This window comes from Lithobates pipiens, unplaced genomic scaffold (assembly GCF_037356315.1).
Source record: "Lithobates pipiens isolate NorthernLeopardFrog02 unplaced genomic scaffold, aLitPip1_a1.2 Scaffold_16, whole genome shotgun sequence".
Classification (NCBI taxonomy): domain Eukaryota; kingdom Metazoa; phylum Chordata; class Amphibia; order Anura; family Ranidae; genus Lithobates; species Lithobates pipiens.
Genome location: NW_027507748.1, coordinates 341,711,726 through 342,288,441, shown reverse-complemented (window position 1 = coordinate 342,288,441; position 576,716 = coordinate 341,711,726). Strand labels below are relative to the sequence as shown.

General features: G+C 43.3%; 4 protein-coding genes across 5 annotated transcripts; 1 reads left to right on the top strand and 3 right to left on the bottom strand.

The window, feature by feature from the left end:
- Window positions 1-277,432: 277,432 nt before the first annotated feature.
- Window positions 277,433-302,009, bottom strand: UTP11 (UTP11 small subunit processome component). The gene is made up of 8 exons (XM_077481822.1): window positions 301,811-302,009; window positions 298,755-298,816; window positions 295,480-295,582; window positions 294,052-294,165; window positions 292,741-292,834; window positions 292,519-292,649; window positions 280,046-280,156; window positions 277,433-277,657 (listed from the first exon to the last, which is right to left on the bottom strand). Exons 1-8 carry the CDS (start codon window positions 301,871-301,873, stop codon window positions 277,574-277,576), a joined length of 762 nt encoding a protein of 253 aa, XP_077337948.1. The 5' UTR covers window positions 301,874-302,009; the 3' UTR covers window positions 277,433-277,573.
- A 26,399-nt stretch (window positions 302,010-328,408) lies between these two features.
- Window positions 328,409-387,685, top strand: MANEAL (mannosidase endo-alpha like). 2 transcript variants are annotated; one of them, XM_077481821.1, is made up of 6 exons: window positions 328,409-328,993; window positions 359,103-359,139; window positions 362,260-362,785; window positions 369,231-369,340; window positions 377,724-377,800; window positions 385,515-387,685. In XM_077481821.1, exons 3-6 carry the CDS (start codon window positions 362,311-362,313, stop codon window positions 386,149-386,151), a joined length of 1,299 nt encoding a protein of 432 aa, XP_077337947.1. In that variant the 5' UTR covers window positions 328,409-328,993; window positions 359,103-359,139; window positions 362,260-362,310; the 3' UTR covers window positions 386,152-387,685. The 2 variants fall into 2 exon arrangements, with proteins under 2 accessions (XP_077337947.1, XP_077337946.1); XM_077481820.1 differs by lacking the exon at window positions 359,103-359,139 and having other exon boundaries at window positions 328,413-328,993.
- A 29,192-nt stretch (window positions 387,686-416,877) lies between these two features.
- On the bottom strand, window positions 416,878-463,946 carry YRDC (yrdC N6-threonylcarbamoyltransferase domain containing). The gene is made up of 6 exons (XM_077481819.1): window positions 463,733-463,946; window positions 442,534-442,729; window positions 435,764-435,878; window positions 435,541-435,660; window positions 431,496-431,638; window positions 416,878-418,481 (listed from the first exon to the last, which is right to left on the bottom strand). The coding sequence occupies exons 1-6, from the start codon at window positions 463,869-463,871 to the stop codon at window positions 418,421-418,423; spliced, it is 774 nt and encodes a 257-aa protein (XP_077337945.1). The 5' UTR covers window positions 463,872-463,946; the 3' UTR covers window positions 416,878-418,420.
- A 6,024-nt stretch (window positions 463,947-469,970) lies between these two features.
- Window positions 469,971-560,973, bottom strand: MTF1 (metal regulatory transcription factor 1). Its single transcript, XM_077481818.1, has 10 exons — window positions 559,717-560,973; window positions 540,248-540,486; window positions 521,342-521,473; window positions 505,888-505,964; window positions 505,682-505,803; window positions 497,612-497,689; window positions 495,132-495,234; window positions 480,568-481,109; window positions 476,804-476,867; window positions 469,971-472,981 (listed from the first exon to the last, which is right to left on the bottom strand). The coding sequence occupies exons 1-10, from the start codon at window positions 560,131-560,133 to the stop codon at window positions 472,605-472,607; spliced, it is 2,151 nt and encodes a 716-aa protein (XP_077337944.1). The 5' UTR covers window positions 560,134-560,973; the 3' UTR covers window positions 469,971-472,604.
- Between the last annotated feature and the right edge of the window lie 15,743 nt (window positions 560,974-576,716).

Genomic DNA, 576,716 nt, shown 5'->3' with positions numbered 1-576,716 from the left:
CTTGAAGCAACATAAGGGTGTTGATTTACGAAAGGCAAATCCACTTTGCACTGCAAGTGCACTTAGAAGTGCAGTCACTGTAGATCTGAGGGGAAGATCTGAAATGATGGGGAGGCTCTGCTGATTTTATCATACAATCATGTAGAAGCAAAAATTCTGTTTTTTATTTTCCTTGCATGTCCCCCTCGGATCTACAGCAACTGCACTTCCAAATGCACTTTCAGTAGTGCAAAATGGATTTGCCTTTAGTAATTAAACCCCTAAAGCTACTATTTTTGCCTTAAAATGTCTTGCTTTTGCCACCAATATAGGTCTTATATATATTTATATATTTTTATATATATTTATATATAGTCATATATATGTCTTGCTTTTTGCCACCAATGTACGAACTATATTTATATTTATATATAGTCTTATATATATTTATATATTTTTATATATATTTATATATAGTCATATATATATGTCTTGCTTTTTGCCACCAATATAGGAACTATATTTTCATTGTGGAAGCCTCATGTATGTCGTAAGAATTGTCAGCATGTGTTATTTGTCTTCCACAGCCACCAATCAGATTGAAGCCTACCCTGGAAAATGACATCTGGAATACGAAAACTCAATCTGATTGGTAGGTGTTAGAAAATAATGGCAGTTCTTTGTACCAACACATTAATACATGAGGGAATTAAAACTGATAACTGATTGATATTTTGTTGGCTGCATAATGATGGCGGTACTTGCAGGATATTCCTTTCAAAGATGTAGATACATCTGTTTTTGTAGATATATTTCTACCCCAGCAGTCCTGTCTTGTGCCATGAGAACAGTTGTTACAGCACAATGCCCCTAAGCAATAGGGTCCCACACTGCAATGCTCTGTTCCTGCAAGCTATTCTCCCCTCTATTGTTCCCTTTCCCACGGTGTCCCTGGTCAGTGGGATATAAAAGCTTCTCCGAGCATTTCAATGGTTGTGACGAAGCTGCGGATCTGGATGCTTGAAAGTCTCTATTGAAGAAATAGGGGAATTAATTTGCTGTCGGATGGCTGGTTATTGGAGGGAGGGAGCCTGACACAACCCCTTCCTCCATAGTTTCACCCTTGCCCTGCTGTTTATTTATTTATTTATTTATTTTTATTACATGTATTTATATAGTAATGACAATGTATGCAGTACTTTAAATATTATATTTAAATATTATACAGTCACATCAGTCCCTGTCCTCAAGAAGCTTACAATCTAAGGTCCCAATCTTGCATGCATACATACACATACTAGGGCCGATTTAGACAGGAGCCAATTAACCTCCTTGAGTGTCGTGGGAAGATGGGAGGAAACCAAAGTACAACATGGGGAGAACATGCAAAGTCCATGCAGGCGGCTTCAATGCCATAACATTCTATCAGCACAATCATTCAGTATTCATGCAAAGAAAGATGGGAACATAAAAAAACAGGAATTGAAAGGAAGACCTTATTTAAGGTCTTTTTTTTTTTTAAAGCAATACCCTTAAAGTAGCAACATTGGTTTTGGACACTCAGCATATCACAGTGATAGTATTGCTTTATAAAGCAAAGAGGGGCCAATCAAAATTATTATTTCATTGCAGCAAACTGAAAGCTTGTTGATTACTATTGGTTACAGTGGCCATAACATCATCACTTTTTCTGTACTAGTTAAAATGGAATTCTCTCAACCAACAGTACCCATTTTTAATCTGAAATACATAGAAAGTTATATTATATTTACTTGTTTTACATTTAAATCATTTATTCAGTTATTTGCTGGTTTCTGGTCTAGGCCAAAATGATGTTATACATCCTGGGAGTCTAACTAGAGCATTTTTTTTCTTTCATCTGGAAGAGAGAAGGGGTTTCCTCAGCTAAGCAACCCTCCTGCCTGCATGCCTGAGCTAAGGGAAAATGGATTCCAGGAAGTAAATGTTACATGAATCATCTGCCCTTACTCAACATGGCCAATGCTAAAAATGCTAGAAGGGTGTTTTTTAAAGTAATTTCTCAACAAAATAGAGCACAGAGACATGGATGGATGGGTGTGTTTGCTTTGAATAATACCAATGAATTAAATAGCGTTTTCAGTTTGTAGGGCTCAGATACAGTTTAGTTCTGCTTTAAGTTAACCTGCAAGAGTATCATCAAGGTAGAGAAGGGGATACCACTGCTTCAGGCAAATCAGCCCAAACAAAAAACTTCTCCTCTAGGTAACAAGAGCCCTATGTGCTGGCAAATGCGTGTAGCAAATGAAAATGAATGGAAAAGTCTGGACAGCCGCATTTCAAAGAAAATTTTAATTTGCCTTTTTTTTTTTAATCTGGATCACGCTGTACAAGCCACAGCAAAGCTATATGAAAAATAACTGACGCGTTTCACACTATACAAAGTGCTTACTAAGCACTTTGTATAGTGTGAAACGCATCAGTTCTTTTTTGTATCACTTTGCTTTGGCTTGTACAGTGTGATCCCGATTTTTCAATAAAAGGCAAAATACATTTTCTTTGGAGTGCGGCTGTCCAGAATTTTCCATTCATCTTCAAGAGTATCATCAACCCATGGAATAGTACACTGAATGCTTACACATAAAAAGTATACAAATCTGAAGTACAGTAATATGTACTGTACATACACAAAATCTTTTTATATTAAAAACTCATTTATACAGGCATACCCCACTTTTAAGTACACAATGGGGTTTATTTACTAAAGCTGGAAAGTGCAAAATCAGGCTCACTTCTGCATAGAAACCAATGAGCTTCCAGGTTTTATAACCAAAGCTTAATTGAGCAAGCTGGGGTTAGAAGCTCATTGGCTTTTATACAGAAGTGAGCCTGATTTTGCACTTTCCAGCTTTAGTAGGTAAACCCCATTGTGTACTTAAAAGTGGGGTATGCCTGTACCTTAGTTTGTAAGCTCCTTGAGGGTAGGGACTGATCTGAACGTACAATGTATATGTAAAGCGCTAAATTGACGGCGCTATATAAGTACCTTAATAATAATAATAATTTAAAAAGGTGCATTTATCAATAACACCCAATTAGATGTAACTTTACTACGATCAGATCAGTGATAGATGGTTTCTGACTGATTGCTACAGATTACTTTAGTTTACATGAAGATACTGCACTTTTTTCAGTGACATTCAATTATATGAAAACCCAATGTCTAAAATCTCATAGATTCTTTAACATGTGAATGTAACTATTTTGATCTTTTTAAAATGGCATCTTTCAACAAAATAATATCTGGTGATCCTGCCATAAAAAGGTCTTTGTTCAGACACTTCCTGTTTTAGTGGGACAACGCTCTATTCCTGCTTTCTACTTGTGCTCCTTTTTTACCCCCCCGGGCTTCAGAAGTGATTTCTTCAATGGGCATTATGCAGGCATGGTCCACTGTTGGCACTGTCTGTAAACTCACCTTAAGAACTGCAATGCATGCATAGCTGGATTGCATCCAAGTAATGGCTGCAAATAGACTACAAGAGATCAGAAGCACTGAAATGTAAATTAGGATGAAAACAAGTTTTTAAATGAAAAATAACAAAAATGGCAGTTGTTTATGATGATACACAGTGGTAAAGGTCATCCAGTTGGGGGTTTACATCTGCATTAAAAATGGGTTACTGATGTTTAAATATTTTAATATAATTAATATCAATAGTATGCATTTCCTGGTGTTTTCACCTGGGTTACAGGCATACCCCACTTTTAAGTACACAATGGGGTTTAGTTACTAAAGCTGGAAAGTGCAAAATCAGCTCACTTCTGCATAGAAACCAATGAGATTCCAGGTTTTATTACCAAAGCTTAATTGAACAAGCTGGGGTTAGAAGCTCATTGGTTTCTATGCAGAAGTGAGCCTGATTTTGCACTTTCCAGCTTTAGTAAATAAACCCCATTGTGTACTTAAAAGTGGGGTATGCCTGTATTTAATAGAGCAGCAAAAATAGCAACAATAATGTTTGAATTGTAACCCACAGTAACAAATCACTTTTTACCTTTCATCGGCTCAGACCGATCAGAATCATGAAATGTTTTGTGCAGTTGCTATAAGTTACTTCCTGGGCAAAACCCAAAGAGCATATTTTATATTTATTTACTGCAGAACTATCTAGATAATGATCTTTAGAGATCTCAGATTTAAAAAAAAAAAAAAAAAAAACAGAGACGCATACACATTTGTCCCCATTCTGGTTGAGTACTTTTACTGCAGTTCTGAACTCTGACTTCTGTTGGTATCCACAAGCAATATATTAAATTACATTTGCTTACAGATTAATGTATTGATTTGAGTAAAGGATTCTGTGCCCAATGGTTTGTGCGCTTTCTACGCTGACTCCGAACGCTTACATTTTTTGATCATCTTCACTTTTTGTGGAACACTACTGCCCTCTATGTGCCAAAAATTGTATTGCTGCCTTGAAAAACCTTATTAAGAAATCCACAATGCCAACTGATTTATCTAAGAGGCAAGCAATAATATTCATCCTGTAAAAGGTATGAAGAACATGGACTTAATAGAACGGTAGTTCTTTGGCATTATTTTATCATTTCTCTAAATGCACCAAGCTTCTATCAGTAGACACAGTAGAAATACATGACTTATTCTCTCAATAAATATGTTAGTGAAATGCTTAGCGACAGCTTACTTAAAGTTTGATAATGCTATACACAAAATTGAATTGAATGGCATTCTCTATTTTACCATTAGTGTATTTATTTTCTTTGCAGCCATGTATATGTTAGGTCTACCCTTTCACTAGGGTAACATATGAATACATCTGTATTAAGATCAATCCAGCTAACCACACACTTTACAATCTGACAATCCAATCTTCTTTATATTTACCTAGAAATACGTAGTGGAAGGTACTGCATGGTTAAATATAAATTAAATAGATTTTTTAGATAAGCTTTGCATTGCATATTGTTATCGAGATTGTACAAGCAGGTTGTATCGTGTGTGGCCAGCTCTGTGAATTTTAAGAGCAAAAATATAACAAAAAATGAAACTTAAATGAATGAGGGTAGTTATAGAGGGAAGGGAAGAAGAAAATAATAAAAAACACAGGTTGTACATCATTTTGTATATTCCGTTTTATATTTGCAATACTGCAAAATTTGATATATTAACATTCATGCAGAAAACTCAGCTAAAAAGAAATCATCATTAAGCAATGTGAAAGTGAGCAAATGACACGTGGTAATGAAAATGCGGCACACATTATGCTTTAGTGAGTTGACCTTTGATTGCTATTTGTCCCCAAAGACTGTAATCAGTCATGGGAAAGCAGAAGCAATTCTCAGGGAAACACCTATGTAGCAGATCCCTAAAGGCCCAAACTAGCTGTGAGTAATGGGTGTTAGGTCCAAAACATATCTGGTATTATCACCTGTGCACTAAAGTTATAAAAAATGTTTTTATTTTGGACATCAGATTGGTTGCTACCTTCTGTCACCTAAAGGCCCAGACTACATTGGTATTTTCGCAGCAATTTTAAGTCACAGTTAAGAGCCATTTGACCAAAAATAGGTTTCTGCAATACATCTCTATTGACTAGTACAGTAATAATTATAGGCTGACAGCGGGTTGTCAGTAGCAGACAAAACATTATAAGTAATAATGAAAAGCAAAATTTTTTAAAGAGATGGGCATTTTAACAAAGTTAATAATGCTGTATAATGTATAGAATAAAGAGAAAAAAGAATTCAAATGTTACCACATTATTAGTAAAATTCTGCAAAAATTCATCACTTAATCAAAATGCGTTGGAGTCAGTGGGGAAGGTAAAATGAACATATATTTGTTGGGTTTTAAGGTTGCAATGGCATTTAAAAAGCTTCAGTGGGTTATGGAAGTGCCCTTTGACTATCATTGACCTGTTCTTGTGCCATATGAACCCTCATTTGTTTCATTATAATAAATTTATTTTACAAAAAGAAAACACGGACAACAAAAAAAGAAAAGAAAAGGAACCATAGAGAAAGATATCTAAAACACAACTAAACCAAGTAAATGGAACTACCCCAAATACACACTCCAATAAAAAAACACATCCTCTAAAAAAAAAGGGGGGTATTCTTAAAGCGGAGCTCCACCCTATTTTATATGTTTAGCTCAATCACATGCCGTTAATGTATTTAGTTAAAAACGGATATATATATATTTTTTTTTCCTCGGTACCTGTGTTTTTTCAATGTCCTTCTCTGATTCCTGTCTCTGTTATCTGCGGATATGGGTGAGTCAACTGCGGCTATTACGCAACTTCCTTTTTAGCTGCAATGTCTCCTGGGAGCTCCTGACATCCTTCCCAGGAGTCATTGCGGAGGCCTGCCGCGAGTTCTTGCGGGATTTCAAGGAAGTGACGCGAATTTCTCCATTGCAAACGGGGGCAAGGCAGACAGACAGGTTTAATTTCTTTGCCTGTCCTCTGCCGCGCTCTCCCCCAATGGCATTTGCTTACTATATCTTTATATTGCATCACAAGGGGGCGGGAACTTCTTGCGCCGCCGCCCGTTGTGATGGCAACTACGACGCTCAACAAAGGTACTAGCGAGCATGCGCGGGAACGAGGCATGCTGGAAGCTGGAATCTAGGGAATTAGGAAGTAAATGCTTGTGGGCTTCACATGCCCACAAGCAAGATGAATACCGCTATTTTATAAGTTATTTTTTTCTATGAAAAAACGGACATCGGGCAATCTAAATCTACCAAAAATTGAGTTTGCAACTGTTTAGGTGTCATTGTTTTTACTGTGTACCAAAAAATATATATATATCCAGTGGAGATCCGCTTTAAGCAAATTGCAATCAAGTGAAACTTTAAAAATTCAATTTCAGCAAAAAAATTTTTAGCAAATTCCACGCAAGTCAAATTAAAAAAATTCCCCTTCAGCAAAATTTTACCAGTGGTAAAAGCGCTAATTTTGTGTTAAAATTTTAGCCTTATTTAGCCTATATAAGCCTGTTCATCCCAAGTAGGGAACACCTGACCGGTGTTATAGCTTTATATCTCTATCTACAGTCTTTTAATTTATTGAACTGTTACAGGAAAAACAAGTACCCAGCTTCAGTCTTCTGACAGGGAAGGTGAATGGAAATCCATGGATCTCATGATATATAACATGGCCAGTCAAGGAAAGAAGGATTGAGCATTCACAATTAGTACAGGGTAAAGGCAGCCATTCAATAAGAGGAATGAAATGGCTCAAGGTGATTAGAGATGGTATTGGGATGGCAGGAAAAGTGTGAGGAAAGACGATGATTACACATGAGCAAAAGCCTACCAGATTAAAATTTAAGAAGCTAGAGGCTTTGAGTACTTGAGTAGGTGATATGCATGATAAGACAAGTGGTCCATGGAAATACGAGCAAATGGGTAGCAGGTTGAACAAGTAGATGTACAGAGAATAAAGAACAAGAAAAAGGTGTCTGTGCTGTCACAACAATGTAGTTGTTCTTAACCAATTCTTCACGTCAAAGGAAAACACTTTAAAGAAGTATTTGCAGGGAAATTGCATTCCAACTGTACATTTTACAGTGCCCCGTGTCTTTATAATAATGAAAAATGAACTGGTTACAAGTGTTCATTTTCTTTCGTTGCATATTTACTCAGGTTGAAAAAGTCTATTGAGTTCAACCAATTGACAAAAAAATTAACAAATTAATTAATCTAAAACCTCCAAATACAAAACCCCATCCATACAGTTGATGCAGAGGAATGAAGTAAAAAAGAAAAACGTATAAATCATTTTGTTCAAAATCAACCTAGCTGCCTAGAACTAGATCCTAAGGCAGCTTATTCTATATTTTCTATATTTTCATAGCTCTTACTGTGAGGCTGGGTTCACATATGTGGGAAATTGGATGTGGGTTTCCCCGCATCCAAATGGCATGACATGTGAGTGTGACTGGCTCTCAATGAAGCCGGTTTACACAGGTCCGGGATGGCCACGGAGCAGATTGAAATAGTGTCCTGTGCATGATTGGGTATGGTGCAGGTGCAAATTCAGAATAAAATTCAGACCAGAATTGCACCTGAACCAGTGAACACACATGCATCAAACCCCAGGCATGAACCCGCGGCTGCACATATGTGAATCTGACCTGAAGAATCCTTTCTGCATGCAAAGTTTAAACCTCATTGCTTTCAGATACAAAGAGTACCTCTGTCCCTAAAAGTAAATGACTTTGCACCAAGTTCACTATATGGGCCATGTATGTATTTATACATGTTTAAATGCCTCTTATCAAGGGAGAATAGATTCAGTTCAGTTATATTTCCTCATAGCTGAGCTTCTCCATGCCTCTTACTCATTTAGTTGCCTTCTCTGCTGTCTCTTCAACTCCCCAACAATACTTTTAGGGAACCACAAATGAACTGCATATTCCAGATGAGGTCTTAACAATGCTTTGTACAGGGGCAAAATGATGTCTTTCTCTGGAGTCTAACTTTTAATATAAGAAAGTATTTTGCTTGCGAATGGCAGCTTGGCATTGCATGGCATTATTAGGTTTATAATCTACCAGAATACCCAGATGCTTCCTGATTATTGACTCCCTCAGTTGTACCCTAGAATGTGTGATGCACATTTTTAGCTCCAGAGTGCAGAACTTTCCCTTTATCAACATTAACCTCCCTGGCGGTATGATTCAGTCTGGATTTAGGTGCTGAAAGCGGTACAATTATTTTGCATGGAAATTTGGTGTTTTATATTGTAGTCCTGTAATTCTTAGGAATAACTCTCTTAAATCTGTTCAAACCAGAGTATAGCAGACATCCTGGGTATGATAAAGTTTATAATATAATAAAGAATAATAAAAAATATTCAATAATGTAATCAAATCCTAAAACACTGAAAAAGGGACACTTTTTGGTTGCTATGGACAATCTCCAAATTTCAGGCAGAAAAAAACTGTATTTATAATATAAAAGTGCATGCAGAGCACTGCACAGACCACTAGGGACAAAGGGGGTGTGTAATTGTTTAATACAGTACTGTAATCTTTAAGATTACAGTGCTGTGTGTGTTTTGTGTCTTTTTACTTTTTTGAATTTGCCGCCGTTCTCCGCTCCTGTGCGCCGTAAAGTCGCAGGGAACGGAGCTCGGCGGCATTCGGCACTGTGAATCGAGCGGAGGACGGCTCACTCACACAGCGCGGAGGACATCCCTGGATCCAGGGGACAAGGTAAGTAACTATCACTGTGTCCCCCCCTGCATCCAGCGAGGCGATCCCGAGTCTGGCTCGGGGTTACCGCTCCTGTCAGTAAAATCCCAACCCGAGCCAGACTCGGGATTACCACTAGGGGGGTTAAACCCAATTTGCCACGTATTTTCACAACCAAAGTGTGCATTAAGATTGGCTTGTAAGTTGGAGACATCCTGTAAGGACTTTTTTCCATTACATAGCTTGGTGTCATCTGCAAACACAGAAATGAACCATTCAGTGTATGAATCATAAATAACGACTTCCTTTCGGCCAGTTTTCTATGCATTTACAGAGTGAATTAACTGTCTGTATCTGTGGCAAACACTTTTGCAAAGTCCAAGTATATTATATCCACAGCTACTCCTTTGTCTAAGTTTTTGCTTACTTCCTCAAAAAAAGAAATCAGTTTTGTTTGACAACTTCAGCCTTTTGTGAAACCATGCTGGCTATCACTTATCATATTGTTTTCTAGCAAAACTCCTTCTATGTGGTCCTTCGTTGAACTCTTAAGTCTCTTCCCAACTATAGAAGTTAAGCATACAGGCTTGTAGATTCTTGGTAAAGAGTTTTAAATAGAGACTTTTTTTAATAGAGACACTACATTGGCCTTGCGCCCATCCATTAATACTAAGCCATTCATTAAAGAGTCTCTAAAAATTAGAAATAATGGCTTCCAAACATAACAGAGCTCAACTTTTTGAGGACATATGAGGATAAGCCATTTGTTCTGGCCCTTTCCCACCCACATTCTGCTGCTGCGGTATTGAGAAGTATTGGAAAGATAGGAAACTGAGACAATCACTATAAGTTCCTTGTCTGCTGATTATGTTGTGTGTGTGTGATGTCAACTAGGAAAAGGTGAAATTGAGAGTTTTCAATTCCTCATAATTATAGCAAAAATCATATATTTGAAAAATGTTGCGATCTCAATGACATTTTTTTGAGTTATTGGGGGAAAAAAACGAATTCAGCGGTCACCTGTATACCATTTCTGCTTTGGGCCTAGTGATTCAGCAATTACTTTGCCATTACTTAAAGTGGACCTTTCAGATCAAACAACCTAATGCTTCATACAAGTTCACTGTGTGGCTTGGAGCGTGAAGCAGTAGAGCAGGAGTTTCCAAGAAGACATTGCAGGATAAGATGGGCAAATATTTTGGAGAAAATGTCAAAAAAGGTAATGGAGAGTAACAAATAATTTTCAGGAGGAGGTGCAAGGTCCACTTATGAATAATACAGTAATATATTTATCTTTTTGTAGCAAGCATATATCAAAAAGCAAATTTGGACAAGCAAATTTCAAATGAAGTGACTTTTTTCCCATAAGGCTGAGGCTAATATCTTTAAAACAAAACTACTGGTAAAACCTCTGATTTAGCTGCTTCCCCAAAATATAGCACAGGTTAAAAATGCTCAATAAATTTTAATAAATACTTAATCAAGCATGCTAATGTTGTTTTCTGCGGTGTTTTCATTTACAATCTGCCTACATGTTAGTTTTTAACCATTCAAGCCCTCAGATGGTTGGTGTCATAGATTGTCAAATGTACCATGTAGATCTAAATAGAACCTATCATGGTGCCTTATTTGACAGCAAACATATAGGAGGGTTTAGTTATGCTTTAAATGAATATATTAAAGATAGTATGCTTTTTTCTACAAAATGTTGTAAATAGTTTAAAGGGTTTGCTGCCCCACCTTGATGGATCCATGGTAGACATGGTGCAGTTTTCAAATAATTTGAACACTAAATAGCTCAAGTCAGTTTGGGTGCAAATAAGTGTAGCAACCTACATCACTGTTATGAGGCCTGGCTGTCTGTTCTATGAGGTTGATAAAAGACAGAGCTCATGTAGATGGGCATTGATGCTGAACGTTGCCTTTTGCATTCAAAATCGGGGCTGCTTAAACACGTGCTTTCAAATATAAAGTGCAAGAAGAGGTTGCGTTGACCTGCTTCATCTGCAATGTGAATGAATTCCAACAGGACCTACTGCATCCAAAGAAATGCCAAGCTGTTCAAATATAGCCTCAGAACTGTCATCCCAACAACACACCATTGAAGTAAATAGGTATCAGAAGACTTGCATATCAAACACAGGAAGACAATGCTAATCTACATGATGCACACTTTGAGTTAGCAAGCACTGAGTTAGCACGCAGGGTGGAAGAGAACCAAAAGGAGGACAGAATACAATTATGCTGGACTGAAAGTATAATTTATAGAGGTTTGTATGTATATGCTGTCTAGATGGACGTGTTTGAAGGTTGTGTCTATGTCTAAAATTGTCTGAGTTATTGCATGCGTGGAGTATATGTATACAAGTGCATTTTCCTGTGTGTGTTTGTGTATTATGTGTGTATTATGTGTTATATATGGTTTGAGTATTTCTTCATGTGTAAGCTTGTGTATGTGGTGTGTGTCTGCATATTTCAATTGGACTCTGAATCCGTCCCCACTCATTCAGGTGGAAAAGTTACGAAACTTGCCCATCCCTCCCATTTAAGCAGCGAGCTGTGCCAATTTCTCATCCGGAATGCTTACCCTGCCCACAACTTCACTGCAACAGTAACACCTGCATCTGTCAGTGTAGTGACTCGCCTATCTACTTGTCATATTTTATGAACAAATTACTGGCATATATCTTTAGAGCTGTCAGTACACTGTCAACATGAGATGCCATGGAAAAAAGTTACCTAAATCTAAATTTTTCTATTGGCCATTGAGATTTCTAGGTATGCTCCTGTTTAACATTCACAATTTGGTGGTTTCAGAGATTTGAAAGAAACTGTTGGTGCTAGGTTGTCTTGATCTATTTGGCTTTTTACTGGCTGAAAGTGGGGTGCCTATGCCAAGAATGTGTGCAGGGGAAATTATGTATTGTTCCGTTTTCGTGAATTGGCTCAACCACATGTATGTTTTTTTTCTTCATATAGCTATACAATGATCTTTACAAATGCCATTTTCTAGTCTGAGAAATGGGTACTCAGCAATCAGCAGAGTAACCAGATGTAAGAAAGTTTAGATGGATGGATGGATTCTTGAAACCATGTTTAAAGAGTAATGTCGCGTACACACGAGCGGAATGTCAGACAGAAAAAGTCAGACGGAATCTTTTCATTGTATATTCCAATCGTGTGTATGCCTCATCAGACTTTTTTTTCCCGAAAATTCTGACGGACCTAGAAATAGAACATGTTTTAAATATTTCCGACAGAACCAATTCCTATCGGGAAAACCGCTCGTCTGTATGCTGTTCTGACGGACCAAAAACAACGCATACTCTGAAGCAAGTATGAGACGGAGGCTATTGGCTACTGGCTATTAATCTTCCTTGTTCTAGTCCTGTTGTATGTGTTGTGTCACCACGTTCTTGACAATCGGACTTTGGTGTGATCGCGTGTACGCAAGACAGTTTCAGCGGAACTCCGTCAGAAAAACCTTCAGAGTTTATTCTGACGCGAAAACCGGTCATGTGTACACGGCATACGAGTAAAACTTTCCCCTCTGGGTGATCTATGTACATTTCAAGGATTATAACAACCTTTGTTGCAGATTCCTACCTTTTGTTATTCTGAAGAAATCACTGCATGTTTCTCTGTACCCATGTGAGAAAGTGAATCTAATGGGAGTGGTTTCATAATTATCAATCAGCTGCTGCACCTGCAGGGCTCTAAAAAGGAACTCTGCTGGGCCTGCATCCCTTAAGACCCCTTTCACACCAGGGCGTTTTGCAGGCGCTATAGCGTTAGAAATAGCGTCTGCAATCCGCCCTAAAAAACCTGCACCATTGTCTGTAGTGTGAAAGCCCCGAGGGCTTTCACACTACAGCGGTGCGCTGGCAGGACATCAGGGAAAAGTCCTGCCAGCAGCTTCTTTGGAGCGATGAAGGAGCGGTGTGTTTACCGCTCCTCCACCGCTGCTCCTCATTGAAATCAATGGGGCAGCATTGTAATACCGCCGGCAAAACGCCGCTATTGCGGCATATTGCCGGCAGTTTTAACCCTTTCTCGGCCGCTAGCGGGGGGTAAAAGCACCCCACTAGCGGCTTAAATGCGCCGCAAATCCAGCGGTAAAACGCCTCTAAAAATAGCGGCGTTTTACCGCCGACGCTATGAGCGGCGTGGTGTGAAAGGGGTCTTAGTGTAGACTTCTTGGAAAATTGGTGAGCCAATCACACAAGCAGGAAATTATATTTCTTAGGGCTGTTCTGTACACATTCTATGTACAGAACACCATATTGCATTGCATTTCCAGAAAATTACAGAGCTGCAGATTGAAAGGGAAAGGTAATTTTTAATAACGTTCAATTACAATATGACTTTTGTCACATTTGTATACGCCAGATTATTTTTGCTTTAAGTGCTATTTTTTTCCCCATGAAAGTGGAGTTTCCCTTTAACCATTTCAGCCCCAGAATATTTTACCCCCTACCTGACCAGAGCACTTTCTGCGATTTGGCACTGCGTCACTTTAAATGACAAATGCGCTGTCATGCGACGTTACACCAAAACAAAATTGACGTCCTTTTTTTTCCACAAATAGAGCTTTCTTTTGGTGGTATTTGATCACCTCTGTGCTTTTTGTTTCTTGCGCTATAAACAAAAAAATAGCAACAATTTAAAAAAAATATATAAAAAAAATTTTTTTTTCCTCAGTTTAGGCCGATATATATTCTTCTACATATTTTTGGTAAAAAAAAATCGATAATCGTATATTGATTGGTTTTCACAAAAGTTATAGTGTCTACAAAATAGGGGGAAAGGTTTATGGCATTTTTATTATTATTATTTTTTTTTTATTAGTAATGGCTCTGATCTGCGATTTTTATCATGACTGAGACATTGCGGCGGACACATCAGACACTTTTGACACTATTTTGGGACCATTGTTATTTATACAGCTATCAGTGCTATAAAAATGCACTGATTACTGCATAAATGACACTGGCAGGGAAGGAGTTAAACACCAGGGGCAATTAAGGGGTTAAGTGTGTCCTAGGGAGTGATTCTAACTGTAGGGGGGCGGGCTCACTACAACATAACAGAGATCATTGCTCCCAATGACAGGGAGCAGTAGATCCCTGTCATGTTACTAGGCAGAACAGGGAAATGCCTTATTTACATAGGCATGTCCCAGTTCTGCCACTCTGTGACACAATCTCGGGACACCGGTGGACATCAAGTCTGCGGGACCCGTGGGCACGGTCGCACAGTACGCGCCGCCCACTAGCCCGCAAATTAAAGGGGGACGTGCAGGTGCTCCCATTTGCCCACCAATGCCACTGTGCCGATGTATATTGGCACGCCACAGTTGGAAAGTGGTTAAAGTTCAGTTATTAACTGCTGAAATTCATGGTCATGTATGGTGACGGTAAAATCCAACAGCTGTATTCAGAGGGGGTTAATTTATTAAGAGTGTATGGTGAAAAATCTGGTGCAGTTTTGCATAGAAACCCAATACGCTTCCAGGTTTGAGCCCTGGTTCACATTGATGCTACTTTGAAATTGTGCCCACTTCACTTGAAGTAGCGTGATTTCAAAGTAGCAAGGTCAGAGCGATTTCAAAGTAGCAAGGTCAGTGAGATTTCAGGTGCTACTTGATAGACATCTGTGTGGCTTCAGGCACAGATGTCTATTGAAGACGCACCTGAAATCTGTAAAAGTGGCACAGTAACTAATTTTGCAAATCAGTGCCGCAAAATCGTTGTTGCACCGATTGGAACAGTGTCACTGTCTCCAATAGGCTGCAACTGGTAATGCGATGTGATCTCTCAAATCGCATGACAAATTGCTCCAATGTAAACCTAGGATTATTGTCCAAGCTTAATTGAACAAGCTGGGGTTAGAAGCTGATTGGTTACCATGCACAGCTGCACCAGATTCCAAGTGCACCAGTTTAGTAAATCTACCCCAGAGTCTCTGATGGTCATCTATGGGAGTAACTAAGGTTCATATGCTAATACTCTGAAGTCTCATGTTTCATTTACTGAAAGTATGGAAAGAGGGCTATAAATAAAGATCCTCTGAATAAGTGCTTCACGTTCAACGTTACTTTTTATATTTTAAACCCAACACTTACCTGCTTTTCTATAGTTTTGACATTGAAACTTGCAATGTTGAAATATGTCAAAACAATGAAAAACACAGCAAAATATAGTGAAAAAATTACATCCCTATAGAAAATTCTCCAAATCCCATTCATTGGTTACAATTTTGAAGTAACATATTTGAAAAAATCTTTTGTTAAAAAACATCAAAATTAACTGGCTCCTGACTGGCTCACGCAGATAAACTGCAGGAGAATGTCTCCCCTGGGTGAAACCCCAGAGGGCGTGGCAGGGGACCCAGTGCGTGTGGCCGGTGGGCACGATCGACTGCCGGCCATGCGCGATCACACAAATCCCTGTGCTGTCAGAGAAGAGGAAACATATAGTTTGTTCCTACTAAGTAGGAAAAACAATATGTCTCCTCTCCTAGTCACTCCCATCCCCACACAGTTAGGACACACTGAGGGAACAAACAGTTAACCATTTGATTGCCCCCTAGTGTTAACCCCTTCCCTGCCAGTGACATTTACAATGTAATCAGTGCATATTTATAGCACTGATCGCTGTACAATTGTCAATGGTCCCAAAAAAGTGTCAAAAGTGTCTGATTTCATCGTTGCAATGTCGCAGCACCACAAAAAAATCACAGATCACCAACATTACTAGTAAAAAAAAAAATGCCACAAAATTGCCATAAATCGTTCCCATATTTTGTATATGCTATAACTTTTGCACAAACCAATCTATATACACTTATGGCGATTTTTTTTTTACCAAAAATATATAGCAGAATATATATTGCCCTAAACTGATGAAGAAATTTGTTTAGTTTTTCTTTAAATTGGGGGATATTTATTATAGCAAAAAGTAAAAAACATTGTTTTTATTTCAAAATTGATGCTCTTTTTTGTTTATAGCACAAAATAAAAACGCACAGGTGATCAAAAACCACCAAATGAAAGCTCTATCTGTGGGAAAAAGAGGACGTGAATTTTGTTTGGGTACAGCGTTGAACGACCGCACAATTGTCAGTTAAAGCGGCGCAGTGCTAAATTGTAAAAAGTGCTCTGGTCAGGAAAGGGGTAAAATATTCCAGGGCTGAAGCGGTTAACAATTATAAAATTGGTGAAATCTATTCATAAAACAGATTTTACTGGATTATTTTGACCTTTATCATAATAAGCAATCAGCAAATCCTTGAAGATTTCCTCTGTCCAGTAACTGTAGAATTCTGGCATGCAATCCTTTTCACTGGGTTGAGTGTTTGCCAGCATCAAATAAATTATCCAATCAGCAAGTGAATGGACCAAAAGATGTTAGCCATAAAATATAAGATTATTGCTTCATCATGACAAAGATGTCCATTTTTGGACTATTCTAATTCCAAAAAATGTAGGTAAAATGTTTTGCACACACTTGTTTTAAAGAGGGATTCCACCTACAAAAAAATTATTAAAAGACAGCAGCTATAAATACTACAGCTGCTGACTTTTAATAAATGGACACTCACCTGTCCCGGGGTCCAGCGATGTCGGCAGCCAAGGCCGATCGATCGCTTGGCTCTCGGCTGCTACCGCCGTCATTCGCGATGAGGGAATCAGGAAGTGAAGCATTGCGGCTTTACTTCCCGGTTCCCTACTGCGCATGCGCAAAACACGCAGCGCAATGGGAATGGTCCGTGCTGTCTCTGGGACCCGTGTGTGTGCCAGCAGACAGCATGCCGAGACAGGAAACAGCATAGACTCCCATGGGAGTCTATGCCCGGAAGTGGGTGCAAATACCTGTCTTTGACAGGTATCTCCACCCCCCTCCCCCCTGAAAGGTGCCAACTGTGACACCGGAGGGGGGGAGGGTTCCGATGAGCGGAAGTTCCACTTTAGGGATGAACTCCGCTTTAAAACACCAATTTTTTTCTGGTTTTCTGTTCTGGTGTTCTCACCTTCATCTACCTTGTATAATTCTCTTGCATATCATGTAATGTATGTGATATGAGTTAAAAAATATTCAATAATGTAATCAAATCAAAAACACTGAAATCCGCTCAGTTGCAGAATTGTCACTGTCATTACTTTTCAGTATTTGATGACGGATCTCCCCACAAATTGCTATCGCTCAATTCTGCGAGTGATTCCAATTTATTATCGCTGTTTTCTAGCGGGTCTAAAACCATTTTTGATGTAAATTGAAAAATAAAATATTTTAAAATTTTAAAATAAAAATAAAAGCCACAAAATCTTCCCTGTAAGGATCTATTACAGGTATTTTGTTTACTAATATAGAAGCATGACACGATCTACCAAAAGATTCCACTGACTGATGATTGGGGTGAGTGTATGGCTGGCATCACATTTTACAAAGGTTTTGTTCACTAAACAGCACCCAGAGGCATTCTATCTTAAATCAGACTTGTGCCTGTACATACTGTGGAAAATAAAAGTCTCACTCTACTGTATAAAGCATATATATTCTCATCTTTTGCTTGCACTACTGCTGTGCTGATCCTCTACCAGGGCTCAATATTGTATTGTGAGTTTTGACTTAGTGAACGGAGTCTAATGCCGCATACACACGATTGGACATTGCGACAATAAAATACCATGTTTTTTTTTCCGACGGATGTTGGCTCAAACTTGTCTTGCATACACACGGTCGCACAAAGTTGGTCGGAAATTCCGAACGTCAAGAACGCAGTGACGTACAACACGTATGACGAGCCGAGAAAAATTATGTTCAATAGCCAGTGCAGCTCTTCTGTAGTGAGAAAAGGAAACACTGCGCTACTATGATAAAATCAACAGCTAACACTCAAATGCCCCTGTTGAAGACCGCTAGTGTCGAAACGTGTTGGGCAGCATTACGTGCACCCCATATTGCTCTTTACTAGTCTCTTTTGTGATCACTTTTTATATTTTTGTTGTATATCATATATTTTTAATTAAACCAAACGTTTTTTTTTATATGCACAATCCGGAGCCCCTTTGCTTTCTTTTTTCCTATTTTATGTTCCATCCGTTTGAGCCCCTATTCGCAACGTAAAAGTTTGGATACACCGGGTCCCCAAAACAACATCGCTCTTGGGTCTGGAGAATATCGGCTGGCGACCTTTGGGAATACATACCTTTATCCAGGATCGAGGACGTCTACATGGTGATGGTATACTAGGATTCACTGCATTGAAAGCTGGAACCTAATCCTTTGGGATTACAAGCACTGTAGACCCACTGTCGTAGGACAGGTGGGTCCAACATTTCCGGTAAGAGTATCCATCTTGTATCCATAGAAGGTTGAACCCTCCAATACCACTTCAGACAAACAGGCCACTGTTGTTGGTTTCTTCCCCGCCTTGACCTATGATTTAGATGGGAAGATTGATCTCTTCTGTCTTATATGATAAGAGGACTTCTTTCATAATTTTATGAACTGATTTTAGTCAATTTGTTCAGTATTTGTACTATACAGCTCTATTTTTTCTGTCACATAATTATTATTTATGACATACAGCTGCATGTATATTGTACAGAGTGTTGCATATTACACATAATAGTTTTTGCATTTTTTTCTCACAATAAGAGTGAGACCTCTTCCTTTAACAAGGATTATTTGTTTCTATTCACTTTTTATACGTCATTGTGTTTTTCACTTTAGCGCTACATTTTTTGTTTCACAGTGCAGCTCTTCTGCTTGATTCTGAGCATACGTGGCACTTTGTGCGTCAAAATTGTCTACACACAATTGGAATTTATGCGAACGGATTTTGTTGTCGGAAAATTTGAGAACCAGATCTCAAATTTTGTGTGACGGAAATTCTGATGGAAACTGTCTGATGGAGCCTACACACGGTCAGAATTTCCAACAACAAGCTCCGATTGCACATTTGCCACCGGAAAGATTGACCATGTGTACCTGGCATAAGTGTACACAGGAGCTATGCCATGCAAACTTCTCTTGTTTTGCTGCTCAGACATCAAGCATTATGTTTTGTGGAGGTGGCGGAGTGTCACATGTTCACCTATACTTAGAAGTAACAGATATTTCCCAGGTGGGCTGACATCAAAAAATGTTGTGACTTTCAAATTCTCAGCAGATTTTTTCTTCTGCTTTATAAAACTGAACTAGTTGAAGAGTTGAAAGTTGCACTCTACTCCCATTGCTTGTTTTAAAAGGTACATTTCTTTCTACTGTTTACCTATATGTAATATATTCCTTGTTATAATGTTTGCTATATCATTGCTGCTGTTTCAAATCTTTTACTATCAGGGTACTGCATATACATTTGCAATAACTATTCCTAACCCAGCCAGGCGTGTCAGAGAGTGTGCTGCTATTTGTACAGTTATGGGCACAGCGATTTCTTCGGGGGTAAGCGCTATACATACTTTATGTATGCAATGATATTTAAAGCGGAGTTCCACCCTAAAAAATGTTTTCCCATTAAAAGATTCCTTTGAACCTAGAAACAAACATTTGAAGGAAATTTGTTTTATATACTTACCCTGTTGCTATGTAGTCCTCGTAATCTGCCACTTCCTGGTCCATGGAGCTCCACGTGACTTCCTCCCTCACCTGTGCTCCTGTGAAATTATGACATATCATTTCCCAGAAATCTGTGGGCAGTACTGTGCTTAAAAATCATGCCACCGTTGAATCGGACATGCACAAGATCGAGAGGAGCATGCTGAGTAACCATAGCTATTCCAGGAAGTGATCTTGATTGGGCTTCTCACGATGGAAATGGCCACAAACAGAGGCATCAAAGCAAACAGTAAGACATTTATATTTTTTAACAATCGATCAAGATCAATGCATACTCTTTTTGAAATTTTTGAATAAAGCTTCAGCTTTAAATGTAAAAGATTCCCTCGTGTAGACTTCAAAAAGCCCTGAGACTGCTACTGGGCACCACCATCTTAGATGTGATATTGGCAAAGTTATCAATCAAGTGACACGCTATAGAATTCCTCTTCACTCCTACCCACAGCTACAGAAAAGGCTATGTAAGGAAGTGGAGGAGAGATGGAAGAGTTGAGCCCGCACAGACAGTAACTAGACATTCGCAAAAGAGAAGAGGACTATTGTGTGCAAGTAAGGAGGGAGGACTGTGCTAGGAAATTGATTGGTCAATTCACATTGCAAGTGAATTAAAAAAAGATTTTTGGTAAAAAAAAACTTCAAGTAGGTGTAGCAAAGGGACGTACGGTATTTTCACATTGGGATTGCAGATGAGGCTTCTTTCAAGCGCTTTACATGCACTTTTTTTAACGCTAAAGCGCCTGAAAAATGCCTGAAAAACCCCCCCGATGTGAAAGGAGTCTTAAGAATGCAACCCTGCAAAAGACTGCCAGTGTTATGCCTGGTGTACTTACAATGACAGTAAGGATGGATAACGAACAGAGAAAGACATGGGCATGGAGTCCTTCAGTCCAGCTTGTTAAATATGTTGCACAGGCTGGAAATTTATACTCAATAAATTAATTTCAGCCTCTAAAGTGGGTTTTTTCGAGGCAACCATACAACTGCTTATAAGTTGAAATGTAACATTTTTATTTTCTCATATTAAAAAATCAAAGAGTATCTTTTAATAAAAATGTATATGAAAATATAATTTACAATGTGCATAAATCATAAAAACAAAGTACAAGGATGAGTTTACAATTAATCAGTATTAATTGAACATAGTGATATTCCCAATTGCTGTTTTTTAAAACCACACAATCATTGCACTTTGACTGCAAGGTTTATTCAACCTAAAGAGTATCCAATGCGTTTCAAGCCTTTTCAGAACAATCTCTTCCTCAGGGATATAGTACCACTCTGTAGAGTACAAGAATTGATTTACAATCATTTGGGAAGACTGGGAAGTTATAACAGAAATTTCTATTAACTAAATGTTCCTATTCACATGTAATAATTTATACCTCAGGAGCCTATAGGCAGAGAATTCTGACATTATTTTTATATGTGTAAAGGGGAATGCTGCAGACTTTGATGTAAAAGGAAACTCTAACCCTTACACAAGAGAGAGAGTGTTCTCCCTACATCAGAGTCCTCGGAGTTCTCCTTTATATCAGAATCTGCATGGTTCCCCCTTACAGTGCAAGGGGGACCTCTGCGAACCCTGATGTCAAAGGGAACTCTGATGTGAGGGCCGATATTGTGGATCGTGATGTGAAGGAGGACTCTGCAGACCCTGATGTAAAGCAGATTGCACAAACAAAAACTGACAGCTCTGGTTGGAGACATTGTACTAACTGTGCAAGGTTAGTTCAGCGATCTTCCCCACTGAGCTGTTGTGAGGGGGACGCACTTTCTGCCATTGGCTGAAAGCGCTGATCAGAAGTCAGTTGTCTGCTGGTTTTCCAGTATGCATGTGCGACAGAAGCCAGCCATGCAATTGTCATTGTGTGTTTTAAATCAGATTATTAAAGGTTACTGCAGCAGAGCTTGTGCTGTTATCAAGGGAGTTGTCAGCAGGGCTAGATTTCCCAATAGGCACCCAGCCCCATCAGCTGAGCTCTGGAAAAAAGAGGAGCAATCTTTCAACTCAGACAGGCGCCCCTCTAGAAAGGGCGCCTGTAGGCACATGCCTACAGTACTTATTAGGAAATCCGAACCTGTGTATAATTTAATAGAATATTGGCTGCCGATCACAACAGGTGAAAACAATGAATGAGTTACTAATGCTATCCAGCAAAAAACACTATTGTGCTAAAAATCTGTATTTTTAGTCAATTGGCTATAAAGTCCACTTTTGTACTGCAGCATAAATCCAGAGAGCACCTTACAGTGTCATTGGGAGTATACTTCCAGAAGTCTGTGCTGTGTATATTGCGTAATATTTGAGGTCTTGGGTATAAATACCAGGTCATAAATATGTGTGTGCATGTGTGTGTGTTTTTTGTATAAGCTATGCAATATGTTAAGACTATTTTAAAAATATGGCTTCAGACATGTATAGAAGACAGATATCCTTATACACCTGATTTTTCTGTCTGACTTTATTTTGCTTATTAGTAATAAATTGTACATCCAAAAATCTACTTCAGACTTTGTAAGCAACATTTTCCACCACTCCAAATCCAAATGCTTGAAGAAACTGAACATATTCTTTCTTCCAGCATTGAAAGAAGTATGTTTGTAAACTTATGATGGATAACTGTGGCCCTCACATGAAGTCATTAGGGGACGCGTTGGAAATCAATAGTCTTGTGTTTGATTATCAGCTGAGCAGAACACTTGTTGGACCTGTAATTACCGGTTGCTAAAAGTGCCCAGGGATTGGAAGGAGAAGGAGAAATAAACAGCAGGGGATGATCAATGGGACATGAAAACCTTGCTATTGATCACCTTTAACCTCTGCTTAAACTAATGACATAGCTACCATTTAGCAGTCCCCTGCCCCCTCCTTTCCACTGGCTAGGGCAGCATCAATTGCACTGTAGCCACCATAAATCATTATGGGTCAAGACACGTGGACTGGCTGATGAAAGTGACAAGGCTGGAGCAGGGTGGGAGCATCATATGTTGACAGCAAGTTGCATCTCTCTCATTCTTTGAGTCACACCAGTTTTACCTTTGCCTTCATGCTTGGCTTTATAATAGGCTTATTTTATTCTGTATGTGTAGAGTATGGTGACTAACCCCTTTCCTAATTTATGATAGTACATGTTATAATAAATAATTGAATGCCTTATTACAAAAGCTTTGTCTTAATTTAAAAATGTATTCTATGCATTCCTAAGTGGTTGCTCAACAAGCTTTAATGACCAGTTGGATGGGTCTTTTCTGCCCTCCACCATTCTGCTGCATACCACAAAACCTTCACACTTTAAAACGCAAGGAGAATACAAAAATACTTTTTGTGCTGTGTCTTAAACTGGACTATTTTCTATTCTCAATGTGTACCTCCCTGCTGCCTAACACAGACATGAGATCTAAATCTAACCGTCCTGTTACCGACTTTAGCATTTTGGCCCTGTGTAAATATGACTTTCCTTATTTTATTACTGCCTAAGAAATTATAATACTCAATAAAAGTTGAATCAAACAGTTTTTACAAAGTTTTACCCCTTTGGATCAGGTCGACTGTCGTTTTTTTAGGTGGACTTGATAGGAAGCTCCATTCAGGTCTATTGGCAGGTGGATGTAAACAGATGTAAACAGAAGTGTGTTGGTTTACATCCGCCTACATCCAAGCCTATCCAGGTCTGGAAAAAAATGGACCTAAACCTGATGGGTTAGAGGTAGCCTGGTGTAAATGGACACAATAGTCTATTTACATCTGGCATCCCATAGATCCAACACAGGTCTGCCACAGTCCATTGTCGAAATGCAGACAAAAAAATTCAACAGGTACTTATGCCAGAAAAGTGACATCCATCCTGTTCTGCTCCAATTCAGTAGGGGATCTGCTTACAGAAAGTCTCAGCCCATGTGAAAGGATCCTTATAGAAGCCATTATCATTTTAACATCTTGATATCTCTGAGTGTGCTGAATGCCTGCATCTCCACTGCTGTTTCACACTACCACCCCCACATTAGTGTTTCCCTGCAGCTCTCGCACACACCCTGTTCTGTAAGATCCAGAGATCGACATAGCACCTGGAAGTGTCTGAATACAAAGGTTATAGCAGAGTCTATAAAGCTCACCATACACAGTTAGATTTAGATTCCACATCTCCCACTGTGGCTATTTTATCTTGACAGCTGTCACCAGCGGTTGTTAGAATATCTAAACAGTGGCTGCATCTGTCAGCGAAACAAGTAGATGGCACACTATAGTAGGACACTTTAAAAAAACGTTATTATAGTAAAATAGGAATATAAACATCACAGCACCAGAATTCAAAAGAGATATGTTGATGCATTTCACGCTAAGAATCTTATTCATAACCATGGTTATGATGAGCCGGGCAGACACCTTGATGTAAGGACTCTTGGAATTGGTATTATGTGGACCAACCTGGAGCATTGCTTTAGTTTTGTTAAGCGGCTGCATCTGACTGGATGCAGCTGCTGTTTGGATAACAATTTTCTGGTTAATTTTTTCAGTCAAATGGGAAGGTGGTGACAGGACACCCACAGTGTGAATTTTGTCAGGTTCTTCAAGAGCCAACCATGTATGGCCAGCTTTACTTTGCAATATACAGTGCTGTGAAAAAGTATTTGCCCTCTTCCTGATTTTTTACTTTTTTGCATATTTCTCACACTTAAATGATTCAGATCATCAAAACGTTTTACCGTTACACAAAGATAACCCAAGTAAATCCAAGATGCAGTTTTAAAGTAATTGACCCCTCCCATGCTGAATCAGGAATGAACTGTAACACAATTTTTTGGAAAGCTGAGTTAAATTACACTTGCCACACCAAGTGGTTACTGCCAGACCTGTTGAACCAAGATGAGACAAAAATTCAACTTTTTGTAAGGTGTATGTCCTGTTACATCTGGCATAAAATGAATGCAGCATTTCATAACAAAAACATCATACCAACAGTCAGACATGGTGGTGGTAGCGTGATGGTCTGGTGCTGCTTTGCAGCTTCTGGACCTGGACGATTTACCATAATTGATGGAATCATGAATTCTGAGCTCTACCAGAAAATCCTAGAGGAGAATGTCTGGCTATCAGTTTGTGACCTCAAGCTCAAAAGTACTTGGTTTATGCAGCAGGACAATGATCCGAAACACAACAGCAAGTCTACCTCCAAATGATTCAAACAAAGCAAAAATTAGGTTGTGGAGTGGCCTAGTCAAAGCCTGAACTTAAATCTAATTGCGATGCTGTATCATGACCTTACACAGGCCGTCCATGCTTGAAAACCCTCCAATGTGGCTGAATTAAAACAATTCTGCAAAGAAGAGTGGGCCAAAATTGCTCCACAGCAATGTGAAAGACTCAATGCCAGTTATCGCAAACGCTTGATTGCAGTTGTTGCCGCCAAGGGTGGCCCAACCAGTTATTAGGTTTAGGGGGCAATTACTTTTTCACATAAAGCCAGGAAGGTTTGGACAGCTTTGTTGCCTTAATAAATGAAACCATCTTTTAAAAACTGCATTTTGTATTTACTCAGGTTATCTTTGTGTAATAATAAAATGTGTTTGATGATCTGAATCATGTAAGTATGAAAAATATGCAAAAAAAAATAAAAAAAATCAGAAAGGGGGCAAATACCTTTTCACAGCATTGTAGAAACAGTTTGATTAATAGTCCTAACAGTGAGAATTATGCTTGCATTTTGATATGACATTACATTTGCTTTCAGGATGTCATTAGGTTAATCTTGAATATTCTTTTTATTCCAGAATAAGATTTGGAGCATATTTTCCTTACAATATAAGTTTTTAATTCAAAACAAAGAAAAATGTGACGTTATACTGATATCCAGATGTGGTTCTTCCAATATAAGTAATGACTAATCTATATTCCAAAATATAAGTTACATTTTATGGTAATGACACAGCTACTCTCCAATGGTAAGTTACAAAATTTTTATACAAATACAGAATATACTACAATTCTTTATGATAAATATGTTATAAATCTTGGTTTCTCAGAAACACATCATATATGCCTATGTAGTACAACATAATAGAAGAGCATATGTAAGTTTAATCTACTATCAATACATGTGTTACTATAAGAAAGCAGTTTCCTATCACATTACACCATTTGGAGAAGGCTTGGGGTTGTGTTCTCATATCTTTACCTATCTGTCTGTACACACTGTATTTGTAATGACTGCAGCTCAGGATATGAGACACTGCAGGGCCCAGCTGATACTGTCTACCACTGATTCAGCTGGACAGGTAAGCAGAACCCTGCTACAGGGTGTGAATCTATCACTAAGTCTTTGATTATAGCATGGATACTTTGTCACCTTTGTAGAGTGACCCAGCTAGTGGCTGCAAGATGTGTCAAAACCTAGCATGATCCTTACTTACAAGGAATGGCAGAAAAGACATCTTAAAACAATGTGTATAGCTTTTCAGTTTGGCCATAAGAATTTGCCAAAAAAAAAAAAAAAAACTTGACAGATGTTAAGGAAATCTTATTTTTCATAATAATTAATATAATATTATGATGATGGCAATAAGGATGGTAATACATTGTATTATTGTTGTTATCTGTGATGTCAGAGGTGTGCCCAAAAGAGGAAATCACATACCCTAATGGAGTCTCTGCCTCTCTGGACTGAAATGTTGCATAATCTTGCTTGCTAATGATTGATAAGCAAGGAAGTGACACCCTTCTTGTCTGGCTAGTAAGGGGGCGATTTCATAGGCAGGTGAGTAGGTTGGATCGCTCATCTGACATCAACCTAACTGGTTCCATAACTATTACCAACCTCTCTTTGAATAAGCAATTCATTTAGAGTAGAGGTTAAGTCAGCAGCATTTTAGTTGCCCACATCAGTACTACTGTCAGGTCTTCAGTCTTTTTTTATGTAAGGCACTAGACCTGTTATGGAGTGCCCATTCTTTTCATATAGAAAGGGAGCCCCACCCCTACAGCTAAATTCCCTATCATGTAAAATGCATGAAAAATCTAACAAGAGTGCTGCTTTCCCATTATACCCACGACATGTTGGTTGATCATAGAAGTGTAAAGATCTCACCACCAGGTTTCTCAAAAAATAGCATGAGATTAATTTTAAACTAATGTACTAACAGCTTAATTTTAAACTAATGTACTAACATCTAAAATATTGATTAAAAAAAACGTAACTAATGTTCTAACAGCTAAAATTTTAATTTTAAAAACTGGAAATAATACACTATCAGATAAAACTTAACTTTGGGTGGGTTAACATTTTTAGCATCGTACCCATAGAAATCTACTGGAATACTCATTAGTATTATTGTTTAGTACTTACTCATTAGTATTAGTGTTTAGTAGAACCAATCATTGATCCAGTGACACTATACAGCCCATATACAGTATGTGAATATGTTAGGAAAACACTGGGGTTAATTTACTAAAACTGGAGAGTGCAAAATCAGATGCAGCTGTACATGGTAGCCAATCAACTTCTAATGTCAACTTGTTCATTGAAGCTTTCACAAAAAACCTGGAAGCTGATTGGTTTCTATGCAGAGCTGCACCAGATTTTCCACTCTCCAGTTTTAGTAACTCAACCCTACTGTGTTGCTCCAAGCAACCAATCAGTTTTCCCCTTATATGTTTGTAGTGGAAAAACCTGGTTGGTCATTATTGGCATCACAGATACTCTTGCAATATGCAGTGTTACCAGTGTGTTACATAATACATACTTGTAATGTGAACATCAAATTATTAAGTATTTTTTTTATGATCAATATAGTTTTTATTAATGTTTTCAGAATAACAAGAAAACCATAAAAAAGGATTTGTAAGTACCGTATTTATCGCGTATAACACACACTTTTTCCCCCTTAAAATCGGGGGAAAGTCGTGGGTGCGTGTTATACACCGATCCCCACTGTCTTTGAGTCTAAAAGACCGAGCGCCGCCGAAAAAGACCGAGCGCCGCCGAAAAAGACCGAGCGCCGCCGAAAAAGACGGGACTACGGGCGGAGCCGAGCAGACGGCTCGGTCTTTTTCGGCGGCGCTCGCTCGGTCTGTCTCGGCGGTGGGATATTTAAACATGGGCAAGGCTGCAAACGGCGCTGGGCAAACTGGAAATGACACTGGCAAGCTGCAAATGACACTCTGCAAGGCTGCAAACAGCGCTGGGCAAGCTGCAAATGATGCTGATCATTCTGCAATGATGGACAAGGCTGCAGATGCACACTGATAAGGCTGCATTGACGGGCATTTAAATGTAAGTTTTTTTTCCCTTAAACTTCCCTCCTAAAACGTTTTTCCTTAAAATGCCCTCCTAAACTTGGGGTGCGTGTTATACGCCGATGCATGTTATACCCCGATAAATACGGTAGTTAAATGAGAACAGTTGGACAATTATATCAGGTTTCTTCTTAGTCCATTTGTTATAAAGAGAGTATAAAGCCCACATGGCAAAAAAAACTGAAACTTTGGGGGGGGGGGGGGGGGGAGTAAGATAAGAAAAAACAATTACAAACTGATAAACCAATAAATGTAGTGAGTGGGTAGTAGCATAAACAGATCCTATTATACATTAAAGTGGTCCCTTAAGGATGTAACAGTAAAGACATCAGCAGACTGCTATTCAGATATTAGCTAATCTAGTAAATTCCTCAGAGTACTAGAATATGACCCAAGCCATCCACATTTTATGGAATTGTTCAGTCATCTCAGACAGTGGCTATAGCTAGTGTTTCCTTCATATTGTAAATAGTGTTTACCGTATGTAACTATTCGTTCACTGTGGGGGCATGGGAAGATTTCCAATGTCTCGGAAGTAAGGATTTTGCAGTGATCAAAAGGTTTCTGGTGAAGGAACTCTTATATTTCAGTAGAGAATAGTTAGAGATGTAAAGCAAACAACAAGCTGGAATTAGAAATTATCAAGTATTAACAGCCTGCTGGGAAATTTTATATAGACACAGCAATGCATTCATATTAAGACTGATTTATAGTTAAAGCTAAATCCGGTTAGCTAAAAAAAACTTTTATAGGGGTGCCCCCCTTTCCGTATATTCATCAATTACTGCTTGTTAAGTCTGGGGGGTGTAATGCAGAGTAATACTTACCATCTTTATTGCTTCTTCATGCACCTTCCCCTGAACTGGGATGGACGATCTGCCCCCACAAAGCTGTCCTTCTCCTGGTCGTGTGGTCGTCCCCTTTCCAAAAGCATCATGGGAGTGATGATCTTTGGGCTTCTCCCAGATTCCAGTTTGGAAGTGAAGAAGAGTAAAGGCTGCTATGGAAATTATTAAAAGTAAGTATTCCTCTGCATTAGACCTCCTGAACAGACTGAGAGAGCAATAATTCATGAATTTCCAGGTGGTTTAGGGAAACGTGAAAAACCATCAACATTCCAAGACTTACTATAAAGCTATTACATTAAGCAAATAGACATGAAACAGGCTTGATATATTGCTACAATTATGTTGCGTAAAAAAAAAAATGTGTCCTGCTTCATAACAATGTTTGGAGTACTGTTGGTGGTACGTGTTTCCTTTATGTATGGTGCTTGTCGGCAGAGCACAGGCTCTACAGGCCCTAATGTTTTACTGCTGAGCTGGGATGCTTCAGGATTAGTTCAGTTTAGTATTTGACTGTATCTTGTCTACACTGAGCAGCATTCATTGAAGAAGAATGGAGCAGAGCTGTTGCTCCCCACATGATTTTTGAAAATTCTGTGTCCCTCAATGGTTCCTATTTATAAATACATGGAGCCAGCACAACGAGCAGTATTTTGTTTTGTTTGCTCTTTTCATTATTTGATCATTGCCAACCACTTGTGTGCACAGACATGTACACTACATATAAGGATTTAAAGGAAATGTACTGTTTATTCATTATTATGATAAGGGATGAAATAAGGAAATAAATAATATGAAATATTATATAATGTTCATTAAAGCGGGTCACACTTGTGTGAAAAAAATGCAGATAAAACCTTTATGCAGTCATCTGCATCAACCTGTGTTTCTATGCAAGCTTACCTTATTTTTTTATGGGTATTTTTTTAAACCCTATCAGCTGCTTTATTCTGTGATTTATCTGACTATTTACTGTTTTATCATTTCCTTTTCACCCAAAAATACAAGAAAAAAATCACAATTTTTGCTAGATAAAACGGATATCTTGCTTATCTAAAGGATAAAACGTTTTTGAGGTAATAATAAAGCTTTGTGTGTGAATTTGGTTGTGGGGCTCATGAGGCTGTAGGCCACACCCACCACAAAATACCTTACCAAATAAACTGTAATTACCACACAAAACATCAGTTTTGGCAAAATAATTGCCCGCAGCACCTTTATTGGTTTAAACAAAGTATTATCCATAACTCTTTTATTATTATCATAATAACATCATAAATTCAACCAAACCATTTTCTTTCTGCTCTGGACAGAGGAGAGCCAGGAAAGATGGGGGACAACTTCGGAAAAGACTATCGTTGTACCTGGGAAAGTAATACTAAAATGGTGGAGGTCCCGCTTTATCATGAACAGCAAGTCTAATGTTCTCAAGTTCCCTACATCATTATCCCCTAAGTGAATAATTAAAATAGTAGGTGCTAGCCAACTATGGCATAACTTGGATACATGAAAAGAAAGCTGATACCACTGAAGGCCTCTTATCTCCTTCCAATATAACTGAAAGGATTCCAGCTATAAGGACAAATTCAATGAATAACTGCATTGAGCCGCTCTTTTTCGAGCCCAATACACAAACGAATGTCCCAGAATCCACACTGTATGTTGTATACATGGAAGATTCAAACAAACAAATTAGGTCAAACATATAGCCGATAACATTTTGACTTCCACCTCCCCAATTCCTTAATGTCTGATTCCAGTAATCCCCTATAGGCTGCCTCTGAAGCTGCACCTATCCTAATTGAGTGAATGGAGAACTTAAATTTGCTTAATCCCTAAACATTTGTGGAAGACTGCATCGAACTGGTACTTGGTGAGGGGGGACAAATCAGAATGGACAAGGAAATGCCCCACCCCGGTAGACCTAGCCCCCATAAATTGATGAACCAAAGCTACTGGGAACAGAGAGGTGTCATTGTTCGACTGGATGTTGACCCACCTACCCTTACTACATTGATCTGTTTTGGAACATTGTAGCCAAATATGCACTCCCGAGTGGTCAACCAACACTTGGTCATACCAAATTCCAGAACTACCTGCTTATTTACTTTATTTTTGGAAAAGTAAAGCTTCATAGGCTGAGAAGCAAACTACCCGTGTAGCCCTGCAAAGGCCACCAAGTATGTCAAGAGAGATCGGTCTTCTGCTATCCGAGACAAAAGACTTCCTCTTGTAACCCTTCAGTGCCTGTTTCACAGATAAAAAGGACTTACAGGGCCATGAAACCATCCGTCTGCAGAAAAAGGAAATGCCAGCCAGTGTTTTTGCCACCTGACTGCAAGAAAGATGCTGCAGCATTAAATGGATAGGAACGCCGAAACCAATTCCTCAGATGGTTTAATAGCACTGAAACCTTCAGAGTGGGTGAATGCCAACCACTTACTCCAGGCAGTTGAGTAACAGGACCAGGTCATGGGGGCTAGCGAACCCTTAATAGCCGCTGACACCTCCGTCCTATCATTTCCCACAGATGCTCTGGGCAAGGAATGCCCTCCTCATCTGCCTCCGGAAGCATAAACTAGAAAACGGTCCATCTGAAACCGAGACAGAGAATTGGCAATATTATTCAAAACACCTGGAGCATACCTAGCTTTGAGCCAAATATTGAATTTTAAGCATCGAAAGACCACCTACCTAAGCACTTTGATCACCAACCAGCAACTTGACGAGAGGCAATTTACTGCATATAACATGCCCTTATTATCCGTTTCCACCAGAATGTGTCTATTCGCAAAATCAGGGCCCATAACTCCAATGCCACTAGAATTGGGAACAACTCCAACAGAACCACGTTATTGGTGGCACACATCCTCACCCATGACTCTGGTCATGACACGCAGCACCAATACGATTTCCAGATAGCACCAAAGCCTTTGGAGCTGGCAGCATCCATAAACAAACGAAAATCCAGAACAAGAATAAAAACGGCCTGGAAAAAGGCCTATCCATTATAACAATCCAGAAAATTGGACCAAACCATTAAATCCACTTTGAGAGGATTGGTCAACCTAATGTGAGCCAGGGGCGATTTCAGGCCTGAATTGGAAAGGTAAAGGCATCGGGAAAAGATCCTGTCAACTGGCATAATCCTGCACGCGAATGCCAGGATGCCTAGGAGAGATTGCATTTCTCTTACCTGTACCTTCTTCTTCATCAATGCTCCTGCTATCAAAAACTAATTTTTTTTTAGTTTTGCCACAGGTAAACAAAATTTCATCCTATGAGTATTTATTTCAATGCCCAAGAATTCTTATGCCCCGTACACACGAGCGGACTTTTCAACATCCAAAGTCCGAAGGACCGAGTCCGTCAGACTATCCGATCGTGTGTGGGCTGCAACGGACTTTTGATTCGCCAAAGTCTGACGGACTTTAGAAATGAAGCATGCTTCAAATTTTCCCGAAGGAACTCCGCCGGACCCGGTCCCCTTCGAAAACTCCGCTCGTGTGTATGCTACTCCGACGGACTAAAACCGACGCTAGGGCAGCTATTGGCTACTGGCTATGAACTTCCTTATTCGAGTCGGGTCGTACGTCATCACGTTCGAATCCGTCGGAGTTTAGTGTGATCGTGTGTGGCCAAGTCCGTTCGGCCGAAAAGTCTGTCAGAACTCCGTCGGAACTCCGGTGGAACTCCGGCGGAACTCCTTTGGAAGTCTGTCGGACATAAGTCCTCTCGTGTGTACGGGGCATAAGGATGTGCTGGGCAAACACATTTTTTCCTCTGGCAGCGGAATGTGTGAACATGTGATCTTCAAAATAAAATCCTAAGGAATTGAAAGCCGCGGGGGAAATTGGCAATAAGCGAAAAGCCGCTTTAATATCAGCTTTTGCCAAAAGCACCCCAGGGCCGAACGACCTGATTTTGCTAATTGCATCCTCAAATGTTGCATATGAAACAGAGCAGCACCATCAATTTAATAATTTAATGAATCGCCTTTCGGGAAAGACAAATGGTGAATGACGCGGAAAGCAGTGGGCTCTTGCTTAGGGGCCACACCTAAAGGGGTTGCTCGAAAGGCCCTTCAATTCTACCCTTCCGCAAGTTCTTTGCGTATCTTATCCTGAACCACCTGAAGAAACCAATTCACAGATTTTAAATTACCAACCACTTTACACCCTTCTCCCAAAAAGGAAGGCAATGGAAAGTTTCTCCTTGTTTGGATATCTGTCCAACCATGGGTGCATTTTTTCCAGCCTCACTGGAGTGCAGGCTTTTGGAAAAAATATCTCTTTGCACTTGACTCAGACCAACATTCGCATTCCTCATAAAGCATTTCGCAGACGGATGCGCTGCTGCAGAGAAGAAGCATTCGTGCTTATATTTGCAAGAAGCATTCCAACAGCATAGGCTGTCATTGAATGCGGAGCAACAGCCTTTTTTAAAAGCCGTATTTGAAGGGGTAACCATGGCCTGTTTGGGTGCAAATTGTATTTGTGGCAGTATCAAACTGAGCCACAGACCCAAATCCATCATTCCCTATCTAATATATATATATATATATATATATATATATATATATATATATATATATATATATATATATATCAAAAGTTTTCCCCTCAAGAAGGGTGGGACTTTTTAGGCATAAACTGTAACACTTTACAATAATTTTGTAAAAAATATATAAAGTATCTTTATTGAAACAAAATAAAAAAACACATTCATTTTAAATATTCAAAAAAATACAGAACATTAGTTCCTTCATACAATCATATTGTTGAAACAGTATGTATGTTTTATAATTATTTTTCCAAAGGCATAATGCTGTCGAACTAAGTCATTCCCTATCTAAGCGATGGGTGTAGGCTTCCAGGATGTGGTCCAAATGCTGGAAGAGGCCACCGCATAATTTGGGGTGCTTTTCCTCCATAACGCCTGAATAAATGGAATAACCATGTAGCCAATTATTAAAGGACCTGGGGATTGGCCTGCGCCTGTCCCTCGCTCCATTCCCCTCCCTCCATTCTTCCCCTTTTTTGTCAGTTCTAGCCATAAAATCTTTATGCAAAGGCAGGAGAAAAAAATGATCTACAAATTCACCTTTCCAAATTTTGTCCTTTTACCGTTAAACTTTAGACATGTGCATTCGTTTTCGTCCGAATGCATTTTCGCTGGAATTTTGGGTATTTTTGTTATCGTTTTAACAAACAATAATGAAAGTGCAGAATCCGAAAAACTAAAGATCTGACATAAATAAATGCTTTATTTTTTGTTTTCGTTGTGACAACAGTTCGATATAGATAGGAGATTCGACATGTCACTGACAATAACAATCTGTCTATAGAACCTGTGGTCGAATGTGCCTAACCTTACCTCTATTAGTCCAGGATTATTCTTCATAGAGAGAAAAGATTCCACAGAGAGAGAAAAGATTTGACATAGAGAGAAAAGATTTGACATAGAGAGAAAAGATTACTGCTGGAATCGGATGGGGGAAGTAAAATAAAAATAATGATGATGATGAATGTTATTGGCTGATTGTAACCAAAGAGGAGGAGCAGTAAAATAGCTAAAACTAAGTACACACGTACAGCCAACTTACTTTCACTTACGATTGCTAGCAGAAAGAGACTCGCACACTGAATCATTTCAGAAGACAGTCAATCTTAGCTGGTCCGTTTGTCAGAGAACCTAAATTATTTAGCAATTAAGCATAAGCACAGCAGCAGAACAATAGTGAAGGAAGCTACAGTTCAACTTAACTTTTTCATAATAATCTGCTGCTATTGTGTTAGTGTTGTGAACCTGATAGTGATACTAGTGTTGCTAGTGTTCTGAGGCTGCCCGTGTTGTGGGGGGATTTATTATTATAGATTCTATATTATAGATTGAGATTCTATATAGATTCTATATACCCTATCTTGTTACCTGTCTGATCAGTGATCACTATCACCAGTCCATTTTGTGTTTGAACTATATACATTCAACATGAATCACAAAGATTCGACAAAGCAGCAAAAAACATACAAACGTTGAATCTTTGGCTTATGGTGTCTGTTGAAAGTTCTAAGAAGATTTGACGGAGCAGCTAAACTATATAGTGTTATACAGTTTAGCTGCCCCATCAAATCTTCTTTGAACATTCGACAGACACCATAAACCTTCAATGACAGATTCAACCTTAATTCATTTGGATTTTCGGACAAATTTTTAATGAAAAACGAAATAAATAAAAACTAATTTCGAGAGTAACTAAATAAATGTATTTTTCGGATGAAACCAAAATTCCGAAATGAAATATTTCAGTGTGCACATGTCTACTAAACTTAAATGGTAACGCAGGGCTTAGCATCCTTCATGCATACTTCAGGGACATTAACCCTTGCAGGCGCAGCTGGGTATAATGGCTCAGGGACTAAAACCGTGTCTGTGTGAATGCCCATATTAAAAACAGCACTGTGTTGCAAAGGTAAACTGACAGGAGGATTATTAATGACAGCAGCAGGAGGGTTAACTGAAGAAGAAATCAGAGCTGGAGAGACAGCAAGAACTGACACATGAGAGAGAGTTTGAAGAAGAGAGGACAGAGAGCCTACTAAGCCAGACAAAATACCTAAATGTGATAACTCACCAGCTGCTGGAGGCTTCACCATGTCCTGCTGAACCTCTTCCTCCAACAGCAACCTGGGGTTTGGGACTTGTAGTGCCTGCCCAACCCGTACTTGTTGGGGCACCTCTGCATATTGAGAGCTGTGCTGCCATACCTTTTCTAGTGGTATTGAATGCTGCAGGGTAGGCTGTCTCCCCCTTGCTGAATTAGCAGACTGTTAAGGTTGGCCCCGCTGTCCACCCCTGCCTGGAGGCGACCGAGAAGTCCACTGTTTCTTGCTGACTCGGCGACTCTGAGTCGCCTGGCCGCCTCCATCTTCTTCTGCTTTTTCCAATGGCAACCGAACGTCTTCGGCTTCTACCGCAGCCTGGCTACTCTGCTCCAGAGGCACGCTCCTGCTCTGTCTTCCAAGCTGGGCGGGCTCCTGTTCTCTCTGGTAGCTGGCAGTGATGGGCACTAATAGGTGGCAGCGATGGGCACTGATGGGTGGCAGTATGGGCACTGATGGGTGGCTATAATGGGCATTGATCGCCACTGGTAGGTTACACTGATAGGCAGCACTGATAGGTGGCGCTGATGAGGCACTGATTGGCACCACTGATGGGCATTGATTGGTGGCACTCATGGGCATTGATAGGTGGCATTGGTGGGCACTATGGGCACTGGCAGGTGGCACTGGCAGGCAGTAATTGTGGGCACAGATGAGGCAGATGTGCCTCCTTCCTCTTCGGGACCAATGTCTCTTGCACATAAGCCGGAGATCTGCTTTTTTTAGCGTGAGGTGAAAAAAAAATTATTACCTAGCTTTTGTTTACATCACGTGATCAGCTGTCATTGGCTGATAGCTGATCACGTGGTAAGGGGCCGGGATCAGCCCCTTACTCGGATCTGTGATCAACCAAGTCTCTGGGACTCGGTGATCACAGCGCACGCTGAGTGTGCCCTGCAGGGGGCACGCGGGGAGTGTGCAAAAGGGAGAACGTCATATGACGGCCTACCGGAAATTCAGGTCTGCGCTGTGGCCGTCATTTGGCTATAGCGTGGACGCCAAGTTGTTAAAGTGGCTAGAGCTGTGTGTAGACAGCCTATGTTATGTTATGCTCTGGGGACACAGCAACTGTGTGGTGTGTTCTTGTAATTGTTTTTTGTGTGTTTAGCACAGTTTACATGTGGAGCAGCGTGGAAAACTGCAGCAGTGTCGCAGTTTTCTGCGCCGCAGGGGACAGCAATAGGGAAGTGTGAATGGGGCACGTAGAAAACCATTATTTTTTGTGTGTCCTTGCAGAGAGGTGCATTTTTCTTACACCAGAAAAACATAGCTCTCTGCTATAGTGTAAACAGGCCTTCATATTGTATAGTCATTTATCCATCCAGCAGGTGGAGCTCTAGTCTCCTTTTCACAGCTATTCAGATATTTCAGCTGTGCTGAGAGAAGACCACTGGTAACCAAATTCAGTAGGTTAGTTTCTACGTGCACTGTGCATGTTTTCTCTGTAAACTGTATTTTAACCTTGTAAAGTGAATTTTCAGTTACATTTATGAATCAGGTGACGCTGTGTGCTCATGTCAAACATAATCACAAGCAAACAGAAATCCTGTTTTTTGCACATAATTGGGTATTCAAAATGAACACAGCTTTACTTCATTTACAATATTGAGTGAGTATACACTTTGTAAAATAAACATTCATTTTATATACAGCCTCTGCACTTTAAAAAAAGAAATAAAAACCACATAGTCATCACAGCAGTGAATCATCCCTTATCAGATGGCCTAGTAGGTTTTTAATCAGACACAGAGAGATGAAAAACAAGCCACATCTGCTTAGGTACACAATAGTGATTTGCAATAGTGATTTGAAATGTTTTGTCAGTAATACTTTGTTTTATTGTCTTTTTCATCATTTGATCACTTTCAACTACTTGTGCATTATCAGGGCTAAAAAAGTAAATAATGTAATCAATGAAGTATTGCTCATTAATATTGTATAATCTTCTATCTATCCAGCAGGTGGATCTCTAGTTTCCAATTCACAACTATTCAGATATTTCAGCTGTGCTGAGAGAAGCCCAATATTAAAGGGGCAGTAAACCCTCATGTTTTTTCACCTTAATGCATTCTATGCATTAAGGTGAAAAAACACCTGGCAGTGACAGGTTCCCTAGCCCCCCCCCCCCCCGTTTTACTTACCTGAGCCCCGTATTTCCCTTGGCGGGGACACACTGTCCCTCTCTCCACAGGGTCCCGGCACTTAATTGGATAGATTGATAGCAGAGCAGCCATTGGCTCCCACTGCTGTCGATCAAAACCAATGACGCGGGCGCCGGGGGTGGCTGGGCCAAGTCCAGCATTCGTGTCTATGGCCGCAAATGCTGGACTTGGGAGCACACCCACAAGGTAACCCCCCGGGAGAGCGCTTCTCCTAGGGGGTTATCTACTGCAGGGGGAGGAGCCGCGAGAGCCGCTGGGGATCTCAGAAATGGACGATCGGGGCCACTCTGTGCAATACGAGCTGCACAGTGGAGGTAAGTATTATATGTTTGTTATTTAAAAAAAAAAAAAAAAGGAGCCTTTATAATCACTTTAACCAAACTAGTTACTATAGGAATTGAGCATTTATTGAGCATCCTCAGTTACTTTAGTCATAGCCTCTAACTGTCCCTGATTTTGAGGGACTGTCCCCAATTTGGAACAAATTCCCTCTGTTCCTCTGTCCCTCTGTTCCTCTTTCCTCCTTATTTGTCCCTCATTTTGGTCTGATTTATATAGTTTTATATAAAATGCACTATTTATCTTTCAAAAAGGGTTTGCCAGTGCTAAAATGTTCATCCAAATTCTAAATTGCTGAATTTTTTAATTTCAATAGTGAGTATCAAGTAATAGTAGTAGTAGTAAAAAAAAACAAAAAAAAGATCTGGTGTGGGCACTGGTAGGCAGCACTGTTAGGTGGCACAGGTGGGCCCTGAGGAATCCCTCCTCCCAGGCTATTGTCTTCTCCCACCAGGAGAAGACAATAGCCCAGCAGGAGGGATTCCTGTATCATCACTGTCTGTGTTGATGGGGGAATCGAGCAAAATTCTTTCCTGCAACCCGTGGAAGACAGTGGTTATATTTTCAAACAAATCCAGCAGGCTGGTTGTACCCAAGTTGATCAGTCGATTAACTTGATAGATTCAGCCTGCCCATACATAGTTTAAATCTTGTCCGGTTCCTGCTGAGCCAGCCGTGACTCAATCCATGTATGGCCGGCCTTACACAGTAGCTGTTTTTACTGAGCTCCATCTAAAAATTATGTTGACCAGCTGTTGACCTGACCAACTAGTTTTAAAGTGACCCTGCCATGAGAGAAGTACAGGGTCTGCCATGGCTGACCTCCTCCTAATGTTTGTTGCCTGGCAATGTCTGACTTCAATCATTTTTGAGTCACAGATCTGGAAAAAGTGTTTAATACTTATGGATTACCTGTCCTGATGCATATATGCAGATTAGGAAAGTTGGAGAAAAGTCTGTGCTTGTTCCAGCTCAGTGAGTCAAAATATGGGTGCCAGAGAGTCAACAACAGCCAGGCCATTAGCATTTTCAGAAGGAAAAGGTAGAACAGAAAAGGCAGGTTCCATTTATTTTTTTAATTACAGTTTTCTCTTAAGAAGCCATAATTGCAAAACCAGCTTAGCTTTTATCAGCCGAATAGAGCAGAATACAGCAGTGCACAAAGACAAAGAAACGTGTCCTTGGACACAAGCCCTAAGTCATCAGAGCATTGTGCAGCCATTTAGCATCAAGCACATCTTATATGAAAATGAACTGAACAAGAACTCCAAGGTGTCTGAATAAATGACTTCTGAAAAGTTTCTACAAATCATGCATAACTTATTTAATTGTAAAAATTACTCATTTAATGTAAAAAAAATAATGTGGTCCTATAAAGGCTTGACTAGGTTGTATAGTATACCTCCTCCCTTAGTCATTAGGGTAATTAGTTCTGCCCAGCTCTTTTAAAAATAGTCTTTGCAATCAAGACAACTGCTAATCAAGGTCTGGAAATAAAGTAAATGCACATTATGTGGTCCTGGGTGCAAGCATTGCCTGTAAAATCATGTATTCTAAATGAAAACTGGCTGTTAAGTAGTGTTTCCTCATAGTTAGGTCCCTATTTTTTTTTATTATCTGAAAGTAATAAAAATGTGTCAGATCAACTCCTATTTTACCAACGTAAATGTTGTTGTTATTTGCTAAAGTGGGCCATTTAAAAAAAAGATAAAGCAGGCTACAGCAGCAGAATACCACTCCTGTGAGCTAACAACAATAAACTGAGGCTACAATTCGCACAGTCTCCAAAATTGGACAATAGAAGATTGGAAAATTGTCGTCTCAATTTCAGCTGCGACATTCAGATAATAGGGTCAGAATTTGGTGTAAACAACATGAAAGCCTGGATCCATCCTGCCTTGTATCAATGGTTCAGGCTGGTGGTATAATGGTGTGGGGGATATTTTCTTGGCATACTTTGGACCCCTTAGTACCAACTGAACATTATTTAAACGCCACCGCCTATCTGACCATGTCTATCCCTTTCTGACTACAGTGTACCCATCTTCTGATGGCTCCTTCCAGCAAGATAATGCACCATGTCATAAAGCTCAAATCATCTCATCACTGGTTTCTTGAACATGACAATGAGGTCACTGTACTCCAATGGTCTCCACAGTCACCAGACCTCAATCCAATAGAGCACCTTTGGAATGTGGTGGAACAGGAGATTTGCATCATGGATGCGCAGCTGGCAAATCTGCAGCAACTGTATGATGCTATAATGTCAATAAGACCAAAAATCTCTGAGGAATGTTTCCAACACAATCTATGCTATGAAGAATTGAGGCATTTCTGAAGGCAAAAGGGGTCCAACACGGTACTGGCAAGCTGTACCAAAAAAGTGGCTGGTATATATATATATATATATATATATATATATATATATATATTGGAAACCTTTCTTGTCCTCCTGCCTCATCTGTGTTTGTAAATTGCAGCCAAATCTATTATGTTCTTTAAATAGGCCTTGTACAATCAGGGAGCTAAGGGATTAGAGGAAAACGTGAAAAGGATGACAAAGCTCCACCTGCTGGCTGGATATAGGTCTACATGTGATGTTTTGTTTGTACCTGACAGATTAATTCAGTGCAGACAGAATGGAGCTAGCTGACCCTGCTAAGTAGGGCTAATATAATCCTTTGAAAAGAATGTACACTGTCCACACAGTCATTGCCGAAGGCAATACAAGTCTGTAGACCTTAGTTGCTATTGAATTGCATTTTTTAGGAACTAGCCTTGTACACAGCGGGTTTGCTGTAAGTAGCGATGAATTCGCTTTTCGAAGAAAAGGCCTGTATAAACTGTATGTAGCATCAGCTACATACCGTGTAGAGTGCTGTGTTCCAGTGGTGTCACGGGGGAGTTCCCTTCTGCTTCCAGAACAAAATCGAGTCAGGCTGAGTGCTTCTCATCCATTTACATTAATCCTTGTATTTTTATCAATGAATACAAGGATACCTCTGATTGACTGAGGTGTAGATTTTCACATCATCCACCTGTCTCTCCATCTTGGCCAATGAGAGGAAGCCTTGTATTCATTGGTACAAGGGAAATCCCTATTGCTGAAACAAGAACGCTGTATATTGCATGTAGCTGATGGTACGTACAGTTTTTACAAAGCTGACAGTGGTCGTAGCAATTAGTAAGGCAAGAAAGTTAGTTTAGGCCTGCTCTGCCCAAACAAACTATTTCAAGTGAATGTAAACCTGGAGTTCAGGCTGACTCTTGCACTATATAGCTCATGGTAGTCCATAAGAGATTGTATAGTACAAGAACATGCAATTAGCGTACCTCACGTTGTTGCAAAACTAGTCCAATCATGCCTCTGCCTCTCGGTCTCATGCTTGTGGCTGTCAGAGTCTTGCTATGCTTCATGGGACTTGTAGTTGTGCAACAGCTAGAGGTCCACTAATTGCATATCCTTGGTACAGTGTGTGGTCATCAATTAGAAACAATTAGACCATTAAAAGTTTTTCCTTTCATGTTAGATTTCACAAATCAAGGCAATAAAGTGGAGGTTATCTATTTAAAAGTTTTAAAACATTATATCTCAAATATTCTACATGGAGGCAATACCAGTAACCCAAGGTCCACTGATACTAAATATGTTCTCCAATTTTGGAGGGTTTCAACATTTTCAGAGCTAGGACTGCAGTACATGAAAGTGCAGCTTACACATATATTTACAAATGTGTGCAAACGAAACCCCTTGGTTTTAGCGTGAACTGTTATGCCGCGTATACACAGTTGGATTTTCTGACGGGAAATGTTCGACGGAAGCTTGTTGACGGAAATTCCGACCATGTGTAGGCTCCATCGGACATTTTCCGTCGGAATTTCCAACAAATAAAATTTGAGATCTGGATCTCAAATTTTCCAGCAACAAAATCCGTTGTTGAAAATTCTGATCGTGTATACACAATTCCAAAGCACAAATTTCCACGCATGCTCAGAATTCGAGCAGAAGAGCCGCACTGGCTATTGAACTTCAATTTTCTCAGCTCGTCGTACGTCACTGTGTTCTTGACATTCAGAATTTCTGACAACATTATGTGACCGTGTCTATGCAAGACAAGTTTGAGCCAACATCCGTCGGAAAAAATCCCATGGGTTTTGTTGTCGGAATCTGTGATCGTGTGAACGAGGCATTAGACAGTACAATTCGGTTTGTTGCAGGCTGGTTGGTAAGTCCCTCATTTTGGTCAGATCTATACAGGCATATCCCACTTTTAAGTACACAATGGGTTTTATTTACTAAAGCTGCAAAGTGCAAAATCAGGCTCACTTCTGCATAGAAACCAATCGGCTTCCAGGTTTTATTACCAAAGTTTAATTGAACACGCTGGGGTTAGAGGCTCATTGGTTTCTATGCAGAAGTGAGCCTGATTTTGCACTTTCCAGCTTTAGTAAATAAACCCCATTGTGTACTTAAAAGTGGGGTATGCCTGTATAGTTCAAAAAGTTTTTCCCAGTGCTAAACCTTTCATCCAAATTCTAAATTGCTGCAATTGTAAATTTTAAAAGCCAATATAAAGGAATAGTAGTGGTAAAAAAAAAAAAGTCCTTGTGGATTTAATTAACTTTTTTTTGCTAATTCTCCTTTAAAGGGGTATGGCAGGAGGCATGTCTTATGCCTACATACGTTTGCTAGTAGGTGTCCCTCATTCCCATCTCAAAATCTTGGGAGGTATGGGTTTGGGTGGTTGCCATTTGTTTGCGCTGCTAACTATGTCCTAGAAATTATTGCTCACCTATGTCCAAATTAATTTGGACAATACATCAGTCTGATTGCATAGACTAAATTTAGTGAGTTGATGTAACTCAGGAGCATATATTAAAATATTTACAATAATTAATAAAAAATAAAAATAAAAATTGGAACTACTTCAAACCCGGCACAAGCTCATAACAGCTACCAGTAATTACTGTAGAATATAGCAGGCTGTATTTTTACCACTCCTCTCTTACTGAGGAATACAAGTTGTAATTACAGTAAATTGTCCTTTTTTGCAGCAGTGCAATTGACAAGATTTCTAGTTACAACGTCAAGAGGATAACTCTATTGTAAATCAGAAAGACAGCGATGTATTATTTGCACAGGAATAAAGCCTGATGTGTGAAAACCTTTCTCTTGCAATGTGAAGATTGCTGGGCTGCCTGATCTGTGCTGCTCACACAGATGGAACATAGGCACCAACAATACACAGCAGGGGGACAATGAGATCCATAGCACACACAGGCTGAGTCAGGTCCAGCAGTGATGTGCGTCCACAAAGGGGATTCTATGCACCACCTACACGTCAATGCTTGGGGTGTCTCTCTCCAGTCTGACGACAGCTGGAGTGTTTGGCCTTGCAAGAATCCATCCAGATGAAAAGATCCGTTCGACCCTTTTCACATAGTCTCTCTGTCTGCCAAACTTCTCGGCGGCTACTCTGGAATCTGGGAGCCCCAAACAAAAAGCATTCAGTCTCCTTGCTGCGGCTTCTCATACGCAGATGTCTTAGGGCCATTCCTGGCATTGTTGCCCTCTATCTCTGCTAAGCTATCGGAGGAAAACATTTCAGATGGCTTTCCTACGCATTGGAGGCTCTGAATTAACTGCCTTTTAATCTGCCACAATGATAATGCGGATAAGGGAACAATGAAGTGCCATGAAGTGGATCGCAGAATTAATATGCTTGTTTTCCACTACAGATGTAGAGGCAGGCATTGATGTCAAATAACAACATGTCCAGTTGTGTACCTCCCTTGTAATGCCTACACAAGCTTAAAAAGTTTTAAAATTGAGAAATAAAACAAATGCATTTTTAGTTTTGAATAGAATGGGGAAGGATTAGTTCCTCTGTCCAGTTTTATCTGCTATCTGGGACCCACTGGGCAGATTCAACCCTCTACTTCAGCCTTTATCAACCTTTTCAACACAGAGGAACCCTTGAAATAGTTCTCCGGTCTCAGGGAACCCCTGCTAAAAATTAGAAATCTGCAACTCATGATACATTAGTGTGATGGTCAGTGGGAAGAATGGTCGTTACACTGGTGGTCATTGGGAAGACTTACCTCCTTACAGATAGTTAAAAAGATCAATGGTGTGAGTGCAAACTTATCTGAGAGGCAGAAATGGCCCAATGCTGAAGGAACCCCTAGCAACCTCTGGAGGAACCCTAGGGTTCCACGGAACCCTGGTTGAGAATCACTGCTCTAGTTGTACTGTGTTGACCATTGTCACTAGGAATAAAAGTGAGGGAAATGTGAAAATTGCTGTCCTCCAAAATGAAAGCTGAAGATAAATCTTCCAGCGTGGAGACCGAGTGGAATGCCTCTCACTTTGAGAGATTTCCTCTAATTTCCTGTTGTGTCTCTGGGACAGGAAGTGATGGGAAATCTCCCTAATGAGACCAAAACAGTAAAAAAGGAAGAACTAAAGACAAAGCTTTTTGGATAGTGTAATGAAATGTTGGATGTGAGCTTGTTGTCGGAAAGTCTGACTGTGTCCGCCAACAAATGTTGACTAGCAGGTTCTCAAATTTTCCGCCAACAAAACTTTGTTGTCGGAAAGTCTGATCTTGTGTACACAAGTCCATTGCCCAAAAGTTCACGCATGCTCGGAATCAAGCAGAAGGAGCCGCACTGGCTATTGAACTTCCTTTTTCTCGGCTCGCCGTACGTCTTGTACGTCACCGCGTTCCCACGTTTGGAATTGTTGGCCAACATTTGTGTGACCGTGTGTATGCAAGACAGTTTTGAGCCAACAACCTTTACTTTACCATTACTGCTATATGCATGTTATACTTTTTTTAGGAATCTAATACATTTTTCCCAATTGTTCACCAAATGTTATCTTATTGCACTCGCGCACATCATTCAAAGTCCCACCCTCGTTGCTCTCCCCACTTTGAACCTTCGAACAAAAACACACGGTTTTGTTGGCGGAAAGTCCAATCATGTGTACGCGGTATAAGGATCGGTTATCAGCTTTTTTGACATCTGTGTCCCACTTTGGGCTGGGGGGGGGGGGGTATTTCCTTTTACTCCCTCTCACATAGCCAAAACAGGAAGTGAGAGTAAATCCGTGATTGCCACCATGACTTGGGGACAGAAAGCAATAAATATCTGGCAGGTGTTCTAATCTAATCCTCACTCTAATCAAAACTAAAAAAAAAAAAAAAATTTTGCCTTTAGTTATGCTTTGAGGAGCAGTGATTTTTTTCAAAATGCTGGACTATTTCTAAGAACTAGGAAGCAAGTTTCTACAAATCCTGAATGTTTGGTTATTTGTTTCCCGTAGTACACAGGTATCACTAGAGAAGTTTAAAGAGATATTAAACCCAATGTAATATATTGCAACTTACCAATCATTAGTTGTGGTGGTTGCATTTGTTTTCTTTTTTAAAGCTTTTTCCCTCTGTTTTCCCCTGGTGATCTGGCCAGTAACATTCATCCTCTATTAGAGTGCCCCCACTCTGGATGAAGGAGCACAAGGGGCTCCTTTAGGCAGCAGCAGTGTCACTTTGGGGGGGAGGGAGGTGTTAGATGGACTATCAGATTTAGGGCTCATTCACACCATACGTGCATAAAAACTGATGGAAAAAATGGGAAGATTTTAATTGCAGACAAAAACATTAACATCAGTTTACATCAGTTTTCATGCAAGTTTCAGTGAGTTTTTATACATGTTGAAATCAGTGTTCATGCACGTTTTTTATGCACAGATAGACATCACTCCTTGTATCATCACTTTCTATTCTATCCTGGTCACACCACAAAGTTAATGTCACATCAGTTTTTTTTCCCACGCAGGAAACTGCATACATGTTGCAGATTTATGCACAGAAAATATCTGTGCGTGATAATAGTTGTTAAGGTGTGAACAGGGCATGCAGAAAAACTCGTGTCTCTGCACATGGTGTGTACACTAACCACCTGAAACCGAACTCCAGCTAACACTTTAAATCAATTACAGCAAAGTGTTTTTTTTTTCCTTTTGGGTTAAAGGTTTTACATAAAAGCTGATAATTGTAAGCACCCCTGTCAGCGTTAAATGGTTTGTCTCAACCCTGTAACTGATAGAGCTGCAGGACAGCTTGTTCTTTTGAAAAACAACAGACTTACTGGCCAGATCACAGGGTGCAAAAAAGGGAAATAAAGACTAAAAAAAATACATCTAAAAATTGGTAAGCTGCAATTAAATAAATATTTGCTTTTGGATTTAATATGGCTTGAAACACTAGTCATGACCATAACCACTTGCCAACTAGTAGTCATTATACTGCGGCAGGTCGACGTGTTCCCTTGAAGTCGTAGCTGTACGTTGGTCCCTTCAAGCGGGGATAGCAGGCGCGTGTGCGCTGCTGCGTGTGGCCAGCGGTCACGATGACCGCTGGCCACACGCGACCGTGGACACAAGAACCAGAACAGGGACGTGTGTGTGTAAATACACAAATCCCTGTTCTTTGAGGAGAGGAGAGACAGATCATGTGTTCCTACTAGCTAGGAACAACGATCTGTCATCTTCTCTAGTCAGTCCCTCCCCCCACAGTTAGAACACACACGAATGTAAACATCCCTTGTAATAGGAATGGTGTGTGACAGGTCCTCTTTATAGAGAGATGCGGGGTCAATAAGGCCCCACATCTCTCCTCCAGGCTGGAAAGCATGAGATCAAGAAAAAAATTCACCAATCTCATGCTGACAGCCGCAATCGTGGCTTTGTTTACTTCCATTATGACGTCACGCTTGGGCCTCCGATGGTCATAGAGATGACTGGTGACCATCTGGTCACCGGAAATCTCTATTTTCATCATCTGGCGCCTCAGACTAGAAATATTTAAAAAAATAAAAACAGTGTCTAGCTGAAATGCAATGGCTGAAGATTTTGAGGGAGATTGGGTGACTATAGAAATATACACTAGTACTGTCAATATGGCAAAGCTTGAGAGGACCGCAAAACTTGGCTCACGTAAAAAAAAGATGAACGTTGAAAGATCTTCCCTGTTGCCAAACCACTCAGCAATGTAACATCTACTAATTCAGGTCATAAACTAACACAACGATTCCGAACCTCCTTCTATTTTTATTTTCCGTGAATAATAATTACTGATCAAACCGTCAGTGACCACATTGGCCCTCACTTAGTTATTGGCATAATTTGCTGACATATCTTCCCCCATGCATGACTATAAGCAGGTTACTCCAATTAAGACTTTAAAATCAACATAAAGTTTAATCATGCATGGTGAGATACATCATATGTTTTCATCAAAAGCTACCAAAAATACATTACATAGGTTCCTAAACATAGTAGAAGGTTTGCAATATACCTTGAATGTCTCCTAAACACAAAACAGTATTGAGTTGAGTTGACTTGAGTTTTAATAATGGAAATAGCCAATATCCCAAGGCTTAGCTGATTCAGATACATCTGAACATTTATGTTCACTATCAATGAATTTTGGTTGAGGCTAGCCCAGTCAGAGTTTTAAAAACCAAATTACCAACAGCTTTGAGAAGCTTCTAGTTGACCCCTAATCCACACCAAAATAAAAGGTAAATATAACCGACTTTCACTAAAACTTGTGGCCCAGCCCAAATTCACAGTCTAAGAACCTAGCCATATGGCTATGCTGTGTTAAATTTTTACACGTCAGATTGAATGGGTGTTTTCTCAAGAGACCCTGTCTCGTTTTTTTGTTGACCTGTCAGACAGAACAGCAGCTTTGACTGATCCCAGGACCCCCTCCTCCTCATTCTCCCCTCCTCCCTTTCCCAGCTGTATAAGGCCGGGGCAGCAGGTGCAAAAATCTGAAGCCGGCCTCAAGGAAAAGCCGTCAAAGGCTCCCCCCCTCATGACACAAAGACGGGCTGTGGTGTGGAGGGAGAGACCTGCAAAAGCCAGGGACAATAGCGACGCAGCAGGGGTCCTGTAGGCTAATTTACACTGTTGCCAGGTGGAAGAAATATAGAAGAAACCGAAGAAACCACTCTGGCAAGACCTATTTCCGCAACCTGTCAGTCCCTTTTTCTCACAGATCTCTTAAAGGTTGTCTAAGAAAGTTTACAAATCCAGATTTTTTTTTAGTCTGAGGAAGAATGACAAGATTTTTAATAATGTAATACAAATGCACATGCCTTTAAGACAGCAAACAAGTTAAAAGGAAAAGTTAAGTCTATATTGTGCTTAAACATAGTAAAAAAAAAAGAATAGCAATAAAGAGGAAAAATCTGAGGCCACCATAGAAACCATTAAAACATGTGATGGCAGCAATAAGGTAGGAAATCTGACCATCCAATGATGTTTTGCCTAAAGACAGACAAAAAAAATCCTAAAAGTGATACATAGTTAAAGTTTATGAATCCTGTAGGCACACTTTGCAATGGGGAACAGCAATCTATCAGCTGAAAAATGTCTAATAGTTTGGTGCAAATCAAACAATTATACAATCACTACAGTACATGATCCTCTACATTTTGTAAGGGTCAGACTCTGATCATCTAATATTTATAGTTACTTAATATAGGTTACAATATATATTTCACTGGCTGCATGCTTGTCAATGAGTCTCTGGACCATGAAGCCAGGATTAGGATGAGAACCCCAACAACTAAACTGTTAGGCTTGATTCACACCTATGCATTTTTAATGCTTTTTGCATTTTGCAGATTTTCACTAAGTCCATTTACCATAGTTTCCTATGGAACACGTTCTGTAGTGCAAACCTGAAAAATGTAAAATGCACTAAAAATGCATAGGTGTGAATCCAACCTTAGGCTGGATTCACACCTGTGCAGTTTTAGGCCTGATTCACATCTATACATTTTTAGTGCATTTTGCATTCTGCAAATTTGCACTACAGAAAGTGTTCTATAGGAAACCATGTTAAATGAACTGTAGTGCAAATCTGCAAAATGCAAAAAGCACTTAAAATGCATAAGTGTGAATCAGGCCTTAGTGTTTTTTGCAATTTGCAGATTTGCAATATAGTTCATTTAACATTGTTTCCTATGGAACACGATCTGTAGTGCAAATCTGCAAAATGCAAAAAGCACAAAAAATGCATAGGTGTGAATCCAGTCTTAGAACTATTTAGGATATGCAGTTTCCAAAATTCTGTCTGCGTGGGTTTAATTGTTTGAAATGTGGCGCCTTTTTAAATGCTTCTATACTCTCCTGCTGGATCCAACATTTAAAGGGACATATTGATAAAGCAGTGAGTTTGACATTCACAAAACCTTCAGTGAATTTTCCAGATTTATGTGTAGCACCCTCTAGTGTGCTACTAGTGTTAGTGTAGGTAAATGTATTCGGTATGACTTATGGTAACTGTGTGAGTCTGTAATTAGGTCAGGTTTACTGCAGGTCAGGCGGGATAGCTCTACAGTGCAGGTCTTTGGTACCTCCCCCTGGATCTAGAAGTTTGGAGAAGCTTCTGGAAGTTAGTGGGCAGGAGGTTCTGATCTGCAAACTTGAGGGAATCTGACCAATCCCTGGGCAGAGGGTGTGGCAGGGTGGCTGGGTCAGCCCTTAAATATGGTGGAGTCTGGCCAGCAGCAGAGTCGGGTGAAAAATGGAGTGCTGAGGAGGCTGTCTGTGGCCTAGGAGGGGTCCCCTAGATCTAGGGGGGCTCTGCCTCCAGACTGGGGCTTGTCCTGGCTTGGAAGAATCCTTTCAGCGTCTGGTTTGACATAAAATCTTGCCTAAGATCAACAGGGGGCAAGGAGGACAGAGTGAGTACATGAGCACACCCTGGGATTCACAAGGGGAGAGATTGCCACATGAAGCAAGCTTTCACAGGATAGGAGGGCTGGTAGTACCTGCAGGTGGTGGAGCAGGGAGCAGTTCTTCGAGAAGAGAAGAGATACTCCTGCATGCAGTTTTGCAACATTGTGTGCTATTTTCCAAAGTATGCTGAGAGCTCCTGGTCCGTAAAGGGATGTTGCCACTGATCCAAGAGACTGAGTGCTTCTAGCAAGGAGAGCATTCTAGCATCTTTTCTCTGTTCATAGGAAGAAAGTTCTCATCTGGGTATCGCATAATCACTATTCCCTATCCAAGTTGTTTTCCCCAATAAAACAACAAAAACAAGCCCATGGACTGATTTCTTGTATCTGGATTCAAGTTGCAAATGCGTGTTGCCTGGCTGTGCAGGAATGGGGGGGGGGGGGGGGCAGTAACCAGCAGCCTTAGCAGGGGTAATGCTACATATGTGTTGATTTCCCACTAGTAAATATATAGTAAAAGTCACAATACTACTTTTTAACTGTGCCCCTTAGTTTAACTTCCAAATATCTTATCATAATAGATAGCCAGCCAGATCTGTTATAGATGGGTTGTCAGTGCCAGTTCGCAGGTCAGGATATGCAGGCACGTATGTAGGGGAGGCAAGCCTAAACCGGAAAAAAAGCCCAATCACAATATTGTGTTAACCAGCGGTAAAACACGTGTTGCAGCAATGTGCAACAATGCTTTGGGGTACATTTACATCTGCGTTTCTGGCCGACAGTGAGCAGATGCAAGAAAATCAGTGGGGGATCCTGGTAATTAGCTACAGGAGGTAACCCCATTGCAAGTAATGGGAAGGCTGCTGACTCCTGCAGTTAATTGCAGCCACTTCAATTGAATCACTATGTGGCAATTATTTACGAGTGATGGGCCCTGGACGCAAATTGCGACGTCATCGCGCTTATCAGAAGTGAGGCAATAATGTAATTTCTGTGGGAATTTGATGGTTTTAACAGCGCTGAATGTATTCCTTTTCTTCTGTGAATGCAATTTTGGTATTTTCATTAAAATCTTACAGTTCAGACTATGTGGAGCATGTAATCTTCTTTTTGGGTACTTACCTGCACACATGGATCGTATATCTGGCAGATATTGCAGTGGAGCTTCCTGGTGGAGGGTGGCTTGTTTCCAGTAATGTGTTATCTGAAGATTGTTGGTGATAGCCTGCATGGAGCCTTATTAAAAACACAATGTTGAATCTTGTTGATCTGAGAGTCATTGGATTCTGGTAAAAATCTAGTCATTTGAGTCTCTTCTTGGTGGTGGCACACTGCCAACGAGGTTCTCTTTTTGAACATGTCACAAGAGACTTTTTCATTTTTAAGACTTTTTTGAATTGCATTATATTTTTGGTTTCTCTGCTCTAACTCATTCCAAAGGTGCTCTGTCAGTTTGAGGTCAGGACTCTGTGCAGGACAGTCAAGTTTCTCCAGCCCAAACTCGCTCATCCATGTCTATGGACCTTGCTTTGTGCACTGGTATAAATCATTTGGTGGAGGGGGGTTATGGTGTGGGGTTGTTTTTCAGGGGTTGGGCTTGGACCCTTAGTTCCAGTGAAGGGAACTCTTAAGGCTTCAACATACCAAGACATTTTGGACAATTTCATACTTTGTGGGAACAGTGTGGTGATGGCCCCTTCCTGTTCCAACATTGCAAGGTCCATAAAGACATGCATGAGCGAATTTGGGGTGAAGGAACTTGCCTGGCCTGCACAGAGTCCTGCCTCAACCCAATAGAGCACATTTGGGATGAATTTGAGTGAAGACTGTGAGCCAGACCTTCTCGTCCAACATCAGTGCCTGACCTCACAAATGCAATTCTGGAAGAATGGTCAAAAATTCCCATAGACACACTCCTAAACCTTGTGGACAGCCTTCCCAGAAGAGTTGAAGATGTTATAGCTGCAAAGGGTGGGCCAACTCAATATTTAACCCTACGGAATAAGACTGGGATGCCGTTAAAGTGCATGTGCGTGTAAAGGCAGGTGTGCCAATTCTTTTGGTAATAGTGTGTGTGTGTGTGTGTGTGTGTGTGTATCTATCTATCTATCTACCTATCTATCTATATGTGTGTGTATATATATGTATATATATGTATATATATATATATATATATATATATATATATATATATATATATATATATATATATATATATATCTCTATATATATATATATATATATATATATATATATAAAATCTCTATCCATCTATAGATATAGATATATATATATATATATATATATATATATATATATATATATATACTAAAAATAGACAGACAGTGTGCTAGTATTTTATTATCTGTCCTCTGCAATGTATACTGCACACAATATATATATATATATATATATATATATATATATATACACACACACACATATAGTGTGTGTGTATTTATCTTCTACTCTATAATACATAATGTGGTTTTTATGAGACATTTGAGTGCATTATAAATGCCTAACATTGCAGAACACGTATAAATGCAGATAATTTGTCAAAGTGTCTTTTAGAAATGATTGGGAGTTAGCTGCAGGCAAACCACTAAACATGTACAAAACAATCTCATTATGCTTTTCTATAGAGCACTGCTTGCTTGTGTCTGGGATTTTCTCATGTCAGTGCAGGCCAAAGTATGTACAAACTGACACTCACACACTCACACACACACACACACACACAGCTCCAATAGCATACACACTAAGCAGGATATACAGAATATATTCTATAACATATTACCATGCATGCCTGTGCTTAGCTAGCGTGGGATTATAGGTTACACTGCAGCACTAATTTCGTTAAAGGCATACAACGGGAAAATGAAAATATCATCCTACTTGAGACCACGCCATGCAGAGTGCTGCAGGGATCCTATGTCTCCCAATCTCTGTATTGCAATGGAAGTGATGGCCATCATTTGACATATCACCTGCCAAACCCTGATACCAGGGTCTGAATATTCTAATGTAATTTCACATATTACGTTTTTATTATACCTCTTTGTCAAGCCCAGGCTGGGTTACAGATCATGCAAATATTTGACAAAATACAAATAATTTGAACAGGGTTTATAAGATTTTTTGTAATATATAAGAAGAAAGCTAGAAAGGTGTTTATAAGCAATGAAAATGTAAATAACTGATGTTTCCCTGTGTGCTGGAAAATATGTGTTCGATTCAACTAGCAAAATGACACTCAACAGAAGAATTGATTGGGCCTGGATTTGAATTTGTGATAGTGTTTGCAAGATCTCTCTGTGGAAGGCTTTAGTATGCCTTTCTAATACAAGCAATACCCAATCGAGGGTCCAGCTGTTCATTACAAGGGGTTGTAAGAGTAATGCCCCATACACACGATGAGATTATCGGACGAATGATCGTCCATTTTTTATTGCATGCTAATCTCAGATCGAATCTGATGAGTACTAAAGTCACGAAAATTCCCGCACGACAGAAAAAAAATTCGGAAGTGATGTCATGTGTTGTAATGCATTTGTATTGCATTTTCAAATGATAGCTGTACTGATTAAACGAAAATTGTACGATCTGGCATCGTACGAAAAAAATTTCCGTGCATGTCCGATAGAATAATATCGGATGAACTGTCCGAATCGGCTCTCGAAATCTCTGTACTAACGATCCGATTATCGTACGATCGCTTCGAAAGCGGTATTTTCCGTACGATTTTCGGATCGTGTGTACGGGGCATTAGGCCCCATACACACTATTAGATTTTCTGCAGATTTTTTGTCTTCAGATTTACCAAAACCATGTAGTGCAAGGGACTGCCTCATTTTATATAAATTTAAACTCTTAAGGTTTGACCTAATATTATATGGTTTAGGTAAATCTGAAGGAAATAAACTACAGAAAATTGTATAGTGTGTATCCCGGTTTAGTATATGAGTGTGTTTGTAGTTAAAAATAGGTTTGCACTTTCTGGGAACCATGTGAAGTTCTTTGGTATATTACACAAATTGCAATTCAGACTATTTTGGTGTGAAAAAGTCTGAACCTGAAGAGTTATGTATCAATGCACTCCAGATCCAGATTTTCCAAAAGCCAACCTGATCTGATGAGGCGGTTCATGCCAGTACAGACAATGCAAATGGAAGGGGGGGGGGGCCTTCTCTATAACCATTGCAGTCCTTTTCATTGTCAATAAAGGAAATGGGTGGGCGGGGGCAAAGTTGCATTCTTGCCCAGAGCCCAATTCTGTCTTCCCATTTATCTCTGCTGTACCTCATCTACTAAGCCATACAAAAGGGTTTTCAATTTTCCTTTATACTGGCACTACCCAACTTTATAGTAGACATTTCACATAGGTTGGACTTGATGGACTTGTGTCTTTTTTCGAACTCACCTACTATGTAACTTGCCCTTTTTTTTTTTTTTTTTTTTTAATGCTTTGTTTAAATCAAACACGGCAAATCCAATAGCAGGTACATTACAGTCATGCCCAAGTCATTTGTTAACATCAAAATCCATCCAAAAATACAAATACAAGTGGTTCCATCCTGCAAATAGCAAGGAGTCTCTGTATAAATCCAACTCTGTATAAGGTAGAAAGATGCTAATGCCAACATAAGAAGTCTTAGCTTATAAGTATAAAAATTGGTAAGGACTAAACAGTTTGACAAAAGGGAAATGTAAACCAGTGATGGCGAACCTTGGCACTCCAGATGTTTTGGAACTACATTTCCCATGATGCTCAACTACACTTCAGATTGCATGAGCATCATGGGAAATGTAGTTCCAAAACATCTGGGGTGCCAAGGTTCGCCATCACTGATGTAAACTAACAACATGGCCACACACACTAATTTAATGGGGGCAAAGGGCAAAGAATAAGAACAAGGAAATAAACAGAGGAAAGAAAAGGAAAAGAGAAGTCCTGGTAGGGGCATGGAGAGAAAGGGTACAGTGCACTCGGGATGGGACCCTCCTGCATGGGTACAAGAGAGAGGTTCTTACAAAGCAAGTCTTGCATTAAGGAGAATGGAGCCAAAACTCAACAAAATCGACAATAGGGAAATCAGAACATGTCAAGATGAGGGGGCTTAAACGTTCAGTGTGATTACAGAGGAAAGAGAAAGTCAATTCTATCCATGGAATCCAGGTTTTATGAAAATTCTCCTCTTGGTTATAAAAGTTAAATGTCAGTTCCTCCATTTTGAAAATTTCATTGACCTTAGAAAACCTCATATATGTTGCTGGGAATTTGGCCTTTCCTTCAATACTATCTGGTACATTCGAAAAGGCAAGAAGCTAAAATGTGTAAAATGCTCCCAAAATAGTCAGTTTGATTTTGGTTTGCCTGCTATTATACGATAAACGTATTTCAAATGCAGAAATACTTCCTTTGACAGTGGTCATCGACCCCGTCCTCAGGGCCCACTAACTGGCCAGGTTTGCAAGACAAATAAAATACATCACAAGTGATATCATTTGCTGCTCAGTGATTGCAGTATTTTAGTCTGCATCTCACCAAGGTAATACATAAAACAGGGTTGATCACCACTGACATACAGTACCCAGCAGTGATACTCCAAAGGGCACAGCAACTGTTCCTAGGCCTTTAACCCAGACGAGTCTATGCCCTTGTACACATGGTCGGACATTCCGACAACAAGATTCGTACGATTTTTTCCAATGGATTTTGTCCGAAACTGGTGTTGCATACACACGGTCGGACAAAGTTGTCGGAAAATCCAATCGTTCGCAACCTGATGACGTTATTTAGTTAGGACGGGACTACGTTCAGGCTAATAGACAATAGTTTTGGTCTAGGGATTTGACCTGAGCATGTGTGGCACTTTGTCCGATCGGAATTCTCTACAAACGATCGGACAAAGTCCGATTGGATCATGTTGTCAGAAATTTTTTATATCCAGCTCTCAAACTTTGTTGGCCGGACATTCCGACGGAAAAAGTCAAATGAAGCCCACACACGGTCGGATTATCCAACAAAACGGTCTGATCTGACATTTTCCGTCAGAGGGCTATGTGTGATGATTATCTACATCTCAGTAGATATTCAGGGAACTGTGCACAATATTTCTCCACTTATCATCAAGCACATGTACACATATCAAATTTTGAGCTGAAAGTAATAAAAAAACAATGTAGGCGTCTGATATTTTTATAATGTTATCCATTGATTTGAGAAGCATCTATGCAGAGTGTACATATAGAATGCATATAGAATGCATAGCTTAAATGGTAGATGTAAATGAAAGGTATGTGCTATAGAGGGTATGTTGATATTCACATTGCCATTTTCCGTTCCTGCTTTCTCCCTTCATTCCTGTAGGGTGTTTCTGCTAATCACTGATATCTTTAAGAGAGCGGCCTAAGGCTCACCGTCTAAATCCATATATCAGTAAGGACTGGGTGCCTAGATAACATATTACCATCATACATTATCAGAATGCTGTTGCTATGGAAATGTATAGCCACAATACATCACAAGCATGACATCACTAAGCTAATGTATTGCTAAGAATCCCGTGCATACCAGGAGATACACCTTATAAACAATGGCACCAAGACAGGAAAATATTCCTCAAACAGATTTTTACCCAGTAAAAAGTAATGGCATCTAGACAGATAAGATGTATTCTTAATATCTCTTTGGTTAGATCCTCTGTTTATCTTATTTTTCCTGTTGCATGTGTCTGAGAGGCGGGGAGGTTATGTATTATGGTCGTCAGGTTTTTATAATATAGTATTGCAATAAGTGTCTTATTCTCCAATAACAACATTCAAGCTTCCTTACAAAACAGTTATGTGCATACATGCAAAATGCGGCCATTCAGACAGTTTAAGGGGGAGAGAGGAGGACAATGGAGTTTCATTTAAATTATGCAGAAGATACAACTTGCCATTCCTTTTAATACACTGACACAGGTTTAAATAGATGCAAAAAACTGGAGGAAAGCAAAATAAAGTGGAGGTTGTACTCATACGGGTTAGCTGGATATTGCTGAAGAGGGTTCAAAAGCAATATGGGAAATCCGACTTTGCTGTGAGCAACATTCCACTGTACATTCACCTAAAACGAAATAATGGAACATTTTACAGTATTAGTTAAATCACAGAAACCAATCAGCAATCGACTTTCATTGTTCTGATGGCTTTTAGCTGATGGAAGATGACATTTCGTTACTATGAGTTATTTCATATCGTTGTTCTTTACACTTCCTGGTTAAAGCATAGCGTCTATCTGTCCATGCCTTTTTAGACTCAAGACTTCTTTAATAAAAAAAAAAAAAAATATATATATATATATATATATATATATATATATATATATATATATATATATATATATATATATATATATATATATGTGTGTGTGTATATATATATATATATAAATATATATATATATATATATATATATATATATATATTATTAAGGTTACTTTTTAATTATCAACACTTTGTATATGATACTTCAAGTGATAATACGTTTTTTTAGTCACTTTCAGCAGCTGATTTAATCACTTACTGAGTATGAAGCTTCTTTATCTTTTAATACTTGCCTATGTTCCTGTTTAATCTAGTACCATGACCACTGCCGCAAGTTTGCTGTTTCTGGTGGTTCCTTTCTCTTGGCGGCATCCCATGGAGTCAGGGCCTACAGTTGTGCATTAACAGAAACACACAGACCTCTAGCATAGGACAGTAAGGCACTCCCCTGCTCCCCTCTGCCCTTTCTCCAAGCTAATATACCAGCTAGGGGCTGCACTGTCCACTGTTAACTCCTTCCTGTGAAGACTGGAAAGTCAGGGAAGCAACACTTAGACAGCAAGGGTCAACTGGATTGAAAGTTATAAACTGCAAGTGTTAGGGTAAGAATTTGCATCATTTAATTTACAGAACATGCCCACAACTTTGGAGATTTTTATTTTTATTTTTTTATTGTGAAGCAAACAACAAATAGGACAAAATAACAGAAAAAGTCAATGTGCATAACTATTCACCTCCTTAAAGTCAATACTTTGTAGAGCCACATTTTGTGGCTATCACAGCTCCATGTCACTTTGGATAAGTCTCCGTGAGCTTGCCACATTTTACTACTGGGATTTTTGCCCATTCCTCCTTGCAAAACTGCTCCAGCTCCTTGAAGTTGGATGGTTTGCTCTTGTGAACAGCAATCTTTAAGTCTGACCACAGATTTTCTATTGGATTGAGGTCTTTGACTAGGCCAATCCAACACATTTACATGTTTCCCCTTAAACCACACAAGTGTTGCTTTAGCAGTGTGTTTGGGGTCATTGTCCTGCTGGAAGGTGAACCTCCGTCCTACCCTCAAATCACACACAGAGTGGTACAGGTTTTGCTCAAGAATATCCCTGTATTTAGCACCATCCATCTTTCCCTCAACTCTGAGATTTTGCTCAAGAATATCCCAGTATTTAGCACCATCACAGCATTACATGTCCACATAGTCTATAGTGCAGAACCCCAGCAATCTTAAAGCGACATCTTGACAGTGTATTTACATCAGTGCAGAGCACTATTCATAGGATTAGCCATCTTCCCATGCTTCTACAATAAGCCCCTTTCAATATTCATCTCATCCCAGGCCACAATGCCTCTTTGCACCATGCCACAAACCCAAACTTGAGTGTTAGGAGTGGCAAGGTGAAAAAGATGTTCATCTGTTGCACTTATTCCACTTATTGGTGCTGCCCAGCCCAGAACCCCCAACTCTCTCCTCCAGATTTACATTCTGCTGCACAGGGTTGAACTGCTCACATACCCCACTTTGACTGAGCCCCACCCACAGCTGGTATTATATGGGCACTAACTCTACCTATGACATCACTACAGGAGGGGCAGAACACATGGCACCAAATTTGTTGAACTGAAAATTGCTGAGTAGTTACTACTCTAACTTCATTCGTTTACCCTGTAATGATTATATTGCTTTATAAAAAAAAAACTGCTATAAAGGAAATGTTGTGAATGCTGCCATAACAATGAAACATTGTGATACTGGCCATAATAACAAAATTATGTGATACTGTGCATAGCATCAAAGCGTGGCCCATGGTAACTTTGCCCAGAAAGTTATAGACTTTAATGGGTTTGTGTAACACATACATTAGCCTTAAAGTGGTTGTAAATCTTAGACATGAAATATGAACAAATCATATCCTTTTATAGGGTGTTCTTGCCTCTCTCCAAAGCACTAGGTGTCATTTCTGTCTGTTGCCTTGCTCCTCTGCTATCTGCATGAGTCACTTCTGACAAGTTTTCCAGAAACCAAAAGAAAAATGGTGAGGGAGCAGCCTGTGATTGACAGCCTAAGCTCTGTTCCTGTGTGCTGTGTGAAGGGGGTGTGTCTAGGGTTGCCACCTTTTCTTCAAGTCAAACCCGAACACTTCAGTGTCATACAGCAATTTTTTTTCAAAGTATGCTTTGATAAACTATGCATAGATGTTGCTATTAAATAACATTTCTAATCCTATGAAGTTAATCACAAGAGTCCCCTTTATATCATAGTCCACAGAGTTCCCCTTTTACATCTGAACTCACAGAGTTCCCTTTCACTGTAAGGGGGGGGGGGGGACTCTGCAGACTCTGATGTAAGGGAGAACTCTGGGGACTCTAACATAAGGGGTGCTCTGGTGTACAGAGAGGACTCTGATGTAAGGGGGAACACGGTGGCCTCTGGTGCTCTGAGAACCATGATTTATCTTAGCATACTAACTTAAAGAGAAGGTTGGAGGGGGAAGACTTCAGTCACAGACAGGGATGGATGGTGAGCTCACTCACCCCTTGGCAGTCAGCACCTCTTATGCAGATGCATCTGAGGCTGCTGAGCTTCAAATTTCCCATTCCCACTTTCCTTTTATAAGGTAAAGCGCTGGGGATTGGAGTGTGAGCAGATACAGAGGGGTAGGGGCAGGAGAAAGAGGTGCAGATCTGGCCCTCTCTCCCATATGTGTGTGTGTTAGACATGCTTCTAGTCCTCGGTTGCTGGTCACAAAATTAAAATTTAATTTTAAATTTAAAATAAAATAAAAAAGCAGCCTTTGGCATACAGAGTAAAAATAAATAAATAATATCAATAAACTTTCTTAAATTGTCATACAAATATATAATTGAAATCAAATTGTTATTATTTTTTGGCATAGCTGGTTAGTGGACATGGAGGGAGGAAGTGGGCAGCCATTTACCACTGTGTATACACCCGCATGTGCAACTCTATAGTCACATGGGCTCAGATGTGATAGGGAGAAAATGATCTGCATAGAAACTCACTAAAAACTGAGCATGTGCAGAGTTGTCAACACAGCTGCAAAATCCCTACCTGATTTGGGGACATTAACAGAAGGTGGCAATAGAGAGCAGCAGGATCAACCAGGTTTTTTGCAGAATACAGAAAACAAATCTCATAATGACTGAGTGAACATGAACAGTATGTAATACAGCATTTATTGATAGTTTCTTATCATTCGGGTTTAGTGGCACTTTAATTATAGGTCAAATCGGGAGGTGAGCTGCTAAAGGTGGTGGTGTGTTGAGCATAAGGTTTGTTATGTTCACGGAAGAGATTACATATCAAAAAGCTGAGGAAGTTCACCGCATAACACAACATGTGGACTCTTTCTTTTTTCAGCATTTTATTTATTTATTTATTTTGTGATTATTGAACTTTATATTGGAGTCTCACATAAAAATAAAAGAAAAGGGAAATTTGGGACTTTCAATAAAGCACACGGCTGTGAGATGATGAAAAGAATTGATATATATTATCATGTTTATTGGTACATATACACATGTTGAGTCTTTTACAAAATACAGTGAATAAATAGTATTTGCTCATTTGTAACACATGGTACTTATATATGCATACATATCACTGCACCACCGTGCCAGAAAATACATTGATGAATCATGATTGTAAAAGCGAGTATGAACAGATGATAGCAATAGCATAGCATCAAAAAAGTTCCTATACGCGTTTCGTGGGTTCTTTCCACTCATCAGGAGCCAATGCAGGGTACATATACTTGTATCTGCAATAAAGTGCATATATATGTAATCTGATATTTGATACAATGAAAGGGAGGGGAAGTAAAAGAGAGGGTGAAAACCCCCCCTGGTTACTAACAGGTCAGCTATAAGTTCCAAATGAGGTGCTGAGAGCCAAAGACATGATTTATTACTTCACACAGTGACACGGTTCATTTCTAAGTCAGGGAACTTCCTTAATGTTCGATTTTCACATGATTGCGGTCCCCACCTGGTCCTGGGCATTATTAGTGCGTGCGAGGTGAGAGGTACCCCCACGTGCAAGGTAAGTGGCCCGGCTCACAAGTACATTTGAACATATATGAGGGGCATGTCCAAAGGTCTAAGTTTACCAGGTAATTTACACAGTCTTAGGGCATACTCTTCCAAAGAACCTCCATCAAATCTTTATTAGGCCAAAAAAACCTGAGGAATGTTCAAAAAGTCCATTTAAATTACTTATTCATAACCACATTGAAGCAAAACAGGCTATCACCAATGCCTGGAAGACTTTATCTGGCCATACATGGATCCATGGCCCTTCCCGTTCATGAGAAGTTTACAGATAGATCAGACTGGCTTATTGGAGATGTTTTGCTTGATCAGGGCATGCAGCCAATCGGCTGCAGCGCTGATCACTGTATTCTGATGGTGTTGGAGTCCCACTGTCAGAATACAATGACATGGAGGCGGGGGGGGGGGGGGGGGATTCCTCTATTCACTTTTGTGGGTGTGGGAATCAGTTCAGTTTTGTTTTTCGTTCATCCGGCCTAGCTGAACTAAATAAAAACTGAACCATGTATAGCCAGCTTTAATCTACACCCTTTTCACAATTCAAACATAAAGGGGTTGAGTTTCTAAAACTGGAGAGTGGAAAATCTGGTGCAGCTCTGCATAGAAACCAATTAACTTTTTTTTTGTCAAAGCTTAATTAACAAGCAAGTCAGAAGCGGATTGACTACAAAACAGGGCTGCGCCAGATTTTCCACTCTCCAGCAGTGGTGGCTGGTGCACAACATTTTTGTGGGGGAGCAAACAAACTGAAAAATACTGAAAACAAATCAAACCATCAATTGAAGCCTTAGTGCCCGTTCACACAGGGGCGACGCGACTTGCAGTGCGACTCACAGACGCGACCTGCACACGACTTCAGCGGCGACTTGCAAAATGACTTCTGTATAGAAGTCAATGCAAGTCGCCTGAAGTCGCCCCGAAAATAGTACAGGAACCTTTTTCTAAGTCGGAGCGACTTGAGTCGCTCCTATTAGAACGGTTCCATAGTACAGAACGGAGCGCGACTTGTCAGGCGGCTAAGTCGCCTGACAAGTCGCGGTAGTGTGAACGGGCACTTACTGTGCCCGTCAAATGCAGCCACTTGTGCCCATCAAATACAGCCACTGATGCCCATCAGATGCAGCCACTTGTGCCCATCAAATACAGCCACTGATGCCCATCAGATGCAGCCACTTGTGCCCATCAGATGCAGCCACTTTAGTTCCCATTAAATGCAGCCACTTGTGCCCTTCATATGCAGCCACTTGTGCCCTTCATATGCAGCCACTTGTGCCCATCATATGAAGCCACTTGTGCCCATCAAAAGTGCTCCCAAAACTTGTGCCCGTCAAATGCAGCCACTTGTGCCCATCAAATGCCGCCACTGTGACCCCCACCCGCCCGCTGTCTGCCCGGTACTTACCCCATCTTAGTGGCGGGTCAGGCAGCTGGTGACGGCAGCGAGCTTTGGGAAGGCTCCTGTGTCCCCCCTCCTCTGCTCAATAAATGCTGCCAATTGTGCCCCATCAAATGCAGCCATTTGTGCCCATCATATGCAGCCACTTTAGTTCCCATTAAATGCAGCCACTTGTGCCCTTCATATGCAGCCACTTGTGCCCGTCATATGAAGCCACTTGTGCCCATCAAAAGTGCTCCCAAAACTTGTGCCCGTCAAATGCAGCCACTTGTGCCCATCAAATGCCGTCACTGTGACCCCCACCTGCCCGCTGTCTGCCCGGCACTTACCCCATCTTAGTGGCGGGTCAGGCAGCTGGTGCCGGCAGCGAGCTTTGGGAAGGCTCCTGTGTCCCCCCTTCTCTGCGCAATAAATGCTGCCAATTGTGCCCCATCAAATGCAGCCATTTGTGCCAATCATATGCAGCCACTTGTGCCCATCAAATGCAGCCACTTGTGACCATCATATGCAGACACTTGTGACCATCATATGCAGCCAATTGTGCCCATCAAATGCAGCTACTTGTGCCCATAAAATGCAGCTACTCGTGACCATCATATGCAGACACTTGTGACCATCATATGCAGCCAATTGTGCCCATTAAATGCAGCTACTTGTGCCCATCAAATGCAGCTACTTGTGCCCATCACATGCAGCCACTTGTGCCCATCAAATGCCGTCACTTGTGCCTATCATATGCAGCCACTTGTGCCCCACCAAATGTAGCCACTCATGCCCATCATATGCAGCCACTTGTGCCCATCAAATGCCGCCACTGTGACCCTCACCTGCCCGCTGTCTGCCCGGCACTCACCCCATCTCGGGTCAGGCAGCTGGTGATGGTGGCGAGCTGTGGGAAGGCTCCTGTGTCCTCCATGCCCCCCCCCCCTCCTCTGTTGTTCCGTTTTGCAATCGGAGCGCCTCTGCCTTCAGCCAGTCAGGTAGCCGGTATTAGATATGCGACCTGTTTGGCAGAGAGGCGGTTCAGTGCTAGAGAAGAAAATATTCATTTGCTTTGCTAACACACCTGGGTGAACTGTGAGCGCAATGTTCTATGCTCGCAGTCCACCATTTTTGAAGACTATTAGAGCCCATGGCTCTAATCACGTGCTTCAAAAAAACACCCCCGTCGCTGGAATTCAGGCGCCCGGCATCCGAAAAGGGTCTGAACGCCAAAATAGGGGGTGGCGGCGATGACCATGGATAGAGTCATGCTATGCATGACTCTATCCATTAGTCATAGAGGGGTGGAGAGGAGAGAGGGGACGGCACCCCTGCACCCTTAATGGACGGCCACCACTGCTCTCCAGTTTTAGTAAATCAACCCCAAAGTCTCTCAAACAATGTTTTTTAGGAAAATCAATGCCATACAGAAGGATAGAGCACATAATTTGAGGAACAAATGGACCACATGGGTATAAAGTTTTATTCCTGCTAACTATGTAATTTTCTCTTAGACCCTTTCACATTGAGGTGGTTTTCAGACGCTTTAGCGCTGGAAATAGCCTCTGCTATGCCTTAAAACCGCCTCCCATTCATTCAAGAGTGACTTTTCACACTGTGGCCATGCGCTTGTGGGATGTTCTGAAAAGTCCTGCAAGCAGCATCTTTGGAGTGGTTTGGGAGTACTGTATTTAGTGCTCCCAAAATGCCCTGCCCACTGGAACGAATGGGCAACGCTTCCAAAGCGCCACAATGCAGGAGTTTATAACCTCTTCTTTGAGGTTAAAAGCACCCTGCTAGCAGCTGAAAAGCATCGCCTAAACAGTGCTAAAGTGTCGCTAAAATGAGCGGCGCTTTAGCGTTAACACGGCCGCTGGCGCGTGTGAAAGGGGTTACAATCTAGCTATATATTACTGGTGGGTTCTAGTCCTGTTTCATTTTTTTTCTCTTTTTCCTCCTTCCCTCCATATATCTTTTCATTCTTTATTGCCCATCCCCCCTCGCTATTTTTCTCTGTGTCCCTTTCCCACTCATCTAACCCCATTCTTATAGATTCTGACCCTTTCCCTCCTCGTTTTTCCTTTATTACAATACTACAAATGTGTTGCCTGTCTGCTTTAGACCTCCCTCCCTCCCTCCCGAGCCCCAGCAATGACTATACCAAAGGCCAACCAATCTCTACCACTGCTTTTTGCTTGCTTTACTACTCTGATTGATTGTTACTTACCTTACCAAACAAAAACTTTTGGAAAATGTATGTTGCTTCAATAAATATTTCAAGACAAATGCACTGATAGAGAGAGGGTGGTCTGCACTGAGGGGGGTCTGCACTGATGAAGGGGGTCTGCACTGATGGAGGGAGGGTCATCTGCATTGAGGGGGATCTGCACTGATTAAGGGGGGTCTGCACTGATGGAGGGAGGGTGGTCTCCACTGAGGGGGGTCTGCACTGATGAAGGGGGGTCTGCTCTGATGGAGGGAGGGTGGTCTGCACTGAGGGGGTCTGCACTGATGAAGGGGGGTCTGCACTGATGGAGGGAGGGTGGTTTCCACTGAGGGGGGTCTGCACTGATGAAGGGGGGGTCTGCTCTGATGGAGGGAGGGTCGTCTGCACTGAGGGGGGGTCTGCACTGATGAAGGGGGGTCTGCACTGATGGAGGTAGGGTGGTCTGCACTAAGGGGGATCTGCACTGATGAAGGGGGGTCTGCACTAAGGGGGGTCTGCCCTCATGGGGAGGTTGTCTACACTGAGGGGATCTGCACTGATGAAGGGGGTCTGCACTGAGGGGGGTTTTCACTGATGAAGGGGGGTCTGTACTGAGGGGGATCTGCACTGATGTAGGGGGGGTGGTCTGCACTGAGAGGGATCTGCTCTGATAAAAGGTGGTCTGCTCTGATGAAGGGGAGTCTGCACTGAGGGGGGTCTGTACTTGGTGAGGGGGGTCTGTACTGTGGGGGGGGTCTATACTGTGGGAGGGGGGTCTGTACTTAGTGGGTGGGTCTACACTGATGGAAGGGGTCTCTACTTGGTGAGGTGGGTCTGTACTGAGGGAGGGGGCTCTATACTGTGGGAGGGGGATCTGTGCTTAGTGGGGGAGGGGTCTATACTGAGAGAGGGGGTCTCTACTTTGTGAGGTGGGTCTGTACTGAGGGAGGGGGATCTATACTGTGGGACGGGGATCTGTGCTTAGTGGGGGGGGGGGTCTATACTGAGTGAGGGGGTCTGTACTTAATGGTGGGGTCTGTAGTTTGTGGAGGGGGTCTGTCCTGAGGGGGGATTATAGTTGGTGGAGGGGGGGTGACACCAATTTTTTCCGCACCGGGTGACACCAACCCTAGTGACGCCACTGCAAATTTGTTAACAATAAAATGATTTAAATCATCTGCTCTCCTGCATTGCCCCCCCCCCCAAAAAAAAAACTCCTTTTGCCACTAGATATCCTAAATCTAGGCATCATTTAACCCACAAGACTGGGGACATCCTGGAGGTGCACACAAATACAGTAATGTAGAGACCAGGGTTGAGGTCATCATATCAGTATTAATCTCTCCTTTATTGGGCACATCCCACCACTGGACAATATCTGAAGAGTAGGAAGACCCTGTACACCATGTGACCATCCTGAAGACATCTGGAAAAAGTAAGCATAAAAAAAAAATATTATGGTGGGCTAGTGGAGGGTGCTCAAAGAGGGTAGAACAGAGTTCTAACCTTTAAACGCTTTAATAAATAAAGATGATTGCAGCTAAAGGTTATATGTAAAGGCATATTGGTCTACTAAGAACCCCTTAGCTTTTCGCTTTTATCTTCAGCTTGTAACAAATACGTCATCCATCAACATAACTCAGCTAGGCTGTGGATTATGGAATAGAATCATAATATGTCCATCAATCACTCAAGCTGAGATTTGAGATTTGCTTTCACCAAACTCACAAAAGTTAAATATAAGCAGAAGAGGTTGGGTTCCTGAGGGTCATTATAATACTACAGGAACTAGATCATTCATCCTATACACAGAGCAGTACAAGATAATACAACATACGGTGCAGCCACTTCTGCGCTCATTTGTCACTAGTGTAGCTTTTCCTAGATTAGATCAAATAAAAGGTAAATTCTTATGTCTTCCTTGAACACACAGGCTTCTGCGAAGATTCCCATTGTCTGAAACTAGACATGTTAATCGGTCAAAAACCTTCTCATAACGCATGGCTTATTGATCAGGAAAGCAATCTGTACTGGTTTACCATTTAAAATAAGTGAGCTTCCTGCCATCTAATTCTAAATTGGTTTAGTTTTATGCTCCATCATGAGCCGCTTTTTAAACCTTTTTTACTAAACTAAAGACAAACGTTTTTAAGGCACAATTTAAAGCATATCTATGGTGAAAATATAAAATCGCATACGACATGAGGCACAATTTAAAGCATATCTATGGTGAAAATATAAAATCGCATACGACATAAGGCACAATTTAAAGCATATCTACGGTGAAAATATAAAATCGCATACGACATAAGGCACAATCTAAAGCATATCTATGGTAAAAATATAAAATAACATATACATTTCCACATTTAATTGTAATTAATTAATTAATTAATTTAATTGTAATTATTTCTAGCCTAATACAATTAATCTGAACAAGAACCCCATACATTTACCTTCTTGAATTCTGTGACATGTATTCACTATGTCCTGTGAGTAGGCACTGGTGTCACACATTTCACAGCGCTTGCCTTCTGAACTACAGAGGTGCTGAGAGGGGGAGTTATACAGAGGGCAGAGTAAGTAAAGGTATCACTGCTTGCAAGAAGCAAGGTACCATGGGATATGTAGTCTTTAGGAATGGAACGTAAACAACAGATGAGAATCTTCAAAGAATCCAGGAAATTCAGTAAGTTGTGGAAAGAGATTTTTTTAAATAAGATTATATTGGATGGTCAAATAAATCAAATTGTTTGTACTGTTATTACAATGCTGATGTTCTGAAATTAAAGTGTATATTGTCACCCGGGAACTCTTTTAATCCAGTTTTATATTTGTAGCACCAACCCAGGACTGGTCTGGCTGTTTGGTCCCAGGTTTCATTGCCACACAGCAGCCAGGCACGCGGTATTTCTCAGGCACTCGAGTCAGAGATTAGGCTGCACATGTCCTTTTGGGGGTTTTATTTTGAAGCCTGGGATAGGGTGAGGGTGAGCCTGGGGATACTCTAATAGACTTGAAAGGGATTGTAAAGGGAATTTTTTTATTTATTTAAAATAACAAACATGTTATACTTACCTCCACTGTGCAGCTCGTTTTGCACAGAGTGGCCCCGAACCTGCTCTTCTGGGGTCCCTCTGCGGCTGTCTCTGCTTCCTCCCACAGATGCTTCTCACGTTCATGCGAGCTCCCTCGCATGGTGAGAAGCATCTGCGGGCACACTCCCGTGATACAGCCGGCGGCTATAGCCGCTCGCTGTATCACACGGCCCCGCCCCCCGGCACTCCGCGTCAGTGGATGTGATTGACAGCAGCGCGAGCCAATGGCTGCGCTGCTTTCCATACATCCACTCCAGCCAACCAGCGGCCAGGCTGAACGGTGGAAAGTACGTCGGGGACGAGCGCGGGACTTTCGAGGGGTCAGGTAAGTAAAATGGGGGGGGGGGGGGCTGGGGGTGCCGGCACTGTCAGATGTTTTTTCACCTTAATGCATAGAATGCATTAAGGTGAAAAAACATTTACCTTTACAACCCCTTTAAGAACTTGCAGTAGAGGATACTAAATCTGAACAATTTTTTTCAGGGGGAGGGGGCCCCCTGAAGGTTAACTGGTACTAAAATAGGGACCCCTCAGCAGAAGTATAGACCTGAATGTACAAAGGAGAACGCTCCCAAAAGAGGCCAAAGAAAGTCTCTAGGTCCACAAGGCTGGAAACTACTTTTTCCTGAATACTGTGTAGCTGCCTGCAGTATCAGCTTTACCTGTATTCTGTATCCTTGAATAGGAGCTCTGCAATCTTCAAGGCCAAAGGTCCCCCAGCCAAAGCAAGAGATGGGACCCCAAAAAGAATTCTTTTAGCTGCAGGTGAACTCCCAGGGATGCCACAGCCCTCAGGCTGGGTCTTACTCCACCACTAACAAGAGATCTCTGTTCTGGGGGACAGCCTATTTTATACCCCTGTTACAGCTGTCACGACCCCTGAAGACATCAGTAGTGATGGACGAACGTTTCGCCCGGCGGTCGTTTCGCGGCGAATTTCCGACTTTCGCCGTCCGCGGGTTCGAACGCCTTTTTCCGTCGTTCGCCCCGGCGGACTTACGTGTTTAATGTATACAAGAACTTTAACCTTTCGTGACACGTTTATCATGTGTTACAGGACAACCAATTGAGACATGACAGCTCATGGACACTTGGACATTCCCCCTAACCTATAAATACACCCGATCCGGTGGCCATTTTACATTCTTTCTTCTGTCACTGTAGGGAAAGGATCCTGTGTGGAGTAGGGACAGAGAAAACGCTAGCTATTTGGTACACAAAAGTTCTTTTCAGGACTGGTATAGGTGTTAGGTCAGCAGCCTGAGTTTCTTTTGTCAGTTTAGATAAAGGGACAGAGCGCTGTATGCTGCTATTTTAGGGACAGCTCAGCCAGATTAGTCTTTCTTCATCATCATCATCATCATCATCATTAGCTGTTACTATCAGGTCCACAAAAGAGCTATTCCAGCTAATCGTTCCAGCCTACTCTTTTTTGCCAATTTGTATAGGGACAGGCAGGAAGCAGTGTGTCAGGCAGTGAGGATAATTTTAAAGACTTGCTGTTACTATTAGTTCCACAAAGGTTCTTTTCAGGACTGGTATCAGTGGTACGGTAATAGGCTTGTACACGTATAATATTCTTTCTTCCAAATATAGAAAGAATATTATACTTGACTGCTGCCCTTCTGCTGCAGTCTGCTAATCATTCACAACTCACTTGTTCCACAAAGCTCTTTATCAGGACTGGTAACTTGGTCTGTCTAGGGTGCTACGGTACATAGGCTTGGGTGCGGTACAGTCTGCTGTTCTGTAAGGACCGCTATCGGTCCACAATACATAGGGTTGCCGTGCACTACTGCTGACCGCTGCCCTATACTGCAGCAGTCCTTCAGCGGTATAGGGACTGACGCACAGTCTGCTAAACACTAATACACAACCTGCTTGGTCCACAAAAGTTCTTATAAGGACTGGTAACTTGGTATAGGGTGCTACGGTACATAGGCCTGAGTGCGTTACAGTCTGCTGTTCTGTAAGGACCGCTATCGGTCCACAATACATAGGGTTGACGTGCACTACTGCTGACCGCTGCCCTATACTGCAGCAGTCCTTCAGCGGTATAGGGACTGACGCACAGTCTGCTAAACACTAACACACAACCTGCTTGGTCCACAAAAGTTTTTATAAGGACTGGTAACTTGGTATAGGGTGCTACGGTACATAGGCCTGAGTGCAGTACAGTCTGCTGTTCTGTAAGGACTGCTATCGGTCCACAATACATAGGGTTGCCGTGCACTACTGCTGACCGCTGCCCTATACTGCAGCAGTCCTTCAGCGGTATAGGGACTGACGCACAGTCTGCTAAACACTAATACACAACCTGCTTGGTCCACAAAAGTTCTTATAAGGACTGGTAACTTGGTATAGGGTGCTACGGTACATAGGCCTGAGTGCGTTACAGTCTGCTGTTCTGTAAGGACCGCTATCGGTCCACAATACATAGGGTTGACGTGCACTACTGCTGACCGCTGCCCTATACTGCAGCAGTCCTTCAGCGGTATAGGGACTGACGCACAGTCTGCTAAACACTAACACACAACCTGCTTGGTCCACAAAAGTTTTTATAAGGACTGGTAACTTGGTATAGGGTGCTACGGTACATAGGCCTGAGTGCAGTACAGTCTGCTGTTCTGTAAGGACCGCTATCGGTCCACAATACATAGGGTTGCCGTGCACTACTGCTGACCGCTGCCCTATACTGCAGCAGTCCTTCAGCGGTATAGGGACTAAGAGTTTTGTCACAGGGTGATTTAAAAAATGACAGGCAGAGGAAGAGGCAGGCCCTTCCGCAGGGGTGGTAGGGGTAGGGCAGGAGCAACAGCCTTGAGCCAAAGTGGGAAGTTGCAGAAGGTGCGTTCAATTACTTTAAAGGACGCACCAGACTTGGTTGAGTGGCTCACTCAGCCTTATTCTTCTGCACCCTCCTCATCCTCTCGATCTGCACCCTCTTCTTCACTCTCTGCTATGTGCACCCCCAAAGACACTACCACCAACAACACCACCACCACCACATACCTTCCGCTTGAGTGCAAATGGGGGCCTTCATGCTCCAGTGTTTTAATAGGGACCCCCGTATAAAAAGCATGAGGGTCAAGGACCAGTACTGGGTGGCAACGTACTTAGATCCCCGGTACAAACACAAAATGGCGGAAATGTTACCGCCGTCGCAGAGGGCTGTCAGAATGCAGCACTTCCAGGCCTTGCTTCGAGAAATGCTGCATTCTGCTTTTGCGTGCGCTGGCAGAGGAGCAATTCCCACTCCCAGAGAAGGAGTTGCGGGTACCAATCCAACAGCGCCTGCAAGAAGAGGCCGGTTTGAAGATGTGTTGGTGACTTCGGATATGAGGTCATTCTTTCAGCCGACCCATCGACAGGTGTCATCCGGATCCAGCATCAGGGAACGCCTAGACCGTCAGGTGTCCGACTACATTGGGTTAACGGCCGATGTGGACGCTCTGAGGAGTGATGAACCCCTAGACTACTGGGTGGGCAGGCTTGACCTCTGGCCAGAGCTTGCCCAATTTGCAATCGAACTGTTGGCTTGCCCCTCATCCAGTGTCCTGTCCGAAAGGACGTTCAGCGCAGCAGGGGGGATTGTGACCGATAAGCGTACTCGCCTAGCTCACGACAGTGTTAACTACCTCACATTTCTAAAAATGAATGAGGCATGGATCTCGGAGGAATTCAACACATGTGATCAGTAGACCATGTATATGTCTATAAACAATTTTTGGAATCAAGCACACAGACCTTCTTAATTCATTTGGCTCACTTCCCTGACCCAAAAAAGCACACCGTACTATATGCCCCTACCCTCCTCTTTGAAGAGGTTGAGCGGTGTCATATTTCTACTGGGGCTGCTTATTATGAGGGGTTCCCACCATCCCTGTGCTGTGCTGACTTCCTCCTGGGGGTTCTTATTATGAGGGGCTCCCACCATCCCTGTGCTGTGCTGACTTCCTCCTGGGGGTTCTTATTATGAGGGGATCACACCATCCCTGTGCTGTGCTGACTTCCTCCTGGGGCTGCTTACGGTGCTGCTGTCAGCGCTGTATGTCACGGAGCTGCTGTCAGCGCTGTATGTCACGGAGCTGCTGTCAGCGCTGTATGTCACGGAGCTGCTGTCAGCGCTGTATGTCACGGAGCTGCTGTCAGCGCTGTATGTCACGGAGCTGCTGTCAGCGCTGTATGTCACGGAGCTGCTGTCAGCGCTGTATGTCACGGAGCTGCTGTCAGCGCTGTATGTCACGGTGCTGATGTCAGTGCTCTGTATTACGGTGCTGCTGTCAGTGCTCTGTATCTCCTGCACCCTCTTGTTTGCCTACCCTGGTCCCTGACCTTCCCTCTCCTCCATTGCCTTCATTAGCTCCATAGTCCTGAATTGTCAGAACAATTTCCCAAATAAAAAAAAAATGCTTGTAGTTATCGATCCCAAATTCACCTCATACATGTATTATGCTATTGTCCAGGTGGTGGGACTACGTGCTACCCCCTAATAATTACCCCGTGGCCGCAAATTCGACCTAAAGGTTTGCGAAATTCGCCTCCCATTGAAGTCAATGGAGCCCGCGGCGAACGGTCGTTTTCGCGAACGTTTGTGTCCGTTCGCGTTTCGCGTTCGCGAAACGTCCCGTCGGAAGTTCGTCCATCACTAGACATCAGCAAGATGAAACGCCACGTCGGAGTGGGCTGGGCAGGAAAAGACGTTATTCCACTGACGCAAACTGTGGTGAAAGATATCTCTGTGAGAATAGCATCACCCGTGCTGTGGAATGTAATTTATAGTTACTGCTATGTGTGATTAAAGGGGTTGTAAAGGTTTGTTTTTTATTTTCTACATAGGTTCCTCTAAGCTAGTGCATTGTTGGTTCACTTACCTTTTCCTTCGATTTCCCTTCTAAATGTTTTTTTTCTTTGTCTGAATATCTCACTTCCTGTTTCTCCTCAGTAAACTTCTCACCATCATCCGAGCTGGTGGTTAGTCAGCCAGAACAGCTTACTGAACAGCATACTGAGGAGGAACAGGAAGTGAGAAATTCAGACAAAGAAAACAAAGAAAAAAAATACATTTATAAGGGAAATCGAAGGAAAAGGTAAGTGAACCAACAATGCACTAGCTTATAGGAACCTATTTAGAAAATAAAAAACGAACCTTTACAACCCCTTTAACCACTTCCCACCCGGCCAATGCATATATACGGCCGGGTGGGAGCCGTCTACTCCTGATAGGACGTTCAGGAACGTCATTCAGGAGTAGCGGGATCGCGCGCGCGCCCGCGCAGCGGCGCGATCCCGATGTGCTCATGTCACCCGGACACGGCACATCTCAGATCGGCAGGAGGGCTCTGTGATTGGCCCTCCTGATCACATGACGGCCGTGTCCAATCACGGCCGTCATGTGATGTAAACAAACAGCCGGTTGCTAGGCAATCGGCTCTCCTCTCCTCACACGGAAGTCACCGCTGAGGAGAGGAGAGCAGAACGCTGCAGCCGGCTGATGATCAGTGAGTATGGGCTGCTTTTTACAGCTTTTTACTCACTGATCATCAGTGTAGTGTAAACACACAACACACCACACAGTACAAACACAGTCCCCACATATGTCCCCAAAACACACATGTCCCCAAAACATACATGTCCCCAAATAATAAAAACACATGTCCCTAATAATAAAAACATGTCCCCCACATATGTCCCACTAAAATCACATGTCCCAATGATTATCTGCACACATATGTACGTGATCACCTGCACACATATGTACATGATCATTTGCGTACATATGTCCGTGATCACACAAACCAATTATTATACACTTAACGGAATTTTTTTTACCAAAAACATGTAGCAGAATACATTTTGGCTTAAATTTATGACAAAATTTGATTTTATTGGATTTCTTTTCAAATAGAAAAAAGAAAAAAATTTTTTTTTCCAAATTTCCGCTATTTTTGCGCTTATATCGCAAAAAAAAAAACTGAGTCGTGAATAAATAACACCAAAATAAAGCTCTATTTGTGCGAACAAAATGATAACAATTTCATTTGGGTACAGTGTAGCATGACCGCGCAATTGTCACTGAAAGCGCTAGAGCGCTGAAAGCTGAAAATTGGGCTGGGAAGGAAGGGGGTGAAAGTGCCCTGTATTGTAGTGGTTAAGCACTGTTATCCTGTGTACCAATAAATGTGAGTGAGTGTTTTTAAGGTTTTAGAATACAATTTTAAATAAATTGAGAATTTTACACTATGCAATTTTTTTTTTCTTTTTGGCTGTATCTTAACTTGAGTGGAGACTGTAGGAGGTAAAGACTGAGCTGCTGATCCGGGACCCCCTTTCTTCAATCGCTTGCCTGCCATATACTGTATGGCAAGGCAGCTCTCCTGTTCAAAATCACATACATTTACGCGATCCTGCGATGGGGCACCGGATGGGGCACCGGCAACCCGCTCACGCTGTGCTTGGACACAGTGGGAGCCAATCAGCTGCTCCGGCAGACAAGATGTCTGCTGGGACCCACCGATTGTTCAGGATTGTTGTAAACAAGCCAAATCACTGTTCTGTGAGAAGGGAAGTTTGTGATCTTGTGTTCTTACAAAGTAGGAACACGGATTTGTTTTATAGCAGAAAGTAAGAAATATTTTTTTTTTCAACGTGCATCAGCGCGACGCTAGTACCGATGCACGTGGCCGGTGGACGCGATACCCACCGGCCACCGACGATCACTCCACAGAGAGCCGGAACGAGCGGTATGTAAACAGAACCTTATTCTGAAAGGGGAGTAGAGAGGGATCTACTGTTCCTAGTGATCAGGGACAGTGATCTCTCTCCTCCTCCAGTTAGTTCCATCCCCCCACAGTTATAAACACCTCCCTAGGGAACAGTTAACCCCTTGATTGTCCCCTAGTGTTAACCTCTACCCTGCCAGTGACATTTATACAGTAATCAGTGGCTATATTTAGCTCTGATCGCTGTATAAATGTCACTGGTCTCAAAAAAGCATCAAAAGTCTCCGACCTGTCCACCACAATGTCACAGTTCCGCTAAAAACCGCTGATCGTCCCCACTACTAGTAAAAAAAAAATGGCATAAATCTATCCCCTGTTTTGTAGATGCTAGAAACTTTTGCGCAAAGCAACCAATATACGTTTATTGCATTTTCTTTCTTTTTTTTAGATATGTATTATAGCAAAAAGTAAAAAAGATTGTTTTTTTTCTGAATTGTCCATCCTTTTTTGTTTATAGCACAAAAAATAAAAACCGCAGCGGTGATTAAATACCACCAAAAGAAAGCTCTATTTGTGGGGAAAAAAATTTGATTGGGTACAGCATCGCACAACTGCGCAGTTGTCAGTTAAAGTGACACAGTGCAGTATCGCAAAAAATGGCCTGGTCATGAAGGGGCTAAACCTTCTGGAGGGTAAGTGGTTAAAGGGAAAAAGGGCTATATGACCCATATTGTGAAAAGGGTCATGATCATCTGGTGAGTGTTCTGTGTCAAAGGTGACATCACTTGGGTGTTTGTTTGCACAGAAGAATACAAGAAAGACTTTATGAAGCATGAAATATCACATAATGTGATGAAAACTTTATGGACGCTTTTTGTTTGCTTTATTTTTTCACATTTTTACATACATTGGGCATTGACAGCACAGTTGTGTCAAATAGGTGCACTAATGAATGTTTAATATTTGGTATATGTAGTGCAACCCCTGCAGGAGCCGCAGGCACACAAATTTTCCACAACATACTGTAGTCAGAAAAAAGTCCTTGCAGTTTTGTCTTTGTATTTTATTAGGGGTACTGAACTTGGATAGGAATTCGGGTATTATGGGATGCCCATTTCATCAAAGTAGGTAGAACTCTTCAGGACACAAATACAGTCCATATATACACTTTCTTTCTAGTACAAATCTTGTTTGTAGAACAACAATTCCCGGGACCAGCTGGCAGTGTACGGATGGCCTGACAAGAGCAATCAGACCTAAAGCAAATGCCCTTTGCAGGCAGGGATCGCGGGCCCCTTTAGTATTGTAGCAAAAAAGTCCTAGTGTACAGCTGTCTTTTTGTGGCTACTGAACCCAGTACCACCTTTTCAGGCACTGCCAGCCCACCTGGCTGCAGCTTCCCCTTTCATTAGCCCTCCTGACTAAGACTCCATAGTCCTCCCAGACTGACTCTGCATCCATCCCAGACTGCTTGCACCCAGTCCATGCAGCGATGCCTCTCAGCCCTCTGACAGCACCACTCACCAGCCCACCTGACTGTCTTTCTCCCTGAAGATTTGCCCGGCAGAGCAGAGAGATCACTCAGATGTCAGCAGCCATCTCCTGGATCTCCCCGTAATCCTCCCCACCCCTGGTACCGCCCCTGGTACCGGCCAATGCGATTGCTTCTCCTCTCGGCCAATTAGGAGTTGAGACCTGCTTCCCAATTGGCCAGGAGAAGAAGTAGGAAGACAAAAGTGAATATTATTTAGCAAGATCCCAGGCCTTCTTTAGTCTAATGAGAACCTCCAGAGCCAAGATCTCCTGACATCTTTCCATATAGAGAGGGTTGTAGGGCATAGTGGGTGTAATGTAAGATAGATTTATGGGTGCCAGACGCTTCTTGAATGCAAAGAGATTTTATTTCTCTTGTACAGAACTTTGGTAGAGAGGGTTAGGGTCAGGACACCCTTAGGTAGTTGCAATGTTAATTTGTCAGACTCCGAGACTTCTACAGGTAGACAGCCATGCAGGGAAAGGCATCCAGCAAGACACCACATCTGCATGTGTAGGAATGCTGTCTCCTATGGCAACAGTCTTAGAACAGTTTCTAACTCAATTTGTAACAAACTCCTTCACTTTCTCTACGATCACTTCTGGTAGGTTCTCAACCCACTGAGCTCCCAGTCTGTCTCACTAGACTTGTTGATTCACTGCCACCGAATCCCTTGAGCTCTTCCAATCTTCACTTAAGTATATTCCTCAAGCATCACCCCCACTTCTCTGCTGGGTCCCTAGCTTGGCACTCCAGATACTTCTCAAGCTTCACCCCACTGGCCTGATTTTTCCCTGGCTTGACACACAAGGCTGCACTGCAAGCGTCAACTCCACTGGCTGGGTCCCTGGCTTGACACCTGCTGGAGTTTCCCAATTCTTCACCATCCCCGGTGGGTGAGAATACTGCTCCAGTACTTGCTTCAGCTACTCACTGTGATCCCTGGTAATAAGGAGGTTGGCCTCTTAGTGGTAACAGCTTCCCCTTTTACCTCCGCCCATGACAGGTTCTCCGGCCGGGAGAATCATCACTTCTGCGTGGACTGCAAGCCGCAGTCCCAACCCTACACTGCTCTCTTGCTTCTGGATAAGCCTTCAGACAGCCTAGCAGCCAGATATTCCCGGGATAGGCCCAAACTCTGGCCTAGCAGCAAGGGCAGTACAACATATGTCCACCCAGACAGCCGTCCAGGTGGCACAGAACACAGATCACCTGATTCCAATCAAATATATAGGCTCTCCCAGCAGGTCAAGGAATTTAAGAAAACCCCTGCCCATTGGCTGAGATACCCCATATACTACTAATCTGTCCTTGTTTTGCCCTTGTCTTATCTAATGTCAGTAGGTGCTCGGCCACCCAGTTGAAGAAGAGAGAAGTGCAGCAATTCTAGACTTAGGGTGAAATCAATTGATCTCTAACAATGAGCCAACTACACCTGGCAGGTAAATTTAGGAGCAACCCTGCCTAAACATCAGGGTGCTACAATTAATTTTCTATTGTCACACAACTGGGTGGGCTGCACCCTGAGCTCACCCTTTTTTTAATCCAATTAGAGCCTCAGGCTACCCCATTGGAATCCATGCGTCCAGCACCATGCATGTAGATTAGGGACCGGGCGCATGGATTAGGGGGGTGGTGTCGCTGTGCCCCATATGGAGCAGCTGCCACTAGTGGGGGTGCTTGTTATGGCACTTCTATGGATTAGTGTGAAAAAGCAGAGGTACTACGTTAGGAGAGGGCATAAACAAGACCTCATGAACATGCTGCTCCTCCTTCAGTGTCCAATCACAAGACTGAGGGAACAGAGGTGATTAAGAAGGTAACTACAGCATTTATTACCTCTTAGCCCTTGTACACGCGATCGGAGATTCCGACGGAATGTGTCCGATCGGAGCGTTTTATCAGATATTCCGACTGTGTGTGGTCTGCATTGGACTGTTTCCGTCGGAATATCCGTCGGACCAAATTTTCCAACTTGCCCGAAATATTTTCCAACAAAATGCTCTGATCGAACATACTCCGATCATGTGTAGAGAATTCCGATCAGACAAAGTGCCACGCATGCTCAGATCAAATTCCTACATCAAAGCTTTTGGCTACTAGCCTGAACATAGTTCCGATCGTCACGGAATAACGTCATCACGTTCTGAACGATCAGATTTTCCGACAACTTCGTCCGACCGTGTGTATGCAACAGTTTCGGACAAAATCCGTCGGACAAAATCCGACGGATTTGGTTGTCGGAATCTCCGATCGTGTGTACAAGGGCTTATTGACAATCATCAAATGGGTGGGCACCATTATCATGATTTTGGGCAAGCAGGGTGTTAAACTGTGTACATAGATAGATGGCTGCAAAAGTAAAGTAGGACAATGCATGTGGGGCATAGAGTTGAGATCCTGATATTATATAACTACAATATTCCCACATTGGAATAAGTTGTTTTATGTAGGAAATACATTTGTGAAAATCCTATTTTTAGGAAGACTTACAGCACAATTTCCATACACAACAGCTTGAATCTGAATTGCATCAAGAACACTTCACATGATGTTCTGAAGGCCAGTCATGGTTCTTAAAAAGCAAGCAATTCTGAGCAATGTGTCCATTTCTGAACTACAAAGGGGCAATAAAGGGATATCGTATGCAGTTGGAGGTGCTTCTTATGACACATCTATGGATAACAGGGAAAAAGGCAGAGGTTTCACATGTGCAAATACATGCCTGCCCATCAGTATCCAGTCTACAGCACTGTTCAAACGAAAGCTGTGGGAGAAAACAACGCATACATTTTCCTCTTACCTGACATGCAAGCAAACCCTTACACATGTTATGCCTACTAGGGTTGCTAAAGGCTACCCAAAGTGAGCATTTAGTGGTTTTGTACAGTTCTGGCCATTCATCCCTGGGCACACATGGCCCTAAATGTTAACGTCCATCCCTATCCAGCCACTTCATTTTTCAGCCTCTCATAGACATTTACAGGCTGTCGGCAGCAGGGCAGGATGATACACCTGTGCCACTGAGTTGCATAAAAATCTGAGGCGCAGGGTTAACAAGTGTACATGAGGCCTAAGGCAGATATCTACTCAGGAAACCAATGAAAAATATAATTTAACCATGTATATCAAAATTTGTCTGCAGTAAACTCAAATACAGTGATTTAATGTGGGTTACTGCTTTTGTAATTCATTGTAGCTCATAGTCCTGCCTCAACAATAAAGCCTATTTTTCAAAATTATATGAAATACGCTAGAGTCTTTAACCCTTGACCCAAAACAGGTAAGAATGTATGAATCTTTAAGTGCTCTAATAACTATCATTTGTGTGAACAATCCAGCTGTAAATAATACATGTGGTGTGCAGGCCTCAAAACCACAGGCAACTCTGTTGCTCTGTCTATCAATAAACATCAACATCAAGTACAAACCAGAAAACATTGTACAGAATAAAGAGACGAAAACATGGACAGCTGGGAATAAGATGAGAAATGACAGAGCTGTAGGGACTTTTAAAGCCCGAAGTAGATCTTAGCCTGGAGTAGCTTTGGAGAGGGCACTACCATCTCTATTCCACTGAGCTATTTCTGGGCATGGACATTAGCGGGTCATGAAACAGACTTAAGAAGACCTTTGATGTGTTTGTGAAGGCACTTGAGCTCTTATTTTCTCTGTAAGTTAAAATAATGCATTCATGTCATGTAACTTTCCAGTACATCTTGGCAGCATTTCAATTGATTATTACAATAAAACGTGGCTGAAAAGCTAATCTACGGTTGACAACATAATTAATATCACATTATTTTTGTTTGTCAGTTTTGGAATTGTTGATTTTTCAGTAAATATAAAGCCCATTTTGGGCAAGTTACCATTTTCTTGGTTCTATATGACTGCTTTAGGCAGATTGACATTGACATTGGTCTCATGTGAACAATGGACGACCATCAATGGCATATTCATTTCCACTGTCCTTATGGCTGCAAAATGTAATGGACTACATATTAATTGGTTTCAAACAAGTATGTAAATGAAATACTGAAATACGGGTGGGGAGAACTATTAGGCAGTGACATGCCAATGTTTGCAAAAAAAAAAACTGAGGTGAGAAAGTATACAAAATGGATGTTATGGATGGATTGCATCAAGTGTTTATTGGCCTATTTACATTTTTGTGGTGCATTTATTGGCACTATGTGCATTAACGTGTGTTGTGTTAAGGCAGACTACTGAAAACAAGGGACTGACAATGCACCGAAAACAAGTACAAAATTGGACTTAGACAATTTTTCCTAGCACAATAAACTCTAACGCACTACCATGCATTTAAATGTCATCTGCGGTGCACTGCAGCTCAGGTGCATTGGGATGTCATTCAAAATGAGCGGCACTACAACACAGGTAGGTGCATTGGTACAAATTGTGGTAATGTACTTGTTACCACAAGGCAAGGAATAAAATGGCCCCTAATAGTTATGAATAGCTGTGCCCTGGCACAGTTTGAAAAGGGTTTTGTGTCACCCATGCAGGTTGAAGGGCTTTTGGGTGCTTGTCTCATACAGAGGAAACTGTATTTTCAGTTTCATTAACCACTTTCAGACCGGACCATTTTGCTGGTAAATGACCAGAGGTCTTTTTACACTTTGGCACTGCGCTGCTTTAACTGGTAATTGCGCGGTCATGCAATGTTGTACCCAAACGAAATTTGCGTCCTTTTCTTCCCACAAATAGAGCTTTCTTTTAAAGGTATTTGACTGACTCTGCGATTTTTATTTTTTGCGATATAAACGTAAAAAGACCGCAAATTTTGAAAAAAAATGATATTTTCTACTTTTTGTTATTAGAAAAATCCAATAAACTCAATTTTAGTCATACATTTAGGCCAAAATGTATTCAGCCACATGTCTTTGGTAAAAAAAAAGTCAATAATTGTATATTTATTGGTTTGCGCAAAAGTTGTCACATCTACAAACTAAGGTACATTTTCTGGAATTTACGCAGCTTTTATTTTATGACTGCCTATCTCATTTCTTGAGGTGCTAAAATGGCAGGGCAGTACAAAACCCCCCCAAATGACCCCATTTTGGAAAGTAGACACCCTAAGGAAATTGATAAGAGGCATGTTGAGCCCATTGAATATTTTATTTTTTTGCCGCAAGCGATTGAATAATGACAAAAAAAAAAATTTTTTTTTTTTTTTACACAAAGTTGTCACTAAATGATATATTGCTCACATATGCCATGGTTATATGTGGAATTGTACCCCAAAATACATTCTGCTGCTTCTCCTGAGTACGGGGATACCACATGTGGTCGACTTTTTGGAAGCCTAGCCGCGTACGGGGCCCCGAAAGCCAAGCACCGCCTTCAGGATTTCTAAGGGCATACATATGTCATTTTACTCCTCACTACCTATCACAGTTTTGAAGGCCATAAAATGCCAAGATGGCACAAAACCCCCACAAATGACCCCATTTTAGAAAGTAGACACCCCAAGCTATTTGCTGAGAGGCATGTTGAGTCCATGGAATATTTTATATTTTGCCACAAGTTGCGGGAAAATGACAAACTTTATAAATTTTTCACAAAGTTGTCACTAAATGATATATTGCTTACACATGCTATGGGCATATGTGAAATTACACCCCAAAATAAATTCTGCTGCTTCTCCTGAGTACGGGGATACCACATGTGTGGGATTTTTTGGGAGCCTAGCCGCGTACGGGGCCCCGAAAACCAAGCACCGCCTTCAGGCTTTCTAAGGCCGTAAATTTTTAATTTCACGCCTCACTACCTATTACAGTTTTGAAGGCCATAAAATGCCAAGATGGCACAAAACCCCCACAAATGACCCCATTTTAGAAAGTAGACACCCCAAGCTATTTGCTGAGAGGCATGTTGAGTCCATGGAATATTTTATATTTTGCCGCAAGTTGCGGGAAAATTACAAACTTTTTTTTTTTTTTTTTTTTTTTTCACAAAGTTGTCACTAAATGATATATTGCTCACGCATGCCATGGGCATATGTGAAATGACACCCCAAAATAAATTCTGCTGCTTCTCCTGAGTACGGGGATACCACATATGTGGGACTTTTTGGGAGCCTAGCTGCGTACGGGGCCCCAAAAGCCAAGAACCGCCTTCAGGCTTTCTAAGGGCGTAAATCTTTGATTTCACGCCTCACTACCTATTACAGTTTTGAAGGCCATAAAATGCCAAGATGGCACAAAACACCCACAAATGACCCCATTTTAGAAAGTAGACACCCCAAGCTATTTGCTGAGAGGCATGTTGAGTCCATGGAATATTTTATATTTTGCCGCAAGTTGCGGGAAATTTACAAACTTTTTTTTTTTTTTTTTTTTTTCACAAAGTTGTCACTAAATGATATATTGCTCATGCATGCCATGGGCATATGTAAAATGACACCCCAAAATAAATTCTGCTGCTTCTCCTGAGTACGGGGATACCACATGTGTGGGATTTTTTGGGAGCCTAGGTGCGTACGGGGCCCCGAAAGCCAAGAACCGCCTTCAGGCTTTCTAAGGGCGTAAATCTTTGATTTCATGCCTCACTACCTATTACAGTTTTGAAGGCCATAAAATGCCAAGATGGCACAAAACCCCCACAAATGACCCCATTTTAGAAAGTAGACACCCCAAGCTATTTGCTGAGAGGCATGTTGAGTCCATGGAATATTTTATATTTTGCCACAAGTTGCGGGAAAATTACAAACTTTTATTTTTTTTTCACAAAGTTGTCACTAAATGATATATTGCTCACACATGCCAGGGACATATGTGAAATGACACCCCAAAATAAATTCTGCTGCTTCTCCTGAGTACGGGGATACCACATGTGTGGGACTTTTTGGGAGCCTAGTCGCGTACGGGGCCCCGAAAACCAAGAACCGCCTTCAGGATTTCTAAGGGTGTAAATTTTGGATTTTACACCTCACTACCTATCACAGTTTTGAAGGCCATAAAATGCCAAAATAGCACAAAACCCCCCAAAATGACCCCATTTTGGAAAGTAGACACCCCAAGCTATTTGCCGAGAGGCATGGTGAGTATTTTGCAGCTCTCATTTGTTTTTGAAAATGAAGAAAAAAAAAAATAATGTATATTTTTTTTCTTTTTTTCAATTTTCAAAACTTTGTGACAAAAATGAAGGTCTGCAAAATACTAACCATACCTCTCGGCAAATAGCTTGGGGTGTCTCCTTTCCAAAATGGGGTCACTTGGGGGGATTTTGTGCTATCTGGGCATTCCATGGCCTCCGAAACTGTGATAGGCAGTGAGGAATGAAATCTAAAATTTACACCCTTAGAAATCCTGAAGGTGGTGCTTGGATTTTGGGGTACCGTACGCGGTTAGGCTCCCAAAAGGTCTCACACTTGTGGTATCCCCGTACTCAGGAGAAGCAACAGAATGTATTTTGGGGTGTAATTTTACATATAACCATGGCATGTTTGAGCAATATATCATTTAATGACAACTTTGTGCAAAAAAAAAAAAAAAAATAATAATAATGTATTTTTTCCACAACTTTTGTCAAAATATAAAATATTCCATGGACTCGACCTGCCTCTCAGCAAATAGCTTGGGGTGTCTACTTTCTAAAATGGGGTCATTTGGGGGGGTTTTGAACTGTCCTGGCATTTTATGCACAACATTTAGAAGCTTATGTCACACATCACCCACTCTTCTAACCACTTGAAGAAAAAGCCCTTTCTGACACTTTTTGTTTACATGAAAAAATATTTTTTTTTGCAAGAAAATTACTTTGAACCCCCAAACATGTAGTGTTTTTTTAAAGCAAAAGCCCTACCGATTAAAATGGTGGGTGTTTCATATTTTTTTTTCACACGGTATTTGCGCGGCGATTTTTCAAACGCATTTTTTGGGGAAAAAACACACTTTTTTTTATTTTAATGCACTAAAAATCACTATATTGCCCAAATGTTTGATGAAATAAAAAATATGATCTTAGGCCGAGTACATGGATACCAAACACGACATGCTTTAAAATTGCGCAGAAACGTGCAGCGGCGACAAACTACGTACATTTTTAAAAGCCTTTAAATGCCTTTACAGGTGACCACTTTAGATTTACGGAGGAGGTCTACTGCTAAAATTAGTACCCTCGATCTGACCTTCGCGGTGATACCTCACATGCATGGTGCAATTGCTGTTTACATATGCCACCAGACCAACGCTTGTGTTCCGCGTTGCGCCTTAGCAGGGGGGGACAGGGGTGGTTTTTTTTTTTTTTTTTTTTTTTATTATTTATTTTGCTTTTTTATTTTTTTTTTAAACTGTTCCTTTCATTTATATATATTTTTTTATGATTTTTATTGTTATCTCAGGGAATATAAATATCCCCTATGATTGCAATAGGTAGTGACAGGTACTCTTTTTTAAAAAAATTAGGGTCTATCAGACCCTAGATCTCTCCTCTGTCCTCAAAGCATCTGACCACACCAAGATCGGTGTGATAAAATGCTTTCCCAATTTCCCAATGGCGCTGTTTACATCCCGCAAAATCTAAGTCATGAAATGCTCGTAGCTTCCGGTGTCTTAGGCCATAGAGATGATTGGAGCCATTCTGGTCTCTGATCAGCTCTATGGTCAGCTGGCGGAACCACCGGCTGCATTCTCAGGTTCCCTGTTGGGACAGGAGAGCCTGAGAAAACCATGGAAGATGGTGCGGGGGGGGGGACATTCCCTCCCACTGCTTGTAAAAGTAGTCTAGAGGCTAATTAGCCACTAGGATTGCTTTTACATAAAAGCCGACCGCTGGCTGAAAAGAATGATACCAAGATGATACCTAAACCTGCAGGCATCATTCTGGTATAAGCACTCAAAGTCCCGCAACATACCAGTATGTTGCTGGAACTGGTTGGGCATATATTGTATTTTTTTTTTCATGCAGCCTGTGGGCTGAACGAAAAAAAAATATTGATCGGTGGGCATGCCCACCATTAGATACCACCCTTCATCCACCCACTTTCTAATGGTGGGCATACATGCACCATTTATATATGCCGAAGCATGGGGGCATCCTCCCGCAAAAGGTAGGAGCAGATCGTTCCTCCACCCCGTATGCCCCCATGCTTCGGCATATATGCTCTTTTTTAACTGTGGTGGTGAAATCACCCCCGACAGTGCTGGAGTCGCGGCTTTATGTATCGTGGGAGCAAACGCTGTTGCTGTCAAGATAAATAAATCCGCTCTGCAGCAGAATGGCGTACCTGCTAAGCAAATGATGGTTAACAATAAAACAAAGTAACATTACAGTATAACAGTAGGACTTACCATACCTGCAAAGCAAATACAAAAAAAATCGCAAAAAATAACACATTTAACACAATCTGTGCCTAAAATATATATATGCCGAAGCATGGGGGCATCCTCCCGCAAAAAAGTTATGCCGCGTACATACATTCAAACTTTTCCACGGGCAAGCCCTCCGTCGGAATTTTGACTGTATGTACGCGGCATTAGGAGCAAAATCGATCCTCCACCCCTTATGCCCCCATGCTTCGGCATATATGCTCTTTTTTAACTGTGGTGGTGAAATCACCTCCGACAGCGCTGGAGTCGTGGCTTTACATATCGTGGGAGCAAACGCTGTTGCTGTCAAGATAAATAAATCCACGCTACAGCTGAATGGCGTACCTGAAAACAAAAAATGGTTAACAATAAAACATTGCAGAATAGAATACAGTACAAAGGAGCAGAACAATAGAGAGAGAATAGAGAGCGAGAGAGAACAATAAAACGACAACTATTTTTGGTTTTTTTATTTTATATTTTTTTTGGTTTTTTTGGTTTTTTTACTTTTTTTTTTTTTTTTTTTTTTAACACTTTTTTTTGTAACTTTAACACTTTTTCTGTTGTAACGGTTCCAGCGGTTTGGGTCTCTCAAAATGTGATGGCATCTTGGGAGACCCTGTGAACGTGTGCCTAGCTTGTGCAATGCTGTACCCTGCGCTAATACTCAACTAGTTCATGGTAGCGTTCAAAACACTCACCCTGACAAAGACCAGGATTGCCAGGACAGCGGGGACAATAAGAACGGGTGTCACGCCTAAATCCGCGCTTGCTACAGACACGACATCTTTTTTGGGGGGCTCGTTGGGTAGGGGTACTCGGGAGGACATAAGAATAATGCCTCTCATGCAGCCGGCTTACTGCATCTGGTAGGGGAAGGTGAGGTGGAGCACCGCCTGGATACAGAAGGGCTCTGACGATATCCTCCTGGAATTTGAGGAAGGATCCAGTCCGTCCTGAAGCTTTGTGTAGTACATAAGCATTCAGTATAGCCAATTGGAATAAATAAACAGACACTTTTTTGTACCAGCGTCTGGACTTACGGGCAACTAGATACGGCGCCAACAACTGGTCATTGAGGTCCACCCCTCCCATGTTAAGGTTATATTTGTGGACACAGAGGGGTTTCTCCACAACACCAGTCGCCGTAGAAATTTGGACCGTCGTGTCTGCATGAAGGGAGGTAAGAACGAAAACATTCTTATTATCCCTCCACTTCATAGCGAGCAAATTATTACTGCGCAAGCAGGCTCTCTCCCCCAGCCTAAGACGGGACTCTACAAGCCGCTGGGGAAAGCCCCGGCGATTAGGTCGCACGGTGCCACATGCTCCAATCTGCTGATCAAACAAGTGACTAAAGAGTGGCACGCTTGTGTAATAATTGTCCACGTACAAGTGGTACCCCTTTCCGAATAAGGGTGACACCAAGTCCCACACTATCTTGCCAGCGCTTCCTATGTAATCAGGGCAGTTCTCCGGCTCTACGTGACTATCTCTTCCCTCATAAACCATGAAACTACGTGTATAGCCTGTGGCCCTGTCACAGAGCTTATACATCTTGACCCCGTATCTGGAACGCTTGTTGGGGACGTATTGTTTGAAGGACAAGCGACCAGAAAATTTAATCAGGGACTCATCAACGCAGACAACTTGATCGGGAGTAAACAAGGCTGCAAAACGTTGGTTGAAGTGGTTTATGAGGGGCCGAATTTTGTAGAGCCGATCATACTCAGGGTCTCCACGAGGACGACAGAGTTCATTGTCGCTGAAGTGCATGAACCGCAAAATCATCTCGTATCGTGCCCTGGACATGGAAGCAGAGAACACGCGCATATGGTGAATTGGGTCAATGGACCAATATGACCGCAACTCACTCTTTTTGGTTATGCCCATGTTGAGGGAGAGGCCCAGAAAGATTTTAAATTCGGAAACCGTAACTGGTTTCCATTGTCTGGCAAGGGCGGACTGGGGAATAGTGGCGATGTGTTGAGCAGCGTACAAATTGGTTTGGTCCACAATAGATCTAAAGAGATCTTCGGTGAAAAACAGTGAGTAAAAGTCAAGTGTCGTAAAATCAACTGTTTCCACGTTAATGCCAGGTTGGCCAGTGAATGGGGGAAGTACGGGTTCTGCAGAAGTGGTGGGCACCCAAATAGGATTGGCGAATTCTGCAGGAAGGGCACTATGGGTACGACGGGCCTGTCTTTGTCTTCTTCTTGGTGGCAGCGGGACACTACTTGTGCTTGCCACCTCGCCAGCTTGAACTGCACTTATGGGACTCGCCACGTCACCACGTGTTACTGCAGTGCTGGATGTAGGTCCAGGGTGTACTAGGCCGCTGGTGCTTGCCAGTTCACCAGAAGGTTGAGCGGCTCTAGTACGTCTCTGCTCCATACGAGTGACCTGCGGTTCCTGCACCTCAACAACAGAATACATACGGGATTGGGCACACCTGTTCTTAACAGCGGCCTCATCTCCGTCGTCAGAGCTATCTGTCATGGAGCCGCTGTCCTCTACAGGATCGTATTCTGAGCCTGAATCTGACAGATGAGTGACGTCCTCTTCACTATCTGTCATGCTCAGAAACGTGTAGGCCTCATCACTAGTGTACCTTCGCTTTGCCATTTTGGGCTCTAAATTTAGGGGTACACTAGTGAGACTCACAGGTAAAAAAGCACCTAGCCTGTCAGCGACTGTTTCAAAACGCTACAAAAAAAACTGTTAGCGATCGCAGGGATCAAGCCTGACTCTGCGAACGCTGCAGTTATGTGTGTTGTGTTTTGTAAGTGACAGTGATCGATCGATACTGCACTTGGGTGGGCTGGGCTGGGCTTGGCGGAGGGGCTAAACGCAGGTGCTAGCGGGTATCTGGGCTGATCCCGCTAACAATGCGTTTTGGGAAACCTAAAATGCTGGCAACGCTAATATATATCTGATCAGATACTATATTACTAAGGGAGGTGTATGCTTTGCGCGTGGGTGTTAGCGGTACTGGCACTAACCTGACGCTGGGGCGACGCAGGCCTTATCTGACCCTAAAAAACTTATATCACCCGCCGGGTGATCAGGGGGTTAAACCTTTATTAGGTAATAAATGGCGGGTGCCCTGAAACAAAAAAATATAACTAACCAACCAGCGTCACCTGTAACAGTTATATGGTGATCACTGGTGAAAGGGTTAACTGGGGGGCAATCAGGGGGCTATGCGGTAGTATATGGGGGTCCCTGACGCTATAAAAAGCTGCGGCGAACCCAAATACTTACCTGCCTATCTAGCGTCACCTGTGACACTAATACAGCGATCAGAAAAAAATCGCTTATTAGTGACACTGGCGACGGGGGGTGATCACGGGGTTAAACCTTTATTGGGGGGGTTAGGGGGGCACCCTAGAGCTAAAGGGGGCTAGCCCTAACTGCCCTAACAGTTATTACAGTCACAAATGACACCAATGCAAAAAAAAAATAAAAAAAAAAAATGCACTTGGTGTCACTGTGACTGGGGGGGGCAGGGGTGATTGGGGGGTGATTGGGGGGTGATCAGGGGGGTGAAAAGTGTGCCTGGCGTGTTCTACTGTTAGTGTAGTGTTAGGTGCAACTCACCGATCCTCTCTCCTCGGTGCCGGAACGAAAAAGACCGACACGAGGAGAGAATACATCACTTCCTCTCCTGTGTTTACATTACAGGAGAGGAAGTGATGTCACGGGGGATTTTCATTCGTCGGGAGCGATCGCGAGGGGGTGGCCATGAATGAATGGCCGTCCCCTCGTCCGGGATCGCTCCCGAACGAATACCGACCGCCGCAGGCACCGGGCGGGGGCCCGATCGGGCCCCCGACCCGCGGGAAGGCAAGCACGTACATGTATGTGCTTATGCCTGCCCGTGCCATTCTGCCGACGTACATCGGCGTGCGGCGGTCGGCAACTGGTTAAAGGTTGGAAAAACACGGCTTGGGATCTGGAGTCTGAAGACTTCATAAAGACTTGGGAAGTCTCCAAACCTGGGTCCAGCACACTGATTGTGCAGGTGTGTACAGGGCTTTTATTAGAGACTTAAATATGGTTCAGGGCTCCACCGTGGCATACAAAGGAGGTCTTAGCTTAGAAGTCAGGAGGGCTTCATCTGGAGACAGGGGAGCTGCTGGCGGTGTGCATTAACCACTTGCCACCCGTACAACCTACTTATACGGTGGCAAGGTGGCACTGCTGCAGCGGATCCCATACCTAGTACATGATCCAACACTTTCAACTATGGAGCCACCGGTGGCCCGCTCCCGCTGTGATTATACACACTCGATGTTCGCCGGCACACATCAATCATCCAGCACAGAGGCAGAACAGCGGTCTGACTATGTAAACAAGCAAAATCAACGTTCTGTCAGTAGGGATGGCATAGCAGGGACATGGATCCATGCCTTCCCCTAGTAAAAGCACCTCTCACACTACACTAAAATACTGGTCAGGCACACAGTTAACCCTTTGATCGTCCTAGATGTTTAACTCTTTCCCAGCCAGTGTCATTAGTACAGTAACAATGCATATTTTTAGCACTGACCACTGAATTAGTGTCACTGGTTCCCAAAAAGCATCAGTTAGTGTTTGACTGTCCACCACAATATCGCAGTCCCACTATAAGTTCTTGATCGCTGCCATAACTAGTAAAAAAAAAAAATCCCATAGTCTGTTGCACAAACCAATCAGTCAGTTAACTACTTACGCAGTTGTACATCGGCTGTTTGAAGAGGAATATCTGAGAGCTGGTTTTGGGTGGGGGTGCCCTCAGACCCCGGGGCACAGTTTGTTCCCAGTTGGGGTGCTTGGGGGGTGGGGGGTGGTACCCCCATCAGAGATGTATCTACTATATCAGTAAATACATAGTCAAACTGGTTTAATGCACTCTTACATGCCATGTTCCTTGTGAAAACAATAAAAACTATTTGAAAGAAGAGGAACACAGATAGCTGTCATAACCCCAGTATCCTCTTCTTCAGTGGGCGGTCTGCTTTTAGATAAAAGTGGTCTCAGCGGGGGATTCGCTGCTAAATAACTTTTATTGCATCTCCGCCACTTACCAGAGCCGCCGGTAGCGGTGGATATGATCTGGTCCTGTCACGTCCACAGCCTGGAGTCAAGTGAGGTTAAGATGGCCCCAACTTGGCTCCATAGCATTGAATGGCGGAAGTGACGTCAAACGTCACTTCCACCCAAGACTCTCAAAGGGGAAATTTTTTTTCATTTTTTTTATTGCATTTTTGTGTAAATATGAGATCTGAGGTCTTTTTGACCCCAGATCTCATATTTAAAAGTCATGCTTTTTTTCTATTACAAGGGATGTTTACATTCCTTGTAATAGGAATAAAAGTGACCCAAACATATTGTTTTTTGAAAGGACAGTGTAAGGCCGCGTACACACGGGCGGACTGTTCGCCCAACTTAGTCCGCTGAACAGTGTTTCAGCGGACAGTCCGCTCGTGTGTGGGCTTCAGCGGACTGTTTCAGCGGACAGTCTGACGAACAAAGTCTTACGGAATTTCCGTAAGACAGTCCGTTCAAACTTGGTTTTGTCCGTCCAAACTTGGTTTCAGCGGACAGTCCGCTCGTGTGTAGGCAAGTTGGACGGACTAAGTATCGCGCATGCTCAGAAAGGGTTTACACGGCCGAAGGTTGCATTGCAGTGTATAGGACGTCGTTTTTCTAGTCCCGTCGTACGTGCTGTACACGTCATCACGCACGTTTTCAGCGGACTGTTCGTTTATCGTGTGTGGTCAAGTCCGTTCATGCTAATTTTGAACGGACTGTTTGTCGGATTGTTTGACGAACTTAGTTGGGCAAACAGTCCGCCCGTGTGTACGCGGCCTAAGAATAAAAAATAAAATAAATAAGAAAAAAAAATTAAAGTGCTCCATCTCGCCGAGCTCACACGCAGAAGTGAAGTGCCTGCATATGAAAACAGTGTTCAAACCAAACATGTGAGTTATTGCCACGATCGTAAGAGTGAGAGCAATAATTCCAGCACTAGACCGCTTCTGTAACTCTAAACATGTAAGCTGTAGAAATTTTAAAGCGTTGCCTATGCAGCTTTTTAAGGGTAAAAGTTTGCCGCGATCTTTTTAAGGAAAAAAATAAATAAAGTTTGTCGCCGTTCCACGAGCGGGCACAATTTTTAAGTGTGACCTGTTGGGTATCAATTTACTTGGCGTAATATTATCTTTCATGATATAAAAAAAAAAATTGGGAAATGCTTTATATATAAAATAATTTTACAACTGAATATAAGCTTGACATTGCACAAAATTTTGATTTTTTTCTTTTTTGTCCTTATAAAGATTATTAGAGACTAGCCAGATTACATCATTTTACAATATGTTAAAAAAAAAGTTTCCGTTTGGGTTTTAAACTGATATTTAGGGGTGGGCTTTCAATTCTGTCTGAACACAACATCAGACTTGTGCTTGTTTGGCAGAAACCAAACATCATTTACAGTAGCTGTTTTTCGAATGCTATATATAACAAAAGTCATCTGGTGCCATTCATTTGCTGGACAGGGATCCCCAGCCATGTAAACAATGATGCAGGGATAGTACTAATACGCTCCGGTATGAACCAGCCCATAGGTTTTTTTGTTTTTTTATAAAGGTAGGACATAGAAATGTTATTGAAAAAAAAGTCCTATAATATATCCTTGAATTAGTAGTTGGAACATAGAACTAGAAATGAACCCAGTTGTGTTTGGATCCTAGTCCAAATCCACCTGTTGGAGCCCAGCACAAAGCTGACACTATACTGTGCTAACCCTATGCAGCCGAGGCATTCCCCATCCCTTGTTTTCATGTAGCTAAGGGGCAGGGAATGCCTTGGTCGCAGATGATTCGGGCAATACATGTGACAGCTTCCTGGTAGGCTCACTCAAGTGGGTTCCTGAGCTCATCCTTACTTAAAACACATGGGGAGAATATATAAAACAGGTAACAAAGCACAAGTCAGTACTAGTTGTCCAAAGACATGGCTGGGCTGGGTAGAACTCTTCGTGAGTACTTTAGCAAGCACCCACAACTACTGGTATATACACCAGTGACCACGCTATAGGCAGGTGTCTAATATTTTTTGTGATCTAAAGGAAACAGTTAAGCTACAGCCAGTCCAAGTGTTAAGTGTTCTCTCACTTCTGAGTGTGTCTAAGCTCAGGTTGTTTATTTCTTCTGCCTGCTCCAAATTTGGATTTAATTCTACCATGGGTTTGCGGAGAATCCTGTGGTTTTAAAATTTGCCGCCCCATAAATAAATTTCCCTCAGACAGTATTTTTAGGTCATAGAGAACTGCACAGCCTTTGAATCATGACCAGCAAGCTTAGAAGGGTCAAAAGGGGGCGCTTTTGATAATCCATCCCCTCACTATAAAATGGGGGCACAGAGCCAGTGTCAGTGTCAGTGTATTAACTAGTCTTGTATCTTAGGCGTTCTATATATGCCCTGAAAATATATTTACCAAAGTGCAAAAACAGCAACCAACTCTAGCCACTGATGCCTAAAATGGAGTTCCTGATCAGTGTTTATAAACACTACTTAGTAGCTGATTCAGAGATACAAAGTAACATTATAGTTGTATTTTTTTTCTATTTTATTTATCTGCCGATCAAGGGGGTGATGTTCGATGTGCATATGATGTCAGTTAAAGTAACATTTCCTTAAATAACATTTGTCCTATTAAACCCCCTAATAGCTTTGAGTGAACTCTAATTAACCCTAATTAACTCTATCTCCCCCTCCTCCCCACCCTTCCCTTCTTTCCTTGGTTATTATTTGCAGGGTTTTTTTTTCTCATTGTAAACCGTTCATATCTTAGCATTTTATTTTATTCTTAATAATTTTGTTTGCTAATTTACTTTAGTGTCACATTGAAAAATTGTGCACATTTTTTAAAGGCCTTTGTATCATTTGTAATTATCTTGCAATGCTTTGTACTCAAAATGTAATTATAGTGTCATTATTAATGGGGCAAATTATAGAATAAAAGATATACTTTTTAACTAGAGTAACATTTTTTTATTTTTTTTTATAAAAGCAGTGAAAGTAGAAAAAGTGTTTTATTAATTGGGTTTTTGACATTTTTGTCTATAGATTACATAGAAAAGAAAAAAAATTTTGCAGGACAAAGTCATCAAAAGAATGTTACGTTTGTCCTTTAAAAAAAAAATCAACATACTGTATTTATTATTTTGTTATCTTAAAGCCTATGTGCAGCCAAGAAAAAAAAAAAACACAAATCAGCACAAAGGGCATAACTTACAGTCCGTAGGATATATCCTCTGTGCTGATGCCTCTTCTGTTACATGAAATCTTCCTCCATTCCTTCCTCCATTCATGTCTCCCAACCCTGACTCCAAAATCTCATAGAAGCCATACTACAGCTTCGATAAAGGAAAATGTGATCAATGAATGGAGGACAAGCAGTTGATTGAAAGGTCTGCCTCCTCTATTCATAGATTGGGGACACATTCTGCAGGCTGTAGATTGACTTTTGTGCTTTTTAGTTTGGCTGCACTGTAACATGAAGGCCTTAAGCAATGATAAAATGTAACATTAAGGCTATAAGCGATGATAAAATGTAACATGAAGGCCTTAAGCAATGATAAAATGTAACATTAAGGCTTTAAGCGATGATAAAATGTAACATTAAGGCTTTAAGTGATGATAAAATAATCTGTGAATAATAGGCTCTTAGTAGAAATGTAAAAATTGTTCTGGTCCATAAAGGGTATATAGATCCAAGAGCTAAAGAAGGTAAAAGTTGTTGTAAGGAAAAGTAATGAAGAAATTACAAATTGCAAAAGGAGAGATTAAGGTAAATTTGTAAAATTGTACTTTCATTTTGGTTGCTAATCAAAAACATCACTGCCTGTTTTTTTTCTAATATTTGGGCTTTTTTGTCTTGTCTTTGTCTTTTTTGTCTTGTCTTGTGTTTTTTGTTAGTGCTGTATTTGAGGTCAGCTATGACTTTTAGCTGTTGCACTGTCCTTAACTTTTTTTTATTTGCTACAAAGTTTCCTTTTAAAATATTAAAATTAAATTTATTTAAAATTCCTTTTTTTAAATATTATTATGGGGTTTTCATTTATTGGGGGCATACTGCTTTTATAATTCATTTTAAATCACATTTTTAAATGTATCCCTCAAGCCTGTAATTTAAAGAAGTTATGCATTTTTAATGTCTTCTTCCCAGCTGCATGAAAAAAGACCCCATTCCCCCTATATGGTATTTTTATTTATTGCATTAGTATATTATCCCTTGCAATAAATATTATGTGTGGGTTCATCGAATTTCAAGAAGAAATCATTGAATCCTCTGCAAATTTAACCTGGGTAGATTCGTTTAGAGAATGGAATCTCCTCTCAAAAGATTGGGACTTTTTATGCTCAAGGAATGTACAAAAGTCAAATATACACAGTATTAAATATGTTGTATTTATTAGTATCAAAAAGCTATTGAAAAGAGATAACAATATAAAATGTACATACAGAAGACATGAAAAAATATGTGGTCTGTAGCCACAAGGCAAAAGGAACTTTTGCCTTGTGATTCCATTCTCTAACCACATTAGGGATGTGACCTTCTTAAGCAGATTTATATACGGTAACCTTGTTCTTGAATATGGGTACATTCATTTAGGCTTACTGTGCAGCCTCTAACAGTCTGTGATACAATGATTAACTTCCGAGTTAAAATTTACAAAGCCTGACCAATGAATGGGGTTCTTGTTCTAATGGTATGGACTGGGAGATGGTATATATTTAGTATAACCTTACAGAGTGTTTTCTTTTCCCTTGGCCTACTACTTATCGTGTGCTGAGCTTTCTTGCCTGTTGTCTTCCCCCATCGGGGCTATGTGAAAAGTTGCTATTCTACTAATAGAAAATGAGTACTTTAGCACCCGTGGCTGTCCCTCACTTGAGAGGAGTACAGGCATACCCCACTTTTAAGTACACAATGGGGTTTATTTTTTTATTTTTTTTAAATAAAGGAATTGTCAAAAACCTGTCTACTGTTTTTTTATTTATTTTTGACTCTTTTTTTTTGGTGAATGGGTAGGGGTATATTGTACCCCATACTCATTCGAGATTACAATAACCTCCCTGCATTCAGACCCCCACAACCACAGCCCAGGGTTGTGGGGAAGAGACCCTTGTCCCCATCAACATGGGGAGAAGGTGCTTTGCATGGGGGGGCAGAGCTTATGTGGCCTAGTATGTTTCGGGAGGTATCTTGCTCATCCCCCCTTTCCTGGCATGCCAAGCTGTGTGCTCAGATAAGGGCCTGGTTTAGATTTTGGGGGAGATTCCACTCGGTTTTTTTTATTTCTTTTTTTTAAATAGCCAGGTGCCGGCAATTGCAACCGTGAGTCAATTTAAATGTGATTTGACTTGTTTTTTTTTCTTTAGAAATGTAATTTTTGCTGCAGAATGTTCTATACATGCTACAGATGCACCACTTTATAGGCAGACTAAAGGAACCCCTCCCCAGGCACTATATTTAAAGGAATTATTCATTTTTACTGTTTCACTTTTTCACTTTAAGCATCATTAAAATCATTGCTCCTTTAAAAATTATAGGTTTAAAAAAAAGTATTTTTGCATTGATACATGTTCCCCAGGGCAGTAACCAGACCCCCATACCCTTTTAATGGCCAATTACTTGCATATAAGCCTTGAAACTGGGGAATTTTGATTTCTCATATTTTTTTCCCTGTTCGGGAGTTCTGCTGCAAACCGAAAAAGGGGGCGTTAGGCCCATGTCTACTCATCATAATCTCTACCCTATCATCATGCACCAATCAAGTACAGGCATACCCCACTTTTAACCACTTTCAGACCGGACCATTTTGCTTAAGACCAGACCACTTTTTGAGATTCGGCACTGCGGTGCTTTAACTGACAATTGCGCGGTCGTGCGACGTGGCTCCCAAACAAAATTGACGTCCCTTTTTCCCACAAATAGAGCTTTCTTTTTGGTAATTGTAATATTCCTGCAACTTGTGGCAAAATATAAAATATTTCATGGACTCAACATGCCTCTCAGTAAATAGCTTGGGGTGTCTACTTTCCAAAATGAGGTCATTTGGGGGGGGGGGGGGGGTTTGTGCTATTTTGGCATTTTATGGCCTTCGAAACTGTGATAGGTAGTGAGGCGTGAAATCAAAAATTTGCACCCTTAGAAATCCTAAAGGCAGTGATTGGTTTTCGAGGTCCCGTACGCGGCTAGACTCCCAAAAAGTCCCACATATGTGGTATCCCCATACTCAGGAAAAGCAGCAGAATATATTTTGGGGTGCAATTCCACATATAACTATGGCATGTGTGAGCAATATATCATTTAGTGAAAACTTTTTGTAAACTTTTTTTTTGTGTCATTATTCAATCACTTGGGACAAAAAAAATATTCAATGGGCTCAACGTGCCCCTCAGCAATTTCCTTGGGGTGTCTACTTTCCAAAATTGGGTCATTTGGGGGGGTTTGTGTTATTTTGGCATTGTATGGCCTTCGAAACTGTGATAGGTAGTGAGGAGTGAAATCAAAAATTTGCACCCTTAGAAATCCTGAAGGCAGTGATTGGTTTTCGGGGTGCCATACGCAGCTAGACTCCCAAAAAGTCCCACATATGTGATATCCCCATACTCAGGAGAAGCAGCAGAATATATTTTGGGGTGCAATTCCACATATAATTATGACATGTGTGAGCAATATATCATTTAGTGACAACTTTTTGTAAACTTTCTTTTTTGTGTGTGTCATTATTCAATCACTTGGGACAAAAAAAAAATATTCAATGGGCTCAACATGCCCCTCAGCAATTTCCTTAGGGTGTCTACTTTCCAAAATGGGGTAATTTGGGGGGGGGGGGTTTGTACTGCCCTGCCATTTTAGCACCTCAAGAAATGAGATAGGCAGTCATAAATTAAAAGCTGTGTAAATTCCAGAAAATGTACTCTAGTTTGTAGACGCTATAACTTTTGCACAAACCAATAAATATACGCTTATTGAATTTTTTTTTACTAAAGACATGTGGCTGAGTAAATGTTGCCCTAAATGTATGACTAAAATTGAGTTTATTAGATTTTTCTTATAACAAAAATTAGAAAATATATTTTTTTCTCGAAATTATATCGCAAAAAATAAAAATCGCAGAGGCAATCAAATACCATCAAAAGAAAGCTCTATTTGTGGGAAGAAAAGGACGCAAATTTCGTTTGGGTACAACATTGCATGACCGCGCAATTATCAGTTAAAGCAGTGCAGTGCGAAATTGTAAAAAGACCTCTGGTCCTTAGGCTGACAATTGGTCCGTGGCTGAAGTGGTTATTTGGTCTTTGTGAAAGTTAGAGAGTCTACAAGCTGTGGTGCGAATCACACAAAATTGATCACATCTGATGTACTGGTGGCTTACCTCATTTCTTGCGACCCCAACAAGTCAGGAAAGTACAAATACCCCCCAAATTACCCCTATTTGGAAAGTAGACATTCCAAGGTATTTAGTAAGAGGCATGGTGAGCTTTTTGATGTTGTCATTTTTTCCCACAATTCTTTGCAAAATTACGATTTTTTTCACAAAATAGTCATTGTAATAGGTTATTTCTCCCACGTGGCATGTGTATACCACAAATGACACCCCCCAAAAAATTCTGCTACTCCTCCTGAGTATTACAATACCACATGTGTGGGACTTTTTCACAGCCTGGCCACATAGAGAGGCCCAACATGCAGGGAGCGCCGTCACATGTTCTAGGAGCATAAATTACACATCTAACTTGTTGACTACCTATTACACTTTTGAAGGCCCTGGAGCACCAGGACAATGACACGTGGCACTGATGACAGATGGCACTGATATGTGGCACTTATGACACTTATACGTGGCACTGATGACACGTGGCACTGATGACAGATGGCACTAATATGTGGCACTGATGAAAGCTGGCACTTATACATGGCACAGATGGCACTTATACGTGGCACTGATGACATGTGGCACTAATACGTGGCACTGATGACAGATGGCACTAATACGTGGCACTGTTGACAGATGGCACTAATACGTGGCACTAATACGTGGCACCGATGACAGATGGAACTAATACGTGGCAACGATGACGCGTGACACCAACAGATGGCACTGATAAGTGGCATTGATGACACGTGACACTGACAACAGATGGCACGTGACACTGATACGTGGCACTGATGACAAATGGCACTGATACCTGGCACTGATGACAGATGGCACTAATATGTGGCACTGATGACAGATGGCACTATGTGGCACTGATGACACGTGGCACTGATGACAGATGGCACTTATACGTGGCACTGATGACAGATGGCACTGGGGACAAATGGCACTGACAACAGGTGGCACTGAGAACAGATAGCACTAACAGGTGGCACTGGAGGGAGGATGGCACTGGGGGAGGATGGCACTGGGCGAGGATGGCACTGGGGCGAATGGCACTGGGGGAGGATGGCACTGGGGCGGATGGCACTTTTTTAAAAAAAACTTACGGCCGCTGCAGCCGTTGATCTCTCCCTTCTCACACGCTGTCTGTGTGAGGAGGAAGAGCGGGGCTGAGAGATGATCTCTTATGTTTACATATGAGATCATATCACATTGGACACGCCGATCGCGCTGTAAACGGCCGCTGTGATTGGCCGTTTACAGCGATCTGTGACTGGCTGTGTCCGAGGGACACAGCCAGCACAGAACTTCCCCGATGCGCGCTTGTGGGAGCGCGCATTGCGGAGGTAAACAGGCGGCCATTCAGGAGCGGCCTCCCGGCAGTTAGCTTCCGCTCTGCAGCTGTATTTCAGCTATAGGGCGGGCGCAAAGCGGTTAAGTACACAATGGGGGTTATTTACTAACGCTATAAAGTGCAAAATCAGGCTCACTTCTGCATAGAATCCAATGAGCTTCCAGGTTTTATTACCAAAGCTTAATTGAAGCTGGGGTTAGAAGCTCATTAGTTTCTATGCAGAAGTGAGCCTGATTTTACACTTTCTAGCTTTAGTAAATAAACCCATTTGTGTACTTAAAAGTGGGGTATGCCTGTATATGCATATTTAACTAATCTGCATTATTATTGGGCTGTGTATGCATTTGGGTTTAAAAATAAAAAGTGTAGTGTTGTGTAATTTTTTTTTTACACAAAGTTGCCTGGCCTGCAGATTGAGGATAATGCTACCTGAAGCTGGGGGGGGGGGGCGCTAAAGACTATGGGGGTTATTTACTAAAGGCAAATCCACTGTTAACAACAAGTGCACTTGAAAGTACACTTGGAAGTGCAGTCTCTGTAGATCTAAGGGGAAGATCTGAAATTAGGGGAAGCTTTGCTGATTTTTGTCATCCAATCATGTGCAAGCTAAAATGCTGTTTTTTTATTTTTTTTGTATGTCCCCCTTGGATCTACAGCAACTGCACTTTCAAGTGCACTTGTAGTGCAGAGTGAATTTGCCTTTAGTAAATAACCCCCTATATCTTGTGCTGTGCTGGAATTAAAATCCATCCGACTAGATAAAAAATAGTGATGCCATAAAACAAGTAAAGTTTGGTATGCTTAGGCTGTCACTCCATATAACAGTCAAATTGTCAATGTTATTTGCTGAAGACATTCATATACTATTGTCATTTACCTAATAAGGAAGTTCACATTTCTTAAAGCGGAGGTCCTGCCATTTTTTGCTGACCTTTTATAAGGGCACTTACCTGTCCAACGAGCCCGCAATGTCAGCCCCCCAAGGCCAATCTGTCCATCGGCTCGGGTGGCGGCGCCGTCATCCTAACTAAGTGAAATGGGGCAGCTCGCCGAAGAGGAGGAAGTGAAGGAACAGCGTTGTGGAATAGGAAGAGACTTATTAGGAAGATTGCCTAGCAAAAGGCGTTTCTGGTAAGTAAAAAAAAAAAATTTATTTTCAATTTTTTTTTTATATATTTTTTTTTTTACAATGTTAATGTCATTTTTAATTTTAGGGTGGACCTCCACTTTAACTGGATTTGTTTCATCATAATAACTAACAGTGTAAATCATCTTAATAGGAAATCACTATTGATTAAGTCAGTCTCTGACTGGGGGTAATTGCAACAGAAAATAGGTAAGATGTCAAATAACCAATTTACTACTTCTCTTGTTAAAGATTTTTTTTTTAACTTAAAAATAAAAACATACCCTGACAAATACCCCTAGCAGATTTTTACATTATTGCCTATATCTGATTATTGAATACAGTACATAAGTACCAAAATTAACTTTTACTGTTTCAGCCAGTAAACTTTCATCTTTAACTAGTTTAGCACAATCAAAAGACTGAAGGGTGGTTGACAAGGGTTATATCTATTCAAAACCTAAAGTTGATACTGTGCTGATACACGGTGTAAGTGATAGATTATGCATCTCTGTCTAATCTGTATAGTGTGAATGAGCAGGTGGATCATTGAAGCATAGAGTTTTATAGAGCTACAGCAGGTAGCAGAGGGACATGGTTTTCTGTACTACCCCATCCATTCCTTTATACTTTCATTCACTGAGATCCCTGCTAGGGATAATGGTGACTCTTTGAAGAAGTAAATCAGAGACTATTGTCACAGAAAAGTGTGTGTCATAAGAAAAGGCCCACTCCCCATCTGTATTTTGCATCTTAAAGAAGGACCACCCTTGAGTTCAGAGCAAGGGGTTTAGTTTCAGAGACAGATGACTTACAAGAATGCTGATTATAGGGGATTTACCGCATCTATGTGTGCAAAGGAAGAACTCACCTACACAACTGTCTACACAGTCCTGCAGCTAAGGATTTTAACTCCCTCACAATATGTGGGCTGGAGTGTGAAAGCCTTGTGTATATGAGATTAGGCATCTGCTCTATTATTTATCTAATTTTTCTACATTATGATCTGGGCAATTTAAAATGAATATATTGGCAAAACATATCATCAGAATTAAAGTAAACTCTTGCCAAACTTTTCCAAACATTATCTATGACATATGGTACATACTGTACATGGAATCTTTATGTGAAAAATAACACTAGAAAAGTACATAACTGTCATGATTTTTACAGTTTAGCACTATATAGGATAACCACATAAACTCTTGTATGTCCCCCATGGACCACAGCAATTCTTAGATTTCAGCTGTTGACCCCCTTTCACACTGACAATGGCCACATTGGTTTTAGCGTCGCTTTTCAGGACACTAGCGGAGCACTTTTAACCCCCGCTAGTGGCCTAAGAAAAGGTTAATAGCGCCCGGAAAGTGCCGCTGCCGAAACGCTTTGTAGGCACTTTGGCAGCGCTGCCCATTCATTTCAATGGGCAGGGGCGGGGGAGGAGTGGTCTATACACTGCTCCTCCACCGACCCAAAGATGCTGCTTGCAGGACTTTTTCTAACGTCCTGCAAGTGCACCGCCCCAGTGTAAAAGTGCTTGGGCTCTTACACTGGGGCTGCAGGGGAGGCATTTTTCAGATGCTTTACAAGCGCTATTGTTAGCCCAAAAGCGTCTGAAAAACACCCCACTGTAAAAGGGGTCTTAAGCCTCGTACACGTGGTATGATTGTTTGCCAAATGAGCGTCTGATTTTTGTCTTAAGGGCTTATGCCAGAATCTTGTCTTGCATACTAACGGTACACATTTGTCGTGCCACAAACACGAACGTAGAGGAATGTCAGCTCTTGAGCTCCACCCTTCTACTAATTTCGTGTTTGATGAGCATTAATTCCGAGCATGCGTGTTTGTACATTTCGACTTTTGTGTGACGGATTTGTGTACTGACCGTAAGATTTTAGGACAATAGTCTGTTAACAGACGATCCCCTGCCAACAATCCCATTATGTGTCACTTACCTGAAAACGAAGCCCACGATGTCCACTGGTGGCCGCGTCCATCTTCACCCCTCTTTCTTCCGGGGCCATAGAATCTGGCTCTGTGACTGACCGGAATCACGTGACGTCACTCACTGGCATATGTGCGGAAGCTGTCAGTCATGGCACGCAAGCCTCTTAGAAAGGGCCCTTTCTTCAGTGTGCATGCGCCAATGACATCGGCGCAAGCGTATATGATAAATATCACCTAAACCGTGCAGGTTTAGAAGATATTTCCAGTACCTACAGGTAAGCCTTATTATAGGCTTAACTGAAGGTTAAAGCGGTGTAACTAGGTTTACAACCACTTTAAAACAACTAACTTTACTTTAGATAAAAAGTACATTTTAGTTCTGTGCACTCAAAACGCACTGCTACCGTAGTACTATGTGATTTGATGTGGCACCTTTATTAAAAGTAGTGCATGCACTACTTTCTCCATGTTTCGGAGAGATTATAGCCCATTCAAATAAATGGGCTGCAAAATTGCACCACACGGGAGAGGTACTTCGTTCCTGTGTGGTCCCGGTGTGAACCAGCCCATTTAAATCTTCTAGTCTAACACTGGGGTGTTTAACGCTGTTTTAATGGTTAAAAAAATAAAAATAGAAAAAAGGCCATAAATCATAGCTAAAGGAAAGAAGGAGAGGAAAGAGTTAACTACGACTAATTAGGGTTAACTAAGGGTTAAGAAGGTGTGAAACGCAAACATCGATTTTTTTTCAACTTGCATATTTGCATGGTTCTTCAACTGATATCATATGCAGATAAAAGGTCACCCCTTTGATTCACTGTGAGTATATACAATGTAGCAAAATAAGATTGTAAGATGTAAGACTCCTTGACACTGCAGATGCTGTTCTGCTGGTGTCACTATACACAAAAGCATCAAGATTTCTTTCTGTGATAGTAAGTATGTAAGTCTGTTCTGTTATTTGACGATAATCGCAGCCTTTGTCACTCCAGGGAAGGAGGAGGGGCCCAAAGTATCTAGACAGATTTTTTTTTTTTTTTTAGGGTGTGTGTGGCACTCCCTGAGTCCAAGACTGGGTTATTTATTCTACTTATTCATGTGAAATGCATTCCCATGAACAAGGAAAAGACAGGTATAATGTATAGCTGTGTGGTCAAAAGTGTACAGAAAAATGTATTATTTAGAAAGTCCTAAACCAGGGTTCCTCAACCAGGGTTTATACAGAGCCCTAGGGTTCCATGAGAAGTCCCCAGGGGTTCTGCCATGATCTAGCCACCAGTCGCAGGCAGGTAGATTGCATTTCCACATTTACCCCGCATGCAAAACTGCGCCAATCTGCTGGGAGTCCTGATGTAGCATGCTGTTCCCCACTAGCCCCTCCTCTCCTCCTTTCCAGCCCAGGTGCTTGTACGTGACATCACCTGGGATTAATAAGACAGGAGGAGGGGCCATGGGGGAACAGCATGCTACATCAGGACTCCCAGCAGTTTCCCAGCGCAGCTCTGCATGGAAAATAAAGCACCAGTACTTTACAGTGTACCACTCTCTCTCCTTACTGTGCCAGCTGCTGCTGCCCACCCCGTGACCTCAAAGCTGTATCCTGGCCTAGGCTGATAAGGCCCAGGCCTAGGGCAGCACTTTGCAGGGGGGCAGCATGGAAAGAGTCCCCGCTGTTAGTGTAGCGCCAGTCTTATGGAGGGGACTGGGCTAAGAGGCAAATTAGTCTAGCGCCCCCATAAAGAGGTCACACTGTTTCCGATATGCAGGCGGCCAGCATTTTGCAACTGTGGGGGGGAAGGGGTTCTAATTTTGACTGTCCTCTCATCCTGGACCACAAACATTCCTCATATACTATATGTTTTCTGCTGCACCATTGGCATGGTTATATCTTCTTAGTCCTCTCCATAAAATTATCAGAAATGTGTGCTTAAAGTAGAACTATAGGCAACACTTTTGGCTAGAATAAGGGAGGGTTATAGCCACTGTCAGTTTATTTTCTACCCTCCCTGTCCCATTGCACAGATTTCCCTTCACTCCCTGCCCCACAGCCAAACAGGAAGTGAGAGTAAATCTATGCAAACTAGGGGAATTCATTGCCTGCACCCCCCCCCCCAGACCCTCAGAACTAGTGTCCCCACTCGAAAATTTCAGGGTGGATCTTAAACAGCAAGGGGTGTTGCCTTGGCAGAAAGGGGTGGATCATGTTTAAATTAGAGGGTGTACGAGTTTAGTCAGGCCTAGGGCAGCACAAAACCTAAATACATTACTGTGTGACCTACTGCCTCCCCTTACTATGCGCTGATGTCTCAGCTTACTATGTCCTGCAATGTGCACTGCAGTCCTTCCATATAATTTGCCTTATTCCTGCCCCCCATGTAATGTGCCCTACTGCAACCCCCCCCCATGTAATGTGCCCCCCCCAATGTATGTAACCTGTTGCACTGCCACCATGTAATTCATCCTGCTGCTGCCCTCAAGTTACGTAACCTGCTGCTGCCTCCATGTAATGTGTCCTGCTGCAACCCCCCCTGCTACCCCCTCTTGTAATGTGCCCTGTTCCCTCAATTTTAATGTGCCCTGCTAACCCTCTGTGATCTACCCTGCTGACTCCCCATGCTCTGGCCTGTTAACCTCCCATGCTCTGCCTAGCTGCCCCCTGTACACTGCTTATCTCAAGTTTGACCCAGAATTGAGCATCTGTGCAGAAAAAAGCAACACACGTTTGATAGGTGCGTTTTAATATTTATTCTATTATTTATTGCATTTTCTAAAAATAATTGTTGTTATATTAACAGGTCGCTGATCATGCCAATGCTCCATGACCTGTAGAGTGAACATTAATTAAGGGGTTCCCAAAGACCCAACACTTTTTGCCAAAGGTTCCTCCCAGGTAAAAAAGTTGAGAAATCCTGTCCCAAACCTGCTTCTGTGCCTAATCTTATGAGAGAACTGGAGATGTTTCAAGCTCTCTTTTATTTTAAAATTCCCTTGGGGAAGTCAGTGATTCTGCCCATTACTATATCTGTCAGTGAGCGTGAATATGCAGAGGGGTCCTTTCCCTTCAAATGACAAAATGCCTCTATTACTTACCTGGGGATTAGGCTCATCGCTAGCACACAGGATTTTAATTTTAGGCAATTTTGTGGTACACTTACAGACAATAAGAGGGACCTCATGGCCTGGAATAAAACCTACTTTTAATGGTTAGATAGGATTAAGAATAAATATAAAAAATGATGGTGTTACCAAATTTTTGTCAAATGCTCCCTATATCCATAACAAAGATATACTTCTTGCAACTGAGACAAATAATCACCCATTTTGTTTGGAGAAACAGGACACTTGGGTTTATATACTTATTGTGGCATAGAACTAAGAACAGAGGAGAACTGGGTCTTTCCGACCTCTATTTAGCATACTATCAGGCCATTGCACTAACAAAAATTGTCACTGGAAAGTGTGCAGGGTAAGCTATGTGTTCACTTAGAAAAAAATGTTTGCCAGATGTAATTTGGTGCATGCCTCATGGCTACCAAAGCAGCATAGGGGATTGGCAGAAACAGTTTCTGCTCTGTTACTGACAGTCCTGCGAGTGTGGAACTTCTAAACAAGAAGTGCAAGCTATTACCCTTTCCATCCCTTTAGATGCCTCTGGGAGGTTCACCCTACGGAAAGGAAAGAGTTGGTCTTTTATAATACATTGGGTGGGCAAGTAGGAAGAAGCTCCGTTTCACAATTTTGGAAGGCATGTGCTTAAAATCATAGTTACATAGTAGGTGAGGTTGAAAAAAGACACAAGTTCATCAAGTCCAACCTATGTGTGTGATTATATGCCAGTTTTACATTGTATATCCCTGTATGTTGTGGTCATTCAGGTGCTTATCTAATTTTTTTTTTTTAAACTATCAATGCTCCCCGCTGAAACCACCACTTGTGAAAGTGAATTCCACATTCTTCTAATCTTAATGAGTGGCCACGTGTCTTATTAAACTTCCTTCCATGGAAAAATGTTATACCTATTGTGGGGTAGTATGCTATTTGTAAATTAAAATCATATCCCCTCTCAAGCATCTCTTCTGCAGAGAGAATAAGTTAAGTGCTTGTAACCTTTCTTCATAACTAATATCCTCCAGACCCTTTATTAGCTTTGTTGCCCTTTTTTTGTACTCGCTCCATTTCCCGTACATCCTTCCTGAGAACTGGTGCCCAGAACTGGACAGCATACTCCAGATGAGGCTGGACCAGAGTCTTGTAGAGTGGGAGAATTATCACTTTATCTCTTGAGTTAATCCCTTTTTTAATGCATGTAAATATTCTGTTTGCTTTGTTGGCAGAAGCTTGGCATTGCATGCCATTGCTCAGCCTATTATCTACTAGGACCCTCAGGTAATTTTCCATCCTTGATTCCCCCAGAGGTTCTCCCCTCAGTGAGTAGATTGTATTCATATTTTTGCCACCCAAATCCCTATCAAAACTTTAGAAGGAATAGGGTAACATCCCGTTAGATGGTTGGTAATATGTCCAACTCTCTGACTTTGTAAAAAGCATGGGATCCAAGAGAAAATCTTGGGATTCTTTAGCACTATTTGAAACTGTATGTGTTATAAGAGATGCCTCTATAAAACCCCTTTCTACAACCAGGAATCCCAGACTACTAAATATCATATAGGAACCAAAATAGGTAAACCGATTCCAGAGAGCAAGTACTCCTAATTAAAGTCACTAAATTAGCTCACACATCTTCCATTAACTAAAAAATACAGGAATTCTGCAAAAACATATTAGCACATTGGTATGGAGTCTAAGAGAGTCTGTCAAAATTATTGTTTTCAGTGTTGGTAGATTGTTGGAGGGGCCATGGACAGAGAGGCACCCTTTTACACTTGTGGTAGGAATGCACCCATATAAAACCATTCTTGGTAGAGCTTCGGCACTAAATTCAGCTGATCACACAACAACTGCTACCAGACAATCCTCCGTCAGTTTTAATTCACATTACAAACACCATTGTTGGTAAATATTATGTACACACGACCAGACTTTTTGACAGAAAAGGTCAGACGGAATGAGTCTGTCAGACAATTCGATTGTGTGTGGGCTCCATCGGACCTTTGCTTGCCAAAAATCCAGCGGACTTTAGAAATAGAACATGTTTTAAATTTTCCCACTGGAACTCCGCCGGACCGAGAAATCCGTTCGTGTGTATGCTAGTCCGACGGACAAAAACCGACACTAGGGCAGCTATTGGCTACTGGCTATGAACTTCCTTATTCTAGTCCGGGCGTATGTCATCACGTTCGAATCCGTCGGGCTTTGGTGCGATTGTGTGTGGCCAAGTCCGTTCATTCGGAAAGTCCCTCAGAAAGACCGTCGGACCTAGTCCCTCGAAAAGTTTGGTCAGGTGTACGTGGCATAAGAGGTCTCTAATGCCACAGATCTTTTAACAGCCAAAAAAAACTTATCCCATTGATTTGGAAAACCCCTAGGAATTTCTACTGCAAGAGATTGGATACTAAAAGTCCAAATAATCAGGGAAGCCGAGGAATGGAGATACATAGGTAATGATAAATATAATATATTCTATAATATCTAGATGGTGTGGATATACTTTACTTCCTCTGATGCTTGCAAACAACTGATTTTAATGTGTTAGGCCCTGATGGCCATGAAGTGCAGGGAATGTATTTATTACTAATGTCTTCATTGATTGCCAGCCGGTAGTGTGGGTGAGGGTGGCATGCTTGTTTTTTTTATCTTTCTTTTTTCTTTCACCTTCCTTATTTCCCTTCCCTATAGGATAATTTCCCATCACCCTACATATGTTTTGGGGTTATCCTACCGAACACAGTGGGAGCCCTTTTACAAGGGACTATTGTTTGTTTATAGGGTTAGATGGCATTTATTGGAGGAACTGTTCATATAGCTTTGTTGTATTTTTGTATTGAATTATACTGTAATATGTAAAATAAAGAGTTTTGAAAACAAAAGGATAAAAATTAGGATTTCATTAAAATAAACAGTATGGTATGCATCAGTTGCATGTCTATCTATCTATCTAGCTTCAATATCTATCTAATTTAAGTTATTTTACAATAAGCATGCCAAAAAAGTGTGATACTTTTTTTCTCATTGAAGCATCTTCTTTTTTGTAATCCATAACTAAATATATGTGGCTCACTATCATACTGTATATACGCAGCGAATCTGGGACAGTGTACAAGTTTGCAAGTTAAAAATAGGAGAAATGTGCCCCCCTCAGCTGGATCAAGCAGAAATATAAAAACTACACAGAAAATAGTGCTTTAACATATAACCACAGTTGAATATTTCTAAATTCTAGATACATTGTAGACAATACCATTGGTTAAATTACACATTTTTTATTGATTTTTTCAGTTCAAAAGAGATAAAACAAAATTTCTGTGGAATCAGGTCAAATATACATTTTCTTAATAGGCTTGAAAACTTGAGAATAAAATGAGGCATACACACCATGTTACTCAGTGCTTAGTGACACCCATATCAAATAATTTATAAATGAAAAGAACTGCAACTAGTCGCCAATGTAAGTAAAATGCTCTTGTCCGCATTTTTCATGTTAGGGATTTATTTGTTTGTTGTGTCTATATTGGTTAAATTGTACTTACATGTAATCAGAATGATAAACTAAAAGGTTGCAAGGTTTTCTTTAATTCAAGTTAGAGCCCAGCCTGTATTATTTATGGTATAGAAAAATTACAAAGAACTTGAATATACACCTGTTGTATGTTTTGCTTCATATTTTACAAGATCATGACAATTTTTAGGGCAAGGTTGAAATGCATATAAAGAAATTAAAATACATTAATTTTGTTAATTAAGAAGCTTTATGTTTATCGCAATAGTTACAACAATCTGAAAAAAAAAAGCCTTTTACCATTATTTGCCTAGTGACTGCAAGCATTCATAACTTTCTTTAATCTTGGCTATCTTATCACCACCAAGCACATATAACAGGACAGCTTTGTTTTCAATTCTTGCAGAGAATGGGCTTCTCTACTCTCTATATTTTCTTCCTGCATACAGGAGTGCCATACATGCTGCAGAAATGATTGACGTATTTAATAGAAGACTGTGGGTGTAATGGAATGTGGATGGAATCCAAGCTCACACAACACACACTACTGATCCTACTAGACCCCACTGTGCAGACCCAAGAGGGTCATTCACCGCAAAGCCACACTTGCGTGCAATCTGACATTATCTTTGGCCTCAGCAGTGCTGCTTTGTCTATGCAGTTAACGAATAAGCCTTTAGAAGATGAAAAACTAATGTTTGGAGCTGAAGGACTAAACTGAGTGACCTATGTGATGGCTAGCATGCTATTATGTATATGCTTTCTGCAGACAACAATTTTTTAAATCTTTTCCAAAACTTTCTACATTTTATTTTAAAGTGATATGCAGTGACCAATGGCAATAGTAATTCAGCATTTAGCAAATTTGTTAAGCCACATTATTGGCACAGTTATGTAGGAAGGTTAGGCTGTCCAATTATACTTACGATCTTTAAAATATACGTCCAAAGGCTTGGCAAAACCTGAGTAATCCATAAATTCCATATCACCTGGGCAGCGAAAGAGTTAAACTATACTATCAGTTCCACAATATACTGGTATACTCAATACCAAATATTGAGTACAAACTTGAATTAATAATCAACAAACATGTAATATAACCAGATATATGAAAAAATGTGCAACATGTATAGATCAAATATAATCAGATGAGTAAAAAGGTCCTCATGAATAAAGAATCATCTTCTTAAGTGGGCATTGGGTCACATCAACATAGTGAATGTCCATCATCCAAATTAGAAAATGTGTGCATAAAGCTGCCACCGAAATGGAAGTAATGCTAGCTTACCTGCTTACCAGCTTATATTACTTTTAATATAAGGACACTTACCTGTCCAGGAATCCCACAATGTCGGCACCACTAACCGATTTGCAAATCAGGTGCAGGCGTGGGTATCTTCACTACAGGGACCAGGAAGTGAAACCTTGCTGCTTCACAGCCTGTTTCCAACTGTGCATGTGTGAGTCACTGTGCACTTCATGAATGGTCCCGCTGTCTTCTGGGACCTGTGTGTCTCCCAGAAGCCAGCAGGGGGAAGGAGGAGGGGCTGAAAATTTTGTAGATCCCCGTGCAGCAATCTTACCCTGGAAGTGGGAGTTGATACCTGTCAAAACCAGTTGGCAGTGGAGGGGGAGTGTGCAAACAAGCAGGGCTTCCCCTTTTGGGTGAATCTCTACTGCCACAAAGGGCTCAAAAGGGGCAACCAGGTTGAAGATCATCTGAGTCAGCTCTAGATGTTCTCCCAAGAAGGGAGAATTCATACGGTGGTCCTTCGCACAGCATCATCCCACAGGCATTCATATAAAAACTTGTAAACAGACTCTTGAAAACTCTCAAAATAGCAGCTAGCTTAGCATGGCATTAAACATGCGAACACTTCAAGAGCACATGTCTATGTTTGTCTGGCCTAACCAGACAGACCGAAAGGCCAGACTAATGTCTGAATAGAAGAGTTGGAGACAACTCTCTTAACAGACTTGTGTGTGCCTTAACAAAGCAAGCTGCAGTCTGCTTGTAAGGAGACTGGAGGTCCAGTGTTGTGACCAATGGACATAGTCGAGTAGAGAAAGGACACTTCTATCTTAAGAAGGAAATAAACAGCTGTGTGACAAATAGCCAGGAGGCTGAGAGTATTATGTTCATTGTTATGCTAAGCAACCTATGCTAGGGAAGAACACTTTTTCAATAAACAGTGGGAAAAAGACCTAACAATTTGAGGCTGATTTACTAATGGCAAATAGACTGTGCACTTTGCAGGTGCAGTTGCACTAATTTTCCCTGGAGCCCAGTGAAAGCCTCACTTTGTAAAGATTACCCAGTCAGGTGCAAGGGAAATAAAAATAAAAACAGCATTTTCTCTTGCACATGATTGGATGATGGAAATCACTAAGCTTTTGACAAAATGAGTGTAACTGCTCTTGTAATGTGCACAGTCTATTTACCTTTAGTAAATCAACCCATACTCTGCTGAGTTGACAAATTTCTTGGGGAACTCTTCATTTAAAGTCACACCTAACAAAATATGTTTTTCTATTCTGTGTTAACAGATCATTCTCTTCCTGTCCTACTACTACTATCTATTTATATATTATACTAAGTCAGGGCTGTGTGGTGAATAGAGATGAGCAAATCAGGCAAAGTTCGGTTAGCAGGGGGCCGGAAAACCCAATAGAAACCCTACTGAAGTCTACAGGAGCCAAATCTTTGCTATTTTTTCAGGCCTTTTTCAAAGCTAATTTGCAAGCTTTTGTTAAAAAAGGGTATTGGATAGCTGGGCACTGCCATAGGAGACATGTATGAGACCATCAGGTGGTGGGTCATTTTGGTGGTGGTGGAGAAACATTGTCGGGTAGCGGATCCTCGTGTTGGCAATACATTGTGATTGAGGCTTGATCTATATTACCAGATGAAGCATTTTATAAATTCTAGCCACACTACTATCCAAAATGACAGATCCCCACAGGCTGTTGTCTGTAAAAAAAAAAAAAAAACTGTAACACACATTTAGTGGCAGAGGCATTACCATTGTACCCTTAGTGTTATCACCAAGCACACATCAGGAAAAAGACCTTTAATAGCAATTCCAATTATTTAAAAAGAAGTAAACAATCTTCCCCAATGTAAATCCATTATCAATCCTCATAACCTGCCACCACGTCAGTCAGCCATCCAATGATCTTGTCCTGCCATACTACTGCTGCAAAATGAGATTCTTGGCCAGCTGCAGCTTTTAAGCAAACTAACTAAGAATGTGCCATTTAGCGGCTGTAGTGTTAACATGGAGGTAATGCACTAGCACCCAGTTAGTTCTGCCCCCCAGATGCCCCCCCCCCATCAATGCACCAATGTTGAAAGGCTTGTGGCCTGGTATGGTACCATAATGGATAGCCACAAGCTTGCTGCCCTCCCTTTCCTGGCCACCCAGGCACTGTATGCCTAGATAAGGGTCTGGTGTGCAGAAGAATCCCATGCCATGTTTTCTTTAACTTAAAAAATAAAGAAGAAAACAGCATGAGGTTTCTATTAAAATTTGTGCTAGCTGTTTATCAAACTGTGAACAGCTTGAATTCTAACCTGAAGCTTATCCTTAGTGGTGAACATCAGCTATAACAAAATATTACAGCTGTTGCCAGGTATGGTTTTCATATTTCAACTTAAATTTCAGGTCTTGCTTTGCCTTTTACTGTCGGAAAGAGAAGATAACAACGGATACAATATGGCCAATTTTCTCCAGTTAACAAAAGTTACAATTCAGCATGTACAAATCACTTATAGATTTATGAATTCCAATAAGTAAATTATACTAGGTATTATAAAAAAAAATGTTATTGTCGACCCATGACAAACCTTTGGATAGTTGTGCTTGTGTGATTATCTTTTTCTCATAGCAGAGCTGCATTTACTAAAACCTCTTTAAAAATTGAAATCCATTAAGCCACATTCTAATTTTAGTCTATGAGACCGATTACACAATAAACATGCCAATTTGTTTATAACATTTCCAAAAAGTATATTCAGCTTTAAAGTAGCAGTTCAGCCTAAGGCCCCTTTCACACAGGCGGATAGAATGGTGCTTTTAGCTGCGGATTTTCTAGTTTTCCACCGCAGCCAAAGGCACACAATGCTTTCCTATGGCCCTGTTCACACACAGCGTTTAACTGCGATTTCGTTACGTGTGGTTCGGCGCGAATAGAAAAAATAGAATTGAATGCATCCAGGTGTGATGTAGCGCAGCTATATGCAAATAACCGCAGGTAATCGCAGTCTTTTGTGTCAACTGCGGCTAGCAGCGTGAAAAAAAAAAACACCCGGAAGCACATCTTAATCAGTAGGTGTACCTGGGAAATGACACAGGAAGTTGAGAGGGATAGAGGAAAGGGGAGAAGACAGCATGGCGGCAAGAGACATCTCGCATGAGGCCATTATAGCACTGGTGCATGCCCGACCAGAGTTATGGGACACAGAATGCCCAGGATATGCCAATCGAGTGCTGAAGAGAGCAAAGTGGTAAGAAGTCTACAAATATGTCACACCGAACTGGGACGAGATGTCTGCAACTGAACAGGATAACCGAGGTGAGTGCAAGGTTTGCTGTGTCTATGCAGCAGGGTACACATGCATCATAGTGAAGATTATAACCCCTAACCCCCTAATGACCATGCCATTTTATAGCAATACAACACTGCGTCACTGACAATGCTGCAAACAAACTAAATTGAATGGGAAATCAATGGTTGGGGTCTTCCCTAGTGTTTTCTGGGTGGGAGGGGGCAAATCTGTCTCGACTTTTGTCCCTAACATGTGTTATGTTTTTTTATATATTGCAGGAAAGGAGGTTTATACACGTTGGAGGTCCCTGCATGACCGGTACAAAAAAGAAGTCAATGAAGAGAAGGCTGCGGAGAGAAGCGGAGCACCCTCAACTCGTCGCAGTCCTAACCCCCATGCAGAGGCTTTGTCATTTTTGAGGCGCACCACTGAGATACGCGCGTAAGTATATCCATTTATTTTACTTAGCGATTTGTGACCAGTATAGGCGTATTCATGTTGACCTTTTTTTAAACGTGTAATGTTGTTATTGTTACCCAGAACTGTGTCAAGTGTCCCTGAGAGCAAGCACAAGGCGTGAAAGTTCATCACCATCAGGAGACGCTGACACCAGTCAAGAAACCACAGAGACAGTGTCATCTCAAGAATATCATCCATCCACTCAAGAATCTGCGGTATGTATTTTAAAAATGTCACAATCTCTGTCCACAAAAAACGTATTAATTAAATTTTAAAAGGGCAGCTGGTGTTGGTACAAATGTTGGAGAAACAACAACGGCTTATTTTTGGGCAAAGTGTCGCTTATACTTCTGGCTTTGGAGGTCTTCAGTGAGATCAGGTTTTTGCGGCAAAACAAGTACCTGTGTCTGATCTATTCTAAACAGGTGCTGCAAGCTCGGACACGACTTCAATATTTGTACAAGCATCATCATCATATGCTGTTCACTAAAGTGTGACCTCAGTATCAGAAGCATAATCTATATATTCTAACTATTGCAGGCAAATCCAGATAGGAGAGTCCGGTCTACTTCCACCACCCGTCGAACACGCCTTACTCAACAAGAGACACCTTTTGAGGAATATTTCAACTAAGAGATGAGAAACCAATCACAAAACCAGGCCAAAGATGATGAATTCCTCAACATCTCAGACCCAGATGGTATGTTCTTGAGAATGTTGCTTTGTGTAATCAGGGAGATTCCTGCAGATAAGTGCACTGAGGTCAGGGGTGATATACATGCCTATTTAACGTATATCGTGTCCGCTTGCAAAGAGCAACGCCCATATCCTAAATTTCAGCCATGGGCTATGGGTTTTAATTCACCTAGAGGCTCTTTCAGTAGACCAATGCCCAGTCAGCAGTGCCATGACACAACATCTGCCATTAACCCTTATGCAGGACCCCCACCACTGTATACACCTTACCCATCTAATCCTGGTTATCAAAGGATGCATGTGCAGCCACACCCAGTGTCTTCACCCTCATCTTCCCATTCAGGATCACCCGTAGATGTTGGCAGTGAACCAAGCCACTCTTCCCTGCGTAACCCTAATTATCCAGTGTATGAAAACTTATAGTTTTGTCCTTCTAATTAGTTATTCATATGGCAGTCATATGACAGTTTTATTTTTCTTGTTGTGTTAATTTAATGTTACTTAATGCTATTGTTACCTACACGAACTAATGTTTACAACCAACCCCAGATTCCTTCATCTACACTGAACTGTACACACGGAAGAATCTCCCACTGTCCCAAGCTTATATATGTTGCTACTTGGCCCCACTTGCTCTCACAATACCTGAACATTGTGATTGGGTGCTAGCATTGTTTAGGTTGAGAGCCTTGGCCCAGTGGGAGATTACCCCATCTACACAGTGCAGTGTACATGGAGACATCTTTTGCACTTTCTCCATCTAGCCAAATATTTCTGAGCTGTTTACTGCACTCAGTGTCCATCTTTAAAGTCTAAAAAATGTATAACAGCACTTCAGGAATACTGTATTCTTTTTTTTTTTTTTTTTGGGGGGGGGGATTTTGGGGACTCGTTATCTGTTGCACTGAGTCAATACTTGAAACTAAAAGGAAATTTTATATATATATATTCCAAAGGGATTAAAAACAGTTTTCTATACTTGCAAGCATTCAATGTTTTCTAAGGTTTGTCTATTTTTTCTAGACTCTGTGTTTAGCAAAAGAAAGAAATAAAAACAATTTAAATTGTAGAAAATTGTTGACTACTTTATTTAAGGCAAACCTGAAAACTGACACAAAAACTTGAAAACTATGATAAAGAACAGTAATACTTTGATATGTAAGGTCCATGCAACACCGGTAACAAATTTACACATAGTCATATTGCCATGGCAGCTGTCCATCTTCAGTCAGAAAGTAATCTGTGAAATGTTCACGGACTTGTAGGGCCTGATTACTTGGACGAGTGCCAGTAACATGACCCATGGGTTCTTCAGAAACAGGGGATTCAGTGGCCACAATCTCCTTACCCCTCAAAAAATTGTGGAGAACACAACATGCCAGAACTACATTGATGGCATGATCGACTTCTAGATGCATGGCTGTCATCAAAACAGTGCAAATGCCCAATGCACAATCAACCATTCTTCTAGCTCTTCTAGCTCTGCTGAGTCGAGAAAATTCACCTCCTGGCAGTGAGACCATGCCTGGTATAGGGCCTGAGCAGGTGAGTAGATAAGGCAAATGCCTCATCTCCGAGCACTACAAATGGAAGATCCGGTCCAGTAGTACCAGGGAGAGGCCTTGACTGTGGCACCTGAAATTCGCCATATTCAAACCGCCAGCCCATTATGGAATTTCTGAAAATTCTAGAATCTCCAGAACTCCCATACGCTCCAACATCCACAGCGATGAACTTCATATTTGCATCGCTGAGTCCCAGGAGCACAATGGAAAAGTATTTTTTGTAGTTGAAAAAGCGGGAACCGGATTTTGGAGGCTTGATGAGCCGGATGTGTTTCCCATCTAACGCCCCAATGCAGTTTGGGAAGTTGGTCTTCTCCCAAAATTCCTCCGCTATTTCCTCCCACAGACTGGATGTTGGTTCTGGCATGACTGATGTTTTCAGTTCTTCCCATATAATAAGACAGGTATCGTGCACTATGGTGGATACGGTGGAAATTCCCATCAGAAATTGATGATGGAGGGTAGTGAAACTGGCACCAGTGTCAAGGTATCTGCAATACAAAATTGATAACAATTCATAAAAAATAAAAAATAGTAAAATAAATAAAATGTAAAAAAAATCAATATACATATGGAGTTCTACATGGTAACAAATAAACATCAGCGCCTATGTAAGCTTCTGACTTTTAACACATCGCAGCCCAAAGATGAAACATCCCTTGGCTCTGGTAGTAGGTGCTGGCATCCAAACAGGAAGCCTTGTGGTGGGTGGGTCTAATAAAAAAAAAAAAATGTGGTGGTACCTTGCTTGTTAATGCAAAATTCTGCCTTTGTGTTCAGAGCTCACCTACATAATTATAAACTACTGAAATATTATGATGTTTCCTATTTGCAAAAAAAGACATTCACAATTTTCCCTAGAAGTAAAACACCAGAAAATAGTAAACATTTTCTTTGTTGGGACAGAAACGTTATGCACCTCCACACAGATTAGGCCCTATCACATATGGACATGATAAATATATGGTAAGGATCAAAAAAAAACTGACTCTGCAAGGCACGATAGATAGTTTTCAAGGATAAAAAAGAATGGTAATGGTAGTAATGCGAGAAAAATCGCTGTTGTGATATAGATTAGGCCATAGATTCATATATATATATATATATATATATATATATATATTATGCAAGAACATATATACACACATATATCTATATACATGAATTTAAGCATTTGTTCAACATATGGAAAACCTACCTTAAAGTAAGTAACAGCCGTTCTTCTGGACTAATGCTTCTTCGCATATTGGTTGTGGTTCTGGTCAGGTGTCCTCTAACAAGTCCCAACAGCTCATCGAAGCATGCCACCGACATCCTGGTGTAATTATGGAACTTGTCCCCATGAGTCCTCAGCTCACCGAACATGAGGGCAAAGTAGCCGATCGATAGGTGCTGGGACGTTAAGGGATGGATGCAGTAACGATGAGGACGTTGCCTACTCTGGATCGCTCTTCTCATCTTCATCCTCATCATCAGCAATATGAGCATTGCAAGCAAACTACCCATATTTGCATTCATTTTTCAAAGAAATCTCTGGCACAAAACTGAACACTCCTCTCCCTGCAAAACTCCAACACACACTCAGCCAGAGAACAGAGAAACAGGTTTGAAATACAGAGGACCGAAATGCATCATGGGTACATTCCAGGGACCAAAAACATAAATAAATAAAAGGGTTGCTATGGGAATAACACTGCAGCTAAACGCAACCGCACAAAAACGCATGTAAACGCAGGTAATCGCACTGTACAAATGCAGCTGATCGCTGTGCCTGGAGCCTTGAATTTCCCCGAAAAAATAAACATGCTAAACTGCGGCAGAACAGCCGCCCGCGTGAAAGGGGCCTAAAACTAAACAAAAGAGAAAAGTGTTCTCAGCACTACCCTTCTCTACAATAATAAGACATTAGTTGCTGGAATAAATATCCCAAAGTAAAAAAGTGCCCTGTCCAGATGATTGTCAAAGGTATAAAACTTAGATGAAAATTCTAAAAATGCTTGTAAGCGATCTGTAAATACTGGCTGTGGTCCAGAGTGGGAGCAAGGCTGCCTAATCAAAATGGGCTTGGAACCCAAAACTGCAACAGAAGAGGGAAGCGAGAGAGGCGCCAGACAACTACTTGGTGTAGCACAGTTTATTATGAACAAAAAAAAATCATAAAAGATTCCACTCACAAAGGATGTTGGGTTATATGCATTCATTTGGCTGAGGAAGGAGGTGTGGCTTGCCTCCGAAACGTGTTTCTTTTGTCCGTTCCACTCTGTGGGTTGACAGGTCTTCTCCTGGTTTTGACTGCTCGCTCTCCAGTGTCCACTGGGGATCTACACCATCCTAAGGACTGGAGCCGCTGCAGCAGCGTGGACTAACAACCAAGCCACTAGTTGGACTTTTCCTAGAGCTCTCACTGGCACATGACTGCATATAACGCAACATCCTTTGTGAGTGGAATCTTTTATGAATTTTATTTTGTTCATAATAAACTGTGCCGCACCAAGTGGTTGCCTAGCACCTCTCTCTCCCTTCTTTCTTTTGTTGCAGCCTAAAACTAACTATCTATCAATCCACTCTCAGCCACATTCTAAGACTAACCTTTCTAACCCTGTAAAGCAAAAATCACTATACATGCCTATTCTCAGGGCTGTATTAATGAGTGGGCATACCTGGGCACTGCTCAGGGGCTCCAGCTCCATGGGGGACCCCTGCACTTTCCTAAAATTGGGGGCCCCATGATGGTACTGAGAGTGATAGATACACAGGGGAGGCAGGCTGGCAGTGGTGCACCGTGTTGTGCAGAACAATACCTATTATTTTATAGCCAGCAGGAAGGGGCAGGGCCAGAGTGCCAGTGATGCTCTGCCCCCGACCCATACAGCTTGAATGCTCTGGACTCGAAGGCTGTGGGGTAGGAGCTGGAGGGGGAGCTGCTAAGGCGGCAACACTGAGAGTCCACCTGTGAAAGTAGCATTGTGGATGGTGTCATGGTGAGCCCAACTGTCCAGCACTGTTTGCACCTAAGGGCTTGGAATGGCTGGAGGGATGCACCCTCCTCCGCCCCTTCTTCTGCCTGCTTGATTGGTATAGGTGAGTCCAGTGCTGGAGGTAGGCACATAGCCAAAAGTTTACATGCACTGTATCTCCAATGGAAAAGGGGGTACTACATGGATGGAATAATGGTGCTGGGGGATATCAAGGGTGTATGGGGAAAACAATGCTGAGGGAGGATCTGGGTGTATAGAAGGTAGCAATGCTTGGGGTAACTTGGGTGGCTATAGTGCTAGAGGTATCAGGGATGTAGAGAGGCCACAGTGTAGGGGGTATCAAGGAGGTAGTGGTGTCACAATACAAGGTGTATCTTATGGTATATGGTAACAGTGCTGGGGGGGATACCTAAGCTGTTGAGGGATCAGAGTGCTGGGGGATATCTAGGGTGCAGAGGGGTCAGAGTGCTGGGGGATATCTGGGGTGTAGTGGGGTCAGAGTGCTGGGGGATATATGGGATGTAGAGGTATCAGAGTGCTGGGAAGATATCTGGAGTCTAGTGGGGTCAGAGTGCTGGGGGATATCTGGAATGTAGAGGGGTCAGAGTGCTGGGGGGGATATCTAGGGTGCAGAGGGGTCAGAGTGCTGGGGTGTAGTGGGGTCAGAGTGCTGGGGGTATATCTGGGGTGTAGAGGGGTCAGAGTGCTGGCGGGATATATGGGATGTAGAGGGGTCAGAGTGCTGGGGTGGATATCTGGGATGTAGAGGGGTCAGAGTGCTGGGGGGATATCTAGGGTGCAGAGGGGTCAGAGTGCTGGGGTGTAGTGGGGTCAGAGTGCTGGGGGTATATCTGGGGTGTAGAGGGGTCAGAGTGCTGGCGGGATATATGGGATGTAGAGGGGTCAGAGTGCTGGGGTGGATATCTGGGATGTAGAGGGGTCAGAGTGCTGGGGGGATATCTGGGATGTAGAGGGGCCAGGGTGCTGGGGGGATATCTGGGATGTAGAGAAGTCAGAGTGCTGGGGTGATATCTGGGGTGTAGAGGTGTCAGAGTGCTGGGGGGATATCTGGGAGGTAGAGGGGTCAGAGTGCTGGGGGGATATCTGGGATGTAGAGGGGCCAGGGTGCTGGGGGGATATCTGGGATGTAGAGAAGTCAGAGTGCTGGGGGGATATCTGGGGTGTAGAGGTGTCAGAGTGCTGGGGGGATATCGGGGATGTAGAGGGGTCAGAGTGCTGGGTGGATATCTGGGATGTAGAGAAGTCAGAGTGCTGGGGGAATATCTGGGGTGTAGAGGTGTCAGAGTGCTGGGGGGATATCTGGGCTGTAGATGGGTCAGAGTGCTGGGGGATATCTAGGGTGTAGAGGGGTCAGAGTGCTGGGGGGATATCTGAGGTGTAGAGGGAAGAGAAAGCCACAGCTCCAGGCTGATCTACCTGAAGAAAACTGCTTAATTTCAAGACAAAGGGAGTCCCAGGTGCAGGCTAATTGCACAAACCAATGGATAGAGAAAGGAAAACTCTGGACAGCCGCACTCCAGATCAAATCTGAAATAGTTAGTGCCTTTATCTTTCAAGTAAAAAATCACCACATCACAGGAACCACAGCAAAAAATAACTAGTTCAGATTGATCCGGAGTGCGGCTGTTCAGAGTTTTCCTTCCTCTATCCATGAGGTGTAGTGGTGTCTGAGTGCTAGGGGTATATCTGTGGTGTAGAGGGGTCAGAGTGTTGGGGGGATATCTGAGATGTAGAGGGGTCAGAGTGCTGGGGGGATATCTGGGGTGTAGAGGGGTCAGAGTGCTGGGAGGATATCTAGGGTGTAGAGGGGTCAGAGTGCTGGGGGGATATCTGAGGTGTAGAGGGGTCAGAATGCTGGGGGATATCTGAGGTGCAGAGGGGTCAGAGTGCTGGGGGTATATCTGTGGTGTAGAGGGGTCAGAGTGTTGGGGGGATATCTGAGATGTAGAGGGGTCAGAGTGCTGGGGGGATATCTGGGGTGTAGAGGGGTCAGAGTGCTGGGGGGATATCTGGGGTGTAGAGGGGTCACAGTGCTGGGGGATATCTGGGGTGTAAAGGGGTCCAAGTGCTGGGGGAATATCTGGGATGTAGAGGGGTCAGAGTGCTGGGGGATATCTAGGGTGTAGAGGGGTCAGAGAAGCTGGGGGGATATCTGGGGTGTAAAGGGGTCAGAGTGCTGGGGGGGATATCTAGAGTGTAGAGGGGGCATAGTGCTGGGGAGACATCAATCTAGCAGATATATTATATGCACAGGACAGCTTTGTTACCTTATGTATGTAGTATTTTCCCATTGTTTCTTTGCTGTACAGAATGATTGTTCACGTACTTAATGCGGAGCTCCACCCAAAAGAGGAAGCTCCGCTTGTCTGCCTCCTACCTACTTGATGTCTGTTTACCTGTTCAGTCTCCATTGTAGGGGCTCCAGAGCATTACTTTGCCCAGGGGCCCATGATGCTATTAAGATGGCCCTGCCTATCCTGAAGCTGATCCGGTCCAATCTCCAGCAGTGTATGCTGTGTAGAAGAGACAGTCGACAAAGGTTGGGAAATACCTGGGAAGTGACGTCACCCAGAGAGTTACTATGAGGCTTCCATTTTCGGCTGCCTCTCCTGCACCCACCTACACAGAGATGCCGTCGTTGACAGCTCAGTGTGGGACCAGACCAGAGCGGCTTTAGAAAAGGTATGTATAACGATTTCTTCTTTACAGGGCTAGATAGCTTAGTCTTAGAATGTTGCTGCAAGTAGATTTAGAGTTTGTTTTAAGCTGAACATCTACTTTAGGTGTCTGAAGTTAAAGGTCTGTTGCCCACCATAGAAAATCAAAGTTTTACTTTCATTGTTTTAATGTTTGCAGAAGAAAATTTATGTTGGAACCTATATGGAACACACATAGGGTTGATTTACTAAAGACTAATAGAGCTTAGTAAATGAGGCAAAACTCTGCTGACTTTCATTATCCATTCACGTGCAAGCAAAAATGCTGTTTTGTTTTTTCCTTTCATGTGATTGGGTAATCTTTGTAAAGTAAAGATTTAGTTCATTTACTAAGCTCTGGAGCAACTGCACTTGCAAAGTGCACACTCTGGGGTTGATTTGCTAAAGGTAAATAACCTGCACACTTTGCAAATTACAGTTCCACTCTGCAAGAGCAGTTGCTCCAGAGCTTAGTAAATGACCACAAGTTCTGCTGATTTCCATCATCCAATCACGTGCTAGCAAAAATGTTGTTTTTACATTTTCCATGCATGTGATTGGGTACTCTTTGCAAAGTGAAGCTTTACCTCATTTGCTAAGCTCTGGATTAACTTCACTTGCAGAGTGCAACTGCACTTTGCAAAGCGCATAGCCTTTAGTAAATAAACCCCTTTGTTTGCCTTTAGTAAATCAACCCCAGTATCTCCTATAAGATATTGTAAATGTTGAGGCTTATTATATAGAGAGTTCACAAAGACCACTTGAAAGTTGTTTAAAATTGAACTTTGGTGGTATTATGCCAATAATAGTGACATAAAATACAGAATATGTGTATGTCATTTACATAATGTTTCATGAGGCACACACTTCTTTATAAATGCAAACATGTGTATACATACTTGAATGCATCCACTTCTGGTTCTAGTTTAAAAAGTGTCTGTATAATTTTTATAACAGAAGACTGCTAGACTCTGGATGGCACAAAGCAGCTCATTGTCAAAAGAGGAAAACAGGAAAGGAAACAATGTGGGTTTTCATCACAGAGAGAAGAAATCATATTTTAACTCAATGCAATGTATAGTGCCAGAAGATTGATGTACTTTATTAACTGTTGACTGAAATATTCAAATAGGAGACACATTTACACAGTTCAAAAAATTCAGAGGGCTAATACATTTTAATTGTGACACACACATAAATACACATACATGAGCATGTTATGGTTTGCTGACACTAACATACTAACCCTACCTATGCATACTGCATACATACTGTATAGGGTGTTAGGTCCTACACCATCATTTCAGAACTTCCATGCAAGCTAAAGCAGGAATCATAACTCTAATTCTGGATTCATTTATTTTTTGCAATCATTTTACAAATTTACATTTTTTTCTAGTCAATGACAACACAACTGACGTTTTTTATGCAACTCTTTTGCAGAAAATGTTCTCTGGTTTTACTGGTCTTTTCACAAAACAGAATATTGTGACCGTTTAGTATCAAGCTTTATAGGTTTTGAAATATGTTTAATGTTGGAGGTCCACAGAAAAAATATACCTGAGACTGTTAAGTCTGGGCACAGGGCTTTTGTGTCTACTGGTGATTCAGGCCTGACTAGTATAAATAAGATTCACCATGTACCAACCTGTGAGCATTGCCATCCACTACTCACTCTACCGGGAGCCTGCCTTATGTACAGGGCTCACTCAGGTTCACTCATCAGAGTATCAACCAGAGCCATCGCAGAATTACATGTATACTCCCCACCCTTGCGTGTGGTGTGTCATAGATGGGCAGCCAATCTGTTAGGCTCACACCATATTTTCCTGGTATCTCCCGACAACAGTATGACTTCTTGCCATACCAGACCACCAGGCACTGCAGGCCTGAAGACTCGTGATTTCAGAATAGCACTTTATCCTGCCTATCCACAACTGGCCCATAGTTATACCAGGTTTGTAATACCTTTGGGTACACAAACACTCTTCTTCATCAAGTGGGAATTTAATGGGATGTACTGTCTAGCATAGTCTAAAGTCGCGTAAACACGATCGGACTTTCCGACGGGAAATGTTCGATGACGAGCTGTTGGTGGTAAATCCGACTTTCCTCCAACAAATGTTGGATAGCAGGTTTTCAAATTTTCCGCGGACAAATGTGTGTTGTCGGATTTTCCAAACGTGTGTACACAAGTCCATCGGACAAAAGTCCAAAGTACAAACACACATTTTAATAATATTATTATGCTTTTTTTGCTTTTTTGGGGGGGGCAAGTTACCAAGATACCGTTATCCCGTAGTTTTGAAGATCAAAGATACAACTATGTTGGTGTTCCTTGTCAATTTTCTACTAATACGAAATTAGCAAAAGGAGCCCAAAGGGTGACGATAAATAGCTGAAAAACAAAGTAGTACGTCACTACGTTTGTAATTGTTGGCCAACAATTGTGTGGCCGAGTGTATGAAAGACAAGTTTGGGCCAACGCCCTTCAGACAAAATTTCACAGTTTTGTTGGCCAACAATCCGATCATGTGTGCGAGGCTTTACTGTGTGCTATCCCACTTCTCAACAGCAAGGTTACTGAGAATCCACTTCAGACACATAAAGCAGCCAGAAGCTCCATCCAACACAATTTTATTATAAATGTCACAGTTCTAATAAAGTAATCAGCATCTCCTCTGTCATCACAGTTCTGATAACGCGAACAGTATTCCATCCTTTGTTCAAGGAAGAGCAGTTCCCCTTTTGTGTGGTAGTGTTCCTCTTTGTGCCCAGTTACAGGGGAGCCCCCTCCAGCGGGGAAGATAGAAGAGTGTCCCAGTCCTCTAGAGAATCCTTTCTTCTGTGGCCACTCTTTCCATCAACCCGCACCTAACTCCCTAAGATAAACTCCACCCATCCTATACATGAAATCCTGCCAGGGAGGAAATTAAATTGTCCTCCTTCCTGGATGGATTTAAAGAGAAACATGTTAAAATAGGTCCTGCCTACAAACTTACCTAGCAGAGACATTCACTGGAGAATGTCTAGTCTGCTCACTAAACATTTTGGCTGCTTCTTTGTTTACTGTACTAAAAATAAGTGGTAAAACACTGATTAACATCACGTCACAAGAAGCTTCTGCAACAGACATAATGGGAGAGATTGAAAACAGCATTGTGTATTGTAATTGGACCCTGTGGACAGTAAAGTAATTGGTTAGAAAATGCCCCCGGTAGCAAATCATAACACCAGGCACCAATTTGTACTGGTTGCCAGAGGCTTGCTTGCTTTACATATGCTCTGTACCTTAACTCAACAGGCATTTTGTTAATGACCTCAACTCCTCCTTTAACACCAAGTCCTTTATGTTTTGGCAAAATGCCAGACAGAGAGAAGGTCACCACAATCAAAGTAGATGCTCTACCCCAGATGAGATAACAAGCAGGATGCAACAATAAAGACATTTAGGCCCTGGAAGAATCAAAAGCCCTGGAAAAACCTTAGGTAACTGAAGTCTGTCAGTCCAAAGGTGTTCCTTTGAAATCAAGGTGCAGGCACATACATTTTTCTTTTCTTGGGAGACTTCTCCCTACACAAAGAACAGCAAATTATCATAGAAAACTTAGGTGTAGAGTAGTGTAGAGACAGACTTTTACTCATTGCAGGAGTATACAATACATATGTTACAATTGCATGTGAGTATTAGCAGTGATCAGTGCAAGTAAGACAGCAGAAAAAAAGTCTTGGCTAGAGATCTACTTTAACCTTTTTTTCCCAGTAAGAAACAGATCAGAGCCAGATACATACAAAAGGATGCACTGGTAATGTGTTTTGTTAGGAGGAATGGGTTGCATGGCATGTATGCCCAAACTGTAGAATAATCCTAGAGAAAATATTGTGGGGGCAATGCTCTGCACACCAGCATTGTCCATATTTTGGAAACTGCCCCCACCACAGGGAGAATATCTTTTAATAGTTGTACCACTTCACTTATCTGAATTTTTCAACCCTGAAGAGGACTGACACCGGATTGCAAAGTGGTTACTCAGCTAGAGCTGCTTTTTTCTTTTTAACAATGCAGAGCTATAGAATGTCATTTATTTTTAATTTCATGGGCATTGAGTTTTAGGGTTCAAATATGGGTAAAATTAGGCTTAAGGTGGTTCTAAAGTTAAAGGGTTTTTACCTTACAGCATAAAAACATTCCACTAGCTGCACCCCCCTCTAAACACTTGCCTGAGTCTTCTTTTGATCCACTGCTGGGCCTGGCTGCAGCTTTCCCTCCTCTCTTCCTGCGTTAATGGACCACACTGTAAGTCAAATCCTCTAAAGAGGGAGCAAGGGGCATGACCCAGCTCTTCTGTGTGTGTTTATAGATGCAAGCAGCCCGGCCCGCACATGTGTCCCCCATAGCTTGCTGTGGGAATACACACAGGAGAGAAGGAGCAGACAGCACAAGCGAGGAACTCTAGAAGAGGAGGGAAGGTGCAATAACCTTGCATAGAGCAAGTAAGTATACCCTCTTTTTTATTTTAACCACTTGTCCCTGGGTGGACATCATATGACGTCCTCCAATTGAAGTTGTTATACCAAGATGATGAGGCTGCAGGCATCATCCAGGTATCAAAATTTTCAGACGGCGATTCTCTTTTTAGTAGAAGTGATTTGAGTGGCTATAAAGTCACAGCACATCCAGCATTTGCCTGACAAAACCTTTTAGACCTACAGTACATCCTCTAAGGCAGCGGCCCCCAACCTTTTTGCCAAAGGGGGGGGGGGGTAAATGATTTTTCGTGGATAATGGCTGGTGTTAGAGCTTCAGTCATCACAGCACCATGCTTGATATGGTGTCAAGGTGATTGAAGCACATTATTTCTATTATTACATTGTAGTAATAAATGAAATAGTTCAACTCACCATAATGCAGAATAAGTAGGAGCCCAGAGCATGTCACTTGCCACACTACCTGTCATGTTGCCTGTCACCAGATGCGGAATGTCACTTGCCACGTCACCTGCCACGCTGCCTGCCACAAGATGTGGATTGTCACTTGCCACATCCCAGGCCACATTGCATGTCACCAGATGTGGAATGTCACTTGCCACACTACTTGCCATGTTGCCTGTCACCAGATGCGGAATGTCACTTGCCACGCCACTTGCCACCTTCCTTGTCACCAGATGCGGAATGTCACTGCATTGGTGGCAGCACTGGTCCATTTAGCACAGAAGCAGGCAGTGGTGGATTCTGAATGAAGGCAGGAGAGTGGTGATGCGGGGCGGGCAGTGAGAGATGATGTCATCTCTCTGCTCCCTGCCGCACCTCAGACACTGAGTCTGACAGAACACTGGCTGTGAGGGCGGAAGAGCGATGATGCGGGGGGGTGGAGAGAGATGATGTCATCTCTGCTTGCCCGCCCGCTTGCTTCTTCCATGCACCCGGCTCTCATATGCCGGTCGCTCGGCTGTCTCATGCCACCTGCCCAGCTCTCTTACGCCGGCCACCTGGCTCTTTTTATGCGGTAGTGGGCCGCGGCCTGGGGGTTGATGACCCATGCTCTAAGGTTCAGGCAATCTCCAGTAATCTCTGCAAACAGTGGAACTATTTAACTATACTATAGCAGACTACCAGCAGGGAGAAGACTTTTGTGAAGTGGAAGTCATACACTTTTCTGACATAGATGAAGATAGTTAAATGACTATGGAGGAGGAGGGTGGCCATCCTAAAAATAAAAGATGTTAGCATGTTCCGAGGCTACAAATCACAAGGGTACTGTTGGAAGCATAAATATTAAAAAAAGACCCACATTGCCAAGCAGGGCTGGGATAAGGGGGGAAGGAAAGGGGCATGTGCACTGGGCACAGTGTGGAGAGGGACTCATTGGGAGCTTCTCTAGGGGCCCTCAGTTCTCTGACTGCATCACTGACAGGAGTGACTGCAGCGTCACTCCTGTTAGAAGAAGAAGGGGGCCTGGATAGCTGCATGAGGGAGGATTCAGCAGCATAGTGTAAGTAGAAGAGAGCAGGCCCTTGCTGAGAGTGAAGGCAGACTGCCCTTCTTCCCGTCTTCCCTTGTCATGGGACAGGAAAAGCTGCCTTCATTCCCAGAGGGTGTCATGCTGAGAAGGGACTCTTAACTGGGTGAGTACACAGAGGTTGGGGACACAGCTCAACCCTCCACCTCCCCATTTCTCTTTAGAGCCTTTCAGCCCTCTTCCCTACTATGAGCCCCCCTCAGATCACTTTATTTCCTTGCACCCCACAGAGCCCAGTTCCCCTCCTCCCTACATCCCACTAAAGTAGATGACAAATCAGCCCCCTTAGACTGACAATACAGATGCAGAGACATTTTTTTCCTTCCAGTGAAACCATAGCTGCAGGGACATTTGTCTATGTAGTGAAACCACTGACACAAGGGCATTTTTATTCCTCCCAGTGACACCACAGATGCAGGAATATTATTGTACTTCAAGTGATACCACAGATGCAGGGACATTTTTTTTTCCTTCCAGTGACACCACCAATACAGGGGCATTTTTTCCTTTAGTGACACCACTGATGCAAGGGCATTAGTTTCCTTCCAGTGACACCACTGACAAAGGGGCATTTTGTTCCCCTTCCAGTAACACTACCAACTCAAAGTCATTTTTATATTTTCAAAGACACCACCATCACAGGGGTATTTATTCCTTCCAATTACACCAACAATGCAGGCACATTTTCTTCTTCTAGTGATACCACTGAGGCAGGGACTGTTCATCCCATACTTGTGCACCAATAATACACTCTTCAGTTCACTTCAGTGTGCCATAATCATTGGCCCTATTTCAACACCTGCCTAAAACATTACATACAATTCGGTGCCAGTAGTAGCCCCATTATCTCTTCCATCTGAGGGGAGGGGGGGGGATTTTGCCATCGTCATCCTAGGCACTGGATGACCTTGCCCTGGCACTGCTCCCAAGCTGTGCAGGCCTAGTTTGGAGATAAACTCAGCATGTGCATGTGTGCCAGTGCCACCAGATGTCACTGTTATTAGGCTGAGATGTGCTCTGTAACATGTGTTACTGATTAAACTACCTGTAATTGGAATAAATCAGATTGGGGTGCTGCTCTATATACGCTACTTCTTAGAAAAGAAATAACTTCCAACTTCCATGCTGTATTAGAGCAGAAAATTGTGCTGTTCCATAACACCACATATTGCTTTAACACATCCTCCAAAGCTGTAATGTAAAGGACTTGTGTATCTAAATGTTGCCCTCAATTGTAATAAATATTGGCTCTGGGTTATATCCCCCATGGCAGTACCTAATTTCTTACGCCTTTTTTGACAATAGTTTGTATATTAGCTCCACAAAAGGAACAAACTGATTATCAATAGTCGCCTCAAATGACTTCAATCGTTTTTGGGGAAAAGCTTGGATTCTCCAAATCTTTTGAACATTTTGTGAAAACTGCCACAAATCAAGTGTTAAGGGATAAGTGTTTTGTGCTAGGGATACTTAGGGAACGATTGTAATGTTCACTTGTTTTTGTCACCGAAAGTGTTAAAATCCACCTGATCCCACTGTTATTGTGTTAACTATATTATACTAACATACCCAGTACATCCTTCCTTTTTTATAAAAACACGAGTAGAACTACACTGAGCAAAATTATAAACACAACCCTTTTGTGTCTATTTATCATGAGCTAAACGCAAAGATCTACGATTTTTTTTATATACACAAAAGGCCTATTTCTCTCAAATATTGTTCACAAATCTGTGTTAGCACTTCTCCTTTGCCGAGATAATCCATCCACCTCACACGTGTGGCATATCAAGATGCTGATTAGATAGCATGATTATTGCACAGGTGTGCCTTAGGCTGGCAACAATAAAAGGCCACTCTAAAATTTGCAGTTTAACTGTATGGGGGGGGGAGGGGTCTGGGGTTCCGAAAAAACAGTCAGCATCTGGTCTGACCACCATTTGCTTAACGCAGTGTAGCACATCTACTTCACATAGAGTTGATCAGGTTGTTGATTTTGGCCTGTGGAATGTTAGTCCATTCCTCTTCAATGGTTGTGCGAAGTTGCTGGATATTGGCAGGAACTGGACCATGCTGTCGTATACACCGATCCAGAGCATCCCAAACATGCTCAATGTCCAGTGAGTATGCTGGCCATGCAAGAACTTGGACATTTTCAGCTTCCAGGAATTGTGTACAGATCTTTGCAACATGGGGCTGTGCATTATCATGCTGTAACATGAGGTGATGGTGTGGATGAATGGCTAACAATGGGCCTCAGGATTTTGTCACGGTATCTCTGTGCATCCAAAATACCATCAATAAAATGCACCTGTGTTCATTGTCCATACAATATGCCTGCCCATACCATAACCTAACCGTCACCATGGGCCATTCGATCCACAATGTTGACATCAGTAAACCGCTCACGCACACAACGCCATACACACTGTCTGCCATCTGCCTTGTACAGTGAAAACTGGGATTCATCCATTAAGAGAACACCTATCCAAAGTGCCAGACCCCATCGAATGTGAGCATTTGCCCACTCAGGTCGGTTACAATCACGAAATGCAGTCGGGTCAAAACCCCGATTAGGACGACGAGCATGCAAATGAGCCTCCTTGAGATGGTTTAGTACAGTTTGTGCAGAAATGCTTTAGTTATGCAAACAGATTGTTGCAGTAGCTGTCCGGGTGGCTGGTCTCAGATGATCTTGGAGGTGAAGGTCTTGGGCTGGCGTGATTACACGTGGTCTGAAACACCTTTGGAGATGACTTATGGTAGAGAAATGAACATTCAATTCAAGGGCAACAGTTGTGTTGGACATTCCTGAGGTCAGCATGCCAATTGCACGCTCCCTCAAAACTTGCGACATCTGTAGCATTGTGCTGTGTGATAAAACTGCACATTTTAGAGTGGCCTTTTATTGTGGCCAGCCTAAGGCACACCTGTGCAATAATCATGCTGTCTAATCAGCATCTTGATATGCCACACCTGTGAGGTGGATGTATTCTCTCAAGCAAAGGAGAAGTGCTCACTAATACAGATTTGTGAACAATATTTGAGAGAAATAGGCCTTTTGTGTTTATAGAAAAAGTCGTAGATCTTTGCGTTCAGCTCACGATAAATAGGAGCAAACACAAAAGTGTTGCAATTATAATTTTGCTCAGTTTAATATGGCTTATTTTATGGCTGTGTGCACATTTTTACAAGGAAAGTCAGCTTGCTTCTTTCTCTATCATTCCATATGTTTTTAAAGCAGAAGAAACATAATATCATTCAGTAACACTTGAGAACAGTAGTTCTGTATGTCAGAAAGGAACTGTTGTGCACACAGCACTATCACATACAAGGTACAATGTGTACTATAGCAGATCTGTCCTTGCATGAACTAATTTATCCAGCATCTCCATCCATTTCTGTTATTTTACCCAAAATATATGACAGAAGGGATGGATTAGTAGATGCATGAATGTTCAAGCAGTATGGATAAAAGGAACCATGTTTGCATGACCCCTATGTTCTAGTTATGTTCCACCCTTAATAAAGGAAAAAGCACCAAAAACGATCAATAAAAAGACAAAACATAATGTTCAGCACTGATACATTAATAAATAAATAAATCCCACAATGTGAAAACTATTTTAACACAAACCTCTGATGAATTCCCCACCCACTGGGACGTAACATGTAAAGACGAAGTTACTGAGTGACAACACCATGCCCACCAGCTCAGACGAGGAAGCAAGCAATACGTTTTCTGTATACCCGGAGCTGGTCCCAACCTCCATGGAAGCAGTGACTTCCTATTTGATTTACATGTGATTACTTTATTTACATTGTGTGCATAGTTTTATGTTTTTTTTTATGTTTAATATATATTTTAACAGAAGATGTGGTGTACTATTTTGATGGGCACATGGAAACTTCTTCCTGATGAGAGTGGAGTATTCCAGTGACAAGATCCCAAGTTTCAAGTGGAGTGGAGGTGTGGAGCCATTATTCACATCATATAGTGATTTTTCTGACCCTTCATGTGTTGAGGGTCAGTGCCAAAGTGCACAGATTCACTATTAGAGCATGAGGTGGCACTGGAGGGGGAGTTCATGGTTCTTGGCATATTGAGGACACTTAATTTTTTTCTATTTACACACAATGGGACAATTTATGTATTAAGGTTGAATATATTTTCACGGCTATAGTTTGGAAGAGCTATCTTATTAGGAAATAATTTCACATTTATTAAGAAATTGTCGTTGTAAGATATTTTTTCACAGGGTGGAATTTATTTATTTGGACAATGTCTCACCAATAATTTGGCATTGGGTTCAGTGCAATATGTTTTTGTTTGACTATGTTGATATCTCATAGCATGATTGCTGCTTTCCGTAAACGATTTTGGTACACTTTAGCGCAGTTTACTGTTTTTGTGGTTTTGTAATACGGTTACATAACAATAATACATCATAACTTCTTAATACTATCATCTTATCCATGTCCCAAGAAATTCCACTTTTGAAATTACCCTAGAACAAATAGTATATGGCCCATATTAACTGAAAAAAAAGTCATGAAGGACCATATTCTTTTTTCTTGTCGATATGGTAGTTTTTTTTCTTGTTATGTATAGAGTATAGTAAAGTTTCAAGATAATTGTTTCAGATATGCATGACTATAGCTCAATAACTTCTTAAATTCAAATTATACAGGAATATAACCACAATTCTACAAACTATATGTAAACATCAGCAAGAGCAGAGAATGCTACTGTAAGTTTTTCAGAAACCCTGACCTTGCAAATGTCATCAGCCTTTGCCTGGGGGACCTTTGGCCAGCGTAGGCCGAAATGTGTAGTCAGAATAGGGATATGCAGTAGACCCTGAAACCCGGGCAATCTAAAAGATTCCAGAGAACAAATGGTTTGTATGCAAGAGGCAGTGACTGAGTAGGTGGGCAAGAACATGAGAGAGAAATATTATGGTCTTCTACAGACAAGTTCATAAGGGCAAAATGAAGTTGAGCTGGCACGAGCTCCTATCTTCAATGGTTAGATTCTTCTGCCATTGAACAAATACAGAGACTTTGCTGTCCAAGCAATCATGCTTTGTTCACTTATGATTTTTTTCCTTTTGTCCTGGGCTAGAGGAGTTCATCGTCAGACACGCGTTGGCTATTAGTCCACTACAAAAGGCAGATTTGAGTCCATAATTTAGAAACTCATAAAAACATTATTGTCTCTGTCAGGACATTTATTTACTAGCTCAACAATAAAGCTGAGTACTGTATTATAGAGGGTTATTGGGTGCTTTATGTTGGAGTGCAATGAATGGATAATAAACAGTGAGCTGAATGTATAAAAGAAGATAGCTGGCAAAAATGCTTAATTAGCTTTACATTTTGTTCTTTTTTCAATAGATGTTGATGGTCTTATTGTCATAGTTAACCTCCCTGGTGGTATGATTAGTTCTGGTTTTAGGCGCTGGAAGCGGTACAATTATTTTGCATGGAAATTTGGCGTTTTTATATTGTAGTCCTGTAATTCTTAAGAATAACTCTCTTAAATCTGTTCAAACAAGAGTCTAGCAGACATCCCGGGTATGATAAAGTTTATAATATAATAAATAATAATAAAAATTATTCAATAACATAATCAAATCAGGGCACTGCACAGGCCACTAGGGACAAAGGGGGTGTGTAATTTTTTTTATACAGTACTGTAATCTGTAAGATTACAGTGCTGTGTGTGTTTTGTGTACTTTTAGTTTTTTGAATTTGGTGCCGATCTCCGCTCCCGTGCGTCGCAACGTCGCAGGGAACGGAGCTCGGCGGCATTCGGGCACTGTGTGAATCGAGTGGAGGACAGCTCGATCACACAGCGCGGAGGACATCGCTGGATCCAAGGGACAAGGTAAGTAACTCTCCCTGTGTCCTCCCTGTATCCAGCGATGCGATCCCGAGTCTGGCTCGGGGTTACCGCTCGTGGAACTAAAATCCCAACCCGAGCCAGACTCGGGATCACCGCTAGGGAAGTTAAAGAAAAAGAACAACCTATAACTTGACACACTGTAAATAATAACTAAAGTAAACCTAGAAACAATATTGTTTGGTGGAAATTGTTAAAGCTGAACTCCAGGCAAATAGATGTGATACTTATACTGTATATCAGGGACATGTAGTGAAGGGAGGCAGGTGAGGCTCTGACTCACCTACCAGCAACATTAAAAAAAATTGAGTTTTGAGGGCCGTAGCTTTGCGACCTGAGGTCACAGAGACCTAAGTCATACCTCACCACTGGTAAAAAAATTTGGGGTTCCTAAGACCTATGGTTCCGGAGATACGGATCTCCTTGCAGAGCCTGTCAGAAGCTACATACAGAGCGGCCAGTTTATATACAAGCTGGCACACTCAGCAGCAGACTGAGAGGTTGAGGTCACAGTGCCACTCCTCACTTCTTGTCAGAGGCACTGAGCTCAATGGACAGCTTGGAGTCTTGGACCAATGGTAAAGTACCATTAGCCCCAGCTGTCCAATAAAAATTCTGCAGTGGAGGCACGCCTCTCACTAGTGTCAAAGAAGGTGCATGTGTCTAAAAGACAAATGCTCTCCTCCAGCCCAGCCCTCTTAGATTTACCCACAATCCCATGTTTTTCTCACACAGTTAAGGGAGAGAGGGAGAGAGGGAGAATGGAGAGAGAGAATGAGAATCTGCTGCTGTTGAAAATGTACTGTTATAATCAAACTAAATCATATATTATTATGCTATATGTTATGAGATAATCATTTATTATTTATCTATTTACTGTGAAATTACTGTTTGGAAGTTATAACTTCAAATTTTAGTAATTTGTCCGTTAAGCCACCTGCTTGAGTACAGGTTTTAAAAATATAGTAAATTACCTTAAAAACAATATATAATAATTATTTGTATATTACTTATGGTAATTAACCCCTTTCCACCCAGGCCAATTCTGACATTTCTATCCTACATGTAATCATAATTTTTTTCTAGACAATTACTGAGAACCCCCAAACATTATATATATTGTTTTAGCAGACACCCTAGGGAATAAAATGGGGGTCTTTCCAACTTTTTTTGTTTCACAGTATTTAAGCAGCAATTTTTCAAATGCGTTTCTTGGGAAAAAAACTTGAATATAAAGAAAAAAAACCACTAAAGATAACTTGATTTTGTTGTATAATGTGAAAGATGATGTTACGCCAAGTAAACAGATACCTAACATGTCGCACTTTAAAATTGCGCACACTCGTGTAATGGCGCCAAACTTCAATACTTAAAAATCTCCATAGGCGACTCTTTAAATTTTTTTACAGATTACATGTTTACAGTTACAGAAGAGGTCTACTGCTAGAATTGTTGCTCTCGCTCTAATGATTGCGGCGTATGTAACCCGCGTGTATCTGGCTCTGATACTAGCCAGTGCCTCACCAGCCACTGACCTCACCGCACGTTCCTGCTGTATATGAATTAATTAACAAGACAAAAAGATTTGCAAATCTGTTTGACCACTCTTATGATGCAGGCTCCTCTGTTAGAGCCTGTTCAAGTTTTTATGCAGTTTTAAAATAAAGTGTCAGAAATCAAAAGAAAGGGCACCAAAACTTGTGTTTTCCACAGTGGCATACTTTGCAATGTCAGCAAGAACTAGTAAAAAAAAGTAAAAGCAACTCCTGCATTGTCAGTCATTTCTAGAAAAGTTGTTGCTTTGCATGTGCCATACCTACTTTGACATAGCAATGAAAGTCAAGAAAACACAAAACTTGAAATGTGGGGAAATACCCCTACCTCTCTTCTGTAAGCTCCTTTTGCATTTGGTGAATAATTAGGTGTATTTAAAGTGATATTAAACATATTTTTTACTCAAAATAAAAAAGATTTTGTACTTACCTGCTCTGTGCAATACACAGAGCCATCTCATACCTCCTCTGCCTGTGCAGGCTAGCTCTCAAACCGAGTTGTGTGTATCCATAGACACACACAGCACAGCTCAGCCAAGGGCCCCACTCTCCGATCACAGGAGTTGACTGACAGCATAAGGAGCCTATGACGCAACTTCCCTAAAGCGTCGTAAACACAATCGGATTTTCAGCAATCAGCAGACAAATCCTCTGACTTTTGTCCGAAGGGCGTTGGACAGGAACTTGTCTTGGACAAGTACAAAAGGCAAAGAATTGTCGGCCAACAAACACAAATGTAGTGATGTACTACGTGTTTTTTCAGCTCTTTAGCGCCACCCTTTGGGCTCCTTCTGCTAATTTCATGTTATGCCACGTACACACGATCAAACAAGCGGGTGGAAAAGTCCGGCAAACTCAAGTCCGCCAGACAATCCCCCCGTGTGTAGCCTCCGGCATATTTTTTGACCTGAAAGTACGGCGGACTCAGAAAGAAGTTTTGCACTCCAATCTTCCCGCCGGACTCGCATTTCGGACATTCCGGCCGTGTGTATGCCAGTCCGCCGTACTTTTGAAATGAGCGGACTTTTCCCGCCCGGAGAAAAGTCCTCTCATTTCGAGCGGGTCTGCAGATAGGCGGGGCCCGCGAAGGAGACGCCGCTGGCCCCGCCACCTGGTATGGACTTAAAGGGGAATCCCAACGGCGAAAAAAAACGGCGTGGGGGTCCCCCCAAAGTCCACAACAGACCCTTGTCCGAGCACGCTACCCGGCTGGCCAGGAAAGGAGGGGCGAACGAGCGCCCCCCCCCCCTCCTGAGCCGTACCAGGCCGCGTGCCCTCAACATGGGGGGTGCCTTGGGGAAGGGGGGGCCGCGCGGCCCCCCCACCCCAAAGCACCTTGTCCCCATGTGGATGAGGACAAGGGCCTCTTCCCGACAACCCTGGCCATTGGTTGTCGGGGTCTGCGGGCGGGGGGGCTTATCGGAATCCGGGAGCCCCCTTTAATAAGGGGGCCCCTGGATACCGGCCCCCCACCCTATGTGAATGAGTATGGGGTACAATGTACCCCTACCCATTCACCTGTAAAATAAAAGTACAAAAAAAACACAACACACGAGATAAAATACTTTATTGCACAGCTCCGGGGGTCTTCCGTCTTCAGGGGTCTTCTCGCCGGACTCCTCCGCTATCTTCTTGTAGCTCTTTTCCTAGCGGAGGAGCCCGGCTTTCTTCCTCGCCGCCGGCCTCTTCTTCCGACTTCGGGGGTCTTGTCCCCCTCTTCAGTTCTTCTGCCGGGCCACCGCTCCTTCTTATAGCTCTTTTACAGGCGGTGGCCCGGTCTTCTGCCGCCGCCTTCCGTTCTTCTGTTCTTCTCTTCTTCTTCTTCTTCAGATGTTGCCTCGCCGAGTCCTCCGCTCACAATGACAGGGAACGGGCACGCGGCAACTTATATAGGGACAAGGGGCGGGGTCTTCGGTGGATGTCACATGGGTTCATGTCACATGGTGGCCCCGCCCCCTTACGATGTCACAGTCCCGGAGGATGCTGGGACTGTCACCATGTGACATCAACCCATGTGACATGAACCCATGTGACATCCGCCGAAGACCCCGCCCCTTGTCCCTATATAAGTCGCAGCGTGCCCGTTCCCTGTCATTGTGAGCAGAGGACTCGGGGAGGCAACATCTAAAGAAGAAGAGAAGAACGGAAGGCGGCGGCGGCCACCGCCACAGAAAACCGGGCCACCGCCTATAAAAGAGCTATAAGAAGGCGCGGTGGCCCGGCAGAAGAACCGAAGAGGGGGACAAGACCCCCGAAGTCGGAAGAAGAGGCCGCGGCGGCGAGGAAGAAAGCCGGACTCCTCCGCTAGCAAAAGAGCTACAAGAAGATAGCGGAGGAGTCCGGCGAGAAGACCCCTGAAGACGGAAGACCCCCGGAGCTGTGCAATAGACCCCCGGAGCTGTGCAAAAGTATTTTATCTCGTGTGTTTTGGTTTTTTTGTACTTTTATTTTACAGGTGAATGGGTAGGGGTACATTGTACCCCATACTCATTCACATAGGGTGGGGGGCCGGTATCCGGGGGCCCCCTTATTAAAGGGGGCTCCCGGATTCCGATAAGCCCCCCGCCCGCAGACCCCGACAACCAACGGCCAGGGTTGTCGGGAAGAGGCCCTTGTCCTCATCAACATGGGGACAAGGTGCTTTGGGGTGGGGGGCCGCGCGGCCTGGTACGGCTCAGGAGGGGGGGCGCTCGCTCGCCCCCCTTTCCTGGCCGGCCGGGTAGCGTGCTCGGACAAGGGTCTGTTGTGGACTTGGGGGGGACCCCCACGCCAATTTTTTTCGGCGTTGGGGTTCCCCTTTAAGTCTATACCAGGCGGCGGGGCCAGCGACGTCTCCTTCGCGGGCCCCGCCTACCTGGAGATGCGCTCGAAATGAGCGGACTTTCCTCCGCGTGTGTGGGCGAGTCCGTTCATTTCAAAAGTAGGGCGGATAGTACGGCGGACTTAGTACGCCGTATTAGTCCGCTCAAAAAGTGCCGTGTGTGGGCAAGTAGCCCGTTCGGAAAGTCCGACGGACAGTCTGGCGGGAAGTCCGCCAGACTAAGTACGTCGGACAGACGGCTACGTGTGTACGCGGCTTTAGTAGACGTTTGGTAAGTGTTGATTCGCACTTTTCATTTCACGCTTTTCAGTTAGTTTTTGAACTGCCGTTTATCAACCAGCCATGTTGTGGAATCGGAGGAGATAACATGTTATTTATTATTGGCCTAGGAGTTATTGCTCTGACCCAAGTCCACTCCAGGAACCAGAGGAGGAGGATTTCTTGGACCAAAAATTGGTTGCTTTATTAACCTCCCTGGCGGTGCGATTATTTCGGATTTTAGGTGCTAAAAGCGGTACCATTATTTTGCATGAAAATTTGGCGTTTTATATTGTAGTCCTGTAATTCTTAGGAATAACTCTCTTAAAACTTTCCAAACCAGAGTCTAGCAGACATCCCGGGTATGATAAAGTTTGAAAAATGAAATCATAAATTATAATATAATAAATGACTATAAATAATTGTACCAAATAATAATATAACAATAATAAAAATTATTCAATAATGTAATCAAATCAAAAACACTGAAATTTGCTCAGTTGCAGAATTGTCACTGTCATTACTTTTCAGTATTTGATGACAGATCTCCCCACAAATCGCTATCGCTCAATTCTGCGAGTGATTACAATTTATTATCACTGTTTTCTAGCTGGTCTAAAACCATTTTTGATGTAAAGTGACAGTTTGGTTGCTATGGACAATCTCCAGTTTCCAGGCATAAAGAAGTTTTTATTATATAAAACTGCATGCAGAGCACTGGACAGACCACTAGGGACAAAGGGAATGTGACATTTTTACATACAGCAATGTAATCTGTTAAATTAAATTATACTGTATGTATACTGTGTGTTTCACTTTTTGAATTTGGCGCCGGTCTCCGTCCCCGTGCGTCGCAACGCTCGCAGGGAACGGAGATCGGCTCCGTGATAGATCGAGCGAGACACGGCTCGCTCGTACAGCGGGGAGACAACGCTGGATCCGAGGGAGAAGGTAAGTAAACCTCCTCCTGGATCCAGCGATGCAGTCCCGAGTCTGGCTCGGGGTTACCGCTCTTGGTATAAAAATTCCACCCCGAGCCAGACTCAGGAATACCGTCAGGGGGGTTAATCGTGACCAATTTTGTCATATGCCTTTGCTGGGGGAGCTCCAGTAGAATAATCAAGATTATTTTTGGAATTATCTCCAGATGATGGACCCCTGCTTTCACCAACTCCTGGCATTGTTGACCCCCTATATTAAGAAGAAGGACACATGCATGAGGCTTTTATTTTATTTTTTAGTTGAATAATGATTTGATTTGGTATATTTTCTATATTTTTGGATGCATAGAATGCACTTTTTGGTTAAGTTCTAGTGGGAGATAGCATTACTAATTTTATTTGTTTTCTTTTTTAATGCACAATAAAAAAATTGTGGAGAATAATACTTGACCATGTGTTTTACTTCAAATGACAGTTTGGGAGTACAACATAGTTGTATGTTTGATCTTAAAAACTACGGGATAATGGTGTTGTGGTAACATGCACCAAAAAAATTAAAATAAAATAATAAGCATAATAATATTATTCTTGAAAATTTGTTTGCAATAACTCCATCAGTATCACCAGCAAAGCAGCTTCATTATTATCCCATTAAAGAAGAAGAGAATGTGCGCTGCATTTCGAGGTTTCATAATTTACCGCATCACGAATGTTAATTCTCTATTACAAATGCTAGTTTACAAGGCTGACTGCTTCTGGCTCCTCCTTGCTTCCGAGCATGCGTGTTTGTACTTTGGACTTTTGTCCGACGGACTCGTGTACACACGCTCGGAAAATCTGACAACAGACATTTGTCCGCGGAAAATTTTAAAGCCTGCCATCCAACATTTGTCTGCGGAAAATCCGACAAGAATTGTCCGATGGAGCATACAAACGGTCAGATTTTCCGCCAACAGCCTGTCATCACACAATTCCCGTCTGAAAATCTGATCGTGTGTACGAGGCTTAAGTGTCTCCTGTGAGAAGAGGAGTAAAGAGCAGTACTGCTACAGATGGGACAGCTCTGGATCATTAGAGGCAGGTACAGTAATGCTGCGTACACACGATCGGATTTTCTGACGGGAAATGTTGGATGTGAGCTTATTGGCAGAAAGTCCAAACGTGTGCATGCTCCATCAGACAATTGTTGTCTAACTTTCCACCAACAAATGTTGGCTAGCAGGTTCTCAAATTTTCCACCAACAAATATTTTTTTTCGGATTGTCAGATCGTGTGTACACAAGTCCGTCAGACAAAAGTCCAAAGTACAAACACGCATGCTCAGAAGAAGAAGCGGTCGGTCTTGTAAACTCTTGTAAACTAGCATTTGTAATGGAGAATTAACATTCGTGACGTGGCCAATTATGAAATCTCCAAATGCGGCGCACAATTTTCTTCTTCTTTAATGGGATAATAATGAAGCTGCTTTGCTGGTGATACTGATGGAGATACATTGAAACACATTTTCAAGGGCTTTTTTTTTCTAGTGATATCAAGAATAACATTATTATGTTTTTTTTTTACCACAACACCATTATCCTAGTTTATAAGATCAAAGATACAACTATGTTGGTGTCCCTTGTCAATTTTACATTGTATTTTTTTTTAAATGTAACTGCCTACTCCCAAACTATCATTTTAAGAAAAACACATAGCCAAGTATTATTCTCTACAATTTTTTTATTGTGCAGTAAAGAAAAAAAATTTGACATGCCATCCGCCAATAGAACTTAAAGTGCGGTGCCCCCTAAAAAAAAAATTAAAAGTCAGCAGCTACAAATACTGCAGCTGCTGACTTTTAATAATTGGACACTTACCTGTCCCAGGGTCCAGCGATGCGAGGGAACGACCCCCCTCATTCCCCATGGTGCCGTCATTCGTACTGTGGGCCCCCCGTACAATGCGCGAGTGGTGCAGGGCGCCATAATACGCCACACAGTCACCTGGGACACATGACAGGTCCCAAGTGACTGTGCAGTGTGAGGGGAAGTGATGTCACCAGGCAAGGAAGAAGGCAGACTATGAGGGACCCCCTAGCAACAGGCATTTAGAGGTGAGTAAAAAAAAAAAAATTCCCAATTATTTTATTTTTTATTTTTTGGTGGCAATACCACTTTAACCAAAAAGTGCATTTTATGCATCCAAAAATATAGCAAATCAAATCATTATTCAACCAAAAAAAATTTCAAAGTAATAACTCCAATGCCAATAATAAATAACACGTTATCTCCTCCGATCCTGCAACATGTCTGAAAAGCTGAAAAGCACTAAATGAAAAACGCAAAAAGAAAAGGGTGAATCAATACTCACCATACTTCTTCTAACACAAAATTAGCAGAAGGAGCCCAAAGGGTGGCGCTAAAGAGCTGAAAAACCACGTAGTACGTCTAGTACGGCACTATGTTCGTAATTGTTGGCCAACATTTGTGTGACCGTATGTATGCTTGTTTGAGCCAAAACCCTTCGGACAAAAGTCCACAGTTTTGTTGTCAGAAAGTCCGATCGCGTGTACGGGGCATAAGTGTTTAGGAAGGGAGGGCAGCCTGAACAAATAGTGGGACTTTTTTCTCCAATACAGGGAATGCATTCATTCCAAAATGAAGTGTTGGGACTTAAAAATAGAGAAATTAGTTACCTATAAAGCTGGTGATAAAAGAGTCGTTTTTTTGTTTTGTTTTTTCAGCCAGTGAGCTGAATGAAAAAGAATATTAACAGATTTCTGCATCTGCACAAATTAGGTGGATGGAGAAATCCCCCTCGTTGGGACTAAGGCTGATGTCAAGATATATATGTACTTACTCTAGTCTAATTTTAAAAACTGGTATTTTGATGAATATATATGCATATTCATTGGCAAGGTAAGCTGGCGTGCCATTCAGAATAAATGTCAGCACACTGCACCGACCCATGTATTTGTGTTGCACATTCTTTTTCAAGTTACCATAACACATTATTGTAAATAGGCCCTAAATGTTCAGTTCTTAAAATACCACCCCAAAGTATTTGCTAAATCTAAGGTTCCTATAGATTTTGTGTAACTCACTGACTTTATATAAGTTTAATTTTCAAGTGTCCCCACTGTGGATCTGTCCCTTAGGTATTGAGAAGTCTTTTTAATTTGTTTGGACGGTTGATGCTAAATAACATCGATTTCCAATGTGTAAGTCTAAATGACATTTAACAAGCTGGTGATGGTTCAATAATGCCATATGCGGTAACTTGTGTTCACGTGCCTCTGATGTATAAGAAATACTATGAATTCTGCCTACTTGGCAGCTGGTGCCAAAGAGTAAGGTCATTTTCATATTGTGTTTGCTTTATAGAAGCATTGGCCTGAGTCCATAATGGCAGTATGAAATGATCCTGACCAGGTACCAAATAAGCCAGCTAGTCATCTTCCTAGAGCAGCCTTTCTCAACCTTTTCAATACAGAGGAACCCTTGAAATAGTTCTCCGGGCTCAGGGAACCCCTGCTAAAAATTAGAAATCTGCAACTCATGATACATTAGTGTGATGGTCAGTGGGAAGAATGGTCCTTACACTGGTGGTCATTGGGAAGAATTACCTCCTTACAGATAGCTAAAAAGATCAATGGTGTCAGTGGGAACTTATCTGAGAGGCAGAGATTGCCCAATGCTGAAGGAACTCCTAGCAACCTCTGTCCTAGAGCATGTAAAGAAAGTCTATAAAATTGCAGGGAAATTAAAGGATTTCTATGGTCACAGCATACACTTTCACTTTAAAACATCATCATCAACAATACAAACAATAATTATTTCTGACAATTCGTGAAAAAAAAAAAAAACTTACCTGAAAAATCTCCTTTCATGTTGTGATTGCTGTCGGTCTGCTGGCCATCTCTTTCTACAACTTCATTGATTCCATGCATGATTTGCAGCTTCTGCTCTACTGTTTACTTTTAATCTCCAAGGACTATGTATCCCATGGTACCTTGCTGCCTGCAAACAGTGATTCCTGTACTGACTCTTCTTCCTGCAGCTCCTCCTTCTGATACCTCTAAAGTTCAGAAGCCAGGCTCTGTGAAATGTGTGACACATAGTTAGGGTTGCCAACTGACAGTAAATTTATGGACAGTTTGTAAAAATCTTAGATTTTTCACAACTGTATGTACATATCAGGGGCTTATAATTTGTCATGCTATGTTGACTTTTTAGGTGTAAACCCAGCAAATTACTTGTTATGGGTATTGTCAGTGTTTCCATGTTATATTTACTGTATATTAAATATTGGTTGTCTTAGTATTTAATAGGAGTTCTGGTATTTGTCAGTAAACAATGTGTTCCGTCAGTAAGTTTTTCCATGTTTTGTCAGTAAAAAATGCTGCAGTAGGTTGACAACACTGCACACAGGACATAGTGAGTACGTGTCATAAAATTCAAGAAAGTAAATGTGTGGGGGTGTTCACAAAGTAAGTTTACAAATTTAAAGATTATTCAGATTAAGAGGAGTTGGCTAGAAATAATTTAAATAAAAGGTAGAATATATGATTTTACATTTTACTTTTGACCACACATACCGTATAAGTGTACGTCCAAGCAAAGCTTATTTTCTTAGCTTTGCACAGAGTGGAGAAGAGTTCAGACCTTTGTCAGGTTTTAATGCTAACCAGGGCACAATTAGGGAGAGTCCTCTCACTTCCTGTTCTTCTTACAACCTTTTACCAGACAGGAAGTGAGGGGAACTATTCAACAATAATCAAAATGAATGAAAAGGATTTTCATCAGTAGGCTAAACGCTCAGCTAGAATTCAAGCATCATTAAAGCGGACGTAAACCGTTTGATTTTTTTTTTTTAAAACAGCAAGGCAAAATTATTATGTGCTAATATGCATCGCATTACTGTGAAACTTACCCTAAAACTAAGCCCTCCAGTGGCGCGCTATCACCGCTGACAGGGCTTCCATCTTCACTCTGCCTTCCTTCCAGGTTGGAGGGCTGCGGTCCTTCTGACGTCACTCCTGAGCAAACGCATGGGAGCCACTGTTAACGGCACAGGGCTCTCAAGGAACAGGACAGCTTAACTGAACATGCTTAAACCAACTAAATAGTAAAATCGATCTGTATATGCAGTAAATCATGCTTGTTATACTCACTGTGAAACCTAAGGGGTTAATCCACCGCATTGTGTAAAAAGGCTGTTTAATCCTAGCATCTCTGATCTTCCCCTCCTTCCACTGTCCCCTAATAATTTTCTGATAATACAGAGTTAGGGATGAGCTCGGTGTTCGACTCGAACATCGGCCGTTTGTCTGTTCGGCGAATTCAGAACTTTGTAGACGGTTCGCACCAAATTCGTGTGGCACGAACGGCCACATGAATTTGGTGTGAATGGCCCACAATTCACTACGCTATCGCAGTGCATTGCTGGCTCATGATTGGCCAAGCATGCACTGCTTGGCCAATCACAGCGTTGGCAGTGAGGAGAGCCATAATTGGCCACAGGCAGGAGTCCTGTGGCCAATTATAGCTCAGGGGGTCTAGTACACGCCCCACACTATATAAGGCCGCCAGCGCAGCAGCCTTGTGTAGTGTGTTCCGGCGTGCAGGGAAAGAGCAAGATAGGCAGGGACAGTGTTCTTTTCTCAGGCATCTGCAGGAGTTAAAGTGGGTGTTGTGTGCCTCAAGCACAGTATACACCTGTATCTACCCTTTTTTGCTGGTGTTCTCTAATACAGGCATCTGCAGGAGTTAGTGGGTTTTTTTTTTAATTCTTTTATTTATATGTTCAAGGCAGTTAGCTGTACAAAATAACCAAATGTTACATTTTATCGGTACAAACATAGCATCTCTACATCAGCAATGATGAGCCGTGCATTTCTAGACACAATCAACTCTGCCAAATAACTTCGAAGAAAATAGTTTTACAGCTATAATAACCATGGTTAAAGCAAATGTTAAACAGGGGGATCTACAGGGTCAGTGAGAACCCAGCCCGTAATGACCCATTTTTACATGTGCCGCAGGCTCTCTGGCATGAAGGAGTTAGTGGGTGTTGTGTTCCTCCAGCACAGTATACACCTGTATCTACCCTTTTATGCTGGTGTTCTCTAATACAGGCATCTGCTGGAGTTAGTGGGTGTTGTGTGCCTCCAGCCCAGCACAGTATACACCTGTATCTACCCTTTATTGCTAGTGTTCTCTAATACAGGCATCTGCAGGAGTTAAAGTGGGTGTTGTGTGCCTCCAGCACAGTATACACCTGAAGATACCCCTTATTGCTGGTGTTGTCTGTTGCATATCTTGCATATTAGCCTTTAAAATTAGCCCTTTTGATTTCAAATGTTCGAGTCCCATGAACTTTAATAGAGTTCTAAAGTTCGTACAAATTTTTGGTCCGTTCAAAGGTTCTGGTGTGAACCGAACCGGGGGGGGGTGTTCGGCTCATCCCTACACAGAGTCTATGGATATATAGAAAAGGGGCTTAGTCCCCAACTAAGCTACCTTAGAGAACAGGGGCAATTGGACCATTGCGGTTACAGGTGAAACCATCAGGGTTTACTTCCTCTTTAAGGTGACAGCAGTGAGGTCATTATACACATACATGCACATTTATTGTTGATAAGCACAGGGTTTATTTACACAGTTGTTGTGTTTTAGATCCTCCATAGAATGGAGATTTTTTTGCACTACAGTTTGCATACAGTTAAAAATAAAATGTAGGTGTATAAATTAATGCTTTGCTTTATTCACTTGTTATATGTATGTACAAAGATCTTATTGTATGCATCAAATGACTTATGCCTGCTACAACCATCATCTTGGACACTTGTGTGGAATACAAATGGTTATGTTGCCCCCCCGCTCCCCCCTTCCTTACTTACTCTGCAATCTCAAGCTTGCTGAACGCTCCCTGGAGACTGTGGAAGGAGGTGTTGAAGTTACCTGCATTCTCGCTTTCCTCTGTCTTGCAGGCGACAAAGCTGGAAATAGCACACTCTTTAAGCTGGAGGCAGATACTGTCTAGAGGAATTATAGATACTGTACACATACAATACTGACAACTAATGAAGCAGGACAGAGCATCGCCATCTGTAAACACCCCAGTGCTTTACGCGATTTTGACATGTACATATCAAACAAATTGTAACAACATTTTTTTACAGTTGTGCTGTTGTTCATATACACAAGGTAGAACAGATCTAGTCATTTGATGGAGGTTTTTTTTTTTTTTTTTAAACAATATAGACTATAGAGCATGTTACAAGCATGTTTTTACATAGCATAATCACACTGGGCAAAACTAGAGCAGACAAAATCTGGAGCAGCTGATGTAACCAATCAGCTTCTATCTTAAATTGGTAATGAACCATGGACCCTGCATTCACTATATCAGGTCTCCCATGGTACACAAAACATGGAAATGGAATTATTTTAGTAAATATATACTGCTAAATACCCTTTCTCATCAGCAGTTAGTGTGACTTCTATCATTGTCCAGCCAAGCACTGGTTAAAGACTGCAAAACCCCTGACTCTCTGTCTGAACAGTGTTGATTGGCCCTGTGCTGATCACATGCTCTGTCCCAAGAAAAAAAATACACACCAAACTGAGCATGTGCAGTCTGACTCCATAGACTCAGTGGAAAGATAAATATAGCCTCTAAAACAATAATAATAATGAAAAATATGTAAGATTTGTACCATAATCCAGAAATTTAGAGATACATGGTAATGTCCTATGAGACGGCAAGACCCCTGACTCTCTGTCTAGACAGCGCTGCTTGGCCCTGAGCTAATCACATGCTCTGTCCCAAGAAAAAAAAAACACACCAAACCGAACATGTGCAGCCTGACTCCATAGACTCTGTGGAAAGATAGATATAGCTTTCAAAATAATAATAATAATGAAAAATATTTAAGATTTGTACCATAATCCAGAAATTTTGAAATATATATAAAATAGGGGCTTAGTCCAAAACAATCTTTTCTTCTTTTTTTTTCTCCCGACCTTCTTTTCCCTTAATTTTAACACTTGTTTCTCTTCACTTATTTTATACCCTCACACTTTCTCTCCTTTTTTCTCTCCTTCCCCTTTTTCCCCTCACATTTTCACCATGGTCAAATCTTCCCTTGCACATTTGTTTTTGGTTATTTGCCATGTATTATTAAATATGTTTTAATAAAATGTTATATCATTTTCAATACAATTGTTTATATCCATAATGGGTTTACTTCCTCTTTGATTCCCTGCAAAGATAAAGCATAATGGACTACTATGCATCGCATAGGAAGCAAAGTCACCGCTGTCCCCTTGTGTATGGAGCCTCCATCTTCTCGGTGGGTCTCGCTGCTCCGGCGCTGTCATTCGATGAAGCCGCGATGACGTCACCACCACGCATGCGCACGGGAGACAGCACTCGCAGCATATCGCCGTTGACAGCGGCGCGCTCAGTGCGTAGACAGCGGTGCCTGGGTTTTGGAAAATATCTCCTAAACCATGTAGGTTTAGGAGATATTTCTTGGACCTACAGGTAAGCCTTAATCTAGGCCTACCTGTAGGTCAAAGTGGTTTGTAAGGGTTTACAACCATTTTAAGGCTTTCAAATTATACAAGTGGTTTAAAGTGTAAAAAAAACAGTTATCACTCTAAAGGATAGCGCTGGGATTAGAACTCCATTATCGGGTTTCACCTATAACACTCAAGGTTATCGAAATAAAATGTCCTTAACCACTTGCCGACTGCCGCACAACGATGTACGTCGACAGAATGGCACGGGCAGGCATATGGGCGTACATGTACGTCCCTGCCTTCCCACGGGTGGGGGGCCCGATCGGTGCCAGCGGCGGTCGGTATCCGTGCAGGAGCGATCCGGGATGAGGGGGCGGCCATTCATTCATGGCCACCCCCTCGCGATCGCTCCTGACGAATGGGAGTGAAGCATTGCATCACTTCCTCTCCTGTAATGTAAACACAGGAGAGGAAGTGATGTAATCCGTGTCGGTATTTTTCGTTCCGGCACAGAGGAGAGAGGATCGGTGAGTTGTACCAACACGACACTTCACAGTAGAACATGCCAGGCACACTCACACCCCCCCCTTTACCCCCCAATCACCCCCCAATTACCCCTGCCCCCCCAGTCACAGTGACACCAATAGCATTTTTTTTTTTTTGCATTGGTGTCATTTGTGACTGTAATAACTGTTAGGGCAGTTAGGGTTAGCCCCCTTTAGTTCTAATGTACCCCCCTAACCCCCCCAATAAAGGTTTAACCCCGTGATCACCCCCCGTCGCCAGTGTCACTAAGGCTGGGTTCACATTGCAGCGGTTTATGAGAACGGATGTGATTCGCACCGCACTGCAGTGCAAATCACATCCGATCTCTGTGCGATTCGAGTTCAGCCATTCGCCGCACTCGCCACACCCGCCGCAAATTCGCACGGGAACCTTTTTTTGGTCCGCAGCAGAATCGGATCGCATGGGTGTTCACACCATGCGATCCGAGTTTGCAGATCGCACTGCGATATGTGAACTGATCTGGGGGTGTCATTAACATTTCACTGACACTCCCAGCAGTTCGCATAGGGCAGTGTGAACTGCCGCCGGGAGGCATGCGATGCGGGAACCCGCCGCGGATTCGTGGCGTTCCCGCATCACTCCAGTGTGAACCCAGCCTAATAAGCGATCGTTTTTCTGATCGCTGTATTAGTGTCACAGGTGACGCTAGTTAGGCAGGTAGGTATTTAGGTTCGCTGCAGCTTTTTATAGCGCCAGGGACCACCATATACTACCGCATAAAGCCCCCTGATTGCCCCCTAGTTAACCCTTTCACCAGTGATCACCATTTAACTGTTACAGGTGACGCTGGTTGGTTAGTTATTTTTTTATAGTTTCAGGGCACCCGCCATTTATTACCTAATAAAGGTTTAACCCCCTGATCACCCGGCGGGTGTCATTTGTAGCTGTAATAACTGTTAGGGCAGTTAGGGTTAGCCCCCTTTAGTTCTAAGGTACCCCCCTAACCCCCCCAATAAAGGTTTAACCCCGTGATCACCCCCCGTCGCCAGTCTCACTAAGGCTGGGTTCACATTGCAGCGGTTTATGAGAACGGATGTGATTCGCACCGCACTGCAGTGCAAATCACATCCGATCTCTGTGCGATTCGAGTTCAGCCATACAGATAGTATGGCTGAATTCGCGCCGCACCCGCCGCAAACTCGCACGGGACCCTTTTTTTGGTCCGCAGCAGAATCGGATCGCATGGGTGTTCACACCATGCGATCCGAGTTTGCAGATCGCACTGCGATATGCGAACTGATCTGGGGGTGTCATTAACATTTCACTGACACTCCCAGCAGTTCGCATAGGGCACAGGTGACGTTAGTTAGGCAGGCGCTAGTTAGGCAGGTAGGTATTTAGGTTCGCCGCAGCTTTTTATAGCGCCAGGGACCCCCATATACTACCGCATAAAGCCCCCTGATTGCCCCCTAGTTAACCCTTTCACCAGTGATCACCATATAACTGTTACAGGTGACGCTGGTTGGTTAGTTATTTTTTTATAGTTTCAGGGCACCTGCCATTTTTTACCTAGTCTCACTAGTGTACCCCTAAATTTAGGGGTGTCTACTTTCCAAAATGGGGTCATTTGGGGGGGTTTGTGCCATCTTGGCATTTTATGGCCTTCAAAACTGTAACGCCCTTAGAAAGCCTGAAGGCGGTTCTTGGTTTTCAGGGCCCCGTACGTGGCTAGGCTCCCAAAAAGTCCCACATATGTGGTATCCCCGTACTCAGGAGAAGCAGCAGAATTTATTTTGGGGTGTCATTTCACATATGCCCATGGCATGCGTGAGCAATATATCATTTAGTGACAACTTTGTGAAAAAATAAAATAAAATAAAAAAGTTTGTAATTTTCCCGCAACTTGTGGCAAAATATAAAATATTCCATGGACTCAACATGCCTCTCAGCAAATAGCTTGGGGTGTCTACTTTCTAAAATGGGGTCATTTGTGGGGGTTTTGTGCCATCTTGGCATTTTATGGCCTTCAAAACTGTAATAGGTAGTGAGAAGTGAAATCAAAAATGTACGCCCTTAGAAAGCCTGATGGCGGTGCTTGGTTTTCGGGGCCCCGTACGCGGCTAGGCTCCCAAAAAGTCCCACATATGTGGTATCCCCGTGTTAAGGAGAAGCAGCAGAATTTATTTTGGGGTGTCATTTCACATATGCCCATAGCATGTGTGAGCAATATATAATTTAGTGACAACTTTGTGTAAAAAAAAAAAAAAAAAAGTTTGTAATTTTCCCGCAACTTGTGGCAAAATATAAAATATTCCATGGACTCAACATGCCTCTCAGCAAATAGCTTGGGGTGTCTACTTTCTAAAATGGGGTCATTTGTGGGGGTTTTGTGCCATCTTGGCATTTTATGGCCTTCAAAACTGTAATAGGTAGTGAGAAGTGAAATCAAAAATTTACGCCCTTAGAAAGCCTGAAGGCAGTGCTTGGTTTTCGTGGCCCCGTACGCGGCTAGGCTCCCAAAAAGTACCACATATGTGGTATCCCCATACTCAGGAGAAGCAGCAGAATTTATTTTGGGGTGTCATTTCACATATGCCCATAGCATGTGTGAGCAATATATCATTTAGTGACAACTTTGTGTAAAAAAAAAAAAAACATTTTTTTTTGTCATTATTCAATCGCTTGAGGCAAAAAAATAAAATATTCAATGGGCTCAACATGCCACTTATCAATTTCCTTAGGGGGTCTACTTTCCAAAATGGGGTCATTTGGGGGGGTTTTGTACTGCCCTGCCATTTTAGCACCTCAAGAAATGAGATAGGCAGTCGTAAACTAAAAGCTGCGTAAATTCCAGAAAACGTACCTTAGTTTGTAGATGTGACAACTTTTGCGCAAACCAATAAATATACAGTTATTGACTTTTTTTTTACCAAAGACATGTGGCTGAATACATTTTGGCCTAAATGTATGACTAAAATTGAGTTTATTGGATTTTTCTAATAACAAAAATTAGAAAATATCATTTTTTTTCAAAATTTGCGGTCTTTTTACGTTTATATCGCAAAAAATAAAAATCGCAGAGGCAATCAAATACCATCACAAGAAAGCTCTATTTGTGGGAAGAAAAGGACGCAAATTTTGTTTGGGTACAACATTGCATGACCGCGCAATTACCAGTTAAAGCAGCGCAGTGCCAAATTGTAAAAAGACCTCTGGTCATTGACCAGCAAAATGGTCCGGTCTGAAAGTGGTTAATAAAGTAAAATACAAATCAAAGTGTAAAAAGTCCACCAATGGTGCAAAATAGTATTCAAATCTTCTACCGTTGGAAATAATAATATCAGCCACACACCACTTCACATACACTGGTGATCCCTCTCCCCCAAAGATAATGCACTACAGGCATACCCCACTTTTAAGTACACAATGGGGTTTATTTACTAAAGCTGGGAAGTGCAAAATCAGGCTCACTTCTGCATAGAAACCAATGAGCTTCCAGGTTTTATTACCAAAGCTTAATTGAACAAGCTGGGGTTAGAAGCGCACTGGTTTCTATGCAGAAGTGAGCCTGATTTTGAACTTTCTAGCTTTAGTAAATAAACCCGATTGTGTACTTAAAAGTGGGGTGTGCCTGTACAATGCAATGCCTCCCACTTTCATAGTTGGCACAAAACACTTTTGTGAAATATCCCACTGTCTAGATAAAAGTTGTCATTCCATAGTAATCAATGATGGCCATTAACATGTGAAAGGAAACACAGATATCCTCCAATGGTACAGTAACCCAATATATTCAACATTTATTTGATATTCTCTCTTTAGTGATAGACTATGAAGGTCTAACCAACTCTGAATACTACGGATACCATCTACAAGCATCCGTGTTTCCTTCTCCTTCCATCCTGACGTCACCAGCAGTCGCCACATAACCATGTCTGACGCGTTGCATCACTTCTGAATTTGTCACACACCCTGTGTGAACCCCTTTAAACCACTTGTATGTATGCAAAAATGGTTTATTTTTTACTAGTAAAAATATTCAGTAAACAGTGTATTCAATAAATGAATGAATGAATTAATGATTTGTGTAGCGCTGCAATTGCAAACTGAATCGCCTCAAGGCGCTTGATCAGCCTAGTTGTCTAGCTTCTAATGCCGCGTACACACGAGCGGACTGTATGGCATACTTAGTTCGTCATACAATCCGACGGACAGTCCATCGTACTTTCCACTGAACGGACTTGACCACACACGGATGCACAAACAGTCCGTCGAAAGCTTGCGCGATGACGTGTACAGCACGTACGACGGGACTAGAAATAGGAAGTCCAAGACACAGCAAAGCACCCTTCCGCCGTGTAAATCCTTTCTGGGCATGCGCCATTCTTAGTCCATCGAACTAGCATACTGACGACCGTACTGTCCGCTGAAACCAAAGTATGACGGACAGAATTTTGAAAAAACCGAAATACTTAGTACGCCAGACTGCACGCTGAAAAAGTCCGCTGAAGCCCACACACGAGCGGATTGTCCGCTGAAATGTGTTTCGACGGACTAAGTACGCCATACAGTCCGCTCGTGTGTACGCGGCATTAGAAGAGGTAGGTCTTGAGTTTTTTCCTGAAGGCCTGATGGTTTTCTTCCATATGGATGTTAGTCGGTAGAGCGTTCCATGTCAGGTTATATGCCTTCCTGAAATCAGTCCGATTGAAGACTAATCCTTGCCCTAACCACTGCAATAATAGCATGACTACATTATATGTGCGTGGCAGATCAGATATGAAATACTGGACAATTTAACCCCTTTAAGCTTTACACAGATATGTGACAGCATGGCGGTTGGGCCTTAATGCCCGGCCACCGCACATTTGCATTGTTGTTTTGTTCTGGGGTGTGCTACACCTGCACCCCCAGAACTGTGACCAAGCTGTTACTGAAAACTCACGGTCAATTACAGGCAATTGTAATCTGGTAGGCTGTGCGCCCAATAACATCATTACTGTTTGGTCAATCACAGCGCCCCATGATTGGGAGACCCTCATATCAGCCTTGGGTGTCATGGCCCACATAAAGGGCTGGTTATTAGTGGAAGGAAGGGGTTATATTTCTGGGACCACTGTAATGCAGGCCATACATGGTCGAATTTTGAACTAATTTGATTTTCAAAATCAGAAAATTCATTTTTTTTTGTGATCTGTTGATGCCACCATTGATTTTCAAAATACGGCTGACCAAGCCTTCAATTTCACCTCATGCTGCTACAGAAAAGAATTTTCTTGGCCAGGAATCTTCTTTTCTCTCCGTAAATTTTCTTTTCTTAATACATTTCTCGCACAATTCTCCCATCATTGATTACAATATCGTTCATTTTTCAAAAAATTTCCAACATGTCCGATTCCTCAAATTTCAATTCTGCATGAAAATCAGAACGGAATGATTTGTGTTTTTTGTGAGTGTGGCTAGATTTTATTTATTTAACCTGAATTCGTCTACCTTTTTAAAATATTTTTGAAAGAATTGGGATTAATAATTCCAATTAATTTACTAAGACAGCAAATTTTTGTTACCGTATTTTCCGGCGTATAAGACGACCTTTTGCATGTAAAAAAATTGGCCAAAAAGCAGGGGTCGTCTTATACGCCGGGTCAGCCCCTCGGATGCCGGCTGGGTGTTCGGTAATACTGTATGTAGCTTCGGCTACATACAGTATATACCGCTGAGCCAATCCTGGTGAGCGATGTATTCAAATGAATACAAAACCTGCTCGGATTGGAGTAACGACCTCTGCCAATCCGAGCAGGCTACTCTGTAGCCTGCTCTGATTGGCTTGGAGAGTCAGAGCAGCGCGGGCTGATGATGTTACAGCCTCTGCCAATCCAAGCAGGCTTTGTATTCATTAATAGAATACATCGCTCGCCGTGATTGGCTCCAGCAAATGCAGGAAGAAGGAAGAAATATGAAGCCTCGGAAGCCTCGAAAGCCGGGTCGTCTTATATGGTAAGTACAGTTTTAAAAGCGTTTTTGTCCTGTAGGTTTAGGGGGTCGTCTTATATGCCGGGCGCCTTATACACCGGCAAATACGGTACATTTAATTTTTTTGTACATAACCAATATACCATATACATATTACGCATCACTTAAAACAGAAAGCTGGCCATAGATGTTTTTTTTTTTTATCAGCCAGTGGGGTGATAAAAAAAAAAAATGAAGAAAAGAAGAACAGATTCCCTCATCCAAACATTTGAGGTGGATAGAGGAATCCTTCCTGCTTTGTTATTGAATTCTGACGATAGGCTGCAGTGCCGATCGAAGGAAAATTTTCAACATTCTCGTCTGAAAGAATCTGATCATTTGATCAACTTCTCTCAAGCAGTAATTGTCATAGACAGATCAAAACTTGGCTGGCCCTTGCTGAATTTTCCATCTATCCTTCAGCAGCTTAGCTTAACTTACTATGCGAACGTGGCTTGGCAAAACTCAGTATTATATTTACAATTCATTAACTCCCATATATTTTAGGTCTACAAAAACAGCCTGGCGTTATAGGGAGGGAAATTGCACTCAGAAGGTAAAAAACCTTCAGCCTTTAGAACCACTTTAAGCCACTCTCTGTTACTGAAGGCATTGGGAGTTATTTGCGAAAGGCAAATCCACTTTGCACTGAAAGTGCACTTGGAAGTGCAGTCACTCTAAATCTAAGGGGTAGATCTGAAATGAGGGGAAGCGCTGCTGATTTTATCATCCAATCATGTGCAAACTAAAATGCTGTTTTTAACCTCCCTGGCGGTAATCCCGAGTCTGGCTCGGGTTAGGAATTTACTGATAGGAGCAGTAACCCCGAGCCAGACTCGGGATCGATTCGCTCGATGCAGGGGAGGACGCAGGGAGACTTACTTACCTGGTCCCCTGGATCCAGCGATGTCCTCCGCTCTGTGTGATCGAGCTGTCCTCCGCTCGATTCACAGTGCCGAATGCCGCCGAGCTCTGTTCCCTGTGGCGTTACGGTGCACGGGAGTGGAGAACGGCACCAAATTCAAAAAAGTAAAAACACACAAAACACACACAGCACTGTAATCTTACAGATTACAGTGCTGTATTAAAAAATACACACCCCCTTTGTCCCTAGTGGTCTGTGCAATACCCTGCATGCACTTTTATATTATAAATACAGTTTTTTCTGCCTGGAATTTGGAGATTGTCCATAGCAACCAAAACGTGTCCCTTTTTCAATGTTTTAGGATTTGATTACATTATTGAATAATTTTTATTATTTTTTATTATATTATAAACTTTATCATACCCGGGATGTCTGCTAGACTCTGGTTTGAAGAGATATAAGAGTGTTATTCCTAAGAATTACAGGACTACAAAATAAAACTCCAAATTTCCATGCAAAATAATTGTACCACTTTCAGCACCTAATTCCAGACTGAATCATACCGCCAGGGAGGTTAATTTTCTTTGCATGTCCCCCTCGGATGTACAGAGACTTTACTTCCAAGTGCACTTGCAGGTCAAAGTGTATTTTCCTTTAGTAAATAACCCCCATTGCTTGTTTTTTACAAAAAACTATAAAAATAATTTCTGTTTGTTTAAATGTCTTATGCATGTGGTCCTAGAGCATTTACCATGGTTGCTAAAACCCCTGAACTTTGTGTCCATGCTCTTAGAAACCTGTGCAACTCCCAGCAAACAAACAATGAGCTGTGTATATGGAAACAACATATATATTCTTCATACAGTCAGATTCTTCTGAACTTCAAATAACTGCAAGCTTGTATTGATCAGCAAACGGAGCATCCACACATTTGTTATCCCAAAAGAATTGTAGATTGTTTTTGTATGGATGTGAATCCACAAGTGCCTATGCAGAATCTTTAAATTTAGCAATTTAATTACAGGAGCTTCAAAGTTCTCAGACAAAGTGCCTACTCCCATAAACTTTCAGCAATGCTGCATTCCCTGGAGTCTCCAAGTGTGGATATATAGATGGTAATGACTAAGCGCTAACATTTGCGTGAAACGCATCTACCTCTTAGTCCCCTGCTCCATCTGTCAACCACTGGTCATATGAAGCTTCAATAAAATGATTTTTGGAAGTGCAGCCATCCAGAATAATTTCCTTAGGTGGATATATGGATATATAGAGCTTGATTTACTAAAGGCAAAGAGACTTTGCATGTGCAGTTGCCCTCCTTTTCCCCAGAGCTCAATGAATGTGGCGAAGCTTCACTTTTTAAAGAATATCCAATCAGGTGCTAAGGGAAAAGCACATGATTAGATGACGGAAATCAGTAGAGCTTCACTATATTCACTAAGCTCGGGGAAAATGAGTGCATCTGCACTTGCAAAGTGCACAGTCTATTTGCCTTTAGTAAATCAACCCCAATGTGTACAAAACTGTAATCCTCCAAAGGAAATTTGGTAAGCAACAATTTGCAAATAAATTCAAACACAGGAACAATCCGCATATAGGTGAAGTGACACAGATTGTATCACAACGTGGTGTCTCCACATTTTAGAGACAGAGAGAATGCAAATATCTGATATATGTGCGAGTGTCACCCCAAGCTGACACCTAACAGGTCACAAACATCTGCAGTATAATAATGTCAAAAATGCTACAGGCATACCCAACTTTTAAGTGCACAATGAAGTTTATTTACTAAAGCTGTAAAATGCAAAATCAGGCTCACTTCTGCATAGAAACCAATGAGCTTCTGACCCCAGCTTCTTCAATTAAGCTTTGGTAATAAAACCTGGAAGCTCATTGATTTGAGCCAATGAGCCTGATTTTGCACTTTCCAGCTTTAGTAAATAAACCCCATTGTGTACTTAAAAGTGGGATATGTCTGTATTTATCTATATGCAATTATAAAAATGCATGCTTGAAATTCAGTCTGATCTCTTCCAGTACCTGGCTTTCATCTAAAATAGAATGCCCAAAACAAGAGAACTTGTGCCAAAGTGGGCCCTGCCCAGATAACGATGCCTGTCTATTGACATTTTTCATCCTTATAGACTTCCTCAGAGGGGCATGACATATTAATACAGCTGTGGAATTATCATATATAAAATCTCATATATAAAAAAACCTCAGTATAATGTAGTTGTTGTTTTTATACATGTATACAAATTCAATAAGTTATATACAGTAGTTTATTTAGTAATGACAGCTATCTATAGGCTATAAGTGCAAGTGTTCCATCACATTTCCATGTATCATATAATCAACATTTACACAAAGCAATTTAAAGAAAAAAAAAAATAATCAGGAGAAAAAAAATTAAGGAGTATATCAAACACCAAGATTTACCAATGCAAAAAAGTAAGTATACATATATATTTAAAAAAATAAACACCCAACATCAAAAGTAATGAAAAATCTGTATAACAAAAAAAAATGCAAATCCAGATCCTTCCAGATCCAGTGATATCAAATCCAAAAAATAAAAAACAAATAAAATTGATCAACCTTATTGATTCTCAAGTTTGGATGTACTAATTGGTGGATCCACATTCATTTGTTTTGTAATAACATTCTATTCCGATCCCCACCATCCACCTTATAATTAACTGTGGCTATTTTTCCTTTATTATTGTAATGCTGCTTTTTGAAGAATGTACACTGACTCAGGCTGCATTGCCTGTAAAAATATTTGACAGTTTTTTTGTTTATAAATATATTTTCAACTACTTATTGTATCTACAGCTCATAAGTTTACATACCCTGGCAAAATTTATGATTTCTTGGCCATTTTTCAGAAAATATGAACGATAACACAAAAACTTTTCTTTCACTCATGGTTAGTGTTTGGCTCTTTATCTTCTCAGATGGTAAAGCTGCTCATTCCTCTCAGCAAAAAGCCTTCAATTCCTGTAAATGTGTGGGCTGTCTTGCATGAACTGTATGTTTGAGATCTCTCCAGAGTGGCTCAATGATATCGCGGTCAGGAGACTGAGATGGCCACTCCAGAACCTTCACTTTATTCTGCTATAGCCAATGACAGGTCAACCTGGCATTGTGTTTTGGATCATTGTCATGTTGGAATGTCCAAGTATGTCCCATGTGCATCTTCCTGGCTGATGAATGCAAATGTTCCTCCATACTGCATTCATCTTGCCATCAGTTTTGACCTGTGCCTTTGTAGCTCACACATCCCCAAAACATCAGCGATCCACCTCCCTGTTTCAAGTAGGAATTGTGTACCGTTCCAAAAGTAGCGTTTATGGTTGTAGCCAAAAAGCTACATTTTGGTCTCATCACTCCAAATGACTTTGTGCCAGAAGGTTTTAGGCTTGTCTCTGTGCTGTTTGTGGGATACTTTGTGGCATTTGTGTAGTAATGGCTTTCTTCTGGTGACTCGACCATGCAGCCCATCTTTCTTCAAGTGCCTCTTTATTGTGCATCTTGAAACAGCCACACCACAAGTTTTCAGAGAAAGTTATTTGTTGGTTATTCTTTGCATCCCAAACTATTGTCCTGGCAGTTGTAGCTGAAATTTTAGTCGGTCTACCTGACCGTGGTTTGGTTTCGACAGAACTCTCCCATTTTCCACTTCTTGATTAGAGTTTGAACACTGCTAATTGGAATTCTCAATTCCTTGAATATCTTTTTTATATCCCTTTCCTGTTTTATACAGTTCAACTTCCTTTTCCCACAGATCCTTTGACAATTCTTTTGCTTTCCCCATGACTCAGAATCCAGAAACGTCAGTGCAGCACTGGATGAAAGATACAAGGGTCTGTCAGGTGTCCAGAAACGTATTGACCTTTTATACACACACACACACACACACACACACACACACACACACACACACACACACACACACACACACACACACACACACACACACACACACACACACACACTAACAGACACACACAGTAATTACAATCAAACAGATCACAGGTGAGGATGGTTATCTTTAATAGCCATTTAAATCCCTTTGAGTCAACTTGTGTGCATGTTATTAGGTCAAAATCACCAGGATATGTAAACTTTTGATCACGGTCATTTGGGTAGTTTCTGTTGCCATTATGATTTAAAAAGAGTAAACACAGTTGATTGATAATGAATGGCTTCAGCCAAACACTAACCATGAGTGAAAGAAAAGTTTTTGTGTTATCATGCATATTTTCTGAAAAATGGCCAAGAAATCATAAATTCTGCCAGGGTACGTTAACTTATGAGCACAACTGTATGTATTTTGGAGTTTATTTGGGCCAAGTTAGGTTTTGAATGGAAATTTTAAATGGAAATTCATTATAGGGACAGAAAGTATATAATATTTTTTTATTTTGCCACCTTTGCCAGTGAACCCCATAAACGATGTAATAGCGGCTGTGCGTATGCTATTGAGATGCAAATTTCAGGACTTAACCTATTATAAAAAGAGACTTAGGCTGGACATACACTGTTCAAATCTCAGCTGGTTCAGAGATTTGAAACATTAATGGGCAGGCTGAATGTACCAAGTTGATCAATCGATCAACTTGGGTACAACCAGCCTGCAGGATTCTCTTTAAATTATTGCTGCTATAGCGGCTTGCGATAATCACTGTCTTCTCCCAGTCGCCTCCGCCCCCCGCCTGGAGCAGACAATAGCCCGGCAGGAGGTATTCCCCTGTCAGCACTATCCATGTTGATGGAGCACCATCCATGTTGATGGGTGAATCGTGCGAATGTGCACAGTGTACGGCCAGCCATAATCTTCTGAAACCTTATGTATCTAAATGGCTTACTAGATTCTTGTTTTAAGAGAAGTATTGTACCTCAACTTTTCTCTGTTAAATCCATACCAGAATTCACAAGCCCCAATGATAGTTATATTTATCTAAAACCAAAAAAAGTTTTTTGCTTTTATATAATTATTAAGAACCTATTCACACCTGTGCATTTTATGTGCTCTTTTGGTGCAAGGCATTAAAAAAATCCTTCTTGCTGCATCTTTGACGCACTTTAATCAAAATGTACGTTATATTATGCTCCTAATACATATGTAAAATGCTGCTAAAGCACACTGCACAGATGTGAACCCAACCTGTTTTTCAGGCTTGTGAATACTGGTGTGGAGTGAAGAGGAAACCACTGTTACTTTTTATGTAGATAAAACAAGAAGTGAGAGAAGTTCCCTTATGCTGCATACACACGACCGGACTTTCCGGCAGACTAGGTCCGAAGGGATTAGTCCGTCAGACAATCTGATCGTGTGTGTGCTAGTCCGATTGTTTTTCGAAATATAAATCCGACGGACCTAGAAATAGAACATGTTTCAAATCTATCCAAAATTGGTAAAACCATTTGTCTGTGTGCTGGTCCGGCGGACCAAATACGATGCAAGGGAAGCTATTGGCTATTTAGTCCCTTTTACCCCATCACCTTCAAAACAAACGGACTTAGTCTGTTCGTGTGTGGCCAAGTCCGTTTGCTCGGAAAATCCGCCGAAAGTCCGTTGGGAAGACCGTCGGACCTAGTCTGCCGGAAAGTCCGGTCGTGTGTACGCGGCATTAGGTAATTGTTACCGGTGCCCCATTGGAAGATTTCACCTCTATACCTCTTCCAGTAGCAACATTGGTTGTATTTTCTCTCAAAACTATTGTTTGCCAGAAATGTTTTATTTATTTTTTTCATATATTTAAAGCTGCAGATAGTTTTGACTTTAGAAACACTTTCAAATAGGAAAAAAATGGCGTTTTAACAGAATTAGGTGTTTAATGCAACACAATCTCTTCACTTCCTGTATGTAGCACTGACCCCCGAAGGAGCTGCTGGTTTGATTTGGGCTTACCGTTACCTTCTTGACCTTGCCTCCGTCTAAGGGTTCCCATGGTAGATGGCCCAAAGAAAGGCAAAAACTGACACTGGATCCTTTTTTGGGTTATTTATTTAGAAGATAACAGTTTTTCAATAAAGGTAGAGAGTTAGAAAGGAAATTCAGGTACTTTTGGAACTGCAAAATCCAGAGAATAAAAGTTTCACAGCTGGATTCTCACAACCCCCGGATAGACCTCCTCTCACTAGGCCTAGCAGCCGGCAGGGTGTTAAGTAAAGCAAAGTCTCTGCCACAGACTTGGATGTAGAACACTTGAAAAGCAAAAGTCTTTGCCACAGACTTGAGTGTAACTGAGGGTGTAGACAAATTTAGAGAACTATCATACGGTACCAGTATCTCTCAGCCGGTCCAGCGATACTGTATGAATATAGATCCACAAAGTGTCCTTCAACTGAGCCTCCAGGCTCCTTCTGAGAAACCAGCCTTACGCATAGCCTTCTCCCGAAGAGTCCACCCCGGATGCTTCTCCAGTTGCTGGGCCTCTCCCTAGATGAGACGGCACCAGACCGCCTTTGAATCATTACAGCCCCATATCCATTCAGGCCTGTCCTTGCAGTTGCTTCGCCTCGGGCTATCCAGCCCCAAGGCTTGGAATTTAATGGATCTGCACCCCATGCCAGGAGGGCCATGGGGGCTGGTCAGGGGGACCAGGACCAAGCAGGCAGAAAATCTCTTCTGGAGCGGAACCAGAAGCACGTGATCGCAGTACCTTCAATATCACCTCCCAGAATGCACAGCAGGAAAACACTCCCACTGGGCTGGTTCCGAGACAAGGATAGCACTCAATACACCCAACTAGACTGTGTGTAGCACTGACCCCCGAAGGAGCTTGCTGGCGGTGACAGCTGCAGCCAAGGAGAACTCAGTGCAATCCAGCTAGACCAGTACTGAAACCATAATTTAGCAAAATTAGCCCTAAAACCCAACTGTGGTTTTAGAAATATTCATTTTCAAAAACATATAGTGAATGCTCGTCAGGAGCCGGCGCTACATACTCCACTCTCCCACTTAGACGATGTCCTCATCGTCTGGGAAAGAAGAAAAAAACACTTTAATCCTAGAAAAAATGTAAGTACCTGAACTTTAGAGTTGAAATAGGAAGTGGAAAAGGAAACACAGAAAACATTGAACAATATAATACTTTTAACAGTTGATACAAGCAGGTTACAGATCACACACCCCAATTCCTGACTATCTACACCACCCACTCTCCGGTAGCTTGATAGACGCTCTTGGTGACTCCTGCAAAGAAAAAAACACACAAAAATAACAACAAAATATACATTACTATTATATTTTTTTAGAAGGCAGATTCTCATCCTCATACGACAATGAGACTCTTTCTCCTCAAGTGCTAGCGAGGAAGACCAAGACTTTTTTTGTAGACCCACACCACCTGGTGGTAAGAGTCCTGAAGTGTCCTTCTTTTAACAAGTGCTGGGACTCATGGATAGCCTTGACACAGAGCTTTCTTAGGAAACTAACTCTAACTAGCTACCCCACAGTCCTTGTAGTCAAGAAAGAAGGAAAAAAAATATTTTGAGCCAAGGAAAAAAAACAGTCCCGATAGTCTACCAATAAAACCTTGGGTCAGGCAAAGTAAGTGTTTTTCCCTGAGCGTCTACTGTAGTAATGAAGTAGACAACATTGTCCCTTCCCGGCCGGCAGATAACAACTTTGTCCGAGTAAATATGTCTTCCATAACTCCAATGCTGGAGACAACCGGGGAATCGCTCATACATATCAGGGGCACATGCTTTCTTACGGAATGGTTTAGGAACTTTCAAATAGTCCCATACATCACTTGCGTACCAGTCCTCTCGATTCTCCTCAATTTCCCTCATAATCTCCTTAGGAACATAAGGGAATTCCAGTCCATAGTCTGTTGCCACCCGCTTATTGAGCAGCCACTGGGACCGTGCGAGCCTGGGCAGAGCTCGAGCACTTCCATCCCCAGGAGGAACACAGGAATTTGGAGATTTGCGCACCATTGCAAAAGACATTTTCTTTGGCTCAGGTAAATTGACAGGCTTTGGTAAAGTTAAGTCTATGGTAGTAGGGGTTCCCGCCCGAGGCGATGCACTCCCCGAATTAAGAGCCAGCCAGCCGGAGACACTGCAAGTTGCGGCCACATCATCCGCATTTGCCCACAACATCTCCTGGGACAAAGTCTCAAAAAGTTCATCATCCCCTACATCAGAGAGAGAATCTAATTCCGAATCCCCCAACTCCTCTGCTGGCAGATAATTATTAATTATTACAGTCCCGCTCAACACAATTGCCCCAGATTTCTCACCAGTATTTGTGGCGGACTTCTCTGGAACGATCTCCTTCCTCCGATCCGATTCAGATAAACTTTGAGATGGACCTCTATTGCAGCCGCAGGAGGCCTTGACATAGCCCACTCTCTTTGAAGCAGGCCCGGTAGTAGTGGTGACAGTGGATGAAGTGGTGTCCATGAAATCGAGAGTAGGTTCTCCAGTAACGGCAGTAAAAGCATCTCCCTCCGGGGACACTGGCAGCAGCAGACAATGTAGAAGTGTTAGGCCTCACCACAGGAGTGTAGATAATAGACTCCTCAGTGGTAACACCCGTGGCCCAGTCCATGCGGTAAGTCCTAGGTGGCACGATAGGTTGTTCCACCTCAAACAGGTATTCTCCACACTGGAGGCAATGAACAAACGGCCAGGGGCTTGCAATTAGTCCCTCACACTTTCCGCAAAGCATCCCAAGGGCCTCAACGTCTCCCGACGTATACAGGACAAAATGCCCCTGCAGTAACAGGCGAATTCCCGTATCCGTCAGCACAGTCCCAGGCAGTCTCACACTCGTGGGATCTCCCACAGAAGGCATCCTGGGTCCCAAGATGGACGATGTCCCTGGCACTCGGAACATTTTCACTTTTTTCCTCTTCCGCAGCAAAGCACAACCTACTTCCTCTCTCTCCTATGACACACTCAGGCAGTGCCTCGTGCAGGGAAAAGAAACAGGCAAGACTCCTCCCACTGGTTCCTTTGGTCATGCAACTCATGGGCTTTTTCCAACTCTGCCCATAGTTTTCGAGCCAACAGTGGATGTCAATCACTCTTTGGAGAAATGGCGCAGTCCAAAAATTATAACCCTCTACCATGTAAACACCACGTGGTGGACAATTCTCTTACTTTGTGAGGGGTAATGGCAAATCCCGGACTACGAGCCCCCATATGTAGCACTGAAGGAGCTGCTGGTTTAATTTGGGCTTACCGTTACCTTCTTGACCTCGTCTCCATCTAGGGGTTCCCGTGGTAGATGACCCAAAGAAATGCAGAAACTGACACTGGATCCTCTTTTGGATTATTTATTTTGAAGATAACACAGTTTCTCAATAAAGGTAGCGAGTTAGAAAGGAAGTTCAGGTACTTTTGGAACTGCAAAATCCAGAGAATAAACGTTTCACAGCTGGATTCTCACAACCTCCGGATAGACCTATTCTCACTAGGCCTAGCAGCCGGCAGGGTGTTAAGTAAAGCAAAGTCACTGCCACAGATTTGGATGTAGAACACTTGAAAAGCAAAAGTCTCTGCCACAGACTTGAGTGTAACTGAGGGACATAGACAAATTTAGAGAACTATTATATGGTACCAGTATCTCTCAGCCGGTCCGGCGATACCGTATGAATATAGATCCACAAAGTGTCTTTCAACTGAGCCTCCAGGCTCCTTCAGAGAAACCAGCCTTATGCATGGCCTTCTCCTGAAGAGTCCAACCCTGGATGCTTCTCCAGTTGCTGGGCCTCTCCCTAGATGAGACGGCACCAGACCACCTTTGAATCATTAGGGCCCCATATCCATTTAGGCCTGTCCCTGCAGTTGCTTCGCCTCGGGCTATCCAGCCCCAAGGCTCAGAATTGCATGGATCCGCACCCCATGCCAGGAGGGCCATGGGGGCTGGCCAGGAGGACCAGGATCAAACAGACAGCAAATCTCTTCTGGACCGGAACCCAGAAGCACGTGATCGCAGTACCTTAAATACCACCTCCCAGAATGCACAGCAGGAAAACACTCCCACTGGGCTGGTTCCGAGACAAGGAGCCAGCACTACATGTGTGTAAGCCTTTAAACTTTACTCTGTCTACCCAATATTTTTTTTTATCCTATCTATCTGTGATTCTGCAACCTGCTACTGATGCGGAGGACATTGGATGAATATTCAGCCACTTTTATTTTCTTAATGATCCTTAGCTTAGCATTATGTTGAAACACAAGTTTTTATCAAAACCAAGCTTCTCACAATGCACCTTTTTTGCCTTGCTTTTATTTGACAACTATGTTTTGCAAAAAAAGGTGCAACAGGGGAGAAAATGGGATTATTGCGGTGCCAAAAAACAAAAGAAAAATAGAAAAAAACAAAGATTGTATTATCAAATTTTTAATAAATATCACACAGAAAATTTAAAAGAATAACAGTACAATAAATAATACAAATCCAACATAGACATTGATGTAGTTACATACTAAAACATACAACGTGTATATTCTATCCAGTTATTAGACAGCCTTAAGTGTAGAGCGTGTTAGGCACAGCTGGTATTGGCCTTTAGATTCTGTCTGGTCAATCTTTCCCTACATGTTTCATCATACAGATGGCTTCCTCAGGGGTAAATAGAATATAATTCCAAGGGAGATAACAACAAAACAAACAGAAGAAAAACATATACTGATTAGAATATATGAGAAGAGACAATTGCACGATACATGTGGGCCAACAACATAGGTTTAGACACATCAGTTCATCCATACCACACCCAACCCTCCACACTGCCCCCATATGGCCAAATACCTACCCCTTAATGGCCTCGCATGAAAGACCGCCGGGACGCAATCATGCAAGCAGCGACCGCCTCGTAACCACCTTAGTGTAGCTGCAGGGGGCTATAAGGGCTGAAGTAAAAACTAAAAAAGGAAATAGAAAAGTACAAATATAGAAAGGGGAAAAAGAAAAAAGAAAGAAGTATAAATATATAACTTCATAGTGTCCATGGTGTCAAGATTACCCCAAACTTTTGGGGCATCAAGAACTAAGACAAGGATAAATAGTATGGATACAAACAAGCCAACATGGCCTTCATTGGTTACCTACCAAATTCAAGGAAAACCGAAGAAAAGGACAACGAAGGAGGCGCTGGAGAAATTGTACTTTTCTATTTCCTTTTTTAGTTTTTACTTCAGCCCTTATAGCCCCCTGCAGCTACACTAAGGTGGTTACGAGGCGGTCGCTGCTTGCATGATTGCGTACCGGCGGTCTTTCATGCGAGACCATTAAGGGGTAGGTATTTGGCCATATGGGGGCAGTGTGGAGGGGTGGGTGTGGTATGGATGAACTGATGTGTCTAAACCTATGTCGTTGGCCCACATGTATCGTGCAATTCTCTCTTCTCATATATTCTAATCAGTATATGTTTTTCTTCTGTTTTTTTTTTTTATTTCTGTTTTTGCAGAATGGCGAAACATGTAGGGAAAGATTGACCAGACAGAATCTAAAGGCCAATACCAGCTGTGCCTAACACGCTCTACACTTAAGGCTGCCTGATAACTGGATAGAATATATACGTTGTATGTTTTACTATGTAACTACATCAATGTCTATGTTGGATTTGTATTGTCTATTGTACTGTTACTTTTTTACATTTTCTGTGTGATATTTATTAAAAATTTGATAATACAATTTTTGTTTTTTTCTATTTTTCTTTTGTTTTTTAGCACCGCAATAATCCCATTTTCTCTCCTGTTGCGCTTCCTTTTTTTTTCATATAATTGGGGATGAGGTGCAGTATTTGCTAATTGACTCCTTGCCACGCACTACCATACAAATGAACTATGTTTTGCGTTCACAGTTATTTTTACATAATGATTGATTACAGATCTCTCAGGAACTTGCTCTCCTTAAAATATTGTAATTCCTCTTTGGAGAATCATCAATATGTAATTAGCAGTGCAAATTAATTTAACATGAAATCTATAAAATGCACAAGCAGTAGTATGTTCATATTTATAAAGCACAATGAAAATTCATTCATAATATGTCCAATTAATACTGTACAAATTGCCAAACAATAGCAGGCATCTGCATGATAGTGTCTTTTCCAATGAGCTTACAATCAAAATTCAAAAAAACAAATCCAAGCAGCTGGTTCTCCCAAAGAATGCCAGCCAGACGGACACATCTCTTATTAGGTGACATGCCATTAACATGCAGTAAGCATTGCTAAACACCACAATCACAGTCCAAAGGAAGTTCACATTTACACAGACACTTTCACCTTTTGCCCACACTTTTTCCCATCTGCTGTTCCTAGCACTTGCAGCTTGTTAGAGATAATATAAGTCAAATTCTGTTGTATCAGTTTGATGTAATCCCAACAGCCTTTGCAGCTACTTGTCCACTTGGAAACTGTGCCTGGTCAAGCAAATTTTTATACTATATGTTACTATATATTTATATGTTACTGCAACAAAGATTCCATACAATAATCATTGCATTGGATAATGATAAACAATTACATGTGAGGTTCTGAAAATGGGAAAAAAATTGGAGTTGATGAAGAATTGTACAGTGCTCCTTGCAAAAGATCAATGTCACCAGAGAAAAAGGAAACTGGAATTTTTCAGGCTTAGCTCACCCTACTTATCGTTTCCCATAGCAAAACATTTTTAATCTTTTTATGTCCATGTTCAGAACTTTAGTAATACCAGATTGAAGCTGACTTGTTGCAATGGGAAAAGTATGAAAAAATGGTTTCAAAGAAGAGATTATTTTTTATGATTTTGCTTTATGTTTTGCTGTCAGTTTCGCAAACTCATATACTCAACCATTCTGCTGCTTGTAACCATTTACAATTTCTTCTTGTTTTGTGTAGAGTTCATTGTTTCTATTGTTTGTGTAACTTCCTCTACAGCCCACAGAACTTGACTCATTACTTCTGGCACATGATGGAATCCTTTTGCTTGGAGACTATTTCCAAGTCTTGGCCTACATGAAAATCGGTCAAGGAGAGTTGCAGGGTTACTATCGGGAAAAATTTTCCTCCGCTATGTCTATCTCATAAACTTGTTACTTCTACCAGTTATTTATATTTTCTCACAGTTTACTGCTAGTAATGCATACATTGATTTTCTTGATTCAGAATCAGGTGTTGATTTGATCATGGCAATTATTTTCAAAATTAGGCACTTCATACTAAAAAGTTTTGTAGTGTTTGTATGTTAAAATGATGATTAATGGTTCTCCCATGCTGTCATGTAGCCAGTGCGAATTTCGTCAACAAAAATATTTTTGTTGATGAAATGAACACTATTTTAGTCGACTAAAATACGACTAAAGCGAAAACAATTCGGATGACTAAAATACGACTAAAACAAAATCTAAATTTGACATCAAAATTAACACTGGTTATATACAGGCATACCCCACTTTTAAGTATGCAATGGAGTTTATTTACTAAAGCTAAAAAGTGCAAAATCAGGCTCACTTCTGCATAGAAACCAATGAGTTTCCAAGTTTTATTACCAAAGCTTAATTAAACAAGCTGGGGTTAGAAGCTCATTGGTCTCTATGCAGAAGTGAGCCTGATTTTGCACTTTCTAGCTTTAGTAAATAATTGTGTACTTAAAAGTAGGGTGTGCCTGTATGACAATGGCTAAATCTGTGTCTGTAGTACATGTTCAAACCTTAATACCATAAATAATAAGATGTTATTAGATTTTTATGCCAGGAGTATATAATGAATTTGGAAATTCTATAAAAATGCTTAAATAATGCCTTACAATTTAACTAAGCCCATTCGATTTTAGTTGACTAAAGCCCCATACACACTATCAGTTTTTCTGCTGAGTTTTTCCTTCAGATTTACCAAAACCATATAATATGACGTCAAACCTTAGGAGTTTTAATGTGTATGCAATCAGGCAGGCCCTCGTACTACATGGTTTTGGTAAATCTGAAGACAAAAATCAGCAGAAAATCCGATAAAGTGTATGGGGCATAAAAGGTACTGGAGATTTTAGTTTACTAATATATGATTAAACTAAAAAAATTCAGATGACTAAAATACAACTAAAACTAAAATGGCATTTTCTCCTGTATTGCTTCTCATTCTAACTGATCATGCTCATCCTCATAAAATCATTGCACTGCATTACACTGTACCTTTCGTTTTTAGCCAGTTTAACTATTTCCATACAGTTACTGGCAGTCATTTTCCAACTGGCAGGGGCTGCTGTCATTAGGTATTATTATCCATCCTACCCTCTTTGTTTTAATGGTTTTGGCTGATATATTGATAGGCATACAAACAATTTTTAGGAGTTAGGAGGGTCTTTTCAAAATTTTTCATAAATGTAAAAATGTATAAATAAACTACAACAAAAAACGTTCACTTGTCATCTCAAAGAGAACTGATCTAAGGCCCCATTCATGCTAGATGTAGTGAGAACGCATTTTCCCACGTTAATTTTTTTGCATTTCCGTGCATCACGCATAGGGAAGCCCGTTCACTTGAGTAAGTTGCCCTATGCGTGATAAACAAGCCAAGGAAGTCCATGTACCAAATTTTGGCACTGAGCCAAATGTGTTGCAATTTTTAGGTGTTGTGACGTACGACAAACATGCCAAAATCACACCACATTCAGGGTGCCTTTGGGAAATAATAGCAGTGCAAGTGTGTCACGCATTTTGCCATGTTTATGAAAATGTAGGCACCAACAAGATTCCAACAAGATTCTCAGAGCAACCAAGAGTAAAAGCAGCCTTATGCATGCCATACATGGGTCAAATTCTGAACTAATTTTCTATTAAAAACCGGAAATTTCATGCATTTTGTGATCCGATGGTGCCACCATTGATTTCGAAATGTGACCAACCAAGCCTTCAATTTTACCTCATATTGCTGCAGAAAACTATTTTTGTGGCCGGAAATCTTTTCTTTCCAGGTCACAGCTCATGCTCATTTCTTTTTCGATTATTTCTCGCACAACACACCTATCATTGATTAGAAATTCGTTAGTTCTTCCAGAGAAAATTGAGTACTGTCCGTGATACTTTTTTTATTTGCACTAACATACAATTTTTCAGGACAAGCTTTCGGGGTATGTCCCCTTCTTCAAGAAACTACAGCTAAATATGGCTATAATCACATTAAGTTAGTTCTTCCAAAAATTTCCAACATGCCCGATCACTCAAATTAGATGGCCGCACGAAAATCGGCCATTGCTGCAGCTCACTAATAGTGCAAAATTCTAAAGAAAATTTTTAGTTACTATTTTTGTAAGAAAATTCTTTTGGAATTTGAACCATGTATGGCTATGAAGTGAGAAATGTATATTTGATGAAACGGAACCTTGCAGATGTTCAGCCAGCTATGTGAGCAAGTTATAGCAATCAACAGCAAATATGAACCACAGCAGCAAATGAAGGTGAGTACTTTGAGAACAATCAGTGGCAGGCGGCAGCAGGGGTGGACTGACCACTGGGCCACTCAGGCACTGCCCGAGGGCCCCAAGCCACTAGGGGGCCCCATCAGGGTTTCCAACCTCAGTAAACCCAGGGACAGTACGTAAAAATCTGTGTTTTTTTTCACATCTGTCTCTGAAATGTCCCTTACCGACATCCTTTTGGTCTAACAATCCCAAGATTATAGCTGCCCTACCTCTCCAGTACCTTCTCAGCCAATAGAAACATGTCTGTGTATACTGTGTGTACTTGTATGTGTATACTGTGTGATTTTATACTGTGTGGCCCCATAATCTCGGATTGCCTGGGGGCCCCATAATCTCCTATTGCCCGGGGGCCCCATGAGTTGTCAGTCCACCCCTGGGCGGCAGCTGATTACTGACACACATCTCTTATGGGAGCCCTTCAAAAATTCAGTTACTCCCATTACAAAAAAAAATAATTTTTTTGGACTCCAAATATGATCTCTTCTATTTCTCTGAAAAAGGATCAGCCGTGTTTCTCATATGGTGACCAGATTTGTCAGTAGAAAGAAATGAGTCAAAAAATGATACCATCTTCCTCATTCCCACAGATGGAATGATGTCTTAAAAAAAAAAAAAAAAAAAGTTCTCTATCTTTTTTCTTTGACTTAAAAATGTATACAAATTTCTATTTTTAAAATGTAAAAAATTCCCTTGATGATGGTTTACTGATATGCTTCCTCTGTGCTTTTCCACCCTGAGACAGTGCCAATAGAAACGTCATGACCAGAACAACATGGGAATTGTAATTCAATTCTAATTAAAATCATTTCAGGATAGATAAAAACGTGTAAGTGATTTGCACAAAGGGAAAAAAAAAATTTACACTTCAATAGATTGTCTAACTTAAAAAAAAAAATGATCGCGGTGAGGAAAGAGAATCACTGTCAGGTTTTTATTTCCGTCTGTGTCCCTCTTCGGGAGATTCATTTTCTCGAATTGTTCTGATCACCAGTGTCACTGGAGATGAAAGTAAAAACAAATCCAAAATTTTGAGTTGCCACTAGAAAAGGAATAGAGGGAAAATCTTCCAATGGAGACACTTCTTCCCATGAAAACCAAGAGAGGACGTCCTAATCAGGGACAGCAGTTTTAACCTACCGCTCCTGTATTCAAAATGAAGACAAATGTTGGCTTTAGATAATATATACAGTACTTTAAGACTACTGACAGGTATGAAGTGAAGGAACTCAGAGGTCCATGCACATAATTCAGTACCTTTTGCTTCACTCGAGTGCAATGCTGTTCTTGATAGTGCCATCTGTAGAAATAGGAAGAGGTCATTTGGAAGGGACACAGTATCTGTGAAACTGCTTAGGTCCTAGTCATGTGGCAATGTAACAAAAAAACCTGGGAAATGCCCAGGAACCAACCCAAGCCTACTTACCAACCAGCTCGTAGACAACCAATGTGGCAACGTGCATGTTTAGGGGTGTTTGTATAGCTGTTAAAGTGGCATTAAACCCAAAAGCAAACATTTCTTATATCACAGCTTACCATTTCTTAGATGTGTTGGCTGCATTTGTTTTCTTTTTTTGGCTTTCTTTTTTTCTATTTTTATTTGGTGATCCAGCCAGTAAGTCTGTTTTTTTTTCTCAAAAGAACAAGCTCCTCGGCAGAGTGTATCAGTTACAGAGATGAGACAAACCATTTGCAATGGTTACAATGATCAGCTTTTATTTCTTATATGCAAAACTTTTATCACAAAAGGGGAAAAAAAAATGTTTTCTGTAACTGCTTCTAAAGTATTAGCGGGAGTTTGCTGTCAGTTTATTAGTGCATGTAAATCTGCTGGTGCTGCTGGCAATAATCACATGTAAAAATACGACATGCTGGTTGTACAGTGCACCCAGAAAGTATTCACAGTGCTTCACTTTTTCCACATTTTGTTATGTTACAGCCTTCCAAAATGGATTAAATTAATTATTTTGCTTACAATTCTACAAACAATACCATAATGACAACGTGAAAGAAGTTTGTTTGAAATCTTAAATTTATAAAAAAAAAAAATTTAAACAATTACATGTACTGTACATAACTATTCACAGCTTTTGCTCAATACTTTGTTGAAGCACCTTTGGCACCAATTACAGTCTCAAGTCGTTTTGAGTATGATGCTACAAGCTTGGCACACCTATTTTTGGGCAGTTACTCCCATTTTTCTTTGCAGGACTTCCCAAGCTCCACGAGGTTGGATGGGGAGCATTGGTGCACAGCCATTTTCAGATCTCTTCAGAGGTGTTCAATCGTGTTCAAGTCTGGGCTCGGGCTGGGCCACTCAAGACATTGACAGTGTTGTCCCGTAGCCACTCCTTTTGTTATCTTGGCTGTGTGCTTAGGGTTGTTGTCATGTTGGAAGATGAACTTTTACCCAGTCTGAGGTCCAGAGCAATCTTGAGCAGGTTTTCATCAGTGATGTCTCTGTACATTGCTGCATTCATCTTTCCCTCAGGCCTGACTAGTCTCCCTGTTCCTGCTGCTAAAAACATCCCCACAGCATGATGTTGCCACCACCACGCTTCACTGTATGAATACTATTGGCTAGCTGATGAGCAGTGCCTGGCTTCCTCCAGACATGACACTTGCCATTCAGGCCAGAGAGTTCAATCTTTGTTTCATCAGACCAGAGAATTTTGTTTCTCATGGTCTGAGAGACCTTCAGGTGCCATTTGGCAAACTCTAGGTGGGCTGTCGTGTGCCTTTAACTGAGGAGTTGCTTCTGTCTGGCCACTCCACCATACAGGACTGATTGGTGGAGTGCTGCAGAAATGGTAGTTTTTCTGGAAGGTTCTTTTCTCTCCACAGAGAAATGCTGGACCTCTGTTAGAGTCCTTGGTCACCTCCCTGACTAAGGCCCTTCTCCCCCGATCGCTCAGTTTGGCCTGGTGACCCACTCTAGGAAGAGTCCTGATGGTTCAAAACTTCTAACATTTATGTTGGATGATGGAGGCCACTGTTCTCATTGGGACCTTCAATGCTGCAGAAACTTTTCTGTACCTTCCCCAGATCTGTGCCTCACAGTCTACAGACAATTCCTTGGACTTCATGGCTTGGTTTGGGCTCTGACATGCACTGTTAACTGTGAGAATTTATATAGAGAGGTGTGTGCCTGGATTTTTTCATTTTTTATTTTTAATAAATTTGCAAAGATTTCAAACAAGCTTCTTTTACATTGTCATTATGCGGTATTATTTGTAGAGTTTTGAGGAAAATAATGAAAGCATTTTGGAATAAGACTGTAACATAGCAAAATGTGGAAAAAGTGAAGCGCTGTGAATACTTTCCGGATGCACTGTACCAAATTCGATCAACCATAGATGGTTCGAATCTCATCCAGTCCCTGCATAGATGGTCGATATTCAAACCATCTGTGGACGGCTTCAATCTAAAATTTTAAGTTGCCACCAGAAGAGGAAAAGAGAGAAAATCTTCCAATGGAGACAATTGTTCCCACTGGCTAAGAGGGAACTTCCTAATTAGGGACAGCAGTTTTTGGTTATAGATATACTTTAAGGCTGGGTTCAAACTAGTGTGAATTGGATGTGGGTTTCCCTGCATCCAATTCGCACGACAGGAGATTGTGTCCGGCTCTCAATGGAGCCGGTTTACACATCTGCAAAGCGGCTGCGTTATACTTATCTGCTCTGTGCAATGGTTTTGCACGGAGAAGCCCCAATATCCCTCTTCTCGGGTTACCCACTGGCACTCCCTGCTCCTTTCCCCCTGCCAAGTGCCCACCATAGCAAGTGACTTGCTAAGGAGGTATTCATGTAGGCTCGCTCCTGAGCCAGATCTGTGTGTCCATAGACACACAGAGTGCAGCTCAGCCCCACTTCCTCCTCATTAGCTGTGATTGAGAGAAGCTGCAGCCAATAGATCCTACCGCTGTGTCTGAACCTATGAGAAGGGAGAGAGCCGAGAGAGACGCTGCTCGCATGCACATCACTGGATCGAGATTGGGCTCAGGAAAGTATAAGTGGGGGGGGGGGGGGGCTGGGGGAGCTGCATTCAGGAGGTTTTTTACCTTAATGCAGAAAATGCTTTAATGTAAAAAAAAAACTTCAGTCTATAGAACCACTTTAAAGTGATTGTATATGATCATCTTGTAAAACAACCCATTCAAGTTTAAAAGAAAAATGAAAGGCAAAACATTTTTGTATAGATATAGAAAAAAACATTATAAATAAGTTCTTTTCCTTTTTTATAAGAGATAACATTCCCTCTGTTCTCAGTTGCATAAGAGCTTGGGGAGGAGAAGCAGCAGTATACTGAGCTTCCCAGTGAATGGCTGTGCAACAGGGGTGTGACAGCATAAGCCTGATCATTGGAGGAGAGTACACTAAGTTCCCAGCATAGCCAGAGAACTGACCACTGTGTGCTCTCCCGCCTAATGTGGTCAGTTTTTAATAGGAAAGCAGAGGGACTTGCAGGAGCAGCAGGGATTTTTACATACCATATATACTCGAGTATAGGCCGACCCGAATATAAGCCGAGGCCCCCAATTTACCACAAAAAAACTGGGAAACTTATTGACTCGTGTATAAGCCGAGGGTGAGACATCCCTGTGTCCATCCCTGTGTCCCGTCCATCCCTGTGTCCATTCCTGTGTCCTGTCCATCCCTGTGTCCATCCCTGTGTCCCGTCCGTCCCTGTGTCCATCCCTGTGTCCCGTCCGTCCCTGTGTCCCGTCCGTCGCTGTGTCCCGTCCGTCGCTGTGTCCCGTCCGTCGCTGTGTCCCGTCCGTCGCTGTGTCCCGTCCATCCCTGCCTACCTGTGCCGATCTGCAGCCTCTGTGTGCCATGCTCTCCTCGTCTGACAGACGGCGGCCATTCCTCTGTTCAAAAGCCGCGCCTCCCTGTCTGTGATAGGTGGAACACTCAATTTCCCAGCAGTCAGTGTTCCGCCTATCACGGACATCCTCTCATCCTCGTCCGTAGTATGAGAATGAGCGGATGTCCGTGATAGGCGGAACACTGACTGCTGGGAAATTGAGTGTTCCGCCTATCACAGACAGGGAGGCGCGGCTTTTGAATAGTAGAATGGCCGCCGTCTGTCTGCTCGACACGCTGATCGGGCAGGCAGACGGCGATGACTCGAGTATAAGCCGAGGGGGGCACTTTCAGCCTCAAAAAAGAGGCTGAAAATCTCGGCTTATACTCGAGTATATACGGTAAAAGAAATAATACAAAGATAACAGGATACTTTCTCATGCAAAAACATGGTACTGAAGCCACATATCAGGAATATTAATTTTTGGGGTAACAAACACTTTAAGATACTCCTAACCAGGGTAATCCTCTGCTCATTGAAGGTCTTTAGGTGTTGACTTAAAGCAGGGGTCTCCAAACTTTCCAAACAAAGTTTACTGTCCTTCAGGCTTTAGGAGGGCCGGACTGTGGCCAGTGGGAGTAAAAAATGCCCCAGCAGTAGTGGGAATAAACAATGTCCCATCACTGGTTTGACTGGGAGTAACAATGCTTTATTGTTGGTTTCAGTAGGAGGAATGGTGCCCCATCATTGGTGTCAGCTGGAGGAAAAGTGTTCCAAGGGCCTGATAAAGGCAAGCAAAGGGCCACATCTGACTCTTGGGCCACAGTTTGGAGACCACTGACTTAAAGTTTAAGAGTGCCAAAATAAAAAAGATGATTCGAAGAGGCGGTTAGGTATAAATGATTGGCTTTTACTGCAAGTCGATATGCATCAATCCATTTACAATAAAAGCCAATCATTTGTACCTAACTGCCTCATTAATTAAACTAAAGCAGTTTCAGCCCATCTCCTTCCTCTAGCATATTTCCTTTTCTACGTAAATATGTACACTTCATTGAAGGCATGTGCTACATAACAAATAATGACTGTGTGGTGGCACTGAATCAACCAAGTTTTAGTGAAAAACATAACTATTTATTACATAAAGCCTGACAAAGGGATCCGAGTTATTCCAAAAGCTTGCATCTTTAATAATTGTTTCTCTAATGGTCTTGATCGCCAGTGTCACCGGGATTAAACGTGAAAATAAAAATTCTAAATTTTGAGTTGTGACCAGAAGAGGAATAGAAGAATAGAAGCAAAATCTATCAATGGAGACACTTGTTCCCATGACAACTGGCTAAGAAGGGGCTTCCTAATCAGGGACAGCAGTTTTAACGTACCCCTTGTCTATCCAAAGTGACAAAGTGAAAAAAGTTATTCCAAAAACGAGATAGATAGATAGATAGATAGATAGATAGATAGATAGATAGATAGATAGATAGATAGATAGATAGATAGCACATGGATAGAACACAAAAAATATCTGTTTATTTCCCTACCAATTTACACATTTACCACCTCTGACTGGAGGCCTTTTCATGTATAGAAGACGCTGCTAATACATTTATCTAATTTAATTTGTAACATACAGTATAAAGTACTGGCGCCTGTTCCTGCAGTATGCATCCTGTGAAATAAGTGTTTCCTCGTTACTGAATCCATTCTTGTGAATCGAAGTTTCAATCACATTTAGCACTCTGAATTGCCCCGATGACGAAACTCCTTTGTTAACCCAAAATAAATGTTAGTCTTCGAACATCACACTCCAAGGCTGTTTTCTCCACTGCATATCATTTGGCCGTCATCCCACGCCTTCCAGCTCGTTATAAATATGCATCCGCTGCTGGCGCTACCCCAATCATCTCTGCAATCAGAGCTTTTAATTAGGTTAATTAAATTGTATCAAAGCTCACAGGGACGCAGCTCACTGATGCTGATGAGGCATCCACAACAAGACCTTAACTCTAGCTTCTAATGAAGGCCCCTCTTGCTGCTTTAGCTAATGACAGTGCATAATAAATGAGATATTCCCTAGGAAGGTACATCAGGGGCCAGTGCTTAAGTAAATGATGAGCCGGCTTCATACTATTTCTGGCTCAGGGTCCTGCCTGGTGTAGACATACCCTGGGAATGAGAGGGAGCTAAATAATGAATGCGCACCACGGCCGTCTGACCTAGGGATTTATAGCTGCTAAAGCAGCAGACGCTATAATAAATATTGTGCTAGGACAGATAGAGGACTTTTCAAGAACCAGTCCCATTAGCTCAGTTAGAAAGCAAGATGGTCATATAGTTATTAATGTTCCTAAACAAATCCACTTAAGCCTAAATCTACTGAAAGTAATAACACTATGGAGTTGATTTACTAAAACTGGAGAGTCCAAAATTTGGTGCAGTTCTGCATAGAAACCAATCAGCTTCCAGTTTTCTTTGTCAAAGTTTAATTAAACAAGCTGAAGTTAGAAGCTGATTGGCTACCATGTAGAGCTGCACCAGATTTTGCACTCTTCAGTTTTGGTAAATCAACCCCTACATGTGCGTCTCACTCAAAGCAACACACTGTCTTATAAGGAAAGTCTCTTATACGACAGTATCTTCAAAAAAGTTAGCCCATTTCTTTTTGTTTTGTATTTTTGTAAATCTCTTTTTATTAAAAGTTTGCACATGGAAAGTATAGACAAACAAGCCAGTCAAGTAAAAAAACTATCACCTGCGACTAATATAGTGTGCGCCTCATCCTAATTTATGAGCAAAAGTTTTTTTTTGGGACTTTAAATAAAGCGTATATGATCATACCTCCATCCCTATAACTAAAATCAAAAAGAGGGGTTGGGACTCTAGATGAGGCACATGCAGCACAACTTTGTAAAAAGTCCTTGTAAAATGAAATATTTATTTATTCTCTTGAACAATAAGTAGAATAGCACATTTGGAGTTTGTACATGCACAAATGTAGGTTATAATATATATATATATATATATATATATATATATATATATATATATATATACATACACCAATGACACATATAAATTCATATATATACATAATTAACAACATTGCAGTATATGATGATGTAAGCCAATTATACTCCATGTCATAAGATCAATTAAAATTGCAGAAACAACATAGTATTGGCTGAATAAAAATGATTACAACTTATATTAAGGACATAAATGCATCCAAAAAAGCTTGACATGTTTTGTGCATTTGCTTCACTTTCTTGGGAGCGGATGCATCAATTCTCTGTAAGAGGCATAAATATACCAATATGGTCTAGTGTTAAACCAAGACATCAGGGAGGGAATAAAAGGGGGAGGGGAAGAAAATATATCCATCCTTAGAATACTCACATATTGGCTAGAGTACAAACATGCGGTACCTAACTATTAAGTATTAAATAATGCTGCTATCAAAGGTGAATAAAGTCAGTGACCCTGTGACATAGGAGATAGGCTGCTTTCACACTGGGGCGGTATTCAGGCGTTACAGCGCTAAAAATAGCGCCTGTGTAGCGCCTGAAAAAAACCGGCCCCTTTCCCTCCAGTGTGAAAGCCGGAGGGCTTTCACACTGGAGCGATGCGCTGGCAGGACGGTGAAAAAAATCCTGCTAGCCGCATCTTTGGAGCGGTGAAGGAGCGGTGTATTCACCGCTCCTATACCGCTCCTACCCATTGAAATCAATGGGACACCGCGGCAATACCGCCGGCAAAGCGCTGCTGCAGCGGCGCTTTGCGGGCGGGTTTAACCCTTTTTCGGCCGCTAGCGGGGGTTAAAACCACCCCGCTAGCGCCCGCAGACCGCCGCTAAAACGACGGTAAATGCGCCGCTAAAAATAGCGGCGCTTTACCACCGACGCCGCTCCCGCCCCAGTGTGAAAGCAGCCTTACAGAAAACAAGTGTGAATTAGGAAGCATATCAGAAGAACCATGACCCCAGTGTAAAGAGCGAAAGAAAATGGAACAAGTATATATATATATATATATATATATATATATATATATATATATATATATGGAACCCACCCTAGAAGGAAAAGAACCTGTGGGTAAAGAATTCCCAAAGTAGCTACCTTGTATTTCCACATAGAGCCATGATCCAAGATGTGATGTGCAGGGTGCCTACTGAAAAGACTAACTGATCCAAATGGGGGTATTATATGCACCCAGTGTGACCACGTGTCCCTCCCAAGAAATATATAACACAGAACTGGAAGGTAGTGTGTGAGTCAGGGCTCACTGGCAGCTATAAGGTGGACCATAAGGGATCAATAACAGGGGGGGGGGGGGCAACAAGATATATTGCAAGGTGCACACAGGGTGGATGTGGATCACTAATCAAGTAGTCAGCCATCACGAAGGATGAGAAGAACGCTGTGGGGATAAGCCCCTTCCAATGTCACGCTGGCATGATTAAAGTGGAGAGGCATCATCGCCAAGATGTAAAGACAGATGCGCTGGCACCATGGCGCCCAGAATTAGACACCAATGCACATAGGGAAACGTCTGCCTGATCCCCCGCATCTGCTGAGGACAGAGGGGAGGGGGAAGGCGCCTGGTGCACATTACAGCTTCTGGGTAATAGACAGTCGATCAGCCCAACAGATTAAGACCACGTGAGATTGGTCTTCATTTTTTACTTTTTCTTTGGGATAATGCATGGTGGGCTCCATGCAACAATGTGTGATATATATATATATATATATATATATATATATATATATATATATATATATATACACACACACACAGAGTAGCTCACAAAAGTGAGTACGCCCCTCACATTTTTGATCTCTTTATAACTAACTCATTTAATCTGCTGGCCATTACCAAAACCTGACTTCATGAATCTGACACTGAGTCTTCTGCTGCCCTATCCCATGGTGGTCTTCTTAGGGCTCACTCCCCCAGACCCAGTGGATGCAAAGGAGGGGGTGTTGGAATCCTTTTATCCCCTCATAGCACCTTTCAGGTACTTCACCCACCACCCTTTTCTGTCACTCTCCTCATTTGAGGCACAATGCATTCGTATTTTCTCCCCAGTTTCTCTAAGGATAGCTGTGATATACCTACCCCCTGGTCCAGTTTTAACCTTTATTGAAGACATTCTCTGCCTGGCTACCCTACTTTCTCTCTTCTGAAATCCCCACTATCATTCTCAATACCAATAACCTCGACCTTGTTTTCTTCCACCTATGCTCTCCGTGCAACCTCTCCAACTCTCCTTACCCTCTCTTTGATCACTACCTTATTAGTTTCACTCTCTCCCTCTCCTCCACCTCCTCTCCCTCTAACAGTTACCCATAGAAACATACGCCATCTTAACCTTCTCTACTCTACTACTGACCACTTCTATGACAAAATTGCACCCCTGTCCTGCACCAACCTAGCCACTTCTGTCTACAACACTTCACTTCTAACCTCACTGGACACACGGGCCCCCCTCACTGCACACAGAATCAGGCCCCACCCCTTTCAATCTTGGCAAACAGATGACACTAAAAGTCTGAAAAAACACAGCCATGCTCATGAGTGGCAGTGGTGTCAGACGACGTCTCAGAAAGATTTCAACCAGTATAAATCTGCCCTCCAAAAATACAATTCCTGCCTCCTCACTGCCAAGCAGACCTATTTTATCTCTCTCATTAACATCTTATCATCCCACCTCCATCAACTCTTCTCTACCTTCAACTCTCTACTTAATCCTCCACTGTCTCCACCCACTAACTCACTTACTGCCAAGGAGATCGACAATCACTTCAAACAGAAGATTGATACAATTTGCGAGGAGATCTCTACTGTTCAGATACCCTCCACGCTTTACACTTCATGCACACAGGTACAATACTTCCTTTTTGCTACCCCACTACTATAGATGAAGTTAAAAAACTACTTGCTAATGTCCATCTTACCACCTGCCCCCTGAATCCTGTTCCCTCGCAAATACTATGTTCACCCTTTGGCTCTATTCTACACTCTCTAACCCACATTTTCAATCTCTTCCTCTCTTCTGGCATCTTTCCCAACTCTCTAAAACATGCACTTGTCAGGCCCATAATTAAAAAGCCCTCACTGGACCTATCCAATCTTAACAACCTACATCTCCTTGCTCTCCTTTTTATCCAAACTCCTTGAACGTCTGGTCTACAACCGACTGAGCGACCACCTTGCTGATAATAGCTTTCTTGCTCCCCTTCAGTCTGGATTTCGTCCTCAGCACTACACAGAAACTGGTCTCCTAAAACTAACAAATGATCTACTAATGGTCAAAACCAATGGACACTATTCTGTACTCCTACTGCTGGACCTATCTGCTGCCTTTGATACAGTTGACCACCCCCTCCTCCTCAAAAAACTCCACACCTTTGGTCTCCATGACTGTACTCTTCACTGGTTCTCTTCCTACTTATCCAACCGCACCTTTGGCGTTACTTACAATTATACTTCCTCCTCTCCTCTTCCTTTCTCTGTTATGTTCCCCCAAGGTTCTGTTCTTGGACCTCTCCTATTTTCAATCTACACCTCCTCCCTGGGTCACCATGTGATGTCACTCGGTGACCCCGGCCCTTGTCCCTATATAAGTCGCCACACAATGTATCCCTGCCATTACGGCCAGAGAGAGCGTAGTGTCAACATTGGAAGGAAGAAGAAGAAGAGAAGAAGAAGCAGAAGAAGCAGAAGAAGCAGGAGAAGGCGGCGGTGACAGCAACAGTGACAGAAGACCGGGCCAACGCTAGTAAAAGACCTGGAAGAAGAAAGCGGAGGCCCGGCAAGAAGAACCAAAGAGCGGGACAAGACCCCTGAAGAGCGGGACAAGACCCCCGTAGTCAGAAGAAGCCTCCCGGATGGCGGCGACGACGAAGGAGAAAGCCGGGCTCCTCCACTAGTAAAAGAGCTAGTAACAGAGCAGAAGTTAGCGGAGGAGCCTAGCGAGAAGACCCCATCAAGACGGAAGAAGACCACCGGAGCTGTCTAATAAAGTATTTTAAAAACCTGTGTTGCAATTTTTTATGTACACTTTTTTCCCCCCAAGTGAATGGGTAGGGGTACATCGTACCCCATACTCATTCACATAGACATCGTACCCCATACTCATTCACATAGACATCGTACCCCATACTCATTCACATAGGGTGGGGGGCCAGGATCTGTGGGCCACTTAATAAAGGGGACTCCTGGATTCTGATAAGCCCCCCCACCCGCAGACCCCGACAACCAACAGCCAGGGTTGTAGGGAAGAGGCCCTTGTCCTCATCAACATGGGGACAAGGTGCTTTGGGGTGGGGGGCCGCAGGGCCCCCCTTCCCCAAAGCACCCCCCAGGTTGAGGGCACGTGGCCTGGTACGGCTCAGGAGGGGAGGGCGTAGGGGTTCCCCTTTGAGTCCATACCAGGTGACAGGGCTAGCGAGGTGTCAATCTCGCCGATGGAGGCGGCGACATTGATCTTCTTTGCTAGTTCCGTCTACTTGGAGCCACGTTAAAAATGAACGGACTTTACTCCGTGTGTGGGCAAGTCCGTTCATTTCAAAGGTCTGGCGGACTCCCACCATAGTCCGGCGGCTTGTCTGCCGGACCTAGTCTGCTGGAAAAGTCCGGTCGTGTGTGGGCAGGTCCGCTTGTTCGGAAAGTCCGCCGGACTAAGTCCGCCGGATAGTCTGATCATGTGTACGCGGCATTAGAGTTAACACCAGGACAAATAGAGATCACGAATCTCTCCAGCTGGAACACAGATAGCAATAAAAACTAATAGGCATTCTAACCTTACCCATCCTATTGAAAAAAAAAAACTTTTTTGCTTATATTTATATATTTTAAATATATACAGGAGCTTGCATCCTGGTCCTTTTAGCCTATTTAGAAAGTCTTGATTATTTTCAATTTGAAAGTACACGTGGCTCTGTTTATACACCAAAAGAGGAAGTTACTCTTTTTCTTCCTCCACTACCACTTTTGGACAGATTTATTTTTTGGGGGTGAGCGGGTACCTGGTTTTGGCAGCTCCCACTGTTTCCCCCACTCTTTACCCACAGCCTTCTGGATCATGTTACAGGTACCAGAACGCTTCGGGATCATTTACAAAGCACAGTGTAGCTCGCGCATGCACAGTGGGAAGCCACCTGTAAAGCTGCAAGGAGTCACAGACAGCTTCCCTTAGTAAATATGAGGGCGCCAACGATCCAAAGACTAGCAAAGAACTGGCTCAAGTAAGGACAGTATTTGTAGCTGCTGACTTTTTATTTTTTGAGGGGGTAATGAAAATCCTCCTTATCCCCTTCACGCCTATGGGTAAAACAAATATTAACGCCTAAGTCCAATTTTGCAACTTCAACCTGTGTTAGTAAAACCGTACATATCATCACAACCAGGTGAATTATACCTTGTTTTTTATTATCAAAGTAAAATTGGCCCAAAATAGAAAACAATATGTATTTTTTTTTTATTTAGCTCTATATTTCTTGTTACTAAAATAGCCTTCCACCAAAGAACAACCCAAAATAAATTCTTCTGATCCTGACGATTGCAGCGACATCACATATGTGTATGTTATTTGCTGTTTGCACCCATAGTACTGAAGAAAAAAGAAAAGAAGGAGGGCACACTGACCTAGTGAATTACCACTGGTAAGGCTTTATTAAACCATAAAAACAGCAAAGTATATACTCACAAATGAGCATTTGTAAGAGGCATTGACAATTTAGCAGGTTTGCTGTTCTGAACACCGACAAGCTAGTACCTGACGTCGAGTGGATCAAACCGATACCTCAAGATGGCTGACGCGTTTCAGGGGAGTACCCCTTTTTTCAGAGCCTGAGCGGGCAATAGCTACTCTCTCGTGGTCACCTCTATATATGTATGTCTGCACATCCCAATCACTAGCGACACCCACCTACATGTGTCACGCCCACCCACATGGACTAGCCCTCCCTGGCTCCACCTAATCAATCTCATGCATTGCTATTTAGGGCTACATACCAAGCAGAGCCCCCATATACTTAACAAGGTAATATAATTTATAATATACAGTATTATGACTTACGTGCGTGGAAACGGAAGTGACGCCATGGTTGGCCAGAAGTCGCAGGTGGAACGCAGGTACATCCGCACTTCCTGGTTATCTGAGCGGTGTGCGTTCCACCCAATGGAGATAGTGGCTGGAGGTTCCATGGTGCCCAATTTGTTTTAATTTAATCCCCTCATACCCCTTTATAGCATGGGACAAGTGTGGGGGTGGCGCAGGTAAGATGTGCCTGATCACTCCCCCCTGGGAGGTTATACTGTTTAACCATGTACAGTTTTCCTTTGGTCATAATACTGTATATTATAAATTATACTACCTGGTTAAGTATATGGGGGCTCTGTTTGGTATGTAGCCCTAAATAGTGATACATCTGATTGATTGGGTGGAGCCAGGGAGGGCCAGTCCATGTGGGTGGGCATGACACATGTGGGTGGGTATCGCTAGTGATTGGGGTGCGCAGACATACATATATAGAGGTGACCATGAGAGAGTAGCCATTACCCGATTAGGCTCTAAAGAAAGGGGTACTCCCCTGAAAGGCATCAGCCATCTTGAGGTATCTGTTTGATCCACTCGATGTCAGGTCCTGCCTTATTGGTGTTCAGAACAGCGAACCTGCTTAATTGTCAATGCCTCTTACAAATGCTTGTTTGTGAGTATATACTTTGCTGTTTTTATGCTTTAATAAAGCTTTACCAGTGGTTGGTGCGCCCTCCTTATTTTCTTTTTTCTTTAGTTCATCAATACCCATTATTCTGAGGAGGGCTGCAAGACAGCAGGCATTATGATATAAAGTTAGTCGCAGCACGCACTGAGAAACTAAACACCCAAGCGCAGGAGAGATTTTTACCCATAGTACTGCCCAGAATAGTGCACATTTTGCTTTTTTTTCTGTACTACCTAAAACAGATTGACACTGATTGTTAGGAGACGACCTGTAGAGAGTGGAGACCAATGGCCTAAAATGTCAAGCTAAGCTCCATTCTCAGTCCTTAAGAGGTAGAATTGTCTGAACTGCTCGACAGATGATCGGTGTCGGAGTCACAAGCCAAGGTCAATGCAGGAAAAGAGTTTTGTAGTCAAGGGTCACAAGCCAGGGTCAAAGCAGGAGAAGGGTTTTGTAGTTGGGGTTACAAGCCAGGGTCGACGCAGGAGAAGGGTTTCGTAGCCAGGGGTCACAAGCCAAGGTCAATTCTAAGTAGCAATAAAGGCAGCTTGAGGCAGTGGATGGAATAATGCAGGGAGCACAATCATCTGGCAAGTGCAGATGCATGGCTTAAATCAGGAAGTTCATAGAAGAAGCAAAGAATTCAAGGTTCAAGACAAAACAAGGTTCAAGACAGGATCATCCAAGGTATTGTTCAGAGAACTGACCCGCATTTCTGGTGGCTTAAGCCTCATGTATAGTGATGGACGAACTTCTGACGGGACGGTTTGCGAACGCGGCCGATAGTTCGCGAACCGTAACGTTCGCGGCGGGCCCCATTGACTTCAATGGGAGGCGAACTTTGCAAACCTACAGGTCAAATTTGCAGCCACAAAATAATTACTAGCTGTGCAAACATAGTCCCACCACATGGCCAATGACATAACACATGTATGAGGTGAATCTGGGATTGGCAACTACAAGCATTCTTTTTCTATATGTGAAATTGTTGTGACAATTCAGGACTGTGGAGCGCATGAAGGCAATGGAGGAGAGGGAAGGTCAGGGTAGGCAAAGAAGAGGGTGCAGGAGATGATCACCAGCAGCGTGACATACAACAATGACACCTGCACCGTGATAGAGTGATCTGACACCAGCACCGTGATAGAGAGCACTGACATCAGCAGCATGACATAAAGCACTAACACCAGCACCGTGATATACAGCACTGACAGCAGCACCGTGATAGAGAGCACTGACATCAGCAGCGTGACATACAGCAATGACACCTGCACCGTGATAGCGTGATCTGACACCAGCACCGTGATAGAGAGCACTGACATCAGCAGCGTGACATAAAGCACTAACACCAGCACCGTGATATACAGCACTGACAGCAGCACCGTGATAGAGAGCACTGACATCAGCAGCGTGACATACAGCAATGACACCTGCACCGTGATAGAGTGATCTGACACCAGCACCGTGATAGAGAGCACTAACATAAGCAGCATGACATAAAGCACTAACACCAGCACCGTGATATACAGCACTGACAGCAGCACCGTGATAGAGAGCACTGACATCAGCAGCGTGACATACAGCAATGACACCTGCACCGTGATGGAGTGATCTGACACCAGCACCGTGATAGAGAGCACTGACATCAGCAGCGTGACATAAAGCACTGACACCAGCACCGTGATATACAGCACTGACACCAGCACCGTGATAGAGAGCACTGACATCAGCAGCGTGACATAAAGCACTCACACCAGCACCGTGATATACAGCACTGACACCTGCACCGTAAGCAACCCCAGGAGGAAGTCAGCATAGCACAGGGATGGTGGGAGCCCCTCATAATGAGCATAGCACAGGGATGGTGGGAGCCCCTCATAATATGCACAGCAGAGGTACAGCCCCAGGAGGAAGTCAGCACAGCACAGGGATGGTGGGAGCCCCTCATAATAAGCAGCCCCAGGAGGAAGTCAGCACAGCACAGGGATGGTGGGAGCCCCTCATAATGAGCATAGCACAGGGATGGTGGGAGCCCCTCATAATGAACATAGCACAGGGATGGTGGGAGACCCTCATAATATGCACAACAGAGGTACAGCCCCAGGAGGAAGTCAGCACAGCACAGGGATGGTGGGAGCCCCTCATAATAAGCAGTCCCAGGAGGAAGTCAAGTATGTGCACGTTTTTTTTTTTACGTGTATTACACAACTATATACTGCACACCAAATAGTACACCTATACCAGTCCTTAAGGACCTTTGTGGAACTAGTAGCTAGGGATTAGCAGACTGTACCTCAGTACCCTATACCTTACCAGTCCTTATAAGGACCTTTGTGGAACAAGTAGGTTGTGAATGATTAGCAGACTGTACCTCAGTCCCTATACTGATAAAGGACTACTGCAGCAGAAGGGCAGCAGTCAGCAGTAGTGCACCTCAACCCTATGTATTGTGGACCTATACCAGTCCTTAAAGAATAGCAGACTGTACCTCACTCAACCCTATGTACTGTAGTACCCTATACCTTACCAGTCCTTATAAGGACCTTTGTGGAACAAGTAGGTTGTGAATGATTAGCAGACTGTACCTCAGTCCCTATACTGATAAAGGACTACTGCAGCAGAAGGGCAGCAGTCAAGTATAATATTCTTTCTATATTTGGAAGAAAGAATATTATACGTGTACAAGCCTATTACCATACCAGTCCTGAAAAGAACCTTTGTGGACCTAATAGTAACAGCTACTGATTAAACTGACTGTCCCTCACTGCCACACACAGCTTCCTGCCTGTCCCTATTTAAACTGACAAAACAGAGGCTGCTGGGAGAATAACTTAAATAGCACTTTTGTGGACCTAATAGTAACAGCTAATGATTAAACTGACTGTCCCTGCAGCACACAGCGTCCTGTCCCTCTCTCTACACTGACAAAAGACAGGCTGCGGCAAAAATCAGTAGCACAGCAGTGCCTCAAACCTATATCCTGAACTACACCTAACACCTATACCAGTCCTGAAAAGAACTTTTGTGGACCAAATAGCTAGGGTCACTGCAGTCTCTCCCTGCTCCTCACAGCAACCTCTCCCTATAGTGACAGAAGAAAGAATGTAAAATGGCCGCCGGATCGGGTCTATTTATAAGTTAGGGGGAATGTCCAAGTGTCCATGTGCTGTAATGTCTCAATTGGCTGTCCTGTACCCCATGATGGATGTGTCATCATAGGTCAAAGTTCTTTTACACAGTAAACACAGAAGTCTGCCGGGCGAACGGTGGCAATAGTCCGCCGATCGGGCGGACGGCGAACAGCCGAAATTCACCACGAAACGACCGCTGGGCGAACCATTCGGCCATCCCTACTCATGTACACTGCTGCTGCTAAAGGGACATTTAAGGGCAGTTGGGCATTTTTTTCAACTGCTCCCGAACTCTCCTCTGTGTTATCTGATCAGTACATGTACACAGGGTCATTTACAGTCGTTTCTAGGCAGTTGATTTCAGAGGCTTTTTTTGGAGTGCAATAAATGGGTTCAGAAGCTCAGTTTAGAGGCATTTCAAGCTCCAAACACTTCTAAACGCTGATAAATGTGGTAACTCGTGTTTAGCTGCATTTCATTTACAGGCGTTTTTCATTTTTGGCTATTTTGAAAAAAACATTTTTAGTTGAATCTTTCAGGAGAGGTTGTAAAAACGTCCCATGTACATGAAGCTTAAAAGGAAGAGACCTCACCTGACATACAGAGCTCCTGGGTTGAAATCCAGACCCTGACATTACCCCTCTCTCTTAAAGGACCTCCCCTTGATGGCCTCTGTTTGTCTTATCAGAATATCATCTGTGGAAGTTGCTGGGTAAATAGGGGCAATGCATATTTTGTTCTGGTTCCCACAAATCTTTTAGCCCATAGCCTTTCCATCTTATCAAGTACTGTAGTTTACCACAATGCATACAGGAATCAAGAACTTTATCCACTATGAATTCTTTCTTCCCTTGCACTTGGACTGGGCCAGGTGGAGGATATGTATGTCCAGAAATGTGATTTCTTCTGAAGGATTTTAAAAGAGGCATCTAAAAAACAGGATGGATTTTCATTGAAGGAGGTAGCTTCAGTTTGTAGGCAACGTGGTTAATTTGTGCAATTACTTCGAAAGGATCAATGAACTTAGAACCAAGTTTCTGAGAAGGAAGTTTAAGCTGTAAATGTTTAGTGGATAGCCATATCTTATCACCTAATGAATAGGAAGGAATGGTTCTCCTGTGTCTACTTGCAATTTCCTTATAGGATTCTTGAACCTCGTGTAAAGACTTCTTCAGTAATTCTTGATCATCTTGTAAAGCAGGTCGCGATAGCATAGGGAGGGGTCATAACAGACCTACAGGATGGGAGCGTGGTACCTTATGGCGGGAACAGGTCTCACATGAGAGAATATAATTCTTTACATCTTTTCGATAGGAAGGCCACCCAAAAGGTATGGGCAAGGAGGTCTACTGTTTTACTAATTTCAGGGTGACCAGTAGGTTTTAAAGCGGGATTCCGCCGTTTTTGTTTTTTTTCTTACCTGTGTCACAGGTGGGCGACTGCTACCATCGGTTAGCATCCACGTTCATCGTTTTTTTGACCCCCGGCGCAACGATTCTTTTGCTCGGGATAACTTTTAAAAAAGTGCTCAGGCGTTTCCCATTTTAAGTGTGGGCGTCTGAAGCCCACAGGCACTTACTTCCTCTATATTGATGACGCTCGGCTCCCAGCATGCTCCGCTCCATCTCGCGCATGCTCACTGATACTTCCTCATGTGCAATGGTGGTAATGGCAGATACAGCTGCCTGCCCACTTTAAAAATGGCAAATTCGGACACACCCTCGTCACGTGACCGGCGTCCTAACGAAATCTCACGAGATTTCGCAATTTCATTGTCCCCCCATGGATTCTTGGGAAATAGCTTAGAAATGTCCCAGGGACCATTGCGAAGAGGATAACCACGCCTACTCCCACGGGAGGACAACCCGGAAGTCAGCAGAAACATCTGAAATATAAGGTAAGTAATGAATATTTTTTTTTCAGGGTTCATTTAGGTAAGTATGCTATCTTGTGATTTTAATAATATAAAGTTGAATTTTAAGGTACAAAACCGCTTTAAATTAATCACCAGCTGAAGAACCTTAAATCGTGCCACTTCAGGTACATACATTCTTCTTTCAAAGGTCCAGTGGCCATGAAGAAAGATTCAGTTGCAAAGTTGCAAGTTTCAGTTTGGTGGATTATTTAAGAGCAAATAGATAACTAACATGTTACGCTTTAAAATTGCACGCACTCGTGGAATGGCGACAAACTACGGTACTTAAAAATCTCCATAGGCGAAGTTAAAAAAAATTTAACAGTTACCTATTTAGAGTTACAGAGGAGGTCTTTTTTTAGAATTATTGCTCTCACTCTAATGATCGTGGCCATACCTCGCATGTGTGATTTGAGCACAGTTTACATTTGCAGGCACAACTTACGTATGTGTTTTCTTTGGAGCATGAGCACACGGGGGCACTTTAAAAAAAAATCTATTTTCCTGGCTAGTATCAAAGCCAGATACACACAGGTTACATATGCCACGAACGTTAGAGAGAGAAGGAGCAATAATTCTAGCACTGGACCTCCTCTGTAACTCTAAACATGTAACCTGTAAAAAAATGTAAAACCTCTCCTATGGAGATTTTTAAGTACCAAAGTTTGACGCCATTCCACAAGTGTGCGCAGTTTTAAAGCGTGACATGTTAAGTATCTATTTACTTGGCGTAACATAATCTTTCACATTATACAAAAAAATTGGGCTAACTTTAGTGTCTTTTTATTTATTTTTTATAAATATTCATGAAAAATTGCTGCACAAATACCGTGTAACATAAAAAGTTGCAATGATCACCATTTTATTCCCTAGGGTGTCTGCTAAAACAGTATATATATAATGTTTGGGTGTTCTGAGTAATTTTCTAGCAAAAAAAAAAATTATGATTTTTACATGTAGGGGAGAAGTGTAAGAATTTGCCTGGGTAGCAAGGGGTTAATTACCATAAGTGATATACAAATAATTATTATATATTGTTTTTAAGGTGATTTACTATATTTTCAAAAACTGTATTCAAGCAGGTGGCTTAATTGACAAATTACTGAAGTTTGAAGTTATAACTTCAAACCAGTAATTTCATAGTAAATAGATAAATAATAAATTATTATGTTATAACATATAGCATCATAATAATTATTTATTATTATTATACAAGATTTATAGAGTGCCAACAGTTTACGCAGCACTTTACAACTTGAACGTAGACAGTACAAATACAATACACTTTAATACAGTAGGAATCAGGGGTCCCTGCTCCTTGGAGCTTACAATCTAAGAGAGAAGGTCAAGAGATACAAGGAGTAGTAAATGTGGGAGATGTGCTGATGGAGAAGATAATTGTACAGTTGTTAGGTGGGGACCAGATAGGCGTGTCTGAAGAGATGAGTTTTTGGGGATTGTCTGAAAGTGGATAAAGTAGGAGAAATTCGGACAGATTGGGGTAGAGCATTATGGGAGAGTATGGGAGAGGCTCTGGAGAAGTCCTGAAGGTGAGCATGGGATGAGGTGACAAGGGAGTTTGAGAGCAGGAGGTCTTGGGAGGAGCGAAGAGAACAATTAGGTTGGTTTTTTGAGACTAGGTTAGTGATGTAGCTTGGGGCCAGGTTGTGGATGGCTTTGTAAGTTGTAGCTAGTATCTTGAATTTAATTTGTTGGCTGAGTGGAAGCCAATGGAGGGATTGGCAGAGGGGTATAGCAGATGCTGAGCAGTTTATGAGGTGGATGAGCATGGCAGCAGCGTTCATGATGGACTGAAGTGGGGATAGCCTATTTAGAGGTAAGCCAATGAGGAGGGAGTTGTAGTAGCCGAGGCGGGAGATCACCAGGGAGTGGATTAGAAGCTTTGTGGTGACATTGGTTAGGAAGGGACATATTTTGTACATGTTGCAGAGGTTCAGGTAGCAAATTTTGGATAGTGATAGGATGTGGGGCTGAAAGGTTAGTTCAGAGTCCAGGATTACACCTAGGACCTTGGCGTGGGGGGACAAGTTGATAGTTGAGCCGTTGATATTGACAGAGAAATCTGGGGAAGTGGCACCTGAGGGAGGAAATATCATGAGCTCAGTATTGGATAGGTTGAGTTTCCCCGACTCTGCCTTTGGACTCTGATACTCTGTGATTACTGGTTCCTGATTCCGGCTTCCACCCGACTCTGCTTCTGCCTAATGCCTTGTACCTCGCTGCCTGCCTGCTACCGAATCCAGATACCCTCACGATTCTGCTTCAGTCTCCTGTCCCCAGGAATTTCTTGCAAGCCACGAAACCTGAACTTGCAAATTGGATGGAGTGCCTCCTTAACATCAGCTGATCTTCTGTCCTGCCTGAACCATCTACCCTACAACCTCAACCGCAAGTTCTGCAAAAAACACTTCCAGGCACTTGTGTTCCTCCTATCTCTAGCCACCATCTGTTCCACCTTCAGTGAGGCTTGGGTTGGAGATACAAGGGAGGCCAAACTCGTCATATCAGACTCCTACCAGGTACGTGACAGATAGGTAGGATGTGAACCAGCGGAGAGAACAGTCATGAGGACCAAAGGAGTGGAGTTTATTGAGGAGGAGGGGGTGTTCCACTGTGTCAAAGGCAGCAGAGAGATCCAGGATAAGTAGTACAGAATAGTGTCCGCTGGTTTTAGTAGGTAATTTGAGAGTTTAAGGAGAGCAGTTTCTGTGGAGTGTTGAGGGCAAAATCCAGACTGAGAGGGATCAAGAAGTTTGTTCATGGTCAGATGGTCTTTCAATCGGTTGTAGACCATTCTTTCAAGAAGTTTGGAGGAGAAGGCGAGTAAGGAGATGGGAGGTAGGTTGTTAAGATTGGTGGGATCCAGTGAGGGCTTTTTAACCACTACAATACAGGGCACTTTCGCGCCCTTCCTTCCCAGCCCAATTTTCAGCTTTCATCGCTCTCGCACTTTCAATGACAATTGAATGCTACACTGTACCCAAATGAAATTTTTATCATTTTGTTCGCACAAATAGAGCTTTATTTTGGTGGTATTTATTCACGACTCCGTTTTAAATTTTTTGCGATATAAGTGCAAAAAGAGTGGAAATTTGGAAAAAAAACAATATTTTCTTCTTTCTATTTTAAAAGAAATCCAATAAAATCAAATTTTGTCATAAGTTTAAGCCAAAATGTATTCTGCTACATGTTTTTGGTAAAAAAAATTCTGTTAAGTGAATAATAATTGGTTTGTGTGATCACAGACATATGTACGCAAATGATCATGTACAGATGTGTGCAGGTGATCACGTACATATGTGTGCAGATAATCATTGGGACATGTGATTTTAGTGGGACATATGTGGGGGACATGTGTTTTTATTATTTGGGTACAGCAATCCCTGATAATAGCATAGATCTCTGGGATATGTGGTCCAGATGCATTAACAGGCAGAACAGTTATCAGTCTGGTGAACTACCGATCCCATAGTTCCCTTGACTGGACTCACAAATATGATGTCATTTAATAGCACTGGCCAATAAGGGTCATGCAATGCATAAAGACACCAGAAGATTGCGATACTTTGCAATTGTAGTCCACATTTCTACATCAGGAAATTTCATTTTTAATACATGCATAAAAGATAGATTACAGTACATATTCTTGAATTTATGACAGGAATACTTTGCCCTGCTGCTCTCTTTTAAGGTATCAGACATTTTGGAATCTAAAGACACCACCATTATCTTCTTCAAATATGGTGTACTTTGCACGAAAGTAGATGTGGTTTCACACAGATGACATAGAGATCAAGTAAAGTGTGTGTAGAAATGCTGCACACCAGAACATTCTGTTCCCTTTTCCAAGCCAAGAATGGGTTGGGCATATTGTAGCATGAAACAGCAACCTTTCTTAAACTTTCTACCACAGAGGAACCCAAAAGTTATTTTCAAGTGTCTTGAAACCCTGCTAAGATTAATTCAAAGGGGGTGAGCCTCTTACACTGGTGCTCAGTTGGAAGGATGTGCCTCTTATGCCGCGTACACATGTATCAGACTATCCGGCGGACTTAGTCTGGCGGACAAACCGCCGGACTGTCCGCCGGACTTTCCGAACAAGCTACCTGCCCACACACGGCACTTTTGCGGCGGACTAGGTCCGCCGCATTTTGAGCGCGGCTCCAGGTAGCCAGGACCAGCGAAGGAGGCGTCGCTGGCCCCGTCACCTGGTATGGACTTAAAGGGAATTCTCTACGCCGAAAAAATGGAGTGGGGGCCCCCCCAGGTCCGTATCAAACCCTTATCCGAGCACGCTACCCAGCCGGCCAGGAAAGGGGTTCGGACGAGCGAACGCCCCTCCTGAGCCGTACCGGGCCGCGTGCCCTCAACATGCACCTTGTCCCCATGTTGATGAGGACAAGGGCCTCTTCCCGACAACCCTGGCCATTGGTTGTCAGGGTCTGCGGGCAGGAGGCTTATCGGATGCTGGGACTGTGACATCATAATAGGCGGGGACATGATCCGGCGATGTCCCTATATAAGTCGCCACATGCCACGTGCCTGTCATTGTGACCAGAGACAGCAATGAGGCAACAGCTCAAGAAGAGAACAAGAGAACAGAAGAACAGAAGACAGCAGCGACAGAAGACCGGGTCACCGCTTGTAAAAGAGCTAGAAGAAGGCGCGGTGGCCCAGCAAGAAGAACCGAAGAGGGGGACAAGACCCCCGAAGAGGGGGACCAGACCCCTGAAGTCGGAAGAAGAGTGCGGCGGCGAAGAAGAAAGCCGGCTCCTCCGCTAGTAAAAGAGCTAGAAAAAGAGCAGAAGATAGCGGAGGAGTCCGGCAAGAAGATGCCCGAAGACGGAAGAAGACCCTCTGAGCTGTGCAATAAACTATTTTAACCCTTGTGTGTTGTGTTTTTTTTTACATTTTTTTCACAGGTGAATGGGTAGGGGTACATTGTACCCCATACTCATTCACATAGGGTGGGGGGGCTCACGGATTCCGATACGCCTCCCATCCGCAGACCCCAACAACCAACGGCCAGGGTTGTCGGGAAGAGGCCCTTGTCCTCATCAACATGTTGAGGGCACGCGGCCTGGTACGGCTCAGGAGGGGGGGCACTCGCTTGTCCTCACCCCCTTTCCTGGCCGGCCGGGCAGCGTGCTTGGATAAGGGTCTGATATGGACCTGGGGGGGACCCCACACCGTTTTTACGGCGTAGGGATTCCCCTTTAAGTCCATACCAGGTGACGGGGCCAGCGACGCCACCTTCGCTGGTCCCGGCTACCTGGAGCCGCGCTCAAAATGAGCTGACTTTTCTCCGGGCGGGAAAAGTCCGTTCATTTCAAAAGTATGGCGGACTAGCACACACACGGTCGTAATGTCCGTCGAAATGCGAGTCCGGCGGACAGATTGATGTGCAAAACTACTTTCTTAGTCCGCCGGACTTTTGGGAAAAGAAAGTCCGCTGGAGCCCACACACGGGCGGATTGTCCGCCGGGACTTTTCCACCAGATTGTTTGATTGTGTGTACGCGGCTTTACAGTGGTGGTCCGAATGCCACCCTTACAGACATCTGAAAATATCTCTGGTGTTGCATCGCAGGCTCTTCCAAGTGGGGTTGGCTGTAGGTAGACACCATCAAGTGGGACGTCAGTCAGCCAAAACTCAAGGAACTTCTAGAGGAGCCCTAGTGTTCTATGAAACTGCGTCTGACAATGACTGAGCTGGAGCATTAAGATAAATTAAACATTTTAGACTTTTAAGAGAGTGACAGGCACAATGGCAGCTTGTTCAGTTAACTATGCAGCTCTCCAATAGCAGTTTACAGTTTAAAAGTAACCCACAGATAAAGAATAAAAATACTTTATTAGATATGGTCAAATATCCTCATTAACCCTTAAAGGGAGCATCCCCCCATGTCGTAAAAAAAATCTCACAGGTCCCCACCCTCATTGCAATGCACACTCTGACTGGTAGCCAAATATAAACACTTATAGACACCTCATACAATAAGCATAACTATAACTGTCAAGGAAACTTGAACACAGCGATGTGTTAACTGGTGTAAGATCCAGGTGTGGCAGAGGGGGGTGAGGAAAAAGCTTACTTTACGAAGGTAAGACAAGGCTGTGAAATAGTTATTACAGCCTACAATACTGCCAGTCACCACTAGATGGAGACTCACCCAAAATCTAGCAATCTGGACACACAAGGCTGCACTCTAGCAGCTAGGTGATTCCCACATACTTCTGAGATTCCCTAAGCTATCATGTGAGCCTGGATGTTTGAACTCCATGGGCACACTCACCTTTCCTGCTTCACATACACAAACACACATACTTGCATGTGCTAGCTTGCCACCATCTGCAGTTTGTCAGCTGACTGGTCTGCCTTACACAAGCACAGATCCCTACATAGTTACATAGTAGGTGAGGTTGAAAAAAGACGCAAGTCCATCAAGTCCAACCTATGAAACCCTGTTGCTGGCAATGTGATCTGTCCCTGTCTAATGAAGATACAATAGTCTTGCTGCAATTAAGGAGCACAAAAGGGCTCAGCCACACAATGCAATCTCATATAGTCCGACAATTGAGCATACAATTGCTAGTAATATAATGCAACAATCTCTCCAGGAGTTATGAATTCTTAGCTTAGTACATAGAAGGCCATATATTATATTTATTATCCCTAGGTCAGCAGTGCATAGAAATATGTACAGAAGTATAAAGTAAAGACAGGAAAGCAAGTCACATACAGAAATAATGACTATTTGCTATAAAATAAAAAGGGAGAAAAACAGAAATAAAATTTACCACTTGGGCATTTTCATCCTGTTGACAATAGCACGCCAGAAAATCAATTCGTCTCCATGTTTTTAAACTTGCTCCAGACAAATTATACTGTTCACTTTCACATTACATAGAGGTATGGATGTAGTACTGACTCTAAGCCTTAGCCAATCACCTTTGGATGTGGTACCTCTGCTGATTTGAGTAAAGTTGTTGTCCATTGAAATGGCCACTTATGGACCAGCCGGTTTTAATAGCAAAATCAGAGTTTGGATTTCTGACACCAACATATATTCCCAATTGCAGTGAGTCCAAATACAACATGACTACCACAAGCAGGATCCATAAAACTGTCCCAGCATGCCCCGGGATTTGACGTCATAAGGGGCGGGGTCACCATGTGACATCATCCGGTGACCACGCCCCATGCCTATATAAGTCGCCACGCACGTCTCACAAGCCATTACAGTGGTAGAGAGCGCAGTGTCAACATCGGAAGAAGAAAGAAGAGAGAAGAGAGAAGAGGGAAGAAGGACGGAGGAGACCGGGCTCCTCTGCTAGTAAAAGAGCTGGAAGAAGATAGCGGAGGAGCAGGCAGAAGAGCGGGAGAAGAGGCCAGGCACCGGCAGAAGAGGCCAAACAGAGAGGAGAAGTCGGAAGAAGACTCCCGGAGCTGATTAATTAATTACTTTAAAAACCTGTGTTGTGTTTTTTTTATTGACACTTTTTTCCCCAGGTGAATGGGTAGGGGTACGATGTACCCCTTACTCATTCACATAGTGGGGGGCCGGGATCTAGGGGCCCCCTTTTTAAAGGGGGCTCTCAGATTCCGATAAGCCCCCCGCCTGCAGACCCCGACAATCAACGGCCAGGGTTGTAGGGAAGAGGCCCTTGTCTTCATTAACATTGGGACAAGGTGCTTTGGGGTGGGGAGCCGCAGGGCCCCCCTTCCCCAAAGCACCCACTCCCCATGTTGAGGGCATGCGGCATGGTACGGTTCAGGAGGGGGCGCGCTCGCTTGTCCCCACCCCCTTTCCTGACGGGCCAGGCTGCGTGCTCGGATAAGGGTCTGGTACGGATCTTGGGGGGACCATCAAACCATTTTTTCGGTGTAGGGGGGTTCCCCTTAAAATCCATACCAGACCTAAGGGCCTGTTATGCTCCTGGAAGGGGAACCCATGTCGGTATATAGTCGGAGCGACTGCTGTAGTGTACATTAAAATGGCTCCATTAACTAACATTGATTTTCTCAACAGCGCGATTTGGGGCGACTTGGGGCGACCTGAAGTCGGATCCCGAGTGGCCCCTGTGTGAACGGGCTCTTACTGAACCAGCTGAGGTTAAACGCTGATTGCCTATCATGCACAGCTGCACCAGATTCTGAGTGCTCTGGCTTTACAATTTTTGCGATGACGCTACACTAAGGGATAAGATTTACGGCAAGCCTTATGAGTAAACATCAGGATCTGGATCCGTCTGTTAACCCTTGAAGAGGAATGCTGTATGTGACCTGTCTGATTGATTCAGGGGACTATATCCTGAGGTGAGCGGCCAATTCTGTCATTGGTGGAGGGTGTCACTCAAATCACCATATTTTGATGCATAGATCATCTGATACACTGGACTTCTTGCATTGAGCTCATCGCTTCTCTTCATTTCTCATTTATAATTATTGGACTATTGTGTTGTTAGTGGTTATTTGTTTACATAAGTCTAAGTATCTGCGCTGTACTGCTTTTTTATAATTAGCTGCTTCACTGGCTTCAGTAGACAGGGAATTAACTGAAAGTGAAAGAAACAAAGTGCTTGTCACTTACAGTTTCATTACTTGCATGGGAGAATGGGGAATAGATGTTCCCCATTCTCCTATTGCCCTCACAGCTGCGGCAGTTTACATTGGTCCCAGGCTCCCCAGATAAATGGGAGAGCCCGGGAACCATCACTGGCAGCAGCAAGTGATGGTGGAAGGGAAGGGGGGAGTGGCCTGGTCGGAGACTAGGCTGAGGTTGCCACTCCATTCATCTGAGTAGGACACCATAGATGTGCAACTTCCAGGGGTCACCCTTCCTTCCTTGAGCAGCAGACGATGGTGGAGGGAAAGGAGGGGGTGTCCTAGATCACTGACTAAAAAAAAGTAATACCAAGCTCATGGCTACTACTGCAGCCATGATGTTTGTTTAGCCAAAACATTCTAAAATGGCCTAAGGATGGCAACTGGTTAAAATATTGGTGTTTTTCTATGTTGCTCTTGAAGTTGAATTAAAAAGTAGACCATCTCCCTGCTGTATGGTATTTATTTTTGTTTTGTTACATGCCATGGCAGTGCCCAGCTCCCCATGCCTTTATTTGATAATCCCTTGCCTATTGGCCTTGAAAATGGACAGAATTGTCAAGGTTAATCTCTTATAGACTTCAGTTTTAATGTCAAAGTTTTCAGACCTTGTAATAAACACCCAGGAAACCAACCCAAATACGTTTGCTCATCCCTAATTGCGGCAAATAAATTTGGTTTAGGCTATGCAAGAAGACATTACACATCAGTTTTTATTCTTAGACATGAACCACTGTGCTTATTGTTGGGTATCCTATTGAGCCAGGTTAGAGCTGTCAAAAACCTGTAGAAAGCTATTTGACAGTATACTGGTTTTACACTGTCAGGATGACAGTTCGGGTGTTTATAAGCTGTGTACAATAAATGACATACTCAGTAGTATATATAACACAAATAAAGGGAGATTTTACTTCCAGCAGTTGCTATAAACTGTGTTTGACCCTTATTGCCGGAGAGAGATTAGCGTAGCTGTCTAAGCTGGCACCACACTGAACTGCTGCCTGTAATTAATAAGAATCTTCCACTTGGGATGCAGGCAGGGACTTTTCTCTAGAGCTGCCTCACTCGGCTGGATGCAGGATCGTTTGATGTGAATCTAAACTGTTCCTGATGGATTTCGGAGTTTTACCCAGTGCTTCGTTTCATGGGATTTGTGTTGTGTGCGCTTTTTCAGTGTTTATCTCAGATGAATGATGTATTGTGTAATGCACAGTTGTGGAACATCTCCAAGCATTGTGCAGTTTTTCAGCCCACGTGCAAAGTAACAAACACCATTCTGAGACTTTATTCACATGAGTCTTTTTGCTTTTACCATTGTGACCCTCATTGTACTCTGTTCCCTGTGCAGAGATTTATTTTGTCATGTGATCTTACACAGTTAAAGTGGGCCTTTCAACTACTGTGTCTGAATGAATAAATTCTTGGCATGTCTAAAAAAACACAAACAGTATCATTTTTAAAAACACTTCATCTTTTATCATTAAAAAAGCTACAATTAAATTCCAGTTCAATGGTTTTGCCTAGGCTGAGATGATGACATCAGTGTTCTGAAAGCAAGAGACAACTGGCAGGGGTTTCTATTGCCCAGGTGACTGTCATAACCCTGTACCAGCACGGTCACATTAAGAATTTACAGTACAAAATTGATTAATTTGTAAAGTATGATCTATGCATTAACTGTAATTATGTATATATATATATATATATATATATATATATATATATATATATATATATTATACATGGTTATTCACTATGGAGAAGGATTTGTGTTACTTTAATATAATGTCTTGTACAGTGATTTTAACTTTTGTTTTAGCCTATGGGGACCATGGCACAGTTTGAATAAATAATCCTATGCAAATTAAATCAATCATGCTATTAAAATGATATAGTTACAGAAAATGTTTAAATATCCAGGTAAAGAATCTAGGGTTGATCCTAAAAATATATACGGTATCTCACAAAAGTGAGTACACCCCTCAAATTTTTGTAAATATGGTATTCTATCTTTTTAACACTGAAGAAATGACACTTTGCTACAATGTAAAGTAGTGGGGGTACAGCTTGTATAACAGTGTGAATTTGCTGTCCACTCAAAATAACTCAACACACAGCCATTAATGTCTAAACCGCTGGCAACAAAAGTGAATACACCCCTAAGTGAAAATGTCCAAATTAGACCCAAAGTGTCAATATATTGTGTGGCCACCATTATTTTCCAACACTGCCTTAACCTTCTTCGGCATGGAGTTCACCAGAGCTTCACAGGTTGCCACTGGAGTCCTCTTCCACTCCTCCATGATGACATCACGAAGCTGGTGGATGTTAGAGACCTAGCGCTCCTCCACCTTCCATTTGAGGATACCCCAGAGATGCTTTATAGGGTTTAGGTCTGGAGACATGCTTGGCCAGTCCATTACCTTTACCCTCAGCTTCTTTATCAAAGCAGTGGTTGTCTTGGAGTTGTGTTTGGGGTCGTTATCACATTGGTATATTGCGCTTTGGCCTAGTCTCCAAAGGTAGGGGATCATGCTCTGCTTTGGTATGTCACAGTACATGTTGGCATTCGTGGTTCCCTCAATGAACTGTAGCTCCCCAGTGCCAGCAGCACTCATGCAGCCCCAGACCATGACACTCCCACCACCATGCATGACTGTAGGCAAGACACACTTGTCTTTGTACTCCTCACCTGGTTGCCCCCACACAAGCTTGACACCATCTGAACCAAATAAGTTTATTTTGGTCTCATCAGACCACAGGACATGGTTCCAGTAATCCATGTCCTTAGTCTGCTAGTCTTCAGCAAACGGGTTACTTGTGCATCATCTTTAGAAGAGGCTTCCTTCTGGAACGACAGCCATGCACACTAATTTGATTCAGTGTGCGGTATATGGTCTGAGCACTGACAGGTTGACCCCCCTACCCCCACCCCATTCAACCTCTGCAACAATGCTGTCATAACTCATACGTCTATTTTCCAAAGACAATCTCTGGAGATAATGCTGAGCAAGTGCACTCACCTTCTTTGGTCGACCATGGCGAGGCCTGTTCTGAGTGGAACCTGTCCTGTTAAACCACTGTATGGTCTTGGCCACTGTGAACATCTCAGTTTCAGGGTCTTGGCAATCTTCTTATAGCCTATGCCATCTTTATGCAGAGCAACAATTATTTTTTTCAGATCCTCAGAGAGTTCCTTGCCATGAGATGCCATGTTGAACTTTCAGTGACCAGTATGAGAGAGTGAGAGTGATAACACCAAATTTAACCCACCTGCTCCCCATTCACACCTGAGACTGTGTAACACTAACAAGTCACATGACACTAGGGAGGGAAAATGGCTAATTGGGCCTAATTTGGACATTTTCACTGTTTAGACAGCAATGGCTGTGTATTGAGTTATTTTGACGGCACAGCAAATTTTCACTGTTATACAAGCTGAACACTCACTACTTTAGATTGTAGCAAAGTATCATTTCTTCAGTGTTGTCACATGAAAAGATATAATAAAATATTTACAAAATTGTGAGGGGTGTGCACACTTTTGTGAAATACTGTATTTTCTTTCCTAACTGAAATGATCTAGAAAACTGTAGAAATCATATCTCTTGGAAGCTAGGTAATCAATTTGCTTAGTAGATTGAACAATGCCAGCACATATTTGGGTCTGTGCAAATCTTATGATTCATTTCAGTTTGTTTACATGCCTTTCACTGAAATTTTTGAATATAGAAAATGCCAGGTGAGGTAGTACAAAGCATACCAACACAGGTTATAATATCCATATAGTGTCCATGGGGTATTGCACAGAGGTACACAGAGGAGATAAAGAAAAACACACCGAGATGTGCAATGGTCAAATATCTATAATACATTAGGTGTTATAAACATGATAAATTGAAAGTAGACAACATAATTTATGTGTTCTCCAGATTGGGGGATCTAGATGACAATTGATAGAGCAATTGGGTAAGGGTAGTACAGGTAAATGGTATTTAAGAGTTATGAGCAGTCCAGGTTGGTCCCATCTGCAGCATTTTATATTGCAGAGAATGGAAATAAGACCAAATGCTTGTTTGAGGATTCTCACAATTTCCTAGATTAGAAAGGCTTCCCAATGGTCTTTTTTGTAGGTTTTGCTAGAACAGTGTTAATATAGTGATACACTTTGGTCCATGAGCACTGTGCTGCCCCAACAGGCATAAAATTTATATATATATATATATATATATTGTTCTCCTAACCATTTTTCTATGGTCGTTTATATTCAGTTCACATGCTGCCATCTAGCGACCTTTTGTGGTAATGCACCTGTGTTCTCAAGTTTATTTTCCCCTTATGTTATTATATACTTCCTTTGTATGTAATGCTCCACCCTTCTTCCTGTGTTTTGTACTTCCTGTGTTTTGTATGTCCTGTGTCATCAATGGAATAACTAGCCTCATGTAGCAGAGCACATGTATTCTACATTGTAAGCTACAGACACTATCATCTTTTGACCGCACAATACCACAACCTGTTCATCTGTTTGTATCCTGTCATTTTCTGTAATCTGATGATCAGAATAAAGCATCTGTGTATGGAAATTGGTATTGGTGAGTTCAAGCTATCTGATGAGGCTTGTCCTCAGTGATTATATCTGATTATACAGGCCAGGCATAGAGGTCTCACAAGGGATAGATTGCTTCACAACAATCGGAGTCAGAATAAGCACCCATCTCATTTTTAAGTTTGAGCAAACTTTTTTTATTTCAAAGATGACAGGTCGGTTAAATTCCAGAAAACATAAGCTATAAATGAAAAAGAAAATAATATGCATGTATGCCTTATATTTTCTTCACTCATATAGAATTTTTTTTGTGGTTTGTTTCTCTAGGCCCCTGGTGTCCACACTCTGGTCCAAGGGCCACATGCAGCAGCCTTTTGGAACTTATTCAGCAGCCCTCAAAACCACTTAATTTTTGGCTTACCTGTAAAATCCATTTCTTGGAGTACTACAAAGTTAATTAACCTGATGGGTGAAGAAAAAAAAGGGTACCACATCCATGATTAAACAAGAAATAAGAGCAAACAGGTGGACTTTATCGATACCCACAGATAGGGATGAGCTTCGTGTTCGAGTCGAACATACGTTCGACTCAAACATCGGCTGTTCGCCCGTTCTGCGAATTCCGAACGTTATGGGCCGTTCACGCCAAATTCGTGTGGCGCTCACGGCCCACAATGCACAGCATCATCGCAGTGCATTGCTGGCTCATGATTGGCCAAGCATGCACTGTGACCCCGCATGCTTGGCCAATCACAGCGCCAGCAGCGAGGAGAGCCATGATTGGCCACAGGCAGGATGCCTGTGGCCAATCATAGCTCAGGCTGTGTAGTACACGCCCCACACTATATAAGGCCGCCAGCGCGGCGGCCTAGTGTAGTGTGTTGGCGTCTGAAGCAGTTAGTGGGTGTTCTGTGTACCTTCAACACAGTACACACCGATCTTTTTCGGCCGATTTTCGATCTTGCTGTTGTGTAGTGGTTGTTGTCTGTGTGCCCTGACCGCAGTATACACCGCTATATTCACCTCACCTATATAGCTAGTGATCTATCTTTTATAATAGAACTTGCAGTCAGTAGTGTTAGGAGCTTGTGCGTGCTGTCTGCGTGCTCTGTACCCAGTACACACCGCTATATCCACCTACATAGCTCTTCTCTATTTGAGCCCACTTGCCATCTGCAGGAGTTATTGGAAGTTGTGTGTGCCTCCAGCACAGCACAGTATACATCTGTATATACCCCTTTATCTCTGGTGTTCTATAAAAAAGGCATCTGCAGGAGTTAGTGGGTTTTTTGTGCCTCCAGCACAATATACACCTGTATCTACCCTTTATTGCTGTTCTCTAATAGAGCCATCTGCAGGGCTTAGTGGGTGTTGTGTGACTCCATTACACTGCTGTTTTACTCAACTCCCTTCAGGCCATTACCATGTCTGGAAGGCCAGCAAGGAGAGGCAGACAGGCGCGAGCCGATAAAAGAGGGCAAGCAGGCTCTGTGTCTAGAGACAACAGTGCTGGTCGTGGACGCGGTGCATTGTCATCAGCACGTGGCCATGGGACACGCTTGTCCTTCTTTTCGGCAGCTGGACATGTTGAACCGCAACATGCCAACGACTTGGTAGAGTGGATGACCAAGCCCTCTTCATCCTCCTCATCCTCTCTCACCCAGTCTCAGGGTACTAGCAAAGCAGCTGCCAACGCATCATCTTCCCTCCTCTCAATGTCATCATCAGTGACTCCTTCCCTAGACCCACCACGTCCTCCTGAGGAGTCTCCTGAACTCTTTGAGCACAGTGTTGGGTACATGCTCCAGGAGGATGCCCAGTGTTTTGTGGGCTCTGATGATGACACTCAGCTAGAGGAAGGCAGTAGTGTGAGCGCAGAGAGAGGGGATGCTCAAGAAGGACAGCAATCTGGCAGTCATGTTCCACAAGCTGCAGCATACTGCCAGGTTTGCTACAGCGATGAAGAGGGAGGGGATGATGAGGGCAGTGACTCCACGTGGGTGCCTGGTAGGAGAGAGGAGAAGGAGGAGGAAGAGGAGGAGGCACATGTCCAACGAGGCAGGATGCCCTCCGGGGGCCAGCTTAGGGGCAGCACACCGACTGAATCACACCGCAGAGCTCCGCCTGTGCAGGGTGCTGCCTCTGCACGTTATTCTAAAAGTTCTTTGGTGTGGGCCTTTTTTGAGACGAGTGCATCAGATCGCACCGCTGCTATTTGCAACATATGTCTCAAGCGTATCTCGCGTGGCCAAAACATCAGCCGCTTGGGCACCACATGCTTGACCAGACATATGTTGACCTGCCATGCCGCTCGTTGGCAAGCGTACCTCAAAGACCCACACCAAAGAACAAAGCGGACCTCTCCCTGCTCCTCATCAGCTGGCATCTCCAACCCCACTAGACCTTCAGTCCTCTCTGAAACCTGCTCTGAGAGGAATGAAGGTGTAGAATTAGGTGTGTCACAGCCAAGTGCTTCCGGGAACTCTGCTAGCGGTACACCCACGTCCGATTATAGCAGGCAAATGTACCTGCCCCAGCTGCTGGTCCGGCGAAAGAAGTTCACTCCCAGCTATCCACATGCCCAGCGGTTGAATGCTAGCTTGGCTAAATTGCTAGCACTTCAACTGCTGCCTTTTCAGTTGGTAGACTCGGCCCCCTTCCGTGAGTTTGTACAATGTGTGGTTCCTCAGTGGCAGGTCCCCAAACGCCACTTTTTCTCACGGAAGGCGATTCCGGCTCTCTACCAGCATGTGGAAGGCAATGTCCTTGCCTCGCTGGACAGGGCGGTCAGCGGTAAGGTGCATATTACCGCTGACTCATGGTCCAGCAGGCATGGACAGGGACGTTACCTGTCTTTCACGGCCCATTGGGTCACTCTTCTGGCAGCTGGGAAGGATGCAGGACAAGGTGCAGTAGTGTTGGAGGTTGTTCCGCCACCACGCCTCCAAAATGCTACTATTGGTTGTGACACACCTTTCTCCTCCACCCCCTCCTCTTCTTCTTCCTCCATGGCCTCTTCCAGTGCTCTGTCCTCAGAACCAGCGGTGCTCCGTAGGCGTTCCAGGGGCTACGCAAGTACGCAGGCAAAATGATGCCATGCCGTGCTTGCGCTGGTTTGTTTGGGGGACAGGAGCCACACTGGGGCAGATGTTTTGTCAGCTCTGCAGGGGCAGGCCGAGAGGTGGTTGAAGCCACGCCAGCTTAAGCCAGGAATGGTGGTTTGTGACAATGGCACCAACCTCCTCTCCGCCCTCTGACAGGGACAACTGACCCATGTGCCCTGTGTAGTTCACGTCCTTAACCTGGTGGTGCAGCGGTTCTTGGGCAGGTACCCCGGTTCACAGGATGTACTGAAGCAGGCCAGGAAAGTCTGTGTGCATTTCCGCCGATCATTTAATGCCTGTGCTCGGCTGGCTGAGCTCCAAAAGGAGTTGAACCTGCCCAAGAACCGCCTTATATGTGACATGCCCACCAGGTGGAACTCAACGTTAGCCATGCTGCAGCGGCTGCACACGCAGCAGAGGGCCATCAATGAGTACCTGTGCGACTACGGCACCAGGACAGGGTCAGAGGAGCTCGGTTTTTTCTCACCACGCCAGTGGGGCATGATCAGGGATGCATGCACTGTCCTGTCACCGTTTGAGGAGGCCACAAGGATGGTGAGCAGTGACAGTGCATGCATCAGTGACACTGTACCTCTTGTCCACCTCTTGGAGCATACGCTGTGTGGAATAATAGACAGGGCACTTGAGGCAGAACAGAGGCAGGAAGAGGAGGACTTCCTTGCCTCTCAAGGCCCCCTTTATCCAGACAGTGTTCCTGCTGTGCCACTCATCACACAGGAAGAGGATGAGGAGGAGGAAGAGGAGGAGGAGGATGATTGTGTCAGCATGGAGGTGGAGGCTGGCACTCAGCATCAGCAGCAGCAGCAGCAGCAGTCTTGTAGGGATGATTTACAGTCCCAAGAAACACGTGGACTTGTACGTGGCTGGGAGGAGGTAGCTGCGGATCATTTTGCCCTTAGTGACCCAGAGGACTCCGGATCGAATTCCTCAGCTAACCTATGCTGCATGGCCTCCCTGATCCTGCAAAGCCTGCGGAAGGATCCTCGTATTCTTCGGATCAAGGAGAGGGACCATTACTGGCTGGCCACTCTCCTTGATCCACGGTACAAGGGTAAGGTTGCCGACCTTATCTTGCCATCGCAGAGGGAGCAGAGGATGAGACATCTCCGGGAGGCCTTGCAGAAAGGTCTGTGCAAAGCGTTCCCAGAGACTGGGAGGTTACAAACTCCAGGTCCTGGACAACGTGTTGCTAAGGCATCGGTCAGAAGGAGCGGTGGAGAAGGTGGCCGTCTGACTGATGCTTTCAGACAATTTTTTAGTCCGCAGCCCCAATGTATGATCGGTTCCAGCAACCATCGCCAGCGTCTGATTTACATGGTGCAGGAATACCTAGGGGCAAGGTCAGACTTGGACACCTTTCCCACCGAAAATCCTCTGGCTTACTGGGTCTTGAGGATGGATCACTGGCCAGAGCTTGCACAGTATGCAATTGAGCTACTGGCCTGTCCTCCTTCCAGCGTTCTTTCGGAACGCACCTTCAGTGCTGCTGGTGGCTTTGTTACCGATCACAGGGTGTGCCTGTCCACCGAATCAGTTGATCGACTGACCTTCATCAAGATGAATCAGTCTTGGATCACCCACAGCTACCAAGCACCTGAAGCTGATGTAACCGAATAATTTTTTTTGAAATATCACATCCCTTCAAGACTGCCTATGCTGATGCTGATTGTCTATCCTCTTCCTCCTCCGCTGTTATGTTGATTGTCTATCCTCTTCCTCCTCCGCTGATATGTTGGAAGAACATTTCTGGTTCTGGGTGATGCCATTAGCCCAATTTTTCTGCCCCTGTTTAACAGGGGCGTTTAAGTACAATTTTTGATGCAATGCTTTGCAGCAGGGCTAATTCCTGCAATAAAACTAGAGTATATGGGAGAGGTTGCAGTGTGGTGGCACCAGCACCAGTGCCTAAGGCCCAATTTTTCTGCCCCTGTTTAACAGGGGCGTTTAAGTACAATTTTTGATGCAATGCTTTGCAGCAGGGCTAATTCTTGCAATAAAACTAGAGTATATGGGAGAGGTTGCAGTGTCGTGGCACCAGCACCAGTGCCTAAGGCCCAATTTTTCTGCCCCTGTTTAACAGGGACATGTAATTACAATTCTTGATATAATATTTCACAGGAGGGCCCGTTCCTGTGCCCACCCAGATTAACTGTGAGGACTTATAGTGTTGTGGCACCAGCACCACAACCACCAAAGGTAAATTTTTCTACCACTGTTCAACAATGGCATGTAATTACAATTCTTGATATAAACGTTCACAGCAGGGCGCTCCAGCTCCCAGCAAGAGTCACTTTGAGGGCTTACAATGTTGTTGCAAAACCAACACCTTGTTCCGTCATTTCTGCAGAGCATATAGGGCAGGCCCCTACTTTCAAACATCCAACTTACAAACATCTCCTACTTGCAAACGGAAGGAGACAACAGCAAGTGAGATGAAAAAAGATGGACGACAAAACAAATTATACAGGGGTGATAACCCTTCCCTATGTTTTCCAAAAAGCTTAAAAATAGTTTTTTTGACTGGAGCTACACTTTAAAAATGTACCAGTTGAAAATTACAAACAGATTCAACTTAACACAACAAACCTACACAGTCCCTGTCTTGTTTGCACCGCCTGTATACTGCTGTTTTGAGTATATAGGGCCTGGGGGCCACACGCATTTCCTTTTTTTAATATGGGTACAGGGTTCCCCTTGATATGCGTAGAAGACCCAAAGGGGCTGGTAATGGGCAGGGAGGGCTACCCATGCCATTTTTCTCAATGGTTTTCAACCATATTGCAGGAACCAGATATAACATTAAAACCGCAAGCAGTTTTCAATTATGTTATTTCTGTTTAATGTCATTTTGTGCAGGGACTGTTCTAAACACGGGAAACACGTGGCACTTCACAGGCATACTACAGACACCCCCCAGGCACGATATTTAAAGGAATATTTCACTTTTTTTTCCCTTTAATCATCATTAAAATCAGTGCTCCCGCCAAAACGGCCATTTTTAAAAACATTTTAGGCATTGACCCATGTCCCCTGGGGCAAGAGCCAGGTCCCCAAACCCTTTTTAGGACAGTATCTTGCATATTAGCCGTTAAAATTAGCACTTTTAATTTCGAACGTTCGAGTCCCATAGACATCTATGGGGTTCTAAAGTTTATTCGAATTTGGGGTCCGTTCGAAAGTTCTGGTGCGAACCGAACCGGGGGGGTGTTCGGCTCATCCCTACCCACAGATTACACATACTGGACAAATGAGATAAAAGTACAAATTGTATTTAAAAAGAAATGGAAAGATAAAAAACATTGAGTCTAAATTCTATAATATAAAACTCAAACATTGAGAGGTATTTACTCCATATACATATAGGTCTCCCTTATTAGGCTAACTTTGGGGTGAGAGTGGGAGTGCAAAGACCAAGGCCATTATACAGGGAGAAAATAGAATATAGGAGTATTGGATTCATTTATATTAAGGGTACTTAACACTGTAAACTTGGCTGAGGATGTAAAAAAAAAGGAAAATAAAATCACCCACCTATAGACTGTCGAAGAGTTATATGAGTTATCTAAACACAGATTATCCACCTCAATAGTGCGCAAAACTGTATCCAAATGAATTTTTTATCATTTTCTTCTCATAAATAGAGCTTTCTTTTGGTGGTATTTAATCACCGCTGGGATTTATTTTTTTGTTAAAAAAGAAAAAGAAAAACGTTTTGAAAAGAAAGTTTTTCTTTGTTTCTGTCAGAAAATTGTATAAATAAGTAATTTTTCTCCTTCACTAATGTGCGCTGACGAGGCTACACTGATGGGCACTGATGGGGTGGCACTAATAAGAAGGTATAAATATGAAGCACTGATGGGCACTGATAGGTGGCACTGATATGCAGCGCTGGTGAGCACTGATAGGTGGCATGGATGGGCAGGCACTGATGGGCACTGATGAGCGGCACTGATGGGTGGGCACTAAAAGGCAGCACTGATTGGAAGCACTAATTGGCACAAATTAAGGAAAAAAGAATCCCAATAATCGCAGAAAATATTGTTCTCAGTCATCACATCCCAAATAGATTGTACAGAAAGAAGGAAAAAAAAACCAATAAAACGGGACATTATAAGTGACTGAACACACAAGTAACGGATATTATTACAATATTTTATTAAATACAAAAATTAAATTTAAATATGCATATAAGGCATTTAGAAAAATGCATCATCACAAACAGCACAATATGATACATAAAATGGATCAAGCACACGACCAACCCAAATTGGCACAAATTGGCATCACTGATGGGCACTGTTGGGGCTGCATTATAATCAGGACACTGGTCATCAGTGCCTATACCTATACAAGTCCCCCTGTGAGGAGATGCCGCTGATCGGCTCTCCTCACACCCTATCAGTGTGAGGCGAGGAGAGCCTATAAATGGTATCCCCTTGTTTACATGTGATCGGCTGTAATTGGACACAGCCGGTCATAAGGGTAATAGGAATCACCCTGAGAAGGTGTCCCAGTAATGGATGGGAAAAAAGCATAACAGACTAGCAATCATTACCAACGCATTTAAGGCAATTACTAAAAGTAAACAATGATAGTGTCAATAGCAAAAATAATGGTAAATATCTGAGCCAATATAGGATATGCACACTGTTAACAAATCCCCATCACTGAGACACCACCAGTGTGTACCCCATGCAGCAGCAAGCCCTTATGAATGAGCTTCTACTGTAGATATCTGTGCCTGCAACTGCAGGCACAGATATACATTACGTGACACAGAGCAACCTAATTATTCCTTACTAACTGAGTTATGCACCAACTATGGGTGATTGAACACTGGCAAAAACAAAGAAAGTCCCCTCCTATATAACCCCTCCCATACAGGTAGGTCTTCAGTTTTGCAGCAGGCCATACACCCCAATACAGGGGGGTGGGATCTCTGTGACCCATGATGTACTCTAAGAAATTAATTTTACGCATAAGTCAGTTTCTTCATTGTACATCACAGGACACAGAGTAGCTCAATTATTCCTTACTAACAGGGATATCCCAAAACACTGCTCATGGTCGGGGGGGGGGGTGACAAAACAACCACCAACAGGCCAAAAGAACCCTATACAGCCTGCAAAACAGAGGGAAAAAAAGTTGCATCCTCAGTGGCTCTAACATCTACAGTACCTGGAAAATTCTTGTAAAAGTTTGAACCGAAGACCAGGTTGTGACATTGCAGACCTGGGCCACTGAAGCTTGATGATGGCTAGCCCAGGAGGCACCTACACTCTTGGTAGAATGTGCCATGACTGAAAAACGTGGAGCCATTGCTTTCAAACCAACAGCTTGAGAGATATGAATGCAAAGAGAAATAGTGGACTTGATACCAACTTAACCGTTTTTTATTTGTCTTCTTTGGAAGGACAAATAGAGAGTCTGATTGCCTGACCACGGCCGTTAATTTCAGATACATGTTGATAGCCAGACCCACATCTAGGATGTAGACAGCCTAGTCACCCATGAACAAAAAAAGGGAAAAAGTCAAAACAATGTCCTGGTTGGCTGTGAGGGTAGCACAGCCAAATGTAATGTATTTTACCAGCTTCCTCTCCACTGCAGGTCCTGGTTCCAAAGGGAGCATATCCAGCTCCGTTAATTCGAAGCCTTACCAAACTCAGGCCGCACTCTGCAAATGACAACCATGTCAAGGGTAAAAGAGCATGGCTGAAGGGCAGGGACTGTGGCTGACAATGACCCCTTAACTTTCTCTAGTGATACGTTCAACACAGTTGACATTTGCAGAGTGCAGCATGAGTTTGGTATGATTGTGAATGTTCTGTTGAGATGGAAGGTCAAAAGCACCTTAGGCAAAAAAGACGACTGAGAATGAAGAACCATCTTGTCGTGGTGCAGTTCCAGAAATGGCTCCTTGCAAGAAAGAGGCACCAGTTATGAAACCCCTTGACCAGTAGGTCTCAAATTAGCTCAAGTGGAGGTCTCTGTAGAACAGAAACCAAATTGAGATGCTATGTGATCAAAGGCGATCTGACAGGAGGAACAATATGCATAACACCTTGCACAAAGGCAGGCACCAAAGAATGAGAAGCAATTGGCCTCTGAAAACGTGATGTACTTGAAAATCAGATGCATATCAACCCTTATTTGGAGAAAAGCCAAGGCATGTCCCACAACATACTTGTGAGGATGAAATTTCCTAGCTTCACACCAGGCTACTTAGGATTATTAGGTTCTGTGGTAAATTCCTTGAAGTAGACTTATTGGCTCTCAAAAGCTTAAGAATGACTGCAACAGATACTTTCCTGTTCTTCAGGATTCTGGCTTCATTAGCTATGCTGTTAAAGCCAGTGGCTATAAAGATAAAAGATCAGACCTTGCGAGAGTCCAAGGTTCTGTCCACCTACTGGCCTACATTATCGTAATACCATGCTTTCCTGGGCCAGGCTGGTGTAATCAGAATCACTGACGTTCCCTCTATCCAAATTCTACAGAGTAGATGTGGAAGAAACTGTGACAGAGGGAAGGCATAAATCAGGGAGAATTGGTCCAAAGATGTCAACAGAGCATCCTCCGCAAATGCCTGAGGATCCCTGGTCCTGGAAATGAACCTGTCCAGTTTTAATTGAACCTGGACACCAACAAATACACATGAGCAAAAAAGGGGGAATTTTGGGACTTTAAATGAAGTTCTAGACCAGGTGGAAATGTAAGAGGAAATGCATGTTTATTAACACGAAATGTGCTGCAATAAAATATCTGCATTCTGGGACCGTACATCATGATACATGCATGTTATGGACATCAGGGACATATATTCATATCAACTTGGAAACTCATGGTAATATGTCAAATACATACAGAGCATGGACATCAAGGGTACAAAGTAATATCAGCTTAGAATACATGGCAGCATGAACATAATGAACAGTTCCCATGATCACATACATATATACACACATAACATTCCTTGGAGCGGCACTGTGCATGACAAACAAGAAGTAAAAGATGTAACCCAAAGTTACTTTTGGACCAATAATTGAATTTGCTGATGTAAAAATGTGTTGGCATCCTGGATTGCCGAAGCGTTTCGTGTTAATACACTCATCAGGGGCGGATGCTCTCAACTAAAAAGAAGAATAAATAAAAATAAAATATATTAAGTCTATAGTGACAATGGGTATGACAGGAAATGGCATATACGCCAGTCCTGAAATACTTAAATGCAAAGTTGATCAAAGCATTCTATGATCTGAAAGACATTTTTGCAATGGAGTCACTGTCTGCTAATTCTACTGAGATTGTAAGTTACAGCTGTCTTGCCACAAATGCATCAGTTATAGAGATCGCACTTGCAGCGCTTAGTTTGGAGGGGCAGAAGACCCGCAAGTCTAGGATATTGATAGGTAGTGACCTCTCCCGCAAAGGCAAAATTCCCCTATACTGAAAGGTGATCTAGAACCTGCCCATTCCCCCCCCCCCCCCACCTGATAAGCAGGGGTCCATCATCAGTGTCATCCAAGAAAGGACGTAAAAAGACTTCCCTGCCTCCAACTGTTGGGGAGACATCCACCAATCCAGAGACCTTAGACTGCTGGGATGTGAAGGCATTGGAAAGTTTAAGGACTGTATCCTCTTGTTCCATACTATCAGATTATTCCACTGCAGAGGTCTGGAAAGAAATTGCACAAAAGGTACTGACTCAAACAAGGCAACCATCATCCCCAAAACCCCCATGCAGAGAAGAATTGAGGGATAACTCAGGGACCTAAGAGAAGCCACCTGATTTCTCAAAGCAAGACATTTGCCCAAAGGCAGAATCACTTTCACTTGGGAGCCCACTTTTCCAAACAGGGGTCCAGTCTTCAACTGTCATGGTGGGCTGTGCCCCAGAAGGCCACCAGGGACTCTATTCCCCAGTTGGGGTTCAGTGCCCTGGACCTGTATAACACAGTACTGGAAGATACTGGGGCAGTTATACTGTGCAGGGTTCAAAATAAGCAGGGTCCAGTGCCAACCGTCAACATTATGGGCCATAACCACATCATGTCCCTTTTATCTGAATCTGGCTTTGTTGTGCAGAGAATCGCACAACAGTGACTATACCATCACCTTCAAACAGCGTTTAAAAACTGAGGACCTTCCTGTATGGGAGGAGTTATGTAGGAGGGGACTTTCTGTCTTTTTGCCTGTGTCCAATCACCTGTAGGTGGGGCATAACCCTGTTATTGTGGAATAATTAGGCTGCTCTGTGTTCCGTGATGTATGATAAATAATTCTTCAGTCTGGTTTCTAGTAGGCAAATAGTTTGGTTTGTTTCTTTCACACCCTTTTAGATTTTTTTTCTGTACTGTCCATTTATGTTCACATTTTATATTTTTTTCTGATCTTTTATAATGGATGTTGCTGAGAGACTAGTTGGGCTGACTAGTACAAGCAAGTCCCCAGCACACTTTCAAGGCTAATCAGTGCCAGCGGTAAAGCGGCGCTATTTTTAGTGCCGATTTACCGTTGTTTTAGCACCACTATTCGGCCGCCAACGGGGGGGGGGGTTTTAACCCCCCGCTAAACGGCCGAAAAAGGGGTTAAATCCGCCAGAGTTTTGCCGGCGATATAGCAGCGCTACCCCATTGATTTCAATGGGGAGGAGCGGTGGAAGAGCGGTGAGTTCACTGCTCCTTCACTGCTCCAAAGAAGCTGCTGGCAGGACTTTTTCTGACGCCCTGAATGGAGCAGCTGTTTTAGGGCGGTTTGCAGGCGCTATTTTTAACGTTATAGTGTCTGCAAATTGCCCCCAATGTGAAAGGGGTCTAACACTACCTGAGTTTCCCTACTAAGGGAACATACTATAAATAGCAATGCACAGACAGAGGGCAGACTCACCTGGAGGCTGCCCTTTCCTCAATAAAGGTACAGCAACACACCAGAATCCCAGACACCATCTTTGTTAATTAAAAATAGATCAAATCAGATCTTACCATCTCCTCCTGATGGGATTTCTGCAGTCTTTCACAACTTTTTTATACCGTTACATTTACTGAGTACTATGTGCTGAGATCAGAAGTCACACTCAAGACTACTTGCTTTGGCAATCTGGGGAATTATTGCTACAGAAGAAAGGATAACATTTGGGCTACATTCACACAGCTGCACAAAGACTGTCGTTAGTAAGAGTCAAAACATTTTTGACTATCCGATAATACTAAATGCTGCCTGTACACTCTCTGTGTGGCCAGCAGCAGCTATCAGCCATGGCTGTGAAATGTTAGCATATAATGGTGCCTTCTCCAAAATGTCCACATGAATGCATACAGTACATACTAGAACACACACAGCACTTTGCTTCTGTGGAATCTGTTATTATTGTAAAGATAATGCTACAAGTTATTGTAGATTCTGTGCCCTGCAGTGTTTAACCTACACTGGGGCTCATTCACACCATGGTGCAGAGACATCAGTTTTTCTGCACATGTTCTGCAAGGGCACAAAAAACAATTGTTCTCTATGTGTCCTGTTTACACAATGTTCAGATTTTTTTTGCACAGGAATCTGAAACATGTTTGCAGTTTTCTGCATGTGAAAAAACTGACATGACAACATTGGTTTGAACAGGGCACATAACTGACACGCATGAAAACTGATGTAAATGGTTGTGAAACTGATGTCTCTGCAAGTGAAATCTGCGTGGTTTTCCCTTCAGTTCCCATCAGTTTTCATGCACGTATGATGTGAGCGAGCCCTGAGAGTAAGTACCACTCTTAAAATAGAACTTCAGAAAATACTGCTCACCTCCTCCATCACAAGAGTGGGCTCTCAAACACTGAGCTCAGAGCTGTTGCATCATGTTAGGGGTTTCAATCAGAGAAACACAGAAATAGCTCACTTTAGTGATGGTGGAGGTGAGCAGTAAGGACTGGACCTTACTTATAGGATTGCCACCTGTCCAGTATTCACCCAGACAGTCCGGGTTTTGAACCATGTGTCCAGGTTTCAGTCTACCTGAAACCTAGACACATTATTCAGACCGGATTGTCCCTACACCTTACACCTAGTTTTCCTGCGCATTCTGCAATTCCCTCCCTCTAGCCTGGCTTTCTCCAAGGAACTAGTAATATCCACCCAGCTGAGCTGTAGAGGGGCCTGATCCACGCTGAGCCCGCCTCCCGGAGACATCACATCCCAAAAAAGGGGAGAGCAGTGCCCTGGTTGGCAAAGCTCCGCCACCTGGATGCTCTGCTCCTCCTATGGTTGCTCTTGCCTAGAGTGATCCTTCTGGGGGAGGATGACTACTCTGACCTGTACCAAGAGTCCGGAGGAAGACAAGGCTGGTGTGGTGAGAGCTGGGGTGGATGAGGGGCAGGAGGAAGGGAGCAACTTAACTCCCAACTTTATTATTACTGGATTAATACACCCCACCCTGAATGTATGTGTGTGTACAGGTGGCAGGACATGGGGGGGGGGGGGGACCCTGCTACATTATAACTGTGTACACACGTAGCAAGACACTGTACTGTCACTCTGGATTTGGGTGTTCACACAATACATGTTCTGCGCTCTGTTACTTTGTATCTCTGTGCACACATATAGCAGTACATGCACTGTACTCACGTACAGCTGCTGACTTCACTATGCCAAAGGTACATAATCCAAGCAAAGTTTATGGGTACAAAAATGTTTTTGTTTTATTTAACCATGCTCCTTTAAGCCCCTTCCACTGTTAATGTAAATTGGCCACACCTACTGTTTGTTGTGGCAAGCTAAGCTGCATTACTACTTTTTTTTACTAATTTTCCTGGGCCACTCAAAAGTGTCCCAGGGCTTTTATAATCCTATGGTGTATACTAGGGGAAAAAATTGCTGTGCAAGTCCATACATTTTTGGTCATGCCTGTTTCACATGATACCAGCACTTGGTATTCCTTATATAAAACCAGAGGCCAGAAACAAAGAGTGGTTGCACAGGGAAACCAATGTGGTACTGCTACTTTCTGCAAGATGAAGAGGAGGTTGTATATTATGCCTTGCTAGTGACTGAGGAAAGGGAATATTGCCACCAAATACTGAAGGAGCAGTCCAGGGATCAGTTGTTAGATAGAGATGGGCGAGCTATTAAGGCCAAGCATTCATTCAGTCCCAAACAGTGCCCATTTCGGTGTTCGGCAAGCACCCAAATTTGCAAGGCACTCGGCAGGATGTTCGCCCACCAAGTGCCCCACAATGCACTGCATGCTGCACAGTGCATTCTAGGGCCCTAATTGGCTGAAGCAGTGCACTTGACCGTGGGTCAGGTACAAAGTATTGTCCAATCAGGTCAGAGAGCACTGTCAGAGCCCCGATTGGACAAATTCATGATGACTTTGCCCAATCATGGCTCAAGGCTCAAGTCCCACCCCACACTATAAAAGGTTCCTTCCCAAAGGAACCTTTTGCCTTGTGTTGTTGGAGATAGAGCAGGGCTCAGTGATAGCTAGTTAGTGTTATTGTGACTGAGTGTATAGTGTCAGTGTGGTGTTAGTGTAGTGTCGGTGTAGTGTGATTATAGTGTAGTGTTAGTCTAGTGAGAGTGTAGTGTGTCTCAGTGTAGTGTTAGTGTAGTATCAGTGTAGTGTCAGTGTAGTGTCAATGTAATGCAAGTGTAGTGCAGTGTTTAACAGCATTACATTTAGTGCTGTATATAGTGCAGTTTGTCTTATTATGACTCTGGTGTCCCCCTTTTTTTATTAATATATATATTTTATTTTTTTCGTTTTTCAATTTATAGTGCACCAAGCACCACATTTCATTAAATAAAGTGCATCCAATCACCCATTTTCTATTATCTAATAAATTTGTGTAAAAAGCCCCCCCCCCCATCATGTCTGAGAGGCCAACAAAGAGAGGCAGACATTCCCATGCAACCATGAGGGGGCCAGCAGTGTCTGTGTCCACAAGCAAAAGTGTAAATGGTCTGTCCTCAGACAGGGCACTTTTGTCACTTTTTACTGATGTTGGCCGTGCTATCCAGCCACAGCATCCCGAGAAGGTGGTGGACTGGCTTACTAAGCTGGGACTAGTTCACAGTCCATCACAGCTGCCAGAGTGGCTTATTGTGCCTCCTTGTCCACAGCTACTCCTGCCATAACCCCACCATCATGCATGTAGTAGTCACCTGAATTATTTGAACACAGCATCAGTCACTTGCTTCTTGAGGATGCACAGACATTACTTGATTCTGATGTTGGTTCTGAGGTTGAGGAAAGGAGTAACGTGAGCCTACAGAGAGGGGATAACACTGATTGGCAGTCATGTTTCCCCACGAACTTGGGCCTGAATGTACTATGATTTGGCTTCTTTACTTTATTTATTTTATTTTAAGATTTGCTCACTGTGGTGCAAAACTTATGTTATTTCCCTCCAAAGCCTGCCAAAGAGACACCAGAATTTATCCAAAAAATCTCTAATCTTGTGCCGAGTGCACTAAAATGTGGCTTTATCATACAGACTGTCTTCTCAAGCTGCTGTTTCCAAAATAAAGAAAGCTTGCAGGGAAAATCTATTTAAATGTATTTTTTTTTTGTCTTTATATATGTCAGTTTTGCTGCAGCAGGTTCTATACATGGTACAGATGGGCCACTTTACACACAGACTCATTTTTATTGTTTCACTTTAAGCATCATTAAAATCACTGCTCATTTAAAAAACAATATTTTTTAACTTTTTTTTTTGCATTGATAAACAGGGCAGTACCCGGGCCTCTATACCCTTTCTATAGAAAATAACTTGCATATAAGCCTTTAAAGTGGGGACCCATGAATTTTAAAGTTCTGGTCCCATAGACTTTAATAGGGTTCTGTCAGAACTTTTTCCCTGTTCTGTAGTTCTGGTGTAGAACAGAACCCAGGGTTGTTCTGTCCATCACTACTGTTAGAATGCATCTGTGTGTCTCATTCTCTTGTTGATCGAGATAGGGTTTTGTTTTTTTTGGTTAACTTGATTCAGGCTTGTACAGAATTAGCTTTGTCCAGTATTTCTAATGCCATGTACACACGGTGGGACTTTTCGTCAGTGAAGGTCCAACAGGAGGAATCCGTCTGACAATTTGACCGTGTGTGGGTTTCATCAGAACTTTGCTGTTGAAAAATCAATGGACTGTAGATTTAGAACATGTTTCACATCTTTCGAGTCGGGTCGAAAAATCCGTTTGTCTGTATGCTAGTCCGACAGATGAAAACAAATGCTAGGGCAGCTATTGGCTACTGGCTATGAACTTCCTTATTCTAGTCTGGTCATACGTCATCACGGTTGAATCCGTCGGACTTAGATATGATTGTGTGTGGTCAAGTCCGTTCATTCGAAAAGTCCATCAAAACTCCTCTGAAAAGTCAGTCGGGAAGACCGTCGGACCTAGTATGCCGGAAAGTCCGGTCGTGTGTACACGGCATAAAGGTAATAAGGACTTTTCTCCTCCTTTTAGTATGGCTCAGGTGGAATCTCTGGTATGCTTGCTGTAAGATTACTCATTTATTTGAGCCTGTTCACAACAGGTGCTATTGGATGCAGTTAATGCAGTACATTCCCTAGTAATACAAGGGAATTGTAAACTGAGTTTTATTAAACCCCTACTACAAGCCTGGTCAGATATATTGCACTTAGTCTCAGCCAGCTTGCGCCAATCAACTCCTGCTGCTAGACACCTATTTTCTCAATTACTTCCCTCTTCATCATCCATAGCATTCACAGTTGCTTCCCAGTATACTTTGCTGCCAACTATAAATCAATACCCTGTCTCCACTAGTCGCACTATCCCCGCATTCAACCCATTGAAGACCTTCCATTACACTCTGTTGGCCTTGCCAATAGCTCAGAAATCCTCCTCTGTGACTTCTCCTTTTTCATCGTCTCTCAATTCTGCTCCTACTCCTACCTTAGTTGTACAACCTGTGTCCAGTGCCCAGTCTGATGGTCTTGTGCCCAGTGCCCAGTCTAATGGCCCTGTGCCTGATGCTCAGCCTGGTGTTTCTGTGCTCAGTGCCCAACCTAATTGTTCTGTGTCCAATGCCCAGACTGCCTCTGATGTTTTGGTGTCTGATGCATAGCTTTTCTCTGATGGTCCTCTGTCTGATCCCCAGCTTGTCTCTGATGGTAAACTGCCCGATGCCCATCTTGTTTCTGATGGTTCGCTGCCCGATGCCCAGCTTGCCTCTGATGGTTCACTGCCTGATGCCTAGCTTGCTTCTGATGGTCTGCTGCCTGATGTTCAGCCTGCCTCTGATAGTCTGACGTCTGATGCCCAGCCTGCCTCTGATTGTCTGCTACCTGATGCCCAGTCTGCCTCTTATAATCTGCTGGCTGATTCCCAGCCTACTTCTGATGGTCCAATACCCCATGCCAGTGTGTTGCTTCTATGGTACAAAAGCCAGGTGGGCTAAACATACCCTCTGTAGGTAGTAGCTGTATTTGCTTTCACTGCCATCGTAGTGGTGAGCTCCAGAAGACTGGCAGAATACCTTTTTTCCCTTGTGATTACCCAGATGAAATTACTACAATTCCAGGTGCACTAAAAGACCCGAGTCGGGTAACCGTTGCCTTGGAAAGTCCTAGGTAGCTGTGGATGGGCAGAACAAGTCCTGGAGTTCTGTTGTTGTCAAATTACCCCATGGTTAAGTTTTTTGATAGTTTGTGGTACCCCAGCATTAGGATACCTGCTGTCTTAAGGGACTTCAAGTATCAAATTTCATACCTCTCTGAGAATCTGGGCAACAGGACATCCAGCATGTTGCCAAACCCCAGCATTGGGGTAACCAGTCAGTTGTCAGACTTTGGCGGTGGGACATCTAGCCTGGATTTTAATGGGCTAGGACAGGGCAGCAGGGCATCTTGTTGCGAATCTAGTGCTTCTTTGGTTTATGAGAATTTTCCCCTCTGGACTTATTCGGCGGGTCGATATCTCTTTAGGACTCCTATAATTAAGGCTGGTTGGAGCGTCTTGAGGCCGCTCCTTAGAGGGGAGGAACTATCAAGAATTGGATCACTTGCTGGTGGCACTGTGGCTCTCAGACCTGTAAGTTGTAGTTTCAGTATCCACCAGTGAGTGTCTCTTAGCAGCCATCAGTTCCTAACAATTAGTCATTACCTGATGCTGGCTGCTGGGAGGGTATTTAGTCCCTCCTCTGCTACCCCATCTTACCTTGGTGATCCACCTGTGTGCCCTTGATCTGCTCCTGTTCCTGGTCTTTTCTCCATCTGATTGAATCTACTCCCAAATATCCTCTCCCTGTCCTCTTTCCTGCTTCTTGGGCTTGACCTGTTGTGAATAACCCTGGCTCTGATACTGATGTAATCTCTTTAATCTTACTATGCTATCTATATATAATTAGCTAGTTTAGTTAGTTGGTAATGGTAGTGTGCTTATCATTCCCACTCCCATCCATTAGGGCTTACTGGTATTGGTGAATGGGGTTTTGTTATTCTTGGTGTATTGGATGCATGTTCATAGTGTTGTTTTACTAGCATTGTCTTTTAATAAATCACATTTTTTTTGTTTTTGTTTACCATATTTGTGCCTGGTGTTCTCAATGCAGGTCCATACATTTCTGGTCATGCTTGTTTCACAGGATATCAGCGATTGGCATTCCTTACACTCCTAATCATTTCCAAGGGGTGTGGAAATCCCTCCACTGCCTGCTGCCGCTCTCTGGTGTGATCGGGGAGCCCGGGACCACTGTAACTTGTTGGTCCGGCTGAACACAGAGGAAATACAGGTATATCTGTATTCACTACTCTTCTGTGACAAATGAAACAGGAAGTAACAAAGATGTTGTCACTTCTGGTTTTGGTTTGTTGTGTAAAAGCCGTTCCGGCTTGTAGAGCATCTAGTCAAATCAATCACGGTTTGTTTAGATGCTTTTGAGGGTAGGGGAGAGATCTGGGGTGCAGATCTCTAAGTAAAGAGTACTTCCCTAAATAATAATAATAATAATAAAAAGTGCCCCCCCTCGTGCTCATGTGGACACTTACCTAAATCCCGCATGCATATATGAATGATGATTGCACCACACATGTGAGTTATAAAGACGAACATCAGAATGAGAGCAATAATTCTAGTGCCAGTCCACCTGTTTAACTGTAAATAGGTAATGTACAATAGTGTGATGCCATTCCATGGGCATGGGCAATTTTAAAGCATGACACATTAGGTATTCCATTCACTTGGCATAATATCACCTTTTATATTTTACCAAGAAATTGTGTTTTTTGTATATTGTGTTTAAGTGCACTAAAATTCATTAAAGTGTATTTTTTCCTGAATATTTGAGTTTTAAAATAGACTGTGCAAATAACGTTTGACATAAAAAATTGCTACAATCACCATTTTATTCTCCAAGGCCTTTGCTTTCAAAAATCTATAATGTTTGGGGGTTCGAAGTAGTTTTCCAGCAAAAAAGAAATGCAGATTTTACCATGCATGTGGCCAGGGTGGCAAGTGGTTAAACCACTGCAACCCCATACATTTTTCCTTTAGCTCCACATGGGTTTGACACTCATGGGTTGTGCACCTTGTTCACTGAGCAGGAAGTTGACACACTAAACTGCAACAGCACATAGCAGTGTCATTATCATTGGTAGGCAGTGTGTCCAGAGTGTGTGAAAATAAAGTGGCTAAACATATTTACAAAATATTATGGCAGCAAAAGCAGTTTACGTATTTGAATTTCAACTGTGTATCTAGCTGTTGTGGCTAGAGTTACTTTACCAAATTAGGGTTATCTGTTTTTTTTTACATGTTATGTCTTTGTTCTCCATAAATGCGAATGTGGATGTGTAAACCTATTAAACAACATAAAATCAGACACTTAATATAATTTGCAGCAACATTTTCAAATAATATGCAAAGTGAACAAGTGAAAAGAGCCCTTCACAGCTTGACTACACACATAATGAGATTCCCTTGGGTCAGTTACACTTACAGAGGGCATGATATTCAAACAGCCCTGCTTCCTTTCAATAGTATTGATACAATTCTATCCCATGCCCTTTATAAAGTAACCTCTAATAAGGTCAGCATGGACCCCACAAATCAATTATATTGAATAGATGAGGGTGCTCAGTATTACACAGAGTTTACCCTGTCTGTCATATGTAATCAATGCTTCATTTGGCAGGCTAATGGTGCCAGGACACAAAACATCACACCCAAATCAAACCCATACAAGCTGAGCAAATGTTCATTGCATCATATCGTATATACAGTTGTGCTCAAAAGTTTGCATACCCTGGCAGAAATTGTGAGATTTTGGCATTAACCACTTCCCATCCCAGCTATAGTCATATAACATCCGCAGGAGGGATCTCCCATCCTGGGCGGGCGTCATATGACATCCTGTGCTTCCTGGCCATCTAGGGGGCATGCCCCCGCCGCGTTGCTCGGGAGCCGATGCGTGTGCCCGGTGGCCGCTATGTCCGCCAGGCACCCGCGATTGCCTGTTAACAGAGCAGGACCCTGGATCTGTGTGTGCAAACACACAGATCCACATCCTGTCAGGTGTGAGGAGACCGATGGTGTGTTCCCAGTACAGAGGAACACTGATTGGTCTCCTCCCCTTGTGAGTCCCCACCCCCAACAGTTAGAATCACTCCCTAGGTAACACAATTAACCCCATGATCGCCCAATAGTGTTAACCCCTTCCCTGCCAGTGACATTTATACAGTAATCAATGCATTTGTATAGCACTATCGCTGTATAAATGTGAACGGTCCCAAAATAGTGTCAAAAGTGTCTGATATGTCCGCCGCAATGTCGCAGTAATAAAATTGCAGATCGACGCCATTACTAGTAAAAAAATTATAATAAGAAAAATGCCATAAAACTATCCCTTATTTTGTAGATGCTATAACTTTTGTGCAAACTAATCAATATAAGCTAGGGATGAGCTCAACACCCCCCTGTTCGATTTGCAGCAGAACATGCAAACAGGCAACAAATTTGTTCGAACAGACGAGCACCATTAAAGTCTATGGGACACGAACGTGAAAAATCAAAAATGCTAATTTTAAGGGTTAATATGCAAGTTACTGTCATAAAAAGTGTTTGGGGACCTGGTCCTGCGCCAGGGGACATGTATCAATGCAAAAAAAAGTTTTAAAAACAGACGTTTTTTCAGGAGCAGTGATTTTAATAATGTTTAAAGTGAAACAATAAAAGTGTAATATTCCTTTAAATTTTGTGCCTGGGGGGATGTCTATAGTATGCCTGTAAAGTAACCCATTTTTCCCGTGTTTAGAACAGTCCCTGCACAAAATGACATTTCTAAAGGGAAAAAAGTAATTTAAAATTACTTGCGGCTATAATGAATTGTTGGGTCTCTGCAATACAGATAAAAGTCATTGAAAAAAACGGCATGGGATCCCTCACAGTCCATTACAAGGCCCTTTGGGTCTGGTATGAATATTAAGGGGAACCCTGAACCAAAATTACAAAAAAAATTGCGTGGGGGTCCCCCCAAATTCCATACCAGGCCCTTCATGTCTGGTATTGACATTAAGGGGAACCCTGCACCAATTTTAAAAAACAGGCGTAGGGGTCCCCCTCAAAATCCATACTAGACCCTGCAGGTCTGTTATGGATTTTAAGGAGAACCCCGCGCCAAAATTGTAAAAAAATATGGAGTGGGGGTCCCCCAAAAATCCATACCAGACCCTTATCCGAGCACACAACCTGGCAGGCCACATGAAAAGAGGGGGGATGATAGAGTACTCCCCTTTCTGAACTGTACCAGGCCACATGCCCTCAATATGGTGAGGATGTCCCCATGTGGATGGGGAAAAGGGCCTCATCCCCACGACCCCCACGCAATTTTTTTTTTTAAACGTTTATATATATATTTTTTTGGTTTAAACGAAAATTTCACTTTTATTGTTTCACTTTAACCATTATTAAAATCACTGCTCCCGAAAAAACATCAGTTTTTAAAACTTTTTTTTTTGCATTGATGTCCCCTGTGGCAGGACCCAGGTCCCCAAACACTTTTTATGACAATAACTTGCATATTAACCTTTAAAATTAGTACTTTTGATTTCTACCATAGACTTTTAAAGGTTGTTCGACGACTTTCGAATTTGGTGTGAACACCCCAAATTGTTCGCTATTCGGATTGCAACCACAACTGGTGGAAGCAGGGCCGCTGATAGGGCAGTACAACCAGCCCTGTTGTACTGGGCCCGGCCAGCAGGGGGGGCCCGAGCAGCTTTTAACTTCTAGCTAAAAAAAAAAAAAAAAAAAATCGAAATAACTATATTAACCTGCACCCACTTGATTACTAACATATATAAGGAATATATATTCATTTCCTGGGCCCCATCAGGTTACCAGAGGGGCCCAGGAGGTGAAAGCAGAAGAGGGACTTTTTTTCTATTTTCGGGTGCAGGGATACAATGCTGTGCCGCATGCTGTTCTCAGTATACCTGCACAAACTAAAGTTCTTCCTGCTCACTGTATGCCTCTCCGGCGGATGGATATTACTGTTATACGGCTCCCTTCATCCAGTAAGTGCTGCAGCTTGAGGGACTTATCACTGGGACGGCTGAGGCAGACAGAGCAGCCGGAGTAATCTGGACAAATGGCAGTGGTGCACAGGCAAGCAGTCCCCTGCACACACACACACACACACACACTGACAGGTCACACTATTGTAGCATGTGCAGTCCCTAGACTCTGTGTGCTCATGGTTATTATCATTATGATGATCAGGGCACAGTAGGTGCTGTATGGCTCTGTCAGTGTAACATGACTGTGTGGTGCTGACTTTCCTGATATATGACTGTACTGTGTGTTACAGACTATAACTCAGCACAGCCATAACAAAGTCAGCATCACACAGTCATGTTACACTGACAGAGCCACACAGCACCTGCTGTGCACTGATCATCATAATGATAATGACCATGTGCACATAGTGAGATGCTACTTTTACACATGTGATGGGGGAAGGGACAGTAAAAATACATAGCCAAGCTGCATTTTTACCACCCCCAAACCACTCTCCTTTCATAACCTTTCACCCAAGCTTTGCAATTAGGTCCTTTTTCATGCAGACCTGATTGAAAGCTCCGTATGAAGACACAAACTGAATGGGCACAGATGTCAAAACACTGACATCTCTCCCATTCAGATGCAGTTATGATTGTTAAATGTTCCAGCTCCTGCCTCCTGCCCTGACAGCGTGGAGGCAGGGGTGGGGTTATGGGCGGAGCCAGGATGGGTTGTGGGCGGGGTCAATGGGGCCCCGTCAGGTAGGCTGTATGGGGCCCCATGATTTCTAACAGCGGCCCTGGGTGGAAGAATTACCCAGCATACAAATACCCACAGATAACCTCAGGAGAAATACAGGATTCTCTCCAAAAAGACAGTGTGGTTGTTTTTAACTGCTTCTGCCCCGTAAGATTTTCCCCCCTTCCTGACCAGAGCACAAAATTTACATCCTTTTTCTTCCAACAAATAGAGCTTACTTTTGGTGGTATATGATCACCTCTGCGGTTTTTATTTTTAAACAAAAAAAAAAGCGTCAATTTTGAAAAACATTTTTTACTTTTTGCTATAATAAATATCCCCCAAAAATATATAAAAAAAACTATATTTTTTCCTCAGTTTAGGACAATATGTATTCTTCTACATATTTTTGGTAAAAAAAAAAAAAAACTATTTGCAAAAAGCATATATTGATTGGTTTGCGCAAAAGTTATAGCATCTACAAAATAGGGGCTAGTTTTATGGCATTTTTTATTATTCTTTTTTTTTATTAGTAAGATCTATGATTTTTATTGAGACTGTAACATTAAGGCGGACACATAGGACACCTTTGACACTATTTTGGAACCATTGTCATTTATACAGCGATCAGTGCTATAAAATGCACTGATTAGTGTGTAAATGACACTGGCAGGGAAGGGGTTAACCACTAGGGGGCGATGAGGGGGTTAAGTGTGTCCTACAGAGTGATTCTAGCTGTAGGGGGGATGGGCTTCAACTCACATGACAGCGATTACTGCTCTCGATGACAGAGAGCAGTGATCTCTGTCATGACACAAGCCAAAACGGTGAAATGCATTGTTTACATAGGCACTTCCCCATTCTGAGGCTCCGTGACATGATCGCCTGCGAGACCAGTGGACATCGAGTCCACCGGTCCCGTGAGCATGGTCACGCTGTCACGGTCATGGTCATGGTCACATGGCTTCATGTGATCACTATCCTTGAATAAAAGACAGTTTCTTGGTATGATTAGTCATATATTCAATATAAATGCCAAAATGTCACAATTTCTGCTAGGGTATGCGAACTTTTGAGCCCAACTGTACATCGTGTTTCATTCATAATCAAATATAAACACCATAGGTTTCAAAGGTTATTTTCTATGAAAATAATTTAGCTTTGGAATATTTTGTTTCATTTATAATATAATGATAATAAAAAATAATAATTATGCATCTTCTGAATGAAATGTATTCTGGATTTCACACACCCCAATGTTGGCACTTTAATCCATGAACATTTAGCTGTATTTGAAATAAAAGCTGCTTTATGGCACTTGTCCTCTGGAGAGCTGCCTAAAGGAAACTCAACAACTCAAGGTGGTCCAGCATCCAATACTTCTATTACTTTTTTCATTTTTGGCACAAATCAGCATATTCATATAGTAGGAATTCAGTTTTTTTTTTATCGCTGACCCTTGTTCACCCATCAAACCTTATTCATATTATGTGAAACAAGGTATGTATGGCAATAGCAGCCCAGTGGACTTATGAAAAGTATGATGTGCAAAGTGCAGTAGCCCAAAGTTAACCACTTCAATATAGGGCACATTCACTGCCTTCCTGTCCAGGCTAATTTTCAACTTTCAGCGCTGTCGCATTTTGAATGACAATCGCACGGTCATGCAACACTGTACCCAAGCAAAATTTTGATAATTTTTTTTCTCCACAAATAGAGCTTTCTTATGTTGGTATTTGATCACTAATGGGATACAAAACGCTGTAAATAACATTTTCTCCTTCACTGATGAGCACGATGAGGCTGCACTGACGGGCACTGATGAGGCAGTACTGATTAGCACTGATGAGGCACTTATATGCAGCACTAATGTGCACCAATAGGTGGCACTGGTGGGCACTTATAAGCAGCACTGATAGGCAGCACTGACCAGGAGGCACTGGCAGGCATACAGAGTGCCATCCCTAATAGGGACTGATTGGCATGGATTGCCATACCTGGTGGGCTCTAGCGAGCATTCCTGGTGGTCTCCAGTGGGCATACTCGATGGGTCTGCACTGATAATTATCAGTGCAGACCACCCGTCAGGAGAGCAGCTGATCGGTACTCCTTCTCTAATGGCACTTCCTGGTTACCATGCGATGAGCTCTGATTGGACAGAGCTCATCACATTGTAAAGAGCCTACGTCATAGGCTCTTTACTTAGATCGGGCGCTCTGGTGGCTTATCCTGCTGGACGTCATATGACGCCCAGTCAGGATAATGCAACCACTTTGTGCCCGACATTGTTCTATATGGTGGACGGGAAGTGGTTAAGGATCAAACCACTTCAGCTCTGGAAGGTTTTACACCCTCATGAACAGGCCATTTTTTGCTATGCGGCACTGCCCTACTTTAACTGACAATTGCGCAGTCATGCAACACTGTACCCAACTGAAATGTATATAGTTTTTTTCCATACAAATAGAGCTTTCTTTTGGTGGTATTTGTTCACCTCTGGGTTTTTTATTTTTTTATTATTTATAAAATACAATTTTGAAAAAAATATATATTTTTTTTACTTTCTGCTATAAAACATATCCAGTAAAAAAAAAAAAAAATGTAATCTCTTAATACATTTTTACCAAAATGTATTCTGCTACATGTCCTTGGTAAAAATAATCCCAATACATGTATATCGATTTCTTTTGCATGAAAGTTATAGATACAAACTATGGGATATATACTGGGATTTTTTTTCTTTATAATAGTAATGGCAGTGATCAGCAACTTTTAACAGGGCTGCGATAGTCCGGCAGACAATCTGACACTAACTGACACTGGGGGGGGAACTAGCTAACTGCCACTGACATCACCATTGCCATTATTACAGTGATCTGTGCTAATAATATGCACTGTCACTGTCCTAATGACACTGGGCAGGAAGGGGTTAACATTTAGGGTGATCAGAGGGTTAAATTTGGGTTCCTGACAAGTGTTTATGTGTGTACTGGGTGATGCTTTTACTGGGGATAGGAAGGAATTACAAAACAACGAGATCCCCTGAACACAGCTCTGTGTTGTTTACAATCACAGAACTAGGCTCGGGAAAGATCAAAGACGATCACTGGGTGCTGGCGGTCAGTCATTGACTAGGACCCAGTGATCGGCATATGCTGTGTGAATACATACGGGATTCTTTGCAGCTAGGCTGCACTGTAGCAGTAAAGCTACAGTTCGCAGTCGGCAACTGGTTCAATTAATTTAATTTGATTTAAACTAAAACAAATATGTTTTCTAATGGATAAGTAACATCTAAATATGTTAATTGTTGTCTAAACAGTATCCTGAAAAATATACCCTTTGTCTGGAAAGACTCCTGAAAAAATAGCAGTGCATTTCCAGGTGTGTGAGTGCGATTAGGCTCTCACATACAGCCTCATAGCTGCAGATCCTCTCTCAAGAGATTTGATTGGAGAACTAGTGATGTCAATACCGTGTAGCTTACTGTTCTCCTTGCTGGAGGCTCTTTCATGAGGAAGAAAAGCCCTGCCTCTACCAAGATCTACCAAGTCTGCCTTTACTTGGGAACAGTTACGAATGAGTTATTTTTCAGTCGAGTCCCATTCCAATCTGCCCCCACACACAAATCTACCAAGATTCTACTAAGTCTTTTTAAAAAGTCAAGTCCCATACCAGAGTCCACCACCACCCTGCCTCTACCAAGATCTACTAAGATTCTACCAAGTCAGCACCAAGAGTTTTAATCATTTTATTTGTCAGCTGAATAGGCTAGAGCTACGCAGGAGATATTACAGCAGAGTTGCAGGCAAAAATGTAACTCATTTGAAAATATAAGCACACAAACATATTTTCTTCAGGACTTCCGTCCCATGGTACCGTGGCAAGGTACGTCACATCTACATTTTTTTGTCCTCTCCTCCTTCCCCTGTCGCCTTCTGGGACCTGTGTGTGTCCCAGAAGATGACTGGACCATTCAGAAAGCGCCACGCAACTCAAGCCGCAAGGCTTCACTTCCTGTTTCCCTCAGTAAGGAGCCTGCACCTGCAACCCAAAGCCAATAGATGGGTCAGCTTTGGGTGCCGACATCGCGGGCTCCCTGGACAGATAAGTGTCCTTATTTTAAAAGTCAGCAGCTACAGTATTCGTAGCTGCCGAATTTGAATTTTTTTTCACCCAGGCTGGAACCCGGTATTAAGTTGCACAGCCCCTGCTATTAAAACGCTAAGCGAAAGTGTAGGAAAGGATCAATGGGAAGTAAGCTACACAAGCAGCAATCAGTCACACATGCATTGAGCATTATGGAGCTCATGCTAGAATGACTGCTAGATGTAGAAAATGATTGCTTAACAAATGGAACAAATGTCTCCCTATGCAGTGAGCTACACAAGTAGCATGTAGTAAAAGTAATTCTCTCGTGAGTGCACAATGATCAATGCATGTGCAACTGATTGCTACAAGATGCTGCTCGTGTAGCTTATTCCCTAGTGGTACTTTTCTACACCTTAACTAGGCGTGTTGATATCAGGCTTAAGCTACTCAAAATCTCCAGTGTAACTGGATCAGGTGACTTCTAGCAAAGGGTAAATCTCTAAATTGAACAAGATAAAACCTTATATATAGCATTTGGATTTTTGAGCAAAAAAGGTGTTACAGAAATATACATAGGAAACCTAAACTGGTAGATTTTCTAACGAACGTCACTTTAAGGCTGGGTTCACACTGCTGTGGGGGGGAGATCCGGATGTGATTCGCACCGCAAATCACATCCGATCTCCATAGCGATGCGAGTTCAGCCATACAGATAGTATGGCTGAATTCGCAGCGCTCCCGCAGCAAACTCGCACGGGACCCTTTTTTTGGTCCGCAACAGAATCGGATCGCATGGGGGTTCACACCATGCGATCCGATTCCTGTGCGAGTCGGCAGATCGCACTGCGATATGCGGACGGATCTGGGGGTGTCATTAACATAACATTGACACTCCCAGCCGTCCGCATAGGGCAGTGTGAACTGCCGGCGGGAGTAATGCGATGCGGGAAAACGCCGCGGATTCGCGGCGTTCCCGCATCGCAGCGGTGTGAACCCGGCCTAAAATCACTTTAGTATGTTTGATAATATCTACAGAGACTTCACAAAATGCATTTAAAACTGATTTTGGAATTAATGAAAATTCCTGAATGAAAACCACATACACTCTTAGAAATTTGTTAATTTGAGAAACATTTTCCATTCTGCTCAATTCAATTTTCTCATCACTACAGTGAAAATAAATGTCGATTTGACCCATCTAAAAGAACGAATATTCCAAAAATGTAATTTGTAGTAGCATTTGACCATAGTTCTGCACTATACAACTTGCTAAATTACCTCCTTAACCACTTACCCTCTGGAAGGTTTAGAAATTAGCCCCCTTCATGACCAGGCCGACTATTGCATGGGCATGCGACACTGTACCCAAATAAAAGTTATGTCCTTTTTTCCCCAGAAATAGAGCTTTCTTTTGGTGGAATTTGATCACCTTTGTGGTTTTTATTTTTTGCACTATATACAAAAAAGTTCGACAATTTTGAAAAAAATTATATTTTTTACTTTCTGTTTTAAAACATTCCTAATACAAAAATTTAAAAAATCAAATTTCATTCATTAACCACTTCAACCACGTCCTATAGTCATATGACGCCCACAGATGGGATCTCCCATCCTGGGTGGGCGTCATATGATGTCCTCTGATTCCTGGCCATCTAGGGGGCGCGCACACACCCGCAGCATCACTCGGGACCCGATGCGTGTGCCCAGCGGCCGCGATGTCCGCGATTGCCCGGGAACACAGCAGGACCATGGATCTGTATATGTAAACACACAGATCCGCGTCCTGTCAGTGGAGAGGAGACCGATGGTGTGTTCCCAGTACAGAGGAACACCGATTGGTCTCCTCCCCTTGTGAGTCCCCTCCCCCCACAGTTAGAATCACTCCCACAGGGAACATATTAAACCCTGCAGCGCCCCCTGGTGTTAACCCATTCCCTGCCAGTCACATTTACACAGTAATCAGTGTAATTTTATAGCACCATCGCTGTGTAAATGTGAATGGTCCCAAAAATGTGTCAAAAGTGTCCGATGTGTCCGCCATAATGTCCCAGTCACGAAAAAAAAACGCATATCGCCGCCATTACTAGTAAAAAAAAAAATGCCATAAATATATCCCTTATTTTGTAGATGCTATAACTTTTGCACAAACCAATCAATAATCGCTAATTGCGATTTTTTTTTACCAAAAATATGTAGAAGAATATGTATCAGCCTAAACTGAGGAAAAAATATATATATTTATATTTAGATATATTATATTTTTTTTAAATTGGATATTTATTATAGCAAAAAGTAAAAAATATTGTGTTTTTTTTTTCAAAATTGTCGCCCTTTTTTTGTTTATAGCGCAAAAAATAAAAAACGCAGAGGTGATCAAATACCACCAAAATAAAGCTCTATTTGTGGGAAAAAAAGGACGTCAATTTTGTTTGGGTGCCATGTTGCATGACCGCACAATTGTCAGTTAAAGCGACGCAGTGCCGAAACGCAAAAAGTGCTCTGGTAAGGAAGGGGGTAAAATCCTCCGGGGCTGAAGTGGTTAATTTAGGCCAATATGTATTCTGCTACATATTTTTGATAAAAAAAACAAAATGTGTATTGATTTGCGCAAAAGTTATTGCTTCTACAAACTATGGTTTATTTTTATTTATCTTTTTTTGCTTTTTTTTTACTAGTAATGGCTGGCGATCAGCGACTTATAGTGGGACTGCAATATTGGGCCAGACAAATCAGACACCTAACTGACACTTTTTGGGGACCAGTGACACTAATTTAGTGATCAGTGCTAAAAAAAAAATAAGCACTGTTACTGCAGTGTTTCTCAACTCCAGTCCTCAAGTCGCCCCAACAGGTTGTGTTTTCAGGCTCTCCATTATTTTGCACAGGTGATTTGATCAGTTTTACTGCCTTAGTAATTACCACAGCAGGAAAATCCGAAAAACATGACCTGTCGGGCGCCTTGAAGACTGGTTGAGAAACACTGAATTACTGTACTGATGACACTGACAGGGAAGGGGGTTAACATCACGGGCGATCAAAGTTTAAATGTGTTCCCTAGGAGTGATTACTAACTGTGGGGGATGTGCTTTGATTGGGGAAATATAAAGATCCGTGTTCCTGCTTAGCAGGGACATAGGGTCATCACATTCCTCTCTCACAAAGCGGCGGTCTGCCTTGTATACATAGGCAGAGCGCCGTTCTGCCTTTCTCACGAATGATAGGTGGGTCCCGGCGGGAAGCGATGTGCAATCACAGCAGGAGCAGGTCACTGGCAGTGTGATTTGGCACAGAGCAGTCGCCCTGCCGCAGTATATCTATGGTGGGCGGATGCTAACCGGTTAAACCTTATTTTTATTTAGGGTTCATTCACACAGGCATATGCGTATTTTTCTGCACAGGACACAGGTTATTGCTGGCAGAACTAGCGGAAAACTCTGCCTAAAATGTGCACCTAAAGTTCTAATGTTAAGGCAGGATTAGATACGTACAGTTCTTTCCTTCAGATGATTGACTACACGCGTACATGTTTATATGCATTATTATACATTTTTACATGTAGACACATCTGTGTGTATGGGCTCATTGATTACTAGTGTGCTGCATTTAGATACACACAAAACTATAATCCGTGTGTATCTAAACACAGTTGTTTCTGCCTGTGTGAATGTATTAAACTCTTAAAAGGCAATGCTCCACCCTAATAAATTGAAGAAAAAAAGAGAGAGAGAGAAATACAGTACATGTTTGCAGCGTCGGAAGGGAGTGCCAAAGATGGCTTGATTTTAGTATATGAAACAGGCCTAGGACTGCTGGAACACACAGGACAATCTTTTTTTTTTAATTATAGCGTAGGTGATTATGTCAGTTCAATAAATGTTTCCTATTTGACTTTCCTTTAAAGAAGGTCGGTCACAAATCTGGGCAGTTCAAATCAGGCATATGGTGAAAATAATCCATAAGCAGAGAAAATCTTTGTTAAAAACCAAAAGTCCAGTTCGTAGATACGTAGAATATACGCAACTCCAGCTGCCTATCCCTCGTGATCTGGTGGTCATTTTTTGGTTCGTCCTTTTCCAACGAAGACAACCTCTACATACGCACATTTTCATCATGAACTCAGTTTTCATTGCCCAGATTTTTGACTGTTTTACTTTAAAGTAGACAATGTAAGAATATTGTTTAAGATAACACCCTCAAGAGAGCAGCAAGTATCCCCCTTATCGGCCTTCTATATAAAGAGTTCATTGGGAGATAGGGAAATAGGTCTAGCAGTGGCCTTTGTACAGGGCACAATATACTGCTCAGACAAACGCTAACCTTCAATAGGATGGAAAAAGCAGCGATCTTCAACTGACATCTAGTGGTACAAATTGTGTATTACATGATAGCCGATAAGTGCAGGGAGAGTTTTGCAGCAATCTGAACCTATTTTTTAAATACTTTGTAAAATATCCAGATAATTCAATAGTAAATAATAATTTAAAAAAAATGTAACACAAAGTAACATGTAAACTACAAAATCATAAAGGTCTGGGGGCAAAGGCCTACTACAGCCAAAAATCGGAGAAGGGTGGAAAAGGTTAAAACCTGCATCATGTTTTTATAACTAGCTGTGTCCTCAGTAGAGAAGATTCCCCTCACTCTGTCAAAAGGACAAAGAATGATTGAAAATCTCTTCAACGAGAGCACAAACAAAACATTTTTTTTTTTTTTACTAGGGTGATGAATTGTTGGAATTGTAAGTCTCTATCCTGGTGACACTTGTTCATTTATTTATTTTGGGTACTTACAGTATATAACACCAACAATTCATGCAGCACTTTACATATATATTGTACATTAACATCAGTTCCAGTCCTCAAGCAGCTTACAATCTAAGGTCCCTAACTCACATTCATACATGCACATACTAGGGCCAATTTAGACAGGAGCTAATTAACCCACCAGCATGTCTTTGGAGTGTGGGAGGAAACCAGAGTGTCTACAGGAAACCCACACAGGCACAGAGAGAACATGCAAACTCCAGGCAGGTAGTGCTGTGGTTGGGATTTAAACCAACAGCCCCCTAGTGCTGCCAGGCAGAAGTGCTAACCACGTAGCCACTGTTATGCCCTATGTTGCGCTGCTTTCTTGTCCCTGTGCCAAATAACATAAATTACCTCAAAATCTTCCATTGAGTTCAGCAATGTCAAGAAAAACACTCAAACCCTCCAAAAAAAAAACATTTATAATGAAGCTAGGCTTTCAAAAAAAACACATAAAGAGGTTGCCATTGCTGTCCCCCTCTAAAAATGCTAGTTGCCTGGTTGTAATCCTGTACCTTCAATAGTTTATGATGCACTGTCGAGGGACTTGAAGATAACATGTTTCTTCTTTTCTCTGACTTTCTAAATGGCAGGTGCATACCAAATCGTAGACAGGCAATTAGAACAGCAAAGGATGAGGAAAGCAATGGCAGGCCTTGCATCTCTCTCAGTTCAGGTCTCCGTTTAAGTGATCCTGTCATGATAAATTAATTAGTCAAACCCATTACATGACAAAGATGACTGTACTTGCCTTTTCCAGTGTTTTTGCTGCCAAACACCAAGGCTTTATTCTGGTGGAACATGCCAGAACGGCATTCTGGCACCTCCGCCAGAGACAGTGTGGGAGGCACCGGAAGCAAGGTCCACTGCTGCACCAGAGTGATCGTTTTGGGGAGCAGGCAAACGGGAGATACGGCTCAACTCTGGCTGCAGTCTGAGAGAGTGGAAGGTGAAGTGATCTGCACTCCGCTCTGCCTCTCCCTGCAGACCGGAAGCTCATTTTGGCGCACCTGAAGTGAAGCTGCTGTCATTGTGTAGCAGAGGTGTGGAGTGGATCAACTGTCTGTGGAGACAAGTTTTGAGCCCCTTTTTTGGTAAATGAATTGGCAATGCTGCTGATTGGGACTGTGCTGTTCCTGTCTCTTTCCTGGATTTGGGCTTTCTCTTTGGTGGATTTTGGTTGTCTCTTTGCTGGACTGGGCATGTCTCTTTGCTGGACTGGGCATGCCTCTTTGCTGGATATGGGCACGTCTCTTTGCTGGATATGGGCACGTCTCTTTGCTGGATATTGGCACTTCTCTTTGCTCGATATGGGGATGTCTCTTTGCTGGATATGGGGCTCTCTCTTTGCGGGTAATGAGGCTGTCTCTGTGCTGGACATGGGCCTGTTTAAATTGCCTGGGAATGCCTCTGAACTTTGATAACTTCTGGATATTTCTAATATTTTGTGCATGGGAACCTGAGACTTCCATGATAGACCCCTATAGCTCCCACTGGTTCCCTCCCTTAATATCTAAGTCAATGTAGGATACAGAAATGAAGTGGCAGTCGAAACCTGTAACCAATAAAAGCTGTGGGTGACACAGAAAATAAAGATATCTGGAAGAGATCGCTTTAACAGTGGAATAAAGAAAATTCTTTATTTTTTTTTCTGCTGTAAACAAAAAAAAACAACAGTGTAAAAAATACATTTCAATAAAATAAATATATTTTATCATTTTTTTTATTGCTGCAATCCCCTGCACATGTGCAAATGCAAACAAAGGTCCTGCATACATATTTAAACAGTATTCACATCACACGTGTAAGGTATTACTGTGAATGTTTCAGAAAATCTATATTGTTTGGGGGTTCTAAGTAATTTGCTAGCAAAAGAATGTAAAAAGAGGAAGTAAGAGAGAGACACTGCTCCCTTGAGGATAATGGGATTTTAATTGGAGGTATAGACGTCTGTTACCAAGGTAAGCACGCATACAATAAAATTTAAGAAAATATTACATTTTATTACTTAAAATCAGATAAAAATCACATAGTCATCATAGCATTTTGACCATGAATTTATACTTAATACAAGAAACAAGATGCTTGGATATGCAGAGGAGCTGACATGTTTCGCAGATTCCTGCATCTTTAAGGCACCATATGCATCTAAAGTTTCATCTAGGTTACATAAAATAAATTTATACATTTTAAATTTTAACAATACTAAGATAATTCATAGCAGAATTACAGTAAATGCACCTGCTCAGCTAACTTGAAGTTTTAGATACTTTATTAAGTGGTTGTGGCATCGCTCTGTTCAAGGATCAACCGTCACTGAAAAACCACCTACAGCAGCTTCCTGGAGGAGGTCAGATCCACCAGGGTTGGTAAGTTGAGGTATTGGATCGTGTTAGTAACCGGGGGGTTATTTCATGATACCGATAGTCTAATAATTTAAGAATACTGACATTAGGAAATTAGTAATTAACTAGTAGGTACCTCCTATCAGAGGGTAAAATGTATTCTATTAAATGGTAAAAATAGCTTAATGGCATCTAGTCCCATATGTGCAAGATGCATTAAAATGTTTGAATAGGGAGAGGCAGGGGTTTACTTTAGATGTTTTTTTTTATATTTATCTATATATCTATATATATATATTTATATACTATTTTATTCTCTTATCAATTATTGTTCGGTGGATAAGTTATTCATTTGTTGGAGTTATACGCCTGTTGCTACCCTTTAGGGGGTATAATGCATTTCAGTTAATCTTTACAATTGTTAGTTGATTAAATATATATGTTGGTAATTGGTAATACAATAATAATATAAATGAATAATATAAATTAAATCAGTTATTGCCTATATCTATTCAGTTTAAAAAATAGAAAGATGTATTAGCCACTAGTTTCCCTAGAAAGTATTTTCATGGCTAGTATATTGTTCCTATAAGGGGAGCATATTATATAGCACAATATGTTTTTGTTAAACAAGAAAAACCCATTGTTGCGGCCTCAAAAAACTCCTACAAGTTATATCTCGCCAAACATAGTGACCCTTACCTGTCCCAGATAGACAATTCAGAGCCTTGACACATCAGAGTCGCGATCGGCACATTGGTGCCTCACAGTACTCTGTACTGGATAAGATGCGTGTGTCGGCATACAAGCCGCCACCGCCGGAAATGTTGGGTCAACCTTGATCCCTGACAGCACTTCCGGTGTGGGGGCCCCTGGAGGCACGCATTCACACCAGGACCAAATACATGGTCATCAGTGCGCAGGAGCCCTAAATCCCACGCTGGATATAGCGTGTAAAGGGAATGAGAAGGGGAATGATATCCCTCCTCATCACCAGGGGCGCCCAAATAGCTCCACTAGTTAACCACCACCCATGGGAGTTTAAACAGCCGATCCAAAACACAAAATGCCACCAACAACCAATCATAACATACATGTACCTCAAGATAAATAGGTAGATAAAAATCTTGTGTGTTCAATATTTCTAATATGACTATACAAACGGTTTATGGAGAACACGCATATAAGAATGTGTCCTTCTTGATGTCTAAAGTACATAAAGTCACCCACAAATAATTTAAGAAAAAAAAAGTGGTATAATAATGTATGCAGTATTCCTTATCTAAACAATAGAAGAAGCGGCGCTGAATATAAATCCACACCAGTGAATTCAAAAATATTAAAGATAATAGACCCAATCCAGTGAACATGAATTACTAAATGTTACTACACTGTGCAAGCCCTGCCCCGAGCATACAGAAAATAGAAAAAATTAATCAATAGTTTGTATCGAAATTAATTAACACAACTTATTATATAGTTACATATTACCAGAAGAATAGTGATAACAAATATATATACGATCTGTTGAAAAAAATATCCTGTGACTAAATATTATTCAACACTAAAAATAAATAAACAAGTAACGAGAATCTAATGAATTGTTTCAAGTTCTATCAAACAATGTCCACTTCCCAAGAACATTGTTACCAACACCACTGTGAAAAGCTCCTGAGAATATAATGTATCCCAGTAAAATCATAGTCCATACGTTGAATCTTCAGATCATAATCCAAATAATGGAATAGTGAAAAAAATGTTTAACCAGTGTCTCTTGAATAAACAGCAGATTACATCTACACTCCTCCACCACACCGCTCTAGATGTGACTCCTCTCCCCTTATGTGATTACACTCACCCGCTGTATATGCCTCACACTTTCGTGTTTGGCTGGATGTGCTTTTTCCCTTTACAGGGTTTAAATGGGGTATCCAGGTTTCCACTCCAGAATGCAGGGCTAGTACCATGGCTGTTCTCATAGACGCCACGGATGAGAACAGCCATGGTACTAGCCCTGCATTCTGGAGTGGAAACCTGGATACCCCATTTAAACCCTGTAAAGGGAAAAAGCACATCCAGCCAAACACGAAAGTGTGAGGCATATACAGCGGGTGAGTGTAATCACATAAGGGGAGAGGAGTCACATCTAGAGCGGTGTGGTGGAGGAGTGTAGATGTAATCTGCTGTTTATTCAAGAGACACTGGTTAAACATTTTTTTCACTATTCCATTATTTGGATTATGATCTGAAGATTCAACGTATGGACTATGATTTTACTGGGATACATTATATTCTCAGGAGCTTTTCACAGTGGTGTTGGTAACAATGTTCTTGGGAAGTGGACATTGTTTGATAGAACTTGAAACAATTCATTTGATTCTCGTTACTTGTTTATTTATTTTTAGTGTTGAATAATATTTAGTCACAGGATATTTTTTTCAACAGATCGTATATATATTTGTTATCACTATTCTTCTGGTAATATGTAACTATATAATAAGTTGTGTTAATTAATTTCGATACAAACTATTGATTAATTTTTTCTATTTTCTGTATGCTCGGGGCAGGGCTTGCACAGTGTAGTAACATTTAGTAATTCATGTTCACTGGATTGGGTCTATTATCTTTAATATTTTTGAATTCACTGGTGTGGATTTATATTCAGCGCCGCTTCTTCTATTGTTTAGATAAGGAATACTGCACACATTTTGTTTTTTTAAAGTGGCGGCTTAGTGTATAGTGTTTTGTTTAGCGCAGTGGTGATACACAATAGATGGAGGGAAAGAGTAAGTGTGTCCTTGTTTTATATAATAATGTATGGCTGTATAAAATAAAAATAAATACATTAAAATATGGGAAGTGGCTTCCAAATCTTCACGATGCGTGGAGCAGAGGGAGACGACCTATAAGATTTTACTATTTTGGTACAGAACCCCAGAAGTCCTGCATAGATACGATCCCGGGGTCTCCCAGGTGTGTTGGAGATGCCGGGGTGACATTGACTCACACTTTTATATTTTTTGGGACTATCCCATTATTCAACCCCTTTGGTCCTCTATCCATACGTACTTGCAAAATCTATTTGAAACCAATCTTCCTTTAACCCAATCCATTTCCTTCTAGGTTTACCATTCCCCGGCATTTCCAAACACACTCAAAAATTAGCTGGCTTTATCCTTTTGGCAGCGAAACGAGCCATACCCTTCAGATAGTTATCCTCATCTCCACCCTCTCTCTCAAGTGTTGCAAATATTGGAGCAGATTCGCAGAATGGAACACCTCACTGCTACTATCCATGACACACTTCCTCAATTTTCACAGATTTGGGACCTGTGGGACCACTCATAACTTAACCCTAGGACGCTCCCATTACCTTCTTAAAACCTATATGGTGAATGTTTTAAGAAGGCAAAATACCTTCTTAAAACCTATATGGTGAATGTTTTACCCCCTCGACCCCGCTAACATATTACCTTAAGGATTCCATGTTGCCCCCCTCCTCCCCCCCCCATGTGGGAATCCCATGGAGTGTCTCTGACTGGTATAGGCACTCCTGAGACCCCACTAACCCTAGACCCAGTGAGCAACAACTTCTATGGTGAAATATACCAATATACCTGGATTTCCCACTCCCTGGGTCCCTCCCCACCCCGCCCCCTCTCTTTGCCTCCCTCCTTTGAACTACACAACTGCTGTATTGTAAACCTGCAAAGTTAGTTGCACTGTAACCTTACCTTTAAGGCTTCCGCCTATGTTATATACTTTTTGAATGATTGTACTTATTTTGTACTCACAACTATTTGACGTTGCCTTCCCTTCTGTATTTTTGAAATCCTTTAATAAAAAATACAAATTAAAAAAAAAAAAAAATACATGAAACAAGTAAAGAAATTACATCACAACTTGGCCAATCCTAGCAACTATAGTGCAAGCAATTAATACCCAATATCCAACCCGTTTAGTAATGTCACATTTTCTCAAAATTAGAAAATTGATATTTCTAAAAGTGAAACATAAGATATATATTTATATAACAATGATATAGGATTTTTTATAAAGTTATATATATTGGGAATACTTATATATAGGTATTGGAGGGTGAATATAGGATTTGTCATTACAGAAAGGGTTTAAACGATAGAGCTGTGTTTAGGCCCAGTGGGTAGGTGGCTCTTTGATTGAAAATCCACATCTATTGCTAGAGGATCTTCTAGAGGATCTTCTTGTTGAAGTCTCCTTCCCTCTCAAGTTCAGGGATAACCTCTAATGCAAAGAAGGAGATGTATGCTGGATCGTAACTATGGTTTAGTCCCACATGTTTGGGGTGTATAATAAACCAGCGTCTAAATAGTAAAGATGATCCTGTATGCACTTAGCAAATAGTGTTTAGTTTTCCCAATGTAAAATGCATCACATAAGCAGGTCACTAAGTAGACTATACCAATAGTACGACAATCCGCATATATGTATGTATAAACTTCGCAATCTGAGGTTTCACTGTACATACATTTTGTTTTCTTTCTTCATTTTCGAAACAACATTTGGCAACAAATGATATTTGCAAACTACTCGCCATGCCTGTTAGCTAATATAGTGGAAACGTTTTTCCCCCTTACGGGACTTTAATGGCCCGAGTGATTGAACCAATCACAGTATGTAATTAACAATAGGAAAAAATCCAAAATATACATTTTATTAATACATAGAGTTTAAAATGACATGTAAACAAGAATTAGCGCCTAATGAACAATGTGTCAACATCAATGGCAATATTTCTAATAATACTCATAGGTCCCGGACTTGTCGTGGTGGTAGACTGAGTCCTGGGGCCATACCCAACGCGTTTCAGAATCCCTTCTTCAGAGGTGTATTAGAAAATGGGGAGGTATTATCTCTATTATATAAATGAGTAAGACTTAAAAAATGGTAAAAGGTGAGGGGCGTGGCCTGGACGGCGATGGAGTAGGTCGCAAGTGAGTTGCGCTCCGCTCCCGGTATATCCTGCACGCTTATCCTGCCTTCAGCGACTGCCTTTTCATCACGGAGAATCGGCGGATAGGGGTCCGGTCATCCTTCCAGACATGTCTCCGACAAAGAAGCACAGCTCGGCGGCGGCTTCCTTGGATAAATTCCGTAGGCAGGATAGAGAGCCGGCCCAAGATGGCGCTTCCTCGCCTTCCGCAACCCCTCCGGCGGCAAACGACACGGACAAGGTGCTTGAAGCTATCTCTGCCTGCCAATCTTCCCTTACAACCAAAATTGAAGAGATCAAAGTCGACATCTCTCTTATGCGGCAGGACATGTCCAAGATCAGGGATCGTGTAAAGGAGGCCGAGGACAGGCTTGGTCGGGTGGAAGATGAGCTACATCCGCTCCAGCACTCCCACGAGGAGGTGAGGCGCCAACTCCATCTTCTAGCTCAAAAGCAAGATGATCTTGAAAACAGGGCGCGCAGGTCGAACGTTCGGTTTATCGGCCTGCCGGAGGGAGCGGAGGGCCACGATCCGTCTACTTTTCTAGACTCTTTTGATCAACACCTACGGTCGGGAAGCATTTTCTAATACCTTCGTTGTGGAGCGAGCGCATCGCATGCCAGCGAGGCGCCCGCCGGAAGGCGCACCACCACGCACGTTTATCGCCAAACTGCTCAATTTTCGGGACAGGGATGCAATTCTGCGCCTTAGCAGGGAGAAGGGCAACATTCCGTTTCAAGCAGGCCATGTTATGGCATTTCCAGACTTCTCTGCAGAAGTGCAAAAACAGCGCGCCCGCTTCATGGAAGTTAAGAAGAGGCTGAGAATCCAACATTTGAAATATGCTATGATGTACCCAGCGCGGCTGCGAGTTCTGGGCGAGGACCGAGCTCATTTCTTTGATGACCCGGCGCAGGCGATGGACTGGTTGGAAAGGAGGGAGGCTGATAGGAACCGCCGGGTGCAGTGACTGGCCCGGTCCCCCTGACCTGGGATGTTGTCCTGGAGTTTTGCCCCCCCGATATACTTACCTATCGCCGGTGAAGAGGTACTTATCCTGGAATGGCCTACCTATTACCGAACATCATACTGATGATGACTGTTGCCACTGTGGGCCTTCCCCAAGGCGGCCCGTGCCTGTTTTGTTCCCACTAGACTGTTGCGAGGGCAGTAGCTGACCTGCACCTACTCCGGAGTGCCCTGCTGGACTGCTTACGGCTCTTGCTTCTCCTCATTCTATCTGAAATGGACTTGGAACTTTTTATAGCGAGGCCCCGAGTTTTCCTCGGGCTGCCCTTCACCATGGGTATTCCGTGCTGGGACGTGTGCCCCCCTCTTTCTTTCCTTCTTCTTCCTCTCCTCTTCTCTTTTCCCCCTCTTCTTTTACTCTGTTTCTGATCGCTTTACCTCAGTTCTCCTGCCTTCTCTGTTATTGACCCCAATATTGATTTGCCTATTCCATATGTGTCGCTGATGGGATCACCCTTTTTTCGTTGGCACCGGGGGCGGAGGCTGTGACCCTTGTTTTACGGCTTAGCCAGATGGGCTACTCTATGCGCCATATGCAGCGAGTAGTCGCCCCCTGTGTAGTTAAACGCCCGACCTATCCCTGTGTGGCTGAGTGCAGTCCGGGCAGTGGAGGGAGGTTCTGCTGGCTGCATTCGCTACAGGGGATGAGGGCGAAAGTTTGGATGTTTGGGGACGTGTGCTCCAGTTCAGTTGGAAGGACTGAGAGCTGGGTGGGGGGTGGGGGGGTGGATTGGGGGTTTGGGTTCATGATATTTTCTTGGTTGTTGTTTTTTGGGGTTATGGTACAAGGGGAACTATTTCAATGTCTGATGATGAGGTGGTGGGTGGGAAAATTGAGAGTTGTGCTGGGCTCTGCACTGGGGATCAGTCCGCCTAGCCAGTTGTATCATTTAAACGCCACTATTAAATGGCTCCAGTTAAATTTTTGACGTGGAATGTCCGTGGGATTAGAGATAAGCTAAAGCGTACGGCTGTCTTTGCATGCCTTAAATCCTACAGAGCAGACATTATAGTGCTGGTGGAAACGCATGTAACGGGCCAGCTACAGCTGGCGGGTTGGCTGGACTTACCACGCTACCCACACTCCATATTCTAGAGGAGTTTCCTTATTAATAGCTAAGACATTGCCCTTTCACCTCCTTGATTTGCGGACTGATCCCCAGGGCAGGTTTATATTTCTTAATTGCACTATTCAGGGCAGGAGGTTTCTGATTTTGGCGGTATACATACCGCCCCCATACTCGGCTGCTGTCGTGTCTGAGGGTATGTCATATATGGCCCGATACCCTGATACCCCGGCCATCTGGCTAGGGGATTTTAACCTTGCCCTTGACCCAAGCATGGATAGACTTCGGGGTGGCTCCGCCCCTGCGATCCATATGGGGTCTAGACTGAGTCGCACCCTTCGGGAATTTGCATTGACAGATGTGTGGCGCTATAGAAACCCCACATCCCGGGTATACTCCTGTTTTTCGGCTACGCACTCTACTATGTCCCGCATAGACTATATTTTGACGTCAAATGTCCTTCTACCTCAGCTAGAGGATACAGGGTTTCATGCGCGGTCCCTCTCAGATCACGCCCCCTGTTGGGCTACCCTGTCTCTGATGCAGCAGCTGGGGCCTAGGAGCTGGCGCCTTAATCCCTTCTGGCTAAAAGCGCTGGAGGAGAGGGACGACTTGTCTGGGGAATGGAGTAATTTTTTTGCAGCTAATCGGGGGACGGCCACGGGCGGAAATGTTTGGGAGGCTTTTAAACTGCATGCACGGTCCTTGTTGATCAGGCGGATAAATAGATTAAAATGTTCCTCTAAACTGATACTCCGTCAGGCGGAGGAGCAGTTGGAGGTTGTCACCCGGGAGTTTACGTTACATCCCAATGAGGCGAATGCCTCGGCCCTCAGGCTTCAGACCCGTGTTCTTGACCAACTACACTTTGAGCAGGCTAAACGCAAGCATTTTTTTACACGGCAGCGGATTTTTGAACAAGGCGAGAGAGCGGGTAGGCTTTTGGCTTACCTCGCCCATCAGGATGCGAGGCCACCTGTAGTGGTGTCGCTGATGGATGGGAGCGGCGCTCTTGTCTCTGAACCGGGAGCGGTGACCGAGATGTTCCGGTCTTACTTTGCTGACCTCTATGCCTCTCGTGTGGAGGTCACGGCTCAGGAGACCCGAACTTTTTTACGAGATGTTCCCTTCCCTCAATTATCGGTGGCTCAGATAGCTGATCTGGAGGCTCCGATCTCACTAGACGAGGTTGTGGTGGCGTTATCTTCCCTGGCAGCGGCCAAGGCTCCGGGACACGACGGTCTACCGCTGGATTTTTACGCAACATACTCCGACGTTTTGGCCCCTGAGCTGTTGAATTTATATAATTACTTATTTGAGTCCGCTTCCCTTCCGGAAACGCTGCGCCAAGCGACGATTATAGTTATTCCAAAACCGGGCAAAGACCCACATTGTCTAGATTCATTTCGCCCGATTTCCCTGCTACAGGTGGACATAAAGATTTTAGCCAAGATCCTGGCGTCCCGATTGTGCTCCCACGTTTTGTCCCTTATCCACCCGGATCAAACTGGTTTCATGCCTGGTAAAAATACGGCCATGAATATTCGTAGACTCCACATGAACTTACAAGCCACACACGACAATGGTGGTACCAGGGCCGTGGTGGCGTTGGACGCGGCCAAGGCGTTTGATTCGGTGGAGTGGGGATATCTATGGGAGTGCCTTCGGCGTTTTGGATTTGGGCCCAAGTTTCTGCAATGGGTCCAGATATTATATTTTTCCCCGGAGGCGCGCGTGGCGGTGAATGGTTGCCTGTCCGAGCCCTTCCCCCTGGGGCGCGGGACCAGACAGGGGTGTCCCTTGTCGCCGCTCCTGTACGCCTTAGCAGTAGAACCACTGGCTATTTCCCTTAGGTCCAGCGTCCATGTTGGGGGTCTCAGAGCAGGGCCCCTAACGGAAACGGTAAGCATGTACGCGGACGACATGCTTCTGTACCTTGCGGATGAGGGACCCTCCCTGAGAGCGGCCCTGGGTATTATTGAAGAGTTCGGTAGACACTCGGGCCTCACCATAAATTGGGCAAAATCATTGATTCTTCCCATTGACCTCTCTCCGCCGGAGAGGGACACTTCGTCCCTTCCGCTGCGTAGAGTGGCCACTATTCAGTATCTGGGGGTTCAGATCACTAGGGATCCCTCCGATTACATAACCCTTAATATAGAACCACTGATCTTATATTTAAAATCCAAAACTCAATCTTGGGCTAGGCTCCCTCTAGGTGTCATGGGACGGATAAATTTAATCAAGATGATCCTCCTCCCCAAATTCCTCTACAAACTCTGGCAGGCCCCTATCCTTATCCCCCTTAAATATTTTAAAACTATAGACACAATTCTAAATTCTTTTATCTGGGGTTCTGGTAGACATAAATTAGCCTGGAATACTCTTAAAAACCCTACGGATATGGGAGGAGCTGCGCTCCCCGACTTTCGTGCCTACTACGTAGCTGCTCAGCTCTCCCACTTTTTTCACCTCCACAAGATGGACGCTTCCAGGTACCAGTCGCTACTATGTGGGGGGTCTTCTGGTAGCGCCCATTCCCCCCTGCAGGTCTTGTTTAGGGGGAGAGAGTCTAATAGGAGGAGGAGGAAATATGCTCCATTACTGCTACAGCACAGGCGGATCTGGGGCATCGCACAAAAGATGCTGGGAGCGGACTGGATGCACTCACATACACCCCTGTGGTACAACTCCCAATTGAAGGAGCTTAGGGGGCTGCCGGGAGCGGACCTCTGGGCCTCCCGGGGAGTGATGTACCTATACCAGGTCGTCTCCCCACGAGGGGTGCGTGGTTTCCAGGCGCTGCAAAGAGAGTTTGAGCTCCCCGCCTATATGTTATTTCGTTATGCACAGTTATCCCATGCCCTTCGGGCTCAATTCGGGGAGGGATTCCCGGATCCACAGGAATTATCGGTAGTGGGTGTTATAGTGGGAGAGGAGCCCACAAAGTTAATTTCGACCCTATACAACTCCCTTAGAAGAAGATCGGTGGCTGCAATTACGGAGAGTACGAGATACCGATGGGAGGAGGATGTGGGCCCGATCTCGGGGGAGGAGTGGGAGGAGATCTTGACTACAGTTAAGCGAGTGTCCCCTAGGGTGCCAGATAGGTTAACCCAATTATATATCCTCCATAAGTCATATCTTACGCCGGCCAGGATCTGTAGATACAGGCCCTCCCTGGGGCCGGGGTGTCCGCGATGTGGGAGCCTCCCGTGTTCCTTTTACCATTTACTGTGGTCCTGCCCCGATATTCAGGCCTTCTGGCTACAGGTGGTACGGTTTCTACACGATCAAATGGGCTCCCCCCTTCTGATGGATCCTAAGGCTTGTTTGTTAGGCTTGGAGCTGGGCGCCCCTGAGGCACCCTCCGATGCGACCTTTACCCAAGAAACGTTGTTCAGTGCGAGGAAACTAATTGCCAGGTTGTGGATGCGGCCCGAGACTCCGACATTCGGGGCTTGGGTGGCTGAGGTTAACTCTAATTTACCGCTGAAAAAAGTTATCTACACGCACAGGGGGTGCCCTGGCAAATTTAATAAGATTTGGGATCGCTGGCTTAATGACCCGGATACTTGTGGGAGCTGAGTCCACGTCAGGGTTGGGTTCGATTAGATCTTATGTGCTATCATGTTTCACCTCCTGCTATTTAGTTCAATGAACTTTGCAACTCCAATATTGATGTCTGTATATCTGACTTTGTTTACATAGCTATGCTCTGGATATCTTGTTGTGCTAGTACGGCATTTAGGCGTTTTTTGCTGTTGGCCGCTGAATGTACCGTTGACTGTTGTTCATTCTTTCCTTTTTCTTTCCCTGTAACCTGTACCATTTCCCAATAAACTTGTTTTTTTCAAAAAAAAAAAAAAATGGTAAAAGGTACTTATTGCTTGAATATTTAGAGTTGCTATTTTTATAAGGCAACATTGATACACTGTTGACATTATAGAACACAAACAGAATATCAGCAACAAAGAACCACACAAGCAGCAATGTCCATCCAAAGGTCTCCAAGAGCCAAATATCCACTCACCACACCAGCAGGATCCCAAAGAGGTCCAGCAAGACTGGGTGATGGAACAACCCCAGAGGCAAAGCGGCAGAGAAGCTGATATACCAGCCAGAACAGGATCTATACAGAACAAAATAAATTGTATGCTATAATACATTGAAGCTGCAGGCTGTGGCAGAACAGAAAAAAATATTAAAAATAAAACATTTATATATATAAATAGTTTTTTTTTATCTTAATGTATTCTATGCATGAAAATAAAAGCCTTCTGTGTGCAGCAGTCCCCCTAATACTTCCCTGAGGTCCCTCAAGATCCAGCGATGTTGCAGGAGTGTCTTGGCTGCCTGGGACTTCCCTCATTGGCAGAGACAGCAGTGAGGTGCCATTGACTCCCACTGATATCAGTCAGCCACTGAGGAAAGAAATGGTGTGGGGACGGGCCACGGCTCCATGTCTGAACTGACACAGAAAGCTGTGGCTCGGGTGCCCCCATAGCAAGCTCAACAGGAGAGTCAGGAGCACCAAAGAAGGACCCGAGAAAAGGGGATCTGGGCCGCTCTTTGCAAAACATTTACAAAGGGCAGGTAAGTATAACATGTTTGTTATTTTTAACAAAAAGGAACCCACAAGACTTTAAAATCAGTTTAAAGTGTCACTAAACCGTGTGTTGGCAGCTCTGCACATGCTCAGTTTTCAGTGAGTTTCTATGCTGAGCATTTCCTCCCTATCACATATGAGTAGCATTTAAAAGAAAAAAAAGACCAAAAATTTTGAAAACATTTTTGCTTTCTGCTGTAACACATCCAAATAAAAAATTCTTCCTAAATTTTGGCCAAAATGTATTCTGCTACAGTACATGTCTTTGGTAAAAAGGTAAAAAAAAAAAAAAATCCAATAAGTGTATATTGATTAGTTTGCAAGTTATAGCATCTACCATCTATGGCATATATACACTGGAATTTTTTTGCCAGTCATCAGTAACTTATAATGTGACTGCGACAGGGTGATCAAGGGGTTAAATGTGTACCTAACAATGTAATGTGTGCTGATTTTTACTTAACCACTTCCATACCTGGCTTATTCTGGCACTCCTCTCCTACATGTAAAAATCATAATTTTTTTGGCTGAAAAATTACTCAGAACCCCCAAACATATATATGTTTTTTTAGAAGACATTCTAGGGAATAAAATGGCGGTCATTGCAACTCTTTATGCTGCACGGTATTTGCGTGACAATTTTTCAAACGTGTTTTTTGGGGAAAAAGACTGTTTAATCAATAAAAAAACAAAAAAAATATACATTTTATTAATACATAGAGTTTAAAATGACATGTAAACAAGAATTAGCGCCTAATGAACAATGTGTCAACATCAATGGCAATATTTCTAATAATACTCATAGGTCCCGGACTTGTCGTGGTGGTAGACTGAGTCCTGGGGCCATACCCAACGCGTTTCAGAATCCCTTCTTCAGAGGTGTATTAGAAAATGGGGAGGTATTATCTCTATTATATAAATGAGTAAGACTTAAAAAATGGTAAAAGGTGAGGGGCGTGGCCTGGACGGCGATGGAGTAGGTCGCAAGTGAGTTGCGCTCCGCTCCCGGTATATCCTGCACGCTTATCCTGCCTTCAGCGACTGCCTTTTCATCACGGAGAATCGGCGGATAGGGGTCCGGTCATCCTTCCAGACATGTCTCCGACAAAGAAGCACAGCTCGGCGGCGGCTTCCTTGGATAAATTCCGTAGGCAGGATAGAGAGCCGGCCCAAGATGGCGCTTCCTCGCCTTCCGCAACCCCTCCGGCGGCAAACGACACGGACAAGGTGCTTGAAGCTATCTCTGCCTGCCAATCTTCCCTTACAACCAAAATTGAAGAGATCAAAGTCGACATCTCTCTTATGCGGCAGGACATGTCCAAGATCAGGGATCGTGTAAAGGAGGCCGAGGACAGGCTTGGTCGGGTGGAAGATGAGCTACATCCGCTCCAGCACTCCCACGAGGAGGTGAGGCGCCAACTCCATCTTCTAGCTCAAAAGCAAGATGATCTTGAAAACAGGGCGCGCAGGTCGAACGTTCGGTTTATCGGCCTGCCGGAGGGAGCGGAGGGCCACGATCCGTCTACTTTTCTAGACTCTTTTGATCAACACCTACGGTCGGGAAGCATTTTCTAATACCTTCGTTGTGGAGCGAGCGCATCGCATGCCAGCGAGGCGCCCGCCGGAAGGCGCACCACCACGCACGTTTATCGCCAAACTGCTCAATTTTCGGGACAGGGATGCAATTCTGCGCCTTAGCAGGGAGAAGGGCAACATTCCGTTTCAAGCAGGCCATGTTATGGCATTTCCAGACTTCTCTGCAGAAGTGCAAAAACAGCGCGCCCGCTTCATGGAAGTTAAGAAGAGGCTGAGAATCCAACATTTGAAATATGCTATGATGTACCCAGCGCGGCTGCGAGTTCTGGGCGAGGACCGAGCTCATTTCTTTGATGACCCGGCGCAGGCGATGGACTGGTTGGAAAGGAGGGAGGCTGATAGGAACCGCCGGGTGCAGTGACTGGCCCGGTCCCCCTGACCTGGGATATTGTCCTGGAGTTTTGCCCCCCCGATACACTTACCTATCGCCGGTGAAGAGGTACTTATCCTGGAATGGCCTACCTATTACCGAACATCATACTGATGATGACTGTTGCCACTGTGGGCCTTCCCCAAGGCGGCCCGTGCCTGTTTTGTTCCCACTAGACTGTTGCGAGGGCAGTAGCTGACCTGCACCTACTCCGGAGTGCCCTGCTGGACTGCTTACGGCTCTTGCTTCTCCTCATTCTATCTGAAATGGACTTGGAACTTTTTATAGCGAGGCCCCGAGTTTTCCTCGGGCTGCCCTTCACCATGGGTATTCCGTGCTGGGACGTGTGCCCCCCTCTTTCTTTCCTTCTTCTTCCTCTCCTCTTCTCTTTTCCCCCTCTTCTTTTACTCTGTTTCTGATCGCTTTACCTCAGTTCTCCTGCCTTCTCTGTTATTGACCCCAATATTGATTTGCCTATTCCATATGTGTCGCTGATGGGATCACCCTTTTTTCGTTGGCACCGGGGGCGGAGGCTGTGACCCTTGTTTTACGGCTTAGCCCGATGGGCTACTCTATGCGCCATATGCAGCGAGTAGTCGCCCCCTGTGTAGTTAAACGCCCGACCTATCCCTGTGTGGCTGAGTGCAGTCCGGGCAGTGGAGGGAGGTTCTGCTGGCTGCATTCGCTACAGGGGATGAGGGCGAAAGTTTGGATGTTTGGGGACGTGTGCTCCAGTTCAGTTGGAAGGACTGAGAGCTGGGTGGGGGGTGGGGGGGTGGATTGGGGGTTTGGGTTCATGATATTTTCTTGGTTGTTGTTTTTTGGGGTTATGGTAGAAGGGGAACTATTTCAATGTCTGATGATGAGGTGGTGGGTGGGAAAATTGAGAGTTGTGCTGGGCTCTGCACTGGGGATCAGTCCGCCTAGCCAGTTGTATCATTTAAACGCCACTATTAAATGGCTCCAGTTAAATTTTTGACGTGGAATGTCCGTGGGATTAGAGATAAGCTAAAGCGTACGGCTGTCTTTGCATGCCTTAAATCCTACAGAGCAGACATTATAGTGCTGGTGGAAACGCATGTAACGGGCCAGCTACAGCTGGCGCTTCGGAGGCCGTGGGTTGGCTGGACTTACCACGCTACCCACACTCCATATTCTAGAGGAGTTTCCTTATTAATAGCTAAGACATTGCCCTTTCACCTCCTTGATTTGCGGACTGATCCCCAGGGCAGGTTTATATTTCTTAATTGCACTATTCAGGGCAGGAGGTTTCTGATTTTGGCGGTATACATACCGCCCCCATACTCGGCTGCTGTCGTGTCTGAGGGTATGTCATATATGGCCCGATACCCTGATACCCCGGCCATCTGGCTAGGGGATTTTAACCTTGCCCTTGACCCAAGCATGGATAGACTTCGGGGTGGCTCCGCCCCTGCGATCCATATGGGGTCTAGACTGAGTCGCACCCTTCGGGAATTTGCATTGACAGATGTGTGGCGCTATAGAAACCCCACATCCCGGGTATACTCCTGTTTTTCGGCTACGCACTCTACTATGTCCCGCATAGACTATATTTTGACGTCAAATGTCCTTCTACCTCAGCTAGAGGATACAGGGTTTCATGCGCGGTCCCTCTCAGATCACGCCCCCTGTTGGGCTACCCTGTCTCTGATGCAGCAGCTGGGGCCTAGGAGCTGGCGCCTTAATCCCTTCTGGCTAAAAGCGCTGGAGGAGAGGGACGACTTGTCTGGGGAATGGAGTAATTTTTTTGCAGCTAATCGGGGGACGGCCACGGGCGGAAATGTTTGGGAGGCTTTTAAACTGCATGCACGGTCCTTGTTGATCAGGCGGATAAATAGATTAAAATGTTCCTCTAAACTGATACTCCGTCAGGCGGAGGAGCAGTTGGAGGTTGTCACCCGGGAGTTTACGTTACATCCCAATGAGGCGAATGCCTCGGCCCTCAGGCTTCAGACCCGTGTTCTTGACCAACTACACTTTGAGCAGGCTAAACGCAAGCATTTTTTTACACGGCAGCGGATTTTTGAACAAGGCGAGAGAGCGGGTAGGCTTTTGGCTTACCTCGCCCATCAGGATGCGAGGCCACCTGTAGTGGTGTCGCTGATGGATGGGAGCGGCGCTCTTGTCTCTGAACCGGGAGCGGTGACCGAGATGTTCCGGTCTTACTTTGCTGACCTCTATGCCTCTCGTGTGGAGGTCACGGCTCAGGAGACCCGAACTTTTTTACGAGATGTTCCCTTCCCTCAATTATCGGTGGCTCAGATAGCTGATCTGGAGGCTCCGATCTCACTAGACGAGGTTGTGGTGGCGTTATCTTCCCTGGCAGCGGCCAAGGCTCCGGGACACGACGGTCTACCGCTGGATTTTTACGCAACATACTCCGACGTTTTGGCCCCTGAGCTGTTGAATTTATATAATTACTTATTTGAGTCCGCTTCCCTTCCGGAAACGCTGCGCCAAGCGACGATTATAGTTATTCCAAAACCGGGCAAAGACCCACATTGTCTAGATTCATTTCGCCCGATTTCCCTGCTACAGGTGGACATAAAGATTTTAGCCAAGATCCTGGCGTCCCGATTGTGCTCCCACGTTTTGTCCCTTATCCACCCGGATCAAACTGGTTTCATGCCTGGTAAAAATACGGCCATGAATATTCGTAGACTCCACATGAACTTACAAGCCACACACGACAATGGTGGTACCAGGGCCGTGGTGGCGTTGGACGCGGCCAAGGCGTTTGATTCGGTGGAGTGGGGATATCTATGGGAGTGCCTTCGGCGTTTTGGATTTGGGCCCAAGTTTCTGCAATGGGTCCAGATATTATATTTTTCCCCGGAGGCGCGCGTGGCGGTGAATGGTTGCCTGTCCGAGCCCTTCCCCCTGGGGCGCGGGACCAGACAGGGGTGTCCCTTGTCGCCGCTCCTGTACGCCTTAGCAGTAGAACCACTGGCTATTTCCCTTAGGTCCAGCGTCCATGTTGGGGGTCTCAGAGCAGGGCCCCTAACGGAAACGGTAAGCATGTACGCGGACGACATGCTTCTGTACCTTGCGGATGAGGGACCCTCCCTGAGAGCGGCCCTGGGTATTATTGAAGAGTTCGGTAGACACTCGGGCCTCACCATAAATTGGGCAAAATCATTGATTCTTCCCATTGACCTCTCTCCGCCGGAGAGGGACACTTCGTCCCTTCCGCTGCGTAGAGTGGCCACTATTCAGTATCTGGGGGTTCAGATCACTAGGGATCCCTCCGATTACATAACCCTTAATATAGAACCACTGATCTTATATTTAAAATCCAAAACTCAATCTTGGGCTAGGCTCCCTCTAGGTGTCATGGGACGGATAAATTTAATCAAGATGATCCTCCTCCCCAAATTCCTCTACAAACTCTGGCAGGCCCCTATCCTTATCCCCCTTAAATATTTTAAAACTATAGACACAATTCTAAATTCTTTTATCTGGGGTTCTGGTAGACATAAATTAGCCTGGAATACTCTTAAAAACCCTACGGATATGGGAGGAGCTGCGCTCCCCGACTTTCGTGCCTACTACGTAGCTGCTCAGCTCTCCCACTTTTTTCACCTCCACAAGATGGACGCTTCCAGGTACCAGTCGCTACTATGTGGGGGGTCTTCTGGTAGCGCCCATTCCCCCCTGCAGGTCTTGTTTAGGGGGAGAGAGTCTAATAGGAGGAGGAGGAAATATGCTCCATTACTGCTACAGCACAGGCGGATCTGGGGCATCGCACAAAAGATGCTGGGAGCGGACTGGATGCACTCACATACACCCCTGTGGTACAACTCCCAATTGAAGGAGCTTAGGGGGCTGCCGGGAGCGGACCTCTGGGCCTCCCGGGGAGTGATGTACCTATACCAGGTCGTCTCCCCACGAGGGGTGCGTGGTTTCCAGGCGCTGCAAAGAGAGTTTGAGCTCCCCGCCTATATGTTATTTCGTTATGCACAGTTATCCCATGCCCTTCGGGCTCAATTCGGGGAGGGATTCCCGGATCCACAGGAATTATCGGTAGTGGGTGTTATAGTGGGAGAGGAGCCCACAAAATTAATTTCGACCCTATACAACTCCCTTAGAAGAAGATCGGTGGCTGCAATTACGGAGAGTACGAGATACCGATGGGAGGAGGATGTGGGCCCGATCTCGGGGGAGGAGTGGGAGGAGATCTTGACTACAGTTAAGCGAGTGTCCCCTAGGGTGCCAGATAGGTTAACCCAATTATATATCCTCCATAAGTCATATCTTACGCCGGCCAGGATCTGTAGATACAGGCCCTCCCTGGGGCCGGGGTGTCCGCGATGTGGGAGCCTCCCGTGTTCCTTTTACCATTTACTGTGGTCCTGCCCCGATATTCAGGCCTTCTGGCTACAGGTGGTACGGTTTCTACACGATCAAATGGGCTCCCCCCTTCTGATGGATCCTAAGGCTTGTTTGTTAGGCTTGGAGCTGGGCGCCCCTGAGGCACCCTCCGATGCGACCTTTACCCAAGAAACGTTGTTCAGTGCGAGGAAACTAATTGCCAGGTTGTGGATGCGGCCCGAGACTCCGACATTCGGGGCTTGGGTGGCTGAGGTTAACTCTAATTTACCGCTGAAAAAAGTTATCTACACGCACAGGGGGTGCCCTGGCAAATTTAATAAGATTTGGGATCGCTGGCTTAATGACCCGGATACTTGTGGGAGCTGAGTCCACGTCAGGGTTGGGTTCAATTAGATCTTATGTGCTATCATGTTTCACCTCCTGCTATTTAGTTCAATGAACTTTGCAACTCCAATATTGATGTCTGTATATCTGACTTTGTTTACATAGCTATGCTCTGGATATCTTGTTGTGCTAGTACGGCATTTAGGCGTTTTTTGCTGTTGGCCGCTGAATGTACCGTTGACTGTTGTTCATTCTTTCCTTTTTCTTTCCCTGTAACCTGTACCATTTCCCAATAAACTTGTTTTTTTTTTTTTTTTTTTTAAATGGTAAAAGGTACTTATTGCTTGAATATTTAGAGTTGCTATTTTTATAAGGCAACATTGATACACTGTTGACATTATAGAACACAAACAGAATATCAGCAACAAAGAACCACACAAGCAGCAATGTCCATCCAAAGGTCTCCAAGAGCCAAATATCCACTCACCACACCAGCAGGATCCCAAAGAGGTCCAGCAAGACTGGGTGATGGAACAACCCCAGAGGCAAAGCGGCAGAGAAGCTGATATACCAGCCAGAACAGGATCTATACAGAACAAAATAAATTGTATGCTATAATACATTGAAGCTGCAGGCTGTGGCAAAACAGAAAAAAATATTAAAAATAAAACATTTATATATATAAATAGTTTTTTTTTATCTTAATGTATTCTATGCATGAAAATAAAAGCCTTCTGTGTGCAGCAGTCCCCCTAATACTTCCCTGAGGTCCCTCAAGATCCAGCGATGTTGCAGGAGTGTCTTGGCTGCCTGGGACTTCCCTCATTGGCAGAGACAGCAGTGAGGTGCCATTGACTCCCACTGATATCAGTCAGCCACTGAGGAAAGAAATGGTGTGGGGACGGGCCACGGCTCCATGTCTGAACTGACACAGAAAGCTGTGGCTCGGGTGCCCCCATAGCAAGCTCAACAGGAGAGTCAGGAGCACCAAAGAAGGACCCGAGAAAAGGGGATCTGGGCCGCTCTTTGCAAAACATTTACAAAGGGCAGGTAAGTATAACATGTTTGTTATTTTTAACAAAAAGGAACCCACAAGACTTTAAAATCAGTTTAAAGTGTCACTAAACCGTGTGTTGGCAGCTCTGCACATGCTCAGTTTTCAGTGAGTTTCTATGCTGAGCATTTCCTCCCTATCACATATGAGTAGCATTTAAAAGAAAAAAAAGACCAAAAATTTTGAAAACATTTTTGCTTTCTGCTGTAACACATCCAAATAAAAAATTCTTCCTAAATTTTGGCCAAAATGTATTCTGCTACAGTACATGTCTTTGGTAAAAAGGTAAAAAAAAAAAAAAATCCAATAAGTGTATATTGATTAGTTTGCAAGTTATAGCATCTACCATCTATGGCATATATACACTGGAATTTTTTTGCCAGTCATCAGTAACTTATAATGTGACTGCGACAGGGTGATCAAGGGGTTAAATGTGTACCTAACAATGTAATGTGTGCTGATTTTTACTTAACCACTTCCATACCTGGCTTATTCTGGCACTCCTCTCCTACATGTAAAAATCATAATTTTTTTGGCTGAAAAATTACTCAGAACCCCCAAACATATATATGTTTTTTTAGAAGACATTCTAGGGAATAAAATGGCGGTCATTGCAACTCTTTATGCTGCACGGTATTTGCGTGACAATTTTTCAAACGTGTTTTTTGGGGAAAAAGACTGTTTAATCAATAAAAAAACAAAAAAAACAGTAAAATTAGCCCATTTTTTTGCATAAGTGAAAGATGATGTTACGCTGAGTAAACAGATACCCAACATGTCATAGTTTAAAGTTGTGCACACTCATGGAATGGCGCCAAACGTAAGTACTTAAAAATCTCCATAGGCAACGCTTTCATTTTTTTTTACAGGTTACCAGCTTAGAGTTACATAGGAGGTCTAGAGCATTGTTGCTCTTGCTCTAATGCACGCAGCGATATCCCACACGTGTGGTTTGAACAATGTTTACATATGTGAGCTGGACTTATGTATGAATTCGCTTCTGTGCGCCAGCAAACAGGGATGGGGGCGCTTTAAAAAAAAAATTCACCACTTTAAAAAAATAAAATAAATTAATGATCCCGTGCTTTTCAGTCGCAATCGCTGCTTTGTTTAGAACCGCGGCCCGGACGTGATGTCATAACATTGCGTCCGGGCCTCCGATGGCCACAGAGAGGACTGGTGACCATCTGGCCATCTGAAATCTCTATGCTCGTCATCCCCAATGGCACAGGAGAGCCCGGGGGAAGCACCATAGGGTGGCGGAAGGGGGGAATGCCTCCCGTCGCCTGTAAGAATGATCAATTGGTGGAACTGCCACTATCATCATTCTTACGGTGGCCAGAATCGCAGGCTCTAAAAGATGATACCTCAATAATGCCTGTAGCTGCAGGCATCAATCAGATATCCCCACTAAAAGTCAAAGATGTCATATGACGTCCTTGGGCTGGAAGTGGTTAATGTCTGTTTTTCGGAATAAGAAACAAAGAGATGGTTCTGGGTTGTGACTGGACTGGCCATGAATCATTGGCTGGGACCTGCTGACAGACTCCTGCTGTGTACAATCACCTAAACCTGGAAGCAGGCAACGACGTACAGATACGTTACTTTGCCTGAACGGGCCACCTATCTGCAGTAAATTGGAGGTTACAGTTTTTAACCACTTCTGGCTCCTGCAGCTGTATACCCCTTATAGACTAAATTGTTACATTTCAGCTATGGGCCTATTGATTTCGCAATAATTTGTAATTGTGCATTATAATCATATACTACATGTGGTGCTGGCCCCCAAAAGGAGGCGCTTGATGTGTTGGGTCCCCTGTTCTTGTGCTCATGACTCTGCAAATGGCACCATACTGACACACATGGCTGGGTGAGGAATATTTAATGCAGATGCATAGGCAGTACTCCAATGGTAAAATTTATGGCACAGCAAGGAATATGTATACAAATACCATAACCCATTGAGGCATGGACTCCACTATAACTCCAAATCTGATCGCAGGTGCAATGCTCTGCAGGCTCCTACAAACAAAAACCTTTTTACCTGCAAAACAAATGTATTATTTTCAGTTACCAATTTTAAAATAAATGATGGGAGATCCCCTAATGTACTGGGGCCAGAATGATTGAAGCACAATTGATTGAAGCCAAAAAGATTGAACTGTTCATTACAGAACAAAACCAGCAGTTCAGACAAGAATGGGGTTGCTTTTCATTGGGGTGCAACCTATATGCTATAGATGTTTTGCACCTAAATGGAAGGGGGTCTACTGTGCTGGGGGAAAGGTTTATGGGAAGACTGAAAGTTTTTAAACTAGGATTGTGGGGGGGAGGGTGAATTACATTTTAATGGGGCAGACAGGGGTCAGCCCCTATTGGTGGGTGGAATGGGGAAAGATGGGGGAGGGCTATGGCAGATGATATGAAGGTTTCTATGCTACAATCAACCATTGGAAATGGTACTATAATAAAAAAATTACATTTGCAAAATGTGACAATGAATTAAAATGTTTGTTCACTAATGCCAAGCAAAATAGGTCAGTTGGAAGCTTTGGTGCACGAGGAGAACTATGATCTAACTGGTATTGCTGAATCTTGGCTTCATTCTTCTCATGACTGAGCAATTAATATTCCCGGCTATGCTCTCTTTCGGAAAGACAGGATAAAAACAGAGGGGTGGTGGGATCTGTCTTTGAGAAGTGATCTCAAAGAGAGGGTGTGAAAGAGGACATAGTTGAGGGAGTGTGATAAGTCTGAAGCATTATGGGTGGAACTGTACATGGGTGTGCGTACTACAAAGGTTGTCATTGGAGTTTGCTATAGACCTACCAGTGTTAGGGAGGAGGTGGAGACTCAGTTCCTTGCACAGATGGAAAGGGCTGCAAGGGCTGGGACAGTGATAATAAATGGGGGATTTTAACTACTCTGAAATATACTGGAGCAATGGCACTGCTGGAACAGTTAAAGGGCGAAAATTTATAAACCTATTACAAGACAATTTCAAGGTCCAGTTTATTGAGGCCCCAACTAGGAATGATGCTCTGCTGGACCTGGTAATCTCAAACCATGCAGAGCTCATTATTCATATAAAAACACCTGTGTAGCAGTGGCGGTGGGTCCATAAGAGCGCATGGTCGCGCCCCCTCTCTCCAGCCAGCCCCTCTATGTAAAATGTATAGATTCTTGCATTGTATGAGTCTAACCATGGCCGCTGTAGCCACCCCCTATTCAGGCGTCCAGACCCTTTTGAAGCACCCGATTAGAGCCATAGGCTCATAATAGGCTTAAAAACAGGTGAACTTGTGGCGCACAGCATTGCGCTCAGAGTCCACCCAAGTGTGTTGGCAAAGCAAATAAATATTTTCTTTGCTACCACTGAACCGCGGAGGATGCGGAGCTATGATCCTGCCAGTCCTACAGCTCACCACCATTACCCATATTATGGGCACAGGCTGCACATGGTGGGCACACAGGCTACACATGTTGGGCACAGCGAGGCTGCAATTGATGGCACAGTGAGGCTGCAATTTTTTTTTTTCAGTGTTTTACAAAATTTGCAGTTTGTTTACACCCCCCCCCCCCCCAAATTTTGAACACCAGCCACCACTGCTGGGTATCAGTCACCATAACATGATTTCATTTGAGTTGTAAGCAACAAATGCATACAGGAAAAAATACAAACACTTAACTTTAAAAGAAATAACTTATTTTTTCTCCGGGACTTGGACTGGGAGGGGATATTGGCATCAATGGACACAGAACAAATGGGAATTCTTCAAAGTGACTGTATGTAAACTCACTGCAAAGTATATTCCCATGGGCAATAAGTTGAATAGGCTAAAAATAAAACCTATGTGGCTCACAGCCAAAGTTAAAATGGCTATAAATAATAAAAAAATAGGTTTTAAAAAAATATAAAAATGAAGGAACATTATCATTGTTTAAATTATACAAAGAATATAACAAAATATGTAAAAAGGAAATCAAGTACGCAAAAATTCTAAACGAACGACAGATGGCAAAAGATAGGAAAAACCCCCAAAAAGTCTTCAAATATATTAATAGTAAAAATAGTAGGTAAGTAAGTAATAGTAAACAGGTCAGGTCTGAGCATGTAGGACCTTTGCAAAATAATTTAGAGTGGGTGACTGGGAACAAAGAGAAGGCAAATTTATGAAATACTTTCTTCAGCTCTGTGTATATAAAGTAGCATGGGGGAGCTCATGTCTATAATGGGGATAGTATTGATACAGCCCTAAATGATCCACAATGGCTCAAAAGTGATATGGTCCAGAAATTTTTATACAGAATAAGGTGGATAAAGCACCTGGACTAGATGGCATCCACCCACGGGTCCTTAAAGAATTGAGCTCTGTCATTTCAAGCCCATCGTTTCTAATATTTAGGGACTCGTTATGACTGGAATGGTGCCACTGGATTGGTGCAGGGCCAATATGTTGCCTATGTTTAAAAAAGGGATCAATGTCTTTATCAAGTAACTATAGACCTGTTAGCTTAACTTCTATAGTCGGCAAGATACTGGAGAGTTTAATTAAAGACCCCATAGATGAGTTCTTGCTGGAAAAAAATATTTTAAGCAACTGACAGCATGGATTCATGAAAGGCAGAAGTTGTCAAACAAACCTAATTTCTTTTTATGAGGTGGTAAGTAAAACCTTGAATAGAGGGGTGGCAGTGGACGTGGCATATTGGATTTTGCAAAAGCATATGGCACAGTTCCCCACACATGGCTCATGGGTAGACATGTGCATTTAGTTTTGTTCTGAATCGAAATTCGGACGAATTTTCATTATTCGGACATTCAGATGTATCCGAATTACCGAATTACAATTCAACCGAATTCAGACGAAATTAGAATCAAATTTGAAAAATGACCCAAATTTGGGGCCACGTATCTCGGGGCCACTTGTAGCTAAAAACCCCAAATTTTGTATGCAAACACAGTAGAACTAGCACTACAACATCTCCAAATTTGGGGTTTCTAGCACCAAGTGACCTCGAGATACATGGCCCCAAAATCAGGTCACAAAATGTCAAGCTCTTTTCTGCAGCAGAGAATTACATTTTGCGACCCGACTTTGGGGCCACATACCTCGGGGTCACTTATAGCTAGAAACACCAAATTTGGTATGCAAACACAATAGAACTAGAACTACAAGGTTTCCAAATTTGTTTAGTTTCTAGCACCAAGTGACCCCGAGATACATGGCCCTAAATTCGGGTCGCAAAATATTTTCCAATCCAGTTGAAATAGTTTTGAATGTGGTTGAAATAATTTTGAATCATGTTGAAATCATTTCGAATCCAGTAGAAATATTCTCAAATTTGGTTGAAATATTTTCGAATGCGACCGAATTTGGGGTTTCTAGCTCCAAGTGACCCCGAGTTATGGGGCCCCAAAGTCGGGTCGCAAAATGTCAAGCACTTTTCTGCAGCAGAGAATGACATTTTGCGACCCGAATTTGGGGCCACATATCTCGGGGTCACTTGGTGCTAGAAACCCCAAATTTGGTGATGTTGTAGTGCTAGGTCTACTGTGTTTGCATACTAGCTACAAGTGGCCCCGAGATAGGTTGCCCCAAATTCGGGTTGCAAAATGTCATTCTCTTCTGCAGAAAAGTACTTGACATATTGTCCATATCTCGGGGTCACTTGGTGATAGGAACCCCACAACTTGTGGCAGGTGACATGGCAAGTGGACAATTCACAACTTGTGGCAGGTGATGTGGCAAGTGGACAATACACAACTTGTGGCAGGTGACGTGGCAAGTGGACAATGACATACAGCATATGTACTTGCCTTGCGATCGACATCCGTGACTTCTTCAATCAGGCATGCTGACAACTTCATTGATGTGATAAATATAAATGAAATAAGATGTGTGTGTTTTTTTGCACTGGTACACTGCAAGTATGAGAAGTTGATGTGACAGATGTATATAAGTAAGTAACTAACCTTCTTCCAAAATTTCTAATTCAAATAGAAAAGATTAGAAAAAAATATAATTTAATAGAAAAAAATAGAAAGAATATACAGCCATCTTCTGAAATTCAAATTTCAAATAGAATAAATTAGAATTTCGAATAGTATGAATTAAAAAATTTTAATTCATTCATTTAAAATTTGGATAGAAAAGATTATAATAAAATAGAAAATAGACCAGAAAAACAATAGATTGTGTTTGCATACCAAATTTGGTGTTTCTAGCTATTAGTGACCCTGAGATATGTGGCCCCAAAATCGGGTCGCAAAATGTAATTCTCTGCTGCAGAAAAGTACTTGGCATATTGCCCATATCTGGGGTCACTTGGTGGTAGGTGACGTGGCAAGTGGACAATCCACAACTTGGTCACGTGGCACTCGTGTCAGGTCACGTGGCACTCGTCGTGGCAAGTGGACAATACACAACTTGTGGCAGGTGACGTGGCAAGTGGACAATACACAACTTGTGGCAGGTGACGTGGCAAGTGGACAAATATAATACACAACTTGTGGCAAGTGGACAATGACATACAGCATATGCACTTGCCTTGCGATTGACATCCGTGGCTTCTTCAATCAGGCATGCTGACAACTTCATTGATACCATAAATATAAATGAAATAAGATGTGTGTGTTTTTTTGCACTGGTATACTGCAAGTATGAAAAGTTGATGTGACAGATATATATAAGTAAGTATAAGTAACTAACCATCTTCCAAAATTTCTAATTCAATTAGAAAAGATTAGAACAGAATAGAAAAAAATATATAATTTAATAGAATAAAATAGAAAGAATATACAACCATCTTCTGAAATTCTAATTTGAATAGAATTTGAATTTCGAATAGTATGAATTCAAATTTTTAAATTAATTAATTTTAAATTTGGATAGAAAAGATTATAATAAAATAAAAAATAGACTAGAAAAACGATAGAACAGAACAGAATAGAATATATTATATTTTATTCTGTTCTATTGTTTTTCTAGTCTATTCTTTTATATTCTATTAAAATCTTAATAGAGGTGGTTTTGACAAGTTCGGTAGATTGCTTTAAAAAAGGCCTGGATTCTTTCCTAAATGTACAGACTACAACTGGGTACCAACATACTGTATATAGGTAAAGTTGATCCAGGGAAAATCCGATTACCTCTCAGGTGATCAGGAAGGAATTTTTTCCCCTGCTGTAGCAAATTGGAGAATGCTGTGTTTTTTTTTGCCTTCCTCTGGATCAAGGTGGGTGAAGGATTGTGTATATGGGATTGTAGCAGTATTTTTTTTTTTTTTTGGTTGAACTAGATGGATTTGTGTATTTTTTTCAACCTGGCCACTTATGCAACTATATATGTATAGCTCCCTGCTCCTAATGAGTAGGCGCTATTGTTTTTTAAAATTAAGTTGTCTGAAGCTGTAGTTGGGCTCAGACTAATTATTCCAAAATGTTCTGGTTTCTGTATCAGTTCAGCTGGGTTGCACTAATTTCCACTTGACCATGGGTGTCGCTGTCCCCACCGGTGGGTGTAGAAATGCAACAAGCTGGATGTATTGAATACCACTTCTTGCTCGGAAATAGCCCAGTGGGAGTGGTTTCCCTGCTGTGCATTCTGGGAGAGGGTATTTAAGATACCGCCATTTTGTGGGGTCTCTTTTCCGGGGTTCACCATCCCAACCTCATGGCCCTCCTAGCCTGGGGTGTGTGTCGCATGATCCTGTGCCTCGGAGCTGGCTGGCCCTAGGCCTTGCAACTGAGAAAGTAGGAGTCTTAGGGCCTACTGATCCAGGGGTGGTCCTGTGCTGTCTCGCCTGCGGGGAGAGCCCAAGAAAACTGGAGGACCCAGGGGAGGACTTTTCTAGGAGAGGACTGAGCACAAGGCTGGTATCTCTAGAGGAGCCTGGAAACCTAGTTGGAGGACGCAACCCGGATCAACACCCATACAGTATTGCCGGGTCGGCTGAAAGAAAACTGGTACTGTATGGCAGTTCTTTAAATTTGGAATCTCTCAAGAATATTTTAGTTCAATATACAAGTCTGTGGCAGAGACTTTGTTTGAGCATCCCACCGGCTGCTAGGTCAGTGAGAGGGGCCTATCCGGTGGTTGCTGGATCCAGTCTGTGGAGCGGTTTGTCCTCTGGATCTGACCAATACCTATAACCCGCAATTATAAGGTATCTGACTCTTTGACTCTCTATTGAAGGACTTTGTGCTTATCCCAAATAAATCTGTGAAAAAGGACTAAGTGTCGGATTTAACATTCTATGGGCTATTTTCCAACGGGGCCCCCTGAGACTGAGAAGCAAGCAGGTGAGGCAACAGTAAGCCCAAATAAAACCAGCAGCTCCTTCGGGGGTCAGTCGATGTGGCTGAAGAAATCTCTGCCAGAAAAAATGACCAGTTACACTTACCGGTAACGGCTTTTCTAGGAAATCTTCCTAGAGAGATTGACTGGTCCACCTGACAGGAAACACAATCAACAACAAGTTTAAAAGTTCCCACCCCTCCCTCAGACCCTCAGTTATGGTAAAGAAAAGCCCACATCGGTGTCAGAGGGAACATTCTGTGAGGAATGAATATACCACACCAATAAAAAAAGGGTAGGGAAGTAGGCCTGCCATCCTGGAAGATTTCCTAGAAAAGCCGTTACCGGTAAGTGTAACTGGTCATTTTCTCCAGTCATCTTCCAGGACGGCACACCTGAGACGATAAGCAAGAAGTTCAGGCCTACCTTTAGGGCGGGACAACCGCTTGTAGGACCTTCCTGCCAAATGCCAAATCCTGAGGGGACAACAGCTCCACTCTGTAGTGCCTCAGAAATGTCCTATGGCTCGTCCATGTTGCTGCTCTGCAGATCTGGTCGATTGAGGCGCCTGCCCTTTCTGCCCAGGAGGTCGCCAGGGATCTGGTTGAATGCGCCTTAAGGTGGGCTGGCACTGGTTTACCTGCCTGCCTATAAGCAATAGATATGGTTTGTCTGACCCATCTAGCTATCGTTGCCTTAGAGGCTTGTAGACCCTTTCTCTTCCCTGAGAAGGTGATCAATAAGTGACTGGACCTCCTAAAGTCTTTCACCCTTTCTAAATAGACTAGGAGACAGCGCCTGACATCTAAGAAATGGAACCTTTCCTCTTCCTTATTCTTGGGATTCTGGCAAAAAGACGGGAGAATAATCTCCTGTGTTCTGTGAAATAATGAAGCCACTTTTGGCAAATAAAGAGGATCCTGAGTGAGGATTACCCTTTCCTCTAGGATATGCAAAAACGGCTCTTTAATCGAAAGGGCCTGTATATCACCCACCCTTCTGGCCGTAGTGATAGTCAGAAGGAAGGCCAACTTAAATGATAAAAGTTTAACAGAAATTTGAGCCACCGGCTCAAAAGGCCCCTTTGTTAGGGCATCTAATACCAGGGACAGGTCCCATGGAGGGCAACTGACCGACCTGACTGGAACTACCCTTTCCCTGGCCAACAAAAATCTCTTTATCAGTGGCTCCTGTCCTAGCTTTCTATCAAAAAACACGGACAGGGCTGCCACCTGGACTTTGAGGGTGCTGACTGCCAAACCCTGGTCCACCCCCTCTTGAAGAAAGTCTAGGATGGTAGGTATCATCTGGAGAGCCCCCTCCTTAGACTGCAGCCAATGGGAGAAAACTTTCCAGACTTTTGCATAAATTATTCTGATGACGCCTTTCCTACTGAGAAGAGTGTCTATCACTCTCTCCGAACATCCCCTGTCACGGAGTATTTCCCTCTCAATAGCCATGCTGTCAGAGAGAGACGTCCCGGGTCGGGGTGAAAGACTGGACCCTGACTGAGCAGGTCTCGTTGCACCGGCAGATGCAGCGGGGGAGCTACCGAGAGACTCTGAATGGTGGGAAACCAAACCCTCTTGGGCCACCAGGGTGCTATCAGCACCAGGTCTGTCCTTGAGTAGGTTAACTTCTGTAGAACTCTGGGAAGGAGTACCAGTGGGGGAAAGGCATTAGCCAGCCTGAAATCCCTGTACAAGAGCATCTATTCCTTCTGCTTCTTGATCCTTGTAAAGGGAGAAGAACCTGCGGACCTTCGCATTCCTCCGGGAAGCGAACAAATCTATTTTTGGCTTACCAAAATGTCTGCACACCAGGAAGAAGATTTTTGCTCAATCCCCATTCTCCCTGAAGGATGGGCTGTCTGCTTAGGAAATCTGCTTGTAGATTGAGTGAGCCTTTTATATGAATAGCTGACAGTGAAAGGACCTTCTTTTCTGCTTCCCCAAGGATTTGTTGTGCTAACTTCCTCAGTTTGCCCGACCTTGTCCCCCCTTGGTGCTTTAGGTATGCAACCGTGACCAGGTTGTCTGAGAGGATCTGAACCTCTCTGTCCTGCAGCTGCTCTTGGAAAAAGTCTAGGGCTTTGCCTACTGCCAGAAGCTCCCTGAAATTGGAGGATTCCCTGGCTTGGCTGCGGTTCCAGGACCCCTGGGTATATCGGTCTCCCAGATGAGCCCACCAACCCCAAGCGCTGGCGTCCGTGGTCAAGACCAATGGGTCTACCTGGGACCAGGGGCGACCTTTCAACAGATTGTGTGGGTCGAGCCACCACTGCAGAGAGAGAGAGACCTCCTCTCCAATGTTTCTCTTTTTCCTCCCCATGAGGCAAGTAGGAAGGCCTGAAGCTGCCGAGAATGTAGTTGTGCCCAGGTTACTGCCGGGATGCAGGCGGTCATGAGACCCAGCAGTCTCATTTATCTCAGAGAGGCTTCTCCTCTTTCGAGAAGGGTGACAACCGCATTCTGGACATTCACTACCTTTTCTGTTGGTAAGAATACCCTCTGTGCCTGCGAGTCTAACAGGTAGCCTAGGTATAGTTTGGACTGAGATGGTGTCAGTGAGGACTTCTCCCGACTGACTATCCAGCCCAAGGTCTCCAGAGTCTCTAACACGATGTCTCTGTCTATCACCGATTGCCTCTGATCCACACTGTAGATCAGCAAGTCGTCCAGGTAGGGTATTAACCCTATCCCCTGCAGGTGTAGGTATGCTACGACTTCGGCCATCACCTTTGTGAATACCCTTGGGCTTGCCGCCAGCCCAAAGGGAAGAGCTCTGAACTGCCAGTGTTGTACCTTCTGCTGTATGCATACTGGGAAGCGTAGGTACTTCTGGTGTTCGGGAGCAATGGGTACGTGTAGATATGCGTTCTTCAGGTCCAGAGTGACCATAAAAACTCCTGCCTGAAGATGTTTTCTTACTGAATAAATACTCTCCATTCTGAACCTCTTGTGAAGTAAGTAACGGTTGAGTCCTCTCAAATTTATTATTAACCGAAATCTGCCTGAGGGTTTTGGAACCACAAACACGTGTGAGTAAAAACCCTGGGCTAACTGATTGGCTGGTACTGGAGCAATAACCCCTTGCTCTGCCAGCTCCTTTAAATTTCCCAGTAACCCCTCTGCCCTGGCTGGGTCCCTGGGAGGAAAAGTAATAAGAAAATTCTGTGGGGGAAGACTCTGAAATTCCAGTCTCCTTTAAGAGATTTAAAATATATGGACTCTGCGTAATCCTTTCCCACTGGGGAAGGAAGTCGCTGAGTCTTGCACCTACCTTTACGGCGGCGTAATTTGCCTTCTTTCTGAGAGGCTCCGGAACTGGAGAAAAGAATTGCACTTTTTTCTTTCCCCTTTCCAAGGTTCCACTTCTTCCTCTGTTCAACTTTCCCCTTATGATGATTCTTTGAGTGGGGGCCTCGAAAAAATCTCTTACCCCTTTCCCTCTTGGGCCTCACAGGGAACTTCTTTCCCTTTTCAGTAGACCGGGACAGTACCTGATCTAGCCCTGCCCCAAACAACAGGGAACCCTCAAAGGTAATGCCGCATAAGCGAGACTTGGAAGTGAAACCTCCATCCCAGGTCTTTACCCATAGGGCCCTCCTGGCGGAGTTTAGAAGTGCTGCTGACTTAGCTGTGGTCCTAACAGTCTCCACCGCTGCATCTGCCACATACGCTACTGCTCGATCTGATTACCTCCAGCGAGTCTACAATTTCTTTAGTCTCCTTACTCCGGGGGACGTGATCCATCAATCTGCCAAGCCAGGCGTCTGCATTTCTGGCTACACAGGCGGAGGCTAGGGCCGGCGCCATCGCTGCCGCATTTGCCTCCCAGGCCCTTTTGAGTAATGTCTCAGACTTTTTATCCATCTGATCCTGGATGTTTCCAGAGTCTTCGAAAGGATAAATCAGACCTCTTAGACATCTGTGCTAGGGCTGCATCCAAACGAGGAGTTTTAAAAAATTTCTCCTCCTCCTCATCCTTAAAGGGACACCTTCTCTTCCAAGCTTTCAGTTTGAGGAGCTTACGTTCAGGTTCCTTCTATTCTCTGAAGACTATATCCTTCAGAGACTGGTGGATGGGAAAGGTTCTGGCCTGTAACCTTCCTAGGCCCCTATACACCCTATCCTGTGCTGAAACCTGAGCAGAGGGGACCTGGATATCTTCTGAGGTGTAAATGGCCTTTAATAGGGCTTCCATGTCCTCAGTCGAGAACAAAAGTCCCCCAGGCTTAGCCTCCCCCTGGCTATCCTGGTCTGAATCTTCCTCCCCAGTACTAAAATCTGGGACCTGACCTTCCTCCACCTCAGACAACAGGGAGACCTGGCCCTGGGAACTTTCCGTATAAGATGTGGAAAAATGTTCTTGTGAATGAGGAGTCTCTCTCCCAGAAGGACCCTCATCCTGACTCTTCACTAGAGTAGTTTGGAAAGACTGGAGGGTGGCTAACATCTCTGACTGTAAAGCCCTACATTCTTTCACAACCTGGGTGGTCTCCTTGCCTGTGAGCTTAAAGATAAATCTATCGCAGAAAGGCTTGCTGTGGTCTTGTGCTAATTTAGAATTACAATAACCACAACGCCTGGACTTCGAAGTAGCCTTTCCTTTAGACCTACAGGCTGACCTCTGGGCAGAGCCTTCAGTCCCTGGAAACAGTAAAAAATAGACAATTAGCTACTCATGTCCTAAAGGGGCAAGGGGGGTCTGCCTCAGAGTACCCTGCCCCTACAAAACACAGCTGGATCACTCACCCCCTGTGGTGACCTCAATGGCTGTTTGCTCAGACGGACCTTCCACAGCGATTTAGCTGCCATGCAGGATCGCTGGATCAGGTGCTGTCTTGAGCGTTCCCCTTGTTTGTCTTGGAGATGCTGCAATGCATGAAGCGCTTCACCAGAAATGCTGCCTGGGTGCTTTCCACTGCACCCTCTGCCGTTTAAATGACCGCTGATTGGCGCCATTTTTGGGAGGTCCGTCGCCCGCAAATGACGTCGGGCCCTCCCGTCGGACTTCCGGTCTTGCGCAGTGATGCTGGAACGCACGCCGACGTCCAGAGAACACTGCACCAGCGAGATCTCCTCTATCCGGAAACTATGCCCAGAAGTGACGCGTCCTTTGACCAACTTCCGGACATGCGCAGTAGTGCTGGAACGCACGCCATCCGCGCTCAGCACTGCTTGGAAAGATGCAGCTCACCGCACTCCACCAACGTACACAGTTCAAGGTAAGGCACAAACATAAATGGGGAGCAGCACAATTAGGACAACTCCCCTGTCCCATGCGGCTGAAAACAAGACTTTCCTGAGGAAAGACCTTGAGTGAGGATTACCCTATCCCCCCCCCCCAGGTGTCCCTGGGGGTTTACACGAGACTATCACAGACCCTGTCTGTCTGAGTTCCAGGGCACATAATCCTGTTTAGAGGAAAACGAGGTCCCAGACCCCTCAGCAAAAAAAAAAAAAAGGAGAAACTTGGTTTCGCTGCCATCCTGTGGGAAACACAATCAAGAACTGAGGGTCTGGAGGGAGGGGTGGGAACTTTTAAACTTGTTGTTGATGGCGTTTCCTGTCAGGTGGACCAGTCATCTCAGGTGTGCCGTCCTGGAAGATGACTGGAGAAAATAGGATTTTTTAACAGCTTACCTGTAAAATTATTTTCTTGGAGTACATCATGGGACACAGAGCATTAAGTAATTACTTAATGGGTTATGGGCCACCTTCAGGTGTTGACACTGGTATAAAAAACAAAAAACAATTGTTTGGGACTTTATATGAGACCAAGACCAGTAGGTTTTGTATCTCCATCCCTATCTAATGGAAACAACATGGAAGGAGAGGGACAATGGGAACAGGTGGGATTTTGTATGAAGCATGCAGTCTAGAGGGCAACCAACTAATAATAGTATAATCGCGTAAATAGATACATAAGGGCCATGATCAACAAAATAAGATCAATGAGTGATAGTGGTACTATAACCCCTGGATAAGATTATAAATAAACCTACTCATGTATAAAGTACACAGTCTCAGGAACAACCAGCTATCAATAATAAAAATATAGATCTGTTTATTAAGATGAAAGTAGGGCCATGATTAGTAAGATAAGAGCAATAATTAATAGTGGTAGTATAACCCATAATTACATTTTTATACACATACATGTTACATATCAAAACAGTATTTACAATAGTGGGAATAACCTCCAAACTTGCTAGTCTGCCAAATGTGTTAGGAAAGAGACCCTGAATATGGTATCTCAATCCCATACCACAAATTTAGGTATAATATGTAAAGCACATAATATTATAAATTATATGTTATGTAGACACGGCTTCAAATAGCTCTATGCGTTTCGTGGTTTGCTAGTACCACTCATCAGGAGCAAGCGCGTGATAATGGTCGGAAACTAAATAAATGATTATCCAATTAAAATATAACATAAGAAATTATATATAAATTGGGGTGGACCCAGTCCATTAGCAGTACTTACAGACAGGTCTGCTGTGTATACAAGGCATGGAGAAACACTGGATAGCGGGGGCTCGTGGTAATGTCAAGCACGGGAACTGAGGGAGCGTGTAAGGAGAAGTGACCCAAAACCACCCAAGGTTGACAGATATCCAAGGACAGCGAATCCATATGAGGCAAAAAAAAAAAAAAAAGTGTAGATAATGGTATCTATTGAGAAACATGTAGGCAGTGGCAACAGTAGCAATTATAGGAACTACCATAGTAGAACAGTGTCTCATAATGACAGTGTCAGTATAAGTCTAGTGACTGGCTAGCAGGCATGGTAAAGCCTACACAGCAAAGAATTGGAAATAAAGTGGGTAAACGTGAATGATTGCAATAACAATAGGGGATAATAAAATTAGAAAAGCCCATAAAGTAGAACCCAAAATTAATCAAGATACCTCAATTAGGGAGTGAAAAAATTTAGTTCTAAAAATGCAGGGGAAACCGACCAGCACCGAGGGCCACTGAGGACAGGATTATATGGGCATAACCAAGACACGCCCCCAACGTCTCGCAGCGTGCATGTGAGGGAAGGGTGCCCCATCACCCAGGCATAGTATAACGCCCGGGGTTTGGCACCAACCCTCCGTGAGGCACGCAGGTGGAAAACAGCCACACGTGCGGTAACACTTCAAATGGGACGAGGCGCAGTGCGTTGCACCCATCCACCCCGACATGGGGGGGGGGGGGGTTTAACCAGCAGCGCGCTACGCAGTTCCCAGCCTAGACAAAAAAAGCTACGCTTTTACGTCACTTCCGGGTCGCCGTCGGTGTTTGGTACGCAGGTGGAGCGCAAACCGCGTATCCATCATACGGCTTCCGAGGAAGAATTGTGCTTTTGTTTTTGAACACTACGGAAAGGACTCTATCCCAGGGGGAACACAGCTGAGATCCATCACCTCTATAGGGAGGTTTGTTCTGGTTTCCCTAGATAGTGACTCCATTTTACGTTTATGTTCGTAGCAATATTATATAATTTTTTTATGGTAATTTCTGGGGTCAATCCGGAACTTTTTGGGGAGATTATTACACCAACCCCCTGATGAACTGTGGCCTCACAATATAACTCACTTTATGAGAGTTGTGGCCATTTTTTTGTATTTTTTGTTTTTTCTTGTTTTGATTTTTTGTTGTGCTGTTTTTTTGCCTTTTATGGTTGTTTTTCATATATATATTTTTACATCTAATGTGCCAATAAATCATTTTTTATAACGGATTACACTATGGAGGCTTCCATTTTTTTCTCATGAGGACTTATGGAATCCATGTTGATACATGCTCAGTCATCTACTACAAAGTAAAGAACGGGATATCTGGAGATTGATCTTTAAGGCGCACAACCCCTGCAGGGGTATTTACTTCTGGTGAGTAGGATTCCTGGTGGGGAGCACAGAAGTCACAGTGAAGACTGCATAGGAAGCACAAAAGTCACTTTAAGGATTTTTAAGGATTTTTCTGGATTAGCACCATTGAACTTTCATTTGGGACTTATTTTATATATATATATATATATATATTTTGTCCTGTATACTTCACATATATTTTTTGTATTTTTCTGCACTTTATTTTTATATTTTTATTGTTATTTTTTCACTTTTTTATGTGTATATGCACTTTTCACATATATTTTTTATGGTTTAGAGAATTCTTTTACCTTTATCACCAAAAGGTTTTTTATTATCGTATCTTTCACCCCTTGTGTGCACTAATACACACACATTTCTTATTTATAATTGTCATGGGTTCTGGTTTGTGAAGTGTTTACACATTCCTTATATTTAGTTATTAGGTTTATATATATATTTTTTGGCACTAAACACGGGTTTAACATAAACACTGTTTTAGGCTTATATATATATATATATATATATATATTTTTTTTTTTTTTTGTCACTAAACACTGTTTGAGTATACCCATGTGAATCTAGGTTGTCTATTAATGAATGTTACATATACATATATACCTTTATCACTTTACACTGGTATAGGGGACCTATGGTATTGTTGGTAGCAGGTTTACCACTGAGTGAAAAAAAAATTTTCGCGACTTGATTTATAATCGCATTAGGTTGTATATGTAGTTCGGTACACGTGGTTTTCAGGTTTTTGGCCTAAACTTATAATTTAAATTTATTTGAGATTGAGGGTTTGATTATATTTTGTAAGGAAGTATTCGGGCCTGTTCCAACACCATCAGTTCTTGATATTTCCGCTGCTTTGGAGACTTAATATGTAATGGGTTTGATTATTAGTCCCCGATATTAGAATTCTAGGTTTTGTGACCACTGTCCCTGGTGGCCTATAGATTTATTACACTCACTGTTTGATATAATCTTCTCTGGGTGAAGCTGATGTTTTTTCCGTTTTCCTGAGTTTATCTACATAGAGTTTAATTAGTATTAGGCTGAGGGAGACTATTGGGTTCTTTGGAAAAAAGACCTTGGCCTTTATTGCTATCTATTTATCCTCTACGAGTCCATTTTGGAATGGAAACCTGTTTTTAGGTAGCGCCACTTAACCCGATACCATTTCAGTTATTTCACTCTTAAAAAGGAATCCTATTAAGGGATCCCCTTTTTTTCCGGGGGGCAGCAGCCTTTTTACATACAGGTATACTATATTTATACAGAGGTTTATACTGATCTGGCTTAAGCTACTCCTGTTGTTGAATAGCGCGGTTCTTTTATATTTTTATTTTTACTAATCTTCCTTCTAAGCATTGCAAGGCAGAGGAAAATTAATCTTCATTCACGTATATAGGCGCTGAAGTGTGAAAAGCAGTTTCACCACCAATCGGTTTCAACGACTCACCCTGGCTTGCCATGTAAGGTATCTCCGAAGAGGATGACAGTGTGGAGGGGGTGGAATTTTTGGTGCCTTAGTAGTAACCTTGGAAGCTATAGTGCAAAGCACAAAAGCAGATGCACTCTAAGAATACTGCAATAGTAAAAAAAAAAAAAAAATATTTGGTAGCACAGATTAACTGATGCTAAACAATACAGTATTTTTCCTGTACTGAAAATGCCCGTGTACACCTCTCGCATTGCTCCAGCGCTCCTGTGTCAGCTCCCCTTCAGCTGCTCTGTAGACACAAAGTGATAATAGTCAGCTCTTTTATCATCCCCCCCCCCCCCCCAGGTGTGAACCTGATTGCCTGTGTGTCGTGCTTCACAGGATGCAGAGTCCGCACACGGCCTGTCCAGTATAGCCACACCCACTTTTCTCCATCCACCCTCCTCCTACAAGCATAGCGTGTGCACAGCATGCTACGGGTCTGACACAAACCAGGAAGGAGAAAGAAGCTATATGGCGGCTGCAGCCTATGAGGAAAAAACGTCTCTGAATAAAAAGCACATAACTTCTTATAAAGCAGCCCCACACCTCTCGATATTGGGAGGAGGGATGGCAGGAGAGGTTGGGGGGGGGGGGGGAGATGAGGGTGGGTTCTTAGCACTGAGGCTAAAATAAGTGTGCTGTTTTTTCTGGGAAATGTCACACTGCCCACTGCTTACAGGAGGTTTATTGTACCTGTACCAGTCACTCAGTTTCCCCAATTGTGGGGAAGAGGACTAAAGAACACACATTAGCTGCTAGGACAAACGCTGTTTGTAGCACAGACTGAAAGGGTATTGCAAATCCCTCTAGGGGAGACTTTAAGGCAGTGCTCATCAACCCTGTCCTCAGAGCCCACTAACACGTCAGGTTTGCAAGATAACTGACATACATCACAGGTGATATCATTTGCTGCTCAGTGATTGCAGTATTCTAGTCTGCATCTCCTCAAGGTAATACATAAGGCTCCATGCACACTGAAGCTCAAAAAAGCTTTTTCTGGACACCAGATTGCTGGCAGAAAAACCTGCTTTTAACAGTGTATTGTACTAGCGTTTATGAGCGTTAGCGTTTATGGGCGTTTTTAATAAAAAAACACAGAGGACACTCCAAAAATCCCACAGTGCATTCCAAACTCCCACAATGCATTGAAGAACGCCGAACACTAATTAACACGTTTATGAGCGTTTATCGGCTTTTGTAGTTTTTTGGCAGGGAAAAACGGCACTTTGAACGCAAATTTCTGGCATTCCGAAAAAAGCCCATAAACTCCACAAAGAGTAACGCATCTCTGTCAAAGAGATGCGTTACAGGAAAAACCTCGTTCTTGTATGCGAGGCCCGGGTACCATCCTGTGGCCGCAGTGGCGTGGATGGATCCGGTTGTGGTTTTTAAATCCAGCATGGATCCCTCCTGGAGCTCCTCAGAGCAGAGCACAATCTTCACTCGTGACCAACACCTTAGACACTGGCGAAAAATACTGAGGTACTCTTGAAAGGAGGAGGGGCTATATAGGGGAGTCAACATCCTGTATACCAGTGTCAACACCTGAAGGAGGCCCATAACCCATTAAGTAATTACTTAAAGCTCTGTGTCCCATGATGTACAATAAAGAAAGTTTATGCCGAAGCATAAGAGCTACCACCTGCTGACCACCCCCATGCTCCGAACACTGGGCATACATGTTTTTGTTTTGTTTTTCCATTGGATGGAGAAATCCCCCCCTGAAACGCTGCAGTCACTGACGTATGTATTCTGAGAGCAACGCCCTGCTTCTGTCAGAATACACAGATCAGTGTGGCAGCTGATTTTTGTGCCATGTTGTACACTAAACAGAATAGTTCACTAGTGTGTGGTAGTGACGGAAGCAATGCTTAAGGCAGAGGCCAAGTTGGCCAGGACAGGAGTGACAAAAAAAAAAAAAAAAAAAAGGCATCATGCCTCATTTCGCATTTACCACAGACACCTCTTTTTTGGGGTGACTTTTAATTGCACATAAAAATAAATAAAAGGGACATTTACAATTCCAGTCCTCAGCCACAGAACTGCTCTGCTCATTACTGCTAGACAATCAAAAGAATGGCCTGTATAATGGTAGCTTTTTGGAAGAAATGAAGAGACTTAGCTTGGCCTGAATTCAGCTTTAATGAAAGATAACCTGTGACATTTTGTGAATCGACTTTTTCAGTACAAAAATCTAAAAAATAAAAAAAAACATGTACATGCTATGCTGTAAATTTACCTATGATCTTTTATTGTATATATCTCCTGTACAGATAATATTTTTGAACACAGATGAAAAAAAAAAAACATGCATTCCTATAAAGACTTCAGTCATCTCTTCAATAGCAAACAGTGTTCTTTCTTGATCTAGTTATCGTTTTCTCTGCTTTTTAAACTTGTATATTGCTGCAGAATTTACAGTTTCTTTCTTCACCTTCACTTTATGTCTTTTGTCCTAAACAAAACAACAAATTCAATTACGAGAGTCTTTAATCTTTATAGGAACATTTTTCATTATACAAAATTACAGTCATTACCCAATTTACAACCCTCACCCCTCTCATTCCTCCCCCCCACCAATAAGGGTAAAAATATATGTTAGAAGCCAATGCCACAAGTGTTTCCAGTGTGGGGGGGTTATATTCATGCATGCATGCATGCATGCATCCATCCATCCTATTCTACTACCCCCAACTCCTCTCTATACTAATCCAGCCGCCTCTCACTATCACAGCCATCTAGATGTCTCATCTTCTCATCCATCCCCTTACACTCATTTATACTCGTCTTACATTTAATTTGATCACTTCACATCTTCTCTATACTTTTACACTCCCATTATTTAAATGTTAATACCGCATCCCACCAAGGTTTCCAGATCTTATCATATTTCTTTAATCCACCTTGCCTAGCATATATATCGCTTTTTCCTTCAGGATTATCTCATTCATACCATGTTCCCATTCCCTACTGGACAGAGGTAGAGTAGAGTAGATTGCCATCTCTGGGCAATCCGCTTCCTTGCTTGAAATAGGCATATCAGGGTTGCGACTTGGGCATTTCCTGGGTTTTCCTCTCCTTCTACCAAGCCTAGAATGCATTGCTTCACTTCCAGGTCTATAGAGGTCCCAAACACCCAGTCTATAATTCCTACTACCTCCCTCCAGTAACTAAACTTCAGGCATCTCCAAAACATATGGATTAAATCCCCTTCTACATTCCCACAGCTGGGGATGTTGCAAGAGATCAAAAGAAAGGGCTTACCAAACTTCAGAATAGGAACCCTGAGACACTAAAACAGGGACAACCCAGTCTACAGTGCCAGGCAAATCAGTCTGTCAAAGGACTGAATTGACTTGTCCCACAATGACAGGATGGTAAGTTATAGGGGGCTAGAGTTGAACTGGGCAAACAGGACTGCCTTAAAAGGAGGCAATCATCATTCCCAGAACTCCCTGCAGAGGGGAAGAGCCAGGTGACTCCTGGGATAAATAGTCTCAGTCTGGGAAAAGTGAATATCTCCAGTGTCTAGGAGAAGACCCAGATACTCTAAATGAGTCAATTCCATTAGTGATTTCTGAAAACTGAACTCCAGTGAAACTGAAAAAGCTCCTATGCAGTGGGGCTGCCCCCCCACACTGCAAGAGTTAAATGCTTGATTAGGTCTGGGGGCAAAAAGCTGTTGTACTTGCCCTATTCCCTGCTCTGGTAAGCTCACTTCAGGCTGCAAGACTGGTCTCCACAGCCTCTTCTTCCTTATGCTCCTATTCAGGTACACTCCCTGATGTCATTAAGTGTAATGCAGAGCCCATAGAGCTGCAATAGATGTTAGGATGCCAAGAGACAGTCCACTATTTTTTTGCAGTTGGGAGTGGAGGATAAGGTAAGTAAAAACAGATTTTAGCAGCCCCTTGAACCAAAATGAGCATTTGACCTTTGGGGCAGCCCCACTACAAAAAGGGGAGTATTTTTCCTTTACTTGAAGGTGGGCTTGAAGGTTCAGGACCCAGCTAAACCTTCACAAGGTCTGAACTTTGAGTCATATTGTCAGCCAGAACGTTTTACAAATGTTCCTTCAATATCTCTCAAAAAACAGGGGGGGGATGCCCTGGGAGTGAAGCAGGGCAAGCAAAAGGCCCAAGGCCCAGCAATTTGGTAAACAGGCACAAATAAAAACAAAAATTTAAAAAAGTAAAGTGGTAGGAAGGAACTGCTGATGCGCTGGTAAAAAAGGGGACACACAACCTTGATGTCCACAGAGAACATGACAGACCTGGCGGATTCCATGTCAAATTTCTGAGCCTGAATGAAGTAATTTAGTGCCTTAAGATCAGCGATAGGGCAGATGTTTTTGACAGTCTTGGGGACCCTAAACAAGCATAGGTAGAGAACAGCACTGGTAGAAGTAGCAGGCTGAACCTCCTGTACTGGAGCGCACCCACTCTAGATAAAAAAAAAAAAAAAAAAAAAAAAAAAGGGCACCATGCGGCACAAAACATAGGTATGAAGCCAATCACAATTCCTTAATGGGATGAAACAATGGTATGTAGAAGATTAAAAGTAGAATGCCATCCACCTTTTCTCCCCACAATTTAGGGAAAACAAAAAATCCCATCTTTACATCTCTCCATTATGCCAGCAGTGTTGAAAGGGCAGGTTACAAAAAGGTTGAAGCATGCTTGCAAATTTTTCGTCGCCCAGATAAAAAAAAAAAAAAATATCCCATAAGAAATATCTGAAGATAGAGGACTGCTCCATTACACAAAAAAAATAAGTTCTCATTGTACTATGCCTATTTCATGACTACTGTAACAGGTGCAGAACTGCAATGTGTTTTCCTTACCAGCAGATCTTTCCGGCTCTGTATTTTCTGAGAGACCACAAACATTTTTTTCTCTCGGTCTATTCTTTGGTTAAGAAGGGAGTACTGTTGCTGCCTCTGTTTAGCCAGCTTCTGTTTTTCAAAAAGAAAAAGCAATTTATCTGCAGTTGCATAGTTCGTAAAGTCAGACAAAAATAGGATTTTTATAACAGCTTACCTGTAAAATCCTTTTCTTCGAGTACATCACGGGACACAGTGCAGCATAGTAATAACTATGTGGGTTATAGGCCTACCTTCAGGTGATGGACACTGGCACACCCAAGACAGGATGTCCCTTCCCCTATATAAACCCACCCATGCCGGGGAGTACCTCAGTTTTTGTAGCAAAGCAATAAATATCCCAAGAAGAGGGGAGGGAGGGCTGTGTCCCGTGATGTACTCTAAGAAAAGGATTTTACAGCTAAGCTTTTATAAAAAACCCATTTTCGTTTTTGTACATCATGGGACACAGAGTTGCATAGTAATAACTATGTGGGATGTCCCAAAGCAATGCCGTTTGAGGGGAGGGAGACAAAATAAAAAAATAAAAAAAGACCGGGTGCCATCAGACGTGAGGGACCTATACTGCAGCACACTGCGCCCAAAGGCGATATCCTCATGCCTTTTTACATCCAACTGATAGAATATAGTGAATGTATGTATGTACTTAAGATCAGTAGCGGCCTTGCAGATCTGAGTCATGGAGGCTTGGTGATGCACTGCTCATGAAGCACTAACTGCTCTGGTAAAGTGCGCTCTAATTTGAAAGGTGAAACTCTCCCTTTTAAACCATAAGCCTGAACAATAACTTGCCAAATCCGCTTGGAAATAGTAGATTTCAATGCTGCCTACCCCTTCAGTTTTCCAGATCTGAGCAGTAGCCTTCAGATAAACCTTAACTGCTCTCACTACATACAAAGAAGGTAATGACTTCTCTTCTGCAGAACTAGGTTCTGGAAAAAATGAAGGGAGAACCACATCTTGCTTCAAATTAAAACCTGACACCACTTTAGGCAGAAAGGTTGGATGAGGGTGCAATACCACCTTACCCTTAATGAATAATCAAATATGGCTCTTTACAAGAAAGAGCAGCCAATTCGGATACCCTTCTAGCAGAGGATAAAGCCACCAGAAAAAAAATTTAAAAAAAAAAACAATTTCCGAGTCAAAAGTAGGGGTGCAACAGATCAAAAAAAAACTCACAGATCGGATCAGATCATTTTTCGGATCAGCAAATAATAATTGAATTTGCAAAAACCAGTGGAAATTCCACCATATAGTCCCCACTGTAATATACATCTCCCCCACTGTAATATTGGCTGGGTATGGCAGAGTACTGGCAGGGTATGGAGGGATGGCTGTGACTGCGCTTGTCACAGAGCAGCGCTGTGGGCTCTACAGATGCAGCCCACAGCACTGCTGCCATCCGATCTCTCCCCTCCACTGTACAGATCTGTACACAGAGGTGAGAGAGGAACCGGCTTCATGACACCGGTTTGTTTACAAGTGATTGCTCTGTCATTTGATGGAGCGATCACATTGTAAACGGCGACGGGTGCACCAAGATGGCCGCCGCTTCAGAACTAGGCCGAAGTTGCGGCCTTTCCTAAGGCCGAGACCGTGGATCGCGGCGTGTGCCGATCCGAACGGAGTGACCCGTTCGGATCACGGATCGGTGACGATCCATTGCACCCCTAGTCAAAAGGACTAAGGGGATATGGCATAAAGGCTCGAAGGGCTGCTTTTGCAATGCCGACAGAACCAAATTCAAGTCCCATGGACATAAGGGTAACTTAACTGGCAGATTGATCCATGTTACCCCCCGTTCAAAAGGTCAAAACCAAAGAATGCGTATCCAGCGGTCTTTGAAACAATACCAACAAGGCCAAGACCTGACCTTTGATAGTACTCAAGGCCAGCTTAATTTCCACGCCCAATTGTAGAAAGGCAAGAATTCTACTTATGACATACTTACGAGGATGCCAACCCTTGGCCTCGCACCAAGACACATATGCCTTTCAGACTATATAATATAGGACTCTGAAAGCCGACTTCCTTGCATTAACCAGGGTAGATACTACCGACCCAGAAAGCCCCCGATTCTTTAGAATGTGGGATTCAATAGCCAAACCGTTAAATTTAGATTTAGTAAGAAAGGGTGAAATATTGGGCACTGCGAGAGCAGATCTGGACGAGGTGGAAGGGTCCACGGGTCCCCCTTAGTCATCTTTACAATTTCTGCGTACCAGGACCTTCTGGGCCACGCCAAGGATACAAGAATCACCGGCTTCCCTTCCACCATGATCCTGTGAAAAAGCTGTGGTAACAGCTGAATTGGGGGGGGGGGGGTGCATAAAATTAGTGAACACTGATCATAAGGAATTACCAATTCATCCATCCCATATGCGAGTGGGTCCCTTGTTCATGACACAAAGTTGTTTACTCACTTTCTTGTTGAACCTGGACGCCAACAGATCTATGTCCGGGGTACCCCATCTTTGACATATGGCCAGGAAGATGTCGGGGTAAAAAGACCACTCCCCCAGAGACAACTGCTGGCAACTTAAGAAGTCTGCCTGCCAATTCTCTATTCCTAGAATAAAAACCGCAGATATGCAAAAAGGTACATGCTTCTCTGCCCAGTCCAGAATCTGGTTCACCTCCTTCTGGGCAGCGCGACTCCTGGTGCCCCCTTAGTGATTGATATAGGCCACTACTGTGGCAATGTCGGATTGAATCCTGACAGGACAATCCTGTAGCTTGAGCATCCAAATTTCCAGGATGTTGATGGGCATGGTCTTCTAGATTACGGACCACCAGCTCTGGACATTCATCTCTCCCAGGACTGCTCCCCAACCCAAAAAGGATGGCATCTGTTACCACCTTCCAGGTAACTGGAATGAAAGACCTCCCCTTCTGCAGATTTCTGGGCATCAACCACCAGAGGCTTTGATGCACCCTTGGGGCCAGACACATCGTACAGTCTACAGCTTGGATCTTCTTGTTCCAGGCAGAGATGATATTGTTTTGCAACAGTCTTGAATGAAATTGGGCATATGGAATGGCTTCGGATGAAGCCACCATCTTCCTCAACAACCTCATACAAAGGTGAATGGAGGAATCCTTTTTCGTCTTGACCAGTTCTCTTATAGAAGCGGCTTTTGCCTGAGGCAAAAATACCTTCCTCTGGTCTGTATCTATGACCAGACCTAAGTACTCCAGCCTTTTCACTGGTCATAGGGACGACTTTTCTAGATTAAGAATCCAACCCAAGTATTCCAGATACTTGACTGTGCTGAGAACACCCTGGTTTAAGTGCGCTACCGACTGATCTACTAGCAGCAGATCCTCCAGGTACGCCATTACGGTTATACCCTGAGCCCTCAGCCTGGCCAGGAGCAGGGCCAGAATCTCTGGTGAGCAGGGAAAATAGGCACACGCAGATATGAGTCTTTGATGTCGATTGATGCTAGCAGTTCTCTCTCCGAAGGGTGAAGACTACCAGATTGATTCCATGCAAAAGGAGTGGACATTTAAGAATTGATGTAGACCCTTGAGATCTAGGCTGGGTCTGACATCTCCAATCTCCATTTGGCTTTGGGACCGTGAAGAGATTTGAATAGAACCCAAAGCCATGCACCTCCATCGGAATCTTTACGATCACCCATTGAGACAACAACCGGTCTAGTGCCAGAAATAGAGATCTACTCTTTACTGGAACTTTGGAAAAACTCGATATCAGAAAGTGAGGCGATGGAACCTCTTGCAACTCCAGCTTGTAACCTAGAGATACAATAGAGACGACCCATCTGTAATGGATCTCCTCTTGCCAAGTTCCTGAGAACTGCCAAAGCCTTCCCCCCCACTCGATCAAGCGGAGGCGCCCCTTCATAAGGATGCCTTGGGACTCTGTTTAGTAGGCTTCCGTCCCCAGGACTTCTTGTGTCCCTGGGCTTGACCTTGAGCTTTCCCTCTTGACCCTGACGGCAGAGGCTGTCGTGACTGCCTAGAGGCTGATGCCCCTGGCAATGGAGAGGTTAAAAGAAGGACGTTTATACTCCTTCTCTTAACTGGTAAAAAGAGTACTCTTCCCACTTGAAATCTTTTGGATTGTATTTTTCCAAATCATCCCCGAACAACCATTCCCCATGAAACCAGCCAAAATCTTCTTGCATGGCACTTCAGCTGACCAATTTTTCAACCACAGGATCCTACGCATATGCAGCAACAGGAGCGAAAGGCGCGAGGCCTGATGAATAGAATCCTTAATAGCGTCAACTGCAAAACATAATGCCCTTGGCAGATCGGCTAAGTCTCTGGCTTGCTGAGCAGGCACAATCCTGAGTACCTGCTTGACTTGATGCTTTAGGGAATGACAAATGCCTATCGCTGCCACTGAGGGCTGAGCTACAGCACCAGCCATAGAAAAAGAGGTTTTTAGTAAAGATTCCAGCCCCTTATCTGTTGGATCCCTGAACAGCTGAACAATGTCCACTGGACAAGTTAGACTTTTATTCACACAGGAGATAGCGTCAACTGCTGGCAAACTACACTTTTTGGTGAATTTCTCTTCCATGGGATAAAGTGCAGACAATTTTGGGGGAAGAAAATGCTTATCTGGATGATCCCAACCGTCATATATAAGCTGTTCTAACAGAGGATGAATAGGAAATGCATGCATGGCCTGCAGGGCCTTTAAAAGGAACCCAGGGAAGAAACAGGCCGTTCTGTCAAGGGCAATTTCGCAGAAGAGGAATCCTCAGTCTGTTCCTCTTCTTTTTCCCCCTCCGAAGGAGACTCATCCTCTACTGGCCACTGTTGTTGTGCAGCCTGAGGACTTTGAGCAGGAGAGGGAGACCTACAGCGTTTCCTTCCACCATGGGAAGAAAAAGCAATCAAAGTTGCTAACTGCTCTTCCAAACCTATGAGAGCTGAAGAAAACACCTCCTCCGTAACATAGGCAGGGGCTGGGGGAACAGCTGGAGCACCCGACAGGCCCGATGACTCACACTGGTCAGCCACATCTGGATTTTCTGGAGAGGACCTTTTTGCAGAACCCGTCCCAGTCTTAGCAGCCTTTGTCCTTGAATTCTTGGAAGGCTTAGTCCTAAGAACAAAAGCAGAGGTACTACACAAAACACATCCACTGCAGTAGTCCAGCAATCAATGCTGTTATCCAACGTTCCACCTTATTCAAGTAAATGTGTCCCTGGAAAGGCCAGTATCGACCACTATGTGCCCCCAGCGCTTCTGTGTCCCTCCGTTAGCTTACATCTCCACGAGATGATGTTTATATGGGAGACCAGTCCCACACCTGCGCCGTGTAAGAGTGAGGACACCGGGCCACGCTAACGCCGCCGCTCTAAGCCACACCCCTCCACCATCCCCTAGAGCATCCTTTGCTATGTTTAAAAAACACTGTTTCGAGCGTGGCTGCACAGGTGCGACGTGGGGAGAGGGAGGGTGCTTCCAGAACCCCGAATGGGAAAAGAAAAACGAGCGCCAGAATCATCACAATATGATGGGAACGCGCCACTGCCTGCTGACCCCAGCAATGCCCCCCACTCAACCCCCCACCCCCGGAGCATCCCTAAATGGCTAACTGGACCCAAGGAGGACGCCTGCATCAAGCTTGCTGAACTCAGCGACATACTGAAGACATGAAAGAGGTATGTTGTTTTTACACTCTCTAGTCGCGAGAAAAAGGCATGACATTTACTTTAAAGAAGAAATCCATAAGTGAACCAAAGTTCCTTAGGAAAGCTTCACTTACGTTTCCGTCTCAGGACTCTGCTGATAAAAACAGCCACACCCAATCTTCATCCATCACAGCGAGCTATGCCAAAAGACCTTCCGGTTTCTTTAACAGGGTTTCCACTCCCCTGGACTTATATCGCATCCTGCCAGAAAAAAAACGTTGGTATCTGGTGCATAACCAAAGTACTGGCTCCCAGGATCCAGTCCTCCTAAGAGAAACATTACAGGCAAAACCTTGTTCTTCTTTCTGCGAGGCCTGGGTACCATCCACTTTGGCCGCAATGGCACTTTGGATGGATCGAGTAGCGTAGTTTGCTCGATACTGAAGGATCCTCCAGCGGAGCATCTTTAACTGTGACCAACATCTTAGACACTGACGAAAAAAACTGAGGTACTTCCCGCATGGGAGGGGTTATATAGGGGAGGGGACTTCCTTTCTTGTGTTTGCCAGTGTCCATCACCTGAAGGTAGGCCTGTAACCCAAATAGTTATTACTATGCAGCTCTGTGTCCTGTGATGTACAAAAAACTGGAGTTAGTACTTACCGGTAACTCCTTTTCCGGTGGTCTTCCAGGACAGCCCTTGAGAGATGGAGCTCCTCCCATCGACACAGGAAACACATTGCCACAGTTCAAAAGGCGGTCCCTCAGGTCCCTGGTCAGTCATTCACCAAGAACCGAAGGATGGAACTGAAAAACATATAAACCATAACAGGTAATAACATTAGTACATCACTACAATCAAATAAAGGGTGGGATCGTGCTGTCCTGGAAGACCACCGGAAAAGGAGTTACCGGTAAGTACTAACTCCAGTTTTCCCAAGTGTTCTTCCAGGACAGCCCTTGAGAGGATCCCCAAGTACTTACCAGATTAGGGGGGGACCACGGCCTGGAGGACTTTCCTCCCAAAGGCCTGATCCTGACTAGACATTAAGTCCAGTCGGTAATGCCTTGTAAAGGTGGAAAAGCTTGACCATGTGGCTGCTTTACATACCTGCTCCGGGGTGGCACCAGCTCTTTCTGCCCAGGATGCAGACAACGCTCTTGTTGAGTGAGCTTTAACACCCTCAGCAGGATCTCTATTCAAGGCCTTATACCCCTCTGTTATAGCTAGCCTAATCCATCTAGCTATGGTTACTTTTGAAGCTTTCTGTCCCCTACGCTGTCCGGAAAAAAGGACAAAAAGGGAGTCTGAGATTCTGAATGGATTTGTTATTTTAAGATATTCTAGAATACACCTCCTCACATCCAATAAATGAAAACGTTCCTCTTTCTCATTTGCTGCATTTTGACAAAATGAAGGGAGGACAATATCTTGGGACCTATGGAAACTAGATGCTACCTTTGGTAAGAACCCAGGGTCTGTCTTTAGAATGACTCTGTCTTCTAGGATCTGTAGGAATGGTTCCCTGATGGAAAGTGCTTGGATTTCACTGACCCTACGGGCTGAAGTGATTGCCACCAGGAGAACTGTCTTAAAGGTAATAAGCCTTAGGGAGGCCTCTGAGATAGGCTCAAAGGGTGACCCCAAGAAAGCTTTTAGCACAACTGCTAAATCCCAGGATGGGACTTTTGTGATTCTGACTGGCTTGCGTCTAGCGACTGCCTTACAGAATCTAGCGACAAAAGGATTTTCCTGTAAGCGTTCATCTAGGTATACACTTAAGGCAGCTATCTGTACTTTAATAGTACTTAGGGTTAAACCCTTGTTTACACCTTCCTGTAAAAACTGTAGAATATTAGCCGTATTTATGTCCCGGCCATTCAGCCAGCTATTGAATTTTTTCCAGACTTTTTTGTAAATAGCTCTCGTGACTGGTTTGCGACTCTGTAGTAAGGTCGCAATTACCTCGTCTGACAGGCCCTTACTCCTTAAGATTTCCTCCTCAGTAACCACGCTGACAGCTTCAGTGTGGCGACCTGCGGATGGTAAAGAGGTCCCTGCGACAGGAGGTCCTGTCTGTAGGGAAGTCTTAGAGGCGGACAGTCTGTCAATTGTAGCAACGTTGTGAACCACGGTCTCCTGGGCCAAAAAGGTGCTACTAGAATCAAACAGGTTTTTTCCTTGAGGAATCTTGCTAGGACCCTCGGAATGAGATGAAGAGGGGGAAATGCATACGCCAGACTGAAAGTCCATGGAGTTTGCAAGGCATCTACCGCCAGGGGTTGATCTCCTGGGTTTAGCGAGAAAAAATTGGGAACCTTTGCATTTTTCCTGCTCGCAAAAAGGTCTACCTCTGGTTCTCCCCAGTGAGCTGTTATGAGATTGAATGCCTCTGGGTGTAAGGACCATTCTTGGTTCGAAATCCTCTGTCGACTCAAGAAGTCCGCCTTGTTGTTCAACTCCCCTTTCAGGTGAACTGCAGAAATGGATTCCAGATTGGCTTCTGCCCACTGGAGAATGCGTCTGGCTACCAACATCAAACGAGGACTTCTGGTTCCTCCTTGTTTGTTTATGTATGCTACAGCCGTCGTATTGTCTGAACGGACTTGTAGATGGTGACCCTGTATTGCGGGGTGGAAAGCTAGAACAGCTCTCAGGATTGCTGTTAGTTCTTTCCAATTGGAAGAGAAACATTTCTCCTCCGGGGTCCACTTGTCCTGGACCCAGCTTGAGCCTAGGTGGGCTCCCCAGCCCCAACTGCTCGCATCCGTTGTTAGTGTTGAAGTGATAGGAAGGACCCAATGAACCCCTTTGTTTAGGTTCTCCCTGTCCTTCCACCACCAGAGGGAGCGTTTTACCCTTGAGGGGATCGATACCTCCTCCTCCAGATCTCTGCCTTTTAATTGTTCTAACAGAAAACCCTGAAGTTCTCTTTGATGGAACCTGGCCCATTGTACGGCTGGAATGGCTGCCGTCATAAGACCTAAGACCGACATTACTTCCCTCACCGTACACTTGGGGCTGCATTGAAGAAAAGATATTCTCTGCCACAGATTCAAAATCTTTTCTTCCGGCAGTATAATTTTCTGATCTACAGACTTGATCCAGTACCCCAGATACAGGATCTCCTGTGTTGGGGTTGTCTTGGATTTCTCCTGACTGACAATCCACCCTAATCGACTCAGACTGAGTTGAGTCAATTCTAGGTCCTGAGAAAGACGACTCTCTGAGTGGGCTGTTAGGAGCAGATCGTCTAGGTAGGGGATAATTGAGACTGATTGAAGCCTCAGAGGAACTAAAGCCTCTCCGAGAACCTTGGTAAAGATTCTCGGAGAGGATGATAGACCGAAGGGAAGTGCTCTGCACTGAAAGTGGTAAACCTTTGTGTCTATCTGCACTGCCATCCGAAGGAATTTCTGGCATTCCTCCCTTATTGGAATGTGCAGATAAGCATCCCTTAGGTCCAGGGTTGCCATAAATGTCTCTTTCTGCAGGAGATTCTTTATGGAATAAATGGATTCCATCCGAAATCTCTTGTAACGGATGGAGCGATTCAGTGGACGGAGGTTCATAATTAGTCTGAATCTCCCTGACGGTTTTCTTACCACAAAGATGTGCGAGTAAAAACCGTCCCCTTGTTCCTGAATAGGGACTGGTGTCAATACTTCTTGATCTACCATTTCCCCTATTAGTAAAGGTAAGGCCCTGGCCTTTTCTGAGTGACTTGGAAGCTTTGTCACCAGAAACTTGGAAGGAGGGTTGCTGTGAAATTCCAGCGCATGACCCCTTTTTATTATGTTTAAGACAAACTCGTTCGAGGTTGTCTCTTCCCATTGAGGAAGAAATTTGCTTAATCTTCCTCCCACAGGAACCCTGACGTCACTGGGGTTTGGGATCCTGATTGGGGCGGCTAAACAGTATGCCCCCTTTTCCTTTCCCTTTATGTCCCGACCAATGTTTTTTGGGGGTTGAACTCTTCTCTGATTTAGAGGGTTCCTTAAAGGGACGAAAAATTTTTCTTTGAAAATTTTTCTTTTTTGCAGGAAAGGTTTTCTTTTTGTCCGCCGTCCTTTCTAAGGCGGAGTCTAATTCAGGCCCGAAGACTAAGTCTCCTGTAAAAGGGACGCTGCACAGGCGGGTTTTAGACGCCGTGTCTCCCCCCCAGGTTTTCATCCATACTGACCTCCTTGCTGCCACTGAAAGTGCTGCAGATTTAGCCGTAAATTTAACGGAGTCCGTGGAGGCGTCAGAGATGAAACTGGTGGCCTTAAAAAGCATAGGGAAAGATTTCAAAAGCTCCCCCCTAGGAGTGCCTGCCTTTAAGTGTTCTTGTAGTTGCGATAACCAGAACTCCAGGTTTCTAGCTACACAGGAAGTGGTTAGAGCTGGTTTTAAGCCTGCCATAGAGGCATCCCAGGCCCTCTTTAAGACAATGTCTGTTCTCCTGTCCATGGGATCTTTCAGGTGGCCCATATCCTCAAAGGCCAGATCAGCCTGCTTTGAGATTTTGGACAGAGGGGCGTCTAGTTTTGGATTTTTATTCCAGACCGCCTCTGGGCTCTCATCAAAAGGGAACCTTCTCTTAAGGGATTTAGGAAAGAAAACCTTCTTGTCTGGTTCAGACCACTCCTTAAGGACAAGGTCAGAAAGCACCTTATGTATAGGAAAAACCCTTGCTTTCTTTTTCCCCAGAGCCTCATACATTTGATCATGTCTGGATAACTGAGTTTCTTCCTCCTCAATTTCCAGCGTATCATAGATAGCCCCCATTAGCTCATCTACTTCCTCGAGAGATAATCTATATTTTGAGGCTTTAGATGCTGCTTGATCCTCTTCCTGACCCGAGTCAGTGTCAGAGGATTCGGGGCTAATCAACGTGGGGCTAGGCTCCCTGACCATACGGGGCTCCCCTGAGCTGGGTGTTGTAAGGCATGGTGAGGATGAGATTATAGTTGTTTTACTCGTGGAGGCAGCTGCAGTGATTAACTCCCGGAGGGACTTAAAGGTCGACGCCATTTCCTCTTTAAAGGAGCCCAAAAACTTTGCTAAAGGGGAATCTGCCTCAGATTTAAGCAAGCTTGCAATGCATTGCTTGCATAGGGCTTTGTTAGAGCCAGAGGACAACCTATTCCCACAATTAGGACACTTTTTGCGGCCTGTCTTGTCTTCCCTTGGCATCTCTTTAGCCTGAAAATAAGAAGACAAAGGATTTCTTAGCGTCAGCACCATGTCCCTCTTAGAATCACCACTAACAAACAACCTCACTGTGAGTAAACCGCCACCGTGGGGTACTACAGGGCCCAGCCTACAAACACCACCACTCCACCAGAGTAATAGCATGCCCAGCAGCCTACCTGGGTTTGGCTGGTGCCTGTCTCCGCCGGAGTATCCTGGGGAATAGCCTCCATGGTCCCCCTCTGACGCTCCGAATCCCGCCGCTAATCCGGTATAGCTGGACGCTGGTCGGGCTTTACAGGCACAGCACTGGCTCTCCCTCTCCTCCTTGTACCCTTAGAGACCCGGAACCGGAAGTCTCGGCACGCAGTGATGACGCGGTTCCGCCGGAAGTGAACGCTCGGCGTCTCCGACCCCCTGCAACGAGGAGGGAAGATGGAAGGTTCCACTCACCACTCCTGGGGGAAACCGGCGTCATTCTGCCCCTGGCCACCTCGGCACTGGAAGGAGGAGGGTAACGGGTCTGCTCCGGTTCAGCTGGACGGTACCCGAGCCAAAGAAAAAAAGGTATGGACCCAAACTGCAGCCATAAACCAGGACCCGGTCCCTTAGGCTTGCAGGTTCTCAGGCAGCCCCTGAGAGGGGCCTCCAGGTTCCTGGCAACATGTTCCTCCGACGGAGGAAACACAAATGACTGACCAGGGACCTGAGGGACCGCCTTTTGAACTGTGGCAATGTGTTTCCTGTGTCGATGGGAGGAGCTCCATCTCTCAAGGGCTGTCCTGGAAGAACACTTGGGAAAATACATTTCGATAACAAAACTGTTCTGGAAATATCTTGGACATACAACTTTTGTATTTGTAGCACACACACACATATATACATATACACACCAGTTCTTGTTTCACTGCTCTGGGATCCTGCTTCAAGTACTGAGTAGCTAGTGGAGCATGTTAAACCATCAAAATATTACATCCAGGATATACCCTGGTTGTGTCTCTGGATCCTTCCCAAAGCACAAAGCTCATTTTCCCATATCCATGCAAGAAGGTAGACAGCCCTTATAGTACACAGCACTTGCTAGCCAGTTTAAATGCCAGCATTCCATTACTCCTCTGAGGTCGAGCAGCCAGAATATGTGCATTACCCTCTCGCTTGGCTGGCTACAGTGGTGGAGATAAAACAGATGTAAAAGTGAATTTAAAAAGCGTAGTCTATAAAGAAAAAGGCTAATCTGCATTGTTGCAGAGATTAATATGCTGAAAATGTTTTGCACATTGGCCCACTGCCTGGGTTGGTTCCCACAGCAAATTCCTATTTCACCACTGTGTCCCGTAGAGACTATTAATGCTTGAACATACAGACATAAGGATTTTAACCCTGCAGGAAACCTGTCTCGAGAGAGCTTTCTATTGCTGACCTCCCTTAAACGTCATACCTTCAACTGCTCCAAAGTTGCTGGACTGAACAAAGTTTTTTGAAATCAGTAGCTCAAAATATTGAAGCCAAAGATCTGGTATTTTACGAAGGTCAGTAAATGTAGTCTCTTTTATAGGATGCAAGCAATTACCACACAATTTTATTTCATGCAAGCAAATTAAGCCTCTCAATCAACAGATTTAAGTGGCAAACATTCTTACTTTTAACTGTTTGGAGTTTTCAAGTCCCTTTACTGTCTGCTTGCGTAAGGTTTCCAGCGTTGGTCTGTTATAAACTCTGTTCACCAACTGAGGAGCTGTGTTTAGCTGAGCTGCCAAGTCAAAGTTTTGCACTAAAACACCAACAGAAGCTAGTTACCAGTTAGCACAACAGAACTGGTCCTAAAACACAAGCATTAAGGAACCACATTAAAAATATCTTGCCTTCTTTCTTGGTGTCCAAAAAGAATGTATGTTTGTTTAAAGGTTTTCCTTCAGCGTCCAGCAGATGGAGCTCAGACTTCAGACGCTCAATTTTCTGCAAACACAAAAATTTGCCTTGTGTTTAGTTTGCTCAAGCACTATATAGAAGAAGTGGTGCTTTAATATCGTCCCTTCATTTTTTTTTGTCACCCCATATAACAGAAAGTGCATGAACAAGAACCTTCATGGCAGGCATCAAATATTGTAAATAAAAAAATAAAAAAATAAATTGAATATTTTTCAATTGCATTACACTGTGTTACTGTTTGAACCTCTAATTCCCCCAACCACCCTCCCCCCCACCCCAAAAAACCATAGGCGAATTATCTACATCCACGGCTGCTCATCCATCCTTGTATGCATGTAACTTTTCAGATGTGCAGTTACAGCTAATCTGTACAGACTGCTGCCTGCATCTGTGACTCACAGGTGTAGAAATAGGTTCCTTCCTGACGCTCTACAGCCATTTACAACCACGTTAATAAGGTCTAAAACATCCACACACAAATTACACACTATTGTAATCCATAGTGCATGTGTTGGTGCACCAACACATTAAGGGCCCCTTCACACCAGCAGGCAAGCATTACGGTGCACAAAATCAGCAGCATTGTTGTGCATCGTACAAAAAAAAAAAAACACTGCCATGCGTTGTGTTACACAACAATGCACTTTGTTACAATGTTGCAGTGTTTTTTTTTTGTTTTTGTTTTTTCACTTTTTTAAATATATAACGTGAAGCATGAAAGCACATTGCCATGCTGTGCAACACATTGTTTTCTGATAAAGTATTTGCCTTTATAAATACACACCAATGTAGGGCATCGTGTTACCACACCACATAGGTTCGAAACAAGCCAGCTTAGTATTTTTAGCACAAGTCGCTTATTTACAATTCTGTAAACCTTTAATTTTTGTCATTTTCCAAAAAGTATAAATGGTAAATTTACTAATATTTATTACTCAATACAGTTTTATCTGTTGTAAGTTATGTTGCGTTTGTGTGCACTAATGGAAAAAAATCCATAGCACCGTTTATTCTGTTGGTCCTGTGCTTTCAGAAAACGTATTGTTCTGGCAGGTATTGTTAGATGCACTAAATGAAAATGAAATGAACTTTACATAAGTGACTAAAAAGTTAAAACCAAACTCCAGCTAACACTTTAACAGTTGCAGCAACTTTTGGTATAACAGGTTTTTATATAAATAAAAGCTGACTATTGCAAGCACCGCTGTCAGTGTAAAAACAGGTTTAGAGCTTAGGCGACTCACCTTGGCTTCCGATACTCTTTTCATCTCAACATACTTAATGTCCTGCGTCCTCATAATTTTAAGCTGTTCATCAGTGACTTCTTCTGACTTCTGTTTTATCACATGGACCCCATCCTTAGAAGAGAACAATGAGATTACAAAATCTGTCCTGACATAATTTGAACAAGCAAACCTTTCTCTACATCCATATCTGAGGGCATGTCAGAAACAAATGTCTCAATAATGAAAATCAAAATGCTAAATTACATACTTTCAGTGAGAGTTGTGAAAAATCAGAAACTGGTACTTTTTAGTCTAGCTTAAAAGGGGCGTTCCAGCCGCGATTTATTTTTTATTGTTTTTAAAGTCAGCAGCTACAGACCCTGTAGATGCTGGCTTTTAATAAGGGCACTTACCTGTACAGTGAGCCCACAATGTCGGCCACCCGAGGCCGATACCGTCCATCATATCGGCTGCCGGCGCCTCCATCTTAATGGAGAAAAACAGGCAGTGGAGCATTGTGGCATGCGTGAGTTGTGCGGCGCTTTGCGAATGGCCCTGTTTTCTGGGGGACACACATGTCCCAGAATGCAACGGGGCCGCAAGGGGCCACAAGGGGCGCTCACGCATGGGATGGCGTGCATGGACGCCCTCCCGGAAAATTACGTCCGCGCTGTAGCCGTCGTTTGACTATAGCGCGGACGGAAAGTAGTTAAAGAGGTTGTAAACCCACGTGAGAAAAAAAAAATAAAAAAAAAAAACTTAAACAAAAAGGCATAATGAGCTAGTATGCACTGTTTACCAGCTGATTATGAAACACTTAGAATGAAGCCTTCCAGTAGTGCCCACATAGCCAACATCTTCCCCGGTGCTTCTTCTGGGTTTGCAGGCTCAGGCTCTGAGATTGGCCGGAGCTGCGATGACAGTCATGGCACAGGCACTGAAGAAATGGCACGGACAGCAGTTCTTTCAGAGCGCATGTGCCAATGACGTAATTGTCACAGTATCCACTAAATATCTCCTGCAAGTTTAGGAGATATTTACAGTACCTATAGGTAAGCCTATAATAAGGCTTACCTATAGGTACAAGCCAACAAGGGGGGGGGGGGGGTTACTTCGTCTTGAATATGTTTAGCAGTTTAAAAATGCAGCCCCTTATGCAGTAAAGTTAGCCAAAGACATTAAGATTTGTTGTTCAGCCCTGCAGGGTAAATTTGGACAATCCGTTAGGAATTAGCTGAAATTCAATCCATGCATGGTTTGCCTAAGTAGTTCAGTCCTCTTTTCCACTTGAATAAACATAGTTTGTTTGAAAGATTCTCTCCTAAACTATAGACAAAGTGCAAAGCTGCTTTACTGAAACAAAACCAAGGTCATGGTATGTAGTCAGTTCAGCTGCTGCACTTAATTTTTCTGTACACTAGTGTTATGTTAAACAATTATATTTACCTTCAATTGTGAGGATGTCATTTTAAAGTAGAATTCATCTGGATTCTTTTCAAGGGCTTTTTTGCGTAAGGCATTGAGTGTGTTTCTTTTCTTCTTAAAATCCCTGAAAAAGGTAACAAAATGTATAAAAATAACATAACAGACCCACCATAGCTATATGCATCCACAGTCAGGTAAAATAAACTGCACCCTACAGATACTTGCAACTAATAAATAACCAGCTTCTTTGATGCAGACATCTAAAAATGTGTGTGGTCACTGTCACAACACTACAGCATAACAAGGAATCCTATTTTAACATGTTAGAAGGGTGATTGAGTATACAGCCCCCTAACACTAGATAAAATAATTGAAATTAGCCCCAAAAAAGGTCACAGGTATGATGTGCCTGCACATACATGCAGCAGACTTCTAAAAACGGGAGGTCAGTTCTGACAGGCAGTACTTCAATAAAAATAAGTACAGCTGCACAATTCTGGCCAAAATGAGAATCAATATTTTTTAGCTTAGAATAAAGATCACGATTCCTGCAGGGTAAAATCTTTCAAATTATACAAAAAAAAATTTCGGCCAACTTTACTGGTTAGTTTTTGTTTTTCTTTCTTAATTCATTAAAGTAAACTTTTTCCAAAAAAAAAAAAAAATTGCATTTGATAGACCGCTGCGCAAATACAGTGTGCCATATTATTCTCTAGGGTCTCGAAGAAAAAAAAAGTTAAATTATATATATATATATATATATATATATATATATATATATATATATATATATATATATATATATATATATATAGTTTAGGGGTTCTAAGTAATTTTCAATAAAAAAAAAAAGTTTAGACTTAAGGTTCCACACTGAAAGAATGCTGTGATAATTGTCAGACTGCCCAGATTTCTTTTGAGGGCTGAGAGCAGAGAGAATTCTCTGCATACAAAAGATCATGAAATACTGTCAAGATCGAAAAAAGGATATTCCTGCGCCAAAATGGGAAAAATATTATTAGAAGAATAGGGTACTGCTGCACTCACTGGAGGGAAATGTCTGAACCCGAAGAGAAAGATTGATAAAGAAATAGTGGTGTGCTGTACTAAGGGATATATAGATCTAAAATAGTTGTGTATTGTATAAACTTGTGTAGATAAAAATTAAAGTAAAACCAACAAGAGTGAGTATAATGAATGAAAGAAAATAAGCGTATATACAAGTAAGTGGATAACGGCTAATAGTAAATCTAATATATGACAGAAATGAAATGTAATAATCGTATAAAACCTTGGATCAGTGATTTAGCATACACATCAATACACAGAGGTAAAAATAATTCATAACAATTAATGATATTAAATGGAAGGTGCAACAGTTAATAAAAGATTCATAAAAAATATATATTAATAAAATTAGTTGAAAAATAAACAACAAAGTGCAATAGTGCTGAAGGCTGAATTCAAGTGAAAAGAGCACGATTTGAACAATCGTCTAAATTGACAGAAAAATATTTATATCAAATGTCCATATAAAAAGGTGCATATAGTGGAATACAGTGCTAACTATACGAAATCGCATAAGGTGCACTGTCAAGATCGCAACAGGGAAATTTTTAAATCGCGATAAACATTCTTGACGATTAATCATGCAGCTCTACAAATAAGTAATGTTGGAGCCATTGTGTAACGCTTGACCCCCTACCACCACACACACTTCTGCTATAATAGTAATAGACAGAAGGCAGGAGTGGGGAGCTTCATTGCCCACAGAAAGTGTCAAAGCTTTGCCTAAGAGAACAACCTGGAAATAATATATGACTGTAAGGCTGTAGTAGGTACCTATACTTAATATCTGAAGCATGCATTTCCTTTTATTCAGATTGAAATTAAATAAAACAGACTCGCCCCAAGGAAAGATTGGCCCACTTGAAAGATCGTAGTACAAGCTTTTAAAGGCACCATGACCTCTTCTTCAGATAAAATGCTATGGTTTTCACAGAGAGGTCAGCATTCTTTGAAATCTTGCACTACAAATTTTGAAGTTAGACAATAAATGGTATGACCCTAAATCTAAACTTCTACTTTTGTTGATGAATAAGGGCTCAAAACTCCATTGCTGCTACAAGCAACTATAAAAGATTGTTGCTGGTTGGAGAAACCTAGTAATTGGATTGGTCATTTATGCAAGGTAGTCAGCAATTGGGCAACACAAAAATTAAAATTGGGAAAATACCTCCAACATTATTGGATATTAGGTCCAAGAACTGTAATATTTTAAAACTAAAAGTTGGTAGTTAAACTGATCATTTTAGGACTGTGTAGCACTAGTAATTTTGCAGCAAAGTTCTACAGCACTTAACAAGCCTCTCTGATTATTGTTCTTAAAGGGGTTGTAAACCCTCGTGTTTTTTTTTACCTTAACGGGATTAACCTCACCTTATGCATTAAGGTGAAAAAACACATTGCAGCGACCGGCCCCCCAGCCCCCCCCCCCCCTTATTTTACTTACCTGAGCCCCGAATTTCCCTCGGCTGTGGCACGCTGTCCCTCTCTTCACGGAGTCCCAGCTCTTGATTGGATAGATGAATAGTAGCGCAGCCATTGTCGATCAAATCCAATGACGCAGGCACCAGGGGTCGAGTCCGGCATTCGTGTCTATGGACGCAAATGCTGGACTCGGGAGCGCAGCCGCAAGGTAAACACTCCCGGGGGGTTTCTGATGCGGGGAGGAGCCGCGAGAGCTGCCGGGGGACCCCAGAAGATAAGGTTCAGGGCCACTCTGTGCAAAACGAGCTGCACAGTGGAGGCAAGTACGATAGGTTTGTAATATAAAAAAAAATAAAAAAAAAAAAAAAAGCATAGCTTTACAACCCCTTTAAACTATTTGAGGCTGTTTACAGAGTTTCTGCTATACTGTAGTTGGCTATAATTCCATGCAGCTGCAAAACACTGGTGTGCCATGGTCATTTGGTGCTGTATAGGAAATCAGCATTAACTATTGAAGTTGGCAATTCTGTAGCTAGGTTTGCAAAAGTAAATCCTTTGCAACTAAACTACAAAATTGTCGAAATCGCTGCAACACAGACTGTTCATTCATTGAACGTAGTTTCATTTGGGAGTAATTCTGCAAGTCCTTTTAAACCACTGTGTGACAGCCCTCTGTTTTTCTTTCCCCACCTGACAATACCAGGACGAAGCAAATTACTAAAATTTTTTAAAACAAAAAAAAAATAATAATAAATATAAAAACTTTCTTACTTCACAATTACTATAAGCCAAAACATTGTACTTACTCAGCACGGAGCTTGTAATCTTTCTTCTTCTCCAAAAGCCCCAAATTTCTGCGGAAGCCAGGCTAAAATAATTATAAAGAAAACAATTAAAGAGGACCCTATTTAAAACAGAGTGCATAAAATGGAACATGTAAGTGTTTATTTCACTAGTCATTCATAAAATGCGGGCTATGGTGTGGACGTGTGTCACAGGGTGTTCTATCAAGAAATGTTCTGCAGTACTATACAGAGAACAGGCAAGCCACATGACAGGTCATGCAACTAGGTTTCTCCAACTGGCACTTTTATTTATTTCCCTATTTATTAACACATTTAGGGATTTGCTTGCTTTAGAGTCCCAAATCAAGTGAAGCGAAAGCACATTTTTAAAGAATAGCACCGTCCTCTACAAGTATGCTGGGGTATATTTTTTGGGGTTCGTTCATACTATGTACGATGACTGGCAGTGTTTCGCACGGGATTAAAGCCAATCACTGCAAGGGCACATAGAAATTAATTGTCTTCTATGTGCCACGTTTACACCACAGTGCTTGTGTGATGTGCATAAAAATAAAAAGCAGACATACCGCATTTTTGCGGCGCACTGGATGACCGCGCATTTCACCACACTGCTGTGCCAAGACATGAAGTGTCACTTTGTGCATTTGAAAGGAAAAGTGCTTCATACCATCCCCTGAACACAGTCAAAACTGATCACTGTTTGAACCCTTAGGCATCAGTATGGTTGCAATAAAGCTATACCATTGCTTTATAAAGTGGCCTCGTAGACATCATTATTACTAGGATCATTTCCATTCTATAGTGAGAGGAGTTAACCCAAAAGCAAGCTGAATAAAAGTACACACACTTAACACACATATGTATATGTATTATATACACATAGGTTACACTTGCTAAACCTCTCCTTCTGAAAAGGTCCCCCCTCACTTGGGTGCTGATCACACATTGCATTTCCCTCCCCCCATGCATTTCAGCATCCCAGGAAAATTACAAACCACTATTCTGCTCTTTTAAAAAAATTAAAAAAAAAAAAAATAATAAATAAAAGTGCTCCTTTGTCATTCTATACCTAAAACTCTATACAGCCAGTCTGCAAAAACTTGAAATGGATGACTCTGCCCAACTCAGTCCTGCCTAAATGGAAGACATTACAAGTGTGCTCCCAGCACCAAAGGACCGAGTGTACCACTTTGTTCAAAGACCATGCATGCACAGTGCAAGATCTTTGATCAAGTTAGAGCACTTGATACTTCAGTGTTGGGAGCACAATTGTAATATCCTACTATTTGGGTAGGTTGCCTACTGAGAGTTTTTGTGGCTAGGCTGAGTATAGCCTACAGGTTAGAAATGTCAAAGAAGCACTTTTTTAAAAGCTGAAGAGTGGATTGTAATGTGCTTGGGTGCATGAACTTTATGCTACAGTTAAGGACATTTTCCACAAAACCCCCATTAAGTGTGAACTAACACGTTATAGTCTATATATAAAAGGCAAAACATTTTTCCCCATTTTGGATAGAGGAGGTTAGGGCTAAAACTGCATCAGTTTTATATTGCCATTTATGTCTTATCATGATTTCCTATCAGTTCCTTCCCTGTAGACTCAGGAAGTGTGAAGATCCCTTTCCACAGGGAAATCCCTAGAAAGCTGTCATTAAAAAAAGAAAAAAAAAAAAAAAAAAAAAAAAAAAAAAAGGCACAGTATGGCGAACTTGCCTTACAATTTAGCTCTTCTCCAGCACTGCGTGATGCATTCCCTCTCCCCTGCTACTTCCAGTATCCCCGGGCATCCTCTTCAGCCACGGGTCAGCCTGAATTTGTAGGAGGAGTCAGGCTGTATTTAAACCCACCCTCTATCCTCCTTTGCCTGTCGTCGGTTTCTCTCGTGTCCCACCCGCCCTTCCCGTTTTCTTTCCATTTCTTCTCTTTTACTTCTACTGGGTATGCCCCCTTTAAGCATACTGACCATGTGACTACGGCACACCCCAGGTCACTTTTCCTCTCAGTCCATTCTTAATACGTTCTACTAGAGACTCGGAGTACAAATGAAGTATAGCCTACACATTCCCATGGGAGGCAACATCCCCAGCACCCATAATAACATACGGAGGCCAAGACTGTACACTTCAGGGCACACCACTGTAAAGTGCACAGTAATATTGCTAGGGGAAAGAAGAGATTTTTTTGCTTATGCAGAGCGGACACAGACAACCTGTTCTCATCTATGGGCAGTGAGATGTAAACGGACCACCTGTCCATTTACACCCGCCAGACGGATTGGATGTCGGCGTGTGAAAACACACACACACGTCTATTGACATCCACCACTCCATGGAAACTGACAAGTGGACCCAATCAGTCCGATAGTGTGAAAGGAGCCTAACATAACAGAGTAGAGACGTAGTAGTGTCATACACATCCAAAATGGAAAAAAAAAAAAAAAAAAAAGATAAAAATCATCTTTTGCTGCTATACTCACCCCCTCTCCAGCACTGTCACCAGCAGATCGTGTTTTAGCCCAGCCCTTCTTCCAGGTAGAATGAGGGCAAGTATTATACAACCTACTTCCTGGGAGCCCAGAATGTTACACTAAAAGGCTCAGAAAACAGCAGTCACATCAAGAACTTGTTCATACTTGCACAATGCAGTAACATAACATATGTCAGGGTGCTTTAATGCCATTTATTGTGAATGACACCCCAATGCACGTTCACAATGTATCTGCACTGAAGTGTGGAGCATTGCACCATCATGACTTGTGGCATACTAATAAAAATACGTATTGTGGTGCATTCACCCCCATACAAATCAAACACAAAAGGTGTGAATGAGCTCTGAGTCTGCCCTGACACCAAGGACTGTCCCCTGCAAAAGGAAGGACTCCCAAACATGATATGACCGGTATTACATTGAGGACTGGAAGGTGACTGCAGAGGGATCTTTCAGGAAACAGTACTGACTATAAACAGGGAGAGGATCCCATGCCAGTGCTGATGTACTGGCAGGCAATGGAAATAGGACAGCTTCCCTTCTCATCAGAACCCTCTCCTCAATCTTACCTGAGATCTCTCTTTATGGTTCTTTTGCCGGGACTTCAACGCTTTCCTGAAAGCTGCAGACATTTTGCCTTGCTGTGTTCCCTGTCCACTTCCACTCACCAACCAGCATGGGAGAAGCACAGCCTCACTTCTTCCAATACTTCCGTCGCAGAGCGTGACGTCAGCTTGAACCGCTCATCTGCGTTCCACACGCTGAGCCTGTGTCTGCTGCCTTTTGGGGGCGGTCTTTCCAAATAGGCACAGTTCTGTGTATATCGATGTCTAGCTTGTGTTGTTGGCGAGCGGATGGCAGCACAAGGCTGCGGATACAGAAAAATGCACGAAATGTGGGGCTGTTTGAGCAAGTACAAAATACAAATTGACTGTCTGATAAGAAAAAAAAAAAACACGTTCATTTTTTTTTTTTTTTTTACTAAACTTTGCAGAGCAGTCAAGGGGACTCAGTACTTTACAAATCATTGTGCAGTCTAAGGAAATGATCTAGAACTACACATCTGTAGCATACCTCCCAACTTTTTGGGAATGGGAATGAGGGACACCTATTAGCAAAAGTATGTTGGTACAGGACACTGAATGCTTAAGCCTAGGTTCACATTGGTGCAATTTGTCATGCGATTTGATCTCTCAAATCGCATGACAAATCGCAGCATATTGGAGGCATTGGCACTGTTCCAATTGGCGCGATACCGATTTTGCGGTGCCACACCAATTTGCCAAAGTAGTTCCTGCACTACTTTTGCCGATTTCAGGTGCAACTTCAATAGACATCTGTGATGAAGCCAGTTGAAATCGCGCTGACATTGCTACTTTTGCATATCGGTGCCGCGCCGCAAAGTCGGTGTTGCAATGATTGGAACAGTACCATTGCCACCAATAGGCTGCGACTTTATCTCTCAAATCGCATGACAAATAGCTTAAATGTGAACCTAGGCTTAAGGAGAGTTATACAAAAAAAAAAAAAAATGGATTACCCGTAGTTAATCTCACAAGTCCTTTTTTTTACCACTACTCTTCCCTTATATTGGCTTTTGACATTAACTTATGAGTGTCCCCACAGTGGAGGCACATGGTTAGTGTTAGGTACCACAGGCACCAGGGTGCCGTGGCAAGGCTCTGTGGCTTACACATGCATTTGCAAATGTTTGTGGACTAAACCCCCATTTTTAACGCATAATGGTAGGTTTAATTGATTGTCTGCGAGCTGGTCAGTAAGTAAGCTTGTTTTTTTCCCCATGGATTCATCCATGGCCCTGTTTATATCTTATGTAGCCTTCCAATGCTGCTTACTGCGATGGCCAGCTATAGATAGGGGCAGTAATGTGTTTTTTGTAACACATACATACTAAGCCTTCCCTTGTCCACAAATCCATGTATGCACAGTGAGTCCTCCCTCATCGACAAATCCACACATGCGCAGTGTACCCTCCTTTGTCCACAAATCCAAACATGCACAATGAGCCCTCTTTCAGCCACAAATCCACATGTGCCTAGTGAGCCTTACCTCAGCCACAAATCTACACATGTACTGCGAGCCCTCCCTCATCCACAAATCTACACATGCACAGTAGGTCCTCCCATGTTCAGTGTGCCCTCCCTCGTTCACAAATCCCAACAGGCAAAGTGAGCCATCCCATGTCCACAAATCTTAACATGTACAGTGCGCCCTCCCTCATCCACAAATCCTCACACCCCCAGTGAGCCTTTATCCATCTACAAATTCACGCATCCATAGCGCACCCCTCATACACAAATATACCCATGCCCAGTGCCCCCTCCCACAAATCCACACATCCAAAAGTGCACTTTCCCTTATCTGAAAATCAACACGCATAGTGCACCCTCCCTCACCCACAAATCCACACATGCCCAGTGTAGGGTTGCCACCTTTTCTTCGAATCAAACCCGAACACTTTTGTGGTGCACAGTAATTTGTAGTATAAACTATACATATATTTTGCTACTAAATAACATTTCTAATAATATGAAGTTAATAACAAGAGCCCCCCTTTACAACAGAGTCCACAGAGTTCCCCTTTTACATCTGAACTTGCAGAGTTCCCTTTCACTGTAAGGGGGGACTCTGCAGACTCTGATGTAAGGGAGACCTCTGGGGCTTCTAACATAAGGGATGCACTGGGATTTAAGGGCGAACACTTAGAACTCTGATGTACAAAGAGGACTCTAATATAAGGGGAAACACTACGGCCGCTGGTGTAAAGGGGAACTCTGACGTAAGGGTGCTCTGAGAACCCTGATTTGCCTTACGGTACTTACTCAGAGGCAAGAGAGAGAAGGGGGGGAGACTTCAGTCACAGACAGGAATGGATGGATGGTGAGCCCACTCACCCCTTGGCAGTCTGCCCCAGATGGATCTGAGGCTACTGGACTTCAAATTTCTGGCTCCCACTTTCCTTTTCTGAGGCACAGCGCCGGGGATTGGAGTGTGGGCAGACACAGAGGGGTAGGGGTGGGGGTTGGGGGGGGAAAGAGGTGCAAATCGAGCCCTCTCTCCTCTACCATCTGTATGTGTTTGGGGGGGAGGGGTGGTTTTTAGTGCTGGCTTTAGGGGCTGTGAAAGAGTATAAGAGACACTCTCAGCTGAGACAACCACTGCCAGCAATCCTGCTGGAAAGCCATAGTCCAGTCTAAATAATGTGTCCGGGTTTCAGACAGTCTGAAACCTGGACGAATGATTCCAAACCCGAACTGTCCGGGTGAATCCTGGACAGGTGGCAACCCTAGAACAGTGAGCTCTACCTTGTCTACAAATCCACCCATGCCCAGTTCCCCCTCCCTCCTCCACCAATCCACACATGCACAGTCCTCCATCCTCCACAAATCCACACATACATTGCACCCTTCCTCATCCACAAATCTACACATAAACATTGTACCCTCCCTTATCCACAAACTCGCACATGCACAGTAAGACCTCCCTCATGCACAAAACCCAACATGCACAGTAAACCTTCCCTCATCCACAAATCCACACATCCATAGTAAGCCTTCCCTTGTCCACAAGTCCTCACATGCACAATGAGCACTCCCTCCTCCACAAATCCTTACATGCCCAGTGAGCCCAGGACGTTACTAAAACACTCCCAGCTGTTACTATTTACCCCCACCCTCCACAGGAGCAAGCACTCAAACACTGAGCTCAGAGCTCCTGCATCAGGGGAGTGAATGCACTTGTAATGCCGCTTACACAGGATCGCACATTCCGACAACAAAATCCATGGGATTTTTTCTGACAGATGTTGGCAAACTTGTCTTGCATACACACGGTCACACAATGTTGTCGGAAATTCCAAACGTCAAGAACACAGTGACATACGACGAGCCAAGAAGATTGAAGTTCAATAGCCAATGCGGCTCTTCTGCTTGATTCCGAGCATGCGTGGAACTTTGTGTGTCAGAATTGTGTACACACGATTGGAATTTCCGACAACGGATTTTGTTGTTAGAAAATTTGAGATCCAGATCTCAAATTTTGTGTGTCGGAAATTCCAATGGAAAATGTCCGATGGAGCCTACACACGGTCGGAATTTCCGACAACAAGCTAACATCGAACATTTGTGTGTTTGAATCAGCAAAGATTTTTCTTCTCTGATGGTGGGGGTAAACACTGGGAGTGTCTTAACAATCTCGTCGCAACAAGGCAGCATGGGATGATGACATCTCTTCAGTTTTTTAAACAGGCTTTCGGAATTATGTACAGTAAATGACCTACGCATACAGTGCAGCAAGGGTATTATTCAACTTTGGTCAAAGCTGCACAGTTTGTTTTAATCTACAGACGCCCCTTATCTGCATAACATTGGTGTCAGTGCAGCAAATGACACCTAGGATTTGTGGCAGTGCAGAAAGTTACACCCAGAGTTAGTATCAGAGCTAAGGATGAGCTCAGGTGTGTTGGCATGGTCAACGTGCAGAGCCCGCCAGGAAGTCGGCGCAGCGCTGTGCTAATCACAGGCAGTGAGACGTTTCCCCGAAGCCTGGCCCGAAGCCAGAGATTGGGCATTGTCTCACTGCCTGTGATTGAAGAGTATTATAGTAGCGCACATAGTTAAATATGGGGTTAACAATGGCAGAGGAAAAATGCACTGGTTTTGGTTGTGTCACAGGCAGGGGCGTAACTAGAAATCACAGGGCCCCATAGCAAAATGTTGTATGGGCCCCCCCCCCACCAAAAAAAATGAACTAGTGCCATTAAACAACAGACTACCACACCCATGTGGCACAGTACCCAGGCAACGGCTTATATTAGTTTTAAACAACAAAGTATGCAGTATACTCTATGCAGCCCCTGACGGGAACACATTGCTGACCTCCAGGTCTTTTAACCAATTTCTGTTCTGTTATATAAAATGAAATAGTTCAACTCACCATAATGCAAAATCAGTGGGATCCCTGAGCGTGTCACTAGCCATCATCGCCTGCCACCAGATGCAGATTGTAACTTGTCACACGTTGCGGAATGTCACCTACCACATGTTGCGGATTGTCACTTGCCAAGTCACCTGCCACACATTATGGATTGTCACTTGCCATGTCCTGGATTGTCACTTGCCACACATTATGGATTGTCACATGCCACGTCCTGGATTGTCACTTGCCACGTCACTTGCCACACATTATGGATTGTAACTTGCCACGTCCTGGATTGTCACTTGCCACACATTAAGGATTGTCACTTGTCACATCACCTGCTACACATTGCAGATTGTCCACTTGCCACGTCGCCTGCCACCAGATGCAGATTGTCACTTGTCACACGTTGCAGAATGTCACCTGCCACATGTCGCAGATTGTCCACTTGCCAAGTCCCGGATTGTCACTTGCCACATTACCTGCCACACATTACGGATTGTCACTTGCCATGTCCTAGATTGTCACTTGTCACGTCTCGGGTTGTCACTTGCCACGTCACCTGCCACACATTACGGATTGTCACTTGCCACGTCACCTGCCACACATTACGGATTGTCACTTGTCACATCACGGATTTTCACTTGCCATGTCACCTGCCACATGTTACGGATTGTCACTTGCCACATCCAGGTTGTCACCTGCCACACATTACGGATTGTCACTTGCCACGTCCTAGATTGCCACACATTACAGATTGTCACTTACCACATCCTAGATTGTCACTTGCCACACATTATGGATTGTCACTTGCACGTCCCGGGTTGTCACTTGCCACGTCACCTGCCACACATTACGGATTGTCACGTCACGGATTTTCACTTGCCACGTCACCTGCCACATGTTACAGATTGTCACTTGCCACGTCCTAGATTGCCACACATTACAGATTGTCACTTACCACATCCTAGATTGTCACTTGCCACACATTATGGATTGTCACTTGCACGTCCCGGGTTGTCACTTGCCACGTCACCTGCCACACATTACGGATTGTCACTTGTCACGTCACGGATTTTCACTTGCCACGTCACCTGCCACATGTTACGGATTGTCACTTGCCACATCCAGGTTGTCACTTGCCATGTCACCTGCCACACGTTACGGATTGTCACTTGCCACGTCCCTGGTTGTCACTTGCCACGTTGCCTGCCACACATTATGGATTGTCATTTGCCGCGTCATGGATTTTCACTTGCCACATCACCTGCCACACGTTACGGATTGTCACTTGCCACGTCCTGGGTTGTCACTTGCCACGTCGCCTGCCACACATTATGGATTGTCACTTGCTCTGCCACTTTCCTGCTGTGTCACAGAGTCAGCCAGCAGATTATCAGTCAGGCAGCAGAGAGATAATGTCATCTCTCTGCTTCCTGGCTGCCTGCACAGTGAGGGGGGAACTGCACTGCAGGGATGAGAGGGCGGCGAGAGATGATGTCATCTCTATGCTCCCTCGCCCATCAGCTCCCTAAATGGCCAGCCCGCTCACGCCCACTCTCTCACCAGCGGACCGGCCACTCTCATCTGCCTCCCACTATCACCCGCGGAGCCCCCCGCGGACCCGCGGAGCCCCCCGTGGACCCGCGGACTGCCCGCTCTCACCCGCGGAGCCACCCGCGGACTACCCGCGGAGCCGCGGACTACCCGCGGGCCGCCCGCGGACCGCCAGCTCTCACCCGCGGAGCCGCCCGCGGACCACCCACGGAGCCGCGGGCCACCCGCGGAGCCGCCCGCTATCTCCCGCGGAGCCATAGCGCCTGTCCTCACCGGGCCCCATTTGACTGCGGGCCCCATAGCGCCCGCATGTGCTGCTATGGCGGTAGTTCCGCCACTGGTCACAGGTAAAAAGCAAGGGAAGGGAAAAATGTACCAGCATCACTAGTTCAACTGAAGGGAAAAAAATAGATATGAATCTTTTTAAGTTGTGTATGTTTAATAAAATGTAACTATTTTTTTAATCAATTTTAAGGTGTCTCTTATGGCCCATACACACAATCTGAATATTGTATGAAAACTGTCGTCCGAGGAAGAATCGTACGATTTTCGGATCGCGTGTACACTACTTTAGAGAGCGCCGATCACGTCCGTTCATCCGATATTATTCGATCAGACAAGCACGAACATCTTCCTTGTACGATACCAGATCGTACGATTTTCATTTAGTCAGTATAGTTGTTGTCCAAAAATACAATTGTAACTTTATTTACCTATTCAATTTCTACTTGCGACTATTACGTGAAAAAAGTCGTCAGCCAGTGTACGATATTCGGATCATGTGTACGGGCCATTAAAGTCCCTTAGGCATTGTTCTATGTATCATTATACTCTTTGGGGCTGAGACGCACTATGCCCAAAAATTACTAGCTACCACATGTGATTACTCCCCTTCCTCTTCAGTGCCGGCGCCACCAACCAAGCTCCGAATCGATCCTGGTTGTCAGTGACTGATCAAAATGGCCCTTTTATCTCATCTTTCTCTTCTAGTCTGACAGAACCATGCTCTAGCACTGGTCAATTGGCCGATGGCCTGGCCAAACAAAGGAAACTGTAGGTGAGTGGAGGAGGAGCCTGTCGGTTGAGCTGAGTTCTCACCTGTTCTTACTGAAAGCAAAAACAGAGAAGCTGGCAACTCGGGACGCCCAGGCGTCCGGGCCCCTGGGGATGCATGGGCCCCCTACATCTATATAGGCGGTCCCCTCTGATGGCAGCCCTGATGCCAGTACTCAGAATAGTGTATGTCAATGCTGGGAAGATGTTATGTATAATCCTTGGCCGAAAACTAAATGTGAAGAAAGGAGCCAGGAATAGAGGTGATATCATTAACTGAATATGGCCATGGGAAATTACTTGTGTCACTGTATGGGTTCTTGGAGACCAGTTCCCTGTGAGATCTGCCTTAGTTTTGATTGACAGCGAACGGCAGTGGGCAAATAGGAACATCACAACTGGACAGAATAGCAGTCATGGATCTGCCCACTGCCATGCATTGTCAATCAAAAGTAGGCGGACCTGATATGGAACTATTCTTTCAGATCCTCAAAAAGCTTTGTCCACCCCTACTACAAAACTTGGCTATCAGTGCCCAGCGGAATTCTAAAGCCCCATACACACTATCAATTTTTCTGCTGAGTTTTTCCTTCAGGTTTACCAAAACCATGTAGTGCAAGGGCCTGCCTGATTGCATACACATTGAAACTCCTAAGGTCTGACCTCATATTATATGGTTTTGGTAAATCTGAAGGAAAAACTCAGCAGAAAATGTAATAGTGTGTATGGGGCTTAAAGGGATCTACAACACCCTTTATAAATTCCGCTCATGGTCTTTATGTAGATTGTACAATCTCCTCACATTTGAGTGTCTTTCTTTTTGATGTATCTGTATTACGGTAGTAGGGACATTAGATTTTATGCTCCTTTAGGGATAGGGATTGTTGTATACGGTCACATATTAAATCTCTTCAGCAAATGATGACACAATACAAATGTAAATATAAGTAGATTAGACCTAGATCTGAATCAGTGAGTAGTTTCTGATGCCTAAGATGTTTTATTGTATTTATTTTTGATATCACTCGTGTTATGTTGTGCATTAACATTCATTGTGTTAAAGGGGTTGTAAAGCTTTGTTTTTTATTTTCTAAATAGGTTCCTTTAAGCTGGTGCATTGTTGGTTCACTTACCTTTTCCTTCGATTTCCCTTCTAAATTTTTTTTTCTTCCTGTTTCTTCTCAGTAAACTTCACACCATCATCCGAGCGGTGTTTAGTCAGCTAGAACAGCGTACTGAACAGCTTACTGAGGAGGAACAGGAAGTGAGAAATTCAGACAAAGAAAACAAAGAAAAAAAACATTTAGAAGGGGAATCGAAGGAAAAGGTAAGTGAACCAACAATGCACTAGCTTAAAAGAATCTATTTAGAATATAAAAAACAAACCTTTACAATCCCTTTAAGACAGGCTATTCATTTTGAATGGGCTGCAGTGCACCCCAGCATTGCTTAAACCAGACCTGACCCTTATTCGGAAACATAGCGCATAGTAAAACACTACACTACAAAGGTCAGTGAGGTATTCTTTTAACACAAATTTTCTGCATGCAAATATACATTTTTAGCTGTTATGTCATGTAGCAATGTCCCAGGCCTCCTTCAGTCTAATGAGAACCTCCAGGGCCAGAGATAGCTGATATCCTTCTGTGTAAGGTGGGTTGTGAGGCATGGTGGGTGTAATGCAAGTTAGATTCATTGGGCGCCAGACCCTTCTTAAATGCAAAGAGATTTTATTTCTCTTGAGAAGAACTTTGGGAGAGAGGGTTAGGGCCAGGACACCCTTAGGCAGTTTCAATGTTAATTGGCAAACTCTGAGACTTCTACAGGAGGACAGCCATGCAGGGAAAGGCATCCAGCAAGACGCCACATCTGCATGTGTAGAAATGCTGTCTCCTATGGCAACAGTCTTTAACAGTTCCCAACACAAATTGTTATAGTTCCATCACTTCCACTACAATCTCTTCTTGTAGTTCATCAACCCACTGAGCTCCCAGTCTCTCCCTCACTGAATCCTTTGTTCTCTTCCAATCTTCACTGTAGTACCTTCCTCAAGCTTCACCCTGCTCTTCTGCTGGGTCCCAGCTTGGCATTCCATATACTTATCAAGCTTCACCCCTCTGGCCTGCTTGGTGCCTGGCTTGACACACAAGGCTGCTCTGCAGGCGTCACCTCCACTGGTTGGGTCCCTGGCTTGATACCTGCTAAAGTTTCCAGATTCTCCACCATCCCCGGTTGGTAAGAATTCTGATCCGGTACTCGCTTCAGCTACTCACTGTGGTCCCTGGTAATAAGGTGGTTGCTCCCTGGCAAAAGATTCCCCTCTACCTCTGACCACGACAGGTTTTCCGGCTGGCAGAACCATCAATTCTGGTTAGACTGCAAGCTGCAATCCCAACCCTGCGCGGCTCTTTTGCTCCTGGATAGGCCCTCAGACAGTCTAGCAGCCAGATGTGCCCAGGATAGACCCAAACTCCAACCTAGCAGCCTGGGCAGTAGAAAACACGTCCACCCAGACAGCCGTCCAGGTGGCTCAGAACAGTGATCACCTGATTCCACCCAAATATATGTTCTCCCAGCATCCCTCTCCATAGGCATTTAAGAAAACCCCTGCCCATTGGCTGAGATGCCACATATACTCATAATCTGACCTTGCATTGCCCTTGTCTTATCTAATGCCACCAACTGCCTGGCCACCTAGCAGCAAAAGAGAGAAGTGTAGCAATTACAGACTTATTCCCCATATACAAGGTCAGACATTCCGACCACATAATCCGTCTGATTTTTGTTCACACGGATTTTGGGCGAAACTTGTCTTGCAGACACATGGTCGCACAAAGTTGTTGGAAAATCCGATCGTTCGGAACGAGGTGACGTATAAAACAGACGACGGGACTACGTAGAAGCCAGTAGCCAATAACTTTCGTCTCCAATTTTTTTCTGAGCATGCATGGCAACACGATCGAAAAAAGTCCGATTGGATTTTGTTGTCGGAAAATTTTGAGATCCAGCTCTCAAAATTTTCAGTCGGAAATTCCGACGGAAAAAGTCCGATAGAGCCCACACACGATCGGATTTTCCGACAACATAATCCGATCGGACTATTTCCGTCGGAATTTCCGACCATGTGTATGGGGCATAAGAGTGAAATTGATCCCAAACAATGGACCAGGGTAGCTATACCTAGCAGGTAAATTTAGGAGCAACTCTGCCCAAACACCAGGGTGCTACATGTCACTTAACATGGGCTGTCAACGAATCCGAGCAGGACCCAGACCTAGCCTGGCCCTTTTTCTTGAACACAGTTTTCTGGAACTAGCCTGATAGTGCATTACAGCATGCTGCAGTGTGCAGGTGTATTGCCTTGACAAGGGTATAGACTCATGTGTGACCAATAGACTCTAAGGATTTTCTCACCTAATTAACCACTTTCAGACCGGACCATTTTGCTGGTAAATGACCAGAGGTCTTTTTACACTTTGGCACTGCGCTGCTTTAACTGGTAATTGCGCGGTCATGCAATGTTGTACCCAAACAAAATTTGCGTCCTTTTCTTCCCACAAATAGAGCTTTCTTTTGATGGTATTTGATTGCCTCTGCGATTTTTATTTTTTGCGATATAAACGTAAAAAGACCGCAAATTTTGAAAAAAAATGATATTTTCTACTTTTTGTTATTAGAAAAATCCAATAAACTCAATTTTAGTCATACATTTAGGCCAAAATGTATTCAGCCACATGTCTTTGGTAAAAAAAAAGTCAATAATTGTATATTTATTGGTTTGCGCAAAAGTTGTCACATCTACAAACTAAGGTACGTTTTCTGGAATTTACGCAGCTTTTAGTTTACGACTGCCTATCTCATTTCTTGAGGTGCTAAAATGGCAGGGCAGTACAAAACCCCCCCAAATGACCCCATTTTGGAAAGTAGACCCCCTAAGGAAATTGATAAGAGGCATGTTGAGCCCATTGAATATTTTATTTTTTTGCCTCAAGCGATTGAATAATGACAAAAAAAAAAAATTTTTTTTTTTTTTACACAAAGTTGTCACTAAATGATATATTGCTCACACATGCTATGGGCGTATGTGAAATGACACCCCAAAATAAATTCTGCTGCTTCTCCTGAGTATGGGGATACCACATATGTGGGACTTTTTGGGAGCCTAGCCGCGTACGGGGCCCCGAAAACCAAGCACCGCCTTCAGGCTTTCTAAGGGCGTAAATTTTTGAGTTCACTTCTCACTACCTATTACAGTTTTGAAGGCCATAAAATGCCAAGATGGCACAAAACCCCCACAAATGACCCCATTTTAGAAAGTAGACACCCCAAGCTATTTGCTGAGAGGCATGTTGAGTTCATGGAATATTTTATATTTTGCCACAAGTTGCGGAAAAATTACAAACTTTTTTTTTTTTTTTTTTTTTTTAACAAAGTTGTCACTAAATGATATATTGCTCATGCATGCCATGGGCATATGTGAAATGACACCCCAAAATAAATTCTGCTGCTTCTCCTGAGTACGGGGATACCACATATGTGGGACTTTTTGGGAGCCTAGCCGCGTACGGGGCCCCGAAAACCAAGCACCGCCTTCAGGCTTTCTAAGGGCGTAATTTTTTGATTTCACTCCTCACTACCTATTACAGTTTTGAAGGCCATAAAATGCCAAGATGGCACAAAACCCCCACAAATGACCCCATTTTAGAAAGTAGACACCCCAAGCTATTTGCTGAGAGGCATGTTGAGTCCATGGAATATTTTATATTTTGCCACAAGTTGCGGGAAAATTACAAACTTTTTTTTTTTTTTTTTTTTTTTCACAAAGTTGTCACTAAATGATATATTGCTCACGCATGCCATGGGCATATGTGAAATGACACCCCAAAATAAATTCTGCTGCTTCTCCTGAGTATGGGGATACCACATATGTGGGACTTTTTGGGAGCCTAGCCGCGTACGGGGCCCCGAAAACCAAGCACCGCCTTCAGGCTTTCTAAGGGCGTTACAGTTTTGAAGGCCATAAAATGCCAAGATGGCACAAACCCCCCCCAAATGACCCCATTTTGGAAAGTAGACACCCCTAAATTTAGGGGTACACTAGTGAGACTAGGTAATAAATGGCGGGTGCCCTGAAACTATAAAAAAATAACTAACCAACCAGCGTCACCTGTAACAGTTATATGGTGATCACTGGTGAAAGGGTTAACTAGGGGGCAATTAGGGGGCTTTATGCGGTAGTATATGGGGGTCCCTGGCGCTATAAAAAGCTGCAGCGAACCTAAATACCTACCTGCCTAACTAGCGTCACCTGTGACACTAATACGGCGATCAGAAAAACGATCGCTTATTAGGCTGGGTTCACACTGGAGCGATGCGGGAACGCCACGAATGCGCGGCGGGTTCCCGCATCGCATGCCTCCCGGCGGCAGTTCACACTGCCCTATGCGAACTGCTGGGAGTGTCAGTGAAATGTTACTGACACCCCCAGATCAGTTCGCATATCGCAGTGCGATCTGCAAACTCGGATCGCATGGTGTGAACACCCATGCGATCCGATTCTGCTGCGGGCCAAAAAAAGGGTCCCGTGCGAATTTGCGGCGGGTGCGGCGAATGGCTGAACTCGAATCGCACAGAGATCGGATGTGATTTGCACTGCAGTGCGGTGCGAATCACATTCGTTCTCATAAACCGCTGCAATGTGAACCCAGCCTTAGTGACACTGGCGACGGGGGGTGATCACGGGGTTAAACCTTTATTGGGGGGGTTAGGGGGGTACCTTAGAACTAAAGGGGGCTAACCCTAACTGCCCTAACAGTTATTAGTCACAAATGACACCCGCCGGGTGATCAGGGGGTTAAACCTTTATTAGGTAATAAATGGCGGGTGCCCTGAAACTATAAAAAAATAACTAACCAACCAGCGTCACCTGTAACAGTTATATGGTGATCACTGGTGAAAGGGTTAACTAGGGGGCAATCAGGGGGCTTTATGCGGTAGTATATGGGGGTCCCTGGCGCTATAAAAAGCTGCGGCGAACCTAAATACCTACCTGCCTAACTAGCGTCACCTGTGACACTAATACGGCGATCAGAAAAATGATCGCTTATTAGGCTGGGTTCACACTGGAGCGATGCGGAAACGCCGCGAATCCGCGGCGGGTTCCCGCATCGCATGCCTCCCGGCGGCAGTTCACACTGCCCTATGCGAACTGCTGGGAGTGTCAGTGAAATGTTACTGACACCCCCAGATCAGTTCGCATATCGCAGTGCGATCTGCAAACTCGGATCGCATGGTGTGAACACCCATGCGATCCGATTCTGCTGCGGGCCAAAAAAAGGGTCCCGTGCGAATTTGCGGCGGGTGCGGCGGGTGTGGCGGGTGCGGCGAATGGCTGAACTCGAATCGCACAGAGATCGGATGTGATTTGCACTGCAGTGCGGTGCGAATCACATTCGTTCTCATAAACCGCTGCAATGTGAACCCAGCCTTAGTGACACTGGCGACGGGGGGTGATCACGGGGTTAAACCTTTATTGGGGGGGTTAGGGGGGTACATTAGAACTAAAGGGGGCTAACTCTAACTGCCCTAACAGTTATTACAGTCACAAATGACACCAATGCAAAAAAAAAAAAAAAAAAAAAAAAAATGACATTGGTGTCACTGTGACTGGGGGGCAGGGGTAATTGGGGGGGTGATCGGGGGGTAAAGGGGGGGTGTGAGTGTGCCTGGCATGTTCTACTGTGTGTGTGAGTGTTGGTGCAACTTACTGATCCGCTCTCCTCCGTGTCGGAACGAAAAATACCGACACGGAGGAGAGAATACATCACTTCCTCTCCTGTGTTTACATTACAGGAGAGGAAGTGATGTCACCGGGGATTTCTATTCGTCGGGAGCGATCGCGAGGGGGTGGCCATGAATGAATGGCCGTCCCCTCGTCCGGGATCGCTCCCGTACGAATACCGACCGCCGCAGGCACCGGGCGGGGGCCCGATCGGGCCCCCGACCCGCGGGAGGCAAGGGACGTACATGTATGTCCTTATGCCTGCCCGTGCCATTGTACCGACGTACATCGGCGTGCGGCGGTCGGCAACTGGTTAAGGTAAGACAACCTTATGGGGCAAGAAGGGGTACCAGGAGAATAACTAAGGGGCACTTAGAGAATTGTGTACAGGATGAAATGGCTGCACTGCTTTCAATCCATCCACTCTAGTCAAACAACGGCCAAGCTGAGCGGCAAAGAGGACATCGGGGGCGAGCGCAGCAGGTGAACCGGCTCAGGTAAGTAAAACGGGGGGGCTGGGAGGGGGGCGGTATTGTCGGATGTTTTTTCACCTTAATGCATAGGATGCATTAAGGTGAAAATACGCAAACTTTTACAACCCCTTTAAACAACTTCAGTAAAAGAATGTTTATTTTTATTTAAACTCAGAACATCACCCAAAAGGAGAAGCTTTTCCTCCCTCCACTCCAAATTTTTTTTTGGGGAGGGTGGGAGGGAGGGCAGATACCTGATTTTGACAGGTGACCCCCTCCTTTCCCCCGCAGCCTCTTGCAACATGTCCCCGGTCCCAGGAGACTGCAGGACCAGTCACAGAGCACAGTGCCACTCGGGCATGCACCGTGGACAGTCGACTGTGAAGCTGCAAGGATTCGCAGTTGGCTACCCAGAGTTAGGATGACAATGCCTGCACCTGAAGACTGGCAAAGAGCCAGGTCAGTTAATGACATCCCTGGAACCTGGGACAGGTAAGTGTGTGTTTTATTTTTTTTAAATTCAGCAACTATGGTGTTTGTAGCATTTTTGTTTACGGGATGAATCACCTCTTTAACTTGGCCTGGTCTGAAGGCAGTCTTAAAGGGGTGCAAGCATACATGAAGTATCACAAGAACAGGGCTTATTAGGGGACATGATGAGTTAATGCAGTACAAAGGTCTAATGTGCAGTGAAGCTATTCGGAGGAGGCTATATTGCCGTTGCCAGGGTCAGGTGTATAAGCAACCAGGTGGCTGGGAAGTCGTGTGACTTGGCAAAGGTAAAAGAAGGTTCCTTTCTAGCGATCTGAACCCCAACACTGTGTCCAATTCACAGCACTGGACATCCTAGGGATGCAGCCTGGAAGTCATGGAAGATGGAGTGAGGCCTCGGGAGAAGAATAAGCATGAGTAAGTATAATATATTGTGAGCACACAGGTTTACCTCACAGGGGTATTCAGCATTTCACTCTTGCAAAGAAATAGACATTCAGCCCCCTAGCTTATACGTATAACCATAGGCATCGCCAGGGGGTGGCTATTGAAGCTGTAGCCCTAAATGTGGAGCCTAACCAGCGGGACGCAGCTGCGGCGGGTGGGCTGTATTAGAGGTGGAGGAGAGAGAGAAGCAGGCAGACGATCAGAGATGACATCATCTCTCTCCACCCGCTCCAGGTCACCACTCTTCCGCCATCACAGCCGGGCCACTTCAATGTTGGAGTGATGTGCGGTGGGGAGCAGAGAGATGACAACATCTCTCACTGCCCCCCACACATCAGCACTCTTCCGCCCTCACAGCACAGGCCTCTTTAATGTCAGAGGTGCGGCAGGGAGCAGAGAGATTACATCATCTCTCACTGCCCGCCCCGCATCTCTGCTTTCCTGCCCTCACTAAATGGCCCAGTGCTGCCAGCCTGCCACCAATGCAGCGACAATGCACATTTGGTGGCACTGGCTGGCATGGCAAGTGACAATCCACATCAGTTGGCAAGTGACAATCCACATCTAGTGGCAGGTGACGTGGCAAGTGACAATCTGCTAATAGTGGCAGGTGACGTGGCAAGTGACAGTCTGAAAATGGTGGCAAGTGACATGGCAAGTGGCAATCAGCAAATGGTGGCAGGTGATGTGGCAAGTGACAATCTGCAAATGGTAGCAGGTGACATGACAAGTGACGTGGTAAGTGACAATCTGCAAATGGTGGCAGGTGATGTGGTAATCTGCAAATGCTGGCAGGTGATGTAGCAAGTGACAATCCACATCTGGTGGCAGGTGACATGCCAAGTGACAATCCACATCTAGTTGCAGATGCTGGTGGCAAGTTAAAAAGCTGCATCTGATGACAGGTGGCACAGTGGTGTAGTGGTTAGCACTCTCGCCTAGCAGTAAGAAGGGTCACTGGTTCAAATCCCAACCATGACGCTACCTGCCTGGAGTTTGCATGTTCTCCCTGTGCCTGCGTGGGTTTCCTCCGGGTACTCCTGTTTCCTCCCACACTCCAAAGACATGCAGGTAGGTTAATTGGCTTCTGTCTAAAATTGGCCCTAGTATACGAATGGGGATCTTGGATTGTGGGCTCCTTGACGGTAGGGACCAATGTGAGTGTGCAATGTACAGCGATAGGGACAATTGTAGACACTCACTCAGGATGGACTGATGTCTTTATTCAACCTTACTAACTATGTAACTATGTATGAGGTGACGGTGGAAAGTGACATGCTGCATCTAGTGGCAGGAGATGTGGCAAGTGACAAGCCCGGGGCTCTTCATTAGTTGAACCACTTCATTATATACTAGAATGTAACAATAGAAACAATGTGCTTCGATCATCCCGACACCATATCAACCACGGTGCCTTGATTGAAACGGCAACACCACCCTTTCAACGTGAAAAATTGCTTACCACTGGCGTGCCCCCCCCCCACCCCACCCCCCGGACCTGCAAAAAGGTTGGTCACTGCTGCTATGGGCTCTAGCCCCAGATCTTTTGCAGACCTAGCAACGCCAATGCATACAACACTCCTGCTTTGGCCTTACCCTTAAGGCCTTTTGTCTGCCCCTCAAACAGTTTTCATACACACTCTGTGCACGTGATATGCAGCCCCTTGCTGCTTTGGGTGTTACGTGGAGCCCTCCTGACTGACTCATGGGCCAGACCTCCTGTCTACTGGGGTGGAGCCCAGAAATATGTTCAGGTGTCAACAAAAAGACCTATAACTGTCTCCTTTCATTATGTAAAGTGCTGTGCAAACTGTTACCACTATATAAATCCTGTATAATAGTAATAATAATATTAATAGTCCAGTAGTCAGTTTGCCACAGGTGGCTTTTAATACAGTACGTAGATAACTTTTGATGTGCAAAGCAAAGTGCTTTACTTATCCTTCCCTTAATGTGTATGTAAAGCCAAGACTTTAGCAGTATATTGTATTTGCAACAGTTTTTTGTGTATACAGCTTGCGCTGTTCTTTAGGTAATTGCTTCTGGTTATGCTGCACCTTATGATTTGTTTTTGTTATTGCATGTGATTTTCTTTATTTTCTCGCCTTTAGTATGATATCCTTTTCCTTGTGTGTGAGTTTCTTCATCCTCCCCTTCAGGACACCCACTTGGGGCTAGGAAAGTTGATACTCATTTGGACCACCTAAAACACATTTATCAAGTCTAAGGGCCGGTTCACACTGCGAGCCGCGGCGAGGCGTCTCCGACTTCCTCGCCGCGACTTGCAGGGGGGGTCAGCGGCGACTTGCAGAGGACTTCTGCATAGAAGTCAATGCAAGTCGCCCCCGAAGTCGCCCCGAAGTAGTACAGGAACCTTTTTTCTGAGTCGGAGCGACTCGAGTCGCTCCTCTCAGAACGGTTCCATAGCACTGTATGGGGGCGACTTGCGGGAGCGAGGCGAGGCGAGCCGTGTCGCCTCGCCTCGCGTTGCAGTGTGAACCGGCCCTAACACATCTTGTTGTATTGCCTCAATGTTCTGCATACAATAAAAGTATTCACAGATGTCAAGTGTTTGGTAAGCTCAGCTATCTGCCAAAGAATGTCTGTAGTGATTGTCTATGCTGTATTCATACCAGACATAGAGGTCTTAGGAAGGGGTAGTAACTATTACAATTGGAGTCACAATAGTCAAAATGAGTAAAATTCTCACAGTTCATCTACTTAAAGCAACAGTACTCCTTTTCAGTTACAAGTACAAAATGCCTAGACAAGACTCCACGCACTCTACTATTGCTGAAGCAAAGCAAGTACTGCTGAGCCAGAGAAAACCATGAAATTACTAGAGATGAGCAATCTGTCAGACTTATGGGACAGAACTACACACTGCATGTCAGTTTTTTCACATTCTAACAGTGACTGTGGATTGTCTGCCGCCTATAAATGTTATCAGTAGTGAACAAAAAAGTAAGAACTTTAAATATACATCCGATAGTAAACTTACACATAAACAATCCAATAAAATAATATATTTTATTACAAAATTTCAATAAAAATCGCCCAATTGGGCATTAAAATCAGGTCATCCTGAATATACATTAAATAAAGCTTCACATGGAAGTTTGACCAGGTAATGCCTTAGATATGAGTATAGAGATTACACAAAATGAGAACCAAAGTCTACGCGTTTCATGGAATGATCCACTTCCTCAGGACTCTTCTGGCCTCCAATTATATCATAAATTCTTATGATTTCTACAAAGGAACCATAATAATCATTAGAAAAAACATATACAATTATATACAAGTTCAATCTCACCACATAGCATATTCAACAAAGAGAAAAAGGGGAAAAGAAGGAAAAAAACATATATACAAGCATACGTCACCCAACCACCTCATACACATAAAAAATGATAAGCTGCACCTCACCCGGTGAGTGGACGAGTGAACTGATCATGATACACAGTGTAAAACAGCATGTCTTTAGCACAGAAATGAAATGTACACATGACGAGCAGGACATTCCTAAAGAAACAGTCCAATTACCAGCTTGTATGTTAGGTTGGTGGTCATTTAAACAAGGCTAAGTTGGAAGGACAGGAACAGAACACCTTTATTTTGCCCGGCTGCCATCATGTCACCACCTTGCTTAATTGGCATTACCACAAAAGGTTTAAGAGCCAAGGTAGACGTTTTACCAAGGGTGCATTAAGTGATACAGTCCTTTGCACTCTTGGGGCAAAAAGAAAGATACTATGATACTTCACTATTGTGTTCAGTGCCACAAATTAAGAATGAAGCAACAGTAGATGTCAGAATTGCCAGCTGACAGGTTAAAAGAGAAGTATGCCCCCCCCCCCTTTTATACTTACCTAGTTGGATATAGCATGGGACTGATGTTGCATCTGTCTCTACACTGAGAACCAAGCCATCAAACATCGCCGATGGCTCAGTTCTCACAGATCCCAGAGAGGAGAGCTGCTGACTGTCAATCAGCAGCTCTCCTCTCTGCTCCTCCACGCTCACTGGAGTGCTGAGCTATAGAGGGGCGGGGAGCGGCCATTTCATGCTCTCATGGGCTTACTGAGACAGGCATCAGTCAAGGCACCTGGCGGATCCAGACTTCATTGTCGTGATAACGTGGTGCCTGGACTGATTCCTGTGATGTCAGCAGAGAGCGGTCTTTGAGCTATAAACAAAAAATACTGACAATTTTGAAAAAAAAACTATATTTTTTACATTTTGCCATAATAAATATCCCACATATCCCACAAATTTCTTCATCAGTTTAGACCAATATACATTATCTCACAAAAGGGAGTACACCACTCACATTTTTGTAAATATTTTATTATATTTTTTTCTTGTTACAACACTGAAGAAATGACACTTTGCTACAATGTAAAGTAGTGAGTGTACAGCTTGTAACAGTGTAAATTTGCTGTCACTTTTGACATTTTTTTGGGACCATTGACTTTTATACAGCAAACAGTGTTGTAAAAATGCACTGATTACTGTATAAATGTCACTGGTAGGGAATGGCTTAACATGGGGGGCGATGAAGGGGTTAAATGTGTTCCCTAGGGAGTGTTTCTAACTGTGGGGGGTGGGACTGACTGGGGGAGGAGACAAATCGCTGTTCGCAATTACTACGAACAGCAGATCTGTCTCTTCTCTCCTGTCAGAATGAGGATTTGTGATTTATCATACACAAATCCCCATTCTGGCTCTCGTGCCCGTGATCGTGGGTGGCCGGTGTTGATCGTGCCCGCCGGCCACGCTCATTGGGCCCCATGCCAAGCAGCAGGCACGCGTGCCTGCTATGGGTCTTAAAGGAGCCACCGTACAGGTACGGCGATTCATGGGACGGAGCCACATTGCTGTGGTTAAGACCTGACTGTGAAATTAATTTTCCACTGATACCTGCCAATCACTACAGATCAACTCTAAGCTTATCCAAGACTATCTCGCTAACAAAGGGTGTACACGGGTTTTCAAAAATAGAAGAATGAAAGCCTAAAAAGAAAATTAATGCAGCCATCACATCTAAGAACTGGCAAGCTGCATTACAATAAATGTTTGCTTTTTAGGTTTAATACTGCTTTAACCCCCCTGGCGGTATTCCCGAGTCTGGCTTGGGGGTGAAAATTCAGTACCATTAGCGGTAACCCCGAGCCAGACTCGGGATCGCATCGCAGGATCCAGGATGAGTGTGATTACCTTATCCCCTGGATCCAGCGATGTCCCCCCACTGTGTGAGTGGCTCATCCCTCGCTTGATCTATCATGGAGCCGAGCTCCGTTTCCTGCGAGCGTTGCGACACACGGGGATGGAGAACGGCGCCAAATTCAAAAAGTGAAACACACAGTATACACACAGTATAATGTAATCTTACAGATTACATTGCTGTATGTAAATATTTCACATCCCTCTTGTCCCTAGTGGCCTGTCCAGTGTCCTGCATGCAGTTTTATATTATAAATACTGTTCTTTCTGCCTGGAAACTGGAGATTGTCCATAGCAACCAAAACTGTCCCTTTACATCAAAAATGATTTTAGACCATCTAGAAAACAGTAATAATAAATTAGAATCACTCGCAGAATTGAGCGATAGTTATTTGTGGGGAGATCCGTCAGCAAACACTGAAAGTAATGACAGTGACAATTCTGCAACTGAGCAAATTTCAGTGTTTTTGATTTGATTACATTATTGAATATTTTTTATTATTATTTGGTATAATTATTTATAGTTATTTATTATATTTTAATGTATGATTTCATTTTTCACATTTTATCATACCTGGGATGTCTGCTAGACTCTGGTTTGGACAGATTTAAGTTATTCCTACGAATTACAGGACTACAATATAAAACGCCAAATTTCCATGCAAAATAATTGTACCGCTTTCAGCACCAAAAATCTGAAATAATCGTACCGCCAGGGAGGTTAAGCATCTGCTAAATTGACCTCATAATTCACAAATGCTCCATATAGGGGATTTTTATTGGCAAGATTAAAATATTAGGAAAAGTGGTCTAAATCACCTATTATTGATTTTACCTACTCCATAGTAATTTAATGTGAAGAAACTATGGGTTGATGATATGCCCCTCATTAGTTCTTCATCAGACCCTGTTCATTCAATTTCAAACCCCGTGGGTTTTGGCGGTAGGGACTTTCTCCCTAGTTGGGGTGTGGTGGATTTGAGCAGCAACTTTTTATCCATTTCCACTGAAGAAATGGCTCTACCAGTTCTTCTTTACACTGAAGATAATTCTTAATGACATTGGCTGTATGTTTTCATTTCTGCAGAATAATTTTGGGGATCAATCACCCTGTTGGTGTGGCATAATGGATAACTATCTGCCTGTATTTCTCAGTATTGAGGACACCATTGATCCTGACCAGATCTCCAACTCCATTTGCAGAAATGCAGCCCCAAACTTGCAAGGAATCTCCAGCATGCTTCACTGTTGCCTGCAGACTCATTATTGAGCTGCTTTCCGGACCTTTGGCAAACAAATTGCCTCCTGCTACAGCCTACAGTCAGAGATTCTTTACCTAGAACAGTGTTGCGGTGTGTCAGACAGACACACAGCAACAACGATTGCCACGATGTGCACCCCCGGGGGTGCGCAGCGGCTTAATATCCTGAAGACATCATATGACGTCCGGACAGGCTATTGAAACCATTTGCCGCCATCATTTTGCTATATGGCGGGCGGCAAGTGGTTAAATACAACAACCGTTAGTAACTGTTACAAGATCTGTTACCATAGGAAACAGCGGTCCTACCTATAAAGAAGTGGTGTCCTGCTGGAGGCCTTCCATTGTATAGCTGTCTACCTATAGAAGTCTCGGAGGCTGCCAATTATCATTGCATCTACTTAAAGCAGAACTCCAGGATTTAAAAAAAAATCCCCCATTAGTACACCCCCCAGACAAAACACTAAACAGTTATCACATTTGTGACATTTTTTACCGTTTAAGAGGTATGACTGATTGAATTTTCAGGAAGTCAGTTTTATGATTCAAAAAATGCAGCCTGTATTCTGCGCAATAGGAGGTGTTAGAACAGGGATTACATCATATCCTCTTCTCTCTCTCTCTAACTCTAATCGGCCTACATTTCCCATGAATCCTTGGGATGAGAGTGAATGTGAGATGTATACTAGGCTTGTACATGTAAATGTGAACTCGCCCACTTCAACATAAATCACACCCCTCATTCTAAAGCCAGCAAGCCATACATAACACACGGTATGATAGGTTACAGCCTTATAAATGCAAATCAGTGCAACATGTCAGGGACCACCAGAGCCAAATGTCAGGGACCACCAGAGCCAAATGTCATGGACCAGAGCCAAATGTCATGGACCAGAGCCAAATGTCAGGGACCACCAGAGCCAAATGTCATGGACCAGAGCCAAATGTCAGGGACCATCAGAGCCAAATGTCAGGGACCACCACCAGTTCCCGAATGGCAGGGTCCATCAGTGCCGAATGTCAGGGACCACCAGAGCTGAATGTCAGGGACTACCAGAGCCAAATGTCAGGGACCACCAGAGCCAAATGTCAGGGACCACCACCAGTACCAATTGCCAGGGTCCATCAGTGCCGAATGTCAGGGACCACCAGAGCCAAATGTCAGGGACCACCACCAGTGCCAAATGTCAGGGACCACCAGAGCCAAATGTCAGGGACCACCACCAGTGCCAAATGTCAGGGACCACCAGAGCCAAATGTCAGGGACCACCACCAGTGTCAAATGCCAGGGATCACCAGTACCGAATGTCAGGGACCACCACAAGAGCTGAATGTCAGGGACCACCACCAGTGCCGAATGTCAGGGACCACCAGAGCCAAATGTCAGGGATCACAACCAGTGCCGAATGTTAGGGACCACCAGAGCCAAATGTCAGGGACCACTAGAGCCGAATGTCAGGGACCCCCACCAGTGCCGAATGTCAGGGACCACCACCAGTGCCGAATTTCAGGGACCACCAAAGCCAAATTTCTGGGACCACCACCAGTGCCGAATAACAGGAACCACCAGAGCCAAGTGTCAGGGACCACCACCAGTACCGAATGCCAGGGTCCATCAGTGCCGAATGCCAGGGACCACCAGAGCCAAATGTCAGGCACCATTAGAGCCAAATGTCAGGGACTACCAGAGCCAAATGTCAGGGACCACCACCAGTGCCAAATGTCAGGGACCACCAGATCTAAATGTCAGGGACCGCTACCAGTGTCAAATGCCAAGGATCACCAGTGCTGAATGTCAGGGACCACCACAAGAGCTGAATGTCAGGGACCACAACCAGATCCAAATGTCAGGGACCACCAGAGCCAAATGTCAGTGACCCCCAGAGCCGAATGTCAGTGACCCCCACCAGAGCCGAATGTCAGGAACCACCACCAGTGCCGAATGTCAGGGACCACCAGAGCCAAATGTCAGGGACCACAACCAGTACCGAATGTTAGGGACCACCAGGGCCAAATGTCAGGGACCAACACTAGTGCCGAATTTCAGGGACCACCAGAGCCAAATGTCATGGACCAGAGCAAAAAGTCAGGGACCACCACCAGTGCCGATTGCCAGGGACAGCCAGTGCAGCGTGTCTGTCCCACCAATGGAGCTTGTCAGGTACCACAAGTGCAGCTTGTCAGGGACCACCAGTGCAGAGCGGGGATTATTATTAGAAATCACTTGTATGACACATCGGGGATCTCCTGCGGTGTCAGGTATTGTATTTGAGAACACAGAGTGCTGATATCCCGCCTCCCGGTATCGATTGACAGTGCACTGTGCCAATACCGGAGGGAGGTGGACATCAGTGCTCGGTGTTCTGATATACTATACCTGACACAGTGGGACATCCCGCTGTGTCATACCACTGATTAGGCAGGGTCGGTGCGGCGGGGGGGGGGGGGGTGGAGTGGAGGGGCGGATTGCTGGCAGGGCGGTACAGAGCGGGGGCTGTGAGACCCCTTCCACCCACAATATGTCTGCTTCCTCCCTGTTCTTTCAGAGGACTACAAGGGGGCATGTCAGACCGCTGGCTGAGCTGAGGAGAGGGATAGAAGACAGCGGACTTACAAACAGTCAGCAGGCAATAACGGTTTTTCAGCAAGTTCAGCAGCCCATTACAGAGGAACTACAGAGCTCAGAAGAACATGGATGGCAAACTTGGTGAAGGTAGGAGATCAGCAACCAGGACATGGAAAAACATTTTTGGCCGGAGTTTTAAGGGTGTCCTGTCCCTAACCCTCTCCTCCTATGGTTATATCTTCTTAGTCCTCTCCATAAAATTATCAGAAATTTGTGCTTAAAGTAGAACTATAGACAACACTTCTTCTTCTTTTTTTTTTCATTTTGGCTAGAATAAGGGAGGGTTATAACCCCTGTCAGTTTATTTTTTACCATCCCTGTCCCATATTTAAATTAGGGGGCGCACGAGTTTAGTCAGGCCTAGAAAGGCTCCTCACTCACATTAGCCTTTAGTGAAAACACAGTTTGTGCTCTTTGTCTCCCCCTACAGTGCAGTACCCGGCAGGAAGAGCCAAGGTAAAGCACTGGCGTTTTTTTTTTTTATAAGACTATCTACTGTATGTGTTTTTATATGTGTGTGCATGCATGTGTGGGTGTGTGGGGGTGGGGGTGCATGTATGTGTGTGTGGGGGTGCATGTATGTGTGCGCATGCATGTGTGTGTGTGGGTGTGCATGTATGTGTGTGTGTGGGTGTGCATGCATGTATGTGTGTTTGTGCATGCATGTGGGTGTGCATGTGTGTGTGTGCATGTGTGCATGCATGTGTGTGGGTGTGCATGTATGTGTGTGTGTTCATATATGTATGTATGCATGTGTGTGTGCATGTATGCATATGTATGTATGTGAATGTGCATGTGTTTATCAGTTTAGGTGTGTCCAAAAGGGCACACAGATGCCATCCTCTCTCTCTAGCTACCCCCTCTATGGCCAATGGATAGATTCATGCATAGCATGAATCTATCCATGGCCACCACTGCCACCCCAATATTTAGGTGTTCAGTACCTTTTGGGGCGCTGGGCGCCTAAATTACAGCGGGGGGGGGGGTGTTTTTGAAGAACCTCTAATAGGCTTCAAAATAGGTGAACTGTGAGCGCCATGCTTGACGCTCACAGTCCACCCAGGTGTTTTAGAAAGGTGAATTAATATTCAGTTTCCTAACACTGAACCGCCTCTCCTCCAATCAGGTGTGCGGGTCTATTACCTGTCACCTGATTGGCTGAAACGATAAGCGCAGCTATTGGACGCGAGATGAGGATGGCAGGAGACACATGGAGGACCCCGCTCGTGGCCGTCACCTGCTGCCCCACCAAGACAGGGTAAGCGCCAGGCAGACGGCGAGCAGGCACTGGGGATGAATCAGTGGCAGCATTTAAAGGCACACTCGCAGCATTTAATGGGCACACCGGCAGCATTTAATGGGCACAGTGGCAGCATTTGATGTGCACAGTGGCGGCATTTGATGTGCACAGTGTTCTAAATGATTGGGCTTTGGTGTGATCGTGCGTAGGCAAGTCCGTTTCAGCGGAACCCTGACGGAAAAACAGGTCGTGTGTACGCGGCATAAGAATTGGTGCTGGTTTGAGGCCAAAAGTGTAGTCACACCAAATATTGATATTGATTTTTCTTCTGTTTACTTTGCATTTTCTAAATTGATAAAAAATAAACAATAAAATGATATATTTTTGAAAGCATTCTTACTTTAAAAGCATTTCTTCACCACTGCCTAAAACATTTGCACAGTACTATATTTATACAACATTGTAATTCTGAGTTGAAGCTAAGATGGGTTGAGCGCTGTAGTAGCAGTATGTTGTTTATATGTTTATTAAAATGTACAATGGTTACAAAATAAATCAAATTATTCAAATGAAGGGCTTTGTAAGCACTCATGACAACAAACGACACAGATCAGTGTAATGTAATACTATAACATAAAATTGTCATGCTATTCTTTTATTTTTGCCTGCAAATGCTGTGTATGTTGTGTAAGCAATTTTCCTGCCCGTCAGTATCCCTGGTTATCAAAATAAAACATTAAATAATGTTTCATTTCTATGACACATTATTTATATGTCCCTGAAAGGGAACATGCAAACAAAAGCACACACATAGACATTGCAATTGTTCCCACTCCAAGCTGAACACTAGCACAGCCCAGCAACAGAGCTGCCTTCTGTTCACACTGCAGACAGCTCATGTTTGGGCTGCACCACTGCAGGGAATGCAGGGGGAGGGAGGCAGAATATCTCATATTGTTTCTGAACTTTTACTCCATCACCCATCTTCAGCACAAAGCGTCATCACTGTGTTACATTTCTAGACTTAGTATTACAGTAATAGCGAGCATGGTTCTAAATCCTCAAGTATTAGCGGGTGCACCTGTTGATGCCTCCCCTCATAAAGCAATGGTAGCCATCTGACATTTCTTTTGTGAATGCATTATGCTGGATGCAGAGATGGAGTTAGCTAGTGGTATTCATTTAGAGGAATCCGTAAAGGATTTGGAGCTTTAGCCTGCATGCGTCCCCTAACACTTCTCCAGCGACCGACTGAAAATGCAGTTTGGTCCTCCTAGCCACTCCTCCTTCTAAAAGCACACTGCATTATACCATCCTCCCAACTATAAGGCAAGATGGGCATTGCAAGGAAGGTCATTTTAGATTCCAGGAGATCCAGCATGATGTAAGTTAGTGTGGAAGAATCAGATTTTTTGCTCATTTCATCTCATATTGACCATCACATCTGGAAAAAGAAAAAAAAAAGAATTAGAAGACCCAATGTAACAGTATGTATGCAGCACCTATATAAACCTGCAGACCCCATGCCACCCATCTTGGTAATAAGCAGCCGGAGCTGGACACAATGAACACCATCTGCATCCTTCACCCTCAAGGTTCAGACCACTGAATGGACCATCATCAACCACTTCCCTGACTGCTCCAGGATCTTTAGAAAGGTATGTACTTCCTATATAAGCCCACCTGTCTCTCTACGTTTAGATTTCAGAACAGCCTAAATGTAGGTTTTGTCTTCATTTATAGGTTGCAAGTGGCTTTTTATAATTATACTGTTTGTACTGTTTGTTAGGAGAAAATCTATGGTTTATAATGCAAATTAATAAATACATATATTAAATAACAGCATTTTTTTTTTTCATAGAAGCTCATAGCCAAAAGGGACTAAAGAGCAAATTGAATTAAAGTTAACCTTCGACTTCTTTTTAGGTAAAGGGCTGTCCTTATGTTAAATGCTGCCGGGATCTTCATAAACTACCTGGGTGCCCCCAAAACTCAGGCTCTCTATTATGCAATTCTTGACTTAGGTCAACCTCAGACCTGCCTCTTTATGTTTTTCCCTATGGTGAGTGAAGCCACCCATTATAGCGAGGGACTAAAGCAGCAGGGACCGGCTGAATATCAATCAAGGTATGGGCGCCTTGGTTGTCAATCTATCGACTGACTTGTGTATAACCAGCCTGTCAGATTTTTCCCGAACAATTAACTATAATTAGCTATAGCTGGCAACACTAATCATTGTGTTGTGCCACGGCAGGGAAGGCTCCCCGCTGGCATAACATAATAGCGCTGCGGGGGGGAATTCCCCCATTTCATTCACAATATCAATTTAGTACATACATTTAGTACATTGGCTTGTTCACACCACAGGTTCACTTTATGTTGGTTATTGCAGAAGTATATAGCTGCTTTAACTGCTTGCAATAGCTATGGTCTTTTTGGTATATCATATACAGGCGGTCCCCGGGTTACAAACAAGATAGGGTCTGTAGGTTTGTTCTCAAGTTAAATCTGTTTGTAAGTAAAAAAATTTTTAAGCGTGGCTCCAGCCAAAGAAAAACGATTTTTAAGCTTCTTGGATAGCATAGGGAAGGGTTAACACCCCTGTAACATTTGTTTTGCTGTCTTTGCCCCTGTTCAGAAGATTTCACCTCACTTTCTGTCCCAATGACAATTGGATTTTGGGTTGTTGTGGAAAAAAGTCTTGGTGATAAAGCTTCAGTGGAGGTACCTTTTTTTTCATAACTCTTATAGGAGCGAATTTCCCTTCCTAGGGGTAGATTTCCTCTCACTTACTGTTGTCTCCTTCCGTTTGTAAGTAGGAGTCGTTTGTAAGCCAGATGTTTGTAACTAGGGGACCTCCTGTAGTAAGGTTAATTCATAAAATATATGCAGTCATTTTGTTATTGCACATTTTTATTTCTTTAAAGATCAAATATGGAATGTACTTGAATACTTATTCATAATTGTACCCCTTGTGTATAACTTTTATAAAGACTATGAAGTATAGCATTGTGTATATGGAGGGTGTGTGCATGCGTGCGTGCGTGCTTGTGTGTGTGTATGGTTTTCTTTTCTATTAGTTCAACCAGATAGACTTATGACTTTTTAAAACCAGACTAACTATGTAACTTCAAAACAGAAAAATTTAAAAATAAAAGGGTATACTTTAACATTCTACAGTATGGGTATTCTCCTGACTGACAGGTGTAGTTCCTTTCTGGCTTCTTGGATACTTCAACAGGTCTTCAGGAGGTCTACCTGTCACAATTACAGGCATACCCCACTTTTAAGTACACAATGGGGTTTATTTACTAAAGCTGGAAAGTGCAAAATCAGGCTCACTTCTGCATAGAAACCAATGAGCTTCTAACCCCAGCTTGTTCAATTAAGCTTTGGTAATAAAACCTGGAAGCTCATTGGTTTCTATGTAGAAGTGAGCCTGATTTTGCACTTTCTAGCTTTAGTAAATAAACCCCATTGTGTACTTAAAAGTGGGGTATGCCTGTACTGACTTTGTTCCTATCCACCTGTAAGATTTAGGTATTTACCCACCCTTTTTGTGTTTTAATACCTTCAATTGCATTATCTATAACCCTGATGCCCATTCTGCAGCCTCTGGGCCCTTAAAGATAATAAAGTCTGTGTTTTGGTGTTTACTCAACCCAAAGGAGAATGGGTCCCCCTCACAATAGCCACAGCAAATGTGCAGGCGCAAGGACCAATACCTCACTAACAGTCCCAGAGAATAAATGGTCAGGTGGCTTAAAGTGGTTCTAAAGTCTAATTGTTTTTTTAGCTTAAAGTTCCAGTCAAAACCAACTAAGCTTACATCTATTCCCACCCCCACTATAAACCTATTCTATCTACCCTTTAAAAGGAAAGATGCCTATATACTTGCCTATTCTGAAGTAGCTCCAGTCCGGTCACATGATCTCTGCCCAGTGGCAGCTTCAGTGTAGAGGAGAGATCAGTGACAACGGTTAGCGAGCCTGAGCAATGACATCACCCATAGGCTTACTATCGGACAGCCAATGTTGGTTGTTCCTCCTCTACACGAAGACGGCGCTGGGACCCAATCATGTGACTGAACCACAGCGACTTCAGAATAGGTAAGTATAGGCATCTTTCTTTTCACAGGTTAGTCTTAGAATATGGGTGGGAGCAGGTTTAGGCTTAGTTTATGACTGGAATTACTTTCTTTGCATTAAGGTAAAAAAACACTCTATTAAGACCCCTTTCACACTGCCAGCATTTTTCAGGGGCTACAATGCTAGAACTAGCACCTGCATTACGCCCTGCATTGAAAAAACCGGCTCCATTCACTCCAGTGTGAAAGCCAGAGGATTTTCACACTGGAGCGGTTCGCTGGCAGGGCGTCACAAAAAAGTCCTGCCAGCAGCTTCTTTGGACTGGTGAAGGAGTCGTGAACTCACCACTCCTGCACCGCTGCTCCCCATTGAAATCAATGGGGCAGCGCTGCGATACTGCCGGCAAAATGCCGCTCCGATTGCGTTTTGCCGGCGGATTTAACCCCTTTTCAGGCACTAGCAGGGTAGTTTTAATAATGGCGCTGCTAAAACGATGGTAACGTGGCACTAAAAATAGGTGGTGGCTCGGTGTGAAAGGGATCTAACTATTTCCTCCCTCCATTCCTAAAGACGTACCTGATTTCTTACACCAATCTAGCACTGTCCCAGCTGCAGAACCACTCCTTTCACTTCCTGGGTTCATGGGAGACTCTGAGAGCAGTGAGAGCCATAGGTTCCTGCTGCTGTCAATCAAACTCCTGTAAGGAGGGCCTGGGGACGTGGCTTGCTGACGCTGTGTGTGTCTATCGATGCACACAGACCAGCTTGGGAGCATGCCTGCATGGGTGCCCCCTTAGCAGCCGGCTTACTAAGGGGGCAGTCAAAGAAAGAGGGAGCAGATAACACCTGTACTGCGAAAGAGGTAAGCAACATTATTGCACAAAGCAGGTAAGCATATAACATCTTTTTTATTTTAAGACAAAAAAATAACCTTTAGTCTCACTATTACATTACCAAAAAGTCTGTCCGGGAGGTTGAATAGTGCCTCCCAGGAGTCCTACGGAATGTTGTGGCCCAGGTCTTCAGAAATACATTGCTAAAAGCAATAAGAGGCTATGTTGCACCAAGTTCCTTGGAGCTTGTATACAGAGGTTTGTTTTTCCAGTACAAGTTGATGGAAATGCAAAAGCAGTTCAAAGCAGCTTGGAGGTTAACAGCTACTCAGAAGGAACTCTAAAACATAAATCTCGAATTCGTTCTGAAAATACTGTTATTATCTAGCGTAAAGCACTGGGGAAAAATAATGTTTAATTAGTGCTTTATGGAAATGAACATTGATGAACAATTTTACAATAATTGTCTACACTCTCTTCTTCCATCCGTTCATTGTGCATACAGTGCAATAATTGTAAAAACAAAACTGAGCTAATATAATCTCAGAATATCTATTAAAGCATGTACATATGGATTGCTGGAATATCTATTTTCATGGGCGATATTATGGAACTGTAATTCTGCATCTGGACTCAACAGATATATATTAATAATCTATAGAAAGAGCATGAAACCATCACATGGCATTGTATTAGCTCAGGAAATCCTGGTGGAATATTTTTGTAACTGAAATTTTTAACTGCCATTTGACTCCAGCAACCACACGAAGTTGAAATAAAAAGTATGCGTGGAGTTGATCAGTAATTGGGGATGTCAGTTGGAAATCAAATGTTAATGAGCTTGTAAGGTAATCCTCAAACATTTTAGGGGTCATTGCAAGTTTACTAGCAGTAATGTATAGCTGCTCTCAAAAACTTTACAATAAATTTCAAGTATCATCACTCTTGTGCACATTGATATAACAACGTAATACATTGTGACCATAGGTGTGTTTTAGGATGTGGACAACATCACTTGGCATTTCCTTATGATGCTCCAGTGTAAGCTATATATACATAGCTTCTGACTGTCACCTACAATATGAACCTTCAAAAGAATCAAGTAGATCGTTTTTCACAATATTGCAATCAATATTAAATGTATGCATAAACTCCATATACAAAGATGCAAAACCACTTGACCTCTCTGTTTAGCATTCCTTAAGACAGGGGTCCCCAAACTTTTCAAACAAAGGTCCACTTTACTGTCCTTCTGATTTTAGGACCGGATTGTGGCCAGCAGGGGCAGAAAATGTCACGGGACCAGCATCAGTGAGAATATGGCCTAAGGGGTTGGTGGCCAATAGAAGGAGGAGCATTCCCCCTATTAGTAGGAGGAATAGTATCCCATCATTGGTATTGGTGGAAGATATAGTGCCTCATTGTTGGTGTCAGTGGGAAGAATAGTGCCTCATTTCGGATATCGGATAAAGGCTAGCAAAGACCACATCTGGCCCTCGGGCCACAGTTTGGAGACCCCCTGCCATTAGAGAATATGGGTATCATGATAAAACCCAGGAAATGCCACAATCTTATTAGTTATCAACATTTTCATTTTGCAAGCTATCTGGATGTTTAGGTGTTTTCTGTTCCTATATGTGTGCCTTTAGTCCAGTCAAGGAGACACTGGTGTAAATAACTGCCCCCATGACATGTTAGTTTTCTCATGACACCAGGTAGTAAAATGGCATGCCCATGAATAGAAAGATGGATGAACAATTATGCCACATTGGATAATTTGTCACATGGTGTGACTTTCATTTCTATGACCAGATTTGATACTGCCTTTTTAATTGTCAATAAGACAAAGGTGGTCAAAAACTCATACTACTGTTGACAAAGGAAAAACAGAAGCTATTGTGTAATCTGTTTTTTGTCTTTTTCATGCCAGACATACAGTGCACCGAACACTCCCATTTTAATCTGTCATGTGGGATCCATTGTCATTGCTTTTCTAGCCTTGCTATTGTAGCATCAAGGACAGATTGTTTATTAGACATCCCCTTGGGATCCCTTAGGCTTTTAGTGAAGCAGTCATTATTTTCCTGTATACAGAATTATAAAAATGTAAAATATTTGTGATTGAGAATTTAAATACACTTTAAAATTTTATTATACATTTAAATACATTTTGATAGATCAAAAATTCATTTTACACCATTTAAATATGTCCACAAAAAATTCCTACTCCTAGAAATTCTATTCGCTTTAATTATTACGGATTTGTCCAAAAAGTGATTACTGGGAATATAAGGCCTCGTTGGATGCATATATATATGAATGCATAAAAAGCTACATACATTGGGGTTGATTTACCAAATCTGGGGCAGCTCCGCATAGAAACCAATCAGCTTCTAGGCTTTTTTTTGTCAAAGCTTAACTGCTTCAGCCCTTGAAGGTTTTACCCCCTTCCTGACCAGAGCACTTTTTGCGATTCGGCGCTGTGCCGCTTTAACTGACAATTACACGCTTCTGCCACGTTGCACCCAAACAAAATTGACGTCCATTTTTTCCCACAAATAGAGCTTTCTTTTGGTGGTATTTGATCACCTCTACAATTTTTTTTTTTGTGCTATAAACAAAAAAAGAGCGTAAATTTTGAAAAAAAAGAAGTTTAGACTGATATGTATTCTTCTACATATTTTTGGTAAAGAAAATGGCAATAAGAGTATATTGATTGGTTTGCACAAAAGTGATAGCGTCTACAAAATAGGGGATAGTTTAATGACATTTTTATTATAAATTTTTTTATTAGTAATGGCGGCGATCTGTGATTTTTATTGTGACTGCAACATTATAGCAGACACATCGGACACTTTTGACACTTTTTTGGGACCATTGTCATTTATACAGCCATTAGTGCTATAAAAATGCACTGATTACTGTGTAAATTACACTGGTAGGGAAGGGGTTAAACACTAGGGAGCGATGAAGGAGTTAAGTGTGCCTTAGGCAGTGATTATAACTGTGGGGGGAATAGGCTTCCACCCCGATGACAGGAAGCAGTGATCTCTGTCATGTCACAAGGCAGAACGGGGAAATGCCTTGTTTACATAGGCACTTCCCGTTCTGTGGCTCCGTGACACAATCGCTGGGACACCGGTGGACATCGAGTCCACGGGTCCCATGGGCGCGTTCAGGCTGTACGCGGCGGCATGTGCACACCCACCAGCCCGCCAATTATAGGGGACGTACAGGTACGCCCATTTGCCCACCACTGCCATTGTGTTGATGTATGTTGGCGTGCAGCGGTCGGCAAGTGGTTAAATGAACAAGCTAAAGTTGGAAGCTGATTGGATACCTTGCACAGCTGCACCAGATTTAGCACTCTTCAGTTTTAGTAAAGATATGATAAGATATTTGCTATTAAAGTCAATGGCCCTGTTATAATCTCTGCATCTTCTTCATGTGGTCCAGTGTAAGGCTAGGTTCACACCTTTGCTCCACTCTTGCTTCATTGCAATGCTTTTTTCATGTGTTTTCACGCTTTAAGTTTTTTTTGCTTTAGGCCAATGGCAACCTATAAAAGTTTCTTTTGCATAGTTAGTGCCAGTAGAGAAAGAATGTTTGAATGCAAAAATAAGCATACATTAGCATTAAAGTTACGTCCAGAAGAAACATATGGTTGCTTTCTTTCTGTGTGGTCAAGTAACTGTCCATATTTACATACACCTATCAGCAGGGCTTTTTTTCTCAGAGAATAGGTGCAGGTACTCCTCCCTTAAGTGACCCCTTGTCCCTGCCCCCTACCCACCTCCGAATACTGTCCCTTGGTTCCTCCTACCCACCTCCTAGTGCTGCCCCTTTTATTAAATACAGAACCAAGTAAGCTAAGTGCCAAGTTATTTCTATGGAATTTGTTAATGATAACAAGAAAAGGACTATAGATCCCCTTCAGACAGCAACAATAGACCCCCTGAATCAAAATACCCTCTTAGCAACAATAGATCCACCCCAGCAACACAATACCCTATCAGCTACAATAGATCTCCCAGCAGCCAGCATCAATAGACTCTCCAGTAGCCAGCAACAGTAGATCCTTCCCAACAACTAGCAACTATAGACTCCTTTCTCAACAGTAAATCCCTCCCAGCAACAAATGACCCTTCAGCAACAACAGATCCCCCACCAGCAACAATAGATCTCCCAGCAGCCAGAATTAATAGGCATTCCAGTAGCAAACAACTGTAGATCCTTCCCAGCCACAATCCCCCCCCCCCAGCAACAATATATCTCCCACCAGCAACAATAGACCATCCCAGCAACCATAGGTCCCCATATCCCCCTGTAGCCAGCATCAAAAGACCCTCCAGCACACCTTAGCACTCCTTATCATTACATGAATTCAGTGCTGGAAGTGCCGGAACTGTGTACCCCTGCATTCCCACTGAAAAAATGCCCTGCCTATCGGGCTTGCAGAGGCCCCTGCCTTAAAGTAAATACGCAGATTTTTTTTACATTTTTTTTAACCTGTAAGGCAAAAGGCATAATGAGCTAGTATGCACCGCATACTAGCTCATTATGAAATATTTACCTTAGAACGAGGTGTCGACAGGTGATCTCGGTCCACGCTGAGGGAGCTGACATTTTCCCTCGGCGTGTCTTGTGGGCATCACAGCTCCACTGTGAGTGACCAAAGCCGCAATGTCGTCACTCCCGCGCAAGACTTCTTTCCAGCAAGGTCCAGTGGCATCTGTCGGACCTTCAGCCGGGAACTCAGAGCGCATGTGCCACTGAAGTCAGCGGCTGCATGCAAAGGGAATAGCTCCTAAACTGTACAGATTTAGGAGATATTCTTTTTACCTACAGGTAAGCCTTATTATAGGCTTACCTTTAGGTCAAAGTGAAAAAAAAATGACTTTACTACCGCTTTAATACCTCTCTCAGGTGATGGCCTGGTCAGGTCGCCTCACCTGGAGGCTGGGTTCACAATGCAGCATGCTTTGGCTCACAGCTGGAGTCCGATGCGTCTCCATTCACTGTTTTAGGTCCGATTTCAGCCTGAATTTTGGTCTGAATTCAGACCTGAAATGGACCAAAATGCAGGGCTCCTGTGAAATTTGCACTGGAGCCACTGTTGAGATGTGTGAACGGGCTCCATAGAGAGCCGGTCACAATCTCCTGCTATGCGAATTGGATGCAAAATGTGGACCAAATCCAGAAGTTACCAATCTTAGAAAAAACTGTAATGCCACGTACATACTACCGGACTTTCTGGCAGACTAGGACCTTCCCTATGGACTTTTGGCAGGGTTCCAATGGATTTGGCCACATATGAACGGACTAAGTCCATTCGAAAGTCCATTACGTGAGGAAGTAAGACGGGCTAAAAAAGGAAGTTTAATAGTCAGTAGCCAATAGCTTCCCTTGTGTCGTACTTGGTCCGTCGGACCAGCATACAGATGAACGGTTTTCCCGATAGGAATTGAGTCTGTCGGACAGATTTGAAACATGTTCTCTTTCTAGGTCCGTCTGATTTTTTAAATGAAAAATTATCTGATTAGCCCACACACGATCGGATTGCCCGATGCACTGATTCCGTCGGACCTAGTCTGCCAGAAAGTCCGGTCGCAGCATAAGACCTGGAGTCCTTCAACCTGCATAATTGAGGACCCTGGGTGACATCTAACCCTTCTAACAATGTGATAAGGCACAGCAATGTCCCACTTGTTCTGTGCAGCCTGCAGAGTGGATGCTGCTAGGAGATATCTTGTTTTAATGCTACAAAACATGTAAAAAATGCATGTAAATTCCTTTTTGATGCGCTTCCATTGGAGGTCTATGGACTTCCACATGTGCACAGCAGAAATCGCATCGGTGTGAACAGGCCCCATAGTAGAGAATGGAAAAAAGCTTGTCATGCCTGCGTTGTGGTTCAGCAAACACAACAAATCACACGGGTATGAACGGAGCCTCATTGATTACAATGACACAGACCACATCATATATTTGGTGTGCAGTTTCATATTCATTTAAAAGCACAAAAAATTGAAAGAGAGAGTAGGACCTAAAGTCAAATAAGAGAATACAAATGAACGCACACATTTCTGACCACACGTATTTCACACGGGTTCTGCCATTCAACTAACAGGCACATATTTGCTAGTTTTATGTAAATGCTTTGTTGCTATGGGGATAAGCAGTCTTTTTTCTTAGTGCTTAGGAAATAAAATGCTTTGGAGATTGTTCACCACAGTGATGCTGTCAGTCCTCAATTTTCTAATTAGCGGGTAAATAAAGAGATGTGTATAACATTTCTCACATGATTCATAGATGACTTGGTTTTAAATCTGCTTATTAAGAAGTATAGACAGGAGGGCAGTGTTGCTTCAGTGATTACTCCTATGCTTATAAATACAATTAGCTTTGGTATCCTATAATGGCTTTCACTGTGTGTACTAGGGTACATGTCAGCAGAGTATAGAGTAATTCTGATTATATGAATTGCTTTATGCAATCTGCTGGCCTTTTAATGCTGGCGCTATACAGGAAATACTAGTTATGAATATAGGAAATAATGACAGTCTTGTAGAAATTGCTGACCAATGTGTTTAGCCAAAAGTGGGCATCCCATTAGGGCTTCATGCACACTGGGCGATAAAGAAAACGAGCTGCAAAGCCAGTAATGACAGCAGGAAAACGCGGCTGTAAAAAAAATTTGCTTTTTTAAGTGTTTTGCATTGGCGTTATTGCACATTTAGCCGACCGTGTTATCGCTTAGCAGCTTTTCTCTGCCCTCTTCTAATTTCCACTCCCAAATCCAATAAATAAATATATATATATATATATATATATATATATATATATATATATATATATATATATAAAACACGTTTAGCTGCATTTAGCCACGTCAGGCGTTTTTACAGCTGTAACGCTGCTGCTCCGTTGGCCCTGGGGTTTTTTGCCGCTTAAAAGCCTATGCCACTTACAGCTCCTTAAAGCCTATGTGTGTGTGGACACATAGAATAACATGGAGAGGCTGTAAAAAAAAAAAATATATATATATATAAGAAATCGCCTGACGCCCCTAGGAGCAGTTGTAAAAATGTCCAGTGTGCATGAGGCCTTAGTCTGTGTATACTATAATTTTATGCTTTGTACTGCTTGTGACAACTCCTATTCAGTATTTAAACAAGAAAGTGTTTCATTGCAACAAAAAGCCACCGCTCACCTAAGCCAATCCTAATAGGAATGTATACAGGCATACCCCACACAAATCAGGCTCACTTCTGCATAGAAACCAATGAGCTTCCTGGTTTTATTACCAAAGCTTAATTGAACAATCTGGGGTTAGAAGCTCATTGGTTTTTATACAGAAGTGAGCCTGATTTTGCACTTTCTAGCTTTAGTAAATAAACCCCATTCTATATTTAACCGCTTGAGATCCGCGCTATAGCCGAATGACGGCTACAGCGCGGACCTGCTTTGCCGGGACTACGTCTATTGACGTCGTCCCGTGCACGAGCCGTCTGCGCGCCCCCTGAGGGGCGCTCTGTGATCAGCGAGTCTATGAGACTCGCCTGATCACGGACCGGAGCAAGGGGTCGATCCCGACCCCTTACCATGCGATCAGCTGTCAGCCAATGACAGCTGATCATGTGACACAACAGAGCCGGTAATCGGCTATTTTTCCTCCTCGCGCTGTTAGCTGAAAAAAAATCCGATCACCGGCGGCCGTGATCGGGACATCAGTCCCGATCACGGCCAGCTTATCAGTGCCCACCTGCCCCCTGCCAGTGTCACCCAAATAATAAAAAAGTGCCCCCATCAGTGCCCACAGTGCCACCCATCAGTGCCCACAGTGCCAACCATCAGTACCCACAGTGCCAACCATCAGTACCCACAGTGCCAACCATCAGTACCCACAGTGCCACCTATCAGTGCCCACAGTGCCACCTATCAGTGCCCACAATCTGCCTCAACAACAGTGCTGCACCCCAGTGCCACATATCTGTGCCCATTAGTGTCATCTACCAGTGCCCATCAGTGCCGCCCATCAGTGCCCAGCAGTGCCACCTATCAGAGCCACCTATCAGTGCCACCTATCAGTGCCCATCAGTCCCATCTATCAGTGGTACCTATCAGTGCCCCTTAGTGCCACCCATCAGTGCCATCTTATCTGTGCCCATCTTTGCCCATCAGTGCCGCTTTATCTGTGCCCATCAGTACTGCCTTATCTGTGCCTATCGGCGCCACCTTATCTGTGCCTATTAGTGCCGCCTTAACTGTGCCTATCAGTGCCCACCAGTGCAGCCTATCAGTGCCCACCAGTGCCACCTCATCAGCGCATTTCAATGAAGGAGAATATTTTGCATCTTTTTTTGTTTGTCTAGCAAAAAATAAAACTCCCAGCTGTAATTAAATACCACCAAAAGAAAGCTCTATTTGTGGTAAAAAAATGATAAAAATTTCATTTGGGTACAGTGTTATATGGCCGCACAATTGTCATTTAAAATGCATCAGCGCTGAAAGCTGAAAATTGGTCTGGGCAGGAGGGGGGGTTTAAGCGCCCAGTAAGCAAGTGGTTAAAAGTGGGGTATGCCTGTACATGTGAATGCTTCAGTCCATGCTGCTCCTCAGACTATGTTCCCTGACATGTTTCGCCCTGCCCTCAGTGGGTGGGATGAAGCATATCAGGGGGCGTGGTCTGAGGAGCAGCATTGACTGGTGCTTTCACATGTATACATTCCTATTAGGATCGGCTTGGGTGAGTGGCAGTTTTCTTGCTCTAATTCTCACTTCTTACTGGATGAGTCACAGCATCCCTACAATCCTGAGCACCAACAGGACTTTACACCTAAGCTCGGAGCTGCACCACTAAGTAAAACGGACCTACTTTAGAGTGTTTCATTAAACTTTATTTGCATAGAATGTTTGGCTTTCTAATTAGAAAGCCCAGCATTATCTGCTCACATTTTTGACTGTCTCTCTGAGGCTGAGAATGTATGGCTTCATACACATTGGGTATTTAGTCCTAGTGCATGGTGCTCTGGTGTTTACCTGCAGCTAGAGGGCACAAGTGCTCTGCTGTGATTAGACAGGGCTGGGCAGAGCACTCAGCAGCCCTACCATTTAGGACAGTATGCACCCAGGGAGGAACGCACAGAACGCAGGCTGTTTATGATCTGAGCATTTGTTCCTGGCCCCATACTGCCCTAAACGTACAGTGCAGCAGCTGTAAGACTTTCATAGAGTCTGACATTCTGGCAGCAGTGGGGCTGAACCGTGTGCCTGTGCCCTCCAGCTCAATTCTAGAGCCTCATGCACTGGAGCTAAACGTCTAGTATTCATGAGGCCTATGGCCCCTTCACGCGGGGCATCTCCATGAAGCAGAATCCACTTGCTCAGCAGGGGATCTCTCTGTCAGTCAGATGACAGGTCCCTGCAAAGCGGACATAGTCCTGCTCTCCTCTATGGGGCAATTGGACAGAAACTGACCCCCTGTCCATTTACACCCGATCGACCTGCCAGATGGATGGGGAATAGGATCACTATCTGTTTTTGGCAGACAGGATTGGATCGGAATGACGGCGGGTGTCAACAGACAGATGTCAGTGACATCTGCAACTACATAGGAGAGACGGCATGGTCCGATCAGGTCCACCTGAAAAACTGACAGGCGGACCTGATTGGATCGCTTGTGTGAAAGGGGCTTGATTTTGTGTAAGGTAGAAACAGGGAGTGGAATGTGGCCCTCCCCTTACTGATTCAGCCACATGCTTTGTGAAAAGAGATGAACAGGAGATTAAATTACAGGTTATATATGGTTTAGTAGTAAAATGGTTGCAACAACTGCTGGCAAGTGGCAAGACAAAAAATTCTCATCCTAAATTAAAAACAGACTAAATGCTATACATTCCTCTTGCTATATTCATCGATCATTGTTATATTTCAGAGATCATGAAGAATTTGAGTGTCAATCGCTTCATGATTTTCTGATCAAAGTAATACAGTGAAGCAGTGACAATAGGATGCAATCCAAACAGGCTGTAATCATTTTGCATAAATAACCTAGTTTCTCACAGCTGTGACTGCTATGACTAACATACTAAGCCTCTACATGAGGCATTGAAGACGTTTTCAGGGGCGCCTCCATCCATATTTTACGCCACCAGAATGTGAGGCCGCGTACACACGGGCGGACTGTTCGCCCAACCTTGTCCGCTGAACAGTGTTTGGGCGGACAGTCCGCCCGTGTGTGGGCTTTCAGCGGACAGTTTCAGCGGACAGTTGGACGGACAAAGTCTTTCGGAAATTCCGAAAAACTGTCCGCTGAAACTGTGTTTGAGCGAACAGTCCGCCCGTGTGTAGGCTACTTTCGAAATGAGCAAACTGTTCCCGCTCGGAAAGTCCGCCCATTTCGAGCGCGTGTACAAGTAGGCGGGGCCCGCGAAGGAGACGTCGTGGGCTCCGCCGCCTGGAATGGGCTTAAAGGGGAACCCCAACGCCGGAAAAAATCGGCGTGGGGGTTCCCCCAAAGTCCACACCAGACCCTTGTCCGAGCACGCTACCCGGCCGGCCAGGAAAGGGGGGCGAGCGAGCGCGCCCCCCCTCCTGAGCCGTACCAGGCCGCGTGCCCTCAACATGGGGGGTGCTTTGGGGAAGGGGGGGCCGCGCGGCCCCCCCACCCCAAAGCACCTTGTCCCCATGTTGATGAGGACAAGGGCCTCTTCCCGACAACCCTGGCCGTTGGTTGTCGGGGTCTGCGGGCGGGGGGCTTATCGGAATCCGGGAGCCCCCTTTAAGAAGGGGGCCCCCGGATACCGGCCCCCCACCCTATGTGAATGAGTATGGGGTACAATGTACCCCTACCCATTCACCTGTGAAATAAAGTACAAAAAAAAACACAACACAGGGAAAAAATATTTTATTGCACAGCTCCGGGGGTCTTCCGTCTTCGGGGGTCTTCTCGCCGGACTCCTCCGCTATCTGTGTGTAGCTCTTTTGCTAGCGGAGGAGTCCGGCTTTCTTCCTCCCCGCCGCCGGCCTCTTCTCCCGACTTCGGGGGTCTTGTCCCCCTCTTCGGTTCTTCTGCCGGGCCACCGCGCCTTCTTGTAGCTCTTTTACAGGCGGTGGCCCGGTCTTCTGTCGCCGCTGTCGTCGCCGCCGCCGCCGCCGCCTTCCGTTCTTGTTCTTCTTCTTGTTGTTCTTCTTCTTCTCCTGGAGATGTTGACTCGACGAGCTCTCCGGCCGGAATGCCAGGGACACGCTCCGCTGCCACTTATATAGGGACAATGGGGCGGTGTCACATGGTATATGTCACATGGGTTACAAAAATGGCAATAATTGCAGAGTAAGCTATAGGTTCCTCAAGTGATCTGTACCATCCATGAGAAAGCTTTCTTACCTGAAATTGAAACATCTTTAAACAATACTACAAGTTCCTTCAAGGATATCTAGCCCCCACATGCTAAACTACAGTTCCCTGATTCCGAGAGCGCCATCTGATCCTAGATGGACTCACAGCTCACATTACTGTAATAACGAAAGTACAGGGGTTGGACAAAAATATGGAAACAGAACGTGATTTGCAGATGTGACAATGATAACACGTTTTGCGTTAAAAGTGGAATTGATGTAACATGGAACAGTAGATGGCATAAACTCCAAACCTCAAGAGAACTCTAGGCACACCAAACTGGATTAAAAAAGGGTGCGGCCTTGTTTATTGGTTTTCACAAATATATAGAATTAACAAGTCACCATAACTCTTTAATCAAAAAATACTTTAAAACTGTAACCAAAATCAGCCAGGTGCACTTCAAATATCCCTCTGGAAACTAGCAAAGACCCTCAGCCTCCTGCTTAAATATGGGTCCTGGGAATTTATGGAATGTTCTGAAGGGACAAGTGACTTTAAATGACCTATCCTAGAGGACCCCCCGAACTTCCATAACATACCTAATCGGCTGACCTTTTTTGAACTATCACAAACCCCCTTTTGAATTCAATCAATGGAGGGCTTGAAACTCCTACCACCACAATCTCTTGAGGAAAAGGGTGCCTTTAAACAGGCTATCCCCCCTTTCTTTACATTCTTTTGTTTTTGCTGTATCATGGGACACCTGGCTAATAGGTGGGTAGCCTCACTTTCGTCATTCACTGCATGAGCTGCTAGGAATACAAAGTCATGTCAGAAACTGTGTTTCAAAGAGGGCAAATTGTTGGTGCCCGCTTAGCTGGTGCCTCTGTGACTGAAGTTGTCAATTTTTTTTGTGGTGTCACAAGGTACAGTACCAAACGTTATGACAGCATATACAGTTTCCACAAAAATGTCATCTGATAAGCATAAGCGTGGTTGACACAGTCAACTAACCGAAAGTGACAGAAAATGTTTACATATTTTTGTGCAATCCCTGTATATCTACTCAATGTTCTAGTTACAGATCTACTTCTCTACTAAATATAGATGTAAAATTGTTCTTCAAGATTTTGGCTACTAAGCTAGCCAAGTACATGCAAACACTGATATATCTTGACCAGGTGGGCTTTGTACCATTCAGGGAAGCCTGAGATATTAATACTTAATGACTGAATGTTGTTTAATGTGGCATGATCGAAGGCTCTCCGACTCGTGTTGCTCTCCGCCAATACAGAATATGCATTTGACCACATTGGCTGGGATTTTATGAAAGCATTGCTCAGACACATTGGATTTGGTGACTTTATGATTTCCCATATTCTGGCCCTGTATAATATCCGATTGGGTAGCGTCAAAGCCAACAGAACACTATTACACCATTTACATCCATAATGAAACTAGAAAGGGCTATATATACAAATCATCCATTGCAAGTTACTCACCTGCTGGTAAAGAGTTCCGACAGTGCTAACTACCTCTTCCTTATAGTCTCAAACAAGTGCTGGTGTTGTGAAGGAATATGATGAGGGCTCACTACTTCAAATAGGTTGGAATTCCAAACACCAGGCATGTCCACACATAGTGAGAACCATCTGTCAAAAATGTACTGATATCCTTATACCTTATGAACCACCCCTTTTCTTCCTTCACCACTCGCTCCAACAAGTCACAAAAGCAATCACTACTTATTTATCTAAATAATGCTGACAGAGCATGTATTCCATCCATATGGCACAGACAGGAACCTCAAACAGTAGCACAGAAATTTGCAAAAAATAATGACTCCAAACTTATGGAGGCCCTTAAGTCCACCCGAGGGACACCGTAGAGGCTTTCCAGCAGCAGTGGCTCTACTGGATGCAATATACCACAGAATACATCATACTCACTGCTAACTACTTTTGTTTATGTTCAGGATTTAATATCCCTTTAAGTCGGGTCCTACACACCCCCATAGTTTACTGTAAAACCATTCACCTTCTTTCTTTTATCTCAGAAACTGTTGAGATCTAGAAGACCTTGAAACCATTATGTAAATAAATAGCACACGCTTGTGAGAGTTGACATCATTTTTTAATGCAATTGTTGGATTACACAGTTCAGAGAAACTGTGTAGTCCATAGAATATATCTTTGTATAACATTTTGTCAACAATTGCTGTATTTTCTTCAAGATCTTTCATAATAAAGTGTTTATTATTAACCACTTTAGCCCCAGGCCCATTCCTTTCCTACATGTAAAAATCATTATTTAATTATTTGAAAACTACTTAAAACCCCCAAACATTATATTATATATATATATATATATATATATATATATATATATATTGTGGCAGCAGGCAGGTAAAGTCACCTGGTTGTATCCAGGATGGGAAATATGTGTGCCCTAGATTCAGGCTTTATGCAGACTTGTACAACTAGAGGGGAAGAGTTAATGAGCCCAGCTGAAGTAAGTGGGCTCATTAAGACCTCTACAAAAAAAAAACAGCATGCTTAGGGAGATGCTCCATCCTGGAACCAGTTTTGTGTTGTATAGACTGGGGAGTGTGACACCTGTTCTGTGCGGTGAGTTAACGCCTGTGTGGCAAACCTCTACAACAGAGACAGGGACTGGTGCAGCACAAGGCTGCACTCAGTTGTTAGACAGGGAATCTAAGTGAGTAATTAGAGGTCAAGCTGACCAGGATTTATTTTCATGTTTTATTTTTGTTTGGCTGTTATATGTTTCACTGCATGTAGCATAAATAAACCGCATCTTTTGTTTTTTTCCACCTACAACGCTGTCTGCTGTGCCTGATTTTGTGTTGTGAACCCATCCAGGGGGTCACACACACCCGCTGCCGAGCTAACCCCTCACAGTTGGTGGAGAATTTTGGCAGTTTATTTTTTATTTTTTTGTTAAGGCCAGCATGGAGGAGATACTGAGACAGCTGGCTCTAGCAAATGCAAATCAGCAGCAAACAAATGCGGGTTTACAAAAGAGCCTTGCAGCTCAACAACAGAGCCTTGCAGCCCAGCAGCAGACAAATGCAACTTTGCAGCAGAGTCTGAAAGCTCAGCAGAAGGCTCACCAGCAGAGTCTGGAAGCTCAGCAGAAACCTCACCTGCAGAGTTTGGAAGCTCAGCAACAAGCCCAGCAGCAATCTGAAGCCCGCTTTATAGACCTGTTGCAGAAGCAAGAGCAGAGTTTTCAACAGCAGATAGAGACATTAATACAGCAACGTCCGCGGACCAATGAAGCAAGTGGTTACAATAATACCACATCCTTTGGTGTGAGCCGTTTACTGACAAAAATGACTGGAGAGGATGATCCGGAGGTGTTTTTGACCACATTTGAAAGGACTGCTGAAAGGGAAAAGTGGCCTAAGGAGCAATGGGCTGGACTGGTGGCCCCTCTGTTAACTGGGGAATCGCAGAAAGCTTATTATGACCTAGAGCCTGACCAAGCAAAAGACTATGTGGTGCTAAAAACAGAAATATTGGCACGGCTGGGTGTTACCCTGGCCGTCCGGGCTCAGCGTGTGCATAATTGGACTTTTCAGGTTGGAAAACCACCCAGGTCTCAAATGTATGATCTCATTCACCTGAGCAGGAAGTGGCTGCAGCCAGAGATTTTGACCGCACCAAACTTTGTGGAACGTGTTGTTATGGATCGTTTCCTGAGAGCTCTTCCTACTGCCATCCAAAAATGGGTAAGCCATGGAGATCCAGAAAATGCAGATAAACTTGTGGATCTGGTTGAGAAGTACTTGGCTACAGAGAACCTGACCACCTCTTCCAGGGACTCACAGACTTTCCACCCTAAGACCAGATCATTCCCAGTGGCGGGTAAGATGACTCCAAGGGGTGAGGGTGGAGATAGTGAGAGAGTGGGAGTTCTACCTAAGGTCTAACGGGAGCAGCCCGGGAAGCCCAGGCTGCAAGAGGCAGCGAAAAAAGATTATTTTCTACCGCTGCCGCCAAGAGGGACATATTGCAGCCAATTGCCCAGTTGTGGATGAGCCTATGCAATGTGACTTTATAAGGGAGAGACGTCAGTCGCTGTTTGCGACAGTTGCATGCACTGCCATTCGGGGACCTGAGAAACATTTATGTAAAATGTGTATTAATGGTAGAAATGTTGAGGTGTTGCTGGATTCAGGTAGCCTGGTAACATTGATAAAAGCTGAATTAGTTAATACAAAGTTCTCTGGGAAGAACAAGGTGGCTGTTATTTGTGTGCATGGGGACACCCGAGAGTATCCTGTAACTTCAGTGTTTTTTGAGACTCCCAAAGGTAACCTCTCTCATCAGGTGGGGTTAGTGTCTCACTTACCACATGATGCTATTGTGGGAAGGGATTTTCCAAAATTCTGGGAACTCTGGGATTGTCCTGAGCCCCCACTGGTGCCCCTATAAACCAGGAAGATGACCAGAATTCCTCTGGGAGTGGTGAGGACTCTCCTGAATTTCCCTTGTCGGTATTGGCGGGGGAAACTCGAGAAACTGGGGAGGAGCCAACATCCTCAGATGAAAACATGCAGTCTGTGGAGTTTTCGGATCTTGAGGTTCACAGGGAAAATTTTGCCACAGAACAGTTAAAAGACCCCACCCTAATAAAGGCACGGGAAAATGTGGTGAAAATAGATGGCGAGTTAGTGAACCCAGATAAGACTTGCACTTATCCTTACTTCACTATGGAAAGGGACCTGCTGTATCGAGTGGCTCAAAGGGCAGAAGAAACCATTGAGCAATTTGTAGTGCCCAAACCTTACAGGAAGTTGGTGTTAGAATTGGCCCATGGGCACATTCTGGGAGGTCATCTGGGGGCCGAGAAAACCAGAGAGAGGGTACTGCAGAGATTCTATTGGCCTGGGGTCATGAAGGAAACAGAAAATTATTGTTCCTCCTGCCCTGTGTGTCAGAAGTCGGCACCTATGCCACATTTCCGTAACCCGCTGGTACCTCTTCCTATCATTGAGGTCCCCTTTGAGAGGATCGCAATGGATTTGGTAGGTCCGATAATGAAGTCTGCTAGGGGGCATCAGTACATTTTGGTTATATTGGACTATGCCACCCGTTATCCGGAAGCAATTCCTCTTCGAAATACCTCGGCCAAAACCATAGCCAAAGAGCTATCTCTTGTTTTTAGCCGCGTGGGTATTTGTAAGGAACTGCTTACGGACCAAGGTACACCCTTTATGTCCAGGGTTAAGAAAGAATTATGCAAGTTGTACAAAGTGACACAATTGCGTACATCTGTGTATCACCCCCAAACAGATGGGTTGGTTGAAAGATTCAACAAAACCCTAAAACAAATGTTAAAGAAGGTGGTGGATAGAGATGGAAAGAATTGGGACTGTCTAATACCCTATCTGATGTTTGCCATTAGGGAGGTACCCCAATCCTCTACGGGTTTCTCACCCTTCGAGTTGCTCTATGGGAGACACCCAAGAGGGCTGCTGGATATCGCCAAGGAAACTTGGGAAAATGAGAGTTCTCCTCACAGGAGCGTGATTGAGCATGTCGCCCTGATGCAAGATAGAATTGCACAGGTAATGCCAATCGTAAAGGAACATTTGACCCAAGCGCAGTTAGCACAGCAGAGAGTGTACAACCGTGGGGCCAAGACCCGTACTTTTTCCCCGGGGGATAGGGTCTTGGTGCTAGTCCATACAGTTGAAAGCAAATTTCTGGCCAAATGGCAAGGTCCATACGAAGTAATTGAAAAAATTAGTGAGGTGAACTACAGGGTTAGACAGCCAGGAAGGCGAAAGCCGGAGCAGATCTATCACGTCAATCTGCTGAAAGCCTGGAGGGATAGGGAATCCCTAGTCGCAGAGACTTTGTCACAAGCACAGCCTGATTGCTTAGTTCCTGAGGTTGGAATAGCAGACACCTTATCGAAAGCCCAACAACAGGAGGTTAAAGAGTTTGTACTTTGTAACAAAGAGATTTTCTCTGAGCTGCCGGGACAAACATCTGGCGTAGAGCATGACATTATCACCCCGCCAGGAGAAAGGGTAAAACTAAAACCTTATAGAATACCAGAGGCCCGACGGGAGGCAATACGTGGGGAGGTTCAAAGATGCTGGAATTGGGTGTGATAGAGGAGTCCCAGAGTGACTGGTCCAGTCCTATTGTACTAGTGCCCAAACCTGATGGGAGCTGGCGGGTTTGTAACGAATTTCGACAATTGAATAAAGTTACAAAATTTGACACCTACCCCATGCCGCGTATAGATGAGTTGATTGATCGGCTGGGAACAGCCCGATATATGCCAACTCTTGATCTCACCAAAGGGTATTGGCAAATTCCCCTGGTCGAGTCGGCCAAGGAGAAAACTGCGTTTGTAACCCCAGATGGGGCATTCCAATATAAGAGAATGCCGTTTGGGTTACAGAATGCACCGGCAACATTCCAGCGGAAAATGGATAAGATTCTGAGGCCCCATCAGAAATATGCTGCAGCTTACCTGGATGATGTGATTATCCATAGCACAGACTGGGTCTCACATTTGCCAAAAGTACAAGCAGTCCTAGACTCTATCCGGGAAGCTGGGTTTACGGCCAATCCAAAGAAGTGTACCATTGGACAGGAGGAGGCCAAATATCTTGGGTACACTATTGGGAGGGGGGTGATAAACCCCCAGTCAATAAAGTCGAGGCCATACAGAGTTGGCCACGTCCCAACAGCAAAAAACAGGTACGAGCCTTTCTGGGAATCGCTGGCTATTATCGACGATTCATTCCCCATTTTGCTTCTCAGGCTGTGCCCCTCACCAACCTGACAAAAGGGAAAGAGTCGGTCATGGTTAAATGGTCCCCAGAGGCTGAAGAAGCATTTCAGTCCTTAAAAACAGCCTTATGTAGCCAGCCAGTGTTGTACTCACCAGACTTCTCTAAGGACTTCGTTGTACAAACTGATGCATCAGACGTTGGGTTAGGAGCAGTGTTATCCCAGGTCTGGAACGGGGAAGAGCACCCAGTCATTTACCTCAACAGGAAGTTGAAGTCCCATGAGGTAAATTTACGCCACGATTGAGAAGGAATGTTTAGCAGTGAAGTGGGCTCTAGATTCCCTTCGGTACTATCTGCTAGGTAGGCACTTTGACCTGGTGACTGATCACGCTCCTTTAAAGTGGATGGCTCAAAACAAGGAGACCAATAGAAGGGTAAATAGGTGGTTCCTGGCCCTACAGGAATTTAACTTTACAGTTAAGCATCGCCCTGGTGTTAAAATGGGGAATGTGGATGCTTTGTCTCGGATACATGCGTGTCTGACTGCTTGTGTTACAACCCCAAGGTTGAAACAAGAGGGGGGGGGAATGTGGCAGCAGGCAGGTAAAGTCACCTGGTTGTATCCAGGATGGGAAATATGTGTGCCCTAGATTCAGGCTTTATGCAGACTTGTACAACTAGAGGGGAAGAGTTAATGAGCCCAGCTGAAGTAAGTGGGCTCATTAAGACCTCTACAAAAAAACTCCAGCATGCTTAGGGAGATGCTCCATCCTGGAACCAGTTTTGTGTTGTATAGACTGGGGAGTGTGACACCTGTTCTGTACGGTGAGTTAACGCCTGTGTGGCAAACCTCTACAACAGAGACAGGGACTGGTGCAGCACAAGGCTGCACTCAGTTGTTAGACAGGGAATCTAAGTGTGTAATTAGAGGTCAAGCTGACCATGATTTATTTTCATGTTTTATTTTTGTTTGGCTGTTATATGTTTCACTGCATGTAGCATAAATAAACCGCATCTTTTGTTTTTTTGCACCTACAATGCTGTCTGCTGTGCCTGATTTTGTGTTGTGAACCCATCCAGGGGGTCACACACACCCGCTGCCGAGCTAACCCCTCACAATATATATATATATATTTTAGCAGAGGCGCTAGAATAAAATGGTGGGGTTTTCTTTGTTACATAGTATTTGCATATTTTGGAAAAATACACTTTAATTAAATTTAGTGAAAACAAACACTATATAATACTTAATTTTTTGGTAACATATAAAAGATGATGTAACACTGAATAAATAGATAACATATCACTTTTTAAAATTGCATATGCAGTGGAATGGTGCCAAACTACAGTACCTAAAAATCAATATAGGCAATGCTTTTAAAGCTATCATAGATTATCAGTTTAGAGTTACACATGAGGTCTGGTGCTGTAATTATTGCTCTCACTTTTTCTTGCAGCAATTTCTCACATGTGTAGTGCAATCACCATTTACATGTGTGCGGGACCTACGTGCACATTCACATTTGTGTGGGGGTCGGGGCACTTACATTTTAAAAAAAAAGTATCATTCATATATTTTTTAACACTGTAGCTTTATTTTTTTATCAACTTTGATGCCATTACAAGGAATGAACAACATCCCTTGTGATAGCATAGGCTGTGACTGCATATCATGGGCTGTGGCAGCTGCAGGCATCTTCCCGGTATAACTACTGAAACTCTAGGATGTCATATAATTTCCTACGGATGGCAAATGGTTAAAAAAGGTACTAGGTTTGCTTAATCCCCCATTCCTCCTCAGCACATACTTACTTTTTTTTTGCTCTCCTGCCTACAAGGTGCAAGTGCAGTTAGGAAATCATGTTCTGTAAGTGGGCGTTGGGTCCCCTTTTAAAGCAAGTCCCCCTGTAGTGATGTATTAGGTGGAGCTAGTGCCCATATATATGCCATGATGGGAGGGGCTTGAACTGAGATGGGGCATATGAACCAAACACCCCAGAGATATTTACATGCAGTCAGCTACTGCTAGGGCCCAGTTCAGGGCTGAAGTCCCAGGAGAAGTGTACAGTATTCAGTAGGTGCAGCTGCAGCAGTCCTGTCTCTGATACGGCATGCAGGGAGCTGGATGCATGGAGCCTAATGGGTCAGGGCAGAGCAATCTAAGTGAGTACTAATGACCCTGGGAGGTGGAGAGTGACACCCGGGAGTGTACCCTGCTGGTTAGAGCTATGCAGTGGGACATAGAAAGAGAGACTGGTATACTACAGAAGACACCTTGTTAACCTTAGCTGACAGAGCAGGATGCTTCACCCTGTGAATCTTGGTTTGAATAGAGCAGAATGCTACAGATATAGTGTACAGTTAGACGGGTCTCAACACATTCCTTTCTTAGGAATATAAAGGCTAATGGTCGGAGATGTTGTGGGGAGGCCTATGGCAAGGAGTTGGGCACAAGATGGCGGAGTCTTTTAACTAATAGCAGTGGGTTGTTGTTATATACGAAAGAGGAGATGGGGTGGAAACTGGTCTAGTTTGGCACCAACACACATCCATTCATGGTCCCCCTTACATGCTAATCTATTCAACAATGGGAGCCAAAGCAATTACCGAAAGCTTCCAGTTATGAAGGAGCATATGACTCCCTCCATTTGACAGTGCAGGACCAAAACGAAAGGAAGTTAAGGATGTGCTGCTTGGGCAAAGCACAGGTTCACTTTAAGATATAAGACAGGCAACCTTCCATTGCCCTAACCTTTCTCTACCACATCACTGTAATCTGAAAATTGAACTCAGCTTCAGTTTTCTATGAACAGTACATAGGAGTCAGTCATATATTCAGCAACATGGTTGCCATACTGTAAATACCAAGCTGACTTTTAGTAAAATAAATGTATTAGTACAGTATTTGCAGGTTGTACATGATTTACTGTGGGCTGATAGGGGATTAGGAGGTAGATGACAGCGAAGTCTACATGAGCAGATTGCAAAGTAGGTCAGATCTGCCCCGCAGTTTGCTCATCCTTGTTATTACTACCGCTTTAAAAGATGGACATCACATCCATCCATCATCCATCTTATCCAGTTTGCTCTTCCCTATTAATAATACCTCTTTAAAAAGATGCACATCGCATCCATAATGACTTTTTTCTTTTACGCATACCAATAGAGCTGGCCAAACACTTAGTGACCTCATCCTTTGGAAAGATTTAGAAGGAATATGTATTCAAATAACTATGCACATCCATTAAAAATCAGCTGATCTCTGTTTTACAGGTTACAGTGTGATACAGCACTGCGCCTGGTTATCTTTATTTATGCTACAGTCAATAGAAGCCTGAGCTACATTTTGCATCTTTCTGATGTTTTACATATATGTCTTCAGATGTGATGGTTAATGTGCATTCACGTGTAGATTGGTATATGTTCATACACATTGAGAGGCATGCAGAAGTATTCTCTTATAAAGAATATAAAGTGAAAAAAATGTTACATACACGTTTGTGTGTCATACAATATAAGTAACGAAAACTGTGTCACACACAATATAAAAATGTACGCATTTATAAACCCAATGTCCATTGTGTGTCTATAAAGTGGTGATAGCAAAATAAGTTTAATCTCAGAATTCCAAACTATGCTCCTCAAAATTGTACCACCTGGAACTTCACTCCCAGATTATATGACTTCTTAACTATAGGTAGGTTAATATTTAGTATATTAGGTTATTTAGGATATTTTGAGCGTTATAAGGTATTCTAAAATATTTTACAGAGGATATTTAACACGGTTTTTGAAAGACAAGTCCAGCATTTAATGCATTTTTTTCATTGGGGTAGACCCTAATTCAATTTTCCAAGAAAAGAGTTTATGGTTTTGAGATGGATGGAAGAAGTAAAATGAAGAGAATATTTGAGTACCTATGGCATCTATGTTCAAAATCCATTAAAGTTAAAGTGACACTAAACATATCCTTATTCTCCAAATATATGTTTCTTCTTGTGTTTTTCTGCCTTACTGTAATGTCTTCCGTTATCTCCCAAATATCCTTTGTTTCCTCCTGATTTCCTTTGTTTGGAACGAGCAGTGCAAGTAAGTTGCAGTCATATGCACTGTTTATGCACACTACAAATCCCATAGTTCATAGTCCTTAGTCCAACTCAAGAGAAATCAAGAGATGGTGGCTACAATCGTACATACAGGCTATTGGGACCATGGGGAATGAACAGAACCACCCTCAAAGTCAGATCACACCAAAAAATAAAAAGAAATTTGGAGATCTGGAGGAGGCTGAGAACGATAGAATGTACATTTTTGAGTTAAGAATATAATATTAGAATAGACTTTTTTTTTGGTTTTCTTTTTATGTAGAGTTTAGTGTAACTTTACGTTGATTTTCTTTTCTTTTTTTTTGAATGCCTATTTATTTTATGCCTACTCTTGGGTCGGCCAGGCCTGGCTTGCTTCTGCTTTAGTGTCAAGTGGCACAGAGGTTGATTTACTAAAGGCAAATGGGTTGTGAACCTTGTAAGTGCAGTTGCTGCAGAGCCTAATAAATGAGGAGAAGCTCTGCTAACTTCTATTATCCAATCGGGTGCCAGGAAAAATGCTGTTTTTTTTTTCTTGCATGTGATTGGTTATTCTTTGTAAAGTGAAGCTTTACCACCTTTACTAAGCTCTGGTGCTACTGCACTGGCAAAGTGCCCAGTCTTTTTGCCTTTAGTAAACTAACCCCACAGTTTTCTGTTATTTGTATGCCTATTCTTGGGTCAACCAGGCCTGGTTTGCTTCTGCTTTAGTGTGATGTGGCCCAGTTATCAAACTAGATTTTAATATTAATATCACTGTGTCACCTTAGTCTTTATATTTCAAAAGTGTTGGTTCATTTACCGACTGGCAGTTGTTTGGGGATAGATAAATAATAAATGAACCATTACAAGGAGAAGGAAGAATGACACACAATGAGTTTTATCAGCTGAGCTTTTGAACCTCCACTCCATCTCCCACATTGTCTATTTCTTTGTGCCTTTTCAGTGACTCTTGTTACTTAAAGATTCATTGGAACTTAATATCATTAAGAGAAGTGTAGCCTTTAGCTGAAATAGAAGCCATCTAGCAGATGTCTGATTCGAGTGAGTATGCATTACACGATTATTTGAAATATCGGGTCATTTATTTACATAACCAATTTAATTCTATCGTTTTCACAGGATTTAGGGTCGAGTAATTGTAATAGCCAGGGTGTTTACTACAGGGATGTGATGAATGGACTACATTTTTCATAAGTACTAACTAATAAATCACCAGTAGTAAATCAAATAAGGCACTAAGGGCTACGTCTATACTATGATAACAGCATTACCCTACCGAATGAGCAAATGGAAAACATGAGCTCAGCTGTTAGTAGATTGGGAAGACCAACATTTTATACACTCCTAAAAGCAGTCTGAGCTGACAGAAGCATTTTTTTTTTTTGACTGAGCAGATGGTTCAAGACAAGCTCAGGTTATGATGCATTAGCTTTTCCTGTGAATGGCTAGCTCTAAATTTGTAGGACATTTTGCCATCAGTTTTCAAGCAATCTGCCAAGCACATATTGTTTCCCACGAAAACAAACAAAAAAAATGTGTTTCTAAAAGCAAAGTTATAAAGCAAAGATTCGCCGCCATCCAACACTAGTGGGGGATTTGGATACTGAAGCTAGTGGAGCTTAGCATTGGTAGGAATAGCACTTTAAGCCCTTGTACACACGGTTGGACATTCTGACAACCAAATGCGTTGGATTTTGTCCGACGAATTTTGTCAGACAGATTTTGTCCGAAACTGTTGCATACACACGGTCGGACAAAGTTGTCGGAAAATCCGATTGTACATAACGTGATGACGTTATGTCGTTACGATGGGACTACGTTCAGGCTAGTAGCCAATAGCTTTGGTCTAGGAATTTGTTCTGAGCATGCGTGGCACTTTGTCTGTCGGAGTAGGCTACACATGATCTGAGTATGTCCAATCGGAGCATGTTGTCGCAAAATTTTATAGACAAGTTGGGAAACTTGATCTGTCGGATATTCCGACGGAAACAGTCCGATGGAGACCACACACAGTCGGATTATCCGACAATATGGTCCGATCGGACATTTTCCGTCGGAATCTCCGACCGTGTGTACAAGGGCTAAATCTTTTACAAGCTGGCAGTTTGTTTGTTTTTTTTGCAACAGGCTTGCTTTAAAATATACATAAATTTCCAAATTTGTCAAATGCTTGGCCATTATAACTGTAACTTGCTGGATTATAGTAGCACTAATGTGACACAGATCCTTTGTCCATTTGAAAATGTATTTGCTTCTAGTGAGATGGGATAAAAGTAACCTAAACACATCCATAATGCATAAAGCAGTAAAATGCCATTAGGCTTTTCTTCTTCACTTGCAGATGGCTTTGTAAAGATTCCTGAATTCGATCAGGAAATTAAAACCATAATTAAAGGGGCGTTTATTTGTTTTATGATAAAATAATCAGAATTTACTTTGTAATCGTGTTTATAACAAACAGTAATTGATTTTTTTTAAATTAAAATAAAATCGGAAACTGTGCTCAAAAGAGGTGTGGTATGTGAGCCAATGGTAAATGTAGATTTAAAAAGATTAATTTAGGTTACTTCCAGAATAAAGTATTGTTATTATGTGAAGGAAACAAAGATAAAATTAGGGGGGTTTACTAAAACTGGAGCACACAGAATCTGGTGCAGCTGTTCATAGTAACCAATCAGCTTCTAACTTCAGCTTGTTTAATTAAAGATGAACTGCAGTTTTCTCACATAATTTGTAATAAAAACAAGCTTCCCTCTTTGCATATTATTTTATATATACTCTGATTCTGTACCTGCCAAATATGCTGCAGAAATCTCCCTCCACTGAGTCTGGCTGCAACCATTTTAACTGTGGGCAGCTGAAGCTGCTACCTGTTCACTTCCTGGATTTACACGGACACACCTCTAGCTCTGCAGCTCTCATTGGCCCTTGTATGTCTCATCCCCCCTCCCTTCCTGGCAAACTCTAATGAGAGTGAGAGAGTGAACAGTGCATGATGTCATAAGCCTAGGTTTTTTTATCAGACAAGAAACAGGAAGTGGGCTATATAAGGTATTTACTGGTATTTACTATCCAAAGTTAAAACAACAAGGGCAGAGGATTTAATAGATGGAAAGATGAAAAAATAACTGAAGTTCTGCTTTAAGCTTTAACAATAAAATCTAGAAGCTGGTTTTTATGCAGAGCTGCACCAGATTTTCTGTGCTCCGGTTTTACAGTTTTAGTAAATCTCCCCCAATGTGTTCACTATTGGCTCAAAATATACTGTATATTCTTATGTTTATTTGAATCCCCCATTTAAGATATTTTTGTTTCTGTCAAAGAAGGAAAAACTCACGTGGTAAACTTTTTCTCAACTCTAGTTTATTTTTTATTTTTTTTAGTACTAGACTGTTAAATCAGTATTTAAATGCCCCTTTCTGTTCTCACTATAAAATAAACATAACTAAATGGAACTACGTCAATGTTCTGGACATTTCTATCCAAAACCACCCTATAACCCATTACACCTATGGTTTGGCCAGTCTCCAGGTACAAATGATAGATGGCAATAATCCCTACTTGTCTTGTTATTTAATTTTGTAGCAAGCTGATATATACCGTGTATAGATGGACCCAAAAGTTAATACATTTCCTTGAATAAAAGATTTTGGAGATCCCCTACCAAAAATATTAATCAGGCCTAAAAATAAATTTAAATACATTTCAAATAATTTAAAAAATAGTTTCCATCACACCGATAAGCTTGAAAATCCTCGGTAGTTGAGCAGTCTCTGACCTAATGCATTCTTTAATGGTCTCTTATAATTTGGGAAAGGTCGCTCTTACTAGAGCTCGAGTATTATGCCGCGTACACACGACAGGACTTAAGTCCGGCAGACTTTCGACGGAGTTCTGACGGAGTTCTGACAGAGTTCTGACGGACTTTCCCAATGAACGGACTTGGCCACACACAATCACACCAAAGTCCGACGGATTCGAACGTGATGACGTATGACTGGACTAGAATAAGGAAGTTCATAGCCAGTAGCCAATAGCTGCCCTAACGTCGGTTTTAGTCCGTCAGACTAGCAAACACACGAGTGGATTTCTGGGTCCGGCAGAGTTCTGTCGGAAAAATTTGAAACATGTTCCATTTCTAAAGTCTGTCAGACTTTTGCAAATCAAAAGTCCGCTGCAGCCCTCACACGTTCAAATAGTCTGCCGGAATCATTCCGTCAGACTTTTGATGTTGAAAAGTCTGGTCGTGTGTACGGGGCATTAGTTGTCGCGCTATAAGGAATATCTAAATGGCTTTCCATTTCTGCTCCTGAAAATTGCTAGCTTATGCTTTCTGTGTGGGAAAGTATGTGTGAAAAGATAAATACATAACACTCAAAAAAGAAATGGTAACATATACTGTATATTGGAACTATTAGATCTACCATAGAAAATGCTAATAGCAGAAATAAATATATTTTTAAACGAAACCTGCAGTGTGGTATGAAAGCTTGCCAAGGTCGCCTAATGGGTACTTTAGCTCTCTGACTGTCATGCTGTTACAATAATGGCTTTGGTACATTATAAAATCGCAACTAGTATGTATATCAGGAGTTTTGATTTCTTTATGACTTTACCTGCATGCTTGTTCCAGGTCAGTGTCTCAAAGTACTGAAGCCAGATAGATCCAGGTATCTAGCATTATCTTTTTTTGAAAATGTTAATTTTATTTCGTTTTATACAATACATGTTATAACAAGCCACACATTGTGGGCAACAACCGGCCACAAACTTACCGGTACAAAAATCAGTACAACATAAAAGGTATCACATAAACTTGTGATGTATCCCCCCTTAACTTTGCCCAGATAGGTACACGAACATTCCTACCTCCAGCTGGAGGCAGTCTACCATAACACAAGGATACAGTTCCGCGACTTCCCATATTATCTAGCAAATATCCTCCATGGAGTGGTGACTTTCTCCTCCACCCCCCACCCCCTAGTGACATGGTTCAATTAAGGAGAGTTGCCCATCTCCAAATATGCAGTGCTCCAGTTCTTCGACCACTCACTAATTTCTAGCCCTATAAGGCAATCTCCTGTCCAAGTTACTATGCCTACCAAGGATCCTGGGCTGTGTTCTAGTGTGATTAATCTGATGCCGTGTCCATGGAAGCCATCCACCCCCCCCCCCCCCCCCCCAAACCTTCTCAAATTTGTTCAGAGCCCCTCTGCTCAAGTATGTAGCCTTGTAAAAGGGTACTGCTTTGTTGACCAATATTTTCCAAGACTCCAAAGTCGGTGACACAGTGCTCTTCCATGAAAGGATAATTTTCTTTTTAGCATAAAACAGTAACGGGTAAGACTGTCCAAATGGCCATGGTGGTGGCCAGAAGCCACCGAACACCCTTGCCAGTCTAACCAGGGTGAGGTAGATTCTGTGTAGGAACTTGTAGTGGATCAACCTATCTCTGCTAGATACTAAATACTGGAATGCAGTCCCCCACATATCGTCCCAGTCGTCTCTGTCCAGTCCCGGAGCCATGGCCTCCCAAACTCTCCTGCAAGGATCCCAATAGCAGGGTTTTTTCATGGAATAAATCTTTATATAATCATAAAACTGTTTTTTTGCAGTGATTCACTGCAGGTCAGTAGCTCTAGGTCGCTGGGCTCAAGGTCAAGGGGCTCCCTACCAAATTTTGAGCAAAAAGCATGTCGCAATTGAATGTACCTAAAGAAATGTGAGTTTGGCAAATCATATTTTAGTTTTAATTAATTGAATGACAATAAAGTACTGTTTGATACAATGTGGAGCAAGATTTTAATACCATATTTGGTCCATACCACTGGATCCGGGTAACCGAAGAAGTGGGTTAAATTGGTGTTCCTCAACAGAGGGATATTAGGAGAAAGTCTGGTTGGGCTAGGCATTAGCCCTCCCTGGGCCATGACCCATGACATCATTACTGAGTGCATGGAGGATGTCAGTGGGTATGGGGCTTTTAGACTGCTGTATACCAAATTAGACAGCGCCTCGTAGGAGCCCACATAGGCCACCTCCAGGGATACAGAGGCATCATCAGGAATAGTAGTCAGACAGCGGTGGGCCACGGTCAACTGTCCAGCCAGGAAGTATTTGTGGAAGTTAGTAACTGCGAGGGCCCCCTCCCCCCAAGGCTGTTATGGTATTGGTAATTTGAGACGGGGGATTCCTCCCTGCCACAAAAAGGAGGAGATCATGGCATCTATTGATTTAAAGATGGACTTGGGGATCCAAACCGGGGAATTCCTAAGGTTGTACAATAGAAGGGGTAGAATTATCATTTTTGTCAAGTTTATCTTCCCAATGAGAGACAGAGGGAGGTTTTTCCATACCTGAAACTTCTAGGTCATTATAACAAGCAGCAGGGAAATATTGAGATTGATGAAGTCAGACACTGAGTTAGTAATCTGTAGTCCTAAGTATTTGATTCGAGACACCCATTGGAGGGGGATGGTGGGGTCAGGTGGGATAGGAAGCACAAGGGGAGTATTTTGGATTTAGACCAGTTGACCCTGAGCCCAGAGACCCATGTGAATCTGTCTAAGCCCTTGTACACACGGTCGGAGAATACGTTGGAATGTGTCCTATCGGACCGTGTTGTCGGATAATCCGACTGTGTGTGGTATGCATCGGACTGATTCCGTCTGAATATCCGTCGGACCCAATTTTCCAACTTGTTGGAAATATTTCCCGACCAACTGGGCCGATCGGACATACTCCGATCATGTGTAGAGAATTTTGATCGGACCAAGTGCCACGCATGCTCAGATCAAATTCCTACATCAAAGCTATTGGCTACTAGCCTGAATGTAGTCCCATCGTAACGAAATTACGTCATCACGTTCTGAAAGATCGGATTTTTCGACAACTTTGTCCAACCGTGTGTATGCAACAGTTTCGGACAAAATCCGACGGACAAAATCCGACGGATTTGGTTGTCGAAATCTCCAACCGTGTGTACAGGGGCTTTAAGAGTGCCAACAGCAGCGAGATACATTTGAAGAAGTTAGGGCCAAACCCCATGCGTTGCAGTAAATGAGTCATATAGCCCCAGTCAATAGAATCAAAATCCTTTTCTAGGTAAAAAAACAACTAGCATTATCAGCTATGGCAGTCTTTGTATTTGCCTTACTACAGGTTTCCTTATTAACACTTTACGGCTGTTAAACAAAGCCATTTTCTATGTACTTCTGTGGTCAAAATACTCCCTTAAAGTGACCCTGTTACTATACCAAATGTGAGAGGAAAGGCATTTCTGTAAAAGATGAATGTACATACTTAGTGTACTTTTCTTGCTGCCTGCACTGCTGAATGCCTCTCCAATGTCGGAAAAAGGTCCCCCAAAGTCCACAAGGAAACTCAGGCTTTCAGGACCGTTGACCTCCTGAGTCCCCTGCAGCTTTAACTAGTTTCCCCTGCTGACCTCCAAGTTACCACAGAGTCCTGTAGTGACATGAAGGTCAACTGAAGAAACCATCATGATCTGCGGTGGTCCTAGGAGATCAACACTGCTGTTAGTTTAGGTTTCCCTGTGGACTTCGGGGGACCATTTCTCTGAATCAAATCCTGTGTGGCAGAAAAAGTATGTGCAGTCTTATTTTAGGGATATGCCTTTTTTTGAGACTTTGGTATAGTGTTGTGGTCTCTATAAGCTTACATCAACCATGAGTAATTCATCAAAACATTATAGAGTTAACAAAATATCATTAACATATAAATATTATATTATTGATATCAAGTAATTTCTTTAACTCATTTCCTTCCAGGTCTAACCAAATGGGAATATATATATAGAGTACAATAATACTATCAAGAAGATGGCAAGGCTTAGAAGAAAGGCGTGCATTGCACTTTTCCTATTCATGCTTTTTATATTTGGAACAATGATGGGCTTGCGAACTTTGAAACCCACTGATGGATTTTCTGATCTTGCACCTGGTCTAGAACTAATGCCTTTTGGTGAACAGTCTGAAAGACGCTCTGTTTCTAATGAAGTTATTTCTCAACCACAAGGTACTGCAAATGCAGTAGACCAAACAAAAGTCTACTATGATCTGCATGTTTTCTACTACATGTGGTATGGAAACCCAAAGTTTGATAATAATTATATCCACTGGGATCACGTAATGGTTCCTCACTGGGACCCCAAAATATCGGCCAGTTACCCCAAAGGTAGGCACAGCCCTCCAGAAGACATTGGTTCCAGCTTCTACCCTGAATTAGGACCATACAGTTCCAAAGACCCAGAGGTCCTAGAAGAACATATGCGACAGCTCAGAGCAGCTGCTATAGGTACGAAAGTATTTTGATTGTCTTTTGTTTCATCTCCCAAACTTTTTAGGAGTCTGTTTTAATGATATCAGAAACAACTTGACTGCTGATATAACTTCATGGACAGTTGGAGAAAACTGCATAATAAAATGAAGGGTCAGGAACGGGTAAGGTGAGTGGTGAAGTTTCCCCTGCTGCAGTGTTTTCATGTTGGGGAAAGACAGAAAATCCCACTTCAGCTCAGCAAGGTTTTACCCTTTCATGACCAGATCTTTTTTTTTTTTGCTATTCTGCACTGCACTAATTTAACTGGTGATTGTGAAGTCATGCAATGCTGTACCCAAACAAAATTTGTATAATTTTTTTCACACAAAAAGAGCTTTCTTTTGCTTGTAATCACCACTGGATGTTTTTTTTTTTGTGATATAAATACAAAAAAATGAAGAAAATTTTGAAAAAAATAATAATTTTACTTTCTGCTATAAAACAAATGTCATAAAAAAATTGTACAAAATCAAAACTGCGCCTACAAACTATGGTATATATACTGTAATTTTTATATTTTTAATTTTTTTATGCTACTAGTGGTGGCAATTAATGACTTTCAATGGGACTGCGATGCTGTGCCATGGCAATCCGACACTGACACTGGGGGGAACTGACTAACTGCTACTGACATTAATACAGTGATCAGTGATAATACTGTCACTGTACTAATGACACTGGCTGGGAAGGGGTTAGCATCTAGATTGATCAAGGGGTTAAATATATGCCTAACTATGTAATGTGTGTACAGTGTTCTGCTTTTACTAAGGGATCTCTCAGTTTCTCATCCCTGCTTTGCAATGAGCACAGGACCCACTAGAGACGTCGGGCCCTCAGGCCACCCTCATGACATCTGTTTCTGATTGTTGGTCAGAGACATTCACACCAGTGGCTTGCTGGAGGTCATTTTATAGAGCTCTGGCAGTGCTCATCCTGTTCTTCGTTGCACAAAGGAGCAGATACTGGTCCTGCTGATGGGTTAACCTTCTTATTGGTATTCCCGAGTGTGGCTCGGTGGGATTTCAGAACCAAAAGCGGTAAGCCCTCAGGATCGCATCGCAGGATCCAGGAAGAGCTTACTTACCTTGTGCCCTGGATCCTGCGATGTCTCCCCGCAGTGTGAGCAGCTCGTCCTCCTCTCGATTTATCACGGAGCCGGGCTCTATTAACTGCGAGCGTTGCCACGCACGGGGACAGAGAACGGCGCCAAATTCAAAAAGTGAAACACACACTATACATACAGTAAACTATAATCTTACAGATTACATTATTGTATGAAATTATTTCACATCCCTTCTGTCCCTAGTGGTCTGTCCAGTCCCCTGCATGCAGTTTTATATTATAAAAACTGTTCTTTCTACCTGCAAACTGCAAACCGTCCCTTTGCATTAAAAGTGGTTTTAGACCAGCTAGAAAACAGCGATAATAAATTAGAATCACTTGCAGAATTGAGCGATAGTGATTTGTGGGGAAATTCATCATCAAACACTTAAAAGTAATGACAGCGACAATTCTGTAACTGAGCAAATTTCTGTGTTTTTGATTTCATTACATTATTGAATAATTTTTATTATTATTATATTATTATTTGATATAATTATTTATAGTTATTTATTATATTATAATTTATGATTTCAGTTTTCAAACTATATCATACCCGGGATGTCTACTAGACTCTGGTTTGGACAGATTTAAGTGCGGTATTCCTAAGAATTACAGGCCTACAATATAAAACACCAAATTTCCATGCAAAATAATTGTACCACTTTCAGCACAAAAAAAGGACCTTCTACGGCCCTGTCCAGCTCTCCTAGAGTAACTGCCTGTCTCCTGGAATCTCATCCATGCTCTTGAGACTGTGCTGGGAGACACAGCCAACCTTCTGTCAATGGCACATATTGATGTGCCATCCTGGAGGAGTTGGACTGCCTGTGCAACCTCTATAGGGTCCAGGTATCACCTCATGCTACCAGTAGTGACACGGACCCTAGTCAAATGCAAAACTAGTGAAAAACAGTCAGAAAAGATGAGTAGCTAAAAAAATGTCAGTGGCCTCCACCTGTAAAACCATTCCGGTTTTGGCGGTCACTTCATTACTGCCCATCTAGTGCACCTGTTGTTAGTTTCATGACTGGTGTATGGCGGATGTGGTGGCGATAAAGCCCTCTTACTAACTCAGCAATACCTTTAAAAAAACATGCAACATAACTCTGGATTTAAATTGCCTTAGCAGCTCTTTATTAACAATCATAAAAACATATTCCATTTTCATAACCCAACTTTTTTACCCAACTTAACTGACTGACTATGCCTCAGGTTAATGAAGGAAGGTTTTTTCTATTGCATCTGCTGTACCACCATCCACTAAGCATCCTGGCCCTTAGCCGCAGTTGCATCGGCTCAGGGACAAACTTTTACCATTTTCTCACCTGATGCAGCCCGATGACTGATAGCCCATTACTTCCATGATAGGGAAGGTACCTATACCAAGATGAACCTGAGACCCCTGCCAACTGTTACGACTAACCAGAACCCGGAACATCACCCTCCCCCCCTCTCCTTTTTCTTTTAAATGTAAGCCAAAGCTTACCATGCATAATAGAAACACAGACCGAACCCACATATAAACATACACACAGGCCTATAAAACGGGATCCCACAAACAGGTGGGGCACGGGATTCCAAGCTGCTCTGCCTCCAGTGCCAACTGACAGAATCTGTCCCACTGTAAGCGAGAAAGCGCATCAGCCACATCATTCTCAACACCCAGGACACGAACAGCAAACACAAAAACATTCAATTGCAAACACAACAATACCAAATAACCCAGTAAGTGGACCTCAGGAAGGAAGGAAGGAAGCCGACAATGTTAATGGAATGCACCACACCCATATTGTCACTGTGAAAACGGACACACTGGTTCCTAAATTTCAACCCCCAAAGTTCTATGTTCAGCACTATAGGAAACAATTCCAACAGTGCCTGGTTATGAATGAGATCAGACCCCACCAATTCCTCAGGCCATCTGCCCATGCTCCAGCGGCCACGAAAGTAAGCAGCATAACCCGCCGACCTTGCTGATTCCATGTACAAATCCAGTTCTTCAGCCACAGGACCCATCCAGAAAGACCTCCCATTATAATGTTCAAAGAATATGTCCCAAACCCGCAAGTCATCCTGGTGCTCCCGCCGAATGCGAACAAAATGATGCAGTGCCTTGACCCCAGCAGTGGCTGACGTCAGTCTCCGGCAAAACACCCATCCCATGGGCATAATTTGACACGTTAAATTAAGTTTTCTCAAAAAAGACTGCAAATCCTGTAACTGCACCTTGAAACGTCGAATGACCCTAGCCACCATCCCCTCGAAGGTCCTTGAGCGTATCAATTGGCAACTGGAATTCGGAAAGTCAGTATCAATGATGATCCCCAACTCCGTAGTAGTCTTACCCTGTGCCGAAGGCACCACAAAAACTTGTAAAACATGTTGCAATGTGGTCAACAAGATAAGACAAGACGTATCTCCCGGAGGGCCTATTACCAAGAAATCATCCAAATAGTGTAAAATGGACCCAAGTCCTTGATGACTCATTCAAGAAAAGAACTGAACTGTACATTTCACAATAAGAACAGGGAATGGTGCAACTCATTGGCAGGCACTGGTCAACAAACTAGTTCCCTTCCCATCTGCAACCCAACAGGCGAACACTATCCAAATGGACCAGCAAAAGGCGAAAATTCGATTGGATATCAGTCTTGGCCATGAGAGCCCCCGGCCAAACCACCTCACCACCTCATCAATAGATGGGTAAGATTCAGTATGTAACGAGGGATCGATTGCATCATTCACAGACCCCCCCCTTTGGATGGGAAAGATGATGGATAAGGCAAAATTCACCCTACCCAACGCCACCTCCTTCTGCAGTTTTCCAGAAATTACTTCAGGATGAACATAAGCCGACTTCCAGCTAGCCGAACCGGGGGGGGGCACTTGCCAACGAACTAGGAATTGGAAAACCCTCCTTAAAACCTCACAGCAAAGTATTCGCTGCAGCCCTATTTGGATACGGTTCCAATTTTTCCACCCTCACTGGTGTCCTTTTTTCCAGAGTTGGCTGTTTTCTTTCCTTGCTTGAAGCACTTGGACAAGGAATGTTAACCTCTGCAACTAGAGCATTTGTGGTGGAGACTACATGATCCCCCGAATTTGCAGGTGCTCTCATTAAACTGCCAGCAGAACCCCTTGTGTTTTGTGGCCGCTGGTGATGAGGTATTGGCACCCCCCGGCCCCACCAGGAAAGAGGGATGGGGTGACCCTGACCTGTGTCATGAGCTTCATCCACAAGCCAATGTCTTTGTGATCCCATCGAAAGGACGGTCTCACAGCCTTCCACTGACAGAACTGCTCGTCATAGCGTAGCTACGCCCCCATAAACCCACTGGGCCTCACTTATGGAGTCCAAATAGCAAAACATTGCCAAACAATTCTCCGGCACGTTCTCCCCTATTACACTAGCCAATGTGTTAAACACTTGGAGCCAGTTGGTGAAAATCTGTGGAATAAGTCTATAGTGACACTTCTCTTCTTCCTCTTTTTTACTCTCATCAGGTTTAAACTTATCCAGGTTAAACTTTTCCAGCGGCAGCAGTGAAAAAATCTCTAAGTAGTCCCCTTTCCAAATCTTCTCCCTAATCTCCGCTTTCAAATGAGACCCTAAGAGGCCCTCATAGCACATATAAACTTTGCACTCAGCAGCATCCCCCAGACGCACCCAGTTGAAAGATGATGACTCCCCCTGGGTGGTCCCCTTTTCCTTTCTAACCTGCCACTCCCCTGAAGACCCTGGGAGGACTGGAGCCGTCATATCTGTTGTAGCGGGCAGCTGCGAAGCCGTAGGCACCACTAGCAGGATCAAATTGGTCTGCATGGCATCATCCTAGAAGGAAGCCTCTTCTAAAGAAAGCCCACAAACAATTTGCTGAAGACAAGCAGACTAAGGACATGGAATACTGGAACCACTTCCTGTGCTCTGATGAGACCAACATAAGCTTATTTGGTTCAGATGGTGTCAAGTGTTTGTGGCATCAACCAGGTGAGGAGTACAAAGGCAAGTGTGTCTTGCCTACAGTCAAGCATGGTGGTGGGAGTGTCATGGTCTGGGGCTGCATGAGTGCTGCTGACAATGGGGAGCTACAGTTCAATGAACGAACCATGAATGTCAACATGTACTGTGACACACTGAAGCAGAGCATGATCCCCTCCCTTCAGAGACTGGGCTGCAGGGCAGTATTCCAACATGATAAGGACCCCAAGCACACCTCCAAGACGACCACAGCCTTGCTAAAGAAGCTGAGGGTAAAAGTAATGGACTGGCCAAGCATGTCTCCAGACCTAAACCCTATTCAGCATCTGTGGGACATCCTCAAACGGAAGGTGGAGGAGTGCAAGGTCTCTAACATCCACTAGCTCTGTGATATCGTCATTGGGAGTGGAGGAGAACTCCAGTGGCAACCTGTGAAGCCCTAATGAACTCCATGCCCAAGAGGGTTAAGGCAGTGCTGGAAAAAAAAGTGGCCACACAAAATATTGACACTTTGGGCCCAATATGGATATTTCCACTTAGGGGTGTACTCACTTTTGATGCCAGCGGTTTAGACATTAATGGCTGTGTGTTGAGTTATTTTGAGGGGACAGCAAATTTACACTGTTATACAAGCTGTACACTCACTACTTTACATTAAAGTGTTCTTCAGTGTTGTCCCATGAAAAGATATAATAGAATATTTACAAAAATGTGAGGGGTGTACTCACTTTTGGGAGATACTGTATTTCTTTGCAATGGGATAGCTTATACATTTTCATCATGTACCGCTCACTACAAATCTGTTGGCTGGTTAATAGTATTTTTATGGGACATATTCCTTTTTAAAAAAAAATTGAAAAAAAAACAGGAAACAGAACAGAACCACTTCAGGCAAAAAATGGACACACCTGATCCAAGGTGCTAATCCCGGCTCATCACCGTAGGTAACATCAAGAAGAGAAGAAAAGATTGATCGTACACTTGAATCCAAAAGATGCTGTAGAAATTTATTTATTGTCATGAGCCAGACAAAATTGCAATGATGATCAGTTGATATGTTTCACACGAAAAGAGCTGTGCTTGTTTACAAAATGACAATAAAGAAATTTCTACAGCATCTTTTGGATTCAAGTGTGCGATCAATCTTTTCTTCTTTTAGAAAAAAAACAACTACATGAATCCAGAGTTTTATCAGCAATATCATCCAGTGTAACTATGAGATTAAAATATTCCAGAATTCGTGAGGAGTTCATCACTTTGAGTCTGAATGATTTCACCCTTGTAATATAACAGTAGTTCTTTAACTATATTTATTCTTCAATTCTATATTTCTTGTAGGAGTATTGGTACTGTCTTGGTATCCACCAGGAACAGCAGATGAAAATGGGGAGTCAGTGGAAAACCTGGTGCCTCTGGTTCTGGAAGCTGCCCACAGATACAACATAAAGGTAACTGTCATTAATGTTTATTTGGGGCCTTCAGTGATTTTAACCCAAAGGAACAGTACTGCAAAAACATTTTAGGCAGGTGTACGAAATGCTGTAAAGTACGAATGTTCTCTAAAATATATATTTTGTTTATTTTTATCAATTTACAAAATGCATAGTGAGCAAACAGAAGAAAAATCTAAAAATGAGCTCTTACACTTGCACACTTTATACACTTGCACAACATTAGGAATTTTGTAAGATTAGAGTCCAGTGCATTATTAAATCAATTATACCAAGCAGGTGCTAATGATCATAGATTTCATGTGTATGTTGAAACACAGTCATTAAATGAACCAGAAACAGCTGTATAGGAATCTTAAAACTGGGCGAGGAACAACCAAAATCTGCTACTTAGGTAACGTTGTGGTAGACAGTTTATTGTCACAGGTCATACACTATAGCAAGACTGAGCACAACAACAAGACACAAGTTGGTTATACTACAGCAGCAAGGTCTCTCCCAGGCAATTTCAAAGCAGATTGGGGTTTCAAGCTCTTTTGAAGTAGCACAAGGAAACAGGCAACTTTGAGGACCATAGATGTTGTGGTCAGCCAAGGAAACTGAAAGCAGCAGATGAAAGACACATCAATCTTTCTGTTTACTTCTCTCCAACATCAGAAGATGTCCAATAGTGCTATCAGCACAGATCTGGCGGAAACTAGTGGGACCCAAGAATCCCAAAGAAGTCTAGCCAGAAGTGGTCTTCATGGAAAAATTTTGGCCAAAAAGCCATACCTCCAACATGGAAAAAGGCTAAGCAACTCAGAAAATTGGCAGCAGGTGCTCTGGACTGATGAGCCAAATTTTAAATATTGGGCTGCAGCAGAAGGCAATTAAATTGTGGAAGGGCTGGAGAGAGGTACAATGAGTGTCTGCAGGCAACAGTGAAGCATGGTGGAAGGCTGCATTTCTGCACATGGAGTTGGAGATTTGGTCACGATCAGTGGTGTCCTCCTACCTGAGAAATACAGGTAGATACTAATCCATCATGCCATATGATCAGGAAGGCGTATGGTTGGCCCCAAATTTATTTTACATACAGCCAATGCCATTAAGAACTATCTCAGTGTAAAAAACAAGAAGTCCTGGAAGAAATGGTTTGCCCCCCACAGAGCCCTGATCTTAACATCATCAAGTCTGTTTGGAATTACATGAAGAGGCAGAAGAATTTGAGGCAGCCTACATCCACAAAAGATCTGTGGTTAGTTCTCCAAGATGTTTGGAACAGCCTACCCCTGAGTTCCTTCAAAAACTGTGTTCAAGTGTACCTAGAAGAATTAATGTTGTTTTTAAGGCAAAGGGTGGTCACACCAAATATAGATTTGATTTAGATTTTTCTTCTGTTTAATTACTTTCAAATTTGTTATTTGATAAAAAATTAACTATGAACACTTCTATTTCTAAAATAATTCTTAACTTATAGCATGTTTTCACACGTACCTTTTGCACACTACAATACAATGCAGCCAAAAGGTTTAAATGTACAATCAGATCTGAATTGCTTTCTATCCTATATGTAGGTATGACTGGCTGAGCATTCAGCATACTTTATAAAGTTTATATTATTATTTGTATCTTTATTTGTACTTTTTTATTTATTTATTTATTTAAATATTTGATCCCCTGCAGATTTTGTAAGTTTGCCTGAAACAAAGAGTCTATCATTTTTTGATTTTTTTTTTTTTTTTTAATTCTTTATTTCTTTGCAAGAACAAAACAATACGTAGGTTGTTAACAACAATTATACATAAGAAACACTTTCTGATAACCATATCTTGCCATTTTTATAAACAAACAAAACACTATCCGTACGGTATCAATACCGTATCAATTCCCCTCAACGATTCCCAACCTTCTCCTTGGGGAAAAAAAAAAGGGGGGGGGGGAGGGAGAAGAATAAAGCAGAAAGAGGATTGGGAAGAGGGAGAAGAGAGGAGGAGTCCGACATCGCCCTTCCAATAGGTAGGGTTTACATCACTCAGCCATTTGATTTAGTCCTCAGTTTCCTCTCCAATCAGCCTCTTCCCCTCCTCTGACTGTAAAAATATTTCCCATGGGGCCCAGACTTGCGCTATAACTTCCCTTTCCTCGGGAGGCATAGGAATCAGACTCTCCAAGATCCCAATTTTCCTTACTTTATTTAACCATTGCGAGATTCGTGGAGAACCCGTTTCTTTCCAACAAATGGTGATGCAGCTTTTATCTGCATTCACCAAGTGACATAGCATTGAGTTCTTGTATCTCTCTAATGGGATGTTTGTACATTGTAATAGAAAAAAGGCCGGATCTTCCTCAAGATGATATTCAGTAAACAATTGAGAGATTTTCCGAACCTCTTCCCAAAACTGTCTAATCACTGGGCATTGCCAAAAAATATGGACAATAGTGCCTCTCTCCTTACCGCACCTCCAACACCTATCCGATAACTCTGAGAAAAAAGTATGCATTCGTGATGGAGTATAATACCAACGCATTAATACTTTATAATTTAATTCCTGTATCTTAACACATCTGGATGATTTAAAAGTCAAATGTATTATTTTCTTACGTTGGGCCGGGGTAAAGGTTTGTCCAAGATCTCTTTCCCATTTATCCAAACTCTTTATAACAATATCCTCCAAAGGAGAGACTAGTAAAACATATATTTTAGAAATAATATGAGAGAGGGGCTCCTTCTTCTCACAGTACACCTATGAAAAAATCATTTTTTTCATAGGTGTATTTTAAATTGTAGAGGCAGAATATAAACCAAAGATCCAGAAAAAACATAAAATAAATGCTATAAATGAAGTTGCAGTTCAGTGAGTAAAATAAGTATTTGATCTCCGAGCAAACCATGACTTAGTAGTTGGTGGAGAAACCCTTGTTGGGAAGCACAGAGGTAAGGCATTTCTTGTAGTTAGTTACCAGGTTTGCACACATCTCAGGAGGGATTTTGGTCCACTCTTCTTTACAGATCTTCTCTAAGGCTTGATTCTCATCTATGCATTTTGCTTTTGAGCGTTTCTGCAGTGTGGTACTTGCCGTATTTTTGGAAATGCGTTTTTACCGCAATTTTTTTACACTTTATATAGCTGGTTGATAAGGAGGGTCCGGGAAAAAATTGTTTAAAAAAACTATTTGCCCCCCCCCCCAGGTCCATACCACATCACAAAAGGGAGGGGATGAGCGTGCCCTCAACATGGGGGGGATGCTTTGGGCAAAGCACTTTGCCCCCATTTTGAAGGGGACAAGGGCCTCTTCCCAACAACCCTTGCCCGGTGTTTGTCAGGGTCTTATCAGAATCTGGAGGCCCCCTTTAACAAGGGGGTCCCCAGATACCACCCTCCCCCTATGTGAATGAGTATGGGGTACATTGTACCTCTACCCATTCACCAAAAAAAGTAGTGTAGTGTGAAAAAATACAGTAGACTGTTTTTGACAAGTCTTTTATTAAAAATATCTTCTTCTTTCCCAGCGGACAGGAGCAAGGCCTGGTCTTCCGTAGCCAAGTGTTCCTTTGTATGCTGCTTCCAAGATAGCAGTATTAAAGTGCTAATGCGGTGGTATTGGGCTCCAACACGTACTGCCCATGCTAACTCCACCTCAAACGATTGCTGCTTCCGGGGATGTGGCCATCGTGGGGATATAATTCACACCTGGTGGGCCTGCCCGCGAATAGTGGGGTTCTGGTCCAGAGTGTTTGGGCTGTTGTTTTCTTTGTTTCATTTAAATGTCTGTAAAGAAGCCAAATTTGCACTATTACACTGCCCTATACCGGGTTTGTTTGCTTGTCAGCAGAAATTGGAAACCTACTTGTTCATAGTGGCCAAGCGGACAATTGCCCATGCTTGGAAAAAACCTCAGTCCCCTTTCAGGATGTGAAAAACCGCCTGACATCCATGATGGTCAATGAACAAATGTCTAGTATTCTCAAAGACACTCATGTCAAGTTCCTTAAAGTCTGGGAGCCTTGGCTTGCTTATGCCTTCCCCGAACTTCCTCAGGCCAGTATAGATTGACTCTGACTGGTTTCCTGGATGATCCCGGGCCCCCTCCCTCTTGTTCCCTTTCCCCCTTCCCACTTTCTCTCATTCTCCTCTTCTCCTTTTTACTTCTCTCTGCTCCTACTCTCTTACCAGGGCTCCTAGCCCCTTTTTGATTACTACCAAAAAGGTCTAAAGCGAACTTTATGCATAGCCAACATGTTATGTCCTGGCCTTTCCTGCACTTTGGAGGGTCACCCCAAATTATAAAAGTTGCACCCAGGATTTCCATGAATGTTAACTAGAAGACTGCCCTCCTCGGTTTTTGTTGTATTTTCTTTTGTTGTTCTTGTCTCTTATGCGCCAGTTTCAGCCCCTGCGTGGACAAACTAGGTGCCTGATACTGTTGTATGTTTAAATACTTTTGCAATAAAACTTATTGAACCAGAAAAATATCTTCTTCTTTCATCACTTCTTCCTCTGGTCTTCCTCCATCTTCTCCCGCAACTTCCTCCTCCAGGCTTCTCCTTCTCCCGCTTCTTCTTGTGCTCTTCTACTTTCTCCTGTCTTCCTTGCCTCCGGAGTTCTTCTTCCTCTACCACCACTCCCGCCGAAGACCCTCCTCTGATGCTCATCCCACTGATTGCAATGCCCCCAAGAAATGCTTGACAATCGGCGCGGACAGATCAGCGGGACACAGCAACGGAGGAGGGTCGTCGGCGGAAGCAGTAGCAGAGGAAGAAGAACACCAGACAAAGAAGACAGGAGAAAGACAAAGAGCGGAAGAAGAAGCAGGAGAAAGAGGGAACCCCGGAGGAGGAAGCAGCAGGAGAAAATGGAGGAAGAACAGAGGAAGTAGTGGTGAAAGAAGAAGATATTTTTCATAAAAGACTTGTCAAAAACTGTCTACTGTATTTTTTCACACTACACTACTTTTTTATGGTGAATGGGTAGGGGTACAATGTACCTCATACTCATTCACATAGTGGGGGGCCGGGATCTGGTGGCCTCCTTGTTAAAGGGGGCTTCCAGATTCTGATAAGCCCCCCCGTCTGCAGACCCTGACAACCGCCAGGCAAGGGTTGTTGGGAAGAGGCCCTTGTCTCCATCAACAGAGCCCTCCCCCTGCCCCAAAGCACCCACCCCTTCATGGTAAGGGCATGTGGCCTGGTATGGTTCGGGGGTGATGCTCACTCATCCCCTCCCTTTTCTAACCTGCTGGACTGCATCCTCGGATAAGGGTCTGGTGTGTATTTTGGGGGGACCCCATACCATTTTTTTTTTTTAATTTTTGTGTGGGGGGGGGGGGTCCCCTTCGAATCCATACTAGACCTAAGGGCCAAGGGCCTGTGATGGACCTGGGGGGAACCCACAACGTTTTGTTTTTTGCCAGCAATCCTTTTTTTTTTTTACATTCAGCAGGGAAGACCGCTGACAGCTGATGACTCATCGGTTGTTAAGGACGGTCCCCTCCTCCCTCCTTAGCAACCAATTATATACAGTACATGTATGGCTAAATTTTGGTCTCATCTGACCACAGCACTTTCTCACAATCCTTCTCTGAATCATTTAGATGTTCATTGGCATGACTGTACATGTGCCTTTTTGAGGAGGGGGACTCGCTGCTGTTTGGCAGAAGAAAAATGCTGACTATGACCCTAAGAACCTCATCATTACAGTCAAGCATGGAGGTGGAAACATTATGCTTTGGGACTGCTTCCCTGCTAAAGGTACAGGCCAACTTTGCCGCATTGAGGGGCCAAAGGATGGGGCCATTTATTAGAAAATCTTGGATGAGAACCTTCTTACCTCGGCCAGAACACTGAGGATGGTTCATGGATGGGTCTTTTAGCGTGACAATGACCCAAAACATACCGCCAAAAGCAACAAAGGAGTGGCTCAAGAAGAAGCACATTAAGGTTATGGAGTGACCCAGCCAATCTCCAGACCCTTATCTTATAGAAAATGTATAGAGGAAGCTGAAACTTCGAGCTGCCAAGAGACAGCCAAGATACCTTAAGGATTTAGAGAAGATTTGTAAAGAAGAGTGGACCAAAATCCCTCCTGAGATGTGTGTAAACCTGGTCACTAACTACAAGAAATGCCTTATCTTTCAGATTTTTGGTTGATATTCTGTCTCTATCATTTAAAATACATCTATGATAAAAATGATAGACCCTTCATTTCTTTGTACGTGGGCACACTTACAAAATCTGCGGGGGATCAAAAAAAAAATTTCCCCACTGTATATATGACATTTTCTGACATGACATGTCCTCATTCTACATCCATAGAGATCTGTATAGTTTTATGAGTTCTAAATATATATATATAGTTATAAGATGAACTGTGCCTGAATTATAATAGGGGTTTAGGATACGTAACTTGTGTTTTGTATTGGTCCAGTAGATGGGTGGGTTAATGTACTGTTTATGTGAGCCTCTTAATATGGTAATATTTGTGTTGCAATATTGCCAATATGGGTGTTAGGGGATAATGTGCATAGGTTTAATTGTAAAAGCAAGCCAATTGAGCTGTTATCGTTTTTACTGGCTACAGCGCTTTTATATAAAGGTGCATTTCACTTTGTTTTAGGTAAATAAAAAAGGGGTTTTATACTATGTAGATCTTTGTTCCCTCAGAATTATGGCATTTCTCAATGAGTGTGTGTGGGGGGGTGAGGGGGGGGGGGGTGGCGGGGCCTGGCACAAGATCCTAGCTTGGGGAATTGATTAAGGGCCGGTTCACACCACAAGAACGCATTCCAGATTCATTCCAGATGCGTTTCTGCATGCACATTTTTAATGCGTGCACGTTCCAATGCATTTTTTTGTGTTTCTGAAACATCTTTGGAAGCATTCTATATTCCTTGTTTTTTTTTCACTGTACTAGGGTCCAGTGTATTTTTATTCATTTTTAATGCATTCTAATGCAGTCCGATGCATTTTTGATGTGTTTTATTGCGTTTCAGTACAGTCCAGTGCAGGAAAATGCAGCATGTTCTACTTTTTTTCTGGAGCTGGAAATCCCTGGACATGACTGCACTGATGTGAACTATGCCATTGGAAACCATATAACCTACTTTTCATGCATTTTTGATACAGAAAAAAAATGCACTGGACTTCATGTGGTGTGAACTGACGCTAAATGTTTCATGACCTTTCTGAAAAAAAAGGTCAAATCTATCTGGTGTTTCTATCCAAGGATGGATGGGGCATGGAGGTGAAGGCGTCCACAGATTATTGTTTGATTTGGACACAGTTAGGGTGAAGATCACAAAGAAAGAAGAAATTCTATGGTTGCTTGTGATTGCATTGACATGGAGAACTGAATTGAGATGATAGAAGATTGATATGTGAGAAATCTTTTTGCATTAGACCTTTTGCTTTATTCTTTGCACACAAAACATGATATTTTATATTATATACAGTGTACACAGTATATTCATGTTTTATGCAAATTACTGGGCATTTTTCAAGTACAATCTGTGACTCTTACTATTGCGCTCCAGAATTGGGTGCAGCTGTGCATGGTAGCCAATCAGGATCTAACTTCAGCTTGTTCAATTCAGCTCTGGCAACAAAATATGGAAGCTGGTTTCTGTGTAGAGCTGCACCAGATTTTGCACTCTCCAGTTTTAGTAAATCAACCCCTATGTTTATAGTTTTACTATTTAGTAACTCAGTGACCAGGAACTTGCATGTAGGACTTTCTAAATTAAAGTATCACTATACCCACAACAGTAAAATCAGTCTGTATATGCAGCAAAGCATGCTTGTTATACTCACTGTAGAACCTAAGGGGTTAATCCTCTGCATTGTGTAAAAAGGCTGTTTGATCCTGTCTTCTCTGATCCCCCCCTTTTTCCACTGTCCCCAATCCATCTCCTGATAGAACAGAGCCTTTGGAGTCACTCTCCACATGCTCAGTTTTGTGTGTATTGCTAGAGAGTTTTTTTACTTTCTTGGGAAGGTGTGTGTGATCAGCACAGGGCCAATCAGCACTGTCCAGACAGAGGGGCAGGGATCCTGCAGCCTTCATAGGACAGGCAGAGGAGAATGAAAACTCCTCCTACAAGCTTCAACTAGACACTGATAGAAGTCACAAGACTGCTATATACTGCTGATGAGAAAAGGTATTTAGCAGTTAATATTTATCAAAATAAATACATTTTCATGTTGTGTATACTGTGGGAGACCAGATATAGTGAATGCAGGTTCCTGGGATTAGTAACACTTTAATACTTGTTCTGGGTTAGAAAATGTGTGTCAATGATGATATTTCTTCCACTATGAGTTCTTTTATTTATTAAGACAAATTCAATAATTTTATTGTTGTATACATAAAATGTTCTTTATGTGATCTACTTTTTTCAGGTAGCATTTCACATTCAGCCGTATAAAGGACGTGATGATCGTACACTTCATGATAACATTAAATACATAATTGACAAGTAAGTCTGTTTATTTGACTATTATTTTTTTTATTAAAGTTATACCTCCAAAAATGCTAAGTTATAGATTTTTAACCCTTTTGAGAATGAGTTTTACAGCCTATGGTTATATTGTCCTTCAGAGGAGAAGTGTCATGATGTTCCAGTGTCCCTGGTATTGATTCAGTTTGAGAAAAAAGTGGTTCTAAGAGAACTCTAGAGAAAAGAGGGGCTATTCTATGAGAGAGTGGTACATTTACCCCTCCGGTGGTATTCCCGAGTCTGGCTCAGGGTGAAAATTCAGTACCATTAGCGGTAACCCTGAGCCAGACTCGGGATTGTATCGCAGGATCCAGGATGTGTATGCTTACCTTGTCCCCTGGATCCAGCGATGTCCCTCCGCTGTGTGAGCGGCTCATCCTCCGCTCGATCTATCACGAAGCCAAGCTCCGTTCCCTGCGAGCGTACGCACGGGGATGGAGAACAGTGCCAAATTCAAAAAGTGAAACACACACATTACATACATATATTGTGTGTATTCTGTATGTAATTATTTCACATCCCTTCTGTCCCTAGTGGTCTGTCCAGTCCCCTGCATTTAGTTTTATATTATAAAAACTGTTCTTTCTGCCTGGAAACTGGAGATTGTCCATAGCAACCAAAACTGTCCCTTTACATCAAAAGTGGTTTTAGACCAACTAGAAAACAGCGATAATAAATTAGAATCACTCGCAGAATTGAGCGATAGTGATTTGTGGGGAGATCCGTCATCAATACAAATACTGAAAAGTAATGACAGTGACAATTCTGCAACTGAGAAAATTTCTGTGTTTTTGATTTGATTACATTATTGAACATTTTTTATTATTATTATATTATTATTTGGTATAATTATTTATAGTTATTTATTATATTTTAATTTATAATTTTGTTTTTCAAACTTTATCATACCCGGGATGTCTATTAGACTCTGGTTTGGACAGATTTAAGAGGGTTATTTCTAAGAATTACAGGACTACAATATAAAACGCCAAATTTCCATGCAAAATAATTGTACCGCTTTCAGCATCAAAAATCTGAAATAATTATACGGCCAGTAAAGTTAAAAGAAAGGCTAAGGGTATTCTCTAACAACAGGGCAGGAAGGGAGATTTTGAGAAGAGTTTTCTTTTTGTTGTTGGGGATGCTGAGAAATGAAGAAAAGTACAAGAGCTGGTGATACCATATCCACCAACTACAGTCTCTTTTATTTTCCAAGCTTCAATGCAAAAAAAATAAAAAATCTTTCTGCTACACCCAATTTGTTTTAATGGATTCTATAGGAAAACTTTCACATTTCTATTTAATAAATAGAGCTATAATACAGTTATTTTTGAAGATAGTTGGGTGGTAAAATATGTGTAAGATAAAAAAATGACTTAATCACAAGTCTAACACTCTATTTGCAAAAGTGGAACTAACAAAAAATCTGCTTCACACTTGAGACAGCCAGAAGACGCACACAAAAATGTACGTCAAACGCTAAGCAGGAAAAAAAATGAGCGAACAGAAACACACAAAAAAGCACTCGTTCACATGACGCAGAGATGTAAATGCAGCCTAAAAGACACAAAAATTTACAAACAGGTATAAAAAACACAATAAAGGTTGACATACTGAATCCACCTGCTTCAAACACATTTTATGTGTTTTGTAACATTTGCATTATTATAACACTGTACTCTCCACTTCACTGAGCGCTCGCAATAGAATAAATGAAAATGACAGCAATAATGTATAAAGCAGAATGTGACTGTTATAAAGTCAGGGAAAAAAACTGTTTGTTGCAATGCAAAATTAAATTATGAAAATTACAAGAATATCAGATGATTACCGGTGGTTATCAGATGGTTACAGATATGTGGATGATGCTGCTTTTTCATATCAAAGGAATAATTTGACCCATTGGGTTAGGTTTTATATTTGGCACAGATAATTATTAACAATTTATAAAATAAAGCAGAACAAGGACTTTATAGGCTTGTGTACACCAGGTGCATTTTTTGCCTTCTTAACACAGTAAAATCATTGTTTTCCAATCACCTGGTTCACACCACTGTGTTCCGTTCCGATGCTTCTCAAAACAGTACAGAACCTTTCTTTTTTTTTTGTGTACTAGAATGCATGGACAAGCACTTTAAAGTGGGGTACCCCCTAAAAAAAAAAAATTAAAAGTCAGCAGCTACAAATACTGCAGCTGCTGGCTTTTAATAATCGGACACTTACCTGTCCCGGGTTCCAGCGATGCGGGGGAACGAAGCCCCCCCCTCGCTCCCCGCTCCGCTCGCGGCGCCGTCATGCATACTGTGGGCACCCGGCTGTGGCTTCACAGCCGGGCACCCACTGCGCATGCGCGAGCGGCGCAGGGCGCCGTGATACGCCGTACAGTCACCTGGGACACGTGACAGGTCCCAGGTGAATGTGCGGCGCGAGGGGAAGTGATGTCACCAGCCCGGGCAATGAAGAAGGCAGACTACGAGGGACCCCCTAGCAACCGGTATTTAGAGGTGAGTAAAAATTTTTTTTTTTGCCAATTATTTTTTTTTGATTTTTTTAAAGATTTTTAAGTGGTTTTATTTTTTGGGGGGCAACTCCACTTTAATGCATTACAAATGCACCAAAAACACATTAAAAATGTGTGTAAATGGCCACATGGTAATACTTACTGAACACAGAGATTGTGCTGTGAACTAGCTCTTAATATAAAGCTCACCTGCATCCAGACTATGGATATAATAGGGGAAATAAGGATATGTTTACCTTTAGTAACATGTTACATAGTACACCCATATTCAGGGAGTCACATATAACAAGTTACTAAAGCACCTGCCGGCACCCTGTCTCAATGCCCCATTGTGACAGTGGGTGGGGGATCCTCTAACCACACATGCTGTCACAATTCATTTACAGCGCACCCATGCAGTGCTCTACCCACATGGCCACATCATTAATTCAGTTTCCTGAGAATTAACAGACTACAAGTACCATCTTCCATTGCGGCAGACGGCTTGTACTTATCAATGAACTACGAGGGCGCCAGTGAGCACTCTTGTAGTTCATTTATCTTCCTAAACTGAGGTACAGCTGTACTGACAGTCTGCAAGAGCCTGACATAACACCTGCGACCTTGCGCCAAATAGTAGTTTTGATAGTTTCTTTTTTTTAAATTTAAGATCTTTTTTGTTTGTCTGTGGTACAATTTAGGTATTTGTCCCATTTAGTTAGTGGGGAAAGCACGGTTCCTTTAAGCTAATAAAGATTTTTATATCTTGTAGATAGGAGTATGATTGAGCACATCTGAGTTTCTCAAAATAAGTTCATTTTAAAACGTGAGATTTATTTATTTTTTCTTTTTTAAATATATATAGGATAGTCTATGTTATAGTCCTAAATTAAAAAAGAGATTATCATGGTCTAGTATTATTATACTGTAATAATTATTAGCAGAACTTTGGAACTAAATTACAACCCCCCCACACTGCATCAGATAGTGGGAGTGGCCAAACTGAACAGTAAGTAGGAGGGTCAGTACATACAGAGTGCAGGGTTCAGGAGCACAGTATGTACAGAGTGCAGAGTTCAGGAGTACAGCACGTACAGAGTACATGGTTCAGGAGTAAAGTATGTACAGAGTGCAGGGTTCAGGAGCACAGTATGTACAGAGTGCAGAGTTCAGGAGTACAGTACATACAGAGTGCAGGGTTCAGGAGTACAGTATGTACAGAGTACAGGGTTCAGGAGTACAGTACTACAGAGTGCAGGGTTCAGGAGTACAGTACGTACAGAGTGCAGGGTTTAGGAGTACAGTATATACAGAATGCAGGCTTCAGGAGTACAGTATGTACAGAGTGCAGAGTTCAGGAGTGCTGTACGTACAGAGTGCAGAGTTCAGGTGTACAGTACGTACAGAGTGCCGAGTTCCGGTGTACATTATGTACACAGTGCAGGGTTCAGAAGTGCACTACGTACAGTGTGCCGAGTTCAGGAGTGTGGTATGTACAAAGTGCAGAGAGTGTGGTATGTAAAAGTGCATGGTTTAGGATTGCACTACATACAGAGTACAAGACCGCCGGCTGTCAAATGATGGCCAGGCCGCACGGCTCTTGTGGTGGGAGGCCGTCCTATGACGGCCTCGCATTTAAACAGGGAATGCGCGTGATCGTGTGCGCTCATCCCTGTTCCTCCGGTGGCGGTGTGTCACGGAGACACCGCTCGCCCCTGAGGGGGGTGAACAGCCACGATCACAGATGGTTACACCCCCACTGTGCATGGCGCGTGCGTGCGATTTCACATTGGTGGGAACACTGCTCATCATCGATACTGGTAAACAGCCAATGGCCGGCTGTTTACCCACGTGATTGGCTGTGATCGTTTCACAGCCGATCACTAAATGTAAACAAACTGCAGTAACGAGATGTTACACACGATCAGTGTGTGAGGAGGAGATTGCGGTAACATCTCGTTAAGGCTTACAGTGTACACCAATCACACTGATTGACCCCCGCCAATAAAGAAGACCTGTCACCACCCATCATAGTACCTGTCACTCACAGTCCATCAGAGTATCTGTCACAGTCCATCCGAGTACCCGAGTACCTGTCACAGCCCATCAGAGTACCCGAGTACCTGTCACAGCCCATCAGAGTACCCGCGTACCTGTCACAGCCCATCAGAGTACCCGAGTACCTGTCACAGCCCATCAGAGTACCCGAGTACCTGTCACAGTCCATCAGAGTACCCGAGTACCTGTCACAGTCCATCAGAGTACCCGAGTACCTGTCACGATCCATCAGAGTACCCGAGTACCTGTCACAGTCCATCTGAGTACCCGAGTACTTGTCACAATTCATCAGAGTACCCGAGTACCTGTCACAATCCATATAAGTACCTGAGTACCTGTCACCAGGCCATCAGAGTACCCGAGTACCTGTCACCAGGCCATCAGAGTACCCGAGTACCTGTCACCAGGCCATCAGAGTACTCAAGTACCTGTCACCAGCCCATCAGAGTACCCGAGTACCTAACTGCAGCCCATCAGAGTACTCAAGTACCTGTCACCAGCCCATCAGAGTACCCGAATACCTAACTGCAGCCCATCAGAGTGCTCGAGTACCTATTTGCAGCCCAGGCCTCATAGAATATACGTTGGGGTGTTTGCTTTCTAAAATGGGGTCATTTTGTGGGTAATTACATTGTCCTGGTGCTCCTGGACCTTCAAAACTGTGATGGGTAGGAATGAAATGAGATGTGTCATTTATGCTCCTAGAACGTCTGAAGGTACTACTTCAATGTTCGGCCTCTCTATGTGACCAGGCTGTGTAAAAGTCCTACACATGTGGTATTGCCATACTCGGGAGTAACAGAATGTGTTTTGGGGTGTAATTTTTGCTATATACATATCTTATAAATTGACAACTTTGTGTAAAACAAAATGAGTCTTTTGAATGGTTCATTTTTTTCCAGAAGTTTTTGGAAAGTGTGGAAAAAAATGAACCATTCAAAAGACTCATTATGCCTCACAGATTATACGTTGGGGTGTTTGCTTTCCAAAATGGGGTCATTTTGTGGGCAATTCCATTGTCCTGGTACTCCAGGGCCTTCAAAATTGTAATAGGTGGTTGTGAAATGAGATGTGTCATTTTTGCTCGTAGAAAGCCTGAAGGTGCTACTTCAATTTTGGTCCTCTGTATGTGGCCAGGCTGTGTAAATGTCTCACACATGTGGTATCACCATGCTCGAGAAGAGTAGCAGAATGTATTTTGGGGTGTAATTTGTTGTATGCATATGCTGTGTGTGAGAAATAACCTGAAAATATGACAATTTTGTACAAAAAAAAAAAAATCTTCATTTTGCAAAGAATTGTGGGAAAAAATGACAACTTAAAAAAAAACTCAACATGCTACTTACTTAATACCTTGGAATATCTACTTTGTAAAAAGGGGTCATTTGGGGGGTATTTGTATTTTCCTGACTTGTTAGTGTCTCAAGAAATGAGATACACCTCATGTACTGAAGGCCTGATCAGATGTGATCAATTTTCAGTGATTGGCGCCATAGTTTGTAGACTCTATAACTCTCACAAAGACCAAATAATATACACTAATGTGGGTTATTTTTACCAAAGATATGTAGCAGTATAAATTTTGGCCAGAATTTATGAAGAAAAATTACTAATTAGCAAAATTTTATGACAGAAACAAAGAAAAAGGCACTTTTTTCCACACAATGTAAGTTTTTTTATTTATTTATAGTACAAAAAATAAAAAAAAAAACACTAGTGATTAAATACCACTAAAGGAAAGCTCTATTTGCGTGGAAAAAAGGACGCAAGTTTCATATGGGTACAGTGTTGCATGACTGAGTAATTGTCAGTAAAAGCTGTGAGAGCGCTGAAAGCTGAAAATTGGTCTGGTCAGGAAGGGAGTGTAAGTGTACTGTATTGAGGTGGTTAAAGGAGTTGTAAAATCTCATGGTTTTTCACCTTGATGCATTCTATGCATCAAGGTGAAAAACCTTCTACGCAGCAGCAGCCCCCCAGAGCTATCCTTTTTCTTACCTGGACCCGATCATTCTAGCGACGAGAACAAGCCCAGTAGCTACACCCTCTGTCTTGGGTCCTCATTGGACAGATTGATATCCAATGGCTCCCGCGGCTGTCAATCAAATCCAATGACACGGAGCCAGGGGCAGGGCAAAGTCCTGCTGTCTGCGTCAATGGACGCAGTAGCAAGACTCGGGAGCATGCCCGCACGAGTGCCCCCATGGAAAGCGGCTTTCCATGGGGGCATTCGATGAAGAGGAGGAGCTAGGAGCGCTTCCAGGACACCCAGAAAAGGAGGATCGGGGCATCTCTGTGCAAATCGCTTACACAGAGCAGGTAAGTATGACAAAAAAAAAAAATGAACCTTTACAATAACTTTTAGGAGAGAGCAGACTTCAGTAGTGTACTACATACAGAGGGCAGGGTTCAGGAGTGCACTATGTACCAAGTGCAGATTTCAGGGATGTACACCCCCTGCCCCCTCCTCTGCTGTCATAGGGATGTACATGGCAGGGAGGATTCCATGAGTGTCTTTGAGAGAGATGCGCTGTTATACTCAAGCCGGGCTTCTATGTTTACAGGTGACAGTAGTGAGCAGCAAACATAGTGCCAACACTGCAATGTTGTATTTTTAGGGATCTGTTATGAAGTTAGGAAGCCAGATATGAATCTTTAATCATAATGTATATCAAAAGCCTATTTTGTTCATTTTGAATAGAGTTGGGGAGGTTTAAAACCAATGGTTTTTTTTGCCATCTGTGTCAAATTACGGAAAACTGAACCTGCCACATATTGTCATTTGTTAAGGTATGTGGCTTTCATTTGAATGGGCTGTTAAATGTAATACATGTCAATTGGCAACAATGTGTTCTGGTGTGAATTGCTGTTCTTTTTATCTCCTCCCAGTCGTTTGAGATATTCCTTGTATGGCCTGCTGGGGCTTGCACAGTCACTGCTTCAAAAGTCTTCCAGCTGTGCACTGCTTCTGTTGCGCATGTGCACCACGATCTCCATTCCTTCATATGGTAGGGCAGTAAATTACATGTTCCAATTGTGGGTGACCTGTTCATAGGTATGAATGGAGACATTACAGTAACTACCTTGATATAGTTTTTTGCTGATTGGCTAACATGGTTATCTTTTGTTCTTTCTTAGTTTTGGATCCCATGCAGCGTTTTACAGATATAAAACAAGTACCAGCAAAAGCCTTCCACTTTTCTACATTTATGATTCCTATCTGACACCACCTGAGTCCTGGGCGAACTTGCTCACTGTGACTGGTTCCCATTCAGTTCGCAACACTGCTTATGATGCAGTCTTCATTGGCTTGTTGGTAGAGGAAGGACATAAGCATGATATCCTAACAGCTGGTTTCGATGGCATTTACACATACTTTGCCTCCAATGGATTCTCTTTTGGTTCCTCGCATCAGAACTGGAAAACAATCAAAAGTTTTTGTGACACCAACAATCTTATGTTTATTCCAAGTGTTGGACCTGGGTACATAGACACCAGCATCAGACCATGGAACAACCACAACACCAGGAATAGAGTCAATGGAAAGTATTATGAGACTGCTCTACAGGCTGCACTTACTGTTCGTCCAGAAATAGTGTCTATCACATCCTTCAATGAGTGGCATGAAGGAACCCAAATTGAGAAAGCTGTGCCAAAGAAAACAGCAACTCGTCTCTATCTAGACTACCTGCCTCACCAGTCAGATCTCTACCTTGTTCTTACAAGGAAATGGGCAGAACATTTTAACAAGGAGAAAGAGCAGTGGCTTATGTGAGCCCACAGAAAGGAAAATGTCATCAGAACTAAAGGAACTAAAGCATCTCAATAGTACCTGTTTTAAGTATCAGGTATGCTCAAGAGAAGATGCTGAGGTACAATGTACCAAAGATGAACAAAATTTTCTTTTGCCAATGCTGGTTGGCAGCAATGCTGCTTTGCTTTTCTTCTCATTAGGGCATTTTGTTCTCATCACAGGGTAAAACAGTGCCTGAAAGTTTATAGAGAGAACCTGTCATCTTTTACAGATCTTAAGTACATAGTGCCTAGTGTCTAAATCTTCCCCCACCCAATAACAAGGGGTACCAAAAGTCCTAACATCTATATACAAAGGTCACTGGCAGTGAATAAGAATGAAAGGGCTTAAACTGACGGTAGAGAAGAATGTTTTGACGCCCACGTTATACAAATTTGTCTGCTATTCCAGAACACAAAGGGGCATAGAGGGAAATTGAGATGCATAAGGCCGCGTACACACGCGGGGACTGTTCGCTCAACTTTGTCCGCTGAACAGTGTTTCGGCGGACAGTCCGCTCGTGTGTGGGCTTTCAGCGGACAGTTTCAGCGAACAGTCTGCTGAACAACGTTTTTCGGAAATTCCGAAAAACTGTCCGCTGAAACTTTGTTTCAGCGAACAGTCCCCTCGTGTGTAGGCTTGTTCGTCAAACTAAGTTCCGTGCATGCTCAGAAAGGATTTACACGCCGAAGTTTGCATTGCAGTGTATAGGACGTCGTTTTCTAGTCCCGTCGTACGTGCCGTTCACGTCATCGCGCACGGTTTCAGCGGACTGTTCGTTCGTCGTGTGTGGGCAAGTCCGTCCATGCTAATTTTGAGCGGACTGTCCGCTGAAACTGTTTGACGGACAAAGTTGAGCGAACAGTCCCCGCGTGTGTACGCGGCCTTAGAGTACACAGTTCACTAGGCTCTGTGTACTCCTAAGGTTTGTAAAGAGACCACTTTTTTTACATTGTCAAGAAATAAATAACTGGCAGCTAAGTAGATTCAAACATGTAAGTGAGGTTGTATTGCTCCTATTTCATTTTTTAAAGGATACATAAAAATAAAAAATAAATACATTTATGCAAGGATGCTCTATATGCTCTATATGAATATTACAAAGTCCCCTCTGTTGCATTGTTAATGACCATGACAAATACAAATGCTCATTTTACCCTCTATAAACAAAGAGTATATGCAAGATTGTACAGAATTTGGGAATGATTTTTCATACAGTATATTTAATTGTGAAAATGAAAATTTCAGGCAAGTGCTTTATTTTGCACCATGCAAAAGGTCATTCTCTTTGTCGACTAATCAAGTTTGCCAACATAGGTGATACCCTATTCTGCAGATTACAGCAAATAACCAGTTTAATGTATCCGCTCCTGATCAAAAACTCACAGAAGCAGATTGGGGGATTCCTATTTAACCAAAACATTTTATTACAGATTAACTGACCTTCCAAAACTTTACTTTACAACATGTTGCTGATGTAGTAAACAGACATGAAATAAAGTTGGATTTATCAGAATACATATTCATTCTTTTTATTGTTCTGCCTCAACCAAGGTGCAAAAAAAGGTCAATCCATCCAAAAGTTATACAGGCATACCCCACTTTTAAGTACACAATTGGGTTTATTTACTAAAGCTGGAAAGTGTAAAATCAGGCTCACTTCTGCATAGAAACCAATGAGCTTCCAGGTTTTATTACCAAAGTTTAATTGAACAAGCTAGGGTTAGAAGCTCATTGGTCTCTAAGCAGACGTGAGCCTAATTTTGCACTTTCCAGCTTTAGTAAATTGTGTACTTAAAAGTGAGGTATGCCTGTATTTCACTTTTTTAGATGCTAAAGTGGTTGTAAACCCTCACATATATCCAGTGAAGTGACTGGCCTCAGGTGATACACAGAGATGAAATAAATCCTCCTACATAAGGTGTAGCAGGCTACATATGAACCTGTTAATCTGCAGTCTTCTCTTCTCTACATCCGTTCAAAGCTTGTCTGAGCTGTCAGAAAACAGGGGGCGGAGAGCTAAATTTACACACTGCAGAGCTCAGTGAGGAGAGCTGTGAGAGCTGATTGGAGGGAAGTGACACACCCACCATTCACACAGCTCACAGTAACAGAGCTGAGTCTGTCAATCACAGGCTGCATGCTGCAGATCCCACTCCTGTCACCTTTTTCCTCTTGGTTGCAGGAAAACTTGTCAGTAGGGACAGATAGCAGAGAAATGAGGCAGCAGACAGAAGTGACACTTAGTACTCATGACTGAGATAAGTACACACTATAGAGAGATATGCTTTCTTTATATTTCATGAGGTATACAATTAATTTAATGTATATGTATTAAACCTAAAAGCATCTCTCTTCACTACTGTTCTCAGATCTGCATACCTGACATGAGCATTATGAAAGGGGCTCTACCTTTCCTGTGGTATTTATTTCATATTATAGAGCAGGGTTTCTCAACCAGGGTTCAGTGGAACCCTAGGGTTCCTCCAATGGTTGCTAGGGGTTCCTTGACGCACGTGACTTTGGGCAGCTTGCCACCACCTGCAGTTTGGTTGACTGGTCTGCTATACACGCACACACACACACAGATCTCTGTCTGGCAGATCTGCTAGCTTACACCCATTGACATGAAACACTTGGGTGTATGATCTCAAATCTCTGCTGGGGATGGGACAACTAGAGAGGGAAAACTTTTTTGTTTTAAACTGCTTATTCTTCCAAAGAAAAATAAAATAAAAAAATTAGCTTCTTGAAGTCTTAAAGATGGTGCATTTCTGCATCTCAAAATACTGCACAAAAAGTGGCAATACCCAAAGCCAAAAATATATTATATTGCAACTTACCAATCATTAAATGTGTGTGTTAATTGTCTTTTTTTAGGCTCCCCCCCCTTTTTTTACACCTCTCGTATTAGAGTTCTCTGGATGAAGGAGCACAGGGGGCACCTTTGGACAGTGGCATTGGTAATATAATGGGGAAGGAGAATGTGTGATGTACTAGAAAATTTAAATGTACTAAACAAATTAAAAAAATGAAATTCTAGCTTACACTTCACACCACAATTCCTGTGTTCCAGATATGTTTCTGCATGCATGTTTTGAATGCATCCCATTGCATTTTTCTCCTCTTTTCTTTTTTTCTTCATCTCGATTGAGGACATGTGCGTTCTGCTGTGTTTTGTATCCAGTTTGCCACATTCCGTCCAGTAAAAATGCAACATGTTCTACTTTTCTTGACTGCACTGGTGTGAACTAGGGCCATTGGAATCCATGTTAAACACTGGCCATGCATTTTTGATGCAGAATAAAAACACATTGCAATGCATCTGATGTAAACCAGCCCTAAGCCCTTGTACACACGGTCGGATATTCCGATGGAAAATGTCCGATCGGACCGTGTTGTCAGATAATACGACAGTGTGTGGGCTCCATCAGACTGTTTCCGTCGGAATATCCGACGGACAAAGTTTTAGTGCTGGGCTATAAAACTTTTCGACAACATGATCCGATCGGACTTTGTCCGATCATGTGTAGAGAATTCCGATCAGACAAAGTGCCACGCATGCTCAGATCAAATTCCTAGACCAAGGCTATTGGCTACTAGCCTAAATGTAGTCCCGTCGTAACGAAATAACGTCATCACGTTCAGAACAATCGGATTTTCCAACAACTTTGTCCGACCGTGTGTACAAGGGCTTAGAGTTACAACAAAGAAAAAAAAAACGTTTGTTCCTTTTGGGATAAAGGTTTTATATAAACAAATTAAAGCTGATCATTCTAAGCACCCCTGTCAGTAGTAAATGGTTTGTTTCAACCCTCTGCTAAATCTGCAAGACCAACCCTGTCCTGTTGAAAAACAACAGACTCGCTGTTCAGATCACCAGGTGGAAATAAAGGGAAGAAATCCTACAAAAAAAAGGAAATGAATACCACCATTACATATAAGAATTTGTAAGCTTGGGGGGGGGTTAGTTAACATTTTTACCTTACACCTGTGCTTCTGCTTGCAGTGTCTGTCACCATCCTTCTAGTGAGATCCCGGGGAATGCTGAGTGGCTCCAATCTCACAAGATCTGGAGTACTTAGAATGGAAGGATGGTGACTTCACTACACTACAGAAGCCAGAGGAAAGGCAAGTATAATAAGTGACTATCTATAAAAAGTGCTGCACAACATTCATATAGTTGCGCATCAATTCCTTAAACCAAACAATTGATAAATACTATAACTATCTCAAAACAATAATGCATATATCACCACTCTTCAGTGAGTACCACCACCAGTCACTCTTTGTGCTCACCTTAGCACTTTGACCTTATATAGATCACCACTCGCTTTGCCCTTTAATGGGTCTTATATATAAAAAAGTGCAGCTCTAGATAAATATATATATATATATATATATATATATATATATATATAATATAATATATATATATATATATATATATATATATATGTGTATATATATATATATGTATATATACAGTACAGACCAAAAGTTTGGACACACCTTCTCATTCAAAGTGTTTTCTTTATTTTCATGACTATGAAAATTGTAGATTCACACTGAAGGCATCAAAACTATGAATTAACACATGTCCAATTATATACTGAACAAAAAAGTGTGAAACAACTGAAAATATGTCTTATATTCTAGGTTCTTCAAAGTAGTCACCTTTTGCTTTGATTACTGCTCCGCACACTCTTGGCATTCTGTTGATGAGCTTCAAGAGGTAGTCATCTGAAATGGCTTTCCAACAGTCTTGAAGGAGTTCCCAGAGATGCTTAGCACTTGTTGGCCCTTTTGCCTTCACTCTGCTGTCCAGCTCACCCCAAACCATCTCGATTGGGTTCAGGTCCGGTGACTGTGGAGGCCAGGTTCTCTGGCGCAGCACCCCATCACTCTCCTTCTTGGTCAAATAGCCCTTACACAGCCTGGAGCTGTGTTTGGGCTCATTGTCCTATTTGAAAAATAAATGATGGTCCAACTAAACGCAAACCGGATGGAATAGCATGCTGCTGCAAGATGCTGTGGTAGCCATGCTGGTTCAATATGCCTTCAATTTTGAATAAATCCCCAACAGTGTCACCAGCAAAGCACCCTAACACCATCACACCTCCTCCATGCTTCACGGTGGGAACCAGGCATGTAGAGTCCATCCGTTCACCTCTTCTGCGTCGCACAAAGACACGGTGGTTGGAACCAAACATCTCAAACTTGGACTCATCAGACCAAAGCACAGATTTCCACTGGTCTAATGTCCATTCCTTGTGTTCTTTAGCCCAAACAAGTCTCTTCTGCTTGTTGCCTGTCCTCAGCAGTGGTTTCCTAGCAGCTATTTTACTATGAAGGCCTGATTCACGCAGTCTCCTCTTAACAGTTGTTCTAGAGATGTGTCTGCTGCTAGAACTCTGTGTGGCATTGACCTGTTCTCTAATCTGAGCTGCTGTTAACCTGCGATTTCTGAGGCTGGTGACTCGGATGAACTTATCGTCCGCAGCAGAGGTGACTCTTGGTCTTCCTTTCCTGGGGCGGTCGTCATGTGAGCCAGTTTCTTTGTAGTGCTTGATGGTTTTTGCCACTGCACTTGGGTACCCTTTCAAAGTTTTCCCAATTGTTCGGACTGACTGACCTTCATTTCTTAAAGTAATGATGGCCACTCGTTTTTCTTTACTTAGCTGCTTTTTTCTTGCCATAATACAAATTCTAACAGTCTATTCAGTAGGACTATCAGCTGTGTACTGTATCCACCTCCTGCACAACACAACTGATGGTCTCAACCCCATTTATAAGGCTTGAAATCCCACTTATTAAACCTGACAGGGCATACCTGTCAAGTGAAAACCATTTCAGGTGACTACCTCTTGAAGCCCATCAACAGAATGCCAAGAGTGTGCGGAGCAGTAATCAAAGCAAAGGGTGGCTACTTTGAAGAACTTAGAATATAAGACAAATTTTCAGTTGTTTCACACTTTTTTGTTCAGTATGTAATTGGACATGTGTTAATTCATAGTTTTGATGCCTTCAGTGTGAATGTACAATTTTCATAGTCATGAAAATAAAGAAAACTCTTTGAATGAGAAGGTGTGTCCAAACTTTTGGTCTGTACTGTATACTAAGATACTAAGATTGTTACAGTATATATATATATATATATATATATATATATATTTCGCTGGTATTTTACCCGCTGTACTATTATTTTGTGAATTTTAGTTGGTCTGAAGCTGCAGTTTGGCTTAGGCTAATTATGATAAAGTTCTGGCTTCTGTACCAGTTTGGCTGGATTGTACTAGTTTCCACTTGGCCGTGGGTGTCGCTGCCACCACCGGTAAGTGTTGGGAATGCAACAAGCTAAATGTATTGGGTACCCTTTTGCTCAGAAACAGTCCGGTGGGAGTGGTCTACCCGCTGTGCATTCTGGGTAAGGGTACTTTCAGACCGGACCATTTTGCTGGTCAAAGACCAGACCACTTTTTGCGATTCGGCACTGCGTCGCTTTAACTGACAATTGCGCGGTCGTGCAACGTGGCTCCCAAACAAAATTGACCTCATTTTTTCCCCACAAATAGAGCTTTCTTTTGGTGGTATTTGATCACCCCTGCGGTTTTTATTTTTTGCGCTATAAACAAAAATAGAGCGACAATTTTGAAAAAAACGCATTATTTTTTACTTTTTGTTATAATAAATATCCCCCAAAAATATATAAAAAACATTTTTTTCCTTCAGTTTAGGCCGATACATATTCTTCTACATATTTTTGGTAAAAAAAATCGCAATAAGCGATTATTAATTGGTTTGCGCAAAAGTTATAGCGTTTACAAAATAGAGATAGTTTTATAGCATTTTTATTAATAATTTTTTATTATTTTTTTTTTTTACTAGTAATGGCGGCGATCAGCGATTTTTATTGTGACTGCGACATTATGGCGGACACATCGGACATTTTTGACACATTTTTGGGACCACTGTCATTTATACAGTAATCACTGCTATATAAATGCAGTGATTCCTGTGTAAATGACACTGGCAGTGAAAGGGTTAACCAGTGGGTGGCAGTGTAGGGGTTAAGTGTTCCTAGGGGTGTGTTACTAACTGTGGGGGGGTTGGGCTTTCATTTAGTGAACACTGATCTCTGCTCCAATCACATGGAGCAGAGATCAGCGTCACTAGTTGCTAGGCAGAATGGAGAAATGCTGTTTACACGGCATTTCCTCCATTCAGCTGTCCCGTGAGACGAACGCGGGTATGCCCGTGGTGATCGAGTCCGCGGGTCCCGCGTCCGGACTCACGGGGGTCCCGGCCAGCGCGGGAGCGCGCAGCCGGCGGCACGCTCCCGTTGGCAGGGCGGCATTGAAGATTGGACGTACATGTACGCCAATATGCCTGCCCGTGCCATTCTGTCGACGTACATCGTCGTGCGCTGGTCGGGAAGTGGTTAAGGTACCGACGCCATTTCCTGGGGTTCGTTTTTCCCCACCTCATGGCCCTCCTGGCCGGCTGGCCTGAGGCTTCCCAACTGAAGCGTGGGCCCAGAGGTTCTGGGACCTACTGATCCAGAGATGCTGTCTTGCCTGAGGGGAGAAGCCAAGCAACTGGAGGATCCAGGGGAAGACTTTTCTGAAGAGGGCCAAGCAATAAAGCTGGTGCCTCATGGAAGAGCCTGGAGACTCAGTTGGAGGATGCATCCTGGGTTGTCTACCACACAGTATCGCCGGGTCGGTTGAAAGAATCAGGTACTGTGCAGAACCTCTTTAATTTTGCAACCAGAAGCTTATTGTGCCTTCCTATGGCAGAGGATTGCATAACAAGATCGCTAAACTTATCAAGTCTGTGGCAGAGACTTTGAGCATATGATCGGCTGCTAGGTCGGTGAGAGAGGCCTGTCTGGTGGTTGCTAGATCCAGCTTGTGGAAATCGTTTGTCCTCTGGATCAAGGAAATACCTTTAACCCGCAAAACTATAAAGGTACCTGAATTCCCCTTATCCTCTACCCCTCTATTGCAAAAGTGTGTGTTTTTGTTAAATAAACATCCAGAAAAAGGACTAAGTGTTGGAGTTAATATTATTTAATCCACTCTACAACGGGACCCCTAAGACGGACACATTGAGCAGGTGAGGTAACGGTAAGCCCAACAAAAACCAGTAGCTTCTTTGGGGGTCAGTGCTACATATATATACAAATATATCATCAAAATGAATTTAAAATGAATTCAAAATAAAAATGAATTAAATTAATTGTGCATGTGACCTTGATTTATATCAAAACAATGTGAACCATAAAAGGGATAGAAACCACAACACTGGAATCCTTGGGTGCTTTCTCCAACAGGCGATCCCCAACCGTCACAAAGAGGATATCCTCCTCACAGGTGTCCGTGCAGGCTCCAAAGTGCTCACCTCCAAAGTAGTGGGTACACATCAGCAAAGTATTCACTCCATAGAGATCATGTGCACCCGCTGGGGTTCTGATAACAGGAGACCGCTGTTTTAGCCTTCCAATGCCGCTTACTGCGATAAAATACACTCAAAAAATTAGTGCACTAATCCTCAGTAGTGCACCACCTAAAACAGAAAATTTAAATATATACTGAATAGGTACATGTCCCCCTTAAGGGTAAGACCACAGCATCACATGTCAGTTGTATCCAGTCCTTCCTATCCCTCCCTCTCTCTTCTTTCGAGATGCACTGTATTTGCCTGTTTTCTCCCAATTCTCTGAGGATTGCAGCAATTTATCGGCCTCCTGGACCAGACTTCGCTGCCTGGCTACCCTACTTTCTCTCCTCTGAAATACCTACTCTCATTCTTAGTGACTGTCAATGGTAACAGCCCAACTGCAGCTCAACTTCTTAACTTAACCTCATCTTTTCACCTAACCCAATGGACACACACTTCCAGTCACTCCAATGGTAATACCCTCGACCTTGTATTCTCCCATCTCTGCACTCCTGGCAACCTCACCAACACCCCCTTTCCTCTCTCTGTTTACAACCTCATCAGTTTCACTCTATCCTTGCATCCAACCACCCATCCCTCCAAGCAGCAAACAGTTACTTGTAGAAACCTTTGCCACATTAACCCTTATATTGTTAATTCTGCTACTGGCCACCTATATGACATAATCTCTCCCCTGTCCTGTCCTGACCTGGCTACTTCGTCTACAACAGCTCATTATCACTGGACGAACTTGCTCCTCTAAGTACACGCAGAATCAGGCCCCCACTATTACAACCCTGGCAAACTGACAACACTAGAAATCTCAAGAGACTCAAGGACTTCACTCTATATAAATCTGCCCTCCTGAGACACAATTTCTGCCTCCATGCTGCCAAACAAGCCTACTTTGTCTCTCTCATTAATATCTTGTCATCCAGTCCTCATCGACTCTTCTCAACCTTTAACTCTCTGCTTCGTTCCCCGCCCCTTCTACCCACTAACTCACTCACTGCCCAAGAGATTGCCAATCACTTCAAAGACAAGATTTATGCAATACGTGAAGACACCTCCACTGTGCATACATCTTCTCCACTCAACATACCTGGCCTAACAGCACAGTCAACACTCTCCTCTTTTGAACTGGCCGCTACTGAAGAGGTTACAAAACTTTTCTCAGATGCCCACCGAAGCAATTGTCCCCTGGATCCTATTCCCTCACAACTTCTACGGTCACACTTTCCTTCTATTTTATGCTCCCTCACTCACATCTTCAATCTCTCCCTCTCTAGTGGCACCTTCCCCTCCCCTCTAAAACATGCACAGATCACTCCCATTCTTAAAAAGCCCTCACTTGACCCTACCAACCTGAACAACTTAAGACCCATCTCATTGCTCCCATTCACTTCTAAACGTGAATGCTTAGTCTACAACCATCTTAGCTCCTACCTCAGTGAAAGTAATGTTCTTGACTCCTTACAGTCTGGCTTTCACTCGCAGCACTCTACAGAAACTGTCTTACTAAAACTCACTAACGATTTACTAACTGCTAAAACCAATGGCCACTACTCCATACTCCTACTGCTTGACCTCTCTACGGCCTTTGATACTGTTGACCACCCACTCCTTCTCAATAAACTCAGTTTCCCTTGGCCTCCAAGATTCTGCTGTATCCTGGTTCTCCTCCTAACTATCACAATGTCTCCTCCTCTCCGTTGCCCCTTACTGTGGGGTCCCCCAAGGCTCTGTTCTTGGACCCCTTCTCTTCTCTATCTACAACTTCTCCCTTGGTCACTTGATCCCACTGGCATATCAGCATGGATGTCACACTACCTCCTTAAACTAAATCTCTCTAAAACCGAGCTGGTAATATTCCCCCCTGCCCATGCCCCCCTCCATGACTTTTCCATCAAAATCAATAATGCAACCATCAATCTCTCCCCTCATGCTAGGGTACTAGTTGTAATCCTAGACTCTTTTATCATTGACCTACCTCTCCATAGGCTATACACTCTTCAGGCTATCATGAATGCTGCTGCCGGACTTATCCATCTTACCAATCACTCAGTGTCTGTCACCCCTCTCTGCCATTCCCTACACTGGCTCCTGATTGCCCAGAGAATTAAATTCAAAATACTAACCACAACATGCAAAGTCATTTACAATTCTTCCCCGAGCTACATCACCAATCTTATCTCCAAATATCACCTCTGCGCTCCTCTCAAGACCAGGGCCGTCTTTAATACTGAATGGACCCTGGGCAAAATTTTTCTTGGGGCCCTCCCATGCAATTTCACTCGCCACCTGCTCTGAGACATACAATAAATAGCAGCTAAACTTAAAATCAGTTTACTGTATCAGATCAGGCAGCAATTGCGATTGGTTGCCAGCAGTTAAGGCATATCATTACTGCTTACTGACTGGTTGCTAGAGGTTACAGCACACATTACGGCTCACCGATTGGTTGCTAGATGTTACAGCACATCATCTCCTCACTGCAGGGGTGCATGATATACATATGAATGCTGCCTTTATTATATTTATATCAATGCCGCTGCCCGCAGCTATTTACTTAGTATCGTCGCCGTTATTTACATATGAATGCAGGTTATTTACATGTAAACACAGGGCCTGCAGGTGAGTCATATGTACACAACAATAGGGCAGAGCTGGGCAGCATTAGTACCAGCACTTCACACTGAGATATCGGGACACAGCACAGGACTAAAACTTCAAGGGACAGGGAATTTAAACCTGGATAGTTGGCAAGTGTGAGGCAGCTGTTTTGGGCCCCACAACAATGACAGGGCCCAGGGCAGCTGCCCCTTTTGCCCTGCCTTAAAGACGGCCCTGCTCAAGACCTCCTAATATCAAGCTCCTTCCCATGCTCGTCTCTAGGATTTCTTCAGAGCCTCTTCAATCCTCTGGAAACGCTCTACCTCAACCTGTCCGGCTATCTCCTACTCTAGTTGCCTTCAGGCAATCCCTGAAAACTCATCTCTTCAGGGAAGCCTATCACACCTCCTGCTAACCTTTTACCACTTCCATCAGCTCATTCCCCACAGTTACAACCTTTTGTACCACCTGCCCCACCGTATTAGAGTGTAAGCTAATCCTCTTGTATTGTATAATGTCTCCCTTTTATATTGTAAAGTGCTGCGTAAACTGTTGGCGCAATATACATTTTGTATAATAATAATAATATTATTAATTACAGCTGCTCCCCTCAAAGTATAGACAGTGCTAACTTAAGTGGTTGAAAACAGTGGTAGAGGCCGCTAGTGATAAAGTGCTATAAACATAATTTGTAAACAATTCTAACGTGTGATAAACATGCATGTTCAACTTAGCTTTCCATACAAATAAACACTTTTTTAGTGGCTGCTTACATTCAAAAATGCCTTCTCCTGGCACTGAGGATAACCGCATATGACACTAGTGGCTTCCTGATGACATTGTAAAATGAAACGTACGTTGAGGCACATTTTGGTCACGTCACTTCCGAGTCCCAAACTTCCGGTTTATCAACCTATGGCAATGGAACGCACGCTGACCCACGAGTGCAGGCCGGGTGGCTGATGATTCCTGCCTAGTGTCATATGCGGTTATCCTCATTGCTGGGAGAAGGCACTTTTGAATGTAAGCAATTTGTTTTTATGGCATTTTAATAAACAATTTTACGCTATGGTACCTTTTATATCTTGTCTGACCTTCTTTTTAACTAAAAGAGTCATATTCTTCTGGTGAGTAGGAAATCTTAATCAGACACATCGGGTGTAATCTGCAGAGACTACTGCCTTATGGTGATGGTGTTATGATGGGCAATTCATCACTGAAGAATTTATGGACTTTTGATGGACTGTTTTTATTAATTTATAGTACAGTATTCACAATTTTCTGAGCATGGTCCACTTTAAATAATGTTTATTAAGTTGAACATGCATCTTTTTCACACATGTTGAAATTGTTTACAAATTATGTTTAAAGATCCTTCCTGGTGGCATGATGACATCACCAAGCTTCCCACTGACTCGTTTCATCGCTTCCTGTGACTTCTTCCAAAGGAAAACAGAACATTGTCACCTTGATGAAGTATATACATGTTTGCTGTGAGGCTAATTTATGTGGGAATACAGTAGTAAGTAGTAATAATAGTAGTAATTTGTATCAACGTTCTGAATATTTGGAGATAGAGTGATACCTCGGCTTGCGAATAACGCGGTATACAAGCATTTGCAAGATGAGCTATATATTTTTTTTAAAATCCTGACTTGATTTGCAAGCGCTGTCTCGCAAGACGAGCAGGACTCAAGCCGCTGGTGTATATATTACCGTATGTGGCAAGAGGTCCGGGGGCGCTGGTGGCTCACAGCTCTTCCTGAGGAACTCTGAGACATTCCCAGCTGGGTAAGGTGGACGTAACGTGCTTCGGAGCACCCGAAAGTGTCATCAGTTCCCGAGGGTCTCTGAGCATCATCAGCGCCCCCGTACCTCTGGCCACATACAGTACTGCATACAACAGCGCTCCTTCACCTCTGGTCACATACAGTACTGCATACACCAGCGCTCCTGCACCTCTGGCCACATACAATACTGCATACACCAGCGCTCCTGCACCTCTGGCCACATACAATACTGCATACACCAGCGCTCCTGCACCTCTGGCCACATACAATACTGCATACACCAGCGCTCCTACACCTCTGGCCACATACAATACTGCATACACCAGCGCTCCTGCACCTCTGGCCACATACAGTACTGCATACACCAGCGCTCCTGCACCTCTGGCCACATACAATACTGCATACACCAGCGCTCCTGCATCTCTGGCCACATACAGTACTGCATACACCAGCAGTGGTTGTGGAACGAATCATCTGAGTTTCCATTATTTCTTATGGGGAAACTCGCTTTGATATATGAGTGCTTTGGATTACAAGCATGCTTCTGGAACAAATTATGCTCATAATCCAAGGTATTACTGTAAACTTTCACTATTCCTTTGTTTTATTTTAAGTTACATTCACTATTGGAGGTTGCACAGAGTATCTGATTTATTCATATTCGTTATTGAGTATATTAACCTCCCCCATCACACAACACACACACACAGATTTTTTTCCAATTCTGTACAGTTTAAAGCTGAACTCCGGGTGCAAAATGTTTATTTAAATATATTTTTTGGTGAGAGCAACAGTAACTGGTCTTTTGTGCACTTCAAACAAAGTTGACCAAAAAAAAAAAAGGAAACTGTGTGATATGCTAAAAAGAGCACCACACTGCCCCCTGCCGAGTCTCTTTGCAGCCCAAAAATGACAGATGACACACTAAAATTGAGTGTTTGGCATGCAGGCAGTGTAAATGGACCCTTAGGGTGTGAATAAGGTTCAGGAGGGCAATATTTTCAATATGGAGACAGGACCAAAAACACAGGGACATGACCTTAAACTAGCTGGAGGACAGTTCATAAGCAATCTTGGTATTGTTTTACTTAAAGAGTATTTGATGCTTGGATCAGACTTCCAGCAGAGGTAGTGAGTCAGTCAACAGTAGGTGGATTTAAACATGCTTGGGACAAACAAGACCTATTTTTAGGCAAAAATAAAATTAAATAAAAATGGGACAGACTTGATGGTCTTTTCTTCTGCTGACATTTTCTATGTTTCACTGAAATAATTTTAGTATACCTTACTGAAAATATAGAATTAATAAACAGCTGTACTTAGTCGTGTGACATAAAAAAATATAAAATATTACTACCATGTTTTGATTTTATGGGTCCTTTGTGGTCAAAAAATAAAAATGTTTTCAGTGTTTTAATAGCGTTTTCATGTAAAAAAATCTATATGAAAAAAAAATATCTCTGGCCACAACAGGGTTAAAAGTTGGTGTTTAATACATAGATCCAAAGGCATATTATTTAAATGAGCTATTTTTACTGATTTTTTCATTAGCTGGAATTTACAGATATTCTGCTTCTTCATTTAGACACAGAATTTTGTCATGTTAATATTCCATTTCTCCTTTAAACACCTTAATATAGGCATGCCCAATACTTCCAAGATTTCTTTTTAAAATGGCAGCTAACATGCTTTATTGTAATATTAATAATTAAAATACATTAAAAAAAAACAAATAATTATGTTTTATAGAGGAAGAAGCTAGCAAAAATGTTGTGCCTTGGTATTGCATGTCACTTTCTTTGTTCTTGTATTTATTATTTTATCCAAAACTTCACACTTATGTACTGTATATATTATCATTTTTACTGTGTTTTACTTGAGACCTGAAAATGTTTTCACGGCTCCTTTAGCGTTAAAATGTTAAAAATGTCTGGTTTATAAAAAATAAATTAAAAAAAAGCCAGAAAGTACTATATACTAAATTCTATCTGGAGAAAATAAGGCAACATTCATTGACTGGTCTGTTGGTTGCTATGGTGATGTTACTCAAGGGAAGAAGAAGGCCACAGAACAGTATAAATTCCCAGGAGGGGAGGGGAAGTGCACATCATTCACAAATAAAAAAAAAAAAAGCAAATAATAGTGCACGTTATATATTTTTATATTACCAATGCCTAATGCTTATTAGACATAAATAAAGATACGTTTATAGCTGATGGCACACAATCCAATTGCACTAAGTGTTTAATTAGATCTAAACCCGAGAACAAAAATGCAATATATATATAGAAACTTGCCAGTCCTTCTAGCCCCGCTAGTGGCTGAATACCACCGCAAATCCGACGCTTTACAGCCGATGCACCTCCCACCCCAGGGCCTAATGGCACTCAAGGCCAGTTTTTGGCCCAGACCACACTAAAGAAAGGACATGTTTTATGCCATGGAACATTTTCTAAGATAAGTTCCTTGACCCACAACAACCAAAGTGCTCCAGGTGTGCTGGTAGACTTTACCAGAATTTGAATTCCTAGTTTTAAAGTGGAACTAAACCCCCCCCCCCCCCTACCCTTTACAAACAAGGAAGCTGCCATCTTAATCTCTGTTTAATCTACAGTTGCCATTGGTTATGTCACCAACCATTTGATAGCTTGATATTTTGTTTGGGAGCATAAAGCCCCTGCGACAGTTATAATATATGGCATGGCTTGACTGTAACTGTTTTTGGAATTTGGAAACAATGGGTTTAGTTCCAGTTTAGGAAATCACTGAACACTTTGCATACACTGAGAAAATGCAAAGTGTCCTCTGAATGGCACCCATACTGAATGGCCAGCCTCCTGTGTTCAGTAAGCAGGAGGGCATCTGATCGGCATGGGACCTGGAAGCTAGTGGAAATCACCATAGAAGCGGTGCCTACTGCAGTGATTTCCAGCTTCCCGGGGGATCAGCCAGGTATACTGTTTGCATCATTACATTGGTCCAAGCTGGACCAATGTAACTATGTAAAAAATCAATACCTAAAATTCAAACAGTATATATGCAATATATTCTTTGTGCCACCAAAAGAAATGACTCTGGGCTCCAAGCAGCTCTTCCTCATTGTCACTTAAAACTCGGGTGCCAGGGGCAAGCTGAGCCGTCCACGTACACTGACCATAAGTGTGTGCATAGGCAGCATGTAATAGAACGATATAAAACACCGTTTAATACAGAAGTATGAAGCACTGCTTGCCATAGAAAGGAGTATGGCACCATGTGTCACACATGGCCATGTTAGACTACATGTAACAGAGGCATGAGGCACTGATGATGATATGGAGAGAAGTGAGGCATTGCATTTAATAGAAAGATGTTAAACACTGTGAAAAAAAAAGAGAGGTGTGAGGCACTAAATGTAACTGAGAGGCAAGAAGCAAGCCATTTAAGAGAGAAGTCTTAGCCCTTGTACACACGATCGGACAATCCGACAACAAAATCCGTCGGATTTTGTCTGACGTATTTTGTCCGAAACTTGTGTTGCATATACACGGTCAGACAAAGTTGTCAGAAAATCCAATCGTACGTAATGTGACAACGTTATTTCCTTACGACGGGACTACGTTCAGGCTAGTAGCCAATAGCTTTGGTCTAGGAATTTGATCTGAGCATGCGTGGCACTTTGTCCGATCAGAATTCTCTACACACAATCGGACAAAGTCCGATTGGATCATGTTGTCGGAAAGTTTATAGCCCAGCTCTAAAACGTTGTCCGTCGGATATTCCGACGGAAACAGTCCGATTATCCGATCGGACATTTTCCGTCGGAATGTCCGACCGTGTGTACAAGGGCTTAGGCACGTTATGTAATATACATTTTATTACAAAGGCACTGGTTTTAATAAAACAATGTGAGGGGCTGCATTTAAAAGAGTGGTATGAAGCATTTTAAGGTATGAGGCACTATATGGAATGTACTGCATATGTATGAGCAATGGCATGTAACAGAGAGGCACGAGGCACTGTGTGCAAAGCCCCATACACACTATCAAATTTTCTGCTGAGTTTTTCCTTCAGATTTGCCAAAACCATATAATATGAGGTCAAACCTTAGGAGTTTCAATTTGTATGCAAACAGGCAGGCCCTTGCACTACATGGTTCTGAAGACGAAAATCAGCAGAAAATCTGATAGTGTGTATGGGGCTTAAGGCCTGATTCACACCTATGCCTTTTTAGTGCTTTTTGCATTTTGCAGACTTGCACTACAGTCCATTTAACACGGTTTCCTATGGAACACGTTCTGTAGAGCAAATCTGCAAAAGGCAAAAAGCACAAAAAATGCATAGGTGTGAATCAAGCCTGACACAGTGGTATGAGACACTACATATAATAGGCATGGGAGCCTGAGCTCTAAAGCCTGGGGCTTAAGGCCTGATTCACACCTATGCCTTTTTAGTGCTTTTTGCATTTTGCAGATATGCACTACAGCCCATTTACCATGGTTTCCTATGGAACACGATCTGTAGTGCAAATTTGTAAAATGCAAAAAGCACTCAAAATGCATAGGTGTGAATCCAGCCTTATAGTGAGGTTTGATAACATACCTTGAGATGGGAATGAGGGACACATACTAACAAACGTATGTAGGCATAGGACACATCCCCTGCCACACACCCTTAAAGGAGAGAATTAACCAAAAAAAGGTTAATAAAATCCACAGGTCTTTTTTTACCACTACTATTCCTTTATATTGGCTTTTAAAATTTACAAATGCAGCCATTTAGAAATTGGATGAAAGGTTTAGCACTAGGAAACACTTTTTGAAAGATAAAAAGTGCATTTTATATACAACTATATAGAGCAGACCAAAATGAGAGACAAACAAGGAGGAAAGAGGGACAGAGGGACATTGCTCCAAATCGGGGACAGTCCCTCGAAATCAGGGACAGTTGGGAGCTATGTGATAAATTTAGCTACAGATTATTCCTGTTTTGCCATTGACATAAGACAGGGGATCAGAATAAACAAATAACACAAGTGTACTGCCTGGAAAATCACAACATTTTGCTGTTGTGGGCATGATTCCCCTCTTTAATCTGGTGTACTAACGTACATACAGTATATCATTGGCGGCGAGTGATTTGTCGGGGGAATGGCTGGTTTTAGCACTTATATCATCCCAATACCATGCTTGAAATGTATTTCTATTACATTGTAAAAATAGACCCCCCTCCCTTAGTACAGACCCCCTTCCCTCAGTATAGACCCCCCCCCCTCAGTACAAACCCCCCTACTAACTATAGACCCCCTCCCTCAGTCCGGCCCCCTCAATAAGCCCCCTCGCTCAGTACGGACCCCCCTCCACTAACAATAAGCCCCCTCCCTCAGTACAGACCCCCCCCACTAACTATAGACCCCCTCCCTCAGTACGGACCCCCCTCTCCATTAAGTATATACCCCCTCAGTAAAGATGCCCCTCCAGCAAGTATAGACTTCCCCTCCACTAAATACAGACCCCTTCTCCCTCAGTATAGACCCCCTTCAGTACTGAACCCCCTCCCTCATTATACACCACCCTCCCTCATTACAGACCTCCCCTTCCACTTGTGCTAGTGGAGAGGTGTTGTCAGAAATGTGCTGGGGGGGCACTTTTTACCCTTTTCCTGATCACTACATACACATAATATAAGCTTAGAACAGACCTCAGATCAGCGCCAGGAATGCACAGCGGTGTCCCCCTACCCTCTTCGTGTACTTGTAACTAGCCGAGGAGGGGGAGGCAGCTTTGGTCTGAGGCAGGGAGACATCCGGGGCAAAACTGCGGAGATGGTAACCCTGACTGACTGCAGTGCTGGTGATTGAGTGTATTTGAGGCTGCCCCCGCTGACAGATTTGTCCGGCATGGTGGAGAGCGTTAGGCAAGGAAGAGGATAAAGTTAACTTCTCCACTTTGCATGCTGGAAATATCCGGGGGGCAATCCGGGACACGTGGGCACCCTAACGGATAGCAGTGGATGAGCTGCGCAACCATAAATGGGGATATTAGGGGGAGTAAACCATGCACACTGTAGGACAGATCTCACTGGTGGTACTGATTATTGAGAGTGAGTTGGGTATTACCCTCAGCGATGGCATGGATGCTTGGAATTCATATTTCACAAGTGACACAAATACTGGGATTGAGTGGTGTTTACTACAGTGCTGATATCACTGGCAGTATAGATATGGGGAGGTGAGCTGTGTGTGTTGCAGTGCTATCTCACTGGGCTATTAATAGTTGTAATGGTTGGGAGACATGTAGGTAATACCTTAACATCAAGAACCATCTTTAATAAATCTACATGTGACTATATATATATATATATATATATATATATATATATATATATATATATGTATATATCTGTTGTTCTAATGTTTTACACAGCAGCAGGGAGTTGCATGGGACTGGGGACAAATGTTTGATGGTTTGTGCAATGTTTCATAAAGGGACCTTGGTTACACATGAGTCATAGCATACAGGAGGCCTTAAGGAGTCATTGGTCACTCAAAATTACAATAGTGTTATGTTTTATGCCTTATATTATTTTTACAATATCTGTGTATGGCGGGGTCTACGTTTAAATTGGTGTCTTGGAACGTTTGAGGCCTGAACGACAGATTCCTTCGAGCCTTGATGTTCCAATATCTTAAACGGCTTATGCCTCATATAGTCTTCCCGCAAGAGACACATTTGGTTGGGAGCAGAGTTCTGACTTTGCCATGCTCCTGCTCCTGGAGTTAGAGTGTATTGCATGCTACGTATTCCACGTTTGCAAGGAGAGTTGCCATTTTGATCAACAGAGCAGATCCTTGTTTCATCCATCAGATGATCACTGATGTGGGTGGCCGTTATGTAATTGTGGTTGCCTTGGTTGCATTTTATATCTATAAAATGGTGTTGGTCAATCTTTAAACAAGCACGTAAAGAATTTAATGTAAGGGTACAGAAACTTCAAGAGCATGCAAGCCGACTCATGCAACAGACCAGTCAGATGTCACGTATATGGAATTGCTAAAAGATGTCGTCTGGTGTTACATTATACGGCCCCCGCTTCAGCACTCTTACTTTTCCTCACCTGTTGGGACCACATGGATCAGCACCCCCTTTCGCCCCAGCCAGGTTCTAGCCTCTCCTGGATGGAAGTCCTTACCGGGACAGCCTCTAAACTAAGCTAAATGGAAGGAACCCCACTCTGGTGATCTCAGGGGTATGTTACACTCTCTGTGACCTTGAATAAGCCTTAAACAGGCTTGCATTTTTATCTGCCTACTGTTGGAGCTTTAAACATGCTCTAGTAGTATTGTTTGGCTCCTGTTATAAGCCTTAAACAGGCTTGGCAATGTCTTTGGCACATAAGCCTTAAACAGGCTTAGCGATATACTAAGCACATAAGCCTTAAACAGGCTTGGCTAAATTGCAGTGGTCTCCATCTCCGTCTTTCCGTTTACCTTGTGTGTATAATTTGGCAGTCTTCCTCACGCAGGAAAAGCCATTCTGGCCACAGACGGAGCCGTTCAAGTCGCAGAAGTCACTTAGGCCACAGAGGGAGTCACAGGAGAAGTCGCTCCAGATCATATTCTAGACACAGCCGTTCCTACCATAGAAGATCTCTTGTGCATAGACAGCGATCCCCAGTGAGACCCTCTGGAAACGCATGCTGGATATGTGGGGTCGCAGCTCTCCCCGACAAACTGGCTTGCCATAGGTGCTTCGAGGAAGCTAATGAGGAAAGAGAACCACAGTCTAAAGAGCCTGTAGCTCCACAGATTCTTACTCCGGAGACAGAGTTATCGACGCAAAGTGCCTCACCTGCTCCTCCCAGTACATCAAGAGAGCAGGATTCCCCGTCTGACAATGAGGGGTTGGATGCGTCTGCGTCGTTTTCATGAATAGAACCATTTGTCAAATCGGTTAAAGAGGCGATTGGCTGGGAGGAACCCCAGGAGTCTTAAACGAGATGGAAGAAATACTTCCCGAACCTCAAAAGGGACCCAGAGGCTTTTCCGTTCATTGAAGAATTGGACGATTTAATTAAGGAAGAATGGCAAGGACCTGAGAAAAAAATTGAGCCTGAATAACAGGCTTACCAAATTATATCCCCTGAAGGGGTCTAAAGTGAGTCCTCTCCTCTCTCCTCCTATTGTAGACGCATCTCTCATTCGATTAGCCAGGCATGTGACACTGCCGATTGATGACGCTGTGACATTCAGGGATGTTCTGGATAGAAGGATCGACACGGATATGAAAAGGGCCTACCTAGCAGCAGGAGGAGCTTGCAGACCGGCAGTGACACTTGCAGCTGTAGGCAGGGCCATCTCCAGCTGGTCGGCGAATACCGAGAAGTTGGTCTCAGAAGGCGCAGATCAGGAAAGCATAGTAAAGGCTCTACAGGAGCCAAGTCTCGCGGGGGACTTTGCGGCAGAGGAATTGGTGGATGCGATTAAATCGGCATCAAGGGCCATGTTGGCATCTGTAATGGTCAGGCGGGCACTGTGGCTGAAACCCTGGTTGGCGGATCCTGTCTCTAAATCCAATTGGTGCCGCATTCTATATGACGGCGAGAATCTTTTTGGTGCACAGCTGGATTCAGCAATTTCAAAAGTGACTGGTGGGAAATCGGGACTGATACTATCAGACAGGAAACCGAAGCAGCAGAGACCTCCTCCCTTTAGGCTTAATCTGCTAGACAGATACAGGGATGCGAAAGCTTATAGGCCGGGGAATGAATACAGGAGGAGCTGGAAGTACCCTCAAACATCTTTTATGAAATTCCAGAAAACCAAGACTCACGCTTCTGGTGACCAAAAGTCTTTTTGAAGGTGTGCCCACCCAGCCAGCGGTAGTGGGGGCAAGGCTTTCAAAATTCAAGCTGGCTTGGGCGGAAGCAATAAAGGACCCATGGACAGTGGCCACTGTCCATTTCGGGCACAGATGGTCTTTCAGAAGACGTCCCCCAAGGGATCATTTTTTTCCGACCAGGCTTCCACCATCAGGGGAAAAACGGTTTCTGCTGACCAGTTACATTCAAGAGCTTCTCCAGAAGAAAGCAATAATAGAAGTACCTACTTCACAGAGGGGACGGGGATTCTACTCCCCATTGTTTCTGGTCAAGAAGAAAAACAGGGGACCTTCGCCCAGTCTTAGATCTGAAAAACCTCAATCGCTCCATTCGAGTGGAGACATTCAAGATGGAGAGTTTACAATCGATCTTCCAAGCCATAAATCTGGGAGATTGGATGCTCTCCATAGACCTCCAGGACGCCTATCTTCACGTCCTGATCCATGTCGCCTTTCAGAAGTTCCTTCGGTTCTCTGTGAATCAGGGCCACTTCCAGTTTCAGAGTCTCCTGTTCGGGATCTCTACTGCCCCCAGAACCTTCACGAAGGTCTTGCTACCAGTGATAGCGTCCTTAAGGGAGAGAGAATTGAGAGTCCATCACTACCTGGATGACATCCTCCTCCTTTCAAGCAGCCAGGAGTCCCTTATTCAACATCAAGAGGTCCTAGTTGCCAGTTTACAAGGACTGGGCTGGTTGATAAACTGGAAGAAAAGCAATGCTCATCCCACCTAGAGGATGATCTTCCTGGGTGTGAAGTTGGATACCCGGACAAACACGGTGGAACTACCGGTAGAGAAGATTTCCCTACTGATTCAGAGAGTGAGAAGAGCAATCTCAGCAACATTCTTGCAGGCCAGAGCATGTCTCAGTCTTCTAGGCTCTCTGTCTACAACCATTCCTATGGTCCAGTGGGTCCAACGGAACACGAAGTCTCCCGTTCGGGATCTCTACTGCTGGCCATTCAGGATCCAGGATGCAGTCTCAAACGTGCTGGAAATGAAAGCAGCCTTTCAGGTCCTCCTGGCCTTCAGTACTAACCTGAGGGGGAAACAAGTCCTTCTGAAGATGGACAATAAAGTGGCCGTCGCCTATATCAACAGGCAGGGGGGCACCAGAAGCTCCTCCCTGATGCAGGAAGCTTGCCCTGTGATGGAGTGGGCACAATTGAACCTACTGGATCTGAGAGCGGCCTATATCCCAGGGGCCGAGAATCTCCTAGCCAACTCACTCAGCAGAAGTTTTGTTTCCAACGAGTGGTCTCTGAGTCCACAAGCGTTTATGCTAATAACTCAGACCTGGGGCTCACCGGACATAGATCTGGCAGCTACACCAGCAAATGCAAAATGTCAGAGGTTGCTATCAAGAATCCCCTTTCCTTCAGTAGAGGGAGTAGATTGTCTTCAACATCCCTGGTACTTCAACTTCGGCTATATCTTCCCTCCGACTCCCCTCATAGCGAGGTTCCTTCTGAGGCTCAAGAGGTCGGCAGCACTAGTAGTGGCGGTGATCCCCTTTTGGCCGAGGAGACCATGGTTCACTACTCTCCTTCATTTGAACACAGTGGATCCGCTTCCTCTCCCGCTGTCAGCAGACCTGCTATCCCAGGACCAGCTTCTACATCCGAACCCGGAGAGGTTACAGCTGATGGCCTGGAGGCTGAGAGGACTAGGTATCTAGAACGGGGCTGTTCTCAGAGTGTAGTGGAGACATTACTTCAGGTTAGGAAGTCGACTACCAACAACACCTACCGAAGGATCTGGGAGAAGTTTACCACCTTTTCTCAACAACAAGGTTGGGACATATCTTCCCTGGCAGCCCCTCAAATTCTGTATTTCCTGCAGTCAGGCCTAGAGAAAGGGCTTCGATCCAGTACCCTGAAAGTCCAGGTATCCGCTCTGACCGGGGTCAAATTGGCACATGATCCTCTGGTCATCCAGTGTCAGAGAGCCTGCCTTAAACTAAGGCCACCTAGGAAACCTTAATTCCCGGCATGGGACCTCTCAGGTGTCCTGGAAATCCTGTCTAAAGAACCATTCTCTCCGCTCGACAACATCTCCCTTTGGGACCTGATGCTCAAAGTCTCATTCCTGGTTGCTATTACCTCAACAAAGAGAGTCTCGGAGATGCAAGCCTTGATGGCCAAGGAACCATACCTGGTCGTCTACCCGGACAGGATAGTACCAAAACCGTCAGATCGTTTTGTACCTAATGCTTCCTCATCATTCCACTTTAATCAAGAGATTAATCTCCCAGCCCTTATCACAGATCAGGGTGATCCTCATCCTCTGGATAAGAATGGAAGAACCGCGCTATTCACCACCAGGAGTAGATAAACCCAAGCCTTAGCCGGATAGATATAAATCCTCTATATGTCTAGTATACCTGTATGTAAAACTCTATATAGGCTGCTGCCCCCCGAAGAAAAGGAATCCCCTAATAGGGGTTCTTTTAAGAATGAAAATAATATAGCAACCGGGGTAAAATGGCGCTACCTAAAACCAGGCTCTCATTCGATCTGGACTCATAAAGGGTAGATGTAGGTGAAAACCAGGGTTTTTAACCAAAGAACCCAATAGCCTCCCTAAACCTTATACTAATGAACCCAGGAATAAATGCAGAAAAACACAACTTCACCCAGAAAATGTTATATCAAACAATATGTGTAATATGTCTCCAAACCAGCAGGAATACTGGTTTCAAGAACTGAAATTCTAATATCAGGGACTAATAATCAAACAAATGAAATAATATGTCTCCAAACCAACGGAGATTCTGATGTCAAAAACTGATAATGCTAACTGTGATTCATCGCAGAAACATATCAGTGCTGAAATAGGCCAAAAAACTCCCCACTGAGTATAATGCAACAACCTCAATCCCAAAAAAACTCCAAAATTTAACCATGTGTACCAAACTCCATGTATGACCCACTGCGATTATAACTCAAGTCGCATATATGCAAACATATATATAAAATGTGTCATTCAATAGTAGACCTATTAACCTAAAATCCCATAAGTACACTATACCAGTGTTTAGTGACAAAGTGTATATATAATGTATCAGTCAATAATAAACCTATAAACCTGAAATCACATAAGTACACTATATCAGTGTTTGGTGACAAAAATCTCTACCCAATAACTAAATGTGAAAAAATATGCAAACACTCAGAAACCAAAAAACATGACAAACCCAAATAAAAAATGTGTATATCTATACACACAGGGGGTAATATGAAACTTGATAATATAGCACGACCCCTAGTGATAAAAACCCAAAGAGATGCTCTAAAACATAAAAAAACTTATAAATATGTGAAAAATACAAAATACAAATAGAAATAAAAATAAAAATAAAAAATTAATTAATAATAAAGTGCAGAAAAATGTATAAAAATATATGGTAAATAACAAGAAAAAAATATTAAATGAGTCCCAAATAAATGTTCATTAGTGCAAATCCAGAAAAAATTCAGAAAAAAATTCCATAAAGTGACTTTAGTGCTTCCTGTGCAATCTTCACCGTGACTTCTGTGCTTCCCCACCAGGAACCCCACTCACCAGAAGTATGTACCCCTGCAGGGGTTGTTCGCCTTTAAGATCAATCTCCGGATATCCGGTTCTTTACTTCATAATTGGTGACTGAACGTATTCCAACATGGATTCCATATATCCTCATAAGAAAAAAATGGGAGCCTCCATAGTGTAATCCATATAAAAATTGATTTATTTGCACAAAAAAATAAAAATATATAAAAACAGCCGTAAAAAACAAAAGGACAAAACAAAAAATGAAAAACACTGAATATAACCACAACTCTCATGTATTGAGATACACTGTGGAAACACAGTCCACCAAGGGATTAATATAATGATCCCCCCAAATGTTCCGGAATTGCTCCAGAAAATGCCATAAAAAATATATATATCTTAATTAGAAGAACAAACGCTGATGTAATCTCTGTCTCAGGGGAACCAGAAAAACCTCCTACTAGGGAAATGAAAACATCGGGATAGAAATAAGAACCCCCCTAATTAGGGTACTTCTGCCGGAATTTACCCTGTAAAGGTGGTGAGTCTTAGCTGTGATGGAATGAGAGCCTGGTTTTAGGTAGCGCCATTTTACCCCGGTTGCTATATTATTCTCATCCTCTGGATGTCAGGGGCAACATCCTAAAGTATCTCTCAGCAACCAAGTCGATCAGGAGATCAGAGAACCTCTTAATTGTTCCATATGGCCGTAGGAAAGGTCAGGCGGCATCGGCTCGTACCATTGCTTCATGGCTGGTAAAGGCGATCAAGAAGGCTTTACTGAGTAAATTACAAATTCTGGAGGGCTTCAAGGCACATTCCACCAGGGCAGTGGCAACTTCTTGGGCAGTGGCAACTTCTTGGGCAGACTATTGTAGGGTCTTGGCGGAGACTATCTGTAAGGCGGCCACCTAGTCTTCCAGAAACACCTTTATATCACATTAGAGGGTAGATTCTGCATGGCTTTCAACAGTAGATTTTGGAAGGGCCATCATTCAGGCCAACTCCTCTGTTTCTTGTTAATAAATTTATTTTCTTGCATTCCCACCCAGTCTGCGAGTTACTCCCCAGAGTATATGATGTGACAGGAAACCGGAAAATTGTATACTTACCTTTCCGTAATTCATGGCAGCACACATCTCACCCGTTTGAGGCGATTTATATATACGGAGAATGCTGGGGCAGGGGCCGTATCGTCATCTTATAGCTATGTGGTCCCATTTTCCCATCAACTCTAACCAGCTTCCCTCTCCTGCTGAAGAAAAGCATCCCCACAACATGATGCTACCATCACCATGTTTCAGGGTGGGAATGGTGTGTTCAGGGTGATGTTCAGTGTTCGTTTTCTGCCACACATAGCGTTCTTAGGCCAAAAAGTTACATTTTGGTCTCATCTGACCAGAGCACCTTCTTCCACGTTTGCGGTCTCCCCCACATGACTTCTCGCAAATGTGACTTCTTATGGCTTTCTTTCAACAATGGTTTTCTTCTTGCCACTCTTCTGTAAAGGCCAGATTTGTGGAGTGCATAACTAATAGTTGTCCTGTTGACAGGTTCTCCCACATGAGCTGTGGATCTCTGCAGCTCCTCAACAGTTACCATGGGCCTCATGGCTGCTTCTCTGATTATTGCGCTCCTTGCCCGGCCAGTCAGTTTAGGTGGATGGCCATGTCTTAGTAGGTTTGCGGTTGTGCCACACTCTTTCCATCTTCAGATGATGGATCGGATGGATTGAACAATGCTCCGCGAGATGTCCAAAGCTTGGATATTTTTTTATAAACTTCTTCTCAACTATATCCCTGACCTGTCTGGTGTGTTCCTTGGCCTTCGTGATGCTGTTTCCTCTGAGGGCTTCACAGAACAGCTGTATTTATACTGAGATTTAATTACACACATTAGTAATGTAATGGATGTGATCATGAGTGTTATAAGTGAAATGCCAATTTCTGGTACTCTTATAGATATAAGTGCTTATCAACTATTAACCTTAATCATAATTAAGATGTCTGCCAGCTTCTCCCTACATGTGAAACAAAACTGCAAGAGTTAAAAAAAAAAAAAAAGCAACGTCAAAAAGAAGATTGCGCCTGTTCTCGGCACCGTGAGACTACACCCAAGAGGAAGGGGGCTGAAAACAAGACCCTATTTTAGCTACGATAGTTTCCTTTTCCCTTTTTTAGACATGACCCAGCTAAAAAGCTTATCCTTTGTCACAATAATGAATATGTATAATTTGTGGTTTGTACACGCTGTCTTTCATCTAATTTTTGATTTGATAGTAAGATATCCGGCTCATTGTATATCAGCCGGAGTTCAGTTAATAAAAAAGAGAAATATCTGAATACTGAACTACGTGTGTGTCAGTGTTTGACTTCAAGCGTGCACACTTTTATATTAAGGATTAATTTGGCCAGGGGGACAGAAACAAGGTACCGAGCTGTTCTAGTTCGTGTCCAAAACAGCAACATAGTAATTTACTAATTAGGTGACTTCTGAAGGCAATGGGTTCCACTAGATTTAAAGCTGGATACATTCCTCTCCCAAAACTTCAGCAACTGCTCTCCTACGTTTCCAGACATTTAGAGTGATGTTAATTAAAGGAAGAATGTGGTAAACATGACCCTGTCCTAACATTGAGATGTATTGCTGCAATCAATTTCCAAATTACCTTTTTTTTTCCCTCTTATAATAGTACATTTTCTCAATTTCAACATTTGATATATTTTCTGTTGTGAATATAATATGGGTTTATGAGATTTGCAAATCATTGCATTCTGTTTTTATGTATATTTTACACAGCCTCCTAACCTTTTTGGAATTGGGGTACACTAATATGCCAAGGTTTTAGGCCGGTGTAAAAAAAAAAAAAAAAAAAAAAAAAAAAGTAAGCATGCTTTCAGAAATAGAAGTGTTAATAGTTTATTTTTAATCAATTAACAAAATGTAAGAGACATCCAAATCAAATCAATATTTGGGGTGACCAACCTTTGCTTTCAAAACAGCATAAAGTATTGTAGGTACACTTGACTAGAAGGAATTTGGCAAGTATGTTGTTCCAAATATCTTGCAGAACTAACCAACAATCTTCAGTGAATGTAGGCTGCCTCATATCCTTCTGTCTCTTCATGTAATCCCAGACAGACTTGATGATGTTGAGATCAGGGCTCTGTGGGGGCCAAACCATCACTTCCAGAACTCCTCCTTTACACTGAAGATATTTATTTTTTAACCTTTAATATCACTTTAAAAACTAATGTCATACTTAGCTGCTATGTGCAGTGGCTTGCAGAGTAGCCCCAATTCTCTTCTGGGGCCCCCAATTGGCAAGTGCCCCCACAGCAAATAGCTTGCTTTGTGTGCACCCAAGCAGGCTCACTCCCAAGCTGCTGCATGTCCATTCTCGCACAGAGCCAGGGCTTGGCCCATCTCCCCCTTTCTGCTCATTGGCTGTGATTGACAGCAGGGGGAGCCAATTAGGAGGGAAGTCCCAGGAGGTCTGAGGCTCTCATGTACTTTGCTGAATCGCAATGGGGCTCAGGTAAGTATGGGGTGGGGGGGGGGGGGGCGGGCTGCTGCACACAGGTCCTTTTACCTTCCATGAAGGTACGAGACGAGGAGCCGTGAGTGCCACCGGGGGACCTCACAAGATGAGGTTCAGGGCCAGACTGTGAAAAATGAACTGCACAGTGGAGGTAAGCACTAAATGTCTTTGCAAAACCTGAAATTAGTTAGAAAAAAATAGCAGTGACATCATTACGGTGCATGCATAACAACAACTCTGGGAGGGACCCAGTAGGTTCCCCCACTACAGGCAACCCACAGAAAACAACAGGGGACTGATACAAGACAAGTCACCCTTCGCATGGAAAAGGCTGCAATGAGCAGCCTTTTAGTACAGGAGTGTCCTGCGCGGAGGCAAAGTGCAAGAATTGCTTCATGCTGGAATACTGCACCAATCAGCCATAAAATTATGACCCACCATGACCCGTTGAGGCATGGACACTAGCCCTCTGAAGGTACCAAGCTGTCAGTAGCAGATGCTTAAAGCCCTGCAAGTTGAGAGGTGAGGCCTCCATGGATCCAATTTGTTTTTCCAGCACATCCCACAGATGCTCAGCTGGCTTGAGATCTGGAGGCCAAATCAACATCATTGCTCCGTGGTCCAGTTCTTATGCCCATTGTAGGAGCTTTTGGCTGTAGGCACAGGTAAGCATGGGCACCCAGACAGGCCTGGGGCTATGTAGTCCCATACACAACTGTGATGCACTGTGTGCTCTGATACCTTTTTATCGGAACCAGCCTTAATGTTTGAGCAATTTGAGCAACAGTAGCTCTTCATTTTTATTGGACTACATGGGCCAGCCTTTGCTCCCTGGGTGTATCAATGAGCCTTGGGCACCCATGACCCTGACGCTGGTTTTTCTTCCTTGGACCTGACCCCTGAAGACTAAACAGCTCACAAAAGTTGCAGTTTTGCGGTTGCTCAGACCCAGTTGTCTAGTCTATTAGAATCTGGCACGTTAAATAATAAAGTGAAGAGCTACCTCCTTCAAATCATGAACATATGTAAAATCTAGAACTCAGACAATAGTGCCACACTGTGGCAGATGTGAATACTATGTTTAGAAAATATAACAATGGCGATGAGACGCTCCTATGGGCAGGTAATATGTAGCAACAGTAGTGGCGTGAACCTTCTAGAGAAAATAGTATGGTGCACTGTTAATACCTAGTAGTGATGACAACTAGTTAGTTATGCTCACTGTTGTATATGTATCTGTCATCACTACTAGGTATTGTTACCAGTGCACTATACTGTTTTCTGTAGAAGGTTCACACCACTACTGTTGCTACATATTACTTACCTATAGGAGGATTTCATCACCATTGTTGTAATTCTATTTTCTAATCATAGTATTCACATCTTCAACAGGGTGGGACTATTATCTGAGTTCTAGATTTTACATTTATGTTACTCATGTGTGGAAAAAGAAAGCAAACTGGGGCTTTATATGAGGCACGCCATGTCAAAATAGGATCAATACATGAATAGAATTACATAATTTTTTTTATTCATGATTTGGAAGAGGTAGTGCTTCACTTTATTATTTAAAAATTTCATGTGGGAACACTAGCCGTGTTAAGCAGCACCTCACACATGCTTTGCTACTAGTATTTGCATTAGTAGTTCACTTATTTATTCACTTGTTCAGTTATCCATAGTAGCATGGAAGTTCAAATATTATTTTAGAATCTGGCCCTTGTCAAAGTTGCTGAACCCCTTATACCGGTCTATTTCTTTCTGCTTTTAAAACACATCAACTTCAAGGACATGTTCACTTGCTGCCTAATATATCCCACTCACTTTTAAATGCCACTGCAATGATATAATTAATGTTGTTCATGTTAACTGTCCACGGTCATACTGTTCTTGCTGATCAGTATAAGAAGAAATACACAAACACCAATATTGAAGTAAAAAATACATATACTTTTATTTAGACTTTTTTCAACCCTGGATTCCAGCTTTAAAACCCAGCTCCATCCAAAACATTTTTTTTCATGCATATCTAGGCAGATCAGGATCTACTACAATGCTATCCTAACAAAATGTATTTGAATGGGGAAAGAGTTGTTTCTGTCCTGTATTTCATTGCTGTCCATGTCCCTGTTGAGAGGGACTTCTCAATTTCTGTCCCATTGACCACAAGCAAGGTGAAATCTCAGCAATAAGTATGCTTTATGAGCCTCTGTCCCCATTGACAATCCCTCATCTTTTTGTTCCATCCACAGGAGTCACTTGGACAAGAACTGAAGGGAATGTCCCATAACAAAAACTGCAAACTAAAGAGAGGAACAAACCTTTCAGGAAACCGGTTTTTGCCCTGTGCAGATTTTTTAATTGTGCTCACTGGGAAAGAAAGAAGAAATGCCCCCAAATTTCTGACTGAAGTTCTAAAATTTTCCTCATTCTATACAAAACTACAACAAAAATGTTTTGGTCAGAGTTGTATTCAAGTATGTAACAGTTTACATATTAAACTACTGAAATTTAGAATGGTCATCTGTGCAAAGTGGAGGTGTAGAGAATTCCCATTTACTTCCTGCACCATAGCCAAAACAGGAAGTGAAGAAATCCCTCGAAAGAAGTCACCAGCACTAGAACGATGTCCCCATTTGAAGATTTCCCCTGCATTAGTGTTCTGATGTCAACCCAAAATTTACATTTTACTTTCACTTCAAAATGACAAAGGTAAACAGATAGAGAGGGTATATCTTCCTAATGGGCACACAGAGCGCAATAAAAACTGACAAGTGTTTAATCCTTCTCCACTCTATCCAAATCTGAAAAAAAAAAAATTTTGCCTTTAGTTATACTTTAATGTAAAGGCATGGATTGTATGAAACATTCACTCATTTGTCTTATATTATTGTTTGAAACAAGCAGCTCCACTGACTGTGTAAGCTCACTATAGTCACTGATGATTGTGGAATGCTGCCATTTTTGGTTCATGCACTGTAAGTGGAGTAACATAAATGAAGTGTCTGCATAGTAAGGTCCCAAGAAAGCACCGATATTTAAAAAAACAAAACAAAAAAAACCACACATATTAAATATAATTCAGGTAATCTCAGACATTACACAGAGGTTTTTCTGAAACCATTCAAGGTTAAAGACATTTAATTTCAACGTAAAATTTACAACACAGATATAAGTCATAAATTAAACTTGGAAGCAGAACAGTTTGCAGTAACAAAGCACGCTCATATTCACTGACCTAAGGTTTTATGAAAATTATAAATAATGTCTTCTCCTATGAATCTTCCTGTGAAATTTAAAATCCAAACATAAACCAAGATGTAAAGGAAAAAAGGTCCCATGCTTTTAAAAGTCTATGGAGGCATGGCATGCTATTCCTCACACTTCATCAGCAGGATTTTAGAGTTATTGCCATGTGCTGGTCATTGGCAAATGAATTGCCTTGGTTTGCGAGAACAGTCCACCTGAAATGTCAGGAGGTGGGTATTAATCCATGTCTGTTTTTCAGGATCTCCAATGTAGGGCTCAGTGCACTAATAAAAACAGAAAAGGAAAATACATAAGATATAGGAATAAAGTTTGATAACACCTGATAAAATATTTATCTCCCACTGATTGAAGGTAGAAATGGTAAACTGATTTAGCGTGTACTTACAGCAGTGAGGATAATTTGCTATGCGATGTCTCACATAATCGTCATACACAGGAATTCCAAAGGCTTATGAACTCTTTCACACCTATGCATTTTTAGTGCTTTTTGCAGGGTTGCACTACAGAATGTGTTCCATAGGAAACCATGTTAAATGGGCTGTAGTGCAAATCTGCAAAATGCAAAAAGAGCCAAAAATGCATAAGTGTGAATCCAGCCTTAGACATCGTGGCTGCTCTAGTTTACTTTTTCCTTTATTTTCACCTGTTGATGAGGCCAGGAAATCTTATTTTTCAGCTTCCTTTAACCACTTGCCTACTGAGCACTTTTATCCCCTTCCTGCCCAGGCCAATTTTCAGCTACCAGCACTGTTACACTTTGAATGACAATTGCACAGTTATGCACTGTGCACTGTAATTTTCACTGTACTCATATGAAAATTTTCATCATTTTTTTCACACAAATAGAGATCTCTTTTGGTGGCATTTAACCACCACTGGGGTTTTTATTTTTTGCCAAACAAAAAAAAAAAAAAAAAGGTTTTTTTCCTAGTTTGTTATGAAATTAACCACTTAAGCCCCGGACCAATTGTCAGCCTAAGGACCAGAGGTCTTTTTACAATTTAACACTGCACTGCTTTAACTGGTAATTGCGCGTTCATGCAATGTTGTACCCAAACGAAATTTGCGTCCTTTTCTTCCCACAAATAGAGCTTTCTTTTGATGGTATTTGATTTCCTCTGCGATATTTATTTTTTACGATATAAAAGGAAAAAGACTGAAAATTAAAAAAAAATAAAATAAAAAAGAAGATTTTCTAATTTTTGTTATAAGGAAAATCAAATGAACTAAATTTTAGTCATACATTTTTGCCTACTAAATGTGAGTGCAAAATTTTACTATTATCACATTGTAAATAAAACCTTTTGAAAAATCTGCACCCAGAGGCGCCCCTCTCTCTTTTATTTTTTTTTATCTACAGCAATCCAGGAGCTTAGTTTCAGTTCTCCTAAGGTGGCAGCCCTGTATGTGGATTCCTCCCCCCTCCTCATCTCTCCCCCCCCTCCCCCACAAAATGAACTAAAGAGCATCCAATTCCTCTTTTTGGACTTGACAAAGCAGTGCACTTTTGCACTCACTATTATATGTACTTTTATAGACTTTGCTCCTTAGTGGGAATCTATTATTATTTTTGATTTGCACCAAAAACTTGTCTTATGTCTATACATTTAGGCCAAAATGTATTCAGCCACATGTCTTTAGTAAAATGTCAATAAGCGTATATTTATTGGTTTGCGCAAAAGTTATAGCGTCTACAAACTAGAGTACATTTTCTGGAATTTACACAGCTTTTAATTTATGACTGCCTATCTCATTTCTTGAGGTGCTAAAATGGCAGGGCAGTACACCCCCCCCCCCAATGACCCCATTTTGGAAAGTAGACACCCCAAGGAAATTGCTGAGGGGCATGTTGAGCCCATTGAATATTAAAAAAAAAAGTTTACAAAAAGTTGTCACTAAATGATATATTGCTCACACATGCCAAAGTTATATGTGGAATCGCACCCCAAAATATATTCTGCTGCTTCTCCTGAGTACGGGGATACCATATATGTGGGACTTTTTGGGAGTCTAGCCGCGTACGGGACCCCGAAAACCAATCACTGCCTTCAGGATTTCTAAGGGTGCAAATTTTTGATTTCGCTCCTCACTACCTATCACAGTTTTGAAGGCCATAAAATGCCAAAATAGCACAAAACCCCCCCCCTAAATGACCCCATTTTGGAAAGTAGACACCCCAAGCTATTTACTGAGAGGCATGTTGAGTCCATGAAATATTTTATATTTTGCCTTAAGTTGCAGGAATATGAATTTTTTTTTTTTGCACAAAGTTGTCACTAAATGATATATTGCTCACACATGCTATGGGCATAAGTGAAATTACACCCCATAATAAATTCTGCTGCTTCCCCCGAGTACAGGGATACCACATGTTGGGGACTTTTTGGGAGCCTAGCCACGTACGGGTCCCCGAAAACCAAGCACCGCCTTCAGAATTTAAATATAAAACGCTACCAAAAAAAACTGTTAGCGATCGCAGGGATCAGGCCTGACTCTGCGAACGCTGCAGTTATGTGTTTAGTGTTTTGTAAGTGACAGTGATTGATCGATACTGCACTTGGGTGGGCTGGGCGGAGGGGCAAAACGCAGGTGCTAGCAGGTATCTGGGCTGATCCCGCCAACAATGCGTTTTTTTGAAACCCTAATCTGCTGGGGACGCTAGTATAGATCTGATCAGATCAGATATTGATCTGTTCAGATACTATACCACAACGGGAGGTGTATGCTTTGCGCGTGGGTGTTAGCGGTACTGGCACTAACCTAGCGCTGCCTGGGGCGACGCAGACCCTGACCCTAAAACCTAATTGATATCACCCGCCGGGTGATTAGGGGGTTAAACCTTTATTGGGTAATAAATGGTGGGTGCCCTGATGCTATAAAAAGCAAACTAACCAGAGTCACCCGTAACACTTATACGGTGATCACTGGTGAAAGGGTTAACTAGGGGCAATCAGGGGGTTAAAATCTTTATTAGGTAGTATATGGGGATCCCTGACGCTATATACAAACCTGACGGGGAACCTAAATAACTAACTGGCTAACCAGCGTCACTTATACGGTGATCGCTGGTGAAAGGGTTAACTCTAGGGGCAATCAGGGGGTTAAAATCTTTATTAGGTAGTATATTGGGGTACCTAATGCTATAAAAACCTGGCGGTGAACATAAAAAATAACTAGCTACCTAGCGGCACCAGTGACACTAATGCAGCGATCAGAAAAACGATCGCTTAGTGACACTGGCAAAAGGGGGTGAAAGGGTTAACTAGGGGCAATCAGGGGGTTAAACCTTTATTGGGACCCTACCCTGGACCTAACACTAACTGCCCTGACAGTTTTTACTGTCTCAACTGACACTAAATGCAGTGATCAGTAAATAAATGATCACTGCAATCAGTGACACTGTGACTGGGAGGGGGGGGGGGGGGGGGATCGGGGGGGATTTGTGTACCTACATGTCAGTGTAGTGTTGGTGCACTTACTATTGTGTTCTCCTCGCAGTCCGGTCAAAAAGACCGCCCGAGGAGAATGACATCACTTCCTCCCTGCCTGTGTTTACACTACACAGGTGGGGGAAGCTTCTCATTCGCCAGGAGCGATCGAGAGGGGATGGCCAGAAACAAACGGCCATCCCCTCATCCCGGATCGCTCCTGAAGTGAAACGGACCTCCGCAGCCAGCGGGAGGGGGTCCGATCGGACTCCCCACACACTGGAAGGCAAGCACGTACATGTATGTGCTTGTGCCCGTCGGTGCCATTCTGCCGACGTACATTTCCATGCAGCGGTCCTTAAGTGGTTAAAAAAAATATCTCCTTCACTGGTGTGCGCTGATGGGCACCGACAGGCAGGACTGGTGGACAGTGCTGAGACTGCACTGATAATCAGGACTGATAATCTGTGCCCTGATTATTAGTGCACATGTTACTAACACAAAGCTGCTTATTGGTTCTCCTCTGCTCTTCTCACGCTGTTGCAATGTGAGGAGAGAAAAGACAATAACCGGCTTGTGTTTACATCCTTTGATCAGCTGACTGACCGCTGATCATGTAGTAAAGGGCTGCTGTGATTGGCCCTTTTCCCCAATCTGCCGATTCCGAAGGATTCAGCAATCACAGAGCGGGGCAGGCTGGCAGCACGATTACAGGAGGATGTCCATGTATGCCCTCCTGGCATTGGAAGCCCACGCTATAGCCGAAAGAAGGTTAACAGTTCAAGCTTTCCAGCAAAAGTGTCAGAGGGTTGAAGCAAACCATTTAACACTGACAGGGCTGCTTACAATGGTCATCTTTTATTAAATTTGGACAAAACCTTTATCCCAAAAGGGGGAAAAAAAATGCTGCTGTAACTAAGTGCTAACTGGATTTCAACATAAAGCAGAACTAAAGTCACTACACTGACCTCCTCTCTGAAAGTCCACGAGGGGTCCCTTGCCGGCATATTAGCAGATCATGGGTGCAATGCAGGGCTCTTCAAGGCTATCGTATGGCCAAGCAGTTGCACACTAGCAGGAAGCATCAATTAATTACCACAGCGCGCAACAGCACCGTGGTAGTTCACTGAGAACTCTGAATAAGTGACGTGGCCGGGCGGTGAACTTATCCTTTAAATTTGTTTGTTAAGTCCATCTAAATCTGCTAGTGCATCGAAAATGACCCACTTCAGATTTGATAAGCTACAATAATAGGATTTTTATTACAGCTTACCTGTAAAATCCTTTTCTTGGAGTACATCATGGGACACAGAGCCTTAAGTATTTACTTAATGGGTTATAGGCTACCTTCAGGTGTTGACACTGGTATACCCAATACAGGAAGTTTACTCCCTATATAACCCCTCCTCCTTCCAGGAGCACATCAGTTTTTATAGCAAAGCAATATACTTAATCCAAAAGAGAGGCGAGACCTGTGTCCCATGATGTACTCCAAGAAAAGGATTTTACAGGTAAGCTGTAATAAAAATCATATTTTCTTTATCGTACATCATGGGACACAGAGCCTTAATTACTTATTGGGACATCCCATAGCAATGCTACTTCAGGGGAGGGAGAAACAACCCGCAGGGTACCCACAGACTTGAGGTTTATACTGCTGCCTGCAGTACACTGCACCCGAAGTCGATAGCCTCATACCTCCTTACATCCACCTGATAAAATCTTGTGAATGCATGCACTGAAGACCAAGTTGCGGCCTTACAGATCTGAGCCATGGAGGCCTGGTGATGCACTGCCCAAGAAGCACTAACCAACCTGGTAGAATGCGCCTTGACTTGAAACGGGGGAATCTTACCCCTTAAATCACAAGTTTGAGTTAGCACTTGTCGAATCCACTTAGCGACAGTGGATTTTGACACTGTCTGTCCTTTCTTAGGACCCCCTAGCAGAAAAAAAATAAGACATCAGTCTTATGAATCTGAGCAGTTATCCAAAAATAGATTTTCACTGCTCTCACCACATCAAGACAATGTAGTGACTTTGTGGTTTTGGAGAAAAACAAACAATGGCAGGACAATATCTTGCGAGGCGTAGATCAGTTGATACTGACCCCACGGAGCCACCAACAAATCTCGGCACCTTCCGATTGAGACAGGAAGCCAGGAGACCCACATCTGGTGTGCTCCACCGCAGGCACAGTAGCCTGAACACCTCCGGATGCAGTGCCCATTCTCTTGGGTCCAGCATCTGGTGACTTAAGTAGTCCGCCTGCCAGTTTTCCACTCCCGGGATGTAAATGGCCGATACATGGCGCTTTGCCCACTGAAGGATGAGAGTGACCTCCCGTGCTGCAGCTGAGCTTCTTGTTCCTCCTTGATGATTGATATACGTCACTGCCATGGCCTTGTCTGACTGGATCCTGATCGGACGTCCTCGTAGTCTCATCGATCATGTGGAGAGGCATAGCCTGATCGCTCATAGCTCGAGCATGTTGATCGGCAACTTGGATTCCTCCCCTGACCAGAGGCCCTGGGTCGACTGTACTCCCAGTACTCCACCCCAGCCGGTCTGGCTGGCGTCCGTTGTGATCACTGTCCAATGTAGAGGTAGGAACGGCTTCCCGGACGGAAGTGCCGGGGATCTCAGCCTCCAGAGCAGGGAGTCCCTGACTGACTGGCTCACCCGAATCTGCCAATCGAGGGATAACGAAGATTTGTCCCATTTCGTCAAGATCTCCTTCCGCAAGACTCTGGTATGAAACTGGGCGTACGGCACTGCCTCAAAGGAGGCCACCATGAGCCCCAGGACTCGCATGCAGAAGCGCAGCAATGACCACCTGCGGTTCAGCAATAGTTTCACCACGGCTATGAGAGTCTGCAGCTTGTCTGAAGGGAGAAACACTCTCGCTTCCTTGGAGTCCAGCAGTAAGCCTAGGTACTCCAAAAGCTGGTTCAGTATAAGCACCAACTTTTTTTTAGGTTCAACAGCCACCCAAAATCTTGCAGGGTTTGCATGGTGATCACCAAATCCTCCTTTAATTCTGAAACGGAAGATGCTCTCAGGAGGAGATCGTCCAGGTAACCTACGATCGTGATCCCGCGTTGTCGCAATAACGCCAAAATTGGAGCCAATATCTTGATAAAGACTCAGGGTGCTGATGCCAAGCCAAAAGGGAGAGCCACAAACTGGTAGTGGGCTTCTCCAACTGCGAATCACAGAAACATCTGATGCGAAGGCATATGGGTATGTGCAGGTATGCATCCTGGATGTCCAAAAACGCCAGGAGTCCCCTTGATTGAGTGCAGCGACTACTGAGCGAACTGATTCCATTCTGAACCTCTGTTCTTTCACAAAGCAATTGAGGGCTTTAGGCCCAAGATTGGACGTACCCCTTCCTTTTTGGGGACTACAGATTGGAGTAGAACCTCTGGAACCTTTCCGACGCCGGAGCAGGCACTATCGTCCCACAACTTAGCAGGTCCCTTACCGCCCCCATGAGGGTCTCCCGGCGAGCCGGGAGTAAGGGTATGCTGGAGGGGAAGAATTTGTTTGGTGGCCAAGAGAGGAACTCTATCTTGTAGCAAGAGGAAATCAGTTCGCAGACCCATTGGTCGGACAGCCGAGAGGCCCACCGGGCTGCAAACTCCCGAAAGCGACCCCCCACCCATGAGACGGGCGTCCAGTATAAAGAACATGATCAGAGGAAAAATGGCCACCGAACTACAGTAAAATGGTTCCTGACCATGCTTCCCACTGAATCACACCAAACATGGCCGACAAACAACTGTAAACAAAGGACAGTGAAAAAAAAAGAAAAAAAAGAGAGAAAATGGTGGCAGAACAGCGCTATGGTGATCAGCATATGCAGACCTCCAGACACCCAGCGGGGAACCCACAGACACAGCCACCCAGCGCAGCCCCCCAGGGGACCCTTGGCTATTGGCACACACACCGCTCAGCAGCCCACCATGCAGCATCCCCCACATGGGGGGTGGGAGGGGAGATAGGGACAGGGAGAGAAGAGAGGGAGGAGAGGGACCCCTGAATTGATCTCCCAGGGAATTCCCAGTGGCTCAACCCCGCCGAGGCAGGGAGAGCTGTACTTACCATCCGGACGAGCTGTACTTACCATCCGGACGAGCTGGGGACATTCCATCACAGACCCACTCCCGAAGAGTACTGGGTGGCTGCTGGCCTGTGACTCAGACATCAGTAGCCTGGTCATGTGTGTGCCCCGGAGCATTGCGCTCACCGACCGCTCCTGGAGCCTGAGGGGCATATCGTCGCCGACCCAGCGCGTAGCTATGGTCTCTGCACACGCTCGATGGCCAGGCTGGGGAGACTACAAGAATAAGAGTATCCAGCCTGTCACCCAGCCAGCTGTTGATAGCAGATAACAGGATCTCAAATCTTGTGCAAAAGGCAAACTTCTGCAAAAAATATCCCAGGACCATCTCCTTCACTAGGCAGAAAAAAAACTGAAGCTGCAGGAAGCAGGCTGGGGGGTTGTTACTGAAGGGACCGCCCCTTTTTTTGTACGTGTAACATGTTCTGCCTAGTCCTCTCCTGAAAGTGGCGTAACAACCCTATGGTCAAGAATAAATGGAGCTGTGTCAGTCAGTGAACGAAAGAGAAATACCCACTTTCTTGTCAGAAGGACTAGGGAAATATGTTGTATTGGTTCAAATGGCTGTTTTTTGTAACACACACAAAACTAAGTTCAAGTCCCAAGAGTTCAAGGGAGGTTTGACGGGCGGAATAAGCCATGTCACCCCCTGTATAAAACCTCAGACTACAGAATGAGTAGCAATTGGTCTTTTGAAATAAGACCGATAAAGCTGAGGCCTGTAATAGTACTCAATGCCAATTTCATTTCTACCCCTAATTGTAGAAAGGCAAGAATTCTGCCTATGACATATCTCTGAGGGTGCTAACCCTTGGATTCACAGCAGGAAACATAAGCTCTCCAGACTCTATAGTGCCGGAAGCTGGCTTCCTTGCACTAATCAGGGTAGAGATAACTGACCCGGAAAGCCCACTTTTCTTCAGAATGTGGTTAATAGCCAAGCCGTTAAATTCAGAGACCATAAGGTAGGATGGAATATTGGTCCCAGTGGGAGCAGATCTGGCTGTAGTGGGAGGGACCATGGGCCCTCCATTGCCATCTTTACGCTTTCTGCATACCATCACCTTCTGGGCCATGCTGGTGCCACCAGAATTACTAGCTTTCTTTCCAGCTTGATCCTGCAAAGAAGTTGAGGCATCAACTGAATGGGGGGGGGGGGGGATGCATAGATCAGTGAGAACTGATCCCATGGGGTCACCAATGCATTGGAATGGATCCCTTGATCTGGCTACAAAGTTGACTAACTTCATGTTGAATCTGGATGCTAGAAGATCTACATCTGGGGTCCCCCATCATTGGTAAACAGCCCAAAATATGTTGAGGATATGGTGAAGAGAAGATTCCGCTGGAAATAACTGCAAGTAGTCTGCCTGCCAACTCTCTACTCCCAGAATGAAGCCTGCTGGTCAGCATGGAACATTCCTTTCTGTCCAATTTAGAATATGGTTCAACTCTCTCTGCATGGTGCCCCCTTGGTGATTGATATAGCTGTGGCATTGTCGGATTGAATCCTGACAGGGCAATCCCATAACCTGAAATTCTAGGTCTTTAGAGCCAGACATACTGCTCGATATTGATAGACAATGTTCTTTTCGGTTCTTGACCACTGTCCCTGGACAGTTGCCTTTTCTAGTACTGCTCCCCAGACAGAGGCTGGCATTTGTCGTTACCACTTTCCAGATGACTGGTCTGAAGGATTTTCCTTTCAGCAGATTCTGGGTTAGTAACCATCAAGTGAGGCTTTGGGACACTCTTAGGGACAGCTGCTTTGGCAAGTCTAAAGCTTAAATTGTTTTGTTACAAGCAGACAGGATACCGTTTTGCAACATTCTTAAATTAAAATGGGCATAGGGAACTGCTTCGAATGACGCCCCCGTAGACGCCAACCTCATGCAAAGGCGAATGGAGAGATCGCCATTTGACCTGACCATCCGTAACAACTCTCTTATGGAGTTGATTTTTGCCTCAGGCAAGAACACCCTTTCCTGGGCTGTGTCTATGATCGGACCCAAGTACTCCAGCTTTTGTAGCAGTATTAAGGAAGATTTTTCTAGGTTGAGAATCCAACCCAACTTTTCAGATAGTTGGTTGTAGTGCGTATGCTTTGCTCCAAATGAGCCACCAACTGATCTATTAGCAATAGATCGTCTAGGTAAGCTTCGACCATTATGCCCTGTTCCCTTAACCTGGCTAGATGTGGGGCCAGCACTTTGGGGAACACCCAGGGTGCTGTGGCTAGCCCGAAGGGCAGGGCTACAAACTGGAAATGCTGCTGCTCTAACTCGAACTGCAGAAACCTTTGATGAGCGGGAAATATAAGGCTATGCATTCCTGATGTCAATTGATGCCAGAAGAAGTTCTCCTAGAAGGATAGATACTACTGACCTGATCATCTCCATGCGAAAGGAGCGGACCTTCAGGAAATTATTTAGATTTCTTAGATCTAGAATGGGTCCGACGTCTCCATTTGGTTTTGGTACCATGAAAAGACTTGAATAAAAACCCCAGACCTCGCTCCTTCATGGGGATCATTTGAGATAGTAATCGGTCTAGTACTTGAAACAGATTGTCCTTTCTATGGATCTTTGGGAATGCTTGACTTCAGGAAGCGAGATGGTACCAGCGTTACCATGGAGATGACCCAACTGTCCTGATCTTTTCAGACTTCTGAAAACTGCAAACGCCTTGGTGAGGGGGGTTGCCTCTTCATAATGGGGCTTTAGGATTCTGGCTTGCAGGTTTCTGACCCCAGGACTTCTTTTGAGCCTGGGTCTGACTCTGAGATCTTCCTCTAGAGTGTGACAGCGGAGGCCGTTGTCCCTGCCTAGAGACGGAAGGCCCTGGTGTAGGGGAAAGAGCCCGTTTACTTTGACTGGCAAAAGAGTACTTTTCCCACTAGAAATTGTTTGGATATATTTGTCCAAGTTTTCTCCAAATAGCCTCTCCACGTGGAAAGGGGGGCCAGTTAGGAGATCTTTACATGGTGTTTCAGCTGACCAAATTTTTTAAACCATGGGATTCTACGCATATGCACAAGCTTAAGCGTAAGGTGGGATGCCTGGTGAATATAATCTTTAATAGCATCTATGGCAAAGCATAATGCTTTTGGTAGTTCAACCAAATCCCAAGCTTGTTGTGCAGGAATCTCTCTAAGGGCCTGTTTAAATTGGTCCTTTAGGGATTGACAGACACTTTTTGCCAGACTGCAGACTGAGTAATGGCACTTGCCATGGGAAAAAGTAGATTTTAACAGGGATTCCAACTCATCTGTTGGATCTTTTAAGCATCTGTGCATTGTCTACTGGACAAGTTAGGCCTTTATTCACATTGGAAATCGCAGCGTCAACTGCTGGTGTTTTACATCTTTTGGATAATTTCTCCTCCAGGGGATAGAGAATTGCAATTTTCTTAGGAGGGAGAAAATGCTTATCCGGGTGATGCCATTCAGCAAAAATAAGCTGTTCTAGTAATGCATGAGCAGGAAACGCATGCAAAGGTTGAGAGGGTTTTAAGGAACCCAAGAAAGAAACCAAACTTTCAGGAGACTCCGTTAGGGGTAGCATTAAAGTAGAAGAATCATCTCTGTAAAAGCAATTCCTTAGATTTGAGAGGCTGAAAAAGGCTCATCTACCGTTGTTTCCTCTGCAGAGCTATCATCATCGGGTTTTTCCTTCTGATCGACTGAGGGTAATACCTCATGGATCTAGCATGCTTTCTATCCATTTTAATGGAGGATGCGATGAAAGCCGCAAATCTTTCTTCCAGACCCTGCAGGGAGGAGGAAAGGACATCTTCTGTCACGTATACAGGGGCTGAGATGTGAGCAGCAGTTGCACAATCAATTTGTTCCAAATGGCTCACCCTGGCTTGCTACAACTGGTAATTCAGGCAAGGAAGACGGCATGGAAATGCGACTCGGGATCCTAGCACCTGGGGGTGAAGCCTTTATGTGGTGTCTTTTTTGGTAGGCATAGGCCTAAGTACAAAAACAGAGGCACTACACAAACTGCACTTAATCGCTGAAAATAGTCATGACATTTAAAGCCGCTTATGGGATGGGATGTGTCAGAGGAGCAGGCATGACAAAAAATGTTTCCCTAATGGAAGGAATACATGGATGTTTTTAATACCCAAGTTTCTTCCCTTACCTTTTCCTCGGCGCAGGATTTTCTGAATTAACAAACAATCCAACCTTCACCCATCACGGCTGGCTGCACATCAAACCTTCAGGGACTGGGTCCTTAAAACAGGGGTTTTAACTGTTCTGGACCTGTAATGCACCCCATCAGGAAGTTTAGATAATGTAGCAAGACCTAAGCCCTGGGTTCCAGCCATACAAAGAGGCGTTTACAGGCAAAGCCTTGTGCTTCAGATACGAGGCCCCAGGTACCATCCCTTTAGGCCTCAATAGCACTTTGAATGGATCGGGTCTATTGAGGCTATTTAAATCCAGCACGGATCCCTCCTGGAGCTCCTCAGAGCACATCTTCACTCGTGACCAACACCTTTAGACACCGGCGAAAAAACTGATGTGCTCCTGGAAGAGGTGTTATATAGGGAGTAAACTTCCTTGATTGGGTTTACCAGTGTCAACACCTGAAGGTAGCCTATAACCCATTAATTACTTAAGGCTGTGTATCCCATGATGTACAATAAAGAAATATACATTTTTGTATTTGGGTTTAGTGCAGTATTAAACAAAAACAAAACAATAAAATACAATAGTTCTATTAAGCTCCAAATTAATAGAGTGGGACCCTTGCAATCTCTGGGTAAGCAGTGATCTCTCTGCAGCAGCCAGAGCTCTCCAATCAGTGTGGAGCATGAGGCTTGCTGACTGCACAGCTATAACAGGCTTGTCTACTAAGGCTGTGGCTGCTTTAGAAATATAAATTAACTGTAAGGCAAACATCTGGAATGTATTTAGCCAATTTTAACTGAAGGTTTATTTGTAAGGAAGCCCATCCACTGGCCATATCGGCCCAAAGATGCTATGCAAATGCTGACTGATCTAAAAGTCAGTATTTGTATATGACGGGGGACAAATGTATCAAGAGTCAGCAAGGCTGCACATTTCAAAATTGAACAATTCCCCTTTTTAGCAGCAAAACATGATGTAGGAAAATTAATTAAATCATTTTTCGACCTGGAATTTTGCTGCTAAAAAACCCCTTGGGGAATTGTTCCGTATTTGTATATGGGTAGACATGAGCCTGACCCCACTATTCATATAATGGGACACTTGTTCTTTATATTATACCGGGCGTTACAGTGGTGAAATAGGGTAGTAGCCAAGGACTGCATAAAGATATGATGCGGTGCCTGTTATGTACCCGAGAAGTTGTTCTACTTTGTCGGCTGTATAAATGTACATATACAAACTCTTGGGAGAGGAAGGGAAGCCTTTTAAGCCATTTAAAAGCCTTAATTTGAGTATGTTAAACTCTCCATTGTACAGACTGTACTACCTGATTTGCACATACCAGGCGGAACAGCCTGTATGATAGAAAGTTTATTAACCTGGAATCCATTTTTTTTTTAAATGTTAAGTGGCTTCCCTTTCACTTCAAAAGTTTTTGTGTAGAACTTGTGAAATGGAAAGCAATTGTTGGGAGCCAGCTCCATGAGTTGGAGGATCAGTGAGGAACAGTGCCTGCAGCGGAACAACACCTCGCTTCTCATCATAGCTGTACTTAAGTTAAATAAATGAAAAATGAGCTTACCATCCAGGTCGGATAACTGTAAACTTCCCAGGTATAGATAAGTCAACTACTGTTGATCCCAACCGACACTCTGGGCTCTGCAAGTCTCCAATAGGTCCTCCATCAACTACTAGGGACAACATAGGCCACAAGTCCTTAAACTCCTATCAACAATAAAGAACAACCTCCAATTCATGTATTAAAATGATTTGACTTATCCACTACTTTACCCCCATTCATGACCAGGCCATTTTTTTTTCTATACGGCAATGCGTTACTTTAACTGACAATTGCGTGGTCATGCAACGATGTACATAAATTATATTTATGTAGTTTTTCCCAAAAATATACTTTTTTTAAAATTGGTATTTGATCATCCCTGGGATTATCTTTTTTGCGCGCTATAAACAAAAAAACCTGCCAATTTTGAAAAACAAAAATCTATATTTTTTACTTTAAAACCTAATAAAAACATTTAAACATAAAAATTCTAATATTTCTTCATAAATTTAGGCCAATATGTATTTTGATAGATATTTTTGGTAAAACTTTTTTATCCCAATAAGTGTATATTGATTGGTTTGCACAACAGTTATACCGTCTAAAAACTATGGAATATATACTGGAATTGTATTTATTTTTTACACTAATAATGGTAGCGATCAGCTACTTATATAATCAGGACTGAGACATTGCGGAAATCTCACATTGACTGACACACTTAACACTTTGTGGGAACCAGTGACACCAACATAATGATCAGTGCTAAAAATATGCACTGTCACTGTACTGACACTGGCTGGAAAGGGGTTAAACATCTAAGGCAATCACAGGGTTAACCGTGTGCCTAACCAGTGTGTTTGTGTACTTTCAGGTGCTTTTACCAAGGGATGTTCTGGATTTTATTCCCTTCTTTTCAGGGAAACAAAATCCAGCACATTCCCATTGACAGGACGGAGCTCTGCCATGTTTACATAGGCAGAGCTCCGTCAGTAGGTCTCTTTGCCGATCAGTAGTTACCAGCAGTCACTAATGTTGCTGTGACTAATCATTAAACCCCTACTTGGAAGTGCAGGATCAATAAATAAAAAAAAAAAATATATATATATATATATATATATATTTTTTTTTTTTTTTTTTATTTACACACACAGTATTTCACAAAAGTAAGTACTCCCCTCACATTTTTGTAAATGTTTTATTATATCTTCATGCGACAACACTGAAGAAATTACACTTTGCTACAATGTACAAAGTGTACAGCTTGTATAACAATGTAAATTTGCTGTCCTTTTAAAATAACACAACACACAGCCATTAGTGTTTAAACTAAGACAGTGCAAAACTGGCATAGCGTAGCACAATTAAATTAGTAAAATATCATATAAAACAAATAGAACTCACAAGCGGGAAAGGGGGTGGGGGGATGACAGTCTGCATTGGATTGTAATGAACTGGGAGCTGTGTGGTCCTTGAAGGAGAAAGCCAGCTGTGGTGGGGAGCAAGATGAGCCTGGAGTCCGTGCAGGGAGACCGGCGTCAGGCTGCCCTGCGTGGCCATGATGGTATAGCCAGAAATCGGATGTTCGCCCAAAGACGATGTGTCCAGCTGGAGTAGTGAGAGAAGCTGTCAGTCCACCAGTTGTGTGAGCCAATCGGGAAGCGTTTCGAAAACTTAACCATGCCTTCATCAGCCCGATGAGGTTGATATACCATCATGGCCACACAGGGCAGCCTGACGCCGGTCTCCCTGCACGAACTTCAGAGCTTCTTGACGGAAACTGTGGGCTCCCACGAGTGACATCATCATGGCTCCGGCCACTCCCAACGCTGCAGCCCGCAATCCCATAAGAGAGGAAGGGAGAAAATGTCTGCCCTCTCAGCGGATGACTGGGCACTGCTGAGAGGGCTTCGTTCTAAAGTATTTCATAATCTGCTAGTATGCGATCCATACTAGCAGATTATACCTTTAGCTTGCAGGGTTTATTTCAGCGGTTTACAACCGCTTTAACTCCAAAAGGTTACTTTCCTTTTCCTCTAGCACTGTGAATGTTTTTTGGGTGTGTGCAATAAAGACATGATAAATTATAGTTGTTTGTGCATTACCAGCTTAAGCAAATTTTGTTTGTCTATTGTGTCTTACATGAGGATCAAATCACATTTTAAGGCAAATTACTAGAAAACCAGCTAAAGAGTTTTTTTGGGGGTTAACAAACAGATTCTGTTGCTTTAAAGCAGGGGTGCCCAACCTTTTTAAGAGCGAGGGCCACTTAAGCAACTTGGTAACCAATCGAGGGCCACAATGAGTGGAGTGGGCGGATGACAGGTCATGGCTACACTATAGGTCCTCCGATCCGATTCACCCAGATGGAAGGGGGCGAACTCCCTTCTATTTTTTTTATCATATTTTTAGGACCGGATTTGAGGCAGACGGGAGTAAATGGACAAAAGTCTGTTTAAATCGGCCGCTCTGTAGAGGTGAACTGCGGGTCCGATTGGGTAGGGCCGATCATGTGAAAAGGGCCTAAACTGCTTTCACACTGATTATTACCCACACCGCGGGTGCAGGGTAGTGCTGTGGGTTAACTGAACTTTGCCATAGACTCAGCCTGTGGCAAAAGCTGGTGCTGTACAGGAAGCATTGGCTTATGGGCTCTGCTCTGCAGCCGTTTTCTTGCTCTACCACCAGCTTCATTCACAGCACTGATGCTGTGGTATGACGGGTCGGCAACCTGGGCTTACTAACCCGCCATTCCAGAGCAGGAGGTCGCGGGCCACATGTGGCCCCTGGGACACTGGTTGGCCACCCCTGCTTTAATGCATTCCTTTAAACCAGTGCTTGTGCTGTGTAATTTAGCACCCTGTAACACCTAGCTGATCCTGCCTGGCTATGCCCTCCCCTCAGACCACAATAATCATGGCTGCTGAGCCCCTGACTTTGTGGTCTGTTTGCATGCCTCCTTCACCCGCAGCCTGCTCTTCTTCGTCTCCTTCCCCCTTCCCTCTCTGTATGTTGGCTGCTCTCATACTTTATTCAAAAACATCCCATCTGCACTGTTGCAAACAAATAAATGTCACTGTGCTTGCGTTAGGTAATAAATATGCTTGTATGTATAACAGCGCGGCTCCTAGCACTCAGCTGCCTCGTCCCCGCCCACTGGAACTGTAAGTCGGAACGAGAGGAGACCCGAAGAGGCAGCTGAGTCCTGGGAGCTGCGCTATTATACATACAGATAAGCATATTTTTTTGTTTTACCCAACACAGGCACAGGGACATTTACTGGTTTATTACAGTGCAGATGGGATTTTTTTTTTTTTTATTAATATAAGCGAGTTAACAACCACTTTAATGCCATACTTTTTCTTGGCACTGTAAGTAAAGTTAGGTCAACCTTTAACAACTGTATGACTACATGTACATACTATCCTAGTGTCAATTAAACTTCACAAGCAAAAAAGATTGGAACGTTGACTTTAAGGCCAGTTCACACCATAGAAACGCAGTCAGGATGCATTCTGGATGCTTTTCTGCAGGCGCAATTTTGGTGCGTTCCAGATGCTTTTTACAGCATTTCAGTACAGTCCAGTGCAGGAAAAAGGCAACATGTTCTACTTTTTTTTTCTGGAACACACTGGACTGCATGTGGTGTGAACTGGCCCTTAAGGCAGAAAAGCAAGTAGCTCCATTGTGCACATTTCACCTTTTATCCTGCTATAGCTTTGCGTATTTGCCCTGAGGGCAGTATATATTACAATATGGTAGTTTTGGCACTTGTGCATGGTTTCAAAAACACAAGATTTTTAGCTTTCAACACTTCCATGAGTATCAGTGGTTGGCATTTCCCATCACACAATAGTGACGTAGGGGCTGACAGAAAGTACCAATAAGTGGGATGGGGAACCAGGCAACCAACACACCAAAAGTGGGGTTTAGAGTCGCAGCCAAATGGACAAGTATACACTGCTTTCTTTCAACGGATGGCCTCATTATTTTATTTTCTTCAAACAGAGTTACTTTAATATTAGGTATGCATCTCGAAGTCACAACTTAGCTTTAGTGGAAATACCTCTACTGTCAATGTGCTCTCCTGCGTACTGATGTTGGCACTTGTCAGTGCCAAAGGCTCCGAGCAGATCTGTGCCAGCTGTCTGATGAATGCGTGGTCAGGAATACGAACACCAACCAACTAAAATAAGATGAAACAACGGATGAACAAACTGAACATGATGTTTTGCCAAGACCCAAAAATCTAATTACAAATAATGTGGGTTCTCTGCAGTAATACTCACAGAAGTATAAGGATTAAGCTCCTTATTAAGGCCATCTGAGCGTTCCATTACAAGGGTAACTGGTCCTGGTAACAAATCACGAAGCAATTGCTCTGGAACATTAACATGACAGTACCTGCAGATATCACAAGAAATGCATCTGTAATAATTGACACATTTACATAAGCAACACACAAACAGTTGAGCTAGGGAAAGAGTTTAGAAAACAGTTATTTCAATCTAGGATAACAAGCAATTCTGAAGCCGAATTTTAAGCAAATATAAATATAATACAGCTACATAAAGAAAATACAAAGATTAGGTGTATTACAAAACAAAAATCATTAAACTGAACAAGTATTAAAGTGGTTGTAAACCCTTACATTTACCCAGTGAAGTGACTGAGGTGATACACAGATGGAACAAATCCTCCTACATACGTTGTGCCTGTTTATCTACCATCTTCTTTACATCCATTTAAAGTCAAGGAATTTATAAAACTTGTCTGAGCTCTCAGAAAACTGGGGCAAAGAGCTGAAGTTACACACTTCAGAACTCAGCAAGTAGAGCTCTGAGAGCTGATTGAATGGAAGGAACACACTCCCATCCACACAGCACACAAGAACAGAGCTGAGGCTGTCAGTCACAGGCTGTGTGCTGGAGATCCCTACCCTTTTTGTTTCTCTTGGTGTCAGGAAAACTTGTCAGAAGCGACTCATGCCAACAGCGGGGGAATGATGCAGCAGACAAAAATGTCACTTAGTGCTCTGGATTCAGACAAGTACACATTATAGAGGGATATGCTTTGTTCATATTTCTGAGGTTTACAACCACTTTAAGCTACTAAATCATGATATCAACTGTCTGTGACCCACTGCAGAGCAGCATTCTGGTTAGGCTAGGCACTTTAAGCCAATTGGAGCTCATTTACATTTGTGCAAGTGCCTTCCTGCAAAAAGCAAACAAAGTCTCCTGACTTGGCTAATAGATGGTCGTTTGAACATGCACAGATGTGCTGCACGGCTCTTTCAGGATCTGAAGCCCTTCAGCATATCTGCACACAAACAAGGGTGCAAGGGGTTAAAAAACAAAAACAAAAACAAACCATAACTCTTTCCAAGAATGAGTAACCCACGCGTGGAGTACCACTCCCGTAGTCAGGTTTCTATATAGAGTAGGAACAATGGGTCACAGGGTGCAGGGAACACCGACAGACCTGGGAAGAAAAACTGCTAAGTGCACACCATAAAAATGGTGAGGGACAGCTGAAGGGTTTCGTCAATGAGGTAAAGGGGGTGACCTAAGCACCTAAATGCTGAGGAGGCAAACAACCCAAGGACCCCTCTTAATGTACAGACAACCCCCCCAATTTGCAGAGAGGTTAATTGACCTCTTTGGGCTCTAGGACGTTAGTGAGAAACAAGCTCTGAATGCCGACATGTACTTACTGCTGAAGTAGATTGAGGAGGAGAAGAGTGGGATCCCTCTAACCCCCTCCACAGGTATGGAGCCAGAACTGTGGGGTTGCAAATAACTATGTCGTCGGCAGGGCCCTTTACAATGTCCCTTGAAGTGTAATTGAATCAGATGCTCTTTGGACATATCAGTGTTTGTTAGATTAAAGCTACCTGCCAACAGAGCAGAGAACCACACTGGGATTTAAGAAGGGAATTTTACTGGCTGTCAATAAAATATGGAAATGTAAGCACACCTTCAACCTGTTTGGGGTCTGCCTGTTAAAGTTGATCATTGGTGTAACCACGGTGTGAACAAACCAAATTCCCCCTCAAAAGGGAAAAGTTCCAACACATTTCTTAGGTGGGACCCAGGAAACTATAGGATGTTCAGTCTTCTAAAAACCCAAGGCTTGGAACAGCAGACTGACCCTACAGATGCAGGGTAGTACAATGATAAGGTCGGAGACAACCCTCTGTAAATCTGCATGAACTGTAAGATACTGTGGTGCCTCAAAAGGAGTCTCCCCAGTAATAAAATATTGGAACTCTATATCAGAGATGGTAACAGGGCCACAGACTTTGATTTGGGGGTCCAAGAAGGGTCAGAGATGAACTCTGCAGAGGATGGCAACACATGGCACCAGGGAAAGCTTAAAACCTGAGGGCAGAGTGTTCCAATATTTGATCACAAGCAGTCAGGAATTCCAGAGTGGACAGGGGTCCCAGATTACAGGTGTTCGTTCCTTCTTAGACTACCTGGTAGATGCCCTAGAACTACTAGTGTATAGGCTGAGGTCAGCCATAGGACTGTGTGTCTTAGCAAACATGTGTTCTGGCAAGCTGGCAGTGACCAAGACAGTGGAAAACAGTCAGCCAGTCATGCAGCGGAAAACAGACCAAGGATTCAGGAGTAGTTTTGGAGCAGCGGGAATACAATTCCTTCAGGCTGAATAGGGAAACTGAAATCCTGCACTCCTCCCAGCAGATCAACAACTCTAGATACCACACCATGGTAAACGGGGTGGAAGGAAATTTGAAACATTCCCCAACTCAGTGCCCACTGAGTCTTCAGAGGCGAGATCACTCCTGGGGCTGTGCCATGGCTCTGGACCCAGAAAGCGCCACACAGCCAAAATAACAGTACAGTAAGGTCCTGAGACACATTTATTATATGCATCTATTAAATAAAAAAAATAAAAAATAAAAAAAGAGCACTGGGAACTCACGTGGTCAATTGTGCTGTGTACTGGCTGGATGAGAAAGGTGGAGCCAGCTCATCACTACAGTACCACCCACTCAACATTGACATTTTGCAGACGACATGCCTAGCTAAATTAATATACACAGCTTTATTTACAGTACCTTGAAAAAGTATTCATACCTCTTGAAATTTTCCATTTTGTCAAGTTACAACCAAAAACGTAAATGCATGTTATTGAAATTTTATGTGATAGACCAATACAAAGTAGAACATAATTGTGAAGCGGAAGGAAAATGATAAATGGTTTGGACTTTTTTTGACAAATAAATATGTGAAAAGTGTGATGTGCATTTGTATTCAGCCTGAGTCAATACTTTGTAAAACCACCTTTAGCTGCAATTACAGCTGCAAGTATTTTTGGGGATGTCTCTACCAGCTTTGCACATCTAGCGTGAAATTTTTGCCCATTCTTTGCAAAATAGCTTAAGCTCTGTTAGACTGGATGGGGATAGACTGAACAGCAATTTTCAAGTTCTGCTACAGATTCTCAACTGGATTTAGGTCTGGACTTTGACTGGGCCAGTCTAACACATGAACATGCTTTAGGTACAACTATTCCATTGTAGCTTTGGTTGCATGTCTAGGCTCTAGCAAGCTCTAACAGGTTTTCTTCTAAGATTGCCCTGTATTTGGCTTCATCCATCTTTCCATCAATTCTGACCAGCTTGCCTGTCACTGCTGAAGAAAGAGATGGTGTGTTCAGGGTAATGTTCAGTGTTAGATTTCCGTCACACATAGCATTTTGCTTTTAAGCCAAAAAGTGAAATTTTGGTCTCATCTGACCAGAGAAACTTCAACATGTTTGCTGTGTCCCCCACGTGGCTTCTCAGAAACTGCAAATGGGACTTCTTATGGGCTTTCTTCTTGCCACTCTTCCATAAGCGCCAGATTTGTGGAGTTCCAGACTAATAGTTGTCCTGTGGACAAATTCTCCCACCTAAGCTGTGGATCTCTACAACTCCTCCAGAGTTATAACGGGCCTCTTGGCTGCTTTTCTAATTAAAGCTCTCTTGCCCGGCCTGTCCGTTTAGGTGCACGGCCGTGTCTTGGTAGGTTTGCAGCTGTGCCATACTCTTACCATTTTAGGATTATGGATTGAACAGTGCTCCATGAGATGTTAAAATCTTGGGATTTTTTTTTTATAGCCTTGACCCTGCTTTAAACTTCTCCACAATTTTATCCCTGACCTGTCTGGTGTGTTCCTTGGCCTTCATGATGCTGTTTGTTCACTAGGGTTCTCTAACAAACCTCTGAGGGCTTCACAGAACAGATGTATTTATAGCGAGATTCAAGTACACACAGGTGGACTCTATTCACAAATTCTTCTTCTTCAGGACTTATTAAAGCGTCAACAGTTTGCGCATCGCTTTACAACATGGGGGCAGACATTACAGTTACAATACAATTCAGGTGGGATCTGAGGATCCTGCTTGTTGGAGCTTACAATCAAGAAGGGAGGGTCAAGTAGAACAAAAAGCTAATAACTGTGAGGGATGAGCTGATGGAGAAAAATGAAAAATACAGATGTTTGGGTAGGATAGGCTTCTCTGAAATGGAGGGTTTTCAGGGATCGTTTAAAAGCTAACAGAGTAGGAGATAAAATCGGACAGATTGGGGTAAGGCGTAAAGGAATTAGATGACTTCTGAAGGTAAATTTAGTTTCACTATATTCTAGAGTGAATTTGCATAGCAATTCTTTGCTATGCAAAGAATTCTCTCTCTGCTTGTCTGAAGCCACAGCCATCAAAAGAAAGGAAGAAAAAAATCTGGGCAGTCTGCCAAGAAGCACAACATTCTTTATCAGTTGAAGGAAGTCTAAACATTGTAACAATTTTTCAATTGAATACACTTAAAGTGTGTGAGGAAAGTTTAACCACTTAAACACTAAACCTTTTTCTGACATTTGTTGGTTTCAAGTTAAAATCATTTTTTGCTACAAAATGACTTAGAACCCCCAAACATTATATATAAATATATAGATTTTTTTTTTTAGTAGAGACCAGTGGCGGCTGGTGAAGTTTTAAGATGGGGGGGCGCTAGACCCTGCCCACCCTTTTGACCCCTCCCACTTCTCATATGCCCCACCCCTTATAGAATCCACCAACTCCGTCCCCTGTAGTACACCATATACCAGGCTGTACATTATACACAGGGCTCTGTACATTATATACCAGTCTCTACATTATATACCAGGTTCTAATGACACATCAGTCTGACAGCCCAACCACACCCCTCGTTCACCAGAAAAAAAAAAACAACAGGAAACAAAAAAGGTGCTCAGGAAACGGCAATAGGCAGAGGTCACCGCAGACAATGAAGTACAAAAAAAAGCCTAATAAAACAAATACAGTCATCACATTTAGGGACTGCAATAATGCAATATCTTACATGTTTGCCTTTGGTGGTGGGATCAGAGGGATGGTGGTGATCAGGGACAGAGGGATGGAGGTGAGGAGTGGGATCAGGGACAGAGGGATGGAGGTGGGGTGGGGAGTGGGATCAGGGACAGAGGGATGGCTCAGGGACAGAGGGATGGCTCAGGGACAGGGGCAGCTAGCACAGTGAAGCCAATGGCAGATTAGCCTAGTGTCAGGTTTCTAGAGAAAATCGGCTGTGTCAGCTGCATGTAGTAGTATGATGCTGACGAGTGACTGCACAGACTGTGCACAGATCTCCTGTTCACCGAGTTAGTGAACTGAATATTAGAGCTGCCTGGTACGCTCTCCTACCTTACAGCTCCACTCCATGCAAAGAACGGAGCTGCCGACGTCACTTCCGGTTTTCGGTTAGCCCACGAATTCCGGAAGTAACCTGTAAATTTAAACAATGCTCCCGTCCATAGTTATTCTACAGGCGGAAGCCAATCGGCGCTTTGCATTGTGCCACAAGGCGGGTTAAAAGCCCACAAATGAAGAGCCACGTCTGCAATCTTGTGATTGCATTGACGTGGCGCTTCCCATAGTGCACTGCGTCCGGCACCCGGACACAGCGCACTTAGATAAATTACTTTTTTTTAATTTTTGGGGATTTTTTTTTTCTTCTTAGAGGGGCGTTTTTTTTTTTTTTTTAAATGTTTTTTTAGGGTTTCTACAGGAGGGGGGTGGCGCCCCTATGGACGGGCCCCACTGGTAGAGCCCCTAGAGAATAAAATGGTGGTTGTTAAAATATTTTATGTCACACTGTATTTCCGCAGCGGTCTTTCAAATGCAATTTTTTTTGGAAAAAATTACTTTAATAAGTGTAAAAAAAAAAAAAAGTAAAGAGTTAGCCCAATTTGTTTTGTATAATGTGAAGGATTTTACATTGCGAGAATCGAGATCTTTTTATTCTAAGCAAAAAAAAAAAAAAACCCGATTCTCATTTTTGGCCAGAATAGTGCAGCTATACACACCAGCAGTGATCAACATCTCCTGAAGATCAAAAGGCATGTCAAAGTGTTAGTGGGTTTTGTTCAACACTTGGCAACTGCAGAAATAAGCGTGCCTGCTACAATGCCTTTCAATAAAATTCCCAGACACATAGTGGGTGAATTTAAAGAAACTACAAAAAGGAACAGTTTGCCACCAAGCACCAGAGTGATACAGGTACAGATAGGATACAGATACACTGCAAAGAACTGCAGCTATATCTAAATGCAAGAACACAAATGTTGCAGCTTAGATGTGGTGGTTGTATTTGTTTTCTCTCTCAGGCTTTTCTCCCTTTCACTTTTCTCTTCAGGTCCTAGGGTGACAATGCTCACTGAAGTATATCCATGGGAGGAGCAGTATTGACACCCTAGGAGAGGAAGTGTGTTGGGACCACAGAACATCTTCCTCTCTCTTCTTCTGCTTTATAATATTGCAGGTTTATAGGATATTACAGCATTCCTGACAGGCTCAAAAGGTATTTATACAGTTCTAACAAACACTTTGAATTGTATATTTACCAAAAAAAAAAAAAAAAAAAAAAAAGGGGGAATAATAATAATTAAAAATAAAAACGTCAGGGTTTCCATTTAATGTATTCATTGACTACTCAATGCCTATCAAATACCAAGATATCTTTGTTAGTAACAATAAGCATTTACTTACCTGTAGATATCCTCAACATCTCCAATACATATAGCTAAAGGTTTGGTTCCATTTCTTCCTTTCAAATTGTAGATGTTGCTCATAGACTGAGAGCTCTGTGCTAAGCAGGCAATGCCATAGATGGTATCAGTGGGTACACCAATAACTCCACCTTGCTGTAAAAGACCAGCTGAAGTATTGAGTATTTCTTTCCAACCTGCAACATATGGAAAAAAAAAAAAAAAAAGTGGTGTCAAGATCATAGTCTCACTCTGTTTTGAAATTCAAATGAAAAGTACATCCTCTTCCCTGCCCTACATGATAGCACTTCACTCCCCAAACTGTGTGGTACACTCCCTACTCCAACAAACATATTCTCTACTCAATACCATCCACCCAACTTTAGGTTGTATTAATTGTCACAATGGTAACTGATTTTTATGGAAAATAGCAAAACTATGTATAAAATATACAAACAGGGTTTAACGCATTACAATGTAATTAATATGTTGCTAAACCTCATAAAACTTCACAAAAAAAAAAAAACACACACACCAATTTACACAGAATACCAGTATGTATTTATTTCTACATGCCATTGTTGTAAGAACCCAATACCAAAAAATAAAAGAAAGAAAAAGTACTCATTTGTTTTGAATTTGGCTTCTAGGAATGTCTGCTGCACTCATGTTTGGTGATGGACATATGCTGATAGAATCAGACAGGAAAGTGAGTTGAGTGACAACTCCTCAGTGCAGGGTGGATAATTCTAAATCAATGAATTAAAAAAAAAAAAAAAAAAAAAAAAAATTTTTGGATTTAAAATCAATGTTTTTGATTTTTATTAAATTTATTTTAATAAAATGATTTTGGAGCAAAAATCTATCTAAAGATAGTTTTCTATTTAAGATACAGCAATTAGTTTATTCAGCATGAAATGGAGCTTGCGTAGAATGAGGCTGTATATTCTTCAATAGTTACATTTTTGGTAAACTCCTTCAAGTTCTGCATTGATGCATTCACACAATTTCACAGTAACCATGAGATAAACCAAAGTTCAGGAATATTTCTTTATCCCATTGTCCCATTGTTTTGTAAATCTATGTAGACTACAAACTGTATGGTTGAATCAGTTCTGCTGTTTTACTAACCTGACAGCTTATTCTAAATAGGAAATCTTCATTTTGTTTGCAAATATTAAAGATTCTAACATTCAGCAAGAATAAGTCCTTACATTTAAAGAGCACCTGTCATTTCAGAACCATCATGGCAGTGCCTGTTAGCAGGCATCCACTCACCTGCTGCTATGTCCCTTACCTTGTTGTGTCACTGCCACATTACCAGCCGTCCCATTAAAGCGAATGCGATAGTCGGTGAGTCAACAGTGGGTCAGAGGAGGAGCCACTGCAGGAAGAGGTGACAGTTGCTCTTTAAAAAAATATGATTAAAATCAGATTGATTTAAATCAAATCCACCCTGCCTCACTGTATAGCTTTTCCTGCATTTTTTCCATAGTCAGGCTAAGGCTTCCCATACACAGCTTGAATGCTGGCCGATTTCTGCTAAATTGGCCAAAATCTGCACCCTGGCTGGTTCTGTTGGCAGGAAAGAGCTGGGTAAAATAGGATTTTTATAACAGCTTACCTGTAAAATCCTTTTCTTTGATGTACACCAGGGGACACAGAGCCGTAGTAGGTGTGGGTTATATCCGAGAGACAGGTGCTGGACACTGGCACGCCCCTAAAAGGCGTGTACTCCCCTATATAACCCCTCCCATTACTGTGAGTCCTCAGTTTTGTAGCCAAGCAATACAAGTGTATCCCAAAGAAGGGAGGGACCTCTGTGTCCCCTGATGTACACCAAGAAAAGGATTTTACAGGTAAGTGGTTATAAAAATCCTATTTTATTTTCTTACATCAGGGGACACAGAGCCATAGTAATTACTACGTGGGATGTCCCATAGCAATGGCAACTGAAGGGGGGGGGAGACAGACAGAACAAAAAACAGGGAGGCCAGAGGATATGCTGTGCCCAAAGGCAATATCCTCATGACTTTTAAAATCGATTTGATAAAATCTGATAAACGTATGAACCGAAGACCAAGTCATGGTCTTACAGATCTGAGCCATAGAGGCCTGATGATGCACCACCCAAGAGGCACTAATCACCCTGGATGAGTGTGCTCTTAATAGGAGAAGGAAGAATTTTCTTCTTTAAGCTCAAGCTTGAATAATCACTTGACAAATCCATTTGGAAAATAGTGGAACTTAAAGCTGCCTGTCCACATCTTGGACCCTCTGGCAGTACAACCAAACCTGTGTGTTTTGCAAACCTGAGCGGTCGCCTTTAAATAGACTCTGATCGCTCTTACTACATCAAGAGAATATAGTGCCTTCTCTTCCCTAGATTAAGGCTCTGGGGAGAAAGAAGGAATAATATCTTGGTTTAAATGAAAAAACCTGTTACCACTTTTGGTAGGAATGCAGGATGAGGACATAAAACCACCTCATCCTTATGCCTGAAGAAATATGGCTCGATAGAGCCGCTAGTTCCGATACTCTTATAGAAGAAGAAATGGCAACCAGAAAAGATTATCTTTCTTGTCAAAGAAAGAAAGGAAATTTCTCGTAAAGATTCAAGCGGCTGAGTCAGCAAAGCCGATAAGACCAATTTTAAATCCCAAGGATTTAGAGGCGCCTTGATAGGTGGAATAAACCGTGGTATCCCCCGAATAAGTTATACACCAAGAGTGGGAAGCAAGAGGCCATAGGAAAAAACAATGACAAGGCCGGGATCTGGCTCTTGATAGAAGTCAAGGCCAGCTTCATTTCAGATCCCATATGCAGGACATCAGGAATCCTGCCTACGTACATACTTCCTGGGGTGCCAACCACTGGATCCACACCAAGAAACATATTCCTTCCAGACTATAGTAAGTGATTCTGGAAGCCAGCTTCCTGGCATTAATCAAAGTAGACAGTACCAAAGGAGATCACCCATGATCTTTTATAGAGTGGGATTCAACAGTCAGACCTATTAAAAAAATTGTATCCGTAAGGTAGGATTAAATACCAGACCTTGTAAGTAGGTTTGGCTATAATGGCAGAGTCTGAAGGACTCCTACTGCCATCTTTATGATCTCAGTAAATCTTTTGGGACCACCAGAATCACCTCCTTTCGTTCCTGCTTAATCCTATGGAGAAGGCGTGGAAGTAACAGAACTGGAGGAAATGCATAGATTAGTGAAAACTGATCCCATGGGAAAACAAATGCGTCTGTTCCGCCTGCTAGCTGACCCCTTGTTCTCAACAAAGTTGTCGACCTTGTTAATGAATCTGGATGCGAATAGGTCCATGTCCGGAATATCTATCTTCTGACATCGCAAGGAAGATGTCAGGGTGAAGAGATCATTCTCCAGGAAATAATGGTTGGCAAATCAAGTAGTATGCCTGAAAAATGAGAATTGCTGATAGGCAAGGAGTGTTGTGTTCTGTCCAAGCTAGAACATTATTCACCTCTTTTTGTGCTGCACGACCTCCCGTGCCCCCCTGGTGATTGATGTAAGCCAACGCCATAGCCTTGTCAGACTGAATCCTGTCAGGACAACCGTGCCTAAAACATCCAACAAAATTGATAGGCAAGGTCCTCTAACCTGGACCATCTCCCCTGGACAGAATCTTCTTCCAGGGCTGCTCCCCAACCTAGAAGGCTGGCATCTGTTAACACCTTTCAGGACAAAGATTTTCCCTTTTGCTGGATAACAGCCACCAAATGTAGGCTCTGACTACGTCGGGAGCCAAGCGTATTGGAAACAAACATGATCTGAATTTTTATTGTAGACCGACAGGATGGTGTCTTGAAGCAGTCTGAGTAAAACTGCGCGTAAGGGACGGCCTTGAAGGAGCCATTTCCCCTAAAAATCTCCTGCACAGCCAAATGAAGGAACTTTCGTTTCTTTTGATAAGTTGAATTAGCCCTACAATGGAAATGATTCTTACCTGAGGTAAGAATACCTTCTTCTGTATGGTATCTATAACCAGCCCCCAAGTCCCATAACCTCCTTGATGGTTTTAAGGAGAATCTTCCTAGGTTGAGAATCCAACCTAGAGATTTCAGATATACAGCTGAGATCAGACTCTGGTTTTATACCCGAGACTGAATGATCTATTAAAAGTAGGTCTTCTAATAGGCTAGGACCGCTATGCTGTGAGCCCTTAACCTGGCTAAAGGAGGTGCCAGAAACTTTCAGAACACTTGTAGTGCTGTGACTAAGCCAAATGGCAGGGCCACAACTGAAAAAATTATTTTAGATTTCAAACCACAGAAATTTCTGGTAAGCAGGAAACTTTGGCACATGGAGATATGCAACTCCCTTCCTTGCAGGATGGACGCAGCCGATCAAATTATGAAAGGACCAGATGTTTAAGTGCCGATTCAGGTCTTTGAGATCTAGAATGGGTCTTACCTCTCTGTTTGGTTCTGAAACCTTAAAAAGGTTTGAGCCAAAAACCCCAGTTCCACTAAGGGAACCTCTGATATCACCGACTCGGATAACAGTTGATCCAGAGGCCAGAAAGAGAGACTTATTTTTTTCTCTGGATCCTTAGGAACATTCACAGAGGAGATGGAAACTCTTGCATAAAGACTGCCCCCTCAGCAGCCCAAGGACCCCACAGGCAGCACCCAAACAGGGACCCAAACCCCAAAACCTCAGATCAAAAGCCGACTGAGCCATCCGGGCTCTCGGAACTCTAGTCATAACCTAGAGAAAAAAATTGCAGAAATCCTTCTGCTCTTGACATTGTTCCTGCCAGATTTTGAGAATCGCAGGACCTTTCCCCTCACCCAAACGAGTGGGGGCGCTCCTTCATGAGAAGGCTTTAGCATTCTGCTTCGTGGGCTTTCCTCCCCCAAGATCCTGGTGCTGCCCTTGAGAACTTTCCCTTGAATCTGACGATTGAGACCGTCGAGACTGCCTAGAGGCAGATGCCCCAGGCATAGGAGAGGCAGTGTGACAAAAAGGAGAAATATTTGAACCTCCTTTTACTGGTAAAGTGAGCTCTACCCTTTGGACGTACTTATCCCCTCTAAATAGCCGTACCCCAGGAAGGGAAACAAACTGGCTAAGAGCTTCTACATGGTGCTTCGGCTGATAAATATTTCAGCCACAGAACTCTGAAAAATGCACTAGTCCAAGCATAAGCGATAGAGTCTTTCATAACATCTACTGTGAGACATAGTGCGTTAGATATACCAGCCCATTGCCGGGCCTGCTGATCAGGCAGAATCTCAGATATCTCCGCAAACTGTTCCTTAACCCTTTGAAGTCTACATTTTTTCAATGAGTTAGCGTGACTCAAAATGTGCTCCCCCAAAATGGTGGAGCAGACCTTAACCACCTCAGTACAGTGCAGTTACACCCCCTTCCTGACCAGACCAATTTTCAGCTTTCAGCGCTCTCACACTTTGAATGACAATTACTCAGTCATCCAACACAGTATCCATATGAAACTTGCGTCCTTTTTTCCACACAAATAGAGCTTTCGTTTAGTGGTATTTAATCACTAGTGGGTTTTTTATTTTTTGTGCTATAAATAAAATAAAAACGTAAATTTTGTGAAAAAAATGCCTTTTTCTTCGTTTCTGTCATACATTTTTGCTAATTAGTATTTTTCTTCATAAATTTTGGCCAAAATTTATACTGCTACATATCTTTGGTAAAAATAACCCACATTAGTATATATTATTTGGTCTTTGTGAAAGTTATAGAGTCTACAATCTATGGTGCCAATCACTGAAAATTCATCACTTCTGATCAGGCCTTCAGTACATCAGGTGTATCTCATTTCTTGAGACACTAACAAGTCAGGAAAGTACAAATACCCCCCAAATGACCCCTTTTTACAAAGTAGACATCCCAAGGTATTAAGTAAGTAGCATGGTGAGTTTTTTTAAGTTGTCATTTTTTCCCACAATTCTTTGCAAAATGAAGATTTTTTTTTTATTTTTTTTTTTTTTACTAAATTGTCATATTATCAGGTTATTTCTCACACACAGCATATGTATACAACAAATTACCCCCCAAAATACATTCTGCTACTCTTCCCGAGTACGGCGATACCACATGTGTGAGACTTTTACACAGCCTGGCCACATACAGAGCACCAACATCGATGTAGTACCTTCAGACGTTCTACGAGCAAAAATGACGCATCTCATTTCTCAACCACCTATTACACTTTTGAAGGCCCTGGAGTACCAGGACAATGGAATTTCCCATAAAATCACCCCATTTTGGAAAGCTAACACCCCAACGTATAATCTGTGAGGCATAATGAGTCTTTTGAATGGTTAATTTTTTTCCAGAAGTTTTTGGAATATGTGGAAAAAAATTAAAACGCATTTTTTTTTTTACACAAAATTGTCAATTTATAAGATATTTCTAACACATAGCATGTATATAGCAAAAATTACACCCCAAAATACATTCTGCTACTCTTCCCGAGTACGGCGATACCACGTGTGTGAGACTTTTACACAGCCTGGCCACATACAGAGCACTAACATTGATGTAGTACCTTCAGACGTTCTATGAGCAAAAATTCCGCATCTCATTTCTCAACCACCTATTACACTTTTGAAGGCCCTGGAGTACCAGCACAATGGAATTTCCCATAAAATTACCCCATTTTGGAAAGCAAACACCCCAACGTATAATCTGTGAGGCATAATGAGTCTTTTGAACGGTTCATTTTTTTCCAGAAGTTTTTGAAATATGTGGAAAAAAATTAAAACGCATTTTTTTTTTTTACACAAAATTGTCAATTTATAAGATATTTCTAACACATAACATGTATATAGCAAAAATTACACCCCAAAATACATTCTGCTACTCCTCCCGAGTATGGCGATACCACATGTGTAGGACTTTTACACAGCCTGGCCACATAGATGGGCCAAACATTGAAGTAGTACGTTCAGGCGTTCTAGGAGCATAAATGACACATCTTATTTCATTCCTACCCATCACACTTTTGAAGGTCCTGGACCACCAGGACAGTGAAATTACCCACAAAATGACCCCATTTTGGAAAGTAAACACCCCAACGTATATTCTATGAGACATGGGCTGCAAATAGGTACTCGGGTACTCTGATGGCCTGGTGACAGGTACTCGGGTACTCTGATGGCCTGGTGACAGGTACTCGGGTACTCTGATGGCCTGGTGACAGGTACTCGGGTACTCTGATGGCCTGGTGACAGGTACTCTGATGGTTTGGTGACTGGTATTTGGGTACTCTGAAGGGCGGTGACGGGTACCCTGATGGGCCGGGACAGGTACTCGGGTACCCTGATGGGCCGGGACGGGTACCCTGATGGGCCGGGACAGGTACTCGGGTACCCTGATGGGCCGGGACGGGTACCCTGATGGGCCGGGACGGGTACCCTGATGGGCCGGGACGGGTACCCTGATGGGCCGGGACGGGTACCCTGATGGGCCGGGACAGGTACCCTGATGGGCCGGGACAGGTACCCTGATGGGCCGGGACAGGTACTCGGGTACCCTGATGGGCCGGGACAGGTACTCGGGTACCCTGATGGGCCGGGACAGGTACTCGGGTACCCTGATGGGCCGGGACAGGTACTCGGGTACCCTGATGGGCCGGGACAGGTACTCGGGTACCCTGATGGGCCGGGACAGGTACTCGGGTACCCTGATGGGCCGGGACAGGTACTCGGGTACCCTGATGGGCCGGGACAGGTACTCGGGTACCCTGATGGGCCGGGACAGGTACTCGGGTACCCTGATGGGCCGGGACAGGTACTCGGGTACCCTGATGGGCCGGGACAGGTACTCGGGTACCCTGATGGGCCGGGACAGGTACTCGGGTACCCTGATGGGCCGGGACAGGTACTCGGGTACCCTGATGGGCCGGGACAGGTACTCGGGTACCCTGATGGGCCGGGACAGGTACTCGGGTACTCTGATGGACTGTGACAGGTACTCTGATGGACTGTGATTGACAGGTACTATGAGGGGTGGTGACAGGTCCTCTTTATTGGGGGGGCAATCAGTATGTTTGGTGTACACTGTATGCGGCAATCTCCTCCTCACACACGATCGGTGTGTGAGGAGGAGAACCCGGTAACATCCCGTTACCGCGGTTTGTTTACATTTTAGTGATCGGCTGTGAAAGGATCACAGCCGATCACGTGGGTAAACAGCCAGCCAATGGCTGTTTACCAGTGTCGGTGACGAGCAGTGTTCCCGGGGAACACGCCGCCACCGACGTGCTCGCGCGCATGCGCCGTGCACGTAGGGGGTGTGACCATCTGTGATCATCAGTGTATGAACAGTGAGTCCAAGTGTATAAGTCACAGCAGACTACTTTTTATAGAAAACTGAACAAAAGTCCTCCACAAATGAAACAAAGATTCAGAAAAGATCCATTACTGGGTCCATTGCAATAGTGCTTGAGCCACCACCGAAACACAATTAAATTTGGCGCTTACCAGAAGGGCATGACCCCCCACTACAGAGGGTCACAGAAGGCCTTTAGATATGAGCACGTCTTCCAGCCTGGCGGGGTCCTTAATGCTCTCCCTGCATCACCACTCCAAATAAAGGTTGTAAAGTAAATACTCCCAGGGGTCTTTTTTTATAGATACAAAAGGACTCAGGGTGGAGACATCAAAGCCATAAAAGAGAGATAGAACTCCAAATAGTGTAAAACCCTTTATTACCAGAGATAAAAAAAAAAAGTAAAATTGCACTTACAGTGTATAAAAGATCAGAAAGCCTTAAGTCCGTTGCGCCGGCCGGACGCACACAGACAGACCCGTTCTCCTGGAACCGTTACAAACACGAGGTGACGTTTAGCGTATCGCTCAGCCCTATAGTTCAGCACCATTAGCTGCTATTAACCCTAGCTACAGCAAAATATAATGTGCCAAAGGAGTAAGCCTGTGTACACTAACCTGACCAAGCCATCCAAAAGCTCTGTCCCTCCACAGCCAGCAGCATCTTTCACACATACAGTGCTGAGACCAGCTTCCTCCATGTGTAGCTGGTGTTAGCCACGCCCCCTTTCCTTTCAAGGAAGGTGTTTTCCTGCGCTAGAGGCATCCTGTGGACCTGTAAGCGTGGCGGGGGGGGGGGGGGGGGGGGAATAAATCCTCCGCTGATACAGCCGCGGTCTGCCCTTATATTTTTCTCTTTTTTTTTCAAGAGAGGCAACTGTCTTGGCATGCCCCCCGAAGGGGAATAAAGCCAATCTGGGGGCACGGGAAGAGATCAGACCCCCCTGTTCTTACCAGAGGGTCTGTTCCAGCTGGAGAGGAGAGTGAAGGCTTCTGCTGTTTCCAGCGTCAGGACGGTGAGTGCTCAATGCAGCCCCAGTGGCGACACATAGGCATGACAACACTATACATAGAAGGAGAAATTCCTGAGAAACTCTCCCTTACCTTACCCTCACAGCAGGGTTTTATCAGAGATAAAGACCCAATCTTCACCCTTCACGGTGGGCTCCGAGACCTTATAGGAAACCTTCAGGAACCGGGAACTCTCAGGTTATCCCACAATCCTGGACCTGCAACAGCACCCTGCCAGTAAAACTTTATGGCCTTGCTACCAAAAAGTACTGGTTCCAGCTCTCTAAAGAGAAGAGTTCGCAAGCAAAACCTTGTTTCTTCGGATACGAGGCCGGGTACCATTCATTCATTTCGGCAGAGGTCCGACAGACTTTCCGAATGAACGGACTTAGCCACACATGAACGGACTAAGTCCGGTCAAAAGTCCATTTGTTTTGAACATGATGACGTAAACGGGACTAAACAAGGAAGTTCAATAGCCAGTAGCTGCCCTAGCGTCGTATTTGGTTTGTCAGACTAGCACACAGGCGAACGGTTTTCTCGATTTTTAGTCCGTTGGATAGATTTGAAACATGTTCTATTTCTAGGTCCGTCTGATTTATTTATTTATTTTTTATAAAAAAAACGGTCGGACTAGCCCACACACGATCGGATTGTCAGACGGACTGATCCCGTCGGACCTAGTCTGCCGGAAAGTCCCATTGTGTGTATGCGGCATAAGGCTTTGATCGTGCAGTGATAAAGTAAAGGTCAATGATCTGACTCTGCTGTCTGGCAGGGATACCTGGATTGAAAGAATGACTGAACTTAAAGCGGGAGTCTGCCGGGACTCCGCGTTTTTTTTTTTTTTTTAAAAGCCAGCAGCTACAAATACTGCAGCTACTGGCTTTTAAAATAGTGACACTTACCTGTCCAGCGCGCCCGCGATGTCGGCACCCGAAGCCGATCTCTAGGTCGTCTGTCGGGTCCTGCCGCCGCCATCTTGGGTATGGGAATCAGGAAATGGAGCCTTTCGGCTTCATTTCCCGGTTCCCTACTGCGCATGCGCGAATCGCGCTGCGCAATAAGGACGCTCCCCGCTGCCTCTGGGATATGCGTTTCCCAGCAGGCAGCGGGGCACTTGCGGGAAAGGGCGGGCACTTGCGGAAAGGGGCGTAAGTTACACCCCTTTCCGCAGAGAGCTATCCCGGAAGTGGGTGCAGTTACCTGGATTATCCAGGTAACTGCACCCCCCTCCCCCCTGAAAGGTGCCGATTGTGGCACCGGAGGGGGGGAGGGTTCCGATGAGCGGAAGGTCCACTTTAGGGTGGACCTCCGCTTTAATTACAAATCCTTTGGCAGGTAAACAGTTTCCGCATATGTACCGTATTTGCCGGCGTATAAGACGAGCCCCTATTTTTCCAGTGAAAACGTAGGTTTTGGGCTATACTCACCATATAAGACTACCCCCCTTCGGAAACAACACCGTTTAAAAAAAAAACATCAGAAACGTAAAAAAAAAAAAATAAAACACATCAGACTTAACATCAGAAAAAAAACTTGTGAACTACAAGTCCCAGAGATCCCACAATTGTCAGGCAGCAACAATGAATCCTCTCCTCCAAAGCACCATAAATCATACCTGTATTTTTGGAGAGATCTGGAGCTGGATGTGCAGTACAGGATGCTTTGTTAATATGTAGAGTGCCAGGTACACAGTATATGATGCTGCGTTAGTACAGTAGCACCAGGAACACTGCAGAATACAGTGTGCATACAATGTGCACCGCTAAGCCAATCATGGCAGGCAATGTATTTTACTAATCTGTAAAATGCCGGGGCAAGAATGACATGTCCCTGCTCCTGTAGCCTCCTGGGATATCACAATCGCATATCTCAGGAGGCTGCAGGAGCAGAGACACCTAGCGGTGAGTAGGTGGCCCTGGAAGAGACAGCGAGTTCCTGATAATGTCAAAGAAACAGATGGCGGCTCAGAACCTGGCCTATGGCAGCAGATTGGTAGATCACTGGATTCACTGAGCAGGGGAGTATGTTTCCTGGTGACAAACCTGCATAACATATAAGAGGGAACAGTAAAAAAAGTGGTGGGCGACGTTCCTCTTTTAGGTCTTGTTTTCATGAGCAGTACTCTACTCTATGGTGGATTGCTCTTGAAGGGACAGTAGAGCAGTGGCTTATTCAAGCAATACTGCCACCTCCTGTGTGATTTTTTTTGACACTCAAATGGGGAGTTTCTATGGTCCTCCACACCAAACGTGACATGGGGTATCATTTTTTCCATGGCTGCAACTCTGTGCAAAACTCTAAGGACCCAAACCTGTGAAGGGGGATGTTTGTGATTACCCCTGAGAGACTCATAAGTAGGGATCCATGTGAATAGGTGTGGACAGGAAACCCCATTGAAAGCCTCAACAGCACCACAGATACTTGCATTTGCGAGTAATTACTCATGCAGCGATTATTTGCAGCTGATTGGCCCTAGACATTGACTGGCTGATCAACCACAGGTATTCGCTGCATGAGCGTTTACTTGTAAACGACTGTAAATTAGGGCTGAAACAACTAACCAATTAATTGACAACCAATCGATTATGAAATTAGTCGATTACTATTTTCATAATCGATTATTCGGCCAGTAACATAATGGGGTTAAAAAAATGGAATTACGTACCGGTAATGTCCTTTTCCAGGAGTCTTTCAGGACAGCCACCTTAGAGAGACACTGGCTCCTCCCCTCTGAGGAAACACCGCCTTCATTTTCATGATTTAAGCCTCCTCCTCCCTTCGTTCCTCAGTTCTTCCAGAGTACCTCCGGCCAAACTGGGGAGACACAAGAACACGTCAAACAAATAAACTTTTTAAGTCTTACCTGACGGCCTCATGTAATGAGTTCCCGATGATCTGCAAACAATTTGTCCTGAAAGACTCCTGGAAAAGGACATTACCGGTACGTAATTCCATTTTTCCCCAATCGTCTTTCAGGACAGCCACCTTAGAGAGGATAAGCGAGTACATTACCTTAGGGTGGGACCACTGCCTGCAGTGCTATACGGCCAAAGGCTTGGTCTTTGGCTGACAGACGATCCAGTCTATAATGTTTCACAAACGTAGAAACACTGGACCATGTTGCAGCACTACGGATCTGTGCAGGAGATGCCCCAGCCCACTCTGCCTGAGAAGTTGCCACTGCCCCGGCTGAGTGTGCTCTAACCCCAACTGGAGGATCTAACCCCCCTGTCACGTAAGTCTGTCCAATGGCTAACTTTAACCATCTAGCTATCGTACGTTTAGAGGCTTTGGAACCCTTCCTAGCCCCAGAAAACAACCCAAAAAGTGAATCAGATTTCTTGAACTGACCTTGTGCAATCCAAATAATGAAGAACACATCTTTTAGCATCTAAACTGTGAAACATGTGTTCCTGTTCTCTTACTGGATTCGAACAGAAAGTAGGTAGCACAATCTCCTGTATTCTTATGGAAACTAGAGGCTACCTTAGGTAAAAAAGGTGCCCTAATAGAAAGGGCTTCGAGTTCACTTACTCTCCCTGCTGTAGTGATTGCCACCAAAAATACAGTTTTGAGAGTGATCAATCTTAACGAGCAAGGTTCTAACGGCTCAAAAGGTTCCCCTGTGAGAACCTGTAAAACTAAAGCAAGATCCCGACTAGGAAGGGGGCGACCAAAGGCTTGGTCTTCACCTACTTAAGGCTCTGAAGAACCTTACTATCCCAAGGTCTGACATTAGATGTCTAGCCAGAAATACGCTTAAATCGGATACCTGACTCTCCAATGTTTCAGGGCTAACCTTTTATCTGCCCCTGACTGCCGGACCTTTAGAACAGTCCCCGAGCTGTGCTCATTGAAGGAGTTCTCTGAGCCCCAGCTATAGAACCGCCTCTACACCTTCAGGAAAATGGTCTGAGCTTCCATTTACCTGCAATTCAAAAGAGTGGCTACTAACAGTCTGAGACCCCTTTGCCGTTCGGTAATTCCTCAGTAGCCAAGCTGCAAGGTTCCACCTGGGGGCAGCAGATTGGACACCGGGAAAAAACCCAGGGGAGTTTCACCGACAGGCCCTTAAGAATGGAGAACCACAGCCTCCTGGGCCAATGAGGTGCGATTAGAAAGAGATGGTAATCTCCCCCTGAACTTCCTCAACTCTGCAGGAATCAGGACGGGAATCAGGACGGGAAGGGGGAAAGCATAGCACCTAGAGAAACCCTAAGTCTGTGCTTAGTGCGTCTGCTTCCGACATCCCATCTCCCCTGCTCATAGAACAGGAGATGATTTCTTTCGCGTTTTCCCTTGGGGCAAAAGAAGTCTATCGAGGGCATCCCCCTCCACCGGGTGATCATTTCGAAAACGTCCTGTTTGAAAACCTGGTTGCTCTCTCCCCGCGTTCTCCTGCTGAGGCATTGGAGGGGGCATCCGGATCTGAACCGAGGACCTCTCGATCTGCAGTCGAATGCTCTGCCACTGAGCTATACCCCCTGCTACCTAATGTCCCCAGAGCACTCTCTACGGGGTCCTGAGAACCAGATCTACTGCTCTCAACTCCCTCCAATTTTGAGGGTCTTTTTGACTCCCTCCTTCTTGGATATTGGCCAAATCCACTCTAGGCCTTGTGACAAACATGCTCCCCTATCCCACCAAAGGGACTTTAAAATACAGGCTATGTAGTATTATCTCAATGCTCTAAGTCGGTTACTCACTGCTACCTTGCCAGCACGGGACTGTCAGCTGTGACCTTTGCCATTCGGTGATCAGTCATGAGCTACCGTGCTGAAGCTAGCAACAGAGACCCTCGTGATTTGACACAGGGTGGACTAGAACTCAGACATACGCAATCCAACCGCAGACTGCGCCTTTGGGAGACGGCGCGCATTGTCACACGCCACCGCTCCTGGCTTCTTTACCTGAGTTAGAACCGAAAACAAAGAGTCCTAAGGCCCTCTACTGTGGCCCCAAACCTTCAAGATGAATAGCTTGCAGAGGACGGTAACGCAACCCCGTCCACTGAACAGCTGGGAGCGTGGATGTCAGTAAACTCAACCTGACCCTCTTTACTCAGGAAGGTGACCCCCTTGGGAAGAAGTTTAAGATGAGTTTCCCTAGGTTCAGAGGCCAACCCAGGCTCCCTAATAGGTCCCTTGTAAGCTGTGGATCCCCGTTCAACTGCGCCAGAGAAGGGACAAACAGGAGAAGATCGTTAAGATACACGATCACAGAGACTACCCTGAGACGCAGGAAAGACAGGACCTCTACCATCGCTTTGGTGAAGATACGAGGGAGAAGGGGATAGCCCAAAGGGGAGTGCTTTAAACTGAAGGTGTAGCACCCCTACAGAGGTTATCCCTGCCAGCATGAGGGAACGCTGGTGGCTCTCTGCGTTGGAAATATGCAGGTATGCATCCTTTACTATCGATGCCCTGAAACAGTTTTGGTGGAAGAGGTGCCCTCACCCCGTGGCTAAGACCAACCAAAAACTTCTGTAGGTGACCAAGACACCCAGACGATTCAGGTTCAGGATGAGCCTGAACTTTTCCAAAGGCTTGCGAACCACCAATGAGAGAATAGAAGCCTTGCCTGTTTAATCTGCTGGGACCTTTATTACCACTTCCTATTCCTCTAACTCCTGCAGAGGAAGAAAGGCACCTTTTGTCAGCTCAGTGACAAGGAGTCTCAAAGGGGGAAGCTCTGAAAACTCCACACAGTAACCTCTTTTGATGATCCCCAACACAAACTGATTGGAGGTGATCATCTCCCACTGGGGGAGGAAGGACCCTTTTTAACTGCTCCCCCTATTCTTTAAGGGGAAAGGCCTCTTTCTTATAAGCCGTGCGATAGCACTGCTTCAGGACCTGGCCCAAACAGCAGGTCTCCTCTAAAGAGGGATTCCACCGAGCTTTGATTTGGACGCCCTGTCCCTCTGCCATGTCTACAGCCTTAAGGCCCTCCAGGCTGAGTTGGTCAGAGCCGAGGACCTTGCATACCATCGAATGAATTAAGCCGAAGCATCCGCAGAGTATGCCAATGCCTAAAGCAGCACGGGAAAAGGAGGATAGAAAAGACTCCTCTGCCGTCATTGCTTCATCTGGATAAGCCAATACTTTGTACTACGAGCCACCACTGTGGCTGCTATGGTAGGCTTAGAGATTTCCTTATGGTAAAACCCAGGCATCTTCAAACCATAGGGTCTAAAAGTGCCCCCATGTCCCCAAGGACAGGTCAGTATGCCTGGACATCTGAGAAAAGGCCGCATCTAACCCGGGGGATTTTATTCCAGATGAGAGCCTCCTCTTCCGCCCAAGGAAACCTTTGCTTTAATGCACCAGAAAAGAAAAGTTTTCTTTCGGGATCCTGCCATCCTTGATGGCATCAATCAAGACGTCATGACCCGGGAACACCCGCTCCCCCTAGGCCCTAGTACATCTGATCGTGGGGTGACAGTGCCTCCTAAGTGATTTGGACAGCTCTCAAGAGCCTTTCCATCTCATCCAGGGGAAGTTTATACCGTGAGGTTCTTTTGGGTTCCCCATCCAAGTCCTCACCCTCAGTCTCCCTTTGGGAGTCTGAGACGGCACTGTCAACTTATTCCTCAACTTCCCTCTGGAACCCTCTGGATTCTCCCTAACCTGTGGGAGGAACAACCATTGGGTTAGGTGGAACACTCTGCTGTGCTGGTGAAAAGAGTGCTCTGGAGCTGAGGGCATTGAAACCTTTACAGAAGCCGCCAGATCTGCACCCTGTTCTGCTGCCTGTTTTCTAATGGCACCCAAACAGAGCTACGGACTGAGCTATCCAGGCCTTTAAAACACTCCTTACAAAGTGCCTTGAACCAGGAATTCCCCAAAGAGGCTCTACATGAAGGACACTTCCTCCAAGAGCCAAGGGGGGACCTGCTTAAGTCTTTCTGAGATACCGAAGCAAAAGAGAGAGAGCAGCATAAACTTTAAAAAGAAAAGAAAAGAACACCAGCACTACTTAAGAGGACCACCGGGAGTGCCCCCTCCTAGGATCAATCTCCACCTGGATCCCAGACGCACTGCCCTTCCCCCCGACCACCTAGGGGGAAAACACACCAGTGGAGCTACTGGTTATAAGGTAAGGGAACCCCTCTCCAGGGCTATTACCTTTGAGTGGCTGGTGCTGTTATCTCCAGGAGTTCTTGAAGCCTCTGCTTCGGACATTCTCCCATTGAGGAAGCGTGGTACGAACGTGCCTCCAACAGCTACCTGTGCAGACTGTAGAAAGAGAGGCTGCACCAGCCGAACGCTAGGTTCCCCTTCACGTGCCGCGTCCGGAACCGGAAGACGCGGATTGAACGAAGGGGTCCGCCCCCACCGGAACTGACGTCGCCCGCCTACCGGTCCGGCTTCCAGCTCCCAGCCGGCTGCATACACAGGGGGGCCCTGGACGCCTTCGTTCAGTACCCCACTGGGCGAAATGCAGGGATGAACCTCTCCAAAGACTTCCTGCTTTCCCCAAGCGAAGATTGGAGTGCGTGTAAAGGTCAGTCGAGTATTCAGCTTCCCCAGCCGACTGGACTGTTTGTTCCGTTGAAACACCCACGGGTGAATCGAACGGACGACCCCATAAACTTCCTGCTTCCCCAAGCGAAGTTTAGGGTATATGGACAGTACGAACACTTCAGCTCCCCGCCGATAGGACTGTCCCTGACCGACCGATAAATGGTCGGATAGCCGAACGAGGCCGGGGCTCCGCTCGGATAGCTTTCAGTTTCACCAACCGAATTCAGCCTTCAGGTTCCTTGGCGATGTCTCCCCGCCGGAGGAAACACCATAACTGAGGAACGAAGGGAGGAGGAGGCTTAAATCATGAAAATGAAGGCGGTGTTTCCTCAGAGGGGAGGAGCCAGTGTCTCTCTAAGGTGGCTGTCCTGAAAGACAATTGGGGAAAAAAACTAAAAAGAGCCCTTTATAGTACAAAAAGAGCAAATAATAGCTACTGTAAATATTACTTTCACAGTTCTACAGTAAAAAAATGAACCCCTTACAGTAGTGATTATCTGCTTTTTTTCTACTATGAAGAGCTCGTTTTAGTTTTTGTTAAGCCCATTATGTTACTAAACGTCTTAGACCTGGTTCACATCTATGTGTTTTATGGTGCTTTTTGCAGAAATGCACTACAGTTCACATCTATGGGACACGTTCACATCTGAAAGGGTCAGGGACTTTTAATGCACAATAGTGCTTTATTGGTTCATTATACTTCAATGGAGAAGCTGCAGAAAAGCATATAATGCATTTGTGCAGCAATTTTTGTTTTTTAATCTGCCCCAAAAAAATGCAAAAAATGCAAATTGCAGTAAAATCACGTGTGCAAAAATCAAAACCCACAGCAAAAAGCACTGCAGAAACAGATCAAAAGCAAACTGCATAGGTGTGTACCGAGTCTTATGCCGGCCACACTGATCTGTTTTCAGATGAGAATATTCAGATGAAAAATCTTTGTACATTCGCTGAATGAAAGAATTTTGTTTGAAATTTTCACTTGTTTTTAACATTCTGTTTTTAAAATGAATAATTACTGAATGAAAACTACATACACTATCTGAAAATTCCTTTGACTAAGAAGTTTTCTATTATTTCCAAATTTTCCCGTCACTGTGGTTGAAAATGACCATCAATTTGACCCACTATTTTTTTTTTAAGGTTATTAACCGATTAATCGAAACAATAATCGATTATGAAAATAATCGTTAGTTGCAGCCCTACTGTAAATGGCTACAGATGTTTACAAACTCCAATTACTTTCAATGGGGCTTGCCACCCTCATCTATTCACATGTATCCCCGCTGAGTCTCCCGTGGGTAGGTGCAAGTGTGAAGGGTGTGAATGAATCCAAAGGACTCAGCAATCACAGAGCGCACGCGCAGCACAATCACAGGACGATACCCATGTATGCCCTCCCGGCAAAGTAAGCCTGCGCTGTAGCCATCTTTCGGTTATAGCGCAGGCGGAAACTGGTTAAAGTGTATTTTTTCCAAAAACATTGCTTTTGGAAAGACCGCTGCGCAAATACTGTGTCATAAAAAATTGCAGCGATCGCCATTTTATTCTCTAGGGTCTCTGCTTAAAAAATAAAAATAAATAAAACGTGTGTGTGTGTGTGTGTGTGTGTATATATATATATATATTTGGGGGTTCTACATAACTTTCTAGCAAAACTAAACACTGATTTTTACATATATAAGAAAAGTGTCAGAATTTGTCCAGTAAGCAAGTGGTTAAAAATGGAAGTAAACTTCCATCTTTTGCTTTTACCTATAGGTAAGCCTATAATAAGGCTTACCTATAGGTAGTGTAAATTTCGTGAAAATGCAGCCAGTGAGCAATCCGTGATGTTTCTTTAGAGCCCTGTGCCATGTATAGTGGCTCCGCAAACCCGGAAGCAAGATGGGTGAAGATGAGAGTACCTGCAGCGCTATCACCTCAGCACTGGAGGGTCTTCATTTTAAAGTGATTGTAAAGTCTCTTTTTTTTTTTTAAATAACAAACATGTTATACTTACCTCCTCTATGCAGTTGGTTTTGCACAGTGCAGCCTGGATCCTCCTCTTCTCGGGCCCCTTTGCCGCTTCTGGCTCCTCCCTCCTATCGAGTGCCCCCTTAGGCAGCAGCTCTCTATGGGGGCACCCAAGCCGAGTCAGAGCTCTGTGTATCCTTTCCGACATGCAGCCCGGACCTGGCCCCGCTCCTCTCTCCCCTGAATTGGCTGACTGACAGCTGCTGGAGCCAATGGCACCACTTCTGTGTCTCAGCCAATCAGGAGGAATGTCCTGGACAGCTTAGACATTCGTGGACATCACTGAAGAGATGGAGCTCAGGTAAGTAATTAGGGGGTGCTGGGGAGGCTACTGCACACAGGTTTTTTATCTGAATGCATTAAGACAAAAAAACCTTCTGCCTTTACAACCCCTTTAAGGTAAGTGTAACATGATGTGCTAGTATGTGATGCATACTAGCACATTATGCCTTTAACTTGCAGGTACAAAGAAAAAAAAATTGTCCAATGATTTACAACTGCTTTAAGTGGCTGCATGCTATTGTTTAGTTGGGTGGCCAAAGCACAGCTGGCTCAACTGCCTGTTTTTACTGCTCGCTTATGTGAAAAGGGCCATTTCACAAGGGTAGCCAAGGGACGTCGATCTGTTTTTTTTTTTTTTACATTACAGCCAAATGACGTAGAAGACTTGCGCAGCAGATTGAACTCTTGCAGAGTGCGATAGGGTCACTGCCTGTTAAAAAAACTCAGTCAGTGGGACCGTGCTGCAACCAGAAGGGAGTGATGGATGCCTAGGGTTGCCACCTCATCCCTTTAAAACCAAACACATATTAAAAAGTGGTTGTAAACCCTTACAACCAACTTTGACCTACAGGTAAGCCTAGATTAAGGCTTACCTGTAGGTCCAAGAAATATCTCCTAAACCTATATGGTTTAGGAGATATTTACCCGAAGACAACCACCACTGTCTACGGTGCATGCGCCGTAGAGAGCGGCGTGCAGGTGCACTGGGCAGGCCGCGTCAATATGCCGCTTGTGTCGGCTCGCATGCGCGGGTGTGACGTCATCGCGGCTCCAGCGAATCACAGCGCCGGAGCAGCGAGACCCGGAAGTCGCTCCGGGATACATGGCAGCGGCGAAGAGGAAGACGGAGGACCGCTTCAGGGGCTTCGTTCTCAGGTAAGTTATTCATAATAAGCTAGTATGCTATGCATACTAGCTCATTATGCCTTTGCCTTACAGGGTGTTTCCCCCCCCTTTACTTCCTCTTTAAAGTGGAGTTCCACACAAATTTCTAATTCATTAAAAGCATTATTGCAGCATAATCATTGTGCACTGGAATTTTTTTTTTTTCCCTTAAAGGTTACCTGGATATTCCAGTTTCCAATTGAGCTTCCTGTCTCTGCCACCCGTGGATATGTCTGTCATATCCGTCAGCGCACTGTCTCCTAGGAGCTATGTGTCATAATTCCCAGGAGTCAGTGTAGATGGGCGCTGCTAGTTAACGTGATATTCCGAAACTGCACATTTATCTTCGTTGCCATTACAACGGGCGGGCACTTCCGACGCCAACGCCTGTTGTGAAGGCACCGTCAGAAGTGTACGGCGCAGCGAGCCGTACATACCACGCATGCAAACGGGTGGTGCATGCTGGTTGGTCTGCTGCACCGTAACCCTGGAAGATAGTGCTTGTGGGCTTCACATGCCCACAAGCAATATGGAACATGCCAGGGAGAGAAGAGTATAAGAAATCGTATGATTGGAAATTGAGCGGCGATCAATCTCTAAACTGTGAGTATTTCAAGAACTATATTCATCCATTTATTTATATTGGAACTCCGCTTTAAATTACACAGGTTCTGTAGATGATTAAGGTGGCAATTAAACTCTTTTCCTGATCTGCATTAAATTTGCCACAGAACCTGTGTAATTCATATGTGCACGGGATTAAAGGGATGAGGTGGCAAACCTCTGGATGGCACACATCCAGCCACACTGTTGTAAGACAATTGTTGCTAGCCCAGTGAATTGTATACTGGTCATATATACAATAGATCCATACAGTAGCGATCACAGAACTCTCCATTCTCTATGGCATAGGGCTTACATACCAGTATAGATCTATAACCATACCATGTTTATAGAAAACTGATAACATGCATCCTTCAGATAGGGAGCTACAACACTCAAATGGATCACGTGACACTCCTTTGCACTACGCTCTTCCTAACCTGCTAAGCTTTAGGTAGGGAAGCGGACCTGTTCCTGTCAGCCCCACGCACAGCCTGTCGCCTCTCCAACCAAAGAAAAGCATTTCTTACTTTTCACATCCTTGTCCGGGCCGCTCCTGCTACCCCGGGCCCCGGCCGGTAACCTCACTACTTTACACGCCATCTCCCTGGCCGGTGAACGACACACAATCCCGGCTACTGCACACTGGAGCCGACCAACCAGCCTCATAGGACTCCGCTTCCCCAGCAACCACGTGTGCGCTCCACTTCCGGGTCCGTCGCAGCGCTCCGGAGCTGGATGCTGCGTCACGTGACAGCTCAGCTCTGACTGGAGGGGAGGAGCCGAATTTCCTGCCAGGCTGTCTAGAGCCCTGGCACAGCTAGCTCTTTATTTTTTATTTATTTTTTTAAGTGGACTTGGCCCCGAATATATTTGGAACTGGAGAAAGAGTGACAGTTTGGGATGGAAAAGGCATGCAAAGCGAATACTGGGAATTTATAAGGTCTGCTTCTATAAGAGCAGGCTGAACTATAGCTTTCATTTTGATGTGGAATGTAGATTTTCTTTTAGTATTAGACATATTTTAGTAAAAATTGCAATGCTTTATTTAAGCATCAACCTGGAATTGAGAAACCCATTATTTACTCCTAAAGTAAAAACCAAATGTTATATTTTATGGTATTAAAGCGGATGTATACCCTGTGAAAAAAGGCCTAAAGGCCTGAACACACGATAAGGAAATCGCCTGAAAAATTTACGTATGAGGCACAATCGGTCAATTTTCTGATCGTTAGCATGGTGTTGACAGCCGATTCCTACTGTTTGGGCAACAAAAACCGTAGGTGCAAGCTAAAAAAAACGTTTACCATAGGTGAACACAACGTTTGATTTTTGTTTAAAGCGCAGTGCCACCCAGTTCTGTATTTATTAAAAGTCAGCAACTACAAAAAGTTTTAATAACACTTTTAATAAACACTCGCCTGTCCAGCGATGCAGGTGCCAGAAGCCTCGCTTCTGTCCCCTGCTGTCCGCGGCACCGGCTGTGACAGCTTGCGGCTTCACAGCCGGCTGCGCATGCGCAAGTCACAATGCGGGTCCTGAATGGCCGTGCAACCTTCTGGGACTTGTGACATGTCCCAGAAGATTGCAGGGAGGGGCCACCTAGGCGACTCCTCCTCTCCCCCTAAGTGACGGAAGTGGGAGCTGGGTACCTGTCAAAATTAGGTCCCCCCCCCCCAAAAAAAAATGACATGCCAACTGTGGCAAGTTAGGGGGGTAAGAAGTACTTAAAGCAGAAGTTTCACCTTTTAGGTGAAACGCTGCTTTAAGTAGTACAGTTTTCGTCTGAAAAAAAAAATCAGAAGCACAATACGCATGCTCAGAAACTACATTACAATACAATTCAACAGTGTTTTAGTAAGTTGAGTGATAATTTGGAAGTGATGTACAGCGTTGAATTGTATTGTAATGTATTCTTTCGTTTCCGAGCATGCATATTTTTGCTCTTCCAATTTTTTTTCAGGCGAAAACTATACTACTTAAAGAGGAGTTCCACCCAAAAGTGGAACTTCCACTTTAAAGTGGTTGTAGACAGCGGCGCGCAGGCGCACTGAGCGCGGCATTCTCAACGACGGAGCTGCCGCGTGTGTCGGCTCCCGTGCGCACGCGCGGGAGTGACGGCTTCGCCGAATGACAGCGGCGGAGCTGCGAGACCCCACCAAGAAGATGGATGCGGCGAACTACAGGGGACAGCGGCGACTTTGCTGGCTCCTGTGTCAGGTAGGTGACACATAATGGGCTACTATGCGATGCATAGTAGTCCATTATGCTTTACCTTTGCAGGGAATGAAAGAGGAAGTAAACCCATCAGGGCTTACTTCCTCGTTAGGTACTTCTTACCCCCCCTAACACATGCCTTCAATTCCGACTAGCATGCAACAAAAAGCAATCATTTGTCCGATATTCTCATTGTGTGCACGAGGCTCAAGAGATCTACAAAGTATTTCCTGAAACCCGAGAATGACAACCCATCATCAGTAGCCAATCTAGGACAAAGGCCAGGAAGAAGGATCACTCTTCCTCTTCACCACGGGGCCCCCATCGCCCAAGGAAACACTTGCTGGGCCTGTGGAGCGCCCTTATGGCCAATGAGTTAGACTGCAGAAACTGCCTAGGGAAAATTTCAATTTATAGAAAGTGGGAGAGTCTCCAGGTAGCATCCCTCCTTAGGCAAGTGGTTCAACACTACATATCAGAATTCACCACAGTCCTCCCAGTGCAGGGACCCTCTTAATCGCCACACCATGAGGCAGACCAGCGGAATATGCAAGAGCCATCTTCAAATCCTTCCATTTCTCACGTCTTGTCTTGGGTTACTCACCAGAGTGAACTACTCGTGGACAACAATGATATTTCTTCATCAGATGAGGAATTAGAATAATTGAGTTTCAGTTTTACGCTTGTACAATCCTACATGCGGGAAGTCAAACAAGCTGCTGGATGGGTCGGAACCTCCAAAGAAGGCTAAAGCCCCATACACACTATCTGATTTTCTGCTGATTTTTGTCTTCAGACTTACCAAAACCATGTAGTGCAAGGGCCTGCCTGATTGCATACAAATTGAAATGCCTAAGGTTTGACCTCATATTATACGGTTTTGGTAAATCTGAAGGAATAAAAAATCAGCAGAAAATCTGATAGTGTGTATGGGGCTTAAGAGTTATCTTCCTTCTCCAGAAGCTCAAATTTTACTTCCCTTTATGAAGAAAATAAAAGGTCTCAATAAATAGAAGCAGAAGACCAAAAAAAAAAGAAAAAAAAGATTCTTGCAGAATCGCCTCAGTAAACTATATCTTTTACAGGAAGCAGTAGTAGATGTTGCCTCTTGGTCTTCACACCATACCTTTCAGATAGATTATAGGATTGATCCAGATGTCCTGACAACCATGAAATTCAAATGATGAACAAATGACAAACTATCCAAGCTTCTATCAGCCATACAATAAAAAAACCTTTATGCATCTACCCACCCTGGCAGTTAGCCATTTATCACAGGGATGCTGCCATGTAGGTACCAGGAACATGGAAAATGTTATAAAACACTTACCGTCACTTTTCTTGCCTGGTGCCTATTAGGGATAAACCGATACTAAGCATTTGCACAAGTACTTATACAAATGCTCCAATACTTAAAACTGTTACCTCTGCAGAGCAATTTGAGCCCATACAAAATGAATGGGCTTAAATTGCACTCCAAAGAATCACATGCAATTTGAACAGGAATGTAGTGCAATTCCTGTCTGACTCACATGCCGTTTCCCGCACTGCAGGGGAGGAGGCGAGAGGGGCGCCAAGCCGCCAATAGTTTAGCAATGTTTATTTATTAAAAGGGTTGAAATACAACAGTACTGCACTCACAGACATTGCTGGTGACAGGCATAACATAAGCTCAGTGTGGAGCCCCCAGTTCAAAGTTCAGTCCCCATTAGAACCGCTAGAGAAAGGGCTGTGAAGCCGAAGCAGGAATCCAAGCTACGAGAAGATGCCATGGGAGACTCAATCTGTCAGAGGAGATTTCAGATGTACAGGATGCTGTGGCTGCAAGCCAAGTCTCCAAGGGGGCTGTTGGGGGTTTAGATTCTGAGTCATAGATAGTGACCTTGACCCTGGCTTGATTTTTTGGGCTCAGGAAGATCTGGGCCAGACTCTGCTAGAGATGGTACCAGGGTGTGTTTAGAGCCCCTGCAGGCAGATTGCTCCAGTAACAAGATACAGATAGGAAGTGCAAAGTGTACATGGAGGTCCCTGTGGACATGGGGAAGCCTCAGCTTCCCTTAACTGAGCTACAGGAGGTTCCAACAAAGAGAACGTAACAGTGATAGGGGTCTTAGGTTTCAGACTGCAGACAGTTGCTTCTGGGATACTAGATAGATGTCCCCAGAGCAACTAGGGTATTATGGGCTGAAATCACCCATTGGAGCAGGAATGCGCTCTGTGCGGTTGATTTACTAAAACTGGAGAATGCAAAATCTTGTGCAGCTCTGCATAGAAACAACCTTGGATCAGCTTCCAGCTTTTTTTTTTTTTTTTGGTCAAAACATAATTGAAAAAATTGAAGAAGCAAATTGTCTACCATGCACACCTGCACCAGATTTTGCACTCTCCAGTTTTAGTAAATCAACCCGTGTGTGTCCAGCTACGCCTCAAGTGAAAAAAGGCCTCAATACTCACAAACCTGGACAGCAGGTGCCGATAAGTTTCAGGCAGCCAGAGGTAGGCGGTTAGTGAAATTTTAAGACTGTGATATATGAGTAATATATCTTACAATGGGTTTGGAGTAATGTTGCAATTATATATAAACTTCTATACAGATACAATAATTTGAAGGGGTAGCACTGTGAGTAGTGTTGTGTAGTAGCTGGAGGCTTTTGCCTTAGTAACAGCAGCAAATTCTGGTTCTAGACTATTACTGTACATATACACTAGTCATTTGTTTACTATAATTCTTTGGGGTAGTGAAATGTATCCAAAGATTCATGTGGTGCTTCAGGAGCAGCAGCAAGATGAGGCTTCATTCAGGATAAATTGCAGAAAAGAGCAAGGAGCTCACGTATGCAGCACTCCACCCAATAAATATCAACTCTTCATACCTCAGCCTTAACTCCCACGTGGTAAACCCATAGTTGCAGGACATTGAAAATGGTGGCCAAAGGACCTATTGAAGCTTCAGAGACAAGGCCACATGCATGGCTGTGCCATAACTAACTAGCAAAGTACAGGCAGGTCTAGAAAGTACCATATGCAAGGCCCAGTGCCCAAAGGTGACATTAAATGTTATTGCCACATGTCCAAGCTAGTGAAGTCCATGTACAGCTTCCAAAGCTAGTGCTGAAAATCTGCCGATCCAGATAACTGCTATATAGAGTCAAGTTGAAGCATTGGTAGAGTAGAGAGTCTTAATTGAAGTCACCAAGAAAAAAAAAAAAAAAACACCAGTGTAACAAAAACTTTGATTGTTTACCAAGGTTAAAAGTCCAGCAGCAAAAGGATCAGTTAAACTTTTTTCATGGGAGTTGAAGAAAATGTGTCCAACCTCCTCGAACACTAACAAAAAAAAAAAAAAAAAAAAACGGGAGGCATGCTGGGTAGAGGAAGGGTTATACAGTGGCTAGCTTGCAATGTTTTCTGTTTCCCAGTGTCTTGACCTCTTGTTGCCAGTCTTTTTAACCTGACTGTAATAAAATCTCTGTCCTTTAATGAACAAAAAAAGAGATCTTGTCAGTGTAGCTCCTAAACAGAAAAATGTAAAAAGGATTATACTAAATGTGGACCCCTTTTGGAGACAATTGTATGCAATATCACAGAAGGCTGAATGGAGAATAATAACCAGCACCCTGGTGGTCAGGGCAGAATTTAGGAGGAGTTGGCAATCTCTTCGGGTGTTTGGTTTGCCAGGAGGAGCAATGTAACATATGGACAGGTGCCTGAACATTGCACACACATAAAATGTGAGCTCTGCGTGTAGCCGATAGACAACATGGTGCAGTTGGCAAATTCAGGCCAAGGTCACTTATTAGTTATACTGCCCACAACCCCCCCCCCCACAAAAAAAAAGATCTGACAACCTGTGGAATGCTGCCCCAACAACATGCTTGCTTAAAAACAGCAGCACATGGCCATTAGATAAAAGTTCACAAAGATCAACAATGACATTTCAGTGAAATAAAATCTAGCCTTTTAGACAAAGGAATAAATGCTTCATTTGATTTCACTTTGGAGGAGCTTACCATTGTAATTTTTTAGTATTAGGACATGGTGGAATGAGCAGAAGGAGAGTTGGCTTCTTTATGTATGACAAAGGGTCCTTACGCCCTCATTTTTTTTATTTTTATGACCTGATTTATCATAACAAACTTCAAAAATATCAATGGGTAAATATGTAAACACTACAGGCGATTCTTTAAAACAAACTTCAAATGGTGGAGTGAGAAGCAATATTTTCATGATTTCCTCTGCAAAAATCCCCCAGAAGGAAACAATTTTGTCACCTCCTTTTTCCAGTGGCAGCAAAAGGCTCTATAGCAGAGGTGTCCATCCCACAGCCCAAGAGAGTTCAGCATGCGGCCCTGGCATGTCTAGAGGGATACAGGGCAAGCATAGAAGGCATGGCGGCCGGAAGAGACAAGCTAGGCACTGGCATGTATGGAGAGATACCCAGGAACAGGCACGGCTGAAGGGATGCTGGAGCCAACCCCTGCACGCTCCTAGATATAGCCATGCGGCTGTGTGTTGCCCTTTCTTACTTTTATACTAAAAAAATATTACAAATAAAAATTAAGTTTTATTACTCAGAAAAGTACATTCTCTATATCAGCGATCGTTAACATGTGATTTGCCTGACTTTCTGCTCATCAGCTATACCAGGGATATGCAATTAGGACCTCCAGCTGTTGCAGAACTACAAGTCCCATGAGGCATAGCAAGACTGACAGCCAGAAGCATAACACCCAGAGGCAGAGGCATGATGGGACTTGTAGTTTTGCAACAGCTGGGGGTCCGCTAATAGCATATCCCTGAGCTATACCTTATTTGTTAGTGTATTTTATGTGTGGCCCAAGGCAATCCCTCTTCTTCCAATGTGGCCCAGGAAGGTCCAAAGGTTGGATACCCCTGCTTTATAGTAATGTGCCTACTTCACTCTCCCAATCAAAATTAATTATTTGTAATCCTCATGCTGCTAGCATTACTAAATAGACAGGAAAGTATATCATATTTGTTTTAGGGCTGGTTCACACCACAAAAACACCATATCCGTCCCAGATGCTTTTCTGCATGCGTGATTTTGATCCATTCTGGTGCGTTTTTGATCCAAGATGCATTCCAGGTGCTTATTATTTTTCCTGTTTTTTTTTTCCACTGGACTAGGGTTCCAGTGCGTTTCAAATGCATTTTATTGTGTTCCAGTCCAGTCCAATGCAGGAAAAATGCAGCATATTCTACCTTTTTTTTCTGGAACTGAAAAGCCCTGGAGCTGCAAGCACTGGTGTGGACTATGCCATTGGAAACCATATAACCTAATTTCCATGCGTTTTTGATGCAGAAAAAAACGCACTGGACTGCATGTGGTGTGAACTGGCCCTTTTCATTTTTTTTTTATCACATTTCTTCAGTTACTTCCTAGTTTCTTGCCTAGGTAAATTATGTCATACATCCCAGAAGCCTTTAAGAGGAGAGGAGAGGAGAAGGTATTCCTAGCTAAGTACATTTTCCTGCACACATGCTTGAGCTAAGGGCAGATGAATTACAGGAAGTAAATGTTACATGAATCATCTGCACTCAAGATGGCAACGGGCAGAAATTCTAGGGGGTGTTTTTCAAAGTGATTTCTCAACAAATTAAAATCATAGAGACATGGATGGATGGGGGAGTTTGCTTTGAATATTAAAAATGAATTAAATTGTGTTTTTGGCTTGTGGTGCTCAGATGCAGTGAAGATCCGCTTTAAGGTATGGCCACTTTGACATATAATTCTTATAAATGTAACTTTTTCAAAAAATACTTATTTATTTCTTCTGGGGTACAGTGCTCCTTTAACGCAACACCGCAATGTGAACATTTTATACTGGAGGCTCAATTCACAATGCTAAAAACTAGGGTTGCACCGATGCTGAGTATTTTCATGAATACGCATGAAATTCCTCCGATACCTATGTGGTGCGATTTGAGCCCATACAAAGTGACTTCAGCCTGGGTTCACACACGAGCGGTGTGGGAAACTGCATGAGATTCAGACAGTAATCACACCACATGCCTTTTTCAGTGCAATTTCAAATCACACCACAAAAAGGTATCGGTACTTGGTTTTGGCAAATACTTGACCGAATCAGTACTGAAAAAAATCTGGTATCAGTGCAACCCTACTAAAAACACTAGGATAAGGATTCTTTAAAAAAAAAAAAAAAAAGTGAGTTATTTTTAGCATGACAATCAAATAATTTAACACAAAAGACTACTTGATAATGTCAAGGATTTTAATTATAGTCTTTTAGTATGTGTTCATTAAAAAGGTCATATGGAACATCCCTTTAGCATGTACTAGCAGCCAAGTTTTCACAAGTCAACACTAGTTGTGGCCCAGCATCACACAATGACTAAATGTACCTAACAGCACAGAAGCAGAATTCTGTACTATAGGCAGGTGTGGATGGGATATAAATGGTAACCGGTGGGGGCTCATAAAATTTGGGCCCCTAATTATCTCTCTGATGTTTCAGTCACGCTGCAACTGAGCCGTTTACTATCCTAGTCACTACTGCCTAAACGTGTGAAAATAAAACACTTATGTAAGATGTATAACATCTTTTAATTAGGCGTTAATTTGAATTATTTGTCAAAGATGGAGCAGTAGGAACAGAACATTAAGTAGAAATAAAAGATTACAAATGATTGCTTTAGACCATCTTACTCAAAGTGTGTACATAAAACCAATAAAATAGATATGATCTCTTTATATCTTTGTCCCATCTTTCAATGTACTGTAACAGCGCCTCTGAATAGCACAGAGGATAAAACAGTGTCCAGTGGCTTCTCTTTTAAGATACATATATATATATATAAATTTATATATTTCCCTGCTACAATTCCAGGCTTCCAAACAAAGTGACTTATAGTGCAATCAAACTATAGGATAACGAATCTATTAGCTCAGTAAACCCTCGTCAGTGCTGGAAGGAAAATATATATATATCCTCTCCTTCCACTGGGTGGGTTTTGCCCATGTAAAAAAAAAAAAAAAAAAAAAAAAAAAAAAAAGGCTCTGTGCTGATCTACCAATTATTAAAAAGAATGGTATGCTGGGCTCCTGGTTGAGCTATTGGTGAGGGTGATCAGAGATGAATGCTGAGTGCTGAATGCCCCTTGGCATGAAGAGGTTTAGGAAAATATCCCAAGACTGACCAATATCTACTTAGAAAACCCACTAAGGCTGATATCGTCTCCTTGCAGTAAGGCGTCCCCAGGAACGAGGTTGGAGGAGTTTTCTGGGCTCTGAAGGGATAAGAAGTCTGAGATGTCTAAAGATGATGGTGTCCAAGGTTGTAAATCCGTGGGGTGCAAGTGTCCACTGTTGCCTTCGCAGGGTGATGGAGTGGCTACAATGTCAGGAGGGGGTGGGTCAGTCTTTGGTTTGGGGACAGGGTCAATCTCTGAAGGTGAACATTTTTTGGCCTTGGCAGAAGTCTCTTTTACAGAGTCTCTACAGGCACACTGACACTGGCAAGACTCCTCTTGTTTTATAATGATGACAGGCAGGCTCAAACCAATCTGCTGTACGGCATTGCCTGGAAATACAAACACAAACACAGTAATGAAAATGGTGGAAATATCCATCAAGTAGCCTTATTTTCTAACAATTATTGTACTGTATAACCCATGGAGCACACAATTACTATGTAACAAAAAAGACAAATATTTTAAGATTTAGTATTATAACAAATCAATACCCAAACAATAATATCAGTAACCTAAATCATCAAAAGCTAGCCAGACTAAAAAAATACACACTTCTGATAATTTAAAAACAATATAGTGGTAACTGCAAAAATTGTCATGGAGTTCCTGTGCAATCAAATCAGTCACCTTGTGAGAACTTTAACAGATATAACAAAGATACTAAAAAGGTAAATTTTTTTGTCTTAAAATAAAAAAAGATGTTATGGTAACCTGCTCTGTGCAACGATATTGCAGAGTGGTCCCTTACCTCTTCTGCAGTCCCCTGCCAGCGCTGTCCACTCCTTTCTCTCAGTGCCCCTTTCGCAAGCTGGGTGCTATGGGAGTACCCGTGCTAGTGCACTCCTGAACAGAGTTTTGAGCGTCAATAGATAAACACAGCACCGGTAAGCCACACTCTTGTTCCCTCCTCACAGGAGTTTGACTGACAGCAAAAGGAGCCCATGGCTCCCGGCCCTCAGTATATAGGTCGTTTTTTTGTTTGTTTTTTAACCTTAATGCAATTAAGGTTAAAAACTATTTTGAATTTAGAAACACTAGGGGGATTGAACAGGGTGAAACACTGTTGCTTAGTACAAAGATAAATAAGACATGGGGGTAAAGGAATATTAAACCTTACTCCACTCTATAATCAATATGAAACAGTCCATATTTGGTGGGACCATTCATTAATGCCTGTTTAAGACTGTTTAAAAGGCTGTCTCAGTACTGCACATGTTAAGGAATACTGTCAGGCGTCTAGTATAACAGAATACTAACAGATCAGCCATGATTTTTATTGGGCATTGGTTTGTGCCACCCCTAACATCCCAACTGAACCGATATTGGTTTACTGATCTCCCTTGCAGTCATACAGGATTAGTTCAATTGATAATCTATCCTACACAATGCATAAACTCAACTGTCAATAATGTCCTGTATCCATTTAAAGTTTTTAAAACCTATTCATTGCTATGCTCGTTAGTTAGTGCTTGGAGAAGTGCACTTGGTATCAATCTGAATTGGACAGGACCTGGCACGAGGAAGCATTGTCTTATGCAGCTCCTACTCCCTCTGTGGCCACCTGCTTCCTTCACGGCAGACGTCGTCGGCTCCTGCTCCATGCACTCTGATGCTTTGGGCTGGTGAGTCGGCAACCCATTGATCGCGATCTGGGCTTGCTGGTCCACCATCCCAGAGCATAGGCATGCTCTTCCCTGGTTTGAGGTTGCAGACCACATCAGAGGGCACAGGCCACAGGTTGAGCCTGCTTGCACTAGATGGTCTAAATATGCTAGAGCAGGGGTAGGCAAACTTTTGAGCACAGTGTGCCAAAAATGTTTTAAAAGAAATTGAGCTTACCGATTTTATAACAAAAAATTGTTAACTTCACACTCTCAATCACGAAAATGATTTTTTGTAAAGTAAATGCTGTAAACTACTTGAGTAATAGTAACTAATTAACATCCTGCACTCTCATGCCTTAGATCAGCCCCAGGTCTTGTACCTCCAGTCCTCAGATTAGCCCCAATTCCTGCACCTTCACACATCAGATCACTGCACCCCACTGAAAATCTGTACCCCACTGCACATTTGCCCCACCTATGTACCCCCTGCTCATCTATCCCACTACTGTAACCCCCTGCACATCTGCCACACCACTGTACCACCCTGTTCATCTGCCCCCAACAATGTACCCCCTTTCTCATATGCCCCAACAAATCCCTGCACATCTGCTCCACTGCTGTACCCCCATGCTCTTCTGTCTCACCACTGAACCACCTTCTCACCTGTCCTAACACATATCCCTTTCACATCTGCCAACACTGAACCCCCCTGCTTATCTTTTGCACCACTGTAACCCCCTTCTCATCTGGCACAACACTGGACTCCCATGCTCATCTGCCCTATCACCCTGTACTGTACTCTGTCTCCCCGCTGAACCTCCTTCTCATCTCTCCCACCACTGTACCTCCTGCACTTCTGCCCATCCACTGTACCCTCCTGAACCCCCTTCTCATCGCTCCCACCACTGTAACTCCCTTTCTCATCTGCCCCACCACTTTACCTCCTGTACATCTTTCTCACCTCTGTACCTCCCTGCTCTTCTACTCCACATCTGTACCCCCCTGCTCCTCTGCCCCACCACCGTAACCCCCTGCTTATCTGTGTACCAATGTACCTCCTTTCTCCTCTGCCCTGCCACTGTACCCCCTGCACAACTGCTCCACCTCTGTACCCCCCTGCTATTCTGCCCCACCAGTGTAACCACCTTCTCATCTGGCCCATCACTGAACCCCCCCTGCTCCTCTGTCCTACCACTGTAACCCCCTTGCTCTTCTGTCCTACTGCTAAACCCCCTCATCTCTTCAATTACTGTACCCCCTGCACATCTGTCCAACCATCGTACCCTCCTGCTCTTCTGTTCCACCACTAAACCCCCCCCCCCCCCGGTCATCTGCCACACCGCTGTACCCTCCTACCCATCTGCTCCACTGCTGTAGCGTCTTCTCATCTATGATATTCGCGATATGCAGAGTGGTGCAAGGAAGCAGAGATGAGATACATCTACCTGTCCTGGCACACTCATCCCCGCTGATCCAGCTTTAGCATCCAGCCCACATGCTTGTATGGGATGTCACATACAAGCATAAGGAATGGATACACAATGATAAGCTCAGATCAGGGGCATTTTCTGAAAGCAGTGCAAGATTGGGCCCCCGCAGTTGGGCACAGCAGTAAAACTAGGTGTGATTTTCATTGTGCCGAATACTGGCTGTGGCTTAAAAGGGACACAGAGTGCAGAGGGGTTCAGTAGTAAGTGACGCAGAGGTAAATGACACATACACGTAAATTATATATATATATATATATATATATATATATATATATATATATATATATATATATATATATATATATACACACACACACACACACACACACACACACACACACACACACACACACACACACACACACATTTTTTTTTCTTTTTTTCAACAAAGTTCCCAGAAGCTCAACAGTAATTCCACAAACCGTCACCTGATTGTAGTTTTCTCAATCACAGTGAAATCTCTTCTTTGTGAGATTGGTAATGGCAACCAAGCGAGTCATCTTCCTCCAGATGGTGGGTGAGACTAGCAGGACTGTGATCGGCTTTGACAGTGGCCAATCACAGTCCTTCTCCTGGAAACAGGGACCGCCCCCCCCCCCCCCCCCCCCGGCAGAACTGTTCCCAATCTCTTCCCCCATCACAAAAGCTGACGATCACAGCTACAACAAAGTTAGAGAGCCAAACAATGTTTTGCCTTGTTTACAATGTGTGGGGGCACAGTGCCTTCACCCAGTGTAGGTGTGGCATGGGGAATTGTGAGATTTGGAATGCATTAGCTTCTCCCTGACACTTCCCTGCATTGCTCTGCTGTTGGGGAGGGAGTAGAGTGGCAGCAAAAAAAGGGCTTCGTGTGTCGGGGGTTGCCTACCCCTGCACTAGAGTGTACTGCAATCATCCAAAGTCACAGACACAGTATATTCAGCTAGAAGTAGAAGCTGTTACAATTCAATTTAGTAAAAAGAACATACCATGTATTCTTAGCAACACAGAGTAAGATGCAAAACAAAAGTAATGCAACAACATATATGACAGAAAAAAAAAAAAAAAAACAACGTACCCCCTGTGCCTGTCAATGGAACCGTAGTAGTGAAGTACACCTTCTCCACCTTTGGAGCTTGCTGCTGTAAATGAGAAGAAATAAATCTTAATTTAAAAGTCGGACAATCTATACAAGAGGGAATTCAGTATGTTTTTAGACAGGTGATACACCTTGGTAAAGTTTTAAAGGAGCAACTTCATTTCTAGTGTCCGCCTTCCAAAAACATGTCTTCCAGCATCTCACCTTAGTTTGAAAGCGTGCAATAGTCAGTTCAATCTTGTGGTAAGCTGTATTTGTAGGACAGCTGTAAATATGGCTCACCCACAGGAACTAGTGTGGCTGCAGTGCTCATGCACACTAAGAAATGAGGACTGTTTAAAAGAAAGGCTGTGTGGCACCAGGCAGGGATAGGGAGGATGGCTGGACCAGGGATAAAAGTAAATATTTCATTGAGCAGGCTGCAGCCAGGGGAGAGGAATTTATTAAAAGGACATGATCTAGTTTATATACACTGCTAGTAAGAAAATAAAAGCACAGTTTCAAGTATCTGTTCAGGCTGTAGGAAGGAGTTAAACTACAGGACATGCGGGCAACGCAATCACAGCACATTACATAAATCCTTCTGAGTCACAGTTCTTCAGTTGCATAAAAACAAGCCTGGGAAATGTGCCAACTACAGACTGAGCTTTGCTCACCTAGATTAATAGAGCATAACCTGGATGACACCACTCCAACCCTACCCAGTACAGGGTGATAGGTTTATGACTCCACCCTACCATTATGACATGAATCATTTCCCATGCCATAAGATGCTGCATTTGATAATCAGCCATCTACGATATCACTCACAATTGTTTTTCCAATACATTTTAATATATAGTCTAAAATATTTAGCGGAATTAATTATGCATTATAATACCACCCCCATCTAAAAAAAAAAAAAAAGTTCAGAACATTTTACAACTTGCCCAACTACCCTTTCCTGTGGACTCCAAAAGACTGGCTCAAAATTTGCCACAACTTAGGCTAGGTTCAAACCTATACATGTGCAGTTGATGCATTTTCAATGCCCCTTTTCCAGTGCATTTCTTCTTGTGTTTTTATTGTGTTTTTCATGTGTTTGGAGTCTTGCGTTAAGGTTGCTAGGAGGAGGTGTCTGTTGTCATGTGGGAAAATGCATCAAAAACACATGTACATGCATTTTTCCTGGGATTCCATTGAAGTCTATGGTGCCAAAAAGGGCCATGCTGTGTGTAAAAAAGTCCCTGCACCTTTCCAAAAAACTGCAATAGATGTGAAAATGATCCATAGGAACTAATGTTAAATGAAGTTCATTTCTGCAAATGCACTAAAAAGCACATAGGTGTGAACCTGGCCTTAACCACTTGCTTACTGGGCACGCACTTAAACCCCCCTCCTATCCAGACCAATTTTCAGCTTTCAGCGCTGTTGCACTTTGAATGGCAATTGCGCGGTCATACAACACTGTACCCAAATGAAATTTTGACTATTTACCAAATACAGCTTTGGTGGTTTTTTTTTGTGGTATTTGATCAACTGTGCGATTTTTTTATTTTTTTTTATTAACCACTTGCTTACTGGGCACTTAACCCCCCCTCAGTCCCAGACCAATTTTCAGCTTTCAGCGCTGATGCATTTTGAATGACAATTGCGCGGGCATACAACACTGTACCCAAATGAAATTTTTATCATTTTTTTTTCCCACAAATAGAGCTTTCTTTTGGTGGTATTTAGTTACAGCTCGGAGTTTTATTTTTTGCTAAACAAACAAAAAAAGATGCAAAAAAAAAAACATGTTTTAATAGTTTGTTATAAAATTTTGCAAACGGGTCATTTTTCTCCTTCATTGAAGTGCGCTGATTAGGCGGCACTGATAGGCTGCATTGGTGGGCACTGATGGGCTGCATTGGTGGGCACTGATGGGCTGCACTGGTGGGCACTAATAGGCACAGATAAGTGGTACGGATGGGTGGCACGGATGGGCACTGATAGGTACCACAGATAGATGGGACTGATGGGCACTGATAGGTGGCACTGATAGGTGGCACTGCTGGGCACTGATGGGCGGCACTGCTGGGCGGCACTGGGGTGCAGCACCTTTGAGGCAGATTGTGGGCACTGTGGGTGACACTGTGGGCACTATGGGCACTGACGGGGGGGCACTTACTTTTGCTTTTACTTTTACTTCAGGATGGCACTGCGGGAGGCAGGTGGGCACTGGCAGGTGGCAGGTGGTCCCTTGTATTGATGGCCGTGATCGGGACTGATAATAGCCGATAATAGGAATAATAGCCGATTACCGGCTCCGTTCTATCACATGATCAGCTGTCATTGGCTGTCATTGGCTGACAGCTGATCACGTGATAAGGGGTCGGGATCGACCCCTTGCACGAATCGGTGATCAGGCGAGTCTCATGGACTCGCCGATCACAGAGCGCGCCGCGCGCGCCCCTCAGGGGGCGCGCAGGCCGCTCGTACACGGGACGACGTCAATAGACGTAGTCCCGGAAATGTAGGTCCGCGCTAATGCCGTCATTTGGCAATAGCGCGGATCCCAAGTGGTTAAAAAGACCGAATTTCTTTAAAAAAAATTTTTGTTTGTTTTAAAATTTTATAAACAGGTAATTTTTGTCTGTCATTGATGTACGCTGATGAGGCAGCACTGATGGGCACTGATGGTTGGCAGTGATGGGTGGCAGTGACGGGCACTGATCGATTACACTGGTGGGCATTGATAGGTGGTACTTGTAGGCATCGTTAGGTGGCACTTGTGGGCACTGTTGGTCGGTATAAATGAGGCATAATTGCCTCTTCCTCTTAGGGACCGATGTACCTTTAAGATAAGCGGGTGATCGGCTTTTTTTTTCTCCTTCGCTGTCAGTGTGAGGGAAAAAAAAAAAACGATCACTGAGCTTTTGTTTACATGATGTGATCAGCTGTCATTTGCTGACAGCTGATCACATCGTAAGGGGCCGGGGCGGGGACCGGCCCCTTACTCAGATCGGTGATCAACCGAGTCTCGGTGATCACAGGGCGGGTGCAGAGAGCGTGCACAGGGGAGGCCGGAATTCACATCCGTGCTGTGGCCGTAATTCGGCCATAGCGCGGATGTCAGGTGGTTAATTAACTTTTTCACAGATCTGATTAACAGAAAAAAAATCAAATAACTTGACAGTCACGAGACTGCCGCCATTGTTGCTTCGATCCGAGCCTCTCCTATCCTGCGGAATTCTCTACCCCAATCTGTCCGACTATTTCCTACTCTATCCACATTTAGGCAATCCCAGAAAAAACTTATTTTCAGAGGAGCCTATCCCGCCTCCACCTAACTGTGCTTTTATTTTTTTCATCAGCTCATCCACCCCAATTATTACCTTTTGTATTACTTAAACCTCTCTCTTAGATTGTAAGCTCTAATGAGCAGGGGCCCCTCTGAATCCTCCTGTATCCAATTGTATTGTAACTGTACTTTTTGCCCTAATGTTGTAAAGTGCTGCGCAAACTGTTGGCGATATATATAAATCCTGTATAATAATAATGTGCAAGGAACGATGATGGCTGTGGAAGGGAGGGGAAGGGCGGTGGGGGGATGGGCATATATGACGTGCAAGGAGGGAGCCACATCGCAAGTAAATAATTTATGGAAAAAAATAACATTGCAAGTAAGAAATTCAAATTCTTGATGTGCGTTGATCTGCAATCCTTTAAGTTAGTGATAGGGTCTCTCTACACTACAAGAAAGAAGGCTCTTTGATACTTACAGACTGATCAGGATTTGTTGTGGTCCCGTTTAAAAGCCACTGCAGATTTTGCTCATTCATAACTAAACTAGGTTGCAGCAAGCCTGTACTAGGAGTCTGTGTTATGGTTATTGCAGGGTTGCTGCTCAACACATTGCTGGCATTGGAAACTGCAGCCTGCACCAGCGTTGGTAGAACAGTATCTGAAGAGGTTCCTACAGGCAAAGTAGGGCCAGCAACCACAGTCAAGCTTTCCACTAAAGATTGCGAGGTCTGTTGGGTTATGAAGTTGTCCTGGGTAGAGATTTGGCCCCCGTTATGGATAGGCACTTTTAGGGGCTGGGAAACTGTACAAGACACAGATCTTGTTGATGGAGTCCCACAGCCAATGGTTCCGTGTGGCAAAGACATGGTAGTTGTGCCAGGAGTAGTAGGTAAAGGATCCTCTGACACAGCTGGAGGATTCACAAGAGGGGTGACCAGAGATGGTGGAGGTTCAGTAGCACTGTTCTCTCCTGGGTCTAAAGCCTGCGAGTCTGAAGTCCAGGTTTTTAACAGCACTTCTAGGGAAGAGAGGTACACAAAATATCATAATGTAATACTACTATCAATATAGTTCATATAACAAAAGCAACAATTATGTTGAGCCATTACAGCTATAAATGCACAAAACGATAAGATAATCAGTAAATATATAGGATGCTCTTAGCCTGATACATTTTTGCACCGGGATAGTATGCAGATATAAAGTCAGCATTTCCTCACAGTTCCTGTTGTACTGACATTGCCACAACAAAACTCACATCACATCAGGTGGCCTGATCACCAAACATATGGGCAAGCTTTGCAAAAAATTTAGGACCCACATTCGTCCAGATTTGACTTACCCAGCATGCTGTCCAAAACACATAGGAAAATAGCAGATGCCAAGATATTTGCAGACCTTTTATTGCCTTTACAAAGTTCTCAGTATCTTGGAGGCCAGTAGAAGCAGAACATAAACTAAAAAAACTAAAAATAAAAACTAGAAATTTTGTCTTACCAGTAAAATCTGTTTCCTAGAACAGTGTTTTAGAAACTTTTTTTCAGTCAAGGCACCCTTTAGAATTGCACACAATCCCAGGTCACACCACTTTGAGGACTCAATCAAACCAGGAGGCAGTGGCTGCAGCCCTTTTTTTAATTTGTATTTTTTTTATGTGGGGTAGTGGCAGACACCCCCCACCCATCTAGGGTCATCCTGATTTTCCTGATATTCATTTTCTATTGCTCAGTTCGCATTCTCTGCGACCCAAGCCCACCCTATTTTGAAGCCCATTAGAGCCTCTGGCTGTAATCAGGTGCTTCAAACCCACCCCCCCCCCCCCATTGGAATTTATGCTTCCATAGTCCCGCAAGAAGGGTCACCCCCGTCCTGCAAGCGTGTGTGAATCTGAGCACACACACTTGTTTGCACATTCCTACATGTTGCATTTTTTAACTGAGCTGCTCCATGCATGTAAAACACAAGAGGGTGCCGGTGTTCTGCCAAGAACTGTCCCCCCCATCGGATAGTGTCCACCTCCTACTGCGCAGGCGCAGCGTTTGCGCAGTATGGAGGACAAGGAGACGCCGAAAGTCTCAGAAGATGAACGGCGTCTGCGCACTTAATAGTACCTTCTGCCCCGAGTCCAGGTTCAAGCCCCACCATGCAAGTGGACATACGGTATGCACTTAGTAACAAGCCGCTTCGCTCTGCAATCTTTTATTCTATGTCCACTTGGATGGTGGGGCTTGAACCTGGGCTCAGTGCGCAGGCACTGTTCATCTTCGGAGACTTTCGGCGTCTCCCTGTCCTCCGTACTGTGCAATCTCAGTACAGGGCAGACCCTATCCGACGGGGGACAGTATTCGACAAGACACCGGCATGATTGTTTTTTAATTTGCCCAACACCACAACACATGTTACTCGGTACCATGTGTTTTAGGAGGCGTAAACGTATGGGCATTTGCTATGTGTGTTGGGTTGTCATTAGGAATTAGTGGCACCCACACATGTCTGCAAAAGGTAGCACATTTTTGTACAATACGGGAAACCATGCAATTTCACACCTGTTATCGCACTGCACCTGGTGTGAATAAGCACAAATGTACTCTGTGGGGTAGAGTTCTGTAGGTTGTAAAACCCCCTTCCCCCAAATCCCCCCTTTTAGCACAACCCCACTAAATCCCCTTGCCTAACAACCCCCCCCCCCATATTACTCTACCAGCACAACTGCCACAAATCCCCTTTACAACAAGTGACAGCAGCTGAAAGGGGGAGAGAGCCAGGGGGGTGTGTGGGTTGTGCTCTTCATCTCCTCAACCCCCCACCCCCCCCAAGCAGCTGTCCTTCCTGTACATTTGAATTGGAGTGATCCTCTGTTAACTGTAGCAGAGAGCAGGGGGAGGTGCAGTAAGAGCTCTCTGCCTCCTCCTGTGCACAGAAGTTAACTGTGCTCTCTCCATCCTGTAGCACAGGAGCTAACAGAGGATCGCTCTGATCGAGCTGTTGCCGCGACACCCCTAAGGACTCCTTGCAGCACTCTGGTTGAGAAACACTATCCTAGAATACAGTACAGGACACTACAGCTGAGTTATCTGCATCACCTTCGGGTGATTGGACACAAAAGAAAAAAAGGAAGGCTGCAGAAATGTCTCCCTATATAATACCTCCCAGTCCCAGATAACCTGCAATTATACCAAGCAATAGAGAGAACATAAGTATGTAGGGGAGGGTCCTGTACTGTACTCTAGGAAATGGATTTTACTGGTAAAGTCATATATTCTATTTTTTATATGAAGACAATACAAAAAAAATAATGCATACGCTAACAATTGCCTCATTATTACATAACAGTAATAAGAAAAGTCAGGGCCTGTATCAAGTAGAAGAAACCAAATTGAATTAAGTCAGCAAAGTAGACAAGTAACATTCAAATCTTAAAGCGGCAGTAAACCCGCTATTTTTTTTTTTTTTTTTTTTTACACCTGCAAAGCAAAAGGCATAATGAGCTAGTATGCACCGCATACTAGCTCATTATGAAATACTTACCTTAGAACGAGGCCCCGACATTTGGCCCGATCCACGCCGAGGGAGCCGACATGCTCCCTCGGCGTTTCTTCCGGGTATCGCGGCTCCGGCGCTGTGAGTGGCCGGAGCCGCGATATCGTCACTCCCGCGCATGCGCACGGGAGATTTCATTCCGGCCGGCTGGACACTGCCGGATTTTCAGGCCGAGAATCCCCTTGTGCGCATGCGCCGCTGCAGTCAGCGGCGCATACCGAGGGGAATACCTCCTAAACCGTACAGGTTTAGGAGATATTTTTTTTACCTACAGGTAAGCCTTATTATAGGCTTTCCTGTAGGTAAAAGTACCAAAAATGAGTATACAACCACTTTATAATCCCAGATCTAGAGAAACTAGAGTAAAAGGGCTAGAAACCCAACGATTGTATATCTTGTCCAACATTTGTGGTGTTTTCCAAAGTTCTAAAGTCAGCTTACATCAGCCTTTCTCAACCTTTTCAACACAGAGGAACCCTTGAAATAGTTCTCCGGTCTCGGTGAACCCCTGCTAAAAATTACAAATCTACAACTCACGATACATTAGTGTGATGGTCAGTGGGAAGAATTACCTCCTTACAGATAGCTAAAAAGATCAATGGTGTCAGTCGGAACTTATCTGAGAGGCAGAAAATGCCCAGTGCTGAAGGAATCCCTAGCAACCTTTGGAGGAACCCTAGGGTTCCACGAAACCCTGGTTGAGAATCACTGGCTTACATTGTAGTAGGCTAGCATTGACTGTTTGCAGCCAAGTATTACTTGAGGGGGGAAGAGGAACCTTTCCATGTTTCGTGTAGAAATAAAGGATTCGCAACAAGCCTTTCATGTATTTAAAAATAGGAATATCGCCAAATTTACCTAGTAAATTATAGTAATTATAGACAAAGGGACAGCTCTAGAAACAATATAGGAAGACAGCTGTAGCACCACAGCCTCAAAAGGACTGAAGGGCCATTTTGTGCAACCTAATCAGTGTGAAGTGAGTGTGGTGGAACAGCTTCAATTAAGCGCAGAGAAATACACAGATATTAATTTATATAAAATATTTAACTCCTTGGGATAGCCATCTCTGTGTGTCAAGAATGGAATGGAAAGCAATTCAGGGAAAGAAGGGTTAGACCACAATGGATTATTTGGGGAAGACGACCAGTGGTCAACAAAGTAAGTTTTTGTGCCCGGAGAAAAATAGAGAGGGAGGTGTGCAATATAGTAGTACCAGTAATCGGGGGCACCTGTAATCGGAGGCCTGTATATAATGTACATACAGATGGAATATGGATGGCTAGGGGTTAAATTGCTACAGCAAACAATAGCGGTGAAAGTGGCCATCCTTGCCGCGTACCGCGGTGAACTGGATTTAAGCAATTATGCGGGAGCCATAGAGTTGCGGCAAGCACATCAGGTAAGGCCACTAAACGCTGTTGAAGGCTTTAAAAGAATCTAAAAACAATGTTACACATGCACAAGAGTACTGGGGGTACTGTCGATTTTTGGAAAAGCCTATATTACATTATTCATTTGGGTATATCTGCTAGGAATGAAACTCCCCTGGTCACTGCGCACCAGGTGTGCACTCACTTTGTGTATACGATTAGCCAAGACCTTTGCTGGAATTTTAACATCCACATTGTCATGGATTTTGAGCTGCAGGAGAACCATTCCCTAGAGAACTCTGTGTTTTAATGTGTTCTTAAGTTATCCAGAGCTGGTCACTAGTTGCTTGTGGCTACTTATGCAAGTTAGTGCGGGGAACCGGACTGTCTAAGGAGGTCATTGTTATGATAATAGGACTAGCTCTACTGTGTAAGGTGATCTTTGTCTGAGATAATGGGAGTAGCTCTTATCTGATGGTTTGCTGTATAATTTCAGTGCGTTTCTAAAAATAAAGCAGTTCATTTTCTGGTGTACTCCAAGACTGGTGTTGTCTGGTCCTTGGGGTTTCTATAGCCAGATCCATTGGTCTCGTGTTTCAGGATATGGGAAGCAGCTTCTTGGCAGAAATACCCAACAGGGTGTCCGGAGTCCGTTGCACCCATTATTCAAAAAGATGGGACGATAGGAGTCCCACCTAGTGGGGTCTTAATGCGGTTTTAATAGAAGGACAATGAGTGCCTCTCAGAGGATGGGATGACCCCAGCCTCCAGAGTTTCAACAAAAGTTTTAAGGGATGTGGACTGAAGAGGGGATTTAAATTTGACATCGCTTTCAGCTGGAAAGCCACCCAAACTAGGCGTTTTGTGGGAAGGCAATTACGGTATGGCAAATTTCATCACTAGATATGGGGCTGTCTAAATATGCTTGTGGGAGTAAGGAATGGAAGAAGACGCTCCCCAAGTAATCACAAAGTTACTCATCAGCATATTGTACCATAGAGTTGTACAGGGAGGAATAAAGGGGCCTGAAGGCATCCAGAACCCTGTGAGGTAAGGTGCTTAAGGTAGCCGTGGAAGTCAGAATTCAGAGAATGTAAGTGGGGGCATAATCTGGCAGGGCCAAATACGCCATGAGATGGCCCGCTTTGTTACCCTACTCAAATATTTGCATTTTCTTTTTGGTTAGATCCAAAAGGCGAAGTTCAAATGCTCTATGTTTGTGGAGCCAATCAGTGGGTGTCAAGGATCAGTAGAGTAATGTCTGGAACAGAACGGACTCAAGCTCCTCGGTAAGCAAACCATTATTTTTACGCAAAATGCCAGTAACAGACATAAGGGTACCACATAAGGGCGCTTTAAAAGCCTCCCATTCTGAGGAAGGAGAGACAGCACCAATACTGAGGTGCCAGACGTCCGCTATGGCCTTAGTACAGGCCCCAATTACCACTTGGGTCTTCTAGCCATTGAGAATGCAAGCGCCACAGTCCCATACCCATAGGGGGAAGGACATAAAGTTCCAGAGTAAGAGGAGCATGGTTGGAGATGTCTCCGAGTAGGATTGTGGCGTTAGATATCAATGGAAGTCAATTCTAGACATAGTATTGAAAGCATCTGCGTGACTGGAGAATTGGCAAGTATCTGGATGCCTTCATCTCTATGTATCAGTGAGATTAAAACTTTGTAACCAGTCTCGGAGTGATTGCTGTACTCTACCAATCCCTCCTAAATGGCCTCTGGTTGGGTCAGGCACTGCATTAAAATTGCCTTTAAAAAGGAGTGGACCGCTTGGCGATTCAAGAGCCATGAGTTTATGCAAGAGGTCAGGAAGAAAGGGAGGTGGAAAATACAAATTGACCCTAGTGAATTTGTACATGGCAATCTGCAAAGTAAACAAAGTAATGCCGCGTACACACGATCAAATTGTCCGGCGTACTTAATCCGGCAAACAATCCGGCGGATAGTCCGGCAGACTTTCTACTGAACGAACTTGGCCACACAGGAAAGTCTGGCGATTGCTAGCGTGATGACGTACAGCACGTACGACGGGACTAGAAAAAGGATGTTCAATAGCCAGTAGCCAATAGCTTCCTTTTCGTACTTGCTTCTGAGCATACGTCATTCTTAGTCCGCCGTACTAGCATACTCACGAACGTATTGTCCACTGAAACCCAAGTCCGGCAGAAAGATTGGGCTGCAAAACTACTTTCTAAGTCCGCCGGACTTTGCGCTAATAAAAGTCAGCTGAAGCCCACACACGATCGGATTATCCAGTGAAATGATCGCGTGTACGCAGCATTACTCTCAGCAGGGTCAGTTTTAACAGAAAGGATAGCCTTAGAAAGGGATTTAGCTAATAGAATACAGGCACCCATGGAGCAGGAGGTATGTGTGGCATGAAAGGACTTTGAAATTCAATGCTTTTCAAGTGCCAAGAGTTTGGAACCTGTTAAATGGGTGTTTTGGAAACAAATAATATGCAGTTTATATTTTATTATCGATTAGCTAGCCAGGCGATTGGTTGGCCTTCATACAGAATGCATTATTTGTTTACATGTCAGTGTATGCTACACTCTGTATACATGTCATTATACACAATGAAGCATATATACAGCTTAGTACATTGTTCACGTCAGTATACACAGTGCAACACACATACAGCCCAGTACACAATCCATGCATGTCTATATACACAGTACAACACGCATACAGACCAGTACACCGTCAATACATATCCGTATACACAGTGCAACATACATACAGCCCAGTACACCGTCCATACATGTCCGTATACACAGTGCAACGTGTTGCTTCTCTCTTTCTTTTCACAGGACTCAGATGTGGTCAATCACAGCCAGTGAGGAGGGAGCGGGGGGTAGGGCCAAGTACATAGTGCAGAAAAGGATTGAGCCTGTATTGGTATCCTCATAGCAAGTGGCTTGGTATGGGGGCACTCTGAAAAAAGGAGGAGCCAAAGTGCTGGCAGGGGATCCCAGAAGAGAAGGATTGGGGCTACTCTGTGCAAAACCACTGTACAGAGCAGGTTAGTACATGTTTATTTATTTTTAAATTCCAACATTTACAATCACCTTAAGGGTTCTGTGCAGGGAAGATCAGCAAGTGAACCCAGAAAATCTGAAGGCTAATAAACTGGAGGTAAATTAAAGCATTACAAATAACATTTAAAGTAAAAGTTTACCTGTACTATCCATTATATTTAAAAATGCTACTGATATATATATATATATATATATACACACACATATACAGTGCCTTGCGAAAGTATTCGGCCCCCTTGAACTTTTCAACCTTTTGCCACATTTCAGGCTTCAAACATAAAGATGTAAAATTTTTAGTTTTTGTGAAGAATCACCAACAAGTGGGACACAATTGTGAAGTGGAACGAAATCTATTGGATATTTTAAACTTTTTTAGCAAATAAAAAACTGAAAAGTGGTGCGTGCAAAATTATTCGGCCCCTTTACTTTCAGTGCAGCAAACTCACTCCAGAAGTTCAGCGAGGATCTCTGAATGATCCAATGTTGTCCTAAATGACTGATGGTGATAAATAGAATCCACCTGTGTGTAATCAAGTCTCTGTATAAATGCACCTGCTCTGTGATAGTCTCAGGGTTCTGTTGAAAGCGCAGAGAGCATCATGAAGACCAAGGAACACACCAGGCAGGTCCGTAATACTGTTGTGGAGAAGTTTAAAGCAGGATTTGGATACAAAAAGATTTCCCAAGCTTTAAACATCCCAAGGAGCACTGTGCAAGCGATCATTTTGAAATGGAAGGAGTATCAGACCACTGCAAATCTACCAAGACCTGGCCGTCCCTCTAAATTTCAGCTCAGACAAGGAGAAGACTGATCAGAGATGCAGCCAGGAGGCCCATGATCACTCTGGATGAACTGCAGAGTACTACAGCTGAGGTGGGAGAGTCTGTCCATAGGACAACAATCAGTCGTACACTGCACAAATCTGGCCTTTATGGAAGAGTGGCAAGAAGAAAGACATTTCTCAAAGGTATCCATAAAAAGTCTCGTCTAAAGTTTGCCACAAGCCACCTGGGAGACACACCAAACATGTGGAAGAAGGTGCTCTGGTCAGATGAAACCAAAATCCAACATTTTGCCCACAATGCAAAACGATATGTTTGGCGTAAAAGCAACACAGCTAATCACCCTCAACACACCATCCCCACTGTCAAACATGGTGGTGGCAGCTTCATGGTTTGGGCCTGCTTTTCTTCAGCAGGGACAGGGAAGATGGTTAAAATTGAGGGGGAAGATGGATGCAGCCAAATACAGGACCATTCTGGATGAAAACCTGTTGGAGTCTGCAAAAGGCCTGAAACTGGGACGTAGATTTATCTTCCAACAAGACAATGATCCCAAACATACAGCAAAATCTACAAAGGAATGGTTCACAAATAAACGTATCCAGGTGTTAGAATGGCCAAGTCAAAGTCCAGACCTGAATCCAATCGAGAATCCGTGGAAAGAGCTGAAAACTCGCTGAGCTCGAGCTGTTTTGCAAGGAAGAATGGGCAAGAATTTCAGTCTCTCGATGTGCAAAACTGATAGAGACATACCCCAAGCGACTTGCAGCTGTAATCGCAGCAAAAGGTGGCTCTACAAAGTATTAACGCAAGGGGGCCGAATAATTTTGCACGCCCCACTTTTCATTTTTTTATTAGTTAAAATAGTTTAAAAAATCCAATAGATTTTGTTCCACTTCACAATTGTGTCCCACTTGTTGGTGATTCTTCACAAAAAATAAAAATGTTATATCTTTATGTTTGAAGCCTGAAATGTGGCAAAAGGTTGAAAAGTTCAAGGGGGCCGAATACTTTCGCAAGGCACTGTACATACATACACACTATATTACCAAAAGTATTGGGTTGCCTGCCTTTACATGCACATGAACTTTAACCACTTGCTTACTGGGCACCTAAAACCCCCTCCTGCCCAGACCATTATTCAACTTTTATCGCTGTCACTCTTTGAAGGACAATTGTGCGGTCATACAACACTGTACCCAAATTAAATTTTTATCATTTTTTTTCCCCACATATAGAGCTTTCTTTTGGTGGTATTTGATAACCTCTTGGTTTTTTATTTTTTGTTAAAAAAAAAAATGCAGAAATAAAAAAAAATACAAAAGCATTTTATATTTTGTTAATAAATTTTGCAAACAGGTAATTTCTCTCCTTCATTGATGTATGCTGGTGAGGCTGCACTGATGGGCGCTGATAAGGTGGCACTAGTGGGCACTGAGAGGTGGCAGCAATGGGCGACACTGATGGGCAGCACTGCTAGGTGGCACTGATTGGCACCACTGGTGGGCATTGATAGATGGCACCCGTGGGCATTGATTGCTGGCACTTATGCACTGATTAGTGGCACTGTGGGAGCTGGCAGGTGGCACAGGCAGGCAGTACTGGTGGGCCTAGGTGAGGTGGCTTTGCCTCTTTCTCTTCGGGACTGATGTCCCTTACACAGAAGGCGGTGATCGTCTTCTATCGACTACCGATCTTTTGTTTACATCACGTGATCAGCTGTCATTGGCCAACAGCTTATCACGTGGTAAGGGGCCAGATTGGCCCCTTACTCCAATCTGTGATCACCTGAGTCATTGACATGGGTGACCACAGCACGCAGGGAGTGTGCAAAGGGGAGGACGTCTATTGACAGCCTCCTGGCAAAGTAGGTCCACGCTGTAGCCGTCATTCGGCTATAGCGTGGATCTGAAGAGGTTAATGGCATCCCAGTCTTAGTCCGTAGGGTTCAATATTGAGTTGGCCCATCCTCCCATCCTTAGCAGCTACAACAGCTTTAACTCTGGGAAAGCTGTCAACAAGGTTTAAGAGTGTGTCTATGGGAAGGTTCCCCTATTCTTCCAGAAGAGCATTTGTGAGGTCAGGCACGGATGTTGAACAAGAAGGTCTGGCTCGCAGTCTCCGCTATAATTAACCTCAAAGGTGTCCTATCGGGTTGAGGTGAGGACTCTGTGCAAGCCAGTCAAATTCCTCCAATCCCAAACTCGCTCATCCATATCTTTATGGACCTTGCTTTGGGAACCTTAAAGAGGTTTGAGCTGAAACCTTGAAAGCATCCTCCTGAGGGGTGGGGGGTGGTACAGAGATAAAGACCCCTTCACTCAAAAGCTATTGAACATCAGAAAACAGATCTACCCACAATGACTGGGAAGATGACAAGTTGGAGAGCATGAAGGGGGAGGCAGTAGTGTGCTCAACTCCAGTTTGTAGCCCCTGGAAACAGGCCTCTAAAATCTTCTGGAACCAGGAAGGCCATCAGACATGCCACCACTTTGAGATGTAGGGGTGCCAATCATTGTGAAGAGGCTTTGGCTTGATAGGTCATATTGTCTTAAAAAAGTACGTTCCTATCCTAGATGTAACACTGAAGTATGGAGAGGGATGAAAGGAACCTTTGCTATTCCAAGATAGTAGAACATTTTATTTCTGGAGAATACCGTTACCCAACCATGATCTCCTTAAAGTGGTGCTCCAGTAATTTGTTTATTAAAAGTCAGTTGTGTAGCTTCTGACTTTTAATAAACACACACTCACCTGTCTCAGGATCCAGTGATGTGCTCAACCAAGCTGTCCCTTCCCATGTGCTTCTCTCCCTGGCCCCAGCCTTTTAACTGTGGGCACCCGATTGTGACAGCTTGTGGCTTCACAGCCAGGTTCCCACTGTGCATTGTGAATGGTCCTGCAGTCTTCTGTGACCTGTGATGTGTCCCAGAAGACAGAAGGGAGGGGGAGAGGAGAACTCCTGATCAAATCGCCTTGGCAAGCTGAGCAGAAATGGTAGTGGGTACCTGTCAAAACCAAAGTGCCATTTGTTGAATATAAGGGGGGATGGGGGGGCCTTACTCCAAGGAGGGACCAAACAAGCATTCCCCTTTAAAAGCTCAAAGTTTTTCTTGCATGGGAGTTCAACTGACCAGCATTTAAGCCAGACAATCCTGCACATGTGTAATGAGAGAAGGTTCATCGTAGAAATCTGGGGAAGTGTGTCTACCATTTATGCAGTAAGGCTACATGAACCCTATCCTACCCTGACCACAGCTGTGGGAAAACGCAATCCACGTTTTTGCCACGATTTGCATTTTCCCGTGGCCGGCAGTCAAAACATTCCTATCCTGAATGCGATTCTTCCATGTTCAGAAGAGGGAGGTTTACCTTCACCTAAAAACTCTGATAAAAGCCTATGTGTACATGGACACATAGGCTTTTAGGGAGTTGAGTTTTGGAGTTTTGGCAAAAAAAAAAAAAAAAAAACGCTGAAAGCTACTCAACTCAAGTTTAGGAGCTGCCAGTGTAAAGTAAGCCTAAGGTAAGTCACAAGGTAGAAGTTCCAGGTGACCATGGACAGAGGGATGCGTAAGGATGCAGCTGGGGTTCGAAGCCAGATAGCAATGGCAAACTGACAAACAGGCTTCAAACTTTTTATATACAGGATCTTTAAACACTGGAGAATCCCCATCTATGTGGGCCATGAAGCTCTCATAAAGGCTGGAAATAGCCAGATCTACCACATGAATTTTCCACGTCTGAAGGAAACTTTCCTCAATGGGATATTGTTAGACAAAACTTCTAGACCGGTCTACATATAGGATAAACTCAAAATGGCCAGTGAACCAGGAAGGTCTTGGGTAGTGCAAGGAATTTTAGTGACCTCATACTAGATACCTTAGGACGAGCAGACTCCGGTGGCTCCAATTCTAAACAAGGTCATGCATTCCCACTCAGCTTAGCAATAGTCATGAGTTTTGGAGAGTTTTCTTTTGTGGGTATGCAGATGCCTCAGAAGGAAATCATTTTGTCTTAGAAGCAGATACCTTTTTCTGTTACCAAGTCTGGTTTAAGGGCAAAGTCAAAGACTGAAGTCACTGGGGAGGTAGAAGGGGCATAGTTTTGACCCCTGTAGCCTAAGGCCTCAACAAGGCCAGAAATTTTAACTATGAACTCTGACACTGAGACAGAAAATGCCTCTCTAGGCAGGAAGGATGAGACAGGCCTGGCTGAAGGGCCGGCTTAATAACTAGAAGAAGACAGAGTCAAAATAGGGGGCAACCATCAGAAGAGAGGATAACAGAGCCCTGTACTAGAATCCCCAAAGAATTCTGAGGCTCAGTCTGAACTATTGAGCCCAACTGAACCCATTTATGGTCTTCCGTGTGTGTGAATAAACTGTCCCCGGTGAAGTATTTATAACCTATGAAGCAGGGATGCAGGAAGGGCCTTATGCCTCACTGTAACCCAGGAAAAGTGAACATAAAAAGCTAAGAATGTGCGAGTATCAGGGTAGATAAAAAAAAAAAAAAAAAAAGTTTTTTTTATTATCAAACTTATTTTAAGAAAATGCTTTTGGAGTAAAAATCTATCTAAAGATAGTTTACGATTTAGGATACATTAACAATTTTGTTTATTCAGCATGGAATGGAGCTTAGTTATGTAGCATGAGGCTGTAGATTTTGCAATATTTACATTTTTAGTAAACTCATTCATTGAATCTCAGCTCTGCAAGCTGAGAGAACATGCATTGCATTGATGCATTCACACAATTTCACAGTAACCATGAGCTAAAACAAAGTTCAGGAATATTCCTTTATCCCATTGTTTTGCAAATCTATGTACATTACAAACTGAATGATTGAATCAGGTCTGATATCGCCGTTTTACTAACCTGACAGCTTTTTGTTCTAAATCAGAAACCTTAAATTTTGTTTGCAAATATTAAAGATTCTAACTACCAGCAAAAATAAGTCCTTACATTTAAAGACCACCTGTCATTTCAGATCCATCATGGCAGCACCTGTTAGCAGGCATCCACTCACCTGCTGCTGACACGTCCCTCACCTTGTTGTGTTATTGCCACATTACCAGCCGTCCCATTAAAGTGAATGTGACTGTTGGTGAGTCAACAGCGGGTCAGAGGAGGAACCGCTGCGGGACAGAGATGACAGTTGCTCCTTAAAAACAATGATTTAAAAATAATGGATTTAAATCAAGCCTTTTTACTAGTGATTTAAATCAAATCCACCCTGGAGAGTACGATTCAGAAACTGGAGATGTTACTTGGCGGGAATCCTGAATACAAAGGATTTAGCTGCTGACAAGGTCTGCACTTGCAATCACACTGGAAAAAATAACATTAAAAGGTCCAATTCACTTCTAGCCTATCCAGATTGTTGTCAATAAAGCCCAGTTGAAGGGGGTGTTCCTGGATCCCCTGAAATGTGTTGTCTACTGCTTGGATTGTCCCCCTGACTTTTATTGAAATAAGTTAAATTAATAATAATAATAAAGTTGTATCTGGACCTCGTTATGGCGCATCAATTTTAATTTTTGTTACATTACACTGCAAACCAAGGAGGCCACGAAGATCCTTTTGGGTGCAGACGGTGCTTGTCCATGAACCAGATCATTTACATCAATATCATTACATTAACGACAGCAATACCAGTGAGATAACCATACAGTTTGAGTGATATTTTTCCACCTTCCTCAACTATACAAAGAGGAAGAGGCAGGGTGCACCGATACAGAAGTCTGTATACCCCAGCCAGGGCACCAGGACCACCACAGTCACCCTCCAGAAGGATACCCAAAAGGCATAAAAGGGACATTAGTGACATAGCCATCCTGGACTGTAAAAACGATGGCACTGAAAGTGTGGGGGGCAGAAATTCTTATGCCCAATAGGGGAATGAATGTTTAAAGGTCTTCCACCCTTTGTACTCATCACATAGGTAGCAACCTTTTTTTTGCCAGTGTCCAACCAATCACCTCAAGGTATCTACAAATAACCCAGTGGTAACGCTTTAAAGAAGCCTGTGTCCTGTACTATAGAATCAGCAAAACATCCAGCACTTCTACAATAAAGAAACATTTGAACCCTTTTTTATCTCAGAAAATAATCACAAGTTTTGCAAAATACGTGTAGATCCTGACAGAAATCCAGTCCCAAATAGTGATGTCAGCTCTGGCTGAGTACTCCCTGATGGACTATAGAACACCCGGTGACAGGTGACACACAAACACAGAACTTTTTATTTGTACAATTCCATCATATAGCATGTAAAATTGTTATACCTGACTGCTGACCAATATCATTGTCTTCTGTATTTTCTGGACTCTGGAACATTGATTCAAATATATTTTGATGTAACAAAGTGCCCAGAACTTGCCCAGGACTCTAAAACAAGACAAAAGATAGCTTAAATGTGGATCTATCATTAAAATTTACTTTTCAATGACTCAGTGGGGCACATGGCATCATTATAAAGTTATGTTATATTTGGAGTTAAAGTACCTCTTTCTTGTCATGAATACAAAATTGCCATTCCCTAGTCCCTGGCTGTGGAAGTCAGTTGCGGAAACGTCTACAGATCACCACCCCCACATCTCTCCATAGGCCTAAACAAAACAATGGCATCATATGGCATTATACAACCTTTCATGTTTCGGAAAGCTTTCTATTGGAAAGATATATGAGGGTGGGTGAGTGAGACTATATATCTGACCATCTTTTAAGTGCCTATCGCCAAACATGCAAGATTGGTTATCTTAAGTTGCTCTCTTTAAATGCATATCTAGAAAAAAAAAAGAATTCCCCTATACACATTCACAAACAAAAGGCTGTGTAATCATGGCATGCTGTAACTGAGGATGATACAATGTAAATACATTGTAGCATCGCTGTATAGGGGTTTTTGTGCATAGCTTTATTTAACCAAGATATTGATACAGCAGCTAAGAAGAATGGATAGATTAGGGCATGCAGATCTATCATCACAAATGATTATAAATATTTTTCATACTCTTCAAAATCTCTGATCCTGCAGTTTGTCATTTAGACCCCTTTCACACTGAGGCGTTTTATAGGCGTTTTTAAGCACCTGTAAATGGCCTCTTTTGCAGCCAGAGTGCTTTCACACTGGGGCGGTGCACTTGCAGGACACAGGAAAAAAAGTCCTGCAAGCAGCATCTTTGGGGAGGTGCGGGAGCAGTGTACACACCGCTCCTAAACCGCCCCTGACATTGAAATCAATGGGCAGCGCTTAGGCAGCGGCACTTTGCGGGCATTTTTTAACCCTTTATTCAGCCTCTAGAGGGGGTTAAAAGCACCCCACTATCGGCCAGAAAGCGCAATATAACAGCGGTTAAAGGGCTGTTAAAACAAGCTGCGCTTTACCGATAACGCCCCCTGTCCCAGCCTTAATGTCCTGGATTGTAGGTACATAAAGTTGATCTCACTGGGCACATCCTACTTGTCCAGGGGCTTTGCCTTTCTTCAGGAGTTTACATATACCAGACCCCCATACTCTGCAAAACCCTGTGACTTTTGGTAACCTGCTTCACCGAGACTGTCAGATTTAAATTTGCCAGCCAGCATGTCGTCAAGGAGTCTCGCATAAGACTCACATTGAAAACACATGGGAGGTGTATCCCTTTTCCAGAAGGGGATAGGAAATCTCTCTAAGGCCCGATTCACACTGGTGCGACGTGTGCTCTGACTTTGAGAGTACGTCGCACCCATTAAATGCAATGGCACCGTTCTAAAAGGAGCGACTTAGAAAAAGGTTCCTGCACTATTTTTAATCTGACTTTGTGCCGGGAAAGTCATGCTGGGATGTTGACTCTGAAGTTGCAGCACAACTTCAAAAGGGATCACAGACAAAATGAATAAATTGAAAGAAGTGTTGACTCTTCTCCACTTTACCAAAAACTGAGAAAACTTTGTAGAGTTTGGAGTTAGACTAACTATTTCAGGAGGTAGGCATCTGTAATAGCTGTTCAGTGAAACTATTTTTGTATTGTGCCCTTAAAGGGGGTTAAAGAAAACATCTATGTCTAAAATGCTTCCATCTTTTAGGTTTTAATTTATCCCACAAATGATTCCTTTTTTGTGGACGTGATGGAAAGTCCCATGCTGTTCTATGGGCAGCATGATGTAAACATACTGGTGCACGTTATCAAAATTACTTTAAAATCCATCCAGGTTCAGGAAAAAAAAAAAAAATGGAAAAATTATGTATGCTTTTACTTTTTACTGGACCTAAACATCTTGAATCTTAAGTTTTCTCATATAAACAGACACAAATCTGTTTTCATCTGGCTTTTTATGGGTCCAGAAAGCTCCTATTTATAAATGTAGACAAACTGAACAGACATGGATGTCACAAAAGGAACATCTGTCCCCTTATGCTCCAATTTAACAGGTGATCCATTCACGAATCCCCTGCTCATCACACCAAACGACACCCACTTGAAAAGGACCAGTTACCTGATTAGATTTTAAATAAAAAAAAAATAAAAAAACACAAGTTATCCATCTTTTAAATAATACTGTGGTTACAGCATTGATTGTAAGAGACTGCGTTTGATGTAGGAGTCTCTTAGGCCTCTTTCACACTAATGCACTGAAAACCACAAGACAAACGTGGGCTGATGTTTTCAGTGTGCTGCTGGGGTAATGATTAATATCCTTCATAGCATGCACTTCTCTGCTTTGCCTGGAGAACACTTATAAAATGCTGCACGCAGCACAAGATTCACTCAGAGATACTTACTGCATTAGAATTTTCTCGCAGTTCAGATTCAGTTGATAAAGTGCTTAAATCACTTAGACAGAGCCAATCCTTTGTATCCTGGGGGAAATAAAAAAAAAAACCATAATAGTATATGAATGATCATGCCCTTTGCTTTACATGGTTTACTGTCCCATTTCAGCACAAGAAATTTTGGGAAACTTAAAGTGGTTGTAAACCCTTACAAACCACTTTGACCTACAGGTAAGCCTAGATTAAGGCTTACCTGTAGGTCCAAGAAATATCTCCTAAACCTACACGATTTAGGAGATATTTGCCAAAACACAGGCACCGCTGTCTATGGCGCATGTGCCGTAGACAGTGGCGGCAGGCGCACTGAGCGCGCCGCTGTCAACGGTGATATGCCGCGAGTGGCGGCTCCCGTGCGCAAGCGCGGGAGTGACATCATCACGGCTTTGTTGAATGACAGCGGCGGAGCAGCAAGACCCATCGAGAAGATGGATGCTCCGGACTAGAGGGGACAGCGGTGACTTCGGTGGCTCCTGTGTCAGATACGTGACACATAATGGACTACTATGCGATGCATAGTAGTCCATTATGCTTTGCCTGGAATGAAAGAGGAAGTAAACTCATCAGGGTTTACTTCCTCTTTAAGGTATAACCATGATTGTTCTTCACTCGCGTTCTTTTAGGTATAAAATGGGATCTCTTCACCTGAAGGCTGATGAAGAATAAAAGGTTTTCCCACTGATATTTCCTCTCTCTAAACGTAGGCAAACTTCCAACAAAGCACTTGAAGCTGCTCAACCTCTCAACATCAGATGGCTTCAGCTTTGTAAACATGAAAAGGTACAACAGCTCAGAACTACATTAATGAGAAATAGACTGAAACAGATGACACCCCACACTGGCCCCACAATAGAAGTGGGTTTGCTTTAAAGCGGAGGTCTGCCCACCCCACGAAAAATGAAAAGTCAGCAGCTATAAATACTGCAGCTGCTGACTTTTAATATATGGACACTTACCTGTCCACTGAGCCCATGATGTCGGCACTGCAGCCGATCTTCTATTCCAAGAGATAGAGTTTACAATACAGATAGAAAGGAACAATGAACAAAATTATTCTGGCTATGGTAAACTATCATGTTACACATGCATGGCCTGTTTGCCTTTAATAATTTTGTCCCTACCTCACTATAGCTAGGGGATGCTCTGTATAGTTGTACTGTATTCTGCTGGAGCTCGACACAATATTGTTTTTAATTAAAGCTTTCTACTATCTGAAATATGTCTTTTGGATCGAGTCACTGTCTGCTAAGTTTCTATGACTAAGGTAAAGTGATATTAAAGCTTTGGATTTTTTTTACATTAAAATACCAAACATGTTATACTTACTTGCTATGTGCACTGGTTTAGCACAGAGCAGCCCCAATACGTCCTCCTCTTGGGTCCCCCCCCGCTGGCGCTCCTGGCCCCCCTCCCTCCAGCCGAGTGCCGATACAGCAAGCAGCTTGCTATGGTGGCACCCAGGCAGGCTCGCTCCTGGGCTGCTACTCTGTGTCCATTTACAACCAAAGCCACTGCTCGGCCCCACCCCTCTCTCCTTATTGGCTCACTGGCTGTGACTGACAGCAGCAGGAGCCAATGGCTTTTCGTTATATCTCAACCAATCAGGTGGGAAGAGTCCCCGGACAACCAAGGCTCTCATGCACAGAGCTGGAGGATGATTTGGCTCAGGTAAAATTTTAGGGGGGCTGTGGCACAGAGAAGGTTTTTTTTTACCTTCATGCACAGAATGCATGAAGGTAAAAAACCTTGAGCTTCTAGAACCACTTTAAGCTATCTCATCACAACTGGATCAGTTAGGGAAATCACACTTCAGTGCTTAGATTGCAGAAGCAGTGCATAAATGGCAAACAGTAGCACTGTTATCTCTGCATTCCTCTAATCACAGCCCATTAATATAAACTGGTCAGATAATTACTACAGGGGAATGTAAAGACAGGTCACCGACTATAAAATGTTACCCTACAATTGTTTAGTTAGCTGTAACTGCAATAATTCCAATATATAAATTAAACAGCATTTCAACCAACAATGAATTTACACCTAGCCAGGGAAGCCTCATTAAAACAGACCTTCAGTCTTTTTCTTCTTACCTTCATCCAAACCTTAAGCCCTTGCTGTTTAGATTGTGAATCAAAAATGTTAATACGTGGCCGTAAATACCTTATTTTCTGCACTTCCTCTTTCCCGTTTGTAAAATGCCTAGGCGTACAACGCATTTTCCTGTATTTCCACTGACACCCGGGAGATAAACATCAGCTATCCCAACAGTGCTTTTTTTTGCTGCTTACTCTCCTGAGAGTTTGCTGGCAGGGAGAGTGGAGCAGGGCCGTGGGGATTGAAAGGAAAGCCGAGGACAACTGCATGGTTGGATGGGAGCAGGCACAGCAGGAGACTCCAAGGATCACTGTGCTTTCCCAGAGAAGATATTAGGTTGGCCAGCGAAATTTGCCTTTCTATTTTTTATATGTAGATTCAGCCCGTATGTGAATAACTGAATTTTTTCGTAAGCTTTCGAGAGGTAAGATATATATTTTCTACTGCGAATGCGCAGCCGGGAGCCCTTTACCACGCATGCGCAAGATTACAATAGGCGGCGAGGACGGAAACATTTCCAGGAACACTGTGGTTGCGGCTTCATATGCCCTCAGTAGAAATGGCAGATTACAACATCAGTGTGGGGGGGATATAAAAAAAGTCATTTAAAATACGGAACCAGCAAGTGCACAGACATCACTGTTTACAAATTATGTTGCACGGTAATTAATCTGCATAATGATGTTTTATTTTGATTTGGCAAACTTGCCTCTTTAAAGTGTAATATGGGGGAAAAAAAACATTTAGCACATCCCTGGAATAAATGCATATTTTCCCATGTTTTATCCCTTTAAACATGCTGCAAGTAAATGTTGATGCTCCAAAAATACAGTGTCCTCCCTTCTACTTTCCTTTTTGACATGCTGACATAGCTCTGAATTCCTAAACATGTAGTGTCAGTGCTGCCTACCAAATTTCTGATTATCAAAGTACTGTATTTATCGGCATATAACACACACTTTTTCCCCCTCAAAATCGGGGGCAAAGCAGGGATGCATGTTATTCGCACCTCACCGAGCTGTCATCTCCTCTCCACTCGACTTTTACGTCACACACACAAACAGTCCCGCCTTTTCTGACAAGACTAAAGCTGGCCATAGGTGATTTTTTTTTTCAACCAGCTGGCAAAAAAAATAAAAAAAATAAATTAAGAATTAAAGCAGTGCTACAGTGAGGGGAAAAAAAGTAGTCGAATCCCTGCCGATTTTGTACGTTTGTCCACTGACAAAGAAATAATCAGTCTATAACCTTTAAAATCAGGTTTATTTTAACAGACAGAATAACAAAAATATCCAGAAAACACATTTCAAAAAAAAGTTATAAACTGATTTGCATTTTAACTGCTTGCCGACCAGCCGCCATCATTTTACGGCGGCAGGTCGGCACGATCCCACGAGCCTTCATGGCTGTACGCCGGCTCGTGGGATTGGAATAGCAGGTGCGCGCACGCCGACTGTACTGCAGGGGATGCTGATGCTCGTGGTCGACGGTCACGATGACCACCGGCCACGAGCGATTGCGGGGACGAGAGGCAGAACACGGGTGTGTGTGTAAACACATCCCTGTTCTATGAGGAGTGACAGATCGTGTGTTCCTAATAGCTAGGAACCACAATCCATCACTCCATCACTAGTCAGTCCCCTCCCCCATCAGTTAGAAACAGGTAGCAGGGAACACAGTTAACCCCTTGATCGCCATCTGGTGTTAACCCCTTCCCTGCCAGTGACATTTTTAAAGCAATGATCGCTGTATAAATGCCAATGGTCCCAAAAATGTGTCAAAAGTGTCTGATGTGTCTGCCATAATGTCACAGTCCCAATAAAAATTACAGATCGTCGCCATTACTAGTAAAAAAAAAAAAAAAAAAAAAATGTAATAAATAATAATAATGCTATACATCTATCCCCCATTTTGTAGGCACTATAACTTTATATGCTTTTTGTGATTTTTTTTTAACCAAAAATATGTAGAAGAATACATATCGGCCTAACTGCAAAAAAATTAGCTTTTTCAAATAAATAAAAATTGAGATATTTATTATAGCAAAAAGTACAAAATATTGTGTGTGTTTCAAAATTGTCAGTTAAAGTGACGCAATGCTGAATCGCAAAAAAAAAAAAAAAAAAAAAAAAAAAAAAAAAAAAGAAATCGCCCGGTCATTCAGCAGCCAAATCTTCTGAGGTTAATGAGTGAAATAAGTATTTTACCCCTTCGCAAAACACGATTTAGTACTTGGTGGCAAAACCCTTGTTGGCAATCACAGAGGTCAGACATTTCTTGTAGTTGGCCACCAGGTTTGTCCCACTCCTCTTTGAAGATCCTCTCCAAGTCATTAAGGTTTCGAGGCTGATGTTTGGCAACTTGAACATTCAGCTCCCTCCACATATTTTCTATGGGATTAAAGAGGTTGTAAAGGTTAATTTTTTATTTATTTTTTAAAATAACAAACATGTCATACTTACCTCCACTGTGCAGCTCGTTTTGCACAGAGTGGCCCTGATCCTCCTGTTCTGGGGTCCTACGGCGGCTCTCTCAACTCTTCCCTGCAATAGTCAAACCCCTCAGGAAGGTATGGAGACTGGATAGGCCACTCCGGGACCTTAATGTGCTTCTTCTTGAGCCACTCATTTGTTGCCTTGGCCGTGTGTTTTGGGTCATTGTCATGCTGAAATATCCATCCACGACCCATTTTCAATGCCCTGGGAAGGAGGTCCAAGATTTGATGGTACATGGCCCTGTCCATCGTCCCTTTGATGCTGTGAAGTTGTCCTATCCCCTTAACAGAAAAACATCCCCAAAGCATAACATTTCCACCTTCATGTTTTACGATGGGGACAGTGTTCTTGGGGTCATAGGCAGCGGTCCTCCAAACATGGCGAGTTGAGTTGATGGCAAAGAGCTTGATTTTGGTCTCATCTGACCACAATACTTTCACCCAGTTCTCTAAATCAATTAGATTTTCATTAGCAAGCTTCAGAAGGGCCTGTACATATGCTTTGAGCAGGGGGACCCTGCGGGCACTGTAGGGTTTCAGTCCTTTATGGCGTAGCGTGTTACCAATTGTTTTCTTGGTAACTCAGGTCCCAGCTGCCTTGAGATCATTGACAAGATTCTCCCATGTAGTTCTGGGCCGATTCCTCACCGTTCTCATGATCACTGAAACTCCACGAGGTGAGCTCTTGCATGGAGACCCAGACTGGGGGAGATTGGCAATTATTTTGTGCTTCTTCCATTTGCAAACGCACCAATTGTTGTCACCCTCTCACCAAGCTGCTTGGCAATGGACTTGTAGCTCATTCTAGCCTTGTGTGGGTCTACAATCTTGTCCCAGACATCCTTGGACAGCTTTTTGTTCTTGGCCATGGTGGAGAGAGTGGAATCCAAATTAATTGCTTCTGTGGACAGGTGTCTTTTATACAGGTAACAAGCTGAGATTTTAGAGCACTCCCTTTAAGATAGTGCTCTTAATCGCAGCTTGTTTGCTGTATAGAAGACACCTGGGAGTCAGAAATCTTGCTGATTGATAGAGGATCAAATACTTACTTCACTCATTAAAATGCAAATTCATTTATAACGTTTTTGAAATGCGTTTTTCTGGATATTTTTTTTATTCTGTCTCCCACTGTTAAAATAAACCTATCATTAAAATTATAGACTGATCATTTCTTGGTCAGTGGGAAAACATACAAAATCAGCAGGGGATCAAATACATTTCTCTCACTGTATCAAGAGGTGCTCAAGCTTTGCTCATCAGAAAGCCCAGCATTTGTAAGAAGCAGGAAGGGCTGAGAGCTGCTGTGGGTACAGTATATGTGGGCACCTGTGACATCCCCCCCCCTTAAAGTGACAGCATTTGTTTAATAAGGAAATGAAGACCTGGAAATAGCAGGTCAAGATCTTTAGAAAATGTATTGCAAGCAAATAGGTTTACAGATTAGGGATGCACCGAAATTTTGGCCGCAGAAACATATCGGCCGAAAATGCCCTTTTCGGCAATTTGCCGAAAGAGAAAAACGTCCGATAATGGAGCCGAAAATGGGGCGTGGCTTGGGTAGGGGTGGAACGGGGCTCCGCCCCCCGCCCCTGGTGCCGCCCATTATGGGGGGGGTGTGTAGCGCAGGAGAGCCGCCTCCACCACCTGTGTGATCACAGAGCGGGAACATCACAGCTTTAATTTCAATAGCTGTGTGTTCCCGGCCATGCGCCGTCACGGACAGCCCCTCCCCCTTGTCCGGGTACTTTGATAGACAGATCACCCGCAGGATTGGACGGGTGATCTGTCTATCAAAGTGCCCGGACAAGGGGGAGGGGCTGTACGTGACGGTGCGTGGCCGGGAACACACAGCTATTGAATTGAAAGCTGTGATGTTCCCGGCGCTGTGATCAAACAGGTGGTGGAGGCGGCTCTCCTCTCTTCACAGGTTGGCTGCAATAGGGGGACACTGGCTGCAATAGGTGCAACGGGGGACACTGGCTGGCTGCATCTGACGGGCACTGGTGAGGCTGCATTGTATCTCCTGTACCACGTCCCCCGTCTCTGACCATCTCCTGTACCACGTCCCCCGTCTCTGACCATCTCCTGTACCACGTCCCCCGTCTCTGACCATCTCCTGTACCACGTCCCCCGTCTCTGACCATCTCCTGTACCACGTCCCCCGTCTCTGACCATCTCCTGTACCACGTCCCCCGTCTCTGACCATCTCCTGTACCACGTCCCCAGTCTCTGACCATCTCCTGTACCACGTCCCCAGTCTCTAACCATCTCCTGTACCACGTCCCCAGGCTCTGCCCATCTCCTGTACCACGTCCCCTGGCTCTGACCATCTCCTGTACCACGTCCCCTGGCTCTGACCATCTCCTGTACCACGTCCCCTGGCTCTGACCATCTCCTGTACCACGTCCCCTGGCTCTGACCATCTCCTGTACCACGTCCCCTGGCTCTGACCATCTCCTGTACCACGTCCCCTGGCTCTGACCATCTCCTGTACCACGTCCCCTGGCTCTGACCATCTCCTGTACCACGTCCCCTGGCTCTGACCATCTCCTGTACCACGTCCCCTGGCTCTGACCATCTCCTGTACCACGTCCCCTGGCTCTGACCATCTCCTGTACCACGTCCCCTGGCTCTGACCATCTCCTGTACCACGTCCCCTGGCTCTGACCATCTCCTGTACCACGTCCCCTGGCTCTGACCATCTCCTGTACCACGTCCCCTGGCTCTGACCATCTCCTGTACCACGTCCCCTGGCTCTGACCATCTCCTGTACCACGTCCCCTGGCTCTGACCATCTCCTGTACCACGTCCCCTGGCTCTGACCATCTCCTGTACCACGTCCCCTGGCTCTGACCATCTCCTGTACCACGTCCCCTGGCTCTGACCATCTCCTGTACCACGTCCCCTGGCTCTGACCATCTCCTGTACCACGTCCCCTGGCTCTGACCATCTCCTGTACCACGTCCCCTGGCTCTGACCATCTCCTGTACCATGTCCCCAGTCTCTGACCATCTCCTGTACCATGTCCCTAGTCTCTGACCCTCTCCTGTACCATGTCCCCAGTCTCTGACCATCTCCTGTATAAAAACATTTTTTTAAAATATGTTTCGGTATCGGTTTTCGGCCTACTGTATTTTTCATTTTTGGTATCGGTTTCGGCACAAAAAAAAACCCATTCGGTGCACCCCTATTACAGATGAGACAGATTTTTACTGCTGCCTTCCCTCTCAACCTTCCAATCATGTTTTAAGATTCAAGACAATTCGCAATTTGGAAAAGAGCATTTTAACACCACAATATTTTTAAAAAATTGATAAAAAAACAGGATAATCATACCTATATATGTGTAGCATGTTAACAATGATATGCATAATAAATGTTTTCTATATAAAACAACGCTTGTCTGGAAGTGAAAACCGTAATACCTCACACACCTCATGACTTGGGAATGGATCTTCTAAATTAGCAAGATCATGCCCCTTCATGTGACTCTTCAGGCTGTACTGAGTGCTGAAAGTTTTTTCACATCCATCACTGGTATGAAATGGTCTTTCCCCTGTCACAACAAATGCAAATGCTGCAATTATTATTTGCCTTCCCTATTATTACAGTGAAGGAATCAGGGGTAGCACTGACTTACCAGCAGTATGCTTTCTAGCATGTGTTTTCAGGTGATGGCTCGCTGCAAACGCTTTCCCGCAACCATCGTGATCACACCTGATAATGACAAAACCTATTATACAATGACTGTACCACCACAAGATATCAACATGCACATACAACTCAAACTATATTATGGCTAGTTCATGTTCTAGCTCTGAAAAATTGAAGCCACATCCTACCTTGAGGGCCAGTTAACACCACATGCAGTCCAGTGCATCAAAAACGTATGGAAAGTAGGTTATATGGTTTTCAATGCCATAGTTCACACCAGTGCTTACAGTTCCAGAAAAAAAAAAAAGTAGTAGAAAATGCTGTATTTTTTTTTCTGCACTGGAAAGCTGTAAAATGCACATGTCCTTATTTAAGTTTAACCACTTTCAGACCGGACCATTTTGCTGGTAAATGACCAGAGGTCTTTTTACACTTTGGCACTGCGCTGCTTTAACTGGTAATTGCGCGGTCATGCAATGTTGTACCCAAACAAAATTTGCGTCCTTTTCTTCCCACAAATAGAGCTTTCTTTTGATGGTATTTGATTGCCTCTGCGATTTTTATTTTTTGCGATATAAACGTAAAAAGACCGCAAATTTTGAAAAAAAATGATATTTTCTACTTTTTGTTATTAGAAAAATCCAATAAACTCAATTTTAGTCATACATTTAGGACAAAATGTATTCAGCCACATGTCTTTGGTAAAAAAAAAGTCAATAATTGTATATTTATTGGTTTGCGCAAAAGTTGTCACATCTACAAACTAAGGTACGTTTTCTGGAATTTACGCAGCTTTTAGTTTACGACTGCCTATCTCATTTCTTGAGGTGCTAAAATGACAGGGCAGTACAAAACCCCCCCAAATGACCCCATTTTGGAAAGTAGACCCCCTAAGGAAATTGATAAGAGGCATGTTGAGCCCATTGAATATTTTATTTTTTTGCCTCAAGCGATTGAATAATGACAAAAAAAAAATTTTTTTTTTTTTTTTACACAAAGTTGTCACTAAATGATATATTGCTCACACATGCTATGGGCGTATGTGAAATGACACCCCAAAATAAATTCTGCTGCTTCTCCTGAGTACGGGGATACCACATATGTGGGACTTTTTGGGAGCCTAGCCGCGTACAGGGCCCCGAAAACCAAGCACCGCCTTCAGGCTTTCTAAGGGCGTAAATTTTTGATTTCACGCCTCACTACCTATTACAGTTTTGAAGGCCATAAAATGCCAAGATGGCACAAAACCCCCACAAATGACCCCATTTTAGAAAGTAGACACCCCAAGCTATTTGCTGAGAGGCATGTTGAGTCCATGGAATATTTTATATTTTGCCACAAGTTGCGGGAAAATTACAAACTTTTTTTTTTTTTTTTTTTTTTTCACAAAGTTGTCACTAAATGATATATTGCTCATGCATGCCATGGGCATATGTGAAATGACACCCCAAAATAAATTCTGCTGCTTCTCCTGAGTACGGGGATACCACATATGTGGGACTTTTTGGGAGCCTAGCCGCGTACGGGGCCCCGAAAACCAAGCACCGCCTTCAGGCTTTCTAAGGGCGTAATTTTTTGAGTTCACTTCTCACTACCTATTACAGTTTTGAAGGCCATAAAATGCCAAGATGGCACAAAACCCCCACAAATGACCCCATTTTAGAAAGTAGACACCCCAAGCTATTTGCTGAGAGGCATGTTGAGTCCATGGAATATTTTATATTTTGCCACAAGTTGCGGGAAAATTACAAACTTTTTTTTTTTTTCACAAAGTTGTCACTAAATGATATATTGCTCACGCATGCCATGGGCATATGTGAAATGACACCCCAAAATAAATTCTGCTGCTTCTCCTGAGTACGGGGATACCACATATGTGGGACTTTTTGGGAGCCTAGCCGCGTACGGGGCCCCAAAAACCAAGCACCGCCTTCAGGCTTTCTAAGGGCGTTACAGTTTTGAAGGCCATAAAATGCCAAGATGGCACAAACCCCCCCCCCCCAAATGACCCCATTTTAGAAAGTAGACACCCCTAAATTTAGGGGTACACTAGTGAGACTAGGTAATAAATGGCGGGTGCCCTGAAACTATAAAAAAATAACTAACCAACCAGCGTCACCTGTAACAGTTATATGGTGATCACTGGTGAAAGGGTTAACTAGGGGGCAATCAGGGGGCTTTATGCGGTAGTATATGGGGGTCCCTGGCGCTATAAAAAGCTGCGGCGAACCTAAATACCTACCTGCCTAACTAGCGTCACCTGTGACACTAATACAGCGATCAGAAAAACGATCGCTTATTAGGCTGGGTTCACACTGGAGCGATGCGGGAACGCCACGAATGCGCGGCGGGTTCCCGCATCGCATGCCTCCCGGCGGCAGTTCACACTGCCCTATGCGAACTGCTGGGAGTGTCAGTGAAATGTTAATGACACCCCCAGATCAGTTCGCATATCGCAGTGCGATCTGCAAACTTGGATCGCATGGTGTGAACACCCATGCGATCCGATTCTGCTGCGGACCAAAAAAAGGGTCCCGTGCGAGTTTGCGGCGGGTGCGGCGGGTGCGACACGAATTCAGCCATACTATCTGTATAGCTGAACTCGAATCGCACAGAGATCGGATGTGATTTGCACTGCAGTGCGGTGCGAATCACATCCGTTCTCATAAACCGCTGCAATGTGAACCCAGCCTTAGTGACACTGGCGACGGGGGGTGATCACGGGGTTAAACCTTTATTGGGGGGGTTAGGGGGGTACCTTAGAACTAAAGGGGGCTAACCCTAACTGCCCTAACAGTTATTAGTCACAAATGACACCTGCCGGGTGATCAGGGGGTTAAACCTTTATTAGGTAATAAATGGCGGGTGCCCTGAAACTATAAAAAAATAACTAACCAACCAGCGTCACCTGTAACAGTTATATGGTGATCACTGGTGAAAGGGTTAACTAGGGGGCAATCAGGGGGCTTTATGCGGTAGTATATGGGGGTCCCTAGCGCTATAAAAAGCTGCGGCGAACCTAAATACCTACCTGCCTAACTAGCGTCACCTGTGACACTAATACGGCGATCAGAAAAATGATCGCTTATTAGGCTGGGTTCACACTGGAGCGATGCGGAAACGCCGCGAATCCGCGGCGGGTTCCCGCATCGCATGCCTCCCGGCGGCAGTTCACACTGCCCTATGCGAACTGCTGGGAGTGTCAGTGAAATGTTACTGACACCCCCAGATCAGTTCGCATATCGCAGTGCGATCTGCAAACTCGGATCGCATGGTGTGAACACCCATGCGATCCGATTCTGCTGCGGGCCAAAAAAAGGGTCCCGTGCGAATTTGCGGCGGGTGCGGCGGGTGTGGCGGGTGCGGCGGGTGCGGCGAATGGCTGAACTCGAATCGCACAGAGATCGGATGTGATTTGCACTGCAGTGCGGTGCGAATCACATTCGTTCTCATAAACCGCTGCAATGTGAACCCAGCCTTAGTGACACTGGCGACGGGGGGTGATCACGGGGTTAAACCTTTATTGGGGGGGTTAGGGGGGTACATTAGAACTAAAGGGGGCTAACCCTAACTGCCCTAACAGTTATTACAGTCACAAATGACACCAATGCAAAAAAAAAAAAAAAAAAAAAAAAAATGACATTGGTGTCACTGTGACTGGGGGGCAGGGGTAATTGGGGGGGTGATCGGGGGGTAAAGGGGGGGTGTGAGTGTGCCTGGCATGTTCTACTGTGTGTGGGATGTGTTGGTGCAACTCACTGATCCGCTCTCCTCCGTGTCGGAACGAAAAATACCGACACGGAGGAGAGAATACATCACTTCCTCTCCTGTGTTTACATTACAGGAGAGGAAGTGATGTCACCGGGGATTTCCATTCGTCGGGAGCGATCGCGAGGGGGTGGCCATGAATGAATGGCCGTCCCCTCGTCCGGGATCGCTCCCGAACGAAAACCGACCGCCGCAGGCACCGGGCGGGGGCCCGATCGGGCCCCCGACCCGCGGGAGGCAAATCACGTACATCTACGTGCTTATGCCTGCCCGTGCCATTCTGCCGACGTACATCGGCGTGAGGCGGTCGGCAAGTGGTTAAGATGAGAAAAAAAAAAAGGGGGGGGGGGGGGGAGAAAATGCATTGGACTGCACCAAAAATGCACTGTAAAATATATGTGTGTATATATATATATATATATATATATATATATATATATATATATATATATATATATATATATATATATATATATATATATATATTTTTTTTTTTTTTTTTTACATGCAAAAATTAGCGCATAAAAGTGTATTTTTGTTCCTGAAGGAGCCTGCGGAGCATCGCCCCCCGCGATCAGCAGATGGCTAAGGGTACTTTGTAGGCATTTATTCACAGCAAAGTGCAAATGAATGATGTGGCCATGTGGGCGTAACCCTGCATGGCTGTACTGTATCAAACAGTGACAGCAGGTTCAGGGAGAAGATCACCAGCATGCTGTAACAGGGAGGGGGGCCAGCAGGAGGGGAGCTGCAGATACTGAAACACGTTCCATCCTAAAAATAGGTGGAAATCGGTACTCCTTCCTCTCAATGCCCAATCAGTTGTACTTCCCCCTATGTGCCTAACAGATAAGGATCGTACAAGCATTCAAGTAATTGGGTGTTTGGATATATCCCAAGGTACAGGACTACTGCAACCATTACTGGAAAAATTCAAACGTAAAAGCAAGGCATGTGGTAAACTTCTATTGTAGTCAGAATCTTCACTTGGAAATGCGATAATCCTAAACTACCAAGACCTGAGGTGTGCCTTGGCCTAACTGGTCAGTATGCCTAAAAGAGGGCATACCCTGAATATGTAAATGAAATGATGAAAGAATAGGGGGATGGGTGGGAACCCAGAAACGAGACGACAAAGGATCCAATAGAGGAGGAGGGATATATAGCCCTCAGACTCCTCCTACAAATCCAGGCTAGTCTGCGGCCAGCCTTCTAACTTGTAGTCAGTCTTCACTTGGAAATACAATAATCCTAACTACCAAGACCTGAGTTGTGCCTTGGCCTAGCTTGTCAGTATGCCTGAAAGAGGGCAAAAAGAGATACGAAGTAGGTGTGATGTGAAAGCTTCAATGAAGGCCGGCAACAACCATCAGTCCAGAAAATAGCGAATGCCCGGCTGACTATAGAAAAGGGGGTTGCGTATGTAACTGCTAAAACAGGAAGATCTCCAGCACCCCATGTACCTGATGATAAAAGCAAGGACCCCCTGTTCGGGACCTACGAAAGTTGCCTCCGATCCTGACGAATAAAAGGGGAAAGGGAGAAAGCTGACCAGAGGAATATTGCAGAGAAGGACATTACTTTAATCCGACGCTGTTACTATGGTACAGTAATATAACCACCAACCCCCGGCTTGTTCATCTGTTCTAATTATGGGGAAATTGTAAGCGTAGTAAAAGGGAACTGCCTAGAGCACTAAAAAGGGAACTGTGCCAAGGGTAGGAGACAGGAAGTCTGACACACCACGAAAAGCTGGCCGTTAACTGGTAGCCGTGCCAAAGAGAACATAACTGAATACCCCTTAACCTGGCTTAGAGAGGGTGAGCTGCAAAAAATGGACAGACTGACAGGAGTTTGTAGGCGCCTGAAATGCTGGTCACCTGATAGATACTTGATAGTGTTGGCAGATGAGGCCAAACTGCAGAGGCAATATGCAGCGATAGAAGCCAACGGAATACTCTGGATAAAGAACCATTGGCCAGATCGATCACCTGTGACCAGGCTTGCCTCCAGATCCACATGCCACTGTGAAGAAATTCCAACATCACTTGTCGGCACAGAGCAGGCGTCGGGGACGCAGCTGACACCTCCGCTCTAGCTGAGCGGGCTATGATCCCCTCCATTCTAACAATTGTAGCATGGACGTTAAGAGCACATTAAGTACCGCATGAATCTGGGTTTAAAGAATCATGCATAGAAACACGTTCTGCGTTGGTGGATGGAAGAGGTTGGGACGGAGTTGGGAATAACAACCTAAAAAGTACTGCCTCCCCCCAGCTGAGGCCAGGAAAGGGGTACACCAGTGATACAATTCAGCTATGAGTTTGATATGATCCCACCCCTTAATTATGGGGTGCTACCATGCACTGAACCCCCATGCGGCATTGTAGAGCTGAATGAAAATTTGTTGCTTCCAAAACGCGCCGATCTATGAAAACACAAACTAGAGAAATGAGAACAGACAACCGACCCATGAAACAACAACACCCTTACGTACCTGACAAGTATGAGGATGTAGGTGTAGAAATGACAAGACCAACAGCGCGTGAATGTGAACTTAATGATGACACCACCCTAGTGTATGCAGTGAGCGAGCTCAAGCAACCTGCAGTGTCAAGACAGGTCATTAAAAACTAACATTCAGGGCTGAGGTACCCACAGACCACTGTGGGTAGTAGTAAAGGTGTAATGGTGAACGTGAATGTATGACGTATGGTATACGGGCGAGAAGATTGTGGGGCGACAATCAATTAAAAACGAAATCTCAGCCGGTATGGATCCGTATACGTGACAGACCCTGGATGTGAGCACTAGCTAACAGAAATGGTAGGAACAAAATGCTACAACTGGAATGCTACGAATGAAAGGAAGCACAGTGGTGTGGTGGTTAGCACTCTCACCTAGCAGTAAGAAGGATCGCTGGTTCGAATCCCAACCACGACACTACCTGCCTGGAGTTTGCATGTTCTCCCTGTGCCTGCGTGGGTTTCCTCCGGGTACTCCGGTTTCCTCCCACAATCCAAAGACATGCAGGTAAGTTAATTGGCTTCTGTCCAAAATTGGCCCTAGTATATGAGCGGGGACCTTGTATTGTGGGTTCCTTGAGGGTAGGGACCGATGTGAGTGTGCAATGTGAAGGGACAATTGTAGACACTCACTCAGGTTGAACTGGATGGACTGGTGTCTTTATTCAGCCTTACTAACTATGAAACCTTATGACAGCACCTGCTGCAACAGTGTCCACTGGCTGTGATACGCCCTCCTCCGACAGAACATGCTGTACAGGAACGCTACGACTCAACACGCTGAGACTAACCACGCTAGGACAGCACCCATTGAGACAGAACACACTTCGACAGGAGCGATACGACCGAACACGTTGTGACAGCACCTGCTATGACTAACACGTTGTGACAGCACCTGCTATGACTAACACGTTGTGACAGCACCTGCTATGACTAACACGTTGTGACAGCACCTGCTATGACTAACACATTGTGACAGCACCTGCTATGACTGTAACACGTTGTGACAGAACCGCTATGACTGAAAATGGCGTGAAAGACAGAACCGCTATGACTGAAAATGCTATGACTGAAAATGCTATGACTGAAAATGCTATGACTGAAAATGCTATGACTGAAAATGCTATGACTGAAAATGCTATGACTGAAAATGCTGCGACAGAGCCGCTATGACTTAAAATACTTCAACCACTTGCCAAGCAGCCGCTGCAGATATACTGCGGCAGGGTGGCTCTATTGCGTGTAACGCCTTACCGCTATGGCGCTTTGTGTAATAGCTATAGCAGGCGCCTTCCCATGGCACGTTGCCAGACTTGGTGCGCGTAGCCACCCGCGATCGCTCCACAGAGAGCCACAACGGGGATCTGCCAGTTTAAACAGACAGAACAGGATCTGCTCTGTTCTTAGTGATCAGGAACAGCGATCCCTCTCTACTCCCAGTCACCCCACAGTTATAAACACCTCCCTAAGGAACACTTAACCTCTTGATCTCCTCCTAGCGTTAACCCCTTCCCTGCCAGTGTCATTTATACAGGAATCAGTGGCTATTTTTAGCTCTGCAAAAGTGTTCGATCTGTCCGCCGCAATGTCACAGTCCCATTAAAAATCGCTGATAGACGCTATAACTTTTGTGCAACCAAATCAATATCTGCTTATTGTGTTTTTTGTTTGTTTGTTTTTTTTTCAAAAATATATAGCAGAATACATATTGGCCTAAATTTATGTTTTTTGGATATCCGTTATAGCAAAAAAATCTATTTTTTCCCCCCCAAAACTGTTGGTCTTTTTTTGTTTATAGCGCAAAAAATAAAAACCGCAGAGGTGATCAAATATCACCAAAAGAAAGCTCCATTTGACGGGGGAAAAAAAACATCAATTTTACTTGGGTACAGTGTCGCGCGACCACACAATTGTCGGGTAAAATAATGCAGTTCCGTACCGCAAAAAACGGCCCGGTCATTAAGGAGGTAAATCTTTCTGGGGCTGAAGTGGTTAAGGAAATACAAATTGAATTTGGCATCTAGTTTTTTTTCAATAATTTCAACTTCGACAGGCCCTTTCAGTACAGGCCAAGCTTACACCCATTAGACAGATCAATATTCCCCTTATAGGCCAATTAGTTGCAACTGATAAGAAGGTCCTTAGAGCTTCTCTGTATGGGTCATTATTGACCCGTCGTCTACAAGGCAACACCCAACTTCCAGGCAGGAGAGGATAGTCTAGGAACACCTTGACCTTAGATGGAGAAATATGGCAATCTTTGTTAGAACAAGTTCCTCTGGTATCCATATTCCCTACCCTACGCTGCCTGTCCTCTATTAGGTCCTTCTGGCAATACAAACAAAACATCCGTTTTGAAAACCTGAGCAGTCGCTTACAGATAGGCTTTGACTGCTCTCAATACATCCAAAGAATCTAGTGACCTTTCTTCCGTAGAACAGGGATTTGGGAAAGTGGAAGGCAGAATATCTTGGTTTAGATGAAAACCTGAAACCACCTTCAGTAGAAAACTAGGTTGAGGGCGTAACATCACTCTATCCTTGTGCATTATTAGATATGGCTCTTTACAAGAAAGGGCCGCTAATTCTGATACTCTTCTGGCAATAGAAATGGGCACCAGAAAAATTAATTTCCTTGTCAACAGAACTAAGGGAATTTGACGTATCAGTTCAAAAAGCTGCTTCGGTAAAGCTGACAGAACTAAATTCAGGTCCCAGGGGTTTAGAGGCGCCTTAACTTGAGGGTTAAGGCGCGTCACCCCCTGTATAATGCTTCGGACCAAAGAATGCGAAACAAGTGGACGTTGAAACGGAACTGATAAGGCCAAGACCTGGCCCTTGATGGTACTCAAGGCCAGCTTCATCTCTAACCCTATTTGCAGAAATTCAAGTATTCTGCTTGTGACATTTTCTGGAATGCCAACACCTGGATTCACACCAGGAGACATATGCTTTTCCAGACTCTATGATAAATCATTCTGGAAGCTGGCTTCCTTGCATTAATCAAGCTAGAAATCACAGGGCCTGAAAGCCCATGACTCTTCAGATTGTGCGTTTCAAAAGCCAAATTTAGTGTTTGTAAGGAAGGATGGAATACTGGTCCCTGGGATAACAGGTCTGGACGCGACGGTAGGGTCCAAGGGGAGCCTAACGCCATCTTCACTATTTCTGCATACCAAGCTCTTCTGGGCCATGCTGGGGCCACCAGAAGCACCGACTTATTTTCCTGCTTGATATTGCAAAGAAGTCGTGGCAGCAGCAGAATAGGAGGGAATGCATAAATCAGAGAGAACCGATGCCACGGAGTCACCAATGAATCTGTCTCACATGCAAGTGGATCCCTTGTTCTTGACACAAACATCTGGAACTCCCCATCTTTGACATATGGCCAAGAAGATGTCGGGGTGAAGAGACCATTCCCCTGGGACTGTAGGCGACTTTAGTCCGTCCTGCCAGTTCTCTACCCCGGGAATGAAGATTGCCGATATGCAGGGCACATGCTTTTCTGCCCAGATTAAGATCTGGTTTACTTCTTCCTGAGCTGCACGACTCCTGGTTCCTACTTGGTGACTGATATAAGCCACTGCTGTGGCATTGTCGGACTGGATCCTGAGAGGTCAACCTTGTAACCTGAGCGTCCAAGCTTTTAGGGCTAGATATGCTGCAGGGATCTCCAAAATGCTGATGGTTAAGGTCCTCTCGGACTTGGACCACCTCCCTTGGACAGTCGACTGTTACAGAACTGCTCCCCAACCTGAAAGACTAGCATCAGTTGTTACCACTGTCCAGGTGACTGGTAAAAAAGGATTTCCTTTTTACAGATTCTCGGGTATCAACCACCCACTGAGGCTCTGACGCACTGTAGGAGACAGGCACATCGGAAAATCTAACACCTGGACCTTTTTGTTCCAGGCAGACAGGATACTGTTTTGCAGCAGTCTCGAATGAAACAGATGCATAGGGAACTGCTTCGAATGAAGCCACCATCTTCCCCAGCAGCCTCATACAAAGAGACTTCTTTTTCTATGGGGCTTTGGGAACATTTGATCTGAGGAAACGAGGAGAGGGAAAATCTCGGAACCTAGAGTTATTGTGGAGATCCCCCATTTGTTCTGAAAATGCTCCTGCCAGACCCTAAAGTACTTTAGCAGTCTTCCCCCCCACTCGAACGAGCGGGGGCACCCCTTCATAAGGAGGCTTTAGCGTTTTGTCTTGTAGACTTCCTCCCCAGGACTTCTTTTGTCCCTGGGGTTGACTCTTGAGATTTAACCTTTGAGCCTGACGGAGGCGGCCCCTGGCACTGGAGAAAGAGCCCGTTTAAAGGAGGGACGTTTACTCCTTTTCTTAACTGGCAAAAAGGGTGCTCTCCCCACTAGAGATCCTTTGTATATAATTGTCCAAATCCTCCCCAAACAGTCTTGCACCAACAAAAGGGAAACCCAGCAAGGAGCTTCTTACATGGTGATTCGGCTGACCAATTTTTCAACCATAAGATTCTATGCATATGTACCAACCTAAGCGAAAGGCGAGATGTCTGGAGGATAGAATCTCTGATAGCATCAACAGCAAAACACAAAGCCGCTGGTAGGTTGGCCAACCCCCAGGCTTGCTGTTCAGGTAAAACTTTGAGCACCTGTTTAACATGGTCTCTCAAGTATTGACAAACTCCAATTGCTGCCACTGCAGGTTGAGCCACTGAACCTGCCAAGGAGAAAACGTTTTTTAATAGGAATTCCAATTTTTTTATCAGTTGGATCCCTAAGCATCTGGGCATCGTCAACAGGACAAGTCAGACATTTATTTACGGAGGATATGGCAGCGTCAATCGCCGGTATACCCCTCATCTTAGTAAATTTTTCCTCCATAAGATAAAGTGTTGAAAACTTTTAGGAGGGAAAAAAAATGTTTATCTGGGTGATCCCACTCAGAATAGATAAGCTTTTCCAGTAAACTATGAACAGGAAAGGCATGTGCAGTTTGAGGAGGCTTCAGTGAACCCAAAAAAGAGGAGGGTTCTTTAACGGACTCCGATACGGGCAACTGAAGAGGGCCCTTCTCCACTTGATTCCTCAGAAGTGGAATCATCAGTCTCATCCCGATCCTCTGAGGGGGATTCCTCTCCTTTTTCCCCAGAGTTTCTCTGTTTGAAGGTCCTGGTGGCAGAGGGGAACCTAGTGCGTTTTCTTCCACTGAGTGAAGATGCGATTAAGGCCACTAATCTTTCCTCTAATCCATTTATGGTTGAGGAAAAAACCTCCTGCGTAATGTTTACAGGGGCTGCAGTGCCAGAAGCAGTTGCAGCTCCTGACCCTGATTGCTCACCCTGGCCAGCTTCCCCAGGTCCTTCAGGAGGGAAGGTGCTGCAGAGGTGGGGTCCTCAGAGCCTGAGGGGGACCCCTTTGAGCCCCTACTTCTTGGGGCATTTGTACCTCTTCTGCCCATAGTGCAAACCAACAAAAGGTAGAGGTAGCACAAAAAATGCACTGACTGCTGAGCAATGTAGTTCAGCAACTGCCGCTGCCACCAAGACTCAGTCTGGTGATTAAGTAAATGCTGCCTGGGAATGCCTGTGTCCTCCACACTCACATGCGCCCGTCTGCTCTGTGTCCCACCATAAGCCGTGTGCACCTGAAAAAGAGTGCACTTTATAGTTTGCGTAGCCTGCGATGTGGGCGTCAAACCACGCCGACGTCACATTAACGCTCCACCCCCCCTCCTCCAACCACCACTTTCGCCCCCCTCGTCTTTTAAAAAAAAAAAAACGAGCATTTCCTGCGCGAGCCAAGGCTCTGAACTCTTGGGCAAGCATGGAGGGAAGACTGGGGTGGAGGAGAGGGAAGGGCCAGTGGATGTGAAACCGCTGTAATGGCGGCGGTATACTACCGCTCCCTGTTCAGGCTCACCTCAGCCCCCTAAGCCATGGGGGGAGAATCCCTGAAGGAGAAAACCCCCCTATCCACATCCTACATGGAGCATGGCTGGAGGAGCATACAGCGTGGACACTGAGACAGACAGATCAGGCATGAAAGGTATGTGCTCTTGACAGCCCCCGGTAGCGACTTTAGGCATAGCATACCATTTACTTAAAGGAGAAACCCACTAGAATTAGAAAAATTCTTGAGGAGTCTCCCTTACCTTATGCAGCTGCAGGGTTCTGTGCAACAGACCCAATCTTCACTTCTCATGGTGGGCTGCGTTTAGAGGAAAAACCTTCAGAGACTGGGGCCCTCTTGAACAGGGGAATCCGCAGTTCTGGGCCTGTAAAGCACCCCGCCAAGAATATGGCTGAAAAAAAAAAACAAATACAGGATCACAGGGTCCAGCTCTCTAAAAAAGAGAAGCGTTACAGGTAAAACCTTGTTTCTTTGGACACGAGGCCCAGGAACCATCCAATTCGGCCAAGAAAAAGACACCGTGAATGGTTCCGGTTGCATGGCTAGCCCCAGTGAGAACATTCCAGCAGAGCTCAGCACAGCACATCTTTACTCGTGACACCTAAGACACAGGTGAAAAAACTGAAGTATTATATAGGGGGTTGAACTTCCTTTCTAGAATGTGCCAGTGTCTAATCACCTAGTGATACCCTATAACCCATCAGTAATTACTGAGACTCTGTGTCCCGTGATGTACGAGAAAGAAAAAGTTATTAACCACTTCAATACAGGGCACTTATACACCTTCCTGCCCAGATGAATTTTGAGCTTTCAGCGCTGTCGCACTTTGGATGACAATTGCGCGGTCATGCTACACTGTACCCAAACTAAATTTTTATCATTTTGTTGCCACAAATAGAGCTTTCTTTTGGTGGTATTTGATCGCCTCTGGGATTTTTATTTTCTGCTAAACAAAAAAAAAAAGACCGAAAATTTTTGAAAAAAAAAAAACAAGTTTTTTGTTTCAGTTACAAAACTTTGTAAAAAAAGGAAGTTTTCTCCTTCACTGATGGGCACTGACGGGGCTGCAGTGATGGGCACTGATGATGTGGCACCAATGAAGTGGCACAGATAGGCGGCACTGATATGCGACACAGACACTGATAGGTGGCACGGATTGGCATGGATAGGCGGCATGGATAGCAGCACGAATGGGCACTGATAGGCGGCATTGTAGCGTACAGTATTGTAGGGATGGATGCCAATCAGTGCCAAACAATAATGCATGGCAATCAGTGATGCCCATCGTGGGCACTGATTGGCATCCCTGGTGCTGGACCCTGGTAGTCTGGTGGCGTCCCTGATGGTCCAGTGTGGGCATCCTCGGGAGGGCTGCGCTGATAATCGATCAGCACAGACCCCCCCCATGAGAAGAGCACCCGATCGGCTCTCCTCTACTCGCATCTGACAGACACGAGTGAGGAAGTCGATCACTGGCTCTTCAAATTTACACTGTGATCAGCCGTGATTGGACACGACTGATCACATGGTAAAGAGTCTCCGTCAGAGACTCTTTACTGAGATCGTAGTTGCAGTGTATCAGACTGACACACCGCAACAATGATCATCGCAATGCGCACCCCCAGGGGGTGCAGCGGCTTAATATCCCGATCATGTCATATGACGTCTGGTCAGGATATTAAAATCACTTTGCCACCGTCATTTTGCTATATGGTGGGTGGCAAGTGGTTACAAAAAAAAAAAAAAAGAAAGAAAGAAAAAGTATAACTGCAACGTATAACTTGTTCCAAAAGTGAAGCAACCCATCCTTTTAAACAATGCCCTCTATGAATGCGCAAAAATGCACACACGGCAATGGCACAACATAAAATTACATGCCAGACCCTAGCGATGTAAACAATACCCTAGAGACCAGTCTTTCTCAACGTGAAGAAAGCCTTGAACAAAAGGTCACTGCAAAAACGATGTTGGTTGAATTCAGACCTGAACGTGACCCGTTTAGTGCACAGTTAAAACCTCCCTACAACCACATGTAATACACAGGGTTTCAGCTCAGCAGGTGCCACATTTCTAGGGGTAAAACAGTGAGAGTGGAGATGACATATTGACTCTTCACAGTCTGTCAAATGTCTCTGAAAAGCGATCCACCACAAAATGCTTCAATGACTGTTGCACATATGAACAAGCACTAAAAGTCATCAACTCTGCCCATTCTGCTATCCTGTTCATAGTCAGCAACATACGCATTACATGAGATCCCGACTGCTTTAGAGTGCCCTCTCACCCATTCCCTGAATGCTGCTGACAAGGAAATTAGAGGAGACAAGTGATATCATATACAAATTTCAGGTATTGACACCAAATGTAGCTAAATATACAGTTACTAAAGCTACAACAGTAAAATCAGTCTGTATATGCAGTAAAGCATGCTGGTTATACTCGCTGTGGAGCCTAAGCGATTAATCCTGTGCATTGTGTAAAAAGGTTTAATCACGTCTCCTCCATTCCTCTCCTTTTTTATGGTCTCCAATCCATCTGGTTATAAAACAGAGCCTTGGGGACACTCTGCACATGCTCAGTTTGGTGTGTATTTCTAGAGTTTTTTTTCTTAGGAGGTTGCATGTGATCGACAGAGGGCCAATCACCGCTGTCCAGACAGAGGGTCAGGGGTCCTGCAACCTCATAGGACAGTTAGAGTAGAATGAATACTCCTACAAGCTTTAACCAGACACAGATAGAAGTCATAAGACTCATATACGGCTGATGAGAATAGGTGTTTAGGAGTTTATATTTTCTAAAATAAATTGCATTTTCATGTTATATCTAGACCAGAAATAGTGAATTTAGGGTCCTGGGTTTAGTAACACTAATGATTTTTAATAAATACAAAACTACTTTTATTTGTGTTTTCATATCTATGGGCATTCAGCTGCAAAGCAATCCTGTCATGAGAAAAATACATGGATTCCCATTGTTGATCTCCGTGAAAATACTAGCTGCCTGTCAAATCTCTTGCTTCAATGCTTTCCAAGTCTCCGTATCAGATCGATCATGCAGCAAGTTTACTCCTTATTTACATGGCTGTTGCAGGTCAATGACTCCGAATCATTGAAGCCTGAGGGCAGCACGATAGCCATGGAACTTGCACTTTTACTAAATCTACAATTGCAGCTCTGATAATGCTTTCTTGGCATTATTTCTTTTATGTTGATCGGTGTAAAATGCCTGCCATGTTTCAAGTAGTAAAAACTCACCTGAAAGGTTTCTCTCTGGTGTGAGTTCGAATGTGTTTCCGTAAATCACTGTGTGTAGTGAAGTATTTGCTGCAGCCCTCTGTCACACAATTAAATGTTTCTCCAGTATGAAGTCTTTTATGAGCCCTCAACCTGCAGAGAAAAAAAAAAGAATTATCCTTTTTAAAACAGGCCCCACTTTATACCCTTCCTATAAAAAAAAATAACTAGTTTCCATGGTCAACCCAAATACTCACCCTTCACATCGGTACACATGATCCGAATATACAGCGAAAAATACCGCTTTTGATGTGATCGTACGATAATCGGATTGTTAGCACAGAGCTTTTGAGAGTCAATCACGACAGTTTATCTGATATTATTCGATTGGACAAGCACGAAAATTTTATCGTGCGATTTTCGTTTAAGTCAGTACAGTTGTTGTCCAAAAATACAATACAAATACACTACAACACATGACTTCCCTTCCGATTTTCTTTCTGTCGTACGAGAATTTTCGTGACTTTAGGAACCTATTCAATTTCTACTTGCAACTAGTAAACAAAATAAGTCGGACGATCTGTCGTCCAATATTCGGATCGTGTGTACAGGGCATAAGGCATACACTCTAGTTAACCACTTCAGATTCAGAAGATATTACCCCCTTCACGACCAGGGCATTTTTTGCTCTGTGGCACTGCGCTAATTTAACTGGAATTTGCGTGGTTATGCCAAGCTATACCCAAAACTACATTTATAGCATTTGTTTCACACAAATAGAGCTTTCTTTTGGTGGTATTTGATCACCACTGGGTTTTTTCATTTTTTTTCAATATAAACTAAAAAAGATCAAATATTTAGAAAAAATAATTGTTTTACTTTCTGCTATAAAATATATTCAAGAAAAAGAATTTAAAAAAAATAATTATTTTTTTCAGAAATTTTGGTCAAAATGTATTCCGTTACATGTCTTTATTTAAAAAAATAAATAAATCCCAATAAGTGTATATTTATTGGTTTGAGTGAAAGTTATAGCGCCTATGGTGTATATATACTAGAATTTTTTATTTTTTTTTAATGCCACTATTGGCAGCAATCAATGACTTCTAATGGGACGGTGATAGTGTGGGGGTCAATCTGACACCGACACTGGAGGGAACTGACATCACCAGTGACATTAATACAGTGATCAGTGCTAATACTATGTACGGTCACTGTACTGACAACACTGCCTGGGAAGGGGGGTAACAGTTTACAAGTTTGCTTAATGTGTGTAAAATGTGCTGATTTTTACTATAGATCTCTCTGTTTCTCATCTCTGCTTTGCAGGTATGAGAAACTGACATATCGCTCTCTTGGTACAGAGCTCTGTATTGTTTACCAACACAGAGCTCTGGGCGGTGATTGTATACAGTTGATCAGCAGATCCCAAACAATGATTCATGGTCCTTCTGACAGGCTCCTGTTGTGTACAATCGCAGAAGGAAGCGCTTATGCGTGCGCCCTAAACCTGGAAGTGGGCAGAAATGTATGGGTACGTCGCTTTGCTTACAGCCCCTGCTCGCCCACAGTACAGTGCGGGCGGATGGCAAGTGGTTTAAGTGTGCTTAAAGCCAAAACTTTTCGCTTAGTTTTAGAAAAAAGAAAAAAAGAATTCCCTGACATCTTTGGCTGTCTGTATCCTACTGGAGAAGTAGGTTTCCCATTCAATTAATTTCATGTCCTGTACTGGAGATGCAACAGGAAATGTCATCTTACAGAGTTCCAAGTGTCCCAACTGAAGGCTTTACCCTAATTTTTTGCTCTGGCGATAAGGGAATTTTGCATTTCCCATCACTTTCTGTCCAGTGGAAATGGAGGAGATATAGAAATGATTTCAGCCCATTAAAAAATAAAAAAATAAAAGATGGGCTGAAATCGCACTGCCTGTGAATTGCACAGCGATTGCGATTCTTTTGCAGGATGAATGGGCCCCTAACCCACATATTCTGTTTGGCTTTGAGTAGAGTCAGCACCTAGCACATTAATAAGAGGATGGTCTAGGGCTAGGCCAAAGACAGACATACCACAAAAATGAGCTTTATAAACTGCGCACCCTCCTTACCACTACTTTCCCCCACAGTAGTTCCGCAGCTTCTCTCATGTCACAAATAAACTGTTTGTTCTGCTGTAGCACAGCCAAGAATGATAATCTTGGTACAGGATGATACAGAACATCAGCACTGACATAGGCACACACAGACAGTTCTATCCGAATAGGACTATGGCCCTGGGGTACATGGAAACCCATGACATGGAAGTGAATTTAACCACAGCACTGCTGCTGCAACAGCGGGGAGCTATGGGATAGTGAGAAGGCTTAGCTGGTCAATAAACACAACATTTTGCTAGATTTGTAAATTGTCACAAAAATAAGAAAACAATTCAAATGAAAAAAAAAAGCAGAGCCATGTGCTTAAAGAAGAGCTCCAGTTTACTGCATCTTTAAACACTTTGGACCAACATTGATAAAACACATTCCTGCCTGGAAAATGATTTTCAAGGCATTGTGAGGCATAACCGGTGGACAATGAAGGAATACAAGGTGTTCCCGGATTGGCCAAGGTGAAGAGCAAGAGGTCATCCACCTCTCCACTGCATAAACAGACTATTTCCAGCATCTGAGGAAGGTAGTCATATCCCTTGAGGAACTTCAAATACTACTACAGTGTATTACGGCATCCCCAGCAGCCATACTGTTGTGGAATGCTTTGATTTTTTTTTTTTCTTTCAGGTACTTGTATAGCGCCATCAATTTATGCAGCATTTTACATAAATATTGTGCATTCACATCAGTCCCTACCCTCAAGGAGCTTACGACCTAAGGTCCATAACTCACATTCATACAAACTAGGGCCAATTTAGACAGGATCCAATTAACCTTCCAGCATGTCTTTGGAGTGTGGGAGGAAACCCACGCAGGCACAGGTAGTATTGTGGTTGGGATTTGAACCAGCAACCCTTTTGCTGCTAGGTGAAATTGCTAACCACTACACCACTGTGCTGCCCATTTATAACCAAGCTAGTCCAAAGAAAGTATTTTGGTTCATGTGTAGTCTATATTTTTGTACAACGCAGCACTATAGAAGTTAATGCGGCTATGCACACAGCTGAATCTACCAAAAAATGTGCACTTTGTTTAGAGGTGTCCTAAAAAAAGAAGGACACAGCTGTGTCCAGAGCAGCGTTTTAACCTATAATTAACACTGCATGCATGAATGTCTATGCAACCCTTGCATGCGTATCCGTGTACAAGGGCCCTTTTAGCCACTGCCGCTGCTTAGGGCCAACGCGCAAAAATCAACAATGTGTAATCAGCGGCACCAATTGTACACTGTTGATACTAGCATGTCTACAGATTCAATTAATCATTCATTTAGTATTTACATCCCTGGAATTTGTGTCCTTATCATGCCTTTTTACATTTACATTGTAGCATTAGGTCCACTCAGAATAGACCAGAACCAGCAGGTTTCAATGAGTATCGGATCAGATCTGCTCTGATGGCCAGTGGAAGGAGTAATTTCTGCTTGCTTAGAATTTGACTAGCCTTAGGCACTCACATTCTACAAAGACCAGATGGGACGTGGGGAAGTGGAGTCAGAATGGTTTGCTGGTTGCCATTCCCACCTATGTATAATTTGACTGGCCACTCTCACTGGTCGTCAGGATGGAAATGATGGGGAACAGACTGCCTGCAATTTTATTAGCAATAATGCCAGCACTGGCATCCTTTGTTGCTAGGGCACAGATAGCAAGAGCTTTCTGGGTCCCGTCATCAAGCTGAGCAGCGGTAGGTGCCAATAGATACAATTTACGCAAAAATGCTATACATATGTAAACGTTGCTCAAGCTTTACATGCATGCAGCAAACAGAGCACTCATTTGCAGGAGCTTGCTGCCAACAAGATCCTGAGTAAAAACACTGCCACGCTGAGTGAATCAGTTTCAGGAAACCTGGAGCTGTTCTTTAATTCTGGAGCTGAAAGAATCCCAACTTCATCAGTTATAACTCACAATGCAGCCTGGAATATCTCCAATGTTGGCCATAATAAATACAATGACATAAAGAGCAATTACATGCCATTACCCATAAACGCCCGGATTTCCTTTTTCATCAGTTTAAACGGTCAAGACAAGACAAAGACAGAAGAGATCAGAGGTAGGGACAGCAGAACAGGAATAATACTGTTCTTTGGCTGCTTTTGTTTCATTTTTTTTCTCTGTAATATAAAAGCAAAACAAAAAAAAAAAAAAAAAGTGTAGAAACTAAAAATTACTATTTTAGCTACAAAAAAAAAAAAAAAAAGTTGAATTTGTTACTAAGGGAGTGACTGATGCTCTGTGCAATAACAGTACCCTATTGGCCACTGAGGCACTCTTGGTAGATAGGGGCATGACGGTTGGTAAGAATTAGCCATGCAGTCAGGCTCCAGTAACAATGGGAAATTATCTTTGGAGAGGCAGACAGTTTTTTTTTTGGGGGGGGGGGGGGGGGGGGGGGCACACGATCTGTGTACAGAACGTCTCCAGGTTGCCATATTGCATTTTACAGAAGATTACAGAGTTGTAGATTGAAAAGGAAAGGTCATTTTTAAATAACATAATACAATATGGCTTGTGCTGCAATTGTATATGCCAGGGGTCTCCAAACCCCGGCCTGCGGGCCGGTGTGTTTTGTCCAGCCCGCAGCTCACCCAGACTCTACCAACACAGCACTGCCAATCTGCTGGCATTCAAAAGCAGCTGCTGTTATTGGCAGTATGTCTGGCAGGTCCTGGACACAAAGCCACTCCCCCACACCCTCCTGTGCTGCCAGGAGTTGACGTCATCAGTGCAGCACCTCCCGGCTTCTCGCCTGCTGTTTATATTCGAAATCCTTCCACATTACAGACTGCATGTGTAGCAATGGGCGGGAGTCAGTAGGTGCAGGAGAGCTCAAGTCAGCTCATGGAGTGACAAGATGCAAGCGGCAAATGGGCATAAATCTGCTACAGACATACATGTATAGGAGACTCTGCTGGGGACACAAACGATGGGGGACACATATTAGGGAGACTCTGATGGGGACACAGATGTGTGGAAAGGCTCTGATGGGGACACAGTTGTGTGGAAAGGCTTGTTCTCAGTTATATCATGCGGATTACAAAAACGATCGAGTAAGTTAGTTCATGCTTATTAAGCAGGGTTTATTCAGGTCAGTAAGGCTGGGCCAAGGAGCCAGAGAAGTCCCTAGTAAAAAATTTAATTAGAGATGCACACCGTGGTAAAAAAAAGTTAGCAGTAGCCTTGCAGTGTCTACTTTTAGACAGGACTGGACAGAATTGTATAAAAAAAATAAAACGCAATACTTGGCAGCTGACCAGTTCTTCGATCAGGTGGCTACATTAGTTCTCTATTTTGGCCTTGTAATGCTACAGATAATCCACTTTCTGTCCTAGGGTCAATCCGCTCACTTACTCATCTTGCACTGTATTTATAGATGAAGTCATGGCTGTTACTCAGGATGGACTTCAAGCATGTCTTCCTCTCTTCACCTTTGTTACATAGAACAAGGCTTGTTTACCAGGGTTCCTTCAGAAGTTTCTAGGGGTTCATTGAGCAATGAGCTATTTCTGCTTCTCCGATAAGTTCCCACTGACACCATTGATCTTTTGAGCTGTTAGAGGGTAATTCTTCCCAATGACCACAAGTATATGGAATATTCTTCTCATTGACCATCACACTAATGTATCTTGAGTTATAGATATAGCAACTTTTTATAGGGGTTCCCGGAGACCAGAAAGAAATTTCAAGGGTTCCTGTGTTTAAAATGTTGAGAAAGGATGATGTAGAGCAGTGATCCCCAACGTTTTTGGCACTGGGGACCGGCTGCATGGAAGAAAATTGTGCCAAGGCCCAGCGAGTGACTGTGGGTGATGTACGCACACGCGTGGGGGGGTAAGCGAATTTTGCTGGCAATTTATCGGATAATAGCTGGTGTTCGGCTGTTGGTACTTCCATCATCATGGCACCATGGTTGGTATGGTGTCAATGATTGAAGCGCATTATTTCTTATATTACATTGTAATCACTTTCCATGTCGCCTGCCACCAGATGAGAAATGCCACTTGTCAGGCTGCCTGTCACCAGTTGAGGAATGCCACTTGCCACATCACCCGCCAGTGTCACCAGATGAGGATCGTCACTGCATTGGTGACACTGGTTCAGTGGTCTTTCTTAAATGAGGGCAGGAGAGCAGAGATGGGGGGTGGGCAGTGAGATGATGTCATCTCTCTGCTCCCCGCCGCACCTCCGACATTCTGTATGCTGTGAGGGCGGAAGAGCGGTGATGCTAGGCGGGCAGGGAGAGATGATGTCATCTCTCTGCTCCCCGCTGCACCGCCGACATTCCGCACGTTGTGAGGGCGGAAGAGCGGGGATGCTAGGCGGGCGGAGAGAGATGTCATCTCTGCTCACCAGCCCGCTTCTCTTATTCGCCCGCCCGCTTTCCTCTCTGATCCACCGGTGCCTTACAGCCTGCCGCGGCCCGGCTGCAAAGACGCTACAGCCCGGTAGTGGGCCGTGGAGCGGGGGTTGATGACCCCTGATGTAGAGGGTGGGGGATACATTGTTTACAGAAAGAAAATAAGATTCTTAGCCTGAAAAAAATGAAAACTATTGCAGGCACGACATCTAGGTACTATATTACATTTTTTCTTAGAATAGTTCAACATATGAATTCATAGGGACCATTTAGAATTCAGTGACCATTTAGCATTCAGCAGACCAATAAGGATTGAGATAATACAACACATACAACAAATATATTTAATAATATTATGTGGTTCTAAAACCACTTCCACTCTCGCACCTGTACACGACCTAGGTAAGGACCAGAGCAACTGTTACATTTCTGCTCAGTCTACTGACTTTTGCGATTTAGCAATACCTTTGTTATTGCTTAATGTAGAAAAAAAAAAGTTTTTCATGAAGAGAATTCAGACCTTCCAAAAAATAAATCTACAAGGGTAGGGCAGGGATAATGCAAGCAAGGATGGACTTGTCTGCAGTTCAGTTGTCTGACTCTTCCCACTATGTAGCCTTTTACACCCGTAGGTCTGTGCCCATCTCCCATTTCAGTACAGTGCTATTGTATGTACATCTTTGCTTATAGATGGAAGAGAGCAGTGTATGCATGCTGTGAATGTTTGTGAGAGTGATTTGTAAGTGAAGAGTTTTGTATCATTATTGTTTAGGCTTTGCGCAGCCTAGATTTACAGTGCATCCAGAAATTATTCAATGCACTTCACTTTTTCCACATTTTGTTATGTTACAACATTATTCCAAAACGTATCAAATTCATTATTTTCCTCAAAATTCTATAAATACCCTAAATGACGACAACTGCAGCATTGGAGGTCCCAATAAGCACAGAGGTCTCCATCATCTGTAAATAGAAGAAGTTTGGAACCACCAGGACTCTTCCTAGAGTGGGCCGTCGGGCCAAACTGGGTGATCGGGGGAGAAGGGCCTTAGTCAGGGAGGTGACCAAGAACCCAAATAGTCAGTCTGACAGAGCTGTAGTATTTCTCTGTGGAGAGGGTTGAACCTTCCAGAAGAACAACCATTTCTGCAGCTCTCCACCAATCAGGCCTGTATGGCAGAGTGGCCAGACAGAAGTCCCTCCTCAGTAAAAATGGCACACGACAGCCATCCTGAAGTTTGTCAAAAGGCACCTGAAGGACTCTCAGACCATGAGAAACAACATTTTCTGGTCTGATGAAACAAAGATTGAACTCTCTGGCCTGAATGGCAAGTGTCATGTCTGGAGGAAACCAGGCACCTCTCATCACCTGGCCAATATCATCCCTACAGTGAAGCATGGTGGTGGCAGCATCTTGCTGTGGGAATGTTTTTCAGTGGCAGGAACTGGGAGACTAGTCAGGATCAAGGTAAAGATTAATGCAGCAATGTACAGAGACGTCCTTGATGAAAACCTGCTCCAGTGACCTCAGACTGGGGCGAAGGTTCATCTCCCAACAGGACAACGACCCTAAGCACACAGCCAAGATAACAAAGGAGTGGCTATGGGATAACTCTGTGAATGTCCTTGAGTGGCCCAACCAGAGCCCAGACTTGAACCCGATTTAACATCTCTGGACCGATCTAAAAATTGCTGTGCACCAAAGCTCCCCACCCAACCTAATGGAGCTTGGAGAGGTCTTGCAAAGCAGAACTGCCCAAAAATAGGTGTGTATAGCATGTAGCATCATACTCAAAAAAAAAATTGAGGCTGTGATTGGTGCCAAAGGGGCTTCAACAAATTAATGAGCAAAGGCTGTGAATCCTTATGTAAATGGGATCCTTTTCATTTTTATTAAATGTGAAAAGATTTCCAAATTCCTTTCACCTTGTCATTATGGGGTATTGTGTGTAGAATTTTGAGGAAAATAATGAATTTAATCAATTTTGGAATAAAGCTGTAACATAACAAAATGTGGAAAAAGTGAAGTGTTGTGAATACTTTCCAGATGCACTGTATGTGCCTAGACATAACTATTGCTGTGCCAGATGTTTTAATGCAACTAATGCAGGAAAGAAACTGTTTAAAAAGTAGAAGAAAAAAAAAAGTATATGTTTTATATTTTCTTAAAGCGGTATTAAACCCAAAACCAAAAATGTTATATATTGCAGCTCATCATACGTTAGCTGTGGTGGCTGCATTCCTTTTATTTTTTAAGGCCATTTCCCCTTCTGTTTTCACCTGGTGATCTGGCCAGTAACACACCTCCTGTATTAAAGTGCACCCACTCTGGATGCATGAGCACAGAAGATAGCACCATTGTCAGGCTAGGGAGAGGACAGTGTTAGATGTACTAGCAGATTTATATACATAAACAAATTGAAGCCAAAACTCCAGCTAACACTTTATAAGCAGTTACAGCAACAGCTTTTTTCCAATTTGGGATAAAAGCTTTACATAAAACTGATCATTGTAAGAACCCCTGGCAGGGTTTAATGTTTTTTATCATCCCTTTAATCAATACATGCAAGAAAGCTTGTTCTTATGAAAAACAACAAACTTACTGGTCACATCACCAGCTGAAAACAGAAGCCTTAGGCCCCTTTCACACATGCGGACAGCATGTCCGTATTTCATTCATCCATTTGCGGATGAAATACGGACATACATGCATCCCTATGGGATAGCGGGTGTCTGCGGATGCACATCCGCAGACACCTGCTATTGTCCACCTCCGCTATTGTCCGATTCTGCAGACGGAGGAAAATCCTATTTTTCTATCCGTCTGCAGAGCGGATCGGATGAACATGGACAGACGGTCTTTGCTCATCCGATCCCCATAGAGGAGAGCAGAGAGCTGACAGGGCGGTCCCCGCACAGTGTGCAGAGACCACTCTGTCCGCCGCCGGCTCAGCGGGGACAACGGAGCGATCCCCGCTGAGCGAGCCGATCATCACGGGGAGGATCGTTACTGATCCGTCCCCTGTGAAAGGGGCCTTAAAAATAAATAAACAAAACGAAAACAAATGCAGCTAGGGTTGCACAGATACTAGTATCGATATCGGTGCTGATACCAAGTATTTGCACAAATATCGGTACTCGTGCAAATGCAACAGATACCTGAAACCAATACTTTCAGGCTGGGTTCTTTGAGCTGTCAGTGGGTCTTCCCTGTTGACAGCTGAAGTGTTAAAGTCCGGTACATAGAGCTGTATATATAAAAAAAAAAAAAAAAAAAGCCGCCAATTGTTATTAACAACATTTCTCAGCTGCTGAAACACTAAAATGAAAAGAAACATTGTTTTTTTTTTGTATCTGTTTCTTCAAATGCAGATCAAAGAGATGAACAAATGTTCCTCTGTTTAACCCTTAATTTACTCTAATCAGCCTTAATTAAATCCCTATTCTCCTCCATTTAATTATTATTTTTCTGCTTTTTTTTGTTCACGTTCATTTTAAAAATAAACAATTTAAACTTTTTTTTTGCTTTGTTAATGAATATTTTTACACATATATATATATTAAGATATTTTTACACATTTCACATTGAAAGTCCAAAATTAAAGCTGACAGTTGAAGTGAGAACAAAACAGTTGCGGTAGGTATCGGTAAATGAGATCGGCGAGTACTTAAAAAAAAAAAATAGAATTTGTATTACAGCTAACCGGTAAAATCCTTTTCTTGGAGTACATCATGGGACGCAGAGCCTTAAGAAATTACTTAATGGGTTATGGTCCACCTTCAGGTGTCGGCACTGGTATACCCAATCAAGGAAGTTCACTCCCTATACAAGCCCTCCTCCTTTCAGGAGCACATCAGTTTTTGTAGCACAGCAATATACTTAAATCCCAAAAGAGGGGAGGGATCTGTGTCCCATGATGTACGCCAAGAAAACGATTTTACAGGTAAGCTGTAATAAAAATCCTAATTTCTTTATCGTACATCATGAGACACAGAGCCTTAAGCAATTACTTAATGGGATGTCCCATAGCAATGCTACTTGAGGGGAGGGAGAGACCCCCAGACTTGAGGATTTATACTGCTGCCTGCAGTACACTGCACCCAAAGGAGATATCCTCATATCCTCCTTACATCCACCTGATAAAATCTTGTGAATGCATGCACTGAAGACCAAGTTGTGGCCTTACAGATCTGGTCCATGGAGGCCTGGTGACGCACTGCCAAAGAAGCACTAACCGCCCTGGTAGAATGTGCCTTAACTTGAAAAAGGGCATCTTATCCCTTAATTAGAAGTTATAATTTTAACTTGCCCAATCACTGCTTAGCGACTAGAGGTCGACCAATATATCAGCCAATATTTGCAGTTTTTTAATTAATCGGCTGATTTTGCTGATAAAAAGGCAGATTTAAAACAACAGCGCGACTTGCAAATGACTTCTGTAATAGAAGTCAATGCAAGTTGCCTAAGGCTCGGTTCACACAGGGGCGACTTGTCCAGGCGACTTCGCCGCCTGACAAGTCACGCTCCATTCTGTACTATGGAACCGTTCTAATAGGAGCGACTCAAGTCGCTCCGACTTAGAAAAAAGGTTCCTGTACTACTTTGGGACGACTTCAATTGACTTCTATACAGAAGTCGTTTTGCAAGTCGCCGCTGATCGTGTACAGGTTGCGGCGCTGCAAGTCCTGCCGCCCCTGTGTGAACCAGCCTGAGTCTTCATAGAAGCAACTTTTCTCCTCTCTGGGCAATCTGCCAAGAAAAGAGCAAAGAGATACAATGTTTACACTTGAATAAATGAACTCAACTTAGTGTGTAGAGTTCTCAGTTTAACCATTTAAAGACTAAATCTTTTTTGACACTTGATGCTTACAAATAAAAATCTTGTATTTGCTGCCAGAAAATCACTTAGACCCCCAAAAATTATATATTTTTTTAGCAGAGATCCTAGGGAATAAAATAGCGGTTGTTGCAATATTTTATGTCACACAGCATTTGCGTAGAGGTCTTTCAAATTTTTTTTTTTTTTGGGGGGGGGGCAAAAAATACACTAATGATTAAAAAACAAAACAAAAAAAAACACTAAAACAGTAAAGTTAGCCCATTTTTTTTCCGTCCAAAAGTTTTGACTACCGTATATACTCGAGTATAGGCCGACCCGAATATAAGCCGAGGCCCCCAATTTACCCCCAAAAAAACTGGCAAACTTATTGACTCGTGTATAAGCCGAGGGTGAGACATGCCTGTCCATCCCTGTGTGTGTGTCCGTCCATCCCTGTGTGTCCGTCCATCCCTGTGTGTCCGTCCATCCATCCCTGTGTGTGTGTGTGTCCATCCATCCATCCATCCCTGTGTGTGTGTGTCTCCATCCATCCATCCATCCATCCATCCCTGTGTGTGTGTGTCTCCATCCATCCATCCATCCATCCCTGTGTGTGTGTGTCTCCATCCATCCATCCATCCCTGTGTGTGTGTGTATCCATCCATCCATCCATCCCTGTGTGTGTGTGTGTGTCTCCATCCATCCATCCATCCGTGTGTGTCTCCATCCGTGTGTGTGTGTGTGTGTGTGTGTGTGTGTGTGTGTGTGTGTGTGTGTGTGTGTGTGTGTGTGTGTGTGTCCAGCCTACCTGTGTCCCGAGCCTTTGTCCCGAGCCTCCGTCCCGTGTCGTGCCTTGCCTTCGTCCCGTCCCGTCCTGTCCCGTGCCGTGCGTTGCCTTGCCTCCGTCCCGTGCCCTCTTCGTCGGCGGCCATTGTAAAATTCAAAAGCCGCGCCTCCTCCTTCGCCTGTGATAGGCGGAACACTGAATTTCCCAGCAGCCTGTGTTCCGCCTATCACGGACGTCGTATCATCCTCGTCCGTAGTACGAGGATGAGCGGATGCCCGTGATAGGCGGAACACAGGCTGCTGGGAAATTCAGTGTTCCGCCTATCACAGGCGAAGGCGGAGCCGGAGGCGCGGCTTTTGAATCAGAATGGCCGCTGTCTGTCTGCTCGACACGCTGATCGAGCGGGCAGACAGCGATGACTCGAGTATAAGCCGAGGGGGGCACTTTCAGCCTCAAAAAAGAGGCTGAAAATCTCGGCTTATACTCGAGTATATACGGTACCTGTTTTTATTTAATATATAGTTTTTTTTTTTTTTTTATCTAAATCATACATGCAAGTAAACCGATTGGAGGTTTGTTTTGTTTAATAAATGTTTAAATGCAAGAAATTTTCTGTATCATTTATGAAGGTTGCTTTCACACTGGAGTGGGCAGGCGTTGATGGTAAAACGCTGCTAGTTTTAGCGGCGCTATTCGGCTGCTAGTGGGGCAGATATAACCCAGCTAGCAGCCGAGGAAGAGGTTAAATGCGCCCGTGAAGCACCGCTGCCAAATCGCATTGTATGCGCTTCGGCAGTGGTGCCCATTAATATCAATGGGCAGGAGTGGTGGAGGAGCGGTATACACCACTCCAAAACATGCTGCTTGCAGGACTTTTTTTTTTTTAACATCCTGCCAGCGCATCGCCTCAGTGTGAAAGCACTCCGTCTTTCACACAGACTGCAGGGGAGCCGTTTTGCAGGAACTTTACAGGCGCTATTTTTAGCCCAAAAGCACCTGAAAAACGCCCCAGTGGGAAAGGTGTCTGTTAGATTTTACGAGATAAAGGGGGAAAAAAGAAAAAGAAAATACATTTAAAAAAATAAAATAAAAAAAATCGGCCTAACATATCGGCATCATATATTGGCCGCCATGATTTCTAAATGGAGGCATCGGCCAGAGAAAAACCAATATCGGTCGACCTCTATTAGCGACAGTGGATTTTGACACTGTCTGTCCCTTCTTAGTATGCTCTGGCAGAATACATAAGACATCAGTCTTAAGAATCTGAGCAGTTGTCTAAATAGATTCTCACTGCTCTCACCACATCAAGACAATGTAGTGATTTTTCTTCCCTGGAACATGATTTTGGAAAAAAGATGGCAGGACAATATCTTAGTTCAGAGGAAAATTTGAAACCACTTTTGGCAAAAGCCTGGATGAGGGCGCAACACTACTCTGTCCTCATGAATAATCAAATATGGCTCTTTGCAAGAAAGAGCAGCCAATTCCAAAAACCTCCTTGCTGAGGATATAGCAATCAAGAATACCAGCTTCCTTGTCAGAAGGACTAAGGGAATGTGCTGTATCAGTTCAAATGGCTGTTTTTGTAACACAGACAAAACGAAATTCAAGTCCCTAGGACTTAAATGTGATATAACCGTAATGCGAATCGCCCCTTGCATAAAACCCCGGACTAAGAATGCGCTTTTTTTAAAATAAAATTGATAAGGCTGAGACTCAGCCCTTAATAGTACTCAAGGTCAACTTCATCTCTACGCCTAATTGTAGAAAGGCAAGAATTCTGCCTATGATATATCTCCATGGGTGTCAACCCTTGGATTCACACCAGGAAACATAAGCTTTCCAGACTCATAATGTATAGTTCTGGAAGTTGGTTTCCTTGTATTAATCAAAGTAGAGATAACTGACCCGGAAAGCCCATTTTTCCTCAGAACGGGTTTCAATAGCCAGGCCGTTAAATTTAGCGTTTGTAAAAAGTAGGATGGAATATCGGTCCCTGTGAGAGCAGGTCTGGCCTTAGTGGGAGGGAACATGGACCCTCCACTGCCATCTTTATGATTTCTGCATACCATGACCTTCTGGGCCATGCTGGTGCTGCCAGAATTACCGGTTTTCTTTCCAGCTTGATCCGGCAAAGTTGTCGAGGCAGCAATTAAATAGTGGGAAATGCATAGATCAATGAAAGCTGATCCCACGGTATCACCCATGCATCTGTTCTGCATGGATCCTTTGTTGTGGGCACAAAGTTGACTAACTTTATGTTGAACTACGTACGGAGTCCCCCATCTTTGACAAACAACCCGAGAATATGTCGGGGTGAAGAAAACATTCCCCTGGGAATAACTGCTGGGGACTTAAGTACTTCGCTTGACAATTCTCTATTCCTGGAATGAAGACTGCTGATAGGCACGGAATATTTCTTTCTGCCCAAGCCCATTCAGCATAAATAAGCCCTTCTAGAAATGCATGAAAAAGGCGGTATAGGTTTTCTTTTTTTTTTTTAAACCAAGGAAGGGACCGAACTTTCAGCTGACTCTGTTAGGAGTAGCATAAAAAGATGGAATGAACCATCTCTGTAAGGGTTTGTACCATCAATCTGTCAGTTGTCGATTGCGAGGTTACATAAGGTTCATCAACTGTTGTTTCCTCCGCAAAGGAAAATTCTGCATGTTTTTCCCTGTGATCACCTGAGGGTAATAACTCATCCTGTGCCCACTGTTCCCTTGGAAAAAGGGGTTTGAGGTGGGGGAGGGGGATCTAGCAAGCTTCCTATCCTCTTGGATGGAGGATGCGATTAAAGCCGCTAATTTTTCTTCTAAGTCCTGCAAGGCAGAGAAAAATGCATCTTCAGTCAAGTATACAGGGGCTGAAGTGTGAGAAGCAGTTGCACCACCAATTGTTTCCAATGACTCACCCTGGCTTGCCGTGTCAGGTATCACCGGAGAGGATGACAGTGTGGAGGCATAACTGGAGTCCCCGGCACACAGGGGTGGAATCCTTGGTACCTTTGTGGTAGTTCTGGTAAGTCAAAGTGTTGAGCACAAAAGCAGAGGCACTTTAAGAAAAAAATGATGGTATTTGCTAAACAATAGTTGTAGCAAAAAACAATGACACCATAAGCATCAGCCTTTGATGCTGAGTAACCATAATATTTAGTGTACTGGAAACGCCTGCTTACACACCTTTACATGCCCAGTGCTCGTGTCCCTTAGTGTGACAGACGTCTGTCTTCAGTATATAAACTGAGAGCGTCTGTGTTAAGCCTCAGGCGAGAAGCTGAAAAAAATAAAAAAAGAGATTGCGCTATGGAGACAGCATATTAAAGAGGAAGTAAACCCTGATGAGTTTACTTCCTCTTTCATTCCCTGCAAAGGCAAAGCATAATGGACTACTATGCATCGCATAGTAGTCCATTATATGTCACTTACCTGACACAGGAGCCAGCGATGTCACCGCTGTCCCCTGTAGTCCGGCGCATCCATCTTTTCGGTGGGGTCTCGCAGCTCCGCCGCTGTCATTCGGCGGAGCCGCGATGACGTCTCTCCCGCGCATGCGCACGGGAGCCGACACGCGCGGCAGCTCCGTGATTGGAAATGCCGCGCTCAGTGCGCCTGTGCGCCGCTGTCTACGGCACATGCGCCATAGACAGCGGTGCCCGTCTTCGAGCAAATGTCTCCTAAACCGTATAGGTTTAGGAGATATTTCTTGGAGCTACAGGTAAGTCTTAATCTAGGCTTACCTGTAGGTCAAAGTGTGTTGTAAGGGGTTACAACCACTTTAATGGTATAAGCTGCCTCTGTCTGGTATCACCACCTCCTGGATGGAAATATATTGGATGTAAAAAGAAAAGCAGATCTGGCGCTATACCTTTAAGAATTAAATGGCAAATAGAAAAAGTTGATACAGAGTAGAGAAAGATATACTTCTATTGGTTCACCTATAGTGAAATCATATCAAAAATGTACTTCTATTAGTGAAAATAATGTAATTAAATACAAACTGTTACCGCACCTCTCCAGGAGGGGAGGGGAGGGAAATTTATGTCAGCAGAGTTTGTTAGGCTCCCAGTTTTAAAGGAAGACTTCACTTTATACAAAAAAATGTATATATATGAAAAAGAACAGACTAGACTAGAATTTTACAGTTCCTAGGCTTCTCCCCTTACCTTATCCTCGCTGCAGGATACTGCTGAATACAAACAGATCCAAACTTCACCCATCACGGCGGGCAGTGTAGTTAAAACTTTATACCCCTTTCACACCACATCGCCGATAGCGTGGGCGGTAAAACACCGCTATTTTTATCGGCGTTTTACCGCCAGAATTGTGGCGGTTTTACCCCCGCTAGCGGCTGCGAAAGGGTTACAACCACCGGCAATACGCCGCAATAGCGGCGTTTTGCCGGCAGTATTACAGCGCTGCCCCATTGATTTCAATAGGGAGCAGCGGTGGAGGAGCGGTAAACACACCGCTCCTTCACTGCTCCAAAGAAGCTGCTGGCAGGACTTTTTTCTGACGTCCTGCCAGCGCACCGCTGTAGTGTGAAAGCCCTCTGGGCTTTCACACTACACACAATGGTGCAGCTTCTTTGGGGCATTTTGCAGGCGCTATTTCTAACGCTATAGCGTCTGCAAAATGCCCTGGTGTGAAAGGGGTCTTAAAGACCGGGTCCCTTTTAATAGGGGTTCCACTCCTTTGGACCTGTAAAGCACCCCTTTGGACAACTTTAGGTAATGTAGCAAGACCAAAAAGAGTCCTGGTTCCTAGGATCCAGCCGTCAAAGAGAAGTGTTACAGGTAGAACCTCGTTCTTCTATGCGGGCCCGAGTACCATGCTGTGGCCGCAGTGGCGTGGATGGATACGGTTGTGGAGGTTTTTTAAATCCAGCATGGACCCCTCTTGGAGCTCATCAGAGCACATCTTCACTCGTGACCAACACCTTAGACACTGGCGAAAAACTGATGCTCCTGGGAGGAGGGGGGGGGGGGTTATATATATATATATATAGAGGTCGACCGATATGGGTTTTTATCTGGCCGATGCCGATATTTAGAAATCATGGCGACCGATGGCTGATATATGATGCCGATTTTTTTTGGCCCGATATGTTAGGCCGATTTTTTTATTTTATTTTTTAATCCCCCTTCATCTCATAAAATCTAACACACCTTTCCCACTGGGGCGTTTTTCAGGTGCTTTTGGGCTAAAAATAGCGCCTGTAAAGTTCCTGAAAAATGGCTCCCCTGCAGTCTGTGTGAAAAACAGAGTGCTTTCACACTGAGGCGATGCGCTGGCAGGATGTTAAAAAAAAAAAGTCCTGCAAGCAGCACGTTTGGAGTGTTGTATACCACTCCTGCACCACTCCTGCCCATTGATATTAATGGGCACCACTGCCGAAGCGCATGCAATGCGATTTGGCAGCAGTGCTTCACAGGTGCATTTAACCTCTTCCTCGGAGGCTAGCTGGGTTTTATGTGCCCCACTAGCAGCCAAATAGCACCGCTAAAATGATGGTAAAGAGCCGCTAAAACTTGCAGCGTTTTACCATCAACGCCTGCTCGCTCCAGTGTGAAAGCAGCCTTCATAAGTGATACAGAAAATTTCTTATATTTAAACATTTATTAAACAAAACAAACCTCCAATCAGTTTACTTGTATGTATGATTTAGATTAAAAGAAAAAAAAAAAAACATATATATTAAATAAAAACAGGTAGTCAAAACTTTTGGACGAAAAAAAAAAATGGGCTAACTGTAATGTTTTTAATTTTTTTTTTAATTTTTCTTTTTAAATTGCGTATTTTTTTCCCCAAAAAATGCATTTGAAAGACCTCTGTGCAAATGCCGTGTGACATAAAATATTGCAACAACCGCTGTTATATTCCCTAGGATCTCTGCTAAAAAAATATATATATATAATTTTTGGGGGTCTAAGTTATTTTCTGGCAGAAAATACAGGATTTTTACTTGTAAGCAACAAGTGTCAGAAAAGATTTAGTCTTTAAATGGTTAAACTGAGAACTTCTACACAGAGTTGAGTTCATTCATTCAAGTGTAAACATTGTATCTTTTTGCTCTTTTCTTGGCAGACTGCCCAGAGAGGAGGAAAGGGTTTCTATGACGACTCAGGCAACTTACCGGTATACTGACTTCTATTACAGAAGTCATTTCTAAGTCTCCCTGTTAAATCTGCCTTTTTATAAGCTCAGTCGGCCGATGCCGATTAATTAAAAAACTGCAAATATCGGCCGGCCGATATACCGGTCGACCTCTAGTTATATAGGGAGTGAACTTCCTTGATTGGGTATACCAGTGTCGACACCTGAATGTGGCCCATAACTATTAATTACTTAAGGCTCGGTGTCCCATGAGGTATGCTAAAGAAAAAAAAGTATCGGTACTCGTGGTAAACAAAATGGTATCTGTGCATCCCTAAATGCAGCCACCACATCTAAGAGTTGGTAAGCTGCAATATAATAAATGTTTGCATTTTGCATCGCTTTTGGCTTGGTTCACATTACTACAATGAAACTTTAATGCGATTTGATAATGTGATGCGACTATCTTGAATCTGAACAATGTTTATAAACAGATCATCAGCCAATCAGCAACTTTTATTTCCACAGTTGGGATTTCCCAGCAAGTGCAAGTGGGGCAGAAATGCAGAGGGACAGGATGAACTACACACGTCCTGTGTATTTTGATGACGTTTTTTTGGATGTGTGTAGTACAACCAGTGTGCACAACTGGCCAGGTATGTCCTGCAAAGGAAGAAACCTCAGAGAAAAATAAAAGTTTAGATTATGGGTCCTTACCTGTAAAGGGTGTTAAAAGCCTTTTCACAACCCTGTACGTCACATTCAAATGGCTTTTCTTTTGTGTGCACACGTACATGGATTTTGAGGCTATAAGATGTAAGAAAAGCTTTCCCACAACCCTCTTGATTGCAGACAAACGTGTACTCCCCTCTGTGTGTTTTCTGGTGTGTGCGCAGATTTCCAGCAGTACTGTATGTTCTTAGGCAGCCTTCAAATGTACACTGGTACCGCTTTACCTGTAATACAGCACAACAAGCAATTACTTCTTTCCCTCTATCCAAAAGAAGGTAGATGATGCCCTAAAAAGTTACTAAATATGGAAATGCAGAAGTCTTCTCCAAGAGCTGAAAGTAGAGTCAAACCATAACTGGATGGCATTTAGATAAAGTTAAAAAGTGGTTGCAAACTCTTACCTACACGCAGGGAAGTGAATGACCTCAAATGATACACCCAGATTAAACAAATCCTCCAACATATGTTGTACCTGTTTATTTGTAGCCATTTGTCCTGCACATCCTTGTAAAAAATCTAAGATTTTTCACAGACTCACAAAGCAGGGGGTGGAGGGCTGCAACACTGTACAAGAGCTCTGACTGATTGGAAGGAAGGAAGGGACCCCCCCCCCCACCTTTTTCACACAGCACTCAGGAACAGAGCTGAGGCTGTCAATAACAAGTTGAGGTCCCTTCCGTCACCTTTTTTAGTTCTTGGTGTCAGAAAAACTTGTCAGAAGTCAGCAGATAGAGGAGCAAGACAACAGAGAGAAATAACACTTCATGCTTTGGAGAGAGACAAGTAAACACTATAAAAATGTACTTTGTTCAGATTTCATGTCTGCAGTTTACAAGCACTTCAGTACTGCGCTACAGCCAAAAGATGACTACAGCACAGTACTATTGTTCTGGGAGGCCACTTATAGATGTTCTTGCTGGACCACGCCCCCACGGGCACGCAGTGGCATTACAGATTGGAGTAAAGGGCCAATCACAGCAGCCTTTTACCATGTGACCAATCACATGTAAATAGACTTTTTTGGTTAATGGATGCCCTTTCCTTGCGGGCTGTCATAGCATGAGCAAAGGAGAGGCGGTAACTGGCAAGTGTGACAGAGCACATTTACATTGATCAGTGCCACCTATCAGTGCCCATTAGTGCAGCCTCATCAGCCACCATCAGTAAAGAAAAATTACAAATTTGCTAAATTTTATAACGGAAACTAAGAAAAACATTTTGTTTTTCAAAACTTTCGGTCTTTTTGCATTTGTTTAGCAAAAAATAAAAATCCAGTGGTGATTAAATACCACTAAAAGAAAGCTTTATCTATCTAAAAATAAATGATAAAAATGTCATATGGGTAGTGTTGCTACATGACTGTGCAATTGTCATTCAAAGTGTAAGCTGAGAATTGGCCTGGGCAGGAAAGGGGTTTAAGTGCACAGTATTTTAATGGTTTAACTACTGTTATATATATATAAAATCAGTGCTGCTGAACTCCAGCCATTTCTTGACACTTTCTGCCTTTATTCGGCATCAGCTAAAATCATTGTGGAGATTTCCCTTCACTCCCTGTCCCAGAGACACAACAGAAGTGACAGGACATTTCTACAAAGTAAAGAGAATTTATCAGCTGTCACCAAAACAAGCATCCCCATCAGAAAATGTACACTGTTCTGGAGACAGCTCTGGACTTTTGAATCTAGCAGCAGGAACAGACAGGAAAAGAAAAACTTAAAATTGGGCTCCAAACCTTCCTTACACAAACTAAAAGATAGTTTGGCTATAGATTATAAATAAACTTCATTCTCCTTAAGCCTCCATTCACACTAGCGTAGTGTGACATTGAGTGTCAATTATTTCAATCAGCTGCCCTACCATGACAAACGTGCTACAGAAGCCCATGCACCTTTCTGAACTTTGAATGTTTTTAACCAGTTCTTGCCCAGCTTATCGCAAAATAGGGTGTATTAAAGTGGTTGTAAACCCTTACAACCAACTTTGACCTACAGGTAAGCCTAGATTAAGGCTTACCTGTAGGTCCAAGAAATATTTCCTAAACCTATACGGTTTAGGAGATATTTACCCGAAGACAGCCACTGCTGTCCATGGCACATGCGCCGTAGACAGCGGCGCACAGGCGCACTGGGGCAGGCCGCGGCGATATGCCGCGAGTGTCGGCTCCCTGCGCATGCACGGGAGTGACGTCATCGCGGCTCCGGCGAATCACAGCGCCGGAGCAGCGAGACCCGGAAGTCGCTCCGGGATACATGGCAGCGATGAAGAGGAAGACGGAGGACCGATTCGGGGGCTTCGTTCTCAGGCAAGTTATTCATAATGAGCCAGTATGCTATGCATACTAGCTCATTATACCTTTGCCTTACAGGGTGTGCTTTTTGTTAAAAAAAAATAAATAATTGCCTTTACTTCTTTAATTTAAATTTTAGTTGGTCTACCTGACCGTGGTTTGGTTTCAACAAAACCCCTCATTTCCACTTCTTGATTAGAGTTTGAACACTGCTGATTGGCATTCTCAATTCCTTGGATATCGTTTTATATCCCTTTCCTGTTTTATACAGTTCAACTACCTTTTCCCGCAGATCCTTAGACAATTCTTTTGCTTTCCCCATGACTCAGAATCCAGAAACGTCAGTGCAGCACTGGATGAAAGATACAAGGGTCTGTCAGGTGTCCAGACCTTTTATACACATCCACTAATTTACAAGCAGACAGATCACAGGTGAGGATGGTTACCTTTAATAGCCATTCAAACCCCTTTGTGTCAATGTGTGTGCATGTTATCAGGTCAAAATTACCAGGGTATGTAAATTTGGTCAAAATTGATGACAAGATGAATGCAGTATGTTATCAAAAATACTGGAGGAACATTTGCATTCATCAGCCAGGGAGCTGCACATGGAACGTACTTGGACATTCCAACATGACAATGATCCAAAACATAAGGCCAAGTTGACCTGTCATTGGCTACAGTAGAATAAATTGAAAGTTCTGTATTGGCCATCTCAGTCTCCTGAGCTCAACATCATTGAGCCACTCTGGGGAGATCTCAAACGTGCAGTTCATGCAAGACAGCCCACACATTTACAGGAACTGGAGGCTTTTTGCCAAGAGGAATGGGCAGCTTTACCATCTGAGAAGATAAAGAGCCTCATCCACAAATACCACAAAAGACTTCAAGCTGTCATTGATGTTAAAGGGGGAAATACACGCTATTAAGAACTAGGGTAAGTAAACTTTTGATTAGGGTCATTTGGGTAGTTGTGTTGCCATTATGATTTAAAAAGATTAAACACAGTTGATTTATAATAAATGGCTTCAGCCAAACACTAACCATGAGTGAAAGAAAAGTTTTTGTGTTATCATTCATATTCTCTGAAAAATGGTCAAGAAATCATACATATCGCCAGAGTATGTAAACGTATGAGCACAACTGTGCAGTAGTAGGTTTGCACCGATACCGAGGATTTGCACGAGTACTTGATGTCTAATCCGATAGACACCCCCCCCCCCCCCGCTTTCAGGTGCTTTATTTATTGTATTATTTATACAGGGAGATCAGTGCTTGTAACCAAGGTCCCCGCCATGTCCTCCTCCGCTTCCCCCTGCCCAGATCTGTCAGGATGGAGAGTGGAGGGAGGAGCTGGTAAATCTGTCATTTACCAGCTCCTTCCTTTTCTGAATGCACAGAATCACTGATCACTGACCCTGCCCATAAATGAAAATCGAAAAAACTGTGTTTATGATGCTGCAGTTTATGAATGAACAGGAGCCTCTGTCTCCTGTCCATTCATCTTTGGTGCAGCTGAGGCTGCAGAGAAATGGACTGGGGAATCTCTGACATTAGTCTCTGTCTCAAATGGCTCTCTATTTAAACCCCTGATATCTCACCAAAGCCCACCCCCCCTCCCCCCAACAGGGTTCGGTACTTGTAATCAGTCTTAAAGTTGTATCGGTGCAACCCTATACAGTAAATACCATAAGACCAGGGGTCTCAAACTGATGGCCCTCCAGAACTACAAGAGGGCCACCAGTTTGAGACCCTTGCCATAGACTGTACGCTCTATAACTTTCCTACAAACTAAATAATATACACTTGATTTGGGTTATTTGCCCCAAAGAAATGTAGTAGAATACAATTTGGCCAAAATGTATGAATATTTATTAATTTGCAAAATTTTATAACAGAAATAAAGAAAACTCTTTTTTTTATTACGGTCTTTTTTTTGTTTATTTTGCAAAGAATAAAAAACCCAGTGGTAATTAAGTACCATAGGGCTGCAACTAACAATTAATTTTCATAATCGATTAGTTGCCCGATTATTGTTTCAATTAATTGATTAATCGGTTAATAAAAAAAAGAAAAAAAAAGCATGGTGTATAATTTAGTTAATATGTAAATGTAAAAAAAAAAAAAGCAATTTAGTTTGTAGTGGTAAATATAAATAACCAACTATATGGTTAGAGAGCTAAATCTCTAATCCACTCTGAGAACAACAGTCAGAAGAGATATACTGTATATACTATTAGAGGAGATCTTCCCACAAAAAAAAATTAATTTTAAGAACATTTTTTCGATTTTCGAATCGTTAGTGGGGTCAAATCACCGTGATGGGAAAATTCGGAAATAGAAAACTGCTTGGTGAAAGGAATTTTCAGACAGTGTATGTGTTTTTTGTTCAGAAATTATATTCATTTTAAAAACAGAATGTTAAAAACAAGTGAAAATTTCAAAACCACATTCTTTCAGCGAACGTACAAGGAATTTTTCCTCTGAAAATTGATCCGTGTGGCCAGCATAAGGCTTGGTATGCAGTTTGCTTTTGTTTTGTTTCTGCAGTGCTTTTTCCTGTTCGTTCTGATTTTTGCGCATTTGATTTTGCTGTCATTTGAGTTTTTGCATTTTTTTTGGCCAATTTGTTGTTGGACAGATTAAAAAACACAAATTGCTGCAAAACCCATTATATGCATTTCTGCAGCTTCTCCATTGAAGTACATTGAACCAAAAAAAGCATTGTTTTGCATTAAAAAATAGTCTCTGACCGTTTACAAATACACAGAGGCTAAAAAAAGCATAGATGTGGACGTGTCCCATAGGAAACCATGTAAGTGAACTGTATTGCGTTTCTGCAAAAAGCACCAAAAAAAAAAAAAAAAACACATAGACGTGAAGCAGTTCTAAGACGTTTAGAGGGGTTAAAAAAAAAAAAAAACTAAAAGTAGCCCTTTATACTACAACAAAAAGCAGATAATCACTACTGTAAGGAGTTATTTTTTTTTTTAACTGTAGAACTGTGAAAATGGTTTTTACAGTAGCGATTTGCTATTTTTGTACTATAAAGGGCTAATTTTCATTTTTTTAACCCCATTATGTTACTGGCCGATTAATCGATTATGAGAATAGTAATCGATTAATTTCATAATCACTTAGTTGTCGATTAATCGATTAGTTGTTTCAGCCCTAAAGTACCACCAAAACAAAGCTCTATTTGTGTGAAAAAAAAATTATAAAAATGTAATTTGGGTGCAGTGTTGCATGACTGCGCAACTGTCATTCAAAACGTGACAGTGCAAAAAGCTGGCTTGGGCAGGAAGGGGGTAAAAGTGCCCGGTATTGAAGTGGTTAAACAACTATTGCGATGTTTTTCCTGTTAGCATTAACATGATTCTTGCTTGGTGCATTTGGCACACCATTAATCACGAATAGCATCGCAAGCACGACGCATGATTTTTGCAGGTTTTATGAACTCGTGCAAAATCGTGGGATTTCGTGTGCGCACACACACGACAATAGTGTGAATGTGGGTTTAGCTTATACAGGTCCTTCTCAAAAAATTAGCATATTGTGATAAAGTTCATTATTTTCTGTAATGTACTGATAGACATTAGACTTTCATATATTTTAGATTCATTACACACAACTTAAGTAGTTCAAGCCTTTTCTTGTTTTAATATTGATGATTTTGGCATACAGCTCATGAAAACCCCAAATTCCTATCTCAAAAAATTAGCATATCATGAAAAGGTTCTCTAAACAAGCTATTAACCTAATCATCTGAATCAACGAATTAACTCTAAAACACCTGCAAAAGATTCCTGAGGCTTTTAAAAACTCCCAGCCTGGTTCATTACTCAAAACCGCAATCATGGGTAAGACTGCCGACCTGACTGCTGTCCAGAAGGCCATCATTGACACCCTCAAGCAAGAGGGTAAGACACAGAAAGAAATTTCTGAACGAATAGGCTGTTCCCAGAGTGCTGTATCAAGGCACCTCAGTGGGAAGTCTGTGGGAAGGAAAAAGTGTGGCAGAAAACGCTGCACAACGAGAAGAAGTGACCGGACCCTGAAGAAAATTGTGGAGAAGGACCGATTCCAGACCTTGGAGGACCTGCGGAAGCAGTGGACTGAGTCTGGAGTAGAAACATCCAGAGCCACCGTGAACAGGCGTGTGCAGGAAATGGGCTACAGGTGCCGCATTCCCCAGGTCAAGCCACTTTTGAACCAGAAACAGCGGCAGAAGCGCCTGACCTGGGCTACAGAGAAGCAGCACTGGACTGTTGCTCAGTGGTCCAAAGTACTTTTTTCGGATGAAAGCAAATTTTGCATGTCATTCGGAAATCAAGGTGCCAGAGTCTGGAGGAAGACTGGGGAGAGGGAAATGCCAAAATGCCTGAGGTCCAGTGTCAAGTACCCACAGTCAGTGATGGTGTTGGTCCTCTGTGTTTTATCAAGGGCAGGGTCAATGCAGCTAGCTATCAGGAGATTTTGGAGCACTTCATGCTTCCATCTGCTGAAAAGCTTTATGGAGATGAAGATTTCATTTTTCAGCACGACCTGGCACCTGCTCACAGTGCCAAAACCACTGGTAAATGGTTTACTGACCATGGTATTACTGTGCTCAATTGGCCTGCCAACTCTCCTGACCTGAACCCCATAGAGAATCTGTGGGATATTGGGAAGAGAAAGTTGAGAGACGCAAGACCCAACACTCTGGATGAGCTTAAGGCCGCTATCGAAGCATCCTGGGCCTCCATAACACCTCAGCAGTGCCACAGGCTGGTTGCCTCCATGCCACGCCGCATTGAAGCAGTCATTTCTGCAAAAGGATTCCCGACCAAGTATTGAGTGCATAACTGAACATAATTATTTGAAGGTTGACTTTTTTTGTATTAAAAACACTTTTCTTTTATTGGTCGGATGAAATATGCTAATTTTTTGAGATAGGATTTTTGGGTTTTCAGGAGCTGTATGCCAAAATCATCAATATTAAAACAAGAAAAGGCTTGAACTACTTCAGTTGTGTGTAATGAATCTAAAATATATGAAAGTCTAATGTTTATCAGTACATTACAGAAAATAATGAACTTTATCACAATATGCTAATTTTTTGAGAAGGACCTGTAATCCCCAGATCCAAACATTTCTCTCTTTAGGAGACATTAGGTAGAAACACTGAGCTGTGCATAATTACAAAGCTACATCTGTAATGCTGCCACTCGTGGTTATCACATGGCTGCACGTTATGCATAAACATACACCAAAGTTAGTCTTTATGTTTTTTTGCAATGGAAGATAATTTTCAAACAGGTTATCAGTTCGCCGCATGTCTGGAATGCACTCCACCTCGCATGTCAAACTGAAACAGTGTAGCTTATCATTAAATGACCCACCCTCTCTTCTCTGGTTGTGTAAGAGTGGTAAAAAATACTGCACAGTCATACTTACAAAAGATTCAAAGGAAAAACAAAACAAAAAAACAGCACACAAATGGCCTTTTCTTAAAGTGGTTGTAAACCCTTACAAACCACTTTGATATACAGGGTAAGCCTAGATTAAGGCTTACCAGTAGGTGCAAGAAATATCTCCTAAACCTATACAGTTTAGGAGATATTTACTAAAAGACAGTCATGCGTGTAGACAGCGACGCGCAGACGCACTATCGCCGTTAGAAGCATGTCGTTAGTGGCGGCCCCCGTGCATGCGTGGGAGTGACGTCATCGCCACTCACAGCAGCGGGGCAGCAATACCTGGAAGAAGATGGAGGCTCCATACTACAGGGGACAGCAGTGACTTTGCTGGCTCCTGTGTCAGGTAAGTGACACATAATGGTAGTGATGCATAGTAGTCCATTATGCTTTACCTGTGCAGGGAGACAAAGAGGAAGTAAACCCATCAGGGTTTACTTCCTCTTTAAGCAGATAATGCAAAAGCAGGATAAAATTAGCTGTACTCATCAAAACAACTTTAGCAGATGCACAACCTTAGGCTCCAACCACACCTAGGCGTTTTTCTGCTCTAAGTCTCAGCTCTAAAAACACCCAACAAGACAAATCCCATTCACTTGAATGACCCCTGGTCACATCTGAGCGTTCTGTCGCCTAAAGCAAAACGCCCGTCACTCAAAAAAGTATAAGAGTTCCTGCAACATGGCTGTAGGCATTGAGGGGAGCCGCAACGACCATCGGCTGGAACCAAAAAGGTAATCAGAGCAAGAGAATGTCACCAGCACACTACAGATCTCCAGAAATAATCCAAAGCTTTTATTCAGTGATCACATTAAAACAGAAGCAACGTTTTTGGAGCCTCGACGGTGCTTCTGCTTTAACGATGCGATCGCTGAATAAAAGCTTTGGACCCGTTCTGGAGATCCATTGTGTGCTGGTGTCATTCTCTTGCAATGCACATCAACACGCATCTAAACCCATTATTGAAGGTTGACATGCATTATGACTTGAAGTGTTTTATGAGAAAACATATTAGACAAAAATGCAAAAGTGTGAACCCAGCCTGAGAACCTGTTCATATCTTGTCAGTAATATGCAATTGCTGTGCTGCCACTAGAATTCTGAATGGCACCCAGGGAACTATTACGGTAAGAGGCTAGGCACCTGCACTGCAGAGCAATACAAAGCTCATGCCATGGTGTGTTAGGGTTTTTTCCTTTTTTTGGGTCACGTCTGATTTTTCATGCGCTACCAATCCATTCATAATAGATGGGCTGCCTTAATGCAGCACGCCTTAACGCACAGTAAAAATGAAGAATGGTCCCGAAGGGTCGATATCCACTCAAAGTATTTTCAATAAATACACCACTGCATCAAATGGGGATGTTTTCTATCTACCTCCAATTACACGTTACATTCAACAGACATAAAATGCCATCATTATGTAGGATTCTACAATAACACCACACATATTGCAAAGTGTTTACATTTAAGGATATGCTGTCCAACTCATTCAATTTCTGTTCCTTATATTATCATCCAATTTTTATGAAAGTAAAGGATTTTCTGTGTCCCACATAATCATAATGGACAGCTTAACCAATAACATTCCTTCATTTAATCAGGACAATGCTTTTTTTTAATCTATGTATGCAGAGGCGTCACTAGGGTTGATGTCACCCATTAGCATAGACCCCCCTCAGTGCTAGTCACCCCCCCTCCCATCACGCGCCCAGCACATGTCCATCTAAGATACATTACACTTTTTAGACCTCAGAACTGCGCAGGATAGGCACAGCGGTGTGTCGCTCCCTGGACTCCCTCCTCCTGTCCTGTGTACATGTAAACAGAGAGGAGGGAGGAGGCAGTTTCGGTCCACAAAGAGACAGACACACAGATCAGTGTAGGCGATGCCGCTGCCCACAGGTGTCAACTCTCTGGCAGGTGTCACCCAGTGCAGCCCGCACCCCCCCTAGTGACGCCACTGTATACATGCTGTGATATCTACCCAACCACCTAATAGAACTGCACTAAGACCCCTTTCACACTGCCAGCGTTTCTCAGGTGCTACAACGCTAAAAATAGAGCCTGCATAGCGCCTGCAAAAAGCAACTCCAGTGTGACAGCCCGAGGGCTGTCACACTGGAGCGGTGCGCTGGCAGGGCGTCACAACGTCCTGCCAGCAGCTTCTTTGGAGCGGTGAACTCAATGCTCCTCCAGCGCTGCGCCTCATTGAAATGGGGCAGTGCTGCGATGGCGGCGTTTTGCGGGCGGATTTAACCCTTTTGTCTGCTAGCGGGGGGGTTAAAACTGCCCCACTAGTGGCCGAATAGAGCTACTAAAATGACAGTAAATCAGCGCTACAAATAGCGTCGCTTTACAGACGACGCCCCGGGGCGGTTCAGCGTGAAAGCCATCTAATTGTAGCCAGTATGGCAGGCATTAAACAACCAAGTACCGGCAAACAAGTGTGCTAGTTAAAGCGGTAGTAAACCCACAATTTATTTATTTATTTAACACCTGCAAAGCAAAAGGCATAATGAGCTAGTATGCACCGCATACTAGCTCATTAAGAAAAACGTACCTTAGAACGACGCCCCGACATCTGGCCTGATCCACGCCGAGGGAGCTGACATGCTCCCTCTGCGTTTCTTCCGGGCATCGCGGCTCCGGCGCTGTGAGTGGCCGGAGTCGCGATATCGTCACTCCCGCGCATGCCACTGCCGGATTTTCAAGCTGAGAATCCCCTTGTGCGCATGCGCTGCTGCAGTCAGTGGCGCATACCGAGGGGAATATCGGTTTAGGAGATATTTTTTTTTACCTACAGGTAAGCCTTATTATAGGCTTTCCTGTAGGTAAAATTTAAAAAATTGAGTATACAACCACTTTAAACCATGAGTATGCTTTCATGGGATTTTATAACAGAAACGAAGAAAAACTTTTTTGTTCCCCCAAATTTCGGTCTTTTTTAGTTTAGCAAAAAATGAAAACCACAGGAGGTGATCAAAATACCACCAAAAGAAAGCTCTATTTGTAGGAAGAAAATGATCAACATTTAGTTTGGGTACAGTTTTGTATGATCGTGCAATCGTCATTCAAATTTCAACAGCGCTGAAAGCTGAAAATTAGTTTGGGCAGGAAGGGGGGGAAAGTGCCCAATATTAAAGTGACCCTGTTACCAACCTGAAAAAAACAACAACTTGTATAATAACGTACTAGCATGCACCGCATACTGGTAGATTATGCGAGACTTCCCAACAAACAGAGCCCTCCAGCGCTGGGCTTCCATGTGGCCCCCCTCAGACCTCTCCTGCAGCTGTGGCACCCCCCTCTTATCCACCCCCTCTTTGTCTCTGCAGTCAGCAGCAGAGAGAAGTGGAGAACTCCTCTACCAGATCCACGCATCTCTATGCAGCCGTAGCACCCCCTCATTGTCGCCTCCCCTGGCCTCAGCATTTAGCAGGCACTGGCAGCAGACTCCAGCCCTTCTCTGGTCCTCCCCCAGACCCTGCATTTTCTGCTTCGCAGCCCCGCCTCCAGCTTCTTCTTGGCAGCAGCACATGGTCAAGGGGGTTACACTGTGACGTAAACGAGGGAGGGGTGCTCTGGCCATCTAGTCTTTCAGATACAACCTGCCCTTTGAGGGCAACCATAATGTTAGGCGCTAGAACAACTTAAATTCACAACCATGTTCAGGGGTGAAAAGGACTATGACCAAAGGGGCAGCTGTCCTAAGGTAAATAAGAATCTGGGGAGGGATTAAAGTAAAGTTCAGTTAATAAGGGCTAGAGATAGTGTCAGTTAAGCCCAGCACATACGCCTTGCAACAAAAACCCAAACGGAGATTACAAAACAAGTCAGACCATTCCTGCCTGTCCAGTCTTCACTATATAGCAGTGTAGACTCAGCACAATTCCTTTTCTACAATGAATCTTGCTTACAGCAGAAGAAACACTTCTTCAATTTAGCTTCTTTCTTCTGCAAACCTTTGGTTTCCTTGACCGAATGTTGATACATAGCACAACAAAAACTTCTACAAAGAACTAGCAAGTACATTCCAAGCTTTTTTTTTAAGAAAAACTAATGTATTCATCAGTTTAGTCCAATATACATTCTTCTACATATTTTTGGTTAAAAAAAAAAAAAAAAAAAAATAATCACAATAAGCATATATTGATTGGTTTGCACAAAAGTTATAGCGTCTGCAATCTATGTGAAAGATTAATGGCATCGCAGTGATCTGCGATTTTTAGAGATACTGAGACGGACAGATCAGAGACTTTTGACACTATCAGCATTTATACAGCGATCAGTGCTATAAAAATGCACTGATTACTGTGTAAATTTCACTAGCAGGGAAGTGGTTAACACTAGGGGCGATCAAGGGGTTGCGTGCTCCCTCAGTGTGTTCTCGCTGTTTTGGGATAGGACTGACTAGGAGAGGAGACATATTGTTTTTCCTACTTAGTAGGAACAAACAATATGGCTCCTCTCCTCTGACAGCACAGGAATTTGTATGCTTATACACAAATGCCCGTGCATGTGAACGCAAGTGGTCGCCGGCGATCGTGCCTGCCGGTCACGTGCATTGGTTCCCTCACCGTGCAGCAAGCGCGCCCCTCTGGTGGCCGAAAAAGGATAGGATGTACCAGTATGGGATTTCGCCCAGGGGAGCCATTCTGCTGCCATATATCTGCGTGACATGGTGGGGAACTGGTTAAAGCAGAACTATAGGCAAAACTTCCCCCCCCCCCCATTTTGGATAGAATAAGGTAGGGTTATAACCCCTGTAATTTATTTATTTTGCCATCTGTGTCCAATTGGGGAGATTTACCTTCACTTTCTGTCCATAGCCAAAACAGAAAGTGAGAGGAGTGAAAATGAAGGGGATTTCTTTGGGGTCCCCCAGGTCACCAGAAAAAGTGTCGCCACTGAAAGATTTCCCCTCTATTATTTTTCTGGGGATAAATAAAAATGTGGGATTTTTTTTTTTTTTTCAATAATGGTAAACAGGACAAACAGAGAGGTTTAATTTCCCCAACAGGGGCGCAGACAGCAATAATAATTTAACCACTTCCCACCCGATGGCTGGGTGGCACAGCTCTCCTTCTGTGTGGACGTCATATGATGGCCCTCCAGAATGAGGGCACGCATCGCGGTAATGGGTGACGTGGCCAATCTCGGTAAAGAGCCTCTGACGGAAGCTCTGTACCACGTGATCAGCTGTGTCCAATTACGGCTGATCATGATGTAAACAGGAAGAGCCATTGATCGGCTTTTCCTCACTCGCATCTGAGAGACGTAGTAGAGGAGAGCCGATCGGCTGCTCTCTTGATAGGGGGAGGTATGTGCTGATTGTTTATCAGCGCAGCCCCCCCAGATCACCAGGAATGGTCACCACACTGGATCTCAGGTATGCCACCTAGGGCTGCAACGATTAATCGATAATGAAAATCGTTGTCAACGTTATGTTATGACGCCGTATGTTACGAGGCACATCCGTGCCTCTCCTCTGATGTCAGCTCCCCACTGATCTTCTCAGCCCCACCCGCTGCTGCCTCAAGGGAACAGAGAGGCAAGAAGCAGCCGCCGGCTGCACACTGTGAAAGGTAGCAGCTAATATAACAGTAATATAAAACATGCACAGTACATGAATTTTTATGACAAGTGTCCCATCCTAAGGCTCCTAAGTATTCCTGGGGGGGAATAATCGTTAGTTGCAGCCCTAATGCCACCCTAGATCACCAGGGAAATGCCAATCAGTGCCCAGGTAGCTGCCAATGAGTGCCATCAGTGATGCCCAACAATGGCATTTATCAGTGCCACCCATAAATATCCATCAGTGTAGCCTTTCAGTGCCCAGTGTCACCTATCAATGATGCATACCCGTGCCACCTATCAGTGCCACCTCATTTTATAACAAACAAAAATTTTTTTTTTTTTTTTTTTTATTTGTTTAGCAAAGAAAAAAAAAAAACGCAGAGGTGATCAAATACCACCAACAGAAAGCTCTATTTGTGGGAACAAAATGATAAAATTCTGTTTGGGTGCAGTGTAGCATGACCGCGCAATTGTCATTTAAACAGCGACAGTGCTGAAAGCTGAAAATTGGCTTGGGCAGGAAGGGGGTGCAAGTGCCCTGCATTGAAGTAGTTAATATGTATGTTCTAATCTCTCTCCACGCTATCCAAAACTAAAAAAAAAATATTTTGCCTTTTGTTGTATTTTAACTAAGGGCCCATTAAAGCCATTAATAGAGCAAGCCACAACACACATCTTTTAATACACTTGTACATGGCAATAGGCAGCCAGCCAACTATTGTGGGCTTTAGGGCAGGTGAGCTGTAGTACATTGTAGGTGTGCATTGGAGGTGCAATTGGAGACACAAATCTACAGTGTGTTGGGTGCACTGCGGTAACACTCATCAGGATATGAGTTATATGGAAATCCTCAGCGTTCCAGCGTATCTGTAGATATTTCAAGAAAAACAATTGAGACTGTTGCCCAGTGTACACCAATTATGACTTGCTGTGATCTTCCAGATATGTCCATCAGTTGTCAGTAAACCACGTAAAAAGATGTTCACCTACAGTACCTGTCCCAATGCAATTTTCCATCATTTTAGAAAACCACATTTTAGGTGGCAAGAATAGCTTCTGACTACCAAAGGCACTTCCTAACTTCATAAAGTAGTAGTAACCGCTGCACTAAAAAAGAAACACATTTAGCACTTTCCCCTGCATAATAATAGCCTAATGTGCTAGTATGCATGGGGGAGTGCACAATGCTGATGGTGATGGGAGGGGGTGGGCTGATTGACAGTCTCAGCTTTGTTCTGTGTGAAGGGGGGGTGCCCCTTCCCTTCAATCAGCTCTCAGAGCTTCCCTCACCGAGCTCTGCAGCCTGTAACTTCAGCTCTCCGCCCCCTTTTTTTCTGAACTCTCAGACAAGCTTTAAAATTCAGCACTTTAAACAGATGTAGAGAAGAGAGTGCTGCAGATAGACAGGTACAACATATGAAGGAGGGTTTGTTTCATCTCTGTGTATCACCTGAGGCTAGTCACTTCACTGGGTATATGGAAGGGTTTACAACCATTTTAACCCCTTCTGCAGCTCCCCCCTAGTACTTTTCATATAGATCATATTCAGTCCTCTGAGCCATCCTCTATGTGTCCTGCCCATCAATGCACAGCATCTGCCCCAAAAATGTCGTTGCCCATGATTTCCAATGACTACCATTCATATTAGTACGACTTCAATTCGTGCCGACTTTGAAGTAGTCCCTGCACTACTTTAGTCCAACTTTGATCCTACTTCAGCCCATTGAATATCACTGTATCAATATCAAGTCGGCTCAAAGTCAGATCCCAGTCTTAACTGATCCGACTTTGGCATGAGACTTGTTCTCTGATGATCTTGAAGGGGATTACCATGTTAAATAAAAAATGGCATGGGTTCCCCCCTCCATGAGCATACCAGGCCCTTCAGTCTGGTATGGATTTTAAGGGGAACCACCGCACGCCGAAAGAGGGATACCAATCCATACCAGACCCTTATCCAAGCACACTGCGCCCCCCACCCCAAAGCACCTTGTCCGCATGTTGATTAGGATAAGGGCCTTTTCCCAACAACCCTGGCCATTGGTTGTCAGGGTCTGCGGCGGGGGGGGGGGGGGGGGGGGGCTTATCAGAATCTGGAAGCCCCCTTTAACAAGAGGGTCCCAGATACTCATCCACATAGGGTGGGGGGGCGGTATCGGGTGCATTGTACCCCTACCCATTCACCTGGCAAAAAAAAAGTGTCAAAAATAGAAAACACAGAGCAGGCTTTTAAAGCAATTTATTAGGCAGCTCTGGGGTCTCTTCTGACTTCTTCTCTGGCAACGTCTTCTGCCTCTGCTGGTTCTTCTCCGTTGATATCTTCTAGCCCTCTCCGGTTCTTCTCCCCGTCTTCTGCATCTGCTGGGTCTTCTCTGCCATCTTCTCCCTCTGTTCTTCCGATGTCAACTCAACGCTCTCCCGCTCTAATGTGGGTGCGTGGTGTGCCACTACTTATATTGGCATGAGGCAGGGTCACCACCACCCATCATGCCCTGGGTGGTGACATAATGGGGCAGGGCCTCCGGATAATGTCACATGGTGACCCCACCCCATGCCAATATAAGTAGTGGCACACTGTGCACCCAGCATTAGAGTGGAAGAGAGCATCGAGTCAACATCAGAAGAAGATCAGAGGGAGAAGATAGCGGAGAAGACCCGGCAAAAGAGCGAGAAGATGGGAGGAGAAGACCAAGCAGAGGCAGTAGACAGCGGACAGAGGGAGAAGAACCAGAGAGGGCTAGAAGACATCAGCGGAGAAGAAACGACAGAAGACGTCGCCAGAAGAACCAGAGAAGAAGTCGGAAGAGACCCCTGAGCTGCCTAAAGAATTACTTTTAAACATGTGTTCTGTTTTATTTTTGACACTTTTTTTTTTTTTTTTTTTTTTTTTTTTTAGGTGAATGGGTAGGGGTACAATGTATCGATACTCATTCACATAGGGTGGGGGGCCGGGATCGGGGGGGGCTTGTTAAAGGGGGCTTCCAGATTCCGATAAACCCCCCCTGCCTGCAGACCCCCGACAACCAGCGACCAGGGTTGTCGGGAAGAGGCCCTTGTCTTCATCAACATGGGGGAGAAGGTGTTTTGGGGTGGGGGGCGCAGGGACCCCCGTGCCTCAAAAGCACCCACCCCCCCCCATGTTGAGGGCATGCGGCCTGGTACAGTTCAGGAAGGGGGCTCGTCCCTACCCCCTTTTCTGACCTGCCGGGCTGTGTTTTTTTTCGGATAAGCATCTGGTATGGATTTGGGGGGAACCCATGCCATTCTTTTCTACATTGGTATGAATCTTTAGGGGGAATTCCACACACAGACAGTGCCTGGTATTGTCAGGGATGAAAGTTGGATCCCTGTTCATTGAAGTCGGACTTCAAGTAGTAGAGCAGTCGGATCCACAGTTGTACGACTGTTTTGTCAAAATCGCGCCCTTTGAAGTCGTGGTAGTGTGAAAGGGGCCTAAGGCTCTTCACTCTTCTGCGGCCCAAAATCGCAGGACATGTGAAATGCCATGTAACTCTATGAGAGCCATTTCAACTGACACTACTGAATACGCTGCTACTTCAGAAAAAGGTTCCTGCACTACTCTGATCCGACTTTGACAGGACTTCAACACCTGAGAACTTACTTTGTCTAAGGTCCCTTTCACACTACCACGACTTAAAAGTCACGCAATTTTCCAGTGATTTCAGGGTTTGCCTGTGTAACTTGCATCAAAGTCAGACCAAAGTAGTGCAGGGACTACTTTGAAGTCATACTAATATGAATGGTTGTCATTGGAAATCATGGAGAATGACTTGTCATGCGACTTTGCAGTCCTAAATCGTAGGACAAGTCATACAAATGTGAAAGGGGACGAAGCCTGACACTTTAGCGGGATTGTCACAAGAGTCAGAGATGACCTGAATTTGTAAGTCTTTTTATAGACTATAGCAATGTTGGGTACAGCTGATGACTTCATTGTCTTGATAAAGTGTGGGTGTACATGAAATGGTGTTTGGCAGCGGGATCCTTTGATATGTAACTATTCTCAGCAATAAAAAGGGAGTAATCAGCCGCGACCGTCGTCCCGCAAAGCTATTTTCTGTGAAAAGCTAACTAACCCTTTCATCTGCAATATGGTGGGCACCGCAGATCCTTGGGCAGTATGGATACAAAGATAACAGCTGAGTTGGTGAAAGGCATTGCTATTCCTGTGGCTGTGATCTGTTACCTTTCAGCAAAGGCTATGAGACCGATGCTTTTGCAATGGGGATATCAGTAGGATAGGTTACAAAATCTGGCCCTATCAGTACCACAACAAGAGGCACAGTGTTGGCATCACTTATCTCGTTTGGGTGGAGATGGCAAAAAAGATATTATGAAACAATTTGCCCTGACCAGCTGTTGGGTCACACCTGCATATCTGCTCATTCTCCAGTAGGTGAGGGCAAATTAAAATGTAACATCCAAACCTTTTTTTTCCCCTACTTCAGACATACTAAAGATAAAGACTGAGCGCTCTGTTAAAACTGAACAAAAAGAATTATCATGGTAGATGGGCTCTTGACATTAGGTGCTCGTATGCACAGAATACAAAACACCCTCCTCCACCACTTTTTCCAGACGATTGATGGCTACTAACAAGGAGGAGGAGGAGTTGCAGGAGGTACACTGTCCCCCAACTCTGTACATTGCATTGGCCAGCAAAGAAATCACTAAGAGACAGGGAAAATGATCTTTGATAAAAGCATCTTTTGGATGTCTCTTATGCAAAAAAAAAAAAAAAATGTATTGAAGGAAAGAAAATTGCTCACCTTCCCAATCAACAGTCAGTGTTGATGGGGGGAATCCCTCCTGCTGTGCTATTTTATTCTGACAGATGGAGGTTTCCCAGCCTTCAGAATACAATGATCACTGCTGGCCGCTATAGCCGGCTAAATCAAGTAGGACACACTCCTGGCAGCTACTGCTTGACCGATACAGTTATCTGCTTCTTGTATAATGTTTCCATCCCTACTCACTCTTTGCTGCCTTTCTCCTGTACAGCATGGTACCACCAAGACAAGCCACTGCTGTCAATCACAGACAGTGAGCCAACAAGGAGAGAGCAGGGGGGCAGGGCCAAGCCATGGCTCTATGGGTCTTATGGATGGGAAGAGCCAGAAGCACCAGCAGGGGACATGAGAAGAGGATTGTGGCTGTTCTGTGCAAAACCACTGCACAGAGCAGTTTTTTTTTTTTTTTTTAATCGGAACCTTTAATAACACTTCAATCCTTATGCTGCTAGCGTTAGTAAATAGATAGAAAAGCAAAGCACATTTATTTGTTTTAAACTTTTTTTCTACATTTCTTCAATTACTTGCTGGTTTCCTGGACTAGGCAACTGAAGTCATTCATCCCAGGAGTCTATAGGAGGGGAGGAATGGCTTTTCCCAGCTAAACACTCCTTCCAGCCTGCATGCCTGGGCTATGGGCAGATGGAGTCCAGAAAGTAAATGCTACATTAAATTGCCATGGCCAAAAATGCAAGGGAGGTGTTTTTCAAAGTGATTTCTCTGCAAAATAAAGCAAAGAGACATGGATGGATGGTGGGGGAGGGTTGCACCGTTACCGTTTTTTCTTTTTTTTTTTTAACAAGTGAGTGACGATTCTTTCAGTCAAGTATTGGTACCTTTGTGGTGCGATTTGAGCCCATACAAAATGAATGGACTCAAATCACACTGCAAAGAATTGCATGCAGTTTCGGGCACTGCTCCTGCGTGAACCCAGGCTGAAGTCACTATGATAAGCCTGGGCTCATGCAGGAGAGGTGGGCAAAACCGCAGTGCAGAGTGCGATTTGAGTCCATTCATTTTGTATGGGCTCAAATCTGTTTCAGGTATCGGAGCATTTGCACGACCGGTATCAGTGCACCCCTAGATGGAGGCGTTTGCTTTGAATAATAAAAATGTGAAGAGCCTTTTTGGGTTGTGATGCTCAGATGCAGTGTAGGTCCACAAAAAAAATCAAACAGGATTTTTGCTTGTTCATGATTGGACAATGAGCAGAGCCTCACCACATTCACTAACCTTCCCTTTGAAAAGGGAACAGCCTTCAGTAAACCAACCCCAATGAATTTTGCTAGCTCGTTACCTCTTCTGTATTCAACCCACCTCTTTTTGTTTGGTCTCCGGGCATTCAGAATGTAGCGTCAAAGTCGCCCCTTCAATGTTCCTTGGCATTAACATAGAGCCAGGGTTAATGGTAAAGTGAATCTGGTCCGGAGAAATGATGTGCTGAACATATCCTTGCGACATGGCATCCTGCTCAGACATAAGCAGCAATCCTTCCTCATTGGCGGCATCCAAGAAAGGCAAGTTAGACCCCACATTGGCATCATCGTCCTCCTCATCTTCCTCTTCCTCAGACGGCTGCTGGTCTTGCTCTATGAGGACGGTGGTGGTATCATAAACGGTGCCCCCCGTATCCCGCCCTCCCTTCTCCAAAAGCCACTTCCTCATCTTGTCCTCCGAACACAGGCCATCCTCCTCCATGGACATCAGAGCCAGTTCTGGACTATTCTCCCCCATGATCCGATTCAACAAGTCAGCGACACTTCATCTGTCACAGATGGACCTTCCCACGTTAGGAAAAATAAAAAACGGGACGCCACATGTTCATGGGACAACATGGATTAACCCCTAAAATTAAAAAAAAGGATCAATTGATGTGTTGTCTAGAAAAAAAAAAACACGTCCAAGTCCAAAAAATATATATAAATATATATATTAAAAAAAACAAAAACAGGAATGTAGCAGTGTTAAAGAAAGTCACATCCAGATGCGTCTTCTGGCCATGTTTACATAATCCAAAGGTTTTCTACAATCAGATCAGGTTTTCCCCCACATAGTAAATATATATAGGTTGGAATTAGGTTTGCTTGAACGGTCCAATGAATTATCTGTAGCTGAACTTAGCACAATGTTTGCCCTTTTCCTCCATTAAACACAATTGTGTGACTTGTAGCCAGGCAGGGACAGTGTGACAAGACCCTACACACACCCCGCTCCTGGACATAGTGCTGGCTGAGGCTCCAGTCTTCGGAGAACACTGAAGGGGTCACTTTGTCAGCAGTCCCTTAGGCAGGGAACCCCCTTGGCTCTCCTCATGAGTAGAAGAGGGACAGCAGTCAACTATCACACTCCCCCGGGCACACGACAGCCGCTTCCCTCCATACACGGCGCTACGACTAAGGAGGCTGAAGAGGAGAAGCTCCCTCACAGAAAGTACGCACTGCTCCCACTAATCTCCGGCCTGCTGTCCTCCACTCATGCCCGAACAGCGCCACTTCCTGATCCGCTTCCTTCACCTGAACATCAGGAGAGACGGAGAGCAGGAAGGGACATACTGCCAGAAAGCGAAAGAGCCGAGAGGTCACGTGAGGAGAGAGCGTGAGAACGTGGGAAGGAGCGCAGCATGTGACAGGAGACGTTTCCTTGGCAACGGGGTCGTGGTTGCGGTGACGGCGCAAGTCGTGACTTGCGAACAGAGCGCCCTCTGTCGATCGTTTCAGAACCGGCGCCTTTACTCGATAAGCGGCTGCAAACTTCACCTCGCACATGCGCACTTTTGCATAGGGAAGGGTTGAAATGCAGTCCATGCACCTCCTTGAGCGCGTTTTTTTAAACCACGCATTTACAAAACTGACTGTCAATGCATGGCACAGCAAGCACAAGTTTTATGGGGTCTTTCCTAAGGCTTGGTTCACACCTTTGCAGATTGCTTTTGATCCATTTCTGCAGTGTTTTTGTTTTCTTGTCAAAGAATTTTATTGAGATTACATAGTTGCCAACATTGTAAAAAAAAATAAAAAATTAGGGACAATTTTTTGGGCTGTAGTCACATTATAATTAGGGGGCAGGGGCATGCATTTGTAGGCGTGGTATAGAGAAAAATTAAAAATGTGGCGTGCTGCACTGAAAATGGGCGTGGTTTATGTGGAATGGTGAGCGTGGCTCAATGGGGTGTGGTTAGAGTCTGAGATGAATGAGGGATGGAGGGACAGCAGCTCCAGATCCTATACCACATTAGAAATATGTGTATTCCAGAGTTTAACAGATAAAGATACCCCAAACACTTGTTGGCGCTTCAATCATCCGGCTCCATTGTTGTCATGGTGTTAGGATGATTGAAGCGCATTATTTCTATTATTACATTGTAATATAGAATGAAATAATTCAACTCACCATAATGTAGAATCAGTGGGACCCCTGAGTGTGTCACCTGCCACATCGCCTACCACCAGGTGCCCCCAGCAGAGTCTGTCCTTACATTAGGTGCCGCCAGAAGAGTCCGTCCTTGCATCAGGTGCCCCCAGCAGAGTCCGTCCTTGCATCGGGTGCCCCCAGCAGCGGAGCCCCTCCTCACATCAGGTGTCCCCAGCAGAGTCCGTCCTTACATCAGGTGTCTCCAGCAGCGGAGCCGCTTATTACATCTGGTGTCCCCAGCAGCGGAGCCCCTCCTCACATCAGGTGTCCCCAGCAGAGTCCGTCTTTACATCAGGTGTCTCCATCAGTGGAGCCCCTTCTTACATCTGGTGTCCCCAGCAGCGGAGCCCCTTATTACATCAGGTGTCCCCAGCAGCGGAGCCCCTTCTTACATCAGGTGTCTGTTCTCAATAAATACAGAGCCATAGATCATTCATTTGGCAGAGTGTGCAGGAATTGAGTGATCAGGTAACAGCCTATGTGGATGGAGCTGTAATATTGAAAACAGGAGAAGTATGTCCTGGGTGCTGTAAAGCTCATAATACACTATACAATCTGATTGTACAATCCCATTTAGATCTACCATCAACTATGTAGTGCAAGGGCCTGCCTGACTGGATGCAGAGTGATTAGATAGTGTGTCCCCCTATTATATAGTTTTGGTAAATCTAAAGTAGATTTAGATCAGATTGTATAGTATTTGGCCACCTTTATACACCTAAAATTAACTAGCTGTGTTTTCAGTGCCATTAATTGTTAACGTCACACCAAATGCATAGGCAAACACATTTTGCCACGTGAAAAAATTAGTAACAAATGCAGCAAACCACACAATTAAACACATGCAACCCACAACACACCAAAATGTAAAAAAAATCAACAGGATGCCTTATGTGTGTCATGGGAAAAACAAACCACAAAACACATGCTCCCACTACGCTAAGTGTTAATGGGGCCTGAAAGTGAAATTGGTGTGTTTACACAAGAACAATGAGCGCCCATTCACATCTGTGCATTTCTGAACTCATGGCAAACCACACAGAAAATGCGCGATTTGACATGCGTTTCAGAAATGCCCTGCAAATGTACCAAAAGCACAGTAAAAAAAAACCCATGCTAAAAAAAGGTCTGGAGCTTCTTTGGGGCAATTGTTGTATGTAGGGCAGCCCTTTCAAGTGAATGGTATGGAAATGGAAAAAATACCACGCTATCTTAATAAACCCTAATGGCAGCAGCTCAATTATGTGAGATATACACAAAAAAATAAATAAAAAAAATGTAGAAAAAGCTGTGCAAATTAAACAAAAATAAACCAAGGAATATTAGTGATGAATCAACCTGGTGCCAAGACATAAAAGTGTATATAACAATATGTGACCAAAACTCAGTTTGATAAACAGACACCGCCTCGTGTGATCCACCACCACATGAATAACGCGCTTACCAGAGGGCAAGCTTGGATAAGCCTGTATGATGGATTAACACCCAGACACCAAACCAGCAGTGTCCCCTCTCTGTAGAAAGCACCAAGGGTAAGCCAGGGATTCGGCAGGTACACGGAGCACACACCAATCAAGGGCTCATAGGGATGGAAGATGGTCAACCATAGTGTGAATCCATATAGACAAATTTATTAGATATAAAAAAAATTGCATTTACAAGAAATAAGTGAAAAAAGGCATCCATTAAAAGCAGTTCACCAGGCCGGCTTGCATACACCCGTTCACAAAGGGGTCGCGATGATGTCAGCGCGTCAACCTCCCAACGTATGTTTCGTTTCGTGATAGCCTAAAATATTAACCTGGTTATGTCCTGCTATGGCTTTGACAGTGGGATGTAGGAAAGAACTTTCTATGTTTTTTTTAAGAACAGTTACAATCACGGGATAGGTCTTTTCTCGCCATCTCCTGGTGTCCCTTTAAACAGGTGTTATTAGCAGGAGGCGATGTTTGTATTACATTACGCTGTGATTGGCTCTCATTGCAATCACATGCTTGCTTAGTACCTCTGCCCCCATGGACGGATATGTGTGACAGTTGGTCGTTAAGACCCACCTGCCCTTACATTTTATATATGCGTTACAGCTACAGGAAAAGGTTAAAACGAATAGAAAAACATCTACAATGTGTATACACAGTTACAACAAATCATCTCTGTAAAAATGTCTTTTTCTGGCACGCACTGTGAAAATAAACATAACGTTGCTGCTGTTGGAAGTTGTCCAGTACTATTCAAAGAGGCTTTTCATTAAATGAAGCTGCTAAGCAGGCTCATGGCTACCACTACTTAGAGCCATTCAATATTTTTTTTTTTGTTGGCATGACTCAGCCTGGCTTTGAAAACCCATGTGTGCTGTATTGTGCTGGAAAAAGTTGGGATACTAGGAAAAGTACTAATCTCATTGGTCTATATTTTACACTAAATAGAGCTTCCCAAATAATAGAGTGAAGGTGGAGAACCTCTTTAGAGTGGAGTGCTGGATTAACAGCATAACACACTGCTGAAATAAAAATATTTGAACCTTCAAAATTAACTAACCTCAAAAAGTGAAGAATTGTCTTGAAAAAGTATTCATACCCCTTGAAATTTTCCACATTTTGTCATGTTACAACCAAAAACGTAAATGTATGTTTTTTGGGAATTTATGTGATAGACCAAGGGTCTCCAAACTATGGCCCTCCAGTTGTTCAGGAACTACAATTCCCATAGTTATGTCTGTGAATGTCAGAGTTTTACAATGCCTCATGGCATGTGTAGTTCTGCAACAGCTGGAGGGCCGTAGTTTGTACATCCCTGTGATAGACCAACACAAAGTGGCATATAATTGTGAAGTGAAAGGAACATGATAAATGGTTTTCAATTTTTTTTTACAAATAAATATGTGCAAGTGCTTTTGTGGATGTCTCTACCAGCTTTGCTCATCTAGAGAGTGACACGTTTGCATATTCTTCTTTGCAAAATAGCTCAAGCTCTGTATTGTGAACAGCAATTTTCAAGCCTTGCCACATATTCTCAATTGGATTTAGGTCTGGACTTTGACTGGACCAGTCTAACACATGAATATGCTTTGATCGAAACCATTCCGTTGTATCTCTGGCTGTATGTTTAGGGTTGTTGTCTTGCTGGAAGGTGATCCTCTGCCCCAGTCTCAAGTCTTTTGCAGACTCTAACAGGTTTTCTTCTAAGATTGCCCTGTATTTGGCTCCATCCAGCTTCCCATCAACTCTGACCAACTTCCTGTCCCTGCTGTAGAAAATCATCCCAACATGATGCTGCCACCACCATGCTTCATGGTGGGAATGGTGTGTTCAGGGTGATGTGCAGTGTTTTGCTTTTAGGCCAAAAGGTAAAATTTTGGTCTCATCTGACCAGTGCGCCTTCTTCCAAATGTTTGTTGTGTCCCCCACATGGCTTCTCGCAAACTGCAAATGGGACTTCTCATGGCTTTCTTTCAACAATGGTTTCTTCTTGCTATTCTTCCACCAAGGTCTGGATTTGTGGAGTGCACGACTAATAGTTGTCCCATGGACAGATTCTCCCACTTGAGCTGTGGATCTCTGCAGCTCTTCCAGAGTTACAATGGGTCTCTTGGCTGCTTCTCTGTTAAATGCTCTCCTTGCCCGGCCTGTCAGTTTAGGTGGACGGCCATGTCTTGGTAGGTTTGCAGTTGTGCCATACTCTTTCCATTTTCTGATGATGGATGAACAGTGCTCTGCAAGATGTTCAAAGCTTGGGATATTTTTTGTAACCTAACTCTGCTTTAAACTTCTCCACAACTTTATCCATGACCTGTCTGGTGTGTCCCTTGGCTTTCATGATGCTATTTGTTCTCTCTAGTTCTCTTGCAAACCTCTTAGGGCTTCACAGAACAGCTGTATTTATCCTGAGATTAAATTATACACAGGTGAACTCTATTTACTAATTAGGTGACTTCTAAAGGCAATTGGTTCCACTAGATTTTGCATAGGGGTATCAGAGTAAAGGGGGCTGAATACAAATGCACACCACACTTTTCACATATTTATTTGTAAAAAAAAAAAGTGAAAAAACATTTATAATTTTCCTTCCACTTCACAATTATGTGCCACTTTGTGTTGGTCTATCACATAAAATCCCAATAAAATACATTTACATTTTTGGTTGTAACATGACACAATGTGGAAAACCTCAAAGGGTGTGGATACTTTTTCACAGCACTGTATGTTGTAGGGAAAATGTAGTAATGTTATTTGAGCCTTAGCAGTACAATAAAAAAATGAAATTCTGGCAGTGCATTTCCCAATAGCTGTATGTCTGCTGCCTCTAACTGCCAATCTCAGTTATTTATAGTGAGATTTAGTGATAGCACTACTGTGTTTCTCTCACTGTTGTTCTAGCTAAAAGCTATGGCATGAGGAATCAGCCCTGTCTCTACCAAGATTGTTTTTTTTTCCCATTATAAATATGCTTCTAGAATATATATTTTATGTGAGTTACCTCTCAATAATTGCCTAAAACATTCTTCTGCAATAGTATTATAGTGATGGTTAAAGCGGAGGTCCATCCTAAAGTGGACCTTCCGCTCATTGGAATCCTCCCCCCCTCCGGCGCCACAATTGGCACCTTTCAGGGGGGAGGGGGGTGCAGGTTCCTGTACAGTACAGGTATCTGCACCCACTTCCGGCGTAGATTCTGCAGAAGGTACGCCCCTTTCCGCAGAATCTACGCCCCTTTTCCGAAAGTCTCCCGCTGCCTGCTGGGAAACACACGGATCTCAGAGACAGCGGGGACCATCCTTATCGCGCAGCGCGACTCGCGCATGCGCAGTAGGCAACCGGGAAATGAAGCCGAAAGACTCCACTTCCTGATTCCCACACCCAAGATGGCGGCGGCAGCACCCGAGAGAGACGATCGAGAGATCGGCTTCGGGTGCCGACATCGCGGGCGCGCTGGGCGGGTAAGTGTCACTATTTTAAAAGTCAGCAGCTGCAGTATTTGTAGCTGCTGGCTTTAAAAAAAAAAAAAAAAAACGTGGACTCCCGGTGGACTCCCGCTTTAAGGCTGATTTTTTTTTCAATAACAAGCATATCATACCTACCTGGTCTGTGCAGTGGTTTTGCACAGAGCAGCCCCAATCCTCTTCATCCCTCCTGCTAAGTCCCCCAATAGCAAGCAGCTTGCTATAGTGGCTCCCAAGTAGCGGGAGCCAATGGAAGGGGGGGGGGCTATTTCACACAGACCGTTTTTTTTTTTTTTAAAACCTTCATGCATAGAATCCATGAAGGTTAAAAAAAACAACTTGAGCATTTACATTTACAACTATTTTCCTCTATAAGATTTTTTTCAGTGTCTGATATAAAAAAAGAAAAAACCTAGGCCTTAGACCTAACTTTAAAGCCCCTCCGCTCATAACCCCCCCATGCTTGAAATATGTTTGGATAACACTTCGGTAGGGCAGGGCTGTCTTAATAGCATCATGGGACCCTGGGCAAAGGAATGTACTGGCCCCTACCAGCCTACCCCAAGTTACGCACCTACTCTCAAGAATTAAAGTATAAATAATATAGTATAACAATATAAAAAGCATTCCATAAATCAAAGACTAATCAACACAAAGGGGTGGAGGCAGAAGGGCACAGTACAGGGAAGTCAAGAGGGTATGATACTGCAATCAGGAGGGCACAGTACAGGTTCCAGGATACTGCTCAGAACACAGCCAACCTGGGACAGCTTAGTAAAAAGCGTGACTGGTCTGCCAAATACGGGACAGTTGGCAAGTATGATGTAATGCAAAACAATAATGGGGCCCCCATGCAGTGTCCATGCATTAAGACAGCCCTGCTGCAGGACACAATATGTCAGGGCAGTTTTTTTTTTTCTCAATAAACTGCAGCTAACCATACTACATAGAGGCCCGCTCCTTGCTGGCACTATGCCACAATGCTACTCCCCTATATTAGCAAGCTACCCAGCGGTCTAGCTCACAATAGTACATCCTTCTTTTGTTGAGAAATGTATTGCTTAAAGAGGAAGTAAACTTCCCTGGATTGTTTATATCTATAGGTACTGTAAATATCTCCTAAATGTGCACAATTTAGGAGATATTTACTGTATACGCCAATGATGACATCATCAGTGGATGCGTTCTGAAGGAGTGGCCACCATGCCGTTTCTTCAGAGCCCTGTGCCGTGACCAGTGATTTCCACCCGTGTGCACGGTAGTGACGTTACACGGCTCTAGACAGTTGCACAGCCGGAGTTCGCGGAAAGAAGATGGATGAAGATGGATGCGGCCTCCAGTGTTGACGAGGGCTTTGTTTGCAAGTAAGTTTCACATATTGTGCTAGCATGCGATGCATACTAGCACATTATGCCTCTACTTTGCAGGTGTAAAGCATTGTGTAATTTACATCCCATCTAGAGAAGAATGAACTCATAATGCTGCTTCTCTTCCTGTATCAGTCGTGTCACTGCTCTCTGCTTGCTTCCAGTGCAACCAGTGGTAGTAGGTAGAAAAGGAGTATGTTTGAAATGGCTTATAGAGTAGATAATAAAGGAGCCACTGTGCTTACATGCAAGGGGAATGGAAATCAGGTCAATGCAGTCATCTCTTTTTTTTTCAAAGAGACCCTGTCACCAGATCATTCAGTTCAACAACCATCTCCCCATAAGATTATATGTGCATTTAATATATTATTATATATATCATATAATATAATATTTAATATATTTTCTTTGTGTAAACATCCAAAAGCCCTGAGAATGCTACGTAGTGCCACTATCACAGAGAGTAATTAGACACACTTTATGTAACTCACCACTCAAACATCTATTCATCTACTACAAGTTATATTCTGCATTTTTTATGTTTTGAAAATGCCTAAAATCACAGACTTAGGTCTAGGGGAGGCCTGGGCCTACCCAGATTACTTTGGTACAACCAAGCGGCCAGAAACTCCCAACTATCAATAGTGCAATCCAAAACCGAAAAGCCAGGCGGATACCGATAGAAAAAACTCGATGTCCTCTTAGGGACCTCACCCAGGGCAAGACCCCCTATTCTCTCCCCATTCTCTCCCAATCTCTTTCTCTTTGGGACAGGATGAGGAAAAACCCCTCCTTGATCTCAGAATGCCAACCCCTTTCGCACATCTTTAATAATCCAAACTTCACCCCGGGCCTAGACATTAAAGCATTTAAGTGGTGGTTGGATAAGGGGCTGTACCGGATCGGACACTTTTTCACTGCTACAGGACCGATCACTTTGAAATTCTGTAGGCAACACCTAGAAATCCCACCTTCTGAACATTTCAGATTCCAGCAAATACAACACTTCCTTCATAAAATCTGGAAATCAAAACCGGCCCCACCCAGTTTTACACCTTACGAAAGTTGGTGTGGACAGACCACGGAACAGAGGGGAGGAATTTCCATTGTCTATCAGTCGCTGGCCTGAATGCACGTCAAAACCCCATACATGACATCTTGGGAGAATGACCTACAAATAAACTCGCCATTGGAGCAATGGCAAACATCCTTCTCTAGAGTATTTAAAGGGATAATAAATATATACCTAATTGAGTCCAACGTGAAAGTGATGACCAGATGGTACCTCACACCAGCTAAATTGGCCATCATATATCCCTCAGCCAGTCCTCTGTGCTTCAGAGGGTGTCAACTTACAGGCACTATGGCTCACACATGGTGGGAATGCCCTAGAATAAGATCTTACTGGTCTAGGGTGTTTGCCTTGATCCAAAGGGTCACAAATCAACATCAACAATTCCAAAAATCCCAGAAGTCGCTCTTCTGAACGCTACCCTTCCCAAGATGTCTAAAGCCTCACGCAAGCTTATAAACTTCATCTTATTAGGTGCGAAGCTGACAATAGCTAAGGCCTGGAAACAACCAAAGGTATCCCTACCTGCCACCAAAAGAAAAATCTCATGGATTTTGTCCCAAGAAAAACTCACAAGCATTCTCCTAGACAAAACCAAGGAGTTTGAGGCAATCTGGGAACCCTGGGCCAAATATATGGGCATCTCTCTTATAGCTGGGATACAGGCCTAGCAAACCAGTAGTGCCACTTCCACTCCGCTGCGTGGCTTCTTTTCCCTTTGCTTCACTCCCCCCCATTGGCTTTTCTTTTTTGTTTTCCTGTAATCTTCCCTCTCTCTCCCTCCTTTCGCAGGCCTTCTGCGAGCCCTCTTCCCCCTCAACTTACACTGGACAACTTCTCCTCTCAGGGAGGGCTCTTTGGTTACTTCTGTCTCTGAATAGGCCCTTTTCGAACCCCCATTAAGATTAAAATATGGGCCCCAGAGCCAAAGTCTAATTCCTGGCAACCCTGCCCTCTCCCGGGTCCTTCTGTGGGAGGGGGACTGGGGGATCGTTTCTGGGCACAGCAAGTTCACCTTCAGGGGTGCCCGGGCTGTCCTCCTGCTCCCCTCGGGGAGCCATCCGGAAATGGGTGCTCCACTGGGCTTCCTCAGCGGGTCCAGTTAGAGACTATAGCCCATATCTTTATACGCCTCATTAATACAATTGTCCTTTGTATAAAGCTGTACCGTCAGAACTAGTGTATGCATTGTCTTTTTCAGTTCAATCTTCCAGTGTTTGTATTTCATTGAAAATAAAATAAAATACTTTGAAAGTAAAAATGCCTAAAATCTGCACCAAACCAGCTTGATTTTTTTTTTTCATTTTTAATTGCCACTCACCAGAAACAAGCACAATTACATTTTTTTCCTGAAGTATGAATTTAGAGCGTAATTAATAAATACCAGAGAACAAGAAGCCTTTTTTTTTATACATTATTGATTACATTGAATATAAATGTATTTTTACATCGATCACATGAACTTTTTTTTTTTTTACAATAATTACCGTATGTGAAATACTAATTTAATTAATTTCATAATAGATTGCAAATCTTGACCAATAATTATCAGTCAAATAAGAAAATGTTATATAATTATGTTCTAATATCCACAAAGCACAATTTGATTCCTCTAATATCACCAGTGCACTTACCATATTTATTTGCTTATGTAATTTGTGTACTGTATTTGTATAATGGTATATGTTTATTCATTTATCAAATTCTCAAAATATCTATAAAGTAAAATCAGATATCAGTAAATAAATTTAATCAGTGCTCAAGTGGTGGGTTTAAGCCATGGTTCATGTTTTTTTAGTTCAGCCTGCAGGATGAGCGAAAAAAAATTATCCAGTTCCCCTATCCACACATTTGATGTGGATGGGGGAATCCTTCCTGTTGAGCTATTGTATTTTGTATTGGTCTGCATGGCTGTTGTCCCAGAAGGAAGCCTCTTCTAAAGATGATGCACAAGAAAGCCCACAAACTGCTGAAGACAAGCAGACTAATGACATGGATTACTGGAACCATGTCCTGTGGTCTGATGGAGCCAAGATAAAATTATTTGCGTCAGATGGTGCCAAGCATGTGGCGGCAACCAGGTGAGGAGCACAAAGAGAAGTGTGTCTTGCCTACAGTCAAGCATGGTGGTGGGAGTGTCATGGTCTGGGGCTGCATGAGTGCTGCCTGCACTGGGGAGCTACAGTTAATTGAGGGCCCCATGAATGCCAACATGTACTGTGACATACTGAAGCAGAGTATTATCCCCTTCCTTCGGAGACTGGACTGCAGGGCAGTATTTCAACATGATAACGACCCAAACACATCTTGCGCTCTTCCACCTTCCATTTGAGGATGCCCCACAGATGCTCAATAGGGTTTAGGTCTGGAGACATGCTTGGCCAGTCCATCACCTTTATCCTCAGCTTCTTTAACAAGAGAGTGGTCTTCTTGACCTAAACCCTATTGAGCATTCGTGGAGCATTCTCAAATGGAGGGTGGAAAAGCACAAGGTCTCTAACATTCAGTAGCTCTGTGATGTCCTCATGGAGGACTGGAAGAGGATCCCAGTGGCAGCCTGTGAAGCTCTGGTGAACTCCATGCCCACAGGGGTTAAGGCAGTGCTGTAAAATAATGGTGGCCACACAAAATATTGACACTTTGGGCCCAATTTGTACATTTTCACTAAGGGGTGTACTCACTTTTGTTGCCAGCAGTTTAGACATTAAAAGTGAAGCATGTTTTTTTTTTCTTGGATATTTATACTTACAAGGTGGATTCAGCATCGGTGCGATACTGCAGCTGTCCCCCGATGTCTCTGCACTGGGAACCGAGCCACCGAACACCTCCGATGGCTCGGTTCTCACAGATCCCCGAGAAGAGATAAAATGTATTTGATATATATATATATATATATATATATATATATATCGATTCTATTACTGAACCTATGGGACATGGTTTAAGTTCAGTCAAGCAGTTGCAACTTTGCTTCAAGAGCTCTGTTCCTCTTTCTGCACTAAATCTCTTTTTTTATCCAGTAGTATACTGTATACCTTTTATTCACTGGGGCATTTTAAAGCGGGAGTCCGCCGGGACTCCGCGTTTTTTTTTTTTTTTTAAAGTCAGCAGCTACAAATACTGCAGCTGCTGACTTTTAAAATGGTGACACTTACCTGTCCAGCGCGCCCGCGATGTCGGCACCCGAAGCCGATCTCTAGATCGACACTCGGGTGCTGCCGCCACCATCTTGGGTATGGGAATCAGGAAATGGAGCCTTTCGGCTTCATTTCCCGGTTCCCTACTGCGCATGCGCGAGCCGCGCGGCGCAATCCGGGCGGTCCCCGCTGCCTCTGGGAACTGTGTGTTTCCCAGCAGGCAGCGGGGCAGTTGCGGAAAGGGGCGTAATCTACGCCCCTTTCCGCAGACAGCTATCCCGGAAGTGGGTGCAGTTACCTGGATAACCCCTCCCCCCTGAAAGGTGCCAATTTGTGGCGCCGGAGGGGGGGGATTCCGATGAGCGGAGGTCCATTTTAGGGTGGACCTCCGCTTTAATATACTGTAATAGACCTTGACTTTATTTTATTTCCTATTTTTTATATATAGTATTCCTACACATGTCCTGATGAAGTGGCCCCTTTGATACCACCAAACGTAGTGAAGGAGTATTTTACTGTTTGGCCAATAAATAGTCTACCTTTTGAAGAGCGAGAAGTAAGTCACTAGCACCCCAAGGATCTCCAGAATGGGTCCAAAGCTTTATTCAACGATCACATCATCATTACAGAAGCAAAGTTTCGGAGCCATGCAGAATCCCTTTATCAGGCATGTGGTCAGGCATCAGGGGTCCTGTGTGGCTCTGAAACATTGCTTCTGTAATTATGATGTGATCATTGAATAAAGCTTTGGACCTGTTCTGGAGATCCTTGTTTTATTGGTGACATACTTCTCATCTTGAATGTGTTTGGTTTCCAGCCGGTGGTCACTGCAGCACCCACTTACCCCTTGTCATGGTTATGCAGTGATCTTCCTGTTTCCTTACTTCCCCTCATGTGTTTAGACTAAGAGGCCAGCCACTTCCACCTGGTGGTTTTTATAACCTCTCCTCTAAGCATGGCTCCACCCCAGGCCCTATCAGGGAACCTTTATTAACCTGTGCACTGCAAGTCAACAGTGCTGATCAACCATTGTGTATTCCTTTGTGTGTTCAGCTTCCTGTTACCTGCCGTGTGCTCTTCTGTTGTTCCGTTACCGACTTTGGCGTGTCTTTGACTATCCCTGTTTGCCTGTGATCCTGATCTTTTGGCGTGTCCCTGACTATTTCTGTCTGCTTGTGGCCCCTACCTTGGCTTTGTCCCTCACCATCCCTATCCTCCTGTTGCCTACTGTGGGTGTGAGCTGGGGGACCCTGGGGGTTGGGACCTGGAGCCAGTTGCAGTAAAGTCCATCCTCACCACTCGAGGCTCTGGTGAACACCTGCTGGCTCTTAGACTCCATGCCCCAGGGAATCTTACGCTCTAACCCCGGTGGGACCTGTCTCCTGTCTGCAGCAGTCAGCCGTAGGGTCCACAACCTTGCGGTGCACTCCTGATCCCTACGGTGTGCATCTGTCACCTCGCCTCAAGGTGACCTGATACCCCTACAGCCATTTTTCAGGAACGTATGCATTGGGAATAGGGAGTTTGTTTTGAAGAGAACATTTCAAATTTCTACTGTATAAAAATAAAAGACACCCGTGCCTAGGTGAACAACTAAAAATATTAATAATGGTGATATAAGCAGCCGCTGCCTATGCTATCCAAACTGATTGACAAAAATGAATACATTTCAGGCAGCGCTTATCTATAAACGTATAATTTATACTGAAATTACTATAGTCAATACTAAGAGTACAACCATAATGGTGATATCAAACAGTTCTTCATAAATAAAGTGACATAGTGCAAACAAAAAGTATTTTTGTGCAATATTAAGTGCTTTGTGCCTTGTTCCCAGAGTATCCCCTGTGTTTCCACTATGTGCACTGGTGTGTTCACTCTGCACTCACCAGATTTTGGTGACTCCCTTACTGTATAGCAAGGAAAGTCAACTGTGCTTGTAGGTCTTTTTTTGGGGGACCTGTTCCACTCTCCCTGATGTCCTCTGGTGAATCCCACAGATCCTGACTCCTTCCTGTTGTGATCCCAAAAGCTTGGCTGTGAAACTTGTCCTTTACCAAGGTTTACACTCTCGCCTGCCTGAGTGGTTCAAAAGCCAGGTCACCAGCTGCTCGGAAGGGTTTCAGTCACAGTAGTACCTCACTTTGTCTTCCACGTGTGCCCTGCTTTCCACTCCACCTCACAGACCTGTTTCACGTGTTGGAAACATAGGGGATACCCTGGGAACAAGGCACAAAGCACTTAATATTGCACAAAAATACTTTTAGTTTGCACTATGTCACTTTTTATTTAGGAAGAACATTATTGTTTTATATCCCCATTATGGTGGCACTCAGTATTCACTACAGTAATTTCAGTATAAATTATAAGTTTATGGTTAAGCAAGCACTGCCTAAAATGTATTCAAAGTTTCTACTGTATTGGAAACTTTAAATAGCGGGAAGTGGTTGCAGCTGCTGATGCCCCAGGAGGGTCCAATACTCCAGGGAGCCATTTGCTCATACAGTATGTATTTTTTTTAGACCTTTGAAAAAGTGGCAATGTCTCTTCAAAGGACCATCATTTTGACTACATTAAAGTATATCTAAAACAAAATCTTTATTTCCTATTCTTTTGGATAGATTAAGGAATTGTGAAAATCCTTGTCAGGTTTTTTTTGCACAAATCCATCCATCACCAGACCCTTTCTTAGTTGGGAGTGCACAGTTAATGGTGACACCGTCAATTACCATTAGAAGAAAAAGCCAGCACTCAACTAGTGAACCTCAGGGTTTTAATGAGGTCATATTGCAATATGACCTCATTAAAATCCTGAGGTTCATTGGTTGAGCGCTAATTTGTGTTTTTCAAAAGTTTCTTCTTGCTGTCTATGTCTCTTTGGGGAGATTTTCCTTCGCTTTCTGTCTTGCGGCACAACAGGAAGTAAGGCAATCGCTCTCCAAAGAAAAGAAAATCCTCTTTTAGACAGTTATGGGACTGTACAACACCACAAACAACCACCTTGATTCCTCCCCACCATAACCGGCATATTTCCTTTCTATGGTATACCAGTTTTCAGTGACACCTTAGGTAATAAACGTGTTTTTTCTTCAAATGCCTGACAGGCAGGGTATTTATGACAGAAGAGACCCCATTGGTCTCTTCTGCCATAAATACTTTCTTCTGCCTGTCAGCTGTCATATTCACGGAGCCGTGCATGCACAGCTCAGCCAACATTTACAGCCCCGATCTGTGCCGCGGTGATGTGTCTTCCGTGTGCATGTGCTGGAGTGGCATCAGTGCCGCCTGGCTTATCAAATGGCCGAAAGGCATGGGACCCGGAAGGAAGACCAGGCAAAGATGGAAGCATCGGGGGTCCACCAGATCGGTCCCAGCACTGTGCTGGGAGGACACCATATGACAGGTAAGTATACCATAATGTACTTATATACTGTGCATACTAGTACATTATGGCATAACCCACCTGGGGGCCTTGAAAAAAAAATAAAAAATACAGCCGACTTTACTTCCGCCTTAACATTTTGAATTTTCTCTCACTTTTAGCCTCTGTGACAGCAGTCACTGGGACAATTAAAAATGAGACAAAGACATTAATAAAAACCTCTAATAAAAGATAAGTGAGCGCGAAGAGATAAAGGCGGCCAGCACAAAAAGGTGACAGAAAAGCCCTGTAAACATAAATATACTAAAAAAGTGCAGCGCATAAATCTTAAAGTGCATATATCAAAGATTAAACAAATTGAAGTGCATCACTATGAATTTATAATGACATAAAATCCAGCAATGTGCAAAATAAATAAAACTGAGCCATAAAAATCCATGTGGAAATGCAAACAGTTTCAGCCAAGAGAGCTCGATTGACGGTGCAGCGGCCATCTTAATAAGTTTGTCCAAAACGGTTTCATATGCGTTTCCATGTGTTTTTTTATGGCTCAATTTTCATAATAAAATAATACACTATATACGTTTATTTTGGGGCTCTGTGTGGTGAGCTTTCATTTGGTACAAGCGTCCTTCTTGGATGGAGGCGATCTGGAAGTGGAGGCTTATTGGTAAATTCCACGGCTGATATCATATGCTAATTCCTATTAATCATCTGGTGAGTACATAAGGGTGGATGAATATTAGCACTTTGTTTTACACAGTGGATGAATATCAAACTCTAATGCCCTGTACACATGGTCGGACATTCTGACGACAAAATCCGTTGGATTTTTTCGGACGGATTTTGGCCCAAACTTGTCTTGCATACACTCGGTCGCACAAAGTTGTCGGAAAATCCGCTCGTTCAGAACGAGTTGACGTACAACATGTACAACGGGACTATAAAGAGGCAAATAGCTTTCGTCTCGTAATTTATTCTGAGCATGCAAGGCACTTTGTGCGTCGGA

Bases quoted from the DNA above. Each gene is read 5' to 3' on its own strand.
- UTP11 (XM_077481822.1), bottom strand. From the start codon at position 301,873: ATGTCTGCAGCTTTCAGGAAAGCGTTGAAGTCCCGGCAAAAGAACCAT. The intron at 295,583-298,754 runs GTAAGTACAATG...TACCTTTTTCAG, and splicing joins GATTACAAGCTCCGTGCTGA to GGATTTTAAGAAGAAAAGAA. The intron at 277,658-280,045 runs GTAAGGAAAACA...TGTTTTGTTTAG, and splicing joins AGAGCCGGAAAGATCTGCTG to GACAAAAGACATAAAGTGAA.
- YRDC (XM_077481819.1), bottom strand. From the start codon at position 463,871: ATGAGGCTGGTTGGTCGGCTCCAGTGTGCAGTAGCCGGGATTGTGTGT. The intron at 435,661-435,763 runs GTGAGTATTACT...ATCTTATTTTAG, and splicing joins AGCTTAATCCTTATACTTCT to TTGGTTGGTGTTCGTATTCC. The intron at 418,482-431,495 runs GTAAGCTCATTT...TGTTTTTATTAG, and splicing joins ACAGTTATCCGACCTGGATG to TGCACTGAGCCCTACATTGG.
- MANEAL (XM_077481821.1), top strand. From the start codon at position 362,311: ATGGCAAGGCTTAGAAGAAAGGCGTGCATTGCACTTTTCCTATTCATG. The intron at 362,786-369,230 runs GTACGAAAGTAT...TATTTCTTGTAG, and splicing joins GCTCAGAGCAGCTGCTATAG to GAGTATTGGTACTGTCTTGG. The intron at 369,341-377,723 runs GTAACTGTCATT...TACTTTTTTCAG, and splicing joins CCCACAGATACAACATAAAG to GTAGCATTTCACATTCAGCC.
- MTF1 (XM_077481818.1), bottom strand. From the start codon at position 560,133: ATGGGGGAGAATAGTCCAGAACTGGCTCTGATGTCCATGGAGGAGGAT. The intron at 497,690-505,681 runs GTGTGTGAGGTA...TATTTCCCCCAG, and splicing joins ATCCATTCCCAAGTCATGAG to GATACAAAGGATTGGCTCTG. The intron at 472,982-476,803 runs GTACGTTGTTTT...TTGTATTTCCAG, and splicing joins TCCATTGACAGGCACAGGGG to GCAATGCCGTACAGCAGATT.